This window comes from Podarcis melisellensis (assembly GCF_964234715.1).
Source record: "Podarcis melisellensis genome assembly, chromosome: 13".
Classification (NCBI taxonomy): Eukaryota; Metazoa; Chordata; class Lepidosauria; order Squamata; family Lacertidae; genus Podarcis; species Podarcis melisellensis.
The window spans coordinates 28,252,928-28,757,060 of NC_138545.1; the positions used below are offsets into that span (position 1 = coordinate 28,252,928).

At 46.2% G+C, this 504,133-nt stretch overlaps 8 protein-coding genes and 6 long non-coding RNA genes across 27 annotated transcripts; 8 read left to right on the forward strand and 6 right to left on the reverse strand.

Annotated features, from left to right (window-relative positions):
* Nucleotides 1-1,652: 1,652 nt before the first annotated feature.
* Nucleotides 1,653-47,547, reverse strand: CACNB1 (calcium voltage-gated channel auxiliary subunit beta 1). 7 transcript variants are annotated; one of them, XM_081886266.1, is made up of 14 exons: nucleotides 46,864-47,547; nucleotides 40,717-40,803; nucleotides 26,243-26,362; nucleotides 20,996-21,118; nucleotides 20,582-20,718; nucleotides 19,302-19,378; nucleotides 16,666-16,685; nucleotides 16,093-16,173; nucleotides 15,457-15,515; nucleotides 14,569-14,678; nucleotides 11,379-11,530; nucleotides 9,241-9,336; nucleotides 8,328-8,513; nucleotides 1,653-5,569 (listed from the first exon to the last, which is right to left on the reverse strand). In XM_081886266.1, exons 1-14 carry the CDS (start codon nucleotides 46,948-46,950, stop codon nucleotides 5,051-5,053), a joined length of 1,854 nt encoding a protein of 617 aa, XP_081742392.1. In that variant the 5' UTR covers nucleotides 46,951-47,547; the 3' UTR covers nucleotides 1,653-5,050. The 7 variants fall into 7 exon arrangements, with proteins under 7 accessions (XP_081742392.1, XP_081742389.1, XP_081742388.1 ...); XM_081886263.1 differs by lacking the exon at nucleotides 16,666-16,685 and adding an exon at nucleotides 18,378-18,535 and having other exon boundaries at nucleotides 46,864-47,545; XM_081886262.1 differs by lacking the exon at nucleotides 46,864-47,547 and adding an exon at nucleotides 45,572-46,771.
* A 6,028-nt stretch (nucleotides 47,548-53,575) lies between these two features.
* RPL19 (ribosomal protein L19) lies at nucleotides 53,576-60,662 on the forward strand. The gene is made up of 6 exons (XM_081886551.1): nucleotides 53,576-53,720; nucleotides 55,666-55,772; nucleotides 56,396-56,518; nucleotides 56,711-56,831; nucleotides 57,162-57,272; nucleotides 60,481-60,662. Exons 1-6 carry the CDS (start codon nucleotides 53,716-53,718, stop codon nucleotides 60,602-60,604), a joined length of 591 nt encoding a protein of 196 aa, XP_081742677.1. The 5' UTR covers nucleotides 53,576-53,715; the 3' UTR covers nucleotides 60,605-60,662.
* Nucleotides 60,663-81,066: 20,404 nt separating this feature from the next.
* Nucleotides 81,067-125,000, reverse strand: STAC2 (SH3 and cysteine rich domain 2). Of its 2 annotated transcripts, none has more exons than XM_081886403.1 (11): nucleotides 124,415-125,000; nucleotides 101,879-102,170; nucleotides 99,855-99,952; nucleotides 98,994-99,084; nucleotides 98,164-98,279; nucleotides 97,205-97,277; nucleotides 95,837-95,898; nucleotides 94,778-94,875; nucleotides 93,893-93,944; nucleotides 91,571-91,708; nucleotides 81,067-87,005 (listed from the first exon to the last, which is right to left on the reverse strand). In XM_081886403.1, exons 1-11 carry the CDS (start codon nucleotides 124,508-124,510, stop codon nucleotides 86,901-86,903), a joined length of 1,221 nt encoding a protein of 406 aa, XP_081742529.1. In that variant the 5' UTR covers nucleotides 124,511-125,000; the 3' UTR covers nucleotides 81,067-86,900. The 2 variants fall into 2 exon arrangements, with proteins under 2 accessions (XP_081742529.1, XP_081742528.1); XM_081886402.1 differs by having other exon boundaries at nucleotides 98,994-99,087.
* Nucleotides 125,001-150,010: 25,010 nt separating this feature from the next.
* Nucleotides 150,011-154,885, forward strand: LOC309355621. Its single transcript, XR_014162570.1, has 4 exons — nucleotides 150,011-150,867; nucleotides 151,509-151,679; nucleotides 152,750-153,514; nucleotides 154,824-154,885. It is a non-coding gene; the product is annotated as an uncharacterized lncRNA (long non-coding RNA).
* A 672-nt stretch (nucleotides 154,886-155,557) lies between these two features.
* Nucleotides 155,558-178,607, forward strand: LOC309355454 (transcription factor CP2-like protein 1). The gene is made up of 15 exons (XM_081886339.1): nucleotides 155,558-157,003; nucleotides 159,310-159,464; nucleotides 160,439-160,512; nucleotides 161,001-161,106; nucleotides 163,420-163,526; nucleotides 165,687-165,839; nucleotides 166,758-166,868; nucleotides 168,590-168,687; nucleotides 170,209-170,263; nucleotides 172,682-172,775; nucleotides 173,451-173,541; nucleotides 174,564-174,643; nucleotides 174,904-175,049; nucleotides 175,939-175,990; nucleotides 177,060-178,607. The coding sequence occupies exons 1-15, from the start codon at nucleotides 156,759-156,761 to the stop codon at nucleotides 177,095-177,097; spliced, it is 1,605 nt and encodes a 534-aa protein (XP_081742465.1). The 5' UTR covers nucleotides 155,558-156,758; the 3' UTR covers nucleotides 177,098-178,607.
* Nucleotides 178,608-178,659: 52 nt separating this feature from the next.
* On the forward strand, nucleotides 178,660-184,859 carry LOC309355606. The gene is made up of 2 exons (XR_014162555.1): nucleotides 178,660-183,897; nucleotides 183,933-184,859. It is a non-coding gene; the product is annotated as an uncharacterized lncRNA (long non-coding RNA).
* On the reverse strand, nucleotides 182,254-245,334 carry FBXL20 (F-box and leucine rich repeat protein 20). 3 transcript variants are annotated; one of them, XM_081886379.1, is made up of 15 exons: nucleotides 245,210-245,334; nucleotides 219,202-219,263; nucleotides 208,627-208,681; nucleotides 206,022-206,096; nucleotides 204,398-204,492; nucleotides 198,178-198,246; nucleotides 197,399-197,494; nucleotides 196,400-196,526; nucleotides 194,239-194,313; nucleotides 192,563-192,693; nucleotides 191,565-191,625; nucleotides 190,300-190,344; nucleotides 188,860-188,916; nucleotides 186,867-187,079; nucleotides 182,254-185,916 (listed from the first exon to the last, which is right to left on the reverse strand). In XM_081886379.1, exons 1-15 carry the CDS (start codon nucleotides 245,249-245,251, stop codon nucleotides 185,809-185,811), a joined length of 1,311 nt encoding a protein of 436 aa, XP_081742505.1. In that variant the 5' UTR covers nucleotides 245,252-245,334; the 3' UTR covers nucleotides 182,254-185,808. The 3 variants fall into 3 exon arrangements, with proteins under 3 accessions (XP_081742505.1, XP_081742503.1, XP_081742504.1); XM_081886377.1 differs by lacking the exon at nucleotides 245,210-245,334 and adding an exon at nucleotides 242,073-242,126; XM_081886378.1 differs by lacking the exon at nucleotides 245,210-245,334 and adding an exon at nucleotides 221,103-221,168.
* Nucleotides 213,169-237,387, forward strand: LOC309355618. The gene is made up of 3 exons (XR_014162567.1): nucleotides 213,169-213,708; nucleotides 230,383-230,466; nucleotides 236,276-237,387. It is a non-coding gene; the product is annotated as an uncharacterized lncRNA (long non-coding RNA).
* Nucleotides 245,335-245,822: 488 nt separating the features above from the next.
* Nucleotides 245,823-248,774, forward strand: LOC309355613. Its single transcript, XR_014162562.1, has 2 exons — nucleotides 245,823-246,019; nucleotides 247,132-248,774. It is a non-coding gene; the product is annotated as an uncharacterized lncRNA (long non-coding RNA).
* A 126-nt stretch (nucleotides 248,775-248,900) lies between these two features.
* MED1 (mediator complex subunit 1) lies at nucleotides 248,901-276,948 on the reverse strand. The gene is made up of 17 exons (XM_081886202.1): nucleotides 276,726-276,948; nucleotides 273,866-273,975; nucleotides 273,075-273,153; nucleotides 271,950-272,004; nucleotides 271,063-271,195; nucleotides 270,313-270,341; nucleotides 268,310-268,381; nucleotides 267,409-267,483; nucleotides 265,257-265,330; nucleotides 264,051-264,140; nucleotides 263,013-263,124; nucleotides 261,085-261,209; nucleotides 259,955-260,073; nucleotides 257,855-258,056; nucleotides 257,072-257,167; nucleotides 256,845-256,950; nucleotides 248,901-254,976 (listed from the first exon to the last, which is right to left on the reverse strand). Exons 1-17 carry the CDS (start codon nucleotides 276,751-276,753, stop codon nucleotides 251,703-251,705), a joined length of 4,779 nt encoding a protein of 1,592 aa, XP_081742328.1. The 5' UTR covers nucleotides 276,754-276,948; the 3' UTR covers nucleotides 248,901-251,702.
* Nucleotides 274,992-275,758, reverse strand: LOC309355622. Its single transcript, XR_014162571.1, has 2 exons — nucleotides 275,506-275,758; nucleotides 274,992-275,432 (listed from the first exon to the last, which is right to left on the reverse strand). It is a non-coding gene; the product is annotated as an uncharacterized lncRNA (long non-coding RNA).
* Nucleotides 276,949-277,728: 780 nt separating the features above from the next.
* Nucleotides 277,729-309,507, forward strand: CDK12 (cyclin dependent kinase 12). 3 transcript variants are annotated; one of them, XM_081886208.1, is made up of 14 exons: nucleotides 277,729-279,852; nucleotides 284,727-285,605; nucleotides 289,714-289,890; nucleotides 291,685-291,824; nucleotides 294,008-294,178; nucleotides 294,801-294,990; nucleotides 295,910-295,966; nucleotides 298,245-298,346; nucleotides 299,102-299,179; nucleotides 300,646-300,762; nucleotides 302,136-302,267; nucleotides 303,321-303,535; nucleotides 304,577-305,026; nucleotides 306,657-309,507. In XM_081886208.1, exons 1-14 carry the CDS (start codon nucleotides 278,792-278,794, stop codon nucleotides 307,367-307,369), a joined length of 4,482 nt encoding a protein of 1,493 aa, XP_081742334.1. In that variant the 5' UTR covers nucleotides 277,729-278,791; the 3' UTR covers nucleotides 307,370-309,507. The 3 variants fall into 3 exon arrangements, with proteins under 3 accessions (XP_081742334.1, XP_081742333.1, XP_081742335.1); XM_081886207.1 differs by having other exon boundaries at nucleotides 277,730-279,852; nucleotides 304,574-305,026; XM_081886209.1 differs by having other exon boundaries at nucleotides 277,730-279,852; nucleotides 304,574-305,026; nucleotides 306,681-309,507.
* Nucleotides 309,508-316,382: 6,875 nt separating this feature from the next.
* Nucleotides 316,383-386,872, forward strand: LOC309355608. 2 transcript variants are annotated; one of them, XR_014162557.1, is made up of 4 exons: nucleotides 316,383-317,139; nucleotides 318,155-322,062; nucleotides 340,876-340,943; nucleotides 386,196-386,872. It is a non-coding gene; the product is annotated as an uncharacterized lncRNA (long non-coding RNA). The 2 variants fall into 2 exon arrangements; XR_014162558.1 differs by lacking the exon at nucleotides 386,196-386,872 and having other exon boundaries at nucleotides 340,876-341,145.
* Nucleotides 386,873-408,721: 21,849 nt separating this feature from the next.
* NEUROD2 (neuronal differentiation 2) lies at nucleotides 408,722-414,678 on the reverse strand. Of its 2 annotated transcripts, none has more exons than XM_081886599.1 (2): nucleotides 414,354-414,678; nucleotides 408,722-411,654 (listed from the first exon to the last, which is right to left on the reverse strand). In XM_081886599.1, the coding sequence occupies exon 2, from the start codon at nucleotides 411,647-411,649 to the stop codon at nucleotides 410,576-410,578; it is 1,074 nt and encodes a 357-aa protein (XP_081742725.1). In that variant the 5' UTR covers nucleotides 411,650-411,654; nucleotides 414,354-414,678; the 3' UTR covers nucleotides 408,722-410,575. The 2 variants fall into 2 exon arrangements, with proteins under 2 accessions (XP_081742725.1, XP_081742726.1); XM_081886600.1 differs by lacking the exon at nucleotides 414,354-414,678 and adding an exon at nucleotides 412,370-414,328.
* Between the last annotated feature and the right edge of the window lie 89,455 nt (nucleotides 414,679-504,133).

Genomic DNA, 504,133 nt, shown 5'->3' on the forward strand with positions numbered 1-504,133 from the left:
GTTGGGGTAGCTGAAGGAAAGGAGTAAAATGGGTGGTGGCCAAAGGTTGTGCTCACTGGCCTTACTGGAGCAGGGGCAGGTAACCAGACAGTACAGCTTTGGAGGAAGGAAAGCTGAAGGAGAAATGTGAGGTCACATGTGAGGAAAAACTGAAACACTAGGCCTAGAGGAAACTAGGCTGTGTACTACACACTATGCCTTCAAACCACATTCTTTCCCTCAAAGAATTCTGGGCACTGTAGTTTACCCCTCACTTGGCTACAGCTCCCAGCAACCGTTATCAAACTACAGTGACCAGAATTCTTTGAGGAAAAGAATGTGCTTCAGATGTATATAGCGTGTATACAGACTGAGAGCCTGTACGCCAGAGCTGCTTGGGTGCAGACAAAATGGAGATGCCCTACCTGGATTGAACATGGGACCTTCGACAGGCCAGGCAGATGCCCCACCCCTGAGCTGCAGAGCTTCCCTTCGTCCTCCGCAGACACTCTGCCCTGTGCTTGAGTTTGAAAGGGGTGTTGTGGTGGAAGCATCACAAAGGCAGTGTCTCCACCTGTGAACTATGTACATTCGCTTCCATACCCAAAACAATCCTGTGCGCAGAGTAGGGTTACACCAGAGCTTTCCAAACACATTAGTGTGTCAGCTACAGTGTGTAGATGCGTCACGCCCCTCCTGGGGCTCGAAAGGGTTTAGTTTAACCTCCGGTTTGCTAGTAAAACGGAATTATTGTGCAGCGAAATGATGCATGTCTAAAAAGTGTTTCACCGACATGAAAAATTTGGAACGCTCTGGTGGTGTACACACATATGTAAGTAAAACGTTGCTGTATGGAGTAATCCTGTTTAGGGTTGCAGCCAACAATGACCTCTTTGGGGATATTGTGTTCCATTTTCCCTCCCTTCTTGTCCCCCCTCCACATCAATCTACAGTGGTACCTTGGGTTACATACGTTTCAGGTTACAGACTCTGCTAACCCAGAAATAGTACCTTGGGTTAAGAACTTTGCTTCAGGATGAGAACAGAAATCGTGCTCCAGCAGCATGGCAGCAGCAGGAGGCCCCATTAGCTAAAGTGGTGCTTCAGGTTAAGAACAGTTTCAGGTTAAGAACGGACCTCCAGAACAAATTAAGTACTTAACCCGAGGTACCACTGTACTTTGCACGCCTACTCAGGCATCATTGTGCATTTTGACTCTCTTAGGGTTCTTAGGGTTCTCTGTAAAACATCTCTTTTTTTTTTTACACTTCCACAAGCCTTGCAGTTTTGCTAAGCCTGAATGTGAATGGCATTTCATCTAGATAAGAATCAGAGGCAAGGTCATGTTCACAAGGTCATACATTGCAATAGCACTTGTCATTAAAGGTAGTCTCACATTGCTTTTCTGACAGCCACCCCCTACAACAGCCACCCTTCCGGGGGATTGCTGTGTAGCAGCTTGGATTTCTGGACACATCAGTACCCTTAAAATACTCACGTTGCTGGTTCCACATGTTTACCGGTGTATAGGTTGCTTTTCTGTGTGAGGTATTTTTTTCACACAGGGAAAGGTCTGGATATTTGAAACAACACCCCAGCACTCCCTCCTTTGGGGGCTGTGTTTGTGTGCGTGCATTTTTTTGTTCTTCCACATCTCAATAAAAATGTCAAAGTGCATTTTATAAAATACTTTTATTCCCATGGTAATGGGGCTGGGTCATTGGAGCACTGAAAAATCAATTGTAATAATGGCGAGGCAGAGACATGGCAGAATTTATTCTCTATATCCAATAGCCTTCTCTACCCCCCCCCAACCCCCCAAATTAAACAACAAAACAACCCAAAGTGGAGAATAAATCAGAGGGATGCAAATATAAGCCAGGGGATGGGACTGGTCATGCTTCATTATCTGAAAACTCAGTAGCACATTCTTGAAAATGCCTCCCCACTTTATGCAGTACCTCCAGTTATAAGGGTTTTTGGTGAAGCTATTTACTACAAAGAATTCAAGTTTGGCCAAGGAATCCCTACCCCACGGAACAATGCTAAGAATAAATAATATAAAATAAACTCTCTTAAATTAACTTGTTAAGCAACAAATTCACTTTTCTCATTGTTCAAATCCTCTTTGCTATATTTTTCTTTGCTGGTCTTTTACAACTCTCGCCTAACAAGAAAGGCTGAGTTTCGGGGGGGTGGGGGAGAACGTTGTGTAGAGAGCACTTGACCTTGTGAATTTGTATCTCTTAAAAACAGTAGGGGAGAGAGACAGACATGTGAAATCCACTGTAGAAGCAAACTTGAAGGTGTACCAGGTCCACTTTTTTCCTTTTGTATTTTAAATCCCCTGGTCGTGGCACAAAACGAAACAACCTAAAGCTAAGTTGGACCTAAGGAACTCAGGTGTTCTATTCCTGTCTCCAAGGTCTTTTACACGCAAAGGACTTCCAAGGCTCCCAGGTCAATATTTCAAAAACAAGCAACGCTTTGAACTGCGGCGTTTGATATAAAGGATGTCCATTAAAGTGCGGTGGATGTACAAGGCTCTGGGATAAGGGACAGCAGCTTAAAATATGGGAACAACACCAGCAACCCTAACAGAATATCGCCCCCACCCCCAACAGTAGAACCAACAGTATCTGGCAATGTCTGTGGGAATTACAATTAGATTTTTTGGGGAAGAGGATGGATTCACTGTAGCTGAAAAAGAACAGGAAGATATCAAGTCCACTGTCCTCCTGGCAACAAGGGCAGGCTCCACCCCACGCCAGCAAGGTTTCCAATTTCCAACCTGCATTTCTCATTAGCAATTAGTCTTGTACCTTGCCTTCTTTAATTTTACATCGCTCATATGTTCCTGTCAGGTGCACTTGTAGATTAGGTCATAGGCCACATTAAGGGTCTTTTTCTCTCGCTTAGCTGAATATGCCAAGCTCTCTAGAGCTTTAGCCCAGGTAAGGCCTGAAGGGCTGATCTAAGGCCATGTTTCACATGCTATTTTCTGCCTGACAATCAAGTTTCCAGTTTCTTCACCTCAAATAATTTTACATTCATGCTAAAGTCAGCAGTGCTGTTTTAATGGAGACTGGAGCACCCAGTGTGTCAGCTACAAACCACACAGGGGAAGAAGGGAATGATGGAAACAGAGGATGGGCTTCAGTTGGGTCAGGGAACCTTGTGGGAATTATGCCACGAATAAAACGTACATCGCTAAACAAACAAAAACAAAAAGCACCCCAGTTACCCGAAACCCTATCTTAGCAGCCTCAAAAGAAGGTGGAACATAGTTGTCAGATGTCTGGGAAAAAAGGCAAACTCCAGAAGTGTGTTGCATTCAGATGTCAAGGGCGTCAGTTACATTCTGAGCAAGGGTGAAGGATCAGCCTTCAAAAGTGTGGTCTTTGCACCTAAGGGCAGATTTTGGCACAAGAGCAGAGCCCAAAAGCTGAGTCTGGGTAAGCTGGAACCTACTGGGTACTGCTGACATTTGGAGAAGCAGCCACAGCTATTATTTTCCCTCTGGGGTTTATAGAGGGAGGGACAAAATCTCTAGGCTGAAGGCCACCTACAGCCTCCGCAGATCCACTTGGTCCCGAGCTCCAAAGCAGGCACAGGAGGGGTCAGTGGTGTCAGGTAAAGGACTGCACTTAACGGCTGTGCAGCCCACTCCATCCATCCCACCGTTCATTTCTTTCCAGTGGGAGCCATGTGCTTCAACTGGAGATATACAAGAACCACGCACAGCAGCAATTGCTACTGGCTCCCCTCAACACACACTGGCAAAACTCCCGAGGAGTCTGATTTTGCAAGACAGAGACAGGCTGGTTTCCCCAAGTCTTGATGGAAAGGGAAATTCTAACCCAACGACAACCCTCCGAAAGGATGAGGCAACAGTGGGATGGATTCAGTTTTCTGCTGTGAGAGAAGGCAGCACACCTTCAGCAAATGTAGGCAGGCGGCCATTTTTAGTCAGGAAGGATCACTTCACCTCTCTGGTTTCAGAATGGTGGCAATACCTTTCTACTTTTCACCTGCGAAACACCCCAGGCCAAACTATCACACGTGCTGGAAAGAGGTCTCCAAACTCAGCGTTAAGAGCAAAACCACAGCTGGTTATGAACACAGACAGTCCAGAGCCTTTCTCCCTGCCAAGCGCAGCACACAACAACACACACACATGCACACACCCTGCATGCCCAGGATCTGCCCAGCAGGTAACATACATCCAAGAGGCTCGTGAGCTGAGGCACTGGAGGATGGGTTGGACCGGAGAGCTTAAGGTGGCCGGGGTTGGATTTCTCTTTTGTAGGCACTGGAGAGGATCTGGCAGAGAAGCTGATCCTATGACAGAAAACTAGAAGATGGTTTTTATTCTTCCCCTTGCCTCTCCTCCATCCCACCCACCCGCACCCCAGCGGTTGGGCCAGGAAAGCACCACGAGACAGGCAAAGAAAGAGATCTATGATGGTGTAAACCTATAGAGGGGAGAGGGCCGGATTCTTCATTTGGGAGCAGTTTGGCCTTGCATGGGGCGAGGCACGCAGGATCTCAGGAGGGGCAGCCAGCAAGCACACGGTCAACTGGTCTACCTCAGCTGCCACCCAAGTGTTGGGGTGATTCCAGGCACCAGTGGAGACTGGCCCTCTCCTTCTCCAGGTCCATGAGGGGGCCTCTGAGGAGAGAGGGGAGCTTTCGTTATTTAAGGTATATGTGATTATTTGTGACCTTGAGGGAAAAGGCCAGGCAGTGCTGGCTGGCTGGCTGGCAGGACGAGGGTGGTCCAAGAGGTTGTTGGCACAAATGGCAAGGCAGAGGGGCAGGTGGGGGGTGTCCCCAGAAAAGGGTGGCGAGGAAAGGGAGTTCACGCACAGACCCGGCCAGCGACTGCGCTACTTCTGAGGCGCAAACGCTATATGCCTGCCCACAAACCGCTTGGTGGGTGAAGGACAATCCTCCGGAGAGGCTGGACCTGCCCCCGGGTGCTAGGCAACTGAAGACAGCTCCTGTCCCCAAGGCTCTGTGTTGAAAGAGGCCTCTCCCTCAGTGGATAAAAGCCCTGCCCCTCAGGGCCTTAGCGGATATAGGCATCTCGCGCCCAGTCCTCTACATCGTTGTGGTTGCGGCGCAAGCCCTCCTCCTCCTCGCTTTGGCAATAGCGCTCCCGCCCCTTGCCGTGCCCACGGAGAGACCGGTTGTGGTTTTGCCGGTCGGGCTCCTCGGCCTCCCAGGAGCCCTGGTGCTGGGGGTGGCGGTGCCCCCGGAGGTGGCCCCGCTGCTGCTCTGGCTCCTCGGGTTCCCAGGACCCCTGGAGGCGTCGATGGCCCAGGCAAGGGGCACGACGAGGCTCCGGCTCCTCGTAGGGGTCGGTCTCGATGTCCATGCAGGAATCTGCTGGGTCAGTGTACGCAGAGTCGCGGCTGCCCTGCGTCTCCGAATCAAAGGTGTCCTGGCGGGAAAGGCCCCGGGCGGCAAAGTGGGAAGGAGGTGGCGCGGCGCGGATCTGGCCATGCCCAGCCAGCTGCCCCGCATAGTCGTGCAGGCTGGTGTGCTCTGGGTCGAGCGGCTCCTCCCCATGCACTAAGTAGGGTCCCTGGTGGAAAGAGGCATTCACCACACACCATGCATGAGAAAGGGAGAAAGGAGACAAGAGTTAGTGCGGCTACGACACAGCAGCAGCTGCAGCACCCCAAAACAGGTTAGCACAAGGGGCTCTCAAACTCCGGCCTGGCAAACCTCATGAAATCTAAGGGAAAGTTTCCCCTGCAAAGACAGACGATTTTTCTGGACCTGGGAGTTAAGCAAGTCAAAAACAAGAACAAAAAAGCATGGATTTTAGACCCCCCCCCCTCGCAAATGGGATGGAAAGATCCATTGATTTCAGCTCCTCACTTTCCCCCATCTCAAATTCAGATCTCTACATTTCTACAGCCATTTGAAGGTTGTTGTTTTTTTAAATCCTCATAAAACGTCTCCAACAGGTTGGTGCAAATTTCTCCTAATAAACCTTTTTTTGTACTGAGTTTAGATTAACGGACACATCGTTGTAAGCAATTTCTCCTAACAGAATGCATTTTACTGTGTTATTTTCACTAATATATTGTGCACGTGTCCCCCTAATGCACACATATTTGCAATCTTTGTTCAAGTGCAGGACTGCATTGCCAAATTTCTGCAAGTGTGAATCCTGAAGGCTGGCTGCGTTTCGGTTCTTCAATTGTTTCGGAAAGTGCAAATTTCTTAAGGTTTTGGCTTCAAATGCGAATTGAACTGAATGTCTTCCCCATCCCTACTAGTAGAAGCCAAAAAAACACTTGCAAAAGAGGGAGATGGGGGGGACGGGGAGTTTGGGACAGTTCCAGGCAGAGATCCTCAGAATGGTGATCTGTCACATTTGTCTGAAATTGCTCTTTGGGCATGGCATTCTATGCGTGGTGCAGAGCACAATGTATAGAATAGAGCAGGGATGGGGAGCCTGGGGCTCTCCCTGGCCACTGGCTGTGGTGGCTGGGGCTGATGGGATTTGGAGTCCAACAACATCAGGTTCCCCATCCCTGCAGCAAAATATGGTTTCAAGAGGTGGCAACTTGCATCTCAAGCTACCCCTTCGCCTCCTCCAAGGTTATAGAGAAATTGGGGCTTCCCGTGGTTAACTGCTTTGCACCATGTTAGAGAGAGGCTCATCATCACCCTGTTTGAGAACTCATCAGTTAGTTAAGACATAAGAAGATAGAGAGTTAGCATCACACAGAACACATACAGAACCACCTGTGCTGATCAGCTGGACCACCTGCTGTTATTTATATGTAAAAGCAGCAGCAGCAACAGCAGTCACTTACCATGCCATGTAATAAAACAGCACTGGGAGCCAGATGTGAAGGTGGTAAACCTATTGACAGCTAAACACCTTTGGGGGAATGGTGGTCAATTCTGTTTAACCACTTCAGAGTTTGCCCTTTTTTTAAAAAAAAGGTGACACAACAGAAACAGCATGGGGTTTCCCATCATACACCCAAACATGCATTTGAAGCATGTCCAAATTCACATTTGAACAATGGGCAGGCATCACGCCACCCAAGCAAAAAAGTGGATTCTGCAGTAATAAATCTATTTCTGCTCAATGCAAACTACTTCTTCTTTTTAGCTCACAAGAGAGATGAGTTTGATGGAGCTCTGTTCAGCTTGCTATGCTTGGCAATCGGTCCTTGGCTTGGCCAAGGTTTAGGCAACGATGTGGGGCACTGTCAATGTAAAAAGTCACCCACCTCTGGTGGTGAGATTCTGACAATATGGTTTTTCCTGCCAGTAAATGCTTTGCACTGAGGTCATGGGAATCAAGCAGACAAGGTTATCCTGATGAGGTATAAACCACCAATGCGATCTACTGCAGCCACAACTGCTCCCCCAAGAAACATGACTTCCTGTCACTAGGTGGCAGAAACTCAGAAGACCATGGTTATTGTGAAGGGATCCATAAGGTCATAGACTTGATGCTCCTGCCAGATGTTGCCAATTATCCAAAGTGGGGCCCTGTACAAACCCTGTGACCTTACAGACCCCCTTAGTCCAGTGGGTTCTGGCCACTTGGTGACTGGAAATCACTGCTTGTTAGAAAAGTGAATTGTGAAGCAGTTGCCCAAATTCACCCTGTGTGTTAAGAGAACGGAACAAAGAATGTGTGGCAGATGGGAGTGGGGGGAAGGCACTACCTGCAGGGCCAAAACGGGTCTTTGAGGGCAACTCGGCAGCATAATGGACCTGCCCCTGCTGAAAACCAGGCTCTGCATTCACACAGCACACTGGAAAGCCAACTGACTTCTTTCCCATGAGCAGGTGGAGGAAAATCCTTCCTTTGTGATGCCATTTTAGATCTGGTTCAGAGCAGCCCACAGAACCTGCCCTAAACGACAAACTCACTTTTCCTAGCTGAGACACTTCTCTGATGTCCCCAGGAAGCATTGCTCGAAAGATAAGAGACGGCGGGGTGTAGGGCGGGAGAGATGTGCTGGTGACTCGCCGAGGTCATCCTTTAATCAAAGTCAGATTGCGAGGGAAAGGGGTGTTTGTGTGTGTACTTTAGCAGGACAGCTTCGGAGAAGGGGCAGGGAGGCGAAAGAGAGAGATCGCCTTGACTGAACAGCAGCACTGACAAGTCCTTTGTAGGTAAGGGGAGCCCTCATTAGCAAGGCTTCCCTGTGCTCGTTTCTTCATTTCCGAACAACTATCTCGGGTTTCCCCGAAAGCTACAACTCGTGCTCCTCCACCCGGACAGCTCCGCTCAGCCCCTGGTCCAGGCTGCCCCTCGCTCCCCAGAACCCCAGGTTGCGCTTGAGCGAGGTCAGCACTTGTACCTGAAGGTTGGAGACCGGGGCGGGGCTGGCAGCCAAGGCAGCCGTCGCCATGGTGCGGGTCAGCAGCGGATTGGGCGGGTTGCTGCTGGGAGGGTGCGTGGCCTTCCAATAGGCTTCGAGGTACTCGGACAGGTGTTCACAGGCATCTTCCAACTGGTTCTCATCCAAGATAATGTCAAACATCTCCTGCAGAGACAGAGAGGATGGGAAATGGGAAGGAATTAGCCCTGTGAGCGAGTGTAGAATGCTAGGTGCAGGGGACCAGGAGTGGAGGCATGGGTTGGATAGAGTTGCAATGGTAGTCGCTAGTGGGCTGGCATAATGATTGTGTAGCATCTGCTTAAATCAGGGGTGGGGAACCTGTGGCCCTCCAGATGTTGCTGGACCACAATTTTGGGAAAAGGCCAAGGGTTATTGGTAGAGCACCTGCCTTTCATGCAGAAGACCCCAGGTTCAATTCCCGGCATCTCCAGATAGGACTCCCTGTCTGAAACCCTGGACAGCCACGGCCATCAGTGTAACTGTAGGCAATATGGAGCTAGATCAGGGCAGGCCAACTTTTCATACCAAGTGGGCCGCAAGAGTACTTTCACATGGAACCTGCAGGCTGCACACTCCCTTGTTGTGTGGGAGAGGGGAAAATTTGACACACACACCCCCAGCCCTTGCACTGCCTTCCCAAATTTAGCTGAGAGAGGCACCAGGCCAGAGCCCTCATGCCTTCTCCCCAAAGCTCAGCACCTCCTTTACCCGGCTTTCGGAAGGCAGCGCAAGTGCTTGTATTGGTGTGTGTGTGTGTATCAAATGAGCAGGGGTTTGCACCAGCAGGGGCTTGATGGAAGGTGTAGTCAGGAGGACACCAGGTTGAAACGGGCTGGAAAAGAGCATGAGGGAGATGTAGCACAGGACTCACAGGGGGGCACTGCGCCAATTTGTCCGATGCCACCATCTGCACATTCAGGTGCTTGGCTTGGGATTTGCCTCTCGATTTCACCAGTCTCTGCAGCACCTGTTGGGTAAAGACATTGGGGGAGAGGGAGAGAAGAAATGTTAGGGTGCCCAAGGGGGCCGGGAACAGGACTGGAAAAGAGGAGGCCCTGCCCCAAGGGTGCTCCTGTTCCTAGTCCGCCACATCACTGCAGCTAGCCTAACAAGGACTTAGCCTCAGGAAACATTTTAGGGTGTACAATCCTTACTGGGGAGGAAGCCTTCATGAACACAGTGGGACTTGACACTCACAGGATCAAATCAACCCAAGACGTAGGCAAAACCTTCCCTCCCTCCCACCCCCAAATCCAAATGCATTGCGCCTCAATGTTAGCCAAGTTGCTTGGCACCTGAAACAGAACCACCCCCTCCCCTGGCAGTGCAGTAAAAAACACAACAACGATGAATGACAATTCATTACCGTTTCATGACACTTAGCAGCCTGAGGCAGCTGCCTCACTCTGCCTAATAATCAGGCTGGAAGGAAGGAGTCCAAGGTGGGTAACTCACACAGCCTTAAAAGTTCTATCTCTCATAGCGGCAAAAATAACTTTGAAAATGCAATTGCAAGAACAGGACATACGTAACTAAATGACAGGCAGGAAGGAAGCATACAAATGCTGGCTGTTCTTCAACTCTTATGAAATCTGGATCTTTTGATGGTTGATTTACATATTTTTCCTCATACAGCAATTAACAATTCCAGGATTTTTGAAGAGGGGAAGGGCCACAGCTCAGTGTCTGAGCACACAGTTTGCATGCAAAGGTCCCTGGCATCAGGTAGAAGGGGGACAGGAGCCTGTCTGAAATCCTGGAAAGCTGCTCCCAGTTATTGTGGACAACCCTGAACTAGATTAACCAAAGGGCTGATCACTGGTATAAGGCAGATTCCTGAGAAACCTATGGTGGTCATTTGACACTTGCCAGGTTTTGTAAGAAATAACTTGCAAGTGATGTTCATTACATTACATTAATACATGATCTGGGACGCGGGTGGCGCTGTGGTCTAAACCACTGAGCCTAGGGCTTGCCGATCAGAAGGTTGGCGGTTCGAATCCCTGTGATGGGGTGAGCTCCCGTTTCTCAGTCCCTGCTCCTGCCAACCTAGCAGTTCGAAAGCATGCAGTGCAAGTAGATAAATTGGCACCGCTCCAGCAGAAAGGTAAACGGCATTTCCGTGTGCTGCTCTGGTTCACCAGAAGCGGCTTAGTCATGCTGGCCACATGACACGGAAGCTGTACACCGGCTCCCTTGGCTAGTAAAGCGAGATGAGAGCCGCAACCCCACAGTTGTTTGCGACTGGACCTAATGGTCAGGGGGTCCCTTTACCTAATACTTGATATTCATGTATGTTTGGCACTTGTCTGCCTTTCAGCAGTGGCTGCCTTTTTCTTAAAAAGAAAAAGAGCCCCACCCCACCCCAAAACCCCAGAGTCTGGTATTTTCTACCACACACTCAAATATGCATTTGAAGCACATCTGAAGTGTGGCAGGGAGCCCCTTCCCAAACTATGGATTTTGCACTCATAAATGTATGTCTGCTCAGTGCAAACTCACATTTTTAGCCCACAAGGGAAATGAGCAATGGATCTGTTTACCTTGGCATTCCTGTAGCTACACATACAAGCCTTCGGACAGGGTCAGCCCTACAAGGAGGCAGAGTGAAGCAGCAGCCTCAGGCAGCATTTGCTGAGGAGGGGTGTGTGGCCAGAGCTATGAGTGCCATGTGATCTGCCTTATGCCCCCTACATTATCCTGCTGCCCTCAAGTGTTAAGGAAGTATACTTTTACCAGTATTGGAGTAAGATAAAACTGTCAGTCCAATTGGCTTCTGTGCATGCCTTGGGGGAGGTGCCATCTTGCCCTTCACCTCAGGCAGCAAAACGCCTTAAGCTGGCCCTGCCTTCGGACATGGTACATTCTAATCTGCTGTTCTTACCTTCACTCGTATTGACTTCTGAATTATATCTGACACCAAAACAGTCTAAGATCCTCTGCCAACCTCTTCCCTAATCCCAGCGCCGTTAGTGTGATCGGGAGGAAGAAAAGAGAAAGGCTGCTCACCTTGGGGGAGGATATCTTGATATAGACGATAATTGGCGCTAATGAGGTCTTGGACAGTTGAGCTGGGTGGTTGATGGTGTCTGCATCCAGGGCTACCAGCTGCAGGGTGCGGGCCAGCTCAAAGATGCGCTCGATCTCACTCTGCACTTCAGCTATTGAGGCAGAGGGCAAGCGGCAGGGAAAGGAAGACATGGTCAACATCGCTATGCAAAGAAACTGCAGCACCATTCATGCCTCCCTTTTGCTATTCCAGATCCTGTTTAGCATTAAAGGCTCTACTTCTGCAGCCTGCGCAGATTTCGCCATAATTCATTATTCTCACTTGCAGGTTAAGACCCTACAGGTTGTAGCATGTATGCAAAATGTTGCACTTGTAACAAAAAATATGCAGGTCAACTCTTCTGTCCCCGAGGACAGAAAGCCATTCCTTGGGCTCCTGAATAGTCAACAGTCAGCCCCGTCCACAGATCTGTGTTTGTTTCGTGGCAGTACTATGGCAAAGCAAGGGGAGGTGGTGGTCGCAAGATTTTGGGCATGGTTAAAAGGGAGGCAAATTTCCGGGCCTGGAGAATGCATTCCGTTCCCCTGTGCAAGAGCCAATGAAATGAACAGGAACTGCGAAGCACCCATTCATTTCAAGGGGGATTGCGTAGGAAAACATCCCCATGGGTTGTTCCTTAGTGAAAGTATGTGTGTGTGTGTGTGTTGTGCAGATGCCATTTTGATTTTCTACTTCAGGCATGTGTAAAGTGGCTGGTTGGCACACAAAAATCTCCTTGTTCTGCCCCCTCCCCCCAAAAAAGATTGCCTGCAGGTACTTTGGGTGCTACTTTGGGCTGTCCACTAGCTGCTCTGCATGTGGGACGCTGGATATGGGATTCTTATGGCTGCCCAGGAGCATCTTGTGTTCTTGGGGATATGGCCCTGCAGGTCCCAGCATGAGATCCATTGTGGCGTAGTGGTCAGACTGGAGAGACCCAGATTCAAATCCCTTGGGCCAGTCCCTTTCTCTTTCAGTCTTGCCTACCTCACAGGACAGTTGTGAGGATCAAAAGGGAGAGAACTACGTGACCACCTTGAGGAATAATAAACAATAACTTCCTTTCAATGGACTGTGCTGAGTGCCCCTCGCTTTTTCTTCAGTAAGAAACCATGCAATAAATTGCAAAGTTTAGTTACCTTCACGTTAAAAGTGGGACATGATCCAGTCAAAGCCCAGAATTTTGAATATCTCATGGGTTCCAATGAGCCGATATGTGATTTAGGCTGCCATCCTATACTTGCATACCTGGGAGTAAGTCCCACTGAACTCAATAGGTCTTGCCTTCCAAGTAGAGATGTATAGGACGGCCCTGTAGTTCTCTTCTCGTTAACATCAATGGGCTCTGAGATTGCTTAGCTAAATTTCTTAACTAGGCTGTACAGGAACAAAAAATAGTCCCCTCTCCTTTTTCAGTCCCTGAGCAATTTCCCCCAGCAAGAAACGTTATTTATTTATTTTAATTTCTAATATTCCGATTCACCCTCCCAGCCCCCACTCCCAACAGCAACTCCACATTTTAAGTTCAGGTTAAAAAAATACAGTACTCTGGTAAAGAGTCTAGCAATTGAAAAGATAGTGAGAACGCTAAGACGGTGGTGACTCACCATTTTTTCACTTCCCAAACACAAGGACGAATTTCAAAACGAACAAAAAAAACCTTATCGCTTTTGGGTGAAGCCAAAGCGTAGGTGTGCTTTTGTTCTGTGTTTTTGAAATTCCCCATTCCCCCTCCTCTCCCAGAAGGAAAAGCTGTTTTCGATCTTTTTTCCTATTTCAACATCTTTCCCATTCTGCGGAGGGGGAAGTTAATGCAAGTTAAATTTGCACTGGGGAGGGGGGCAACCGAGAGCTTGCGGGAGCTAAAGGTTACGTACCCAAGACATCTGTATCAGGAGCAGAGAAAGGAAGAGGAGGCACAGACACAGGGAAAAGAAAATTGTGGGAAGCGGGGGAGGAGGGGGGAAAAAAAGAGAAGAGTGAGTTGGATTTGTTGGGGAGCAGTAAAAAAGAAAAAAGAATCCCCAAAGTCTGATGCCATAGCAGGGGGGACTGAAAACAGAGAAGGCGGCTAAGGTATTAATTAAGGATCATCCTGTTCCCCCTCATCCTTGCCCCATGCACGGAGGTAGGTTTAGACAAGATGGCAACATATCCCACGATGAACTCGAACGCGGACAACACGTCTGACACCGGAACCTGGACTTTTGGGAACAGTTTCCACACTATGCATTATGATGCAGGGGTGGGGTGGGGGGAGAGACTCTCACAAGCACACCCAAGTGTGTCCCTCTCCAACTTAGGATACAGATATTTCATGATACGGAAACAGCCCTGGTGCCCAGCTCAACAAGATCGCGGAGGTCTTTCTTCTAATGGGGCAGTTTTGTTGGTCCCACCTGCCCCTGAGATCTGGCTGTCAGGGGCATAGCATGGGTTGCCGGCACCCAGGGTGAGGCAAGTGTTGGGCCGCCCTGGTGGACTGGGAAGCTGCCAGTCCCTTCTCTGGCCACTGTCTAACCAAGGGAGTCTCCAGCAGTGCTTCCCCACCTTCCTCTTCCTTCCTCCTCGGTGGGCGGCTGGCTGGTCTTTACCACTGCTGGCTGGTCTTTACCAAGAGGCAAGTATTTAAGTATGACAGGTGCTCCCTGTGGAACTCCTTGCCAATAGAGGTTTGGCGGGAGCAGTGTCTTCTTAAAACAGTGTTATTCAGGCGGGCTTTTCAAACCTGACGTTCCCTGCCAACCATCTCTTACTGATGTGGTTGATGTGCACAGCGCTGCGTACACCTCCTTGTGGTATTTTATAACACAGCGTGGCTTACAAATACATACATATATAAATAAGTTCATGATCGGGTAAGGGGAGTTCTGCCAGGGACAGGGAGAGAAGGGGCATTGCTGCAAAGCATTATGGGAAACCCAGAGGCATCCAGGAAAAGCTGCTCCTGGCTGATACAGATCAGAGGAAAGGCAGGTTAAGAAAAGCTTTTGAAAACGGGTGCCGTGCAAGGTGTTAGGTGCCATGCAATCACAAAGGCAAAGTCACCCTTTTTGCCTCCCTCTTCCCACGCGGGAGAGGCCTTGGGAGAAAATGTGAAGAGATGGCAAAGAGCCAAGCTTTTCTCCCAAGGTCTCAGCGCAGCCTTACCCAGGCTAGAGCGGGTGCTGGACCGTTCGATGATGGTGTGTTTGCTGGGGTTGTTGAGGACCGAGCGCTTGGCCAAGGAGATATCAGCTGTCACACGTGTGATAGATATTCTGTGAAAGACAGGAGTAGAGGCTCAGGGGGGCAAAGATCATCCCCCGCAGGCATCCCTGATTACCAGGACTGTTTGATCCTTGTCGCTGTGCTACAACACAGGGAGTCCTAACTTCCTACAGTACTAGTGAAAACTTAGTCCTTTTAGTGTCCACTTAACAAACCCCGAAAACCTCAGGTTTTTAAGGGTGCTTCCTCTCTATTCAGCATTTATTCCAATTTGCTTGTGGGTAGGTTAGATGACACTGCATCAAAGCAAGTGTCATCCCACACTGTGCAGTGTGCAGTGCATTCCCCCCTCACTTTCCTTATCACAGCATATCTGATCTTTTGGGAATGTGGGGTTGTGGCACGAGACCTCTCAAACAACTATAATTGCTCAGCCTGAATTTGAGGGTGTGTGACTGAATTCCCCTGAAAATAGCAACAGTCTGGAAGTGCCCTACAACTTCATGAACTAGGAAAACAACTTTTTTGTTTTTATTTTTAAGGCAATTGGATCTAGCTGTGTATTCACAAGAACTGGAGCACCTTAGCAAAAGTTTCTGGTCTTCGTGTCCAGGAAGTAGGGAAGAAGCATTTAGAAACGGACCAATGGTAATGGGGACGGCATAAAACTTATTGTGGGAGGCAGAAAATCTGCCCTCCCTTCCATTTCCTGTGGTCTTCATTCAGGTTCCCCCTATGCTAACTCCAGCGCCAGGATCTTGATACAAGGATCACAGAACAAATGGAAGACATCAGATCCCCACCCGTCCCCAAGGCTTCTGCTCACACCTGCCATCGAATCGGCGTTTCAGGAAATCAAACAAAGCTTTCTGCATCATGTCCGTCACCTGGGAAGGTAAAGGGGGTTGGGATTTGGCAGAAGGACAGAGAAGAGGAGGAGGAGAAGAAAAGTCAGAAAGCGAAAGAGTCACATGCATTAACGTGGGTGGGGAAGAAATCAGGGTGCATCTTGCTTGTGCTAGTTCTTGGTAAAGGCTCATCAAAATGGAGACCCACCCCCAAGCTTCCCTACCTATTTCCACCACTTCAGACTCGTAGGTGCTAAAGTCACAGCTGGATGCCCACCCATCGGCAGAGAGATCCAGAGGATTACTAAGAACAGAGTGAGGAGCCAATCAATGAGAGGGCACTGGTGGCCGAGATAGGAGGGATGACCTGTAGGAGGTAAGCTCAAAGGAACAGAATTGGGAGGAGCCACAGCAACTCAGGACATGTCAGTCCTGTTGCCAGGCAGATATCCTAGACAGGACTTGAATGATGGACAGGGAGATGAGCACACATGCCAATCTATGGCAGCCCTCCGGGCTCCCCTTGCCCAAGTCTCTTGGAAAGCAACATGGCCCCTCAGCCCTACTTTCTATGCATGCCCTAACTCTCTCCCCATGAACTCTCTAAATGCCTCACCTCATACCCTTTCAAGGACGGGCCTACAAGAATGATGGGCCGCATGGAAGGAACCACGTCATACGGTGGCACATGCTCCGCCTGGGAAGAAATGAGAGAGAAGAAGACATTAGACTTGCTCCAGATCCAGGCTACATCAGCGCTGCAGGCACCACTTTTTTTGGAAGCCTAGCAATTTCAGCGATTCTTCTAAAGGGGGGGACAGCACCTTCATGTTGTGGGCATGGGGGAGGAAAGCTGAGTTGTGGGTGGCAGGAAGAAGGGTTGCTGAGGGATCTCAGCCTTCCAGATCCGACACCAACACTAGCCTGGACATTCAAGATGGACCTAACAGAAGAAGACCTTCATGCAGCTGCAACCAAGGTTTGCTTTTGAGCTTACCTTAAAGAAATAGGGGCCTGTATATGGCGGGGGCGGGGGGGGAGCAAATCTCTCACACAGACTTTGGGGTTTCATGGTCAGCTTCCTCACAGTTGCCAACTTCGCTGGGGAAAAGCCTGCTGGGATTAGGCAGGGCCCACAGGGAGCCGCCACCGCTGTCATCTCGTCTGATTATTTCGTAAGCTTACTTACCGATTTCTGCTTCTGCTTGGCTATGTCCAGTGATCGCCATTAATGGGCGGGGTGGGGACACAGGGGAGGGGAAAGGAGAGACAGGCAAGAGAAAACAAACAAGGCATGCGTGTTACTGACAGCTCACTCCAGCGGAAGCACAGGCAAGGCACAAGAGAGAGAGAAAACTAGTGCTGAGAAAAGCAGAAAGGTGGCGGCTTTTCAGAGTTTGGGCAGGGAACAACCTTGCCTTGATTTAGAATTGCGTCCTTTTCCTCCATGCTGTCCTGGCCCACCCTGGTGGACAGACGTGGCTCATGGTGGCATGCCCATGAACCTCTCAAAACCCAAATGACACATTGGCCAGAGCCACCGCGGGCAACATGACTGGCCTGGTGGCTCCTTTTGTCATCGCAGGGAGCTGCCAGGAAGGAGGCACTTTTCAGGGAAGAAGTGTGCTGGAGAGAGGCCCTAGTACTTTTGCAGCCAGCCACTCTACACTCAAAGCTCCCCTCCACCCAGACAAACTTCTTCCCATCCACCTGTATTTCAGATCCTTGCAACTCTGCGGAGGAAAGTTTCAGGCGTAAGGAGGCTGGCAGGGAAAGCACTCCTCTGCTGCAAGCACCCTTGGGCTCCTAGTGTAAAATACAGTTCAGCCCTCTGGGGATTTCCATCTTGAACCCTGGGGTTGCTTAGCAACCAGCCTTCCTCCGGACAACTTCCTCCCACTATTTGATCCGCAAGGAGGAAAAGAAGGGCCTGTGGAGGCAAATGCCATACCAGGATGGAATTTACAGGGCAAGGGTGGGTCACCAGGAGGAATGCCCCTCTTATGTGAAGGCCACTGGAACATCCCATATTCATGCTTTCTTATGGGGCGCTGCAGTCCTACGTCCAAGCAAAGGGAAATGGCTTGACTATTTCACTCACTTAGCTCCCATGCTGGAACGTTCCATTGCTATAATTCCCACAGGTGAGAGGAATGGATTATAGAAGTGGAGCATTCCTAGTATCCACATATGGGAGGGACACATGGAACATGCCACTTGCATGTTTCCCATGGGGGGATTGGGACCTGTGACTTTCAAGGGTTTACACTGGGAAAAAGAAATGGGAGAATCATAGAATTGTAGAGTTGGAAGGTCCAACCCAATGCAATGCAGGAATCCTGCCCACAGTCATTCCTGGATGAAGAGGATTACTAGAGCATTACATTATTATCCTTCCCAGGGGACGGAGGGATCACTGTTCAATTACTAGATTTCTCAGGATGCATAAGGCCAGGGGGAGAGGGGAAAGGAAGCACATTATATTGGACACATCTTCCACCAAAGCCCAAGTGAGGGTATGAGTTGGTTGCCAATGCATCTTTTAACTCATACAAGGATGGAGAATGTGTGATCACTGGAACATACCCTTCTGAAACACGCCTTTGTATGCTCAGGCAGGTGACAAACACAATCGCGTATACACTTTAAAACCGTAGTACATGTTGGTCTTTTCCTCGTAATATGCAGCAAATCGGCTCGGAATGTGCATCCCCCCAGCTTATGCTCTCCGCCAATGGGAGATCAGGACCACAAACCCACTTCCAGAACATGCCACTCCTATCACCCCCATCATTTGCACGAAAGCGCTCGATCTCTGGGCAGAAACAAGCCTACACACACAGGCAGGCATACTTAGGATGGCACAGCAAGCAGGTGTGAGGCAAGAGGGGGCACCATTACCTTCTTAAAGAAGGGGCGGCGCTTGGTGGTGGAGGGGGGCGTGGTGACGCTGCTAACACTAGTCTTGGGGGTTCGTTGGTTCTCCTCGGTGGCCTCCTCCTCCTCCTCTAAGTCAAGGGCGTCTGGGTCATAAGCTAAGTTAGTCATGTCCAAGGTACCTGGGAGGAGGATGGAGGGTGAGGGAGGAAGGAGATAAAAGGTAGGGAAGGAAAGGGGGGGAAAAAACAGGGGAAAAATGCAACAACAACAACAACCAAAGAATGAAAAGCACTAATGGAATAAGACGAGAAAAACAAATGAGGAGGAACAACTAGAAACAAAAGAAATAAACTGATTCGTGTATCCAGAAGAGGAACATAAATAAATAAATGGAATGGAATGGAAAACTCCAAATTTCCATAGTATATGAGCATACGGGGGAGAAGGAGGCAGCAATCAGGCAATGAGAAGCCTGTTAAGACAGAATTTAGGCCTTGTCTGTACACAGATTAAAGTGGTAGAGCCCTGAACTGATGGTGTGGATTGTACCGCTTCAGACTGTAGATGTGGGGATCCTGTGTTTTGTTTTTGAAAATCCTCCCAAGTTAAAAAATATTTCCTTGCAACAGTGGGCGGGGGGGGGGGGAGGAACTAGCACAGCAGGGAGCAGGCTGGACCGGAACCTCCTCTCCCCGCTGCATTAGTTTTTGATCAGCAAGGAGATTTTTTTAAAAAAAAAAGTGGGAGAGGATTTAAAAAGGACATCCACACCTACAGGATGAACTGGAAGAGTCTGACACGACCACCTCTTTCTGTTGCAGGTGCAGGTGAGCAATGCCCTTCAGATGCTTCAAACACTCCTCTTCCCACAGAAAGATGCCAAAGTATCCATATGGGATGGTGGTGGCAGTTATGCCGTTCTCTGTTGGGCGTGAGTAGCCTTACCAGTGGCAGGCGGCGTGGGTCTCCGGGGGCCAGTCACCACATCTCCCAGGCTGGAGGTGGAGTTGTCTCCTGATTTACTGCAAGACAGAAGAGCCATTAGAGTGAGGCAGGGAAACAGGAAGAGGTTTTGGGGTGGGGAAGAGCTGTGGCAAGGGGGAAGAGCCTCTGAGTCCAAGCTCAGCACCTTTTCACTTGCAAAAAAAGTAAACTTCTGTATCCCCGTAAGGCTTCATAGTCCTTGAGTGTACATCCATCACCATGGCATTCTGCCCCGTTAACACAATGGACTTGCACTACAGATCTACGCTCCAGTTTCAGATCAGCTCAACTCTCAAGTGTCCCATCCCTTAGACACTACACAGAATGAATTGGCATTAGCCATGGGGACTACAAGAATGAATTAGGCTTGAACTGGTGTAAATTGCATGGAGGTTAAGGCAGAGTTGGCCTCCCATTTGTCTTCAACGGACAGACAAGGCTAGGGCAAGGATCAGGCATCCACTTAGAGAGACTTCCACATGGATTTCAAGATCCACATTTTGCAGTCAGGGTCAGGGTGTGTTAGACTAGTGGGATGCATGTCCATTTCATTTTAGTTTTACTCTGGAGAGCATGTTTCAGAAAATAGCCACAGGCCTCCGGAGGAAAGATGGTCTGGAATTGGCAGGCATCTATTCACTCCAACACAAAACCTCTTAAGGTCAATGTAGAACAAAACCTCTTAAGGTCAAATTCCTCGGAATTCTTTTGTTTTGATGAAAGCAAGTTGCTAGCTCTCTTGATTGTGGAGGAAGGTTGGCTATGCAAGGACGGTGCCTGGGAGCTGCAGTTTGTTAAGGGTGCTGAGAGTTGTTAGGAGGCCTCCATTTCCTCTCCCAGATCTACAGTTCCCAGAGCTCTCTGAGAAGAGGAACTGATTAATAAATCTGTGCAAACTGTAGCTCTGGAAGTGGAATAAAGGGGCCTTCCAACTTTCAGCACCCTTCACAAACCACGGCTCCCAGAATAATTGGGGGGGGGGGGAAATCCATGACTGTTTAAAGTGGTTTCCCAGTGCTGTAAATGTATGGTGTGAATGTGGCCTAAAGTCCATCCTGGCAGGTATTGCCAAGCATGCCTGGTAGAAGCCAAGGAGCTTTTTAGGAAGAGGGTATTTCAGCCCTGCCACAAGACAGCCTTTCCCTGAAGATGGCAGGGGCTGAATGTGGGACCTTCTATGCAGAGGATTCTGGCTGGCTCAGCAGCCTCCTCCTCCTGCATCCCACTTCATCCCAACCCACCTGGAGCTGAGTCGATGCTGCCTCATCTTTTGCTCCTGTAGCATCCGCATGTTCTCCAGCTTGACGGGGCTGGGGATGAAGCCGACCTCGCAGCCTTCTTTGACCAGGCGTCCGATCCACCAGTCATTGTTGTATTTCTGGAGTGCAGGGGGCAAAACATCCAAAGCGTGAGACACCCGAAGCGGGCATGGAGAGATGAGGCCGTAGCTTGTGGGTGTGCATGTGTGAGTGGGTGGACCGCCAGCTCGCCCCAGCAGATCACCCCTCACTGTCGCTTGCACATTTGGACCCCATGCAGAGAAGGGAGATGCTCACGAGAGCCTCTCACAGCCCCTTTCTTGCCCAGCTGCTGCACAAGTTCAAGAGTAATGGGGTGGGGGACAGGAGACCAGGGTCCTGTGTGACACATTGTACCTCTTTGATATGAAGGAAGTCTTTGGGTTCAAAGGAAATAGACAGGCCTTGGACCGGCACATCGTCATTGGGAGATGGGTTGTAGCCCACGTTCGTTCTCACAGCAAATGCCACTGGTTTGGTCTGCAAAACGAAAATACAGAAGCATTTTAGCAAAGCAGGGGGGAAACCGGTGAATTGTGCCCCATCAAAAGCCCTTTTCCAACAAAGAAAAAGTGACTTGCTTAATTTATTTCCAGGTACAACCCCCCCATGCACTTTTCTGCCTTTTTAACGGATCAGTAAAGGGGAAAACACCCTTCTTTATCTAAGCAAGGGGAGGGAGGCATCAATCAATGTGTTCTTCTTAACCCTTCTGGCTATGAAGAAATGCTTTCAAGTCAATGGGCCAATGCATGCCTATACTGACGCATCTGTACCCAGAAGAGTGACTGAATGAAATCGCCAGAAGTTCGAAACTGGGGCTCCAATGCTCAGAATAGCACCTCGTCCTTCCTGATGGCAAGCAGAAGCACCAGCCATGATTCAAAATAGAAACATATAAAGCTCAGTGGGACAGCTTCTGCTTTGCATTCAGAAGGTCATAGAATCATAGAATTGCCGAGTTGGAAGGGATCCCAAGGGTCATCTAGTCCAACCCCCTGCAATGCAGCCCCAGGTTCAACCCCCAGCATTTCCAAGCAGGCCTGGAGAGTCGCTGCCAGCCTGTGTCAGCATCACAGAGCAAAATGGACCATCGGTCTGACTCAGTATAAGGCAGCTTCCTAGGTTCCTAATGATGCAAAACAAAGAGGAAAAGCCACACCAATGTCCAAGGTAGGCCAGGGGCCTTTTTCCCCCTGGACTTTTATGCTCTGCTTATCTCACTGTCAAGGAGAAGGAGGTGGGAAAGCAAGCAGCCACTCCTGGCATGAATTCCACCCTAAGCAGCAAGGCAGAGTTGCCCCCCCCAACCCCAGGCCCCACAGTTAACCTGAGCCTAGTCAACAGATAGCTATGAGACCTGCTGATGAAGGCAAAGGATGAGACTTGCTGGCTGAAAGCCCAGAGTCAGAGAGCTGGGGATGTTCTGGGTGCCAGCCACTCCCTCCCAGATCATCCTGGCAGCAAGGAGTTTGGACCAGATCCCAGCGGTCAAAACACCTCAGGCATCCTAATTGTGAGGGCTGCTGCGGCAACAGGCTGCGCCAAGAGCCAGTAAAGAAAGGGGGGGAGAGAGAATTGGGAGGCTTAATTAGCTAATTGCATCCGTCAAAGTCCCAGGGCTGCCGTGAAAGCGGGAATTGCTGCTCCAGGGAAAGGAAGGGAAGGATGGCTTGTGTGATTAGGGCAGAAATGGCAGGACCTCCCCACCACCACTTTCCCTGCTGGCCCAGGCAAGTGGGAAATGCTGGAAAGACCAGCTGCGAATCCCCACAAGGTTGAAATACTGCACAGGGGATGGCCCCCTTACACTGGCCACTCACCCACCCCACTTTGGGATTCTGCCTTCCTTCCCTAAAGGTAAAGGACCCCTGACCATTAGGTCCAGTTGTGACCGACTCTGGGGTTTCGGCGCTCATCTCGCTTTACTGGCCGAGGGAGCCGGCGCACAGCTTCCGGGTCATGTGGCCAACATGACTAAGCCGCTTCTGGAGAACCAGAGCAGCGCACGGAAACGCCGTTTACCTTCCCGCCAGAGAGGTACCTGTTTATCTACTTGCACTTTGACGTGCTTTCAAACTGCTAGGTGGGCAGGAGCAGGGACCGAGCAATGGGAGCTAACCCCGTCACGGGGATTCGAACTGCCGACCTTCTGATCGGCAAGTCCTAGGCTCTGTGGATTAACCCACAGCACCACCCGCGTCCTTCCCTATGACACTTTAAATAACCAGATCCCAACAATCCCCCTCCCACAACCAGGGGACAAACCCGAGAGTCTCTGCTCTCATACTCTGTTTGGATTTCAATCGATAAATCCTGGTCCTTTCTTAAAGATGTAGGAACAGCCCAAAATGCCCTATGTGCACTCTGTTTTAACTAGGCAGAGGTCACCAACGTGGCACCTGCAGAGGTATTTGTTGGCATCCAAAGGGCCTCCCTCCTCCCTCCTGAAATGAGGCCTGAAAGAAGCATAGAATAGGCTGCAGTGGATGCTTGGTTTGGGGTATATGTGTTTGTGGGGAGGCACTTATAACAATTCCTTTGATTTGCAAACTCCCTCTTGCTTCCCATTCTTCAATAACCCATCCACATATCTCTCCCAGATCCAAAGATTAAGGCCCCACATCTTGGCTTCCAGTCCGTGTTTTAAGTGAAGACTTGATGGATGAATGGATTTTCTTGAGCTGCCTCTGGGTAATATTCTGCGGTTGTGGCACCTGCTGCAGAAACATTCAACCTTAGGAAGGCAAGCCAGAGCAAGACACCTGTAGGGTACATAACAGAGTGTGCTGAAAGGAGGACTGGGGCCCTGCCAACCCACAGCGGAGCCCCCTGGCTTTTGCGGCATTGCTTCCTGAGGCCAGTTCGCTTCAATCAAGAGCACGACTCAAGCTTCCTCTTCCCTCTTCTGCCTCCTGGAGTGATAAAACGTTACCATGCCCATTAGCCAAATGAATTTGCGGGTGCCTGGCCAGCCTGCGATTTATGGGCATCGATGGGCTTGAGCCAGTTGTGAAGAACATGGTGAGAAAGTAGCTATGTGGCAGTCTGAAAGCCAGAATAGTATGGTGGTTGGAGTTGTAGCCTAGTGCCAAAAACACATGGGTTCAAATCTTCACTCAGCCATGATGTTCAATGGGCCAGTCACCATCTCTTGTTGTCAGGAAAAACAGAGGAAGATACCATTTACAAAGTTAGCCCATTGGTTTCCCAAGTTCAGTATTGCTCACCAGTGATCCTCCAGGTTTCAGGCATAAGTCCTTCTCAGCCCTGCCTGCAGATACCTAGAACTGAATCTAGGAGTTTCTGCATGCCAGCCATAGACCAGATGTCCCTCGGGATCCCTTCCAACTCTATGATTCCCACTTGACCCACTGAGTCACAGCCCTTCCCACATTTAGTGTAGGATAAGAGGGGAAGAACCACAAACACTGCCCTGAGTGCCTTGGAGAGAAGATGGGATATTGAACACAGTAAAACAAAATTTAAAAACAGAAGTCTCCTTGGGACCATCAGAATGCCATTCATCAAAACAAGCTGATGTTTGCCTGGAATGCTCTGTTCTCAGTTGTACCTATGGAAAAAGGTGCCACCCATGTGACACACTGGAGTTTCTGCGGAAACAGAAAGCTGGAATGGGCAAGAGAATGACGAACAAATAAACAGAGGGGGGAAGTAGCAGGTCCCAGCAGAATCCCACGTTGCATGCCTTGCTTGGTCCTGTCACATGCAAGATACACAACAGAGACTGACGTCTCTGATTGCTAGACTAAGCATATTTTAGCCATTTGAATGCTTCATTTGACCAAAGTGATTTTGTGCAACTTAGATTGCCCATTTTAACGCATGCCGGCTATTGTGTCATAATATCAACACGCTCTACTTCATGATCTCCATTACCTGGCATCCATTTTTCACTCCTGGCATTGACCCATCTGCTCTTCTGCACGAGTGGAGAGCGGGACCCAGAGTCTCTCGAAGGAGGGGGCAAGGGGTGCCTTTATGTATAGCTCCCCCCCTTGCTCACATGACCCACTTAAAGAGCACGTGCATAACTTCAAAATCATGTTCAATCCAGTTCTGCTGTTTGGTGTCCAAGTGGCATCCATAACACACGGCTTCATTCGCCAGCTCTGGCTGGTGATCCAGCTGCCACCCGAGAGAGAGAGAGAGATTGCTTCTGGCTGCAGTAATCCATGCTCTAACAGCATCCAAGCTGGACCACTATAATGCACACTGCATGGGCTTGACTATGGAGAGGATTTGGAAATTTTAACTGATAATAGAATAACCAAGGCCATTTACTGAGTCTAGAGCCTATCACACCACTGTGAAAGAGCAGCACTAGCTGCCAGCTTGTTCCTGTGCACCATTCAAATGGATAGTGTGATTTGAAGCTTTTAGAATGAGGTTGGGGAGCCTGTGGCCCAAGGTGGCCCTTGGCCTAATTTCATGCAGGTAGTATGAGCCTAAGGAATAGAAGGAAGGCGGGAGCTGCAGATGATGAGAAGAAAGCTGAAATAGATGCAGCAATGGAAGGATGAAAGAGAAACTTCTGCAAGAATTCATGTAGACCTCTGGAAAAAAGAATTATCTGTCCTTCTCCTTGCAACTTGGTGGGTGGGGGAGGAGGAAGAGGGGGCTGGAAAGGAGAGGCTCTGTCCACTTTAGGTTTTGGCTCTGGCCCTACTCACTGTTGGCTCCAGCTCCTCCCACTGCTGGCATTGCATCCAGAATACAGAATCCGTATCCAGAATCCTTAGCTCAATAATCCCTTTAGCATTTTGATGGAAGCTCTCCTGCAGGGATATTTTGCTGCCAGGGGCTCAGAGGTAGAGGCCTCCCGAGTTCAAAAGCACAGAGGCAGACAGCCAACTAGTCGAAGCAAAATATGGAGCAACTGAAATCAATTTGTAGCCCTGGTTTGTGTGTGCAGGAACACTTAGCCCAAAAGTCAGTTAACTGATCCCACTGAGGCTTCCATAAGCCGGCTGGGCATCGTTGTGGTTAATGTTTCCCTCCCTTAAATTGCAAGGATTGGTAACAGCCAGCTTGTTTAATTAACGTAAAGCAGTGTGGGCAAGAGTCAGCATTACGAAACTAGCCTTAACAAATCGTACACCGGCTGTGACCACCCGTGGAAGGGACATGTCCCTGGAGAACACCGGTAAAGGAGGCCAACTATGCTGTAGGCGTGGCAGGAAGCTACAGGAAGAAACAACCCACAGAAACAAAGCAAAAATTAAAATGAGGGAGGGTGGCAGAGTGGAAGGATGGAAGAAATGAAGTCCACAGAGGCAGCAAGACCACCCACTGCTGAGTCAGGCAGGGTCGCATCCATGGCATTCCCTCCTAGCAGGTCAGGCTGTGATGGGTTGTTTCCTTAGTAGGGACAAAACACACCCCCTACATTCCTCTCTCATGTGCTGGAGGATAGGCCATCAGGATAAGCTGCTCCCCACAGACTCTCACATGGATCTCAATGGGACTCTGCTCTTGAATCAGATCTTGATGCCAGATAGTGTTCCCCAGCAGGCTGCATTACGAAAACCATCTCCCTCACCCTACCCTGCAATTTCTCTAGGATGCTTGAAGTTACTTTACCTTTGCCTTCTCCAGCTGTGCTAGGGCTTGGCGTTCTGCCTCCTTGCGCAGGGCCTCACGATCTTCCTCCAACGACACATCGGAATCAGAGGGCCGACTGGTGTAGGACTCAGCAGAACCCTAAAGGGAGGAGGAGAAAAGAAGGGTGGTGATGGGGTAGGTTAGGCTAGGAGACAGGAAGCTGCCTTTTACCAAATCAAACCATCAGTCCATCTAGTGCAGTCCACTCTGACTGGCAGTGGCTCTCCAGGGTTTCAAAAGCAGGTGTCTGTCCTAGTCCTACCCAAAGATGCTGTGGGTTGAACCTTCTACATGCAAAGCAGATGCTCCGCCGCTGGAAATCAGCAAGGACTCTGCCTCCCGGGTCCTCATGTGACCTTAAGGCAAAGCCTTTGTTAACCAAGCAGGTATAAGCAGATGCTGGCAGCCTGTGCTTCCTCCCCATCTCTTGTCTCACACCTGAGCCAGCAACCTCATCTGCCTGCTGGTTAGGCCTCTGGAAAGCATTCCGCTGCATCCTGGCATTGCATCCTGTCATTCCTGGGCAGCATAAGCAGCCCAGCCAGAGACACCGTTCGTAGGGGAATGAATCCCATCTGCTGCCTTCAAACTAGAGAGTACCTACTGCTGTCGAGCCATAAGGCTGGCGAGGTTGTTTGCCTTTGGAATCTGAGCTTAGTCTACACCCAGAACATTGGACAGCACTCGTGAATTTAGTCATGCTGACTACAGTGTTTCTAACATTCTTCTTCTGCGCTGGACAAAGGGCGCAGGAAGTTGCTGACCAGATGCGACATCAACAAGGGACAGCTAGGGATGAAGTCTACATCCAGATGGAAAACAGAAGGATGGGTACCATCACTAACAACACACAGGGTCTAGCCTTAGGGCAAGTCCTATACACTGATCTCACAGAAAGGCAGCAAATTGTTAGTTACCTAACAATTAACTAATTGCTCGTGGGGTTTTCTTCCTCAGGTGCCAAAATAACTGGCCTTGGGCACAATGAAGCTTGGTTGAAAAGGGGTTGCCAACATTCGTTCCTCTGTTTCAGGCATCACAATAACTTTCTATTCATTTCTTTTAACTTATGGTATAAAACATGGAAAGAGAATACTGGACTGAGTCAGCTCTGCAAGACTAGGAACGATCCAGAGAGATTTCAGTTATGTTTATTTGTATCCGTCACAGAATAAAAATTGAACAGTATGGAAATAACTAACACAGGAGATTTTACCTCGCACCCAAATAGAACTACAACACAGACCAGCTTAAAATGATGGGATTTCCTTGACAGATCACAACAGGACCAGCTGAAGGGGAAAACGGTCCTTCTTTAACAAATATTAAAACAAAATAAATGTATTCGTGCCAATCTGAATAAAATTATGTGAAACCTAAATTAATAAATTAAAGCATAAAAGCACATAGCTGAATAAAAGCAGACTAAGGATAATTCTTGGATGTTCTTAGGCATTTGCCTATTTTATATGGTCTCTTGGCACAGGAGGTTTCTGTCTCATGGAATATATATTTTTCTGTAAGAAGGCAGATTTTTAAATATATTTTAAATAAGCCACACCTTCACCCAAAAATAAATTTGTGGGTGGTATACATGAAAATTTAAAATCTATAAACACAAACTAGAACATAACCAACACCACAATGTAACTGAGTAGTTAATGTTTCTGAGAGTTCAGTGTGTGTGTGGGTGGGTGGGTGTGTGTGGGTGTGTTGGTGAATCTGCCTGATTTAAACCAGTCAGCCAGGCTTCTAATAATGTGGAATGGCAGTACTGTATAGGGAATTGCATAGACTTGAAAGTAGTTTTTAAAAGCAATTTAAATCAAACTTGAACAAAATCACAAAAAGCCACAGGTTGGAGGATGACAAATGGTACCACGTTGCCTAAGAATGTTTTGTGTGTGGGTGGTTGGGTGTATACATACATAAAAGTATTTGATAGGATTCTTGCTTCTCTTTACAGCCTGGTCCTTCACATGCTTACCTAGAGGTTAATCCCACAGGGTTTACTGGGCCTTATTTCCAAGTAAGAGCACACAAAACTTAAACTTTATTAATTAATCAGGTGATTTTCTCGACAGTTACTGAATCCTGGCATACCCTTTCCCAAGTGAGGACACCACACATAGTCCCCTCATATGTAGCTATAACCAAATTTTGGTTGTTTCTTCACAAAGTTATCCTCTGCCTTCTTAACAAACCAATAAAAAAAGGCCTAAACTGAATTGTTGTGGGATTTTTCTGTTCATCTGTGACCTGCCATCGCTCTTGATTATTTTCTTTTGAAAGAGACACTTTCTTCCTGTGAATGGCTCATTAAGGCTCAAAATGAGACGGGCCTTCTTACCCTTTTTCTGAAGAGAGGTAGCTTGACTGGGGTGAGAGTGAGGGGCTGAAATGTCACTGTTAATTAGCAAGCCCCCCATGAGGCTAGGAGAGGGAAAATAGGCTCACTGCAAGGACTAAGCTGGACTCTTAAGGGGGCCAGAACTCCACAGGCAGCTGTCAATCAATGTGGAAGGAAAGGATGGAGGGGGCTCACTTCAACCCCATTCTATGCAGACAACTTCTTGAGAACAAAAGCCAAATCTACTGGCGTCTCTCCAATAGAAGTGGATTGCTTTTTAAAATATGTGTTGAACTCCAGGGGGATACAATCTATTTAATTATCTGCAATTGATCTCCTTCCCTGTACCTCCCTGCTGCGAAAGATGCAAACAGAAAACAGGTCCTCACCAAATGCAGTCACGACAGAATAAGAGGCACAACCCAAATGCACGTCACAGCGCTCCCCCCCCCAAACAGAAAGAAGGTTGTTGAGAAGGTGGAGCAGATTTACAAATAAGGGAAGTCTTTCCATGGCAGTTTCCCAGAATGCAAGTGAGACCAGAGAATGGGCATCACTACAAATTGCAAAGTTGCAAGGAGAGGAATCATAGCAGCCTGCAAAGATGGCACTTGCTAGCAAAGAGCAACAACAGCTTTGGGGAGTGATGGCTAAAGCTCCAAAGAGTACCTCCTAAGCCAAAACCAGCTAGCCGTGGGTTGTCCTGAGCAAAACATAGCTGCAAGCTTCTTACATGAACACACACTCTCTCTGGTCTCCTGAATGCCCACAGCTCAACTTTTTGCCCTCCAATTCCATTCAAAAATTGGGAAGCCCGTGTAGTGGTAGCTTCTCTGAGCTTGACATGTTGAGGTTACTTAAACAGAGAGGGGGGAGTCTGCACACACAGAATGCACAAGATCCCAGATCGCACCTCAAGTGTAGCAACCTCAGCCTGATGTTCACCAACACCTGGAATTAAGGAGGAGGTGGGGTTGCAATAGATTTACCCAAACTCCTTCCCCCTACAATAAAACCCTGAATATTCTTTACATAAATGACAGGGTTTTAGGAATCTACGTAATCTTCTGTAGTGATTGTGCCTAGACAGAAACCTGGAAACATCCCTACTAATGAAACACAGACACACACCACACAAAGATGTGAAGAATGCTGCAAAACTTTTCCTGACAAAACCAATATTTGGGAAAAGATGGACATCCCCACAGTACAAATGAAGAGACCTGCCAGAGTGGCAGTCAAGGACTGCCAATCCCCCCCCCCGCCCCCCATTATACGGTTTTGCTCAGGGCTTCCAATTAATCCCCACAGAAGGAATTTGGGACCAGGATGTCACGTTATCCTCTTTTTAGGATTTATCTAGGGGAGGAGAACGTTCTTTGAAAAGAGAGAAGGGTGGAAAGGAAGAGTTGAGATTCAGAGAGCAAACGGGATTCAGAGTGGAAGGTGCATAAAAGAATGAGAAAACCATGGTGCTAATGAGAGGAGAGGAGACTCTCCCCCGAGATGAGCTAGCAACAGGCAGACATGGATAGTGCGGGGAAGGACCCAAATCAGCCAGGATGCATTACTCACCGCTTCTGAATCATCATCCAGCTCGTACAAGGACATCCTGCCAGGTGGCGGCCCTAATAAGGTGAGGGACACCAGGAGCACCTCCCCAATTGGGCAAAGAGGAGGTCGGAGGATGGGGAAGCTCGACACTTCCAGGAACACAGAGGCTGAAGGTGCCTAAGAGCCAAGGATATCCACCCACCACCACCCTGCCTGCCACACTTTTGGAAAAAGAGAGAGAGAAGAAAGGAAAACCTGGTTGAGAGGCTTGCTGGTTTGGTAGCTTAGCCTCCTGTGCTACAGGCAGGAGATGGAAAGAGCCAAGAGCTGGTGACGTGCCTCTGAGATGCAATTGGCTTACTCATTTATGTGTCATTTATTAGCAAAGCTGGTGTGTGGCCAGGGCTGTGTGTGTGCGCGCGTGTGTGCGTGCATGCCTGGTCTCACTCTTTAAGAACTTAGAAATTTTCAGAGTGGGTCCTGTGGTGGAAATGTTTTAGAGCACATTGGAACTTGGGTTGTTTCAATGAGAAACAGGTCTGTTTACACAAACCATTGTTTCACGTTAATAACTCTAGTCTCTGTCTTGCCAAATTAAAAAGCAGCCTTGCATGCTTGTGGTTTTCTGGATCACAAGCACTGGGTCTTTCTAAAAGAACAAGGTTCTACAGCCATGTACACCCCATACCTTTAAAGCACATCAGAAGCACATTTTCCCTCCAAAGAATTCTAGCTTACCCTTCGGAGTGTTACAATTCCCAGCAAACTTTAACCAACTGCAGTGCCCAGAATTCTTTGAAGGAAAGAATGTTTTTGCTTTGAATGTGTTTTAAAGGTAACAGGGTGTGCACGCAACCTGGATCTCAGACTTTCAAATAAGTAAAAACGTGAAGGTAGAGTTCAAAGAAGCCTGAGACCTCAGGGGACCTAAATGGCACTAAATGACCTCTGGGGACTTAACTGGCCAGGAAGCAAGATGTGTCTGATCTAAATGATCTTCACCCATGTTTGCAAGAGCTGAGCACTCTGCATTCAGATATGACACTGCACTCCAACCAAATTAGTTTGTGAACAGTGTACTGGAGTAAGACTGGTACAAGGATTTCGTGGCCAAATATCAAGGAGTTCTTCCTGTGCAGTCTCACAATCCTAGTTCCCCAAACCGTGTACCAATGCATCTCACTTGCAATCTAATGTCAAAATGGAAAAGTTGCTGTGCTGACCCAGAAGAAAATGCAGTATCTTTATTAGGCCAGTTTGTTTTTTAAAAAGAACACCCTGAACATCTTATATCTATTTCACGCAAGATACTAAACTGGCTTTCAGCTGTCTGTGTCATATGGGCCTGCTGTTAAAACAGGGCAGAACGTGGGGGGGGGGGGGGAGAATACACATTGTCACCAGTGACATTTTGTCTGTTACAAATATACTTAATTGGAAGCAGATTTAAAGCTGCAATCCTATGCCCCCTTCTATGGGCATAGGCCACACCAAACTCAACAAGGCATATTTCTGAGTAGATATGGCTCGCCAGCTGCAGCTTTGTCACGCTGGCCACGTGACCCGGACGTGTCTCCGGACAGCGCTGGCCCCCGGCCTCTTAAGTGAGATGGGCGCACAACCCTAGAGTCGGACACGACTGGCCCGTACATGCAGGGGTACCTTTACCTTTATGTCCAGGATGGTGCCATGAGCCTCACATGCAAAAACTGTCAAAGCGAACATTGACTATTCAGCAGCTCGGCAGAGATGAGGGTGAGTGAGCACTAATATACACAGGGAGGCATTTTATATTAAGTCATACCATGGGCCATTGAGTTCTATATTGTCTTGTAATGAATAGCAGGGGCTCTCCGGGGTTTCAGTCTTTCCCAACCCCACCTGGAAATGCTGGGGATTGAACCTGGGACCCTTTGCTTGCAAAGCATTTGCTCTGCCAATGAGGTCTATGTCCCCCTCTCAGTACAAATTATACATCTTTTCTTCAACACACACCATATTGTGGCACAGCATGCAAGAATTACATCCTGCCTGCCTACACTCACAGCCTTCTCCCCCTCCACTTCACATGCCAATTGAAACTCGTTGATCCTAATTCTACTTGGAATAGAGAAAGGATAAGCCCCTATCACTTAAGCCAGACCCTCCAAGTGTCCCTGTTTTCCAGGGATGTCCCTGATTTAGAGAAGGCGTCCCAGTTTCTGATTTGATCCCTGAATCTCCCGCTTTTCCTTAGGATGTCCCAATTTTCAATGGATAAATGTTGGAGGGTATGGAGTTATCCAACCCCTGAGCCGTCTGAAGGCAATACTGTATAGGGAAGCTTTTTTAAAATGTTTAATATTTTATTATGTTTTTATATATGTTGGAAGCTGCTCAGAGTGTTGGGGCAACCCAATAAGATGTGTGGGGTATAAATAGTAAAATTATCCTTATGGAATGGGATGTCCCTATTTTCATTGGAGAATTGTTGGAAGGTCTGCTTAAGCACCACCACCCCTGCCTCCCCAAGCACCAGACATCCTCTTTAGCAAAAAGAGGTGCATCTAGGTCTGGATAGGCTTTTCTGTGAATTACAAAGAGCTCTGGCTGTGGGTTGCCAGATATACTGGAGTTTGAGCATTGGAGGCAATACGGCCATTTTTACACTCTTCCAGAGCACATGTCAGAATTAATGAACAATGTCCCTCTGTGTGGTCAAAACCACCAGATAATGAACGGATTAGGAAAAGGAACAGTGATAGGTATATCACTGGGAAGGGGAAACAAAGAGTCTATAACATTTTGTTCCAGGGATCAATAAATCCAAAATTGCCACAATTCCCTGTTGCTCTACTCACAGCTGATGACGTTGATTCTTTGTCACCACAACAGATATAATAAAAGTGCATTCAAATAACAGAGCAGATTTCCTCTCCGCCCAGCCCATTTTGCCCTGCTAAACTACACATACAAGAAAGGTGATTTCATACACATCTTCCAGCTCTCAGACAGTACCACTTTCAGGGCTGAAACGTTTCAGGAGAGATCCCAAAGTTCGTAAATCTAAGCAGGGGTTGATAACAGCCTGCCAATCAAATAAGTACAGTTGGAAGAAATATGAACATCAAAAATACATTTGGGACAGACCAGCAGCTAATCCACATCAAAATAAAAAGATCCACTGTACCAAGGGCTTTAATATCCTTGCAGGGGACTGGGGCAGGAGGTGGGTTTCCTGGGCAATGGAGTGGGCAGAAGATGGGCTCACTAGGGAACAGAGTATAGAGAATTGGGGGAGGGTGCAGTGAGTAGGGGAAGAAGTGCCAGATTAACAGGTTTTCTAGCACAGTGGGATGGAAGACCCCATGAGGGTAGCAGCAAGGTCTATTTTGAGCTCAGAGCCCGAAGGCGGGGTGGGGGCCATGCTAATGGCAGAGTGGATGATGGATGGCAAGGCACAGAAAAGGGGTCTCCCTCCCGAGGCCTGTGAGGGGGTGCAAGTGCTCACCAGAACGGGCCTGGGGTCCTTGTCGCCGGGCGTCTCCATGCTGCCTGGGCCTGGTATTATGTGGACAGAGGTGGCTCTGCCTGATGGCTGGGGGCTCGGGTTACAAACATACTGCAACATTTGCAAACTGCTGGGGTATATTTAGCCCAGGGACTGAACATCCCAGCAGTGGGGGTGGGGGCACAAGGCTATGCCAGGAGTCATTCTGGTTGACTCCTGTATTGGAGCCAATTCTCTGGGTTGGCGGGGGGATGTTAGAAAGTCAGAAAGAGCAACACCTTGAGAAGAGCCGGGCATTTTAAGGGGAGCCTCTGCAGTATGGGATATTAGGGGTTAGGATGGAAAAGACGCTATCGTGTAGCTTGTTCTGCTTTGTAAACCCAGCTCTCCCAACAGACCTGACTTGACGGCGGGGAAGAGGGGACCCAACTCATTTTAAAAGTATCAGTTTCAATTTTATCAGGAGGCTCCAGATTCCCCACCACCACCACCTCTGTAGTCAGTAACTCGCTGTGTAGGTGCACATCAAGAGCTTATCTGCTAAGCTCAGGTTCATACGGGGACACTGCTTTCCAAGTAACGCCAAGGATGCTTCAGATTCTGCACAAATCTAATTGTGCAAGTCAATGAAATGCATGCCGATTATTCTTATTTTGAATGAAGCCATTTAGCTTGCATGCTTTCTTCTGAAGTCCGTGTTCGGGAGGAGGGGTACAAAGCGGGTGTGTAACAAATGGTGTGCTTAATAGGCTACTACGTAAATACAAGGCAATTGGTACTTACTGACAAGGGAGTGTGGGTGGGGGTTGTGCAGGACAGAACTTTAGTTCCAGGACTGGCCCAAAGGTTTTTGATGCCCTAGGACAGAGGTTTTCAACCTTTTTGAGTCTCCACGGCTCCCTTGATCAACTACATTCTTTCCGTGGCACCCTTGTGATGCTCAGGAACCCAGCTATGTCACCCCTTGCCTGCTAATTACTGCTAATTATGAGGCTTACATGTTGCAACTAACCATAGTTAAGATTAGCTACACTGAAGTGTTTGGATGTAACACTAAACTGTGGTTAGCCACAAACTGAAGTGAAAGCTCTTGCGTGTTTTCTCTCCTGAGAGAAGAGAACATGGAGCACAGGACGCTCAAGCTTGTTCCCAATGTGGTAAGCCATCGTTTACTGTGATATTTGAATGTAACCAAGGCAGATGTACCTAGAACTTTGGCAATCAGGCAGTTGCCTAGTTTGTCTCCATAGTTGGGCCATTCCTGAGCAGCTCTGTAACACACAGCAAATCTATCTAAATATTATAGCCATAAACATTTCTAACAAATACAGTCTTCATAAACAGTCTGATCTGCTTTACTGGGGGTGGAAAATATCATGTTGATGGAGGATGCAGGTTGTGTATGTAAGGGGTGGGGAGAGGGGTAGCAGAAATCCTATTTATCATGCAAAGCCCAAATGGGGTCCCCATTTGTCAGCCTAACCCCAGCTAGGTTTTTCTTCTTGGATGCAAGTTCTCCTGCCGCTTTTGTGGTACTCTTGATGGTGGCCACTACCTACAGGGTTTCAAGCACACTTCTGCCACCATGAGGGCCAGAAACCTGTTTGAAACCCAAGATAAGTAGGCTTCTAGAATTCCGACAGAAGTTGGATTTTAGAGAATTCTAAAATCAATTTACCGTAGATTTTAGAATTCTGCAGACACAAAAATAAACAGTGCATGTAACTGCTTTTATCTGCCATGAAGAAGCACTTGTTTGTTTCTCCCCAATTCAAGGTCAATTCCTTCTCTGGCAGCCTTAATTTTCCACCTTGATTCAATAACCCTGCTGGGGCTTCACTTGAATACTAAAGAATGAACAAGGCTTTCCTAGCTGCATCTTCTGCATCTCTTTCCCCCCGTCATAAAGATTCTTCCAACATCTAGCATACTTAAAAGCTCCAATTCCTTGCCCTTCCTGGGAAATGGTTGCGTAAGGATTTATTTTATCACTTTCAAATGTACACATAATGCTTGCATTCAGATCTCAGAGCTCAGAGCAGCATACTAGCCTCACCAGAGCCCTCACCGCATGCCAGTGCACCAAGTGGCCTGTAAGTCACCCAAAAGAATACTAAATATAAATATATTAATAAAAAACATTAAAATTAAAAACTAAGTAAGAACATAAGACTGAGAGATAAGACTTGCCCAAAGCCACATTCATGGAGTGGGGTGGGGTTTTAACTTAAGTTTCCTACAGTTGGTAGCACATGAGACTCTTAATCTCAGTGTCCTGGGTTCAAGCCCCAAGCTGGACGAAAGATTCCTGCATTGCAGGGGGTTGGACTAGATGAGCCTCATGGTCCCTTCCAACTCTATGATTCCATGATTCTATGTAAAACCAACAATCCTTAGTGTTAGGTAATCGTATCAACTCTCTTGCTTCAAGATCATAACACTGGCTGTGTACAGACTACAGTGGTACCTCGGGTTACAGACGCTTCATGTTACAGACTCTGCTTACCCAGAAATAGTACCTCAGGTTAAGAACTTTACCTCAGGATGAGAACTGAAATTGCGCGGCGACGGCAGCGGGAGGCCCCATTAGCTAAAGTGGTACCTCAGGTTAAGAACCGTTTCAGGTTAAGAACGGACCTCTGGAATAAATTAAAATCTTAACTAGAGGTACCACTGTATATATTTAGAGCACATTCTTTCCTTGCAAAGAATTATGGACACCATAATTTCCTAAGTGTTCCTGGGAATTGTAACTCTGCGAGGGGTAAACTGCAGTGCCCAGAATTCTTGGCAGGGAAAGGCTTTGTATGTGCACCAGAAGTATTTTATAGTGTGCACACAGCCACTGTTTCTACACCTCATTCTCCTAGCCATCTTTTCCTCAGCCTCAGAGTAACAAGATATCAGGAGAAAAAGGAGAAGAGAGAGCGGGGCAGCCCCTCACCTTCATAATTTGGGATGTGGCTTGTCAATTTGTCTTCTTGGCTATGGGCATCAGAAGTCATACACTGCCCTCTTCTGGGCAAAGGTGTGAAACTCATATCCAGAAGGCAGAAGAGGAAGGGCGTGAGGAGATAACGGACATTTGGAGTGTTGTTATTTTTTGCTGTTGTTTGGAGCCCCGTGTTTTTAATTCCCCTCCCAACCAGCAGGTGCCCCTGCCTTTCCCCTTGTCCCAATTTTCCTCTCAGACGGCGTCCTTACAGAGTCTCAGAAATAAACCTTTAGCTGTGATTTGTTCCTCCTTCCCTCTTCAGACCCTGCAGCAGCATTGAGAACCACAAAAGGGCCTCGACTGTGGATGGAGGGAACGCTCAGCGTGCAAGCGCTTTTAAAAAAGTGCTCTGGTGCTCTGCCGGAGGCCTGCTCAAGGAATCTCCACCATAGCAACGGCCTCCTACGTCATCACTATGGCAACACAAGTTCAGGTCACAGATTCCCCATCCCTCCCTCCTCTCCCAGCAGCTCTCCTTCGATTCCCCGATTCTTTCTATTCACACATTAGAAAATGGGTGCGGGTGAGGGAACCACAGGGCCTAGGACAGAGAAGGATGTGTTATAAAGGGGGCAGACTATCAGTCCACACAAGACACAACTTGGTCATGATGATGCTGAAGCAACAGGGCCTTCATAGATTGTTTTGGGGTTGTTGTTTTTTTTGCTTTTTTAGTCTTTAATTTTTCTATTTAAGCAGAACCTCAGTAATATGCAACAGGCAAATTTAACCATGCATCCATATTATTGTATTAACACTCCAATTTCAACGAATTAATTCTTTTAACTTAGTTTCTAGAGGCACCAGTGAGACTTTGGTTGCAATCAGAACTTCACTTGCCAAGGCCCAATGAATTCAATAGGATTTACTTCTGAGCTGCAGAATGAGCTTTCCTCAGCAACAACCTATTGTGGAAATCTTTTTAAAGAAGATTTCCAGTCCTTGTAACTGTTGTCAAAATATGAAAAGGAAAAAATAAATAAATGGGCAGGGCATGGTGACATCTGCAAAGCCAGAGGGGAGACTCACCAAAACTTGAGCCTGAGTTGTTTCCTGAAACAATAGGAATTAGGTCACATTTGGTGGCCAGGACTAGAGTGATGGAAGTGTTGTTTTCAAGATTTGGAAATGTTTTCTGATGTTAACCTGGCCAAAGACTTTAGGATGTGGGGAGCCCTACGAATGGAATGTAGCTACTGCCCCCACTAGTTCCTGCCCCTGAAGTGCTTCTGTCATCAAACTCTATTCCCTCCCTCCATTCTGCCACTGCTCATCCAAAAAGATGCATTAGAAAACAACAACTTGGGTCTTCAAGGCAGAATAAGTCATGCAATACAAAACATGCAGGTTTGGTTAATTAGAATACTTTAAAAAAAACTTGAATTTGTCAAGAGTTGTACAGAATTTGAAAATTGTGTGACCATGTGATGTTGAGGACAAACAGCTGTAGCCTTGGCTAAAGTTCATAGCTAGTCCTGAAAAGCAAAAGGAGTGTAGCAACTTTAAAATGCAATTGAAGAACTTAAGTATGAACTCATGGGACAACAGCGCACTACAACCCTGGTACAGATAAAGTTACCAGACAGCAACCATAGAAAAGATTGAGACAAAGACTGTTTCTTTCTAGCATAGACAGAGAGCACAGAGTAGTGATTCCACCTGGCAAGGGGATGGAAATGTACATATCTCACCTCAGACGCCTGTTGCCTTTTAAGTAGAATACCATGGATTCTGATCTGATGCAATGTTCCTCCCCATCAGAGGAAACAAGGTTTCTCGCACTTACTTTGTACCCTCTTTCTTACAAATCTACTACACAAGGGCTGAGTTTCTTCCTCACTCAGTTCCAGACACTCAACCAGATGGGGGATTGCTATGGCAACCTCACTGCTTCCCTACGTGAGGGACAAAAAGGTTTCTGTTTGTCCTCAATTTGCAGAGGCAAGAAACTGCAAGAGTGGTCGAAATGAAAACCAACACATTGGGTGGGTTGGAGAGGTGCAGTTCCTGGCACCTTTCACCCAGGTGTCAAATTTGGGGGCCAGGAAGCCAGCTATGAAAACACAGGACATCCAGCAAGTAATAGTTGGAAGGGAACAGAACCTTAGACTCTCGCAGATGGGCTTATACCTTACTAATAATCCCTTTGTGTAATCATAAATTGCAATGAAACAAAACACTGCTTAACAGTGATGAGCTGCAGCGGGGGGGGGGGGAGAATCTCTTTCAGCCTGAGGGCCGCATTACCTTCTGGGGGCCACATGCCAATTGGGGATCCACAGCCAAAGGTGGGCAGAGCAACGGGTGCAAAATTTACCTTTGTACAGCAGGCTGGTTTCTACACACATTCAGACACCTCTCTGTCTCCTCCATCCACCAAAACTGGTGAGGGGTGTGGCCTAGGGAGAGGAGGTGTGGTCCCAAGGGCCAGACAGAGATAGGACCTTTGGGTCTGAGGTTCCCCATCCCTGAGTTAAAGCAACAACAGCCAAGGTGGGAGCTAAGCTGAAGGATGAAAGGAAATGGCCTGTCTTTGATCTCAGACTCCCCTTCTGAAAACTTTCCTATGTGGGGTAAAAAGGCACAAGGAACCATCAGATATCAGTGTCATCCCCTTTGTTAGTTGACTGCAGGGGTAGGCAACCTAAGGCCCAGGGGCCGGATGCGGCCCAATCGCCTTCTCAATCCAGTCCACAGACGGTCCGGGAATCAGCGTGTTTTTACATGAGTAGAATGTGTCCTTTTATTTAAAATGCATCTTTGGGTTATTTGTGGGGCCTAGAAATTCGTTCATTCCCCCCCCCCGCCCCCAAAATATAGTCTGGCCCACCACATGGTCTGAGGGATGGTGGACTGGCCCCTGCTGAAAAAGGTTGCTGACCCCAGGTTTACTGTATAACAGGCACGGACTGATTTCTAGAATCTTAGCCCCTAGTCATTTCTTTCTCATCACCTCTACGCAGACTGCTCTCTTTGCTGCCTTGGCTTTTGTAAGCATTTAGATCCTCCATACGCTGCAGCTGCAGCTTTTTAACAAAGCAGTTTACTCAGAAGTCGGACCCACTGAGTTCAGTGGGAGTTACTCCCGGGTAAGTGGGTGTAGGATTGTAGTCCGCCTGAGTAGCCGAATGCTGCCTTGTTCACAGAGCCCTTGGGGGTGGGGGACCAAGTGGATCTATGGCATCTATGTCAGAGAGCACAGTTTGCATTCTTAGGCATAGTTCTTCCCAGTGCCTTTTTTTCTAGAAAAATAGGTGCCAGTACTCACCATGAAGTTGTTACAATAAGTGCCACACTTTTTAACAACAACAGAAGAGGTGTCAGTACTGCATACACTTGAGTATCCCCTGAAAAATAGCACTGCTTCTTCCTATTTAACTGGTTATTGTACATGGGGAAATAAATGGATTTGCTGCCACCCACAAATGGAAATACATTCCTCATTGCCCAGAGCAAAATATTTTGAGAGGAGGAAGGTGCCCAGAGAGTTCGAGAGAATTCCTAATTCTGCATCAGTGACATTTAAAAGTAAGTGTTCAGAATAAACTTTGTCAAATGATGTAATCTGGCTTTTTAATAATTGCATGAAATCTTGTGCCAATCCACTGGTCGTATTAGCATTTCCTTTGGCAATGGACGAGAAACAGGAAGGCAAGGGAAGCAGGGAGGTGTAGCAAGGGGAAAGAGAGAAAGAGCTTGTGAGCTGTGGAAAGTGACTAAGCATGTGCTTGGGAAGGAATCTCTTCACCCCTGACTCCCATCCCCATAATCCTGAAAGTTCTCTCCAAACTCCCCGTTCAGTTTCTCATCCTTGAGTTACGCCTTTGCAGCAGGTGGGAGAAATAGCAAACGTGCAATGAAAACGCTGCCCACTGGAGGGAGATTCTCAAAGTCAGAGAAATCACAGCGGGGCACATTGAAATTAATGTGTGCTGTTCTTTCAAACGCCATGTACTAATAAGCAGCAAACAGCACGTGAGAGATGTGAATTCCCTCAGTTATAAACTTCACGTTTCGCCCTTGCAGCCCTTCGATTCCCACCCCCTCCCTCTGCTTGAGCTTACCTGCCTGACGAAACTGTTTGAAGTCGTGTCAGATGAGGTGCTGCCGTCGGAGCGTTTGAAGCGATTCTTCCTTTTGCTATATTTCCCCTAGGAGGTTAAAGAGCATGCAAAGATCAGAGAGTGTGCAAAGGTGGTAGGAATAAATACGAGCGCAGACCTAGGTAAGTGTATGCAACTCACTGCTAAACCAAAGCTACGAAACAAAACAAAAAATAAACCTAGTTTTGCATTGTTCTCCTTGGCTTGCTCCCCCAGTACCATATTGTTGGACCCCAACTCCCATTGGCCCCAACTAGCATGGTCAATGAACAGGGATGATGGGTGCTGTAGCACAACAACATCTGGAGGGCCAGAGGTTTACCAGACCTGAGCGAAACAGTATCTTCATCTTCTCAAGGAAGGCAAAAACACTGGACAACAAATAGGTAAAATACATTCAGTACCAGAAGTCTGCTATGTGCTGAAAACAACAGGCACAGCTTCCTGCTTGGAGAGTTTATATCTACGTAAGATGGGCATATAGAGAATAGTGTCTGACGAAGGTAAAGGGAGAGTGGGGGCGGATGGGGTTAGCCAATAAATCCACACATCACAGGACTGACCCAGCATGGACCAAAATGATTTTAAATCATGATGAGCTGTAATTGTTTTGATACTGAAATCAGAATCCTCTCCACCCTCACACAGGGGCAGCTGGTCATCAGCCACAGTAATCAGAGAGGATCTTCTCCAATATGCATAAGGAGGCAATTACATTTACCTGAGTACCAGGCCTTGGCAGTTGTCAAAACAAGACTGAGTAGGGTTTTCAGACTCTGTTCCATTTATGTATATCATTATGTTTTTATTTGCTACTTCTCTCCCACACATACTCATTTTCTCTCATATATCCTTGTGCCTAAACCTAATCAGAGTGTGGGTGCCTGTGAGGAGATGGTAAAAACAGCCCCCCCCCTCTCTCTCTCTCACACACACACACACCACTCAACCCTGCATGGCACGGCCATAAAACCATCTGACACATCCATCTGCTCTTCAGAGTCCTGGATGGTCTTGCCGCCCACCCACAGCATCATAGGCCAGACACCAATTATCAGAGCACAGGGAGATGGTAGTGGAAGGCTATCCAAACACTAATTACCTTGCAAAGCATATTAGCAAGCATAACGGGAAGCCACACCTCACACAAGGCCCTGGATCAAAACAATCAAAAACTGCTGCAAAGCTGCAAAAGGAAAGGAACTCCGCACGCAAGGGTACATGCAAAAGATGACCTTCCTTTTAGTCTGCGGTAACTTAGGAGACGCTGATTCTATACCCGCATTTCACTAACGCAGATTAGAATCGCCACTCCATAACTCCACACAAACGTGCCCAGAGTTATATATGCAACTGATTCATTGCTAAGGAGTAGCTCAGCTGGGATATGTTTTGTGCTCAAACCTGCTAAAGGCACAGAAGAGTTAAAAAGGAATGTCAGAATATTCATATCCACTTAATGGGAGGGGCAACTGAGTACAGCACTGCCAAATTCATGAGCTGTGTATGGGTCACGTCAGACGCAAGGACTCTGCAACTCGGATCCAATGCTAAGGATGCCAGAAGTTGGCCTAAGAATGGCCATGTTGGCTGGGGGTAATGGGAGTTGTAGTCGAAAACATCTGGATGGTACCAGGTTGGTGGAGGCTTTTGAAAGCAATAGATCAGTGCTCTATAGACCAGGCCCTCAGATAGGCAAGGGAGGGCCTGTTGGTGCTGCCCAGTTGGCACTGACCCATAACATTCTTGGTGGCAGCTCCCCATTCGTGGAATGCCCTCTCTGGTGAGGTGCAGCTGCTTAATTTTCAGCAAGAACTCAAAAATATTGATGGCTGAAACATAATGCAGGGACTTTATGGCTTAAAGACACTGCCCCTGGCAACCTTAACATTATTAGCTGGGGGGGGCTATTTTACATGGTTTTAGATGTTTTAAATTGTTTTTTGTTTTGGACCAGGCTTCCTCAACCTCGGTCCTCCAGATGTTTTTGGCCTACAACTCCCATGATCTCTAGCTAGCAGGACCAGTGGTCAGGGATTATGGGAACTGTAGTCTCAAAACATCTGGAGGGCCGAGTTTGCGGAAGCCTGTTTTGGACCATACAAGGATTGTTGTAGTGCTGTGGAACCTGGGGCCCTCCAAGTGTAGTGGCCTCCATCTCCCAACAGCCCCAGTTAGCATGGTCAATGGTTAGGGATGATGGGAGCTCCAGCCAAGGAACACCAGGAGATCACAGCCTTCCCTACTCAGTTGTACGAACTGCCGAGATGATTATGAGACATTCTTGGAGAATTTAGAGAAAGCCCCTGATCAGTTGCAAATGTTGCTATAACATTGCAGGCCGTGTGGGACATTTCCCCCACATATGAGGCCGGAAAGGATGGAGAGAACTAAGCGCAGTTTTCAGTGGGAGAGAGCAGGAAGATAACTTGGGAAGGCCAGCAAAAGAACAGGAGCAGGGCGGTAAGTGTAGGACTCAAAGCAGAAAGAGAGGAGGAATCTCTCTCCTGCATCCTCAGGTGTGTAAGTATCAGGCAGCCTCTTGCCATATTCCCCACAGTCCTGTTTCCTTCCCTGCCCAGTTCATCACCCTCTGCTGGTCACGGCAGCGTTTCCCCCTCACTAGGTTCCTTTTTTGGAGAGGGGGGAAATAAATGTACCGGCTTCATGCTTCCACCTGCTTCTAAGAATCACAGCTCCGCCCCATGCCTTTTTTTTTTTTGCAGAGGGACAGTCCCCAGAAAAATCCAGACCCTTCTCTCTAGGGTGTGTTGAGAGAGGGAGCGTGGGGGGGGGGGCGGGCTAGAATGAACCAGACACTTCCCAAGTATGTCTCAGGGAGAGGGAGAGGGACAGCTGGCAGAGGAGAAGGCAGTTGTTACCAGGCCCCCGCAGACATGGTTCTCGTAGTTCTAAGGCCAGGCAGGGCAAGGCAAGGAGGCAGAGACCGGAGGGCTGGGTATTTTTAGGCCTTTCCTCCCCGCTTGTTCTAATTAAGGCACGTGCGTCATTCATAGCTGCAGAGAGCAGTCGGGATCCACCACCTGGGGGGGTGGGGGTGGGACCACAGAGAGGGACAAAAGGAGGAAAAGGGGTAGATTCACTCATGACATTCCACACACCAAGAGAGTGGGTGGAGCACTACTCTCTGCGAGTTTTAGATGAAATGGGGGAATTGCTGGTGCTGGGAGGCTATATGTTTAAGGTTCAGGTGGTGGGGGTGGTATTGCTGCTGCACTGAGCTAGACCGAACTACTTAAGGACCACATAGTTCACCATCACATCAATAGGAGCAAACATGTACTCTAATGTAGAGGTGGCCAACTTCAGGTGTTGTTTGGAGCACAGCTGCCATCAGCCCCAGCCAACGTGGCCCATGGTCAGGGATGATAGGAGCTGTCGTTCAACAGCATCTAGAGGGCACAATTTTGGCTAAGGTGGCCTTATAGTGGGTTCTGTCACCAGAAGCCTTTGCTTGATACTCCCATCAAAACAGGGCAAAGGTATCGAGCTACTACTCTCTTATCCATCATTCAGCTTGGGGTATATCTCCTCTGAGGTCTTCTTTCAAGCTGGTATTTCTCACACTCCCTTGAAGCACATAAATAGTCATTAGAACCTGGAATCTTTAAAACACCACCACTGGATCCTGCTGTCTTTTTCTGTACTTGGTTGTACCTGTACCTGTTTTATATTTCAACCTCCCTACATGTACCAGTGGCTTACTTGATAGCTATGTTTTGTTCTTTTTCTTTTGCAAGCATACTTAAATAAAATTAGGAAAAATATAAAATGAAAGAATGAGAATCCAAAATTTCCCATTTCTTAGATCTCACAAACAGCACCAGGTAGGTACATTTGCTTAGTACATTCTGCCTCTGAGATCCACTTATTCTGCTATCATCCACCCAACCTGCAAAGAGAGAGGGAGGCTGGACATTTGGCCTCTCATATTATCTAAAACTGACCCGCTGTCCAATCTGAGTTGTTGTCTCCCAGTACCTACATTTGCTCACTAGAGTCAAATACATTAGTACCCCTTCCCTAAAATGAATCAAACAAGGTCTTGGCAACCTCCTTACATGCTCCACCAGAACCACAGGTTCACACTAACCCTTGTCTCCCTGGGCCAATCCTCTACCCCTAGGACAAGAGTGGGGCAGCAGGTAATGGTGGACTTGCTAGGGGAGCACTGCCAGTTTTCAGTGGAACACTTGCAGCAGGAGTGGGGAATCTATGGCCTTTCAGATATTGCTGGGCTGCAACCATCACCCCTGACTACAGACCAGGTTAGCTGGTGCTGATGGAAGTCCAACAACATCTGGTGGGCTACAGGTTCCTTACTGCTTGCTGGGATTCTTGGAGAGAATAATGAACTGAGCAAACCTCAGCCTCAGCCACTGAGGTGCTTCTTATGTGCTTCAGGAAGAGTGCGTACAAAAGATGACAACTATGATGAACAAGAGAAGCAGCGAGACAGCCATCTTGCACTTTGAGATAATGGAACAGGGACGTTTGAGTCAGAGGTTACAATCAACCCAGCAGTGTAAAAACAAGCCCTTATTCTGTGTGAGTTTATGTTGCAAACCCACCTAGGGGGCCATTATAATAAAATACAGTAAATAAACAAGGACACACTACCCAGAGCGCTTAGTGCAGTGTTGCTATGCCTGAACTGTTAAAAAGGGCTGAGTATGCATTTTTGCTATATACATTTGAGCACACAGCAGCAGACGACAGGAATTCTAGATAAAACAGAAATAGCTAGACCATACAAGATTGATGTTGGCTTATCTTCACCCTAGAATTTTCCTACCCCATAGAGAAGACTGATACCACCTCCGCAGTCCCTTCTGAAACTTGTTGATAGATCCACCAGTGTCCTATTGGCTGTAGAAGCTGCTGGAAGATACAGAGGTGGGGGAGAAGCCCTGGGTGGTCTTGTGTGTTTAGTGCCAAGTTTCCTCAAGAGATTGGTATACTCCCAAACCAACCCATGGAGATTCCATGAGCGCCTTCTCCATGTGCTGCTGCGTGTGCCACCCAAATACCTCACACCATTACTCCTCTTTTTCCAGATGAGAGGAATCTGAGTCATGGGAGATGAGGCTGGAAGTCAGTGGCAGAGAGCAGGAACAAGTGGTCTTCATCTCCCAATGTTTTAACCCAACCTTTGCTAAGTTGGTGTTCTTCAGACGTTTTGGACTACATCCAAGTTGTAGTCCAAAACATCTGGAGAGTACCAAGCCGGCGAAGGCTGCTTTAGCCACTAGTCCCTCATCTGAAACAGGAACAGATCTCAAGGGCTATGGTGCTTAACATATCTGGTGCAATCCCTTTCTTCATTTGATGCAGCCCCTTCTAGACCCCGCACAGGCCACAGCCAGAAGGTCCTTTGGTCTGGCTTTCTGCAAAATGTTTGCGTGTTTGGATGGATGGACGTGCATTGGTTTAATCTCATCTGCCTGCATGGAAAGGCACGGCAGGGACAGCATGAAAAGCAATGCATTTTTTCCACCAAGTGGGTGCCCTTGGCGTCTGGGAGCCGATCCCGTAATGGAAGAGGCATGGGAGCGGCTATAACTGATCCCAAGCGGGAGGAGAAGGGCTGTGCAAGGTACATTCCTGGTGTGCCTCTATGTAGCTAGGCAAGCTTCTAAAAAACCATCGCCACCTTCAAATATGCCATTCTCTCCCTCCAACTCCATGACTCACATCTCTCTCCCTTTGGCTCAACGCCCCCCCCCCCCCAGGTGCCTGTGTGTCCAGGATCAAAGTCAGAATCTAGGAAAACATAAAAGCTACCCTCTCCCTGCCTCGACGACGCCATCCCCCTCAATAACACGCGGGGCGGTGGTGCTGAGAAACGGGTGAAAGCCAGGACCGAGGGTGGATCAGCCCATGTCTGGGAAGGATCCCTGGCTGTCGCTTACGATTAAAGGTGTCTCACGTTCTCTATTTGGTCTCCTTCCCTCTCCTCCTCCTTCCGATTTCCTCCCCGCGCAAAGATCTCCACCCGTCCCAAGTTCCCCACGCCCTAACGCCAGGAGTCCTCCGCCCAGAGGGCTGGAAGGAGAAGGCAACGGATCAGGCTGCGCCGCTACTCACCTGGAGGCCCGGGTTGTCCAAGACCTCCATCTGGATGTCTTGGCTGGAGCTGTAAGGTGTGCGTGACATGCCGCCGTCCTGCACCATGGAGATGTCCGTGCGCCCTCGGCTGCGCTCACGCCGGACTCATGGTGGAAGCCGGAGGTGGCTGGGCGCGCCTTTCGCCTGCCAAGAAAGCCAGCCTCTTCCTCCTCCTCCTGCCGCCACCCACCCCCACCCGCTAAGCCCGTAGCCTCGGCATGGCCCCTCCTGGTCCGAGACGCGGCGAGGAGCGAGCAGGCACCCTCCGCCGGCCGCCCTGATGGATGAGCGCAGCGTTCCAATCAGAGGGCATCGCCGACGGACGGCTTCCTGGCAACTGGCGAGGGCTGGCTGGCTGGCTGCTGCCTCCCGCTCCCCCGGGGGAAGAAAGGAGCGGGTGGGTGTGGTCTGAGCCAAAGTGCGGCCGAGCAGATGGCGGGGAGGGAGGGAGAGCGAAGATGGAGACTCGGCTTGGCACTGGCTGCCAGCCAGCCACACCCCCACCCCGCGCACCGAGATCCTATCGAGATCTACCTGCTGCTGTTGCTGCGGCCGCCGCTCCAGACTACCTATGCAGCCTATTCAGCTATTTTCTCTATCTAGTCCTAGCATTCACCCCGCCCCAAAGACACACTCTTCTGTTTAATAGTCAGGGGGTGGATGCACACGACCATTTTTTCCCTCCCAGTTGCCGGATCTAAGAAACACAATATCACAAGCTTTAAATTTTGGAAAGCCAAAAGACATACCCTCCAGTACCAGAGGAGTTTCTTCTTCCTCCCACCCCAGCAGTTGTTCCTCCATCAGTGACCATCACTGTTTCTTCCTTCCACCAGTTCCTTCTTTCTTCTGCCCTTAGGGAACCCCACTTGTCCTCCAGGTGGTGGTCTCTTCCTAGCACTTGTTTCCCATAATCTCAAGTGGTGAATGGGTAAGCTAGGGTCACTCTCTCAATTCAATTATTGGTGGGGGTGGGCAGGAATTGGCAATCTGTCTCCATTCTATGAAATTGGATTATCTTTCTGTGCCATTGCAAGTGAACATTGAGAGCTTGCTGGATCAGGCCAATGGCCCATCTAGTTCAGCATTCTGTTCTAACTGTTCTAACCCAGATGTGCTTAGGAATCACACAAACAGGACCTGAACACAACAGCACTCTCCTTTGCTTGTGATCTCTAGCAAATGGTGTTCAGAGGCATACTGCCTCTGACAGTGGAGGTAGAACATAGCCATCCTAGGCAGTAGTAGCCTTGAGAGCCTTATCCTCAACTTTGTCAACTTCTCTTTTAAAGCCATCCAAACTGGTGGCGATCACTGCCTCCTATAGGGGCAAAAGTCCATACAGTTTAACAATGCACTGTGTGAGAACTTTCTCTTGACTATCTCAAATATTCCAACATTTCAGCATTCTGCAACAGGTGCCTTTAAACATTTGTCAGCTTTGTGTCTGATCTTTTGAACATGCCATTACCAGTGCATAAGTTACACCTCAGGTACTGGACAAAGATTTTTGTAAGCAGATGTTGCAAGACAGCTTGGCTTATTTCTGTGCTAGGAAAACATTGCAAAACCTTAGCTTCTACATATTGGAAGCTTTGCAAAGATGCTGTGCAAGTCTTTAGTTCCAGGACCAGCAGTCAAGCAGGAAGCCTTAGAATTCATTGAGTAGTTTGATTACCTCTTTTTGGCTTTTGAATCCTTGACATGGCCCCTCTTGCTGGCACAGAAAGAGGATGAATTAGTGTTGAACTTCCTCTAATAAATGTTTATCTCCTGGTTTATCTCCTAGTCACTCTCCTGGGAGGTTAGCTCATCCCTATTGAATATAAATGCGTGTGTGCCTGTGTCAGCTCTCACTTTGTAATCATCTGCAGCAGGTTTCTGCAGGAAAGAGATGTGGCCTGTTTTGCTGCAGCTGCCCTCAATGTTTCATGTCTCTAGTTGGTTCCTTCACCAGCAGCCATGCTCTCCCAAGGGACCAAGTAACAAAGAAAGGGTTGCAATGGAAAAACAGGCAGGATAAAAAAAGCAAAAGAAACTGCTGAGGGAGTTTCAGGTTGGAAGACAGGTGTGTGAAGGAAACTGGGGAGTTTGAAAGAGTTGCAGTCTGTAAATACGCTTAACCCACATGGGAAGCATATTCCGGGTTGTGCAAGGACATAGGCTACATACACTGGTACCTCGGGTTACATACGCTTCAGGTTACATACACTTCAGATTCCGCTGACCCAGAAATATTACCTCGGGTTAAGAACTTTGCTTCAGGATGAGAACAGAAATATTACCAGAAATATTACCTCAGGTTAAGAACTTTGCTTCAGGATGAGAACAGAAATTGTGCGGCCCGGCGGCAGCAGGAGGCCTCATTAGCTAAAGTGGTGCTTTAGGTTAAGAACAGTTTCAGGTTAAGAACAGACATCCAGAACAAATTAAGTATTTAACCCGAGGTACCACTGTATGGCTTTTGTAGTAAAAGGTACCACTGTACCTTTTGTAGTAAAAGGTACCACTGTAGTAAAAGGTACCACTGTATGGCTTTTGTAGTAAAATGGCTTTGGTAAAAAAGGTAAGGGGACCCCTGACCATTAGGTCCAGTCGTGACCGACTCTGGGGTTGCGGCGCTCATCTCGCTTTATTGGCCGAGGGAGCCGGCGTACAGCTTCCGGGTCATGTGACTAGCATGACTAAGCCGCTTCTGGCGAACCAGAGCAGTGCATGGAAACACCATTTACCTTCCTGCTGGAGCTGTACCTATTTATCTACTTGTACTTTGATGTGCTTTTGAACTGCTAGGTTGGCAGGAGCAGGGACCGAGCAACAGGAGCTCACCCCGTCGCGGGGATTTGAACCGCCGACCTTCTGATCGGCAAATTTGGTACAGTGTTGCAATTACTGCAAAATGGTACCATGGATTCTTAAGGGAGACAGCAGGATAATCCATCTCAAAACTGACCACTAGTGAGAGTAGAAATGAAAAGGAGGCTTCTGAAGTTTATGAATGTTCTGGCAACAGCTATTTGATTTAAACCAACCCTACCTGATGTTTACTACTTTTAAAACTGACAAGGAAGGACACCAATGCTCAAGAGAACACTCAGGCATCTGATTCTCATCCTGAGGCAGGTCATCTTCCACCAGGCCAAGAGAAAGTCAAAAGGTGCTTCTGGATTATCCCTATTTTCAGGTGGGATTAAATCAGGCTTCCTCAACCTTGGCCCTCCAGATGTTTTTTGCCTACAACTCCCATGATCCCTAGCTAGCAGGACCAGTGGTCATGGATGATGGGAACTGTAGTCCTAAAACAGCTGGAGGGCCGAGGTTGAGGAAGCCTGGATTAAATCACATACCAGGGAATGCAGGTTGTACAGTGAGAAAGCCCTGCACAACAAACCTGTTCTCTACAAAGATCAAATTGTTCGCGATAAGGAACTTGACAGGAAATTGTACTGGAAAGTGTGGGCAATACTTGTGTTGATGCAATATCGAACCTCCCTGAGAACAAATATGAATGCATAGGTAGTCTGGAAGTGTCTGAAGTTTAAGTTTCTGATTCTTCATGCAACATGACAGCGATTACACAACTTTTCCTAAGAACAGCAAGGATCATGGTTGGTCCATCTAATTCAGCATTGTCTGTGGCTCTGAAGGGTTTCAGGCAGGAGCCTGCCTTTCCCATTCCTACCTGGGGTACACCAGAGTCTGAGCCTGAGACCTTTTGCATGCAAAGCAGATGCTGTACCACTGAGCTATGGCCCTTCCCCACATGCTTCATCACACTCTCTTCACTTTAAATTGAACACTGAAAATGTTAGCTTTAAGGATAAAAAGGCACACAGTTCTCCTTTCACAAGGTGGGTGGGAAGAGTCAAACTTGAAGTTGACATAAATTCCCCAGTGAATAATAACAAAATCAGTAGAAAACGACTGTCACATTTAATTTCACTCCACCATTCAATAACACAAATAAACTTCAGTCCAGTTACCAAAGTTCTAGGGTTTATTTTTAACTATCTGAGCTTGCCATAGCCTGGATGCTCAGAATACATAAAATTGTTGAAACACATTACAATAAAAATAAAACTTATTGTCCGTGCACACACTTAACTCGTGGCCAATTGCCTGTTTTATAAACATGCTTCGGCAAGGGCTTTACTAAGCATCAAGGTGAAAGGTGTTTGAAAAATGTATTTCAGCTATTACTTCCGTTATGTTCGAGGTCAGTACAGTGGGCGCTCGGGTTGCGAACGTGATCCATGCAGAAGGCATGTTCGCAACCCACAGTGCTGCGTCTGCGCATGTGTGGGTTGCAATTTGGCGCTTTTGCGCATGCATGAGCACTGAAACCTGGAAGTAACCCGTTCTGGTACTTCTGGGTTCGGCGTGGTGTGCAACCCGAAAACGCGCAACCTGAAGCATCTGTAACCCGAGGTATGACTGTACAGTTAAGGATCACCAGGATAGAGACAAAGGAAATAGGATACAGAACAGGAAGATTTAATGTTCAATTTTAAAAATTTGTAATCAGGTGAAGAGTAGGTATATTAACAACAACAACAACAACAACAATAAAAATAATAACACTATTTTAAACAATCATATGCTATCAATCAGTTTATTTTTCAGTAACACTGGAATTCTAGGCATATCTCCCAGGAAACATTTCAAATGGGGTTACTTCTGAGTAAACATATTTTGGGAAGGGCCATAGTTCAGTGGCAGAGCAACTGCTTTGCATCCCAGGTTCAGTCCCTGGCATCTCCACATAAGGGCTGGAACTGGAATGCCCAAAATCCTGGAAAGCTGCTTCCAGTCAGTGTAGGCGATAATGCGTAAAATGCACCAGTGCTCTGATTCCAGTAGAAGCTGGCTTCCTATGTAGACAGTAACACTACTATTTACATCCAATGGTAATGTATTGGTAAGCCTCTTTCCTTCTTTCTTTAACTATTTATTTCATTTATAGCCTACCCTTTTCTTCCAGGGAGATCAAAGTGGCATACCTGGTTATCCCCCTCCTCTCGCTGAATCCCCACAACCCCCCTTGTGAGGCAGGTGAGGCTGAGAGGCAGTGACTGGCCCAGGGTCATCTAGTGAGCTTCATGGCTGAGTGGGGATTTGAACCCTAGTCTCCCAGGTCTCTGTAATTGGCTTTTTATTGTCCTTGTTGTTTTTATACACCTGCATGGAGTTTAAGATAGCATACATAGTTGTCTACCCCTCCCCACTTTTACCCACACAAGGATGGGCTGGGAGGTAAGGTAGGCTGAGAGTGAGAGTAAGTCATTGACCCCAGGTCACCAGTGAGTTTCAAGGCCAAATGAGCTATTAGGGACTCCCATCAGACCCAGCCACAGCCAGCATAACCTGATGGGAATTAAAGTCAAAATACGTGGTGAAGGCTGCCCTAGTCCTACTCAAGCAGTACATCACTATATATATTTATTCAGCATTCAAATGCCACAATTGGTATTTTAAGATGCCCCATGAAAACAACCAAAATAAAAAGATAAAGCACCGAGTAAGAATTAATTCAGCGCTAGGGAAACCTTACCAGTTGTCAGAAAGGGAAAGGGGAGAGTGTTTCAGAGCACATCTAATATTGCTGTTCTGCTTCAATGGCTTATCACATGCGCCCAAGCCACAACCTTATTTGCTTTCAGCCGCCCTTTCTCCCTGTCAGTCAACGAAAACAACCCCAGTAAACATATCAATGATTTCACCGAATACATCAGAAATTGCAACATGCTACACTCATCGCGCAGGCGCACTCTTTTCAAACAAGTCCGGACATGTTTTGTGCGATCAGAGTCGCAGCGCAATATTTAGCCATAGACTTAGAAATGTAGAGCAGCACACGGGAAATAACTTTCGGGTTTGCGTTGGGCGCCATTTTTTTCGTCTCTCCCGAAAGGGAGGTAAGGGCTGTCTGCAGGGAAACAGGGTTTTCGCGTAGGTGTGATTGGCCAGGCTCCAGCAAAAGGCTGCAGCAATGGACAGGATTTTCTACTTTTCCTAATTCAGGCTTTTAGTGGGTCTGCAGGAGTCACTAGCTGCAAATTAAAGGCTGTTTTGCATAAGTGAGTTTTAGCTGGAAATCTAAATCAGCCCTACCCCACACCAAATAATTTGCACTGTTAATAGGCTACATTGCAAAGCTATCCTAAGCCCCTCTCTGTGCCACAGCAGCCCATCCTGCAAATAGAGAGTAAGTGGACCGTATTGGTACTGTCCTGTTTTAGCATGCGGGTGGGACGCTGTTTTCAAACACACTTAAAATAAAATGTGGATTTCTCCATTTTTTTCATTTATGGGCGGCTCTCAGGCCCAGAGGGAGAAAGACGAAGCCTCTGAAATAATCAAGTTTAATATCTCCAGTATGAAGAGAAAGTCTCCACTAGTTTCTTTTCTGCAAGCACTTCACAGCAAAACTATGGCATAATCTTTCCGGGCATGCGCAAAACGCTCTCTCTTGGCTCAGGCGCAAAACCCTCCCGGAAGCGCCTCCCCACGCGAGCATACGCCTAGACATCCGCGCAGGCGCAGTTGAGCTTTAGGCCATACTACTCTCAGCTCCATGGGGGGGGGAAACAGAATTTGTTGTTCCTGTTGTTTAAACCGCTTACCCCAGCCTCCTTAACTCTCACATTTTCCTCCAGGTTGTCGTTTAACGTGAAGTTTCAATCCTGGTGGGGACCGAAGGCGAGTCGATGAAGGCGGAGTGAAAAGGGAAGAGAGGGCTGAGTGGTACAGCCCACTGACGCGTCGACTAGTAGGCTGGCCAGTGCGCGCTTCCTTCCTCTCTTTCTTTTTAGTGCCGTCGGCGCCGCCGCCATGAGGTGAGGAGCTGCGGAGTAGTAGGCGGCGGGGGGGCCTTCAGTCTCCGTGAGGAGTTGGGGGGGGGGAAAGGTCGAGGCTCGACGAGTGAAGGAAGGGGAGAGAACAAAAGCCAATAGAGAGGGGCTGTTTCGTTGAGGGCGCGCGACACCGTTACGGAGGGACGGTTGGGAGACGCGGCCTAGTAGCGCGTGAAGGGGGAGGCGGCGGCGGCTGGGGGTTCGAAAGGGGAGGAGCCTCCGCGGCCGCCACGAGGGGCCGGAAGAGCCAAATTGGCGAGTTGGGGTCCGAAAACGGAGGGAAGCCATTGAGGATCATAGAATTGTAGAGCTGGAAGGGAGGTCCACCCCCATGGGTCATCTAGTCCAGCCCTTTCTAGTCCAGGGATCGCAACCTTGGCCGATGGCCTCTACACAACTTCCAATTAGAAAGTGAGGAGAGAGGCCGTCACATCGTCCGAGGGAGACCCTTCCCATTGTCGGAACAGCTCCTGCCAGAAAGTCCTTTCTTAATGTTTAGTCGGGAGCATCGCAACAAAAGGAGGGGGGGATATTTATTTGTTGCAATTATATCCCATTTTCTTTCCTTCGAGGAACTCGAATGTGGCGTTCGTGGCTCCCCTCGTTTAATCCCCACAATCAACCTTGTGGGATGGGTTAGACTGGCAGGCAGTCACTGGCTCACAGGGTCACCCAGTCAGCTTCACAACCAAATAGGGAATTTATTTATATGCTTATTAAATCTGCCTCCCTTTATCTGAAGATCTCAGGGCAGTTCACAGCATAAAAATACAAGATAAAAAACACAAAATACATAATAAAAGTGAGCAAAATAAAGAAGCAAACCCATAACACACACCCCCACAAACACATTTAAAATGGCATACACTGTTAATCAGCCAAAAGCCTGGTTGAAAAGGAATGTTTTTCCCTGGCACCCAAAGATGTATAACGAAGAATTGAACCCTGGCTTCCTAAGTCCAAGTCATGCCACTAACCACTTTACCACACTGGCTCTCAATGCTTCTGCTTCGCATGCATTGTTTCCATAAAATTTTCAGCCTTTCTGGAAGATAATCACACCCCCTTGCCCATAGTGCAGATAGTGTTTCATGAGAGGAGAGTGGTCAGTTGAAGGCTGCCCGGTGTGTTCCATGGCTATGCAAGTGTTAGAATATCCAAACCCTAATCTCTCTCTTGCATACACATCTGAATCTCTGACATGACAAATCACCAAAGCAAAAAAAGTTATTACAAATGTTATAAAGGTGTACCAGGGTTTGCAGATGGTTGGTGGCTGTTGCTTTACTATCACAATAACCCACTCATGATTCAAAAATGTCTTAATAAATAATACTATTGGATTTTGATATCCTGTACTGTACTTTTATCAGTACTGTGTTATGTTAATAAAATGTGCACTGGAGTTATAGGAAGGAGTCCTCATGCAGCAAACCTGTTTTTCCTCTCAGAGTAATTGGGCTAAAATCAGATTAAATTCTCTTTGCAGGAATACAAATAAAATGTCAAATAAATCAAAATCTCAAATTTGATCTTCACTGTTTCTAATCATGGCACTGATTAGAGTGGCAGAGGTGGCACACATTGAATGATTGATCTGACTGAAAGGAGGGTAGTTATATACTCATCAGGGTACTGGACTGGACATATAGACTTAACTTGCTGCGCACCCCAGTATTTCCTGTTTTTCCCCCACTTTGTACCACCGATACCAAAATTAGTGGGGTCTTTGTGGGGAGAGCCTAGATTAGGTTCCCAGTGTCTAGGCTCATTGCTCAGAGTCCTGTATAGTTTGCTTATTTTAGTTATGCAGATGAGCAGCTAACTTTTGCTACTTTGGAATAACACTCCCATCTAATATCTCCACAAGTCAGGATAACTTCTTTGCTGTTCTGTGAAATCTCTAACCTTGTATTTTTGTCCTCAGTATGCTAAGGCTTCAGAAGAGGCTGGCCTCCAGCGTCCTGCGCTGTGGCAAGAAGAAAGTCTGGTTGGATCCCAACGAGACCAATGAAATTGCAAATGCCAACTCCCGTAAGTGAACATTTGCCATGTCACAGAATATATGAGTATGTACAGCTTGCTTACACTGTTGGTACTTCTTGTAGCAGATGCTAGTTTTTGCTGATACAGTGAAACCTCGGTTTCCAAATGCCTCCGTTCTCATACGTTTTGGTTCTCAAACTGAAAACCCAGAAGTAAATGCTTCCATTTTTCAACGTTTTTCATAACCTGAATGTGTGGCGCAGCTTCCGCTGAGTGCAAGAAGCTCTTGCAACCAATGGGAAGCTGTGCCTCGGTTTTCAAATATTTCAGAAGCCGAACGGGCTTCTGGAATGGATTTCATTCAAGAACCAAGGTACCACTGTAATCGGTTTTGTTTAAAACCATGGCAAACATCTGTTCATAGTGCAAGCCACTAGCTTAGTAGCACTTTCTTACTCTGTTACATAGACCTTCCTTAGCTTACATGTCTTTAGTAAATTCAACAGATCAGAAAATAGACAGTCTGTGAATCAGGTGGATTTTAACTTGGAAACAGAAATGTAGACATTGGCATAAACATAGTTTTGCTTACCTACGTGAAAATAGATTTGCAGGTTCTCCTTGGTCATATTAGTTATTCTTTCTGATTATTGTTTTCTCTTGTCTTCTAGGTCAACAGATCAGGAAACTGATCAAAGATGGCCTGATAATCCGCAAGCCAGTTACCGTCCACTCACGAGCACGGTGCCGGAAAAACACTTTGGCTCGCCGCAAGGGCAGGCACATGGGCATTGGTAAGAGCTGGTTTCCATCAATTTTGAGAATCTCCAATTTAGAGGCAGTTTAGTTTAGGCAGATCTAATGAAACAAGGCATCAGATATCTTTAATTCTACACTTGGGAGGCTTTTGCAGAAATGCAAACATTTTTGTACTCTTAGCACAGATCACTGAATCATTCTGCCTAACATTTTCCTTTGCTTTCCAGGTAAGAGAAAAGGTACAGCCAATGCACGTATGCCTGAGAAGGTTACTTGGATGAGAAGGATGAGGATTTTGAGACGTCTGCTTCGCAGATACAGGGAATCCAAGAAGATTGATCGCCATATGTAAGTCTGGCAAACAAATACATTTGTCGGTTTTGTCACCTGAAGCATCTCTGGCATTTTCTGCCTGTAATGTGGCCAACTTTTTATATGCGTCTATTCCAGTGGTGAGAGCCAAACCATGCTAGTTTATGGAAGGCTTACTGAATAGTGTGCTAGGTTTCAGAGTTCATTTAAATTGGATTTAAGGATTATGGAGCCCACATACTTGATGACAAGGCAAAGCCACTTACAGTATGTCTAGGGGACGTTGCTTTCTGTTAAGGCGTTAATATTTATTCAGAGCTATGGAGTGCCATACTCAGCCCTTGCTGTTTCTGCCATCTTTTCCAGGTACCACAGCTTGTACTTGAAGGTGAAAGGTAACGTGTTCAAAAACAAGCGGATCCTGATGGAGCACATCCACAAGCTGAAGGCAGACAAGGCTCGCAAGAAGCTTCTGGCGTAAGTGTTTTCTCATTTTGCTACTGGACACTTGCTTCCTTTGAGTAAAGTCATTTCCCTCCTTTGCTCTCCTCCCTGAATAAAGTCCTGTTCTTGGCATAGCAGTACTAAAATTCTTAAGGTAGCAATAAAAAGGTGTTGAGGGCTGAAGAATGAGAGGTATAGCACAAACTCCACAAGTAATCAACTTACAGTGGTGAGTCATCTGAGGTATTAGAGTTTGCTCTCTTTACTCTTCTGTTACTTGCCATGAGGCTTCCCTTGAAGGGGTTCCTTCATCTTGATTGTCTGGCTCCATCACTGAGTTGGGAAGTGATGTTTCATTGTTCCCTCCAAGTTAATTCTATGGGGAAATGTTTGGTTAGTAAACAGGATAAAAATGCTCCAAAAATAAATTTAAACTACCACTAGGTAGCTTGCACTCTATATTAAAAACAATGAAATAGGCAACAATAGTTGTTAGGGAGGGGACAAAAGTTCTCTTCAAATGTTCCAGCTGTCGGACTGCAGACAAATCTGAATTCTGGATTCATATACAGTGGTGCCTCGCAAGACGAAATTAATTCGTTCCGCAAGTCTCTTCGTCTTGCGAGTTTTTCGTCTTGCGATGCACGGTTTTCCATAGGAATGCATTGAAAATCAATTAATGCGTTCCTATGGAAAAAGCCTTCCCCCGACCTCTTCTGGCGGGCGGCATTTTAAAATCGCCCGGGACAGCGGAGGACTTCTCCGCTGTCCGGGGCGATTTAAAAGCCCCTGGGAAGGCAGGCAGGGGGGACAAAGGCTTTCCCGCCCGGCCGCCCGGCATCGGGACGATGCCCCGATGCCGGGCGGCTGGGGGAGGCGTTCCTGCCCCACCGCCCGGCATCGGGACGATGCCCCGAAGCCGGGCGGGGGGGGAGGCTTTCCCGCCCGGCCGCCCGGCTTCGGGACATCGTTCCGATGCCGGGCGGCTGGGGGAGGCTTTCCTGCCCCACCGCCCGGCATCGGGACGATGCCCCGAAGCCGGGCGGGGGGGGAGGCTTTCCCGCCCGGCCGCCCGGCTTCGGGACATCGTTCCGATGCCGGGCGGCTGGGGGAGGCTTTCCTGCCCCACCGCCCGGCATCGGGACGATGCCCCGAAGCCGGGCGGCTGGGGGAGGCGTTCCTGCCCCACCGCCCGGCATCGGGACGATGCCCCGATGCCGGGCGGGGGGGGAGGCTTTCCCGCCCGGCCGCCCGGCTTCGGGACATCGTTCCGATGCCGGGCGGCTGGGGGAGGCGTTCCTGCCCCACCGCCCGGCATCGGGACGATGCCCCGAAGCCGGGCGGGGGGGGAGGCTTTCCCGCCCGGCCGCCCGGCTTCGGGACATCGTTCCGATGCCGGGCGGCTGGGGGAGGCTTTCCTGCCCCACCGCCCGGCATCGGGACGATGCCCCGAAGCCGGGCGGCTGGGGGAGGCGTTCCTGCCCCACCGCCCGGCATCGGGACGATGCCCCGATGCCGGGCGGCTGGGGGAGGCGTTCCTGCCCCACCGCCCGGCATCGGGACGATGCCCCGAAGCCGGGCGGGGGGGGGAGGCTTTCCCGCCCGGCCGCCCGGCTTCGGGACATCGTTCCGATGCCGGGCGGCTGGGGGAGGCGTTCCTGCCCCACCGCCCGGCATCGGGACGATGCCCCGAAGCCGGGCGGGGGGGGGAGAGGCTTTCCCGCCCGGCCGCCCGGCTTCGGGACATCGTTCCGATGCCGGGCGGCTGGGGGAGGCGTTCCTGCCCCACCGCCCGGCATCGGGACGATGCCCCGAAGCCGGGCGGGGGGGGAGGCTTTCCCGCCCGGCCGCCCGGCTTCGGGACATCGTTCCGATGCCGGGCGGCTGGGGGAGGCGTTCCTGCCCCACCGCCCGGCATCGGGACGATGCCCCGAAGCCGGGCGGCTGGGGGAGGCTTTCCTGCCCCACCGCCCGGCATCGGGACGATGCCCCGAAGCCGGGCGGCTGGGGGAGGCGTTCCTGCCCCACCGCCCGGCATCGGGACGATGCCCCGATGCCGGGCGGCTGGGGGAGGCGTTCCTGCCCCACCGCCCGGCATCGGGACGATGCCCCGAAGCCGGGCGGGGGGGGGGAGGCTTTCCCGCCCGGCCGCCCGGCTTCGGGACATCGTTCCGATGCCGGGCGGCTGGGGGAGGCGTTCCTGCCCCACCGCCCGGCATCGGGACGATGCCCCGAAGCCGGGCGGGGGGGGGAGGCTTTCCCGCCTGGCCGCCCGGCTTCGGGACATCGTTCCGATGCCGGGCGGCTGGGGGAGGCGTTCCTGCCCCACCGCCCGGCATCGGGACGATGCCCCGAAGCCGGGCGGGGGGGGGGAGGCTTTCCCGCCCGGCCGCCCGGCTTCGGGACATCGTTCCGATGCCGGGCGGCTGGGGGAGGCTTTCCTGCCCCACCGCCCGGCATCGGGACGATGCCCCGAAGCCGGGCGGCTGGGGGAGGCGTTCCTGCCCCACCGCCCGGCATCGGGATGATGCCCCGAAGCCGGGCGGGGGGGGAGGCTTTCCCGCCCGGCCGCCCGGCTTCGGGACATCGTTCCGATGCCGGGCGGCTGGGGGAGGCGTTCCTGCCCCACCGCCCGGCATCGGGACGATGCCCCGAAGCCGGGCGGCTGGGGGAGGCGTTCCTGCCCCACCGCCCGGCATCGGGATGATGCCCCGAAGCCGGGCGGGGGGGAGGCTTCAAAAGCCGTCCGGGGGCTTTTAAATCGCCCCGGACAGTCCCGGGGCGATTTAAAAGCCCCCGGTTAGGCAGGCAGGGGGGGCAAAAGTCTTTGCACCCCTGCCTGCCTTCAAAAGCCGTCCGGGATAGCGGGAAGCGCTTCCCTGCTATCCCGGACCGCTTTTAAAATGCTGGCGGTGGGGAGCAAAGCCTTTCGCCCCCGCCGGCCTTCCTGGACCTCTTCTGAAGTCCGGAGGGGGGGGAAGGCTTTGCTCCCCACCGCCAGCATTTAAAAAAAGGTCCCCGAGATTTCCCTATGGGCTTTCGTCTTGCGATGCAAGCCCATAGGGAAAATCGTCTAGCGAAGCGTCGCAAAAACCGAAAAACCCTTTCGTCTTGCGGGTTTTTCGTCTTGCGAGGCATTCGTCTAGCGGGGCACCACTGTACATACTCGGTGAATTTGGCGACAGCAATGAAGTGAATCTGTTGTTGCTGTGCTTTTCACGGGCCTTCCTTTGCTTTTCAGTGACCAGGCTGAAGCCCGTAGGTCCAAGACCAAGGAGGCCCGTAAGCGCCGTGAAGAACGCCTGCAAGCCAAGAAGGAAGAGATCATCAAGACCCTGTCCAAGGAGGAAGAAACTAAGAAATAACTTCTGCCTTTCAGTGTACATAGTGCTCAAAGGGTATCTAATAAATCTCTTAACAACACATCTGTGTCTAGTAGCTTTTCCTAGATAAGTGGGAGGATGATCTTAGAATAAATGCCCATGGGGGGGAGGGTAACATGGCAGCTTGGCCTAAATCTTTGTCCACAAAGCTTGTACAATTACTCAAGGTGGGTTGGTTGAAATATTTCTGTAAGTTGGTTTCTAATTTTCTGTTTCATGTTTCCCGAACAAGTGTGCATGCTCATCATTTGCTAACAATTAAACCTTGTTGGCTTCAAACTAGAGGCTTTACTCTAGTGATGCAGCTCGTGTGCCTTATGCGCTACATAATTTATATCTGCTTTAGGGGAGAGTAGTTATAGTTTCAGATGATTTCCTATACACTTGTTGGGACACTAAAGCCCTATGTGGACATTCAACCCAGTTCTGGTCATCTGAGAAGTCATGGCCTTGCTCCCCCACTTCCACCACCCTCCATGAGTTAGGTAAGGTATGTATAGGGAGGCTGCTGTAGGTATGTGAGCTCCCTATATGATTTAGAACCCTGCATGATCAGTGCTCTAAATTGTGTAGGGAACTTGGACATATTGAGCAGGCTCCCTGTTTCATGCCTTACCAGCAACACCTGCAGAGTGCTAGGACTCTGTACCAGTGACGTGACCAGGATGGTGGAGAGAACCAAGCCTGTTCCTGAGTGCTCCACACAGCAAGAATTGAATGCCTGAATAGGGCCTCAAGCAAGCTTACCTGATCTGAAGGTGCAATACTAAAAACTTAAAAGAAAGCAAGGATGGATCTGTATTGGGCATAACAGCCTCTCTTGGGTAGGAAGCCAAAGATTCAGTTTTAAGGATAAACTTGGTACAACATTCAAATATTTAAAAAACTGATATCTGATCTTCCTTTATTTTAAAGAAAATTATTGATCCACACCACATGTGCTTTGTGGTGGTGACGTTACTGTTAGCTGATATAATAGATCACTTCTGCAACATGCAGCATTGATTTTACGTTTCTGGCTGCCTGACTTGCAGAAGCTGACATGGGGATATTTTATAGCCCTGTAGGTACTTACACATTTAGAAATTGCAGGCATTGTATTGAATTGGACCACCAAGGCTCCAATAAAAGGCAGTTTTTACTTTGAACTGATGCTTTCAGCATTTGAGATTCAGAGAAGCTAAAATAATGAAGTATACTAATCCTTTTTCAGCTTTCTACCTTCAGAGAACCCTTTGCTCTCTGGCTTCTCTTTTCAAGGAGCCCCTGCTATGCATACTCCACATATTCTACAATAAATACTCAAGTCTGTGAGATTGTTAGACTTGTTGCCTTATATGAATTAAGTGAAGCTGAATTCAATCCCCTGCAGCTGTATATTGGAGGGAAAGAGCAATAATAGCAGGCAAGCTGTCTTTCATAGGAAAGAGTATGTCATCAGTCTCATTAAGAAATGTCTGCTATGCTGCTCAGATACCCCAGGGTTCACAACAACACTTATAAACTTAACCGAAATGTGTTACAGAGCAACAGACAGGCAAGCTTAGCCCGTGATTCAGGAGGCTACTTGTTTGTTTGTTTGTTTGTTTTTTAAAACAGCTTTCAAATTCAGAAATGTCCAGCTGGTGGACAAAACACTTAAAAAACACCATAAACAATAAAAGCAATAAAAGTGGTAACATGAAACAGCTGCACATTTATGTTTGGAAAGGAAGCTTATTAGTCTTTAAGCTATCATACAGTGTTCTTGAAGCACCATGTGTTTAAGATCTGTTTCTGTTACCGCTTGTTTCAGTGGGAAGAGAAGGGCTTGGGTTTACATTGCAAAATAAGACAACACTAGATTTCAGCTTCTGAAATGGCATTTAAAATGGGAATAAAGCAGTTTGAAATGTACTATCAGTTTCTAAATCCCTGTTCACGTATGAAATGACCCTTAGGCTGAGAGATACTGACTATCCCAACTTTCCTGGCAGTGTTTGTGTGAGGTTAATGTGGGATACCACCCTGATGTCCTTGTAGGAAGGGTAGGATTGAGTTGTGATAATGAATGAAAGATAAATTTATGGAATATATGGTAGTGGCTCAGTCAAGGTATCTTTAGCCAGTTACTGAATGATGTGGCCTGGTGGTCAATGGGAATGCAGCTGCACAGAAGGTGCTGTGTCAGTTTCCGGCAGGGAAAATGGGAAGTGTGAATCTGTTTATTTGGAACTTCTAAAACATCCATTGCACGTCTCTCTCTCCCCGCCCCCCCCACGCATTAACAATTCCGGCACATGTTAACACAAAACAATGACCAGCAGGAATTTCAATAAGCCAAAGAATCCAATTAACTCAACTCAATTAGGTTGTGAATTTTAATTCCCAAGGATGACTTTCAAAATGTACATTGTACAAGTTTCGCTTTAGGCTTGATTCTGACATCGGCAGTTCAACCTTCATAGCCAAGGTTAATTTCACAAGCGTCAAATGTGAAATCAAGTTTTGTTTGGGTCCAGAGGTGTGCCATATTGAAAGGTAGCCCTTTGCCCATCCATTTTGGTTGACATTCAAACTGCTGGCCTTCCTCCCCCTCTGCTGCATGTATTACTTGAGGCAATCTGGGTACCTGTAATAACCAGAAACTAACATGATCCCATCTGCCAAGTGTTGTCTGTTAATTACCTAATTAATCCCAACATAGACTAAGAAGATCAAGACAATTAACCCCTGGCCTGAATGAGGGGGCAAAGGCGTATTCTGCATGACTAATGTGGGGAAGGAGGGCAGGTTTCTTGGCTACTAGGCTAGTCACTCAGAGAAGTGATATCTGTTGCGCACCCTGTATTTCAGAACAAGAAATACTTTGCAAATCAAATGCTTCTCTTTGCAACTGGCCTGTGAGGTAGCAGACCTTCCAAGTGTCCCTGTTTTCATCAGAAGGTATGGAATTATGCAACCCCTGAGCCAAGGAGATAAGTAACTATTCAACCTTTAGAAGACTTTAAAAAATAAGTTGTTTTTTTAATATACACTGGAAGCCTTCCAGAGTGGATGGGGCAGCCCAGTCAGATGGGTGGGGTATAAATAAAAACATGATGGTGGTGATGATGGAAAAGGACATCCCTATTTTCATCGTAGAAATGTTGGAGGGTATGCGGTGGGCCACTATGATTTCCCTCTTTTCTGGGCAAAGAAACAGAAAATTAGAAATGTCAACTTTGCCTGAGCAGCACCTGCTGAACCCACAGTTGTGTGCCAAAGACAAAGGCTTGCTAATGCCAAAGGCAATCAACAACGTAATAGGCCTAACAGCTGAAGCAATGATTACAAAAAAAACTGTTAAAAGGGAATCCTTGTTAAACATCAGTGGATCTCCAGTAAGAGAAATAATAGCTGATGGGTTACCTAGAACAGTTTTCCCTGCCTGTGTATCACAGCCTGCAAGTAGGTCATGGGCTTTATATGTAAGCCCAACATAATTACTGCTTTTTAAGTGACACGATGAATACCTCTTTAACAACTTTTCATTTCGTTGGCATGTTACAATGCTGTGCTGACAGTTCTAACCGAACATCAGAAACTCGAGTCCTACATTTTAACACTTGGGAATTGCTCTCTGGTGGCAGATCCGGTGACAGTTGTTATAATTTCATTTATTTATATCCCTTGGGTGCTGCAAGCGGTGGTTATAAAGTAGGCAAACCCGGCAGCTAAAATGTGTGAAACAGAGAGCAGGCTGCTGAAGAGCTAAGATCCGAAATCCATGTGACGATAAAACTGATGGGTCACAATTCCAGGGGAATTTGGACTTGTGGGTCACCATACCAACAAGATTGGGAAGCGCTGCCCTAAAAAACAGCTTGCCTGAAACTCATTATTGTCTCCTGCGTGTGTGTGTCATGTTCCTGTAGAAGAATGGTGAGGCCAGACAAGAGTTGGTCAGTGTCCTCTGCAAATTGAAGCTTCGCTTGAAGTGACATCATCAACCTGCATATGGGCTATGGACAACAGGTGACAGGCCTCACAAGGCCGAAAGCCCCTTCATACAAATGCATTCCTTGCACAAAGAACACTGGATATCAGGGGAAGCAAAAACTCTTCTCCGTGATGCATAATATTCTACGTGCAGCAGATGTTTTTGCATTTTTGCATTCAGGCTTTGTGAGTTCCCTTCACCTGCAGCTGCAGATCTCAGGCACTGGCTTTCTACTTCAGTGTTGGATATAGGATGCTGGTGGTCTTCAGTCTGTGATCTCACATTCTTAAACTTTCAGGTTTGGAGCATAACTTTTTTTCTTCTTTACCCTTTTGGTCTTGAATCTGGTGGTTTCTTACCCCTGACCGCCCGCCCCCACCCCGGCCAAACCATGCTTTTCAGCATCTGCATAAAACTGCTGTGAGGTCACCTGAGGATTTGGAGCAAGGCATAACCAGAATTCTGATCACACAGAGCCTTCTTGGGGGTGGCACTCATTGATGGAAAGCAGCTCACCTGGCACCTACATAATTAACTTTTTGAGGCCCAAGGTTTTGATTTCTGGGCTTTAAAATGGGTGGAGAACATTCATTTGGGGGTAATCTGTTGGGACCCAGAGCCAAAAGTACATGAGACACCTCCTCTCTCTCTCTCTCTCTCTCTCTCTCTCTCTCTCTCTCTCTCTCTCTGGTTCTCTTCCCCTCCCTTTGCTACCTACATGAAATCAGACCAACGACTGCAAGTTGCCCAGCCCTGTTTAAAAAAAAAAGACCCAAACAAAAACACACACATTGAATTGACTGTATACAGTATTCTCTGATGTTTTCTTTTTTATTGTAGTTTTCCATAATTATTTTTTTTTTAAGCCTGAATGTTAATTGTGAGTTCATTGGGGCTTACTCCCTGGTAAAACTGGGTAGATGATTGCAGCCTTTGCTTTCACCCTTGTCGTTCCCCTTAGGAAGCAGAAGAGGGCAGCAGAAAACCACAATTCTTTTCCTTTCTGGTTAAGGAATTGCTCTTACTTGCAACTAGCGTTAAAAATGTTGCATGCAAGGTTCTGGGTGACACAGAACTCTTCTCTAGGTGCAAGTGCCTATCAATTTCATTTTTTTGAAAAAGAAAAAACTTAAAATTTATTTAGTGCTTTTAAGTATTTGAAACATTTTATGTACATTACCTTTTGAAATCCATAGAACAACCTTGCAGGGCCTGGTACTCTGGATTCTCACTGAGCTTCAGGCCCAAGAGGGGTCTAAGATATCTCCTTGTTGCCAACTTTTTGACTGATACGCCTCCTGGTGCCTCTCCCCTCACGCTAGCCACAACTGATGGTTAGTGAATGTTTAGACAACGGGCTTAATGGTACTGGAGGGTGGGGTTGGGGGCCACCCTTAAGATGGTAATGTGCTTCAAAATGGGGCAAGCCAGCTGCTGGCAGGATGAATCACATGCCCAGAGATGAGGCAATGGGAGCTGGAGCTGAGGGGTGAGCAAGCAGGGGCAGGTGGCTGCACTTTGAATGAATGAATGAATGAATGAATGACAGGGGGAGGAAAACGAAGGTAGAGGGGATGGAAGGGTTATAAAAAGTGGAGCTAGAGAAAGAGATGGGAGGGATGCCAAAGATTTAAGATGGGGGCCAAGAGGGAGAAAGGGAGAGAGACCAAAGAGTAAGGGGCGTGAGACAGAAACTGAGGTGGGGAAGAACATTTGTGTTGTCAACTCATTTGTGTTGACCAGGGCCCAAGACTTCAGCCTTGATGGCACCACCGCCAGTCACTTTCTGACCTCTTCCTTCCTTGTGCTTCCCTTCGCTCTCTGTCGATTAGTGACTCTGCGAGTCCCCTTTTGGGAGTGCATTTCCCAATCTTACAATGCTTCCAAGCCATATCCCAGTCAGGATTTGGAACTCCCACCTCCTTCCCATCCATAGCTATTAGGTCCCAACTAGTCCTCTCTTCTCCCCTCCCCCCCCAACTTCTATTGGCAGGGAAGCCCAGGGACAACTGCTTGAGCGTCAAGCCAAAAACGCCACTGTGACAAAAGATGTTTCCCTAATAAATCACCTGCTCTTTATTATACCTCCGCCAAAGAGTGACAAGGACAGTCTGCACCCTTCCCTGGGAGAGATGGCGGAGCTGGGATGCACCACATGGCTTCCAGTCGCCAGTTCAGGAAAGGGCAGAAATGAGACATTCAGACACAAAGTATGCAACACAAGGTCTGCTCTTCTCTTGAATAAATAAAAGAGATTAAAAAAACTGGCTGGAGCATTTTTTAATGGTCCTTTCGCAGCCTTTCCTCACCTATCTTCCCATACCATTCCACCTCTCCCTCGCCTGTCTCTTTCTCTTCCACCCATCTGCATCTCTGACTAGCTTACCTCTAAATGAGGAACATAGAAATTTCCTCTTAGATCAGGCATAGGCAAACTCGGCCCTCCAGGTGTTTTGGGACTACAACTCCCATCATCCCTAACAGGACCAGTGGTCAGGGATGATGGGGATTGTAGTCTCAAAACATCTGGAGGGCAGAGTTTGCCTGTGCCTGTCTTAGATAGAGTTAAACCAGTAGTCAATCTAGCTCAAATATTGCCTTCTCTGGCTGGCAGAGGTTCAGAGTTTCAGACCAGGGACTCTCTCCCAGCCCAATCTAGAGAATCCAGGGATTGCCCAGGGGGCTTTCTGTATGCAGAGCACAAATATTCTACCACTGAGCTGTGGCTCTTCGTCTTTCTTTCTCTCCCACTTACCTTCCCCTTGACACATGCAATTTTGATGGGGTGAGGATTCTGACTCCTTGTCCATCCCAACTCAATTATTCTATCAGGATGCTGTTGCTTACATTATCAGGGGTAGGTGGGCTGAATGGCCTTTTAGGTCCCTGCAGCCCCTGTGGGTTCTATGATTCATTGAGCAATATGATACTAGACAGATCCATAAAGCTATTGGAGAAATGCATTCTCATTTTTATAAACTCCCCCTCCCCCTTTGTGGCCTTTTTATTTAGCTCTTTGAGGTGCCCTCTACCTCTAAGTCCTGGATCACACACACACACACACACACACACACACACACACACACACACTCTTTTTACAAAAGCATTGAGTCATTCTCTCAATACAGTTCTGTACATCCACTTTTAACTATAAAAAAATCCACTTCTGACTATATATTTCTCCCCGTCCCTTTTGATCTGGCAAGCCCTGAGCCCCAGAAGATTGGCTTTAGGCATTTTGGCACACAGCTCCAGTGGATGTGCTGACGGGCTATTAATAGACAGAAATCGGGCTGACAGCGTCTCAATCCGTGACCTGCCCCCTGGAGTGGGACACACTGCGGCAAAGAGACCTGCAGTTCATCGCAGTGAAGCGTGCAGCTTTTGCTGCTGCTCTGTCCTGTCCTCTCCATGTCGTGTAAGCACCCGAACCTGCCACCCCTTGTTTTCTGCACCACTTTTCATGGGGCTCAGCAAGCTGGAGCACAGACAAAAGATGCTCTTATTCTTGTGATGGACCCCAACCTCCCTCCTTCCAGTGGGAGCTTGCCACTGACACTTTCCCTGCGATTCTCCCCAGCCTTCCTCTCTGAGGCTATAGTTTTCTTGCTAGAGTTTCCCAAGGACGAAGCTGACACTGGCTGACGTTAATCAGAATGGTTTGCATAACAAAAGGCAAGGAGAAGGAAAAAGGAGAAAAGGAAAAAAAACACCCAGCAAAATTGATTTGTTTCAGAGCGCTCATGATTCACTTTCGAGAATGTCTGGCAATAGATATGGGCCCTTTCCCAGGGCATAGGAAAAGGTTACAAAGCCAGGTTGTAGCTTTTAATCCAGGGTTGGTAAGGCTCCAGGCTTGTCTGTTTGGAAACCCAAGATCTACTGACCAGCCTCTGGTGCAAAAGTCAGATAGTTGGAACGCAAGAACCGAGTGCCTCTCTGAGCACATTCTGAACCTGGGAGTTTTCCCTTTTGGTCCCAGAACAGAACAGAACTCACAGTCATTTCACATAAAAGTCTGTTCCTGTTTAGGTGTCTTCATGTGGGTGGCGCTGTGGTCTGAAACCACCAAGCCTGCTGGGCTTGCCAATTGGAAAGTTGGAGGTTGGAATCCCCATGATGGGGTGAGCTCCCGTTGCTCTGTCCCTGCTCCTGCCAATCTAGCAGTTCGAAAGCACACCAGTGCAAGTAGATAAATAGGTATCACTGCAGCGGGAAGGTAAACGGTGTTTCCGTGCGCTCTGGTTTCCGTCACAGTGTTCCGTTGCGCCAGAAGCGGTTTAGTCATGCTGGCCACATGACCCAGAAAGCTGTCTGTGGACAAACTTGGCCTGAAAGCGAGATGAGCACCGCAACCCCATAGTCGCCTTTGACTGAACTTAACCATCCAGGGGTCCTTTACCTTTTACCTTATTCATCTCAGCCACCTAATTTAGGTGGGGATAAAGTAACCTTGTTGTTGCAATCGTTAAACAACCGAGAGTCAGAAACCCTTGTGATCTACTGCGAATCTCCCAGAGATCTACCAGTAAACCTGGATCTAACTTAAGAATGTTAGAAGAGCCTTCTTGACCAGGCCAGTGGCCCATCTACCCCGGAATCCTATTCTCACAGTGGCCAACCAAATGCTCATGGGATGTACACGAGAAGGACCTCAGCACAAGATCACTCTCCCTTCCTGTGGTATCCAGCAACAGTTCTCAGAAGCATACCAAATCCAACTGTGGAGACAGAGCATATCCTCCAACATTTATCCAATGAAAATAGGGACATCCTATTCTATAATAATAATATTTTTTATTTACACCCCATCCATCTCACTGGGTTGCCCCAGCCACTCTGGGCAGCTTCCAACATATATAAAACCATAATAAAACATTCAACGTCCCTTTACAGGGCTGCTTTCAGATCTCTTCTAAAGGTTTTCTCGTTACTTATCTCCTTGGATCAAGTGTCACATAACTCCATTCCCTCCAATATTTCTCTGATGAAAATAGGAACGTCCTAAGCAAAAGCTGAATCAAATCAGAAAGCGGGACGGCTTCTGTAAATCCGGGACCCTCCCTGGAAAATAGGGACATGTGGAGGGTCTGGCATAGCTTCCATTGTGGCTAGTGCTGCTGATATCCTCCATGAATTTGTTGAATCCTCTTTTAAAGCCTCCTAAGCTGGTGGACATGGGGACGCAGGTGGCGCTGTGGGTTAAAGCCTCAGCGTCTAGGACTTGCCGATCGAAAGGTCGGCGGTTCGAATCCCTGCGGCGGGGTGCGCTCCCGCTGCTCGGTCCCAGCACCTGCCAACCTAGCAGTTCGAAAGCACCCCCGGGTGCAAGTAGATAAATAGGGACCGCTTACCAGCGGGAAGGTAAACGGCGTTTCCGTGTGCGGCTCTGGCTCGCCAGAGCAGCGATGTCACGCTGGCCACATGACCCGGAAGTGTCTCCGGACAGCGCTGGCCCCTGGCCTCTTAAGTGAGATGGGCGCACAACCCCAGAGTCTGTCAAGACTGGCCCGTACGGGCAGGGGTACCTTTACCTTTACCTTTAAGCTGGTGGACATTACTGCCTCCTGCAGGAGGGCTGTTCCGTAGTTTATTATCTGTCCCAAACCTTCTGCCTATACCTGTTCTAGTAAGAGTGTGATTCTGTCAGGCTTCATCTGAGCTAGGATTTAGGCTTGTTTGGAATATGCCATACGAGAACCAGTTCTTAAGAGCTGGTGGAATCCTGGGAAACAGCTGCCTGTGTTTACTTCCGAGAGCAAGAAAACTTCCAGCCAGAAACCAGAGGCATTAAAAGAAAAGTGAGTCACAATGTGACAGCCCATCTCCCTAAGGGAATATTCTGAAGGGAATACACCGTGCCAGTGCTCCAATTGTGCACTCTCCGGGAACATCCCTGTCAAGCGATGGCCTGCAAAATGCTGTTATCTGCTGGGCCGGGGTGTGTGGTGAGGGTTTTGAAGAGACACTTGATCATCACTTCCCTCCCTGACCCTGGCTTCCGGTCCTTCCTCTGCTTCTGCTCACACAGGCAGATCACCTCCTCCGCCTTCCTCAATGTGGCAGCCTGGCTGGAAGCTGTTTGGGAAGCTTCCGTTCAAGAGACGCTAACACAAGCTGATGGGAGGGATTCTGCTGACCCTCCAGGCGCTTCCTTCTCCTCCATCTCTGACGCTGTGGCTTGGCATCCCGTATCCTGGTGCGCTCATGGCAAACCGCATACATTTCTGAAGTGAGAAGTACCAGGCCACCCAGCTGCCCAGAGGAAGTCCTGCTCTCTGTCCGTCAGGGATCTCCCGGAACAGCGGGGATGGCCTTGAGTTCCCCCTAAGATTGGCCAGGGGTGTGCGCCAAGTCCTCCTTGGTTGATCTGGCAACAGCAACAACTGCTGCTATAACTGATGAAAGGAAGAGAGGTGCAGTTCTGGGACTTAGCAACTAACACAGTGTCTTGCTGTGTCATGAGAGCTGAGCTTAGCTGTACAGGAAGAAGGCTGAGAACTCCTAAGTGGGGTGAGTGAGAAGAAGGAGGAGGAGGAGGAAGAGAAGAGTTTGGATTTGATATCCTACTTTATCACTACCCGAAGGAGTCTCAAAGCGGCTAACATTCTCCTTTCCCTTCCTCCCCCACAACAAACACTCTGTGAGGTGAGTGGGGCTGAGAGACTTCAGAGAAATGTGACTAGCCCAAGGTCATCCAGCAGCTGCATGTGGAGGAGCGGGGAAGCGAACCCGGTTCACCAGATTACGAGTCTACCGCTCTTAACCACTACACCACACTGGACAGGAGACAGAGCTGAGGTTGATAATGTGGGATGTAACCCACTGAGAGCAGTCAAGTACAAGATTCCTTGTTTTCCCAGAGTGGACATGCAAGGAAATGTTTGGTCCAGGTAGTCAAAACTTCCTGTTCCTCCTGGCCTGGAGCATCCTTCCTTGCATGTGACTAGTGGGTGGGCGTGGCCTCCCCAGACCTGGTAAAAGGGCAAGTCATGCTGCCACTCCCTCTCTCTTTTCCATCTTCCTTTAGTCCTGTGAACTTCCCGGGCTGCTAATTGCAGTCATTACTATAGGTCAACCCACATATGGGGTAAACCTATTTGTATATGCTTGTAACTTTAAGCCCTAAGCCTGCCTTCAGGAATCACGCTGTGCTCTGCCTGATCGTGAGTAAACTTTTTTTATTGCTTATGAATAAGACTGTGGTGTCTTTATTCTTTTAGGAGGGATTCAAGGGGTCTTACCAGGAAAATATTAGAAAACATTTCAGTCTGGACAAACCAAATTGAATTGTGTACAGTGGTACCTCGGGTTAAGTACTTAATTCGTTCCGGAGGTCCATTCTTAACCTGAAACTGTTCTTAACCTGAGGTACCAATGTAGCTAATGGGGCCTCCTGCTGCTGCCGCACCCCCGGAGCAAGATTTCTGTTCTTATCCTGAAGCAAAGTTCTTAATCCGAAGCACTATTTCTGGGTTAGCGGAGTCTGTAACCTGAAGCGTATGTAACCTGAGGTACCACTGTATTGTCTTAAGAAATTTACACGAGTTTGAAACTAATTTTCTCCTGTGTAAAGGGGAATGCACTCTGCTAAGTAAAGGAACTTGCTAGCACAAGTTAGGAAGGATATTAATAAACAATATACCTTCTCCTGCCACACTGAACATTCCCACAGATAAGGCTGCCCTCACCTTATAAAAACACCTCAGAGGCCTGTGTTATTGAATTAATCTCTGTAGACAGCAAGGAAAAGGAACAAAACCGAGTCTTGTGGTGAAGGCCAGCACTTCTGTGAGGTGAGGTGAAGCTATTTGCCTCAGGCGGTGCTCTGAAGCCCTGGCCTACTGGGCAGCGAGTCAGTTTGTCAAGTCTCCAGTCCAGGATCAATCCACATGTCCAAAGTCCAAACTAAAGCACAGTCCCACAGACCCTAGAGCATCCAAACTGTCCATCAACATGGGCAGCTGAGCAGACCCAGCCCCTCAGCTCTGCTTCCCTTTTGCATGCTGATTGCAGCACCTGGGCTTGATGAGGCAGGTGACCCTCACCTGTTCTAAGCCTGCTCCAGCTGAGGAATCACACCCTTCCTCCAGAGCTAGCGAGCCCCAGGTGGCCAGCTAGGGAGCTGGGCTGTGGGCCTTTGTCTGCCTCAGCCTCCTAGAGGGCCACTCTCTGTCAGGAGGGAGACTTCAGGCAGCTCACTTGGCTAACTGCTGAGTGAAACCAGACATGCAGAGAGCTTCTTTTCAGTACTTCTATTAGAATCAAACACGGAGACCATGGAATGTACTCCCTCAAAGCTGAGCTGTTCCTCAGAATGCCTGCTTCTTCGCCCCAGCAGCTAACTTCCTAGCTCTCAGACCCCCTCCTGCTGTCCATGGTGTGGTGGGGGCACAGGTGAGGCTGCTGTGGTGGGGCAGGCGGCAATGTGGATGTACTGGCTGGGTCAGGGAGGGGCACCAAATCTGTGGGTGTTTGGGAGTTAGTAGTTGGAATGTCAATGGAGCATTTTGCCTACAAAAATGCCCCCAGTCACCCCTGCCTGAGGTACCTGGAAGCTTGGCACATTTGTTATGGCATCAGCATTCACAGAATCCTAGAACTGTAGAGTTGGAAGGGATCCCGGGGTCATCTAGTCCAACCCCCTGCAATGCAGGAATCTCAGCTAAAACATCCACAACAGATGGCCATCTTGCCTCTGCAACCTCACTTGCAGGCTGATGCTCACGTTTTTCGTATCCTGGAGCCACGCAGTACACGTGCAGGAGCAAGATTCGCCTGGCCTTGACTGCTTAAACGCAGCAATGAGCAGCAATGAGGAATGTAATGGAATCACTCGAGCACCATCTTCTAAAAGCAAGCCGCTCATGATCTCTGCCCTTGGATACAGCACAACTTGTAGTGTTATGCTAGGAGCGCTGGCGTTCTGCCAGCCGGACACCTTACCTGCCTGAATGAAAGCATCTCATGGTGGTTGGTTTATTTTTTACTAAGAGTATGTTCACATTAGCAGCTTAAAATAAACCAAAGTCACCCTGCTTTCCCACTGAGTTTCAAGCCGTATTTACATGATGTTGCTCACTTCGGAAAGGGAGCAGGGGTGTCTTTACCTGACAAGCGTGGCCTTTTTGGTTCTCCCACCTCTGAAACCTCCTCCCTCCACCCCATCAGACTCCTGTTCATAAAGCTGTCGTTGTGCATGGGCGCAGATCTGTGCATGTCCGACGACCCTCTCAAATGTTTACAACATTCTGAAGTGTGAAGTGCACATGGCGCAAATGTTCTAGTTGGACTGAAGCAGGTTTTGGGGAAAAACCTGCATCAAACAGCAGTATCTGTCAAGAAGTGACAGGATCAATATGGATTTGTGGTTCATTTGTGCGAATGTGGTTTCAAAAACCCAGCGCACTGGATGACGGGTGAACACACCTTAAGACATGTGGGAGCAAGTATTTGTAGCGCTTCCGATCAAATGGAGACGTCAACCGCAAAGCTTTTAGGAAAGCCAAACCATTTATTTTTGTGGCTGGGATGGAGGAAAACCATTACAGTTGAAATTGCTCCTAACTGGTGTAATATACCGTATTTTTTGCTCTATAAGACTCACTTTTTCCCTCCTAAAAAGTAAGGGGAAATGTGTGTCATATGGAGCGAATGCAGGCTGCACATCTATCCCAGAAGCCAGAACAGCAAGAGGGATTGCTGCTTTCACTGCACAGCGATCCCTTTTGCTGTTCTGGCTTCTGAGATTCAAAATATTTTTTTTCTTGTTTTCCTCTTCCCAAAACTAGGTGCGTCTTGTGGTCCGGTGCGTCTTATAGAGCGAAAAATACGGTATCTGATGTTCGGCCTTTCTCACATAGGAAGGAGGAGCAGGAAGATCACACTACTCAAACACAGAATTCTCTACGCAGTAACCCACACAACTGCAATACTAACAGCAAGCTAAGTCTCTGAGTTTGGATCCTTTTGTAATTGAAAAGGGATTCTGCAGTCAGTGGTGTAGCATGGGGGGCACCGGGGTGGTTGCCCCGGGCACAGATTTGTTAGGGCCACACAATTTCAGCACCTGGTGCTGCCTCAATACAGCCTCACCCTTCAGTCTTTGGGTTCCGTTGAAAATAGCTTCTCCATGTTGAACCAGGAAGTGACCTCTCCAGACAACTGAATGACTCTTCTTTTCTTATCTCTATGGCTGCCATCTCCTGAGTGATGCAGATGCCATGAAGCAGTTGGATGTGCATGTGTACATGCCCTTGGTCCTGAACAGGGCAACTGTGCTCCTGAAGGATCAGATGTGCAGCCTGGGAGTCATTTTGGACTCACAGCTGTCCATGGAGATGCAGGTCAATTCTGCGTCCAGGGCAGCTGTCTACCAGCTTCACCTGGCACGCAGGCTGAGACCCTATCTGCCTGCGGACTGTCTCGCCAGAGTGGTGCATGCTCTAGTTATCTCCCGCTTGGACTACTGCAACGCGTTCTACGTGGGGCTACCTTTGAAGGTGACCCGGAAAGCATAACTAATCCAGAATGCGGCAGCTAGACTGGTGACTGGGAGCAGCCACCAAGACCACATAACACTGGTCTTGAAAGACCTATGTTGGCTCCCAGTACATTTCCGAGCACAATTCAAAGTGTTGGTGCTGACCTTTAAAGCCCTAAACAGCCTCAGCCCCGTATACCTGAAGGAATGTCTCCACCCCCATTGTTCTACCCAGACACTGAGGTCCAGGGCCCTCTCCCCTCCTGTGGCTTCCAGCCACTGGTGTTCTGAAGAACGGTCACAGAATTTGGAGTGTTTGTTGGTGGGAGAAGGATCAGAAAATCAGTGAGTAGGGGGAGGAGTGGGGAAACGGAATGGAGCATTGTGAAAGGGGGCATGGCTGGCTGGCACCTTGAACAGCAGCACTCCACTCTGTAACATTTTGTTTCTGCTCGCACCTTATGCTCCAGTCTAATGGGTACAGAGAAGCAACGTGAAACACTTGCCTTAAAAGATAACTGGCAGAGTAGCATTCCAGGAGATGTGTTCAGAATCAAGATAGGTTTTGAGGCGTAAATCTCTGAATGGTCTAGGATCACAGTATCTGAAAACCTGCCTTCTCCTCCATAGAGCTTTTGTTCATTCATAGAGGGCATCATTTGAGCTCTTGCTCAAAGTGCTGCCCTCTTTAGAGGTCAGGTAGGTGGCTGCTAGGCTTAGGGCGGCTTCCTCTGTAATAGTACCCCAATTATGAAACACCCTTCCCAAGATTGCCCCCCTTTCAAGATTGCATAGCGCTCAAGAGCAGCAGAAGCAATCAATTCAGCTCTTTAGTATGTGTGAGGAGTAACTCAAGGTTACCCAGAACAGCTGTAATGGAGCCAGGCTTTCAAAAATTCTTCCCTATCCTGTCTTTGTGTCAGAACCAGCTCTGCCTAGATAGTAAACACAGGCTCAGCAGCCTTGCAGGAGAAAGGGCTGGCCGTGTCTCCAGACAGTGTGTCTTTATAATAAATCATCCATCATTGGTGCTTAGCTGGGAGCGCCCAATGTGGCCAGAGATGAATGAACACCACAACCAGTCACAGCTGGGAGCCTGGCAGGCCTGAGCAGTTAGAGTGATGGAGATCATGGGACCAGAATTGTTGGGTTCAATTCCCAGATCCTGCAAGATGGGGGGCCAAGAAGAAGCCACAAAATCTTTGGGTCCTGCCCATTTGGAGACCTATGCAAGAACATTTTTAGGGGGCAAGTCCAACCTCCCCTCCCCTGCTTAGCCTTGCAGAGCCACTACCCACCCCTGCTTTTCACACAGCCACTGTGGAAGTGTGTGTGTGTGTGTGTGTGTGTGTGTGTGTGTGATGCAGAGAGATCAGGCCCAATGTTGCTGCATGCTAGCTGAGAGGCTGGCTTGAGATCCAGTGGATTCTGGGCTGGCTCTACCCTTGCCACAACCTGTTTTTTGGCTTTCTGCTGGCTCCAACCACCGACCGGCTTGTTCAGCTTAGCCAGGAGACTGAGGCAGAGGGTCATGACCACACACACTCCAACCTCTGCCCTCCCCAGCCTGGCTTAAGGGGTTTGGGGACTGCTTAGTCTGTGATAGCAAGCAGGGCTGGCCAAGGCATTTTGATGCTTGAACAAGGCGGCAACCACACTTCAGATACAGAAACTCTTTGCATTGGTAGTGGTATTTTCATTTTGACCTCATGAGAGCAGCAGGCTAGATTAGGGGATACGGGCAGATTGTCTTCCAACACTTTGCCACCACTTCTGGTCCCCACAAATCTGCCACCTGAGCCAGCCGCCTCACATCAGGGCCAAGAAGACACACACCTATTTTTATTGTATCCGCTGTTTAGTGCAAGTCAGCTAGGATGGGAAACTTGTGTCTCAAACAACAATGACATCAAAAATTGGCTGTGAGCACGTAGGCAGGCACCAATACCCACAATGGAGCTCAAGTTTCCAGACCTCAGGAAGGCTGGGGCAGTACTAATTGAGGCAGGGTATCAACACTCTGTTGTCTTTTTTTGGTTGCCTGCTGAAAACCTTTATTTTTCAACCAGCAGAGGTCTTTCACAGTCTGTTTCTGCACTGGAATTGCATTTAAGATGTTCTGATTGTTTTATCACTTGCCTGTTTGCCACACTGGGAGGAAGGTTGCACATAAATTTAATAAATCACACGCCATGCAAACACATCCCATCAAGCACCATCAGCTAATGTGGATGTGAAACACCGAACTGAAAGCGGTCATGTGTGGATGAACTTGCACAAAAGCCCACACAGCACTGTGCTCTCCCCAGGGGGCGGAATTGACATTCTGGCGTGTAGGACAGCCTTTATATTAGCAAAGCTGGAGATTCCTTCTGGGCGATGAACTGGGTAAAAGAGTCAAGTGAAGCCATTTGCATCATAGTAGTTAGTCCCAGTGACCAGAGGGCATGTAATTCCTTGTAAAATCAGGGGCTCTTGCTCCCTTCAACTCTTCTCAGGACTTGCATGAGGGATCAGCCAAACAAACACAGGCTTATCTCTAGTGTATAAGCAGAGAGTCAGCTGCCTACAAAGTTTTGCAGCCAACATAAATAAACCAAGAAGCAAGGGGTTTGTCGCTGAACCAAACTGGCATTCCTTGTCCATGGTGCTGATTCAAAATAATAATCCTGGGCCAATAATTTCTATGTGCACCTTATAGGGTTGCTAGCCAGCTAGTTTATCCGTAAAACCATTTGCAGTCAGGAAACCAGTTGTGTGTATGAAAAGCCGGTGAACTCCAGGTCGGTGTCACGTTCCACTCATGATGATCCAATATATTCTGCTGAGCTCCACCCCGTGGTCCATCAGGTGCTATCCTGATTGGGCACCTGATCCACTTGACTGCATTTTAGTTCCAGTCCTGGGCTACTACATTCCATCCTTACTCCAATACCCCCACTTGGGAATGACACACAGAGATTGACAAGACTGCATAGGGTAACCATGCGGTAGCAGCGGCAGGACCGGCCCTACCATTAAGTAGAGTGAGGTGGCTGCTTCAGGTGGCAGATGCTGGGATGCAGACAACAGTGGTGAAGCGTTGTAGGACGTGTGTAGCTGTGTGTGTCACACAACCTGCCTTGCATTTCTAAACTGCCCATTTACCTGCACTGAAATAAAAGCCACCTACTCATCCAGTTGGCTTCTGTGAACTGGGGGATGCAACCACCTCCTTTTTGCTTCAGACAGCAAAATGTCCTGGTCTGGTTTTGAGCAGTGGCAACAGTGGGTTGGTTCTATTTTACACTGCAGGTTTAGCCTTTTAATAGAGCTGTGTGCTATTTTTACTATCTGCATTGCAATAAATTTGTTTTTGCATCTTTTTAATCCTACTAGAGATTAATTACTTCTCAACTAGTATCTTTTTATGGTTTTAGCTATACAGTGGAACCTTGGTTTTCGAGTGTCTCAGAAACCAAACATTTCAGTTTTTAAAACTCCAAAAACCTGGAAAAAATTGCTTCTGTTTTCAAATGTGCCTTGGAAGTCAAACAGTTTCCGAGGCGTGTTTCTCAATTTTCTCCACTGAAATTCCCAACCGCCCATCGTGCCTTGGTTGTCGAATGTTTTGCAAGTCGAATGGTCTTCCGGAATGGATTACATTCAACAACCAAGTTTCCACTGTATCTGCATTTTATCCACGTTTGTTTTAAATTTTGTGAGCCTCCCTGAGTCCTGGTACTTGGGAAAACTCTGGGTGATGGTAATAATAATGATGATAGCCTTAAGAACATAAGGAACACAAGCGGCTTACACCGAGTCAGGTCCTTGGGTCCATCTGACTCAATAATGTCTACACTGAGTGGCAGAGTAGCTCAGTTGGTGGAACATGAGACTCTTAACAGGGTTAGGGGTTCAAGTCCCACTTGGGGTAAAAAAATTCCTGCATTGCAGGGGGTTGGACTAGATGACCCTTGTGGTCCCTTCCAATTCTACGATTCTATGATTCCAGAAAGCTGACAGGGTTTCAGGCAGAAATCTCTCCTAGTCCTACCTGGAGATGCTGGGGATTGAACCTGCAGCCTTCTTCCTGCCAAGCAGATGCTCTGCTGATTTGCCATGGCCCCTCTGATGATGCAGTTCCTTTTCTGGATGGAGCCATTAAACCACACTTGTCTCCCACTCCCATCCCCGTTTCTTTACTAAGAAACTGAGGGTTAGAGGAAGCAACACCTCTCTGGAGCTGCTTTGCCATAGCCATCCATCAGCTTTTGCTCACTGGTGCCAAACAAGCCCTTCCAAAATGAAAGGCCTGTCTAGTCTGAAGGGGGACACGGAAGGCATGACAGATCGGCACAGGCTTTTAACCTTTTGGAAAGAGCCTCGCTTCTGCGGCGGGAGGTGCTCTCCGCAAGACAAATCAGTCTCCAAGTGAGACAAGACAAAAGGGCAGCTGGCCTGACACGGTGGCTCGACGGGAATGGCAATAAACACTGAAGGGAACGCAGCCCTCCCTTGTCACAAGCCTCTGTGGCTTGCCGTGGCAGCTGTAAACCAGCGTAGGTTTGGTTCCTCATTTCAAACAGAGGCATGGAAATGCAGGCCCTGTAGTCCTATATGGTGTCTGTGTCCTCTTGGGCAAGTGGACAGGATGAAGAAGGAACCGTTTCCTACGTTATCACCTGCCGCTGCAATGGTACTCCGGGCTCGCTTATTGAGATACAGCTGTGGAGATCGCAAGGTTGCTACTTGAGACGGCCACCTGTGTCAGCACACAGGTGATGCTGTAGTGTGTGCTTTGTGAGGGCAAAGGCGACATACGTGGTTCTCTTCCTCCCCGTTTCATCCTCAGAAGAAGCCTGTGAGGTGGGCTAAGCAGAACCTTGCAAGAACCCTCTGAGAGCTGCTGGCTGGTCAAAGGCCACTTAGGGAGTTTTCACGCTGAGTGGGGATTTGAACCCAAGTCCTAGGCTCACCCTCTAACCATTATACCACACTGCCTCTCTACTGGAATGACACTCTCTTGCTGTTTCTTTGTGAGCCAGAGGCAGTAACTTATTTTACATCAGATATGCCCATTTTTATTCTCTCTTCCTGCCCCAATCCAGGCTTCTCATATGTAGGTTTTGGCAAACAAATGCAAAAGCAGGCAAGCACAATGGGATAGGCTGGTGGCTTTCCTTTGCAACAAGTTCTCCTGACATTGGGAATGCATCAAATCGGCACTGAGGAATCTTTTGTCTGTTAAGGGTCGCAGTCCCTTGAGGGTCCCTCAAAAGGTAGTGGACTCTCCTTCATTGGAGATTTTTAAACAGATGGTCGGCCACCTGTCAGGGATTATTGAACTGGCAATAGGACTGTGGTGGGGGGCACTCTGAGTTCCTGAAGAGACAGTTCTGGAATAGGTGGATCAATGACTTGATTCAATTCATACAAATACAGGAGAGGGAGAGAATGATTTTGATATTGGCAGAAGCTTTCTGCTCTCCTTGCACTCTCTCCAAATTCCAAGCCACCCCTCTGCTGCTAAACACATTTAGTTGTGCAACCAATCCCAACCCAATGTTAACTTATATTTGCCTATTTAACTATTTGTACCCTGCCTAATATTGACTTGAAAATCACCATGGTGGGTTAAGAACAAGATGGATCGCAGCAAGGGCGACCCAAGGAAAAGGCCTGCCTTGGCCTTATTGACTTTAGACTAATTTTAGACTAATTATTGATCCCAGATTAATATGGAAGGAGCAAGGCATCATCACTTGGTTAGTGATAATATTAAGGTGCACAGATCTCCATGCCCAGAAATGCAGAACAGTAAGTGAAGGGTGAAATGATAACTTCAGTCACAAGAGAATGTTTTGCTAGCAGTAGCCCAGGCAAAGGAGCTGACCTCCACAGAGAGACTGAGCTAAGAAATGTTGGGGGCTGCATCAAGCCTATATTTAGCCAACCGAAAGGCAACAGAGCAGACACTCCTTACAGCTGGCGAGAAGAAAAAAAAGAACCCACAAGGTATTTGGTGCATTGTCGTCATGTTTAATCCAGGATTTAGTTCATAGCCAACCAGATTCTTTGGCCATCAAAATTCAGTTCTAGCGCCATGCATTCCTCCACAAATACAAATGTGCCATTTTGCAAACCTACCTTTCTACAGTGCAGCCGGCGAGAATCCGGACGTTATTGCTTAGGTGCATGGAATCCCAGGTAGGGAATCGCGTGTGCTATGGGGACTCTGTACAACAAGGGTATCAAGAAAGTGTGTGTGTGTGTGTGTGTGTGTGTTCATGACCGGCCTCTCAGTCTACACAAGTTGGAGAGATGGTGGCGGGATAAAATGCTTTGATTTAGCATTAGCTTGAAGCCACCGTCCTGTAGCTGCAGCAAACTGGCCACATCCAAGCAGAAAGAGGCATGACAACTTAGGAGCCCCAGCAGTAAGCAGCTACACAAAATTCCTGGCAAAGTAGGCACTTCCCATGATCTCACAAGTTTCCACATCAGTTCATCACATCTATTTATACGTGAGTGAACATGTTTTGTTAAAAGCATCTGGTCATTTGCTTGCCCCATTCTCGCCAGTTTAGGTTGCAACCCCACAATACACACTTTCCTGGGAGTAAGCCCCGTTGAACTAAGCGGGGTTTACATCTGAGTAGAGATGCATAGGACTGCGCTGCAGGTAACGTCAAGCAGAAATCCTTAAAACATTTTTACAAGGAAAAAACCCCAATGCTGTCATTTGCCGACAGTGCAAGAAACAAACACCATGTTCTTCAATACACTTGAGTGTCTTCCATTTGATGCTAAAGACTCTGAATACCCCTTTGGAGAGCTGTACTCAAGTCCACTAGAGTCAGCTTAGCAGCTGATATAAGAGACATTGTAGTGTTGAGGGTGGGGGAGAGAAGGCTGTGTTATTGGAGCCAACGTCCCATTATGTAAGGAAAAGTAAACAGAGATTATTATTATTAAGTCCTATGAAGTTTCTCATCCATGCTTGGTATACTGGGCTGGATCCAAAACAGTTAGTCACACTTTAATTTCATTGGGTTTCAATGAGGCTAAAGTTAGCCTTCATGATTAACTTGTTCCACTGATTTCAACTGGATTAAAGCACAGCTACCCCAGGGCTCGTTCACATTTCCACTTTTCCTGTGCCTAGAAAGCACTGGTCTAAGCCATGGGTGTGATCAAGTAAATAATAATTAAAAAACATGACCAAATGCATCACAGAGAACTTGGTTCTGCCTCCCTTGACATAAAGCCAACTCCCCACCCCCTAAAATAAACCCTGGCTTCACCCTTAGTCCAAGCAGTTTTCCATTTGCCTTGCTGCTTTCCCCAGGAAAACCTACTCTGTACAGATTCAATCCATGGAAAAACTGATTGACATTTGCTCTGATTCAGCAGTAAAGAGCAGTTTTTCCCAGGGGAGAATCAGTAGGACAAGCAGAAGTGTGGAGGTGCCCTTGGTTGGGATCCAAACTCACTGCTCGCAAGGCTGCAGATGTTGGGTATTTCGGGTTTGGCAAGCTGGATGACGACCCCCAACAATCCCACCTGCAAATGATGAATATACCCTCTCAGATGGATTGAATGCACCGTGGAGTATATGCCATGCATCTCAAGAATATGCGTGTCCTCCAAGACCATGGCTGAATGCCCTGGAACCAGCATGTGCTGAATGAGGCCTGAAATATCCCTAAGCCATTAGGAAAGGAAGGAAGCCATTAGGAAACAAGCAGTACTGTGCTGTGGAAAGTTCAGCACAAAGTGAATTTGTATTTGTGTGTGTGTGTGTGTGTGTGTGTGTGTACATGCAAAAAATGACCATAGAGAACAACTCCCCACCTCAAGAAAACCCCTTGCATTTGAAATCACTTTACATTGTTTTTCAAAAAGAATTTGTTTTGGTCTATCACAGCATTCTTCCATTATAGTCTGGAAACTTGGTGGTGGGTTCAGCCTTCTGAAAAAGCAAGAGAAACCTGCTTGATCCGGCTTATGTGAGCTATTCTCTGATTTACATCCTATGCCCTTTTAAAATGTGTTTTTGTGGGGGGGAGCTATTGGGTTGTTTTTATTATGTATTTTGTGGTTTTATATCTTGGTTTTATTCTGTGAACCGCCCTGAGACCCCCCCAGGTATAGGGAAGTATATAAATTATAATAATATTCTCAATACAGTAAGCCCACAATTTACATTCCAAGGATTGCGCCTCAAGTAAAAATTGCATATACTCAAAACACATTAGGTGCAATGGCTGGTGGAATTGCCAAAGATTGCCCACCTGTTATATATATATATATATATGTGTGTGTGTGTATAATGCAAAAAGCTGAATGTACACAAGTTTAAAGTGCGCAAGTTGTGGGCTTACTGTACATTTGTACATTACCGGGGTTGCCATTAATTTGATTTTGAACTGATTTTAAAATGAATTGATTTTAGAATGCTGTGTTACTTTTATTGTTGTTAGCCACTCTGAGCCCAGCTTCATTTGGGGAGGGCGGGATATAATTTTTATTATTTTATTTATTATTATAATGTATCCACAGACCTATCAAAGAAGGTACTTGGAAAATAAGACTGATGCAACACTCCTGTTTCTGTGTTTAAGGGACTACTTCTATAAGTGAGCCAGTACACTGAAAATGTTACACTGGTTGTGGTTTAGTGCCCTGGAATTATCAGTTTAATTCTGCTGTGCTCCTACTGCTCCAGAGCAGATTCCACCAGAATTTGAAAAGGTTCTTACCCCATGTTCTCTTTTTCTAGCCCTGCAAGCAATCACAGCACAATGGTAAAAAAGTATGCGAAATTAGAGGCTTGCTTGTTCAGACATGTTTAAACACTGTTTGATTTCACTAGGCTCCTGGTGATTGAACTGACTTTGCTGAAGGGCGATACTGAAATTATGTCTGTGGACTTTGATCTGTGGCGGCTAATTCACATTTCAAAGGAGGTTTCAGGGTAGTGAGACTGGTTCAGCTGCACTGGGTGCCTTCACCATCAAATGGAGAACGAGAGGCACGCGTGGGAATTTTAGCGTCGCACAGGGCACTGCTAAAATTTGAGAGCCCAATGTCTGCCACTGCACACTTGCAAGCCATCACTTGGTGTTGTAGAAATCCTGCAATGAGCATTGCATGTATGAATCAAAGCCAAAATTGTGGCTTCTTTCCTCAGCAGCTCTTTAAAGAGGATATGGTGCAGAAATTCAAATGCAGGTGGAAAGGTTCTCTGAGCAAACCCACTACCATTAAAAAACAACTTTACATATGCCTGAAAGGAACAGTGGGAAGTCCCATCACACAGAGTACCCTGGCTTCAAACACATGTCTGAAAGTCGTATTGGACTTCTGAAAGGGCAATGTTTTGGTGTATGTAAAGTAAAATGGTAAAGGATCCCTGGACGGTTAAGTCCAGTCAAAGGCAACTATGGGGTGCGGCGCTCATATCGCTTCAGGCCAAGGTGGCCGGCGTTTGTCCAAAGACAGCTTTCTGGGTCATGTGGCCAGCGTGACTAGACAGCTTCTGGCGCAATGGAACACCTTGACAGAAGCCAGAGTGCACGGAAATGCCTTTTATGTTCCTGCTACAGTGGTACCTATTTATCTACTTGCACTGGCATGTTTTCAAACTGCTAGGTTGGCAGGAGCTGGGACAGCGCAGTGGGAGCTTGCCCCACCATGCGGATTTGAACCGCCGACCTTCTGATTGGCAAGACCAAGAAGCTCAGTGGTTTAGACCACAGCGCCACCTGTGTATGTGGCAGGGAATGTATGACAACAGGAGGAAATGATGAACTGTTCCTGCTGGAGGACCACCAAGCTAAAAGCATGCAACAACATAAACAGTGCACCAGCAAAAATACTCCGATCTCTCTCTCTCTCCCTCTATCCTATTGGCCAGTGCCATCCTATTGGCTAGAGTATTGGACCTAAGCATGGAAGCCTCAGGCTCATCTACCACTTTTGCCATGGGTTGCAATGCTGGTTCCTTTTTGGCAAATCAAGGTATGACCATTTCAAAGCATTTTGCATTCTGAAAGTGCTACAGAAATACCGTACTAAGAACGGCATTTGATTACAACCGCAGTTCCTGATTTCCCACTTTGCAGATTGGAATGAGTTTTGAAATGGGGAAGATTGAGGATGCAATAGACCAGGCTAATGGATTAGATCAAACAGAATGAGGAGCGGTGTTTCGGTTTCCTGGAAGCAAAGAAATACCTATTGCTATGCTCCCATCAGGCTCAGACCATTTTAGAAAAGGGAGATGGGAAACTCTCAGCCAGGCCTGATTCATACATGGTGTGGGCCACAGACGAAAGTGCTTCCTTGTGTCCATGTTCTTTGTAAATGCAGTGCCCATCATGCACTTACCATGAGCACTGGCTTATTTGCATGCAGCTACCAGATCAGGGACCCCTGACTTCTATGCCTATTGTGTGCTGAGCGTGAATGGCTCAGTAGCACACAATGCATCTTAACGGGGCAGGGCACATGTGGCATGTTGACACAGGCAAATGTTGTGCCTCCGAAACATGGGGATTTGGCAGACGTGCCCCCTTCTCAACCATTTCATCCAGTGAGGAAAAATACCAGCTGAGTCAAACTGCAGATGCTGGACAATGAGGCTGTACTGATAACTCTCTCCAATGGCTGGGACTGAAGTCATCTTATCTTTCTTTCTTTTGTTGTTCTTTTTTTACATATATATACAAAAGTACATTTACAAAGGACAAATAGCTGGAAGCATGCTGGAAAAGTGAGGGAAGATGGGATGGTCAGGGTCTCTGAACTCCTCACATGAGCAACGCCGCGACATTCTCGGTGTAGGTCAGAAATGCATCCAGCTGAGGAAGTTCCCTGAGAAAATGGTCCACACGGCTGTCAGTCATGCAGTGGGGGTAGGCCACCACATGCTGGGGGGGGGCGCGCAAATGGAGGTCAAGGAATAGCCGGGGAGCCAGGAACAAAGGCAGCACCTCACATCAAGGAACCCACCCACCCACCCACTCCGCATGTAACTTTCGGTTTCCAAGAGCTCACTGTGGCTCAGGCTCTGCAGGGAAGACTTTGAGTACACGACAAACGAGAAGCCGTGTGGAATTGTCCCACCTCTTTTTTCCTTTTCGGCGTGGGGCTGCCCCAATCCTGAGTGACAGCCGCCTCGCAACACACATATACACACACACACATAAATATACAGACAGCCCTGAAGGTTTTAAAACTGATACAGGGACAGACGGACGACAACACACTCAGGCGGCCTCTCCCTGCCCAGAGATGGCCTTTGCACATGCGACACAGAATTATCGGGGAGCATGTCTGAATGAGGGAGTGGTTTGGGCAGCGGGAGGGAGTGGTATGCCAAGATATAAAGAGTCCCCCTTGGGTCAGGCGAGCTGATGTCAATCAGCGTCTGTTGCCGTGGAAGTGTGACCCAGAGGCAAAGTGGGGGAGCGGGGCGGAAAAGGGGCGTGAATTACAGTGGTGGAAATCTCCCTCACACTCAGCACCCATAAGAGCTGCCTGAAAAGACCTTCGGAAGGGGTGGTGGAAAGCAAAAGCAGGCTTGAGCACATGTCCAAGCCCAGCTGGGGGGCAAGCGAGTGATCAAGCGGGTCCTGGCGCTCAAGCCAGTCCCTCCCCCCCAGTCCTCTTCCCCTGTCCAAACCAAAGCCATATCCTCAGTCCATCTAGAAGATTCCATGAAATAGTGATTAGCCAGGTGCTCAGGGTTGGGATGGGCTGGAGAGTAAGGCAGGGCTGCCCCTGCCTTGCTGCTGCTGACATCTCTGTTTTACTCTTCGGCCTTGCTTCACATGCTCATCCGGCCTTCAAATTTCTGTGAGTGCGTCGGCAGGCACCAGGCCTCGCTTTTTGCCACTCGTCACCTTGATGAAACCCTCGTTCTCCTTGGACTTCCCCACACCAACACAGATCTGGAAGGAACAGAAGATGACGGAACGAAACGTGAGCAAACAGGTCAAGATTTTATCATGCAGAATGCAGCCGGAACAACAACAAAGTCAATCCTTCCTTATTTATTAGGTGGCGCAGGAACTGGTGTCCTCAAAATCTCGGGGTTTTTTTTTTTGGGGAGGGGGTTGTATTCTTCTTTAAGAAAGCAAGTTTCTAGTCTCAATGGTTGCAAAGAAAAGCTGGAGGCAAAAGGCTTACAACATACGGAGAGTGTGCATTGCGAATACTCAGCTCCTTGAGTTATGATGGACAAAGTCCCCCTTGATATTCTCATGGAGAAGCTGGTAAAATGTGGCCTGGACAAGGCAACTGTTAGGTGACTGACTAGCCAAACCCAATGAGTGCTAACAAATGGTTCTTCAACATCCTGGGGAAAAGGGGCAAGTAGGGTGCTGCAGGGTAGCTAACGCTGCAGAAGACAGCATCAGGATTCTTGGTGACCTTAACAGATCGGAGAACTGGGCCCAAACTAGCAACATGAATTTCAATAAGGATAAATGTAAGGTTCTACCCTTAGGCAGGAAGAAACAGTTGCGCAAATAGAAGATGGAGCACACATAGTTTTACGTGTGAAAAGGACCTGGGGTCTTAGTAAACCACAAGCTTAACATGAGTCAATAGTGTGATGATGCAGCAGCAAAAGAAAGCTAATGTTATTCTAGGCTTCGACAAAAGCTTAGTGTCCAGATCAAGGGGTGTAATAGTACCACTCTATTCGGCCTTGGTCAGACCACACCTGGAGTACTGTGTCCAGTTTGGGGCACCACAATTTAAGTGGGATACTGACAAGGTGGAGCGTGTGGAGAGGAAGGCAACCAAGATTATCAAGGGTCTGGAAACTAGGCCGTATGAGGAATGGCTGAAGGAGCTGGGTAACAGGAGACTGACAGCCATCTTCAAATATCTCATGGGCTGTCACATGGAAGATGGAGCAAGCTCGTTTTCTTCTGCTCTGGAGACCAGAAGATTTCAACGGATTCAAGTTATTAGAAAGGAGATTCTGACTAAACAACTTTCTGACGATATGATCTGTTCAACGGTGGAACGGAATCCCTCAGGAACTGGTGGACTGTCCTTCCTTGGAGGTTTGTAGGCAGAGGTCAGATGGTCACCTGTTATGGATGCTTTAGTTTAGATTCTTTTAGTTTAGACTGCAGGGGGCTGGACTTGGGGGTCCCTTCCCACTCTATGATTCTGTGGTTCTCTCCCTTACAAATGAAACAAGCCTCCAATTTCATCCCTCTGCACCATAAAAATCCTTGCACAATCCAGCAGCGGTGCAGATAAAAGAATAACAACAAGGACGCAATTTCCCACTTCATTGACTTCATATACGCGTTGAACATGGTGAACTGATTGTATCCTGCCAGCGATTATGCTGAGGCATTTGCTATCCATATATTCCCTTATAGGAATAAATAGAATTGATATTTCTACAGCGGCCCTTTATGACATAGAAGGGGTTCCTCCCACCCCTTTGTCCCCGGTGGTATGACTCGAGAGACCTTGTCGCATCTATTGTGATGACTATGTTCTTGGTTGATCACGTATACAATCCGCACAGGAGTCAACACCGTCAGTGGTTATCACTGTAACATTTGAGTTGAACACTCCTGTGCATTCCAAGTCCCCATCCCTCTTGAACTAACAAGGACCTGCTAATGATCTACTCTAAGCCACTCAATCCGCCTGCTTGATATGCCATCCTGCCGGTCTCAGTGGGCCAAGTGCCAGCAGACAGCATCTTCTGGTGCATCTTAATACACACCTCAGGCAAAGCACAGCAAAGCACGCAAATCTCAGGCGCGGAAGAAGCAGGTGGCTTCACACTCGGAACAAAACGAATTCGACCCAGCAAATTCTGAGGCAAACCATAGGAGGAGGAGATGCAAGGGACTCTCTGGAGCTCCTCGCCTTCTCCTCCAGGGTCTGAACTCTCGTCCTCCTCATTCTTCTTCTTGTTCTTCTTCTTGGGGGTTTAATAGGGAACTCTCCTTCTGACTGGTTGCTTCTAAGGCAGAGGTCAGCAAACTTTTTCAGCAGGGGGCCGGCCCACTGTCCCTCAGACCTTGTGGGGGGCCGGACTATATTGTGGGGGGGGAGGGGAGAAATGAATGAATTCCTATGCCCCACAAATAACCCAGAGATGCATTTTAAATAAAAGGACACATTCTACTCATGTAAAAACACACTGATTCCCAGACCGTCCGCGGGCCGGATTTAGAAGATGAATGCGCTAGATCCGGCCCCCAGCCTTAGTTTGCCTACCCATGTTCTAAGGAGCTGTAGTTGTCGGAGGAGGCAAACTCTTTTCCTGTTGCTGGGCTCTGACTAAGTGCCTCTTATGGCTCACACCCAGAAGAGAGGACTGATAGCCAGGGGGGGAAATGTACATAGGATCCATACTAGACTCCACTTGAGACATCTAGCTCACCTTCAAGTGACAGAAATGTGGCATTTTAGACTGAACTTTCACATTTGCAAAAACATTGAGCTAGTCCTCTAGAAAGTGGAGGGGGGGTTATTGGGCTGTTTTCGTTATGTATTTTGTGTTTTCTATATTGCAATTTTATGTTGTGAACCTCCCTGAGACCTGCGGGTATAGGGCAATATACAAATTTAATAAATAAGAATGATAATACAGTAGTACCTTGGAAGTCAAACGGAATCGATTCCAGAAGCCCGTTCGACTTCCAAGACGTTTGGAAACCAAATCGCAGTTTCTGATTGGCAGCAGGATCTTCCTGCAGCCAATTAGAAACCGCGGAAACCCCGTCGGACATTCAGGTTCCAAAAAAAATGTTCGCAAACCGGAACAATCGCTTCCAGGTTTGCGGTGTTCAGCAGCCAAAACGTCCATGTTCCAGGGCATTCGGGATCCAAGGTAAGACTGTAATTGATGCAGTCTAGAAGAGCGTTAGCTTTTTTTTGCTGCCACATCACACTGTTAACTCAGGTTAAGCTTGTGGTCCACTAAGACCCCTAGATCCTTATCACATATACCTCTAGTAAGCCAGTTGTCCCTCACCTTTCATTTGTGCAGCTGGTTCTTCCTGCTTAAGAACTACCAACCCTCAGAGGTGCTCATGCCCTGTATGCTGGAGGGACTGCTTGGGGGTGTGTCTCCTCCAAGGGCAGGCAATTTGGCAGAGATCCAGCAGCGAGAGAGATTGAGTGCTCCAGACGTACCCGATGGGAGAGAACCGTGACGTTAGTTCACTCCTGGCACACAGACTGGAATCATTACAATCTCTCCTGTTTTAAAATTGATAGTGTTTCATATTGCTTTTGCAATATTTGGTTTCTGCAATGTTAGATGCAACGCGACAAATGACTGAGAAAAGTGACACCATCCTTGCCCTGGAGACTGCAAGTACCATTGCTCAGTTAACCAAAAGGCAACTCACTGTATTTACTCGAGTCTAATGCGCCATCGAATCTAATGCGCACCTCAATTTTCAGAACCTTGAAACCAAAAAGAGTATTTGCTGGCGAATGTAATGTGCCATCGAATCTAATGGGCACCTTAATTATCACAACGTAATTGGCCAAAAAAAGGTGAGGATTAGATTCGAGTAAATACGGTAACATGAGTCAAAGCACACATATCACAATCTTTCTCTACAACCCTCCTCTATAGCCCATCTGATAGCTCAGTCCGGCAGAGCGTGATACTCATATTTTCAGGGTTGTGGGTTTGAGTCCCATGTTTGCAAAGAAAGGAAGGGGCGGGCATAGCTGACCATGTAAACAGGCCAGTTTGGTGATATGAACTAGGCTTTGAGAAAAAAACACATTAGCAGATATGTAGCTAATTATGTATGAGACGCTATGCCTTGGAAAGCCAAAATTCTGCCAGCTTTACATGTGATTTTTTTTTTAAACTGCAAATGGCAGTCACTGGGGAGCCTGATCAAGACTGGAGCTGTGGCATACAGGGAGAGGGGCTTTAACACTTCCTGCCCTGCTGCAGTTCTGACCAATATCACTCCTCTGAAACCGCTCTTTACATTGGCCGCAAAACTCCCAGTGGAGGCAAGTTAATGTCATGGTGCTTAGCATTGCACATAGCTCCAGGTAGAACGCAGGATGCAAACATGTGATCCCTGCAGAGCAGGCTTGTCCAACTTCCAAGAGACTGTGATCTACTCCCACTATAAAAAAAACTGGTGGTGATCTACTGAATTGACCACCTTTTTTTAAGTCAGTCAAAATTGTTGGCTTACAATTTTGGATTGAGCTTTTTTTAGTAAGTCAAAATTGTTGAGCTTTTTGGGTGAGATCAAAGTTGTTTTTTGGGGGGTGGGAGGGGTCCCAAGATCTACCATGATCTACCACAGGCAGCCCACAATCTACCAGTAGATCACGATCTACCTGTTGGCCATCCCTACCCTAGAGTTTTATTCAAAACTACAAGGACTAGAAACTTGCTTTAAAAAAAAACCAAACACGGGATTTTCAGATGTCTATAATGTACAGATACTTTATGGGCAAAGAAGGCCCCATATAGGATGTTTGCTCCTACCTGATTTTCCTTAACGCTGAGCTGCCCCTGTTCCTTACTTCCATAGAAAGTCTTGCAGCATCTCCAGACTGTTTCGCCCGGGCGGACCCGCTGCACAAAATTGGCTGGAAAGAAACCCACGCGGTCACCCATCTTCCCCTACGATACAAAAAAGAAAAAGTGAAATATACGGTACATACCACCCAGCATTGTCTCTAAAAGCCCATTTGGCCTTCGTGGCTAAGAGAGCCTATTTGCAGCTCCAGCTGGTTCACTATTTACAGCTCTTCAGAGAGAGAGAGAGAGAGAGAGAGAGAGAGAGAGAGAGAGAGAGAGAGAGAGAGACAGACACAGAGAGAGAGCGCGCTTGGATCCAAATTCTGGTTGGGCTACTGAAGTGCATTCTACCTGGAGATGCTCTGAAGGACAGTGGGGCTGTTGCAATAGGTGCAGATTGCAGCAACACGGGTCAGACTCATTTTGCCCCACTCCTATGTGATCTGCACAATTCAAAGAGCTTATGCTTACATACAACTCCCTAAATGCATTGAGCCCCAAATATCTGGAGGAGAATCTCCTCCTGTATAGATCTGCTTCGTTGCTGAAATCAGCCAGGGAGGTCCCGTTAGCAGCATTGCTGCTCTCTTGAGCTCCAGAAGGTGGCAGAGCATGAGAGGGCCTTCTCTGTGGTGGCCCCCAGGCTGATGAATTCCCTCCTTTCCAAGGAGCAATATCGCATAGTCACGATACATATTTCAGTTACAGCTGAAGAAGCACCTCTTTGCCCCAGGCCTTCAGCGGGGAATGAAAGAGTAACTTGTCAGTTTAATGCTCCTCTCCTCTTTTAATTGTCATTGTAATGTTCTCATTCAACTCTCATTGCAATGTTGGTTGATTTAGGCAGATTGATAGTGGTGTTCTCAGTAGGGGGGTCCAATTGGGCAAGGCTGTGGGGTCTGCCAGAGTTTCTCAGCAGGTGGGTGGAAATTTGCAAGGTTCAGCAGTGGGTTGGTTTGTTTGTTTGCAATTCTCTGCCCTCTTACTCAATGGACAATTTCTGAGAGGCAGAAAAAGTTAAGTTACATTTCACTATCTTTTTTAAAAATGGTCATTTGTAATAATTGATACTTGGTTAATAAAACCATTTTTAGAAAATTCAAGGGGAGCAGGAAAGAGGCGTAATAGTCTGACCTTCAAGCCATGAAAGGCTCACCTTTTTTTCTGATATGTGTCAGCTGGTTATGGGGTCGAGAGAAATACTACACCATGCATAGGCAAACTCAGCCCTTCAGATGTTTTGGGACTACAATTCCCATCATCCCTGACCACTGGTCCTGTTAGCTAGGGATCATGGGAGTTGTAGTCCCAAAAAACATCTGGTGGGCCGAGTTTGCCTATGCCTGGACTACATGCCCAGAGAGGTTTGCTCTCAATGCTGCAGGAGAACTCTTGCCTTTCCAACCTCAGGTGGCATCAAACAGCAAGAGTAGATGGATAAAATTAGATATTTCCACAGTATCACACTGGGGCTTTCTGAAGAAGCACAGGAAAAGCAGCAGAGTCGGAGTGGACAGGGCAGCAGAGGGCAAGGCTCCATCTTCTGACTTTTTGTGGGCAGCCCGGAGGCTCTGAAAGTGTGAAGAAGGATGCTCATGAAACCTGCCATGTTGCTATAGCAACAGGGACAAGGAACCTGATGTGTGTCTGGCTGCCTCAGAGGCCAAGGCCTTTCCCTGAGGGCCTATAAAGTGCATGTGAGAGAGAGACAAGAAATTGGAGGGAGGGAGGTGTGTTAAGGACACTGTGGGCTTGTGGGTATAGACAGAGGAACCCACAAAAAGCAGAATCTTCAGAGCAAGATGTGCACATTTGCAACTGTGATCAAGGGGGTCCTGAAGGAGAAAAGGGCAGAAGGCATGGTAGCAAAATAGATAAGAATAGGTTTTGGTTTTTTTAAATGGACATAGGAAGCACAGGTTCGAATCTCTGTGCCCTCTTCCCTCTATCTCTCAGGAATGTCCTTTATTTATGGAGAGAATATTTATATCCTGCTTTTTTGTTATTTATTGCAGTCATACCTCTTCCTCCCTCCAAGGAGCTCAAGGCGGCCCACACACTTCTCCCCGTCTCCGTTTTATCCTCCCAGAAACCCCATGAGGTGGGCTAGGCTGAGAGAGAGAGTGAGTGGGCCTCATGGGTGAGTGGCGATTTGAACCCTGGTCTCCCAGGTCGTAGTCCGGGGCCCTAACCACTAAGCCGCACTGGTTCTTCTCCCAAGAGGCCCCAGAGTGGTTTACGCAGTAAAACTGGAGAAAACAACTGGGATGCTTCTGTTCTGCTCACCTTCCACCAGTCCTCATTGGAATCATCCATCAGCATGATTCGATCTCCAGGCCTGAGGAGAGACAGAGAAAGTCACGATTGAGCTCAATGACAGCTTGGGAGTGGCAAGGTGGTGGCAGATGACAGAAGGTCTTCTGCATATCCAAATTAACTTAACTTACTCATTTATCTTCTTTCAATATATACTGTTTTGTAGCTGCAGGTTATTACAATAATCCTGCAAGTGTTTTTATCTGTTTACAATTTGTCTGTAAATATTCAATAAACCATTTCCATTCTTTTATAAACAGTTTGTTTCTTGATTTCTTATTCTTCTGGTAAGTTTCGCCATTTTTGCATTTCCCATATGTTTTTGTATCCAGACCCAGCAAATGGATACAAAATGGCACTTTCAGTCCGCTAGCTACAGAGATCTGCCGATTCCTAGAGGGGCCTGGAACTGGTGTAGCAGGGGAAGTAAACAAAACCAAAACCGCCTCCATCTTCTGCCCTCGCATGTGGATAGGGCTTCAGAGGCATATAGCGCAGGTATGGGGAACCATTGGCCCTCCAGTTGTTGTGGAACTACAACTCCCATCAGTCCCAGCAGGCCTGGCCAATGGCCAGGAGTGATGGGAGTTGTAGTTCACAAACACCTGAGGGCCAAGGGTTCTGCTGCTCCACCTCTCCCTTGATGCCACCCCACCTAGGATTGCTCCATTAATAGTTAATAGACTGGCCAGCACTTATTGTTATTCCCAAATTGTGGGTGTGTCTCCACACATTGTGGGTGTGTTTCCAAAGGCCAGCAAGCAAGTTCCGTTGGCCAAGGGGACCCACGATCCAAATAATCACCATCTCCTGAACCAATGGGCTCTCAAGGTGGGCCAAGGGCACCAGACTTACTTCAGGGGTAAATCGTTGATCTCCTGAGGCAAAAACTTGTAGAGAGCGACATATGAGTACATGGGCGAGACCTCCTTTCGCGAACAGCCTTGAGTTGACTGTAGGAGGAAGAAAGAACATAAAGAAAGGCAGAGCTTAGAAATTTTAGCCCAAGCTTCGGATATATATATATATATATATATATATATATATATATATATATACACACACACACACACACACCGTATTTTTTGCTCTATAAGACTCACTTTTTCCCTCCTAAAAAGTAAGGGGAAATGTGTGTGTGTCTTATGGAGCGAATGCAGGCTGCACATCTATCCCAGAAGCCAGAACAGCAAGAGGGATTGCTGCTTTCACTGCACAGCAATCCCTTTTGCTGTTCTGGCTTCTGAGATTCAAAATATTTTTTTTCTTGTTTTCCTCCTCCCAAAACTAGGTGCGTCTTGTGGTCTGGTGTAGAGCGAAAAATACGGTATACAGGAACTAGGGCTGCCACCTTTTTTTAAAAAACAGTCTTTTTTTGCTCCTGTACCTTTGGAGAGCAGCATGAATTGAAGGTATAATCCTGCTTCTCTCCATGCTCTAAGAGGCAGCACCTGCTCACAAGGTTGTGATTGCTGTGTGCCATTTTAAACAACAGACCCGATTCTGGAGCAAACAGATACATCATTCCTGTCCATTTTTCACTAGAGGCAGGAAAAGAGCACACCCTTAGGTGCCTTGCAAGACAGGTTCTGTTGTGGGTGGGTGCACTTTAGCCTTTTTTAGCATACGCAAAACTGGAAAAGGCTAAAAATACTTTAAAAATAAATAAATAATCAAGACCTTTCCCAGCCAAGGTGAGAGAAGAGCAATACAATATCTGCTGCGGCTTTTCACCTGCCTTGCCAAATGTGCTTTAGCACAATGCGGAGGAAGAAGGATCTCGCTATTTTCCATTTTCAGGGCTGGGTTAGGGTTTGAAAAAGGAATGGCACAGGGTGGGAGGGACATAGCAGGGAAGTGGCAGAATGTAGCAGGAAGGGATATTGACGACATGTGGATGAAGGAAGAATTCACCTGTTGCCCTGGGCTCTTTTCTTCCGGCATAGTGCCCTCACCCTCTGCTGGTGCTGAGAAAACTGAAACAAAACGAGAGGTGGGATATCAGGCTTTGCAAGTTCTCAAGGTGTGTGTGCACTAGTACCAGACGGATTGGCTTTTCTCTATATCACCTGAAGGAGGTGATGCCATGTACAACTCCTCTCTCCCACTTAAGGCTATGCTACAGGCATTGGAGACTACCTAGGATTCGGGGGGGGGCACCAATCCAAAGTGACATTGGTTCCCATCAGAGTGTAAATGCCTAGGCCAGGAGTCAGCAAACTTTTTCAGGAGGGGGCTGGTCCACTGTCCCTTGTGGGGGGCCGGAGTATATATATTTTTTGGGGGGGATGAACAAATTCCTATGCCCCACAAATAACCCAGAGATGCATTTTAAATAAAAGGACACATTCTACTCATGTAAAAACACGCTGATTCCCGGACCATCCGCAGGCTGGATTTAGAAGGCGATTGGGCCAGATCCGGCCCCCGGGCCTTAGTTTGCCTACCCATGGCCTAGACACACATTTAGGACCTGACTTCTGGTTTTCTCTCTCACCACTTTCTTCCTCCCCTGCAGCAGAACAGGGAGCTACTCAGAGAAATCAAGAATTCTAAAATTCCAGATTTGGGCATAGCTATATTTAGGCACCCACAAAGCAAAAGTTAGCATTAGAGCTACGATTCCATACTCTTTTTAACGTGGGCTTTGTTTGGGGTACAAAATGTAATTTATTTATTTTTTTATAGTGGCTTTTAAGCGCATGCATGCAATATTCACAACAGATGACATTGAAGAACAGTCCTAAGCGTCTCCCCACTCCACCTCCCAACTCAATATGGATTGAATTTTCCGTGGAACCAGCACTGACAGGGCATCTTTTTAATGTTTAAAAAAATGACATGAGCACATCATTTGTTTATTTTTTCACATGAGTTAGAAATAATAATAAATTTTATTTATACCCTGCCCTCCCCAGCCAAGACTGGGCACAAGGCAGCTAACACCAGATATAAAACAATTGATTAAGATACAACTTAAAAAACAAGATTAAAATACAACATTAAAATGCAGCCTCATTTCAATAGAAACTCAAATCAAAAACATTTTGGGGATGAAAACGTCAAATCTTCACCAAGGCCAACTATTCAGACTGGTCCAGGAAGACCAGAAACTTTTGGCTTTGCTGCAACCTTTTGCAACTGATGCTTCCCCACATGCATTAAGCTCTACTTCTGGTGCATGCCCACATGCATTAAGCTAAACATCTGGTGAGGGCTAGTGAGATGGGAATTCTTATCTCTATCATTCCCGTTAACCAAAAAAACCGTGGCTCTACTCACCATCATCAGGTTGACTTTCCTCTGTTGTCTTTCCAGCACCTTCTGGGTCCTCCCCCACTTCTTCCTTCTCATTCTAGGAGAGAGATGCACACACGCACAAACACACATGGACATGAGGGAGCAGAACTGAGTAGGAAACAGTTCCTTAACGGTGCAGGACCTATGCCTCTGTGTTCATGTGACTGAGGTGACTTGTCTGGTTTGCCCCGTTTAGAAGCCTTGGCTTGCAAGCTGTGGAAAATGCCCAATACAAAAGCTTTTCGTATTGTGTCTATTAGGCAAGAATGATATTGTTGTTGTTTGTTTAAATAGCACAGCACCTAAAAATTGTGGGCAATTATTAATTAGACTTGTAAAACACAGGTGACTTTTAAGCTGGGCAATCCACTTCTATTCTTTCCTCGAAACCCAAGTGGGGAGCACAGGCCATCCTAAAAGGGTCAGAGCAAAACCATCCCCATTCTGTTGCCATCTTCCATCATAAGAAGAAAGGAGAGTTCGGGGTGGTGTGGGGAGTATAACGCATTTCCCATAAAATTGTATTTAAAAGAATTCTTGGGAGGGGGCTGATATAAATTCAAAATGAATTTTGTTCCATTCCTTGTTCCTCCTCACTCCTGGCCCCGCTAAAACCCAAGTCACAAATCATAAGGAGAACTGGAGTTTTCCCTACAAGTTTGAACATTCTAGATCCTGGCTTGATACAAACAATTGTATGTATTGCTTTCTTGATTTCTTAATGGCTTCCACCTGAAGGGCCAATCAGGGACTGCTAGTTATACCTGTTTTGTGTTAGCTCCTCCTCCACTTTTTGGTGCACCATTTCCTACCCTTCCCTTGCAATCCTTCCCACAACCATGCCCTGAATCTCAGACGTGGGATTCCCACAACCCCTGGAATCTTCACCCGTGACTTCTCCTGTCTACCCAAATGCATCTTTTGCAATGGCATGACCATACCAGGCTCCTGGTGGGGGACTCTGAGGTGCTGCTGAAGCTGGAGCGATTCATGTAGGCCAGTGACGTGCCATAGCGCAGGGTCTCGTAAATGGGGTCCACCTTTCCACTGGGGCCTGCTGGTGAAGGGAAGACCACTTCAGAGCTGGATTCTCAAAGCAGGAGGCAGGGGCAATGGCAGATGCCTCATATCAAGTCAGTCTACCCCACTATTCTGAGTTTATCTGTCTGCTCCCACCCTCTCTTTCACACATCAGAATTTGTAAGCTGCAAAACTGCAGGGTTCAGACCTTTCTATAGACCCACTCTGTCCTGCTCGCCCTAATCTCAAATTCATGGGGAAGAGGTAGTTTCATCTTGTGGGGGTGGGTGGGTAAAGTTCTCTGCATTATATCAACACTGGAAGGCTAGGACTCAACCTTTAAAATAATTTGAGGCTCAGCTAAAGCAGCTTGACCCAATTTTACTTATCTAACAACACAGCGGCTTTGCAGGATTGCTCATGGTCAAGAACATCTCCACCAACCAAGACTTATTAACTCCCCACTTTCAAGTTGCACCCACAAAAGGATAGAGTTGGCTTCCATGAATCCCAAAGTATCCCACTGCCTCTATAAATCGCAACAGCCTGAAAGTCAAACGACTTCCCTTCCCTGTCCCCACCTCCAGAAGCTACCTAATAACAGAAGCATAACTTCTTCCTACTGTTGTGGATCTGGGAAGCCTCAAATCCAAAAGACTGTCTTTCCCCAAAGGCTGAGCTTCTGTCAGTCTTTTGTTTTGTTCTACAAGTCCATTTCCCACCAGCCCTCTGTGGACCAGTCCACTCCTACCTGTAGGGGGAGACTCCTTGGGGGCAGCTGGCGGGGGCTGCGGGTCATGCACCAGCATCGGGGAGCTGAGATTGCGTCGGAAAGAGGTTGCCTGCTGAGGAGCAGAAGTGGGAAGAATGTGAGCGGATTCTGTGAATATACCAGACTGTGGGCACATTCTGCCTTCCATGAGCGGAGGGGGTTAGGCAAGGCAGATAGTGAACTATTTTGCCCTATTGGCTATTAGTAGCCTGCAAACCATGTGACTTTTCCAGCATCCAGCAGCTCAGACAGACAGAGTGCAAGGCTAGATGAAGGGAAGCACAGAACTCTGCACATGAGCTGTCCAAAATGGGGATTTCCTGGTTTCGCACTATCCGCTCCCAGAAGCTGGTCTTTGGAGTCCTCCAGCGGTAGACTACTTGCCCAAGCAGGCTATTCGCTGCTGTGAACTCCTCAGTGCACATGAGAGCTATGAGAAGTTGAGAAATGGGAGCAGGCTCTAAGTTGACAGCAAATCTGCAGTTGCTGTGTGGATAGCTCAGTTGGCAGGAGATGGTGCAGGTTGGATCCCTGTATGGGACAGCTGCATATTCCTGCATTGCAGGGGGTTGTCCTAGGTGATCCTCAAGGCCCCTTCTAACTCTACAATTCTATGATTCAAATGCCAAAGCGATACCAAAGCTTCCTTGCCTTGCCTTCTTTTTGTGGCAGTTGCTAAGCCACACAGTGTGGGGCCTTGTGCCTGGTCTTGGTTGATGGGTTAGGTCACAAAGGGAGTGCAGTGCTTCTTCTCCCTTCAGCGGGGCTGACGAGGCAGCTCAGAAGCTGTGGCTCTCTCTGTCTCTTTCCATTGGGTGCTGACTCGTGCAAGCCACTTACCGTCTTGCCAGGACACTGCTGGTGGGAAACCTCTTCTGAACACCACAAATGAACACTGGCTTTGCATGTCTTGCATCGGAGGCCTTGCTTGGAGTTCCCTGTGAGGCAAAAAAACACAGAGAGATATTTTGGTGTAGGAATGATCGCTGGGCAGCCCGCGGGCAGCCTCAGCTGTCTACACGCGTGACCTTGGGGTGCGGTGCACACTTCCCCCCACAGATAAAGCCACAGCTGTCTGAACATCTTGCCCTCTATCTATCCCTTTGCTCTCTTAGTGGTTTGCCATGCCCTGTCTGTGACCTTTGTCTGCTTTGTCATACATTGTGCAAGGGGAAAATGACGTGGTGGAAACAGGTGCCAAAATAACCTTGTACCACCCCACAATCTCGGGATTAGAAGATGTGTAAAGGTCACAGTCCAAATGTATCTCGTTTTGCATATTGTGCCAATAAAAGGAGCTTCCACAGAGCTAGCTGGCAGCTTGCTTGTGCACAGCTCACCTGCGTTACCAACTCCTGCCTCATGTCCTTCCCTTCATTTTGGGTCCTTATGGAGGGTAAGGGGCTTGGGCTAGATGACCCTCCAGGTCCCTTGTACAATTCTGTGGCTATCAGCGGATATGAGTCCTCATGACTCACAACGGCTATATACTGTACCTTCAGGATCAGAGGCACCATGTCTCTGAATGCCAGTTGCTGGCGGAGAACAGAGGGAGGGGATTTTGCGCTCATGCTCTGCTCATGGGTTTCCCAGCAGCAGCTGGCTGGTCCCTGTGGGATGCTAGACTAGGTGGTCCTTTGGTCTGATCCAATAGGGATCTTCTTACATTCACAAGGTCCTGTAAAAGTGTGTGTGTGTGTGTGTAATATGAACTGGGGAGAGAAAATTTCCACAAGAAAGTAGACAAAGGGAGGAAGGGGCATAGCTCAGTGGTGCAGCACATGTTCTGCATGCAGAAGATCCCAAGTTGAATCCCGGGCAGGCCTGGAAGAAACCCTGGAGAGCTGCTGTCAGCTGTTGCCAAAACATCTGGGCTTAGATGGGCCAATGGTCTGGGGTGGTATAATGCGGCTTCCCAGGATCCCAATTAGCCAGGCGCCGGGCGCATTTTGCGACTGGGAATTGTCAGAATGCGAGCACTTTGAGAAGTCTGGCTGCCATGTATGGCGACTGAGACTCAAGAATAAAACTGCCGCTGCTGGTGCTGAAGGCACAGTTGGAGAAACGCCTTCCCTCATGACTCCAAAGTAGGATCGCTGCTGCACAGCAAAGTGCCGCTTCCCTGGCCGCAGCCCAAGACACCCTTGTAAAAAGGGACTAAATGGCAGCTAGACTTTCTATTTTTGCACCCGTAACCCAGGAGGCGAACAGCTTTTCTATCCTCATTCTAACACTGCCTGATAGAAAGCACCACCTATTGTACAGAGAGATGCAGCTGTTTCCCACACTTCGCTTCCTCCTGCAATAAGATGCTTCGATGTTAACCAGGTCAGTTTCTTTGTGAGAACTGGAGGCGTTTTTGAAATACCTGCTCATTTACAAACAGAGATGTCGAGGAACTGGCAGGAGGCGGCAGGCACCTATATAATATGCAGAAAGCAAACGGCATGGCCGCCACCGAGCCCCTCCTGCCCCAATTCCCCCTCTAGCAGCTTCTCGCCAGCCAGCTGCAGAATCTGGGATGTCTCCTTTGCTGGCTGCATCCCAGCTGCGAAAGCCTCCGCTCACAAACAGATGAGTTACGCTAGCAGCCGGCAGCCATTGAGGCTCATTTGCGCCAGCATCTTCCAGCGTCAAATAACTAATGCTTATTAAGGATGCAAAAGCTAGGGCCGAAAAGGTCATCTCCACATCTAGCCATAATGCAACATTTGAAGACAGCCATGGATGCCAGTGGTAAAGGGCAGAAGAGAAAGATGACAAGAGTCGAGGGTACCTCTGTGTGTGTCTAGACGCACATGTATTAGCCAGAACTGCAAAGCGCGAGTCAGGACCCGAGAGCAAGAGGCCTTCAAAATACGTACCTACGATAAGCTGGTGGCAGATTTCGCAAGGGTTGTGCTTCTTGAAGATGTACTCTTGGAAGGTGTGCGTCTTAATGGGCTTGAGGGGGGCCAGAGCCCTGGGGGTCGCTCTGGGAGAGTGCTCTGCCTCCGTGAGGGCCGGCGGCGGGGACGGAGGCGGCAGGGAATCTGGGGGGCTGAGGAGCACGTCGGAGGGGAGCTTGAACTCGCTGTTGGAGCGCAGGAAGAAGTTCTCGACGCTCTTGCTCCGCAGGATGGTTTTGAGAGAGAGGGAGCGTTTGAAACGCTGCAGCTAAAGGGCAGGTGGGAGAGAGGGTGGGAAAAAGAGGAAAAAATAAGAAAAGCTATGTTTTGTAGGGAGGGGGAGTTTTCACACAAGTAGAAAGTTTGCCAAGCTTTCTCTGGGCCGTTACTGGACCTCCCAAGCCTTGAGAACAAACAACTGTGCTGGGAAACAACTATGAAAAGTGCTCAAAATGCATAATATATTCATTTTAAAAATTGATTTAAAAGCCGTTTCTAACCTGCTTAATACTCAAAAAGCTCTCTAAGCAGTATGTACTAATACAAGACAAAAGCACCATGGAAACAGATACAAACAAAAAAAAAGTATTATAAAAACAAACTTTCAGTAATAACAGGGGGAGTCTCTCATCTTGCACTGGGATGCGGATGGCACTGTGGGTTAAACCACAGAGCCTAGAACTTGCATGAAGTGCAAGTAGATAAATAGGTACCGCTCTGGTGGGAAGGTAAATGGCGTTTCCGTGCGCTGCTCTGGTTCACCAGAAGCGGCTTAGTCATGCTTGCCACATGACCCGAAAGCTGTACGCCGGCTCCCTCGGCCAATAAAGCGAGACGAGCGCCACAACCCCAGAGTCGGCCACGACTGGACCTAATGGTCAGGGGTCCCTTTACCTTTTATCTCATCTTGCAGGTCAGGGAAAGCACATGCGAAAAAGGTGTCTGAAGCCAGCAGATGTATGAGGTTTCATATATGGCAGAGGGAAGGAAATTCAAGTGGGAAGGGGCAAAATAAAAAACAAAAACAACCCAATAGCCCCTCCCCCCATTTAAAAAGGGCATAGGATGTAAATCGGATCAACCAAAAGCCTGGTTAAAAAGGAACGTTTTTGCCTGGTGCTTAAAGGTGTAAAATGAAGGCACCAGGCGAACTTCTCTGGGGAGAGCATTCCACAGACGGGGAGCTACTGCAGAGAAGGCCCTCATGTTGCCCCCCTCCGGACCTCTTGAGCAGGAGGCACATGAAGAAGGGCCTCAGAATATGATCTCAGGGTCCGGGTAGGTTCATATGGAAAGAGGTGGTCCTAGCTCTGTAGTCCTTACAATATGCCTAACAAAAATTACCAGCAAACGCCCATCGTATTTCTCAAAACTGAGGCTCAGAGGCAACTGTTCAGTGCCGCTCGGTGGATTTATAGCTGGGCTGACTGTGGATGCCTTGACTTATATTGTGACAAAGGTGCCAGCTTGAATAAAATGTATGTGAATGAAAATATCAAATGCTGTGGAACAGTGCTCATGTATTATTGTAGTCATTTGATCTTTTCATTCACATACATTTATTCGAAATAAGATGGGTTTATGAAGCAATTCTACATCTTCCCACCACGTTGACAAATAATTCTACGAAACAGTAGTCAATATCTGGAATCACTGTTCAGTGTTGGACATCATATTTGCTGAATACACAAAGCTTCACAGCTTGTCTTTCATCGTACAAAGTCTGGTACCTCGCTTCATTTAAAGATTTTCAGAGACTTTGAGACTAAAGATTTCATTTTGGACTTGTTATGGTTTGAAGGAATTCTATAAAAGATTGTCTATTGCGTATGTACATGGTCATCGTGTTGCCTAGACATTGCTGATGTTCTCTTTGCAACATAGGGGTTTGTTTCATCAATACATGTGGCAGTTTAACCCTGTTCAAACTAGATGAGAACCAGGAGACACGTGTCCTGGATTTACAAAAAATACCCCGTTATGAAGGTCTCCAAATTAGATTGTAGGGAGGAAGGGGCAGGGGGAGTCAAAGGCAAGAAAGGAGGGGGATACTTAACCCTGCAGGCCATCTCTCTCCTAAAAGCCATCCTTCTCCCTACGCCGCTTTTCTTCCTGCAAGGAAGACCACCATGGAAAGGCAAAGGCTGTTAACTTGCTTCAAGAAGGATTTTGTATGCTTTTCCTGCCTGCCTTGGCACGGCAATAATAAAGCAAGGAAGACACAGACAAGAGACAACAATTAAGCACACCCAGGGCAGTTTGTGGGCCTGGAGGAACAGGCCAGCTCATCGCAGCAACAGCCCGTTGCTTATTGCTGTGGGCAGGAGTTCCGACACAGATGCTGCAATGTCTGGGCTCTGGCGCACTCCATGCGCTCTGCTTTTTCTCATCATCTATTCCCAACCAGTAATGGCAGATCAGCCAGCAAGTTGACTCAGCTAAGTCTGTTACATAACAGCTGGCTAATGGCTGTGCTGGAGTCCAGGGCTGGCAAAAAGGTAACAGAGGGTATCTTGGTTATATTGCCACCTCATATTGAGCAAAGGACATGCCCAATCTGGAAGCCCAGCGCTTGTTTTTCAGTGCGTAGGTATTAATAGTGCTGAACCCAGAATCAAAGCTATTAGCTTCAACCCACACTTCCGTGGTTTGGGAAGGGGCCATCGCTCAGGGTAGAGCATCTTGTTTTGCATGCAGGAGGGTTCCAGGTTCACTCCCTGGCGTCTCTAGGAAAGACTGGAGCTGCCGACCAGTGCTGACAACACTGAGGTTGATGTGCTAGTGGTCTGACTCAGTATATTCCTATATACCCGTTTAGCACCATTAAGCAGTTTACAGTCTTCATTGATATTATGTAAGCTGTCCCTCTGTGGCAGGGTCACTACTGTTATGCTCATTTTAAACCATTTATTTTGTCCTTTTATCCAGTGTTTTCATCTTGTGAACCACTCTGAGATCTTTGGTAGAAGGGCAGTATATGAATGTAATAAATAATAATAATAATAATAATAATAATAATAATAATAATAATAATAATAATAATAATTTTACAGACTGGGGAAGGAGCCCAAGATGGAAGAGTGGCTGTGCAAGAAACCCATGGCAGAGGTAGGATTTGAACTCAGACCCAAGTCCAGATTTCTCCCCAGTGATCCATGCAGCTGCTGGTGCTGCTGATTTATTGCCAATCTAATGGCATATGCCTTGCATCTAAAAGGAGGGGAGGAATAAAACAGAGTGGCAATAGTTGTGCCAGGAAGGAAAAGTTAGCTGATTAGCTGCCGACAGCGCAGGAAAAGAAGCATTAAGGAAGGCTGGCAATTAGATGGCAGCTTAGCAGGAGTATTTTTAGGGTTGGGAACCAGCTGAGTGAACAGAGCTGCGAAAGGGAAAGCAAGTTTCGAGAGGGAGGGAGGCTGCCCCAGCTGCAAGGTGCTTCATTACGCCCCAGAAGCCAAGACGCCTGGTGGGGCAGAAGAGGTGGCACTCCCCAGCACCTGCTGCCCTCCTCTGCGGCTCAGGGCCATGCAGAGGTCTGGCAGATGGGAGACAGCTGCACGCAGCCCAGAAAGCGGTTTGCAGCGCAAGGCTGGAGTGCAAAGGCAGGTCGGAATCTCGCAGGGAACTTTGGCTGAATGTTGTTGCCGCTGCTGCTGCTGCTTCCGCCGCCACCACCAGCAGCCAAACTAAACACTTTCCTGCTGTAGGCACAAAACCTAGGGACTTTTGCTCCGTTTTGGAATGGTGGGAAAGGAGTTGCGTCGATGGGGGAGGGAGCAGAATTACCTCCACACTTCATGTTATCCTAAGGGGCCCGAGGGTGAGAAGAAGAAAGGCACCCCCCCAAGCAGGTTTGCCTGCAGCCTTCTGGAATGATGTAGCCCCAGGCAACTGCCTACACTGCTTAATGGGTTAGGCTGGCCCTGGAGACAGACCCAGCATGGGGGGGGGGGGGAGAGAGAGAGCGCAGAGCGCTGCTGCATTTATGTACCAGATAACTGCTTAGCTGCTCCAGGCTCCTTTTCCAGCTTCTGTTCCAGAGGGGGGGGGGGAAATCCATTTGCCACATAAACTGGCCACCATCCAAGCGCACATAACATCTTCTCCAGTTTCACTCCTTTAAAAACAAGAGAAGCCCCCAAAACTGTTTATATAGCAATGGAAATGTGCAAAGCACTTAAAAAATCTGTGTGAGAAGGAACCCTGTGAAAACAGGGTGTCACTATTATCAGGGCTGCGTGTGCGTGCGTTGCACTAGAGAAATATGAAACATTGGCTTGGATTCGGTTACCTGTTCTATATTTGTTTGATTCTTTTAAATGTATCAAATGTATCATGCAGCCACTTCTCTGGCTTTGGAGATTTCAACTGGTATTGCCAAGACACTTCATAGTGCATTTTCACAATCATAAGGGCTATTTAATAATAAGGTTGGATTTTGCACCCGGTACCGAATTCTGCACCTGTTCTGATCTCCCACGGAATTGAAACATACACACGGGATTGATTTTTATTCCTGTTTTATGAATGGGCCGTTGAGGCTGCAAAATCGTTATGGCTTGCCAGTAGCTACATGCTATGGGAGGTCTGAAGAGTCACAGCAAGCCTGCAGGGTCTCTTAACTTCCGATTTTTACCAGAATCCTGCAAAACACATAGACATTCAAACAAGCAGGGCAGGGAGACGGTGCCTTGCTTCAGTATGCAACTGAACGATAACATCACTTATTACAGTCAGGGGCATGATTAACCAAGTGGCAGCTAAACCACAACTGATTATTTGAAACAATCCAAAGCCTTTTGCAGATGTAGGACTTGAACCCAGGAGGGTTTGGCACCTGGCTTGCCTGGAGCACAGCCTATTATGTCATGGCCCATTTCAAGATGCTGCTCTTGAAAAATGGTACCAATGACAGTGCCCTTAAGCATGTGCAGAGTGTAACTTCCAAACCACTGAGTATCAATCCTGAATAACTGCTACAGAATAAATATGGAGACAATAGTGTTGGTGTTGCTGCTGCTGCTGTTTAAGAGAGCCAGAAGCGTTTGAGAAATCACATCCCAGGAAATCGCAGCCCCAAGCCTGAGCCAGCAGCAAAAGCGGGATGGGCGTGCAACAAATCCCTTTCAAACCATATTTGTTTAAAAAACAAAGTTTGATTGGGAAGATCAAGCCCCCAACACAGGTTTAAAGCCTGCATGCAACTCTGGTTCTGGGATGTCTTTGAGAAGGAGGCACTCGGCACCTCCTAAGAGGCACTATTTTTATTGCTGGCTTTCAAAGCAGGCCGTGGGACTGAGCCCTGAAACCCAGTATGCGAAAACAGGAGAGCAATGAAGGTACAGAGAAGCATAAAGCACTGGGGAAGGAGTGGCGGGGGGTCAAGGTGAGAGAGAAGGGGAGAGAGTGCCTGCTCACCATACTGGGGCTGCCTTTCTGCTGCATCAGCAGGGGACCCAGCTGGCTCTGCAGTCTGAGCTTAAAAGCTTTCAGCTCCACTTATGGCTGATGAGCCGGGCCCATTGGAGCGAGAGCGAGAGCGCTAGAGAAAAAGAGACACTGCCACCATGCTCCCAAGCCGGGCACGGCTAATGGAAGCCGCAACACCTCACATGGTCCCAGGGAGCAGCAGCTCCGGCCGGCTGAGCGACAAGGGCGTTTGCAAAAGGCGGCTGGGAGCTGGTTGCTGGGCCTGAAATGCACCTTGGTGCTTGCCCCATGAGCACGTGGGCTGCAAGGAGCCCAGCCTGCCAATGGGCCAGACTCTGAGACATGGCTATTTGTACTTTTTAACCTTCGCCATTTGCCAAGTGCTGTACAGAACAGGAGCATAGCGGGGGTTGCTGGGGCGATGGCTCTGGGTGCATTTTCCTGGGGTGTGTGTGTGTGGGGAGAGACACTGCACATTTGGCTCCTCATGCCGCCTTATGAGCCACGAGCCACTTTGCGAGGCTGGGATGATACATGGGCCATGTCGGCCAGCCAGGCGGGTACCTGACCCTGCTTGACTTAGGTGAGGGGACGGTCCCTCTGGCATCAGCAAGGTCTGGGCTGGCACAGCAGACTCCACCCTCTGCGCCCCACGCCGGGCACCAGCAGATCACGCTACACCACTGGCACAAAGCACAGAGAAATGGAATTGTTCCTTGCTGAAGGACTTACAAATCTATATTAGGCAGAAAAGGAGAAGGTTAAGAGAGAGGACAGGGTTAGTGTCAGGCAACTGGTGGCCCATGGTCTAATTTAAGGTTACCAGACGTCCCCGTTTCCCGGGGACAGTCCCCGGATTTACACATCAGTCCCCAATCAAAATCCATTGAAGCTGAAAAGTGTCCCCAGGATTCATTGGGGGAAAAAATCTGGTAACCTTAGTAATTGCATGTAGCCTTCCAGAAGCTATGGGATCTCTCTTGCTCTCCAGAATTGCTGCAATGTGTGAACTCCACCCACTTTGGTTCTAGCTCCACCCACTTTTGGTGCTGCTCCGCCCATGGGCATAGCCAGGGTTTTTGTTGGGGGGGGCAGAACCTCAGATTGTATGTATTTTCATTGATTGGAGGAGCAGCTGCCCCTCCCTGCCCTACCTTGGCTACGGCCATGGCTCTGCCCACCCTCAGCTGATCTCCCCTAAGGTGTCAGAAGAAAAATCCCCCACTCCCAATGTAGGGAACCTCGGGCCACAGCAAAGATGCAGGCAAGGTGAGCTCTGTCGTCCAAATGTACCTTTAAGAATGCTGCTCCTTTGTGCATGCAATTAACTTATGGAACTCCCTGCTGCAAGAAATATAGGCAGCCAGGTCTATCCATGGCTATTCGCCACAACGGAAAGGGTGGGGGAGGAACAGGACATTCCTGGATGAAATCTGGGAAGGCTTCTATAAATCCACGAATATGTCAGGTCCGTTCTTTGTGGGAAGCCATGTTCATTGAAAGTACTGCGTGGATGTGCGACTACAGGGTGGGGAAAAGCGAAGAGGCTTCAGCATAAAGGACTGGAAACTTGAATAAGCCGTGAAAAGGTTACCTCTTGAATCTCTTTTCAAGGCTGCGCCCTGGAATGCACAGATAGCGATGGAGGGAGAAGCAGCGCCAGGCATGTCCACAGCCTCTCTTTCTCCCCACTGGGAAGACCTACACCACAGATTTAATGCACGTGACTTCCCCCAAAGGACCCTGGGAACTAATCTGAAGGATGCTGGGAAGACTGTGACAGGGAAACTGCAGTTTGCAGAATTCTTTCTCTGTGTGTGGGGTGGGGTGGGGAGTAACGTACTTTAAATGTGCTTTTGGGGTGTGTTTTAAATGTATGTTGCGGATCTGTCCATCTGAAACAGAGTGCCAGCCCCCACACATATAAGACTATAAGGCTAATGTTTCTGGCATCGGTGCCTTTCATTTATAAAACAAAGCACCAGCTGGAGACATGCTCCGACTTTGTGGAAAATCTGTGGAAAAGCTGAAAAGAGGCCCAGCTTCAAAGCCTGGATTCAATCCCATGTGTTCTGTTCCAAAGAAAAGAGCTCTGCAAAGGATACACCGCTCTGCTCCCACTCTTCAGAAACATCACACGCCCTCTCCCCGCGCAGTGAAGGCAGATCAAGGTCGCCTCTGTACAACCCCTTTTTTCCAGCATACATCCCGATTTGCTTGCAGGGAAGTTCTCCGACGTCTGCTCTTTATTGAGCACTCGTTTTGATTCCCACATGCTCCAACCAAGAGGCTATACAATGCATTCAGAAAATGATATTGCCACAAATTTTGTGTGTGTTTCCTCATCACTTTCCTTACTGCACAAGGCCCAACCGTGCAATCTGAATTTGCCAGGATGCAAATTTACATCGCACCTCCAAAAAACGGCAGCATTCTGTGTGATTGTAGAGCTATAGTGACACTCCTTTGCTGTCAAGGACTTGAAAATTTGAGAACTTGCTCTGAGTCAAATGACCTGGGCAGTTCCTTAGGCTTTTAGTTTCAGTTCTTGCAGAGGGTGTTAAGAGGTTTTTCTGAATAAAACTCTTTCTTAAAAACCTATTCCCCATTCTTGGTGCCTGTTATCGGACACAAACATTACAGTCAGGAAGCGGCTGCTAAGTCCATCAGCTGTTTAGACAGCGGGAACTGTAGCCTCTTGGGCAGAAGCAAGGGAAAGGTTCGGCTGTGTACACACCATACATTCCCCACCCCAATAACCCTGGAAACTGTAGTTTGCCTCTCACAGAGCTCCAATTCCCAGAATCCTTGACAAACTACACTTCACGTGATTCTCTGTGGTGTGCTTGCGTACTTTAAAAGCACACAGCCTTGAAGGTTTTCCTCCAGACGTATGGTTGCCAGAGAAAAGCTACAAGTAAGTGAAAAAGCACAAGGTGGAATTTGAGGAATGGAACATGACTGGAAGCCACCATGAGGACTAGAAACTTGTCCCCCCCCCAAAAAAAAGAAAGCACTAGACCCTAGGATCTGGCAGAAGAGACTGCATGCTGCACAGAACTGAAGCCTATATTGGTGGGGAGTAATATGGGCAAACTGGCCTCCCCCACACCATCCCTAGGACTGGCACAAATTTACTTCTGTTGAGGTGGGGGCACTCCTGCCTTTCACCCAGCGCCCATATTATGCATGTCTAAGCTCAGGACAAGAAAACAGCTTCCCTGCTCCTGCTTCAGCTTCCTAAACAGGAGGCGCTGCCATTTCTCCCTTATTCACCCTCTGCAACCATCCTAGGATCCTGCCAAGACACAGCTAAAAAACCTAATATTTCTTGACGTATGGCTCCAGCCCCTACGAGCTATTTTTAACCCAGCTGCTGTGAAAACAGCTTGGCATATAAAAGTCTCATGGGAGATTCAGCTCCCACCCTTTCAAAACATATAAAAAAAGCCTCCTCCCCCATATTTATGAAACCATATACAATGTTTAACTTCCTGCTGTGCTCACCTCCCCACCGTCACCCGGTTATGTCTCCCACACAGAGCTCAAACATAGACTCACATCTTTGGGGATGTTTTCAACTACTCTTCCCCCCCCCTTTCTCCTCTGACATCCACAGTTGCCAAAGCCTGCTGCTTCCCGGTGCCTGCCATTGCCTACCAATGCGCAATGTTCAGGATGCGCAAATAATCACACAGGATTCCATGCCCATTCAGGGTTGATCTTTTCCCAGCTCCTCTGCCAGCCTTCTGCCTCAATGTTCTGCCTCTTTCCCCTGCCAATTCAACAAGGACACGGCTAAAACATTCCCCCCCCCAACCATTTCTTCACACATCTCATCCTTACAGATGGCTTGTTGTCCGCACCGGGGTATCACGTGGAACCAAAGTTGGTCCTGTTTTGATTCATTTAGCATCATCCACTGCCAAGAACTGCAATCTCACACATTTCTCCCTCTGAATTTGAATGTCCCTGATCTGGGGATAATCCGGTAAGTTGTGTGTGTGTGTGCATGCAGGAGGGGGACGACGACAACTCCAAACCGCTGCACACTTTGGGAAGTAGACACTTTGCATCAATATTTTCCCCCCCTCCCCTTATCCTTTGATTTATGCTGGCCATCTTTCAATATCTCAAGGGCTGTTAAATTGAAGATGGAGCAACCTTGCTTTCTCTTGCTCTGGAGGCTAGGACACGATCCAATGGCTTCAAGTTACAAGATTCCAGCTAAATATCAGGAGAACTTTCTGAGTGCATCTTGCCTGAGTGCATCTTGCCTGAGAGTCCCTCCAGTTTCCCCCACTATCTGTATCCTTTCCTAACTGTAGACCCTCTCTAGGCCAAGGACGGAATTCTTCTATCCACTGTATGCAAAACTGTAGCTCCAAACTCAAACTCCTCCCCACTGTCTGAAAAAGCCCTTTGGACAGATGGCAAGACTGAGGTATATGGCTATGCAAAACTCCTAACCTCTGAATTCCCAAACCAGTTCCTCAAAGAAAATATGGCCAAGGGACCCTGGGGAAGAGGAAGACACACCTTACTCACTCGCATCAAACTTTTAAGGACCACCAGGTGGGACCTCACAAATGGTTTGCAGGAAAGCAGCCTCGGTGGACTGCAATTTTTAGCAAAGCGGTGGTGGTGGTAGCCGAACGGTGAGCTCTTTCTGTTCAAAAACTGCCAGCCCCAAACGGCAGGGGCAAAGCGGTGGTGGGTGGGAGGATCTTGAGGAGGAAAACAGCCAACAAAGAGTTTCCTTAGGCACTCTGCTCGAAATTGCTGCCTAGTGAGCTTGCTTTTCATTAAAACAAACCACCACCTAGGGTTTTGTTATGTTTATTTGCATGCAACATCTAATTCGCCCCTGACTTTCCCCACCCTGGGTTCATATTCGGTCCTAATTGCTTTCTCCCTTTTTGTTGTTTGCTTAAGATTGCTGAGAATAGCTTTCCTTTACGAAAATGGCAAGTTTCTCAACCTCATGTTGGGAGGTACATGACTGAAAACATTTTCGGAAGGCGCTGCATAAAGGTTCCAATGTTTTGGGACAGTGGCTATCTATTCTTCCCTCCTGGCTCTCTACCTTGTGTGCCATGCCTGTTACTGACCCATAGCCTCCCCTGCTATCATCTTCTATGGGCCCCCAAACTCCAAACTGCAAGCCTTTCTAGATTACAGTGGTACCTCGGGTTAAGTACTTACCGGTAATTCGTTCCGGGGGTCCGTACTTAACCTGAAACTGTTCTTAACCTGAAGCACCACTTTAGTTAATGGGGCCTCCTGCTGCCGCTGCACCGCCGCAGCCCAATTTCTGTTCTCATCCTGAAGCAAAGTTCTTAACCTGAAGCACTATTTCTGGGTTAGTGGAGTCTGTAACCTGAAGAGTATGTAACCCGAGGTACCACTGTACTGCATTTGCAGCATAACAAGTCCAGCAGGAGAGTGTCCAGGTGTCTCTTCAAGGCACAGCTCTCTCCATGGGTGTGGTGCTGATGCTGGGGAATCTTACTTCCCTCAGAGTCACATTTCAACATATTCCTGCCAGGGAAATGCAGTTATTTCCCGGCAACTATTTTGTCAGATGCAACAATGCACAAACATGGCAGGTGCCTCAATGTGCAGGGCCCCTCTTGCCCAGCCCATTTGGTGAGGCTAAGCCAGGGGTCCGCAAACTTTTTCAGCAGGGGGCCAGTCCACTGTCCCTCAGACCTTGTGGAGGGCCGGACTATATTGGGGGGGGGGGGATGAATGAATTCCTATGCTTCACAAATAACCCAGAGATGCATTTTAAATATAAGGACACAGTCTACTCATGTGAAAACATAAAGCAGGCCCCACAAATAACCCAGAAATGCATTTTAAATAAAAGCACACATTCTACTCATGTAAAAACACGCTGGTTCCCTGACCGTCCACGGGCCAGATTTAGAAGACGATTGGGCCAAAACCGGCCCCCAGGCCTTAGTTTGTCTAAGCTTTTAAAAATTATAATTCCTATACAGTGGTACCTCAGGTTACAGACTCCACTAACCCAGAAATACAGTGGTACCTCGGGTTAAGTACTTAATTCGTTCTGGAGGTCTGTTCTTATCCTGAAACTGTTCTTAACCTGAAGCACCACTTTAGCTAATGGGGTCTCCCGCTGCCGCCATGCTGCCATTGCGCAATTTCTGTTCTCATCCTGAAGCAAAGTTTTTAACCCAGGTACTATTTCTGGGTTAGTGGAGTCTAACCTGAAGCGTATGTAACCTGAGGTACCACTGTAGTACCTCGGGTTAAGAACTTTGCTCCAGGATGAGAACAGAAATCACATGGTGGCGGCGCAGCGGCAGCAGGAGGCCCCATTAGCTAAAGTGGTACCTCAGGTTAAGAACAGTTTCAGGTTAAGAATGGACCTCCACAACAAATTAAGTTCTTAACCCGAGGTACCACTGTAGTTTCTACACCAGAAACCTGCAGCTAACGGGCTCAGCTTTCTAATGGATTCCGTTTGACAACCAACTCACTCTACAAAAGCAAGCTTAGCATCTAAACAAACAATTAAACAAACAACCAATGGAGGGAGCAGGTGCAATTTTGGATGTTCCTATGTTCATGGCACTGGCCAAATGGTTACTGTTTCTCACTTCACGTCCAGATCCTCCCTGTAGCTGCAAATGCCCAGGTTAAATTCCTTCCCATTCTCTTGAAGGGCACTGACTCCTACAAGGAGGAGTCCTTTTGCTTGCAAATGGTAGCAAACAAATTGCATAGAAAGTGGCTACTTTTGCACTGTGCCGGCCACAACAAAAAACGTGGCTGGATTTTGTTGACTCCTAAAGTAATTGACCGTGATCCAGAACCAGCTGGTGATTTCTGATTTCACGTGTCTAAAAGGCCTGCTGTGATCAATTGGGTGGTTCACTTTGCGGAAGAAATTGCTTACAGCTGCTGAGACCAGGACATTACTGTCAGTGTCAGTCCTGGCAGCAACTAGGACTGGGGCTGCTGCTATCTGACGGGTGGCGTTCAACGTCAGTTTGGGGACTGAACCAGGCTTGGTCACCAGGATGGAGGACCCGTATCAAGAGTGGGATGGGGGAAGGTGGCTCCGATTCTGCTTGGCAATCTCATCATGGCTTTTGTTATCACAGACCATGATGTCCTCTTGGACCAGCTTGTAGGATAGGCATTTATTTACATTGGTTCCACTCCTACCTAAAGAGTCATGTCTAGAGAGCAGCATTGAGATACAGTGGTACGTAGGGTTACAGCTGCTTCAGATTACAGACGCTTCATGTTACAGACTCTGCTTACCCAGAAATAGTACCTCAGGTTAAGAACTTTACCTCAGGAAAAAAAGAAAAAGAACTTTACCTCAGGATGAGAACAGAAATCGCGCGGCGGCAGCGGGAGGCCCCATTAGCTAAAGTGGTACCTCAGGCTAAGAACAGTTTCAGGTTAAGAACGGACCTCCAGAACGAATTAAGTTCTTAACCTGAGGTACCACTGTACAGTGGCACCTCCGGTTACGAACACTTCGGGTTACGAACTCTGCTAACCCAGAAATAGCTGCTCCTGGTTGCAAACTTTGCCTCAGGATGCAAATGGAAATCATGCACCAGAGGAGCGCACGCAGCAGGAGACCCCATTAGCGAAAGCGTGCCTCAAGATAAGAACGGTTTCAGCTTAAGAACGGACCTCTGGAACGAATTAAGTTCGTAACCAGAGGTACCACTGTACTGTGTTTCATCCTCATGGTCTTTGTCCTGTGGTGTACCACAAGGTACAGTCTTGTCTTCATTGCTGTTTCAGGCCCCTGACTGCAGTCATTAGGAGTTAGGAGGCAAAGTGGAAGGGATCATTGGTTTGATCTTGTTTTTATTTTTAATCATGGATTTTGCGTTTTTTTAATATTGTGCTTTTATGTTGTAAACCACCCTGAGATCTATGGATGAATGGCAGTATAAACAATTACTTAATTAATTAATTAATTAATTAATTAAATAATAATATCATTTGGCAATCTAGGAGTAGCTGTACTCAACAGGCTCCCCCTCTCTCTAAAATTGCAGGATGACAGTAAAGGATGTAGACCCTGCATGGACAAGTATAATGAAATGTGAAAATCATTTATACAAAATACATTAGGTTAAAAATTGTAATGACAGTCATACCTTCGAAGTCAAACAGAATCCATTCCGGAAGTCCGTTCGACTTCCAAAACCTTCAGAAACCAAAGTGAGGCTTTGGATTACCTGCAGGAAGCTCCTGCAGCCGATCAGAAGCCACATCAGACGTTTGGGTTCCAAAGAAGGTTTGCAAACCAGAACACTCACTTCTGGGTTTGCGGTGTTTGGGAACCAAAACATCTGAGTACCAAGGCATTTGGGTTCCAAGGTTCGACTGTAAATGCATTTTTGTACTATACACTTTTTCTCTTCCACTTTTTTTAAAAAAACAACACATAGCCATATTTTATGTGCTGTATTTAAAATTTTAAAAATAAAAATAAAAAGGATTGCAGTATAGAAGCACAGCTGAATCTGGCCCTGTTCCTAGATGGCCATGGAGCACTTTTCCCCATTTCTGTCTTATATCCAAGTTGCACTGTATTTCTTTTCTTTGAGAACCTGACCCGGTCATTTATATCCTGGCTACCTCCTGGCTAGATTACTGCATTACGTTATTTGCAGGGCTGCCCTTGAAGACAGCATGGAAACTTCCATTGGTTCGATGTGCATCTCCCAGGGTTCTGAACGGAACTAGTCAACCAGATTCAGATCATATGACACTGATCTTATACACCAGCCAGGCTGGCTGCCAGTTTGCTCCCCGATTCAAGGTGCTGGTTTTGACCTTTAAAGCCCTCCAAGCAGGCTTCGAGAAAACCACTGCCAGGGTAATTATGGTGATAGGCCTTCCCTGCTCTGAAAAGACAGGGAGGAAGCTGAGCCAGTAGCTCTGCAAGGGAAGGCATGCTCAGTTCCTCTTATCTGTGCTGAATCGATGGGAGCTAGTGGGAAAAGGGTAAGGGAATAGAAGGTGGAGCTAGATTCTCCTTTTTGGGTCTGAAATGCTCATAGCAACTAAGGAAAGTCAGAGCAGAAAGCGCTCTTTCTAACTGCGAGAGATGAAACACATCAATAAAGCCCAAAGAAATACAAATACGAGGAAAAGGAATAAGCAGAAGCTGGGTGCGCCTCTCCTTTTCTTTGGTGGAAACTGCACTTTCCCCTTGGCCCACCATTTTTAATTTCCAACCACCCTTCCTGTAATGTCCAATGCATGGAAGAAATGCAATGCAATGCTGATGAGGAGGGAGTGAAAGCGGGCACAACCTAGATGAGAAAAGATGGGGCATTCACAGTACCCATGCCTGCCCCACCACCCTCTCTTTGGTGCACTAACCTACTGAGTGATCAGCACACGACCTTCGACCTCTCCAGCATCACTCAGCTGCCCACACCATGGCTGAACAGAGGTGTAAACACAGCTCTCCCAGACTCCACTCCAAGCCAAATGCTCTGTTTATACTTGCTCTTAAAGGTAAAGGGTCCAGTCATGGCTGACTCTGGGGTTTCGGCGCTCATCTCGCTTTATTGGCCGAGGGAGCCGGCGTACAGCTTCCGGGTCATGTGGCCAGCATGACTAAGCCGCTTCTGACGAACCAGAGCAGCGCACAGAAACACTGTTTACCTTCCCGCTGGAGCAGTACCTATTTATCTGCTTGCACTTTGACGTGCTTTCGAACTGCTAGGTTGGCAGGAGCAGGGACCAAGCAACAGGAGCTCACCCCGTCGCGGGGATTCGAACCGCTGACCTTCTGATCAGCAAGTCCTAGGCTCTGCGGTTTAACCCACAGCGCCACCCCTTACACTTGCTCTTAAGGGATCTAAACAACAAGAGCCTTTTTTTTCATTTTCTGTTTCTCCCTACCCCATGTTTTTTGTTAAATTTGCAAACTCACACACACACACACACACACACTAACACGGATCTAAATTTCCCGATGCTGGCTTTAATACTCTTTCAGACCCTGCTATCAGATCTAAAATCAGGGATGGGGAACTTGTAGTCTAACAACATTTGGAGGGCCACAACTTCCATCAGCCTTCAGGACCATCAGTCACATTGGCTAGGGCTGAAGAGAGCTGGAGTCTGGCAACATCTAAAGGTTCTCCATCCTTGGCTTAAATTAAGCCAGTGCTCACTAGAGCTTATCAACAGAATCTGTCTTGAATGCAGAAGGTTTCAAGTGCAACGCTTGGCATCTTCAGGTTGAAGAAAGGAGAGCTAAAAAAACACACCTCAGGGTACCAGATCGACCAATGTGTTCGACTCTGCAAATGGGAGTTTCATATGTTCATGATAGGGGAGAGTACCTCTGAGCATGAACAGAGTTTATATCTGCCGTCACTAAGCAGCCAAACCAGTCTGGGAATTATTCTGGCTGCAAGCTTTCAGAGTCTAGGAAGTGATTCTGCTACAATCCCTAGCTCCAGCACCTCTCCTTTCAGAGAAATTGAAGACCAATTCCTTGTGAAGTTTAAAGCCTTTTATTTATAAATTTACTTCCAACCTTGAAGAGGGACAGGGGAAACACAGAACAGCCGAAACATCTCTCACTGTGACTGTTCTGTTCGATTCTTTGCATTGCTTAAGGGGCTGCGGTGAAGGCCGCAGAAAGATATTCCTTACGCATCGTAAAGATGCCGGACGATCCGTGATATACACATCCTTGATGTAGGTCCCTTTTCTTTCCAAAGACACTTTGACATCAAATCAGATGAAGGAGGAGCAGAAGGGTTTGCTTGTTCCTCTGTCACTTAAAACACACACACACACACACAAAATGCCACACCTTAAAATAAGGCAGCCTAGAAATTGCCTTTAAAAATACAACACAAAACCAACCATGTTTGCTCAAAAACACACTATAAGATCAGGCAAGCCGAGAGCTCCAGAGATGGGACAAGCCAGAGAAATCTCTTCTAGTTCTCCACATGTGCTCAGAAGCTTCGAGGTGGTTAATCGTGGCTTTCTTTCCACTCCCATTTGCCTTCTGGCCCATCATTCCCCCCCCCCTCTTTCCTCTTTTCTCCCTGCCACAGCTCCCTTAGAAGGCACTGCAACCTGAATCCACAGCAGGCTGCCTGCTCAAGGCTGGGCTTGGTGAGCAAAAGGTCTTAAAAAGGAAGAGAAAAAATGATTGAGACAAGGAGGGGACGCTGGAAGGGCATCTGTAGTTTGTTATTGTTCCTGATTATTATTATTAAGCTAGTGCAGCAAGTTGAAGAGGCGCTGGCAAGGCTGCTTTCAAGGATCCCAAATTAACAGGAATAGTCCCATATATAAATATATGTTCCTAGGAAGAGAAGAGACATGGTCCATAAATTTCATCCCTGTTTTGTTTTGCCTTGGGTGGAGACACAGGGAATGCTTCCAGTTTCAGCCCCCTTTCCTTGGCATCTACAGGCAAACTAAGGGCCCGGGGGCCGGATCCAGCCCAAACGCCTTTTAAATCCAGCCCACGGACGGTCCGGGAATCAGCGTGTTTTACATGAGTAGAATGTGTCCTTTTATTTAAAATGCATCTCTGGGTTATTTGTGGGGCATAGGAATTCATTCATTCTGCCCCCCCCCAAAAAATATAGTCCGGCCCCCCACAAGGTCTGAGGGACAGTGGACTGGCCCCCTGTTGAAAAAGTTTGCTGACCCCTGGGCTAGACATTAGATCTCTGAAAGGGAGCAGAGCAGATGCATGTTCAGTATTTACACACACGTGTAAACATACTCACACAGGTGTAAGGAGCCAGCCAGCTGCTTCCATTTCACCTCCCTCCTTTCACTCCCAAGACCAGATAAGAAATCATGGGAGTTGTAGGCCAAAAACATCTGGAGGGCTGAGTTTGAGGAAGTCTGGTCAATAGGGTAATGTTTATGGTCACCTCCTGATCCAGGAGCCAGCACAGAAGAGAGTGTTGTTGTCTACACAGACAGGCAAAGAAGAGCCTTCTGGAATGCACAGTCTTTGATGGGAGGAAGATCTGAGGCAGCGACTGGTCGCGTAAGAACCAGGGTGTCAGAAGTGCACGAGGAGGGTGCCCCCGTCTTCAGGGTGGAGGGTGGGAGCAGCTCTTCCATGAGTTCTGAGTAAAAGAGCTGTGGGAATCCAGATTGAGGGCTCCATACAGGGACCAGAATATGATCAGGCCCACAGTGAGGTGTGGACTGAACCATAGAAACTGAATTGTGAAACCCTCTTGCACAGTCCCCAACTGGCATGTTGTGTTTGTGGACAGGCCTATGCACCGCAAAGGAGCCTGTGCAGAAGACCATCTTGGTGGTACTATACCCTCCCGTCTCCCAAGTTAATTAACAGGGACAGGAAGCGTTATTTGCGTTCTTCCACCACAGGTGCCAAAAAGGTCAGGAGTCAAGCTTGGCCTGAGGAGAGGAGGAGAATTATTCTCTTGCCATCCCCACTGAGCAACTGCAGCATTCCCCCCCCCCAAACCACATGTGGGGCTGGGTGTGGTTGTGCGTGCCTATGTGAATCCACAGAGTGAGGGGAAGGGGTCAAGATTACAAACTGGGACACGTTTTGCCTCAGGCATGAAACAGCCTCCTCAACACACATCTACGGTAATTGAATGATGCACTAGGGCTGAAGTAGAGCTCTGTTCTCTTTTAGACCCCAATACTGGTAAAGAACTCAAGAGGAGCCCTTATGGGTCAGGCCAAAGACCCATCGAATCCAGCACTCTCTTCTCACAGGGGCCAACCAAATGCCCAAGGGAAGACCACAAGCAGGACCTCAGCACGTGAGCAGCCTCCCTGCTTGCAAGACCCAGAAGCTGGTATTTAGAGGTGTGGCAGAAACAATTTGCAGAATCCTATTTCAGGTGCACAGAGCATGGGTTTTTGTTTCCCCTCTGCAACCCTCCAAACATACTTATCACTGCCTTTTAAACTTGAGCATTAAAAAAAGGCTTTAAAAGAAACGTGTGAATTGGCTCCAGGTAAAAGCCTCATGATTCCCCCCCCCCCCCGCAGCCTGTACTTTCTGTCCCTGATTAGTATCAAAACTGTTCTCCATCTCTTTGACTAGGCAGAAAAAGACCTTTGGAAAAGCTCCCGGTGGCACCTGATTGGCCACTTCAGGCTAGCTCACGCCCCCACCAAAGCACGACTCTTCTGCTGCACAACATTTATTTCTACATTCATTGCATTCATTTCCCACCTTTGCTCCACGGAAAAGAGGAGGGCCAGCCAGTCTGACCACACCTAGCCCCCTAAGTTCCCCTGGAGGCACACAGGGCCAGCCCTACTGCTGGGCAGAGTGAGACGGCTGCCTCAGAGGTGCAGATGCTGGAAGCCAGGGAGCAGAAGAGAGGTGCTGGGGGAAAGAGCTACTGTGTGTCTGTGTGTGCTATGGGGCTTGCACACGGTGCCCCCCTAGTGTGGTGAAGGACACCTGTCCTGTCACTATTACCGAGGTAAGATTCCACTGCCTTCTGTACGTGTTGTGTCTCACTTGAACCCAAGTCTCTCTCCCTCCCCATTCTCTGGACGATTTATACAGTCCTTGGACTCAAGTGGTAAAGCTCTCCCTGGACTGTTCCACTGCTGGTTGCCGCTGGATGGGTTGGATCTTTGAGTAGCCCACCACCCAAGACACCCACCCACCCAAATATCTTTGTCCAGAGAAAACCAGCCTGTTGGGGAGAAGGCTAGGACGATCCTTTCTCCTCCATATATATTTTGTGTGTGTGTGTGTTCTGGGAGTCCCCAACACACACACACATACATAGGGGAGCCATCAAAATACACAATACCCCACTTCATCTTCAACCTGGAGTGGTACAGTCCAGAGAACAAGGCTCAGCACTTGGAGGAGGTATAAAGAGATCAAGAGACGGTATGACAGCCAGTGTAGTGTAGTGGTTACAGAGCTAGACTAAGACCTGAGAGGCCACAGTTCGATCCCCACTCAGCCACGGAGACTTTGAACCAGCTGCTCACTCTCTCAGTCTAACCAACCTCCTATGGTTGTTGTGAGGACAAAATGGGAGGGTGGTGGTGGTGGTGAAGTATGCATGCCACCTTTAACTCCTTGGGGGGGGGGGGAGGCAGGATACAAAGGTAAATAAATATTTCCCCACCCCCCACCCCCAAAATGGCCCACCAGTGATCTACCTCGCAGATTCTGCGCATGGAGCAGCAACAGCGAGACAAGATCAAGGTTTACAAATTAATTACAAGTTTAATTAGAAACGATTAATAACAAAGAGGAACAACAGCCACTTGGTACACAGACTTGCGAGCCATCTGGGAGTACCTCACCCACGCAAGGAACCTGCGGAACACTGCGTTTCGACCTCCCCCATCTCCCCCCACACTTAACTTCCGAGAAAGTGAACTGCAGGGCAAAGCAGCACCATGTCCTGTTGTGCTTGCATAAGACAAAATGTGCACACACACACACACACACACACACACACACACACACAGTGCTGGGACTTGTCAGGGGTGGATAAAAAAAAAACCCCTCTGCAGCACCACAGCTTCTCCTCCCTCGATTTCAAATCTACTTGGGATATTAGATGAATTAGCAGCCAGCGTCACAGCACTGACATCAGCAGAGATGCTGTCATCGGAGCAGGCGGGAGATCTAGCCTGTGTATTCACACAACACAGATTTTCCCTCCTCCTCGGCCCATGAAGACGTTAATATCAAATTGGAGCGGGGGTGGAATGCACATGATGAGAGTTAAAATAAGAAGCCTCCCCCCCCAATTTCTTATGCCTTAGCCTAGATTGTGTCATGCAACACATGAGGTTCTGGTCTGCATTTGCAAGTACAGTGGTACCTCGGGCTAAGAACTTAATTTGTTCTGGAGGTCCGTTCTTAACCTGAAACCGTTCTTAACCTGAGCTACCACTTTAGCTAATGGGGCCTCCCGCTGTCCCCACGCAATTTCTGTTCTCATCCTGAGGTAAAGTTCTTAAGCTGAGGTACTATTTCTGGGTTAGCGGAGTCTGTAACCTGAAGTGTCTGTAACCCGAGGTACCACTGTATCCATAAGCGCCTGCCCCTACCATAACCAGCCAAGATCCTGCTGTCTGGGGTGAAATAGGTCACCAGCTAAGAACTCTTGATTCTGTCCCCATTCTGATTCTTAGGGTGCATGTACAGCTTCAGCATTCTCCAGGGGTGTATGGAAGTCCCTAAATCTATGATCAGTAATTGCAAGAATGGAGAAAGCAGCAGAGCTCTGAACATGCACAGAGTGCTTTTTTTGTGTTCAACCACAATGGAGAGGAAGGAGGGAGGTGGGCTCTAGGAAATGAGTGACAAGATGCAGGTGAGCCAGTGCCAGACACTTGCCCTTTCAACGAGTGGCTCAAGTGCCTGTTATCTTTTCAGAGCCAAAGGCTTCCAGCTTTAGAAAAACATAGAAACCACAACACTTTCCGTGGAGGAAAGTCATTATAGGCAACTGAGCCTCCATAAACAGGAGCAGCATTCCTTGGAATTCCAGATACTGGGAGAGACGCACCAAGAGAAGGCCCTTTAGTGCTCTATCCTGGAGCTACTTAGAAGCATCCAGTGGGCTGGATTCTGGACCAGGATCCTGCGCAGAATTCTGGACTAGATGCACTTTGCTCTGGTTCAGCCAGGCAATTAAAATACTGTATATAAATCTACATTTAGCAAAGCAATTCTCCCCCCTTCCTTCTCCACCCCTCCCCTCCAAAATTGGGTCCCAAGACACTCTCCCCCCTCTAGGCTTTCAGCTGCGAAAGAACACAACCATTATAACAGCAAAGCCTGCAATTAAGGCATGTGCTAATAAGTCACACTACTGCAGTGGAACACACACACAGACCCACCAGGCTAAATTGCTGGTTTCCAAATCCCACCCCTCTCCCGCCATCATTAAGATGTTATTATGATTCCCACGCTAGTAACCTTTTGGAACGCGCTCCCCCTCCAATACACACACTGACACACGTGTGTGTGTGTCTGTGTGTGTATGAAACATCCCTCCCTCTCCACCCCCCCTTGAAAACATACAAGCCGAAGTTAGGTATTGGCCAATATCCTAGATTTTCACAGAGGTATAGACAGATATACACTGCATTTTTTTTAAGCCATTTACCTTTTCAATGACTGAGGTCGATGGAGAAGAGCCGGGCATGAAGTCTATTTACAACACTGATTATAGGGGGGGGGGGCGCAGAACCCAGCTAATATGACAGGTTCGGGTTGTATGGCATTTAGAAGTGCCATGTACTGTATCAATAGATAGATATGAAATCGCACGGCTTCCTATCCTGCCGTTTGATCTAGGAATTGATTCGGCATATAAGACACAGACAAGAGGTAACTTAAGATTCCCCCCCCCCCTGAATAGAATCGTTCCTTACTGGGAAGCCAAGAACACACGTATCTACACACACACACACACACACACACACACACACACACACGCCGCTCGACATCCAGAGAGGGAAATCGGTCACAAGACTGGGAGGAATCCGGTGGTTTGACTCCCCACCTCCGGGTCCCCACTGATCCCACAGCACCGTAACCCTACAGTGCGCTATGCAAAGAGCGAGTGCACCGCATAGGAGGAATATGAGAGAGAGATATGTCCACGGGGGGAAACCAATTCAGCCCCACACTGCGGTTGTGGAGCAAACGTAAAGGCGCGCTTTGGCGGGTGAGGAGGGGGCGGCCACGGACTCCTCGTTTACTGCAGGGAAAGGGAGGCACGAGCGGTTATGGGAGATGGAGAGGAGACGCAAAGAGACACACATTCACACGCTCGAGTCTAGGGGAGAAATTGTTTGCAAACCAAAGCGATGGGCAGGTGGGTGGTGTGGAGATGCTCACATCTTCCGAGAGGGAAGAGAGAGAGACACGCACAACACAGCAGACAACACAAAACCAAGCAGCGTCCCCAACCCGCTCGATCCCGGGCGGGAGGCAGCTCTAACCCAGGAGGATCAGGTTTGCGCTTTTTAAAGAGAAGAGCAGAGAAGCGGCAAAAGAGAAAGTCTGCGCCACGGAGGGGAAGCCTTGGGTACCTTCGTCTCGTGGAGGCTGGGAGCGGTGCCCGGAGTCTGCTGCGGATCGCTGTTGTGCTGCTGCGGGTCATTTTCCTTCTCCGTGATCTCGGTCATGGTACAGAGGCGGCTGCTCCGGCCGTTGGGCGACCGGACCTGGGTCCGGAGGAGGAGGAGGAGGAATGGACGAGGAGCAGATGCAACTTCGGGTTGTCCCCTCCTGCTCTCCACGAAGCGACCTTTTTCTTTCCTGTGCCTGGCTGGGAAGTCTTAATTCTTGGTTCTCTGAATTAAATTTTGTTTTTAACCCCGGTTAGAATTATTTGGGGTTCTCTCCACCCACCCCGCTTCCTTGTATAAGGACGAAAGAAAGGACCCAGTTATTAAAGAGGAAAGAAAAGGAAAAAAAACCACCTCCCGCTAAACTCTTCTGAATGGGCAGCGGAGGGTCTGTTTTGCCATTGGAGACCTCCCCTTTTATGCAGATTAAAACAAGCGAATTCGCATCTTCTTCTGCCACCCACCTCCCGGGCTCTGCAACAGAAACTGGGCGAAGGCTACCAAATGCTGGTCTCGCTCCTGCTGCCGCTTCCTCCAAGTTTGATTTCAGGAGCGCCCTGGCTCCTCCCCCTTTCTTGTATTATTGTGATCGCGCAACGCCCGCCCACCCACCCCTCCTTTTTACGAGTGGTTCATTAACCTCGCCTTTTTCTTTTGATATGCTAATACAGCACGTAGGAGGGCGCTTTCCCATTGGCCCCTCCGGCGGGAGGGCAGGCGAGAGAGGCTGGGCGCCTCCACCAATGGGTGGGTCCTCGCTGAAAAGTTACGCGCGTATTTGCGAGAGAAGGGATGAAGCTGCCTTGGGTGTTTGCAGGTCAACACCAATCAGATTTCCTCAATTTCACGCACTATGTTTCAGCGCTGGTGCCTGGAAGCTAAACAAAGGATGGGAGCGCCTTCTTTCTCAGCTGTCCAGACCTGGACTTTGCCAAGTGGAATATCAGAAGAGTCCTGCTGGATCACGCCACGAGTCCAAGTAATCCTATTCCCCTTGGTAGCCAACGGAAGCCTTTGTTTATCTCCAGCATTTGCCTGGTATACTACCTCTTATTGACCTTCCTTTGCTATCATACCTGCTGCACTCTGCTGCCAAAATTATTCACCTCTCCTGCCTCTGACTCTGATGCTTCACCCTTTCACGGGTTTCCTGACCACTCCGAGATCAAGCATGAGCTCCTTGTCCCTCTCTCCAGGGACCTCTCTCAGGTGCATTCTTGTTTGTGACCTAGCTGCCTCCAACTCTCTGTTCGAAGGTCTCTTGCTCCCTCAAAAGGGCTCACCCTCTCTTCCCTAGCTGCCCTGTGCGCTTGGAAGTGCCTTCCAGGAAACTTGCTTGATGCCACCTCTTTTGCTTCCTTCAAATCCCTCAAAAGCCACCTTTCCCAGGAAGCCTTTGGCACAACCTCCCCAATTTCCCTACGCGGGTGGCGCTGTGGGTTAAACCACAGAGCCTAGGACTTGCCGATCAGAAGGTCGGTGGTTCGAATCCCCGTGACTGGGTGAGCTCCCATTGCTTGGTCCCTGCTCCTGCCAACCTAGCAGTTCGAAAGCACGTCAAAGTGCAAGTAGATAGATAGGTACCAGTCTGGCGGGAAGGTAAACGGTTTTTCCGTGTGCTGCTCTGGTTCGCCAGAAGCGGCTTAGTCATGCTGGCCACATGACCCGGAAGCTGTATGCCGGCTCCCTCGGCCAATAAAGCGAGATGAGCGCCGCAACCCCACAGTCGGCCATGACTGGACCTAATGGTCAGGGGTCCCTTTACCTGTACTTACCCCAATTTCCCTGCCATGTGCTGTAACTCAGCCTGCAAGGATACGTTTGGAAGACCTGTGTGTTGAGCATTCATTCCGATTTGTTTGCAGGGAAGCCTAGATGATGTGATCTCAAACAAGTGCCACCTTGCACTTTCCAGTGCATTGCCCAGTTACTCTCCTTTCTGCAAAAGGTCTGATCTTTTGGGAAAGTGGGTTTGTTGCACAAGACCTCCCAGTCAGCTACAACTTCACAACCTGCACATTTCAGGAATACTTTCTATCGATTTCAGAATGCTGCTTTCTCCTTTAGAGTTGACCTAAGCCTAAGCATGTGCAACTAAAACAAATGCACACTGCATCTCTGTTGTCCCCTGCTTCCCTGCTTGTAAGCTCCTTCAGGCAGGGACCTGTCCTCTTGTACTCTACAAAGCACCATTCCCCACCCCCGATGGGTCCATACAAGCAAAGAAAGGTGGAAATGGTCTGCACCCCACTTTTTCCTTTCATAGAGCAATGCCCAAGGCAGCATACAATCAAATGTAGTGAGAAGCACAAGTTACATAGCGCAGGTATTATAATCACTATACCTTTACACACAATCCAGAAAAAAACACATTCTTTCCCTCAAAGAATTCTGGGCCCTGTAGTTTACCCCTCACAGAGTTATAATTCTCAGCAACCATTGAATCACAGCACTGTAGAGTTGGAAGGGACCCCATAGGGTCATCTAGTCCAACCCCCTGCAATGTCGGAATCTCAACTAGATTATTCATGACGGATGGCCACCCAGCCTCTGCTTAAAAACCACCTCTCGTTGGAGTCTGTTCCACTATCAAACAGCTCTTACTGTCAGAAAGTTCTTCCTGATGTTTAGTTGGAATCTCCTTCCTTATAACTTGGTTCACGTCCTTATACCCTTAAAGGACAGTGCCCAGAATTCTTTGAGGGCTGGCGGGATTGTGTTTCATATGTGCTTTAAAGGTATAGTGTGTACATAGCCTAAGACAGCAGCAAATGTCACAGTCTGGAAGATCATATCCAAGAAGAAGCTCCGCTAAAACCATAGGCTCCTTTGATGGTGAGGAAAGACTGTCTGGGAGGAGATCAAGTAGGTATTTAGGGGAAAGGCAGTAGATTATCCATCAATGGCTTCTAGGCAGTCTCCCATCCAGGTCCTGTCCAGGCCGATACCTGCTTAGCTTTAGCAATGCAACAACACACTTCCAGGCCATTCTCTAGGTCCTGTAGCAGACAAATGCAGTACCTGGGAAAGCCAGCAATAGGAAAGTTTCTGGAGCCTACTCCAGAGCAAGGGAAAGGATGCAGAAGAGAGCCCTAAGTCTTTGAGATGCTGCAAGGAGAATAACAGGGATGCTATGACATTGCTTAACCTCTGCCCTTGGGTCTCTCTCTCATTACTGTTGGCTGTGAGGCATGTCCCCCCCCTTCAGCCTCCTCAATGACTAGTGAGAATAAATGCTCCCTTGGGGAAGATGCAGGGATGAAGGTCAGAGAGAGGGGGGGAGTAAGGGGGGGCTGATGCCTGGAATAACATATGTCTGGCAGAATTAATGCACAAGGACGGTGGTAGCTGTATGAGTAAAATGTGGTGGGTAGCACATAAAAAGGTGGGGTGAAGTCATCAGGCAGATGGGATGAACAGCCAAAAGGTTTTCCCCCCTCTTTTTTTAATTGTGGGGGAAGAAAGCCATAAATTATCTTCACTCTGTTGAGGTTTCTTCTTTTTTCTTCTTTTTTAAGGAAGATGAGTGTGTGGGAAGGAAATGAGCTATTGTCTTCACCAGTGTCCTTGCAATGAGCACCACCACCACCACCAAAGCACCCTGAACCCCCCCTCCATTTTTCCCACCCCCACCTAGCACACTCTCTCCTGCTCTCTCTCTCTCCCCTGGGTAAATTGCAGCAGCTGTTCAAAGAGAAAATTATCCCCAGCCCTATCTACAAGGAGAAGAGAAATCCCAAGTGCTGAGATCATTGTTTGCTAAAAGGAGCCAATTTCTTGATCAGATAAGAGGGGGTTGTTTTGAAAAACTAGGATGCGGAAGGGAAGATTAAAAAAACAACAACATGCCAATCTGGAAAAGCGGATCAGAAGAAGGCGGCGATAGCAAAAGCAAAAGAAACCTTTGCTTTTGTCACATCAAGCAACTTGTGGCGTGATGGAAGGCTAGATTTGCTTTCAAGTTGAATTGTTGGGGAGGGGTGCTCAACTTGTTCAATGCCTGTTCACGCACACAATGAAAGGTTCCCCGTTTCTTCGTTCAGAGTGACAAGGTGGGTGTGAGTCACAGACTTAGCCCTTTATACAATGGGTTCTCTAAGGAACCATTAGTTTGCTCTTTGCGGAAGACCTTGTTTGAATGCAAGTACCACCAGAGTTACTTGCAAGAGGGGGGAGGAATGGAACATAGGAACCCTAAGATCACATCACCTGGTAACAAAAGGAAAATATCCAGAGCTGTGTGAAGCAACCAGATTTTGCTGAAATGGGCTGTTTGAATAGACCGCATCTGTAGGCTGTTGTGCATTAATATGGGAATACACTGAGGGCCTTCTGGCGGTTCCCACACTGTGAGAAGTGAAGTTACAGGGAACCAGGCAGAGGGCCTTCTCGGTGGTGGTGCCCTGTTCTGTGGAACACCCTCTCGTCCAATGTCAAGGAGATAAATAATCACAACTTTTAGAAGACATCTTGTCCTGAATCCATAGCCCTACCTGGCAGCAGATCAGTATGTCAAGTCCAATCTGCGGGTCAAGCCACACAAGCAAAATCCAAAGGTCAGGAAACACAGTCCAGGGGCAATCCAGGTAGCCAAGTCTGAAGTCCAGCAGTCAGAATCCAGTCCAAAAGAGATCCAGGAACATCCAAGCTGAGGTCCCTCAACATGCACAGCTGAGCAGACCCAGCCCTTCAGCCCTGCTTGCCTTTTGTACTTTGCATGCTGATTGCAGCACCTGGGCTTGACGAGGCAGGTGACCCTCACCTGTTCTAAGCCTGCTCCAGCTAAGGAATCACACCTCTCCTCCAGAGCTAGCAAGCCCCAGGTAGCCTGCTAGGAAGCTGGGCTGTGGGCCTTTGTCTGCCTCAGCCTTCTAGAGGGCTCCTCGCAGCCCATATTCATGGGGACAGGGCCCCCTCTGGCTCTGGTGATGGGTGTTGCTGTTCTGGTTCCTGTGCATTGACCTCCTTCCCCTTGCCATCCACCGTCACCCTGAGAGTACTTCTTTCCCCCTCCCCTGCATGGCCAGGTGTGTCCCAGTCCCAGCTACACCCCTCGCCGTGATCCTCTTCCTTCTCCCCATTGTCCTGCCAGTTCATGACACATCTGAAGGCAGCCTTGTACAGGAAAGTTTTTCATGTTTATGTTTTTATAACTCTTGGAAGCTGCCCAGACTGGGAAACCCAGTCAGATAAGCAGGGTACTAGTACTAATACGTACAGCCCTATACCTGGGGAGCTCAGGGCGGCTCACAGAATAATAATAAATAAATAATTACTACTACTTGTACAAAGAGGTACCCTCTCTGTATTTGCTCCCTCACATCGCATAGGACCCTTGGGGGCTGGAAGGTACCTGCCAAATGCTGAACTTAGCTTTCGTGGGCCAGGCCCCACTTTTCCAAAGGCATTAAATCCAGGTTTCCTTGAGTCTCCAGCTGGTTGCTGGACTACAACTCCCACCACCCCTAGCTAGCAGGAGCAGTGGTCAGGGACGATAGGAATTGTAGTCCAAAAACAGCTAGAGACCCAAGTTTGGGAAGCCCTGCATGAAGTGGTACTCAGCTGGGTAGGAACAGGTGTCCAGAGCAATACTGGATGTCCAGGTGAGTTGCTGCAAGTGTGGTGCAAACACACAGCAGCCAAGCCAGTCTGGTGTTCCTGCTGGTATGCTTGCACTGTGCCACTTTCCCTGCTACCTCAGTCCTCCTCCTCCCAGTAAGTATTAGAGACTCACCTGCTGGGGAGTTCAGATTGGTGTGTGTCCCCCCCATCTCTTTTGGGGTAGGGGGAGCTACCCATTCAGCACCTATTCTCTTGTGCAGTTGTACTATATTGTTTGGGGCTGAAATGTGTTTTCGAGCTGAAACAAATTTTTTCCTCGGAATGCTGCCTGTTGTTCTCCTTGGGTAATCTGAGATTTACTTGACATTATTTGCTAGATATTTTAGATTGATATTTGATATCACCCATTACCCCACCCCAAATCATGTGCAATATGAGGCCAGGGAATTCTGATCTGCCTTACAGGGCTTTTAAGGATTACTGAGACAATGTATGTAAAGCATCTTACATGTGATAAAAGTGCTTAGTGTTATACGAGGCGCTCTGCTCTTATGAAATGCTCTCCCCAGGGAAGCTTGCCTGACTCTGGCACTAGACAAAAATGTTCTATTTTCCTGGGCACTTGGACAGTATGAATGGCCTGCCTTGAAGGAGCTGTTCATTCTTCTGTGGAGTGGGCTAGATATTCCATGTTTCAGGTGATTTTGGATAAGCAGTTGTATTGTTTTTATGGACATTTCTGTGCAATTTTGAGTTTGCGAATCACTTTGGGACTCATTTCACTTCTGCATAGCTATAAATGAAAGTAATGAGCTGAATGGAGCTATACTTCATTTGATAGTTATCAGCTAATAGAGGGGAAGTGTAGCTAACACAGACCAATGGTCTTGCTTAGTATAAGGAAGTTTCCTCTGTTCCTGTTTAATTCTTCCTCTGCACCAGTGTTTCTCAAACTATCTGATGTGGTGGACTGCCAGTGTCCCGGGGACTGGAACCATATCTGGTCTCTGAATAAGCTCACCCGACCCTGGGCTAAGGAGGGATTGCTACAGATTGATAGCCAGTGGCTTGTGGACCACAGCAGTCCACGGGCCACCACTTTGAGTAGCACTTTTCTATATTATGGGTTCAGAGTGGCTGGCAGCAGTCCCCTCCGCCGTCAAAAGCTCAGTCCCTGGCGTGTCTCTGGAATGCATTAGGTATGCCATGCCAGCAAGTTAATATAAGTATTGCAGTCATTTAAAAGGTCAGTGTTAGAACTCATTTGTCTGTGGAGCGAGATTCCTTTGCATGACCTCGTTTGGATAAATAAATCTATTTTATCACAGTGATAACATAATAGCAGCCTGGAACAAGTACAGGAAGAAGCGGCCCCCTCAATGTCTCCCACTGCAGCTGTGATTAATGATGAGCCTTTTCGGTTTGCATCGTCACCTTGGTCATTGTGAAATCAAGGAAATGCATAGTCTGCGTTGAAAGGTTGATCGTGTTCATCAACAATGTGATATTATCTTATGACCCAATTACTGAACTGTTCCGGCTTGGCAGATTCCTTTTCTATTATTATCTGCAATTACGATCTTTTCTGCCTTCTCAGAAACAGAAATACAATAGATTAAGCTCCACAACACAGTTTGAGAAACTGGTGCACACAGATAATAAAAAAAGAGATACCATCTAAACTGCAGACGATTATAGTTGAAATAGATACACACTGTAACATGACATATATACCTAAAAATGTGGGGGAGATTTATAAAGGAATACCTCAGATGAAGTCAGGATTATTTTCAGACCGATAACTAAACCTTAAAGTTACAACATAGTCACACAGAGCTATTTTAAGTCCCCAAAAGATATCTGAAATTTACAATACCGGAAATGATGATCATGTGCGTTGTTAAACCGCAAAATCTGATTTTTTACAATATAAGCACCATTAATTCAATGTATGAGCTGCTTTCCTACATAAGTCTCAAAGTGGTATTGAACAGCGATAACGAAAGTCTCAAGCTGACTTGTAAAATTAAAAATCCAATACAGAGTACAAAGTTTAAGAATCTATTTTTTATTTTAAAAAAACTCCAACCTTATAAAAGCATAACAAATCCCTGCTTTGCCACACCAACATAAGCTTGGCAACAAAACAAATACCCCCCCAAACAATGTTAAATTCTGGAAAGGCCAGAGATAAGAGAAAAATAAAAAAAAACATTGTCCTTCCTGGCTGTAGACAGTGTGGGTGGGGGTAGTGGAAAGGTCCATTCCCCCCATGGTGATTCTCCATGGAGTGCTGTTGGAGGGGGCATACGGAGAAGGACCTCTTAAGACAACCACCTCTGGGGAAAGGAATTCTGCAAGGCATTGGGGTCCTGAATTAAAGCAGTGGCACCGTATAAGGGTGGGTGGATTATGCTCTTAAGGGTGCTGAGAAACTAACCAACGGCTCATCCACACTTCTGCTTGTGTCGTGCTTGAAAAGCACGATTCACAGCAGTTTTCCCTCTACTGATAGATGGAACAAATGGCAATCCACAGGAAACACCGAATTGCCATTTGCTCCAATTGAGCTCTAGAGAGCGGTTTTCCCCCAATGGAAAGGAACGGGACAAGAGGAAGTGCGGTTAAGCCCAAAAGCCAGTGGAAGTCTTCTAGCCAGTGCTGTCTCAAGGTATTTTGCCACCTGAGGCTGAGCTGCAAATGATTCCCATGCCAGGAAAAACACTTCTCCATGCAGTTATCCATTCCTGCCTTCATCTAACCCAGGAATGGGGACCCTGTGACCCTCCAAATGTTGTTGCAGTCGAATTCTCATCAGCCCCAGCCACCAGTGGGATAATGGGAATCCACACTTGAGATGTGTATTTTAAGGACCCACATTATTTCTGTGACTGTAAGCAGTTTTAAACTTTTTTTTAAAAAAAATATTTTTTAATTGGTCTGGGACCTTAAGGTGAAGTGTAGGTAATTAGCAAAAGAAACAACAGGCGCCTTCAGAATGTGTCCACGTCATGGGTGGGCTGGATGTAGAGGAGCGGTGAAAGGTACCAGCTGGGTGGGAATGCCCAAGGGGAACCCCCAGGGGAATAAGGGAGTGGTGGTGGGACAATGATGTGTGGTCAGAGGGAGAAGACAGAGCAGGCTGGGTGGAGGTGTTGGAAGCTGAAGGGGTAACAGGCTTCAGTGAGCAGGGAGAGGTGGCAGAGAGCAGTCTAGAATCAGAGGCAGAAGCAGAGGTTGGAGAGGGGAAGGGCCAAGAGGCAGAGATGAAGCAAGCTGCTGAAGAAGCCAGGGGGGTCTCCCTCTCCTGCTGCGATCCCCTCCCCACTGGTCTCCCAGGACCAGAAGAAGTATGAAGAGGGTGGAGCAAAGGCAGACGAAGCGAAGAATTATCAGATTGCGAGGGAAGGACTTCCGGGAGGAGGAAGCTTAGGGAGCTGTGGGAAGGCTGGGACCTTCAGTCATTGCAACGGCTTCATTGGGGCAAGACCAGCAGGGAAGAGTTGCTGTGCTGAAGAGGCCTGAGCCAAGTTGTTTCTTTGAATAAAGAATTAACTGCACCGGCGCCTTGTGAGTTATTGTTGACCTGCGCCCGTCTCTTGACCATCAGGGGCAACATGTCATGCGGCTGGGGGATATGCGGCTCGTGGGCCACAGGTTGCCCACCTGTGCTTTAAAAGCGTTGTTTTAAAAATAACCAAGGAATGTATGAGGAATCAGACTATGCAAATGCTGGCTGTTTTTGCTCTGCGGTGCCAGTCAGAAAGACAGTCATTTCCCCCCCAGCTGCCAGAACAAATTAAAATTTGGACATAATGAAATGTGAGAGTGAGTGAGTGTAAAGTGGTGGTGAGGATTCAATTAGGAAGCCGGGAGGCGTTTCTCTGCTGGCTTTGTTCTTCTCCAGGCTGGTCTTCAAAGACCCCTGACCTCTTATTCCGCAGACAAACGCCAGCTGGATTGTGCTTGTTTTGTTGCTAAAGCCCTGCCGTTTCATTTAATATGGATGAGGCTGTCGGCTCTTCTCTGGCTGCGTGCGGCGGCTCAGCTGACAGACAGGCAAGGCTCAGAACAGAAGAAGGATGTGGCGAGATAGAGAGGTAGGGGCTGGCGAGGGGAATGAAGATTGACGGAAAGCAACATGGAAGGGGCACTGAGGGAAAAGATAAATACAGACATCAAGGCAACAGGAGTGGCAACAGAGAGACTGACAGATGAAAGGAGGAGAAAGACAGGTAGACAGTGGGAATGGAAACAAGAGCCCTCCCCACCCCCAAATATTGGGGGATGGAAGGGAAATGCAATGGCCAGCCCTGTGCAGGATTAGACATTTCAGGTTTTTATGTCAGAACTAAGGCCTGGACTGGGTGAAGTAACAGAACAACACAGTACCGCTAAGCATGCGCAGAATGCAATTTCCCTTGCCAATGGGTTGCCAGCTTCTGGGATAAGAATGAAGCTACCAGCTCCAAGCTAAAATGAGCTCACTCTTCATTTATAGAGAGGCAGGGGCATTGTAGGCACAGAACAGGCAGCCACATGGCGTTCAGCTCATTGGTAGTTCTATTGCACAAACCCCGATGCAACGATCCTATTAATCCCAAGGAGGTTTGTGCAGGAGGCCTTCCCCATGGAATTATACACTGTGAGCGCAGTGACACCCCCTCTCCTGTTCTGTTGCCCTTGAAAGCAGCTTTGGCTGCCTCGGTTCAACAGCAACAGCTGCAAGGCACAGCCCTGGTGTGCAAACCATTGCCATGCTAATTAGAGGATTGCGCTGGTGGAAGGTGAAGAAAAAACCTGGACCAAGATGGTGAAGACGCGAAGAGCCAAAAGCTTGCAGCGGAATGGGGTGTAATGTTGGGCGCACAGGCAAAGGCCATGGCCACATTAGTGCATCCAGTGCGCTCCCACTGCTATTTCGTTGTAGGGGTGGCAAAAATCCAAAGGCCATGCATGTTGGGTGAAGACATCCTTTCTTTCTCTCTCTCTCTCTCTCTCTCTCTCTCTCTCTCTCTCTCTCTCTCTCTCTCTCTCTGATGTGAGCAACTCTGTGCAAAACTCAAGTTTTAAATGCAGCAAAGGGGGTGGGAGGAAACGACCTTGCTGCATATTAAGCTGCTCATGTGAACACGACAGCAATCTCACAGAGTCCAAGCACTGATGGGACTCGCTCCCAAGTAACAGTATGCAGGATTGCAGTTTTAAGCTGCCGCAAGACTATACACCTGGCTTCCCCAACCTGGTGCCCTCCAGGTGTTTTTGACTGTAACTCCCATCATCCCTGAAAATGGGCCATGCGGTCTGAGGCTGATGGGCTACCAATACAGCTGGCGGGCACCTGGTTGGGCAAGGCTGCCATGCACACTTGACCTGGGAGCTTAACTTCTGTAAATAAACCTGTACAGTATTTCACTGTTAGGCTTTTAAGCCTGTCCACATACATATCAACAAAAGAAAGCCAGTGTCGTGTAGGGGTTCAAGTGGTTCAGACTTGGACCTGGGAGACCAGGGTTCAAATACCCTACACTCAGTCATGAAGCTCACTGGTTGACCTTGCCCCAGTCCCTGCCTCTCAGCCTAGGCTACCTCACAGGGTTGTTGTGGGGATTAAATGAGGGGGGAGAACCAGGTAGGCCACTTTGAGTACCTTGGAGGAAAAGGGATATGAATGCAATAAATGAATGACTGAGGAGTTAGACTGATATTATATTTGGATGTGTTAATATTTATGAATATTTGCAAATTTAGAAATTACTGTAATTTAAGCAGAAATACACCCTGGTGAGGAAGACTTTGACCAGGCGACCTGCTCAGCCTATTTTTCAGAGGCTACATGTTGATGGGCAACTTCAAGCCCTCGCCCTCCCTCCTTAGGGTTCTTTATCTTTAAAGCGGACCTGGACCGCAACAGACACTTCCTCAAACAGAGGACTGCCCTCAGGCAGACCACCAAATAAAGGACTGTCCCCTGTAAAGCAGGACACATAGTCATGCTAACACTTACTAGGGAGTAAACCCCACTGCCAGCCATGCCATGGAATTAAACAGGAGTCAGTGGACTTATGTAATAGGGACCTGAGCAAGGGCCAAATCCCTCTCCCCATTTCCTCCCCAATAATTCCTTTGGGTACAGTTGCTTTTCATGGATTTTCTCAGTAACTACCTGCATGAGGCTGGCTGATCAAAAGGTCAGCAGTTCGAATCCCCGCGATGGGGTGAGCTCCCGTTGCTCAGTCCCTGCTCCTGCCCACCTAGCAGTTCGAAAGCACGTCAAGTGCAAGTAGATAAATAGGTACCTCTCCAGCGGGAAGGTAAACTGCATTTCTGTGCACTGCTCTGGTTCGCCAGAAGCAGCTTAGTCATGCTGGCCACATGACCCGGAATCTGTCTGCGGACAAATGCCGGCTCCCTCAGCCTATCATGCAAGATGAGCGCGCAACCCCAGAGTCGTCCGCGACAAGCGACTGGACCTAACGGTCAGGGGTACCTTTACCTGCATAAATATAGGTTTATTTTTTAAAAAATTTGCATCCCCTCGGATTGCCATCCTGTATGGGGGAACCGCTCGCACTGCCCTAAATCCAGCACTGCAGGAGTTTTGGGATAGAATCGGAGGGTGGCTGCGACTCCAGATCCCTTCACTGGCGTAGTGGCATCTTCAGCATATATAATGCAGGGCTGGCTGGTGTTTTTTGTTTCCTCTTCCGTTGCAGAAGCAAACGGGAAATAAACTGGGTCACGGAGCTCGAATCTTTTGCTGAGGAAGCATCCCAAACATCACTGCAGAGACCTCGTGGCTCCTCCCCCTCTTCCCAGCCAGGGCAGGTGTGGCCGGGTATAAAAAGCTCCCAGCATCTGCTATATTTAGCTGCTGATTGTCATGCATGGATTTATTGCCTGCCGCCGCTACAAAGCTGCAATGCAGCTAATTCTAGGATGTGAGCGTGGAAGAGCATTTGTGCATCCACGCAGGCCAGGAGGGGTACAGAATAAAAGAAAGCCCACCTGCAGCCACCTGAGCCTCGAGGAGATGAAGAGCTACACATTGATTTAGACTGCAAACAGATACATACCCAGCTCCCCAATCTATAGGATGTTTTCTCTTTGCTAACTCGGCATGCTGTCTTTAGGGCTCTGTATTTTGTGTGGTTGTGGGTTGCCCTGCTTCTCGAAGGTGGCTGCATTTCAGCTGGTGTGGGTGGAGGATCAGGGCTACTTAGAGAGGTGGGGACATCATGACCCGTTAGGGATAAATGATGAAAAACAATTATTCTAAAGTTGAGTTCATCTGGGATTACAAGTGGGGAAAGGACCGTGGCACTCATACCTTGCTTATTAATGGGCTTCCCATAGGCATCTGGTACCAGCACCCCCTCCAACATGTCCAGGCCCCAAACTGGGATGCACGTCTTCCGGACCACACTCCCAGGTGAGTCATGTGATCCGTGTGAGAGCATGTAGCCCCCAAAACATACGTTTTGTGCTCTTGCGGTGCTAGAGAAAACACACATTTTGGGTGCCTATTGAGATCAAGCAAGCCCCTTCACTCTGCTCTTTTGGGCGCCTGTTAAAAACATTCATGTTTAGACCAGCCTACCCAGATGCTTAGAAAGCTGAGGTAATTTTAATCTGTTCTGGTTATTTTAACTTTTTCATGTTTTAAAGAAGGGTTGCAATTTCTTCTTGTTGTCGATTTTACTGTTTTACCTTTTGTAAACCACTTTGAGGGGTTTTTAAATGATCAAGCAGCGTATAAATTTTATGAAATAAACGAGTAACTAGAAGGGCTTTTGGCACATCCAAGTGCTAATGTGGGGCCAATGGCTAGCTCCATGATATCAAGGTATTACAAATATAAAATATATAAAATAACAGGATGTGAGGAAATGTGTATACAGTGCTGCTTGTAGTGGTGTCCACATACTTAATGTTAATGGGCAGCTTCAGACCAAAATGGCCACACTTTCCAGTGCCAACGGAAACAAAACTAAGCCAGTTTTGAGGTACATGCAAACACCTAGTTGGCAGAACGTGGGTCCATTCGTGCAGGATTTGCACGTCACTTGGGCAGGCTTTCAGCTTGCAAATGCTTTCAAGAGGAAGGATCAAAGAAAGCAGGAAGAAGAAGAGAAGTTTGAGCCTTCAGTCATTGTCACTATTGCCACCAGCAGAGGTGCCCAGAGAAGGTGGAAATACCCTGAAACACACTCATCCTGAACTCCGTTCCCTCCGTTAAACGCAGCCTCATTAGTGAAGACACGGGTAGCCCAGCTGGGCCCTGCCATTTCTTATTATCTCCCCGCCTGTGTTTCCGAACCTAAGCGGCAAGGAGTTAATGGTGTGAAGCAGCCCTTTCTGCTTGTCTCTCTTCGCCGATTGGCTTCCGTTCTCTTCCTTGAATCGAGTGGGTGGAGGAGAGACTTGTTCAGGATTTGTTTTTAAATGTCCTTCATGAGGCCTGCCCCCACTTCCCTTACTGTTTCCAGAACTTCTTGATGCTTTAAAGTGCTTTCAATAGGTTTTCGTTTAAATTTTAATTGTGTTGCATTCTTACTTTGTCCATACTGCTCAACAGTCCTGTCTTAAGCGGGGCATCCCGGGATTACAGAAGCCAATCCCAGCTTCCGATTGGATTCCAGAATGTCCCATTTTGTGGTCTGATGATCTGGCACAAGTCAGCGCAAGAGGCAGGAGGGACAGACTGGCTCCTTTTTTGCTCTGGTGTGAAAGCATCTTTCGGTCTTGCACTCGCTATTACATGTGCATGAGGTCCCGGGACCAAAAATGGAGCGCCCTCTTTTTGACCCCCAAGGATGTTGGAGGTTATGAGATCTTTTATTTACTCATTGCACCTTTTCCTCAACTCAAGTGTCAGAACTGCCAGCAGCTTTGAGTTGTGGGTGCTCAGTGGAGATAACAGTCCGGGAATCCAGCCATATATTACAGATCTTTATTGCTTCTCAGCATATTTACAAGCAGTTCAAACAAGCGACCCGATCATCCTGGAAAGTTGTTCCGACTGGCGTCTTTGGGGTGGGGCCAGCATAGCCACCGTCTCAGCCCTACCCCTCTCCTTCCTCTGTGACGAGAGGCACTTGCTCTCGAAAGTGCCTCCTCCCTCTCAAAATCACTCCCCTCTGACCCCCCCTTCGTCCTCCCTTTCCTCTGAGGACGAAAAGCTGCTAATCAAAGGGGATTTCTCCCGATAGCCACCTATGCTTTCCTCCCTCTCGGTCTCCAGTTCCCTGGCATCAAGGGGGCATACGTACCTAGTTGTCCCCCTCCTCATTTAATCCCCACAACAACCCTACGAGGTGGGTTATGCTAGGAGGCAGTTGGCTGGCCTACGTTTACCCAGCGAGCTTCACAGCCTAGTGGGGATTTGAACCCTTGTCTCCCAGATCCTAGCCTGACACTCAAACCACTACACTGTGCTGCTTCTCAGGTTTTTTTTTTCAGGACCCACCTTATTCTTGTGGCTGTGTTTTGTTTTCACTGTTTTAATATTGAATTTTAAATGGTTCTAGCTTGCCCTGGGACTTCCTGGTGAAGGGCAGGGGCAGGTAGTATACTGGACTGAATGAATCAACTAAATAAATAAAATCCAGGCCCATGTTTTGACCTTCTGGCACGGGGGATGGGTAGATAATGTCAAAAGATTTCATAGTTGAAGCAAAAGTTGAACCAAGAACTTTCCCGCCCCCACACTCTCAGACGTGTCTCAGCATTGCACATCTCCCTACCATCCATAATAAGTTATGCTTATGGTGCTTCCATCAAATTTCTAAGACTGTGACATTTTCATTTTTCTCATGCCCTGCTCTGGAAAAAGAAGTCATCTTTGCTGAATTTTCTCCAATTATTTTTCTGGAAGTTGTCATTCCACACACACACACACCCAACACCCCCTCTTAAAAACCCAGGGCGATGCTAAGTCATTGCAGAGGGTGCAAAACGGTAGCCAGGCGGCCAGCAGAGTTGCTGGTGGTGCCATTTGCCACAGCAGCCTTCCCCCCCCAAAAAAAAACACTCTTAAGGGGGAAAAAGAAAGGTGCTGTGTTACTGCTATTGCGAATGGAAAGCCCCACCTCTGAGCAAGTGCTAGAGAATTTTTCTTCACTCTGCAGTAAGTTGGTGAAACACTCCCCTGCCCTCACCCCTATTTCTCAGTCCAGAAGATGGGCAGAGAATTTTGAGAGCAGAGCAAGAGTCAAAGGTGTGACACTCTGGGCACTTCAGCAAAAACTGTCCCACTAGTGGTTACCTTAATTAGTAAGTAATCCTCCCCAAATCCTGTTGTAAAGGTAAAGGGACCCCTGACCATCAGGTCCAGTCGTGACTGACTCTGGGGTTGCGGCGCTCATCTCACTTTATTGGCCAAGGGAGCCGGTGTACAGCTTCCGGGTCATGTGGCCAGCATAACTAAGCCGCTTCTGGCGAACCAGAGCAGTGCACGGAAACGCCATTTACCTTCCCGCCAGGTCAGTACCTATTTATCTACTTGCACTTTGATGTGCTTTCGAACTGCTAGGTTGGCAGGAGAATCCTGGTGTAGTGCTAAGCTAAAGGACCCAATGGGGCTTACATCTGAGAAAACAGGCATAGGATTCCACTGTGGGTTACGAAGTCCCCAGTCCAAATCTGACACTCTATTTATGAACATGGCCAATCAGAGGAAGGCAATATTTGGCCTGCATCCCAAATTTAGAGGCATTCGATAAGTTTTGCAACTTGTTTTGATGCACACAACTGAACAAAAATATGGTACTCTCCCTCAGATTAGAGCTGCCAATTCAGGCAAGCGAGAGATAAAGGTAAAGGTAAAGGTACCCCTGCCCGTACGGGCCAGTCTTGCCAGACTCTGGGGTTGTGCGCCCATCTCACTTAAGAGGCCAGGGGCCAGCGCTGTCCGGAGACACTTCCGGGTCACATGGCCAGCGTGACATCGCTGCTCTGGCGAGCCAGAGCTGCACACGGAAACGCCGTTTACCTTCCCGCTGGTAAGCGGTCCCTATTTATCTTCTTGCACCCGGAGGTGCTTTCGAACTGCTAGGTTGGCAGGCGCTGGGACCGAGCAGCGGGAGCGCACCCCGCCGCAGGGATTCGAACCGCCAACCTTTCGATCAGCAAGTCCTAGGCACTGAGGCTTTAACCCACAGCGCCACCTGTGTCCTGGTAAAAGGCTTTGTTGTTGTTGATAACTGATGGAAATTCTGCCACATTAAAGGGTTAGAAATGTTCATAAATATTAATTAAAAACTATCAGTTCTGGTGGCGTAACTTTAGACTATGATGAACCTGTCCTCTCACATCAGCTGATTATATAAACCGCTCGTTCTTTTTGGGGGGAGGTTCTTTTCGTCTTTTCGTGAGTTGTCGATTTTTAATTATGGCTAGTGGGCTTCAGAAGCTGGATGTGTCTGAGCCTCTCTGGACTTACTAGGCGGCCTTAAGGAAGCAACTAGCCTCAGCCCACCCCAAACCCTGCCATATGGGACATAACAGTACTGGTTTATCTGTGGAAGGATTACAGCACAAGGAACATGTATGAAGCACTTTGAACACTCAGGTCATTAATCACCAACTCGGTGCCCTCCAGATGGTCTGGACTAGATCTCCCTTCAGCTGCAGCCAGTGCACCTGGAGGGCGCCAGATTGGCAAATGCTGCTCCCTATGACATTAAGTATTTTTTGTTGCAGTTGCTTCCTTGTGCTGCAGGGGGTGCTGTGATCCTTTCACGGCCAGACTGAATTAGGACCTGCAGAGTAAAGTAAAGGCCAGATGTTTCTTTCAACAACCCAAGCCCAGGTGGCGAGCCCTCTTTTAACTCCAGGGAGCCTGCAGTGATGAGAGTTAACAAAAGAACAGTGCACAGTTGCCCCCAAACCCCAGCCATGCAGGAATAGGCAAGCAAGCTGTCCCATGTGGGGATCGAACCTGCAACCCTGGTGTTATCAGCATCATACTCTAACCCAGGGGTAGGCAAACTAAGGCCCGGGAGCCGGATCTGGCCCAATTGCCTTCTAAAACCAGCCCACGGATGGTCCGGGAATCAGCGTGTTTTACATGAGTGGAATGTGTCCTTTTATTTAAAATGCATCTCTGGGTTATTTGTGGGGCCTGCCTGGTGTTTTTACATGAGCAGAATGTGTGCTTTTATTTAAAATGCATCTCTGGGATATTTGTGGGGCACAGGAATTCGTTCATCCCCCCCCCAATATAGTGCGGCCCCCCATAAGGACTGAGGGACAGTGGACTGGACCCGTGCTGAAAAAGTTTGCTGACCCCTGCTCTAACCGACTGAGCTATCAAACAGCCATGGCTTCCCCACAACAGAATCCTGGGAGGAGTTGCAGTTTGTTAAAGGAGGGTGAGAGTTGTTAGGAGACCCCTTTTGCCCTCACAGAGCTACAGTTCCCCAAGTTCCCAGGGAAGAGGGACTGACTGTTAAACCACCCTGAGAACTGTAGCTCTGTGAGGGGATTAGGTGTCTCCTCACAACTCTCAGCACCCTTTAACAAACTACAGTTCCCAGGATTCTTTTGGGGAAGCGGGAAGCAGTGTCTATTTAAAGCGGTATGACAGGGCCCCATCTGCAGTAGATATCTAAAATAACTAACTACAGTAGGGCCAGAGGTTCCCCATTTCTCGACCAGACAGCTAGAGAGGCCAGTGGCCTGACTCAAGGTAAGGCTGCGTCTGGTGTCTAATATCCCCACCTTCATCCTCCATAGTCTGCGATGGCTTGGCTTGAGCCAGAGGATGGGACAAGGGCATTTGGGCGGCCATTTGAACTTGAATAATTCTAGGAACAAAGGATGGGTTCCAATAAGCACCAGCGATTTTTGGTGGGGGAGAACCAATAATAGGTGTTCGGCAGCTAATATGGATTAATGAATCCGCAGCAGAAGAAGGATGTGGTGACAAACATTTGCAGCGTTTCTAATCACGGGGAAATTAGAAACACAAATCATGCCGGGGGAAAATGGGACAAGCTGGTCCTGAGTCGGCAAACTTCATTCCCTTTGATTTGAATGGGATTTGTGCATGATAGGATCTCTTGCATTCTTTCCCCCCTTTAAGTAGAGGGGTGTCTTGCTTACTATACGACGCTTTTGTTCAGGGTTAGTAAAGTGTTAACTCTGAAAGGAAAACACATAGAAGGGGAGGATTTTTCTATCTATCTATCTTTAAAATCCTCCTACTTCCCAAACATGCTGGATGGGAGTTGGAAGTTTTACTAGCATTGTGGGTGCAACAGTGTTTACTAGAAACAGGTGGGAAGACTCGGGGCATGTGTATATAGAAAACAGCAGTGGAGAATAATTGCCGCCTATGCTCCCGTGGCCTGTGATAGCTGCCTCACCTTTCTTCTACCTACAGTTGCTGATTATTGGTTCCACACATTCTGATACCAGGAGAGATCCAGGAGGGAGGAGGAGGAGTTTGGGAAATGTCAGGGGAGTGGGTGTGAGAGAGAAAGCCCCAGGGCTGTCCTTGCCCTGACATGCTGCTCAGCCACAACCTGCCAGCAGGCCGTGAAGGAACCTCAAAGACAGCCGTATTGCAGCCTTACATGCAGCAGTGTGCCAAATTGTCCACTGGGGTTGAGCTGAACAACTTGGTGCTTCAGTGTTGGCGACACCGGTCCCCCCCCCCACTTTTTAAAAAAGTGTTAATTCAAAAAGCAGGACCAAATTTCTGGCTTTGCATGAAAAAGTCTTGGTAACTGACCCAGATATCAATAGACTAGCCAGGGCTGTTTGCTATTGACATTGATTTAGCACCCCAGTTGCCATTATTCCAGATGTTCCACGGGAAGCTGCCAAAAAAGGGAGGAAATTTGGGGTGCCTCCAGTCCAAGACTTTTGTTGTTGTTGTTGTTCTTCATTTCAACAGTTGTGCACCACCTTTCAGGGCTAACTCTCAATAATAATAATAATAATAATAATAATAATAATAATAATAATAATAATGAGAAGGGGCAGCTTTTGCAAATGTGCAGAATTCCTTTATTGCACCAGGGTATACAACACCTCTGTGTTTTCAGATTTCTAGACTGGAGGCTTTGATGGCCAAACAAATAAGAGTCTCGGAATTTTAGAGCTCGGTAATTATGCAACTCCCCAGCACCTTAAGATCCCACTTCCAGCCTGGAAGAGTCAGGAACTCTGAATCCTTGGCGTGAACGCAAAATCCAGGACATCTGAAGTTCAGTTTGGGATCACCAGATGCCAGGAGGATAACAAGTGCTAACATGCTTATGTTCCAAGGGATGGAGAGAAAGAGAAAGCCCCGTCACCCATTCAAAATAACATGTGGGAATAAAACATGTATATGGGGCGTGCATGTGTGAACCCCAGGCATATCCAGGAAGCAACCTTTGGCAATGAGTGGGAAGTCTACAGGGGAACTTCTTGATGCTTTCACTTGATGCACTAAATTCTCTCTCTCTCTCTGGTTGGTCAACACGTGGTGTTTCCAGAAAGTGCACTGTGCGCGTCAAATGGGACAGTTTAGAAACAAATGGGAATCTAAGCAAACGACGAGGCCTCGTTTGTTCATTCATTTTCATTAGCACAAATGCATGGGAATTTGAGCTGATGGAAATGAAAAAACAAAAACCCCAGTTCATTTGTTTGTTCATTCACTTTTAGCTGTTTTGCATCGGAGGCATTGTTTTGCACTGATGAACCGGACTAGAACACTATGTGCAGTTCGCAGGAAGGTCACAGGGCGGGAGAGGAAGAGAGAGAGAATAGTGAAAAAGGAGAGGGGAAACCTTTTTTAAATTTTTTTAGAAGAACCTCCACAGGTCACAGAAAGGTTATACAGGGTGTGGGGAAAGACAACTGCGAAGCCGAGGGTTTAGATCAAGGATGGGCAACCTCCAGATGTTGGGGAACCTTCGCCATTAGACAGAAGAAGCAGAGGGCCCTTTTGCTAGGTTGCCAGCCTGGTCCACTTTTGCGCTGGCTTCTGACGCAGGGAAAGCACTCCCTCTCTGGACAGTGCGGAAGCCGCAGCAGCAGGAACAGGGAACTCTGCGTTGCAAACCCAGTTGCCAACCAGTTGTGCGCTGGGGAAGGGACTCCACAGCATGGAAGTACAGTGGGTGTCAGGGCCGGATTTAGGTTTGATGAGGCCCTAAGCTACCGAAGGTAATGAGGCCCTTTATATGTCCAGCTGTCCTTTGTCAACAATAAATTGTCACAGTTTTTTGTGTTGAATATATGTTATATGGTAATTTATGAACCTAATAGGTATATACAGTGGTGCCCCGCAAGACAAATGCCTCGCAAAACGAAAAACGTGCACGACGAAAGGGTTTTTCGGTTTTTGCGTCGCTTCGCAAGACGAATTTCCCTATGGAAATTACATCTGGGTTACAGACGCTTCAGGTTACAGACTCTGCTAACCCAGAAATAGTACCTCAGGTTAAGTACTTTGCTTCAGGATGAGAACAGAAATCGCATGGTGGCGGTGCGCCAGCAGTGGGAGGCCCCATTAGCTAAAGTGGTACCTCAGGTTAAGAACAGTTTCAGGTTAAGAACGGACCTCCAGAATGAATTACCAGTAAGTTCTTAACCCGAGGTACCACTGAATTTTTGGTGGGGTGTGTGTGTGAGAGAGAATGAGGGTGTGACTGTATTGTTTCCACCCTTTTAAGTTTTTGGAGGCCCACCCACTGCTAGAATGTGGCCCTTGGAGAACGCTCCCCAGCTCTGGTTCATATAATGTAGTTCAGACAGCAGCTAGGCTATGTCTGAGTGTCTTTTCTTAAATTGCCTATAAAACGGGGACTCTCTTGTTCTATCCTTCTGAAACACTGCAGACCTAATCCTTTGCAGGGTAGCGTAATGCCCGACAGTTTCATGCCAGTAGGCAAAATAAAGAACACTGAAGGTACAAGCAGGAGATATGCACCTGGGTCTCCCATTAAAAGTAATGTGAAGATTATAGGAAGAGTACTGTTTTTTAAATTGCCTGCGAAACAGGGGGCCCTTTGTTCAGTGTGTCTGAAATCTGGCAGGTCTGATGGCCTGTTTGGGAAAGGAGTGCTAGTAGTATTTAATCCTATTTGGATAGATAACAAGGAATATACAGGCAGCAGATGATTGACTGGTCTCCCATTAAATCAGCGGGGGGAAATAATACAGAAACAATGAAATGTATGGGGGGGGGCTTTAAAAATGAGAAGCAGATAGAAAAAAGTATTTGTTTCTCTTCCTACCCTGTTGGATGGGTGGGGTGTAAGTAATATACTACTACTACTGCTGCTACTACTACTACTACTATTATTATTATTATTATTGCAGTGGCGTAGCGTGGGTTGTCAGCACCTGGGGCAAGGCAAGTAATTTGCGCCCCCTAACCCATGGATTTTAGCAGGGGGCAGAGAGCTGTGAGTGCGAGTGCCCCCCCAGATATTGCGCCCGGTGCGGGTGGCCCCCCTGCACCCCCACGCTACGCCACTGTATTATTGACTCCTACTTACATGTCTGGCATGTTCCTAGAGATGCCTTGTAGTGTTTCTCCCCATCTGGCAGAGCTCTGGAGGAGCTGTCAATGCTGAACAATATTCAACAGGTGCATCCTCCTTGATCTCTGTATCTTAATGCTCGGACAAGCTACACCTGATGAACTTCCACTCGCTATGTTGCAAGTCTCCAGGATATAAGGTGGAACATGTATATGTCTTCCATACCCGTTTCCTCTGCCCACTAAACCCCTCTCCCTATCTGAAAAGGAAGCATTTGCTGTGTACAAGGCTGGCTTCCCCAAAGTATGGAAGCACGCTTAGTGCTCAGCTCTTTGAACCTAAGTGATGGGTTCTGCAAGTTGCACTGAGAAGTCCTCTCTTGTTATACCCCAAAGCATAAGAAATGCCATGCTGGATCAGACCAAAGGCACATCTTGGTCGGCATCCTGTTTTTACTAGGGAAAATCTTGATGCCTGCAGAAGTTCGCTAGTAGGACATGAAGATATGTCCTCAGCGTTTGGTCTTCAGAGACTTGGGCCCCATCTGCCCTATACATTTAAAGCTGTATCATACCACTTTGAGCAGTCACGGCTTCCCCACAACGATGCTGGGAAGTGTCATTGGTTAAGGGTGCTGAGAGTTGCTAAGAGACCCCCTAGGGTCATGACTTGCTCCTCCACAATGAGCCACAAATACTAGCCAACCTTAAGCCATGATTTGTGGTTGGCTTGGCTTTCTAGGGAGTAACGAACAAACCACAGCCCCTGGTTTGGATGCAACAAGAAACCAAGGCTTTGTTTATCCCACTTGTGCAAAGGGAGGAATGAGGCGGGGGAGCAATTGAGCAGTGCGTACCAGCATGTTGCACATTCACAACAGACCAAAATTAGCTGGAAAGGCTGTGTTCTATCATTAGAGTGGTACCTCAGGTTAAGTACTTAATTCGTTCCAGAGGTCCTTACTTAACCTGAAACTATTCTTAACCTGAAGCACCACTTTAGCTAATGGGGCCTCCTCCTGCTGCTGCGCCGCCGGAGCACAATTTCTGTTCTCATCCTGAAGCAAAGTTCTTAACGTGAAGCACTATTTCTGGGTTAGCGGAGTCTGTAACCTGAAGCGTATGTAACCTGAAGCGTATGTAACCTGAGGTACCACTGTATCTGTGAACACCCAAGAAATGTGCATGTGCTCAGAAGGCATTTTCTGTTATTGCGTGTTCCAGGGCTGAGCCCCAGCACTGCCACTTTGCTCTGGGGTCAAACCCCCTCTTGGGTGAAGGCAATACCTGTGCCTCACTCCTGTCCCCGAGCTACAAATGGTGCCCAGGCAGGACCTGGACTTTGGATATGAATTTTCCTCTCTGCTGTTCCTCCTCCTTCTCCAGGCCTTTGATCTCCATGTGTTTTGACATCAAACACGTGCCAGGTTTCTAGGACAGCGTGAGAGCCTCTGGTATGTATACAGTATAAACAAGAGAAATAGGAGTTGGGGGTTGGTGCTGGAGATGGGCGGGGGGAGAGAGAGGCAATCTATGCCATTTGTTTACTGATAAATTTATTGCTTGCTTAGTTGTTTGCAGATAAAACTTCACCAGAGGCAAACGGGAGAGTGCCAGCAACTCCCTGAGGAGGAAGAGTGGGGCGGAGATCAGAAATCTCAGCAAGGGGATGGGATATTCCACTTGGGGAGAATTGACAAGGGCTGCTACACACAATTGCCTCCACACGTTGCGTGAAGGAATGAACCGATGAATGGCGGCTTGCAGGTCCTTGAGGCCTAATCCTGTATGTTGCCGCCACATCCCTGGGATGAATGCCCATGGGAGCCCTCCACACATGCATCTGTGCATGCAGACTCTTGCCAATGAATGTTGAAACAGATGTCTGTCAGGGGAGGGTGGTGTTGGTGTGCGGGGATGGTGGTAAGTGGGGCGACCTCACGTGGCCCCACGGCCTCCTCCATGTATTCATTCAATGTGTGAAGGGGGAACCCACCCTCGGTGACAGAGTTTAATTCCTATGACAGAAAGAGAAATAGGCCCCTTCTACACTGTACATTTAAAGCAGTGTCATGCCAGTCATGGCTTCCCCCAAAGAATCCTGGGAACTGTAGTTTGTTAAGGGTACTGAGAATTGCTAGGAGACCCCTATTCCCCTCACAGAGAAACCGTTCTCAGAGTGCTTTGACTATCAATTCTCCTCCTCGGGGAACTCAGGGAATTTTAGAATATTATTTTAGAATATTATTGTTCTGTTTAAGAAACCATTGATAATTTCCCAAGGAACCCCATTACTTCTCCTTTTAGACCAGAAACTGGACCCTCTAATTGTTCTCAGCCATCCCCTAGCCCTCCTGCCAGATTCCACTTTTGGGTCCGGAGCGCCTGGTCTTCTCTCTCATCCCCTGGCCACACAGCCCTGAAACGCAGGGAATGTACAGTACCTCAGCCTTAGAGTTGCCAACTGACCAGAATAAAACAAAATGGCGGATGCTGTCACATTGCCTGGTTTGAAGTTACGTTCAGCTGCTGCCCTTCACCTCAGGCGGCAAAGTGTCTTGGGCCAGCTCCAGCCGAAGGGCTGCAAGGCTTTTGTCTCTCGGTTTCCAACAAAACCGCTGGGACACCACCTCTTGGCTCTACCATTTGACTTGCTTGGTTTCCCTGCAGGAAGCAACATGCCCCCCCCCCCCAATAATAATAATTCCAGAGTTTAATACTTCAAGTTTCAATGCTTAGGGGTTAAGCAATGCCCCTTTCCGTCAAGGCACATCAGAGGCTGGGCAGCATATACAGATAATGATAATTAATCCAGTTGTATATGCTGAATTCAGGGCCATCTCCATATTTTGTCTTTGCTGAGTCCATCTTTACAGGCTGAAAGCTGACATTTCGACCACACACATCATTAATGCCTGGAACTAGCACTAGGCTGGATGAGGGCCAACAAACTAAGGCTCAACTCAGATAAGATGTAGAGACTGTTGGCTGAGTAGGTTGTCTGTCTTGGGAAGTGATGTTCATTCTGCATTTTCTTAGATTGGGGTAGGGAAGTTACCCTTCAGCTAGTGTTGGTCTCTCAGCTCCCATCATCACTGACCCCGGGCCATGCTGGCTGGTGCTGATGGGAGTTGGTGGGCCATACCTTCCCCCGGCAACAGGAGCAGGGAGACCCAGGTTCAAATCCTGTTTCATCCATGAAGCTTATTGAGTGACACTGGGCCAGTCAGTATCTTTGGGCCTACCTTCGAGGGTTGTTGTGAGGATTAAAGTATGTAGGCTTATCTTGTGCTCCTTGGAGAAAAGTTGGGTATAAATGAAACACATATATACATTATTAAAAATGGATGAACAAATTAATGGAGGGTGATATATCAATGACATCTAGAGCTAAAAATGGAACAAACGAGATGCATTCTACTCAGAGCAGACTCATTGAAATGAATGTACCGAATCATGTCTACTTCAGTGGGTCTACTCTGAGCAGGACTATCATGGAATACCACCCTCTGTGTTTCAGGCAGGATTCGTTTGATGGCCAAATCCTGGGGACAGATGATTTCTGGCATGCTATGATTAGCCAGTGGCATCTGGCTGACCACAGAGATGCAGGGCCAAACCAGATATCTGTCTGAGCCCACGGGAAGCACCCCTTCACCCCTTGTGATCAATTATGTCATCAAGTATCTAGTCCTGGTTGTAGCTATTCACTGCTTCCTGCACCTGAACTATTTGGGGAGACATTTGTCACCTTGAATTAAACCTTGGGCATTCAGACCGTGATTCCTCTGGGCGATTCCTCCAGCCAAGGGTTCTATCCTCTCTTCCTGCCCATTTTCACAACAACCCCCACCCTTTTTAAAAATTGTTTGCTGTAAACCCTGATTTCGTATTCAGAGAACATTCCATATTGTGGATATTTCCTTTCCTCACCCCTCGCTTTGAACTCATTATAGGAGGAAAGTAAGCAACAAGTTACATTATAAGGAAGAGTACAAAGGAGCTATTTCTGAATAATAAAACTGGCGAGGCTTCCAGTTCAGCTCCCAAAACAAACAATCCCAAGTTAGCTCATCTAAACCCCAGAAGGAGCCAGAGATAATGAGGGTCTCAGCTCCAGAAGCAAAGCCTGGAAACTGTATAAAGTAATAATAAAGATGACTGTGCCCTTGAGCTTGCACAGAGTACCCCACGTCACCACTAAATAACCACAGCCAATCCTACAAAGTTAGGGATTAGGCAGGAGCAAGATTTCCAGGTTGGGGGTTGGGGATTTTAAGGAGGTTCAAGCATTAGCAAATCTGTTGTGAAATTAGTCTACATCACCTTGATGCTGGGACTTGCTCATGCTTTTGTTACAAACTTAGTAAGTGAACTTGTGCAAAACTCAGGATGTGGTGGGGTTTTGGGGTGTGTGCAGGGATAAGGAGGACTATTGTGGCAGGAGGAGAGGAATGGATAGAGGTCATTAAGCAACCAAACAGACAAGAAATGAGCACCGGATCTGTTTGCAGATACGTGGTTTCAGGGTGTATGGTTCCACCATAATGAGGCCTAGAAACCTGAACTATTTTTTAAAAAAATCCCCACTGCAAACAGTACCTTCACAGAACAATTATTTTCACATGCACGGCACAGCAGAAGGCAGAATTACCTTTCCTGTTCGTCTGGCAACTGGAGCACAAAAACATTCATTTTGGCCAAATGCAATCATAGGAAAGTTGTAAGCTGCCAAAGCTCTGTATGGCAGCATATATGACTCATGCCCCACCGAGTCTCCTCTCTCCATGGCCTTTGCTGAACCTTCTTAGTCAGAGCGACTGCGTAGGAAGAAGAAGAAGAAGAGCTGTAGAATGGATGCTTAGCATACCGTCAGCATCCCAGAACAAGTAACACTCTGTTTTAAGATGAGTTTCTCTCAAGGTCCCTCATCCCCGGAGCCCAAAGTGACTCTCTTAGATTCAACCAGCTTCTCCAGCTTCTCTGCTTTACTTCTCCTGATTGCAGGGAATCTGTTCCAGAAGAGGATCTTGCCCTGGCACAGGATTCCACCAGGGACCAAGCGTTCCTTACATGCCAGCTGCCAGCTAAGGATCGCTCCACTCCATTGCAATATTCTCTACCAAAGAAAACCTGGAACTGGAATTTACTTCCTTCTGGAATGGGACACAGTGAAATGTAACGGGGAGAGGGGAAAAACTTAAGCAATGTTTGCTCAACTCAAATTTTCTTTCAAAAATGAATTTAGGATTCTCCTAATTAGAATTTTAGTGCTGAGTCACGGTTTAGCTTTCATAGTGGGAGTAGAGAATTATCAACATTCATAACAGACCCTCTGAAGGTCCCTATTTTCCAAGTACAGTCCTGGATTTACAGAAGCCAGAATGTCCTTGAATGTCCCGCTTTTCCTTAGGAAATCAGAGAAATGTTGGAGGGTATGTCATAAGCTGATAGGTAATGTGACTGTCCTCAAATTCATGGACTAATACATTGAATGGTAGTCCAGGTAGGGAGGGGCAGGTGAAATTCAATTTTGTTGGCATTTTAATGAGAAACTACCCTAATCCACACTTCTCAGCCAATATGCAAAACCAAACCATGGCTCCCCTTTAAAGCTCACACTTCTTCTAAGGTTGCAGTGAACTTCCCCAACCCACCAATGTCTACAAAAATGCATTTACAGTTGTACCTTCGATCCCAAATGCCTTGGTACTCGGATGTTTTGGCTCCCGAACACCACAAACCCAGAAGTGAGTGTTCCGGTTTGTGAGCATTCTTTGGAACCCGAACGTCTGATGGGGTTCCATGGCTTCTGAATGGTTGCAGGAGCTTCCTGCAGCCAATCAGAAGCCACGCTTTGGTTCCCAAACGTTTTGGAAGTCAAACATACTTCTGGAACGGATTCTGTTCGACTTCCAAGGTACGGCTGTATTAAGGCAGGGGTGGGGATACCCTGTAGTAGGTGAAAGTGTGCATGCCACAACAAGGTGCCTATCAGGCTAAGTAATACATACAAAATCAATAGGGAAAATTTCTTGCAAAAATGTACTTCAGGCAAAGCTCCATTTTTTAAAAAAGTGTTTATTAGGAGAACTGTGCACTAGCATGCTCATGAATTTTCTGGAGGATTTCCCCTCCCATGCAGATTGCAGACCCTCCTAAGTGTCCCTGTTTTCTAGTGACATCCCTGATTTAGAGAAGCCGTCCCGGTTTCTAATCTGATCCCGGAATGTCCCGCTTTTCCTTAGAACACCCCTATTTTCATTAGAGAAAGGTCAGAGGGTATGGAGTTATCTGACCCCTGAGCCGTCTGAAGGCAATCCTGTATAGGGAAGTATTTTTTTTTAATGTTTACTGTTTTATTCTGCTTTAATATATGTTGGTAGTTGCCCAGAGTGGTTGGGGCAACGCAGTCAGATGTGTGGGGGTATAAATAGTAAAATTATCAGTGTGTGGAGCGGGTTGGGAGGACTGGGCCTCTTATGCTAGCTGACTGACCTCAGGTGTGATGGACGACACTGTCTCATCATGGGGAGAGTTCAACTTCCAGGGTGGTCTGTTTCCACACAAGGGACATGTGTGTGTAGATGAGTGCCCATATTGTCCTTGGCCTCAGGCAGCAAAATATCTTGAGCCAGCCTTGGCTTGATGGGCAACTTCAAGTCTTCTGCTCACCCTTCTTAGCTTCTTTCTTTATACGCCAGACTTGAACCTGGATGGCCCTTCCAATAGAAGATAGTGTTCTACAGAGTGCAACCTGGGCTCTCCAGGGTTTCAGAGCAAAGGCCTTCTGAGAGATGCAGAGGACTGGGCGCATGCCAAGAATGTGCTCTGCCACTGAGCTATGGCATCCCCCGTACCTCCCGCAAACCTGCTGTACGAAGTACAGGTGCAATTTGCCCGTCTCCGGAATTGACACCTGGGCTCTTGAACACGCCGGGCGAGTTCACTTTTATGATGCTGGCAGTGACGCTGCCAAAACAATCACACAATTGGGAATAGTCCGGCAAGAGGTGAGGAGCAGGCAACAATTCCACCCCCCACCCCCCACCGCCCTTTCCCTCTTTTCATTCTGGTAGTGATTGTCTGACTTGGAGGATTTACATAATGACACATTTATAACTCTTCTCCGTAATAATACGGAAATGGTTCCAGCACGGTTGCGCAAGAGCCGAAAGGATTCTTCCTGCCTTACTGCGTCAGACCCCATTTCCCCCACTGACCTCCTACACACTCCAGGCAACTGTGTGTTTGACTATGCAACAGTCATTAATACCAACACTGCCTCCAAAGTTAACCCATTGTGAGGCCAGCTCTCAGGAAGACACACTTTTAGGTGGTGGAACTGGAAGGCTTCTAATTGCCCCAAAGAGAGAGCTATGTGTAGTAAAGTGGATTTAGAAGGGGAAATGGGGAGTCCCCGGTTTGAACCTTATCTCTAATAATAATAATAATAATAATAATAATAATAATAATAATAATAATAAATAATTTATTTATACCCTGCCCATCTGGCTGAGTTTCCCCAGCCACTCTGGGCGGCTCCCAATTGAGTGTTAAAAACAATACAGCATTAAATATTAAAAACTGCCCTAAACGTGTAATATATTGACCAGCTTCAGGTTTGAGGGGAGCCCTAGTGGGTCCCTTCCTCTCTTTCTCGGTCCTAGGAAAAACCTATTTGGGTGGGGTGGCTGTCGTCCTAGACAGGATGTTAGGCGAGGAGCATTGTGGGAAACTGGACCGGCTACCTGGGGCTGCTCAAGAGCACGGGGCCAGAATTTTAAGCATTCCAGGGAGAGGCATCAGCAGTGGGTCTTGCCTGGGCCCTGGCAATGGTCCAAGGATGCCAGGTGACAGCACCAATCCTGTATGGCTGTCACAAATCTGCAAGGAGGCCTTGGGCAAGCCGCCATCTGATCAGCCTCAGACACCCTCTCTGTAAAGTGAGAAGAACAAAGCTGACCTACTTTGTGGGGCTCTTGCACCGCAATGAGGGAGGCGAAGGGCTTTGAACATTTGAAATGAGCTGCGGAAGTCTGATTATGATTCCCAGGACTAGTTCTGTCATTAGGATGGGTGTGCGTGTATAGGGAGGACGTCTGCCAGAGCCTGGTCAGTGAAGGCTGGGCTGGGCTGTCCATTATCAGGACTCCAGGGCAAGTTCTGCCCTTCCCTATAAAGGCATATGGTGCCATGATTGCTAAGCAGTTTGAGGATAAAATAGTCCGTATCTATCTTGACTCCAGATGCTGTTGTTTCTACAGATCAGACCAATGGCTGCAACCAGAGCACCATCTAGTTTTATGTTTATTGCCACAGATTCCCCATCCCTGGATGCTGTGGAAGGCCAGTGGTCTGAGAAGGTGGATGAAGTGCTTGGAGGAGGTGTGGCCAACCACACTTCTGCTTGACCTTTGGCTCACCTTGGCTTTTGTTTTGCCGGGGTCCAAGTAAGTGCCTCACTGTGAAAAGGGCTGGTCCCGATTGCCTTGAAAGACGTGGCTGTGTGAGACCACTCCCTGGGTGGACCTCAGGGATTCTAACAGCTACCAGAGTTTTTAATATATATATATCATCTTCTTGGGCAAGGCAATTGGGTGAGGTGGTTGTCCTTCAACTCCAGGCCTGGTTTTGGCACAGTGCCTTGGTCAGACCTATGGATGGAGGAGTGTAATCCTGCTAACTCTCCTGGCTCTCTCTCTGGTGCTCCCCCCCCCCCCGTGTGTGTGTGTGTGTGTGTGTGTGTGTGTGTGTGTGTAGGTTTCACTGTCATCATAGCCATGGTATCCCTGGGGAGAGAGTCTGCCCTCTTATGGAACTTTCTCCCTAGGGAAGCTCACCAGCTGCCTATGTTAAGCACCAAGGACTTTCCATCACCAAGGAAAGAGACCTCTCACCCCAAAAAGGCTTTTGCCACTGTGCTTTTCCACCTTCCAGTTTTTAATAATAATAATAATAATAATAATTTTGTATCTGCTTTTGGTATTTTCTTTCTACTTTTACATGTATAAACTGTCCTGATAATTGCACATCGGAGGAAGGTATTAAAACAAATCTGATAAATGAATGTCGAAAAAGTGCTGAATTTTGGTTTCCCCCAGTGAAGTGACCAAGGATATAGAAGGAAGTATTGGGGTGCACTTTGGGACACACCACTGAATTGGGTGCTAAATCTGCCCCCTGGTAACACCAGCCATTGTGAACCAGGCTGCAAAGCCCCATTCTGCCTGTTTTCTGTATCTTGGTCACACCAGAGTGTGACAGATTGCTGGATACTCTAGAACTGTGCTTGCTTTTAAGCAAGCCGCATGTAAATTCCCACCTGGGGTTCCCTTTCTAAAAGGGGGGTGTTCTGGAGTCTGAGCCTGCCAGGAAGACACTACAGTTGACCTGAAAGCAGCGAGAGCTGGCTATGATAAATATGCAGTGAAGGTAAAGTGCCCTGCCCATGCCTAGAAGGATTCACCCCTGCTATCACTTAACATAGTCGGAGGAGGGAGGCTCACTCTGCATTCAAAAAGAAAGCAATGCAACATCAATGGAATCCACATTTTATTCAATGTTTTGAGAAGACTGCTGTTTGTGTGTACACAAAGCTCCCCCAGTTATCCTGTGGCAATGGAGACTTTCCCCTTCTGCACTGGGATGGGGGTTCCAGAAAGAGAGACTTTTTCTAACCTGCCCCTCTAACCAACCTATATCTGAGAATACAGAATGCTGGGTTGGAAACCACAGTTTATCCTGTCACACAGTTTGCTCCAGCAGCCAATGGAACATTATTGTTTTATTTTGCAAGTGGTTTAAGCAGAAATTATTTTGCTCTTCCTGACTGCAATTACATTTACAAACATATGCAAGCAATTATTCTTTTATCTCCCTCCCTCCCCTCCCTCCCTCTGAATAATTTCATTTAATAGTAATAGTTCGTTGATTGTTCAAAATGTATAGATAGGGGTCTAAAATTTATCCAGCACTGCCCAATGAATCCTACTTCCAAACAGGCAATTTTACCTAACTTTGGGGTTTATCCACCAGGTTGTTGTTGTTTTTTACCTGCCTGGGCTTTTTCATGCTTCCTTCTCTGTTCTTTTGGACTATACACCCATGTCTCTCTTTAATGAGGTTGTGGGCTACTCTTTAAGTAAAGAAATGTGTCCTGGGTGCTTGGCACCTATCAGTTCCTCTGGTCAACCCAAGGAAAGGAAAAGGCTATAAAATGCTGTTATCCAAGGTATTTAACCCTCAGCCAATTGAATGGCATTTCCTTTTGAACACTCCCACCTGGCCGGCAGGTGCATAAAAAGAAAAGGGATGGTCCCAGTTGCACAACAGCCACAGCCTGCTGCAGAGCTAAGACTTTCTTTTCTTTTTCTCTGGTATTTTCCTAGTCCATCTTTTTTTGGGGATCCGCCAATCATGCTTTTCTGGCACAGCCAACCTGATCATTACTGGCCAAGCCCGGGGGAAGTGTATCCTTGCTCTGGAAGCAACATTATAAGGTGAGAGGCCTTCTTTTTGTCTGTCTTGCCCTGCCCTGTCCTGCCCTGCATTTCCCTTCCCACCCAACGCCATCTGCAGAGGTCGGGGAGGTGGAAAGTTCATGCAGAAGCCTGAAATTTATTCAGGAAGGGATGCGTAGAATTGTGGCAGGAGTTATTGGTGCCGCTTAGAACCATTCAGACAGCCTCACTATAGACCAACAGCTCATCTAGCCCGCTTCCAACAGCAGGTCTTGTGAAATCTCACAAGCCGAGAGGAATCTGCTATTCGGAGGTAGACTGTCTCTGCACAGGGAGGCTCCACTTCAACTATTTCGGCTGATACCCCCTCCACAGACTCACCTCCCACGGATTTGTTTGTGACCTATTTTAAAGCCACCTACACTGGAGGCATTGCTACGTCTTGCAGTAGTTAAGTTTCCTAGACAAATTCCAGGAAATTAAGCTTCACAGCACAGAAGCCAAGATTCATCCATGCGAGGGAGACTTTATAGACTTGTGAATGAACCAATGATTTGGATGGATCTCCCGTTGCTTTCCTTCTTGGGTTCACCTATGTTCGTTGGCTCTTTGGGGGTGCTTTGTATCCCCACCTGCAAGACTGCTCCAGCATGCCTCGCCAGTCTCCTCCCAAACTGCTGTCCAGAGTTTTTCACCTCCTGGTTCTCTCTCCTCTGCCCCTTCTTCCTTACTCTCTCCACTCTGCTGCTCTTGCCCACCTCTGCATCTTTCCTCAGCCTCCTATCTCTGCCTTCTGCCATGCTTGCAACTCTTGTAGGGGGTCTCCTCCTCTACTCTGCCTCCCTCTCCCTAACCAAAAGTTTCCTTTGAACCTGCTCTGAAGCTCACCTTTCCTAACACCTCCTGTGCCACCTGGATCTCTCCTTCATCCAGACTGCAACTCTGCAGAGGTGAATTTATTTTTAAAGTCCACCCCAGAGGCCTCTTCAAGCCCAGAGCGTGACAAGCGAGCCTGTTGAAGTCTAGATTTTGCAGCCGCCCACAAGTTCTGTTAAACGGTTCCATTTAAGAGTCCAAGGCCAGAGAGATGCAAGAGGCAGGCAGGCAGAAAGAAAGACTTCTGTGACGTACGTCAGGTGGGAGGAAGACAGGGACTGACCCCAAGCCACCCAGAGAGCAACCTAGCTAAATGCAGAGGGTATTGTCGAAAGCCTTTTTGCAGACTCATGACATGTGAAAACAGGCTTGCGCATAAAGAGACTCACCCGGCAGTCTGGGGTAAAGAATTGCCCCCAGGAGAGCGGGCAAGGAAGCTTTTGTCAAGCAGAAGAGAGCGGTTTCTTTTCTTTCCCCCTTTCTTCCCCTTCGGAGCTGTTAAATGTGCCACTAACGAGTAACTCGGCTACATTTTGGCAAGCCAGCTAATTATAAATTGGGCAGTCTAGTAACCTTTGCTTGCTTTATTTGTAAGATGGATGTGAATGTTGTCAGCGCAGGACAGAACGTGTGAGAGAGATGCTTTCAGACAAAAGCTGTGTTCTACTTAAGGCACATTGAACATTCAGAAGTGGGACGAGGGAACAACACCCCCCCACCCGATGCCTTATGGCTCATGATACTCCTACATAGAAAGGGCAAGGATGTAGAAATTAGCAGGTAATCTGCACGTAAACAACTAGCCATACTGCACCATCTATGCACAGGGAAGCCACTGTTGGATTCGGCATCCTGACATTTGCACACTGCATGCATGTACGTATGGAGTTTTCAAGTGCGTTTGAATACAGTCATACCTCATGTTACGTTTGCTTCATGTTACGTTCTTTCAGGTTGTGTCCCACAGCGACCCGGAAGTACCAGAAAGGGTTACCTCCGGGTTTCGCCGCTTGCACATGTGCAGAAGCGCTAAATCACGCTTTGCGCATGCGCACAAACACCAAATTGTGCTGCACACCTGTGCAGCTATGGTGCTTCAGATTGCGGGCTTTTCATGTTGCGAACGGGCCTCTGGAACGGATCTCATTCGCAACCAGAGGTACCACTGTATGTATGTTGCATTTATCCCCCCTCCCTCCGTTTTTCTCCAGAAACCACAAGGAGGTACTGTATACATTTAATCCTCACAACAAACCTGTGAAGTAGGTTGGGTTGAGAGGCAGTGGCCGAGTGGGGATTTGAACCCTGGGTCTCCCAGGTCTTAGTCCAACACTCTAACCACTACACCAAACTGGCTCTCTGCCTGCAGGCTACTTCCTTCATATACGTGATGTCTATGCAGGAGTTTCTCCCCTCAGCTGAGTGTAAAATCATCATTTGTAACTGCCCCTCTCCCTTGCTACCTGCAGGGAACCCCTGACTTTGCCATTCCTGAAACAGGAAGAACCAAACAGCATCTCCACGTCGGCCGAACAGCACTGCCCTTCTTTCCAGTATGTTCTGTGTGCTGTTACCTCTCCAGCTGTCAAGCAGCATGAGGAGACCCTTACCTATCTCAACCAAGGTAAGGTTTAGGGCAGGTGTGTGTGTGTGTGTGTGTGTGTGTGTGTGTGTGTGTGTGTACGCTGAGGATGGAGTGAACTTTGCCTAGATGCTGACCCCTAGCGGTGAACATAAGGCATGGACAGATGTGTTGGCTCTTCAATATAAACGCAGTGAATAGGATGGTAAACATCCAAGAAGCTTAAAAACCAACCAACCAACATGTCAGGCTGGCTTTTACAGCTCAGAATGCTGCTAGCAGTTTGCTGAGGTTTCAGAAGGTTTTGTATGGATGCAGACCATGCTGATGGGATTTTACCTCCAGATATTGTTGAACTCCCAACTTCCACCAGCCACAGCCAGCATGGCCAGTGGTGAGGGATGAAGGGAATTGTGGAGGGCGACACAGCAGGGACGGGGGATCCTGCAAATGCTGCTGAACTACAACTCCCATCAGCCCCAGAAAGCATAGCCAGGGATGATGAGAGTTGTAGCTCAGCAACATCCGGAGGACTAAAAGTGCCGCACACGTGAGCAAGAGGCTTCCCATCCATGACCCATGTAAAATTTCTGCTATATCAAAGGTGCTAGACTAGAACTCAAGTGAAATTTCAAAATTTTCAGATTTTGCAATTTGGATTTCAGCGTCAAAGCTTGCTTCGGAATCTGACATTTGACTGATAGGCTTAAAATTGGATGCTTTCGATGGGATGATTTCTGGTTGATTAATTATTCAGGTTAACATAAAATGTATTACATCATATTGCAAGCTGCCCATCAGATACTGTCAAATACTGAAGCTACAAATGTGCACAGGAACCTCTGCTAGCCGAATAGCTCAGTTGGCAGAGCGTGAGACTCATAATCTCAGGATTGTGGGTTCAAGATCCATGTTGGGTTTAGATCATTGGTGAAAATTTGTGCCTGATATTCCAGATTCTTGACCTATTTTTATACATCAGCCTCCCGTTCCTGACATATTCTGCTCTTTTCTAGGGCAATCTTATGAGATCCGGATGCTGTGCAATCCCAAGATGGGAGAGTTTGCAGAGGGGCGCAAGTTACTGAAGGTGAGGAAAGGGAGATTTGACTGGCATTTTAAAAAACCAAAAAAACTGGGATGCTCATTATGCATAATTAGCTTATGAAATTCATTGACACAGTATATGTTGCAAAGTTTTTCTGGGGGAAACAAATAAATGAGTATATAGAAGATAGGTCCAGCTACTAAGTCATAACAGCTAGATGCACAATCTCTTTGTTGAGAGAAAACAAAGGTCCCAGATGTTGGGTGTCAACAGAGCAAGGATATTCCCATCATGCCTTGCTTGTAGATGCTCCCTTCTCATTCCTGTTCCTCTGTTATTCATTTGCTAGCAAAAACATTTGGATTTCTCTTTTCTTAAATCTGAATGTTTTCAACATTCCTAATTGGGAGTGCTTTCAGACCTATGCATTTTAGGAGAAAATGATGCGTAAGTTGTGTTTGATGAATTGCACTTCCCCCGTGGTAGAAGTGGATCCTGGGAAATCTCTGACACCTCCTTCTCCCTGTCAGAGTGTTGTCAGGGTGGTATTCCATGACCGGCGACTACAGTATACTGAACACCAGCAGCTGGAGGGATGGAGGTGGAACAGGCCAGGTGACCGCATCCTGGATATTGGCAAGTAATGATTCATTTTTTTAATTGGGCCCTGGAGACTTTGTGCCCATTTAAATGCTTCTAAACCTTGTTTCTTTTAAACCTTCAACATAACCTTCAGTCTTCTGTAACTGGGAATGCTTGATGATGATTTTAGAGAAGATCAGATTGAGTTTTTTTGTAAGCGAAACCCAGTCAACAGAACAAGGATCCCCCTTAAGAAAAGCTCCAGCTTCAGTAGAAAGTAACAGTAAGTGCTAGGATGCAGTGAACATTTGCCCCACTTCTATGAGCAATTAGAAATTCCAGGGGCACAGGGCTCCCTTGGAAGGAGGTCAGTAGTTCACATTACTTCATTAGGGTGAATTAGGGTTATCAATGGACCTCTAACTGAATGGAAAATTAAACATGTGTAAGGTAATAAAGGAGAGAAACTGGAAACCAGGGGTGTGGGTGGAGAGTCTAGAAGGGAAGAAGAAGTAAGTAATTTGGATGTTAAATTGTTAAATTATTCAAAATTGAAAATAAAATATGAAAAGGGAAGGAGGCTTATTAGAGTTTTGCAATGTTTGCATTTATTTACAAATATAGAATTGTGCATAGGTGGAGGGGTTGCTTGAAGACTCCGAAGTCCACTGCTCCCACATTATAATTTAGTATTATAAAAGTACATTATAATTATAATATAACAACAACAACCCACTCTTTCCCATAAGGTTCCAGTGCGTGTTACAACAATTTTTAAAAGAACATTAGAAGCAGTTAAAGCAACTTAGGATCACAAGATCTAGGGATCAGCAAACATTTTCAGCAGGGGGCCGGTCCACTGTCCCTCAGACCTTGTGGGGGGCCGGACTATATTTTTTTGGGGGGGGGAAGAAAAGAACAAATTCCTATGACCCCACAAATAACCCAGAGATGCACTTTAAATAAAAGGACACATTCTACTCATGTTAAAGCACGCTGATTTCCAGACTGTCCGCGGGCCGGATTTAGAAGGCAATTGGGCTGGATCAGGCCCCTGGGCCTTAGTTTGCCTACCCATGAGGATCACAAGAATAGGGTGCATCCTAAAAATATAACACCTCAAATGTCACAAGGCCAGAGGTGTGTTTTCAGCACTCACCAAAAACTGTGTAGTGAAGGTGCCAGACACACTGCTGTGGGGAGGGAGACCCACAACTTTGGGGCTGCCACAAAGAAAGCCCTCTCCTGGGCCGCCCCACAATCTTCTGTGGCAAAACATCCAAGAGCATCCCCTCTGCCAATCCCAGCACCCAAGAGGGTCTGTAGCGAAAGAGGCGGCCTTTCAGGCATTTGGGGCCCAAGTCATTTAAACGCTAATGTCAGCACCTTGAATAGGTGTCCTAGTGCCTTCATGTCCTTTGCCTGAAGCAGGAAAATGTTTGGGGCCTGCCCTGGAGACTCATCACTGGAATATCTGCTCTATCAAGGTCTTTTGACAAGACTAAGAGGCCGGGCAGGTCTTGCCTCAGGGCAGCCCTCGTTGGCAGTGGCTCTATTCACAGAAATCTGGTGAGAAACCCGCCAGGGAAATCTTTGTCCTTTTCTCATGCATTCTGTTCCTAACCTGGGGCTGGCGGAGATATTTTTATGTCTCCAAATGCCTCGACTCCCACCCTGACATTTCAGGGTTTTCTGGAGCACGCTGTCCTGCTCAGCCACTGCTTCGCCAGCACTGCTTCACGTTTTCGGTCCTCTCCACATTTCTCTGCTTCTGCATTCCACTGTCAGAGACTTCTTCTTTAGGGTGAGGGGGAAATGTATTTATACATACAAGACTATCAGTATTTGTGGCACTTGAAAAGAACATCATAAGGGAAAAGAAAAAGGGATTCTGAGTATGAAATAGTCAATGGGGAAAACAAAAGGGGAAAGGGAGGAGGAGGAAAATGCAGTTATGAGGACTTAAAATTTGGTTACTGTTGGGAATAAGGAGCAAAAGTTTCTTAAGGCAAAGTCTCCATGGGAAACTTGAGCCCAGAAGAGGGATTTGAAGGAGGGCAGTGGAGAGACAGGAGGCGGCAGCCCAATTTCTGCTTCACTAACATATTAGGAGAAGCAAAAGACAGTCTGTCTTGGGAGGTGATGGGAGAGAAGGGAAGGTGTCGTTGCATCCTGCACTGTGGATCCTGCTCTCAGCAAGGGGGCTCAGATGAGAGGATCTCCACGATCCCTTCTATGATTCTATGTGCACTCCCAGGGAGGGAGCTCCATGCATCCCCCTCCCCAAGGTGTACACCCAGTAATTGTTCCGATTGTAAGCTTGCCCTGAAATCCTGACCCCCCTCTTCCTCTGATGGACAACTACAGATATCCCCATGTCCGTCGGAATCCTTGAACCTCATATCCACCCAAACTTGCTCAACACTGTGGAATTCCTGTGGGACCCGACCAAGCGGACCTCTGTCTTTGTCCAGGTAAGCAAGCAAGGTGGGGATACCTGCCGGTAGGACTCCTTGACTCCCACAGTTGCTTTCTCCTCCTTTAGGTCTTTATTCCCTTTCCCCTTAGGCCAGTTTTGCTTCCTCTGTATTTTCCAAGACATACACCATTAGCACTTAATGTAAATACAGTATGTGTAAACAAAACTGTACCCCTTCAGCAATTGAATAACAAGTAGATGTTGTTAGGATAAGAGCAGTCAGTGGATGCGAGCAAACACACGAGTCGCAGTCATAATAGCAGGGGTGGTTTTTGGGTGGCCACAAAGGGCACCGCACTTCAGGGGATGCCGAAACAATTCTGTAGAAAGGAGTGTGATAGGCATGTGTGTGTATGCGCACACTGAAATTTGAGAGCCCAAAGTCCACCTCTGGCAATAGTACTGTAGGAGCTGCAACAAAATGTGCAGTGCCGACACATAGAAGAAGACACCTTTACCCCGGTATGGCTCCCCTTTATCACATACACAGCCCAACAAGAAGACGACATAAATCCACCAACAGCATACAAATCAGTATGGTAACGTGATCCAAAACACCCACTCACACACGAAAACAAAGACACATACACAGCCAACCACAAATGAATAACCACACCCAAGGCCAACTCCAACCTCTCTCACCACCAAAGGAACACAAGCGAACAGCAAAGAACCTGCACAAGCAACGCTGACACCAAACCCTACCAAACCCTACATATTGAAAGTAAAATAGAAACATCACCACCCGACCCCACCCCCACCCATCTTCCTCCGCTCCACCTCTTTCCCGCTTTTCTTCATAATGTCTCAGCAAATGAAACTGATTTGTAAAAATGTTACATGGGGGAAAAATACAAGAGACATTGCACACTTTTGTAAATCAACAAAATCTTTAATTTTAAAAAAAAAAGTTGCAGTGCAGAAGGACCCGGATTCCAGCCACTCGGTTCCATTCCTGCTGCCCAGCAGTTAGTATTCTGTGTTCACTGAGCCTGCTTAGCTTTCATTGGGCTGCTTCATGGAGCTTCCCCCCCCCCCCCGCAATGGATGGCTTTAAAATATCAGATAAATTCATGGAGGATAAGGTTATCAAGGGGTACTAGATCTGATAGAGATGTTCTTCCTCCACTACTGGAGGCAGGAAGAGAGGGCTCTTGTGCTCAGGTTCCGCTTGCAGGCTTCCCCAGGCGTCTGGCTGGCCACTGTGAGAACAGGATGCTGGGCTGTTGTTGTTGTTGTTTAGTCATGTCCGACTCTTCGTGACCCCATGGACCAGAGAATGCCAGGCACTCCTGTCTTCCACTGCCTCCCACAGTTTGGTCAACCTCATGCTGGTAGCTTCGAGAACACTGTCCAACTATCTTGTCCTCTGTCGTCCCCTTCTCCTTGTGCCCTTCATCTTTCCCAGCATCAGGGTCTTTTCCAGGGAGTCTTCTCTTCTCATGAGGTGGCCAAAGTATTGGAGCCTCAGCTTCAGGATCTGTCCTTCCAGTGAGCACTCAGGGCTGATTTCCTTAAGAATGGATCGGGTTGTTCTTCTTGCAGTCCATGGGACTCTCAAGAGTCTCCTCCAGCACCATAATTCAAAAGCATAAACTCTTCGGCGATCAGCCTTCTTTATGGTCCAGCTCTCACTTCCATACATCACTACTGGGAAAACCATAGCTTTAACTATACGGACCTTTGTTGGCTAGATGGGCCAATGATCTTAAAAAGGCCTGCTGCACTTCTGCAAGCCTTAGGGTTCCCCAGACATTCAGATACTTCCCCTTGTGTGTGGCATTGTTTTTGGCCCCATAAACACCGGCACGGGTGCCTGAGCGCTGGAACTAAAAGGGGTGTTTGCTACCACTCTGGCCTTGCGCATGGAATGAGCAAAGTTGTTTTGTACAGACTCTTGACTGTAACAAGGCTCATTTCCACGCAGCTGCCCAAACTGGAAGAGTCCTTGCTCAACAAGCCTGCATGATGGCTCGGTCAGTAGCACACGAGACACTTAATCCCAAGGTGGTGGGTTCAAGCCTCACGTTAGGCAAAAAATAAAATAAAATCCTTCCTTCCAACTCCACAACTCTATGAACACCCCCTGTTCCCAGTTGATGCTGCTTACCCGTCTTCTGACCTTCCTCTTCCCCCACTCTTTTTTGGGTAACAGGTCCACTGCATCAGTACTGAATTCACATTACGCAAGAACGGTGGCGAGAAAGGTGTTCCCTTCCGAATCCAGGTGGACACCTTCCGGTCCAATGAGAAGGAGGAACACGTGGAGCACTTGCACTCGGCCAGCTGCCTCATCAAGGTCTTCAAGGTATTGCTGCCTTGCCCAGCCCTAACACCCCCACCCCCAGAAGCAGGATCCTCCCAACAAAGAAGCCTTCTTATGGAGCTCCTCTTTCAGAAAGCTGAAAGCAGGCGTAACCAAAAGAGTGCCTGCTCTGTGTGACTCGAGCAAATAAGCCAAGTTGCATTATGCTACGTGGGCCCAGTGAATTTGTTGGGAGCACCTAATAAACTAGTGTGCCGTTACTAAAACTAAGGGGTATGAATCTGATTTGGCTTCTGGAAGGGATGCCCTCTAAGAGCAAACCCTATGAACAGCAGGCAAGACCTTGTTAGTAGTGGTGCCCAGCTGGGGGCTGTGACAGGGCCTTTTCAGTGCTGGTGCCCTATCTTCATCATTAACTTTCAAGTTTTTTTTTTAATCCTGTTTACCCAGGAGTTTGGTGGCTAAAGAATTCTATTCCAGGCAACCCTGAGATCATTGGATTGGATTATTGGATTGGTTTTTGGCTGTTTTTATATTTTTGTTTGTTTAAACTGTAACTGATTTTTGATGTTTTAAATGGTCATTGTTTTTGGAATACTTTAATCTGTTTTAGAATGTTTGCTTTGTCTTTGTTTTGAACGGCACCTTTGTCTTCCTGGGCTCCTTCCAAATATAGGCAGCCCCCCCCCCACTGTTTACATGTATTCAATATGTAAACAACTGTGTATAAGCACATCTCACCGAACCCAGAAGTGACCCAGAAAGACATCACTGAAACATTGCTAAAAGGGCGGAACAGGGGCAGGCCAGGGTGTTTGCAGGCTTTTTCAATGGGTTTCAGTTATGTATGAAATCAGAACGTAAATGGGGGGGGGGGCTACCAGTAGCTATATACAGGACCATACTGTAAGTGTACGTGAAAATTTGATTTTATAGATATAGCAAATGTATACTTTTCAGCCCAAAGGAGCAGACCGGAAGCAAAAAACAGACCGGGAAAAGATTGAGAAGCAGTCCCTTCAGGAGCGTGAGAAATACCAGCCCTCGTACGAAAGCACCATGCTGACAGAGGTACGGGTTCCCTTTCTACAGCAGGGACTAAGAATAAAAGAATTGTTGACTTGGAAGTGACCCCAAGGGTCATCTAATTCAGCCTTCTGCAACACAGGAATCTTTTGCCCAACATGGGCAAACCTGCAACCCAGAGATTAAGAGTCTCGTGCTTTGCCAACTGACCTATCCCAGCCTTATAACTTTTTGGCCTTCAGGTAATGTTGGTTGGGCTGGGCGATATCAGCTTTTCAACATGGCAAATATCACCAGCCCAACATGGCGATATACTGTGGTATTGAAAGAACAAGCCGCATTGGCTTCAGCCTCACCCCAGTGCCTAGTGGGCTGGGACAAGGCAGCTTGTTTGTCTGGCTAAGCTGGGGCGTGGCAGAGCCATCCCCGGTGCTCTCCCCATTTGTGCAGAAGCCAGCGCCGGGCTGGGGGGTCCTTTAACTGCTCGGATGGGAGTGGCAACCACACACTCCTCAGCTGAGCAGTTTAAAGATGCAGAGAGAAGAACAAGCTGTATTGCTGCCTCTCTGTTGTATGAGGGCAGAGTGGGATGGCAGTTTCGCTCAGTGAAACCGCCATCGCTCCTGAGTCCCTCTGCTAGCAACACTTGCTGGAGGAAGTCTCTAGCAGAGGAACTCAGGAGCAATGGTGGGTTCACCAGTCCTGGGCGATATATTGATAAATCATCCAGGCCAAATTATTGGACTGCAGTTCGTACCATCCCTGATGAGTGGCCATGATGACTGGGGCTGAAGTCCAATTTGAAGTCCAACAACAGGCTCCCCCCATCCGTAGCTTAAAGCCAGCTTCCCCAACCTGGAGCCTACAAGATGCTTTGAACTACAACTCCCATCAGCCCTAGCCAGCACAACCATTCTGTCGGGGGCTGATGATCCAGGTCCCTTCCCATTCCTAACAGCGCGTTATGTCCTGGTGTTTTTTGTTGTTCTATACTTTTTCTTTATTCAAATCAAAGTTCCACAAACAGCCACATTCTTCTCACACTGCTTTTGCTAGTTATAAAGGTAAAGGGACCACTGACCATTAGGTCCAGTCATGACTGACTCTGGGGTTGCGGCGCTCATCTCGCTTTATTGGCCGAGGGAGCTGGTGTACTGCTTTCAGGTCATGTGGCCAGCATGACTAAGCCGCTTCTGGCAAACCAGAGCAGCGCACGGAAACGCCGTTTACCTTCACGCCGGAGCGGTACCTATTTATCTACTTGCACTTTGACGTGCTTTCGAACTGTTAGATTGGCAGGAGCAGGGACCGAGCAACGGGAGCTCACTCCGTCATGGGTATTCGAACCACCGACCTTCTGATCGGCAAGTCCTAGGCTCAGTGGTATAACCCACAGCGCCACCCACGTCCCTTGCTAGTTATAGGGGCAGATAAAAGAGTTAAGCTGCGCACTAAAGCCTTGTCCACTGGGAATCCTCCTCAGCCCCTCATCCAGCATCTAGGTTTTCAGTAGGCATTGCCCCCATAACTTCAAGCCTACCATCGCATCCGTAAGGACTAGGAACTTGCTTTTTGAACAAAAGCTTTCTGCAACCATGCAGTGCCATGATGCACACAGCCCTTTGAGAGGTGTTCTCTGAAGTAGGAGGGCTGTAGCCCCAAAGCACCAGAGGATGGGCGAGTGTGTCAGATGTTGCAGCATCCAAGGCCTAACATTTCTCTCCTGGTCTTTGTTTCCTCTTACCACCTCTCCCCTCCTTTTCCAGTGTGCCCCATGGCCAGAAGTTGTCGGCAACCTTCACAGTCCTCCAACCACCCCTGGACTTGTCTCTCCCCATTCCTTCAAGCTTCAGACCCCTGAAAGGTAAGCTGGGCAAAGCGAGAGCCTGTGGTAGCATGAGAAAAGAACCTCATCCTTTCGAAGCCCTGGACGACTCCCCCACTGCCCCCCGCATTTGTCCCGACTTGCTTGCACAAAGCTCATGCGGAGGTCAGACTATCTCCTGTCTTTATTGAGCATTCCTTCCAGGGCTGTTAAATGACATTGAGGATTTGTCCCGATTTGTGCCAGCTGTGTTTATACGTCTTCCTGTAAACTGTTCATCTTCCCCACACTGTCCAGGGCATTTTCCTGTCACTTGCCTAATCGTGGCAGGTCTCTCCCCCCCCCCGCCCCCAATTTAGCAGATTTGTTGTGCTAGGGTGACAGAGCACTTCGAACTGCTGTAATCACACAAACCTAAATATCTGGTCTGTGTTTGAATCCCTCCTGCAAAATGCTGACCATCTAGAAGTGGATCCTGGCCATCGAAACTGAATACAGTGGTACCTCAGGTTAATAATAATAATAATAATAATAATAATAATAATAATAATTTATATCCTGCCCTCCCCAGCCAAAGCCGGGCTCAGAGCGGCTAACAACAGTAAAATAAATACAACATTCTAAAATCATTTCATTATAAAATTACTGTAATTCAGATCAGATTAATTGCAACCATTGGGCTAGAGTTCTGTGAGGATTGCCAAAGGAGGGGGTCAGGCTGTGCCCTGGCCAAAGGCCTGGTGGAACAGCTCTGTCTTGCAGGCCCTGCGGAAAGATGTCAAGTCCTGCAGGGCCCTGGTCTCTTGTGACAGAGCGTTCCACCAGATCGGAGCCACAGCCGAAAAAGTCCTGGCTCTGATTGAGGCCAGCCTAACCTCTCTGTGGCCCGGGACCTCCAAGATGTTTTTGTTTGAAGACCGTAAGGTCCTCCGTGGGGACATACCAGGAGAGGCAGTCCCTTAGGTACAAGGGTCCTAGGGCCCGTATAGGGCTTTAAAGGTTAAAACCAGCACCTTAAACCTGATCCTGTACTCCACTGGGAGCCAGTGCAACTGGTATAGTATCGGGTGAATGTGATCTCGCAGCGAAGACCCCGTAAGGAGTCTCACTGCGGCATTCTGCACCTGCTGGAGTTTCTGGGTCAGTCTCAAGGGCAGCCCCACGTAGAGTGAGTTACAATAATCCAATCTAGAGGTGACCGTCGTGTGGAACACAGTGGCTAGGTCAGGGTGAGAGAGGTAAGGAGCCAACTGCTTAGCTTGGCGGAGATGAAAAAATGCCGCCTTTGTTATAGCTGCAATCTGCGCCTCCATGGAGAGGGAGAACTAAATTCGTTCTGGAGGTCGGTTCTTAACCTGAAACTGTTCTTAATCTGAGGTACCACTTTAGCTAATGGGGCCTCCCGCTGCCCCACAATTTCTGTTCTCATCCTGAAGCAAAGTTCTTAACCCGAGGTACTATTTCTGGGTTAGAGGAGTCTGTAACCTGAAGTGTCTGTAAGCTGAAGCGTCTGTAACCCGAGGTACCACTGTAACCCACTTTTGTTCCTCTGTTTGGCAGGATGTGCTCCTCACCTGGCTACACCTTGGATAGCTCATCAGAGAGCACGGCAGAGGTAAGCAGGGGATGGGACACACACCGATAGGCTGGCTTCACCCTCGTAAAAGTTTCCATCTCTTTCAGTTTAAATTTTCTAGGCATTGGTGCAATCTTAAAATTTTTTATATGATACACTGAGAAAGCTGCATCTCAGAAAACTACAGTTAGGTCCATTTTTCCGCAGGTCCCAACTACTTGGGCTCCCCATGAAAACCAGGAGGCGTATTCTAGTAGTTTGCATTTATTTGTTCATTTATTAGGAACATAAGAGCAGCCCTACTGAATCAGGCCAGTGGCCCGTATAGTCCAGCATCCTGTTCTCAGTGTCTATGGGAAACCCACAAGCAGGATTCGAGTGCAAGAGCCCTCTCCCCTCCTGTGGATTCCAGCAACTGGTATTCAGAAGTATTATTGCCTCTAAGCATAGCGGCGGAGTGCAGGGGGCTGGACTAGATGACCCTCGTGGTCCCTCTCAACTCTTAATTCTGTGGCTAGCAGAGATTGATAACCTTATTCACAATGAAGTTGTCCAATCCTCTTTTAAAGATGTCCAAAATGGTGGCCATCACTGCGTGAAGAACTGCTTTCTTTTATTTGACCTGACAGGCTGTATTCCTATGCTTAGCATCAGCAGCAAAAAAGTAGTCTGGGTTGTTTCACACCATGGTTTTCAAGCAATGTTCCACGTAGCTTGGGAAATTAACCAGTTTGTTGAAGAACTGCAAGGTTCCCCCACAAGAACCACCACCAACCGCTGAAATAGGCAGCTGCAGAAGCAGGCTGGGAGTCTGAGAGCTCTAGGTTAAAAGGAACAGGTCTAAGACCCCAAAAACCTCCTCTGGCCTGATAGGAACTGAGGGCAGATCCACACCATTCTTGCAAAGCACCTCCAAGGCACATTTAAAAGCACATGAGTTTTCTGGCAACAGTCCCCAACATCCTTAAACTACAGCCCCCATAATTCTTTGGGGTTTTAAACGTGTGCTAGATGTGTATGGTGTGGGGTGGCTCTCGCAGAACCATCCAGATTGCACCCCCTAGCCATGGACGAATTAGCTCTTTCCCCCTCTCCTCCAACCACCCCCTCCATCCATTCAGGTCAGGGATGTGGGTGGTGCTGTGGTCTAAGCCACAGAGCCTAGGGTTTGCCGATCAGCGGTTTGAGTCCCCGCGACAAGGTGAGCGCCCACTGCTCAGTCCCTGCTCCTGCCAACCTAGCAGTTCGAAAGCACAAAGTGCAAGTAGATAAATGGACGGATTAGCTCTTTCCGCCTCTCCTCCAACCACCCCCTCCACCCATTCAGTTCACCTTCTATTAAAAACCTTTTATGAAGCAATAACAGTATTTTTATTTATGCACATATTTTTTTGCTGATTTTGCACCCCTTGTGGGGGTCCACTTCACCACCCCCTAGATTCGGCCCTGGCTCTGCTGCGAGTGTGCAAAATGCCTGGCAATCCTTGGCTGATGAGTTGATTAAGAAAGGGTTCCCTGAAGGCTCTAGCGCAGGGGTCAGCAACCAGTGGCAAGGGACTATTTGATGGCAAAGAGATCTGAACCTCGCCCCTGCCCATAATCCCAGTAGTTTTGCTAGCTTGTGCCTTCTCTTGCTTTGCTTTCCAAAACATGGTATGAGAGTGACGTCTGGTGGCAGCAGATGGTTTTACTTTTAGCAGCCAGCATCCAAAAAGGGCATATGCATGTGTGTCACTATGCTTAGGAAAGGACACACCACACACAACAGCACCAGATAATTGCCACTGGCTTGTCCAGGTCAACATTTTTGTTGGTCTTGCTCTTCCAAGCAACACCAACGGGAGCTGAGGAGAGAGCCCGAAGGTTGTTGTCGTCCCCTGCACTGAGTTCGAAACATGCCACATGCAGCCCACACCACTTTGTCCAGTTCTCTGAACTGATTGCACACAAAGGCTCTCGGGAACAGATTTGAAGATGTTCTTGTTTCAAATTCCTGCCAATAATTTGTCCCGCAACAGCATAGTGCCATTAACTGCCATTTTTTTATTTCATTTAATATTTTTTTAAATGAAATCCTAAATATTCATGCAAGTCATCCAGACTCTAGGGGATGTTGAAGGATATAAATTAAATAAATAATATGGGTTGTTGGCATTACAGCAACCCCACCTTCTAGGTAAGGCTTCAAGGTTCTTGGGCTCAGTCCTAAAACATTGAAGTGACACTCCGAATCCAATCATAGATGGTTGCCTGGAATGGGTGCATCAGCACTGTTGAATGTTTAGCAGGCTCCTACCAAATCTTTTGGCACCAGCCAGCGAAGTGTGGAAGCCAAGAAACTCCAATTGTTCTTATACTTGGGCATTTATATACTGCCGTTGATGTATCTGATCCCCAGGGCCCTCTGGGTTGTAGCTGATGTTGGTTTCTCCATGTTTCTCCCACTCTTCCTTTCAGGCCCTGAGCCCCAGTGCTTCCATCTTGGAAACCCAACAATGGTTGCACAAAAACAGGTTCCCCAATTACTCCCGGATTTTCGCCAGCTATACAGGTGAGGCTTTTCCTCTTCCAACACATAGCTCATCTCCCCCTTGAAATGTTGATCCCCCCCCCGACAAGTGCCCTTTTCTGGTCTCCCACCAGAACAACCCCCACCCTACAAACGTATTTTTAAGGCATGGAGAAATCTCTCTGTCACACATTTTTAAAGTTCAGAGAGAAAGCCACCGCTATGCACCGCAGAGCAAACTGAGATTTAGATTGCAATCTCCGCAAGGCTGTCTCTCATTATGTGACAATGTAAAGCGCCAGGTACATAGTCACAAATTAATTGGCTGTGCCAGTCCCTGACACCCTGGAAATATTTTAAGAGGTGGAGGAAATTAACTCCAAGGCACATTGTGGAGTGAGCCTTCCTGAAGCTGTGATGGGCTGGACAAAAGCATCAGAATTGACACTGGGCCAACTCTGTCTTGAGCCCCAAAAAGCTCATTTGGTAGAGCATGAGACTCTCAATCTCAGGGTCGCCCACAATGGGCGAAAGATTCCTGAATTTCAAGGGGTTGGACTACATAATCTTTGTGGTCCCTTCCAACTCTATGATTCCAAGTTATTTTGCTCCCAGTGCTGTCCCAGGAAGATGCACCGTGGATTTTACAACTTCAGGGCAAATTCTGAGCAGGGACCATTTTGCCAACAGAGTCCTCTCTTTAACTTCCTCCCGCAGGAGCTGACTTGCTCAGGCTCTCACGCACGGACCTTGTGCAGATCTGTGGAACAGCAGATGGAATCAGACTCTCAAATGCGCTAAAAGCCAGGTATGGAATTATGTTAATTTCCCCCTCAGTTAAAATTGGAGGGAGGGGGCAAGCTAAAGGGAAGAGTAGCTTAGTGTTGATAAAACATACACAAAGGGTCAGGCTGCAATCTTCGACACACTTACTCGGGAGAAAGTCCCATTGAACTCTATCAGGATTATGTCTGCGTTAGTTGGTTAGTTCGTGCTGCTGCTAATGCCAAGGTTGCAAGTTCAATCCCTGCATCAGACAGATGCACTGCAGGGGGGTGGAAAGAACCCTGAGGGACCATCTATGATTCTCGGTCTAGCCAATTATTCAACCCAGCTTCATGTTTGTTGAATCAGAGAAGGCAGCTGTGGCTTCTTCTACCCCACAACCTTCTCTGGCCTGCTGAAGCAAGCAGGACTCAAAGAGCAAGTGGGGAAATGGGAATGGGAGCAAAAGGAGCAGGTGGAAGACACCACAGCTGACTCACCACCTAGCTGCATTTCAAAGGTTAAAGGGAAATCTCTGGGCTGTAATCTGGTAGGCCCTTTTTATCATTAAATTTGCATCTCCAAGGAGCTCCAGGTGATGCATGGGGCACCATCCCATTTGTTAAGGTGCCTCCGGCATCCAAAATTATCTACGGGCCAGGCACCAGCTAGGGAACCCTTAGGGCAAATGTCATCTAAGATGTGACCAGCAGCTGCCATCTAGACCAGTATAGAGGGTGATGTCACTGGGTTACACTAGATGGTGGTCCCAAGGGCAGGATGCTGCTGGTGGCATGGGAACCTGAAGCAGGGCCTTCTCTGTGGTGGTGCCCCACTTGTGGAACACCCCTTAGAGAGGCGTGGGTGGCTACAACACTAATGGGTTTCCCTTACAGGGCAAAGCCCTGGGGATGGTGTTTAGTGCAGTGGGAAAGCTACTCTGCATTAACCCTGTCGGTTGGGTTTGATGGGAGACCTCACTTCTAGAGGGTCATAAATTCTCAATCTTTGCACTACGCCATCCTACTAGGTATTGGTGGGCTACAAAACTTTGCCTCCCCTCAGGTGTGTGCGCCCTCGGCTCATCCTTTACGTGTCCAGGCAGGTGGAAACAAGTGAGAATGTCTCTCCAAATGAAGCGTCTGGTAAGTCAGTGTTACTTTCCCAAGTTTAGAATTAGAGACCTTTATCTGGCTCCATATATTCGCACCTGCCAGTGGGCAGGACAAACCTCTTTGCTTTTAAATGACATTTTAAAACATCCCACAAGGGACTTGCACACCCTCCCTGGCAGCAATACCAATGTTTTGAAGTTTGTGATTGGCCTGAACACTTGTTTTTGGAGGCACAAATTTCAATCCCCTTTGTTTTAAAGTGTGGGGTTTTCATTTTCCTTTGCCCAAAGCCCTGTACCAGGAATTGTATCTGGAAGAGCTGACCGCCAGCGAGCTGACCAATAAACTGGCAGAACTGCTCAGCCTCCCAGCCAACCAGATTCAGCAGGTTTCCAGGCAGGGGCCGACAGGAATTCACATCCTTGTCAACGATCAGGTATGAGCCTTATTTTCAAGCCTAATACCATGGCCTCCTTCGGAAAGGGGCCAGAAGCTGTAGAGCTGCCTTGGCCCAGTGTTTTGCCACAGGAACCCCAAAGTGCATTTCAGAAGCATGAACCAGGGAGCTACAACTAACCATGCAGCAACCTGGAGCATGTTTAGAAATGGAACTTCCCTCCACATGAAACCATTTTACTGTATCCAACACTGTTGCTACAACACAGGAGTGGTTTTTTTGTTTGTTTAAAGAGTGTGCTTCCATAAACATTACTAAAACCCTGTGTAGATCAGTATTATCCCCTTATTAGTTTGCAGGCAGGACAGAGGCTGGTGAGTTGATGATGATATTTCAACCATAGAATGTCTGGTGCAGAAGACCTGAATAAGCCACATTCTTATGATCAACTGGATAACTTAGTTGGTTAGAGCCTGGTGCTGATAATGCCAAGGTTATGGGTTCAATCCCCCGTAAGGGACAGCTGCATATTCCTGTATTTCAAGGGGATAGACTAGATGATCCTCAGGGTCATCTTCAACTCTACAAGTTCGGAAGCAGCGCTAAACTTTACAAGCCCCATCTAAGAACCCTTAAGCATTCAAACTAAACTCTCGAGTCAGATTAAATTTGCATAAATCTATTTTCAAAAACTAACACTGTGCACGTACACTCACATGCACCTGTTATATTCAGAGTGCCACCGGGTCTTACGCTTGCCTGCTATCTCTTTTGACACATCATGGCCATCTGCCACTCAGACGGCCTGAGGTCTCTGGGGTGCTTTTCTTACACAAGCCCAGAATCTCCAAGTTGACTTTAAACCTGCTCCTAGGGGGTCTGGCCAGCTTCTAACCTTGCCTTGTTGTTCTCTCCTGGGTTGCCACAGATGGTCAGAAATCTTCCAGACGAATCATCCTTTGTAGCAGCTGTAACAAAAGGTAGGTGAGCTTCCCTGTAAAAATGAGCAGAATCTTGTGGCACCACCTTACAAGACAAATCATTTGTTGTGAAAACATGGGGGGGGGGCAAACCATGGAGACACAGGAATAAGGAGAAATTGGTGAAAATCTGACACATAAGACAACTGTTCACAAAAGCTTGTGCCACATTAATTTGTTAAGTCTTTAAAGGAAGCTACAAGTCTCTTTAGCATTTTTGTTTTTAGCAGTTTCTCTCCTGCCTTTCTTGCACCATGACGGCAGATTTTCAGTCAGTCTTCCATGCAGGCACTGATCTGAGTCAGACTCTTTTAGTCCAACAAGGGTGCTGTATCACATGCACTCAGTTTGCAAATCATCCTGTCTCTGTGCATAGACAGATGTGTTTTCCAACTAAGGATAATTCTTTCTAAGTGGGTTTTAGTGGACAAATCCTTTTGCCACAATAAATGCTAGTCTCTCAAAGGCTCTTCCCTATTCTTTCGGTGTAGTGGACTAACATGGCTTCCTCACCCTGAAAAATCAAAATGAGGTGTTTTGGAAATGTGGGGGCAGAAGAACCCTAAAGCAAGCAGCCCATTTGAAGGTGGTCCCCTGTAAGCCCAGGGGAAAAATGCCATATATTCAGTTTGGTTTACAATATATGACATTAGTGATTATAGGAACAGGGATCCGAGTTCAAATCATAGTTTGACGGCCTTCTTCAAGCTACTCCTCACCTCAATTTGCCATTCCACATGTTAGAAACTTAAAAGGTGGTGGCAAATAGTTGGTATTAGCTGAATTGCTTGGGCAAGGGCACAGAACACTCCTTTGCTGGATCTTGCACAAGGGCTCACAAAATGCCAGAGTTGGCCCCAAACCACCCACTGTGAAATGATCTCTAACAAGCCCAGTCTAGCCTAGTCAAGAAGTGCAGGTAGCTCCCCTAGAGTGGCAGCTAGAACCCCCAAGCTAATAGTTCTTACCCCCTGGATCCGTATGTATGAAAATATACGAAAGCCACCCATTCACTGGATGAGTAAGAAACACTTGGAAAATGACTAATTTGTGTTGTGTGTCACTACAGCACAGAACACAGAAGGTTATCACTTAGTTCTAAAATAGACCCGGACCTTCTAGAAGATGACACGACGCTGGCCTCCAAGAAGATGAGGAGCAAACGGATGCAGAAGCAAGCATAATAATAATATATATAGAGAGTTACTCAAAACCACAAGTTCACTGTATCTCATTGAACGCAAGATTTTGCAAGGCTGAACTCTTCAAGATCTGGAGCCGAAGGACCAAACTGGCTTTTGTTTGTAGCAACAGAGCTCTGCATCGAAACTGAACACAGAAACAACTTTTCATCTTGCATCTGAAATTTGCAATAAGAGGGTGGGAAGCAAGTTGATGAGCAAGCAGGATGAGCAAACATGCTTTTTCTTGATAAAGGAGGCAGCAGAGATGTCAGTTATACGTGAGAAAGTATTCAAGGAAGATATATTTGTGTATAGGCTGTATAGGATAAAATTAAAAGGGTTTTTTTTAAAATAAAAAAACAAAAAACAAACCTCACAGGCTTTTGCTACAGTATTGAAGTTCCAGCACGGTGTCAGTAAATGGTTAGCAGAACTGTTGCAAAAGACATATGGCTGTTTTTTGGAATATGTTGTCCCGATATAACCATTTTCAGAATGGCTGACCTGCATCTGACATAAGGTCTTGGGAGCAACAGCTTCCTGACAACGCCCACTGCACAGATGGGCACCAGGGATCTAGCTGGGAGTGTAAGAGGTCTCCTAGCTATCTAAATGCTTACACTGCTATCCTTTATGTGGTATAATTAATCAGTTCTCAGGCGCAAGCACATCTTTAATCTTCAAGCAGTATCACAAGGCAGAGATTACCAGTGTAGCTTGCTCAGAACTTCTCAAGCTCCTGCTCACAGCCCAACTTACCACAGGGCACAATCTACTGAACAGTTTGCCCCCTGCAAGCAGAGGCCAATTGTATGTGCGAAGGAGACACCACCACCCCTTCCCCAAAGTGCTTGACAACAGTTTTAGTGTGCATGCATGTTACACTGGTTCACTGAGTTTCTGCTGGGCAGGACAATCTGTAGTTAGAATGTCAAGCTGGAGAGATGTATCATCATCACAACTGGAGAAGATGGGTGGGACAGCTGCACACTTGGCAGAATGAGAATCGGTTAATGGCACATTTCTTAAAACACCAAATGCTTGACCTCCAGTATGTATTCTAACTTTCAGGATATAGCGAGGTCGCTTTAATAGCCAGGCTTGTTTGTCTGGTGCTATCCAATTACAGGAGTCTGGATGTCAATTTCTGTGTGTCAGTTTTATTAAGGAGGAAAGCAAATCAAACACTGAAAGGAGGTGGTTCATAAAAATCTAACGGAAGCTTTAAGCTGCAATTCTACATACAGTACTTACCTGGAAGAAAGCCCCACTGAATTCAATGGGGCTCACTCACAAAGTTGCATAGGATTGTGCCAATGGTTACGAACTCCAATGTTGCACTTGATCTGTAGACCAGAAACACAAACTATTCCAAACCACTAGCATTCAAATGTCTTTTTCCAAGAAAGGTATATGCCTTTATACTGCTTAAAGCATTTGTCATGTATTAGATTTTTTTTTTTTAGATTGCAGTTAATACTATTTGTATTTTGATGTATTTGTCTATGCCTTTTTATATTAAAAAACCACTGTGATTTACTGCCATCTGTTACCAGCTGGGTGTGTTTTTTAATGGTTTTTAATCCTTCCACACTATAGGGGAACAGTAACAGAATTATAAAGTAATCAAGAGTGGCTATTTTTAATGTACTTGTGCAACCACACTTGTGACCTGGAATTTCTCCCCTTCCACATATGGGAAATCTTCTAATAACCTGCCAAGGCATTGCTGAGTGCACAAGCTTGACTAAACTGATTTATAGCCTCAGTTACAAGAACCATTACAATCTCCCAGTCTTGTATTTGAAGTGCGCACTCCAGTTATTTTAAGCACACACCACAACATATAAAGCATGAATGGGACACACATATCATAAGGACACAAACTTGCCAAGGACCTGAGACTGAGAGCAGGTCCCAGGTGAAAATATGCTACGAGCACAATTTGGTGTGAAAGTGCTCCTTGGGATCACTCCACTGTAACCCCTTCGAAAGAAGACTGGGTGAATTCATGAAGGATACAGTTATACATGGCTACTAGCCATGATGACTATGGATGGAGGCACCAATGCTTCTGTTGCTGAAACCTGGGGTGAGGCAGGAGAGAAGAGGGAACTCTTGTTTATGCTTAGGTCGCTTGCAGCTTTCCTCCAGGCATCCGTGGCAACTGGATGCTGGACCAGATGGGCTCATTTTATGTTCTCATAGACACAAGTCTTTTAAACACAGTATTGTGGTTTCCAGTCTTAGTGGGCTTTGAGTGGTGGCATGAGCACATTTGATTATGCAAACCATCTCATATACAGGCAATGACCTAGTTAGGCACGTCCAAAGGACACATGACCGTGCGCACATGCAGGACGCTGAACCCGGAAGTAGCCCAAAAATGTCATAAAGATGTCACAAAAAAGGGTGGAGTGGGCTTGGGGGGGAGGTCTGGAACGCAACCCCCAGTGCAGAAATGAGGATCCCCTGTGCCAACAGCTCTAATCGTATGGTACATGGTGGATGGATACAATCCTTAAACTTAGTATTTCACCTAGAGTACTAGTATTACAGCTCCCATCAAATATATAATAATGGCTTATTCACAAAATGACTCTCAAAAGAAATCTCAAGATTATTATTCTGGGCCTACTTAAAGGTCACAAAAAATTCTGCCGCAGGAACAAAGACAAATCATAGAAACAAAGTTCTCACTGCAGGACCCTTCACAGTCACAATTTGGAAACTTTGTCTTTTCTTTTCGTGGCCATTTTCCCACATTACAAACTTAGCCAAAGTCACAATATTGTAACATGGACAGAAAAAGAAAAGATTGAGCTACATATATATTTATATTTGCTTTACTTTTTGTTAATTGACATTATTATATTCACAATCAAGTGTCCAGGAAAGGTGAAAACACAGTTTACAGGATCATAAAAGTAGTATTTTACAGATATCTCTGTATTATAGTTATGGGGGCTGAATGGCAAGGTTCCAACCTGGGCATCCAATATAATTTTTTATGAAGAAATGGAGGGTCTTGTTAATAAAAACAACCTTTGAAGATATGCTGGCTTTTAAAACTGCTCAACATCACATGGAATATGAGAAGAACTGCACTGCAGCGATCAGGAATTGTGTTTCTTTTAAATTTTTGAGTAAGAAATTAGGAGTCACATGTGAGGGCAATCCTAAAAATAATTTGAAAAGCACAACATTCCTTTAAACACACCAAGAATGATGGGGTTTGTTTAATAAAAAGTGTTCACATTATAGTTACTGTGCCAGAGGTTTCCTGATAGTGGGTGGTACAATCAATTCTACTGCAGGGCTCTCAGTGCGAATGAAATTTAGTATTTAACTATCAAACATCCAGCCTGTGGAATACCAGCAGCATCCTTAATATGTCTAATACAATTATTTCTGAACGCTAATCATCCCAAACGTAACCAAAAGATTAGATCACAAATTAAGGGCTCTTACGATGCTCCTTCTCTCTGAAAACAGAACATTACTGTGAAAGCAACCATGTCATACAATTCCCTCCCCAACACCTGTCGAATCACATAATACCATGGGCCAGCCATGCCTATCATATTCAGATTAAAAGAGGGGAAACAAATACCCGCCTGGAGTTCATAGTAATAGCCACTGTGGGAATGGTTTCAGAATTGTGACCAGTGGCTGGGTTATTGTACCTTGAAATCTAACGAATTCTGTTGATCCAGCGTTCCTCCAAAGCTTGAGGTTCTTCAGAGAACCTGGTTGCAGATGTTAACTTCATTCCCGTTGCCTTCACTCTGGTCTCAAGCTTGTCATAATATGCAACAGGATACAGCAGAAGGCTTACAACAAACGTAGCTTTCATCGTGTACAACTTAATATGGTTCAGGTACAGGAGAAGCCAATGGCAAGGCTGTTAAGTTTTGACATCTGGAGTTTTCATGATTTCCAAAAGGCGAGGAAGGTAAAGAGTAAAAATTAAGAGTGATCGCAATGGCCTTCTGACAACAGCACTCTTCATATACTCGGTAATCAGGGCGAGCTGCTGTAGCTGGGATTTGTGGGAGCACAGAAAATGGCATTTTCCATGTAATTATGGATTTGGCACATCTGGTTAGAACAGACTTTGGCCACAAGGCTATTAAATTCTCGCTGTGTTTCTTCAACACTCAGCCTTCCCATTGATCCTAACAATTTGACTATCAAATGCAGCTCTCTGCCCCTTGTCTTTCCCCACCCCAACTGATCACCAGCAACCAGGCAGTGGAGGACAGACAATTATTTTATCACAAAAATAGAGTCCCTTACAAAATGGGGCATTTTCATGACACAGTGCACTTCCAGAACTCACTGTATGTATCGAACAGTCAGTTAATACACAGGGAGTTAATACACATTACTACTTCCAAAATTATGTATAATAAAAATATGATCTGATTAATCTGTCCCAAAAAGGAGCAGCCAGATGCTCCCACTGAGGCAATGGCCCTTCTATTTATTCCCAACATCTGTTATATTTGCCTCTGAAAAGGCATTCTTGACAATCACAGCTAATTCTTGCATCAAGCCATCCATGCTAACAGATGGGTATGGTTGCTTCTGGGGGGCCTTGGCTCAATAAGAAGTTATTGTGCTTTTTGTACTCGCTGAGCTCAGAAGGCTTGAAAAATTAAATCTGCCATTGTTTACTTGCAGGTTTCGTGCAAGTAAACTGGGTTTTCTGCACATGTCATGGGGAACTGCTTTACATTGTAAGCCTTCAGGGTCAATCTAACAAACAAAGGGAACCCCTTCTGAGCATTTATGCAGCTAATCTGGCATGTGGCTGACACCTCACTGGGTGTACACAATTAAAAATGGGAACCCAGGTCTCTCTCTCATTGCAGCTCTATGGATCAGCATGCACTGCTGGTTGCAGTGAAGGGGAACTAGGCTTTCTTCGAAGGTGGCTATGTTTATTTACCCTTTCCCAAGAGACACAGCTGTCTCAATGCGTAATAAAAGGAAGTACCTAGGACTGAACACCAGAAGACAAGAACACAGGGAGCTCTCATCCTATGCAGAAGCCATTCTTCTAACAAGACAAGCTTAGAAAAATGTGGTTTATTGATGTTATTAATAAATACACTGACAAGGGTGGAGGGGAAGAGAAGGATTCGATTATTGGCTTTAAAAATTCTCAATCAAGTGATATGAATCAAGTTATCTTTCTGTTCTGCCCTTCCCCTGAAAATAACACGGCACCGTCACTTTGGTCTCAACTTCTCTATGTTGGGAAACGAACTGCTGGCAAATTAAGGTCCATTTCACACGTTTAGAGTGGCATGCAGACAGTTGCCCTGGGGTGCTATTCCACCTAGTTGGGGAGGCTGAATGCTTCGATCTGGAGATGGGATTTGGTGAAAACAATCCTGCAACTAGACCTGTCCATATGAATGAAATATTCCCACACACGGACACCCCTCAGTGGTGCGCGACTGTGAGTAAGCGGTTTCCACAACATGACGTGCATGAGATTAAAGGCAGCCCTTAGGGAGAACCACTACTTAACGATCGAACAAATGCAAATACACTGCATGCAATGCTGCAAGCACTGCTGCTCTACAATTCCCATTCGTTTCAAGCAGTTTGCACTGGAATAAAGTTGGATGGACTGCACTCAAGCTTTTACTCCCCTCCTTCCATTCCTAGAGGAAGGTTCTACTTTCAAGAGCTGTGCTGAACACTGACAAGCTGGCAGCACACGCACACGCACAAACACACACTCCTGGCTCGTTCAGGAGGTTCAGTAACATTGCAACAGTGAGTTGTTTCCACAATGTCAGCAATTGCCACAATGATGTTTGGAATTCGAAAGATGGAATTATGCTGCCAAGTTTTACAAACGAGATGCACGGATCATAGATGGGCGGGGAAGACTATCAACCATATTTCTATGCTGGAGTCCATAAAATGTGTGGGGTTTTTTTAAGACACAAAACTCACAAGGATCATCAGTAGATATCTGGGTGGAAGAAAGAAGATCAAAAGTTTTAAAAAAGATTTTGGGGGAAGGAAGGAAGGAAGGAAGGGGAAAATGCATTATTTTAAAAACAGGTTTCGCCTTTTCAGATCTTTGGTCGCAGTCTGAACTGCTGGAAGGCCTTGTGAAAAGCCCCATTGGTAGGTTTGGGAAATATAACACAGGTGTGTTTGAGAAACCAAAGATTGCTGTGTAAATATGTTTCTCTGGGAGTACTGAGAAAACACAAATCCTCTGGAATCAAAAGAAATCGTGATTACTGCTTTGGGAAAATGCAGAGAACATTTCACAGGACAATTTCCATAAAACAGAGCTGTTCTCCAGGCCCTTCCCCAATTATAGCTACAATTGTCTGAGGTCTGTGATCTTGGCGGGACAACAGAAAATTAGTGAATACCTAATCTCTTCATCCAGCACCTAGGATGCTGTCTGGGCCAGACACCTGTCCCATTATATCTCTGAGACCAGCTCATACGATTTGTGCAATTTGTGCTGGGTTCCTGCTTTGAATGGGGACCCTGACACTTAAAAACATTTAGGCCAAGAGTGAAACAGAGCATGCGTTTCCTACAAAGCCTCACAATCTGCCTTAAAAATCCTCATGAGCACTGCTGTTACCGTGGTGGTCTTTTTTTTTTTTTTTAAAAAAAGAAACTATCTTTTACTCTAGACAATCGAGCTTTTGAATCCAACCAAAGTGCAGTGGGAAAGTTGTTTTACAAGCCATGCTTTGGACAGTCAGAAGCCAGCACAGTTGAAAACAAAGCAGCAGATCAGAAGTGGACTGGCAACAGGCTAATTAAAAAAACAAAACAAACCACTCCTTAGCAAATGTGGATGTGCTCACAAGCAGAGCAAAGGATTGTACATCAGCAAGGAAGCCAGATTTCTTGGGACAGAATTCTCATGATGAAGGGTTCCCCTGTGCTTTCTGTACAACAGCCAAATCGGCAGGTGCTATTAAGAAAAACTGTGTTTGGGAACTGTTAAGGCGGGAAGGGCAACTTGTGATGGGAAGGGCAACAGGCGACCAAAATGCTGGAATCATTCAAACTGGAGGAAACTGATCTGGTGCTGTGCCTCTGCCTACAAGACCTTTAAAAACCCACCCAGAAATAAAAATAGCTACCCAACCTGGCCCTGCAAGGCATCAAAAAATGGCTCCGGTGCTTTTGAAGAAACAAAACGTACAGTTATTTAATGCTGAAGTGGAAGAATCTGGCCAACTTCCCTATCAGGGTGGTAACTGATTTGTAGGGGAAGACACACAGGTCTAGCGATGGTGCCAAGAACCCCACATCAAATAAGGACAGATTTTCAGAGGTGGCTCTAATGATACCATTGCATTACTATGGCAAATAAATAGAACAGCACAGCTGTGTGCCATTTCCCATTTGTGCTACACATTGTTCTTCAACGGGGTTACCTTTGAACACACAGGATGCTATGAGCCCCACTTGGACTGTGTTATGGGTTAAAAGAACCTAGAGAAGACTCTCTATAGAAGCAATTTTGCTTTCAGAACTTCATCCCATTTCACAGCTGTGATTTCAAAGCTCGCCCTAGCCTCCTGGTGGTAAAATACACCTTTTAAAAAGGAAAATAGCTTAACATATATTTTATGTTCAGTCATTTCATACAATCTCAGAATGGTTTTCTTAAATAAATAAAACCCCCCCGAAAACCTGGAGATACTGAAGAAGGAAGAGAGAGAGAAAAACAAAACAAAAGAAAATAAATCAGACCTGACGTTACAGATTTCTAGCTTTATCGTCACAACAATCTAGGAAGCCTCTGAGCCAAATGCTATGGAAACATGGAAGAGAAACCGCTGAACCTTCAACATGAGCATGCTCCGTGGATGTGCCGGCACAGAAAACGAGGAAGCACAGAAGCGCAGGAATCAATGTCTCACAATGGCTGCTGTTTCAACATTCCCTAACACAAGGATGATGATTTTTAAAAAGTAAAAAATATAACCATGGGCTTTTAAAGGTTTTACGTTTTTCTCCTCTCTGGACAGTGGTGGTGAAGATTCAACGTCTTATTTTGTTCCCTTCCTTGGTTATCACCGCTGCTTCCACACTTGCATCGAAGGGTTTGTCCAGTTTGCTGTTTCCAATGTCAAAAGAACGACCCTCTCCCCTCCCGCCCCCCCAGCAACAGCAGTTCTTCAGATGTGCGTGATGATCCCCTACCTCCCCACTTTCTCTCCCACCCACCTCCCCATGATTTCTTCTGAGCATGCCCAGTAGGAATGGTTCATAATAATACCAATCCACCTACAAGAGAAAAAAAGGGGGAGAGAGAGAGAGAGAGAGAGAGAAGGAGCCCACTGATCCAGCTCCTAAACTCCAAGGTCCTTCAGTTTGCTGGAAGAAGTAGGTGAGAGTGGGTGTATATACTGCAGTGTGTGTGTTTTTGTGTGTGGCTTATGGGGCAAAATCGGGAAGAAACTTCTGCGACCAGCTCCCCCTGCTTTGCTTTCTTTTCAAAAGGCCCTCGCGAGAGACCACCGGCATCACTTTTGTCGTGTGGAGATACTGGTGTCCACTGTTACTTCTAGAAGGGTAATTTAAATACTCAGTTTTTGTTTTGCACAAGGTAGATTGGCTCCCGCGTCATAGGATGATGCAGCATCTGCAGAAGCGCTGTCTGCTGCCCCCCACAGATGGTGGTGGGGTCACGGGTGCGAAGTAGGCGTGGACTTTAATATTGGGTAAGTGGGTCTGAAAAGACAAACACATATATTTCCCAATTCAGAAAAAAAATCAGAAAGGTGGGGGAGAGCATGGGTTGCACACAGAAGGACGCTGGGCTCATGAGTTGCAAAGCAGATCTCCGTAAGGAACGGGGAGACATTTCAGGGAAGGTGTTGGTTTTCCCCTCATTCTTCCCACCCTTTTCCCCACTCTGTGACTGGCATATCAACATTTGCCAGTTTTCTTCCTAGCCCGCCACTGTTCTGCTGGCCAGTGAAGGGAACCCCTTAATTCTATATAGGCTTCTAACATATTGAAGATTTGTAGGCCTCACTTAGGATCTGCCTCTTCCTATTCCAGTCCAACAAGAGGCTGAGTATATTGTGTGCCCCCACACTACACCAGAAAGAAATATATCATTTCTATGTCCAGGAAAAACCAAATTTCTTAGCTTAAATATTAGGAAAGTCTGAATATATTTGTGGATTTAGGCAAGGAGTTATAAAGGGCCACAGAAGCTGCAACTCTTGACCTGCTCAGTCTGGCCACTGGAAAGAGTGAATACCAAAGTTCTCTCATAATAGTTGAGGGTGCACAGGATCTGAGCAAAGTGACTCGGAAAAGAGGCTAAGTATTGTGAATGAGAGACAGACTCGGCCTTCTCTAAGGTGGGGAATTTCCTGGTTGAAAGTTCCCAGTTGTTAATGGGCCCCTGGGAGAACTCTGCAGATAATTCCCACATTGACACCACAGAGGGCTACGTGTGAAGTTCTTTCTCACTCCCCTCAAAACAAACTTAAGACTTTGATGTACTAGCCAGCATGTCCTTAGTCTTAGCAGGGCGTAGGGAGGTGGTGTGGATTTAACATAAAACCCCACTGGGCTTCCCCAGCATCATCTTCTGAAAGGAGTCAAACGGGCCCAGGAACTAGCAAAGCGTGCACTTGTGCCTACTTAAATAAATGCCTTTTTTTTACCCTGAGTCTCTTGATTCCAGCCCGTGAAATCTGTTGACAGTCGTACAACTCTATCCTCTCCAGGCTGTGGCAGCTCTTGAGGTGCTCCAAGGAGGCGTCTGTAATCAAAGGGCAGTTGTCCAGCTCAATCACCTCCAGGCGGTCGTGGGCGCAGGCACCGTTGCCCAGGTGGCGAATCCCATCGTCAGTGATCAGCTCACAGTGCGATAAACTCTGCCGCCACAAAGGGAACAAAGCGAAAGCAAAGGAGAAAGAAGCAGGCAGCATTTGCAAAGGTGTTATTATGAAGTCACTTCAAGATGGTGGAGCTACCCCAGCCTGGAAGCGCAGAACTTGATATATTCCTAAGTTATCTTCAGCTGAAGAAATTATCCAGCAACATCTGTGACTGTTGGACCACAGTATTCCAAACCTGGGCTTACAGATTTGTTGGATTCATGGATGCTCTCCTCATCAGACGAGCCCCAAACCCCAGTGACCTATGATGTGCCATGCTGCTGGGAAGAGCTTCCCCTTCTCTCTGAATCCCTGCTTCCTCAGCCCTCTCCATTGCCTACTGCAGAGGTGGGGAACTTTCCCCACTCTCTCCTGAGGAACCTTCTGAGGGCCACATGGGAGTGCAGAGCGGGGCCAGAGGCAAAAGTGGGAGGAGCAGTGGATGTAAATGTTACCTTTGTACAGTAGGCTAGTTTCTACACAAACTCACACACTCCTCTTTATCCTCCATCTAGACAAGCAAGAGGCAGTATTATTAGACTTCAGGGACACATTTTTGTCAGGCAAAAACACTTGGAGTGCAAAAGCAACGCCAGTGAGGTGTGTATCCTAGGGAGAGTCCCAAGGGCCAGACAGATACGTCTGGAGGGCCACATTTGGCCCCCAGGCCCAAGGTTCCCCCTCCCTGGCCTACTGATTCTCCAAGTCACTTCAAGCTCACTTGCTTTGTGCTGTGTGTGTATAGTTAGTTCTCTTCTAAACTCCAAGTTATTTGTATTTTAATAACGAAAAGTGTTTAATTAGTGGTCAAGGCACCTCAAATTATGTCACGAAACCTTGCAACAATCCTATTATTATTATCCATCTATATTGCAGAAGCCAAGAGATGGTGGTTTGGCTCAGGGTCACCTAGCAAATCCATAGCTGAGAGAGTGCTTTTTTATTATTATTGATTAACTAAAATTTAATACAGTGTTCACAAGAAAAAGAATAATAAACATAGCATTGAATTCATAGCGTCATTTTACATAATCTTAAAACATTAATGGTCAATGTAGGCTCTCCGCATACATGGTTGCAAAATTAGTGGGGAAAGTTTGCTATTTCCCTTGCATATGAAAAGAAGGGGGGCCGGGTTTCATTAAAGGTGTCTCTCTTTACAACACTTTTCGTGACCCTCTTAAGCCCTGTTAGTCTCTCTGAAATAGCCACATCCCAGATATTGTTCAACCATGTTTCAAGGGGTTAGCTGAGGCAGTATTTGAGATCAAGAAACTTTCTGGCTCATATATCTTAGCTACCATGCTTGACCAGCTCTAAAAGCTGGGCCGTCTTGTTGACAAAGCTGCTGTCCTGTTCACAGATCCATTATGTCAATGACAGACTAGAAGGTAGCACATTCAGGAGTTGCTTCTTAAACAACCCATTGCCTTTTTAATCACACTCACAACTTTGAGCTTTTTTAATGACCCAAAATTCTGCAGTTGAGAGAAAAGCACTAAATTTGAAACTCTGGCTCTACCACATTGTTTTGGGCAAGTCATTCTCAGTTCTTCTTCCTATCCAGATTCGTAAAGCTTAAACAACAGATGACCTATCTCACAGAGCTTTGCATACGAGCACATTATTTAGGGGTTCATGAATTTCAATACCCTGAATTCCACATCTCAGGGGACTACCTCATTTTCTTTTCCGACTTGGCAAATAATTTAGAAATGCAGTTAACAACGTGGTTAAAATCCATGATGGGGGGGGGGGCGGACTCTTGAAGACTCACCAAAACCTGAAGCCGTGGACAATGTATGGAGAGCTGGATTAATGTGCTGTCTGTTATCTGGAAGAGATCAAAAGATACACACGTTTCAGAAGGTATCACCTAGCCTATCTTGTAGTAGTTCTTGGTAGGCCTTCCAGATAAAGGCAAATGGCTGCTGGCAGAGTCAACTGTTTTCAGAAGGCTCCCGGAGTTCTAGAATCCCTAATATAGACATTCCCTCTCTCATCAAGTATATATAGAAGTTCTCAAACTGTGGCCCGCAAGCTCCATTCAGGAGGCCTGCAGAAAAATTATATCTGTGTCTGGCCCTGCACTTCACTGATTTTTTTCCTGATGGAGAGCAAAGCTGTTTTGACCAGGGATGGACTTTCAAATTGGCAAACAAGAACCTGGGGTCCCTGCAGGGCCTCTGATTTTCATGATACTGTGCTGGTTTGCACTGGGATGCTGGTACTGAAGAAAAAAATATATATTTATTTTGCTTCATATTTAATTCAGAAGCACATCTATCACATTAGAAATGAAAGCCTACAGTTATTAAAACATGAGTTGTGCATGTGCTTTGGTTCATAGAACCAAACAAGTTCATTAAGTGATCCGCTGAAACCTTCAGCAATTTTCAAATAGTCTGAGGAAACAGAAGTTTGAGAATTGCTAGGCTGGATGTTATGGGAGCCATATGGCTACTGCCAAAAGCAGCACCTCTGCACTACCTCTTCCTCCCTCCTGTGACGATATGCAGCAAGCGAGGTCATTGCACTCCAGGTCCCCCTCTTCTTGCATGCAACAGGCAATAAAGTAGAGCAGGGAAACTTTGAGTACAATGATGCCCTATGATACTTTAAAAAAATTATTACTGGGCAGCAAGGAGGTGGCGGAGCTAAAGCAGCTGCCACTCATCTTACAGCAATATTTTGTTCCACCAGATTTTATTACAAACTAACGGGCTGTTTTCAACTAAGCAATACTATGAGTAGACCTGTTGAAATTAATGAACCGTAAGTTAGCCTTATAAATTAATTTCAATAGGTCTATTACGAGTGAGATTAGAATTCAATACCACTCTAAGTGGATAGGATTAGCGAGACTATATACTACTATGTCTCAATATTATGGTGACAGGAAGTTCAAGAACATCTTTTCCTTGGGGGGGGGGGGAGATGAGTGACCAAAACCCTCACCAAAGCATTCTTGTGAAAATGCTTCCATGCAGGGATGGATCAACAAACTTCCTTTCTGAGCATTATAGGAAGAGCACAGAAAGAGGAAAAGCACAATTCACAAAACACTTCCTGCTTGTTGGAATGTGGATAAACAATCTCAAGCAAAGGCTTATCTTAACAAATTACGGCATTCTCTGAGTCATGGTCTACGTCCATGACATTCTGCACATGCATGCACCCCCACCCCTAAGAAATGGGATGAAGATACTTCATATACCTGAACACACTCTTCCAGGTCCATTTTTTCAAGCTCATGACAATTCTGGGGAGAATCAAAAACAAAGCAAAACACACACAAAATTAAGCATTCGTTTTTTCAAAAAAGCATGTATTGAATTCTTCCTTCTGAACGCAAGGTAAGACGGCTATAGACTAGTCCCAATTACTTCAATGGGATCACTCCAATGGAAGCTGCTGGAGAAATGAGGCCAACAGGTGTCTTAAAAAGAAACATTCCTTCCACTATCAGAGCCATGATCGCAAGAGGATCCAACTACATTACGGTGCTCTCGTTAGTGTTGGCCACTCTGTAGCAAGTTCTGCTTGGTAGAGAAAGTGCACTGTATTATCTTCCCCTCTCCCTGATTTGGCTCCAAAGCAATCCCAACTCTGTAGTTCAGAACACATTATGCAGCTATGGAAATTATCTGATTTAAATGGCTTATTCTGCTCCCATCAACCAGATTTCTCAACGTAGTTTAACTCCAGACCAATCCCATTTCCACCAATGGGATTACTCTGGGGAGTGTCACAATAATTTCTGCATTTAAGGTCTAGAACGGGGATGGGGATGCTTCAGCCCTACAGATGTTGTTGGACCACAACTCACACCATTCCTGACTGATGGTCTTGCTGGCTGGAGCTGATGCGATTCCCCACCCATAAACTCAATGACGGGAGAGGTAATGGAGATCAGAGGACAAGATGGTTTTGCAAGGGATGGAAGTAGGGAATGGCTGCCATGAGTTGGGACAAGGGCATGGAAGCACAACTCCTTAAACAACAGAAAATACATTGTTGCTTTGTCTTCCATTCAGCCACAGCCAAGCTTTTAAGATGCTATCATATTGCAAAAGTCTAAAGAGGTGCGTGCTTTCAGACATCAGTCCTGCCAGGTTCTGGTGCTTGTTCAACCTCCATTTCCACGGCTGTTCAATCCAGAACTTTGCTTCCATCCTCGCCCTTAGGTTCTCTCAGGGACAAACTGGCTATGGCAGTGGCAGTTACATATTTCTTTTCCCATGCCCATCCCCATTCACTTATAAAGCCTTATATAGGATGCACAGAAAAGGACGCCAAATCAACACATCACCTCCTCTTAGTTCACTGCTCAAACCACTCTTCTCTTTTCCCAGTTTGCTTATGGTACTGAGCCAGGTATGGCATGGGGCATGGGGTGTTTAGCACCTGTCTTCTACAAGGAAGACACCACTCACTGCTTTAAGTCTATGAACAAGCAAACAAAAAGGATCAGATGCTTACCCGAGCCAGCGTGGTAAACCCCACATCAGTGAGCTGAGAACACCGAGCCACTTCCAATATTCTGCACAGAAAATAAAATACAGCAAATTAAGCACTTGTGCTTTTCAGAAATCCATTTTTGAAATCTCACAAACTTGGTGCCTGTGGAGAAGAAACCCCAAGACCACCAGTTTCAAAGTAGTTGAGGACATTTCACTTGATGGGCTCACGCTATATATCAGCAATCCTAACAACACACGTCAAAGGGATAAATACAGCTTAAATCCCCCCAGCTACACATCCCCTCCCCCATTTTTATGATTCTTACACTTCCCATAATCACTCCTGAAGACCTTAAATAGACACTTTTTCCCTGACAAAACTCCTCCAGCTCATCCATATTTACTCCAAACCCTGAACCCATCAAACCCTTGCAATCTCACTTTTTGATGATTAATGTCGCACAACTTTGTGGGAGTTAGATTGCTCGAAGCCCATCCCTATTGTCCTCTTGACCTAGCTCTGGGAAGGGAAGCTAGGATTATTAACAGTATTTTAGGCAACTTACGACCATTAGTCTAATTTCAAAAGCTTTCTGTAAGCAATCAGTTCAGACCTCTGGGAAGAGTGATCTGTCCTTTCCCTGGGAGCCTGCCGGGCAGGGAGGAAGAAAGTGGGGGTTTCCTTCTCTACTTTTTGCTCTGACTCCACACACTATTTCAGCTTGGTCCAGAGTGAGCATGTTGCCCCTGACAATTACCCATGAGAAAAGTTTGCTTGCCCCTGATTTAATAGTGGCAGGTTTCATTCTGGGTAATGACATTTTTCACAACTTTGAACCTATGAGACAGAATTGAATTTCTTTTTCTATGACCCATCCCCTTCCACATAATATGCTAACCCTTTTCTATGAGCTTTTGATTCCCCCCATGTTACTCATTTTTACCCAGCATACATCCCATGTTCACATGCTAACCTTGTATCCCCTCATGCAGCCCTCTAACCCAAAGCCTACTTACCTAAGCCTTGGACAGTTTTGCCCTAAAGCATTCAAGATGGCGTCGGTGATGTTGGAACAGCCAGAGGCGCACAGAGACTGTAACTTGTGGCACCCTCTACATATTGTAATGAGGCCATCGTCTGTTATTTGCTACAGAAGGAGAGAAGGGAATCAAAGTCATTTGTAGTGTGCGGCAAAGTTTTGGTCTGTTTCGCCTGGCGCATGAAACCCACAGGTCAAAGCAAACCATTGTTTAATGTGAATGAGCAGCATGCTGGTGCCCACTGCTCATAAATTCCCACAGCGTGCTGTGGACAAAACAATCTGTATGTTTGTCATGCTGTCTAAACCCAGGCTAAAGGTTGGTTTCCACCAAACAAACCACAAGCAGTCAGTCAAGAACAAATTTTGGTACTACTTATTACTTTGCTGGGTGGAAATCAACCATTAAACAGGGTCCAGAAGACAGGAGAAGCCAGACTCTGGCATGTTTTGTCCACAACGAGGCAGCAAAGGTTGTGGGGGAGGAGCGCAATAGGAACCAGAATGCTGCTCATTCCCATTAAACCACAGTTTGTTTTAAACTTTGGTTTGATATGACATTTGAACTGGGCTCCAGGGTGGGAGAACCCTTCTGAGTCCTAAAATTACATGTTAAGTATTATTTGGTAAACTCATTTTAGCAACTATCACGTGAAAAGGCAGGATGCCAACAGCACACAGGCTATCAAAATCTGTTCCTTTTTTGGGCTCAACATTCCATTTTTGGCACCACCACAAAATGGTACAGGATATTTTCTTGCAGGACAAAAATGTACTTCCTCTTCCAACTTTTTAAAAATACACACACACAAAAAGTTAAATACGGAGACAAGAAAGCATTCCAACCTGACCAAAAGAATCTTTTCCAGCTTGTCCTGCAAACAAAATTTGAAATGCCTCCAGGGCAAGGGTGAACTCGGACCAGATAGATTTGTCACATTAAATGCTAACACTAGGAGAGTTCTTTACTATATCCAGAAAGTATCCATTGAATGGTCTAGGGTGGTGATATGGTTGCCAACTTGAGATTTTAAAAATATCCAGTCAGTGAGTGGTGTTGGCAAGCTCCTAGTGATCTGAGGGTGGAGCCCATTGGATTTTGTAAGGCCAGAGCAGAGTCAACAAGGTGCCCTCAATATGTTATTGGACTGTAACTTCCAGCGTGCTGGTCGAGCATGAGACTCTTAAATGGAAAGAGCTCTCTTCCAATATCCTTTATCCCCCCCACAGGAACTATACAGGGGAATATCACGGTTTTAGGAAGCCTTCAATGGCTTTGGGGCACCATGGAAATTCTAATAACGTCTGTATGCCTAGCATACTAGGGGCATTGAATGTCTTGCTTAACATGTTTGGAAGCAAAGGGTCAAGAATGGCTATAGGCACAGAGATGCAAGCAACTAGAAAACATTTGCCCATCCCCTCAGCTACTGACAATTTTTATAGCCAAATTTTCACACACATTCCCATCCACCACAGTTGGGATTTGCCCCTATGTAATAAGATGAACATCAAGCTACCAGGACTGCAACTACTCCAAGCCAACAGGAAGAGGCATTTCTTGGGGTGTGAGTGTCACTTTGCATAGTTCATGGCCTCTGCATGTTAAGAAAAACAGGAGCAAATTTGGATTTGTGTGAACCAATTACTTACCAAGCAGGTCTGCAAATTCAAAGTCACCAGTTCGGGACAGTGTGCCCCAATGTATTTGAGAGCTTCATCCTCCAGCTAGAACAAAAGTGCAATAGGAGGGAGGGAGGTAAGCAACTTGTTAAATAGTCAGCGTGAAGTCATATTATGGGTTTTCTTTTTCAAGAGTAAAATTACTGAAAATCTGGATTCCCAAAAGTCTGTTTTTATTTTAAAAAGAAAGGGGTAGTTTCTCATTCTCAATGACAGCTAAGAGCCCATATAGGTCTCTGGTGTCTCATGTCACCATGGGACCCACAACATCTAATAGGCTTTCAAAGCTGACTATAAGCAAAAACTCCCAGCATCAAGGCTGCCATGAAAGAGGGAAGAACAAGTGAAATATCATGTTTTCGCAAAGCCTCCCCCTACCCCATTCTATACCCCCATGAGCACTACACCTTTGTGGCATTGTCGCCTGAGAATTTCTTTGGCTGGGTTCTCAAAATACTTGGCTTCATTATGGAGGTGTTTGAAAATCTCATAGTGTAACCACATGGTTCTAGAATCAGAGTTTCTGAATTTTATGGACTTAAGTGCCTTTAATAATAATAAGAATTTTATTATTTAAACCCTGCCCATCTGGCTGACTTTCCCCAGCAACTCTGGGCAGCTTACTGTACATATAAAAACATAGTAAAACGTCAAACATAACTACTTGTTGGTTTCACATAAACATGCTTTGTTTAAAAGAGAAAAAGAGGCTCTTTTGTTAAGGCAAAAAGAAAAAAAGGCAACACCCAAGTTATTTCTGCTACTAAAGATGCCACGGATGTCCTTGAATCACGGAGAACAGATGGCAAAACAACTGATAGCAAGTGCCTTGCTTCCATCAATATTTTTTCCTTAGCACTCCATAAAAAGGGGAAAAGGCTCAAGCTATTTTAAAAAAAAGAAATATGTGTTATAAAATTATGGCTGCGTTTACTAAGCCTCTCCACTAGAACTTCTTTCTTTGACTCATATCGGTGCAACTATAAACTGAACATCCTTTATCCATGTGGATGCAGATACAGATGTGGATGTATATCTCCAGATGTGCCCTGAAGCTCCCGGATGCATATTTGATGCAGATGAACATCCTCAATCAGAGGCCACAAGTTGTGTAACATGTGGTTAGCTGCCCACAACTAAACCTGGATTGGGGGCCTAGAAACATGTCTTATGCTACTCTATTACAATTCCAAGCTGCTCTAAGAGATCCACAAAAATGTTTGCAAAAATCCAGTACAAGGAAAACTGAAGCCATGACTGTGGAAAGTTCCTGTCCTGCAACTGCCTTGTGTCACAGCTATTTTATCATTTTGCCTGGGACTGCTAACAAGGTTGGGTTTTTTCCTTTCCCTGTATGAGGTGCCACAACTAAGTCATGTGGCCCATCTCAAAGAACTGAAATTCTTTGAGATGGGCGAAGCATACAGAGCAATGGCCCTCAACTAGTTGAACCAGGTCCCGCCCAAAGCTGAGATCAGAGGCCATCCTGCCCAGAACAGGATTCAATACACAACCTGATTTCCAATTCAGTTATCCAACTTGCTATGTTTTACTTTTTAAGCAATTTCTAATTTCAAGACAAAACTTGGAGCATATTTGGATAAAGGGTAGGATTGCAGAGTGTGTTTCAGAATTTCAAATACAGTGGACGCGAGAAATGCTCAGCTTTCCAGTACAGATGTCCAGGGTTTTTTTTTTTAAAAAAAGGTTGGCTTGGATGCCTTGGTCCTCTTCTAGTCCAACACCTTTAAAAATGACAAATATCCTAGAAGAGAAGTAACCAAAAGTTCCTATACTTAAAAGCCACATGCTATTGCAAGACAGCCAAGAACTGCACGAAGCACAGTGCTTCTGCTCTACATTTCCTTTGTTCAAAACTAATCTCACAGATTTCCTCCCTTATTCTCTATCCTCAGAGAAACTTGTGTGGTGCAAATTGCAATTATAACTCTTTTGGATAGGGTAAAATAAATAAAGGAATAAATAAAATTTATTCTCTCCTACTGTTCTCCCTCTTGCTTCCAATGTCACAGTGTATGACCCACACTCAACTTGATTCTGCTCCAAGTTAAAACAAATGCACTTTAACTCAAGCCTTCTTGAAGTTGCTGTGTCCTCACTGGAGACATACCTGCGTGCAGCCTTTAAGAAACAGAGCTTTGAGTCCACCACAGCCTCTCACCAAAGCCTGGATGCCATCTTTGGTCACTTGGTCACACCATGATATATTGAGCTGCTCCAGTAGAGGGCATCCCTCGCTTGAGAGGTGAGAAGGGGGCAGAGGGAAAGGCAGACAAAAATGTTAACTCTTAAGGATAAAAAATTCTTGCTTTGGAAACAAGGGAAATTCACCGCCTTGTTTTCCAGTAATAACACACTGAACTCTGCTCTCTGCCGCAGCTTCAAGAATGACCACCAACTGAAAACTATAGCAGGAATTTGGTTAGAGCATGGTGCTGATAATGCCATGGTTGCTGGTTCAATCGCTGTATGGGACAGTTGCATACTTCTCCACTGCAGGGGGCTGGACTAGATGATCCTCGGGGTCCTTTCCAGCTCTACAATTCTATGAATAATAGGTGTGTGTGGCGACAAAAGCCATGTGGCAATAATGCAGGGAGAAAGAGAATGGGCATGTTTGTATACCATGCACAAGGGCTACTGTATCAAAAGGACCTAAACAGGGCAGGGGCTGAGAAGGCACAGACAGCAATGCCACAGGGTGTCTCACATCTGAATCAACAGCAAGGATAGGCCATTCCATTTCTTGGATGTCAGCCTTCTGTGGCTTCCGCACTACTAGCATTGTTGATATCGCCTGGTCCACGACTAATTGGGAAGCTCATTCTTTCCCTCTGATTCTGACCCCATGGGATCAGAAAACAGCCCAAGCTTGTACTGATTGTCATCTTATGCCCAGTCTTCCTGGAGTGCCCCAAGTCAGACTAACCAAGAAAGAACAAGGTGTGCCTCTACCGCACCCGCCCACCCCTGTTCCAATTCTGGTCAGCTGCTATACCACTGACACCGTGAGTAAAATGAATGGTAAAATGAAGCAGGGGTTTCCATCGCAAAGAAATGTGGTATTTTTACATCAGGGTGAATAAGCTTTATAAAGAGCTACACTCACCTCAGTGCTTTGAGGGACAGGTTGGTTATTGAAGTGCAGGAAGCTAGATCAAGATGTCGGAGTTTGGAGCAGAACTTACTAAGGCTAGTACATGTCCTGGAAGAGAATAGGACACACATAGGTTCACTGCTCTGTCATTATTATTTTTTTAAGTAGAAGACGTTTAGTGATCATGTGCCTATATCAGAATGGGTCCCTCATTTTCATTGTAGTTGACTGAAATCTATTTCTTTAAAAGCACACTAAGATTCTCAATATTCTTCTTAATTTGGATTTTTCTTTTTAACTATATCATTGTTAAGAAGAATATTGAGAATCTTAGTGTGCTTTTAAAGAAATAGATCTTTTTAACTATATCATTGTTAAGACTTCACAATGTTCTACAGTTTATATCAAAAATTGAGATATATAAAAATTTGGGTGTAGTAAATGAGAGAAATCAGATGCTCAGCACATCTGGCCCAGCCTAACCATGTGCCCTCCAAGCTTAGCCTCTGATCCTTGCCTGTCTAATATATACATAGGGGACCACTGCAGATTTGGTGAAGGCGATGCAAAGGTAAGGAAGGGCTTGCTGCACCAAGCTTAAGTTGGTGCCGCCCCCTACAGTGGGGACAGGGGTCCCTTGGCAATTAGCCCTTTCTAGCTACCCATTCACAATAAGAATGGATATACTCTGACAGCATTTGAGCAACAAAACATGCAACCAAGAAAATGGGGGATAGTGATTAAAAAGAGCTAAAGAAATACCACGGAGAGCTGAAATAAATGCCACTTACGCATCTGTAATCTTGGTGCAGCCATTCAAGTTCAACACTTCAATATTTCTGCAGTTCTGTGCAAATGTCCTTCATGACAGAAAAAAGTACAGTGCTTTTCAGGCTTTTAATAACATACATTTTAAATCAGTGGCACCTGACATATTTAAAAGGTCTTACAAACCGAGGGGCAATTAAAGCAAATAATGCAGATTTGGGGTTGGTTTGTTTTTTTAAGTGATACATTGAGAAAATTTAGGGACGATACCCAGCTTAAAAAGAAAAGAGAAAACACCATTCACAATCTATTTCATGTGTTGGCTGTGATCAAGATGGTAATGTACATGTGGATCTCCCGCTGCCAACTACAGAAGACAAGGCTGTACATACATACTAGGGTGCTTTCATCAGTGTACACTAGCTGTAGCTTATAGGTGTGCAAGTGCCAGGCAGGTAAGTACATGCATCAGTTCCCCTTGCTGGATCTCCAAACTGCTTTCTAACATTGCCTGGAAAATAGTCCAGCATAAAGAGAAACCCCAGTGCACAGATGTTAAATGTTGGACTGGGACTGGGAGACCAGGGTTCAAATCCCTGTTCAGCTGTGATGCTCATCAGGTGACCATGGGTCAGTCACTATCCAGCCTACCTCACAGGGTTCTTGAGAGAATAAATTAGGGAAAGCCATGAACACTGGCCTGAGCACCTAGGAGGGAGATGAAAACCTAACTGTTAACAACACCTCCTCCTCTCCGAGCTTCAGGAGGAGAGAAAGATTAAGTGTTTTATAGCTGTGCTGCCAACATTCTGCTCTCTTTCCTTGAAGGAGAATCTTTGCTGTCACCATGCAATGTACCAGAAAAAGCACATAGCCCGCATTTCAAGTCACAAAAATACCAGAACGCTATATCCTATTTTAATTCTTCACAGTCTTTATCTCATCATCCTTACAATGATCCTTCCTGTGAAGGCACTTAGGAAGTGAAGGCACTGTGAAGGCACAGATTATGGTAAGCCATAATCAATGGTTTACTGTGAACACAGAGGTGCCTCTTGCTTCATTCTTCCCCTTGTGCAGGGCGGGTGCAACAAACCACAATCCCAGGCTTAGAGCCCTGTCCAAACCAGCCACAATCCTTGGCCAGAGATCATGGGGTTTGTTGCTCGAGCTCACACTAGGTAAGTAGGAGCAATCCCTGCACATTCACAGGCAAACTATTAACTATGCCTCAGTTTACAGACTATGAAATTTAACTTCTAGGTTAGATTCAGACAGCTGCCCAGTTCAGATGTCAGAGTCAAGTCACATTTTGATCATCAGAGATGTGCTGTGGGCTTGAGTAGTCTCTCCAGTTTTCTGATACCATGATACCCTAAGCTGGGGAGAGAAATGAGCAGAGGAGCTGTAGAACGTTCCTGACAGCCAAGCCATGATTAGGCTGTGGTGTCTGAACTACTACACCAGTGTGTATGGGGGATGTATTTGGGTCTCCTGAATCTCACTTTTGATAGGTATAATTCCCTCCAAATCTGTTATGGGAGGACTGGTGGTGCAGGCCTATTCTGAGCAGGTACCAAAGCCATGTCAAGAAACCAAGCATCTGCTGCGCAACCATTAGGCAGATCTTCGCCCTATTGTGGTGTTGCAAGAGAACTTTTCTTCCAAATAATAACCACCATCACCTCAGAAAGAAGGGGAGACACTCTACACATAGCCGAGTGGCTGTGGAAGCACAGTGATCTCAATGGTGAAAACCAGGAAGAGCTCAACACCTTGAGAAACAGACAGACACTCTCTGAGCAAACCGAACTAGCAAGAGCAAACATACACACTCTCATGACTGGCTGGCAGGAAGGGCAAAATGAATAGGCCACTTTACCTAAGTGCCTATACTAGGTTATTAGCAACAGATTATTAGCAATATATAAAAATAATTAGCAGTTCACCTGTCAGGTAAGGGCCCTGAGTGGTCAAGCTGATAAAGCATGCGCTCCTCTTGCCTCTGGTAGCAGAGCTCTGCAAAGCCCTGGGACAAGCTCTAGTCCTGTCCCATGATACTCAGCAAGTCCATGTCTTTCTGGAAGGTTTTGGAAGTGGTCTGGGCAACATGCATCTTGGATTGTTCTATACTACATTTCCATAGGACTTTAGAAACAACGTGATCCGAAAAAGAAATAGAGGAAGTTATAAGGAAACTAAAGGGGGGTGAAGCCCCAGGAGCAAATGGACTGGGAACGGAATATTGTAAAGTATTTAAAAATGTATTGGTTTCTAAATTAAATGTTTTATATAATTCAGTAATAGAGGGTGAGAGGATCCCTCCATCGTGGGAACAATCAATAATTATCTTAATTACAAAACCAGGAAAACATTAGGGACCCAGGATCGTATAAGCTGATTTCCCTAATAAATCATGATGCTAAAATATTGATCACAATAATGGCAAAAAGGATGAATAATGTTATTTATAAATAAATGAATAAATGAATGGATGAATGTGGCTTTGTGGCAGCAAGACAGATGTCTAGTTTAATAGGAAGAGTGTTGAATAAAATAGATATAATAAGAAGAAATAAACTGAAAGCTGGTATAGTAGCATTGGATATTTTAAAGGCTTTTGACTGTGTAGAATGGCTGGCGTTAAAAATGATTATAGAAAGCTTAGGATCTGGAGAATGATTTAAGGAATTAATCCATCAAATATATCTGAGGAACAAGGAATATGTTGTAGTGAACGATAATATAACAGAACAAATAACACTAGCCCAAGGTACAAGGCAAGGATGCCCTCTTTCCTTAATTTTACTTGTATTGGTCATTGAAACTCTGGCCAATGTAACTAGAGAAGACGGAAATACAAAATGAATATGAAATAATGGAAAAGAAAAAAATAAACTTATTTGCAGATGACACCTTGCTAACAATTGAAAATCTGTAGGTAATAGAGGAACGTTTGAGGAAAAAAAGGACAAATAATAGGGTCGCAAATTAATTGGTTCAAATAAGAGATGTTATTTAACTACGATTAAGAGGAAAAATGAAAATTCTTGAAGGAAATAAAATTAGATATAAAATTAAGAAATGTAATAAAGTACTTGAGAATAACAAGAAATTTTTAAAAAAGAACAAGAGAATCTTAACAAATTAAAGAAGGAAATTAAGGGAAAGCTGGAGGAATATAAAAAAAAACTTTCATGATTTGGAAGAATAGTGATAATTAAAATGAAAATTTTGTCTAGAATATTTTTTTTTATTTAGAATGTTACCAATTAAGATATTGGAGACAGAGATAAAGGGTTGGCAAAGTATGATTAATACATTTTGTAATGGGATAAGAAGCCTAGAATTAATAAAAGAAGATGGTACAACCCCCAGAAAACAGGTGGACTGGGCCTCCCCAACATATATAGCAAATCAGTTAAGATATATCATAGATGTGACAAGAGAACAAGGAGAGTTAGAATGGTTAGAGAGCGGTACACATGGAATGAAGGAGAAGTTCGTGAATATATTTTTTAGCTACCCAAATAGGCAAGGGTGGCAGAATATTGAAAATCCCTTCTTAAGAAACATCATTGAGAGATGGGCAAAATATAAAGGAAAATTGATATCAGTAAATTCCCCACTAACTCCGGTGGTGATGACAGAAGACTTCCCAGTAAATTAAAAAAAGGAAATTGAAAAAGAAGCAAAAGAAAAGCAAATACATAAAATAAAGAAATGGGTGGAGAAAATGAGAAGAAAAGAACAAATAAGAGAAGCTCTAACAGGAAGTAAAATAAGTTGGTTTAACTGTATACCACTGGAGCAATGGACAAAGAAGTGGTTATGAGAAAACAAGAACTGCAAAGAACATACAATTTTTAAAAAATGATTATAAAAAGAGGAGATAAAGAAGAAAATATAGTTTTAAAAGGAGAAACCAGTGAAATTTATAAAATTTTAGTAGAAATGGAGGATCAACAAGATCAATTAAAAGAGGTGTGAGAAAAGGAGATAACAGGGCAGATAAATAGTCAAAGCTGGGGGTAAATATGGGAGAAACACAATTTGAAAAGGTTGTCTACAAGGATAAAATAAAATTATTATAAGTTAGTTTGGAGATGGTATTTAACACCAGTCAGATTTAATCAAATAAACAAGAAATATTCAGTGTTATGTTGGAGGGTATGCCAGGAAACCGGGACTTATGTTCACATATGGTGGTGGTGTAAATTTGTACAATTATTTGGGCAAAGGGTGTTTAAGGAGATAATAGATATCACTGGGTCCAGAGGTAGCATGATTATCCATTTGCAATGGAGTGGAAGGTTCACAGGCTATGAAGGACTTGCTCACAAATTTACTGAAAGCAGCACAAGCTATTATAGCTAGGAATTGGAAGAGGCAAGGAGAATATAAAATAGAAGAATGGTTTGAAGAAGTGTGGGATATGACTATTGATGATAAATTAACATGTGCTATTAAGGTAAGATGGGGAATATGCAGCAGAAACGATTTTGAGGTGATATGTAGGGTTTTTGTAGAATTTGTATTGTTAAAACAGAAAGGGGTCAAACTATCACAAGAGGTGCTGAAATTCTGGGAGGGTGGATAGTTACAATGGAAGGGTCTGAGGGCTTGGGTGCACATTTCTATTCTTATTTACTTATTATTACTTTGTCAAAATAAAATAGATAAAAAAGAAGCAAAGTGAGACCAAATTTGCACAGGCACTTAGAACACAGTGACTTGCTAGAGGCCTTTCACCGAGCAGTGACTAGCCTATAGGATAAGTGGCTATTCCTAGCAACTTAGACAAGCTACAGTAAGAGTGAGTGAAGTTCCATTATATTCAAAGGAAAGGTCCCGATTATATGATACCTACAGTTGTGTGGATGCTGGCACCTGGTGGTTCTTTACCATGCCTTCTAAGTCAAGTTGTATGCCTTACAAGGAGTTGTTTGGAAGAAGCTATGGGACAGCAGCAATAGTGCCACTCCAGACAGTGAAGAGGCCACAGACCAAGTTGGCTGTGAGTCCTGGAAGACCTGCTCCCTGCTTTGCAGGCCTTTTCCCACCTGGCCTGGGAGGGCAGGGCCCTGACTGACTCCAGCTACAATAGTTGAAGCTGTGGAACAGAATCTTGTTTAGGTGGGGTTGTTGGGGGATTGTTGTTGTTGTTGATGATGACGTTATTTTTTTGTATCTTTATTTTGGATCTGATGTGGAAATTATTCAATTTGGCTGTGTACTTTTTGATGTTTTGTTTATTGTTCATGGCTACTTTTGTTATGTCTGTAGTTACGTAATCTTTTATATGTTGTAAGCTGCCTTGAGCATGGTTTTAACTTTGGAAAGGCGGCATGCAAATAAAATGTTTGATTGACTGATTGATTGAAGAAGAGCTAAATTAGAATGTGAACACAGGTTTCCTCAATCCGACTCAGGGACTGAGTGTACGCTGCAACATTTCATTGCAGACACCTACTTCTGTTCTGTAATTCTGTTCAATGGACTGTGATCCAGCAACTGCAGAATCTACCAAGGGTGCCAACGTGAAAGTTGGTGGCTCATGAGGATAGGGATTTTCAGGAGAAAATGAAAAAGAAGTGTTTCTTGTCCTTACTCATATATTTTCCCACTGCACTACACAGTGCTAAACAGCTCAGGTTTGGGGTTAGCTGCCAGCCATTAACCTGAATGCTTTATGCCATTTAGCTAAAAGTAGGATAGGACAGAAGGGTGGAAAACAGAAAAGAGGACATGTTTTCTTTTCTCTCTTGAAACTTCTCCATATAAGAGAGGGATTTTCTCTTTTAACCTCATTGCACACATCCTTTCAACTGTAATCCCCAGTTCTAGGACACTATAAATTGTTATGGACTCTAGCAGGCAAATAATATGTTTCCCATAATTTCCTCATTATTTTCTTTCAATTGATGCTCTCAATGCTCTGTAGGACCTGAAAGTCACTCTTAATAGGTTCTTATCAATTCATTTCAATTTTTAAAAATTCTTTTAATTTGCAAATTGTGCAAGTATGCACACCCCCCACTATTTTTGGTAGGCCCATTTTCTAAACCGATAGAAATGGGACCGCCTAAGTGCGATATCAATACAGGAGCCAATTATTTTGGAAATGCTATAACCTCATTTGAAAGTGGCTCACTGCCCCACCCTACATGTTCAGGTTCTCTGCTGGACAGAAAAATAAAATTATTTGTGCTTTTTCAGTGGCAAAGCACTTGACCTCTCTACCTTAATGCGTTGTCTCCCACACCTAGGCATCCACGAAGGCTCAGCTTTCGTAAGAAACCCCCACATCTTTTAGAAATATTCTCCACTACACGCCCCTGTAAAAAGACCAGGAAGAGAATTCGATTGATGTGACCTTCCAGAGTAATTAGCTTTGCTTAACTTTCCATGTGGTAAATAACTTTCTCATTTCTTTAGTAAAAGCATCAACTCCCCCCGCCCTTAACCCACTCCTCCCCGTTTTTTTATCTGCCTTTCAAATCCTCCTTAAACTCGTGCATTTAAATTCTGTACTCCAGAAACCTGCATTCTGTAGAATGTCTAACATTCATATGTACTTGGCCTATAATAAGCTGAATCTAGGGCAAGGTCACACAATCCCTGTGTGCTGCTCAGATTCTTCTTTGCAAGTGGCATATTGGTCATCTGAACCTGTAGGCACAAATCATGATTTGACATGCCATCATTCAACCCACATTCACGGTTGTTTGCTGCAATATACTCTTTTCCCAGTTTGCGCCTGCAAAAGACAGCCCACAGACAACTATTTTACTTAACAAAATATGAGCTGACAGGAGCCATCAGCATGACAGAAAACCATTAGCCAGCCGTGCATAGGGTCCTGTCACCGAGCCACAATAATATTATACTTGGAGAAGTTCAAAGAGCTGGTTTTCTGCACAAAAATCTGACTCGGATTGGCTCCCCATTACACAATTTGAGAACCCCTGGTATGAACAGTATAGCTTTAAAGCCCATGCTAGAAGTTCCTAAGTCAGTCCGGCACGGATCTGACTGCTGCAATGGGAAATTTGACTACATGAGAAAATAGGGAGCTGCCTTATCCCAAATCAGACCATTGGTCCATCTAGGTCAGTACTGTCTACTCTACATGGACTGACTGCGGCTCTCCAGGATTTCAGACAGCCCTACTTGGGGTATTTCCCAGCCCTGCTTTGAGGTGCCGGGGTCTGAACCTGGGTCCTTCTGTATGCAGGGCAGATGTTCCATCACTGAGCTAGGCTTCTTCCACTTGGAAGCCACTAATGTGGATAAGAGCCCCAAGGAACCAGAACAGGTTCTTTCCACGGCAACGGTTATCAAATAAAGAATAGATTTTGTGCAACTAGGAATGGACCAAAATATTTTGGTGCCTGAGGAAGGAAATCCAAATGGCATCCTTACCAAATGGTTGTTTGTTTGTTTTTTTAACCCAAATATTTTACAATCTTCTGCCCTTAGCAGTACTCTAAAAAGCCCACCACCCAAAATACACTCTCTCATCTATCCTAATGGTGCATTATTCTTGCAAGCGGCCAATGAAGTAATTGCCCAGATCTGCTAAATGGGAAGTTACCATGCCTAGATCTTTCCCCAGTAAAAATATTAACAAGTTAGGGATCCATGTCTTTGCACACAAGTGAGAGTTCACACACTCATAAACCTATTGGCATAAAATAAGTTAGTGCGGTTTCAGTATCTGAAACCCTGGAGCTAGAAACTAGAAATTAACAATCCTATCTCTGGGGAAAGATGCAAAAGATTACACAGTTTATTACTGATCTTACACAGTGCTGTAATTACAGTTTAACTAGAGAAATTGTTTCTGCACACCACTTAATTATACCTCTATGTCCCTCTGGAAATCAAACAGGTCAATGCGCTGCCAGTTGCTGCCATCCAGGGCCAGGACATTCCACGCCTGCAGTGAAAAGGGAGAAGACAGTGAAAAGAATGTAAAATGTGGGGAAATATGGCAGAAATATAAAGCAAAGCTTGGGTCTAATTTAAACCGACACCAAAGCCGCTGGCCCTTAATGAGGTGCAGCTTCCAGTGGGATGCTTCTAGCAAACCCATGCGTGAAAGGCCCCAACCATGCACAAATGATTTTCAGTGTAGCAACAGAACTGCTGAGAGAATGCTTAAATCATTGTTTGTTCTGGTTGCCATTTCTTTCTCTTCCACAATTCTGAAACATGCACACCTGGTGATTACACTCAAATGCTCAGGCTACGGTGCCATACTTTGCAGTGAACGACATGATTGTCTGGGTCCACCTTAGTACAGATGCTAGAACCCTCTTAAAAAACACAAATTGTCTAAGTGGTACACAGGCCTAAGGAGGCATGAGTAGTTGCAAAGGAGTAGGTTACTCTCCAATGTCTTAACCCTATTGGTAAAGCAGAGCAGGCACCTGCCCTCCCTTCCCCATCCTTAAAAGAGGTGACTGCATTGGCTGATGGTGCTTTGGAATTTTCTATAGTTTCACACTAAAAAACAAAAAAGCTTTAAAGACACATGTTAATGACTCGCATATAACAAATGGGACTGCTATATTAAAGTAACTATAAACAAAAATAAAGTTCCCTAAAAAAGATCAATAAGAGATGTACTTACATTTTCAAAATTACCTCTTGGCACTCTGCCATGTCATATATATTATTTTGCATTACCCACTGAGGAAGGTTAGAACTGAACAGGCAATGGAAGGGGCCAGGGGAAAAGAAGGGAAGCAAAGAACTACAGAATGTGGGAGTCTTGCTGGATCAGATGGAAGGCCCACCTAATCCACATAGCTGCTATATGGCTATAGCAGCTAATAAGACCCATGAATTAGTTCATTTTATTTTTAAAAAACCCAATGGCAACCATAAGATAAAGATGCATTTTGTTAATTTTGACTGTCCAGACCACTAATTTCATTAGTGTTATGAGAGAGGAAGCAAAACATCTATCTACTCCACATCATACATAATTTAAAAAACTCAATTCGCCTCCCCAGCTGTCTTTTTTTACCCAAATAAAAATATCCCAAGGACGTTAGTTGTTTCTTCGAAAGGAAGATGCTTTGAGTCCCTGAATATTTTGGGTTTTCCTTCTCCAGTGCTACAATATCCCTACAATCAGAATGAAGTATGGAATATTTGTAAATAGTGGCCATTTTATTTTTGGTCCTTTTCTTAAAGATTCCCAGTATTTGCTCACTCCACTGATGTTGCACATTGAGTTAACATTTCCATGGAGCTATCCACCACAACCTGAAGATCTATTTCCTGGATAGTCACAGACAGGTCAGAAGTTGAACCCATCAGGAATTTTTGGCCCAAGGTGTAAGAATGGCCAGTGCTGGAGAAACAATCAACAAATGTGAATTTGCATGATCCACCTTCCTCATCACAGTGATCTCAGTGGCTTAGCTGCAGCTTCGGCACTCCCTCCTTCAGAGTTTGAGCCTGAGCATCAGTTCCAGTCAGGCATTTAGTGACTGGGGCAAACTATGAGTTCATAATGTTATTTTTTAAAAATATTTTAAAAATATATATGCAGGTTGATACTTAATTATTTTGTTTCCATAGTAAGTCACATCTCCACCCAGAATTGTTATGATTAGCAGATGCACACATATCCTACAGGAGAGAAGGGAGCATTAATCCCCACGTGCCCGACATTTTCCACAATCAAGAGACATGCCAGTGTTTGCGTCTGAGAGAGGTAACAGAAAAAATAATTATATTTGACATAGCTTAGGGACCTTCCCTCGTGCTATAGTGATAACCTTTCACCCCATTATTCAGTATAAGGCAGTTGGCAGAAACATATAACACCTCTTTGTGAATCTCTATCCTAGGCTATTTGAAAATCTCAAAATAGTAAAACTCCACCCAGTTAGATTTGGCTGGTCAAAACTAAGACAGACCTCAGCTGGTAGGTAATATTACAAGAAAAGAAAAGTAAAAAAAAAAAAAAAGGTGGGTGGGTGGGGAATACAACCTGTGGGGAGGATGTGCATTCTATGTCTCTGCACTTGTACAATTAAAGGAGTATCATACCACTTTTTACAGTTATGGCTTCTCCCAAAGAACCCTGGGTAGTTTGTAAATGGTGTTGAGAGTTGATAGGATGAAAAACCCCTATTCCCTTCATGGAGCTTCAATTCCCAGAGTTCTTTGGGAAGAGGAATTGAATGTGAAACCACTATGACACCTGTAGCTCTGCGAGGGAAGAATAACAGTTTTCAGCACCCTTGACAAACAAAAGTTGCCAGGAATCTTGGAGGGAAGCAATGATTGTTTAAAGTGGTATGCTTTAAATATAAAGAGCAAATGGGGCTTCTGTTGAAATAACCCTTCAAGCTGACACTTTCTTGGCTCTGGGATATGATGGCAAACTGGAGGTGCCCAAGAAACAAGCAATTAAAACCTTACCAGTACTAGTTTGCAAACATTCTTACCCTGGAGACCTGAGCGCAACGGCATAGCGTGACCACATCCAGGAAGGAGAATATTCTGTTAACAAACACATACATACAAATAACTAAACATTAGAATATGCACATGGAATTCTCCTCACAAATTGTTTAGCAACAATTGGTATATTTGGTCTTGCAGCCTGTTTCCAGTGCCTGGGCTCAGCCCTGAAAAACTGAAAGTGGAATAGGATTTAACATTTGACCAGTCAAAAATTATGTAGCAATTTGACCGGTCAAATACCTAAAGCACTCATCTAATAGAACTGTAACAAAGATTGATTCTTGGAATAACAAACAGAAAATAATCAAATATGTGTTGTTTCTCTATTAGGGTTAATTCCTTATTATATGACAACTGCAATTAAGAGATACACTTACTACAAACAGCAAAATCAGTTTACTGTTTAAAATAATGGCAATGAATTCTATCACACTATTTCACACATTATAAATATCTAACAGCAATATTTATGAGCTCAAGCAATCCTTGTCAATACTGACATGTTTTGTTAAAAATGCAGTTAAATAAAAAAAGCAAAGTAAAACTAATAAAAAAGCTAGTAGCATGAATGCCATATAGCAAGAATAAAACACAGATTTTAAATGTGGTTGGGGATGAAAAGAGAGGCAGACAGAGATATGATGTACTCAGACCCTTGCAGGACTCTTGCCTTTATTACTGAATGGCACTAGGATGCAATTAAAATGTAGGCCGCCTTTGTGGAACACTTGACTGTATTGAGTTTGCAGCAGGTACTGCCCATCCATTTTCAAATGCATCTTCTCTGTTTAAGGGCTAGCCACTCTTAGAATTGAAAGTGGAAAAATCTCAGGAAACTGAACCCATTTTGCACCTTTTCTGTGCTCCTGAAGAGTTATGGCACACAAACGGCCCTTCCTTTAATCTCTTAATACGCTCTGCAGCATTTACGATACAGACCACAACTGCAACACGCTGGTAACACTACTTCCTTTTGAATGCATTCCATTTTTTCTGGGATTTATATCCCTAAATGTACCTGAATACTAGAAATCTATCCTACATCCAATCCCTCAGAAAAGCTTCAACAAGTATGAAAATTGAGAAACAACAAAGATGCTCTAGTCATTAATTTAAATGCATCCGTGTGCTCTCAGGTGGTTTTTGATAAGGTTCATTTGTGTTGTATCTCCAGGGATGGGCAGATCTCTTTGGGTTAGGAAACCTATGCAAACTTTCCAAGGATATTTCAAGGACTAAAAACAGCACTGAAAGCTGCCTGAAAGCTCAGTAGGAATGCTCTTTTAGCCAAGCCGGAGCAGCTTAGAGACTCTGCAGGCATTGTTTAGTTACACACCCCAGAGCTGCAATGAACTGATGATGATGCAGCTTCTTCTTGCCAACAGTGAGGTTGGAATTCCTCAGAGCGTTCCCCAGTCTGGGCTAGAACAGGATCCCACAACTCCATACTCCATGAACCTGGGAAAACCATTGTGCATTTGGATTTGATATCCCGCCTTTCACTCCCCTTCAGGAGTCTCAAAGTGGCTAACATTCTCCTTTCCCTTCCTCCCCAACAACAAACACTCTGTGAGGTGAATGGGGCTGAGAGACTTCAAAGAAGTGTGACTGGCCCAAAGTCACCCAGCAGCTGCATGTGGAGGAGCGGAGACGCGAACCCGGTTCCCCAGATTACAAGACTACCGCTCTTAACCACTACACCACACTGGCTCTCAATTTGCATGATTCTTTTTGTGCTCTCCCTCCAAATTATTCCTGCTCACCCTTTCTGTAAAGCGGAAAACGCTTCACATCACTAGGAAGTTGGTCAAGGGGAGGGGCAGCGATAATCACAAAGATACAAAAAAGAAGATAATCATGTATTTTAGTGGATCACCACCTTGATGTGAAATACGTGCAAGTTTTTGATTTACACAGACTACATTAAGATGAATGAAGCGGTTAAGAAAGGGTGGGAAGCTGTTCTAGATATTGGCTTAACTCTGGGCATGAATATTATCTAGAAGAAATGAAAGATCTTTTTACTGAGGTACAGTCATGTTTGTTTTAAATATTTATACACCAAAGAACTTGGAATCTACACACTGGGGGGGGGGGAATGCGACATATCCACTCCTTTGTCCCATTATCATCATCTAGACTGGGAGTACTCTACTGCATATATAAACTGTATGTTTCCAAACCAGAGCACAATAGGCAAAGAGAAAGTAACTCTCAGGCCCTATCCGACAGCTTTCCCCTTTCCCAGTATGCAGAACCCTCCCCACTGCCATATATAGCAATCTTGGAGGAGGGTTAGACTTGGCAGGATGCGTATCACGAGGTTTTAAAACTCAGCTCTCTATGAACCTTTCTTTACTTCTCACTCTTCAGAAATTTCCTCTCCATGTATTTATATGCAACTAAGCATGCAGGCATTATAACACAACATGGGAAGGTTTTAGGATTGTGAGAAAGAAAGCAAAGAAGATGCATTTTTGTACTGTGGATAAGTCCTCCACTGCAGTTTCTCAAATGTGAAAGTGCTTTACTGGGTGCCCACCAGAGCTCAAGAATGAGTGCCTCTACAAATGTTGCTAGACATTTTAATGTGAGATAAACTGTGGTTGCTAGGGAGCAGATTTTTAACAGGTGGCTAGTCAATTTATTTATATTATTATTATTATTATTATTATTATTATTATTATTATTATTAATACCCCGCCAATCTGGCTGGGTTTCCCCAGCCACTCTGGGCGGCTTCCAACAAAATATTAAAATACAATAGTCCGTCAAACCTTAAAAGCTTCCCTAAACAGGGCTGCATTCAGATGTCTTCTAAAGTCTAGTAGTTGTTTTTCTCTTTGACATCTGGTGGGAGGGCGTTCCACACGGAGGGTGCCACTACCGAGAAGGCCCTCTGCCTGGTTCCCTGTAACTTGACTTCTCGCAGCGAGGGAACCGCTAGAAGGCCCTTGGCACTGGACTTTTAACATATTATTGCAAGCAAATATTGGGCCAGAGCAGGTTGTAAAGCCCCCAAACACAATGGTATATATTGTTTAATAAAACCTTCAGGGAGAAATTTAGTTTAAAAGTCAAATGCTAAGAATGTACCACTACCACCCCAATTACTGCCAAAAAACCCTAGATTCCCATTTGGGTTGTGGCTTCTTCTAAACCATGTTGATCTATAAAAACCACCAATGAGAGCTAATTTTGAAAGGTGCAAGCATTTAATCATACCTACATTTCACTGAGATATACAGTGGTACCTTGGTTTAAGAACAGCTTAGTTTATGAACAACTTGGATTAAGAATGCTGCAAACCGGAAGTAGGTGTTTTGGTTTGGGAACTTTGCCTTGGAAGCAGAACATGTTGAGTGTGTTCCATTTGAAAATTGAGTCCCCAGCTGCTATGGGAAAGCACGCCTTGGTTTAAGAATGCTTTGGTTTAAGAATGGACTTCTGGAATGCATTAAGTTAGTAAATCAAGGTACCACTGTATAGGCAATCTGTTCTAAGAGAAAGTCCACCTCTATATTGGCTTTGTGTGCTTGTGTGATCTCCCATCAGCAACACAAAGGCCACCTTGCCAATAGCCATTTGCTCAGCTCTGCTTTTTAAGAGTAATACGATTTCAGTCCCTTGCATGTTTAATTAACCTCCCGACCTCTGTTGCTTAATGCCTCTACTTAAATAGCTCACTTTAGGGGAGGGTGGAATATACTACAGTAAGTAGGAGAGAGAGAGGGACTGATCAGCTCAGCTCCAAAGTGGCCCCAAGCCACAGTAGCGAGGGAGGAATTTGCTTACTGATTTATAATTTCTTTTTTATACCGCTTAATAAAAATCTCTATGCAGTTTACAAGAAAAACACATTAACACAAAAAATGCAAACATTCTTCTATAAAATTACCCCCAAAACTTGCAAGAAAGCACTAAATGGAAAGTGCCAGCATAACATCATACTAGACATCTGACAGTTTCAAGTGGTTTTTCCATTAGTTTACACTGGGGCTTTTATTGTATTGGGCAATTGTTTTATGATAATTATATAGTATTTAAACTTTTAGCATATTATTTAGCCTTATTCCCTGTGTATGTATTGGAGTTTTATATTGGAGTCTTATTTCTTAAGTTTTCAAGACCAACGATTAGTACAATTGAATTTGTGGTTGTTATTGATTATCTGAGGATAATTTAGTGTTGCATTTCTGGGTTTACATGCTATCCAACAACATGTCCTCACTACAATTACTTCTACAGCTACTATGGGTAACATGTATCATCCACCAGTATCATTAAGGTGAAATTATGTACTAGGCTGATTATGTTTATCCCACGAGGATACATGTCACCAGAGAGGTTTATATAGAAAATTTACATGTAGCATGAGGTACCTGGGTTCAATTGTTAGGATGACACCAGCCATGCTTCTGAAGTAGCTGGGAAGGGAGAAGAGTTCAGGGATTGTTATTTTTTAAATTGTTATAAGTTGTGTGTCTTTGTTTCTCAATTTGATCCTTTGTACGCACTGTGGTATTTTATGCACTGTGAGATGGTTATTTTTATTGATTATACTTTAGTAATTATTCAATGGAATTGCTAAGGGTGAATTTTTGTTTAAATACTATTCGCTGGTATTTTGAGAGTTAATGTTACTGTGTACTATTATATTCTAATGTATTATTGAATATTGCTTTATCTGATATTTTTATTGTAAAGCCAAGTTTTTATCATGATTTTTTTTGTATTGGATCAGATTATTATAAGGTGTGTGATCTTTGCTGTATACTTGGTTGTTGCAAATCCACCTTGTGCATAGTAATATAGAAAGGTGCTCTACAAATTAAAAGTGAAATGGAACAGAATGAAATGAAATGAAGGCAATGTGGAAACCAGGCCTCACTGTTAGCTAAATACTACAGTTAAATGGGGAGGCCTTTTTAAAAAGGCTTCTGAGTCTAATGTTTGGGACACTGTAGCAGTTGTAGGAATTGTTGCTGAGCAACCAGATGTGTCTCAACCTGCTGTGTTCCAGACCACAGCTTCAAGAGACGTATATGAAGGTCAAAGTTGAGGTAAGAGCTCACACTTTCTCTCCAATGGCTCTAGATGTCAGAGTAATCTTTTTGTCCTTACCCACGGGTAGAATCCAAAGGGGGAGAAAAGCAATTGTTGCATCCCCACTATCACTGGCTGATGAAGGGACTTATTTTATTGGACAAGCATTTTCTAGTCCTAATTTTGTATATTTAAAGGATGGGAAAAATAATTTCTGGGACTGCTAGCCAAACCACAAAGAGCTGCAGAAAGATCCCATAAACCCTTGGTGTGTGCAAATACTTGCCCCTTCAAAATGAGCAATTTTACAAGCTGTCGTAACTACAGCAACCCAATAAAGGGAAGCTACAAACCCCTCAAAAATAAAGAACATATTAACTGAAACTAACCATGGAAAAAGCAAAAACACCCTTGCCTGGAATTCAAAGAAATCAAGGGGCTTTCCCAGTTTCCTGTTCTGATTATTACACCTCCTTATATCCTGCATTGGAGACTGAATGCTCTCCAAATTTCCTGTCAGTTTTGAAAACTGCTTCTTGGGCACTGCAGGGAGCCACAATAGGAAAAACAGAGCCCAAGGGACAACTATACAGGCAGAAGCTCTTCATAGAGTGCATTGGATCATACCTTTGAAACCAAGAGCACTGAACTTTCTAGCAATGCAACATAACGTTGTAGATCTTTGTGTGAGAACGGGAATCTTGGCGGGGGGGGGGGGAGGGGAATTTTGAATGCTATTCTTTTGAAACAAACAGTCTTAGTGAGTGAATGGACAGTAAATGAAATTCAGTGTAAACAAGTGTAAAGCGATGCATGTAGGTGCAAAAAAAATAATAACCTTAATTTGACATATACAGTCATGTGGGGGGGTTTAACTGGTGGTGACTGACAAGGAACGAGACCTTGGGGTAGTAGTGGATAGCTCAATGAACATGTTGTCCCACTGTGTAGCACGTCTTAAGTATCTGCCTAGCCTTCCCTTGGACTGACCTGTTTTAATATCACTGCTATATATTCACTTTTGCTCACCACACTCACAAATGGGAATGGCTCCCTCTTCTTTCTCCAATGCAAATATAGCTTCCTAGCCATCTCCAAAAACAATCCCCCAGAGACACAATCAGGTTGAGATTAAACAACAAATACTTAAGAAACAACAGAAAAAACCAGCCTTTAAGGCCAAGGGTAAACAGACGCAAAAATAGAATTTCCCTGAAAACTGGAGCAGTCACTAATCCCTCTTGTCCCATTAACTGGGAACTCCAATTCCTCAGACCATATGCAAAACAGTCAGCCAAACAAACAAACAAACAAACAAACACCCATAATTAAAATCTTCTGAAATGGCCATACACTAAATATGGAGATACTCCTCCATATGAAGAAAAAAATGAATGATTTGCCCAAACAGAGAAACCATTATTTTCCAAGTGTGCAAATTACCAAACCCACCCAAGCTGCCCTGTTACTGATAGGTATGTGAAGGCAGGCAAAAATTAATTGAGGGCTACGTTATTGCAATTTTCCACAAGGCTAGATTAAACAAAAAGCTTTCTCACAATAATAAGAAGTGACAAAAATCATCATTATAGAAAAGTGCTGCACGGCTTGAAGAAGTGCCTAGGGTAAGGGAGCAGGAACCATCGCAACATGATCTCTTATGCAGGGATGGATGCCACTGTTCAGGCCTAAGCTCTGGCCTACATTTAATGGACTGACAACACAGTTGTCCTCTAGTTCTCAGGTGTGCTGGAAAGCAAACAGGTTCCATAACTCATCAAATGTTATGATATTGTGTTTCCTTCTTTACCACTGCATATTTATGTGGCTGCCATCTGTATTGAGTGTGTGTGTGTGCACGCAAAAGAGTTAGAGCGAGAAAAAACAAACAGTGTTGGCATGGTACTCCTGTCCCCTATTTTCCTCCCTTGTGTTGCCAGAGCATGATGAAGTGGCAGCAGAAAGGGCAAACAAACCTCCAGTGTCAGACACAATGTAGGAATCCCAGTGCAAAGTCATCATGATTAGAAGCCAACCTGTTGTCCACACTACTGCAACTCAATGGGAGAAAAATAATGCTTTTCACTCAACACCCCCGTACATGAGACGTCGGGACATTCTTTGGAATGAAGGAATGAGGGAACAAGAACTTACACAGCAGGGCTGTATGAAAACACACCAGCCTTTGTCTGACAGAAACTGATGCCCATTTATAAGCCTGTCCCCTTGATAAGACTCCCTTTCAAAGGCTGCCCTGCCAATGTGCATTAATGAATTTTCGCAGTATGCACAACAGAAAGTTTCCAGTTCTCAAAACTCTTGCTTATGGTTTAACTTTTTATAAACTCAATCCTCCTCGTTTGTTCCCAAGAGCAAAGTTTGGCAGAACCCTGAATGCAGAACTCAGCTTCTCAGGAGGAATTCCAGAAAGACTGCCGTATTAATCTGCTGCTAAATAAATAAATAAATAAATAAGAAGTGGCTTTCAATACCTCCAAAATTAATCATTTTATTGTGGCAAAGCTTTCATAAGCAACAGCTTGCTTCTATACGCATTCCTTAGATGTAAAGAGGTCTCTGGGCTTATCTACATTTTGCCTTTAAGGGAAGCATCATTCCGTGGCAACTCTATGTAATCTCGAGTATGCAGCTTTCCATAGCAACTCTGCCAACTGCATGAAGGATTTATATGAGAGCTAGACTACAGCAGAGTAGTGGACATTGATTTGGGTTCAAGTCTCTGCTCTCAGTGTATGCAGCCTTATAGAGTTGTGAGGCTAAAACAGGATAACTCATGTGCTGATTATTTCTAAGGAGTCAGTTATACCCCTGAATCTCTGATTGTAAAGAAATTCAATGAACATTTTTCAGGAGGATTCTAAAATGCATTAAGTTAACAACTAAAATTTAACCACACAATTGGGCTACGAAGGATACAGTCAGGTTAGTCTCAATTGTCCCTACCTTCCCCAACTGCAAGCAAATGGCTTGCTGGTGTGAAAACTCAGGTAACTGTTGACCCTATGGCCATACCAAAGTGTTTGGTAAAACAGTGCACATCAATAACCTCATAACACAAAGCTGGGCAAGCAATATACAAATACATGAGCAAACGGGGGTGTTTTCATGGGGCCTGCAAGACCGAAACCCCTAAGATCAGTACGCAGATTAACAAACATCCAGCAATGGAAATATATGAAAATGCAGTTTTATTATTTATATCTGAAGAGCTTCAGGCAAGTTACAATACTTAGCAAATCCTCAAAGCAACTATGTGAAGATTCAGCTCAGAGTGTGTGATTTGCTGAAGGCTAGTCTGATATGCTTCACTGCTAAGTTGATCTTCCATATCCAAAATAAACAAACCTTCTATCCCCCTGATCCGCAATGTGGGCTAAAGTTCAAGAAACCAGAGATAACTTTAATCACCTAAAGTTTTTGTACACTGTACTAGCAGAGATGTTGGAAAAATGTTTGAAATTCCCAGAAACCAGCTCCAAAAGTTTGGGAGACAGAATCCAATATTTAAGAACGAAATAATCAGTAAGTAAGCTTTAGGTATTGACTATTCTGCTAGCTGGAGAGAAAGGCCAAGTGATGCTATCTAACAGCCAGTATATGATGTCACAACCTTTAAAACTAGCTGTAACAATGTAAAGCAGCCTATCGCTGATCTACCATGTCTGTTACCTGAGCTAACTGGATTGGCAAGTTTGTTTTACCGGTTCTTTTATCTCATGTTTAACATTAGAGTCCACCACTTTACACTTAAGCAGGTACTTGCTACTGCTCACTGGTATGCACACATACAAGCCACCTTAAAAAAAACTGCTGACATTTAGTCGGCAAAGAGGCAGGTAAAACTGGTACAATCTGCAAGCCCGATGAAAGATTAGACAGGTTGGAGTCACAAAATGGTAGGTTGAACATAGTAAGTATATAGCTGTCCCTTTACTATTTTCACACTTTCATAAGGAATATAGTATCTGTCACTGACTTGATAGAATCAAATTTTAGGCAGTAGAATAGAGCATACAATCCATAAATCAAGATTTGAGAGACTGACTCAACTCCTCCTATCAGTTCACACGTAGTTCATGATTTTTGAAAAGGAGAATGTGTCAGCTTTAATAGCAAATGTTTCCCATCCCTCCTCTATTTGCATTACATTTCCCATCCCTCCTCTATTTGCATTACCAAAAGCTAACAAAATATTATATACCACTAATAAACATTTTTTCTTTGTTTGCTCTTTAGGCTATGTGTATTCTTAATTCCTGAGTTTATTTGTGTGACATCTTCAGGTACCTTGTATGTGCGGCAGAAGAGACACATTTAACAATAGTTCCAACTAGGGATGCTTGAGGAATGCCATATTTATGAATTCTGATATGAACTGACACCTCCCAGACTAATGTGCAGTTCAGAATTTAGTTTCAACAATTTTTACGCTCACTTTCCTAATGTTCCAATGCTGTCCTTAGCTCTAAAAATGTACCAATATTTGTTAGAATGTGCACTGTGCAAGAAAATGCATTTAGATATGAGTGTTTTGAGAGATGCAAATTTTCATGCAGATCTTTTAAAAAAAATGCAAATCAATGTGGAAACTGGAGAGAAGCAACTGACAAGTGAACACATGTGAAGTGTCACAGACTGCAAACAGGTTGACTAGTCCATTTGTAGTTCCAACAGTAAACCAGTGGTCAAGTTCTAGCTTCAACACAAGTTTATTATTAACAACTGTATCTAACTGCTAGCAATCAAATCTAATAAAGCTTCAAAAGATAAAGCCAGGGTGTAAATCTTTAAAATTACACTCACATCAAACTCTCAGTCAACCAGTTATTACTGGCTACAAACCACTAAAGGATAGTCAGGAGCTTAAAAACAACAACACTGTAATATTAACCATCCTGAATGGCTGGAAAATGATCCCCCTTGCATTTGGAAGCCGATGGCAGTGGCATAAAAATCTATAAAGTTAGTTTTAATTTCCTCATTCAAAGATTTGAAAATTTTGAGCTGCGAGTTGGCTCAAACTGAAGCACCTTGACCACAGTTGCTCTCTTTGGGAATCTAAAGCAGATTAGCAGTCATGCTGCCTTTCTTTTTAGGAGTCTACTTGTTTCTAATACACTGTTGTATATTGGTAAATAGATTAATTACAAAGACCCCATAGTCTCCTGTGCTTTTTTCAGCCAAAGAAAACCAAACACATGGTACTGTCCCTGAACTTCTCATTGCTTAAGGAAGAGGTAGTGGCAAGGCACATACCAATATACCTTATTTAGGTTCCTAATGCCTGTTGATTATGCATGGCATAACCACACTCAGTAAAACTAGCCTGACTGACAGATTAAGAGTTTTGGGAGATGTTTGCATAATTCTGCGCCACCTTCAGAATTTGTTGAATTTATGGATTTTGTTGACTTACAGTCAACTATGGTCTCTGCTCACTCAGCTATTACCAAAACTCCTAGCCTTGCACAAGCCAAAAGGCGACTTACCGAAGCAGCAGTTCTTTGGGAAGTTTTTTGTTGATTGCAGCCTCATCACTGTTTGAGAACATCTGCAATAGAGAAAGCAACAACATGCATTTACCGTGTTGTGTGGATCATTATCTCTTACAAACTTGGGGGAGCATGGCAACTTCATAAGGGAAAGCTAATTTTGAGGCAATCTGAAAAGGTAGCATTTGAAGAAGACATAGTGCCTTGCATGTTTATTTTAAAAGGCTGGTATTAAAATATAGTGCAACTCACACTGAACATTTGGGGTTGTGTTGAATTCTAAATGAACTAGCCTGAATAATATGGCTGTTTATTTTGGTTTCTCAGTAACAGGCCATATGCCCCACCCCCCAAACCCTCAAGTGTGTCCCTTTTTCCTGCTGGATTATGTGGATGTGCAACAGCTAGATACAGACTGAAAAGAATGGATCAGAATTCCAAATACAATTTCCCTTTTATTAATTAGGTGAACAGGTTCTAGCCCCCTAAAATAATTTCCTGTTTCAGATTGAACCTTGATCATGGGGCATATTTGCTTTCTCAAAAGTGTACATCTTGGATCACTTGCTTGAGTCGTTTCCTCTGAAAACACCTTGGTGTGCTGCTTGTTTGTTTGCCCCCTATCTATTAATGGAGCACTCTCTTATAACAGAGCTATAACAGACCTTGAGATAGAGAGATGTACTTCTAGATAGTCATTTATCTCCAAGTCACATCACTTGCTCATCTAGTAGGTAAGGGTAACCCTAACACATCAACTGTTTATTGTTATAATTTGTTTAATGTCTGTGTCACCTAACAAGTGTGACTCACAATAAAAGCAAAAACCTACAATGCCACAAATACAATTCGTTGGGGTTTGTTTTTAAAAAAATAAAAAATACACCAACACAATAAAGGAGACATCAACAACAAAGTACCATTTTAAACAGAAAAACAAAATAGACACAGACCCCTCAATCGGCAAATAATAACCCCAATGAACAGTAGTAATCCACCAACATTTGTCAAACTGAGCTCTTCAGGATTTCATATCATAAACCATTTCTCAGAGCATATGGTGTAGTAAATCATGCTGAAGATAAACAGGTCTGGGTTTGGTCAGTGCCTGGATGGAAAAATGTCTGGGAACCCTATGTACACTTCTTTGTATTCCAATATGGAAGAATGGCGATATATAAATAGGAATGCAGGAAATTGTGTAGTCACTATAGTGGAGGGGAGCTGGCTGATGGTAAACTCAGTAGTGTGTGCTATTTCTTTGGCATTTGGACTTTGCACTCCAAAGATGGAAAGTTGGCATAACCGGTGGAAGTTTGCTGGGCATACGTCAGCTAACAGCAATGTGTTTCTCTCAGCATCTGTATCCCCATCAGTACCAAATTCATGTACACTCTTCACTTGGAGAAGCCACAGCAGGCATACAATTCAACAGTTCAGATTTCTACACAAAGAGGAAGGAGTATGCAAACAGGGCCAAGAACTTAAGTAGTGGGCCAGCTCATATGACTTCACCAGTCATAGAAATCAGGATTTTTAAAAATCCATGTGTAGTATGTATTAAGATTTCAGCTGGCATGTAAAAGACACAACCTGGCTTGAGAGAGCAGGGGAACAAGACAAGAATTAATTGCTTCGGGTTTAAAATAGCCCAGCACGCTAAGCATTTTTTATGTGTGAATATGCAGGTAATCTCTGTGCATTGTGGTTATGGCTTTGCAGAAATAGACAAATAGGGACACTGTTTCCATAGAGTTACACTGCAGGTAGGTAGCATTTGTGAAATGCTGGAAAAAAAGTTATCAACATGTAACCACATCAGTTACCTAGAATTTTGATGCCAGTTCCTAAAAATTGCCCCACCAACCCAAGAAAATCCCAGAAAATGGTTTGCTCACCTGACAGAATTGGAGGCCCAGTTCAGAAAGCACATACCATGGGCTCATTCCTGACACACGGTTCCCTCATCCACTTCCTGGTTCTTTTATATTTGCTGTTAATAGCCAAATGAGAAAACTTGGGTTAGCACCTTGCCTCCAAACCGTGATTTGAAACCACACTTTGAAAGGGCTTTGTAAATCATGGTTTGGAGTCAAGACACCAGCCACATTTTGCCAATTCCGACCTCTTGCTATCATCATCCTTGGCCATTGTCCATGTCAGCTGGGGTACATGTGTGCTGGGAGTTCAATAATAGCCAAAGTGTAACAACAGATACCCCACACCCAGTTTACTATGATGTTTGAGTACGTAAAAAGTTAAATGAACAATTTGCTTGTGGTGTAATTAAGGATAGAGTCTTGTCCTTGGGGTGCAAGACTTGGGTTCAAATACCCACCAAATTCACTGGGTGACCTTGGGCCATTCAGTCTTTCTTATAGGAAAACTTCTTAAAAGAGGGGATCAATTGCCAGAAGGAAGGAGTGCATCAGAATTCTCTCTCTTTAAAGTGCTTAAAGATCTTGCACCCACAAACCCTAGCGAATGCATCTGAGGAAAGAATACAGGTGCAATGCAGACTGCACCCCATCCAGTAAAAAAATCAGCACCCAAGTTTTGTTCTGCTCTCTTCCTCATGTTAAGAGCTCTGGTTAGGTCTTGCTGTATCTTATTTTACCCTTCATAAATCTTTGAAGCTGATCTGACTAGGAGCTGTCAGAACTGAACACTGCTTGATGCTGGGTCTGCTACGCTCAAAGACCACTGCTTTATTTATTACCCCATTTATTACCAAGCAGCAGAACAGGTTGCTACTTTCCTCACAGAAGCTGTAATTTTTTAAAAAAATAATCGAGAAGAATCTCTACAAGCAGAAGCCTCACCTCATACTCTGTCTTGATGCACCAGATGTAACACAGCTACATCTACTTCAGTGGCACCCAGGTAAGCAAGTTTGCTTACAGCTAATCAATCATCTTTATAAGGTATGAGCTTCCAACCATTTATTACATGTCACTTCTGCAGAAACCAGGTCATGCAATTTAGTCAAAAGGAATCCTTCTCCCTGGACTTGAGGCCAATTTGTAGGGTAAAACACATGTGCCAAAATTATGAAGAGGAAGACACCATATACAAGTGTTATATGCTAAATGCTGGAAGCTTCTAAGTGAGCGGTTCTCAACCTGAGGGTCCCCAGGTGTTGTTGGACTACAACTCCCATCATCCCTGAGCTCTGGCCTTGGTAGCTAGGGGTGATGAGAGTTGTAGTTCAACAACATCTGGGGTCCCACAGGTTGAGAAAGGCTGTCTAAGTCAAGATGAGAGTGCTTGGTCTTAAGAGAAGAACATAGCTATAGAAGACATAAAGTAAAACTAGTAGAATGGAGAGAACCAGTGGGGCACAGTTATATCTGGATACAAACTACAGCAGGGGTGTGAAACTTTTTTCAGCTCAAGGGTATGTTCCTTTCTGGCAACTTTCTGAGGGCCACATGCCAGAGCTGGCTGGGGCCAGACACACAAAAAAGGCAGAGAAATGAATGTATATGTTACCTTTGTACAGTCAGGTAGTTTCTACACTTAAGCACACACCCATTTCTATGTTTCATCTAGGTAAGAAAGAGGCATTAACAGAGTCCAAGGGCAGACACAAACACTAAAGGGTGTGTGTGTGTGTGCAAGATCTGGGGAAAGTCCCAATGGCCAACTAAAAGGGTTTGGAGGATTGCATTCAACCCTAGGACCTCAGGGAAGGGTGCACTGGAGGTGGTATCAAAGAGAACACAAGAGTTCAACCATCTAGAAGTCCCCCAAAAGGCAAACTCTTCTACAAAGATCACTGATTAATTTAGTTCAGGGGATGTATGATCACCCCCTCCCAACTAAAATGCCCAGGGTGACCTTGAGATGGAGACTGAAATAAAGGGGGCACCTAAAGGAAGAAGTGTCATAATAATAGCCAACCTCCAACTACTCTCACAGATTGGAGCATGCATACACCCAATCATAACCAAGAGGTAAAATTTCCAGATACCCTAAACGACTCTGCCTTAGAACAGTTTGGGTCATGGAACTGACCAGAGAGATGGCAACCCTCAACTCAAGTGGCGCCCAAGACCTTCTGTGAGATGTAAGTGTTGCTGAACCAATTTGAAACAGTGATCACAGTGCCATGTAAGTGGACAATTGCTAAGAAAGTCCAACACGGTCACATTTGACTTCAAAAGTGGAAACTTCCCCCAAAATGAGGGGTTGCTTATAAGACAGTGGAACGGCAAAGTCAAGAGGGTCAAATCTCTCCAGAATGGTTTGGGGCTGTTTAAAACCACAATAACAGATTGGCTAGAATGTACAGTGCAGATCAGTAAAGGTACCACCATGGCAAAGAGGATGGCAGCATAGTTAATGAGCAGAGCCATGGAAGCTATTAGAGGTAAGAGGACTTCCTTCAGGAAATGGAGTCCTGTCCAAATGAGAAGATCAAAAAGGAACATAAACTTTAGCAAAAGAGTTGTGAGCAGACCACAAGGGATTTAAAAAAAAAAGAATTTGATGAATACTTCGTTAAAAACATAAAGAGGCCAACAAGTAAACATTTTTTAAATAAATGGCTGTTGGATAAAAAGTGAGTCAAAGGTGTGCTGAAGGAGGAAATGTAACTGCAGAGAAGCTGGATGGATTCTTTGCATCTGTCTTCACAATGGAAGATGTAGTTCTCCAGAGTTTCAGACAGGAATCTTTCCCAGTCATAACTGGAGATACCAAGGATTAAACATGGGACCTTCTGTCTGCAAACACATGCCCTGCAACCGGCTATGGTCTCTTTCTTCGCTGTGTGAGGTAGAGAAGCATGGAATATTCATTGCCTGGCTCAAGCAAGGTCAGAACAGATATTGATTTGCTGGCAAACTCAGCTGCTTCTCAGCTGAGGCAGAATCAGGACTTTATTTCCTAAAAAAAGAAAAAGAAAAAGAAAAGAAAGCTCACACAAGCCCTTATGATTAAAAGAATCAATGCCAAAATCAGCAACCAGCAGAAACTGCTAGTCTGGAAAGAAGACCTTGACATTGTAAAGGAATTATTCCAAAGGACAAGGTTGCAAAGGAGATCTGGTCTGAGAGCTTTCTATGGGCTGGAGCTGAAAAAAAGCATTGCAGCTTTGTGCTGGCACATACAGATCTGGGGGTATTCTTCTAAGGTTTTTGTTGTTTTTAATGGGGGGCATTGTGGATGAACCGTTACAGCTTATAGCATTCTGGAAGATCTTTAAGAGCCTAGTTAAGTAATAGAAACAGAATTTAAATATAGGGCAGGATCTAGTATATCTAAAACCCTTAAATTTTGTGCAAGTCAGTGTCCAGGGAAGAAAAATGGTGAGAGTGGGCCATGAAATCAGAAGCAAAGAGGCTTCTGAGTTTTCAAAACGCATGTGGGATCATAAGAGAAATTAAAGGCATATTTTAGTACCTGTCCCAATAACCTTTCAAGTAGCCTACTATAGGTACCACAGGCAGGGAGATTTAATAGCACTCTTGGATTCAAGGAAAATATGAGAATCCACAGGCTGGCCTTGACATGGCCTGTACTACTTTTGCTTCTCTCTCATCTCATGATACTGCTTGCTTTTCAGTTCTGTGAACCAGGCGCTGTCACCTTTCCCAAGAAACAGACAGGGTGCAGAAACTTGTATTATAGCTGGGATTACTAATTGTTGGCCCTTCAGATGTTACTAGACTACAACTCTCAACTATTGACCATGCTTGGAGGTGCTGATGGGAGTCAAACAACATTTGAAGGGTCTAAGGTTCCCCATCCTTGCATTATAGCATTAACTAAGGTGGCCCCTACAAGAAGATTAAAGCATAACAAAAATCAGAATTGAATACTTATGTTCTTTACACTCTCTTAAACTAACTTTTATATATTTTGTTGTTTAGTCGTTTAGTCGTGTCTGACTCTTCGTGATCCCATGGACCAGAACTTTTATATATATTTCTAGTCAATTATAAGTAAATAGTTTTCCACTGTAACACTCTCTTGCTGCAAAAGTTTTCCTGAGATGCTGGGTCAAGTGCATTGCAGATGAAGAACAGCTCAAACACTTTTGTGATCCATTTTTTATTCCAGTTCCAGTACTGTATCTGTATCTTTTACTTCAAAGAGAACTTCCAAACACTCCAAAATATTTATAGACTGAAAGGATACAAGTGAAATACAAGGTACTATCCTGGGCATATACAGAAATACATTGAGTTGAAGAGGCCTTTCACCAAGAATGTGCATGGTAGACATCAGACCATAAAATAGCTTGCATATTTTTTGCCAAACTTAAATCCTACCATGGAGTACCAGTTCCAAAAGAGCAACCATGATTATTCTTGCTGCCATAAAGTCAAGCTAATGAACTCTGTCACCTTTGAGTACAAAAAGAGACTGCCTCTTCCACCATGTACAAATGGCAACATCTGAGATCAATGAAGTTATTGCTTGGTTTCCACTACTTGGTTTCCAGAAAATATAAGGGAAATGCACATGGTCTGCAAAAGAAGGGCACAGCCTTGGGGACACATGCTTCCATCTAATCAGGGTTCTCTTGCTAACTAGGGTTTGAAACGAGAGGTTGAAGTAGTTTTGCACATCCTAACTGCATCAGTGAGATATAAGCCACAGCTAAGTCAACAAGGGAAAGGATGGAATATGCACTCCCATGGCTGGTTCCTGATTTACAAATCATGCTTTGCAGTGAACCAGTGTTGTGCCTGCATCAGAACTTAATTTGTATGTGACACTTAAATCACTAACTATAACCCATCCTGAGCCTTAGGAATTGGCTTGGACTAGAAGTCTAAAAAGGAAAAATACATTTTGCCTGCTATTAGCCACCCAACATGCACACAGGGAGAAACAAGATTCCATATTTCTGTTTATGATGCTGAAATAGTTCTTCCACAAATTGTATTTAAAAAAACCACCATTCCTCTGGGAGGAGCTGTATGGAGAATATTGTCCACAGCAATTTATAAATAATACAAACAGTTCAGACTGGGTGAGCTTTCTTTAGAAGCTTCCCTGCTGTCCAGGGACTTCTATTTTCTTTTCTTCACTTTCATTTTTACAGCTCACTTTATAAACTGTGTTCTCTCTGGGAAATGTGTATCTGCAGACTGCCACAGTCACCACACTCATGAATACCATAATTAAAAGTCTGATATCTGCTCCAAGCACAGGCGTTATTAGGCCCGAGGAACAGGAACTGATGGATGGCCAATTACATATACCAAACAGTGCTTGAAACTCCCATTGTTCTGGGCACATTTTGCAATAGAGAATTTCATTAGCATGAGCAGTTTCTGAGCTCTGGACACAGTACTGTGCCTAAGATTTCAGAGTAAAACTGCAGAGTGGAAGGAAAGGAGGACCGTTTTATGCCTCCCCACTTCCAGCTACTCTCTGAAGACTTAATATTCTTAAAAATATTAGAGGGGTGGGCAGGGGAAGGACTAGACCATTTGAAAAATGAACATAATATTTTAGCTGCAGTTCATTGGTTTTCAGCTTTGTATTCTTGTTATAAAAAAAAGCGTACCTAGGCATTCCGTTGTTGCGCCTATAACCTAGGTTTAAGGTGCCATTTAGCTCCTAGCTTTCATATCTCAGTTTCTAACACTGATACCAAACCCCTTCTCTACAACTTCCGTAGGCTTCCTGAAATTATGGTGTGTGTGTTGGGAAGCAACAACAAGAAAGTCAGAAAAAGATGAGGGAAGAATCCATGAAGCACCTTGCCTCACTCCTGAGCCATTGCCCTGCTTGTACCATGTTGTTAATTCTTTGGGAACAATAAGCAATTCAAGCCCAGTGTTGTAGAGCAGATTGAATACTGGCATTTCAATGGGGTCAACATAGGGCAACTACCCGGGAAGGAAAAAGAGGGCAAGCGAGTCAGGCAAAAACTGTGGCATTGATACCCAGGCCTAGACAGCACATAGTTAAATTATGGAACTCACTCCCATAAGAGCAAGTGGTGGCCACCAACTTAAATTGTTTTAAAATAGCTTTTGGCAAATTTATGAAGGAGAGGGTTATTGATGGCTTTTAGCCATGATGGCAATGCTCTGCCTCCACAATTGGAGCAATGCTTCTGAATACCTGTTGCTGGAAACCACAGGAGAAGAGATTGCTATTGTGCTCAAATCCTGCTTGCTGGTTTCCCACAGGCTTTTGTTCAGACATTGTGAGAACAGGATACTGTACTAGATGGGCCATCGGCCTGATCCCTCTTATGCTCTTATGATCCATCAGCCTGCAGTCTATGCCAAAAACTGCCAACACCAGAGGGGACAAAGAAGAGTATGTCTTCTTATGTTAGTTTTGCAAAGTTTAGGCCTGGGCAATATATTGATATATCACCTAGGACCGGTGTGAGGAGCAGGCCGCAATGTCAGGTTCGCTCAGCAGTATATCGCTGGTGAAACTGCCACCGTTCCTCTGCTAGCAGTGTCTGCTGGGGGAAGTCAGGCGCTGCTAGCAGAGGGACTCAGGAGCGGCGGTGGTTCCACCAGTGATATATCACTGAGTGAAACCACCATCCCACACTGCCCTCATACAACAGAGAGGGATAAACAAGCTGTAGCGGCAAGGCACCGATACAGCTTGTTCCTCCCTCTACATTTTTTAACTGCTTCAATGTAGAGCTGCCCTTGCCTCAGTAGAGCAGTTAAAGGAGCCTCCAGGCCAGCGCTGGCTCCCACAAGCTAGAAGTGGGGTGGGGGCTCCATGAAACTGCTCAGCTGAGGGGAATGCGGTGGATGCTCCCCACAGTGAGCAGTTAAAGGAGCCCCAATGCTCTGCTCGCTTGCATGCGAGCAGCAAGAGCGCCTGGGCTGTCTCAGCTGGTGGGGGGAGAACCTTCCCTCTCCCCAGCTGAGAGGCACAAACAAGCTGCATTGTGCCAACCTGTGAGCCTGGGTGAAACCGCCTCAGCTTTTGAGGTGAAAACTCAGGAAGTTTCACCCGGTTTCTCGAAGGCAGAGGTCAATGCACCTAGTTTATTCAACACTGCAGTATACTGTCAAACCTCAGTGTTTGGCTGACGATACACCACAATGTTGAAAAGCTGATATTGTCCAGCCCTAGACCAGTTAGACCAATATTCTGGTATTTTCATTTTGATTGCACATACTCAATTTTTCTCCACCACCCTCCATTGCTGATACGCCTTTTGAATAAACTGCTTAACTGGATTTCTGAGCTGTGCTGGTTTGTTAACACACTGAGAGGATGGTTGTCCCAACCGCTGCTCCACTGCTGGCTGTTAAAATGCCTGGTAAAACATGAGGGAGATAGGATGAAGTTGCCAAGCAAGACACTTGGAATTCAGCTGGCTGTTCACCTGCTCCTGAGTAGACAACCATAAGACAGTGGGAACCCTGCACTTCTTGTCCTAGGTAATATATAACCATGTAGTAACAAGCAGAGAGAGAAAGCTGTTGCAATTTATCTCTTTTTAACCTGGAAGTCCTTGTGAGAAACTAACATCATCATGCAAGATAGATCTCAGGGTCTTATGGGTGGAAATGTAATTCACAAGAATAGCAAAACAAAGGCCAATGGTTTTTGCTCACCCTAACCCCCCCAAAAAAGGCTGACTTAAAGGGTTGTAATCTCCCCTTCTTTGTTTCAAACCCCCCACAAAATTTGCCCAAGAGTTCTCCTTTAACATTCACCCCAGATCATAGTAAAACATTAAGGAAGAATATTTCCACTCCTGTGACAAAAAGAAAATGAGTATAGTTATTGGGGTGGTGAAAAGTATGTATCAAAATTGTGAATCATTCCCGCTTCAAGTACTTTGAGATTATCCTATTTTATCCTCACAGCCGTACTGAGAGTTAGGTCAGGCCAAGTAATAATGGCCTTGTCTAAAGCTGCTCACTAAGCCTCATGACTGCAAAGGGATGTGAACAAAGGCCCCATAGACCAAGCCCAACAGTCTGTCCATTACAGCATACTGCCAATTTTTATAGGAGTAACACTCATGCATTCTCTTCCCTACCCCCATTGCTATTGTGGGACTAGTCATTCTGAATGCAACAACTGTCCACACAAACACTGGCTCCTCTGGGATACCCAGAAGATCTGAAGGAGTGCTATTAACAATTCAGAATACCAGAACACCAGCACAGATATGCAAACTATATTGGTGTCAGAGCATTGCTGCTTCTAGTAGGTGTTCTAACAATGGTGTGAACTCTCCTGCTATTTAAGAACCAAGATGACTAAAAGTATTGTACAAAGCATTAAGCAATCACTGTGTATAAGGAATGCAACCTGTATTTCACAAAGACAGGAATGTTGTCTGACTGAGAGATGGGCACATGGTAGCAATTAGAAAAGGGAGAAGGTTGGGCAACAGGTCTAAGGAGTAATCTTAGTACTTTATTGATCTACTGTATGAGATTAATTAGATTTATGACTGGCTACACACAAAAATAATCTTGAAGCAATTTACAAGGGTAACATACCACATCCAATAGAAATCTATTAAAACAAAATATACTGAAAGTGTTCATCCAAATCACCCACCAGTGGGTTCTGAAACTGTTTTCTCTGCACTTTTTGGTTCCACCATTGGGGGGGGTGTATTCTTTTCTCTACAACTTTACATTACCCCAAAGCCCAGAATAAGAATTTGCTTGGAGACGGAAGACCGACCAAGTCCCTGCAGATAGTATTCCACAAATGCAGAGTTGGGGGCATAGAGAACACCCTCTTTACAACAATTAGAAAGGGATATATCTAATGCTAGTCAAACACAGAGTAGATCCACTGAAAATACTTGGGTCCATTAATTTCATTGGGTATACTCATAATCTAGCTGGATACAAACCAAAGCTCTTTTGCCATTCTCCCTAAATTTGTAAGTGTGAGGAATATAAAAGGACTGAAAGTGCTGATCAGTTGACAAGCATGACCAACCAAGTTGAGGTACACCTATCCTCTTTGAGGGAAAAAAACTCCAGTGCCAAAATGTTGTCAATGTTCAGTTCAGTTCAGTTCAAACAGTCTGATGAAATTTAGGAATTTTTTTGCACTTGGATTCGAGAAACTGTTACCTTTATTAATACCTGAAAATGATTTATAATGAAATAAAGCAACATTAATTCTAACCCATCAAAGATATGTAATGTCACACCACAATTCCCATGATGAACTGATAATGTTTTTTCTATTGTACAGTGATCTGATCCAATGCAGCAGCATGAAAAGGGCACAAAAGGAAAGAGATCTTCACAACTGCCCTCTTCCTGGAGAACTGCCAAAGTAAGAGCTTGAACATCTTCCAGAAGCATTTTAAGACTTTCCTTTTCAGGCTGACTTTTTGCAGCTAAGGTTAAGCCGGCATGGTGAATGAGGATGAACATACTTAAATGGGGTTTTGAAATCCTGGTTCCATTGTGTGTGTGTGTATTTAAAAATGATAAACACACTCCACAGGTTAAAATGTTCCTTTAAAAACATAATTACTAGGGTTGTGTGCATGCCATCATTCAATGTAAGCATGGGTTTGTTAAAAGGATATGTATTCTGCTTTTCAATTAAAAAAGAAGAAGAGTTAACTAATACAGAACAATAAAAACAATACAAAGGATTGACCCTTAAGAGAGTGATACCCAAAGGCAGAAACAACAACCCCCCAATATCACCCAAGACAGGAGAAAAGGTTTAAGGAAAACCACTGCAGTGCAGTGCCCCCACTTCCAACCTCTACGTCCAGTTCAAAGGGATACAATCATCAATGGCAACAGTTCACAAACATGCTCATTGTTCACACTGGCAAATACATCTTCCAGTCAGTATCAGGGTGAGTCCCCATCCTTCTCCAAGCCTAAAGGACAGAACTCTTGCTGATGGCATGCAAAGTTTTGGAGTCCTCTGAGAAGAGCAAGGTGTCTTGCTGCTTTCTGAGCATCTCATGGACTCATTATGTTAGGGGAGGCAGAGGATAGGGTTTCACCAACTGCAGCCAGAGTGCACCTCTAGGTCCGCATGTTGCCAGTTAAGACCCCACCCACCTTAAGTGAAGACAGTTAGTGGTGAACACAAATCTTGGCTGGCTAATGACAAGCAAAATTCATGGACTTCTGATAGATGGTACCAAAATTTGATGAAATTAAGGGAAATCAACTTATCTTTCACCCAGCAAAGATCATCAGCCACGGTAATAAAATTAGTAGGGGTCCCAAACTCCAGCAACAAAACTGACTGAAGAGGGTCATGTTAAGCAAAGTCATCTTGATGAGTCTGGAATTGCTTGGCCAGAGCCTTTTTGATTATTCTTGGTCATAAAAGCAAGCTGAACATTGGCTTCCCCAGGCTCTTTATCACTAGCCATGATGGATAGGGGTCAAATAGGCACGTCAAATGTACTGATCCAAAAGCCCCCTTCACATCCTTGGCTGCCAGCACTTGGAACTCCTCCAGCAAAACCTACCCAGACACCCATGTGGTTGACTCAGAAAAATAGGTGGAATCAATTTAGAATGGATGCAAATGATTTTATCCACAGAACCTGTCATAGAAGGCCATGAGTTAAGCCTTCCAGAGAAGGAGACACAGAATGGTAAAGCCCCAACTGTACAAAACCATGCACTCAGAGGTGGTGAAATCCACATATTTCTACTCCCCTGTCACTGTGAGGAAATATATCTTTCACCGGGCTGTTTGATTGGCATTGCTACAACTTTTCTTTTTTTAATAAATTTTTATTGAGGTTTTCACAGATTTTTCAGATAACAGACAAAACATAAAACATAAAAAAACCATACAACACGTATAGTTTCAAATCTTAATTTCTTATAACTTACTTTCCCGACTTCCTCATGCCTCCCCTTTCTGTATTCTCATGTCTAATTAATTGATCAGCAAATCCTTCGCTTACTTTCAACTTAATTTTGTTAACCCTAATTTTCTTTTATAATAACCATTATCGCTATTTAACCCCTAATTTTCTCATCCAGCATCAATCTAACATTCACTAATTTTTGAGTATTTCTTTAGGTAGTCTTTAAATTTTTTCCAATCCTCTTCCGCCGTTTCTCTTCCCTGGTCTCGGATTCTGCTCGTCATCTCCGCCAAAGCCATGTAGTCCATCACCTTCATTTGCCATTCTTCCACGGTGGGTAGATCTTGTGTCTTCCAGTACTTTGCAATAAGTATTCTTGCTGCTGTTGTAGCATACATAAAAAATGTTCTATCCTTCTTTAACACCAATTGGCTGACTACGCCCAGGAGAAAGGCCTCTGGTTTCTTATGGAAAGTATACTTAAGTACCTTTTTTAGTTCATTATAAATCATTTCCCAAAAAGCCTTAATCCTTGGGCACGTCCACCAAAGATGAAAGAATATTCCTTCAGTTTCTTTGCATTGCTACAACTTTTCATCCAAGTGAGTTCAAGTACATTCCTGCCACCTCATTATTACCAGTTTGGCCTGCTTGCCAGCTATGACCATTCCTGGACATGGACAGCCTGAGCATGGCAGGTCATGCACTGGCAACCTCAAAGATAGATTACTGAAATGCTTCTATATGAGGCTGCCCTTGGACCTGGTTCAGAAGCTCCAGCTGGTACAAAATGTGGTGGCCAGTCAGCTGATGGAGCAAATGACCAACAACATCATTGTTGACCAACAGCATCATTGTTAAAACATCTCCCCTGGCTACCCATCTACTACTGAGCCAGGTTCAAGGTCCTTGTATTAATTTTCAAAGCCCTGAACAACTTAGGTCCAGGTACTTAGGGACTGTCTGAACCCTTAATATCCCAACTCGATTACTAAGATCATCTGCAGGAGTGTCACTGGTCATCCCCTGAGTTGGTGAGGCTCATCTGACAGTGACATGACACTGAGCCTTTAGCATCATCTTCCAAAAAGGGATTCAGCAGGTGCCTTCCACTTTAACCTTTAAGTATCTGCTGAAAACATTTCTATGACACCAAGCTTATAGATACAATTAAGAAAACAGATTCCTGTAATAATTAACTGATTATTTCTGGCAATTTTTATGCGTTTTTGCATATGTGTGTGTGCGCATTATAAACCACTTTAGATTTTTTTTAAAATGAACAGTGGAATACAAGTATTTTTATAAATATATAACCCACCGTTTTCCATTAACCACCACAAGTTCACACTTCTAATGCCACTGAATCTGTTCAGGGATAGCACACAGCAGCTGGTCAAAGGTCAGACTGGCCTTTGTCCTATGATCAGATACTGGACAATACTTTTTAACACAGCTTTTGAATAGCAAATCATTGCTACAATGTGGCACATAGCCAGACACTCATGGGGCTGTAGCCAATTAAACAGATCTGCTAGTGCAAGGATTTCTGATTGTGCAACAGAACCTCCCGCAGGGTGCAGGGAGAGAAAATGGGAAGTTCATTTGTGCAAGGGCAAATCCTTGTGCTGGTGGATTTATTTAGAGTAATACAGCCCAAGATAGAGAGATCTAGGCACCAGGGCCACGGAGACCCTTGAACATAGATATGAAATTATGCACGCCTGTAATTCAAGTACTACTGGGTTTAGAAAAATGTCATAATTTAATCAACTGATGATTTGGGGTACCTTTCTAGTCAAAATAGAGATGCTCAATTAAACACTGCAATGCATGTACACAAGGGTATAATTTCATTTAATCCAATATGATTTCTTGGTATTACTCTTTGTGCTAAACTTTGTACTTATATCACAATGTGGACAGCTGTCATTAAAGGTTGGACCACGCTACACACTAGGGCGGTGGCATCTGGAAATTAACTGGGATCAAAATGTAATATTTTATACAATGCTAGTTTCTAACTAGCTGTGAATGTGTGTAATCTGAAAGGAAGAGGACATATCAGGCAATAAGTCATGTTAAGGAGGACTCACAACATTCACATGTGACTAAAAGCCTAAATGAAAGCTAAATGCTGAAAAGCCTAAATGAAAGCTAAATGCTGAATAGGTATAATTAGAAAAAAGGCCTTAATTTACAAACTAGGGCTTTAAAGAGCCATACATTCATCTCAGAACCAAAACTTAAAGCCTGGGCAATGTTCTTAAACCAAGAATGCTGACTGTGCCACTGCTGCCAGATCACTGCCGCTTCTACTGCTGTCTCCCACTGCTGTGGTGAGGCCTTCCAGCCTGCTACTGATTTTGCTACCACCGCCAGGTCACTGCTTCAATTGCCACTGCTGCTATTGCCACTGATGCAGCAAAGTCTCACAGGCTGCTACTGCTGTTGCCTCCTCCCACCACCACAAAAAGGCCTTGCAGGCCATCAGAACCTCTGCTACCGCTGCCATGAGGCTTCACAAACCACAGCTGCGACTGCTGCCACCAGGTCAAATATTATGAAACAGTTATCACAATGTAAACTTCAAACTGGTTTTAGACAATATATCCCTCTGTCACCCAGTCCTAGTGAGCATCAAAATCACCTGCTAAAACAGTCTTATTTACCGTCATTTTAGCAGGTGACACCATGCAAATTTGCATAGCACCCCCTGTAAATGGATGGAGAACCACTCCCTTTTAGCAGCACTTTGCAAGGTGTTTTTAAGTCCCCTCTTCAGGACTTCAGAGTATCTTGCAAAGGTGGGTGACCCTGCACACCTATCAAATTTGGTCTGCAAAGCTGATCCTGAAAAGGATTTGGCCCATGAAGCCAAGATGTTTCCCCACACCTGTTGTAGAGTCTGTGTACTCCCTGCAGAGAATTACCACCACAGGTTAAAGTGGGAGTTTGCTTAATCCCCAAATATATGCTCCTGTGAGAAAGACAGTGTTTGCAGAAAAGGAGCCTTTACATATGAGTTGTGGCGAATCACTACAAAAAGGGAGTTACTGAAACAGAAGAGGTACGTGATGAGATGGGCTCCATACATACAAAATACCATGCACTTATTCTGATTAAATCGTTTTGAATAACCAGTTTTTCCAAGGAAATGGCAGTGCAGTTTAGAATCCTAGTCTACTCTACCTGTAAGTGTATGCATTACACACTTTCATCACTGCAAGTACATGCAGCCCAAGCACTGAATCATAGTATCGTGTAACAAACTATTTAAAAAAGAATCAGAGATCTAGCATTCTAATTGTCTCTACAATTTGGGCTCTTTAAAGGAGGCATAAATAACTGATTAATAATCATCAATTATTATTACTCACTACCATACAAATACCCTCCAACATTTCCTGGATAAAGTGTTTAAGTTAACAGTCAAAATCTAAATCACTTGCAGTATAGCATCCTTTAGAAATTAACCAGTCTGGATCCTGAAGGGCATTTGTGACTTTTGAGTTATATCAATACAAAACTCACACACAACATTCCCAAGTACTACAGCAATTGTGAGGACATCTATGTTGACCAGAAACAGATTTCACATCTTGGGGGCATATTTGTTACAACAAAGAGTACTCTGTGGTACCTTCATGATTTAACAAATTTATTATAAATTTTGTGGACCGCAGTCCATTCATTTGATGCATGAAGTGTAATTGTGAATTGGTAAGCGCTGGCAAACACATGGCTGAGGGGAGCAAAGTCAAATGGAAATGAAATTCATAACGAACAGTGCCCCAAAGCAAGATAATTACAGTGACCAATTAACAAGGCAGTGTTGATGACAGCACCAACATCCTGGCATTGGTATCCAATTAACATATGTACTGAATTGTAATTCATCTGTTTCATGCTGGATTTAGAGATCTTTGGGTTTTATATTCCTGTGTGATTTACATCTAATGCTACTTCAGCAATGTCAGACCAGCCACAGAGCATTCCTTAAGTGACCAGGGAGAGCTGCCACCCCATTGATTTTAAAGAGTGTTCATACTCCTGTTCCTATCTCACCAATTCCCCTCTCAGTTCTGACAGTATACGAGTTACAGGTGCATATGCTCAACTATATCAACATGGCTTCTTCACTACTAGAGTGGAATAGAAACGATTAAGTATTGGTTTTTCTCTTGCTGTAAACCGAGGCCATTGTCAAAAAATAAGGAGGCAGCCTACTGAGCAGTACTCTATTGTTTGCTTTGCTGCAGAGCTAAGTGATTATTTTCTCCATAGGAGCCACACCTTCAGAACAGACATTCTTAACAAATGTTCTCATTCTGGTACAGAGACCAACTAGCTTTCTTCCACAAAAGAGGGGAGGAAAGGGAGGGTTTCATTATTACTGTAATGACCTGATTGTGACAAGCAGACATGAGGAGTAGGAAAACAATGCTTAATGGACAGCCCATATGGTATCAATTCATGATGTAAAAATAGGTGATTGCCCAACAGGCTTGCAAGCATAACATTATTTTTAAAATGTCTTGAAAACCACATGCAGTTTGAAATATTTCACTTAACCTCTTAAGTGACTGGGAACATAAATTTCAGGAGAGATTTGTGTATATAACACCATAGCTCTCAAAATATATAGACAGCTTCATAAGGAACCAGGTCACAGAAGTTAAGAGTTCAGAGAGTGAGAGTTTAAATGGGTGGTCTATGACTAGACAATACATCCTGCGGATCACCAGCTTGTGGAGAGTGCCTTGCTTTAAGCAGAGGCAGGGCACACATACAATCAAGACAGTCATACCCAGCTTGAGGACTGCTTCTGCAAAGATGGTGTTCTTGGTTTGAGGAAAAACTACTTTTAGGTGAGGCAGGGAAGGAAATGGTTTAAATCTGTATGAAAGCAGGATGTTTGGCTCTGACCATTTTCTACCCCTGCAATTGCATTTCAAATGGGTGGCTTACACAATTACTACTTTCTGGAGGAAGGTTCACACAGCGGTGCAGCTAAGTACTTCTAGATCAGGAGTCAGCAACCTTTTTCAGACGTGGGCCGGTCCACCATCCCTCAGACCATGTGGTGGGCCGGACTGTATTTTGGGGAAAAAATAAAAAATGAACAAATTCCTATGCCCCACAAATAATCCAGAGATGCATTTTAAATAAAAGCACACATTCTACTCATGTAAAAACACCAGGCAGCCCCACAAATAACCCAGAGATGCATTTTAAATAAAAGGACACATTCTACTCATGTAAAAACACGCTGATTCCAGGACCATCTGCGGGCCAGACTGAGAAGGCGATTGGGCCGCATCCGGCCCATGGGCCTTAGGTTGCCTACCTCTGTTCTAGACCTTGTACTAAATGGTCTTACGAGAAGTGGGGACACCTTATATGACCATGAGTGTCATCTCTCCACCTTGCGTCACTTCATTCATTGCAAGTGGTTAAATATTCCAGCATTGTTAGAGCAAAAACACAAACAAAGCAGCTTGACAACCTTGATAAAGTAAGAAAATAGAAAACATGCAGTTGTGATATTTAAACTCGCTTAAATCACTGAACTATCCGACTACAGGAAGAAAATGCAATTTGATTCTGCTGCCTTGATGGGAATGTACAAACTTTGTTCTAGAAAAACAGTATTGTATATTTTAAAGTTGAAAAAAGAATCAAATTAGCATCTGCAATCATGTACTTGTCTGGTCAGCCACCTCTAGCATATAAAAAGCTTAAAATAAGTGGAGGGATGGAAGGATGCTACAAAGATAGTATCAGGCCTGGTGGGCTTTGGCATGCCCATGGCAGCCCAGGTGTTGATACCTGGCTTCTTTGCCACTGGGGGATCAAGGGCTTCTATTCATACAGAAGCCTTTGACCAGTCCAGGAGCAGAGTCACACCATGCATTTAAAGCACATTCCACATCAATTTAAGGCACATGGCTCCCCCCCCCCAATAATCCTGGAAAGTGTAGTTTGTTAAGGTTCTTGGGAATTGTAGCTCTCTGAGGGTGGAACTACAGTTCCCAGGATTCTTTGGGAGAAGTCATGAATATTAAATGTGCACTGAATATGCTTTAAATGTATGGTATGGATGTACCCCAGGTGAACTTTCTTTTAATTCTGAAGATGTTTGACTTGGCTACTGTTTGATATTATTTTATTGTCCAAGCATTAACAGATTTTTATCTGCTCTTCAATTCACAGGTAAGGTGTTATTTGACTAAAGTCAGTCATTGATCTGAGTAGGATTCTGTTGGGTACCACCCATCATTATGTATTTTTAGTGTGCTTTTATTCTGGTTATTAGCTTCCTTGAGTCTGTGGACAGAAATGAAGGATACTGAAAAAGCAAACAATTTCTGTCAGATCATCAAACATACGGAGAGATGTACTACCAGATGGCAGCTTCCCCTGGAGACTCAAAGTCTGACCATCTTTCTGAAGAACTATTTACTCAAGTTATCTTTGGTGGCAACAGGCAAGGGTTCATTTGATTAAAGGGTGGGGCTTAAATGTACATTGTATCTAGTCTGTCTGAGTACCTCTGTGTTTTTGTGTTAAGGGCTGGTACAGTGCAGTGGCGAAATAGCGAACCTCTTAGTTTAGACAACAATGCTCTGTGGCCTCAGGCAAGCCATTTGTCAAAGCACAGTATCTGCAAAAATGGGAATAATACTACAGGCTTGTTGTAAGGATCACCAAGATGTTTGTAAACACTGAAAAGCTCAAATGCACACAAATGTATTGTATATGAGGAGGATACTGTACCCAACTATTGCCTCTCAGAATTATCTATACTGTCATCTTCATGCCAATTGACTTTGGATGCTCAGAGGTGCCACTGGCTTTTTCCACACTTACAGGGTACGCTTCCAAGAATACATAAGTGATCAAATGTCAAATATGAATGCTGCTCTGGGTACTTCAGAACATCTTCCTATCAGCTGGGCAGACACACCCTGCAATTCCCTTGTTATTCAAAAAGTGGAAAGGGGAAATTATACCTGATTAATTTTACTCAGTTTTTCACACTGTTATCTGAAGAAATCATCCCTCCTGCCATGGGACCTACTCAAACACTCCTGAGGCAGAAACTATCTACAGTAAAAAAGAATTTTACAACCACTGTGAAATACTGTGAAAAATAACTTCAGTGTATGTACTGACAGATACTATATATAATCCTTAATGTTCTACTTGAAACCCTTTTTGAAAAGCAGTGGCTCACAACCTCAACTATTCACACCACTACTGTAAAGATAAGCTGCAAAGAACATGTATCAAGCACACAGATTCAGAAATTATATATAATCTCTCCTATCACACTGCTCATTTTGCACCATTCCACCTACAGCCAATTTATAGAAATCATTGTATGTCTCTAGATCTAATATAATGATGACTCATATATAATGGCTAGTCTTTTATGCACTTTTCCCTACTTTCAAGGGTTATGTAGAGACTAAATTGTAAAGCAGATTGCAAATCATCTTTCTTTGAAAGGCTTTAAAGAAGATTCTATGAGAGATACTTTAGAAATTCCCTCCCCTCCCCGACATCAGATGTTTTCTATGAACACAGTATTTTGAAGGAGCCTGTGAAAGTAACCTACTCCCTCCAGTAAGATTAGTTTGTTAGAATTACTGTTTACAAGGTTCTCTGCAATACTACTCAATATACTAGATATGTGACCATATTTTCTGCCACAATTTTCTTCTTTCAACACCTATGCCTGAATATGTCTTGCATAACTCAAAAGCTCAAATCAAAAATCTTGAACATTATCTAGTACTTAATTCTTTTTTCACCACGATACTGTCGTTGATAGCTATTTCAGCTAACTATTGTTTAGCAATAAGGGAGGGACATGATCACAAATCACTCTCCCCCAACACTCCACCCTCAACCATGGCTTGATCAACCATGGCTTGATGTCACATGTGATAATTAAGAACACCCCCTAAACACCAGTTAACCATGGTTATTATTTTGGGAACATTATGCCTGCACCCCTTATGACTCTGATCTGGCAGAGAGACTTAGTACCTGGTCTATTTTTACTGGAATAGAGGTCTTTAGTTATTACAAGTGCGGGCAAAACGTTCCCTAGTTTGAGATGTTTGTACAGATTTGGTGATAAATGTCTTGTGATCAAGTCAGCATCTCTGGGGTTCCCTGCTGCCATAAAACAATGGGAGATCTGATTTAGTGTGTTGGTTTCACTTACATTGAATGAACAAGACTTCTAAAGTATGTCATGCTAATTTTATGTACTAAGTATCTGAATAGTTTCTCCAAAAGTCAGTTAACTTAAATATTTGCCTGGAGAGGAGAATTCAAGCTGCTACATTCAACGTGGTTTAAGTGTTAGATTCAAACAAATTTGAATCTTTATTTGGAAATTATCTTTATTAAACTACTTTTAAATAATTTATTAAAACAACTCAGTAACATATAGTAGACTCTCAGCTTATGTGGGGGTTAAATTCCATGGACAGTAAGGTAAAGGTAAAGGTACCCCTGCCCGTACGGGCCAGTCTTGACAGACTCTGGGGTTGTGCGCCCATCTCACTCAAGAGGCCAGGGGCCAGCGCTGTCCGAAGACACTTCCGGGTCACGTGGCCAGCGTGACATCGCTGCTCTGGCGAGCCAGAGCTGCACACGGAAACGCCGTTTACCTTCCCGCTAGAAAGCGGTCCCTATTTATCTACTTGCACCCGAGGGTGCTTTCGAACTGCTAGGTTAGCAGGCGCTGGGACCGAGCAACGGGAGCGCACCCCGCTGCGGGGATTCGAACCGCCGACCTTTCGATCTGCAAGCCCTAGGCGCTGAGGCTTTTAGCCAAAATCATGTATAGGCAAGACACACTCTCCCTGCACCTCCAAGCACTCTCCCAAGGTGAGTGCAGTGGCAGGTGAGATTGCCAATGTTTTTTTGTTTTAATGGATGCCTGCCCCTATTTATTTATTTATTTGTTTGTTTAAGTTTAAATGCATGTAAGTTGCAAGTCAATTGTATAAAATTATAAAGAAAAAAAATTAAGGCACTGAAAACTATTTTACCATACTAAATTTAGTATCTCTCAAGAGCTGTGCGTAAGCATGTGCTTTCTAGGGCTAGTCACTTCATAAATAGCCAATTACAACCATGATTTTATATTTCATTAGTATTATATTCATTACAGTTGCCAAATTTGCACACTACTCATTTCTAAAAGTGGAACATTTTCCATGGAAAAAATATCACTTGAAAATTTTCCAGAAATGTTTTCACCCCACAGCACTGTAACAATATATTTGGTCTACAAATATTTGCATTAGTAGTCTCTCTCTATATAACAAGCTGGAAATTAGCTATCGTTCCATTGTATCTAATTACATGTTCTACATAACTCAAAGACTAAAATATTCATTTACTAACAGAAATTGGTCCAACAAAACTCTCTCATATTATTTCCGGTTTCCATTTTTAAATATATGATTGTATGCACATTTTCCCAATTGGGTCATGCCTCCTTTCCTCTCCCTCACAAGAATACCATGTAGACATCTATAATTAGAATAAGCAACCATAACACACACATTTGAATGTTAAGGTTCCCAACTGTACATCTCCCTTGGACACCGCTTTTGGAAAAAAAACATTCCCAGTGCTACCCAAAACACTGTTTATCAGTTCCAATGCATACTTTTCACAGGGGAAAGGCCTGGGAATACATTCCCCTTTCTCATATAATTAAACAATTAATCGCAATGGGAAAAAAATTCTAGTGTCAAATCACAAGAACCCCTCCATGTATCTAAACTCTCCCCTCAATTTTCAGATTACAAGATGGTGTAAAAAATAATGAAATTGTTATGTGCAGCTGATTCTTACTTCTGTTCCCTGCAAGTCACAAAACTTCAGTTAGTGACCTTTTTTATTTGGACTCGGTTACCAATCAACATTTTCCTGGGCTATTTAGTCAATGGAAATTAATTCAATGAACATGCACTCTTTTTGTTTAGTTTGCATTCAACTTCCAATAGTACCCATTAAAAGTAAGAGAATGAAACCAAAACATTGCTTTTACCTGTCTCAGTTTCTGGATGAAGACGCCGCTCTTTTTCATTCTGCAGAACTTATCACCTTGTGCCATATGCTGCCTAAGTCATCCAGTCCTTTGACTCAGTTACTTTTATTTTTCCTTTCTGGACCAGAAAGTAAAGAAGTAGCTGTGCCCAAAGCAGAAGTTCCTTCTGAGCTGAGCTAGTCTCCTCCCTGTATTCAAGTTATTCCTTGGTCACACTGTTGAAAGATTACACTTGGGCACTTTATTTTCCTCCCTCATGAAATCCCCACAGAAAGAGACTTGAACCATCTTATTGCTCTTATTTGTGTCAACGATGCTGCCGCCTCCTCCGCACTGTGGCTATCAATTCAGGAAGGGGGGGAGGGACAGCTGTTACAACAAAGAACTGGATGAATCTCTGGCTAGATAGGGTGCTTTTGTGTGATGCCAGATCATGTCAATTATGTGCCATGTTTTCCTGAATAGTTCACTGTTTACCCTTTGCTTGCTCTGTTTGCTCTATTTACAGCATCTTCTTCCTTGAGGATTCTCCTTTTCAATTTCAGAATAGTAAAGCAACAGTAGTCCTGGACTGTACCACATTTATATATTCTGATATTAAACACATGCACCAACCACCAGTCATGTTTCCTTTAAAGCTATTTAGCAATCCGTTTTGCATAATGTCCACAAACACACAGGGTTAGCACCACACATTGCAAACCAGTCACCCATCCTGTCAAAGAGCTACAGGCTCCACAATGCCCTTTAATCACATTCACATTTGTTACTTCAAAATACACCAAGGCATCAAAGCTACAGGATCTTCCTTACTCTAAACCCACTATATTGGCCATATGTCAGAGCACATGTATGTGCTTATGTTCATACCTCCCTGACCACTGGTCAGTGTCTGAAAACAGTTGTGATTAATATACAGCTGTCATTTGCTAAGCTGATGTGACCAATACTCATTTTGTCAGCATACAATTTAATGAACTTTAGCCCCACATGGACAGATATACCTATTTACATATTACTTTAAACCCTCAAATTTTGCTCTTTTACAAACACACAGAAATAGACTATGTATTCCACATCCTGGAACACTATGCTCCTCCTTTCTTGCATGCCCTTCCTTTCCCCCCTAGCTGCCCACCTCCCTTTTCCAGACCAGGAGGATCCCCTTTGTCTATATATTAATTAGGCCCTTAGTAGCCATAAACAAACAGCACAAAACTGGTCATGCCAGCAACATTAAGACTGGTTCCCTGGCCCTACCCTCTCCATTTCATGCTTCTGTCCTTGCATGATTCCCTCCCCGCCCCCCCCACCCAGTGACATGAAGTCCACAAATACTCCAGAGAATCTCCCACTACTCTGAAGTATCACCCTCTTCTAATCCCTATACCTTTCTCCTGTTTTATCTCCCCCACTTAAGTGGGACATAAACTGGGAGATGACTTTTCCCCCTAGCCAGTTTAGCTAGCCTCCTGATGAGACCCTTTCCTGCCACTACCTAGGAACTGCAGCTTTTATTTTCTTTACATATACCAAGTAAAGGTTGTCTAGACAGAACATTAGAGCTTTTGAATTTTCCACTGCTATGCTTCCTGTGGATTGCCTATATCTTCAGCAACAGCAGCCTGTGTATAAGAGTGCACTTAGGATGCACTTGAGGATGAACTGAAAATTAGTTGGAAAAGTAATTGAAAAGTGCCATCCCCTTCTAGCAGTTTCTGAACAAAGCTAGAATCTTAACAGTACCTTCCAACCCTCAAGAACCTTCACAAGAGACTGAGGATATCTGTAATATGCCCTCTTTTAAACAGCCCTGGGAGTCTGTTTACACACACACACACACAACCCTTCCCTTCATTGGTAGGGTATAAATTATGTGGGTAAAGTGTGCCTGCCTTAACACTGTTCAGGAGCCTCCACATGCCTACAACTTGTTTCTCTCCCAATTCTAATCTAGTCCCAGCACACTTCTACAGCAGCTCTGCAACCTCCTCCTATTATCTCTACCACAGCTCCAAACACATACTTTCTCATAACTAAATTTCTTCTGGCTACAACCTGCCAATTCACCCCCATCCCTAAACACCTGAAGAATAACATTTTCAGGTCAGGCCCTGCCCCACCTCACAGTCTGCTCTTCAAGTTCTGGTTAATTTCACCCCCACACCCAAAATAATAATAATGCATTAATGTCCATGTTCCTCCACTGTGCATATAATCAAGGCAGCCCCAATCCTGGGACTTTCACTGCCGCTCCCACAGTGTGCTTAGGCTCCTCCCCTTCCTCTTCAAGCTCATTCTCCACCCATCCTGCCCCACTCCCAGGGGAAGTGGGTGGGATCCCAAACTCTGTTAACGAACCTCCTCGCCCAACTTCCCTACATGTACCGTGGTGCCACTAAACACACACACCAGACTTCCTAACGTAATATTTCCTTTCCCCTCTAGTGCACATCCTTCCCACTAGCGATATCCCACAGAATGGCACGGGCGGGGCGAGGGAAGCCTTCCATCTGCGTAACCTATCACGACTGACTCCACCCCACCCAATATACACAGTGTTTCCCTCTTATTTGCCTCTCTACAGGCTTACCTATTCAAAGTCGACTACATACACCTTTTCCAGTTTTGTTCGAGGGGAAGGATCTCCTCCAGCGGAATGCCCTCGCGTCGAGGGGAGAAGAAACCACCTTACACTTGTACATGTAATCTCCCTCATTGTAATCACGACAGGCAACCCTCCCACCCCCACCCCACTTAGGGGAACTTGTCACCCTCTTCTTCCACGGTCAGTTTTCTTCTCTGGTGTTTGGTAGGCGAGGAAAGGGAATTTCCTTCAGCCTCATCTAGTCGCCTCCCTTCCCCCATTTAAAACCCTCCCAGGGGACACACAAACACCGCCCCATCTCTTCGGCCACCGCTTTATCGCCCCTCCAGATCTGGGATGTCCCCCCCCTTTCTTTTGAGGGGAGGAGGGAGAAACGAGAATAGGGGAAGGGAAATCTCCTTCGGTGAAATCTAACGCCCCCTCCCCACTGCCCCATTCATAACCGAACAAGCCAGCCCTGCACCACCACCTTCCCTCTCCCCACCCCGGGAAACTTTGGGAAGGCCCAGCCGATGCTCCCTCCGCTCACCTCAAACCGGCTCTTGGTGACTCCGTTCATTTCCCTCCTCATGGTGAAGGCCCTGCGGGGGTCGGCTCGGGTGAGAGCAGGCCAGGCCGAGCCGGGCCTGGCCCCCCCGGCTCCTGAACGGCGGCGTCAGCAGAGGCCGCCCGCTCAGCCCCGCGGCCTCCCTTCGCGCTGCGGGGCTGAAGGAGGCGCAGCAGCCGGGGAGCCAGGAGGCGGAAAGCCCGTCGTCGCCCGTCTGCCTCCCTAGACCAGCGGCGAGGGCCCGGGCGGCGTTAAGGCTCCTCAGCGGGTGCGGTTGAGGGAGGGGGGGGGTCGGCCGGCCGGAGCCCCCTCCGCCGACTAGGCCCACTCCAGAAAGGAGGGGGGGAGCAAAGAGAAAGCGAGCGAGCGAGAGAGAGTTCGGCCTTCGTCAACTACAACTACTACTTCTTCTCCTCCTTCTACCCAAAACAAAAACACTCCGCACCTGCCAGCAACAGCGCCGCTCATTGGATGAGGGAGGCGCAGGCCGGGGAGGGGAAAGAGCACGGGCGGCGCGCGCGGGTGGTGGGAGGAGGAGGAGCGTGTGCGCGCGCCCACCCCAGCTCCCGGGGACAAGGCGAAGAAGCCGGGAGGGTCCTGGTCTTCCTTTTCTCCCCGCCCCGCACCCCTCCTCAACTCTGGTCTGGGTAGGTGAAGCGACCGCCTCCCGTCGCCAACACTGAACCTATGCACGTTTCAATGACGGTCGTCGCATCGCCGCGCAGGTTTTCGGTTCCGATCCTACGCACGTGCGCGGCTCACGGGTGAAGCCGTTCGTCCCTACCGAGCTCGGTGAGGCGTGTAGATATATGTTTTCAGCGCGCGCGCACTGGCACATTTCGGTTGCGCTCAGCGGTGGGGACATGCTCCCAAGCAGCTCTAGTGACTGGCATCCTTATTGATCTTAACGTTGTGCTGAATGGATCAACAAAAGGAGCTGCTTCTTCGTTGCCATCAGTTCAAATGCTTCAAACGCAGCTAAACCTTTTTTCTCATTTTAATTTTCTCTACCTTTCCTCTGGGTTGGAATTATTATTCCCTGGGGTGCCCCTTGCAGCAAGCTGTTTAGCTTCAGCATCCCATCAGGTGCCTTCAGATCATTCTCTTGAGCAACAAGATGAAAGCTTCCAGTTAAGAAGATTTGGCTCCTTTATTCTTGGGGGGGGAGGATTAATTCCTGTGGCATGGTGTCTCATCCAGCTATTGTATATATTGAGGGGGGGGGGGACACACGACATTCTCTAACCAGGATAAGTAGCTGCCTCACTCCCTTGAATCCAAATTCTGCCGAGATCTGATGGATTGGTAGATTGAGCGAGTTGTGGACCACCTGCACTCACTAGGTTGGCTTTCAGCAAGCCGATTATCCTATCAGCTTCACATACATTTTGGTAAGGGGGGTGGGGGTGGAAATACATATATAGAGGATGGTTGCCATATACTGGTAGTGATGATACAAGCAGTTTGACAGTGGAACGAACTGTTTTAAAAGGTGATGGATTCTCCTTCACTAGAGGCTTTAAAGCAGAGAATGGAAGACTAGCTACTGGGGTGCAACAGCAGAGGATTTCTGCAAAAGCAAGGGGTTGGACTAAGGTTACCTTTGAGGTCCCTTCCATATATTCTTACTAATTTACTGTACAAGGGCTATTGTAAGGATTACTGAAAGGACTGCACGTGAAACTGCATGTACTGGAAAACCTGAAATTACACTGTATAAATGTCAAGCATTCTTACTACTGTTAATTATTAAACAGAACTATTAAGCTTTTACTCTGATACCATGCATTGAAAACGACCAAAACCAATTAAATGATACTTTTGCCAGTTGTTTACTCAAATGGGAACAAAAGAAGTTGATTTAACATTTAGAAATTTATCTTATTTGTATATGAACAATAAAGCTCTTCTACAAACCTGGAGGAGGAGACTCTTGAGAGTCCCACAGACTGCAAGATCAAACCTATCCATTCTTAAGGAAATCAGCCCTGAGTGCTCATTGGAAGGGCAGATCCTGAAGCTGAGGCTCCAATACTTTGGCCACCTCATGAGAAGAGAAGACTCCCTGGAAAAGACCCTGATGTTGGGAAAGATGGAGGGCACAAGGAGAAGGGAACGACAGATGACGAGATGGTTGGACAGTGTTCTCGAAGCTACCAGCATGAGTTTGACCAAACTGCGGGAGGCAGTGGATGACAGGAGTGCCTGGCGTGCTCTGGTCCATGGGGTCATGAAGAGTCAGACATGACTAAATGACTAAACAACAACAAACCAGCATTTTGTTTCCTCTCTATATTTCCCCCACCTTTGACTAATGGAAACATTTTTGTTAAGTCAAATCGCTGGTCTGCCCTGGGTTCGTTCCTTTTGGAATGTAATGAAATAAAGTTTCCTCTAGGAATAAATTTTGGAAATAGGAGTACCTGAGGCCACAGGTGAAGTCCTCCAAGCACACACAAAACACTACCTTCTCTACTATTACACATTTGACCCCAATCTGTGATTAAGGCAATAGGGCTTCTAAGCCCATTTTAGAAATTAAGTCTGAATATTGCACTGTGTTAACTAGCCCATCTGATTTGGGAGATGAAGAGAAGCAGACACACATAACCTGGATACCTTCCACTGTCAACACTCAGCATTAGTTCCATATATGCCATCTTCCAATTAAGAATCTCTGCAGGCAGTAACATCCTATGACCAACTATTCTCATATTACACATCCACCCCAATATCTATCTACACTGTCCTTCTCAAGGTTCCCCAGAATAGTTATAATAAATCAATAGGCACCTGTACTGTATTTATCTTCATCATATTGTGGCTTATATTCTATCCACGTCAACTAGTAATGTAAATCAAAGCCTTCAGGAACTAATAGGTGACTAGGAATTAAAAGAAAAAAGCACCGAGAACTTGGATCATGTACAAGGGCTAACCAACAAGATGTGGTCCTCATCTGGTCAGCATGAGCAGAAGTCCAAGAGTCTGGGGATGCAGACTATTAGACAACTGAGCTTCTTAGACAAAAATGCAGATGAATGTTCAGCACCTACCAGTTCCTGCTAATATAAAACAGCTATAGTCGTGAAGGAAATGCACTACCAACTTTTATAAGTTTTGAAATAGAAGTTTCAAAAAAGGCTTCCCTCTTTCCAAAAAAGCTCTTACTTGACAATCAGAACTTCATCCAAGTAGAAGCCAACTTTTAAAGTGCAGAAATTGAGTTGAGGCAAACATTTCTATCAAACAAAATTTATTTGCATGTAAAACAAACATGTTATTTGAAGTACATCAAAAAACTAAAAATGGTCTATTCCTTCTCCACCTCCTCAGTCACCAGAAGCAGTATTTACACAATTGTTCACAAGAGTAAAGGACCTACCGTGTACATAAAAATAACCAATCTTAATCTCAGGTGAAGTACCTACACCTGAGATTAATAGCTTTGATTCTTTCCTATTTTCTGTTTTTCTTTACAATACTGAAAGATGTAGGGTAATGTGAACAAATAAATGCACTTTTAGAAGTAAACACGAGAGATTTTTAACACAGAAAAGGATTGTGTGATACTGGTATGTGTACTCCCAATTTTAATTGGTGGAACTATTCTTTGAATGGCTTATCTTTCTTCATTCCCTATGAAAAAAACATCACTGCTGGACAAAAAAGGTATATTGTATTAAAAGTAGAACTTTATTAACATCCTGCTTGCATAAGGTAAAAAAAACAACCACACAATTTTGGAACCTGTTAGCATGGTAGACTTTAGACTTCCATGGAACTAATATGACTTAATCCAGTTTATGCACAGTGGGTTCATAGGCCACAATAAACTTAATCTCTCCCCTCTTTCCCACATACAATTGGGTGTTCAGCACTTGTGGGAAATGGAAGGCTGGTACATCATCCTCATCCCTCATATGTGCCAAGGAAAGAGCCATTATGACTGATAAGGGAATCCATTCATGAGCAAATCCTGCACCTCTCATACACTGGATCAAGGCTCGTTTTCATTCTGAAGAACCTTTTTGTATAACTCAAAAACCTACTACTGGCCAAGGTGGATGTCCACTGAAAAACAGAAAGTCTCAATTGTTTAACTTTGGGACCCAAAGAATTACCCCTCTAAAAGATCTGGTAGAATTCATGGTTCAAGAGCCATTACCTCTTTTAATATTTTAGACACTGTCCATACCTAAGAATTGTATTACATTGCTCCTCACAGCCTTCATCTTCCAAATACTTTCAACAATTCCATTCCAATTACAGAGGATACCAGAACTATACTGTGCGTCCCATCATGAAAACACCACTCAAATGTTGCTGCTGGAATGCAGCAAGATGTCCAAAGCCTTAAACAATAAAGCTTCTCATTTTGAGTTGCACACTGTTTCTCAGAACCCAGCTTCTTCCCTAAATGAAAAGAATACTGTAAAAACCATCATAATAAAGACAACTGCTGTGGCCTGAACATACACAGGATTACATTCTGTGATGTGGCTATCACAAAAAAACCTCTTGATCTATCAGAAACCTTGTACACACCCAAGTCGTCTGCAGTAAAATGAATTGTGTCATTTGCTCTGAATTTATGATTTGCAGTATCTTGGAAACTCAGGAAGCAGGTACACAAGTCAGGAAAACTCTGCAACATATGGTTGTGTGGGGGTACAGCTTCTCCATTAGAAGCTTCAATGCAACTTCTTCATTAGATAATCCTTGGTGGAGCAAACCTATGACATAAAAGCTCCTAAGAGTGCAAGCAGTTTGGGGTGTACAGTTAGCTATCAAAAAGTCCTGCAACCGTTGCAAACCCAGCATGGGTGGTTGTATGCCAGGGATGGGGAAGCTGTGACACTCCAGAAGTTGTTGGATTCTGACTCCTATTAGTCGCAGCCAGCAGGGCCAATGGTCATGCAAATGATGATGGGAGTTATAGGTCTGGCAACATTTGGATGGCCACAGGTTCCCCATTATTGCTGTATACTCTAGTATACCACGTGGAGTTCTGTGTGACCAGGTGCTACCCTATTCTCTTGAGCATCAGGGAATGTTCCATGTGAAGACGATACTGTAGAGAACAAGATATCAAGGTGAGGGTGATATGCATATAGTTCATGGCCTTCAATGGAACACAGCAAGGCAAATTCTAATGGCAAATCTTAATCCACTACAATACCATCTCTATCTGGTACTATGTGGTTATGGAAAAATTCTAGAATGTTTCCCTTGTATCTAGGTGGGAGTTGAAGTGCACATTCACTAAGCATATATTCTGACCACTCACACATTATAGGCTCCTTCTTAATAGATCTGGAACCCTATATTACCTCACTGGCCTGTGAGCTGCTCCAGTATGCTGTTCCAGTAACTGCTGAAGTCATGTGAGAGGAGTCAAAGATGCAGCCACTTCACTCTGCCTAGGATTTGAGACAACTGCGAAGGGAAGTAGCTGCACTGCTGATTCCTCCCATATGACCTCAAGGTTCCTACTTTTCTGGAGTGATATGTAAAGGAGCCATGCTGCAGTGGATCTTATACCAAAGAGGAAACTGATTCCACACTCATGCCAACAAACCACACTCACCAAGGGGGAAAAGTGTCACTCCCACTTATTTTAACAGCATTCTCTCCTAGCTGGGTTTTCAACCTACTTCAAAATTAAAGGGATTGAGAAGTCTAACAATCTACACTCACAGCACCAAACCCTCACTTTCTTCTTCCCCACTCAGTTGCCATCTTATACTACCCAGCGGTAACAAGAGGAGACATGCATGGAAGCCAACAGTTTCCATGGAAGAAATCAATTTTATAATACAAAGATTAAGTGAAATGGCTGTAAAAGATGTAACACATCTATGTCAAATACTTCACCACCTGCATAAGGGCCCAACTGGTGCTATCCACTGAACAGTTCCATTTCAGATTTTATTTTTAATAGGAGATGGCAGTCAGCACCTTGAGAACTAGGGGAGATACCAGGAACTGAACCAATTCCGCTAATTAATTTTTGGTGTAAATATCAGAGTATGAATAACAAAAGCCAAACAAGCTTAAATCCTGAACACTAAAAATACGCTCCAGAATGGAAATGTTCCTAAAAAAGTGAAGTAAAAGAAATGAAATATCTGCCCAAGTTTCAATTCTATCTTGCAAGTCCACAGGCATGTAACTCTGGGACAAGTGACAGAACTACACCGAATAGCGTGGTGCATCGATTCTTTGTGGTAGAGACTCTGATTAGATGGAAGTATGCATGTGTAAGAGTCCATGTAAACTTCCAAGAGTTGAAGAATATTTTTTCTCTATGCTCCATTTGTCAAGAAGTACAGCCAAAGAAAAATGCTTGTTTTTACCTGAACCCACAAGGGTGTTGTTTGCACTCACAACTTTAAAAACATTTTTAAAACAACACTATATGAAACATTTAGCCCCAGCCCACTTCCCACCTGCCAACCTTGGCTAAATATTCTCAATTTCTTATCAGGGCAACATCCATGAGATCCTCATCTTCGTCCCCAATCAAAAAATCAGGGCTAGGCCTGGCTGGTCTTTCTGATGTAAGAATGGCACTGCTTGTCATAGACAAAGACTGTTCTGAAGAGATAGGAGATTTAGACCAGTTCTCTGTCTTAATGCTGTGAGTTTTCTTTTTGTCTCTCTCTTTATCACGATCCCTATCCCTATCCCGGTCTTTATCTTTTACTTTCTTCTTTTCTTTTTTGTGTTTCTTATGCTTTTCCAAGCTGTATTCTGGAAGAGGCCGAATTCCATCATCAGAGCTGGGGCTGTTCTGATAGGATTTCTCTGCTATGGATGATCCTGATTCACTCTCGCTGTCAATGTTTTGCGGGGTATACGCTGGAGACTTACTGTGACTGGGAGAACAGCGCTCATGCTTTGGAGTAGACCCACTTATTAGTGGTGATCCATAGCTTTTGGAAGATGTCATCTGAGGCCTTAAGCCATCCCCACCTCCTTCCCCAGGCTTCTGCAAGGTAACTTTGGCTTTAATGCTAGGAGAGCCACCGTCATGTTTGCTGATGATAATCTTGGCCACTCCAGTGCTTCCAACATTCTTTGAATCAGATGCCTTTTTGGAAGAGTCAGAGGAGCCTCCTGAAACAGAGACTTTGGATTTCTCCTTGTCACTCCTTTCCCGCTTCCCCTGCAATTCACCTCCAGAGAGGTTGTGTTTGGAGGACATGGAGTGACTTGAGGAACTGGAACTCTGGACCATCTGTCCATCCATTGAGTCTTCCCCACCAGGGCCACTGGTGACTACACCATGCTTGAGTTTGTCAATCACAGCTGTCAAAGATGGCTTTTTGTTCCGGCTTGGGGACTTGCCTTTTGAACTCCCGTGCTGATTCTGAGATGAAGACATGGAAGAGCTGCCAGATGAGAAGGAAGATGAAGATCCCGCTGAAGAATTTGAAGAAGGGGGTGGCTTCTGGGACATGGAACTGGAGGATCCCATCCCTGAAGAGGACTTCATGCTTGAACTTGATCCAGTCCCAGACATGTGTGAGCTTCCAGAACCGGAACTAATTGGGGACTTTGCTTTAGACGACGGGGGAGTACCTGGAACGGGTTTCATCGGAGAGGCCAGCTTGTCAGAACCGCCCGAGGGTCTAGAATGAGAAGGAGAAATGTTTGGTTTACTCATGGAAGGGTTCATAAGTGATGAAGGCTTCCCTTGAGGTTTGATCTTGGTACCTCCAGAGCCGCTGCTGAGGCCGTGTTTTGTGATGGGGGAGGACCCGGGCTTTCCCACTGATTGGGTGGAGCTTTTGGACTGACCTGATCCAGAGCCGCCTTGGCCCGAGTAGAGGCTGCTGCTCATCTTGGACCCAGAAGACCCATCCGACTTGCTGCTCTTTATTTTGCCCGAGGTCGATGAGGAAGACGAAGAGGACGAGGATGACGATGAGGAGGAGGAAGAGGAGGAGGAGGAATGACTGTGATGACTTTTGCTGCTCAAAGAGGAGACTGAGCCGCTGCTTGTGTACTGCCCATGGGAAGGTTTGCCAACAGTCACTGTTCCCTTGGGAATCTGGATGGTGATTTTGGGTATGGGAGGAGTGGCTACCCCAGGGGGTGTTTGAGACCTGCCTGAACTTCCAGGAGATTTCGAGCCGCCTGTGCTTGCTGGTGGGGTGAAAGGCCTGGTAGACGAACTATGAGAGGGAGATTTGCCTTCTGGCTCCACCTTCCTCCGCTTCTGGACCTTTTCTTTACTCTTCCCATCGCTGGATGGGGTGCGGCTGCGTTTTCCACCCTTGCCATCTAGCCCAGGGCCCGTTAAAGAACTCCCGGATCCATTACCCTCTTTGACCCGCTTCTGCGACTTTTCCTTCCCCAAATCTCCCGTGCTCAGTAAGGGGCTCTGGCTTCCACTATGATGCTCCATAACATCAGAGACCCCCAGAGCCTTGCTGGCAGCAGTGATAATACTAAAGTCGACTGTGTCCGCTTGGCTGCTTGCCTTGAACTTACTCTCCCCTCCATCTCCCCCCAGCACTTGCACGCCCAGAGTACTTATCGTTTGTGATGCAAAGCCCTTGAAGTCATCAGCGTCTCCACTCTGGCTGCTATCATCAAAGTACTCTTCTCCAAAACCGCTTTGGCTCTGGCTGTTCAGGAGGTCAGGGTTGAAATCAACACCATCAGGGAAAAACTGATTTGAAGAGTCACTGTTTGGGCTCACAGTGGCATCGGCAATCAGGTCAGCTGGATCAGTGTAAGGGTTTTCACTGTTGTTAGACTGAAAGACATCAGGATCAAACAGGGCACTTTGGGAATGCCCTGAACTTGAGGAGTCTCTTACTGGTGTTCCAATAGGAGGGCAATCTTCACTGGTGCTTGGTAGCTTGGATGCTTCCTCTGCTATGTCAGAAAGGATATCTGTCACATCAGCACCAATGCTGTCTGAGCTGGAGAGCCGAACCATCCTCTGAATACTGGGCTGGGTATGAGGTATAGACTGTGGATACGTTGTTGGTGGAGTGCTGCACTGACTGGGAGCTGGAGTAATATGAGGGGTATCTAAAGTGTCAGTGGTCATATTGACATCAAAGATGGGATTCTGGGAGTCAACGTCCATGGAAAACAGCTCTCTCTGGAAGTCATCTTCAGTTTGATGCTTGGGTTTCTCCACCGTGACACGTGATTTTTTCTTCTTTTGCTTGTTGCCCCCTGGACCCATTTCCATCCTTGGGGAGCCAGAAGAGGAATTTTGCCTCTCAAGTGGGCTGTTTCCATACAGCGTTGAGAAATCTTGAGCTGGATTGTCCTTCAACAGGTTCATGAGCATGGGGTGGTTCTTGGTGTTGCTTGCCGGAGATGACACAGGGGGAGGGGTATGGTGTGGAGGCGTGGGACTGGAGCCAATAGTGGAGCCCACATTGCCTGTGATTTGTAGCAAGCTTGTAAGGATAGGGTTCTGGGACACTTTGCTGAAGTCTTCCCCGTGGCCCACTGAATCATGCCGTTCTTTTATACCCATGCTCATCGTGAACAAGGTGGAGATGGGTCCCCCGGGGAAAGTGTTGGTTGGGGTGGTGGTGCCACTCATTGGGTTGTTGCCGGTGGTCATGCCATAACCTGGGCTGCTGGCAGGGGGCAGGTTCTTTTTCACCATGTCTTCAACTGTCTCAGCAATGAGGGACAAAGCTGGTGTGTCTGCTTGGATTGTTTCAGCCTTTCTCCGGATGGCTCTCATGGTCACAGGTATTGACATGCATCTATAAGGCAAGGTGGAGAAAAGCTGGTTTAGTGTCATCCTTGCCAGCAGTAAATTCCCCCATGAAGCTAAAAGCTGTACTCATTATAAACAATTATGAGCAGTGTTAGGTACACCTCTACAGAGTGAGCCTGACTTCTGTACTACTCAGGCACACTATATACAGGAATATAAACTTTTACTCTTTTTTTTAGAGGCGAATTCTCCACCCCAGCAACAAAGTAGCAACTGAGGAGTAAGGAAGCCCTACTCAATTCATTAAAGTTCTCATTAATAAATAGGTGAATGTACTCTTTTTAAAAGAGAGTTCCTACTTTATCTTCTTATTCCATGAACATGACAAAATCAAAGCATGTTAAGGCTTTGCTGAAGTGAAGAGCCTGTTCAAGTAAATATGGCCTAAGTAAATATGCCACATTCTGAAAATGCTAAACTGAAGAACTGGCATCGCTACAGGAGGGATGGGGGACCCGCAGTCCTCCAGATGTTGTCGGATTACAAATCGGCTATGTGGGGTGGGTCTGATAGGAATTGGGAAGTCCAACATCTGGTGGTCTATAGGTTACTCACCCCTGAATTACAAAGTAAAGTACAGGACAGACAGATCTAGGCACTCCTTTCATACATGGCTATGCACATTAATGAAACCCAAATTCTGAACTTCAAATAAATCATTTCTATTCACATCAAGATGAATTTGGTTATTTTATTCATTTTACTCCTTTCTCTAAAGACTATAGAAATGGCTTGAAGGCCCAGAAGAGATAAAAAACACCATTCTTCAGATTCAGTTAACAGAAGACATAAATTCTACATGTATCATTTCAGCATACATGAAAGTGTGCACAACATATAGAGACCATCATGGGTGAAAAACACATGCCTATTTTCTAGGAGGTCACTGGGTAACCACAGCTAAATGCAAGCTGTAAAATATAAAGTGCATGCACTTTTCACAAATTGTGTACATGCTTCATATACTCTTCTTCCTACACAAAGTGTACAAAATTGCCTTATGTCACTGGTGCATGGACAAGCAGCTGTCTCAAACCTCTGCTCCTGGAGGAAAGCTCCTTATCACCAGCAGTAAAAGCAACCCACAGAAGACAGGACTGAGCCTTTTGCTTTTGATAGACAGAAGGGAACCCAAATGCCTTTAATAATTAGAAATCAGCAGCTGACCTTAAATCCAACTCTAAGTTGCAGAGAGCTTTTAATACCAAAGCACACCATCCAAGATGGCATAGTCTGAGTTGATAGGTAAGGTCTGTCAAAGTGTGGGCACGAGAAATTTTGAGAAAACCACAGAAGGATGGACTTGCTGCAGTGCCACAAATCTCCATGAGGATTATTGGACATGAAAGGTAACAGAAGTTCTAGTTACCTCTTTCTACTTTTATTTGCCATCTATTATATTTTGATATAAATATATGTAGATAAATAAATAAAAGAAGGAGAAATGTAGAGATGGAAAGCAGGAGCTCCAAGTTAATTCTGGCTGAAAGGGAAGCTAGTGATTGCAGTGTGATGGAAGGCATGTGTCCCAAACATTTAAAGCAATCCCCCCCCAAAAAAACAGGAAAAATGAAAAGGTTCAGGATGCCATTGCTTTAAGGATTAGCCCAGAAACTTTCCTCCCTTGCGTAGGGTAGGCTCTCATTACTGGGGAAAAAAAACTGCTGTGTATGTAGACCTTTACTGCTGTCACCATTAGAGCAGAATATAAAAAGGATGGTAGGAAAATGTTACTGTAAAATTATTTTTCCCTTGGTAAAACTTTAATGTAAGTGATCTCTGAGTTACCAGGTTTATATTTAACCACTGTCTTCAAAGATCAGTTTTGATTCTGGCTTAAGCAGTATGACATACCTTTGAACAACTTTAGCAATGAAGTCATCTGTGCAGATGAGTGCATCAGAGAGCCCTTTATACAATTTGCAGTTCACATGTGTAGAATCTTGCACATCCATTACCACTGAAAGACACAGAGGCATCACAGGGAGGTCATTAAATCGAAAATGTGTCCATCTTCATTCAATGACTGTTTATACATACATATTTTTTCCCCTCTTAAAACCCTCCATCCAGCAACTTACCACAAACTAGAGAGTCATTTACAGGATGCTGAAAGGACACACTGAAACAGGAATCTGACAGAGGGCAGACTTCAAACTGCAGGATGCCTGGGGAATCTGGAAAGACAAAAGAGCTTGCTAGCAAAGGCCATGAGCTTAAAAAGTCATGTTCACCCTATAGATAAAATAAGGGAAAGAGAGAAAGATGTTCATACCTTTATTTGCAGCTCAACTAAGACAGGGAAAAATAGGTCAGGAAACATCTGATGGTGCATGGGTTGGGTAACAGCTACTCTAAACTTTTCAAAGTTTATGTTTATTATGTTAGCTGCTTCAAGTTTACTCTGGAAGGAAGAGTCTTCTATTAATTTTAATAAAATAAATATTAGTTTGGTGCATTGTGGGCTTTGCCTGCTAACTGCCGTGTGAGCAGTTTGCTTTAGGGCCTGCTTTCTTTTGTTTTTTATACTCTTGCTTAGTTTCCTTACTAACTGAATGGAAATCCTGAACCTGAACTTACTGGCTATCTGGTTCATGCCTCCTTACACTATTCAGAATTTTGATATGGTCAATAAATGCAAGGGTTGAGAAGCAACAACAGTACTAAGAGTACAAGTATTAACATACATAAATGGATAGAAAAACTGATCTTCCTAGGCAAGTGAAATAAATTGGAGGAAAAGCCAAAGGAGTCAGCTGCTGTAGTGATTCAAACATAACAACATCTGGAGAAGACTGATAAGATTATAGAGGCCAATATGTTTTTAAAAATTCTTCAGGCAATGTACCATGGGTAGCACTCACCTTCTTTTAAGACTGTTCGCTTGACACAGCTGCCTATCAGAGTGTTGTAGGCCACCTGATGCCTGATCAAATTGAGGATGAGAGGAACCCGACTAGGATGGTGGAAAGCAATTTTGCTGAGCAGAGTTCCCTGAAGACTTCGTCCATCTGGCAAGGGGGCATCTTTGTTGAGGAAGTAGCAGTGCTGCTGACCTGGCAAAGCCTGTTATGGAGAGGGCACACACAACCTCACATTTACTACTTGGTAAAGTATGGATGGGTGCTACAAAATCACACATAGCCAGGAGATGAAAACCAAACTATTTTTTTGAAGAACAAAACTGCATTATTCATTTATACGTTATTCCACCCTTTTCCAAAAAGTCCTACTAGTGGCAGTGGAAGGTGAGCAATGGCTCTAACAAAAACAAATAGATACAACAAAAGGACTGTGTGTCCACATTAAAAGAGGTAGGAACCAGTGCTATACCTTAGGCCAGGGTTTCCCAAATTTGGGTGTTTGGGGACTACAATTCCCAGCAAGCCTGACCATTGGTCCTGCTAGCTAGGGATGATGGGAGTTGTAGTCCAAAAACAACTAGAGACCCAAGTTTGGGAAATTCCACTAGGTTGTATTTGCTTTGTTTGGGGCTCAATTATATGGCTTGCCTAGTTAATACTTAATCTTCTGGTACTGGGATGAAAATAAGATCTCATTATATACCATCTCATGCTATTTTTTCTAGACATCAGTATAGGTTTAGCAACAGCAGCATAATTACTTTGTCTTTTGAAGAGTCAGTTGAAAGTATTATCAATACATAACGCCAAAAATTCTCTTTTGCAGATCACTAATCATATCATATGAGGTTCTTAGAACAGGAATTGCCTTCATTCCTTTCAGTCCAAGGTTCAGTTTCTCTACTGCAATTCTCTCAATAATATTCTCTCTTAAAAGCAAACTTGAGTAGTGGAACATCTATCAGTTAGGAAGCAAAATGGGGCCATCAAAATGGCTTTATATAGATCTCACAAGTGATCATTGGTCCAGCACACAGAGCAGGGCATACCCTAGATTTAGTCTTTTGCTCCAGGTGGAAAGGGTGCTGGTCTGGAAATAGGAGGGGTAGATTTCCCTCCCATTGTCATGGTCAGACTACTTCCTGTTGAGGTTTGGACTTGCAGTGACAACTCTGCCCTACAAGGGTGGAATGCCATTTAGGATAGCCTATCCTCAGATGCTGATTGAATCCGATTCCTGACTGTTCTGGGTTTTCTCAGTAGATAGGGCAGGAGATCCTGCTGAGGCCCTAGTCTATACAAGCAATTAAGAAAACAACTTTCCATAATGGTTGGTTGATGGTCTTTGATTTTAAAATAAGCGTTTTCATTATACACAGATATGGTTGCAAACAGCTTTGATTTTTTATGAGACAGCAGGATGTAAATATTTTTTGTAAATAAAATAACTGGGAAAATAAAAAGGTGTCCTGGAACCAGAGCCATGGGATTCCCTGTTCCAAGAAAGCTTGAGCCTTTAACAGAAGTGCTCCAGATAAGGGGTGGAAAAACACTGCACTATTTTGTCGCAAATCCCCAGTTATTGTGTACCAGGGGTCAGCAACCTTTTTCAGCCGTGTGGGGGGCCAGATTATTTGGGGGGGGGGTGAATGAATTCCTATGCCCCACAAATAACCCAGAGATGCATTTTAAATAAAAGCACACATTCTACTCATGTAAAAACACACCGATTCCTGAACCGTCCGCGAGCGATTGGGCAGCATCCGGCCCACGGGCTTTAGGTTGCCTACCTCTGCTGTGTACTTTATGACCACTCTTCCCTGAAGCCTCAAGATAAAGAACAATGGTGGAACTTCACCATAATTTATACTGAAGGCAACATCTAAACCTACCACAAATTCTCTAACAATGTAAAGTATTCCAGTGAGAGAACATAGATTTTCTATAGTCAGATCATATAACCTGTCTAATCATGAAAAGCTATATATAGGATCCTGTATTAAAATTACTGATATTTAGCTGAATGTGAACTTAGAATTTACCAACCTTCTCACATTCTGTGGGTGAAGGTAATTTATGAAATCCCCACCTATAACTTACCGCATAAAAGCGCATATTATGATTCAATGGTCCAGGGTCATCTTCCTTGGATAGCTCAAACTGTGTGATAAGCTCATATAAGGGGACATACGTTGGAGGGGTTTCAAACAATGGAATGCCTGAGAAAAGAAAAAAAACTATAACCACCCACCCAGAGATTTGTCCTCTCATAAAATGCAAGCATTAGCTGTTACCCACAACTTGTATTTGTACTAGAGGGGATCTCAATAATTTTCACTACAACTTGACATAAGAGATGCTTGTTGCAGCGTCAAATGTCTATAATCCGTTATCCAGAAACCACTTGTGCTGAATATATTCCAATGTGGATATTGAATGCTAGGAACTGTGAAATTCTTGACATGGAGCTAACATGAAAATCAGTGTGATCTTATGAAGCACTGCACCTGGGAGAGATGGGTTCAAATACCTGAACACTAATAAATTACACTAGTAATCTTGAAGAAGCAGCAGCAGCAGGATCTTAAACAAGTATATTAGTGAGATAGCCCTCCCATGATCTGTGTGAAGATGAATGAGAAAAGTAGTAGCATTAAAGGCAATCTAAAAGGCCTGAGAGTAATCCAACCTCTGTGCCATGGAAGGCCACATACTGGTCCCTCCCCAATTAGGCAAATTACATGTTTTTCTGTATCTGCTTGCTCTGCGCCATTTGTTTGACTGAAAAATTAACGTCTCTAAGGATTTGGCTTGGATTTAAACAAACACAAAAAACTAGTAACAAAAACAGATTGAGAAGATTAGCTTTTAAGTGGTCAGTAGGGATATGGGGAAAAGGATGAAGACATCCATGTGCTCTCATTAATACAAGACTCTGCTTAGCATTACTCTGATTTCTTGCCTTTTCCCAATTGTATCATTTGGGTTAATCAGTTCCATGATTAACATTAGACACTTTGGGTTTTTTTAAAAAAGAGGAAGACAGTCTGAAGCTGCAGGTATATGGATCTAGGCTGCAGAAATGCTGAAGAACAGGGGAGCAAATATTCATATCAACCCTAAATTTAAAATGCTTTGACTGCTGCCCTCTAGGTGTCAGGTTATGGCACCAAATACATCACTGATGCTAGCAAAACTCTATCAACAGCTTATCTGAAGACATGACTGACCTGTGCAGTTCTGAAGTTTCTGAATGAAAGCCCGAGAAACTGGAATAGGCCTTGGGAACTTCAAGAAGAAGCAAGCTGGCAAATCAACACTATTGGCACTGGTGATTGAGGAGAAAGAAGGTGTCCTAAAGAAGAAAAGATTACAATAGTATTACATCTGGGTTCATGCAAATACTTTTTTTTTTAACATTGGGAAGGCTGTAAATACACTTTTATTCCAACAAGCCTTTGTTCTGAATAACTAATTTATGCCATTAGAAAACTAATACAGTGGTGCCCCGCTAGACGAATGCCTCGCAAGACGAAAAACCCGCAAGACGAAAGGGTTTTTCGGTTTTTGCGACGCTTCGCTAGACGATTTTCCCTATGGGCTTGCATCGCAAGACGAAAGCCCATAGGGAAATCTCGGGGACCTTTTTTTAAATGCTGGCGGTGGGGAGCAAAGCCTTCCCCCCCCTCCGGACTTCAGAAGAGGTCCAGGAAGGCCGGCGGGGGCGAAAGGCTTTGCTCCCCACCGCCAGCATTTTAAAAGCGGTCCGGGATAGCAGGGAAGCGCTTCCCGCTATCCCGGACGGCTTTTGAAGGCAGGCAGGGGGGGCAAAGACTTTTGCCCCCCCTGCCTGCCTAACCGGGGGCTTTTAAATCGCCCCGGGACTGTCCGGGGCGATTTAAAAGCCCCCGGACGGCTTTTGAAGCCTCCCCCCCGCCCGGCTTCGGGGCATCATCCCGATGCCGGGCGGTGGGGCAGGAACGCCTCCCCCAGCCGCCCGGCATCGGAACGATGTCCCGAAGCCGGGCGGCCGGGCGGGAAAGCCTCCCCCCCCCGTCCGGCTTCGGGGCATCATCCCGATGCCGGGCGGTGGGGCAGGAACGCCTCCCCCAGCCGCCCGGCTTCGGGGCATCGTCCCGATGCCGGGCGGTGGGGCAGGAAAGCCTCCCCCAGCCGCCCGGCATCGGAACGATGTCCCGAAGCCGGGCGGCCGGGCGGGAAAGCCTCGCCCCCCCGCCCGGCTTCGGGGCATCATCCCGATGCCGGGCGGTGGGGCAGGAACGCCTCCCCCAGCCGCCCGGCTTCGGGGCATCGTCCCGATGCCGGGCGGTGGGGCAGGAAAGCCTCCCCCAGCCGCCCGGCATCGGAACGATGTCCCGAAGCCGGGCGGCCGGGCGGGAAAGCCTCCCCCCCCGCCCGGCTTCGGGGCATCGCCCCGATGCCGGGCGGTGGGGCAGGAAAGCCTCCCCCAGCCGCCCGGCATCGGGGCATCGTCCCGATGCCGGGCGGTGGGGCAGGAAAGCCTCCCCCAGCCGCCCGGCATCGGAACGATGTCCCGAAGCCGGGCGGCCGGGCGGGAAAGCCTCCCCCCCCGTCCGGCTTCGGGGCATCGCCCCGATGCCGGGCGGTGGGGCAGGAAAGCCTCCCCCAGCCGCCCGGCATCGGGGCATCGTCCCGATGCCGGGCGGTGGGGCAGGAACGCCTCCCCCAGCCGCCCGGCATCGGGGCATCGTCCCGATGCCGGGCGGTGGGGCAGGAAAGCCTCCCCCAGCCGCCCGGCATCGGAACGATGTCCCGAAGCCGGGCGGCCGGGCGGGAAAGCCTTTGTCCCCCCTGCCTGCCTTCCCAGGGGCTTTTAAATCGCCCCGGACAGCGGAGAAGTCCTCCGCTGTCCTGGGCGATTTTAAAATGCCGCCCGCCAGAAGAGGTCGGGGGAAGGCTTTTTCCATAGGAACGCATTAATTGATTTTCAATGCATTCCTATGGAAAACCGTGCATCGCAAGACGAAAAACTCGCAAGACGAAGAGACTTGCGGAACGAATTAATTTCGTCTTGCGAGGCACCACTGTATATGCATTGTCCATCTTGGATGACCTTATGGAATCATTCTAATTCATTATGGTAAAATAGCACCAACAAATGGTGCCTGTTTCTTACCCTTTGTTGTCCACTGGATGAGATCCCATAATGAGAGGGGCAATTGGAAGTTTGTTCATTGTCAGTGTTCCCTCAATTGTAACACATATGTTCATACCCAGGTAGCGAGGAACTGAAAGTGGAGGTAAGTGTTAACTTTTCAAACAGCTGTATTAAATAAAAATAAAAATCTACTGCACAGCAACGGGTAATAAACTGGATGTTATGCATTGCTTATCAGCATTATGCACTAAAACCCTGAAAAGAATTGATCTGGAGGGCCATAGGTTTCCTACACCTGCTTTAAGGAGTAAGTACTTTAAAAATTGAGGGAGTGCCTATTGTACTCCACTTCTCTAATTTGAAAGACCATCAGGTGTGGTGCAATCAGAATAAGAGGGAAGAAGAATGGGTGCAGTGGCAGCAAGTTGGGCCAGCCATGGGGAGAAAACACAAATTGGTTCAATTTGTCACTTGGCTGGTTGCTACGGTATCTAGTCTTTTCAACAAGCTGCAAACTTCATGGCTGGGGGTTTAATGTACAAGGTCCACTGCAGGTCCAGTACTGACATTTAGGCTAGATAATTTTCAGGATACTCCATCATGCTCACAATCATTAACCAGAAAACCAGAGAGTACAAGCTTATGTTTCCTACTAATAACCATTGTCTCTTAAAAAAAACAACAACCACAAACCTACTACTACTACAGTAATCTGAACTCATTATTTAACTGCCTCACTGTTAATCAAGACATGCACCTGTCAAGAAACTTGCCTGGAGTCTAGATAAATTAGTAATCCACAAGAATGTTAATAGGACTGCTTCTTGCATCAGACTGTGTTGGAATATAAGAAGGTGTCAATACTCAACTGAGTGTATACTATACTATTTCAATATACAAACATTGGGGGGAATATCTATATTTGGGAAAACACAAAGAAACCTTATACCAAAATAAAAGAAATCTGCTGCTTGGGGTTCAAAGAAAACCATCAATATAATCCAAGGTGTGTTCAGAATGCACATTTGGAAGCAGAAAGCATATCTAGAAACATACCATTGTTCTCATTCAGAATAATAGGCGCTCCAGTACCTTCCTCAATCAAATCATAGGGTGAAACATAATACTTCAGATTCATCAGGTGACCTAAAAGAAGAAACCTTGTTAATGGGAAAGGGAACACAATGGGGTTGGAAAGGTCAGAAGTGATGCCTATATGTTGATCTGGACATAAAAAATTATGTCCACCTAGCATTTTATGTAATTAGGAAGGTCACAGCTCTTAGGACAAAGATCTACAAATTTTAGGGTTTGGGGGTTAATTTTTCGTACTACCCACCACCTTCTATTCTCTTTCGCATGAAGTTCCATGTATTCCCAAATCTCATTCTCTTATCTGTGAAGCAGAATCCCATCACTATGACTTACAGATCTCACCAGCCCTGATCACTGGCAATGATGGTTGGGACTTTTGGGAGTTGTAGACAAAACTCAGGATTGACAAGGCTGCTCTACCACAGAATAAATTCTGTCCAAACAGATGGCTTTTTGCTTCGAATAGTGTCTTGGTGGGACAATTCAAGGTCATCAACTACATTCCTTTTCCTCTCATGGCACTTAAGATGTGGCTCAGTCTTGAGAATATGCCACCTTCATATTATGACCTTCTTACAAGGAATTCAGGGTGGCATATGTAGCATTGTTTTTATTCTTACAACAATCCCATGAGAAAAATGGCCTGCTTAGTATCTACCAAGCAACTTCATAGTAGAGTAGGGATTCCAACACCCGGAATCAACAGAGAAACCACAGTCGTATACTGGCTATGAACAAAAACCCCCCCAACAACCCAGTAATTTATGATGTGACTCATGTATACCTAATTTACCAAACATGTATTCAGAAGCTCTGAAGGTTCTTAGTCCTGCTGATGGCTATATCTGGGGTTGGGAAAGAATTTTCCTTGAAGTCACTTTGGCTGCAGATTCTGAGAATATTTTGCCTTTCCTGTTAAGAGGTGGATCACTTGCATTTATGGAGCTCTTTGCTTTGCTAGCTAGCAGTCTTCCAATATGCATCTTTTCTCTGCTTATGGCAAACTGGATAGGCTGAGCTCCATAAGGGGCTAATATGTGGATAGGTATTTCAACTCTTTAACAAAAAAAATAGCATTGCACCATTTCACAAGTCATCTTTAAAGGGGGGAAAATGGGCAGTATTGTAAAATGGACCCCTCTTCTGTCACAATATACAGTCGCCTACCTCCACTCCTTGGGGTGAGATAGCCAACACTGCCGTGCAGAATCTTGTCCAAAGGGCTTGCATTGGTGGCTTGCCTACAAACAGACAGAATCAGAGACATATGATAAGCTGGTGCAGAATTAAGACCCAAGACTGCCACAGTATAAATCTTTTGGATTGTTATCTTAGACTGAATTTGTAACATGCCCAAACTGAAATTTTAGGTTTGCAACACTAAGATTAAAAAGAGGAACCCATTTTCCCTTCTGACACTATTTTTTCCTTTTTACTACCACAATGACAGGACAGACAGCTGCTCTTGGATATGGGAGCCTGGAAATCCAGTACCACCTCCTCATTGGACTTTAGCAGTCAATCTTTCAACCGCAGTTCCTTAAAGACCAAAGGTAGTTGTTGGGTTTGTTTGTTTATCTTTCAGTTTTAAGACTCTGGATTCCATAATGCTACCGGTGGAAACTTACCGTATTTTTTGCACCATAGGGCGCACCGGACCATAGGGCGCACCCAGTTTTTTGGGGGGGAAATAAAGGGGAAAAAATTATTTCCCCCCCGGGTGCGGGGCTGGGGCGGGGGGAAGCTAGAGCTTCCCCCGACCCCAGCCCTCAAACAGGCAGCTCTCCGCAAGCAGCGGGAGCGCTCCCGCTGCTTGCGGAGAGGTCCGCGAAGCCTGGACGCGCTGAGCTCAGCGCGCCCAGGCTTCGGCATGCAGGCACCTCTCCGCAAGCAGCGGGAACGCTCCCGCTGCTTGCGGAGAGGTCCGCGAAGCCTGGACGCGCTGAGCTCAGCGCGCCCAGGCTTCGGCATGCAGGCACCTCTCCGCAAGCAGCGGGAACGCTCCCGCTGCTTGCGGAGAGGTCCGCGAAGCCTGGACGCGCTGAGCTCAGCGCGCCCAGGCTTCGGCATGCAGGCACCTCTCCGCAAGCAGCGGGAACGCTCCCGCTGCTTGCGGAGAGGTCCGCGAAGCCTGGACGCGCTGAGCTCAGCGCGCCCAGGCTTCGGCATGCAGGCACCTCTCCGCAAGCAGCGGGAACGCTCCCTCTGCTTGCGGAGAGGTCCGCGAAGCCTGGATGCGCTGAGCTCAGCGCGCCCAGGCTTCGGCATGCAGGCACCTCTCCGCAAGCAGCGGGAGCCCAGCGCTGGGCTCCTGCTGCTTGCGGAGAGGTGTGCGAAGCCTGGAGAGCATGAGGGGTTGGTGCGCACCGACCCCTCTCACTCTCCAGGCTTCAGCGAAAGCCTGCATTCGCACCATAGGACGCACACACATTTCCCCTTCATTTTTGGAGGGGAAAAAGTGCGTCCTATGGTGCGAAAAATACGGTAAATAGCAATTCAAATGAAAGAAATGTACCGTATTTTTCGCCCCATAGGACGCACCTTTTCCCCTCCAAAAATGAAGGGGAAATCTGGGTGCGTCCTATGGGGCGAATGCAGGCTTTCGCTGAAGCTTGGAGAGCGAGAGGGGTCAGTGCGCACCGACCCCTCTCGCTCTCCAGGCTTCAGGAAGACACCCGCAGCCTAGGCAGCCCTGCGGGAGTTCCCACAGGGCTGCCTAGGCTGCGGATAGCAACCTGCTTCCCGGAGCGCTGGGCGCGCTGAAAGCAGAGCGCCGGCGCTTCGGGTACATATCTGCAGCATAGGCAGCCCTGCGGATAGCAGCCTGTCGCCGGGGTGCCCTGAAGCAGAGAGCCTCTCGCGCCGGGCAGACATCAGCCAGCCCCACAAGCTCGGGGGACAGCGGGAAGGTGCAGCGCCACTATCCCGCTGTTCCCCGACCTGGTTCTGGGGGAGAAATAAAGGAAAACATTTTTTTCCTTTATTTCCCCCCAAAAAACTAGGTAATACGGTAATATGCAAGCCTCTTTATTAATAAGCATCTATTTCTATAGACTGCTTTAGGGTACAGTGAGTTTGGCTGTGCATTCATCTTCATGTGAGCCCTTTAAACCTGATCATAATCTGCCATATTTACAGAGGATGGAACTGAGCCTAAGATGTTGTGGCTTATCCGGGGAATAGCTAGTGGATCTGTGATTCAAGTAAGATTTGAACTCAGTTCCTTCCAAGTTCAATGTTCTACTTCCTGAACAGTATTGCTGCTTAGGACATCAACAGGTAAATGCTGGGTTCATTCAGTAAGGCAAACGTCTCTTACCAGTACATCCCTGCCATCTTTGAAAGATCAAGCTCCAAGGACTGAAGAGCCAAGTACATTTTCGTTTTCAGTTTGCTAAGGAGAAAAAATAAAATATTATTTTCAAATTGGTACAGAAAAAAAGACAAAAAGATGCTTTGACGTGGCAACCCTATACACATTAACCTGGGAGTAGGTCTCTTTGAACTCACTGGGACTTCCTTCCAGTATACATGTATAGAACTGCACTGTGAGCCATGCAGAATTGCACTGTGAGCCAACCGGAGCACTGTCCAACCAGTAGCAGCCTTCCATGGAAGGTCGCTCAACTGTTATCATACAAGATCACAGACATGCCAAGGACTTAAGCTTCAGACTTGTTATAGCTTATGTAGATATTTCAGCTGAACACCAGAATCTGGAAACGACAGGAAGGGAGACTGCTCTCGCACTCAGGTCCTGCTTGTGGGCTTCCCAAAGGCATCTGGTTGGCCACTGTGAGAACAATATGCTGAACTAGATGGGCCATGATTCTTAGCTTTCCTATTAAAAAATCCCTTTTTGACAAAATGAAGACTATATTCTAAGACTGGCCATACTTCTAAAATTTCCAATGCACACAAAGGATCCAACCTTGGCTGCACAACTCCTCTTTTAAAAAAGATGCAGTTTTAGACCCTTTTGTGTTCTTTCTAGCGTCAGTAATACTGCAGTTCTACCTTAGTTTCCTTTCTTGAAGTTGGGAGAGATAATCAAGAGCGGTAATGCAGGAAAGGGACGGGGGTGGCACATAAAGTAAGGAGAAAAGGAGCAGGTCGACATACAATTGGGCAGGGTTTCAACCACTATATGCAATGCTCTTACAAATATGTAACTGCAGGTGTTGCCACATCACAGAAATTATGACTAGTGGAATGCTTACTTGTCACCAGGCAGTTTATACAGATTGACAAGACCCTTCAGGTGCTTAGAAAATTCTTCAAAATTTCTCTCTCTGGGAAAGAAAAACATATCAATTTTAGAGAATCTGGAAGAATCATACATGCCAGAGATATTTATAGTTAGATTTACCTAAGAGAGTTGGCAAAAGGAGTCAATTTCAATATTTTAGCTCCAAAAGCACATCCTACTACAGCACTCCTCCAGAAAATTCCAATATGCATGATACAATTCATAGGAAAAATAGATAGACCCCCCCATACTGGAGGATTGCAAGTACTGAAGCTTCCCTTTCAGTATCCTTACTTTGAAATGTTATGGCACAAGCTGCTTGCCTATGGTGCTGTGCCCTCTCAAGCTGTATGTAGGCTTCAGTGCTCTTTTGCTGGCTACTTGTCCTCCTGGGCCTTCTCAAAACTCTCTGAGAGGGCATTTTCCCTATGTGACTCTCATAGCCCTGAAACCACTATTCTGAAGGAGAATTTCTAAGAGAGAAATCTTTAGAACAAAACAAATTATTGTAAGGCCTAGGTGGTTGCCACAACAACCCTATTCTCCTGATAGAAAAGAAATATGACAAGTTCACCAGTGCAGTGCCTGATGATGTCAATGCCCCTGCCAGTATCTATGGCGTCTGCCAAAGGTCTCAGAAAATACCCCTTCAAAAAGTCACAATGCATGAGAGACTATTTGCTCTTCCCCCTCTGTTGCTATTTGCACTGGCTTGGCCTCTCCTAGACACACACCCAGCAGCCATTTTGTGCTATACTATGCCCCTTCGGTAGTCATTTTATAACTAACATTCACAGTGCTTTCTTAAAATTCCAAATGTGCTCACTGGCTGAAAAATGTTGGTGAACCCTATGTACAGAGTGACGCCACTCCTAATTTCTTATTAAAGTCTCAACCCTGCCTTCTTACTTAGGAGCAAAGGAGTTGGCCTCTCCTCAGTGTATGAGAACAGTCTTCATATAATTCCAAAGAGGAAGTAAAGACCTTCTGCTGAAATCTATGTTTTTAAAAACCCCAAATATGCAAGTTACAGTGACTTATCCAATGCATTTCAAAGACCTTCATGGATAAATAGAGACCTTTCAAACATGAGCTTGAAGCTGTTTTACAATTCTGTTTGGAGGGCAAGACAATCAACTATTTGACAATTTGGGGGGAACAGCAAACTATGGTTTGTACTAAGGAAGAAGTAACGCAATGAATTGGAGAGCCCACAGGGAAGATGGAGGGCCTTCTCATAAGGCCCATTCATATAACACCAAACCCAACTTGGTGTTGTTTGAACCAGCTCAGTGAATACAGAATATATATTGGGTCTCTGTTGCACCAGTGTCAATCTCTCTCACATGTTGTGAGAGAGATTTGGGTCAGCTTGTACAAGGCTCAAGTCATAGCTAATTAGCCACCAAAGGCAGGAGCAACATACTACATCCTAAGGAAAACTGCATGCTTAAAAGGCTCGTTTTGGCAGGGTGGTGCTTTATAACAGGAAAAAGAGAAAAGAAACCTGATTATGGTGACCCTAAAAATTCCATATTGTCTGGATATTGGACTATTTTTTAAAGCAAGTAAATAAACATTCTGTTTCATGATCTCTGATATGAGCTATTTATGCTGCTTTTCAAAAGAGCCAGAAACTGAAAACTGGATGAATATCCTCAGTTCATATGCACGCACTGTTCGTTGTTAAATCTAAGCAACACTGCTGCCTCACCCAGTTCTTCAATTCTTGTTCATTCTAAAATCTTCACCTCACCCTACACAATTCCTGAAAAGCACTATGGTTGAGAAAATATCTGTACTCTATGTTCTAAAATAGCTAATATGGTGCATGAGTAAGCCACAATAAATCCAGAATGCTGTATATAAATTGTAGAAGAGACATTATAGGAAATGGAGAAATGGTTGTAGCCATACAGCAGAACTGCACAGGGAGAAGGTATGTAGCCAGTAATGAAAGAGATTAGTACTCACCTTAGATGCTGCACCAGCTCTGGGCAACTCTAGAAGGGAAAATAAAAATGTGTGCTACAACTTCATTTGAAACAGTTGCAGTTATTCAGCACAATGGTGCTGGCTTAAATTGTACATGACTATAGGGAATGTCAGCTTCATGCAAGCACAAAACCCTAAAAACTTTCCTAAACAGGATGTTTGGACAATGCAGAAGGCAGGTCAGAGGTATCCAGGATGATTAGAAATGACTGCAGGCATTTTGAAGGATGAGACTATAAAGTTAAAAAATGATATCAAATCTTTACACTGCTCCGACAAAGAAGAATAAAAACTAAGTTTGGGGAGATGGCGAGAATTACAAATGGTGCTAACTTAGTTAGCAAGCTGTTTGTACCACACTAGTAATAGGGCAAAGGGAGCTTTGACTTCTCTCGCTACTACTGAGGGATCCAACATTTTATTAAAGGCTGGGAAATGATAGTCTCGGTTTTGAAAGAGTAGGTAGAATGTGAAAATGTGGCAGCTTGTGACTTTTTTACAAGGCTAACAGAACTTAAAGGGAATTGGGCTGAATAGATCACTTCCCTTCTGGAGAAGTGTAAAACTAAATGCAGGAGTAGAGATATATGGATTTTAGGAAGCTGTTAAGCTCAGGGCTGATACATACTGTAGACTGCCCTGCGCTATCAGAACAGAGTGGGCCGTAAAAACATGTTTCTACAAAAAGTAGAAGGCAGAAGTTTGGTGTGACCTTCATACTCTACGTACCACAGGGTTTTCTCCATGATGGGCCACCTTAACATCGCACAGCTGTCCTGTAGGATCCAAATGGACTTCCACATAGAACATGTCTGAAGTTATGTAACATTCAGTGCCATTTGCACTAAGATGAGATCCAAGACTTACACACAAGGAAAGAAAAGATATTCACACATGAAAAGCTTGATCAAATACCAATCAATAGCACATCAATTAATCTGTTTGGCTGGAGGCATATATGCTGGTCTCCCTTGAAGGCTCAAAATTGATAATAATGGGCTGCATACAGGTTAGTTGCACTGAATTTATGCTGAAGCTGCAATCTTAACCTCACTTTCAGGAATTGACATCAATAGTTCTAAACAGCCATAGATAGGATTGTACTGTAAGTCTTGATTAACTTGTCCCTTTAATTCCTGTGAGAAATAAGTGCAACAACCAATCTTGATTCTAGTCCAATGTGTAGGGTACATACCTCTTACATTTCTCTTTCTACATAACCACCATGTGATTGCTATTTGGCAACATTCCTTTTTTTAAAAAAAGATTATTTCAAAACCAAAAAAATGGCAACATTCCTTTCCACCCATCCAGGGCAGAGATGGAACTAAACTAAAATCTAAGTCTAATTAAATCAAACATTTGATTTGCTGGACCTCACTGTAACAAAAACTTTGGCTTCTACATTCTTAAGCGTGTAGCATAAACAATGAATAAAAATAATACAAAAAATGTGATTGGCTGTAGTCTCAATTAGCTCTTAAACATAAGATACATGAAAAGTATTAATCTTACTCAGTGGTGGGGAACCTATGGCCCTCCAGATATTGCTGGACTAAAATTCCAAACAGTCCCAGCCAGCTGGCCAATCGTCAGGGATAATGGGAGTTACTCACCCATTTTGTCTTGCAATAGACTCTAAGCGATCTGTCATGGCAGGTAGTGATGTCACTAGGAGGAAGATGAGCTTGTTTAAAGCCAAGTACATAAGCAAATTTATTCAAGTCCCAATAGGTGATAGCCAACCAAGCCATACTCAGACCCACTGAAATCAATGGACAGTTGATCTGAACTGAAAGGGGGTGGAAGACATAGAGGTTTATGTTTCCATCTGCTGGGCAGCTGGAGCTTTAACTGCCTGAGAAAGCCAGCTCACCTTCACAGCCCCTTATTAACTATGAGGTAGAGGCAATGGCCAAGGCACTTCTATTTGTCACTAAACATGTGTCACATTCCAAAGATGCAGCCCAAAGACAAGACCCTGCCTCTTGGTCAGCAATCCTACAATTGTAATCACTTACTCCACAACTTGCGGAAATAAGAGTAAAAAATTGATCCTGAACTGCCCTCAGATGTGAACATAAGAGGCAACTTCTGTGTCTGTACTAATTTAATTAGTTACTTGATTAATTATACTTGATATCAGAAAGTGACAGAATTGCCACCTCAAAGCAGTGGCTGTTTTAAAAGGTGGATAACGAGGATACTGAACTATGCAGAGATTCAACACACAGTCATCTGAGTGGGAACTTCGGGCTCACAGGAGCTTTTCGCTTACCCAGTTTTCCCATTGAAAAAAAATGAGAATTACTATGGTACAGGCTGCAAGTTTTGGTAACTGGCTGAAACAGGAACATAAACTATCTTTCTTCTTTAACCAGACACCAAGTGGTTAGCAGTGTGTGATATAGCATGTGACTATACAAACAGTAGTAATTGATTCAATAAGTCTATTGAACATGAGCATTATACATGCCCAGTATGCAGCTTACCCATTACAGCAACACAGAGCCCAAGAATGCAGTTATAAACATACAAGGCCATAAGTTCCACTAAATACAGTAGGACTTCTGAGTAATCATGCAAAGGGCTGTCCAATAACCTTGAGGGTATCATAGTAATTCTTTGCGCCCATCTAGTACAAACCATATAAACACCTTTATTATCCTAACGTCAATCCCTCCTAGTCTTTTTTATTTTAACCACAAACACTTATTTATGTTTCAGAAGCATCTACCAACCTTTTAATGCCTTCTGCAAAGTTTCTAAGCAGCTGACAAGATTCTGGTGACCAACAGAGTTCATTACAACTCGCTTTTCCTATGTTCAAAGGTGATGAAGAGAAAAAATAGAGAAAGTGTTCATGCACATTCAGCAATACTGTGAAAGGAAAGCTATAACTAAAACATTGGAGCTTTCAACCGCATTCCTGAAGGCTTCCACTTTGTTTGTTCTGGAAAATCAGTTCCTATGGGTGCTGTAAATAAAAAAACCCTCCACAGATGCTGGCCTTGTGCATTATAAAGCTAGACCATTGTATGAGTCACACCAACTCAAACCAATGACAGCTCAGAATTGTTCTACTAAATAATAGCAAATAAAAATAATGATTATTCAAAAACTAGATCTTTTAACTAAAACTTTCTGTGTTCTAAGAGTTACTAGGTTTTTGATAAAAGAATCAGCAATGACAGTTTCTTTGCAATTGTGGCCCATCACTGCCAATCTTCCCATATAGTGCATAGTTGCAGAGGAATGCTAGGCACCTTCATCTAGGGAGTATTCACAATTGATATGGAACAGCAGCAAAGACAGTGCTACCAGAATGGAGAGCATGTCATAGAAGTCAACCCAGAATCTTCTGTATCTGCAGGGATTCTGTGAAAGATGCACACATCCTGTGGAAGATCTCCTGGCAATTTACTGTTGACAGTGTCCTCTTTAAGTAGACAATCTTGACAATCACTGTTTTATGAAAATGTGCAAGGAGATTTTATCAAGTACTCCCATCTAAAATAAGCTAAACCCTTACCATAACTTGCCGGACAAGCTTCATGGTTTCTGTCCAGGGTCTACTGTTAGGGTTAAACTTGACATGAAGCCTTTCTAGAAGGGAACTCATCTTATTCAGTTTCTCTGTTTCTATAAGAGAAATTGCAAGTCAGTGAAGCATACTATATATTTGAATTTCAGTCCAGAGCTGCAGGTTCACCTTCAAGTTCCCTGCATAACCCCCAGAGAACATTAACTTGAGCTATGTGACCATGAATAGACTAAAGTACCTTGCAGAATAGGACCATGGTACATGCAATCCAGAATTCTTTACAATACATACCGTCAACATTAGGTAACCAATGGCAGGTACTGATCTATGTTCTCCATATTTCTTACATACAGGTGTAGAAGAGATCAATACTGTCATAAGTAAAATATCAAGCTCAGGAAACAATAAGAGGGCTTAATCCTACAGTGAACACAGCTAAAAGGGGCTTGCTTCATATTGTTTAACCTGAGAACTTTATTTAAAATCCTATGCTAACAATGGAATGGCAAAATCAAATGGAGGAGGAGTTCAATATGTTGTTGTTTTAAAGGCAAATATAGCTCAGTGGGTTTACAAACAGAAACCCTAAAGTTTAATATTTTGTTTCCAGTTAAAGGACCTCAGGTTGATTCTTTTGTATCTACTGGGGTTGATATATTTACTATTAATGCTCTCTGTGAACGTGTGATTCTTAAGTGATGCATCCCTTTCTGAGACATTTATAAGAAGGCAGGTTAAACAGGCATTGTTTTCAGCTATCCTACTGGCAAACTAACAATGCTGTAACATCTAAAATGCACACTACTGCCACTTTTAACATAGGAGGCTTCGCAAGGGAGCAATTACTTCATTATTTTTAAACCTCAGAAAGCAAGTTAGGCAGCATCATACATAACGAGCAAAAGATTTGTAAAGAAAGATGTAGCAAGAATATTTACTTTCCTTTTTTCAATGGAAAGTCAAGTAACCTTTAACACAAAGCCGTAAATAGCAATTCACCTGACTGCCTGTGGTGAAGTAAGAACTACCTCCAGGTAACAAGGCAGGAAAGTTGTAAACCCACAAATGACTAAGAGGTGCATGTTGGCAGGCAGCCTAGAATTTTTTTTAAAAAAATGGTTTCTTTTTGGATGTTGCTATTTTTCTGAAAAGCTTCAGAAATGCAGAAGGCATCAACACCTCTAAAACCATCTCCATTTGATTATGGGTATTATGTATGTAATTTACATTGCTGGAAAAGTTTCAAATTCTTAGGCAGCTGCTGAGTGACAAGTGTAGACAGCATATTTCTAGGTAGTAACACAACTGCAATTTTTTCTTTCCTTGACATTTCTACCAAGATATCATCTATCTCCAATTTAGGATGATCTTATATTGTCATATACTCAGTATATTGGTCCATCTAGGCCACTACTGTCTGCTGATGGGCAGCTAAGCCTCATGTTATTTATTAGTCAGACAAAGGTCTTTCAAAGCACTGCTTATGGTCTTCTAACTGGAAATACTAGAGATCTGAGATCTTATGCACACAAAGCAAGTACAGTACTTTATTACTCTGCTATGGTGCAGCCTGGCGTGCTCTGGTCCATGGGGTCACGAAGAGTCGGACACGACTAAACAACAGCAACATGGTGCATCCTCACCAGAAACCTTAAAAACCTACACTTCACTGTGTTTTGAAAAGCAATAGATCACTCCCTCTAGCATGCCCTCCATACACATCCCTGGGTCTGCTAGCTAGTTACTGCTTGCAGACAAAAGGCCTGAAAGAACCTTTGATTTAACTAAACATGGTGGTTAGCATATGCTAAAGAAACAACATCCAGCTCCTTTCTGAGGTTTAAGTCCATGAAAGCCCCTTTCTCTTTCTACACAGCCCATCTCTTGGCATGATGGAGGCTACATGATGCAAAGGCTACAGTCCTAAACATGTTCTAGCGAGTCAGGCCAACTGAACATAGTGAGGTTTCCTGCTAAGCAAGCACAGTATAGGATTCAGAAGTAAATTCCACACTTGCTTCTAAGTTTTGGGTGTTCCACCAAGCCCCTTTCCACCTGCAGGATGGGGAGTCTGCTGGCTTCCAGATGTCGTTTGATCCCAGCTCTCATCAGCCCTAGCCAGCATAGCCAATGGTCAGTTATGATGGGAGCTGGGGCACAGCACCATCTTGAGGCCCATAGGTTCCTCACACCCGCCTTAAAAGCAAGTGACAGAGAGAGATCGAGCACATTTAAATAAAGAAAAGAAAGCCAAACTCGTTTCCTGCCCCCCACTGAAGAAGCATTCAACTGTTGCATGCTTTGCAGATACTACCGTAGGAGCAGACTCCTAGCCCCCCCCCGCCCCAAGTTCACAGGCACCGCCATTAAAATGGCGTGCATGTGCTGGATCTTATGATTGCGTTTCACCCTCACCCCCATATTATATAATACTAATTTTATTCAAGTCGACACCCCTGGATGCTACATTTAAAAAAGGGGGGCCTTTTAAAAAACTCCAATCTGTACATAACTCCCGGAGAAGAATTCAGAAATGAGGTCCGAGCTCTTTCCTCCCGTCCATGGAAGGGAGGCGACTCATGAACCTGCCCCGTAGCTCTCTTTGAACGAGGAGCTGTGAGGCCCTTCTGACCTCTTCTTTCGATGCATTTCCGCAGCCCAAAAGGATTGGGCGGCGTTGGCGGGCGAGGGGAGGGGGGGCACCTTAATGAAATCTTCAAACCGCCGCTCGGACTCCCGCCCCCCTCTTGGTCGAAGGGGCCTGGTTTTCCTACGAAAGTCGAGCACCCTCACCCACAGCATTTGCTAAAGGAAAGCGAGAGATCTTGACCCTCCCCCGGTCACTCACCCTCGGCGCCCCCTTGGGCCGCCTTCATCCCTCAGGAGCGTGGTGGGGCGGGAGAGGGGCCAGCTGCCCCCCTCCGCTCTCCCTCATGTGGAGGTGGGGGGAGAGGGCCTCTCCCGCTCCGAGGTGGAGGCGGCGAGGCCGGGGCGAGAGCAGCAGTTGGCCTGAGACGCTACCCCGCAGCAACCGCCATCCCGCCGCCAGCCGCGCGAGACCACGTCCCGCTTCTTCTCGCGGGATTCGATAAAAAAGGGGAGGGGAGAAAGTTCACAAGGAAATCCCGCGGTGCGGCCAACCGGCAAAGGCTAGGGGAAGCTCTCGCGAGATTTGGACACATACGCGCTCGGCTTCTTAAAAGGACGCACTTTTTAACTGTTTCTCGCGAACAGCTGGGGTTTGTTGTTGTCGTCGTTTGCTTTAAACATGGAAGACTTTTGTCGAAGGATGAGAAGGACCAAGTTTGTCCGCGTCCTGTGGTGTTTTGTCATGGTTACCAAGCGGCCCAATAAAGTATTCGCTGAAAAAGCTGAAAGTGAGAAGGCGAAGAAACGGCCATTCATAAGTTCGTTTGTTCCTGTTGCTAAGGGGGAGGGGAATCAATAATAAAGTTTTGTTGAAAGATATATGTCCCCAGAACTATAGTGTGAGAAGTTTCAATAAAGTTTGTTGAACGATACAGGAAGAAATGAATGAATGAATGGAAGTTTATGGCCCCTCCTTATAAAAACAACCTTGCATTTTTCCTTAATAAAAGTTTCCTTCCTCAGGAATGCTGTCTTCTGCGGTGACCGTGAAATAAAGTTTTGTTGAAAGACAAAACCACTTCCCGCGAGATTACGAAAATAAAATTTGCTTCATCGGCCTTCAAGTCTCTTCCCCCCCCCCCCCGCTCCCGCTTCCCTATTTGCTTCCAGCGCCCGGCGTCGCGAGACTTCTCTAGTCTCCCCCGGCGTTCCGACCGTGTGCGCCTGCGCGCGAAGGAGGGCGAGCGAGCGCTCACACGCGCGCATGTGCGTGCTCTCGCGATATTTGGAGAAACAGGAGCAGGTAGAGAGGAGTTGGGGGAAGGAACCCCCGAGAGGCTGCAAAGGAAGCCACGGCATCGGCGGCCGGGAGGACGACGACGGCGATTTCTCCCCACGTTCTCGCGAGAGTTGGTGGCTAACCTTCTCCCTTGCTCACTTTTCTACCTTTCCTCTTTCCCCCCCAACCCCTCCCCCCACCCAAACCTGAAAGCGGCTCCGTTTCGCTCTGGGAAGTACTAGGAGGAAGAGGAAGGTGGGGGTCCCGGCTTGGGGGCCTCGCTAGAGACTCAGCCTGAGGGCAGGGGAGCCTCCTCGGTGGGGACGCAGGGGCCCAGGGGTTTCCCCACACAGCCAGGCCTTGGGGCGGGTGGAGGTGTGCCCATCTCCCCGCCCCCGTGCTCTCTTCTCAGGAACTTAGGGGGTGTTTGAGGTAGGAACTAAGTCCGACCCTCATCTTTCTTTCCACGGGGGCCTTGAGTTAGTGAGGAGGGGGTACCCCTGACCAAGAGGAGCACCAAGGGTGGCTTAGAAACGAAGGGGCCTATTGTTTGGGGGGCCGCTGCTTCAGAAAACGGGGTGGGTGGGGTCTTTTTCTGAAGCTCTCTTTTTGTGGGGGGTTGGGCAGCAGGTTGGAGAACTCCCAAACTCATTGCCCATATACAAAGGGACCTAGAGCATCTTAGTTAGTGCTCCTGGTGTGTTTATTTTCTGAAACTGGTGGATAACCGAGGTAGGGTACTTGTTCAGGGTCTTCCATCCTACCTACCTTTGAAGTCTAAGAACAGGGGACATTCTTGCCATTGCTGCTTGTCCCCTGTTGGGGGTAGCCTGTGGGGCGACTTCTCCCGTAAAATACTTTGTCGACCCAGATCCTTGTAAAGAAACCACATTCAGCCCCATGTAGGAGAGAGAAGGGTGGGTTGAATGTAGGAAAAGGTAACGAAAGTGAACACAGCCCTTCTGTTTTGGAAGCGGGTAAGTTGAGGTTTAGGCTTTGGGGGTTTTGGAGGATTCCCCCCTCTTTTCAAGCACAGTGGAGAAGGAATGCCAAACCCAGAGAGACATGGGGGTAAGAAGGATTCAGGAGGAGGGGGGTCCTTGTATCAAGAAGCAGTGTCCAGCAGTGGCAGTTCAAACAGCAAAGAGAGGCACCGACTCTCCAAGCACAAACGACACAAGTCCAGGCATTCCAAAGACTCACCGATGGGGGCCCAAGAAGCTGGAGCAGCGCTCGGCAGCATGATCAAGCCATTGGTGGAGTATGATGATATCAGCTCTGACTCGGACACCTTTTCAGATGAAGCAGTCCTCAAGCTGGAACGCAGGGAGAATGATGAGAGAAAAGGGACATCAGAAAGGAGTGACCGGCTACACAGGCATCGGCATCATCAACACAAGCGAGTCCGTGAGTTGATGAAAAGCAAGCTGGTAGACAAAGAGAAGAGGCTAGACAGGAACCAAGACTCCTCAGGCAAGTTGAGTTCCACTAAAGAAAGGGTGTCGGGGGCCTCTAAAAAGCTACATGAGGAGAACGATGACCATTCATCTAAGTCATTCAAGAGCAGCAGCAAGGAGTCCCGGTCAGCCAAATCGCACAAGGAAAAGTCCAGGAAAGAACGAGAGACTAAGTCCGGTCACAAAGACCGTAGCAAAAGTCACCGCAAAAGGGACGCTCCTAAAAGTTACAAATCGCTGGACAGTCCAAAGCGGAAATCCAGAAGTCCCCATCGCAAGTGGTCAGACAGTCCCAAACAGGATGATAGCCCCTCAGGAGCATCTTACACGCAGGACTATGATCTCAGCCCTCCACGCTCACACACATCCAGTAACTATGATTCCTACAAGAAGAGTCCCGGTGGGTCTTCACGGAGACCATCAGTCAGCCCACCATACAAGGAGCCTGCTGCATACCAATCCAATATGCGCTCTCCCAGCCCTTATGGCAGGCGGCAGCGGTCGGTCAGCCCATACAGCAGGAGGCGTTCATCAAGCTACGAGAGGGGAAGTGGGTCTTACAGTGGAAGGTCGCCTAGCCCATTCAACCGAAGGCGCTCCAGCAGTCCTTTTGTCTCCAAGCGGTCGCTGAGTCGAAGTCCTGTGTCCAGGTGCGTGGCCTTTATCTTTAATCAAAAGTGTTTGACTTCTTTGGTTCGGATGGTGCTAGTGTCCTGAAGTCAGATAAGAAAAGCATTTGCTTCTCCCCTGTAACGTGATTTGTTTAGGGTACAAGGTCTTTGTTGCTTGATTAGATAATTATTATTTTCACTTTATTGCATTGGGGATCTGAGTTTGAAAGGTAACCAAACCCATTCAGCCAATGAGACACTGGTTCAGTTCAGATGTTGTGCTGAATTATTGTTCCCCAGCCTCGTGCCCTGCAGATTTTTTTAGGCTACAACTCCCATCATTCTTGATCTTTGAACATGCTGGCTGGGGCTGATACCTAGAGGGTACTAGTTTGGGGAAGGCTGTGCTAAACCATAGTTTAGCATGACAAGAATGAGTACAGTGAGCGTTGGAATAACATGCTTCCTTTTTCTGCTCCTGCATGGCTTTGAGGAGATGTTTAGAAGTTTTGGTTTAGATTAACTAGTTTGTTGTTTGAAACAAGGTAACTTAAAACCATGTGTTAAGCTGCCTTGTTGAAGCAAATCATAGTTAGCATCAACCACAATTTAGGATTCAGATAACACACTGAACTGTGGTTAATGAAAATCAGAAACAACTCTTTGGAGCTACAGCAGAAGAGAGGATAGGGGAAATGGAAGCTATTGCAGCTCATCCTCATCATACTAAATTAGAGTTTAATGTGACCCCTGAAAGTGAACCATGATTTGGACACAATTTCTGAAGTGGCAAACCATGGTTCCATTTTGTGGCATGTCAGTTGCTAATCTATACAGCTGGTGGGGATTCACAGAATGGGATACTTGATGGATACCTTTTACTAAATCTTGCTTATGTTAACTAAAAAAGCAAGGTTTAGAGTTGCAGAGAACTGTTCGATCTTGATCCTAAGTATATTGAGTAGTAGAAAGTGAGGTACGTTGAAGTCAATAGAACCAAAGTCTCAGATTGCAGTGGTATCCAAGGTACCTATTTCTCACAAGATTTGTGCCTGTTATGTGGTTACCAAGTTCCATTGGTTTCAGTAGAACCTGGTTTCAATTAAATCTGCCTTGGATAGCGGCTTTTGTCAAGGTAGAACAGGTGAATATGAAATCTCCCCATACGTGAGAGTTGTGGTGTATGTAACCCAAAAATCAAGATGTGTGTGGAAATGTTTGCTTGTGATCCATTACCACATTCACGTTAGATGTCAGTACCTCAGAAATCCCTTTTGAATACAGCTAGTGATCACCTTCAAGGGAATTCAGGTATCCTACAATCTGTTTAAATTGACCTTGGGGGCAGTAAAATGTTTTTAACAGTAAAGGGGATCTTGAATCCACTACTAATATCCTTGCTAGTCCTTTGTCAAAGCCAGTCAACACCTTTCACCTGTTCAGTTTACTTAGAATGAGGTTGCATTTTTGTCATTTCTGAAACTTAGTTATTTCATAATCTGGATGTGCAGAATTGCTTTGGTCACAGATCACCACAGATCACCCAACAGCTTGCTCAGTGTTAGAAACTGAGATATGAAAGCTAGGAACTAAATGGCACCTTAAACCTAGGTTATGGGCGCACCAAGGAATGTTTAGGTGCGCTTTTTATAACAAGAATACAAGCTGAAAATGAATGAACTGCGGCTAAAATATTATGTTCATTTTTCACATGGGCTAGTCCTTCTCCTGCCCACCCCACTAATATTCTCCAGTCTTCACAGAGTAGATGGAAGTGGGGAGGAAGAAAAAGGTCCTCCTTTCCTTCTGCTCTGCAGTTTTGATATGAAATCTTAGGCACAGTACTGCGCCCAGAGCTCAGAAACTGCTAACACTTATGAAATTCCCTGTTGTAAAATGCGCCTAGTACAATGGGAGTTTCGAACACTGAGCTTGCTGCTGGTGCTTTGAATGTGCAAAGTTGCCATTAGACTCTAAGCTCCTTGTGCTCTATCTAGTGCCTAGCACCTTGGCAGTGCTAAACAAACATATAGTCACCATCTTGTTGTTTTGGCTATCTAGTCACTAGATTCTAGTGGGGTCGTATCTGCCAAGCCATGAACTCTGTGGATAGCCTTCAGCAAATCCCTGTCTCTCCGCCACCATTCCCCACCTGTACAGTAGTAACATCTCTTGGGTCAGGTAGGTTGATTCCTGGCAGCTACTTCTAAACAGTGTAGAGCAAGTGCAGCTGCCATTTCCTGCTCATTAAGGAGCAAGTGCTACCAGAAAATTCTCTCTGGCATACAGCATCTCTTTTTAATGAAAAAGAACTGGATAATGAGAGCTGATTGCAAGCACTTGGGGTACCTTAAGTACTTTTAGGAAGCTGCTATGAAAAGGAGTGCCCGGTGGAGCCTTTGTTAGGTACTAGGTAGAGTAAGCTTGAACAGAGTAGATGTTTAAATATTTAAATATGTGAACCTATGAGGGGGATCTCATTCCTGTTTGTTTTCATACACCCTTGTTCATCTCTTTGGCTTTGTCTACTCTTGACTTTTTTTTTTCTTTATGTGTATGCTGCGTTATCTCACCAGGTGCTTAAAAAACCCTTAACTTGCTCCAGTTCACCTCCTTTTCCTATTGGGAGCAGAAAGTTAATGTTCCTCGATAGAAAGCATGTTCTCCTGCTTCTGGACTGTTTCATGGGAACAATAGGAAAAGACCCCTCAGGGCTAAATAAATATTTCAAAATTTGAAGAAGCCAAGTATCAAATGAGCTGCCTGCTTTGGACAGGGGTGGGGTCCAGTTTCTAGCCAAATTCTTAAGTGAGCAGAGGCAGGTATGCTGTTTAATGAGAGTGGGGTTGCAGAGCATGGGAAATACCCTACCTGCAGGAACACTTTCCACATTGGCCCATCTACTGTGCAGTTCCTTCACACTTCAAAGGATTCTGGGAAATGTCTTAGCATACATGCTTGGATTTCTGGACTGCAAGAGAGGCCTGCTGTGTGTAGCCATCACCTCACTGAAATTAAAGCCCGAGAATACTGAAGTGCTGTGTGCATTCCAGGGAAATATTGGTTAATGGTGAACAAACGATCTTTTCAGACAACCGTTTCTAGTCATGTTATTGTGGAAGTTCTGTGGAGCACTCTTTTGAAGTCCGCTGTTATAAATAAATTCTTGAAAAGTTTGAAAATGCCAATGATGGAATTTCTCATTGTCACGGTAGGTTTTAGGGAGTCGAGAAAAGATGCTCAGACATTCCACTTGCAGTTCTTTGCATGTGTCCTAGTCAAAACAAAAGAGAGGGATAGAGTTACATGGACATAGAGCTTTCAAACAGCCTGGAAAAAATAAAAGAGCTCTTTTCCAGTGTATCAAAGCTTCCCTGCTTGGTTGCTTGAAAGTGATTCTTATTTGGTGTGGAAAGCCAGGCAAGTGGATGTTTGCATATAAGACTTGGAGGGTCCTTGAAGGAGTGATAAGAAAAAAATCCTGGTGATTGTGTGTGTAGGATAAATGGATGTCCCCAACGGTGATGGTCATCTGCTCTAGGGAAGACAATCTGATTTGTGCCCCAGTCAAGGGAGGCACACCCAGGGAAGAACCTACCCGGCAACTGGCTGTTTTCCCTGATGAAGGCTTTCAGAAGAGCAACTGTGAATAGTGAGCTAGCTATCACCAAGAGCCCAACTGGCATTTCCCATGTCAGAGGCCATTCAGAGAGTTTGAACAGTCTGAAATGGCAGGTATGCCTGTTGTAGTTACTTATTGACAGTCTGATGTGCACACAGAATGAAGTTAGAGTGACTGGCCTGAAGCTGAATACAGTTTGTTTACTAAACTGAATCAATGACACTCCTTTTGGTTGCTCCTAGAGGGGCTGCCTTCTGCTGTGTGTTCCCTCCTCCCCAGTCTCCTGGTCCTTGTACAGCCAAATCTCAGAGCCTAATTTAAATTGTCCCTGCCTGTCATAAGCAGTAGTGCTTTTAGTCCTGTGCATTTAATGAAAAATGCAGCTGGGATTTTTCCAGCACTGCCTGTGAGTATCAAAAGTTATGTTGTCTTTCAGTAGTGGTTGTAAAATATATGCCCAAACTTTTAAATCACCTGTAAGTAATAAGGCAACCAAATAAAACTTCACTATCTTCAGGAACGTTACATTTTGAGCTGCTAAAATGGCTCTTAGCAGCATCTTGTCCTTGCCAGCTAAGACAGAGTACCAGGATTTGATTGAGTTTTCATTTCAAAGGAAATACTTCATCTTCTGAAAACACCTGACTCCAAAAGTTGGTTTAACATTTTTGAACTTGTGAGGTAACTGTTTAGTACATATTCTTTTACTCGAATTTCGCCCCCTATGTTCCTGTGTTCCTGTTTTGGAATGATTTAGATTACGGCGATCAATTGACCTGTCAGGGAATCAGTGTGTTTTTACATGAGTAGAATGTGTGCTTTTATTTAAAATGCATCTCTGGGTTATTTGTGGGGCATAGGAATTTGTTCATCCCCCCCCCCAAAAAAGAAAATATAGTCCAGCCCACCACATGGTCTGAGGGATGGGGGACCGGCCCACAGCTGAAAAAGGTTGTTGACCCCCTGGTGTAGTGTTTCTAGCCCCCAGGCAAGTTGGCTAGGAGCCGAATACACCATGGCCAGAAGTTGTCCACCTCTACTTTGGCAGGTAGTGCAGTGACTGATTGTTTAATGTGTTGTAAAAAAAAAAGTGGCTGAGAACTTCTAATAGAAGCAAATGGGGAAGCCGGTGAGGAGTTAAAATGTTCATTGGAGCCACAGGATCACAGCCATGTCTACACACTTCAAGCAAGCCCCCCCACCCCTTTGAGAGCTAAAGGTTTGCGTTTTTACATAAAACCTGACTGTAGCGTTCTTTGGAGATTCTGATTTTCCTCTTCTTTTTCCACAGGAAGCCAGTGAAGTCTCGAAGTAGAAGTCCTGCTTACTCGAGGCACTCATCTTCGCATAACAAAAAGCAGAGATCTGGGTCCCGCAGTCGCCATTCCAGTATCTCACCTGCCCGGCTACCATTGAACTCCAGCCTGGGAGCTGAACTGAGTAGAAAGAAAAAAGAGAGGGCAGCTGCTGCTGCAGCCGCAGCAAAGGTTGATGGGAAGGAGAGGAAGGACTCTCCTAGCGTTTTATCTAGGAAAGAAAACAGTTTGGCTGAAGTTAAAGAGCCAGCGGTTGAGGCCAAAAAGGCTAAAACGGCTAAAGCTGAGAAGTGCCCTTCTGACATTGAGCCAGCAAATGTCACACAGCACAACACAGAGACAAAAACTACTCCTGAGCCCCTAAAAACAAAGGCAGTAGAGAACCACGAGAAGAAACCTCCTGCTTCAGTTAAAGACTCGAAAGCAATGGGAACAAAAGATATGAAACTTGCAGGCGGAAAGGAGGAAACTGTGACCCCAAAGGAAACAGAGACAGCCAAGCAAGAGGTCCCACCTCTTTTGCCTTCTGTTAAGTCACTACCTCCTCTGCCAACATCGTCGCCCCCTGCTCAGGCTCCTCCTCCGTTACCCCCTTTGCCTCCATCACCAGTTATTCCCCCTCTGCCGCCTGCCCAGTCACCTGCCACTCACACCCCTGCTTTAGTTCCATCGTGTCTGCCATCGTCTACCCACTCCAGGACATCTCTGACTACTCAGGCTAACTCTCAACCCACCATGCAGTCCTCCTTAAAGGCGCATGTATCTGTGACAGCTGCTGTTCCGCATCTGAAAACGTCAACGTTGCCTCCGCTTCCTTTTCCACCTGTCTTGCCTGGGGAAGATGACATGGATAGGTAAGGGGAATAACCAAGCAAACCTCTTCCACAAAGGGTTGGTAATATTATGGACCAGGACTTGTTAGAATTTATGTATCTGCTCATTTTTCATTGCAAATGAAATAATCTGGTGTTTGAAATGTGTTTGAAAATGGCACAGATAGTGAAGAAAAACTCAAGGCCTCAGATGTAGAAAGCAGCTTTGGAATGTATGGAGGGGATACCAGGTATATGGAACGTGTAAAACAGGCTTCTAAATTAGTGGGATGGTTAGGATTGGGGCTCCCTTGCAGGAAATGGAAGATATGGTCCCAAATTAGAGCATGTTGAAAGGATCTTTGCTTGAGTAAAAGAGCTGAAAGAGGCTTTAGCATGAAATTCTGGACAGCTGTTGCCAGTCAGGATAGTACTGGATTTAGCTGACATGAATGATTGGTTGTACACCAGCACTATTCCTTGTATAGCTTATATCAGGGGGCAGCAACCTGTGGCCCACACAGGTTGTTTAACCGGCCCACGAGCCACCCACTCGGCGAGTCCCCCACGCTGCGCTAAAATGGTGCGGCATGGGAACTCGCTTTCGCTGCACCGAAAATCACGTCTGCACATGCGCAGATGCCGGAAATTGCATCTGTGTAGACACAGACGCCGGCAGTGGAAATTGCAGGCAGGCGCGCTTATGCACATGCGCAATCCAGCCCACCGAGGGATCTCTGCTGGAGTGAACCGGCCCAGGCAAGGTAAACCTTGCTGACCCCTGGCATATATAAACCCAAATTTTTGTTTTAGTGTTGGTCCTTTGTTCACAATGCCTCACTTATGTGGCCAGCTCAGAAAAAAATCCCCAGTTAAGTGCGTCAGGTTTATGCTACTGGGCTCATTTTTTTCTCTTTAAAGGTCTTGGCAGTCAGGTTCAGACTATCTTGTCTTGGTTCATTAATCTGAGATATGCATGAGTGTTTAGCCCTTGCACGCCGCCCCTTCACAGTTTGCTGCTTTCCACAATTAAACTAGGAAACTTCTTGTTAACCCTAGTTTCCTATTTTGGATTAACTGGGAAACTATGGTTACCAGCTTTTAAGACAAGCAAGCATATTAGCCTGGATATTGAACAATGTTTAATATCCTAACTTGTTTTGAAGTTTGTAACATAGTTTTCCATTTTGGACAAAATGGGTTCAACAGAGACTTCCTGATTTAATCGTGGCAAAGGAGCTGCCTGTGCACTGAGAGATTATCATCCGAGCAAGGACAGTGTGTGGCATTTGCTTCCCTATCAATGTTTGATTGCTGTATTTGGGGTCAGGGAGAATATTCTCACAATACAGAGCCTGAGTTTTTAGGGAGGTTGGGCTTCTTTTTTAGTGAGTCCTTTGGCTCATTTGCCTTTTCTGGATAGTTTCTCAGCCTGCTTATCAAACCAAGGCTTGTTTTAGTCTAACTCTAGTTTGTTAAAACTACAATCCCCTGAATTTGTAGATAACCACATTCAGATGTAATGCTAAATAATGGACGAAGCTGAGGCTTTTGTTTTCCCCACCCCTTGTTTGGTGTAGTTGTAAGGAAGAGATAAACTTTGTTAAAATATTCCTAAATATTGACGTAACTGTAAGTCTTGAATTAACTATGAACATGGAAGTTGCCCGTCTTTTTGGCTTGTGAGGTGGTTTTCCTTTCTAAGGAGCATGTACTGTGATGTCATACAAACGTACAGGCAGTGTTAGAGACTGAGATACGAAAGTTAGGAGCTAAATGGCACCTTAAACCTGGGTTATGGGCACAAAAACAGAATGTCTAGGTACGCTTTTTCCTAACAACAACAAAGCTGAAAATGAATGAACAGCAGCTAAAATATTATGTTAATTTTTCATATGGTGTAATCCTTCCCTGTAATATTCTTAAGAGGGTCTCTCCTCCAGTCTTCAGAGAGTAGTTGGAAGTGGGGAGGCAGAAAGAGGTCCTCCTTTCCTTCCACTCTGCAGTTTTAATATGAAATCTTAGGCACAGTACTGCGCCCCGAGCTCAGAAACTGCTCGTACTTATGAAATTCCCTTTCGTAAAATGCGCCTAGAACAATGGGAGTTTCGAGCACTGGGGGTGGGATCTGGTTTTGCCTCTTCTCTCCAATTCAGCTAGAGCCCATAGAGGCTTCCAAGAGAGAGATGGGAATGGTGCATTGTGGTCATATTCTACGCTTGTATAATCTAATGTTCTATATGGTGAAAGTTATGTAAACCAGCTTCAAACAATTGAGTGGGGGTTTGCTTCATTTACAATATTGTTGTTTTTAAAAATATTAATGACAGGACTAGGGGAGAGAAGATAGGGAGGATCAAAGGTTAGTAGGGTAGTGATGTGGAGGTCATGGTTTATGCCTGGCAGCTGTGTTGAACCATACAGCCCACATTTAGAATTGTAGTGCTGGAATATGACAAAGAAGCTCGATACTTTAAAAATCTTGCCCACAGGAAAGACCTTCAATCCATCTGATCAGCTGTGTAATTTAGCAAAGATCTAGTGCACCCCTGAAAGAGAGTTTACAGGGCAGTAGATCTAGCTGACTTCGGTCATCAGAAGTCAGAAGTTCTCAGTGTCTCTAGGGAGGGGCTTCATTCCTGACCTCAAACAGGGCAGTTAGTTGGACGCCAGATATGATTTTTTGCTAGGCTTAGCTCGGAATTACTCATTTTCTGTGTGTGCACTTCACACAGGGCTGATTCAAAGTTGCATATATACATTACTTGACAACTGGTTACAGGCGGCAACCATTTCACACTGGGGTTCCATTCGTACCCCTTTTGCATGTCGGTAGAGCACCCTTTCTGCCTTCTTCCGGGTCTAAAAGGATCCACGTGTCAATTGGATGTTCGGAAAATGATCACTGCCAGTATTTCAAGGAGCATTGTGTTTGAAGTGAAATGAAAGTTCTTGTCTGTAGGCCATGGGGGATGAAGGCCACTCGTGGTTGCTAGTCATGATGGCTACATTACCCTCCAGCATTGGAAGCAGTATGTCTCTGAGTGATGGGGATCATGAGCAAAAGAGTGCTTTAGTACTCGTGCCCTGTTTGTGGGCTTTCCAGAGGCATCTGGTTGGCCATTTTGAGAACAGCAGGCTGCTCTAGATGGGTCTTTGGTTTGATCCAGCTGATCTCTTCTTAACTAATTCTACATGGTGCATTTACACATGCACATGACCACTTTAGGCTGTCCCGATGACTCTGCACACGAACCAGCCTGTAGTTCTGATTCAATTTGGTGATGGTGAGGGGTGTCACACCTGTTACACCAGGTAACTGAAGACGGGTGAAGATTTAAATTTTAACTTGCAGAGAAAATTGCTTCATGTAAAAAGCTCATATATGCAGCGGTCAGAAAGTCAGCCCACTCCTTATTTTAATTTTTTTCTAGCAGAAATTAATATTTGCAAGTAGCAGTAGAGGGGTGTTTCTCTTCTCTTTTTCCTATCTACCCCTCCCTCCCTTTCACCAACCATGGCAAAGAGGGCTCCAATTCTTCACATCTGCTGGCGGGGGGGGGGGGCAATGGTCCCAGAAGTGGCAACCATTTCAGCTCCCAGTGCATTGCTGGAGCACGTATAAGTGCTCCCCATTACGTTGTTTTGACTTCTTCTGGGCCCAACAGGACCCCGAATCAGTGATTGTTTGTCAGTTGGATACTCCTAAAATGGTCTCCACCAGAAAAGGGGGTAGATGGCTAGTCAATAAGAGATAACGTACAAGGGAGGAAAGGAGAACTTGTGCTAACCAGCGTTTCTCTGGCTTCACTAGACATTGCCTACTCATTTTGGCCCTGAAACTGCGACCATGAGGGTTAGATGCTTCCTAGTGTGTGTATGTGTTTGTGTATTAAAGTAACTTTGGATACCCAAATCGATGCCAGATACTAGATTTGGTTTTTGTATGGCACATCACTTGGATGAGTTAAATACCAACAAATACTCAGTGTCAATAAAGTTGGAATCCTAGTGACTATCACATTGCTCCAAAAACGAAAGCTTATGTCACCTTTGTGTTAGAGGGTGTTGAGATGTGACAAGTAGTTGCTCTAGATAATTCATAAATGTGCTCTTCTTTTGTTTTGTTTTGTTTTTCCTGGTGCTTTAGCCCAAAGGAGATTGTCCCCTCAAAACCTGTGAAGAAGGAGAAAGACCAGAGACCACGACACTTGCTCACGGACCTCCCACTCCCTCCAGAGCTTCCTGGTGGAGACCCTTCCCCTCCAGAGTCTCCAGAACCAAAGGCAGCCACGCCACCTCAGCAACCATGTAGAAAGAGACCAAAGTAAGTGTGGAGAGGGCATCTGTTTGCATAGCGGCCACTTCAGGGAAACGTCTGGTCATTTTGGTAAGGTTTGGAATTAATGGGAGGAACCATAAGAAACCAGATGAAGATAGACACTTAGCTACTCACCCAAGTTGTGTAAAGCAGTACCTTCCAGGAAAGTAGAGCTTGCCAGATCGTTGGTCAAGCAATCTCATGCCATGTTTTCGTAGTGATAAGAACAGTTAGCATTTATGTCTTGCATTCTCATTCATTCTGAATTACCTTATAGGAGCCCTGTGTGACAGTTGCCAAAGGCTACATACTGTGTTGAAGGCAGAGGCAAGATTTGAACTGGGAACTACTGGTTCCCAGCTAAGTTACCATGCCATGTTAGGTGTCATGCGCAGACTGATAAACCTGTTTTTGAATTGATATACGTGATTCCTCTTTAATGATTAAAAATAGAATAAACTCTGCATAATATGTTGACATTCACGCTTCTAAAATAACAATAGAAACAGCATGGAGAGGCTGAAATCTACTCCTTGGAAGCCTGGCAGAATTAAATGATTTCATGAAGCAGAGTAAAGCTAAGAAGGTGCTAACCTTGTGTGGCTCATAGGGGAGAGTATTCTGCAAGCAAAATGTACTGAAAAATCATTGCTGTTAGAGGATACCAGCCTTGTCTTTAGCAAGGAAGGCATCTGACAAAGGGCTCCACCGGAAGATGTTAAGACACAGGGAAGGTCATTGAGAAAGATGCATTTTCTATATAAATACCTAAAATATAAACTATCATGGCCTAACCAATGTGGAACATTAATATTCAATGTTGACACCTTACAGTTCAGCTCAGAAATAGATTGGTAGCCAGTAAAGATTTATTTAACTCTGGTGTAACTAAGTCTGTCTGACTAGCACCAGTAAACAACACTATGAGTATGTTGCAAATCTATATAAAACTTTTTTAAAGGGAGAGGAAATGGCAGAAGAAAGAGGTTCATAAAAGGAATCCATCTCTTTGCACATAAAGAGTAAGTCTTTAGGAATCTTTTCAGGGGACGAGAGAGGGAAAAGATTCCTATGTAGAAGGTAGCAAACGACAAATCAGAGGGCCACTGATTTTAGGTGTGGTGCAGGAATCAGCTGCTGGTATCCTAACTAAAGGGAAGAAGCAAAATTCCCAGAGCAAATGTATTTTCTTTGTGTTTATTTATTAAATGTAACCTGCTCTATTTTTATAAAATAATGAAAACAATGGACACAAATTTACAGAAGCAAAAAAAAAAAAAAAAAAGCAAGCAACTGACTGAGGATTCACTTTGTAAGAGCACCAATGCAGAAATAGTCCGGCAACATCTGTAGAGCCACAGATTCTCCATCTCTGTGTCAGGATCTGTGGTAGCAAGACTGAGGAAGATCTGTGTCTGAGACTTTGGAAACCCAGTGCCTGTTGGAATACTGCTAAAATCTGTATAAAACAGCTTCAATTATTCTCATATATGTTTAGACACCTAGTCCTGTAATGTCTCAATGGAAAATTGCCCCAAACCCATGTTTGAGTTTCTTCAAACTCCTAAGAGGAAGCTTAAATGTAATAAATAATATATCGAATTAGAAATTTCATTCAGTGTTACAACTTGCATGCATGCATGCATGCTGTAAAGAATCTGTAGGAAGCATGAAGGCAGATAATGGACAGGAAAATCCACCAAAGCTTGTTATTCAGAAACGTTTTGTCGAAGTCGGCATTTGGGATTTTTACGGCTCTTGTGCTTCTCTACGCAACTCCCATCTCTCTCTCTCTCTCAGAATCTGTTGTCCTCGTTACGGTGAGAGGAGGCAGACGGAAAGTGACTGGGGAAAGCGCTGCGTGGACAAATTTGATATCATTGGTATTATCGGCGAGGGGACCTATGGGCAAGTGTACAAAGCCAAGGACAAGGACACAGGTGGGTACCCGGTGCACACTACAGAGGTACTTTGGGTTACATACGCTTCAGGTTACAGACTCCGCTAACCCAGAAATAGTGCTTCAGGTTAAGAACTTTGCTTCAGAATGAGAACAGAAATCGTGCTCCGGCGGCATGGCAGCAGCAGGAGGCCCCATTAACTAAAGTGGTGCTTCAGGTTAAGAACAGTTTCAGGTTAAGTACGGACCTCCGGAACGAATTAAGTACTTAACCCGATGTACCACTATATTTTCTTTTCTTATTTATTTATACATACTTTTCAAATTTATACATTTCACTAATTTTATACATTTAACTAATTTTACAGTCATTTTGACATTTCAAAACTTTACTTCCACCCCCCTCTTTCTGTGGTTCCTTAAATTTGTTTTCAATATCTTCTGCATATCCAAATTATCTTAATTTGCTCATTTATTCGTCTTCTTTGAATATATACTCTTGTAAAACTGCAGGTTATTACAATAAACCTGCCAATGTTTTTATCTGTTTATGATTTATCTGTATACTCCATAAGTTTCCATTCTTCCTTTGCTGGGACTTCTGCTTCTTTCCGTTTTTGGGCAAGTAACATTCTTGCATAAATAAGTTTCTATACATTTTAGGTCATTCTGTCCCTATAATTCCCAAAGGTTATTTTAAACATCCTTTTCATTTTCATAGAAAAGGGCACACTATTTTCAGTCCGTTTTTCTCATAATGAATTCACTTTTAAGTAGCTGTCACAGAGTGTGCCGGTCATCCTCCTTCCTTTGGGGGTTCCCCAGTTGGCTCCTCCCACCATTCCTCTGCATCCAACCGATCCATGGCAGTACCCTGTAAAAAACGCACCATGTTGTCTAACTGCTTTCACATTTGTTGACATCAGCTGTTTTTGTATAGGCAGAGGCAGTGTGCTTACGGATACCAGTTACTAGAAACTGCAGGAGGGGAGAGGACTGTTCTGCTCATGTCCTGCTTGTGCGCTTCCCATAGGCTAATCGTTGACTGGATTCTGGGCTAGATGGGCCGCCGGCCCTGATACAGCTGGGCTCTTCCTACATGGATGAGGCCGGTGGCCGTGTAATTGTCAGGAGTTTAGCCTGCACTCGAGTAGGACCCTGGCAGAGAGACGTGCCCGACTGGCATGTTCTCTCCCTCCTGGTCGATTGTTCGGAAGCTTCATAAGATTTCTTCAGCCCGAACATCACAGCTACCAATGCCAACCGACACCAGCACACTTAGGGATCCTCAGAGTTTGCGCATCATGTTCATGATAGACCTCCGCAACTCAGCATTTTGGCTAATCTACTTTATTTACATATAAACACACACAGAGCACTGCAACATGGCTCGCTCTCTCTAGCATCAGGCAGCAAAGAGAAAAAAGAACAAAGGACAGTAGTCCCATTTCACGGAACACAGTAACACAAACATCCTGTCTCCATCACTTCCCACTCTGTAGAGTCAAAACATACACCGTCATGTGATAGACAAAAATCCCATGACTGCAATCATAGATCAGGAATTCTAGCAGTAATAGGCTGCTGCTTAAGAGGGCTCTTTTAATTCATCATTTCTTCAGAATGTAATGCCAGTATGCTTTCTCATGTTTTCTCAAAAAAAAAACCTGTGCAGTACGCCACGATTGATAGCATAAGAAGAGGCCTAGGGATGTATCCAGGCAGAGAATCTGAATTTCCTACTTTCCTCCCCAACTTTAGCCGTGGCATCACAGTCCAAAGCAATAGTCTTGCAATGATTTGTAAGTACGAAATGGGCAAGATGACTGGCAGTAGACAATAATTGTCTACTTGATGTCAAATTATAAGCGTGCAAATAACACAATGTATCTCTTACCGCTGCTCCTACTACTATTATTAAATTTGTATACTGCCCTTCATCCGTGGATCTCAGGGTGGTTCACAAGATAAAAACACAAAATACATAATAAAAATAAGAACAAAACAAATCAATTAACCATACTCCCCCCCCCAACCCCAAGCAGTGTTGGCCTTATCTACCAAGCAGTGTTGTACTTATCAAAATTCCGGCTGTGCTGACTTAATCTTTTTTCGTGTAACTTGGAAGGGAGGGTTGCGTTTAAGAGGACCAGCATTTTTGCGGATCATTTTTATTGCAAATGGTTGCCTACCTTCTTACTGACTGCCATTTGTGTTTGACAGGCGAGTTGGTGGCTTTGAAGAAAGTGCGGCTGGACAATGAAAAGGAGGGTTTCCCCATCACAGCCATCCGTGAAATCAAAATTCTCCGGCAGTTGATTCACCGCAGTGTTGTCAACATGAAGGAAATCGTCACAGACAAACAAGATGCACTGGATTTCAAGAAGGACAAAGGTATCGAAGGACATTGTTTTGAGAAGTAAGATGTGAGACTGATGCAGGTTGTGGGGGCCCCTTAGTAGCCATGAACATACTTAGCGTATATAAATGCTCCATCCAGGTAATGGATTTTGCATAGCCTTGCTTCAGTTTTCACCAGGAGTGCTAGCATGCCAAAGGCTTGTCTTGTCACAAACATACATGTCTGAAGTTTGCTCTCCCATTTTGAGTCTTTTGTGAGATACTTAGAAGAGTTTCAGGCTTTCGCAGTCCATCCCTTTTACTTGGGTGCCATAACCGTGGTGAGCAGGGAAGGAAATGTTTCTCTCTTTAGAGATCAGTTCAGTGCAGTGACCTATATGATTCCAAGGTGAGTGATGGGCTGGCTCATGCCAATTTTAATCCCCCCCCCCCAAAAAATCATGACAATCTTCATAAATGTTAAGGAAGGCAGAAAAAGGAGGGTTTCAGCTGTAAATACAGAGTCAGAGCAAAAGCTGCTCTTGCCTTTTCCTGCTCACACCATAATCCCATCTTAGAAATTTCACAGACAAGTGCTTGGGCTAAAGCGCCAATTGTGTACTTTGACACCGTGAGTATTAACAGGCGTTTTCTCCTTCTTCTCACCTTCTCCCAGGTGCCTTTTATCTTGTATTTGAATATATGGACCACGACCTCATGGGATTGCTAGAATCTGGACTGGTGCATTTCTCAGAGGACCACATCAAGTCTTTCATGAAGCAGTTGATGGAGGGGCTTGACTACTGTCACAAAAAAAACTTTCTGCATCGAGACATAAAATGCTCCAACATCTTATTAAACAACAGGTAACTGTCAGACCAATTCGACAAAGGAGATGTGGCTCCCAAATCCTGTGCTTTTTAAGGCCAATGTGGAAAGGTTTTTGGAAGCTGCAGCTCGTATAAAACGCAACAGCCATATTGCTTTCTGGAATATACGGGGTGGATGATACTACAGCAGCCCTCCACCTAATGCACTTCCAAAGAACAATTGAACGTGCTAGTTGTTACCTATAAAGTCCTAAACATTTTGCAGACAGGATATCTGAAAGACTCCTCTGATACGAATCTGCTTCAGGGGATTAATCTCTACTTCAAAGATAGGCTTCACTTAAAATAAGCTTTGGAGGCCCTCTTGTATATCCCACCATCAAGTAAAACAGCCTTTTCTGTGGTGGCACCCCAACTTTGAAATGCCCTCCCTGAGGAGGCCTTTAAAACATATTCTAGTTCTATGTAGCATTTTGACTAATTTAAATTTGATTATTTCCACTCTGTTTAATTCCCACCCCCCCAAAAAAATAATTTGTTCTTAAATCTTTTTTTTATTGTGCTGTTTTAAATTGGGCGTTGCATTTGTGGTGCCCCATACATTACTTTATAAAAACGAATAAATAGAATTATAAGTCATTAGGAACTGGGCTTTAGCACATATCTCTTAAGGCTAGAACTATTCCACAGAAAGAAGAAATGGGAATCTACCAGATAGCTCAAATTAGCCGTATTCTTCAGTTCTGCCCTTTAAATTTTAAATATGGGAAGAAGCCATTGTTAAACTTTTTTTTAAAAAGAGCATTGCAGACGTCTCGTAAATATGTGAGCTTTTTAAGTGCAAATGACTGAAGCTTCTGTTAATTTTAGTAATCCCTGTTCATTTACTGTTTCCTATTCATGCTTTTGTATAAGCCGTTGTTAATAAAAGTCTACTTCTGCCTTCTTGTTGCAGTGGGCAGATCAAGCTGGCTGACTTTGGGCTTGCCCGGCTCTACAGTTCAGAAGAAAGGTAAGGTGTCTGCTGAGAAAAGGATAAGTGAGGATTTAGCTAAACCAGGATGGAATCTACACACACATATTAAAAAAAACACTGTGAAAATGCTTTTTAAAAAATAAATAAATTGAAAAATATATTGAATTTGCCATAGCTCACCACTGCCATCTAGTGTCACATTTGTACATTTCACTTTACAACACACTTAAAATGTTTCAGTTTCAGCTGTATAGCTGAGTGCCAGGACGGTCTCCTGCATAAATGTTAATCTTGCCATGTCTCCCACCTGTCTCAGTGAGACTTATTCAAGAGATAGTCCTGCTTGGGTGAACATCTGAGTAATGTCTTGGGTTCAAATCCCACCTCGGTCTTGAACTCATTGGAAGCCCTCAAGCAAATGATTCTGAGCCTTTGGTCAAGTGAAGACTGGTGGTTTTATTTTAAACCAAAGAGGTGGCTCAAACCTATCTTTCTCTGACCTTGGAAGCTCTGCGTTGTGATCAGCTAACCTTTACTCAGAGTAGACCCATTGAAATTGGTGACTGGGAGTAGGTTAAAGGTAAAGGACCCCTGACAGTTAAGTCCAGTCGCAAACGACTCTGGGGTTTGCGGCGCTCATCTCACTTTACTGGCCAAGGGAGACGACGTTTGTCTGCAGACAGTTTTTCTGGGTCATGTGGCCAGCATGACTAAGCTGCTTCTGGCGAGACCAGAGCAGTGCACAGAAACACCATTTACCTTCCCACCGGAGCGGTACCTATTTATCTACTTGCACTGGCATGCTTTTGAACTGCTAGCTTGGCAGGAGCTGGGACAAAGCAATGGGAGCTCACCCCGTCGTGGGGATTCAAACCGCCGACCTTTCGATCGGGAAGCCGAAGAGACTCGGTGGTTTAGACCACAGCGCCACCCGCATCCGATTTCAGTGGGTTCGCTGAGCAAAAGCTAGTTGAACGGAACCCTTTCTTCCCTGATCCCTCAATGTGTGGAGGCTAGTGGTGGTGAAGGAAGAATGTTTCCACAAATGATCAGAGGCACTTGTATTTCTGCTTTAGATGCTCCTGAGCTCATTCTCTGGCAGAGTAAAGATGCCTTTGTGAGCCACACCCTAATTCATTTTGGTTCAAATTCTGTGCTGCCAAATGGCACTTGAGGGCGAATGAAATAAGGATCGCAAGTAGCTTGGCACAATTGAAAGTGCTGTATAAACAGTCAGCAATAGAAACAATAATTTGAATAGTTGATATAGGTCTTACATAAGCTTGACTTTCTGTATATTAAGCTCTTTCCATACACCACAGGTATTCTGGGGATAATTCATCCTACCAATAGCTTGGGGGGGGGGGTAAGTAGTATTTTCCACAGGGTGAAGATCTGTGTTATTTCAAAATAGCTTGAGGCAAACTGTATTTCGTTCTGGATCAGGAGATTGGCGGGGGGGGGGGGAATAATTTGGAAGTGATAACAGATGAAACGAATGTTTCTAATGCTGGTTGCTTTTACAGTATTTTAAAATACTGCCATTCAGTGTCTGAGTAATGTTGTTCCAGCATTGTGCACATTGAAATGCTCCCCTTTTAAAATTGCCACAATCAGACTGTATCTCCTAGAGGAGCTGAGCCTCCAGGCTGCCCTTTTGGGAATAGTCATTACCTGCCACCACCGCAAGGAAGCAAAGCCTGGAGGCTGTCCTACTCTGGGACTAAAAATAGTATTATCCAATAACAGGCACCTTTTTAAAGATTGTGCAAGTCCATTTCCAGTCCAACAAATGGACTAGAATCAAGCAGATGGGCATCTGATTAACCCCTTAGATGGAAGGCCACTGGCCTCCTGTTGCGGCATTCTTTGTGTTGCATATTTCATTGTGTAAACGTCACTCAAGCTTTTATGCATCAGGTTGCATGCCCTATTAACCTATAAAGCATTTTTTTCAAGCAGCATTAGCGATCTGATGACATTTTACAAGCGTGACTTGTAAAAGCACCTGCGACACACATCTGGATGAAACGTTAAAAGCCCCTTTTCCCATTGTCTGGATTGAGAGCAGGTGTGGCTGTGAGAGAAACCTTCCTTGGCCTATATAAAGCCCTTTAAAACACACACACACACACAAAATATGGGTTGTGACTATGGAAAATGATTCCTACACAGTTCATTTTGTTTCAGCCATTTGAATCCAAGCCAGCTGGGATTGAAGCTTCAGCTTTGGTCCCAAACACTTCTGTATGTATGTTCCGATTCCTTACAGAAATCTCTCAACCTGAAACATCTCTTTTTCCCCCTCACTTAGCCGTCCATACACCAATAAAGTCATTACGTTATGGTATCGACCACCTGAGTTGCTGCTAGGCGAGGAACGTTACACTCCGGCCATTGATGTCTGGAGCTGCGGGTAAGTCATCTTTGTAGTATGAGTTTACAGCTCTTGCTGAATGCATCCCTGTGTTGTCCTTTTTCAGTGGCTTGTACGAGTGTGTGTGTGTGTGTGTGTGTGTGTGTGTGTGTGTGAACTAAAAACACTTTCTAAACATTTAGGCATACTGTGAAAACTCTGACAGTGCCTGCACTTGATGTAGTTTAGAAAATCAAGCTATAGGCCAGGTTCTGTCATTTGCATCATAATGGTGCACCATGACAGTGTGTATGAGAGAGAGCCCATGGATTGTTATTTTTATTATGTGATGCATCCCATTGTTTCTTTTTAAAATTTGGTAGCCTGGCCCCTTTATTGCAGTAAGAGTCTGCTCAGTGTTCCATGAGCCTTGGAGCGCTGAGGAATAGAAGATTCTGTGTTCTATGAGTTCCAGCTTCCATCCCAATCCAAAGTAGAAAATTTGGGGCACCTAATTGGCACAGAGGCTATCACAACACTGATCAGGCTTTCTGAATTTGTTTTATAGCAGTCTTTTTGCATGGTAAAGGTGAATGTGTCACACATCTTCCCAATGCAAGTGGAAAATGTTGATCATAGAGGTTAATGGAATTAGACTTTTTTTAACGTTCAAATTTGACTGGGCACCTCCCTCTCTGTTCTGGGTTTCTACCAAACCTAAGCAACCAAGGAGAGTCACCCAACTCCCCATTCAAATGCTTCCTTCAGTTTCTGCTGTTCATTTCAACCTTTCTTTCTTCCTTTTCCCCTCCCAGCTGCATCCTTGGGGAACTATTTACAAAGAAGCCTATTTTTCAAGCCAATCTTGAGTTGTCCCAGCTTGAATTAATCAGGTAAGTCATTCTGTGTGCCATCAACAGGAGCGTGTGCAAAGAGAGCTGTGTGTGCTGTCTTGGCGATGCCAGCAGTCATTTTGTTCCGAAATGCTAGCAGTCACCTTATGTGCAGGTAACGGGGCTCCCCACAGGTAGTTCTTTTGTACAGACTGAAAGCGGTTGTTGGCAGCTAAGTGTCAGATCCATGTAGACACAAACAGAAGCAATCTTTGCAATCAGGATCTAAGTGAGAGAGAGAAATTCTCCCTTGGCTTCATTTGAGTGCCTCACCTAATTGGCACCAGATTAAAGGGAGGCAAGAATACCAGCAGCCTCCATCATAGAAATTTAGGGCAACTCAGAGCATATAATGCCCTTAGCCTAATGTTTCACCTTTTTTAAAAAAAACTCTGGTCTGTACCTAAACTTGCTTTTACCTTCCAAGTCTTAAGATAGAATTATTTCTAAACTCTACTATGAGGGACGCGGGTGGCGCTGTGGTGTAAACCACAGAGCCTAGGACTAGCCGATCGGAAGGTCTGTGGTTTGAATCCCCGCAACAGGGCGAGCTCCCGTTGCTTGGTCCCTGCTCCTGCCAACCTAGCAGTTCAAAAACATGTCAAAGTGCAAGTAGATAAATAAGTACTGCTCTGGCGGGAAGGTAAACGGCATTTCCGTGCACTGCTCTGGTTCGCCAGAAGCGGCTTAGTCATGCTGGCCACATGACCCGGAAGCTGTACACCAGCTCCCGTGGTCAACAAAGCGAGATGAGCGCTGCAACCCCAGAGTCGGTCATGACTGCACCCAATGGTCAGGGGTCCCTTTACCTTTTTCCTATGAGGAAGAGCCTTCCTAAAAGGACAGCAGTAATCATGGGGGTCCTTTAAAAGTTAGGAAAATGGGCACTTCTGTGCAATTAACCTGACCTTGCATGTAAACAAGCCCTGGGAAGCTTTATAGAAATCTGTTTCCTTTGGATCTGCTGTGTGTTGTGTCTGTTTTGTGGCCTATTCTCCTGCAGGGGAAGGGGATCCTCAGATAGGATCCTGTGCTGGCAGGGAATGTCTGTTCAAGGATCCCCTCCATTCCCTGCAGAAAATGGACCTTCACAGGAGGTCCGGTGTCACATTTTTATTCCTGTCCGTCCTTGACGGGAGGCCCTGTCTCATCTTACCTGCAGTGTAGGGTGAGGAGTAGCGAGGGGAGTGGGAGGCTGCATGCAGGCAGGTGCAGAAATAGCTTTGAAGCCATTTGGCTTCACTAGATGAGAGGGAAAATCAGTAGAGGCTTCAGCCATCCACGTCTTCCAGGCTTGAGAACTAAATGGCCTCTGTTTGAGCGGTTTCATTTTGACGGATGTTTCACTTCACATTTTAAGGTCCTTTTAACTTGTGTAAACCACGAAGAAATCCTGGGCAACATGGCAAAATAGAAAGGCAATGCATAGTTGTGTTCACGCTCTTCCTTTTCCAAATCTCCTGCAGCCGCCTTTGTGGGAGCCCCTGTCCGGCTGTCTGGCCAGACGTCATCAAGCTACCTTATTTCAACACCATGAAACCTAAGAAGCAATACCGAAGGCGCCTACGGGAGGAATTTTCCTTGTACGTCCTGGGTAACGGTGTTGTGTGCCTGCGAATCCTTATGTCTGTGATATCTCCAGAAAGCACTGAATTTGTGTATAACTCCCCCCGCCAAGACCCACATCCCAACATTTTGTGTGTGTGTGTTAGCAATAAGGGTGGGGATTGAGAGACATGGAGAGGCACCAGAAAAATGATTTGCTGCTGGAGAACAATCCACGATAGAAATGGAACGAGATGCTTGTTGCAAGAGATCAGCCCAAAATGAGCTGGTGCTGAAATATAGAGTATAGCCAGTGCGGTAGCCCAATGAGAGAGTCTGTTCTGAATGTGAGACATCCATGTTCATATCCTTGCTGAGCCGTGAAACTCGCTGTAGTAACCTTGGCCAAAACTAGAGTTTCTCACCCTAAGCTACATTGCAGGAAGCTGCCAGGCTAGCGCTCCCGTCTAAGCTTTGGGAAGAGTAGGTGAGGTGCAAATATCCTAATCAGTACAGTGGTACCTCGGATTATGAACTTAATTCATTCCAGAGGTCCGTTCTTAACCCGAAACCGTTCTTAACCTGAGGCGCGCTTTCATTAATGGAACCTCCTGCTGCCACTGTGCAGGATTTCCGTTCTCATCCTGGGGCAAAGTTCTCAACCCGAGGTACTACTACCAGGTTAGCGGAGTTTGTAACCCAAAGTGTTTGTAACCTGAAGCATTTGTAACCCAAGGTACCACTGTAGGTTCAAAGTGACTTTCTATCTAGAAACTGTGTGCAGGTCATTGTCTCCCAGCTCAGAATGGATTCATCATCAAATTTCGGTTTAGCTAGAAGAATACAGTGGTACCTCGGTTCTTGAGCTTAAATCTGTTCCGGGAGTCCATTTGACTCCCGAAACTGTTTGAAAACCAAGGTGCGGCTTCCGATTGGCTGCAGAAGCTTCTTGCATTCAAGCAGAAACAGTGTTGGACGTTCGGCTCCCAAAAAAGTTTGCAAACCAGAACACTTATTTCTGGGTTTGTGGCGTTCGGGAGCTGATTTGTTTGGGAGCCAAGCCATTTGAGTACCATGGTACCACTGTAATGCACTTGGGTTGTGTTGCGCAAGCCACTAGCTCAGTCCTAGGAGTAATAATATTGGCCTGCTTTTAAAGGGCAGGGGTATGGATTCTCCTAAGTCCTACTCCGAGAAAACTGGTTGAAATGAATGAACTTAAATTAATCATGTCTCCTAATGTCAGTGGATTTATTCTGAGTAGGACCAGTGATGAATATCACCCAGGGCATTGGGGACAGGGAATTAAGAGATAATATGTGTGCACAAGAGCAGCACTTTTTATTGTCATAATGGGGACCATTTGTGGGCTGTTGTTGTTGTTTTCTTCATTTTCTCTCTCTTCTCCCAGCATCCCTTCTGCTGCTCTTGACCTATTGGACCATATGCTCACGCTGGACCCCAGTAAACGATGCACAGCAGAGCAAGCCTTGCAAAGTGACTTCCTGAAGGATGTTGATGTCAGCAAGATGGACCCTCCAGAGTAAGCACCTCACTGTTCCTTGGGAAAGTGAGCCTGCAGGGTGGAAAGTGAAATATGTCCTAGCCTTTTAAAGGTGCATTGAGAGTGGAGTGCTTGGATTTGTAGCAAGGCGGGGCTAGCTAACCCACAGATCCACACAGAGCGATCTGCACAGTTCAGACCACAGAATGCTACTGGCAGGGAGGGAGCGTTCACCAACAGGTGCCCACTTAACCATCGCAGCAGAAGCTGCATATTGTGGTGACACCTTGCAGTGGAAAGGTAACCTCAGCCCTGTTTGTGAGCCCATTTAACCTCGGGGGAATTAAATGGCTTCTGTTATGGGTTTCAGCCTCAGTGTATGTTCCTTCTATGTGCAATGAGAAAGGATATCACCTGCTTACCTGACACCCCAACCCCACCTTGTAAGGCAAGAGGATCTAGGAAAGGATTTTTGTGCTCCCTTTCTTTGCCTGCCTCATTCATATTCAGAGGCAACAGGAAGACTTCAGCCTCCACACACCCAAGCATATCTGCAGCCCCAAAATTGATTCTGCAGCACAGCTCAATGTACATCTCTAAGTCTTCATGAAAAGGTTATCTGTAAGAGTCCCCTAAATTTGGCCTAGCCTAGCTTACCTGTGTTACTGACCTGACCCAATCCTTTGCGTCCCCTGAGCCCTTTGCCACACACAGAGGACTCCAGGAAGGGTTGTGTCATACTGAGATTTTGGGCAAAAGTTGTGCAAATTTAGCTCCTTTTGTAAGGCCTGTTGGGTAGTAGGAGACTGACCTGCCCTTTCTCTTAATGTCTCCATTCATGCCAAATAACACAGGATGGGCAGGGTTGGTTTAATACCTGAGATAGTAAAAGCACACCCACCCACACCCCGGTTCTCCATAATGTGCTAAAAGCTTGGGAAAGAAGAGGGAATCTTTGTGCTGAGCATTTGGGACCGGTGTGGCATCAGACAGGCAGGGGCAGTCGCCCAGCGTCAGAATTTGTCTTCCAGGCTTCTGCCCCAACTTCATTGCTCCCTTCTCAACAAAGGTCTATTTGCTGTCTTTCTGCAGCCTTCCTCACTGGCAAGACTGCCACGAATTGTGGAGTAAGAAGCGACGGCGGCAACGGCAGAGTGGGATCGTGGTAGAGGAAGCCCCCTCGGCCAAGGTTTCCCGAAAGGAGACAGCCTCCGTAATAAGCACAGACGCTATCAAGAATCACAGCAGTCCAGTACAGCCACAGCCTGCTCCGATCAAAACACAACCTTGCGCTGTAGACTCATTCGGTCAGTGTATAGCCTAGGGTAACAGCTATAGCTTTAGTTAGCTAGACTGGGCTGTCTTCTTACTACCCTTGGTTTCTTTTTGCCATCCAGCTGGCCACTGGTTGGTTTTGCTCCTTTAGACAGAGGCAACTGGGTTGAGCTCTAATGTAAAAGGTGATATTCTGAAGCCAGATCTCCAGCCCCTTCCCCCGCCCCCCAAAAAAGTGACAAGGGGAATACAGCTGTTATGTCTTGCACTTGGGAAAACCATAAGTTTGGTGCAGGGACCCACGTAGCAGGAAGCTGGGGCAGCAAGCAAAGAGGCAGACAGATGCATTAGCAGAAGGACTGTCAACTAATTAATCAGGACTTCCAACTTGGAGAGTGTTTCCAGAAGGCGATCATGGTTGATGATATTGAAGTGTCCCGAGAGGTCCAGGGGAATCAGTAGGATCACTCTCCACGTGTCTCTCTCCTGACTTAAGCCATTCACCAGAGTGACCCTATCAGATTCTCAGACAGAATGAGTCAATTGGTCTGAGAGATCTGAGATGACAAACCCAACAGGTGATAGCTGGAGATAGCATGGACTAGTAGGAAAGTGAAACTGGGGCAACCCAGTCAAGTGGCAGGGTATTATTATTATTATTATTAGCAGCAGCTGGGTTGAATAGAAAAGATTCCAGAGTAGCACTAGGTCTGTGTCTATACAGGAGCAAGACTGAAACCTCCTGTGGCTTCCTGCCCGCACCTGCTATCCCACCCCGCATAGTCAAACCCACCAGCAGGGCACAGAGCACGTCCTGCTCTGTCAAATGAGGGGGTACTCATCCTGAGAATGGCTCCCTACCCTGTCTCCATCCTTGGACTCTCCATGCCCTTAATAGCTCTGATTTTGGTTGTTGTTGTTGTCAGTCTCTTGTAGAAGGCGGAGGGAGACAGGTGTCTGATTGTGCATGTGGATGGGTGGTTGCTTATGGTCTGCCTTCTGCTATTCCATCCCTAACACTCTGTTTCATTTTGTTTTTGTCCTCTGGCGGCTTTCCTTGGCGTCTGCAGCAGGCCTCGGTGACATCACGCAGCAGCTGAATCAGAGCGAGCTGGCTGTCTTGCTGAACTTGTTGCAGAGCCAGACGGACCTTAGCGTCCCGCAGATGGCTCAGCTGCTCAACATCCACTCAAACCCAGAGATGCAGCAACAGCTGGAAGCCCTCAACCAGTCCATCAATGCACTCAATGAAGCCACCACGCAGCCGCAGGACTCTCAGAAAGCGTCCGAAGAGGAAGCAACAGTTGAGGAGCCGCCCCCTCCAGCCCAGCCGTCAGAAGAGCAAGCCACCCCGGAAGTGGCGAACACTCAGGGAGACATGCAGAGCATGCTGGCGGTTTTGCTGAGCCAGCTCATCAAGACCCAGGAGCCGGCAGGAAACGCGGAGGAGAACAATGGGGAGAAGAGCAGTGAGCTGCGGGGGCCGCGGAAGACCCCCACTTTGCCTCAGGAGGAAACTACAGGTAAATAATCGCAGCATCCCCCCCTCTTGCTCCTGGGACATAAGGAGGGAAAGGATGTGGGGGCTTTCCAAGCGGTAAATAAAAAGCACTTTGAATATTCTTTAACCAAGCCTGGTAGTCTTCTCTTGAGTGTGTGTGGAATCTGGCAGCAAAATCCCCGTCGGAAATTCTTGGTCAGGCTGCTCCCTCCTGCGTTAAGGCCAAACGATAATACAATCTACTTTAAGAGTAGGAAGCCATATGCACATCAGAATTGCCACCTGAATTTAAGTAGTGGCAGCCACTGATAACACAGGCCTGGTTCCGACATTCAGACAGACAATCTCATGTGGATTCTACCACATTAGAAATTTGGGGGCTGACTTCGTAAATATTCTCCAGGCCTAAACTTCCATACACGTAAGAAGCTGACATGGCAATGAGAAGGCAGGGCTAGAGCACTTGTTCTGCCTGTGCCGTCTTTCCATGTGTAAAGAAAGCATTTTAAATAAGCAGTTCTCTTCTCCCCCCCCCCCCCCCCGCCCCGCATTCTGAAATGATAGTCATGGGAGGCTTTCTGCCATGTGGGTTTCCCCCCACCCTGAATGTTTTGATCAAGTGTTTCTCATACCTATTTGCTTGCTACACTGCGTGCATGTTTAACGTACCATAACTTTCATTTTTAAATGTTATAATGCACCCTGAGAATAGGATGGAAACTCCTAAAAATTCTTTTTGAGTCTGTGGCTAAGCTAGAAGGAAAACAGGAGCTGAACTTCTTTGTTGGGGAAATGGGTTAAGAGGAAATCTTACCCCACCTGGGTGAAGGCACAAGTTTTCTTCCTTTCGTTTGCTTTTTAAAGGAGCACATTTCTACTCCTTTTGTTTGCAGAGATACTCTCAAAAGCATGTTGGCAATATTTGCTAAATTCTCAGATGCTAAAGGAGGGGCTCAGCTCCATTTCCTGTGAGTGGGACTTTGGGGCTCTGCCCTAGGACTTTGCAACTCCCCATGACTAGCCATAGTAAAATGAACATAGTACAGTGGACGCTCGGGTTGTGAACGTGATCTGTGCGGGATACACATTTGCAACCCGCAGCATTCGCAACCTGCAGTGCCGCGTCTGCACACGCGCAGGTTGCAATTCAGCGCTTCTGCGCATGCGCGATCCCCGAAACCCAGAAGTAACCCGTTCCGGTACTTCCAGATTTCAGCGGGTCCATAACCCAAAATAATGCAACCTGAACCGTTTGTAACCCGAGGTACGACTGTAATATGAAGCAAACAGAATAACCTTTTTTTCGTTTTTCCATTTTCTATTCATGTCACACAATGTGGGTTTCCTTGGTTAATTAAGTTTTGTTTTTGTTTCTGTTCCTTTAAAAACATCATGAGTACACACACCTAGCCCTGCTTAGAATTCTGTACCTCCTACCATTTCCCCGACTTAGTTGCAGCTCTCAAAGATCTCGAGAAGAGGTCTATCAAGCCTTACTATCTCAGAGCCTTCTGGTGGGCGGTCACCTGGGGTCTTTTGTATGCAGAGCATGTGCTGTGGCCCCCTCCCCATGAGTCTGTGTCTGAAATGTTTTGATGTTTGTTCACGTGTGACTTTTAAGATGGTGTTTAAAAGAAGTAACCATTCCACAGCCTGTCCTCACATTCTCCCACCAGAGAAGAGACCCCCGGAGCCTCCAGGACCTCCGCCGCTGCCGCCGCCACCGCCCAACCTGGCCGAGGAGAGCATCTCCAATGCAGCTCAGGACTTTAACCCGGCCGTGACGGCTGCCCTCCTCCACCTTTTATCCCAGCAAGAGGCAGGGCTGCCGAGCCACCCAGAGCACGAACCCCAAGCTGTGAGGCCTTCCTCGGATTATACCCGGTCGCAAAGCTCATCCAGGACTTACAGCACTGACGGGACCGAGGGAAGCAGCTTCGACGTCGACGAGCGGAACTCCAGCCAGACTTTAACAGCAGAGACGTCGCCTCAGACCTTGGGGAAAAGTAGGACATTTCTGGGCTCCGCAAGTCACCTCGGGGAGTCAAGCAGCTACCAGGGCGCAGGATCGGTTCAGTTCCCGGGGGACCAGGATCTCCGTTTCGCCCGGATCCCCTTAGGGATGCATTCTGCCGTTGGCCAGTCCTTCATCAAAGCCACCGAGGGGAGCAACAACACACTGGTGCACCCAGAAGCCAAAATTCACAACTACAGTGAGGTGGGAGTGGCAAACGCTAGTTCTAGTGACACAGGAACAAGTCACACGTGGGGGAACCCGGTCCAATCCGCTGCTTACGGAAAAGCCTTTCACGGGCAGAGTAGATTGCCTCCAAGAGGAGGTCGAGGAAGAGGGTTACCTTACTAAAAATGACTGGAGAGGGGCGAATTGGTACCTTTTTTTTTCAGTGGTGTTTGACCGTCCTTTTCCCCCTTGACCTTTCCAGCAGCCGGTTTGTCAGGGCAAACCATTGCCCACCTCCAGCCCACCACAGAAATGGTTTATTGTTGATACTTTCCCCTCCTGCTCCCTTTCTGCTCACCAGACTGCTGCTGCTGTTCTCTCCCCCACTCCACCGTGGGGCTTTAGAATGAAGACCTTGGCCTTCCCCCCCTCCTTTTTTTTTTTAACATCTTCCCATACCCAAAGACCTACTGATTTGGGTTTCCCCACTCCAAGATGGCAGGAGAAGGAAAGAATCCTTAAAGAAGTCATAATAATAAATTGGAAACATGAACCGAATGTGTTTGCTAGCCTTGAGCCATTTATTTGCGAGAGTGAGCCCCGCTGAGAGTCTGGAAAAACTGAATCGTTTCCTCTGCAGCAGAATGAGGTGGCAGAAAGAGCCGCACTGCTCCAGATTGCAGGCCGGAGAACCTACCTTTTTTGAATCCATGCGCGGGAACACACACTACAACTTGCCTCCCTGCACACAGAAAGCCTAGCACACCTGGGAGTGAGATTGTAGCCCAGTCCCTCTCTCCATTGTGCTAGCCTTGTTGTTTTCCAGGAGGCAGAATGATGGGTTTAATATATATTTATATTAAAAAGGGTGCGGGAGAGGTGCATTCAGAAAAGGACAGTTTTCCGCCCCAGTGGTAAAACTCATTCTGCCGCATCGTTCCGCTGTATGTGTAAGATCCAGCCTCAGTATTGCAAAGGCAATGCGTTGTTTTGTTTTCCTTTGCCTCCTTGAATTTCAAGATTTGTCAGATGGTGCCTACATGCCTTTTATACTGAATTGGGAGGATTCGGTTTATGTTCTGTAAGATCCGGGATATTTCTCTCCCCACCCCCTTCTTAGCCACATCTTCTTCCCATGATGAAAAGACAGGATGCTACCATTCTTCTCCTGGCTAGCTGTCCCTTGTTTTACTGTGAAAGGCCTCATGCTGTCTCATACTCACCTTCCAGACCTTTAGCTGAACTGAATTTCTGTAGTGTCCACGAGTCCGTTGACTTTTGGATGTTTTCTTCTTCCTTTTTTTAAAATTTTCTCTCTTAAGAATGGTGAGTGTCTTTTTGTTGAAGTTCTTAAGGCCAAAGTAAATGGCTGAAAATAAAATAAAAACCAAAAGCTTTGTAATCCTTAAGTTCTTCAGGGTGGAGTGAGCTTAAGATCGAAGCTGAGAGCGGTCGGGGCAGACGGGAGCCGAACAAGCAAGATCGGCGTTTTCAATCTTCCGAGTGGTTAACAAATGTTTACTGTCTCTTGTGCGATTTCGTTGTTGTCAATGTTAAAAAGCCCGCAGCTTTCCTCACTGATACTGCAGTGAGGATCAGTTTATATTTATATACTTTTAACGGCTTTAGCAATTCCACCTGCTCTGGTTAATTTGTTTCCCCCCCCAAATATTTTCTAAGATGTAGATTTTTACTGTGAAGGACAGCAAGCCTGTTTTTGTTTTTTTGCGGGGGTTTTTCTTTCTTCAAAAAAAGTAGAAACTTGGAAGGGTGACTAATTCCGGGGGGGGGGGATCATTCTCCTTTTAAACTTGACAGTGTTCAAAGGGGAGAAGCATGTCAGAAATTGCAGGGGGCAGAGGGAGTTTTAGCTCCAGCTTCTGGTCTTTACAAAAGAAGAACGGAATCTTCTTGCTTTCGTATAATACAAAAGAAAAGCTGCCTCTGTGTAGCACACTGCTGCTGAGGACAGGGAAAAATGCCTTAAAACCCATGGATAGGAGAGCCTGATGAGGTACAAGGGAGTTGAAACGGCCTTTAGAAAGAGTTCGGTGGAGGTTGGGGGGGGGGGTAGGCACTGTTCAGTATAATATGTGCCACCTTGTATTGACAAACATACAAAAAACCCACAGCCTGCTTCTTTCAATTCTGCAAAGTGTAGTACGTTTGCAAAATTCCAAGTGTAAATTTTGTATGTGTGTGTTTTTTTAATTCAGTTATGAGTTCATGCCTAACATGCAAAGAAAAAAGAGAGAGAGAGTACTGTACATGCAGAATATGGTAAATAAAAAGGAGAGACTTCTCCCAGGCATTTATTTAAATATTTCTCTTTTTTTTCTTTTCCCTTCTTCAGTTTCTTGATGTTTTGGGCCTTGGCATTTTTAGGCTGTCATGGAGTTCTCAGACATGTCTCTCCTCTTCTCCGTCCTCTCCACCTCCCTCCCTCTCTCCAGGGGAAAACACAATTGCTGCCATTCAGCCGTGTGGCCATTAATTTAATTTTTTTGCTCTTGTCATAAACCTGCTCACCTGAAGGAATTTGACCACCCCTTTCATGCAGGGTCTTGCAGATTCTGACTTAACACGCTTCCTTTACTGCCTCAGATCCTCCGAGGAAAAACTACTTAGGAAGGTATACTCTGGGATGAAGATTTTCTCCCCCCTCCCTTCTAGTGTGGAGTCTCAGCAGCCATAATGAGTAACGTTTACCCAGTTGAGGAAAGTATGGAGTTTACAGAATCCAATCAGTTTTGAGTATTTAAGTAAGGGACACGGGTGGCGCTGTGGGTTAAACCACAGAGCCTAGGGTTTGCCGATCAGAAGGTCGGCGGTTCGAATCCCCGCGACGGGGTGAGCTCCCGTTGCTCGGTCCCTGCTCCTGCCAACCTAGCAGTCTGAAAGCATGTCAAAGTGCAAGTAGATAAATAGGGACCGCTCTGGCGGGAAGGTAAACGGCATTTCCGTGTGCTGCTCTGGTTCGCCAGAAGCGGCTTAGTCATGCTGGCCACATGACCTGGAAGCTGTCTGCAAACAAACGCCGGCTCCCTTGGCCTATAGAGCGAGATGAGCGCACAACCCCAGAGTCGGTCACGACTGGACCTAATGGTCAGGTGTCCCTTTACCTTAAGGTATCACCTTGAGTTTCAAGGGAATGAAGGGGGTGCAAAGGAGGTAGCTGATAATAAACCTCCCCCTCATTTTGGCCCCAGCAGCTGCATTACCAGTTTTCATACATTATGGGGTTGTTATTATTTTTTTAAAGGCCTATGGTGACATTTCTTGAGTTGCTGCTGCTCAGTTAGAATGTCACATGGAACAACTTTGCACCTGAATTGTTTACCCTTAGGCCACAGCTTATTTTGCATGACATCTGCCCTATGCTGGATGGTGGCGTCCTAGTCTTCATTGCCACGCATCCTCTTTGGGTGTTGTGTGTAAAAGGTACAACTTAAGGAGTCGTCGTGCCCAAGTTTAGCATTTTAGGAGGCAAGAATGGTGGTGGTGAGCATTGAAAGGGGGAGTAAATATGTTCTACACATGAGGATCAGGATCCTAAAAAGTCCTGCTTGGATAAACTTGGGGACCCTCCTTTGGAGAATCTAAAAAAAAATAAATGTGGGGAGACGTCTGATCATCAGATGTGGAAGAGTGTACCTATGCTGTATTTAGCCAATTTTAGTTGCTTAACAAAATGGCAAATACTTTGAGTAGCGCAAATCCTTGCTTCAGAAAATCATGTTTATGCATGCACTATTTCTTACAGTCACATGGAACAACTTCACCCCTAACCTGTTGCCCCAGGTTATGACTTGTGAAAGACCTAACGCATGTAACAAACAGCACAGGTAGAATTTGGTATGGCTTGGACTCGGCAGTTGAAAGCATTCTGTTGACACATGCACAAACAGGAAATAGCTAATATGTGTATGACCTGACAGAGCATGGGCGGACCTTGTCTATCAGCAGGTACAGCCTAATCAAACCTGTTTTTTTCAGCTTCCACTACTGGTTAATTAACACAACAGTTTTACTTGTGAAATGCCAGCAGCTGGGCAGTGGAAACCCTAATGGAACATTACTAGAGCTCGTTTTCAAAAAATTTGCACAAACTGGGGGTGGAGGGAGTGAAGGATGACTCACACAGATCCTAGCTTTCAGGAACCCCCCCTTTTAAAAATACATTTCTAGCCCTTATAGTTGGGGAGATACGTATGAAGTCATGCAGGGTCTGTCGGCAGAAAACTTCAATGTACTGTACAGAGATGGCAGCAGTTTTAAAATGGAATTCCAGCAAATTCCTTTGAAAGCTCATGGGGGTGCCACACTGAGAAGTTCACTGGTGGCAACCAAGCTTCCCTGAAATACAGCTGGCCCTCTGCTTTTTCCTGTGCAACATACAGATTTAGAAGAATATTGGGTTACATTCTCAATTCATGGAAAGCAAGGACAAAACCCAAAAGATTAGCTCAGTGCCTCACATGAACTTGGCCAGGAAGTTGAGAGCTAAATTTGTGGCTCAGCTTGATTGTCCTTTATAGTTAAACAAATCACACTATTACACACACATGCAGGTGTATGAACTAAGTGTGTGCCCTAAAACATAACCCTCATTTCCCTGGAACATGCAGGAGAACATATGTGTAACTGAAAGTAAGTCCCTGAAGACGCAGAGTTTGAAAGCCCTTGTCTTGTATCTACTTCCCCACAATAAGCTGCTGTTTTCTCCTTGAGTTGTACACAGCTGTGACCCATCACATATTCACATCTCTTCTGCATTGCTAGAAATATATTCAGCAGACTACCAAATTCCAGCTAGGAAGCTCAGAGTAGCCTGCAAATTGAAGCAGGGGAGAAGATGCAAGATGCACCAAGTTTCCATTCCAGTAGAAATAATCCAGGTGTAACCAGGAAGTGTCTCGTATCTGCTCTACTAGGAATGTACAAGCCTGCTTTCTTGGATGTCCAAGATCCTTGTGAACCCTTGGCCAAGGTCATGTGTACACAGTGCATTTCTTTTTAAAAAAGTAAATTTATGTGTCGCCCACCAGCAAAACCTGCCTACATTCTAACTTCGGCATAAATTTATTATGCAGTATTTACTAATATATAACTCTGGTTTTGCTAGCTTTGAGGACCGCAAGGAGATCTACAGGGCATTCAGCTCATTGCAGATCTCATTCAGCCACTTCAGTGGGTTCTGAGATTTTTGCCAAGCATTGTGCATGGCATACTTCAAAAACAATAATTCTAAACATTAACAAAAAGATGGCACAGGGGAAAAGTACAGGGAAATAGATTTACAAGTTAGGCTCATGATTAGTACCTAAATTTTATCTCTTATATATATAGAGCTGCTCACCGCCCCCAAATTCCTGTGTTTATTGTTTGCCCTTTCTTAAATGTGTATATGTTAGCCAATGTTGCCAGACTCCAAGCATTAACAGAGCAGTCTTCTGCATGTCTCTGTTCAAAAAAAGGCCTGCTTTTGGAAGTCTGATACACCTGGGAGCGATCAGGAACTCCTGAGTGTATCTGATTGCTGCTGAAAGCAGCCTGTTCGGGTAAGGCACCAAACTCAAACAGTGCCAAATTCAAGTCATGACTGCAAAGGAACATTCCCTTGCAGCCTTGGCTTTATGTGTCCTGTGCCCGATGTCAGATGGGCATGGCTTGGCCCAAATGGCAAAGCAAGCCAAATTAGGAGGGCTGATCTACCACTTAAAATTTAAATGAATTTAATTTTTAAAGGCAAGATATAACAGCATCAGACCAATTGCATATATATGATCTTCCCATATGCATTCACAAGGTCTAGAACCATGCTTCTTTTTCTTAAATGAAAGTCTAGAATCTCAGGAAGCTGAATTCTGTGCCCATGACCATATGTCTTTGGCTGCTCCCATGAAAAGAAAGCCCTGCCCATAGTTTCTCCCAGCTGGGGCTGTTACTCTTGATTTTGCATTATTTCTGTATGCAGAATTAATTTTCCTTGATTTTCATGCAAAAAGCAGTGTGCATATATTCTCGACTGCTGGCCGCTTTTAAGAAACTAAACAACGCTGTAAATGCGTGCAATTGACATAATGTCCTTTGCTCACTGAAATGTTGGTGCGGAATCTGTGCCCTCCTCCTGGAGTTGGGGGTGTTGGAGTAAGGGAGTGTTCATCCTGAATGTATCTTCTTGTTTCTTCCATGGATCTAATCAAATGAGCTTATCTGGGTTGCAAGAGTCTCGCTGTAGTGAGGCTCAACCAGAAATCAGATTTCTCAACAACAAGGACTGTACGCATTCTGAACAAGTCTCTCTGATTATTCATAAAAAAATTTGTATTACATATTGTTTCTTCCACCACTTGGAGCACGTCCCCAGCCCCCCCCTCGAGGAGATCACTATCATGCAATGTTTCTTCTCTGGCCTGTCTCCTGCATGATTTCTTGTGTGTGTAAAACATGTTCATTCTCCTCCCACAGAACCGGAATGATTTGCCCCTCCATAATAGAGATACTGACTGAAGTAAGCAGCTGCTTTGAGGGCCAAATGGACAACTCTCTTGTACTCTGTGCTTGTAGTGACATCTGGTGACATAATTCAAGCCTTGCACATTATTAGAGCACCAACCAATGGCAACAGGGAAATCCACTTGCTTCCATCCAAGTGTATTTAAAAACCCAACTTTCAGATTCAGCTCCAATGCCAAGGTAACTAACCACGTATGGATGAAAAGAATGGGGTTTTTATATACAGTACCAGTTTCCATAATTATGGTGTTTTGAAAATCATAATAATATATGTATACCCTGCCCATCTGGCTGGGCTTCCCCAGCCACTCTGGGCGGCTTCCAACAGAATATTAAAATACAGTAATGCATCAAACATTAAAAGCTTCCCTAAACACTGCTTAGAGCAGGTATGAAGAAATTGAATCTCCAGATGTTGTTGGATTCCAACCTCCCATCAGTCTTGGCCAGGATTGCCAATGGATGATAGGAAGTGGGACTCCAGGAACATCTGGAGGGGAACAGGTTCCCTGTCTCTGGTTGAAAACATCATCTCCCACCCCTCCTAGAATACTGGTTCATCCACTTTTCAGATCCAAAAAGTAAACCACTCCTTCACAATAACTTGTTCCTGGTTTCGTTTAGCTGGATGGTATGCTGAGTTTATAGAAATCCATGGAAAAGATGAAAGATATACCCCCAGCAAGAAGGGAATTCAGTGTTGCAAGCTGTCCTGAAGGCAGAAGCCACATGTGGAAAATGTGGCACAGATCTTAACACCATGACTTTCATTCTAGAGAAATGCAGAGGGGCTGGTTGGTTCATTCTTCTGTACTTCTTAATTCTGCTCTCCAGTGACACATGGTGTGTGTTCTAGTCTTCTGCACTTATTCTCATTTGTTCCCCTTGCCATTGCCATCCTTGCAGTAGTACAACTCATGCAACATGCTGGCGACTAATATACACACAATAATTACCAAAATAATTATACATTCTTTATCAATCTTCTGAGAAAAATACAAAATCTTGTGCAAAGCCACAGAAACTTGCGAACTACCCAGTCTAAGATGAACTTATAATGTATAAAACAAAAAAAATTTCCTTCCAGTAGCACCTTAAAGACCAACTAAGTCAGTTCTTGGTATGAGCTTTCGTGTGCATGTGTATCTGAAGAAGTGTGCATGCACACGAAAGCTCATACCAAGAACTGACTTAGTTGGTCTTTAAGGTGCTACTGGAAGGAATTTTTTTTGTTTTGACTATGGCAGACCAACACGGCTACCTATCTGTAATTATAATGTATAATTTCAACAGATTTTTCAAATGCTTCGCCCTGCCGGTCCAAGTAATCAAGAGGCCTCTGTTCGCCCCTGATGAGGCTCTTTTACTGGGGCTTGCAGGTAGCAAACACCAGGACTTTCATTTTGGAGAAATGCAGAGGGGCTGGTTGGTTCAGTCTTCTGTACTTCTTAATTCTGCTCTCCAGTGACACATGGTGTGTGTTCTAGTCTTTTGCAGTTATCCTCATTTGTTCCCCTTGCCATTGCCATCCTTGCGGCACAATTCAACTTGCGCAGCCCTTTGATAATATTAATAATCAGCCTCTACCATCACCACCAACACACACACAAACAAAATGATTTTGCCTCCACAGTTAACAGTGTATTAAGCGAGTTTGCCCTATCTGTTCTAATCACTGGGCTAGATCACAAATGCATGTGCATTGCTTGATGACTGTGAGAACTGCCTGCATTGGCCAATCGGAAAGTTCCACCTGTGCTGTTTAGACCTCCGACGGCTCTTTTGCATGTGAGAACCATCCAACAATTTTGCAGTCCTCAAGTGATGAGACTGAACCAACCCCTGACATGGGAACCAGTGTGGTGGTGTGTGGTGGACTGAGGAGACTGGTTCAGATCCCTCCACCCTCAGTCATGAAACTCACTCAGTGATCTAGGGCCAGTTCCTGTCATATAGTGTAACCTATTTCACTGTATTGTGAGGATTTAAAATAAAGGGGTTGGGGGGGGCATTTAGGCAACTTTGATCACCCAGGGGAAAAGGCAGGATAGAGATGTAGTAATTTAATAATCCTAAATTTCTCTAGTCACAGACTTTGCAGGCATTTTGTTCATAATTTTTTCAGCCTCTTGACAATATCCTCCAATATACCCGGTTATTTGTGGCCAATGCTTAGCATGACTTGTTGCAAGTTTTGAAAGCTTGCAAATGCTTTAAAGCAGCTACAACTAATGCAATGAAAGTGATGTTAATTTATATTCCTTATTTTATCTTTTGAAAAGATATTTTATCTTTTTGCCCATCATGGCTCCATAAAGCCCATAATATGTATATAGCTATTAAACGCTCAGCAGAAGAAGAAGAAGAAGAAGGGTTTGAATTTGATACCCCACTTTATCACTACCCTAAGGAGTCTCAAAGCGGCTAACATTCTCCTTTCCCTTCCTCCCCCACAACAAACACTCTGTGAGGTGAGTGAGGCTGAGAGACTTCAGAGAAGTGTGACTAGCCCAAGGTCACCCAGCAGCTGCATGTGGAGGAGCGGGGAGGCGAACCCGGTTCCCCAGATTACGAGTCCACCGCTCTTAACCACTACAGCACACTGGCTCTTACTAAGAGCTAGGTGCTCTCAGTAATCCCTCTAATCCCGCTGCAACTAAGGTAAGTCAGAGTTGTTACACCTGTACAGTGGTACCTCGGGTTACATATGCTTCAGGTTACATACGCTTCAGGTTACAGACTCCACTAACCCAGAAATATTACCTCAGGTTAAGAACTTTGCTTCAGGATGAGAACAGAAATCATGCTCCAGCGGTGTGGCGGCAGCAGGAGGCCCCATTAGCTAAAGTGGTGCTTCAGGTTAAGAACAGTTTCAGGTTAAGAACAGACCTCCGGAACGAATTAAGTACTTAAACCGAGGTACCACTGTACAGGGTTACCAGGTGTCTTGATAGATTAGGACATGTAGGCCGATAGCAGAAAATGTCACCTGGTAACTCAGGTGTGGGCCTTGGTGCCCATGGCATCAAACCAGTGTGGTGTAGTGGTTAGAGTATTGAACTAGGAGCATCGGGAGACCAGGATTCAAATCCCCACACAGCCATGAAGCTCCCTGGGTGACCTTGGGCCAGTCGCTACCTCTTGGACTAACTTACCTCACAGGGTTGTTGTGGAGATGCAATGAAGGCAGGGAGAATGAGTTTTTGGTGAAATTTGAGCTGAAAAGTCCCAACTGGGGACTTCTGGTTCATAGCTCATGCTTTTAAGTCCTAAGCTCCTTGGTTACATCTAGCTTATATATAACTACCCTTGCTTTCTCTCACTGCAGATGGCCATGCCCTGGAACAGTGTAGATGACCATGCCCTTGTATGCCTGATCTCAGCTCATTGAGGAGGCTCCTCCCTGATCTTCAGTGAGAAAAGAACCAAACTTTGTAAGTAACGAATGTGACACGCTGCCTTACAGACACTTCAAAAAGGCCTCGTGCTTTGATACAGTGCAGCGGCTCTGGAAAATGGAGTCCCTGCTTTGGTAGGCCTTGCCCACTTTTTTGATTTCTTGCTGCCACTGAAAGGCCATCTGGTCAAGTTGTCATCCAAATAGAGGCTCATCCCTTCCCAGCTCAGCTAACACAGTCCAGATTATGAACTGCTCACCGATCAAATAGTTCGACACCACTCAGGCAAGTGAGCCAAGTCGCAGAATGCAAGTGAAAGAGAGGAGGGGGGTAGAATTTAGTATGAGAGATGTCCATCTTAGGTATTTCAAAGGAGGGGAGGCACCCTTTTTCAATGTTGCAGGACCCACATCCCAGTGGGGGGTGTGACCAGAGGCACAACTGGGTGACGCAATGGAGGTAAATCTGACCTTCGTGCGTAAAAATGTAAGGCGGGCCTGCTGGATCAAGCCCATCTAGTCCAGAATCCTGCTCTCACAGTGGCCAGTCAGATCCTTGTAGGAAGACCACAAGCAGGACCCTGAGCCCAAGAGCCCTCTCTCTTCTCCCCCACTGTGGTTTCCAGCAACTGGTATTCAGAAGCCTTACTGATGTCTAGGCAAAGCTTTAGACATCATGGCAAACAGGCCAGTTTCTTCACAGGCTCCCACACCCCTCTCTAGTCTCCGTCCAGGTAAGCAAAAGCCATGACCAGCATTGTAGGGCTCTGTCATGGACTGGTTGGATGCAGAGGAATGTCACTGGGTGGCACCAGTGGGGGAAACCCCAAGGAAGGAAGGCTCAGAGCCAGGGGATTGGTGGTGGGACAATGATGAATAGTTAGAGGGAGAAAATGGGGGGGGGGGTGGAAGCTGAAGAACTTTACAGGGTTTAGTGAGAAGGGAGAGTCTGTGGCAGACAGAAGACCAGAAGCAGAAGCAGGAGCGGAAGGAAGCCAAGAGGCAGAGTTGACTCAGGCTGGTGAATTTTCAAATGTATCTCCCCCTCCCAGACTTCCAGTCCTAGGAGAGGAGCAGGACATTTCTGCTGAAGCTGAATACATCCATAGCAAGGGGCAGTCCAATGCATTGGACAAGGACCGCCCTAAGAGAGCCAGGAACTGTGTTGTTGGTTTGTGTTGGCTCAACCAAATGGGAATAATTGGCAGGTGCTGGCGGCAGCAGTGGTGGACCTACGTTTCGGGGGCCCTGAAACTGTTGTGGGGGCCACTTTGCAACAGTGTCTCCGTGCCCACTGTTATCTTCTTCAGCGGGGGCTGTTCCGCGACAGATCACCACACCTTTACAACATCCGGGCTACCGACTGTCAAAGTTTTGGAGTTGTTGACATTTAGACAGCAAAGAATTAATCGATTTGACTCGTGACACTCAAATGGGGTCTACTAGGCCCAAAATTTTAAAGCAATGTGGACTGACGTTGCTTCTGGGGCCCCTCTGGAATTAGGGGCCTTGAAACCAAAGCTTCATTAATTTCATAGTGGATGCACCCCTGGGTGGTGGCACAATTCGAGGGGAGCCTGCCAGGCTGCACTCTCTAGTCATCTGAGCTTTTGACATCACCAACTTACTAGGTAGATTGAGAGTGTACCCCAAAAGTGACACTACCATGGGTTACTGCTGTCTGTAAGGGTGCTGCTGAGAGGAGACCCCTATCCCCCTCACAGAGCTACAATTCTCAGAGTGGTTTAACAGTCTATCCCTTGTCACAGGGAACTCTGGGAACTGAAGCTGTGTGAGGGGAATAGGGGTCTCCTAACAACTCGCAGCAGTACCTTTAACAGACAACAGTTCCCAGGATCCTTTGGGGGAACCCATGAGTTAAGCTGCACGATTTAAATGTATGTTGCAGATGGGGCCGTAGTCATTAATGGGTATTATTGAAGGATAGCCAGCCACCAGATGGCACTCTATAACCAAAGTAGAGGAGTGGAAGGTTTAGGTTTTCTACCCCAATTCGCCCGACGGCTGCCTCATCTATAGCAATCCTTTGCGAATGTGTGAGAGCAGAAAGCACACACTGCAGTTTTCAAGTACCTGCAGAAGCAGCCTTGTAATGGAAAGCTATGTCTACACTAAGGATTGAAAGCAGATTAAAACCTGGTTTTAGCCATCATGGGTTCTCTAAGAACTTCTGGGATTTGGAGGGGTGGTGTTAAGTGTTATGTTTATAGAAAAAGAGGTGCCAGAACTCACCATGAACGCCACCCTTGTTCTCTTATAATATCAATGGCCCCCACCTGAGAGGTTCCAGAACTGAGTTCTGGAAAGTTCTTTTAAATTTATTTTTAAAGGACAAGATGACCCTCGTAGTTGCTTTCAACTCTACAACTCTATGATTTTATTCCATCCATATAAAAACAAAAACAACAAAGGTAAAAATATCAGAAATTATTATTGTTATTCTTTATTAAATTTGTATGCCACCCTATCCCCTCAGATCTCAGGAAGGTTCACAACATACAGTATAAAAAACACAAAATACATAATAAAAATAAGAACAGAAACAAACCAATAGTACGCTGTCCCACAACACATTTAAAAAGGCATCTGATGTCACTCAGCCCAAGGCCTTGTTTTCTCCTGGCACCAGAAGGTGTATAAAGAAGGCACCAGGCGAACCTCATGTGCATTTCCTTAATTTGTCAACAAAATTGGAAGGTGTGAGGAGATGCCCATTAGTAGAAACATTAAGAAGTCCCTATTTCCCACACTGATAAGAACCAAAGAGTCTGGAGGTTAGTTGTGTTGGTATATGAATATAATAAAGTCCCACCACACAGTATAAAAATGTTCCGAATCCTCTAAGCCTCTGGAAACTTTCAGCGCCAGATTACATACATGTTTTTGTTTTGGTTTTACCACAAGGATATCTGCAGGCCTGGCTCTGTGTATATGCTAGTTACTGCCAAAGACACGGTGCCAACTCTCTTTAGGTTGCCATTCTTTGAGTATGACCACCCCGTGTATTTAGAAGTGAAAGCTGAAGAGTCATTTGTATGGATGTCTTTAAAAGAGCAAATACTTCCTGCTCATGCGCAACTCCGGAGGGTGGTTGGGGCAGGGCAAGGACCCTCCAAACTAGGAGCTCACCCCCCCTGCACTTGCCTCCCCCCTCCACTTCTAGGCTCCTGCCATCCTAGACCATCGGTCAATGTTGGCTGGGGCTGAATGAGCACTGAAGAAACACAGATTCCTCAACATGTTTTAGATGCTCATTGGTAGGCCTGATCAAGGTGCTGCCACCTTCTGAGGTTAGTGGATGGTTGTAGAAAGAGACTTTTCTATAAAGGAAGCCGAGTCTCTGGATTACCATCTCCAGAGATACCTATTTAATTATTTGATTCTGCTTATTGCTTGCCCTGCCCCCTCCACTAATTTTAATCTTTGTTGTTAAAATTGTTTTGTATGTTTTATTTCGATTTTTTTTCAACAATCTCTTTAAAAATAGCAACAGTTGTTTTCAACATTAGTAATAGAAAAGCGAGCTGCAAATGCTTTAAAATGTTTTTTTTAAAAAAATGTGCTGTCCAGCCTACCTTACAAGGTTGTTTGTAAGAACCATCAAGATATCACGAGGAGCATTACGAGTGCATTAGAGAGAAGTGCCGCATAAATAACTGTTGTGCAGTTAAATACGGGCCTTCAAAGCTGGTCAGATGGCTGGTTTTGCTCTTGATGAAAGCGGCAAGCTTTCTTTAAAAGACGCAAGAGGGCAGCACATGCCAATAAACCTTCCCAGCACTTCATGGGGGGAAACTGCTCTGGCTTCCCTCTTTTGGGTTATCATGGCCTGTTAACCCCATCTGAGCTCTGTTTTGGTTTCATTCCCTTTTATCACTTGCTGAAGGGAGACCTTTGAAGCCACAGAAGTCAGCTATGCTGAGACAGAGGAGTTCTCGGAGTTCGCAGTGCAGCAAAAGGTGCTCATTTCTTGCTGGTGAAGGCATCCTCACAATAAAATCCAAAGCTGGTTCTTGAACTAATTATTGCCACGTAGCAGGGGGCATGAAAAATCTCCTGCCTGTTTCCTGGGTTTTATATTAAGGAAACATAAAGTCAACCATTAAGCAACCTGCATTCCATTCTGAAAAGTATGAAGAGCAATATGTTTCATATGCAGATTAGCTGATTATTTATAGAGCACCATCCATACATGGCATTTTACAGAGTTTCCTATGTACACTGATCCAGGCAAGTCCCTGCCTCCAATGAGCTTACAATGTAATGTAAGCAGTGGGGGAAGACCCTGGGCATAGTCTGAGGCCGTGGTGCAGCTAAGCAGGACTTGCTGTGGTCAGTGTCTGAATAGGTGACCTCCTCAAAACTCCATGTTGAGTGGAAAACTTCATGTTGAGTGGAACTTGTCACCTTGAGTTCCACGATGAAAGAAAGAGAACAGAGATGTACAATATTAAAACAAATAAAGAAGATGGGAGGGGAAGAGATGATAGGTAGCCACGGATGGGTGTGAGGAAATGCAGTTGCACACACTTGAGCATAAAGTTGGGCATAAAGATTAAGAAAAATACTTCACTGAAAAGATGAGGGCTTGAGGAAGTATTATAAGGAAGAGAAAGGCATGGGCCAATACTTATGTGATCAAGGGGACCAGGTATAAGGGGTGGAAAGGAGGCTGGGGAGAGTCAAGTTAGAAAGCAATGAGACTCTCAGGCAACTGAGGGTGAGGCATGCTTGGCATGCTTCTGGGGATTTTTTTAAAAAAATGAAAGTTGTGAGGTCTGTTTTGTTCATTGATTGATTGTCTTGCCTTCAATTTGGATTCCAGCTCAGCGTTGGATTCACAGCGCTGCCTCGGGGGATATTGCTTCCTCTCAGACTATGTTTCCCCAGTCAATAAAATGGGACCTTGAGCGTTCTGGTTCCGAAGATGGCGGTGAAGGTAATAACGAAGGAGAAGGAGGGCAGGGAGCCATTTTGGGTACCAAAAAAGAGCTGCACAAATTGATTGCTGATTACTTTCCATTCATTTTAAGTTCTTTTTTTTTTTAAGTATACTCCACTCCTTGCTGAAGGCTCAAAATGGGCAGGTATCAAATATGAAGAGCATTCTTTTTTTTTTAAAAAAAAAATCTTAACACATTTAATGCTCCACACTAAATAAATATAATTTAACAATATTTTAATAAGTATAAATCTATTGCATGCTCTTTGATGCTTCCTTTGCATCTCATCACTGTGTCTGTTATGCTACACCCCATTAACTGGGTGTACCCAGCAATCCCTTTGCTACATTGACCAAAGTCATGTTAGAACTGCTTGTCTTGCGGCTCAGTACTGAAGTTCTTAGGTAAATAAATTTTGTCTTGGGATTGCCATACCAGTTAGCAGGGAGAGAGCTATGTACGTATGTATGTAAAGCAGATTTGTGCCACTGACAGAAAACCCCTAATCATGTTTTGCTTGATAAACCATTTGCAAAGATGACCTCCTGAGATGCACAAAACTTAATAGCTGACCAGCTTACCTCGGTTCAGCCTCTTGTTATAGAATCGTAGAATTGTAGAGCTGGAAGAGACCCCAAGGGTCATTTAGTCCAACCCCCTGCAAGGCCAGAACAGAGGACTAGACCCCAGAATTTGTTGAACTACAACTCTCATCATCCTTGTCCATTGGCCATGCAAGCTGGGATTGATGGGAGTTTGAGTCTGACCACATTGCAGAGCCACAGGTTCCTCAGTGCCACTGAAATAAGTGATGCGTCTGGGAATGGCATGTACCATAGAGCTATATCTGAACCGCCATAGACCTATACTGCTTTAAAAGCCGTTCACTCTTTTCAGGGATCATTGGGACTTCCGAACGGTGTCTCTGGTGTAACCACATTGTGATTTCCGTATAGATTTGTTCCCTCATATCTGGAAGGAATGTCATAGAGCTGGAAAACATGCTGAGATGGGCCATCAGAATGATTCGAGAGTCGGAAGAACTCTGTGAGAAAAGGCCTTATTGATTAAGAACTCTGTAAATTTATTTATTTGCTTTTTCAAATTAAAGTTTTACAATCACATATACAACATGAAACACAAAAACAAGGTTCCAAAGCATCTCCTGGACTTCCCTCCTCCCCTTTGTGGGTCTTATTTTTAGTCATTTCCTCCTGCATCTTTTATAATAATCCAAATCTTTTACCTCCCCATTGTGTCCAAAACTCACCATTAAACTACAAGTGTTATTCCAATCCTACCTTCGATTTTAGCTGTTTACACAATGGTTTTTAAGATCAATTATAAATTCCCCCCGTTCCCTATTGAAATTTTGGTCTTCCTGATTTCTGATTCTTCCCGTCATTTTTGCCATTTCAGCATAACCCATCAACTTAATCTGCCAAATTGATTAAGAACGTTAAGTATGCAACCCTATTCATGTCTGCTCAGGAGCAAGCCCCAATGATTCCCACCATTCTGCCCCCAAATTAGCATGCATAGGATTGTAGCCCAAAGCAGCAGGATGGGAAAACGTGAAGCACAGCAGCCTTGCATTTAAGCACAAGCATAGATATAGGAGTGGCCAGGTGCAAAAGGACAGTTGTGCAGAAGAGGAAATTTCAGCTGGCATAGCTTGCATGGCAAGAAGACAGGGGCTCCTGAACCTTTAAATTTCAGCAGGTATGGCTTGCCATGCAGGAACTGCCTGCTGAAATTCCTTTGTCTTCACAACCATTAAAGGTGAAGGCACACCATCCTCTTTTTCACCTGGTCCACCTTATAGAGGCAAAGAAGGGATTGCATGCAAGCGAATGAGTCAGCTGCTAAAGGCTCTGCGCCTTGGATTGAACCAAGGAGATAATGAGAGGAGGGGAGCGCCCTGCTCTGTACCATAGCGCAGAAAAGCAGCGCGTTCCTAGAGGAGGCTTGAAGCGAGTAGAAGGCTGCTGGCAGCTTTTCAGGCTAAAAGCTTTTGTGGGCCTACTTACAAGGCAGTGAGAAATGCTTATAACATTGGGAACAGTGAAAGCGAAGGTCCGTCCCTCTCTCTTATAACACCACCACCAGTTGGGGTCACCAACCTTTATCAAACCAAGGAGGCCAAACTAAAGTACTTCTTTATGCAACGCGTGCCTAAACTGATGGACCCTGCCACTGTAAGATGTGGCGGTAAGGTAAAGGTAAAGGGACCCCTGACCATTAGGTCCAGTTGTGACCGACTCTGGGGTTGCGGCACTCATCTTGCTTTATTGGCCAAGGGAGCCAGCGTACAGCTTCTGGGTCATGTGGCCAGCAGGACTAAGCCACTTCTGGAGAACCAAAGCAGCGCACAGAAACACCGTTTACCTTCCCACCAGAGTGGTACCTATTTATCTACTTGCACTTTGAAGTGCTTTTGAACTGCTAGGTTGGCAGGATCAGGGACCAAACAACAGGAGCTCACCCCGTTGCGGGGATTCAAACCACCGACCTTCTGATTGGCAAGTCCTAGGCTCTGTGGTTTAACCCACAGCGCCACCCGCGTCCCAAAATGTGGCAGTAGCAAGTGGCTTTTAAAAAGACTAGGACAAACTCCCTGAGAAATGGTCTCTTGGCAACAATTCTTAGTTACCCAGAGTGGCTGGGGCAACCCAGTCAGATGGGTGGGATATTATTATTATTATTATTATTATTATTATTATTATTAGCCTTGATAGCTGAAAAGGGACCTTCTACCCATATGGCAGAGGCAGAACGATTTTGATTCCTGGAAAAGTGGAGATGAACAGGGGGTGGTCCTCTCCGTCAGGCCCTGCTTGTTGGCAAGCGCATAAGCCATCATGACTGTATTTCACCTCCCAGGGTCAGAGGCAGTGTTCTGTCTATCGGTTGTCGGGAGTTGCAAGTGGCAATTGTGCTCAGGTTTCCTCCCATAGCTAAGTCCTTCTTTTGGGGGGCCTCTCTGTGTGTTTGTGTGTGGACTCCCAAGCCCTCACCCCCTCCTCCCCTTGACTTACCTCCCCTTCCCCTTCCCCAGTTCCACCCCACCTTCCCTGCCAAGATGGCTTGATTAAAAAGCCGGTGCTCCTGGAATAGCTGCACAGCTGGTGATCCTGTCAGCACCTCTGAGCAGAAAGTCGCTGAAGATTAAAATCTCCAATTAGCGGGAACGTGAAGCCGGCAAGAAATGCGGCAGATTCCAAAGCTTGGGAACACCTTGATAGGGCTTCTTCTGCCCAGGATTGAGAATAAGCCCACTTTCCGGCCTAATGGCCGGATTTGGTGTTCCATGTTGGTTTATGCTGCCCACTGTTGGTGTGGATATTTATGCTATTGCTACTCAGTCTTCTCAGACATGGCTTTGTTTTCACTCTGGGAGTCCCTTACCACTTTTAACTCTTGAAATGTGAGATTATTAACGCAAATGTTTGTTTAGAACTTGGGCGTTTCGCGTTTTGCTTTTATGCGAGTTGCATTTCTGGTCCTCGCCAGATTCTCATGCCCCAAAGCCTAGTCAACGGTGCAATCCTGTGCATGTTTGCTCAGAAGTAATTCTCGCTGTATTCGAGTGGGTTTACTCCCCGGAAAGGGGACATAGGATTGCAGCCTAAATTGCTAATCCTTGTGAATGTAAGGAGTCAACATTATATTTAAAAAGGTGTTATCGAACACTTGACCCACCCATTAGCACAGAATTTAAAACCATGGATTCTGCATGATACCTTACAATTAGCTTGGAATATGAGCCCATGAATATCTGGCTCCATCCTGGAGAGCGACTATAGCTGTTGTGGGTCATTGTAGATTATTGTGTGTTGATACAGAAATAAAACGTTGAAATGGAATGTTACGCAGTTTAACGTTTTCCCCCTTTCCTTCAGCATGGTTAAAGGACAAAAGCTGTCTTGGATTTGTGCCATTGACAGTGACACAAATAAAGAATATCAAGAGCTTGCCAGAGCGGTTTGCATTCTGCCATGGAACCTCTGCACAAGAATAAATACCGTATTGTGCCTCTTTCCTTCCTGCTCCCAGGCTTTTAGCAGGTTGAGGGTGATTTAAGCTAGGGAATCAGCATGAGGGAAAGGGCTAAGGCTCCTTTCCTCAGAACCATAGTCCTGATCCAAATCTGTGAGTCTTGACAGCTGCTTTTAACCAAAGGAAAATATGTACTGAGATCAAATCATGGATGTCTTGAATCAGGTTTATTTTGGTCCAGAGAATTTGGACTTCAAGGGATTGGGGTTACGTATCTAGCAGCTATGGAATAGGAAAGCTGTTAAAGATGGATGCTGAGAAATAAGGCTGGGGCTTGGGCAGAGGTGGGGGGAGAAAGCAAAGTTAACATCTTGGTTTGAAATGACTACGCAAATCTTTGCTTGCAGACCCCGTCTCCAGTAACCTTGTTCAAATGGAATCTGTGTTGACTTAGCAACTGTTTCTCTGCTAGAGAATCTGTTTTCTTTTTTCCTCCTCCCCTTCCTGGATTCAGGCTTAGTTACTTGGGAGAAGGAGTGCATAAAAATGGGGCCAGGCCGCAGCTGATGAAATATAATAACGCCAACCACCGGCTATGGAAATCAGTCTGCCACGTCTCTTGTGCATATACACACGCATGCACACACACACACACAGCGCTAGCCGAACAGACTGGCATGGCCTTGTGTTGGCACAGGTTCAGAGAACCCTCCTGTAGCCTCTCTCTCCCTCTCCCTGCGTCTCGTTCAAATCAAAGCGCAGATGAGCCAATCGTAGCGGGATAAGGAGGGAGTTCGTGTGGCACGTCCTCACCTGCCATTTAATTGGATGTATTTTTAATTAATAGCACCTCGGGGACCGACATGAGACGCCGCCGGTCTTTGAATAGGGACTGGGGAGGAATTGGGGAACGTGCAAGGATTGGACCGCAGGGTGCTCTTAGTGGGCAAACACTGCCATCAATCAAGGGCCACTTTGGGCTGTTTGGATGGATCTCAGCACGAAGGGAAATGGATAGTGCGCATGTGTTATGTGCGTGTAGGACAGGCGAGGAATCAAAGGGAATAATTCGTCCTCCTTACTTCTAAGGACAAGCCTTGGCCGACTGGGAGAGGCGCCAGCCTCAAGAGGCTATCTTTACTTTTGCCTCCGAAGAGATGAGACTTTTGTTCATTGGTAGTTAAGCTTTGTTTAAGACTTCAGGGGAAGTGGCATCTTATCATCTAGAAATTTGCATTCCTGAGTGCCAGGTGGGTGGCAGCAAATGCTCAGTATCAGGAGAGAAGCCTCAGAGGTGCCCTGTTTATACCAGGGGTGCCCCTTCTGGAATTCAGGTGGGGTGAAGGCAAGCAAGGCAAGATTTTCATCAAGGCCAATTGGATGTATTCAAGATGAAATTGCAACCAAGCAGTGCACGTTAAGAAGAGTGGGGTATTTTATACACACAACCTATAAGACTGCGAGTGGGCACCATTTTGACATGCACACTTAATACATTTGCCCTTTGGATTGATTGTTACAATTGCCACTCAGGCTGCTTCGAGACGAAATTTCTGTGGAGCACTGATCCTCTTAATTTGCTTGCAAGGAGATCAGACAATGGGTGCTTCTAGGCTGTCACTATATTCAGGCAGGATTTCATAGAATAATAGAATCTGATCACATATTGTCCACGCAGATTGCACAATTGATTGGGAGGCCCTGCTTCCCCTAGATATTGGAATGCTTGAGTTAAGGAAAGTGACAGGGAAGGCATTTGCTTTGATGCAACGTTGTCCATCCTCCCCACAAACAAATCTGGGTCATTGCTCAAGGAACAGGTCGCCTAGAAGCTCCAAATGCTACATTGAGCAAATATTGCCCTACGGTTTCCAGTGCATTTTTCAGTCACGTTCCCTATTACAAGAAGTCCGATTTGAAGTGGGATTGGGTTTGCTGCTGGTGTGTGATTGAATCCCACCCGAAAATAGTGACAGTTTGGCCGTGCCCTCAGAATCCATGGCCTGGGTCAAACTATAGGTCAGGTGTGGGGAACCTTTGGCCCTCCCGATTTTGCTATCATCCTTGGCCATTGGCCATCCTTGCTAGGGCTGATGGGAGTTGTAGTTCATCCTGAAGGGCCAAAGGTTTCTTCCATTCCTGCTATGGGAATAAGGACATGTTGGCTGAAATGGGGAGCAGGAGGCAAAATTCTGCCATCTTCCCTCGAAATGACATTCCTGCTTCGTAAGTTCAATATCTAAATGCTGGCGTTGAAAACGGGTTTGGGGGTGAAGCCATACATTCCAGGGCTTGGCTCTGCCAAGCTTCCCTAGGCCGTGAATCATGACCAAATACGCCTGGAAGTGGAGTGTATTACTTGTGCAGACATACCCTAAAATCTAGCCAACTATTTGCCACAGGCAGACTCAGGGCTCTGTTCCCTCAGGCAAACAGAAAGTATTCAGAATATTGTCTCCAGCTCAGCTCCCTGGCAATTTAAACTTTCGTTAAAAGAAGAATAATGTTTCTAAACCTTATGGCTGCGACCGTGTGCCAGAAAGGTGCCTGAATAAAATATTCAGCTGCCATGGGGACAGAATCAAGTTTTCGTTGGTAAAGAATTTGAATTGCCTGGGTGCAGAATCTTAATTTATTTCCTTTCTTTCTTTTTTTTTAAAAATGACAAGTACTCAGAGTTCTGGGCATACTTGTGGAAAATAAATATACTTGTGTTAGCATAAATGTAGGGTTGCCACTCCCTCACCTCCCAAAAAAACACCCTTTGCTTTAAACAATCGCTGCTGCTTTATAGGAGGAGATTCAACAGTAAATATGTTTCCCATCACTATATCTGTACAGCAGGACAAGATTTGCCTGCTGAATGCATGAAGCATGTAGAAGGCATGGAAGTCCTTCCATGGGTCCGTGCCTGTGCATGAGGAGTGTGCATGTGTGCATACATAAGAGAGAGAATGCTAAACTGTTCCACAGTCCAGCATGAAGATGCAAACCTCCTCCGTCCATCCTATTCTTTCTGCATGCAGTTTTCTCCCTACCTGGATTGCTAAGGATTGAAATAGAAAAATGCTGGTTCCCGGAAAAGTCCCAAGTGGATCTGGTGGGGAATGGACCTAAAGAGTGCCATGCAGAGATTTCTGGCAGGCCTGGGAGAGAGCACAGGGACACCAAAGCCATCTATTCACCTGATTTGACATACGGCTAAAAATAAAAACAGCTTGGGGCGGGTAGAATAACCAGCCTTGTCCCTTGCTTTTCTGGCAGCTGGACTAAAAGCAGAAACTGGAACACTAGAACCTGGTTAGACCACTCTTTTTCTGGTTGGTTGGCAACCCTGTTCCCGCTTGGAGTGGGAAGAAAATCTGAGCACCCCAAAAAAGAAGACCCCACTAGTTTGGCTGCTTCTGATCTTACTCGGTTGGGCAAAGCAATAGTTGGTCTTCCAAGAAGGTCTAATTAACTCACCAACAAACAACGAGCACACGCACACAGCCGTTTTCCCCACCCCTTATTCTGTCTGCTTTTTTTATTGGAAATGCTGTCTTCCGGCCTTGACTGCCACTGCCTCCGCAGAAGGGCGGCAAAGGAAGCCTGGGCTGGAAGAGAAACCTCTGGAAATGAGTGCACAGCTGGTACGGCTTTCCTCCTGCTCAGCTGCACCAGCCCCCCTTTGCCTTCTGGCGAGTCCCCAGTTGGCGGTGGTGGGGGGAAGGGGGTGGCGGGGAGGGGGGAAGGCGGAGGGGAAGGGGAGGGAGGGTTCCTGCTGGTAGAGAAGATGGTCTCTGCGGTGATGCGTGAGGGCAGCTGCCCTGCAGAAGGAATGATGGAGAGGGAGCTGGTTGGGGGGGTGGGGTGGGGAGGGGAGAGTCAGGTGCTTGTGGTTTTCAATGTAGGCCACTCATTAATATTTAGTGTCATTGGAGGACTGTGGGGAAAGTGTGAATGTGCGGCGGGGAGGTTTAGCCTTGCTTGTGTGGCAGCCTCTGCTTGGCCTTCTCTGCATTGGAATTTGCTTTGCCCAGGCAAGGATTGAGGCCTGCGAGGTATTCTTTGGCCCAAAGGCTTTCGGACAGAATGGGGAAAGTTGTCACAGCTATTACTGAACGTTATTTCGCCCTAACCATGGGTGGCTGTGCTCCAAACAACCCCTTTTATCAAGGAGTAATAAACTGCCACCTTGCTCACAGATGACCACACACAAACACACACACACAGTCCAAGCCTGGTCCTGTGCTTTAAAACATCCGCTATACAGTGGTACCTCGGGTTACAGACGCTTCAGGTTACAGACTCCGCTAACCCAGAAATAGTACCTTGGGTTAAGAACTTTGCTTCAGGATGAGAACAGAAATTACGCGGTGGCAGCAGGAGGCCCCATTAGCTAAAGTGGTACCTCAGGTTAAGAACAGTTTCAGGTTAAGAACAGACCTCCAGAATGAATTAACCTGAGGTACCACTGTATCTGCAGGGCTGAGTATGTACAGCTTTTCATAGCACTGAGAGAAACAGTATCTCTTGCTCCATGTCTGCAGAGCAAGCCGCTGCTACAGGCAGAGGAGCAGGGGCTGGTGGGGAAAGTTGGCAACCTGATGTACAGGCGTGTGGGGAGCTGGTTCTCGGTAGCGCCGCTCCATAACTTTGTCATGTGCTGGCTCTTCTGTATGATAACGGGGACATGGTAAAAGTTTTTTTACCGTCTTGGCAAGGGTTACGGACAAGCATTTCTCCAGATACAAGATAAAAAGGTAAAGGACCGTTGGACGGTTAAGTCCAGTCAAAAGCGACTATGGGGTGTGGCGCTCATCTTGCTTTCAGGCCGAGGGAGCTGGCGTTTGCCCACAGGCAGCTTTTCCGGGTCATGTGGCCAGCATGACTAAACTGCTTCTGGCGCATGGAGGACCATGACAGAAACCAGAGCGCACAGCTATTTATCTACTTGCACTTGACGTGTTTTTGAACTGCTAGGTTGGCAGGAGCTGGGACAGAGCAACAGGAGCTCACCTCATTGCAGGGATTTGAACCGCCGACCTTCTGATCGGCAAGCCCAAGAGGCTCAGTGGTTTAGACCACAGCCACAGATAGAAACACTGCGCTAAGTTACTGATAAGTGTAGCATCGTCTGTATTGACCTGGCGCATTAGCAAGGACTTAATAGAACGAGGATGTGCTGTCAAAGCCAATTTTCACTGCCCAGATTCAGCCCTGGAAGATGTGAATTGATAGCACTCGAGAGAAGCGTCAAACATTAGCCCAGTTTATTGTCTTCCTTACTAAAACCGGCTTCACTTATTTCAGAAAATCCAGGGATATGTTATGCAATGCAGGGGGGCAAGGGCAGCATGTAAAATGTAAGGTGTGCATTTGGCCAATCCTCTGAGATAGAAAATCTATGGAGACCGTGGTGCACCCAGTTCACACTTTACAATGTGTGCATAGTATCCCACCATGCATGCAATATTCTGAGCTCCGAGAGGTATGTCAACCAGGTGTAAGTAACCCAAACTATACACAGGTGGGATTAGAAAACAGGGCTTTGAGAAAACGGATTTCCAGTTACTCCAGAGCCTCTCTTTTTAGAAGTTAAGCTCCAGTCTTAAAAGATGCTACACAAACCACAGATTAGTGGGGTTTGAAATCTACTTTAGATGAGTGCGATTGGAGGGCTGAGAGGAAGGGGAGAAAGATGTGTCGGGAAGCAGGAAAAGTGGGAATAAGTGGGGAGGCGCATGGAATGACCACTTCATTTGCGCGAGACATCTTCAGCTACTTGCCAACGTTGCACTTTTCTGCAATGACTTGGTTCCTGATTTGTGGCAAACTGCCCTGGATTGCATGCGCCAGAGGTTCATAGAATCATAGAATTGTAGAGCTGGAAGGTTGCCAAACTTTGGTCTGCAAGCTTCCATTCCATTCCTTGGAAAGGCTGTTGAACAGTAAAGAATATCTGTATTTGACGCTGCACTTAATTCATTTTTTGACAGAGATCAAGGCTGTTTTGACCAGATTAGCAAAAAAAGGCTAACAAGGTTTTGGCAAAGCGACCATGATCTCATGATCTTCATAATATGGCACTGATGCAGTCAAATTTTTCCTTTAAAAAAATTTCCCTTAAAAATTGACCGGCTACGTGTAATTTTGCTGAACCTGACCTGAGAAACTTTACACTGAACTTCACAGAACTTTGCTCCCCCAAATAGGCACATCTATCACATTTTAAAGTATGTGTATGTGCTTTGAGCTGTCATATTCCCCCAAAGGTTTACTAGCTGTTGCACTGAACTCTCCAGCAATTTTCAAGTGGCCATCCTCCCATTAAAAAAAAAAAAGAATTATTAGTGGGGTTGTGGGTCTCCTTTCAGCACAGGGTTGAACTTAAATGATTCTCCTAACTGTGGTCCCATGAATGATTGCAATGACAGGAGATCTGTGGCTCTCAGAACTGTCATGGGAAAAAATAATCTTGCCCCTGAGAGAGAAGTCCTACCATTTATTTGTCCCTTTGTGATCCTATGACTCATATAAAGCCGCAAAGTAAACCAGTCAATCTTGAATGTGTTTTTCAAAACATGATAACTGCTAGAGTTAAACATTCAGACCTTTGTGCAGCTAGATTGGATTAAAAAATGCTTGTGCAGGAAAAAACTTGCAGTGGTTGGCTGGCGTGTTTGGTGTCCGAAAAGTGATCTGTAAGCAGGGCAGTCCACTGCTCAAAATGAGGTCTTGAAGAGGGGTTTGAAGGGAACTGAAGCAGAAACTGACGTCAGGAGCCCTATGTGGGATGTAATCCACTGGGAGCAGTCAAATACAACATTCCTTGTTTTCCTAGAGTGGACATGCAAGGGAATGTTTGGTCCAGCCAGTCGAAACTTCCTGTTCCTCCTGGCCTAGAGCATCCTTCCTTGCATGTGACTATAGGTGGGCGTGACCTTTCCAGACCTGGTAAAAGGCCAAGTCACAAGGCCACCTCCCTCTCTTCGATCTTTTTCGTCTTGCAAACTTCCTGATTCACCTGGACTGTACTGCTGGCTGCCAACCAGCAGCCCCCCAGGTTATCTCCCATATGGGGTAAACCTGTTTGTACATGTTTGTAACTTTAAGCCTGAAGTCTGCCTTCAGGGATCACACTGTGTTATGCCTGATCATGAGTAAAACTACTTTTTGTTGCTTATAAATAAGACTGTTGAGTCTTTATTCTTTTAGGAGGGATCAAAGGGGTCTTACCTGGAATAATAGACCATATCTCAATCTGGGCAAGCCCGATTGTCTTAAGAGGCTCACATGAGTCTGCAACCAGTTTTCTGCTGCTGCGTAAGAAGGGGAATGCACTCTGCTAAGGGAAGAAGCTTGCTAGCACAAGTTAGGAAGGATAATGTTAATCAGTATATCCTCTCCTGCCACCCTCAACATTCCCACAACCATCCCAGGCACAAGGTGGGCAATAAGACAAGAGTGGGAGAAGGGAAGACAAAGAGGGACTGATGGTTTGGGGGCAGAGGAATGTGATATCTAGGTATGGGGAATGGGTAGGTTCTAGGGGAGGAGAGGTAGAGAAATATATATAGCAGAAAACCTGGAATAAACCCAGACTATCTGGGTCAAACAGCGACAGCTGGCGAGGAGGGTGCCACAGGGAAGGACAGCTGCCATCCATCCATGACCTGCACACACACAGAGAGAGGAAGAGAGTGTGTGTGTGTGTGAAGCCTTCTATTTCCAATATGTTGGCAATTCTATGGCGATCACCCTTGGAAACCTATTTGTTCCTCTCATACCCATCTCGTAGAGGCTGGAGCCCGTTTCTCACAAATGTTGTCATTGCCATGTCTTTCCCTGCTGCCTTTTCTCCCTTCTGCGCAGCGTAAAAGAGCATTGCGTATCATTACAAAACAAACCCAGAACGCAGCGATTTTGGCAACACTTTCGTTGAGTGTTGTTATTTGTGACTTTTTACTTTTACCCTTGGTAGTTAATGTTTACTTGAGCCAATGGCATACTTTGTGTCCTGCAGGGTTACACAAGGAAAAAATGCCAGGATGTTCGACTGTGGGCATCTCTCAAGGACCCCCCCCCCCACTATAGTCATAACATTTGAGAGTGGGGAAGACAAAGGAAAGGGAAGAAAATTAAGGTGTGTGTAGAGGGGTGTGTGAATGTGATTGATCCAGTTGTATCTACTTAGGCTGAGATAGGGGTGATGAGGGTTGGGTTTAAGAGGTTGAGCTAGAGAGGCTTTGCTGAGAGGCTAAGGAGGGATCTGAAGAAATCGTTACGTCCTCACAAACATAATTGATGGAGGGCATTCTGGACAGCAAGGGAGACTAAGGCAGAGCAAAGAGAGCATGAGACCATCAAACAATTGAGGGCAGTACAGTTTCAGAATCCAAAACACAGTCCTCAGGCCTGATCTGGCCCTCCTAGCAATTCATGATAGACCCCAAATAATTTGACTGTGGAAACCATGGAGAAACCATGGGCAATGCAGATTTGAGCGCTCAGGAGGGAGTGCTTCAATGTATCGTGGGTTCTGGCAATGACCAAGTACATTGGTACCTTGGTTCCCAAATGGCTTGGCTCCTGAACGTTGCAAACCCCAAAGTAAGTGTACTGGTTTGCAAACGTTTTTCGGAAGCCGAATGTCCGACACAGCTTCCAATTGAGTGCAGGAAGCTCCTGCAGTCAATCGGAAGCCGCGCCTTGGTTTTTGAACCATAGGGAGTTGAACTGACTCTTGGAACGGATTAAGTTCGAGAACCAAGGTACCACTGTACTCAGGAAACACTGGGGCAGATTGGAGTACTTCCTGTTTCCTGGCTGCTGGGACTGAACCTGTGACTTGTCTGTGTGCAAGACAGATGCTCTACCACTGAGCCACAGCCAATATCCAAATATAATGCTGCATGTAAACAAAGGGTAAGAAAGAAATTCCAGTGATTTAGCTGATTAATTGGTAGGATTAATAATTAAAAACAGTTTGATAAAAAGATGTCCCCAATTAATCAGGCAGATTTTGAAATAATTAGCCATTATTTCATTAGTACATAAACGCTGAGTATGTGTCATCTTTGAAAAGCCACCAGTCTCCCTCTCCCAATGCAGGTGGAGATACATCTTCTAAAATAGTGCATTTTAAACACAGAAGCAAATAATACATTTACTTCAGGACTGCTGCTTTTATGTCGATGCAAATTTAATTGATTGATTAATCAATATGCAAAATTGATTGATTGACTACAACTCATATACATAGCTGTATACATGTTGCAAACATGTGATTAGAGTTAATCATGTACTGAGTAATACTATACATGTGTAGTCCAAAGTAAGACATATTGAATTAAATGGAGTTTGCTTCCAGGTACATGGGTCTAGGACTGCACCTTAGATTTATGTAATCTGGGAGGGTGGGAGACTTTAAAAGTGGGGTCAGCCATGTGGCACTCTTCAGATGTTGCAGGACTACAACCTCCATCATCACTGACTATTGGTCATGCTGGCTGTGGTTGCTGGGAGCTGGAGTCCGTCAACATCTGGAGGGCCCCAGGGTGACTGAAAAAGTACAGTGGTACCTTGGGTTAAGAACTTAATTCGTTCTGGAGGTCCATTCTTAACCTGAAACTGTTCTTAACCTGAAGCACCACTTTAGCTAATGGGGCCTCCCGCTGCCGCCGTGCCACGATTTCTGTTCTCATCCTGAATCAAAATTCTTAACCCGAGGTACTATTTCTGGGTTAGCGGAGTCTGTAACCTGAAGCATCTGTAACCCAAGGTACCACTGTACTCCTAAGTAGAAGGGTATGTATTTTATTTAGAACATTTTAACACCCCTTTTTCTCTGAGAAATATAAAATGACTTGTGATAAACAATACACAATAGTGCAAATTAAATGTTTCTACTGTAAATGAACAACATGATTGACTTCTCACAGTATACTTTATGTATTCTCTCTCTCTCTCTCTCTCTCTCTCTCTCTCTCTCTCTCTCTCTCTCTCTCTCTCTCTCTCTCTGGATTTGCAGAGTTCAACATAACCAAACCGAACAAAAGTTGCTGTTCAGAAGAGCAAGGGCAGAAATTCAGAGTTAACGCCATGTTCGGCCTTCACTCTTTCTTTTACCCCCCTTTGGACCCACTCCTTGAAAGATCCCTGCTCCACCCATTTAACAGCCTCGTTTTATTTATTTGTTTGTTAATCAGATTTATACACTGCCCTTCATTGAAATATCTCAGGCCGGTTCCCAAGATCAAAACACAAGGTGCAAAAGTACAGATAAATAGTTAAAACACAAACAGCAGAACAATACCCCGTCCCCCAAACCCATTTAAGAGGCCATAGAACATGAAGCAGCCCAGGGCCTGACTGAAGAGGAACATTTTTGCCTGGTACCATAAAATATATATAATGAACCTGTGATCCCTTGCGGCTCTTGTGGTTTCTCACAACCTCCAGCAACGGGGAACAGGCCTGGCTTCAGGTTTTGGCGCCTCCCTCCACGCCACCCTGTTTGCAGCTATAATAGAATTGCACCGAGCAGCTATCCTTTTAATTGGGTCTAGCCAGCCTTCCAAGGGACGCGGGTGGCGCTGTGGGTAAAACCTCAGTGCCTAGGACTTGCCGATCGCATGGTCAGCAGTTCGAATCCCCACGGCGGGGTGAGCTCCCGTTTTTCGGTCCCAGCTCCTGCCCACCTAGCAGTTCGAAAGCACCCTTAAGTGGAAGTAGATAAATAGGTACCGCTTTCTAGCGGGAAGGTAAACGGCGTTTCCATGTGCTGCGCTGGTGCTGGCTCGCCAGAGCAGCTTCGTCACGCTGGCCACGTGACCCGGAAGTGTCTCCAGACAGCGCTGGTCCCCGGCCTCTTAAGTGAGATGGGGGCACAACCCTAGAGTCGGACACGACTGGCCCGTATGGGCAGGGGTACCTTTACCTTTACTTTAGCCAGCCTTCCAATTTCCCAGGCTGCCTTGGAGCAGGGGCCGGGAACTGTTGGCCCTCTGGATATACCCGGAGCACAAATCCCACTCACCCCACACACCCCCTCAGCATTGGCCAGGCTCACTGGGGCCAGAGTTTCCGGAGGCTCACAGATTTCCCCACCCCTACCTTAGAGGAACGCGAGATCGGGGGAGGCAGGGGGCATTTTGAGAAAGCAAAAGGTGGCTGGATCCAGCCTCTCTTGGTGCTGCTCAGAATGCTGGGACGGCGGGGGGGGGGGGACGAAATCAAGGGAGGACCAAGGCGTGCTTCAGCACGGGGGCCCTGGCAGCTGCCCAAGGATGCCAGGTGCTCGCGGCAACCTTGTATGTGGAAGATCTGCTTCAATAGCTGGATTTGAGATTAGGGCACATAGTTTACAAATTCCTAGTTATGGACTATTTCTCTCTCTCTTCCACCCCCAGTTCTCTCTGTCTTCACCCTAAGGAAAGGTAGGATCTTCCTAGACGTGGGGGTCAGCTCAACCTGCCTTTGTGATCCACGTCTGTGTGCTTGTGTGTGTTTGTGCCTGCCAATTTATTAGCGTTATTCCAACATTGTGATGCAGCAGGAGTAAGGGAAGCAGATGCTCCTTGGTTGTAGTCTTTATTGTTACCTAGAGACAAGCTACTGGCGTTTTCCCAGCCTCTCTCCCCCCCCCCACCCGCCCACCCCGCCGCACACTTCTCTAACTCAGTTCCCTCTGCATTCTGCAAAAAAGAGAGAGGGAGAAATTTATGGTATGCCCACACCATTTGTTTTAACTCCTTCCCGCTCAGATGGCAGAGAGGCAACCAACCAGGGTGTGATTGGTGCCAGGGCTCCCTAACAGGATCTGGGGTTTGTTTTGCTTCCAAGACTCAAGTGGCCATGCAGGCCTGTGCGCCTGCCCCAGAACATGCACAAAGTGCCTTCTCGTCTATCGAAAGAGAACTAGACAAATTCATGGAGAACTGATGGCTCCAGTTGGAGGCAGTGGTATACAGTGGTACCTTGGGTTACATACGCTTCAGGTTACAAACTCCGCTAACCCAGACATATTACCTCAGGTTAAGAACTTTGCTTCAGGATGAGAACAGAAATTGTGCTCCGGCGGCGCTGCGGCAGCGGGAGGCCCCATTAGCTAAAGTGGTACTTCAGGTTAAGAACAGTTTCAGGTTAAGTACGGACCTCCGGAACGAATTAAGTACTTAACCTGAGGTACCACTGTGCTGGAAACCACAGGAGGAGAGAGGGCTCTTGCACTTGAATCCTGCTTGTGGGTTTCCTACAGGCATCTAGTTGGCCGCTGAGAGAACAAGATGCTGGACTAGACAGGCCAGTAGCTTCACCCAGCAGGGCTTTGCTTAGGTTATTATGAACTTGGGCAATTCAGAACTGAGTGTTCAGAATTCCTGTCTCAGCCTTAGACAAACTGCAGTTTCTCAGCCCTGGTTGTTCCATCTGCAATATGGGGATAATTATGTGGAACGGGGTGGGTGGGGTAGAGGCAGGGGCAGAGGAAGGGGGTGTGGGCTGCCCTGGGTGTCACCACTGGGGGCAGTGACAAAATGCCGGGCGGCACTCACTCTCCTGGGAGAGACGTGGTGGTTTGGATGTGTGCAGGCTCTGTGCTGCCCAAACGGTCTGCCCACTGCCTGTCAGGAGCTCATCCTACACTCGAGTAGGACCCTGGCAGAGACACATGCCCAACTGGCATGTTCTCTCCCTCCTGTTCGATCGTTCAGGAGCTTCATATGCTTTCTTCTGCCCAAACATCACAGCGACCGATGCCAACCAACACCGGCACACTTAGGGATCCGCAGAGTCTGCGCAGTTTGCGTGACAGACCTCAGCAACTCAGCATTTTGGCTAATCTACTTTATTTACATATAAACATACATGGAGCCCTGCAACATGGCTCCCTCTCTCTCTAGCATCAGGCAGCAAAGAGAAAAAGAACAAAGGACAATAGTCCCACTTAATGGAACACAGTAACACAAACATCCTGTCTCTGTCAATTCTCACTCTGTAGAGTCAAAATATATACCGTCATGGAATAGACAACAATCTCATGGCTGCACTCATGGAGCAGGAATTCTAAGTTCCAGGTTCATTCTGCAGCATTGTCAGTTAAAGGATCTAGAGAGACAAGAGACCTCTGCCCCAAACCTTGAAGAACCATCGGAAGACCAAGTTAAATAAGAACATTCCCAGCTGGATGAATGGTCTGATTCTGCATAAGGCAGCTTTGCAAGTTCACTATGAATCCATAGCAACCTCTCACAAGCCTGGAACTGGGGGCAGGGGGAGGTTTGGAAGTTTCCATGTAAACTTAAAACCAGCACCTGTTATGTTCAGGAATTATGGTTGTAGTAAGTGGAACGCACTCGCCGTCATTGTTTTGATGTTTCCACGGTACTGAAAGAAGCGCTTTGATCATAGGTTGCCCCTTATCCCCCAGTCCTGATTACAAAATGCCACCTACCTTGAGAGCTTAATTAGAGGAAGGTGTGGTATAAATAGAATGCCATTGTGCTTTGACATTTCAAAGAAGCCGTCATCTAAGGATAGTCCTTAAAGGTGTTTTCTGGATGCAATAGTCTCACCGATGCACCTTGTGGCTGTTCCTTTGGTGCCCCCAGTGCAGACTCCAAAGGACGGTAGCTCTCAGGGGTCCTGGAAGCCCATGCGCAGCTGGACAGGGAGGAGGGAGGAGACAAAGGAGTTTTCCTGGTTTTAGATCCCACACATTCTTCTCCACAGAGAAGAATGGGACCTGGTGGGACCTGGAAGCCAGCAACACTTCAGCGCCTTTTGTTCCACCTTTTCAATGCCTACTAGAAACTTTATTATTATTATTATTATTATTATTATTATTATTATTATTATTATTATTATTATTTCAGGCTTATGTAGACAATTAAGTTTACATCTTTCTATAATAGCAAGCTGCTCTCTGATTTTAAAATTTGTATTTAGTTTTTATCATGTGTGACAGTTGCTCTATAAATTATAGAATTATAAATAATTCTATTTATAAAAAGTAATGGTAAAGAACCTCTGGCCGTTGCCCAGAGATGGAAATAAGATAAAGTTCCTACCAGAGAAGAATGGCAGGTCAAATTGATGGATTATGCCGAAAAATGACCAGAAGAATCAGAAATCAGAAAGACCAAAATTTTAATAAGGAATGGGAAATTTTTATAATTTATCTTAAAAACCATGGTAAACAGTTAAAATCGTTAGTAGGATTGGAAAAATACTTGTAGTTTAATGGTGGTTTTTGGACACAGTGGAGAGGTAAAAGATGTGGATTATTATAAAAGATGCAGGAGGAAATGATTAACAATAGGACCCACAAAGGGGAGGAGCAAGTCCTGGAGATGCTTTGAAATCTTGTTTCTATGTTGTGTGTTGAATATGTGACTGTAAAATTTTAATCTGTCAGGGATTCAAACCGCCGACCTTCTGGTTGGCAAGCCCAAGAGGCTCTGTGGTTTACTTTAGACCACAGCACCACCCGCTGTGGTGCTGTGGTCTAAATTTATAAACTGATATTTATAAATTGATATAGCAAACATGTGGGCGACTATTGGCTCCCCACACATGAAATGGAATGATCCAGAGAGTATTTTGTGATTTCTCTGGGGGACTGATGGTGCGCAAACTCACTTTGCAGAGGAATGCCCCTGTGCTGTATAGCCCACTAAAATCCTTAAACCAACCCGGCGGTTTGCTGTGCTCAAAGCTTATTGGGTTTTGAAGGGTTCAAGCTGATGATGTTGTATGAGAAGTGACACTGCCTTTATGTTTGCCATGGACCCATGTATACCCTTCTACATCTTCCTTTTTAATAGGTTCTTACAAACATGCTAGAAGTCTCCTAGAATCCCTCTTCTTTGAAGACTGCGCCATCCGTAGAAAGGTGAGTACACAGCAGGGCAACAGAATGCAATGGCTGTTCCTTTGTTTCAGCACTTCCTGTCAAACAGAAGGGATGCCCTTTGATATTAGATGCAGCCAAACCACAGGTTTCCTTCTGCCTTATACTTAGGCCTAGTAACCCTTCCATTCACTCCAATTGCACAAATGGCATGCTTGCACAAGCTGTTCCTGCCAGGGAGACCGATGACACCAGTATGACACCAGTATGGCCGGTGCTAAGAGATGATGGGAGCCGGAGTCCAGTAATATATGGAAGGTCTCATGTTTCCTACCCTTGATTTACACAATCCACATAATTATAGCTCAAGCAAACAAGGTGTCTCATCCTGGAAGTTCCCTGTCTGGTCCAAACTCAAATGTGTGTGTGTGTGTTTTGTGCGTGTAAAAAATGGGTTAAAGTATTTGAAATGGCTCAAGCATAGCATGCCACAATCCAGTGTGGGATTTCTCATTGGAAATAGGTGCTGGGACTCAAGCCTAAGACTTTCGCCTAGAGATCATGCACTCTAGTCCTAGTTGTGTTGGGGGCAGACTGAGATCCCTCATGGGGGAATATATGTCCTTTTCCTCCCCCCCCCCTCCTTGGCACACATAAGGAATTTTGGCTGGGTTCAAAATGTGTTTGATGGTGCCTGCAATTGACCATGAAATAACAGCCACCTTCCTCTGACGCCCATCTAGGGTTCACATCGCATCTTAGAATTTGGTTCAATTCCTAGTATGCCATTGGTGCCAATGGTAGGAGTGCGTTGTTTAATAACGCGATGGCCAGTTTCTGTATTCTTTTAGGTCCTGCTCTCCTTTTGATGATGGTTCAGATGTGTAATTTGTTCGTGCTTGCTATGAGTGCTCAATCTCAGAATAGGTATCAGCCTGGGGCATTGTTTGGAAAACTCAAAGAGATATGTAAGCTCTAAAGTGACTCTTAAATAAATATATAGAGAGTGACTCTTAAATAAATATATAGTGTATTGATCCCTGCAGTGAGTCTTGGTTGGGTTTGGTCATTCTGATGGTCCCACCCTGACCCCACTCTTAGCTCTCATCCTGAGACTTCTAGGGCCTTTTGCAGAAATGTGGCCTTTCGCCTCCCCTCTTGCTGACTGCACACGCTTTATGCTACATCGGCTCAGATAGTCTCAAGTACTGTACTTTCTGAGAGCACTGATAGATTTCTCTTGTTTGGGCTGGCTTGTAATGGCTAGACTGAGGCAGGCAGGCAGTGAGTAATTTTATCTCGTTTCTAAATCTGTTCCTGCAAGTTTTCTAATGCAACACATACTGTATCCACAAAGATAGTACAGTGATACCTTGGTTGTTGAACACAATCCGTTCCGGATGTGCGTTCGACTTCCGAAAACGTTCGACAACCAAGGCGCGGCTTCCGATTGGCTGCAGGAGCTTCCTGCACTCAATCGAAAGCTGCGCTGGCTGTTCGGCTTCCAAAAAACGTCCACAAACCGGAACACCTACTTCTGGGTTTGCAGCGCTCGGGAGCCGATTTGTTCAACAATAAGCCATTCGGGAACCAAGGTATCACTGTATCTGTATTCTGCAACAGCAAAGAAGGTGCAATGTGTTGGAAATTTCCATGGCCTTTTGAATCGGAACCAGTCTTTGAAAATCTGGTTATTTTGAAGCGAAGCAATGCGTATGGCCATTATTATTTTTCTTGGCAAGGCCTTGCATGCATGGAACGGGCTGATGCAACAGCTGTAGTAGACTCCACCCTGTGACCTCTCAAGCCAATTGCTCAATCTCTCCCCTCTCCTGCCCCTGAGGCTCTTAGTTCTCTTGCTCCTGTTGGATCTGGACCCTGGCTGCCATAACTCAGGTGTTGCAAGGTGCTGACATGCATCGTTGCTTGAAGTTATTGACGCTGTGGCATTATCAGTTTTTCTTTCCTTTTTCTCCACCCTCCCTTTTTTCCCCTTTCTTCCTCTCTTCTTTCCCCCCACCCCTTTCTTCTTTCTCTCAGCAAGTTTTTATGTGATTACAAGCACTGCATGGTAATTAGTGCTAAACTCATTTGCACAACTACAGTTAATTGGCTACAACAATTAATTAATGTGTTGGAAATTTGGCACCAGAATAAAAAAAAAAGTTTTTTTTTCATCAAACAAAAGACAGAAGTTAAAGAAGAGAGATGGACAGACGGAAAGGCAAATTGAGTGTGCTTGGATGGCCCCCCCCCCAACAAAAAAACAAGCTTCTCACATTGTTGTTTCCAAACTACAGAGTCCTTCAAACTTTTGTTTTGTATCCGTCACCTAAAATGTTTTAGTTGTCTATTTTCTCTTTCATACCTTATCTGTTTCCTTGCTCCTCTTTTTTTTTATTATTCCTTCTTTTATTTTGTATTTCCTGTAAAAAAATATATTTTGGGGTAATTTTTTTTTTTTTTACAACTTAAGCAAACTCATTTCGCTGATAAAATATAGCATGACTAATGACTGGAGCATGTAGAAATCATTGGGAGAATGTCCTTGGAAGACGAATGCATTTTCAGCAGAATAATTAACTTAATTAACAAATTCACATGCATATTCATCAGGCTATTAATGTCTTCTCAGCTCAGCTTGATGAACATTGCGGTAATAACAATCTCATTTGCATACTGCATTCTACTGCTATCCAAAAAAAAAAAAAAAATTAAGCAACATACACAAACACACAGAAAGGAACAGGCTTTCTCCCCTCCACCTTCTCCTCCCACCATCTTTCCCTTTGCAACATACACTGTATGCTTAGAATGAAGTTGGTCAATTTCAGCTTGCTCCCTATGAGGCGGGAGCAAGCATAAGTAGTCAACTGTATCTCATGTATGTGAGGCATGTGTGTGTGTGTGTGTGTGTGCGGGTGTGTGTGCGGGTGAACTTCCCCTATGCCTGTCTCTCTCTATCTTTCCTATCTCTCCCTAGGGAATCCTTGGCACGGGTTCCAACTTTTTCTTCACTCCTTCCCCCTGCTGCCAAGCGGCGTCAACACAAAATTGCCATTTTCCCCAGCTCTCTACGGAGCAATCTTGAAAAGCAGTAAGGTGTGACGCCAAAGGACTGCCAACTCGGCAGCAGTGCCTGCGGAGAAACCGCAGAATGGAGGCAGAGAAATAGGGATGGCTGTTGGTGGGTGCTGGGTTTTTTCCCTCTCTCCTCTATATCCTACACACACACACACACCCATTACTGGCGCGTGGAGCACTTGGGAGGAGGGGTGGCGGTGGGGGGAGTTGAGAGAGAAAGAGTGGGGGGGGGGAAATAGCGTAGCAGCTGTCGGCCTAATTCCACTAACACTCTGCTTGTGGTCATATTAGAAAAACAGATTATACTCCTTTGTGGCACTCATTTATTCCTGACATACGTTAACATTCTATATCTTAATTCTGCCCGCCTTTCCTCCGACCAGTGGACTTTGGGCAGTTGTTGTTTTTTCTCTCTCTCCCTTCCCACCCAGCTGGGTGTGTCAAACAAGCTGGGAAAGCGAAATGGAGCAGAGTATCGCACCGGTTTCCCCCTTTCATCGTATTATGGAGTCGCTCGGTTAAAGTGACCGGCCGTAGGTTCAGGACAGACAAAGGGGAAAGGGCGGTTTCGCATGAAACGGCATTAACCGGTGGAACTCACATCCACAAGAGCTGGTGGAGGAAGGCCCCCAGCTTTGGTGGCTCTTTCAAAGGGCATGGAGGGTAGCTCTGTCAACGGCAATCAGCCACGATAGCTGAGTGGAGCCTCCATCGTTGGAGCGAGTCTACCTCTGTATACCAGCTGCTGAAGGGCAAATCAGTCAGTTGAAATAGCCCAGGCGTAGGAAAACTCGGCCCGCCTGATGTTTTTGGGACTACAACTCCCATGATCCCTAGCTAACAGGACCAGTGGTCAGGGATGATGGGAATTGTAGTCCCAAAAAACATCTGAAGGGCCGAGTTTCCCTATGCCTGAAATAGCCAAAGCAAAATTCAAGTATTCTAAACATGCTCAGCATTATTTAATGCATTGGACAGTGCGTTCCCATGCATGTTTACTCATAAGTAAGTCTCACCAGTCTTCTTTTTCTAGAAAAAGAGGTGTTGAAAATCACCGCCAACACCTCTCCCTCATTCTCTTAGAATGGCAATGGCGGCCACCTGAGAGGTGCCGGAACTGCGATCTGGCTGAAAAAAATCCCCGAGTCTCACCATGTTCATTGGGGCTTATTCCAAAGCATGCATGCATAGGATCGTAGCCTAAGCAACGGGCTCTTCCCAGTGACCTGTTTTATTGAGCATTCATCCTGATGTGCTTCCACAAAGGTCAGAGCGTGTCTGGTCTTTATTCTGTTCCAGTTTGCTTACAAGGTACAGGAGAGGAAAGATGCTGTCTGTATGTCCTGCAATGTGGCCTTCCTAGAACTATCTGTCAGGCCACTGGTGAAAACAGGACGCTAGACTGATCCGTCAGAATGCTTCTTACGTCCTGTGTTCTGGACGGTGCTACCTGTCATTGACCACCCAAAATGTTGGTTTTTGTAACCCTATAAGGATGCAAGTTATTCACTGCACCTCCCTCCCAAGTTAGGGCCCCAAGGTGTGGTTTGAAGCCTCGTGATGCAGCAACCTTAAACCTAAGCAGGTCCAGTTTGGGTCAGTGCTTGCTTGGGAAGACCACCCAGGAATCCTGCATACGCCCCCTTTGCATGCCGTTACAAAAAGAAGGCGTGTACAATGAAGATGTGACTCAGAATGGACCCAGGCCAAAAGCTGAATTAGTGAAGACATCGCTATGCAAAAAAACTCAAAGGGGCTGGCCTGGGGGAGCAGCAAGATAGCCATTTGGGCAAAGGGACAAGGGAAGAACATTTAGCAGCCCTCTTGTTTCCATAGGCCCCAGCCCCATAGTGTTTCCACCTACTGTGTTAAAAAATCCAGCCTCTGAGCATTTGCGCAATGCCTTTAACAGGAGGCAGTGTGTGTTTGTGTGTGTGTGTGTGTGTGTGTGTGTGTGTGTGTGTGTTCCCCCCCTAAGGAAGGAAGCTTCCCTTTTGAGGGCAAGCCCGTTTTCTTAAAAGGATTGCTATAAACACAAAGTGTCTTTGTTTTCTTCAGAGGTTCCCCTTCGAAAGGTAAGGCATTTTGTTTTCAAAGGAGCGTGTACCATGTCGGAGGCATCGCAACGATCGGTCCAAGCACAACGACCTCACCCTCACCCGCGCCTTAATTCCTACTGTTCTGGCAGCTGGCCCAGAGGATGAAATTCTGACCAAGCCAGTAAAACTGGGGCTGCTTGGTCTGACCAAGCCAGTAAAACTGGGGCTGCTTGGCAGACCTGCCGAGTGCATACCCCTACCTAACGCAGATGAACTTTGCCGTTTGCTGTCCTGGGGTAGCCAGCCCTGCCCTTGGCTTCCATCTCTTGCTTCTTCTTCTTTTAATTTTTTTTTTAACATGGCGCATAATTGGAGGCTGAGGCACAGATGCACCATGCCTTGCCCGTTGATGCCCGTTTGGCATCTCCGTCGACGAGTCAGTTCTAAACGGATCGCCTCGGCCTTGATCTCCCGCCCTCCAGGTTCCCCCGCTGCAGTCTCTTCCTGCCTGCTCTATCCATCCCCTGGGGTGCGCCTTCATCTTTCCTCTCCCCCTCGCTTCCTAAAGCATCTGATGATGGTTCCTCTTGGCTCTGAACCAAGAGTCACTCCAAATTGAACCAGATGTTCCCTCAGCCTCCTTTACAGCAACTCCTGCTTCCCCATCAGTGCACACTGCCTCTCTCCTGCCCCCACCTCCACCCCTCCTGCGTTTTCTCATTCTGGTTGCAAAAGAAGGGGGAAGGGAGGAATTCGCAAACACACACAGAGAGAGGAGTCTGAGGGCGCGTTGGAGCTATTTTGCATGGGTTTTGGTTTGAACCGTGCGCATGCAGCGTCTGTGGTAGAAATGTCCAACAAGGTCCCAGGCCGCTGACGCCTCTCTAACATTTCTTTGTGCTTCTCTGGGGCCAAACTGAACACGATGGCTAGAAGACCCGTGTCTGATAATAAGATCACTGTGTCATCATCAGTGCCACTGTTCAGAGCACAAGAGAGAAGTTCCCTGCCCCTAGGAGTGTACAGTCTAAAATCTGGCACAGAGGAAAGGGGGGCATGAGAACTTAAGAAGAACCGGATGGATCAATGGTCCATCTTGTCCAGCATCTTGTTCTTACAGTGCCTGATCAGATGCCGGTGGGAAAACCTGCAAGGAGGCCCTGTGCACAAGAGCCGTCTCCCTTCCTGTGTTTTCCAGCAACTGGCATTCAGACGCATTACTGCTTCTTGTAAAGTGGAAGCATGCCATAGCAATCATGGCTACTAGCTGTCTATTGCCCTCTCCTCTCTGAATTGTCTAAGGCAGCCTTTCTCAACCTTGGGTCTCCAGATGTTTTTGGCCTACAACTCCCATCATCCCTAGCTAGCAAGGCCAGAGTTCAGGGATGATGGGAGTTGTAGTCCAACAACATCTGAGGACCCACAGGTTGAGAAACACCGGTCTACGGGCTCATCCACGCTTTTACTTGACCCAAATTTTGACCGTATTGTTTAGCGATTAATTCCCTCAGAACCAAGAGTTTTCTTGTCATTCCTTGGCTGCGCCTTGCAAAAACCCGGTCTTACCCACTGAATCCGATCCCATCAGACACATAGGAAATCTGTGGAGAGGTTTTCCTTAACTGAGCAGCATTCCCACAGGTAAGATTGGATTTTCGCAAGGCGCAGCCACTTTTCATACAGAAGGTCCCAGGTTCAGGGCAAGGGGAGATCCCCGTCTGAAACCCTGAAGAGACAGCAATGGAAAACTAAGATGGCATTCGTCTAGTTGAGAGATGACCTGAGTTTCTAGGGTCTAAAGCCAGATCTGCCTCAGGACTCTATAATAACATTTTGCAGTTTAAAAAAATGGATCCTGCCTCCCTGGTTGGGGCAGATCCACATTTGCATGCACAGATCTGCAGGCCACCATCACATATCCGTTGACCTTCACTTATCCACTCAAATTGTAAGTAAATAAAATAGATTCTGAGAATCTTAAATGTCATTGTCATGTGCAGATTTTCTGTCCCGAGGTTTCTGTCTTTCGTTGATTTTCACTGTCCTGCCAGTTTTCTAAAAATGCCCAACGTATCTAAATTCTCCTTTCTAAAAAATCAGGTCCCCTAATTTACTCAGCTTTGATGTCTCTCGCTGTCTCTCGAAGATGCCCATATATTTTGTCCCTCTTAAAACGTCTTTTATGCGAGCGTGCCAGCGCTTATCGACTTCTTTCCTATCCTCATTTAGATCATTAGCCCTAAGGGTTTCTTCAGACGCTGTGTTTTTAATGAGTTAACATAAACCATTTTACATGTACACATAAAAACATAACGTGTGGAAGATGCATGTTTTCCAACACATGTATGACACAGCGTATGAAGGGCTGGCCCAAGATCATTATTTTACTGTCTAGGGCAAGACGAGAGAGATAAACGTGCCCCCTTCCAACCCCATTCCCCACATCTATCGTAGCCAAGGCTGGTCAATTTCTTCTGGCACCCAAAGCAGAAAATCCCACAAGCAGCTCCTCTTGGGAGTAAAAATACAACAATAGAACAAAATACCAAAGAAGAAGAAGAAGAGTTTGGATTTGATATCCCGCTTTATCACTACCCTAAGGAGTCTCAAAGCGGCTAACATTCTCCTTTCCCTTCCTCCCCCACAACAAACACTCTGTGAGGTGAGTGGGGCTGAGAGACTTCAGAGAAGTGTGACTAGCCCAAAGTCACCCAGCAGCTGCATGTGGAGGAGCGGGGAAGCGAACCCGGTTCCCCAGATTACGAGTCTATCACTCTTAACCACTACACCACACTGGCTCAAATAATTGCCCTTTCTTGCCCCCCTCCCCAATCAGCTGCCTCAGAGAGCTGCCTCATTCTACCTAATGCAAAGGTGCGGGAGAACATTTTTTCAGCCCAGGTCCCTGTTTCCTTCTGGGCAACTTTCCAAGGGACACTTGCCAGTGGTGGGTGGGGCCAGAGGCAAAAGTGGGCAGGGCAGCAGGTGTGAATTTTACCTTTGTGAAATGGCGCCATCATCATATGTCTTTAGGTGCCAGGCAAAAGCATTTCTTTTTACCCCAGGCTTTTGGCCTTTAAATAATCTAGGACCTGCTAAAGCTTGGAAGGGGGAGATCTTATTTTATTATTATGCTGCTTGTTGTTATGCTTTTTATTATGTTTATTATGTTTTTATTATTGATGCCCCGTAAACTGTGCTCTTAATGTCATACACTGCCCTGGGATAAAGGGTGGCATATTATTATTATTATTATTAATAATAATAATAATAATAATAATAATAATAATAATTCATTATAACCCGCCCATCTGTCTGGGTTTCCCCAGCCACTCTGGGCGGCTTACAACAAAAGATTTAAAATACATTAAAACATCAGTCATTAAAAACTTTACTATACAGGGCTGCCTTCAGATGTCTTTTAAAGGTTGTATACAGTGGTACCTCGGGTTAAGTACTTAATTCATTCCGGAGGTCTGTTCTTAACCTGAAGCACCACTTTAGCTAATGGGGCCTCCTGCTGCTGCCGCGCCGCCATTGCGCAATTTCTGTTCTCATCCTGAAGCAAAGTTCTTAACCCGAGGTACTATTTCTGGGTTAGCGGAGTCTGTAACATGAAGCGTATGTAACTTGAAGCGTATGTAACCTGAGGTACCACTGTAGTTACTTATTTCCTTGACATCTGATGGGAGGGCATTCCATAGGGTGGGCGCCACTACTGAGAAGGCCCTTTCCTGGTTCCCTGTAACCTCACTTCTCACAGTGAGGGAACCACCAGAAGACCTTCGGAGCTGGACCTCCGGGCTGAATGATGGGGGTAGAGACGCTCCTTCAGGTATACTGTAATAATAATTACAACCAACTGGTTTTTGCATGCACACACACCCCTCATTCTTTTCTCATTTCCTCCATTCATTTATTGGGGTTCAAGTACACATCCCAGCCAGGGGAAAAAAACACTTGAAGAGGGTGCGAAGAAGGATTGAGGAGCAGGTGTGGCTCAGGAGTGGGTGTGCCCATGGGTCAGTTTTCTGTGGCCTTTTTTTGAGGCTGCATGGTGCTTAAATCCGCTGTGCCAAAACACAACGCAAAAGCTACACTGTGAGAGAATCTGCCATGGCAAGATTTGCCAGCACCTGTTTAGGTTAGAATTTTGAGGGGGAGTAATTATCTTAGCTATTTTATCCATAAGCCACCTTGAGTCCCTGTCTAGGAAAAAGGTGGGGATATAAAATGCTGACACCTGTCTGTCTTGGGAGACAATGGAGGAGTGAAGTCAAACTGTTGGAGAGTTACAGTGCCTGCTGTGGCTGCAAAGACCGATACCGGGGAGACATGTTTTGACCTCATCAGCCCATTATTATTAATTATTATTATTATTATTATTATTATTATTATTATTATTATTATTATCCCTTTTTGGCTGTTGAGGTCAAAACATGTCTTTCCCCTAGACATTTCCAATAATGATAATACAGTGGTACCTCGGATTACATACGCTTCTGGTTACATACGCTTCAGGCTACAGACTCTGCTAACCCAGAAATAGTGCTTCAGGTTAAGAACTTTGCTTCAGGATGAACTTTGCTTCAGAAATTGTGCTCCGGCGGCGCGGCAGCAGCAGGAGGCCCCATTAGCTAAAGTGGTGCTTCAGGTTAAGAATAGTTTCAGGTTAAGTACGGACCTCCGGAACGAATTAAGTACTTAACCTGAGGTACCACTGTAGTAGTAGTAGTAGTAATAATAATAATAATAATATCTGCAAAGACCAATATGGCAGGGACATGTTTTGACTGTATCAGCTGAAAAGGGATATGAATTGTTGTTGTTGTTACTATTACTATTATTTCTTTAACTGCTTGTTCACAGTCTTTGGCTTTAAACTGATACGGTATAACCTTGCAAATTGTGTTGGGCGGTTTCGTTTCGTTTTTTGAAAGGAAAGGCATTCGATAAATATAGTTGGCAAACGAAATAATTAATAATCTCCTGCCTAAAAACCTTAGGTGGACCTCTCTGCAGCATCTCCTGCTGTCGGCAATTCCCCGGCCTATCACATCCATTGCCCCTACCCATCCCGCACGCTAACAGTGTCGAGCACTGGGTGGTTTGCAGATGCCCCAAACCCATTTGCTAGGCAGGCAAGCTGCCACGCGGCCAACACACCTAGCGCACAGTCGAGCAGGAAGGGCTGTTTCCTCCCAGATTCATTACATGCAGGTGTGATGCCGCTGCTATCTTCCAAATGTGCCTTATGGGCCCGCTGCACTCCGGCAACAGGGAAAAAACGAATTTGGGGCACGCTTTACATAATTACGTGGAAAGGCCCGGAAAGACCTCCTTGCCCAGCTTCGAGGCTGAAACTCGGTTCTGGGCAACTTTTCCAAACGCATTTCCCACCGGGGTCGCCAGCACTCTGCCTCCGCTGATTGTCCTGTGCCGAGACCTGTTGCTTAGCAACAACTGGTACATTCGTCCTTAATAAATTGCTGGCACGGCAATGGCCAAGACTGCAGGGAGGGGGCGAGAGGAGGATTTGATTTGGGTGCCATTTTTTTTTTTAAAAAAACGGAACACCATGTGGTTTGCAAAAAAAAAATGGCAGGGGGGGGAGGTGCAGAGAAAAGAAAGGAAAATGCAATCTGTTGGCACAGACTGGCTAGGCTGAGTCAGCCCACAGACTAGACAAGATCACCTTTCCATCAGCTACTTGAGAGCAACTGGGAACAGGATTTGTGCAGGCTGGTTCCAAATCTCTGCTTGTTTTGTCTTATGTGTGTGTGAAAGAGAGAGAGACAGACGGACAGACGGACCGAGGTGTGATGGGTTTATTCCAGCATTGGGTGGGCAACTGGCAGCTCTCCTGGCATTCTTGGGCTTCAACTCCTATCACACACACACACACACACACACACACACACACACACACACACAAAACCATTGGTCATGCTGGTTGGGGCTGGTGGGGGTTGGGAGTTAAACAACAATGTCCCAAGGGCCACCAGACCTGCCTTGGCTGTACAGGTAAGGGTCTGCAGCCTGCTTCCCCTGTGGGTCAGGCAGGTGGTGGGTCAGAAAAGTGCGGCTTGCCGCGCAATGAGGCCAACTTGTGCAGAAACCAACGCTGGACACGGCAGCCACACCCAGAAGTGGTTTTCATCGGCAAATGCAATTACCACGGCTACAAAAGTTCCATCCAGAGAGCCTGATAGACCTCCTGTGTCAGCAATGGAGAACTGGATGGTCCTTCGGTTGGATTCCAGTTCACCACAGCCAATGGTCAGGGAAGATGAGAATCACAACTCAACTCCAGGAGTGCTGTGGGTTCCTTCGCCATGATGACCATTAAGCCTGATGAATGAGAGTCAAAGTACACCTTATCATCAACCTTATGATCAACTTCTTTCCTCTTGTTTCTTTTGTAAATTTCACCTGGTTGAACTGGGTACCTGAGCAGTGTAAAAGACCGAACAGCAGGCAATGGGATACCATGGCAGCAATGCAAGCTTCTCTCAGGCTCCAGTAGGTTAGAACAGGGTCCAGGTGCCTTATTCTTTCTGCCACTAGCCCACGGGGTTCCACCAAGGTTTGTTAACTAGCAAGACTATCAGGCCAACTTTAGGTCCTGTTTGTTTAAAACTAAATCTGGTTTGTTTCTTAGTTTTTGTGAAAAGTACCTTGAGTACACATACACACTGCTGAACGGTGTTTTTCCCCTAAAGCAGAATGCTTCCGTTCTGTTCCTCCTGAACACACAGGAGCTCAAGGGCTCAATGAAGTTTGTTCCCAGTCACCTAAACCAGGGGTGGAGGTCAATAGGTATTGCACCTTTGACCATCAGCCATGTTGGTTGGGGCTGATGGGCGTACAACATTTGGAAGGCGACAGGTTTCCCACCCTTAGGGGTAGCCGACATGGTGCTCTCCAGATGTTTTGGATTACAACTCTCATCAGCACTAGTCAGCTTGGCCAATGGTCAGGGAAGATGGGATTTGTAGTCCAAAAATCTGGAAGACTTGATGTTTCCTAGTGCTGGCCTAAACCATGTTTTAGGACAGTGTTTCCCAAACTTGGGTCTCCAGCTGTTTTTGGACTACAGCTCCCATCATCCCTAGCTAGCAAGACCTGTGGTCAGGGCTGATGGGAATTGTAGTCCAAAAACAGCTGGAGACCCAAGTTTGGGAAACACTGGTTTAGCTGATGATATGGGACTGATGTGATAGAAGACTTCCCTCATTGCTTTTGGTCCTATTTATTCTGAACAAATATTAGAAAAGAGCTGCTTTATTCTTATCTCAGGCAGAACGTTTCATTCATCAATAGGTTACAAAATGGACTTCTAAAGCATGGAGGTCAGGAAATCTCACTTCAGACTGGGTAGGCCCAAGACATGTTGTTGTTGTTGTTGTTTGTTTGTTATTGAATTTATATACTGCCCTATAACCAAATGTCTCAGGGTGGTTCACAGAATTTGTTGCCTGAGATGAAGGACAAGATGGCACTTGCACACCCACAATGAATAAAGGAGCTCTCTGGATGGGCAACTGAATTTTCCAAATCCTTAAATGCATCTGAAGGCAGCAGATTAGCTGAGTGTGTGCAGGACAGGCTGTGGAGCAGTGCAGCCACAGTTCTGCCCTCCAACACTTGGCCACTGCTTCCTGCCCATCAGTTTCTGCTGCCAGAGGCAACTGCCTCTTTTCTGCCAAATGGTAGGGCCAGCCCTGACTTCTAGATATCACATTGCAACATATTTTGCATGTGTTCTCTTCCGCAGTTCTGTAAAACAGATACAGGGGTCAGAAAGTGATGCTCAGACTCGAGAGTGATGCTTTGAATGTGTAGAGCAACTTTCATTTGGATCTTTGTCTTCAGTGGAGCTGTGGCATTGCAACAACGTATTTTGCATGCCCCTCTTTCAAAGCTGGCATTTAGGAGGTAGGTAAGCTGGTACTTGAAATTGAAACTATGTGCTGTTGGTTGCAGTGGCTCAAGGATAGGTGAGAGGCACTCTGCCCATGTTCAGAAGCTCTCTCTTTGGATCACTGCAGCTGTATAGCATGTGGTGTTTGGCACTGAAAACAAATTTGGCTGTGGAGGCAGGCTAGTTTTGATCAAGCCCTGGAGAATCACCCCCACACCCCTCAACCATCATTTCCTCCAAACATGCCAACTCTGTCTTCACCCCTTTCTCACAGAACAGAGAAGCAGCCACCCTAAGGAGGCCAAAGTGTGGTAAATTCTTGCCACGTTCCTTGCCTGCTGGAGGAAAAAGGAGCTGTCGGATGAGCCGGGGGTTGGGGGGGGGGAGGAAGAGAGAGAGAGAGAACAGGGAAAAAGATGCGATATTATTGTTAGCGTTTGACTGGGTCCCTTCTGCGCCTTGCCGTTCATTTAAAATTCCGATTTAAAAACCAAAAGAGGCTCTTTAAAAATTTCCACATTAGCATGCCGTTTGTATGTTAGGCCAAGATGCTCGGGGATGCTTTTTGGCAGAAGTCGCCCTCTGACAGCTTTTGCCAGCAATAAAACAACACATGAATAAAAGAAAGTCGGGAGCTCTTTTCAACAATTTCTTCCCAATATGCAGTGTGGAAGGCGGCGCAAGGTTTGAAGGGCATCAAGGCCTGGAACTCTGTCCATTGTCTGCGTTTGCAAGGACAGGGGGTTCTCTTGCGCTGCTATGGAATGCATGATTTTTTTTTACAAAAATAAAATATTTTTTTTTGCAAGGGTATCAAAGGCAGAATTCCTCCCTTCTCTCTCTCTCTCTCTCTCCCCTCCCCCATTTCCTCCCTTTCCTCTTTCCCCTTGGGGGAATCTCTTACTTCTTCATAAGGACAGATGTCTCTTTTGATGAGGACACGAGGATTTGGCTGCCTTCCTGGGCCAGCCCAACTTCATTAATGGGCTTTCGTGCAGCTCGGGAACAGGTGGGGTCGGAGAGCGAGCGTTCTCCGAAGGATGTCGCGCCACATAAAATACGACGGTGCTGGCGGGTGGGTGGGAAGAGGCTGGCAGACGGCAGGGCAGAAATGAGAGCTGGCGGGGGCTGTTTCTCGCACACACACCCATACGGCCATTTGCACAACCAGCACACACGGTTACACATCTTGCTTTGCAGCCGAGAGATGGGGGATGCCTGAGCACGCCCAATTCCAGCATATATATATATATATATATATATATATATATATATACACACACACACACACACAGGACTGTATGCATGCCCTGCAAACCCCTCTCCTTTCAAAATTCCACAGCACAAACAGAAACACTGAATTCTGCAACCTGCATAAACTCCAGGCATTTGTGTAACTTTGCATTCTTTTCCTCCTGCTGCTGCTGCCATGGAGGGCAAGGAGCAGGGAAGCAACCCCCTGCCAGTGGTAGCAGCAGCAGGAGACTAAGGAAATAAATATGAATAAAATCATAGAATAGATCATAGACGTTGGAAGGGACCCGAGGGTCATCTAGTCCAACCCCCTGCAATGCAGGAATCTTTTACCCAACATGGGGCTCAAACCCACAACCCTGAGATTAAGAGTCTCCTGCTCTACCGACTGAGCTATCCCAGGACCATCAGAAGTTTAAAAACAGTAGTGCATAATATAATATTTTATTTTATTTTATTTCCCACTCTTCCCCATAAGTTCCTGGGATAGGTTACAACACTTAAAAAAAGAGAAAGCAATTAAAGCAGTTTAAAACAACTAACAACCATAGAAATAATGTGGGTCCTAAAAACACTTACATCTCGGGTATTGCATACCCTTCAACATTTCTCCTATGAAAATAGGGACTTCCCCTTCCATAATGATAATTTCACACATCTTACTGGATTGCCCCAGCCACTCTGGGTGGCTTCCAACATATAAAAAAACCACAATAAAACATTAAACATTAAAAAAACTTCCCTATACAGGATTGCCTTCAGATGGTTTGGGGGTTGGATAACTTCATACCCTCCAACATTTCTTCAATGAAAATAAGAGACATCCTAAGGAAAAGTGGGACATTCCTGGATCAAATCAGAAACTGGGACTGCTTCGCTAAATTAGGGACATCCCTGTAAAATAGGGGCTCTTGAAGGGTCTGGTATTAAAGGCCCAAACAAAGAGGTGTGTATTCAACATTCACCCAGAACTGTATGGTGAAGCTGCCTTTTCTGAGCCCCACTCTGAGCTGCCCCCCACTCTGAGCTTTGGAGGGTGGTGAAACCACCAAGAGGCCCCCCTCCAATTATCTTAGCACCCAAGACGGTCTTTTAGGGAACCACAGAACCATCTAGTCCAAACTCCTGCAATGCAGGAATATGCAATTGTCTCATACGGGGATTTGAACCTGCAACCTTGGCATTATCAGCACTATGCTCTAACCAACTGAGCTATCCAGGTGGTCTTTCAGGCTTGGGGGTGCCTAAGTCATTGAAGGCTTCAAACACTAGCATGAGTACTTTGAAACGGGGCTGGAAACGAACTGATAACCGATGCAGCTGTTTTAAAAGACGGGTTGTGTGAGTACTAAAGAGAACGCCGGCCAATAGTAATCTGGCCACTCCTTTTCAGACCCATTGCAGTTTCTGAGTCGTCTTCATGGCCAGCCCCACTCAAAGCTCATTGCAATAATTCAGTCTGGAAGCCACTAGAGCATAAGGTACGGTGGCCAAATCATCTCGGTCCAAAAGGGGTTGTAGCTGGCGAATGAGCTGGGGCTGGGAAAAGGCACTCCTAGCTGTCTAGGCCACCTGAGCCTCCAGTGAAAAGGCTTGAATCCACAAGCATCTCCCACTCTGCAGACCTGCTCCTTCCGAAGAAGAGCAACCCCCAAAACATGCTGTCTCCCCACCTCCCAGAGTTGAGGACTTGGGACACAAAATACTTTTGTCTGCTCAGGGTTCCACTGCAGTTCATTGGCCCACATCCAGCCTATCACCTCCTCTAAGCACCTCTTTGCATTGCTGTTAAAGAATTTAAAGTGGACTGGTGACGTGTTCTTTCAAAATTGTAGGAAGGGCTTCAGATGCCAGCAACACCGTTTTCTTCATTTGGTGCGGGTATTTTATTTTCAGGATAAACAGGACTCCCATTTTTGCATCTACACACAGACACCACTTTTAATTGTTCTCTGAGACGTGGAGGGGAAGAAAAAGGGAAAACCGGGACATTCTGGGATCAAATCAGAAACTGGAACAGCTTCTGTAATTCTGGGACTGTCCCTGGAAAATAGGGGCACTTGGAGTGTATTTTAGGCCCAAAACACTCCTTCACACTCCCTCCGTTATAGTCGCTTTTAACCGTTTGTCCTTGTTTCTATCTTTTTAAGTGTGTATGATATAATCACTTTTAATTACTAGTTTTTATCCCTTACCTGTTTTAAGTCTTATGTGTTCAGTTTAACCGTATATTTTATCTTATGCTGGTCTGCGGCCGAAATAAAGTTCAATACTGATAGAGAGGGCATGCAACTGCTTCTACTAATTCAGATCGAACAGAGAGAGGGAGATGGCTGGGTGTCATCTGCCTATTGACGACACTTAACTCCCAGTCTCTTGATGACATCTGCCAGCGGCTTCAGATAGATATTAAATAACATGGAGGGCTAGTTGGAACCCGGCAGGGCACCACAGGGCAACTAGTGACTCTCTGCTAGTTTACCTCCTGGTGGGCAGCATTCCTCAATGGTGGTTGCTGCTCCATGGGATCTCGTAGGGTAGAAGGAGAGGAGACCAGCAGTAGGTAGAGATGGAGGCAATGGAAGGCAGCGCCACGCCTGATTGGTTGTAAGACAGGAGGCAGGCAGGTGGTGGCTGGCTGAGGTCGGTGCCCCATTTGCCCCAATGGACCAGCTTTTGCTGCCATTCCTCTCCACTGTGACTGTCAGTCTTGATAACAGCCTTATCAGTGCAACACTCTCTGAGTGGCCCTAACTGGCCCATTCCGCTCCTGGTTTCCAAAGCCGTGTATCGATATCTTTAAAGACTCCCGTGTACAACCGTGCCAGCTGAATTTCAGTGTCGCCAAGGTACAGTTGCCATGGCACAAATAAAGTTATTCATATTCCATCAGCCGCCTCCTTCTCAGGCGTGCTTTGGGCCCAGCATCTCTGAACCGTCTGGAAATGCTGGCACCGGTTCCAGTCCTCGGTGCTCCCACGGTGAGCCGGCACGCATGGCAGGCCGCAGTTTCATTAGGATGATTGATTCCTTCAGTAGCTCACACACAGTGGGGCCTCAGCAGCTACCAATGGGGGGGTAGGGGGTAGGAGGGAAAGCGTGGAACAGCAGCTTCCACAAAATCTTCCTTGGCACCTCTTTGTGGATATGGCTCCCCCGCAAGAGAGGAACATGGTATGGTTTGGTTTGGTTTGGCTAAAGAGGAGGCCAACATGGAAGCTAAAGACTCGTGAGAATGGTCAAGGGCTGGTGCTCATGGTTTGGCCTCTCTCTTGTCTCAGGGTGAGTCTGGGACAAGTCAACTAAGGCCAAGAGGGACATCCCTTCTTGGAAGGACGGAATGGAGCAGGGATGGGGAGGCTGTGAGCTTCCAGATGCTGCTGGCTGCAACTCCCATCATCCCTCACTGTTGGCCATGCCGGCTGAGTCTGAAGACCATCAGCATCAGGAGGTCCACACATTCCCCACTCCTCAAATGGGGCAGCAGATAGGTAGAGCACATCAATGTTTCTCAGTCTTTCCACCTTCTGGGAACACTTTCCACATCACCATGTCTACTGAGGCACACCTGACCACCTGCCACAAAATCCCTGTGAACTGGAGAGATCCTAGGAGGTCCTACTTTGTGTGGCCTGTTAGGCTCACCATTCTCCTACCTTCAATGTGCCATGTGCGTGACCTCAAAATACCCCAAACTCCCCTGAAGGCTGTCTGTGGAGGAGCCAAACTGGCTGCTTTCCCATCATTATTGATACTTTCCTTGAGGGACATCTTGATAAGTGTTTAGGAAACCTCCCAGCATCTTCCAGAGTTTGCAAGCAGTACAGTAAATGAATGCCCCCTAACTTCCTGCTGAAATCCTGTAACTTTTTATACCACAAAAGTTCCAGGCAGTGTGTTGCACTACAGCCTCCAGATAGCAATAATTGCAGGATAAAGCAAAATACAGTGGTACCTTGGTTTACGAACTTAATCCATTCCGGAAGTCCGTTCTTAAACCAAAGCCTTCTTAAACCAAGGCATGCTTTCCCTAGCAGTGCGGGACTCAATTTACAAATGGAACACACTCAACAGGAAGCGGAACATGTTCTGCTTCCAAGGCAAAGTTCACAAACCAAAACACCTACTTCTGGGTTTGCAGCGTTCTTAATCCAAGGTGTTCGTAACTAAGCTGTTCTTAAACCAAGGTACCACTGTAATGTGGGGTTGACGGGCCTTTATAAATCTACCACTAATGCATTCTACTGCATTAATGGCATGCTGCAGAATAAACCATGCAGACAACACCAGAGAGGTCCACACACACCTGCTGAAGATGTTGGATTCCAGGTGTCTGTGATTGGCAGGCTGTGTGATGCCTCTGGATTCACCAGGTGGGCCATATACGAACACTTAAACCACTTCTGTAATATACTAGAATATTTCTGTCATTGCCTGATCAACATAGCTGTACCTTCCCAGATTGTTTCACTAGGGAACAAGATAGGAAATTCCCATCCCAGGTCCAGTTTTTGGGTACTACTGCCTACAGTGTAGCTTTGCCAATTTCATTCTTTAATAATAATAATAATAATAATAATAATAATAATAATAATAATAATAAGTGTGTGCATAGCAACAACATTGATATTTTAAACAAACGAACAAGCACACCTGCAGCTACCAGATTCCCTCCTTTTTTCCCCCTTCTTGACATTTTTTTTTTAAAGGTGCACCAAACCACAGGTCCATTTTCTTTTTCTGACACACATTTGAAAAATCTTCAACATTACGTCAATGACGAAGCATGCAGCTGGGGCTCAAGGCTGTCTGTCTCCCGTCCCCAGCTCAGCTCAGAGAGCCGTAGCTCGCCAGCGCGAAGGTTTCTCGCCCTGCCAAACTAAGTAATTAAAGCCTCTATCACAGTCTATAAAGATGTGCTCTTCTAACGACAAGGAGAAGGGAGAGGCAATGTCGGAGGCAGTTGCAGGCTTCTTGTTTAGGGCTAGAGGACCAAGGATGGGTCAGGAAAGACTCGGCAGGGGTGGTGCATCCCGTTTCACCGCCTGAGGCAAAATGTGAAGGTGCTGTCCCACCCTCATTGAAGCCTCCTTTACCTGGGTTGCACAGTGAGGCCCACAAAGCAGTGATGGCAAGATCTTTTGAGATTTGTGCAAGACCTCATGATATCTCGCTGGAAGCTGCCACCGCCACTTCCATGGTGGCAGCAGGGCTTCTACCATCGGAGGCAGCTACCTCAGCCTGCCTCATGTTTGGGCCCGCCCTGAGCCTCCATTTTGAATATTAAAACAACACATTTCACAAGCATACTCTTACACACCACCTCAGTCTATACATAGTAAGAGACCCTGGGGGTTTCAAGTTTCTTAAGGGTGCTGACTGAGAGTTGTTAGGAGCTCGCTATTTCCCTCAGCAAGGTACAATTCCCCAAGTGGTTGAACAATCAACCCCTCTTTACAGGGAACTCTGGAAATTGTATCTGTGTGGGGTGAACAGGGGCCTCCTCAGAACTCTCAACAGCCTTAACAAACTACAGCTCCCAGATTTATGGAGGCATACAATTTGGACAAAAAAGTTGGTTTCCAGGTGGAAAAATCAAAATTGGAAACAGAATTGTTAGATTCAAAAATTAAGAACTTGTCAAGAATATATAACTTGCTGTTGAAATGGAACACTCAGGACGAAATGGTGAAATCAGCTATGATAAAATGGGCACAAGACGTTGGACATAACATAATGATGGCTGACTGGGAACAGTTATGGACCACAGGTATGAAATTCACGGCATGTAATGCCCTAAGAGAGAATTTAATGAAAATGATTTATAGGTGGTACATGACACCAGTCAAGCTTGCAGAAATTTATAATTTACCTGACCATAAATGTTGGAAATGTAATGAGACTGAAGGTACATTCTTTCACCTTTGGGGGACATGCCCAAGGATTAAGACATTCTGGGAAATGATTTATAATGAAATGAAAAAGGTATTTAAATATACCTTTCTGAAGAAAGCAGAGGCCTTTCTCCTGGGCATGGTCAGCCAATTGGTGCCAAAGAAGGACAGAACTTTTTTTATGTATGCAACAACAGCAGCAAGAATACTTATCACAAAGTATTGGAAGACACAAGATTTACCCACCCAGGAAGAATGGCAGATGAAGTTGATGGACTATATGGAATTGGCGGAAATGACTGGCAGAATCCGAGACCAGGGAGAAGAGTTGGTGGAAGAAGACTGGAAAAAGTTTAAAGACTATTTACAGAAATACTGTAAAATTAATGAATGTTAGAAAAATGTTGGAACGAAGTTATATGGCTTTAGTAGAAATGTTACAAGGAACTAAGTACAAATAGATTATTAGTGTATTAAAGGAAAAAATAAGGTTAGAATATGTTAAGATAATTATAGGACAGAAAACAGAGGAAGATGGAAAGGAATTGCTGAAACAATTAACAGAAGTGGAATACAAAAAGGGAGGTGTGAGGAGGTCGTTGAAACAAGTGAATGAAAGATAAGCTATCGAAATTGTTTGATGTGTCTTAAATTGTTTCTGTTTTGTTTTGTTAGTTTAATGTGTTAGTGTTAGTGTTAGTGTTATGTAGTGTTTTTGTTTTTGTATTGTATTGTATTGTTTAATTTTTTTTGTAGTGTTTAAACTGTTGGAAAAGTAATAAATATTATTTTTATTTTTATTTTTATTTTAAAAAATACAGCTCCCAGAATTCTTTGGGGGATGCCACAACTGTTTAAAGTGGCACTGTAGGGCTTTAAATTCATGGTATGAGTGTGGCCTTTGTTGCTGTTTTCTGCATATCCAGAAGAAAACTTGGTGGGAAGTGCACTTAACCGAGAAAGAGAATCACATAGGAAAGGATTTCAGACCGAACCATTTCAGGTGTGGGTGTTGCGTGTTTGGAAGCTCCCCCCCCCCCCATGGGAAAAGCCTTCCCTTCTGGTTTTCGTTTAGTACGCATATGGATTTATGTGTGCGTGAGCACACAGAGAAATCTTTCAGACATAGGATTCCCCCCTTCTTCAGCTTGTCCTGAGTTCTATACAGGTAAAAAGGTTTATCATCTCTGTGCAGTCTGCAGTCGCTGGATCTTAGTACAATGAGTGATCTGCGAAGCATTAATTCTCTGGGGCTTGAGACATTTGTTACATGGAAGCTGACTTTTTAACACGGTAACTTTTAATTAATTTTGAAATGTGGGTATACCATGTCTCTGTAGATCTGACTTAAGTGAATTTAGAAATGAAACTGCTGCTCTCTCACGATCTCTGTTTCTCTGTAGCGTCCCTCTATGACATAAAATCCTGGTGTTTTTCAGCCATGCTGTGGGGAAGGGTGTTTTCCTTTTTTTGAAATAGCTTCATTGTGAAAGCAGCAGTACAGTGGTACCTCGGGTTACATACGCTTCAGGTTACATACGCTTCAGGTTACAGACTCCGCTAACCCAGAAATAGTGCTTCAGGTTAAGAACTTTGCTTCAGGATGAGAACAGAAATCGTGCTCCGGCTACGCAGCAGTAGCAGAAGGCCCCATTAGCTAAAGTGGTGCTTCAGGTTAAGAACAGTTTCAGGTTAAGTACGGACCTCCGGAACGAATTAAGTACTTAACCCGAGGTACCACTGTATTTTAACAGGATGTTTTCCTTTTAAAAGTAAAAATGCCTTGCAACCATATGCAGTGCTTTTTTTCTGGGGGGACGCAGGGGTACGCTTACCCCTAAACATTTCGTGAATCTAAGTTTGGCCTCATTGAGGAGCAGCATTTCAATATGAGTAGGAAAATGACAGTACCCCTAAACATTTTTTAAAAGAAAAAAAGCACTGATCATATGATATTTGCAATGACCGGCTTAGCAGCTCCCTTCTCTCTTTCCATAAGAATGCTAAATCCCTAGGGTCCCTTTTAAAACATCTTTGAATCCCCCTAGTGGCCAATGGACCCAAGTGCAGGCAAGTGTTTGCCCCACAGAGCCCTCAAGCGAGATTCCAGGTGCCCTCTCTTCCCAGGCAACAGTCACCAACCCTTTTTTTGCAGGCCCTGCTCTGCAGTTCTCAACAGCACCCTGATGTGGTGCAGCAATTTTGCAAATTAAACTTTTCCTTTTCTTATACACGCAGCTAAGCCTGCTTGTTGTGTTGGTGCATATCAGACTGCCATTAAAGATGCAATAGCCAGCCCAGAAAATCCCTTATTCCAGACTAGAGTTGCCAGCTTTTAAACACATCTAATTTTTATTAGATTGCAAGCCTGTGGGCAGGGACGGCCTGATATTTTAATATGTGTACAGCACTTTTTAAAACGTTAGGTGTTTTATTATTGGATGAAGAGGAAGAGGAGGGTGCCTTTAAACGCAGTTTGACCTGCAAATATTAACACAGGTGAGGATATTTTGTCTCCAAATCACAAATAACAACTGCTGGTTACTGTCGCTCCAATTGATGTTGAAAGGAACAGAAGCAGGTCTGTGCATTTCTTTACGGTCAGCTGGCAACCCTGTCCCAGACTGATTTTAATGAAAACTAGTTCTGAGTGTGTGTGTGTGTGTTGAAATTTAAAAATACCTTACTATTTTCTTATGCAAAAGATGGCAATATCTTTATTTGGTAGGGCAGAAGGCAGGGAGGTGAACAGTAGGGGGAGCCAGAGCCAATGACAGGCGGGGCCAACTCATTCGAGTTCTATCTCTATCCTCCTCCTTGCTGAGTTCCACAGGGACTGAGGAGGAGGAAACCCCTGCCCTCGGGGTTGGCTGTGAGTAGAAAGGGAGGCAGGTGGAAGCTGGCTGAAGGCAGACTGAGGTTGATGGGGCAATGCAGCGAATATTGCTAATTGCTCTACGGTTCTGTGAAATCACTGGTTGCCATTCAGATACAAAAGCAAGCAAGGACTCCTTTAAGACTTGTGCAGAAGAGAGAATTTGCAGCAAGTCTTCTGCGACATGCGGCTCTTGCTGAAGCGCCCTCTACTGCACGAGCACTCAAAGTGCAGTAGTCCTGCCCTCTTTTTCACCTGGCTACGCGAAGCCCACCTGTGGGCCAGCGCTCATCCCTATGGGGGTCAGATAGGACCTGAGAGCAGTTGTGAGCTGGGTCAGCCACCTGAACCATGAATTGAGGTAACCCAAACTCTGCTTCGAGAAACGTGGGATTCTGCCACCGTTATAAATTATGCAGCTCAAGCACACATTTTGCCTTGCATTATTCATTCTGCTTCTCCTGGTCTGGAGAACTCGAGAGGCCTGCTGGATCAGACCAAAGGTTCGTCTCGCCCAGCATCCTGCTTTCCACAGTGCCCAAGCAGATGCTTCTGTGAGGCTCATAGGCAGGGCATGAAGACCACACACAATCTGAGCCACAGTGACTGGTATTCAAAAGTAGACTGTCTTAACCTAAACCTGGAAGTGAATAGCTGCCGATTGCCTTACGCTGCATGAATTGGCCTAATCCCCGTGAAAGGAGTGTAAACCACTGGTCCTCATCGCTATTTCTTGTGGTTTTGAGTTCCACAAATGATGCTCGCCTAGTGCTATAATGTGATTTCCTATTGCCAGTCCTCTTCCTCCTCCAGTGCAATAGAATTGGCAAGCTGGAAGAACTTTCCTTGTAAGTACCCAAAAAGATACTCACGGCGCCCACTGGTTTCAATTGCTATGGCTTTGACTGGTTTATTTATTTATTTATTTTTAAAAGCAGGTGTTCCTAAGTCAACCGTTGAGAGTCTGTGACTGGAGCTGTTATTTTTTAAATCCCCGTTGCAAAAGCAAACAGGTGTGCTGAAGGATTGTGTGGGTGAGCCCCCGGCAGATATCTGGCGGAATTCAGTGAACTGCCCTCGGAGCTCACACCTGAGAAATGAATGAATGGTTTCTGAGATCATTCAGAAAATGAGCTGTGACCAGGGAACCACAACCTTCCTAGAGGCTCTTGTGCCTTTGACAGCTGTGTGTTTAGAAGAAATTCAATAGGTGTCATATCCCTCCACCTTAGCAGTCAAAGTTGCACCTGTTGAATATTTTTGTTGTTGTTGTTGTTATCATTTTATTTATACCCCGCCCACCTGACTGGATTGCCCCAGCCACTCGGGGTGGCTTCCTGCATATATGAAAACATAACAAAGCTTTAAATTTCTTTTTTTTAAAAAAAAAAAACACCTTTCTATCTAGGGCTGACTTCAGGTGTCTTCTAAATTTTGTACAGTTACTTATCTCCTTGGCTTGGGAGTCCTTCATACCCTCCAACGTTTCTCTGATGAAAATAGGGGCATCTTAAGTTTGAAAGCAGGGACGCAGGTGGCGCTGTGGGTTAAAGCCTCAGCGCCTAGGACTTGCTGATCGAAAGGTCGGCAGTTCGAATCCCTGCGGCGAGGTGCGCTCCCGCTGCTCGGTCCCAGCGCCTGTCAACCTAGCAGTTCGAAAGCACCTCCGGGTGCAAGTAGATAAATAGGGACCGCTTACCAGCGGGAAGGTAAACGGCGTTTCCGTGTGCAGCTCTGGCTCGCCAGAGCAGTGATGTCACGCTGGCCACGTGACCCGGAAGTGTCTTCGGACAGCGCTGGCCCCTGGCCTCTTGAGTGAGATGGGCGCACAACCCCAGAGTCTGTCAAGACTGGCCCGTACGGGCAGGGGTACCTTTACCTTTACCTTTAAGTTTGAAAGCACAAAGTGCAAGTAGATAAATAGGTACCGCTCCGGCGGGAAGGTAAACGGTGTTTCCGTGCGCTGCTCTGGTTCGCCAGAAGCAGCTTAGTCATGCTGGCCACATGACCCGGAAACTGTCTGCAGACAAACGCTGGCTCCCTCGGCCAATAAAGCAAGATGAGCGCCGCAACCCCAGAGTTGGCCACGACTGGACCTAATGGTCAGGGATCCCTTTACCTTTACCTTTAAGGAATAGTGGCACGTTCCAGGATTGGATCAGAAACGATGACAGCTTCTTTAAATCTGGGACTGTCCCTGGAGAAGAGGGACACCTGGAGAGTCTGGGTGTCATCCCCTGGACTGGATGTTGGGAAGAGGGCAGAGCAGGTGAGGAGGCTGGCCGAGGGCCGACTGAGGTGAGTGAGGCAGTGTGCCCCACTTGCTCAAACGAACCAGCCACCACTGTCGCTGAGCCACGTGTATCTGTTTCTGTCAGAGGCTGGTTCCCGTAGTGCTCTGCCATGGCGACGAAGCCCAGCTTGGTTGGCGGAAGTCAGAGCCCACCCCCCACTCCCCACTCCCCCCAATGCATCCTGAGCCTTCCTGACATATGGCTGTAGCTGCCCCTCTTCACTCATTTAGATTTCTTCTTCTCAGAGTTGCTGTTGCATTAACATTTGCCTTTAGGCACCTCGGAGTTCAGATCGGCGGGCACCATAAGGCCTCCCTTTATTTATTTATTTTACCACCTCAAACCGCCGCCCCCCCCCATTGCACTACATGCACACACTGCAAGAGACATCTTGCAAAGGAAAAAAAAAAGGAGGAGAAGGAGGAGGGGGATGGAGGAGAAGAGAGTAAGACACTTGCGGTGCTCATCCTAAGCATGTCAGGGATGACCCTCGTGGTCCCTCCCAACTCTGCAATTCTGTGGTTCTGTGTCTACTCAGAAGCAAGGCCCACTGAGATCCATGAGACTTGGATACAATGTGCTTGTAGGATCGCAGCCTTGGTGTGAGCATGAAAACGGTGTCCAGAAGCAGCTGAATCTGGGTTTAGATGGGAGGGCTGAAAATGCACCATCATCACCCCTTCCACATTGCGGGAGAGGATTCTCTCACCTGGTTTGCGTGGATGCCAGATGAATGGGTTGCACACAATGGTAATGGCAGCTCTGGTCCCTTTGGATGCTGAGCAGCTGTGCCTTTTAGAAACTATCCTGCTCTACCCACTGGCTGCTACTGCTGCTGCTTTCATCTTGTTTTGCACGCCCTGCTTTTGTCGAGCAATGGGAAGTTTTGGGGTTGAGGGGGAAAGGTGTTTTCTTACATGGTCAGTTACCTTGGGAGAAGAAAATACCAGGGATCAAATGACATTTTCATGCCATCTGTTTATTTACAAATATGCAGGCTGCACATAAGGAAGCAGGGAAGCGTGCAGGCAGACACAGCTAATCTTCAGGTACCATTCGTTTCCCCCTAAAAGCAAACACCATGCCCTCAAAGTAATGGCTCCTTCCTGCCAGCCAGCTGCAGCGTGCATACACACACACACACACACACACACACATACACACAACACACACACACACAAACACACACACACACACAGACAGACAGAGGACTTCTATCTTCTTTGCTGGCTGCATTCCAACTGCCCAGGCTGTTTCTCCTCTCAGCGCCCACCTCACCTGGAGAGATCTGTGCAATAACTAGTAGCCACCAGCCACCAATGCTCATTAGTGAAATGCAAAAACCTTAGAGGAGGGGATATTTTTGCATAGCGAATTTGTTTTGCTTCACCTTTTACAAAGAGATTTCAGAGCAACCATTCCAGGATCAGATTTCTTTGGGAGAGAGAAGACCCAATGATCATTTCTCCACAATCCATTTACTGTGCAAAGCATTGGATTTCTACAGGCCTTCTGACGATGCTCTGCTTCTGTTGCAAACATAGCACATTTCGCACAAACCAAAGTAATTTGTGGCTGGGGGGTCGGGAGGTTATTTACCCACCCCAAGAGACAGGATATTTATTGCTGCTGTGATTGTCATGTGGATTGTGGTTCTGGGTCATGGGCAGCTATTATATATTGTAGTTGTAATTAATTAAATACTTCAATACTCCTGCCTTTCTTCAATACTCCTACCGTTCAAGACAGCACCAGTCCTATCCTTCTGCTTAACTTCAGCAAGGCAGCTGAATCATGTGACTCAGAGGCCACACCCAATAATTTTGTGATGTAACATATGATGATCATAAAGGGAGATGGGAAAGGTTTCTCTATATTCTCTGTACTTTGGAAGTAAATTTCTGAGCTAATTTTACTCCTGCAAAAGAGGCCTCCCGCTTTAGGAATGCAAGATAAGAAATACACAAAGAAGACAGTGAGCCAGAAATAACCAGACCTGTAAAAGAGGCCTCTCGCTTTCTATTTTTAGGAATGCGAGATAGCAAAGGAGACAGGACGCTTAGCTAAAATAGGGGCTGCTTAGAGGGCTAGCAAGCAATAATAGACGTGCCATTCTATATTAAGAAATAAGTTGAAAACTTTCCAGTTGATTGGGGAAGTTTTTCTTCGAGGGCGTTTGAAGAGGAGGGAGGGAGCTTTCTCAAGGTATAAGAATGTGTGCTGCCCGTTTTTCTGGGCAGCCAGTTTTCAGAACTGATTCTGCTGGCTGTCACTGTGCACAGATAATAAACTGCTTTCCTCCAAAGAAAGGATCTTTCCTGGAGCTTTTTTTCGCTCTCTCTCTGGATCTGGGGACGCGGGCCAACGATTCCCTGGCATGGACTAGGCTCAGCCTACATCTTGGTTCCCTGACCGGGAATCTGCCCCACCTCAGAGGACTGGGGAGAGCCAGGCTCGACCTCAGGTGAACAGCTCTGATCGGCGATTGCAGGCTCCATGCGCACCCTGCCAATTTGTGGGGGGAGCCAGCCACACCGCTCCGGAGCAAGGACCCAGGTCGAGGGAGGAAAGAGGACGGCGCCGAGGGGAAGGGAATCCGCAGCGGAAAAGGTAAGCCCAAGGGAAAAGGGCGTGGGCCCAAGGGAAAAAAGGGCGAGGCCTGATCAGCCTCACCTGGTCATGCAGTAGCGTGCAGCCAGGAAGGGAAAAAAGGGAGGCCTGATCAGCCTCACCTGGTCGTGTAGTAGAGTACAGCCAGGAAGGGAAAAGGGTGTGAAGGAGAACTGGGCGTGGCAGGTGTGCCACCAGTAAGGTTTGGTAAAAAGGGGAACAGAGGGGAAAATTATTTTGGTGTGTTTAGTGTGTTACATGTTGAAATTATATTGATGTGTTTTGTATGTTGTAATTTTGGTGTGTTTAGTGTGTTACATGTTGAAATTATATTGATGTGTTTTGTATGTTGCATGTTGCATGTCAGATATTTTTAGTGACTGAATTGTCAAGTGTGGGCCAGGGCTTAGTGTCCCCCTTGGCCGAGCGATTGTAGGGCTGTAGTGTGTGGAGTGTGAAAGAATTTACAACCTGTTAGGAGCAGATTATCTGAAAATGGGGTCTGGGGCAAGCCAATATAGTCCCATGGAATGCTTTTTAAACAACTGGAAAGCAGCCACAAAAAAGAACATCTTGAATGTCCACCCAGATCAGATCCCTTATATTTCTACTTGGAAAACCAATGTAGAGAAGAACCCACCATGGTTGAAAGCCTGCCGAGGCGACGCCCCACAAAGTACAGTTTGTGCAGTTCGACCGACAGGGAAGTCAGAAAAGCCCCCAGTGATATCAGAAAAAGAAGAGGAGGGGGAAGTCATTAAACCACCTCCACCTTATGCTCCACCAACTGCCCCTCCCCTGGACCCAGGTCCCCAGGCCCCGGGAGGAGCCAGCCCCCAGCCTGAACCCCCCAAGGCTGATGAATCAGAAGAGGAAGAGGAGGATGATGAGGAATTTGTAAAGGGATTGGTTGAGTTAAGCAAAGAAGGGGAAAGGGTGGACTCAGTATCAGTCTTTGAGATTGCAACAGTATGTACAACCCTATGCAGAAAAAGTGGATGTTAGCCCCCATGTGTTGGCTGCAGCAGGATGCTCCTCAACACAAGGGAAGAAATGGCAGAGGGAATGGATAGAAGCAGCAACCAGGGCAGCCTTCCATAAGTCCCATGAGGCACAGAAAAAGGGTGGGGCCGGAGTAATGCCCCTCCGAAGGGTTTATGACCCACCAGGACCTCCAGGGGCTAATGGAGCGGCAGCAGAACGGACCTACACGGTCCAGCATATACCCTTTTCAAGTGCAGGTGTCTGTAACTGGAGAAATCAAAACCCATCCTTTGAGGAAAACCCAGCGAAAATCATAAAGCTGTTTGAAGGGATTTTTAAAACTTATAATCCCACCTTTGATGATGTGCAGTATTTGATGGATGCGCTGCTAACCACAGAAGAAACTAGACGAATCCATGCTGAAGCCCGAGCACACCTGAGAGCGCAGGGAGTGCAGGATCCAGCTATGGCAGCAGGATATCCAGAAAACACCCCGAATTGGAATTATCAGACTGTTGATGGCCAGAACACCCTCACTACCTACCGCCAGAATGTGTTAAATGGTATGAGAAGGGCAGCTAGGAAACCCACCAACTTTGTGAAGGTTAGAGAGATAGTGCAGGGGAATGAAGAGGCCCCAGGAGCATATTTAGAACGCCTGAAGGAAGCCTACCGCCAGTATACTCCTGTGGACCCAGATGAGGCTGCCAACGCCCCTATCATAAAAGCTGCCTTTGTGGCCCAAGCGGCGCCCGATGTCCGCCGAAAGATCCAAAAACACGAGGGGTTCATGGGCCACACCCTTGAGTGGATGTTAGAACTGGCTCAAACCACTTATAATCAGAGGGAGGAAGAGGCACAAAAGAAAAAGGAGAAGTACCAAGCAAAGAAGTTGATGGCGATACAGGCTACCGCACCCACCCCTCAGGAAAGAGGAAGTGCCCGGAGAGGAGGGCAAGGCCGTCTGGGGAGGAACCAGTGCGCCATCTGCCGGCAGGAAGGGCACTGGAAAAGAGAATGCCCACAGGCTCACTCAGGTGGAAGAGGACGAGGAGAGCGAATCCCAGGCCCAATCCCCGTGGGACCTGGACAAGAACTGAGACCTTGGACATCGGCAAATACAGGCAGGGGTAGAGGACGTGGACAGGGACCTCCCTGGCACCCTCCAGCCCAAAGACAGCCCGCCGCGATGAGCCTGAGAGAGGAGGAGGAAGAATATTAGGACAGACCGGGCCCAGCTGATTTAGGTTCCCGTGAGCCCATGGTCAAAATACAAACAGGGAACCGAAACCTCTGCATGAGTCAACCAGAGGAACTGAAAAGGACCCCTCTGTGTGGGGAGAAGAGCAACAGCATGCCTTCAAGGATCTGAAAAAGGCATTGCAGCAAGCACCAGCGCTGGGCATCCCAAATCCTGAGAAGCCTTTCTCCCTATTTGTGGATGAAGACCAGGGAACAGCAAAGGGAGTGCTATGCCAAAAATTGGGAAGCTGGCAGCAGCCCGTGGCATACCTATCTGAGCGCCTGACGCCTACAGAACAAGGTTTACCGCCATGCATGAGAGCAATAGTGGCAGTAGCCACCCTACTGAACAAAGCAGACAAATTTACCTTTGGCTAAGACACTGTTTGTGTGACCCCGCATGCAGTCCCAGCCCTGCTTGACATGAAGGGTACCTATTTCCTCTCCCAAGCAAAAATGAGAAAGTGCCAGATGCTATTGTTGCACCCGCGTTTGAAGTTTCAGGTTACCACCGCCCTCAACCCAGCTACCCTGTTGCCGGTAGGAGAAGGTGAGGAGCAGATGCACGATTGCATTGAAGTGATGGATGAAGTATATTCCAGCAGACCTGACCTAAAGGATGAGGCAAACCCCCACTGGCCTTCATGGTTTGTAGATGGAAGCAGCTTTGTTGAGACTGGACAGCGGAAAGCAGGCTATGCAGTAGTAGCCCTGGAAGACCAGGTGATCGAAGCAAAGTCACTCCCACCTGGAACATCGGCCCAGCTGGCAGAGTTAACTGCGCTTACCAGAGCCCTGAGCCTGGCAAAGGGACAGAAGATAAACATTTATACAGATTCTAAGTATGCATTCCTGACTTTACATGCCCATGGAGCCTTATGGAAAGAAAGAGGTTTGCTTACCTCCAGAGGAAACCAGGTGGCCCACCCACAAGCCTTATTGAACCTTCTGGATGCTGTATGGGAGCCCGAGGCAGTGGCAGTTATCCATTGTTATGGACACAAGACTGGACCAGGGGAAGTGGCCAGAGGAAACCGATTGGCAGACAGAGTAGCCAAGAAAGCAGCCCAAGAACTGGCCCCCGCCTCGGTTATTGGAGCACTGGTCCCAGAAGAGATTTTAAGCACTACTGACAAGCCAGCTTATACGAAGCAGGAAAGGGACACTGCGGACGCTCAGGAGTTGACGCTGTCCAAAGAAGGATGGTACCTTACCCCTGATGACAGGATATGGATTCCAGAGTCCCTTTCTCGGCAGGTCACTCAGAGATACCATGATTCAACCCACATAGGACCAGATGCTACAACCAAGCAGCTGGAAAAATGCTTCTATATAGCCCACCTCTACCAACTGGCAGCCCAGGTCTCCAGGAAATGCCTGCTGTGTCAAAAGAATAATCCCAGAGCCGGACCACTGGCTCCCCCAGGGATTCAGCATAGTGGAACTGCACCTATGGAAGATCTTGTCGTGGACTTTACTGAATTACCCCGTTGTGGACTGCACCGCTACCTGCTGGTAGCAGTGTGCACCTACACCGGATGGGTCGAAACATGGCCCACAAAGACTGAAAAGGCATTTGAAGTAACCAGGTGCCTGCTTAGGGAAATCATCCCTCGCTATGGACTGCCAAGGTCCATAGGATCTGACAATGGACCAGCATTTGTTCATGCAGTCCTACAAGGACTGGCAAAAGCGCTCCAGATCAACTGGAAGCTGCATACTGCTTATAGACCCCAGAGTTCTGGAAAAGTAGAGAGAATGAACAGAACTCTAAAGAATCAGCTGTCCAAGCTGGTACAGGAGACCGGGTCTAATTGGGTGACCATGTTGCCCTTGGCGTTACTTAGGGTCCGCAGTCTCCCGTCAAAACGGACCCATTTGTCACCTTTTGAAGTTATGTTTGGGAGACCAGTTCCATATGTTAGAATGTTAACTCCATATGCTAGCCAAGATGTGCAATTGAATAACTATGTACAGTCACTCTCCCAAGTTTTCTCTTATCTCAATAGGTGGACCCAGGCTCGCACCCCATGTGTGTTAACTGAACCGTTCCATCAGTTCGAGCCAGGTGACGAAGTGTGGGTGAAAGACTGGCAGCGAGCCCCCCTACAGCCCTGCTGGAGGGGACCTTACACTGTGCTGCTCTCCACACCTACTGCTGTGAAGGTTGCTGGCATCACCCGTGGGTCCACCATACTCAAGTGAAGAAAGCCATTTCCGACTGGACAGTAACACCAGATCCAGAGAACTCCCTTCGGTTGACCATCTCCAGGCGCCCGGTAGACGACCGCCCTGCTGGTATCACTCCAGAGGCTGATACCTCCACGCACGGCTGAAGAATTGGATGGGAGGGGCGCCCGCGGGCAGCGCTCCCAACGTACCTGCTCTACGAACTCACCCACCTGAGAATATCCTACCACAGTACAGGGACAGAGTGAGACTTACAATAATTTGGACGGCATCTTCCCAGGTGGATGGATGGGGAGGATATTTACTATGGTGATAGGTCCAATAATGCTTCTATTGCTTTTTTTGCTTCTGTATGCCCTGCTTGATGCAATGTATGCAAAATATGATGGAGAAGATGATGTCTCGCATGATGGGACCTCGCGTGATTGCTTTCATGAGGGATTATAGACCCCTACCCCAGAACGAACCTAAGTATTAGGTTGTTCAAAAGAAGAGGAGGGAGTAAAGGGAGATGGGAAAGGTTTCTCTATATTCTCTGTACTTTGGAAGTAAATTTCTGAGCTAATTTTACTCCTGCAAAAGAGGCCTCCCGCTTTAGGAATGCAAGATAAGAAATACACAAAGAAGACAGTGAGCCAGAAATAACCAGACCTGTAAAAGAGGCCTCTCGCTTTCTATTTTTAGGAATGCGAGATAGCAAAGGAGACAGGACGCTTAGCTAAAATAGGGGCTGCTTAGAGGGCTAGCAAGCAATAATAGACGTGCCATTCTATATTAAGAAATAAGTTGAAAACTTTCCAGTTGATTGGGGAAGTTTTTCTTCGAGGGCGTTTGAAGAGGAGGGAGGGAGCTTTCTCAAGGTATAAGAATGTGTGCTGCCCGTTTTTCTGGGCAGCCAGTTTTCAGAACTGATTCTGCTGGCTGTCACTGTGCACAGATAATAAACTGCTTTCCTCCAAAGAAAGGATCTTTCCTGGAGCTTTTTTTCGCTCTCTCTCTGGATCTGGGGACGCGGGCCAACGATTCCCTGGCATGGACTAGGCTCAGCCTACAATCACAGGGCCAATCCTGCCATTGGGTAAAGTGAGACCAACCACCTCAGGTGGCAAATTTGAGGGTAGCAGTAAAGGGCAGAGAGTTGTCCACAATCTGGTTTCTAATTATAATCTTTACTTCACTGGGAGTTGCTATTTGGACACCAAGAAAATATAAAGAAATAAATCTTTAGGGGGGGGGGGTAAACCAAGGCATGTTTGTCTCCCCTACCTCAGTAAAGGGATGCTCTTGCTTCCCAATCCATTGATTGGGTCTTCTTAGTTACTGACCCCTGCGAATTGCCCCAAATCCTATAGTAAATTAGAATACTGAATGACTAGTCCCCAGATGCAATTGGTTCTGCCCTTTCAACGATTATAACGAACTAGCATAGCAAAATATGTCTTTGTTCCCCTTTCTTTCCTTTACTTCTAATAATGTAATATACATATATTTGGGTATGCAAGGGGAAAATTGGATATGTTTCTGTAATCCATCTCTCATATAGACTACAGTTGCCTCTTCAGTGCATCCATTGAAAAGGAGGGCAGAAGACTCTGACTGAGAGGACAAGAGGTTTGTTGAAGTACAACTAAGTTTTTTAAAGCTGTCTTGACTGTGAATGCGGCACACAGTGCAAGATGCTTAAGATAAAATGTACATTATTTAGGCATAGAAGTAGTAGTAATAATAATAATAATAGCAGCTATTTTCTAGATAAAGAGGTGCCAGAACTCCCCAGAACACCCCTTATTCTTTTATAATGGCAACGGTGCTCACCTGAGAGGTGATGGAACTGAGCTCCAGCGAATTCCAGCTGAAAAAAAGCCCTGAAAATAACAACAATTATTTAACAGAGAGAAGAGCAGTGCCTCTTGCTGGTTTGGGGATTTTATGGCCCTGAAATTGAAGAGGTGGGGGAGAAACTAACCTAGCATCCTGTTCAAGGAAGGATGCCAGTCTGTTTTCTCTGTTGTCTCTCCTTGTAGGGAAGAATGGAGGGCACAAGGTCAAGTAAAGGTCAAAGGAGGAGCATTGATGAGGAGGAAGATAGAAGTTCAAATGTGCATCAAAAAGGGGTGGAGGGGGAGAATTGATGATAACGCAACATCACAATCTGTCGGCAAATGAGGAATGAAAATAATGCTGCGGAACGAGCGCGCGCGCACACACACACAGCACAAGGCACATACCAGGTTTTTTTTAATTCAAAAAAACTTTTAAAAAAGAACCTTTGGATGGGTGCAAAACAGCAGCAGTGAAGCAGTTAAACTGAGAGGCTTACACATAGCACACAAAGAGAGACGGAGGGGAGCACACAGCAAGGAGGTGGGGAGGAGGAGGAGGTGGGGTGGGGAGAGAAGAGAGAAAGTTGGTCCCAATCCAAAGAGTTAATGTTGCGCACCATGATCGATTAGATGTCAGATGTGATTTCGAACCAATACAAGATGAATAGCATAATTTTCCTGCGCCCATTTTCCGACGGAATTAAGAATCCATTAGCTAACACAATTTTTTTGGCAACTTTAATAAAAAAGCGCCAATAGACATTTGCGGCAAATGCTCCCTGAGGTACCTTTGAAAGATGTGAATAACCTTTTATTCTCTCTCTCTCTCTCTCTCTCTCTCTCTCTCTCTCTCTCTCTCTCTCTCTCTCTCTCTCTCTCTTCTCCCCCTCCCCCCCCGTCTTTTTCTCTCCTCCCTCCTCTTTCCTAATCTTTTTGTAACTGCTTTCTCTAAGAAATTGCCTGGTAGGGTTCTTCTGCCTTGTCCTCGTCCGCCCCCCCAGCACCTCACCAGTTGTGATTATTTGAATAATTGGGGTGGTGGTGGCAGACAACCTTCCCTCTTGTAACCACCAAGCATTCTTCACTGAACAATACTTCTAAAAATGGGGCAGGGCGGGCAAGAAGCAGTTGGTGATTTTGGGGTGCGTGGAGGGAGGGGAAGGAAGGAGAAGAATCAGCCAAAAGAGATTCTCCAAGGTTGCGTGGAAGATGAAGCTTCCCAAAGAGGAAATCTCCAACCGCAACACAATGATAACAGATTGAGACCTCCCAGGCCTTCTGAAAATTCATACAACCTCCCTGTCTACTCAGCAATTTGCCCTCGAGGAGTCGGCAGTCTGAGTGGAAGGAGGCCAGCTTTGTGAAATTGGATTCGTCAGGATTTTGCTTCATTTTTTTCCTACAGGTTTGATGTCCATTAGAGGGCCCGAATAAGCACTGACGTGATATGCCCATGTCAAGCTTCCTTACATGCCATTGTTTGTGCCACACGAGTGCCAGATTCACAGTTTTGTGGAGCTGAGGACGAGATATTCTCAGTGGATTCTCTCCAAATTCTCTCCTGCTTTTTCTGAACTCCCTGAGCATTCAGAGTGAGAATGAGTTATGGGGTTGGAGAGATGAGCCCTTTGACCCACCTGGCTACACAATGAAGCCAGCCCTGGGTCTGAAAAATGCAATATGAAGTAATCATAAGGAAAAGAGGGTTTCAAAGCATGTGCAGAGTGCATTTCCCACAGGCCAAATTAACCCTCTGTTAGGAAGAAGGACTCCCCTGTCAACGACTTTCAGCTCGGCATAAGCCTCAGCACTGAAAAGCTTCTGGGCTTGAACCTTGGTCGTTTTGGGTTGCATTTGAGGAATGAGAGATTTATGCAGTGGAGGGCCAGAAAATAATCAGGAACTCCTAATCATATCTGGTAGCAGTCAAAGGCCTCTTGTATGGGTGAGTACATTAGCCAGCCTCATTTTCCTGTGTGTGTAGAGAGCCCAGAAATACAAGAAAATGTGGTTTGAAACTAAGGATCATAAAAAGATAGCTTGCTCTCCCCACCCCCCCAATTTGTCATCGGTATTGAATGACTGGCTTTAGGGATAGAACGGAGCTGAATTTTTGCAGACACAAATTTCAAGCGAGTTCTTCCTCCTAGCATTTGCTTGAAAAAACCTGAATGGATATCTTCCTAATTTGGCTTTTTTTTTTTTTTTTTAGGTTTCATTTTGTTTTGTTTCTGCTAAGCTGCCAGTACCACACAACAGAGGCAGCTGTGTGATGGCTAATGGTGTGTGCAGAGAACTCTGCATACATTGTGTTCTGCACACTATCGCCAGCAGGGCTCCTTCCTGGCCTTTTTGGGGGAGGGCAGGTGGGTGTTCAAATTCAATACGCATAAAATTCCAAGGGCACTCTGGTCTGGCACAACGTCACCACTTCAGCTCATAAACAGGGACTTCCGTGTCAGAGCTGGTTGTGGACATGAAGTCTGAAAGATGCCCTGCTCTTGAGGTTGTGTCAGGCGCAAAGAGATGTCAGCTAAGAGTCCTGTCCATTGGGCACCCAGTTCTCTGCTTCCTGTGCAATTGGAGCCACTGACCTAGAAATGCAGGCAGCCAAGTCAAGAGCATTAACACCAAAGTCCACAATCCTCTTGGCCCATGGAACCAGGTGATTTCAGGGAGCCAATCCCACACCACTGCTGACTATAAAGCTATAAGATCTTCTGTGTACTTACAGCCTAGGCCGCCATATTGACTGCCTTAACCCAACGCCAGCTACTTCCCTCTCAATACTTGCCACATGCCTCTCAGCCTAACCTACCTCACAGGGTTGTTGTGGGGATTAAATGGGGGCAGGGAGAACCACGCAGTCCAACTTGAGCTCCTTTGGAGGACAAACAGTGGGGTGCAAATGCAACAGGCAGATAAATAAAATCTCTAGCTGTGGGGCTGGCCTTTGCCGCAATCAGACCGAGGCTCCAGACAATTCATTCAGATGCTCGACAGTTAAGTCAAAAGGTGGTATGGCAGGGCGATTCTGCAAGTCACAAAAGAGTCTAGATTTTGACCTTTTTTAAAAATAAAAATAAAAAGAGTCTTCTAACATTCTAGTTCAAAACATGCACTGTTGGTAGAAAACCAAGCAAGGGCACAGAAATCGTACTGATTGGCAGGAAATTATTTGCAGGACGTATGCGTTTGGGAACAGGGAATGGGTAAGTTGGAACAGGTGTTGTTCTTTGAGGTGCTTCCAGACAGGGAAGGTTTCACATGTGGCTGCCCTCAGCCACCATCAGTGGCCTGGTCTCGGGCACCGCCTATGATTTTTACAATGCAGCCCTAGTTTTGACAACGCTGCTAGCCACATCACCCAAAGCGGAAGAAAGGATGTGCCGAAAGAAAGGCCAAAAGAGGACACGGATTAGCATATGTTTTGCATACACCAGTTTCTATGATAATTACTATTCTAGAAACACATCACGGCTCGCCATCGAGGGGGAGAGTGTCACCAGGTAAACATCCTGTGTGCCTCCTCAGTCTGGCAGCAGGTGCCGCTAACAGGTGAGAGGCAGCTTCCCATTGTCATTGGCCGTGGGCTCCAGTACTGCTGTCCTCCTTGCCTTCTGCGCCACTCGCCCTTCAAATAGAGAACTTTGCTCTGTCGGCCCCTCGGATAGAAAATTGTCCTCTGTCAAGCCGGTCACTGGGTTTAGCTGAAGAAAATAAGTTTACAGTGGTATCTTGGGTTAAGTACTTAATTCGTTCCGGAGGTCCGTACTTAACCTGAAACTATTCTTAACCTGAAGCACCACTTTAGCTAATGGGGCCTCCTGCTGCTGCTGCACCGCCAGAGCACAATTTCTGTTCTCAACCTGAAACAAAATTCTTAACCTGAAGCACTATTTCTGGGTTAGCGGAGTCTGTAACCTGAAGCATATGTAACCCGAGGTACCACTGTAATCAGTGGTGTTCCAAGACCCCTGGTGCTGTTCACGAGGCCTGTAAGAGACTGACTTCAACTAGCTTACATGGCTTTGAACATGGAACATTAAGGAAGGCTATTTTGAAGTTCTTTTTTCTTTATTGGGTGTGAGTCTTTCTTGCAGGAATGGTCTCCTCCTAAAACCCACCGGAGAGAGTCACCTGATTTCTCTCTACCCCGCCCATCCACCAGCCTTTCGTGACATCTGTCTGATGCAGTGGTGTCTCTGGGTGTGTAGCTCCAGATTCCTGCCACCAAAAAGGATCAGAATTAGGATTATTGTCACATCTGTTTGGAGCGGGAAATGTGATTAATTTGGCAGGAGTTCATTTGCTCTTTTTGCAGGGAGGGGGCCAGGATCGTATTGCATCCCCTGGACTAATCTGACCGGCTCTAACTTTAAATAGGCTTAATTGCTGCGGTAATCAAAGGGGAAGCCAGGTTAATGTAATTATTTGAAAGTTGTATATGTTTCTCTTTCTCTCAATTACTTTAGGGTGGGGGCTGGCAGAAAGATTTATAGTCCTGTGGAGTTTAATTAGGAGCAGGCAAAAGGACTGAGTCACCTCTCGCTTTCTTCCTGGGTGAATTCTGCTTTCTAGGGCTTTGGCTTAGTCACTCTGACCCACTTCTCTCTGAGAAGGCACCCCTCCAGAAATTTTCCAGTGGGGGGCAAGACATCCATGATGATTTGTGTTGGCTTGGTTGTGCGTGACCTTGCTTTCAACACTGTTTGAGCCTGCAAAAGTTTCAGGTTGGACTACTACTCCTCTGTTTCCAAGTGGTGCATGCCCAGCCGAAATCCTGCAACTGTTTATATCACAAATGTTGGGTTTGGTTGTTCCTGCTTTTGTTGCACTATATAGCACAAGTGTTTCCCTCCAGGAGGAAATAGTGCAGTCACATGGGGAAAGGATTGCAGAGCAACTAAAGCAGAACAAGGTGTGGACTGTCCAGTATAAATCCAGAACCAATGTACTATTATGAACTGCTCTGAGAGCTTCAGGTATAGGGCGGTATAAAGGTAAAGGGATCCCTGACCATTAGGTCCAGTTGTGGCTGACTTTGGGGTTGCGGCGCGCATCTCGCTTTATTGGCCAAGGGAGCCGGCGTACAGCTTCCAGGTCATGTGGCCAGCATGACTAAGCCGCTTCTGGTGAACCAGAGCAGCGCACGGAAACACCGTTTACCTTCCCGCCGGAGCGGTATCTATTTATCTACTTGCACTTTGACGTGCTTTCAAATTGCTAGGTAGGTAGGAGCAGGGACCGAGCAACAGGAGCTCACCCCATTGCGGGGATTCGAACCGCCGGCCTTCTGATCGGCAAGTCCTAGGCTCTGTGGTTTAACCCACAGCGCCACCCACGTCCCTATAGGGCGGTATAGAAATTAATTAATTAATTAATTAATTATATTGTGACAATGACCTGCAGACCTGCAAGACATATAAGTGTCCATGTGCATGTATATACACACACAATCTGGAGGAGCACCAGGGCTACTTGTGTCCAGGCTGTCAAACTTCAGACTGCAGGGGGATGATGGCATGTGCTGTGATGGCTAGAGTGTTGGAGTAAGACCTAGGAGACCAGGGTCTGAATGCCCACTTGGCCATGACGCTCCCTGGGTGACCTTGGACCAATCACTGCCACTCAGCCTGTGGAGGTTAAATGAGGCGGGGAGAACCAGGGCTTTTTTTTCAGCCGGAACTCGCAGCACCTCTCAGGTGGGCACCGTTGCCATTCAAAGAGAACGAGGGAGGTGTTCGTGGTGAGTTCCAGCACCTCTCTTTCTAGAAAAATAGAACCATGTAGGCCACCCTAAGCTCCTTGGATACAAAGGTGGGATATAAAAGCAGTAAGTAAATGATTATATTAAACAGTGTGGACAGAGAAACATTGGGACTGAGGCAGAGTTCAATTGAAAGTCCAATGTATGGATGAATGCGTACCAAAGGAAACCATGGGGAAACTGGATCTCTGTGACCCACATGCACACGAACACTCTGGTGCATGCACAGATCTTGGCCTTTGGATTGAGGGGGGGGGGGAGAAAAATGGTACACTTGACCGTTCCTTGTCTTCCTCTCATCCCCCAGCTACATCAGATATGTGGACTCTATCCTTCTGCACCACCACCTCCCAAGCTGGAATAATGAATGCTGTTGATATAACAGTTTTAAAATAATTAATTAAAAACCGATTTGAGGTTTAAGCCAATCTTAAGGGATTAGAACAGATGAGACTTTCATGGAGGACCAACATCTGCTGTTGTGCTATGGTGGGCTTGGTGTCCTTCTTTGGACATCTGGCACACAGCTGGCCTCTGCTTTAATGCATGATGGGCGATACTGACTTGAATGGACTTGAATTCAGCTGACCTTTTTTGGTTTGGAAGGAGAAGGTTGAACTGGCTCAGATTGCTGACCATTGCCATTTATGTTCTTCATGTTGAAGCAATTGTCTGAGGCCTTTGCTACAGCCCCGGGGAAATCAAAGGGATGACATTTCCTAGCGAAAGGGCAATGGGTGTATTTTGTGCATGCTCAGAGGGCGGGTTGGCAGGTGCCCGTCCTGTCAGTTTGCATTTCTTAGTGCAGAAAGTATTGATCTGATGTGTGGAGATCTTTCCTGTTCTGATTAATACAAGAGGATTCTAGAAGCTACTACAAGCTTCTCTGAGAAGCAGGCAGAAGGGTCATGATTGTTTGGGTTATATCTTCTGGGAAGCTGATTTGAACTAGTTCTCTTATCTGTTCAATTAAGGTCATGCCGACTATAAATATAGGCCAGAAGGAGCTTGGGTTTTACTTTCTCTTTCTCTCTCTCTTCCTTCTTGTGTGGTGTTCTGTACATAGTATGCTAGTGTTAAGGTTTAGTCTTGTTATAAGTTTATTAGTTTTTGTAAGTGCTGCAACTGGATTTCTTATGGACTGTGCCAATCCTGACTGTATTTGGATTTGTGACCATTACGCTCATTCAGCACAAGTAAAACTCTGCTGGATAATAATAATAATAATAATAATAATAATAATAATAATAATAATAAAATTTATTTATACCCCGCCCATCTGGCTGGGCTTCCTCAGCCACTCTGGGTGGCTTCCAACCAAATGGGTAAAGTACTATTACCTCTGGTCTGTTTTTGGAAACTCTGTTACATGTTTAAGGTTTTCCTCCACACGTTGACATATCCACCATTTGATTTCTTGCCACTCAATGCAACTGCTGTTGATAACTGGCAACTGACTGTGTACCTGACTTTATTAGAGAGTATAGCATTTCAGCTACCATTGAGCTTGGAGATTTAGTTTTAAACATATATTAGTTTTTATTTTAACTAAAGAGAATTAACTCCTCCAGCCTGAACAATAACCCCCACTGTCTTTCAAAAAACAAACTCGAGGCAGCTTGCAATAATAAAAACTTTCCTCTATGGTACTACATCTGTGATGTCTCATTTACAAATGCATTTCCTACCTTGGTCTTACATACATCTGCTGAGGAAAGTATATACTGTACATACTTGAACCAGCCCAGAGGAGAATCCCTGTCATTATGTTCCAGAGTGAGTAAGGGATCCTCTCCACTATACTGACTGGTGGCCATTTCTAAATAAGTTTTGATTTGTCTATTCTAGCAGTATACAGCTTGACTCACTTACAGAAGCTGTCTATTTTGCTTTGTGGCAATGAAGCCTCTGGTGCCATTTGGCTGAGCTGTGTTCTAAAATGAAAGCAGAAGGTTTTGTTTCCCTCTTCTCAGGTGTAAAGGGGGAGACGTGGGGAAGAGAATGTGTAAGTTGAAGACTCTCTATTATTCATTCTCTGTCACCTAATCCATGGTGAGATGGTTGTCTGATCCATGCCAAATTCAGTTTCATATCTGAGTGAAAACTGGGTCTCTCCAGTACAAATCAGGCACTCTTGCTGTCAAATATCAAATAAGAAACCTTTATCAGAATCACACACTGCCAGTGTATGTCAGTTATTCAAGCATTTGTTCAAGTATCAGCTTCGACAGATATCTGAATATCATGGGAATATCTGTGGTATATTCTGAAGAGAAATTTTGAGCAGAGGTTTTTTTGGGGGGGGAGTGTGTTCTAGTGTGTTTCATCCATCCCTTCCTAGCTGCAGTAGAAAGCGAAACTGATCGTGTAATTTCAAATTCCTCCCACTTCATTCATCCCATGAGATCTAGAAACTTCAAATGAAAGTAGAAAGAGCCTGATTTATGGGATGGCCTCTGCAGTTTGTTGGCACAGCTCATGCAGATCTGTAGATCTCCCGGAATACATTCAGAAGATTATGTGCAAAATCAATCCAGTGAGGAAGTTGAAGTAAGCGTAAGATGGGGAGGGGATTGGGATCTTGTAAAACTGGTTCCGTCTGCCCGTATGTGAGGGCGAATATAGTGTGCACCCAACACACACACACACACGTCTTATTTTTCTGTGCTCTCTCAGTGCTTGACGAGATTGTTGCCATATTAATGGGATTACAGCTGAAATAACAGATGTTAACTTTGCAATGGAAGCTCCAGAGATATTCAGGGAGCTTAGAACAGGAAACGGGTTTAGTCACCTCCTGGGTTTCAAGTTACACACAAACACACACACAAGCAAGAAATAAGCTACCGATGGCAGTCTGTGCCCTTTTGTCAACAAGGAACAGAGGGGAAGGATAGGGCAGGGACAAAGCTTGCGAGGAGCCAAGAAAAGACGAAAGGATTAAGGGGGTCCAGCTCTCCAAAGAACGAAATCTGTGAATATCACATATTTGGGTGAAAATATTCACCATTCAAAACTGGCAAGTGTTGCTTGTCTCTGCGCACATTTATGTAACCAACAGCTGAATTGTTGAGATGACCCTGAATATCCACAAACATTCAAATTGCATGGGGAGAGGGCAAGTTTCAGTGATGGGGTGCTGCTCAGCACTGCAAGCTCTGTAAGCAACTTGAACATTTGGTCGTTTATTGCAGGCAAACTCGCACAGGACTGAGGGACCAGAGGGGCTGTGTGCTATCTCACCGAGAAGGAGAGAAGGATAAAGGCCGGGGCATGCAGTAGTCAGGGTGTTTGAGCCGAGCAGTTGGGTTGGAAGGGAGGTAGGAAGAATAGTGAGCAGAGAGTTCAGGAGACTGGTTGAGTAAGAGCAGAGTTGGAAGTGGAAAGGAGGCAGGGGGTGCAGGAAAGTGCAGTTGAGGTTGCGGAATGAAGTTTGGAGAACCAATGGCCCGTGTGGGAGGTCATCACTCAGTGGTAGAACTGAGTTCTGCAGGAAGAAGGTTCCATGCCCATCTCCAGTTTAAAAGATCAGGTAGCACATGATGTGGAATTTCCCTGCACAAGACCCCAGGCTGAGCCACTGCTAGAGTAGAAAATACTGAACTAGATGGACAAAGTCTGACATAGTAGAAATTGATATGGTTGCATGCGTCCCAGTCTCAAGGTGGTGAGAGACTCCAGGGGTTCCAATGCTTACCCATGATTTAATTTCCTTGGAATAAAGGTCACTAGAGAGGAGACTGTGGTATTTTTAGGATAAATGACTTTATTTACGTATATATACAACCTGACCCTAGAATGGAAGGTCTCGCAGCATTCGCACTCCAACAGATCTTGCTTCCTCTGTTAGGTTTCTAGAGGGACCCTCAAAGCCATAGTGTTGTGTTCAACACACAATGCAAGTCAGGCTTTTTGTGTTTCTCTTCAGCTTCTAGTTCAGCCCAGACTAAAAAAAACAAGGCTACGGGCTCATCCGCGCTTCTGCTTGTCCCATACCTGAAAAGCATGGGCCTGAGCGGTTTTCAGCTTCTCCCATTCTTTCCCTGGGGAAAATCCGCTCTTTAGTGCTGAATCGGAGCAAACATCAATTCGCAGAAAACCCAGCTGAACTTTGCTCCAGTTCAGCGACAAAGAATAGCTTTTTCTGGGAGAAAGTGGCAGGACCAGTGGAAGTCTCTCATGCAATACTATGTTCTGATGCATTCCACACACACACACCAAACCGTCTTCAATCCAAATTAAGAAAAAGAGCAACCTAGCTGTGTCTTGTGAACCACCCTAGGATCTTTGAATGAAGGGTGGTATAAAATTTATTATTATTATTATTATTAGGCCCATAATGTGTGCACAGCCTTAGCATCAAGGGGAAAGAGTGGGACCTGTGTCCTGCCCCTGGCGACCCCAGCACTGAGAATGCACTCATCCCTATTTGCATTTCTCCATCTGGGGTTCCAGTCCTTGGACAAAGAGTGTCATGGAATTCTGGGAACTGGCTTTTGTTATTTGCATGTAGGTATGTGGATACCTGTGTGTGTAACTGAGGGCTTCACAATATGAGACCTACAACAGACCAGACCCTATCAGGAACGTCACAAAGAACCAGAGCCACCAGTTTACTTCAGGAAGCCATGCCAGGGTTTCTCATCTGTGTGTATACTGGATAGGTGGGCCGAGGAGCAGGAAGCACAGATGAGTCAAACCCCACTTGATCTTTCATGACTGAGACCTTTAGCGTTCTTCTTGCTACTCCCACCTTTCCGTGGTGCTCTTCCAAATGTAATTGGCGCCCATTGGGCTTAGAAGCAGCCAAATCCCCTTCCCACTCTGAGCTCAAGAGTGTTGGCATAGGACCCCATGGATTTTGCTCATCGGATGAACTACTGAGTGTGGAAGGGAAGAGAGGGAGAGGGCGATGGGAGGCTGACGGAGATGCATCCAACTCATTTCAAAGTGATCTCTTTTTTTGCCTCTCATTCTTCTACAGTGGTACCTCTAGTTACGAACTTAATTCGTTCCGGAGGCCCGTTCTTAACCTGAAACTGTTCTTAACTAGAGGCGTGCTTTTGCTAATGGGGCCTCTTGCTGCCGCTGCGCCACCGGCACACAATTTCCATTCTCATCCTGGGGCAAAGTTCTCAACTCAAGGTAACTCTTCCAGGTTAGCGGAGTTTGTAACCTGAAGCGTTTGTAACCTGAGGCGTTTGTAACTCAAGGTACCACTGTATTGGCCACTGTCTATTTACAGACCTGCTCTTTCATATACAACCAGAGCTATTCCATTTATGTATTTATTTTCTATTGCAGTCTGTAGCTTGGAAAATTGGAAGGCAGCTAGCAGAAGAGGCACCATATGCTGGAGAAGCCTCCTTCTTGAGCAAAGGAAAGAAAAAAACACCATCGAGCAAATGGAAGCAAAGAAGTGTGTAAAGGTAGAAAGCCCAGTTGGCTGAATGGATGATACCATGTGATTCCTGTTTTGAAACTGATGGAGCCTATTGAGAACAAGAAGATTCCCATCCCTAGGCAGAGGAGTTCAGTTGTTTCTGGTAAATAGCAAATAATTCAGGAGCAAACTGCTATTTCCAATTAATTATTTTTATACATTTATAATCCAACCTTTCTCCCATCGCAGAATCCAAGGTGATTCACAAGCACCCATCCAGACATTGACCAGTCCTAGATCTGCAAGGTGACCTCCTCAGCTGTCTTCAGACCATACCTTGGGACCATGCCCATCATTCTGATGGTTGGGAAACGTGTGTGAGAGGAGGGTTCTTACATCATGTGGGTGTACACAGAGACATGTTGCCTGCTACCAAATCCCTGTGAGTGAGGACCAGGCTACCACTGCCAGAGGGTGGATGCCAACCCCGACACTGACCATGGATGGAACCTGCTGGCATGTATGGGGTAAAGGGTGCTTTGAGAAGGGCATTTATTGCAGGATCAGTGCTGCTCATGCATGCAATGGTTTTGTGTGTATATGTGTGTGTGACATCCATTATAATGTCAGTGGTATTAACATGGTGGCCTGTATCCACCTGTCAAGGACTGGACTGGGAGGAGGAATGGTGGAGATCACACACACCCTTCTCCTGACACTCCCAGAGAAGAGGAAGGGAGTATTGAATTACAGCAGTGGTTTGAGGAAGGTCACAGCGCAGAGACAGATGAACAGAAAAGTTGGGGGGTGTTGGAAGAAGAGAAGGGGGAGACAGAGAGACAGCAGCCAGCTGACCCGTTATCACTGGAGAGCATTTCTGACCCCCCTTCTCCAAGAACATGGCAAGCATTGAAAGTGGAAGAGCAAAGGACTCGGAGACAATTAGCCCCTGGCTGCCACCGTAAGGGGAAGTGCTGCTGCTAGGAAGGGAGGGGGGAGGAGCTCAGTTGGAGCAACGCCATTATGGGAGACAGACTGGATTCCTTTGCCTCTCAATGTGATGTTTGAATAAACTCATTACTAAGGACTCTCTTTGTTCTTTCCTGCTTTGAGCTGCCACCGGGGGAGGGATAGAATTCTCCGAGCCTGACACCACACCTCACCATTTAATTCAGGTGGACACGGATCATGGGGCCAGTGTTCCTCGTGTATGCAGGTTTTCTCCATGTCCACCTGATGTCGTTGGTACTGAAACACCAGCCTGTATTTCCTCCCTGCTTAATCTGGATTTACCATTTCCAGGAAAAATCCAATAAATTGGGGGGGGGGAGAGAGAGAGAGGAAGAAAGAAGAAGAAGCTTGCTGTTGAGCCATTTGTGATATCTGAATGTCCTGTTTGCATATTAAACTCTCATCTGGAAGCACCTCTCTTCTCTCCCCCCCCCTCTTTTTTGTGCATAGTCCCACCTTGCAATGTGCTTCTGGGGTTACTTCCCTAATAGGTGGAATGACCACTCTCAGTTCACTCTGGCTGTGCACACGTGACCGCCTTAAAATGCAGCTAGGTTGTTCTTTTCCTCAATTCGTATTGAAATACATTGGGGTGGGGGATGCATCAAAACACAGTGCTGCGTAAGAAGCCACGGGATAGATGTGGATTGTTGCTTAACGTAGTGTATGCACTACCCAAACCAGGAGGGCTCTGGATGGAAAGTAAGTGGGTGTACACAACCGCTTTCTTTCTTTTAATGGAACATCAACTTCACATCATCAGATCGTTCCCCTGTGGCTCCCCTGCAGTGTTTCTGCCTCTTTTGAGACCTCTGAAAATCCGACCCTTTTGGAAAGTACAGAAAAGTAGCACAAATGCCATAGGTGTGAGTCACCTTAGCACAGCTCTTCTGCCTTTTTGAAGAGCCCTGGTTTCGGAGTGTAAACCTAGCCCTACACCTCTAACCTTTGACAGGGAGTGCCATTTCGGTTCTTACATTTTTAGTTGATCTTCATTCATTCTAAAGTAATTTTTTGCCTAGTTTTTTTTTCTTTTCTTCCAAAATAGGTCTTTTAATATTCATGCAATAGTGGTTAGATGGGAGGGGGGGATGTTTCAGCACATATCTTTAAAGTGGGTTAAAAAAAAATGAACTGCTTTGGTGTACTGCCAATCATTCACCCACATGGCTATGTCACACCCATGTGAAAAAGAACATAGTGGGGTGTTGATTAGACTGGCCACCACTTTGTATCCTAGAAGATCCTCAGGGTATTATGTTTTTCTTCTCCTCACTGGTACAAAGAAGATCATTACAGAAACTGTACCTAAATTTCTGTTGAGCACAATGAAGATACAAGTAAAACCCTTACCCAAATAAACGTGACCGTGTTTTCCTCTCTGCCAGAGATATTCCATAAACTTGTGTCTTGTTTTATATGATCATGGATGTCAACATTTTATTGTGAGGTTTATTGACCGGCTGCTTCTTCATAGGTGGGCTGGGTCTGCTAGAAAGGCCTAGAGGGCTGTATTTGCCTTCCTGCCGGGCCTGCGGTTCCAATCCCTGAACTAGCACACATTTGCTCTCTCTGTTGAAACCACTGCAAAAGTGCCTTGCATTTCTGAGCAATAAGCCCCCAGAGCAGGCATAGACAAACTCAGCCCTCCAGATGTTTTGGGACTACAACTCCCATCATCCCTGACCACTGGTCCTGTTAGCCAGGGATGATGGGAGTTGTAGTCCCAAAACATCTGGAGGGCCGAGTTTGCCTATGCCTGCCCCAGAGCTCCTGCTGATCTTGGTGTTTTGCTGCTGGTGCCTTATTCCTGGCTGCCATACTGCATCTGTTATTCTGTCTGTCCAGTGGGCCAGGTGTGTTTCAAGGGACCTTTTCATGTTTAGAATGATCCCAGGTGTCAGGGGTGGGCCATGTTCAGCCTGCAGCTGGGGCCAGGGTGCCAGGTGTCCCAGCAAAGCAGCACAGGCATGGAACAGGTGACACCCCAACCCAATGCAGTGATCTTGGCCAACAGATAAGAATTGGCGTGACCCTACCTAGCATCATTGGGCATCCATGCTTTCATGCTATTGTTCTTCCCTGTGGACTGGGGAGTGGATTGCACAAGCCTGTGTCAATGATTTGAGGAAATACTATCCCAGTAAGACCGGAAGTGCAATTCTGCTTCTTTTGCAAACCTACTCTTCCCCTCCCCACACACCTTTCGCCCTCTGCACCTCAAAGTTCCAGCCGCTTCCATTAATAGTGAGAGCCCACCCCCACCCCTCATCTTGCCGCAGCCAGTGCAAGCAAAAGGAGGATGCTTCAAACAGCGAACCTGTCTCATCAATGTCAGCATTCAATCAAAGCAGATGGGTTGCAGCTGTGAGTACCAGCATGACGACCAGCCTGCTTATAGTCACTTGGGAGGAAGAGAGAGAGAGAGAGAGAGAGAGAGAGAGAGAGAGAGAGAGAGAGAGAGAGAGAGAGAGAGAAGATGAGTGAGGGGCTGGATGAGGAAGGCTGCAGGAATGCAATGCTAGAGAAAGGGAGAGAGAGAGAGAGAAATACAATCAGCAACCCCAGGCCTGGACCAAACCAGGGCAAAGGATGTCAGCATCATGGGAGAAAGTGAAGGTCAAAAGCAGGCCAGTGGCACAGGGTGGCAAATCAGTTTTTAAAATAAAATAAAGGGGGCAATGTGTGATGGCCTGGGAACCTGATTCAGAGGCTGAACCGGAGGAATCCCAGCCTGCACAGGAGTCCCCGCCTCCAGGGCCGGCTGAACTGGGGCAGGGCCTTGGATCTGAAGCGCCTGCACCTGTGCCGGATCCTCAGGAGCAGGCATCAGGTGATTCCACTCTAGCTCCAGAGGTGATTAAGGACACAGTGCCTACAGGTGCGCCTCTCCCGGCCCTGCCAGAGGAAGGAGAGTCTCCCCCCCCGGGTCCAGTAACTCCCCAGCCTCTCCTGAACTGCAGAGGCTTAGGGCAGAGAGGCGGAGGGAACTGGTTTCTCCCAGGAGGAGTGCTCGCCTTAAGGCCAAGAGAGGCGGGTCTCCTGGGGGCTGGGACCACCCCTGGCCTCAGAGAAGATAAAGGCCAGTCAGCCCGGTCCCAGGTTGTGGGAGCAACGTCGTTGAGTACCTGCTCCTGCCCGGACCCAGACCTGACCCTCCAGTGTTCCTGTCCCCGCCCGGCTTCCTGCTTCGGACCTCGCCCCGCTCCTTGTGAACTGTTTCCAGGCTAGTGACCCAGGACCGGACTTTGACTATGCCAACGGTAACCTTCCCCCCGGGACCAGCACACAATGGTTTACATTACCCCTATGGAACTGCACTTTATTGAAAACATTTCTATACTGCCTGCCATCCTGTTTGGATATCAGGGCAGCCTATAGCCAATTTGTAGCACAATTCAATTAATAATTTCAAAAATAGTCTGGGCTTCTAAAGCAGAGCAAATCTGGGCCCTGACATACTCAAACGCTTCCCTTCTCTGTTTTCGTGCTGCTGTAGGGCTGGAAACATCTTCCCTAGCACTGAGGGAACAGCAGCTAAGGCCTGCGGAGGGAACTTTCCCCATCATTAGTCACCACTGCCTTTTAAAATAGAATCTCATATTGGATGTGCATGAAGTTTCACTTATTGTCAGTCGCCTTCTTGGAGACCTCTTGTCAGAAAGAAGAGCATGATATGCACCTACTGGATCAAGCCAATGGCCCATCTAGCCCTGTACCTGTTCTCACAGTGGCCTGCAGGAAATCTGCAAGCTGGACACGAGTGCAGAAAAACTCTGCCAGAAAGTGTGTGCTGGTCCCGTGGGGGGGGGGGGTTTACCGTGCGGCGTGGTCTAAGTCCAGTCCTAGGTCGAGGGTAAGGAGGCTGTCCATCAGGGGCGAAGCGAGGTCCAAAGCAAGGAGTCGGGCGTGGTCAGGAACTCAGGAGAGCAGGTCAGGGTGCCGGCAGGAACAGGTAACCAACGCTCCCACAACCTGGGAGTGGGAGGGCTGGCCTTTATCTCCTCTGAGGCATTGGGCGGTCCCGGCCCACAGGTGACTTGCCTCTCCTGGCCTTAAGGCGAGCACTCCTCCTGCGAGAACTTAGTTCCCTCCGCCTCTCTGCCCTGAGCCTCTGCAGCTCTGGAGAGGCTGGAGGGTTACTGGACCCAGAGGCAACCTCACCTTCCCCTGACAGGGCTGAGAGAGGCTCACCTGCAAGCAGTGGGTCCTCGATCAGCTGGTGTCTGCTCCTGAGGATCCGGCACAGGTGAGAGCCCTTCAGGTTCAAGCCCCAGCCACATATCTATTTAAGAGGAGTTAAAAATCATCATCCATGCGCGGCTTACCTCTAGAAGCTATTAGGGCAGGCATGGTCAAACTTGGCCCTCCAGCTGTTTTGGGACTACAATTCCCATCATCCCTGACCACTGGTCCTGTTAGCTAGGGATGATGGGGGTTGTAGTCCCAAAACAGCTGGAGGGCCAAGTTTGGCCATGCCTGTATTAGGACAAAGGTTGCATAACCTTCTAGAACAATGACAATATCGAAGGATGCTGTAGGCAGACTTGGATTATCTTCTCCCTTTTTAATGTTTCCCTCTTAACAAAGAAATCACTCTCAGACCATTAAGTAAACATTTAAAATACAGTGTTTACTTACATGAAAAGTCTTGCCAGGTTTCAACAGTGACAGTGATTAAAACCAGGCAGGCAATAATCCTTAAATGTTACAAATATCCATGGTCTAGCTCAAAACTGAGATTGCTAGGTACATCTTCCCCTCCTGCAGGTAATTGGGGGGAAATGAGTAGCAGGAGGAAGGAAGGGATTAACCCATTGTTTGGGGGTATGACATCATAGAGTCCCCTCTATACAGGTTCTGAAACTCCATGGTGCCATTGTCCCTGCTTGTGACTGTCTAGCAATCATGCATTTGTGACTTTGGCTGCACATCCTCCCACAGAAGCAGAGCAGAGCCCTCATGGCTAGTAGCCACCAAAGGCACCAGCTTTTCAAGTTGTTTGGCAGGGCCCGATGCAATGTCCTGACGTGCTGGTGTCACATGCACGATGTTGTGCAACATCATGAGGAGCCGGGGTAGAGCTAAACGCCCTCTGAACATTGAGGGGGCCCAGCCTCCTAAAAAATACCGGTAGCTGGAAGACAGCAATGTATGGGAAATCCAGATGTATGACAACCTACGTCAAAACTGATTTTTATTTTTGTCATTTTGCATTTTGGGTCTGGATTTTCACTTTTTGAAATATGGCAACCCTAGTTGCAATTCTGAGCAACCCTTAACAAACTACAGTGCCCAAAATTCTTTGAGGGAAAGAATGTGCTTCAAAGGTATATAGCGTCTAACACAGACTTACTCAGGGATGCAGAAACTGAATGGGCCAGATGTGACACTGATGGTCTTCTAATGCAGGGGTCTTGTTCGATGGCCTCTCTAGACCATTTTCATTGAGCCCCAGATTTTATTTTCTCTTTTTTAAAACAACAACAACAACAACCAATAACAACTTTGCTTATAGGGCAGCAGGATGGGTTGCAAATCACTGTGCTGGTGAGAGTCAACTACACAGGGGGGAGAAATTCCTGCTTTGGATCTTGAGCTATCAGTCTCAGGTTTTGAGATTCCAAAACCTCCACTCCCTTCTCAGTATTGGAAAGCTCTGCTGTGCTTGACAACCACTGAATTATTGGGATTCCCACCCCCTAAGCAAGGGATGGGGAACTCACAGATTATTTCATAGACCTTATTTGTGGTTTGTGGTTTGACTTGCCTTGCCCTCCCACCTCCCCCCAAAAATTCAGAATGGATCCTTCCTGGGTATAGAAGATCCCTCATGGGACCAGTGGCGTAGCGTGGGGGGTGCAGGGGGGGCCGGCCGCACCGGGCGCAACATCTGGGGTTTAGGGGCGCAAATCCACGGGTTAGGGGGTGCAAATTACTTGCCTTGCCCCGGGTGCTGACAACCCACGCTACGCCACTGCATGGGACACCTTGGAAAGGTGTAGCTACAGTATGTGCTTTAAGAAGGCCCTTTGGTGCATCTCACCTACCACCTCCTTCCATCTTAATGGACCTGTTTAATCTACATCCTGAAGTCTATGGAAGGCATCTGAAGATGCTCAAGTAAGGACCACCAGTCTGCCCCTACAGGTAGAGCCGGCCCAAGACATTTTGGCACCTGAGGCAAACCACAACATGGCATCCCCCACTCCCTATCAGAGAACAAGGGGTAAGTGAAGATCTACATCAGGAACAAGGGAGGAATGAAGACCTCCATCTGCTGCCCCTTTGGATCTTGCCACCTGAGGCGGTCACCTCACCTTGCCTCATGGGTGGGCAGGTCCTGCCTACAAGATATCTGTGGGAATGTTGAGGGTGACAGGAGAGGATATATTGTTTATTAATACCCTTCCTAACTTGCGCTAGCAAGTTCCTTATGTAGCAGAGTTGTGTTCCCCTTGTCACACACAGCAGAAAGCTGGTTGCAGGCTCGTTAGAACCTCTTACTATTATGCAATTCAATCTGCTTCGGACTGAATTGTACATTCCTGGTAAGTTCCCTTGAATCCCTCTTAAAAGAATGAAGGCACCGCAATCCTATTCATAGTCAACAAAAAGTACTTTTTCTCACGTCCAGTACACAGTATCATTCCTGAAGGCAGGCTTAAAGAATTAAAGTTACAAATAGCAACATGTGGATTTACCTCATATGGGGCACAATCCCTGTGCTGCTGTTGGCTGCAAGCCAACAGAGCAGTCCTAGTTGGAAGAAGACGAAAGGAGAAAGAGAAAAAAGGGAGGGAATGATGCGTGACTCATCCTTTTGTTACCTGGACAGGTAAGGTCACGCCCACCACTGGTCACATGCAAGAGGAAGGATGCTCCAGGCCAGGAGGAACAAGAAGTTTCCACTGGCTGGACCAAACATTCCCTTGCATGTCCACTCTAGCAAAACAAGGAATGTTGTACTTGACTGCTTCCGGTGGGTCACATCCCACAATATCCCCAAATATGCCCCGCTTCTTTGAAAGACACCAGCTTGTTCTTCCTAGCCTGGCATGTTTAGGAGTCAAGCTGTCAGAGGTCTTAATAACGTCCGTGACGAAACGAACCAGAGTGAACAGAAGGACCCGACTTTCCCCCTCCGCGCTTCTCCCGACCCCCACCTCCATCTAGCAGGGACTTCCAAACGCAGCTTCGCGAGCGAGAGGCGGTCAGGTGGAAGCCACCTGGCTCCCCGGACCCGCTCTAAGCGCGTCTGGTGCGAGAACGCGGGCAGGCCGCAGCTTGGGAATCTCACGCACTTCTCAAGGGGCTAGATCTCTGTGTGCACGCGTGTATGCTCAGGGGGAGGGTCGGGAAGTGAAATGCAGGACCCCATTTGTTCCTGTATACGGAGATTCCTTATTATCCCGAGAAAATAAGATGAATGCTCGAGTTTTTCGGAAGGAAGGAAGGGAAGGAGAACAGCGAAGAGGAAAGAATCAGATCCACCAATTTCTGTATTTAAATTATTGGAGTGGAGGAAGAAAGGGGCGGCTAATATGCCATTATTTAGCAAGTTGGTATTAGCTTTAGGATTCTTCCCTCCCTCCCAGTCAAAGCGTTACCAGCGTTGGCGTGTGGTGGTGGTGTGTTTTAAAGCCTCGGCGCTTTTTGATTTAGCCTGTGCGTCTGCTTCGCTCTAGCCGAGAGAGTTCAGGCACTAAAGAAACGAGGGGACGCAGATTTGTGTCCTCGAATCAGCGCCCCCCCCCCACTGGCCTTCGCGCTACGGAGGAGCCCAAGAGCCCCCCGAATCCCGCCGGCGGCGAAGCGGCGCGCAAAGCGCCTCCCGGGCTCAAGCCAGCAGCGCCTTGGTCCTGCCCACATGCAAAGCTCCGTGCCCGAAACGCCGGCTGCTGCTTTCTTCTGTCCCAGGAACCTCGCCCTCCAAGGGACAGGCGCTTGTCTTTGCTTTGGGGAGAGAAGGGGCGGCACAGGGACAACTGCTTTCTCCCCACCGCCTCTCTCCCGCGTGCGCAAATCGCCAGGGCAAATCCTTGAATCTTGCTAATGATAAAAGTAACTTTTCCCTATTGTTGGGTTTTTTTTCCTGTGGTGACCAAGAGAAGACTGGGGTTAAAGGGGGAGGTAGGGAGGGAAGGAAGGAAGGAAGGAAGGAAGGAAGGAAGGAAGGAAGGAAGGAAGGAAGGAAGGAAGGAAGGAAGGAAGGAAATGACAAGGGAGGGAGGAAATAAAAAGAAGGAGAAATGGAAAAGCGAGGGAGGAGAAAATAAAAGGAAAGGGAGGGAGCAGGGAGGACTGGAAAAGGGAAATAAAAAAATTAAGGAAGTGAAAGGGAAAAGCAGGAGAAGGAAAGAGGGATGAAAATAGTGGGGAGGGAAGGAAGTAGCGGGAGGTTAAATAAGGAACAAGATGGAAAGACGGGGAAAGAGAAAAGGGAGGACAGTGGGAAAGGCAAGCGAGAGGGAGACCGAAGGGCCTTCTTGGTTTTTGTTCCTGCCTGCCTGCGTGGCGCCAGGCGGATTCTTCCCGTCTAACTCCGGCAGCTCCGGCTGCGGGTCCAAAGTGGCCGCCAGGAACTTTGGCGAGGCGCCTCGTGGGCTTCCGCTCTTCATCTCCCCACCCGCTCCAGGCTCCTGGGCGCCTCCATCCCCAGCTTGGGCTGCTTCCTCCCTGCGCACCCCCCCCCCCAAATCCCAGCGCTGCGAAGCAACAGTCCGCCGGTCCGCGCGTTTCAGCCCTTCTCCAAATTAAGCGGGTAATAACAGGGGCGCGGAGTAATTGATTCTGGCTGCGGCGGACAGGCTTGTCCTCTCACCTTTGCCGGGGAGAGCTTGCCAGAATCGTGGCTTTGCCAGGGAAGAGGCGGGCCGGCAGCCTCAACTCCATCACCTCTGCAAGGGCGCGCGCGGGGGGCGGGGTGCGGCTGCGCCCGAGTGTCTGTCTGTCTGTGGCGTTTTGTTGTTTTTTTAAAACCCACAAAAAGGCCAGGGAGCCCTATGGGAACGGCTGAATTTCGAGATCCATCAATGCAAATAAAGGCAGGCTGGGATGTGTCCACGTGCATGGCGAGATATCCACCCCCCAAAATCCGACACCCCCCCCAAAAAAACCCCATCCCCTTCATCCTCTCTAGGGATATTGACAAGGGAAGGTTGCTGGCTTGAACAGGTTCCAGGGCCTTTTTTAACAAGAGCACTATCTTATATAGCGAACAGATGTCCTGGAATTTCAGATGTGCTCCCCTCCCCCTCCGTACCCTTCCCCTCCCTCCCTGATTTCCCCCTCCTCCCCCCCCCAGCTGGCACCGGGCACCGAATGGCACCAAGATCCCCCTGGAGCGAAGCTTCATATTTTTGGCTGCGGGTGGGGGAGAGGAAAGCAACGCAGCCTGCGGTTTTGGCTAGCAAAAAAAACAAAAACATAAAAAGGCTAGCGTGGCCAGTGGCAGATCCTGGGCTCAGTCTCTCCACCCAAAAACACACTCCTCTTCATTTTTAAATAGATAGATAGATAGATAGATAGGGAGAGCTTTTTGGGGCGCGTGCGAGATGATTAAATGGAGGGGGAGAGAGAGATGGGCTGGCTAGTGGGGAGGCAGAACTTGGCAGGAACGCAGGAGAGAAACGTCTCTGGGCGCATAAGAAGGGCAGGCGGGTTGTACTGCAGGGCAAACTTACACGGCAGAGGAAACCCTTGTTTCGCGGATAAAGGCGCGCCCTGTTCGCTGTCCGTTTTCTCAAGCGCGGGTTGTAGGTGGCTGAATAATAAAAAGAGGCGAGGACGCGGACGCGCGCTGTCTCTTTCCCAAAATAAGACGCGCAGGGGCACCCCTCCCCCGCCCCGAAGCCTCCTCTTCTCTGACCTAAAAAACTATCCCCATAGACTCCCCAAAGACTGGACGGAGAGGGTTACTTAATTCCCGCGGGTGAGGGAAGGCGCTCTGCACATGCCTGGAGGTAATGTCTCTGGATGTAGCTTGATACTAGAGACCACCTTCCTCCGGGGCCTCTGCCATGGGCCTAGCCAGGAAGCGAGGCTTTATACCGGGAGGGGGCAGAACCGAGATATCTGAGATGCAGTTGGTCAGTTAGTTAAGTCTATTTATTTACTTACTCCGCCGCCCCCGCCCATGGCCTCTGCCCTGGTTACTCCCGACCCGAATGGAGATCTCGCCCGGCAAGCACAATTTCCTGGCGGATTCCACCTCCGCCCCCCGAATCCACATCTCTGGATTCTTCTTGGTTCTGTTGTCGATTCTATAAATTTACTAAGAGCCTTGGATGCTTTCAGGAAGTTCCTTCAGCATTTCACTGTAGGTTTTCATTAATGCGTTCACTAACGTGCGTGTGGACAGACAGATATATAGGTCTTGACCCATTCTAAGAACACGTCCTGCTTCTTATCTTGACCATAGTTTCCCTGGTTCTCATAGCCTGCGATGTGCCGTTTGGTGGTAAGTTGGTCGGCCAGGCTGAGGCCAAGCGCAGCCCCCACTGCCCCCCCCCCCAATAGAAGCCAGATAGGTAGTGAAGGAACTGTGGGGGTGAGGGGAGCATCTCTTTGCAAATAGGTCCCTTGGGCGTGTGTGTGTGAACACAAAACCTGCCAAGCGACTCGGCATTCCAAAGTATCAAGCATTTGTTACACGGTTGATGCCAGCCCTCATTGGCAGGTTCGGATATTCCCCACAATTCGCAGGCACAGATGTCCCTACTTTAACTCTTTCGAGGAGGGTGCTGTCAGATTGGAAAGGTGCGTGAAACAGAGAAAGGGTATAAAAAAAAGAGGAGAAGACAGCCCACGTTTAATCCTGTTTTAGGACTTGGGGGAATTACCTCCATCGCCTTCCTCTAACCAGGTGAAATTTGCATTTCTCTCTGCCTTCAACGTGTCTCTCTTAAATGTCAATCAAGGGATACGGGCCCATCTCCCCTTGTTGCTTTCCACAGTCTCTCTCTCTCTCTCTCTCTCTCTCTCTCTCTCTCTCTCTCTCTCTCTCTCTCTCTGTGTGTGTGTGTGTGTGTGTGTAGGCTTTCGCTCCCCCCACCCCATTCCCCATTTTGGGATGTGTGTGTGTGTGAAGATTTTTCAGCGTAAGGAACTTATAGGTTAATTCTTCAGGCAGGTCAACTGCGTTTCTTTATTTCCCTATCTGTAACACCCAGCAGCTGTTTGCTTGCACAGGATCGGCTATGATTACTGGCAGTATATTTTGGGGTACAATGAAAGGACAGGAAACGATCGATTTATTCAGTCTATTATCCTGTTTTGGCCAGGAGCGTGTGTGTGTGTGTGTGTGTGTGTATGTGTGTGTCCATTTTTATTTTCTGCCTCCGGCACTCAAAGCTCCTGGGCTTCTCTACGTGTGTAAAAAGAAGCAATGCAACTCATTTGAGCTACATCGCAGTCCTAACTAGTCATGTTATTAAAAAGTAAGTCCTATAGAATTCAATGCGACTTACTCCCAGGCGAGTGGGGTTAGACTGGCAGCACGTGTCTATCTGTCTTCCTCACAACGACCCTCTCAGGTAGGCTCAGGTGAGAGATGATGACTGGCTCAAGGTCAGCCAATGAGCTTCGCAGGGAGAGGGTTCATCTGGAACCCAGATCACCTCCTTTCCTAACTCGCTGTGCGCTGCTCCCGCGCACTGACTTGGGGGAATGTTGATTTCAGGCCCGTCTCGTAGATTTCCAAGCGCCTTTGGAGTTGACCTTTTGTCAGTCGCGAGAGAGGTGGGTGCAAATGGGTGGATGGGGGAAGAGGAAAAAAAATTAAAGGATGCACCCACATAAAACTGCGTAACAGATGAGTGAAGAGAATGAAATCTACACGAGATCCGTCAGAATACAGGGTGAAATCACAGACGAATGAAATCACAGAATAAAGTAGTCCAGCGACTTAGGAAACTGCTATGGAATCGGTGGGCAGACAGTGGAATTGATAAATCAATCTGATAGACAGACCATCTAAAAGTCACAAAAAAAATAAATAAGATAGCATATTTTTAAAAAGAAAATGAATAGGCAAACAGATCAGATCGGTAGAATTATTTTGCCCATTGTGGATGAATGGATGGATGGATCGATTTCTCCTCCGCTGTAATATATGAGTGTGTGAGAATGCAGACCCACACGGACCCACACCCTGATCTGAACTGTGTTAACAAGGTGTTAATACAGACATATCTCCCGCACAAGAGTGAGCGCGCACGCACCTTAGTCAACCTCTAAAAATGGTCAGGGAAAATGCAATGCGATTATTTTTATCCTGCGTGCTTTATGCCTCAAACCACCCACCTCTGAAATAAATCAGACTAAGCGGTTCTGAATCCTCATTTATTTTTCTTTTACTTTCCCTCTCCCCCCCCCCCAATTCCGTCTCTCCCTCTCTCTTTTAAACGATATCTGCAATTCTGGCAGAAATCTGTCTTTAATTTAGCTGTCCATATAAAAATCTACACTGTATAATAATGAACAGATGCCACGAAATTTAAACTGAAGCAAGGTCTCCTCCTACCCTCCCCAGCCTCCCTCTCCCCCCCCCCCCACCCTTCTGCTTAGCCTGGCATCCGCCTGGCCACTGGGCAAAGAGGGAGGCATGGGGCCGCTTGGCAGGAATGGCTGATGTCGTTGGAGTCTCTCTCGCTCCCCTCCGTCCCTGCTCCCCCCCCCTCCCCGGTTCTGGAAAGGAAACAATAATAAACGCAATGAGTGCAGGAGAGAAATTGGGAAAGGTCCCTCAGTTTGGGAGAGGGGGGGCGGATTTGCAGTTGAGCCTCTCGCCTCCCAATAAACTTCTCCACGCAAATTCTTTTCAGGCGCGGATTTTATTTCCATTGCAAATAAAAAATGGAAGGGGGAAAAAAAGCAGAAATACAGTACATAGGTTTCAGCAAGTCTAGGGAGAACCAGTCGTTCGCTTGGCACATTGACCGGCTTTATTTTTTAAAAATACAAAAAGGAAATTAGATTTCCCTGTTCGTAATTTGGCCTTTTCCCCCAAGACAGGGGCAATGGGAAGATGGTGTGAGGCTGCGTATACGATTAAGGCACATCTAAAGCACCGCGCGTTTCCCCTAAACAATTCTGGGAACTGTAGTTTCTTTGGGGGGGTGCTGGGAATCGTAGCCCCGTGAGGGCTGAACTACAGTTCCCAGGACTCTTTGGGGAAGCGGGAGGCTGAAAATGAGCTTTGAATATATGGTGTTGTCCACTGCCTGATATATACAGTTTTCCACTTTCCCAGCTCGCCACCGCAGACGGAGGAGAGCGCCTGTAGCGCCAGGCTCGGAGACGGGGGACTTTGTCCCTGTAGTCTTTTTGGCTTGCATCTGTTAAGAAATCTGGGCTTATCTGTTATATGTCGTCTAATCGATAAGGCACTCTTTCCGTCTAACTGGATTTCTCTCCCTCTCTCTCTAATATGCCCATGCACTCATTCCAAACCTCTACTCCAGAAATACACCAGCATTTTCTCTATCACCTCCATTAGAGAGCATTGACCCAGCTATAATTTTTTCTGCTCCTTCCTATCCAACCCTTCACTTCCTCCCTCTTCCTCTTTTCTTCTCCTTTTCCCTTCCTTTTGCTCCCCTGACTCTTTGTGGCAAATTTACTCTTCTGTCAGAAGTCTGCCTCCTGGGCCCCTTTGGCAGCGCGTGCTAGATGCCAGCGGAGTTGGGGGGCAACGGGACCAGAGTGCCAGAAATCCAACGCGGGTAGCAAGAGCTGTTGTAGGATTGGAATTGAGTACATGACTGGGATCATCTTTGGACAAGTCTTCTTCTCTGTTTCCCCTTTGCCTCGTTTAGCTTAAAACGTCCTCGTCCTGGGGCGGCTCCTTCCTTTTGAAAACCTGGATGTGGGCAGTGAAAAAGAGTTTTTCGGGATTCTTCTTCTTCAAGAAAGCTCAGTGAATGAATCATATAACCCCCTTAAGCAGAGTCACGCTTCTCTCTCACACGCACACCCTTCTTTCCCTCGATTACAGTATATACCTCCAGATTGAGTTTGTAGCGTCTCTGAACCTTGTATCTGCCCAGTATATTTATTCCTTGCTAGCCAGGGGATGCTGTGCCTGCCTGTGCCCGTGTGTTTTCCTGCTCTTCAGCAAGCCTCTCTCTCTCTCTCTCTCTCTCTCTCTCTCTCTCTCTCTCTCTCTCTGTGTGTGTGTGTGTGTGTGTGTGTGTGTGTGTGTGTACATTTGCCTTCCTTTAATACTGGGGGCCTTCCCCTTTAAAACTGCTCTGGAGTGAACAGATGTCCGACACTCAGTTGTAGCAAGCTAACCACTTCCCTTCAGTGGCCCTTGGCTGGCAGTTGGCACAGACAACAGCCTGGCATCTAACTCCCCATAGAGAGCCTCTCTTTTACTACTGCGGAAATCAGGAAGCTGGCACTGCCAGCCAGAAGCATGCCAGCTAAGCTAGCTTCAGCTATCGATAGAGCACGCACACACACACATACACACAGCCTCTTTCTCAAAAATCTGTGTGTTCCTGCAAACGCTCTTAAGGAAACCCGGATATCTATGGTTTATCCTCATTTGGAGGGGCTGAAAATGTGACTAAAGGGGGGGCACCCAATGTTTGGTAATTGACTAAGCCTCAAAACGGACTTTAAAAAATAAGGTTAGAAGATATGATCCATCTCTCCGTTTCTCTCATCCTCCAGGAAAAAAAAACAAAACCAAGAAACTTTCTCAGCTGAGCTGTCGCGGATTCATCTCTCCAATCTGGAAAATGCTGCGCCTCTCTGTAAAAGACGAAAAGTCTGCCGGACTGCACTGCGACTCATATTTATTTCCAGGATATAGACAGACACAGATAGATAGATAGATAGATACGCGCACACATATCAATGCCTACTAGCCAAAGTCCTCTGTCTAGCCCGCATTTCCGGACAGCCTGCGCGCAAATTCTTGCAAATAGTGCAAGGTGCGATTCTGGCCTTGTTTCAGGGGCACCGAAGTGGCTGGCTCTCTGGAGAGGCAGGATCGTGAAGGGATGAGGAAGGGATGGCGTGGCAAGGAGTATTTATTTCCCTAGACGTGGGGCCAGGTGGCCGTGGACCTACTTTTGGGAAAGAGAAGTGATGCGAGATCGATATTCTGAGAAGTTGACAATAAGCGTAAAGAACCAACCCGAAAACTCTTCAGGGCCGAGAAGGGCGCGTGGCTGACCCACCCACCTTCCCCACCTGGAGAAGACAGGTGATGGGGTCCTCCAGGCGCTTGGAACAGACCCGGAGGGTGAGCTTCTGGTAGCTGAGCTGGCAAAAGAAAGAGGCGACCTTTCAACCACAGCGGCGCACGCGAAACAGATACGCGCCCGCCGAACTCAAAAGTATTCCGAGGCAGTCGCGCTACTTTAATTGGTTAAACTAAAAGGGGGGGGGGGAGTTTACAGCGTGTGGTGCTAAGAGTATCTTGCCTCCCCCCCCCCTCGTGTGCAACAAGCTTCAGCCAACAACTTCCGTGTGTTGTTTACCCTTTCCGTCTTTTTCTTTCCTTCCTAGAAGACGCACAGATATATCTCATCTCTTTGTGGGACTGTCGAGAGAAGTAACTAGTCGCTTTGAATCTCTTAATCCAATGCAGCAATTATAAATGGTGTCCTTTCCTCTCTCCGTCTTTCCACACCTTCGTGGAGATAAAACTATAAGGTGTGCACTGATTGTTGCCGTGAAATCGCATTTACGCTCCAGATTTCTTCTCTCAGAGCTGCGCGCATCCGGTTCCCGTCCAGGCTTCAGTTCCCCTATAAAAGCACATTAACCTGGACTTCTCAGTTGCCCTTCCCTGATCTTTTCCCGCCTGGTCTAATCATGTACAGATCTGACAGCAGGAGAAGCCACGTGGTTGGATATTCCATACAGTGCCGGGCACAGAAGTTGATGCTACCTAAGCGTTTAGCTCAGGGACCCTCCTCCTACCCTTAATGGTTGCGAATGTAATTTACACCATGTGTAAATTTACACCATGTGTAAATTACTGGTGGTGCGGAATCTGTGGCACGAAAGCCAACTCCTAGGGGCTGAAGCCCCCATAAAATATTTGAGGGGGCCGCGCCCCCAAAGCGGATAGGCATTCCCATTCAAATTGTGTGTGTGCAAATCGTGTGGTGTTATTGATTATGCTTACCTGCCCCCCTCCAATATTTTATTCAAGTTGGCACCCCTGTGCGGTGGCATGAAATAGTAGCCGGGGTCTGGTGCTCAGGGTCTGCTGACGAGCACCTGTCAATCCCCGGTTGCTCCAGCACCAAGGAATGACACATTCCTCTGAAGAAGCCATCGCAGAGTCATACCTGGACAGAGAATGTCCAGATCGGCAGTGTCTACCCCAGATCCCACGCTTTTCCTTTGAAACATTCAGCGAAGAGTTCTAAGGGCCCGAATCATTAGCGTGCACCTGTGTGTCAGCATCAAAAAGGGAAACTTGCTTGTGTGTCTATTATGGACCATCACAACTCGCTAACACCAACACCGAGAGTTCTAACAGAACTCCCGAAGCAATGGCTGTCGATTGAGGCGGCTCACACTTTCATGCCGAGGAACCAAGTGTCGTGGAAGCACGTGTGAATTGGCCAAGAGCGGTGAGAGATGAGGCGGCCCACACACGTGTGCGCTACTCTTCACACATCCTTCGGACAATGTAACGGACATAAGGCGTCTGTGTCTGAGGTGTACATTCAGTGCCGGGGAGGACTTTCCCATATATAAATACACGGCTTTTCCCATATATACACGGCTACCTATCTGTAACTTTCCCATATATGTTCATGTTCGCATAATGAACAATATTGTAGGTATACTGTAGATACAAATCAGATCGGGAGAGGGTGAATCTCGATTTACTAGGTGATTTGCAATAGATCGGCAAGGATCTCCCAATTCTTTTGCAACACCAGCAAGAAAATGACTCCAGCTAAATTATGTCTCTGAAATGATGGAAGCTTGGGGTAACCAGAGAGTGGATCATTATTTGGATAGAAGGTGAGCTCCCTTCAGGTCGGTTTCTCTGAACAAATTCCTGGCCTCAGAATGCTTTGATTCCAAGGCTAAGCGAATGTCTTTTGCACCAGGCTCCGGTTGGTGGATCTGGGTTTTTTGGGGTTCCATTTTTTATTATTCTTTATAGTCATAACAGAACAGATCCCGGAAGCCTTTAGTCTGCCCATGCACACGCGCACACATACACAAGCTAGGCTGTTACCTAGGAGAAGCTCACACCATGGAGGGGAAGACCTCTATATTTGGTACCTGTGACCATATTGCCTCCGTGGCTTCAGCATTTCAAAGTCCAGGTGGAATTTACTGCCCAGTAAACATAGCTAGGGACCTACTCTTCCTATACCTACCGGCAGAGGAGAAAGTGCAGGCACGCACTCATACCGGTATGGCCTTCAGATGTGAAGATCAGACACGCGTCTCTTTGGGCTTGTGGGGAATGGGTGCGTGCCAACTAGGGACAACCAACCTCCGCTTCCCAGGAAAGGTTTCCCACGGGAATGTGAACACGTGTCTGATTACATATGATGGCTCATATATCCACATACCCGTGTATAGCTGTGTACTCCAAATGGGGAACCCTAACTTTTGGAAATGTTGAAGTCAGTCTCTGCTTTTGATGGGCTTTTTCTTCCGCTTGGTCTCTGGACATTCCGATACAGTATTTCCCATGCAGGTGAGAGCAGATAGCAGATGAGTCCGTGGGGCCTTTTTACAGTGATCATTTTGAAAACAGCACGTGCGTGTGTTGGGTTGCTCCCTTCCCCTTCTTCGTGAGCAAAGAATGTAGGGATGTGGAGATTTTTTTTGGGGGGGGGTCTGTCCCTTGCTCCCCGGCAAGGCAGAAAGTGGATGAAACCAAACAAAACCCAGGAAGTCAAGTGCTGGAGATCTCTTAGCTGAGCAGTACAGAAACCCGGACATCGGGTATTTCCTCGCCTGCAGAAAAGTCTTGGGAACAATAAACAATAATTGCACGTGTGACTGTGCGAGTGTTATCCGCAAATGTGTCGGTTTAAGGAGAACGTGGGGGGGGGGGAGAGAGAGAGAGAGACCCACTGTTCCGAATTCAGGATGAGCAGGGTTGCAGCAGGAACATCATTCCTTTGCATCGTTTGAAGCGGTTCACCGAGCAGCTCAAAACCCGGATGCGGCTGTTCACAAAGGCTACCGAAATGGCAGAAATGCTGGCGCGCGTGTTGCCGTAAAGTATTGGTTCTGTGGTCCCTTTGAACAAATGCGTAAGCCTCTAGAAAACCACAGGATGGTGGGGAAGCACAAACAATTCTATATGCTGCTTGTACCAGAGGTGGTACACTCATAGATATGATTTGCAGCTTCAAGTGTAAGGACTCCCGCGTGCTGAAGCCGGGTGGAAACCGGTTAACTGTTGCAGCCATTATATTCCCAATGGAAGCTGCAGCCCGGTGTGCCTTGCCCAGGGAGAAAATACAAATCCACACCTTAGCTAAGCAGAAGTGGGATTTCAGGCCGATTTGCAATCGGCTAAAGAGAAGAACGCCGATTTGAATCCGATTCAATCTCCAGAGCGGTGGCTTCAAGGAAAACTGAGTTGTGGATTGGGTTGGCGCGGAGGGCACAGTCTGCTTCAGCCCAGCCCCGAATATCCGCTGGAGCTACAGTAAAACGCTGACCTTGTGGGACAAGAGGCTTGGATCGCTTGCCTGACGGACGCCCACCTGTGAGTCGAAACCTACAGGCGTTTGGAGAGAGCAGCGCAGAGACTCGCCTCCCTCTTCGGGGTTGCTAGGGAGAATGGCAGCTGAGGCTTAGAGAAGCGGTACCTGGTGAGTTCAGGTGCGGAAAGAGCAAGGATCAGGCGAGTGTCTGCACGCTGTCAAACTGGAATGGGAGGATGGTTCAGGGGGGTCGGTACGTATCTAGGTGTGCCGGGGTGGGGAGGTTGGAGGGACCCCACCCAGGCGAAGTTACACCTGTTTGTTAAGGAAAAGAAGGAAGCGGGGCTGACGGAGGAAGAGAGACAGGAGGGGAAATGGGTAGGATGAAAGGAATGAGAATTGTGGGGGAAAGGAAGGAAGGAAAGAAGGGTAACGCAACTTCCTGGAAAAAAGCTACAGCTCACTGACTTCCGGCTCATGCTAAAGTACTTAAGTGTATAAATAAGTGTATGTGTGAAAGAAGCACAAACAAACCGCCTTAGTGTAATCCTTCAAAAAGTTACGATCTTTGACTTTTTCAGATGGTGCGGTTCTGCCAAGGCCATCAGAGAGAAACGTCTTCCGTGGATGCCAAGGAGCTCCTACTTCTGCGTGCTCGGCTTTGGCCCGGGGTGTCAAGGGACATCCACAACTAAGCTCCCATCATAAGCCATCTTCGGGTCCCCTGGGGGGGGGCAGCTTTGCTGAAGGCAGCAGATGGAGAAAACCCCGAACTTCTTGGATATCAAGGCGCGGGAAGGAAGCGCACAGGGCCTACTATATAATGGGGGGATCAGCTTAGAGCTCCGGACTCCAGAGTAAGTACTTTGCTGGGCAAGTACAGAGAGATGATGGCGATAAAGAAGAGGATGATGAGAGCCAAAATTCCCGTCCACGTCTCGTTGTGATGTTCCTTGTATAGCTTTGGGCCAACGTTCATTGGACTCAATGGAAGGACGAAAGTTTGTGCGAGTGTTTATGAATCTAAGGGGGCACCAGAATCCCAAATACCCCCCCCCCCCGATTTATTCTACTCTCGAAATCGACCAAATCTACACTGATATAGACCGGGTCCCATTCACATCCACCAAAAGCCACCACGAAGTTCTTAGATATATCCCTGCTGGTTATCCAGGTTAGAATCTCCACTCTGGCCCCGCCTGTCCTAACTTTTGCCTCCTGCTTGCAGGACAATAGGCACGCTTCCCTTTCCTGTATTTTGTAGCCCACCTCGCAGGACCCATAAACGGATGCTCACCCTCTCCGAGAATCCTCGACAGGGGAAAAGGAGATCAGGGGCACTGGTGGTTGTTGCTTCCCCGCGGAGCTTCCGGTTCAGCACCACGCGTCTTTGGGACAGTTCCCTAAAGCTCCGGTTTTCTTATCTTGTAAATAAGCTCCCCTTTAAGCAATTAAAAGAACCGAAGAGCTATCCATCGATTGTTAAAGTCCTAAATAATAGTAGATTCACCAGGCAAGACCGTTCACCCCAGTAAATAGTTTTGAGAGACTTTGGTTTGAATTTACTCTTGCTTATGAGATCAGAAGGGAAGTGTGTGTGAGAGAGAGTGGAAGAGGGAGGGAGGGAATGTTCCAGGGGAAATGCCATCTGTCCAAGACAAGAAAACCACATTAGTCTTTATAAAATGAGAAGTAGATCTCCGCCCACCTTCCAAGTTAAAAAAAAAGAACCAACAGCGTGTGTGAGGGGAAAGAAGAATTCTTATATATATTTAAGTAGATCTTCCAAAGACATACTGTCAAGCTAAGGATGCTTTGAAGCCATCTTAATCAGTTCAGGGTTTACACCCACCCGCCTCTTCTTTGAGAAACGTGTCTGGCTACAATGAAAGAATGGGGTCTCGCATATATATATGTTTGAAGTAAACTAGCAAACCTGAGGGAGTAAACATCTAATATTTATTAATTGTCGTCTTAGGACGCTCCTTCATTACACGTTTGAATAAGATCATAGCTGACTCGCAGCTCTCAGCCTGTCAAAAAGTGTTCGGATGCATTTCACGAAAGATCTGCAAATTAATGCTTAAAACATACCATTGAAGACCAGGGCTTGACACACACACCCTCCCCTTTCTGGTTTTTTTTTTTTTTTTTAATTTATCCCTTCTTCTTCTTCCCCTAAACAATGCATGCATTAAAAAAAAACCCGAACAAACAAAACTCAAACCCCACAACTACACAGAATGTTTGCAAGGGAACCTTTCCCTAGTGTTCCTGATTTTTCAAAGATGCTCGTGATAGGGGCGCGGTGTGGGGTGAGGAGGGGTTATATATCTTCCATTCATAGAGGGTTTCACCTTTTGATGAGTATTATTGGGGGGGGGGAGAAAGAGAGATTTTAGAAGGCCAGACAGACGCGGAAAAGGCAGCCCGTCTTTCAAAAGTGTCCTCTCCAAAATGTGTGAACCGAACAAGACAGAGTTTGCCGCAAACAAACAAACAAACAAGAAAATAACTCTCCTTTGTTAAAACAAGACTTGGTAAAATCTCTCCCCCTCCCCTTTCCCCCTTGGACTTTAGGATATCATTTTGACATAAATATTTATTCATCTTAAGGAAACCAAACACACGTACACACGCACACACACAAAGCACTTCTGGTGTCCAATAGACATTTCAATCTGAACTACAACTTTTCTGGTCTTGTTTGTTTTTTAGTAAAACGTTGTTGAGTTTTGTTTTTAAAAATATCAATCAGAAATGTGTGCCTTTTGCTTTTGAATATTTATTTTTTTAAAAAAATGCTGGTATGTTTAAAGGTGATGCAGGGCCATATTAAAATAAGGGGCTGGGGGTTGGGAATCTGACACAATATTTTGACATATCCCCCTGGCTGTAAAGCAAGTCATCAAAGGAACGAGAAATGAATCATTACTCTGTTGGGGGAAAAAATATACCAGTTTGAGTCTTTCAAAGATGTTGGTTTTTATATAGAGATTTATATACTGGTGTATTGTTACATAAACGTATTTCTCCCCCCAAAAAACGCATTACAGAAAGAAAGAAATTAAGAGTTACTATTAATTGGGAAGGGAAAAAACTAGCCAACGTAAGAATTAAGCATAATAATCAGTGTTATTTTTCACATCACCTTTAAATTTTGCATATTTGCGTTTCCCCCTCCTATCCATGCATAACAAAACATTTTTGTCATTTCATAAAAATCTTTTTTTCCACTTTTTTTTCATTAACGTTTTTAAAACAGGTAAAAAACAGCATGACACACGAATTTTGGAAAATAAGTTACTTGGGGTTACAAGGGTGGTTTCAAAAAGTCAGTGATTGTTAAATACCAGGGAAACATACCACAGTCCGTTTCCCCCAAATCAAAAAAGTGCTCGATTTTAAACCTCAGCGAGTTTGTTGGTCCATATTTCTAATATCTCATATGGATTCTTGGTTGTTGTTGTTTTTCATTTATCCTTTTTGTTTTCCTTTTCCTTCATTTTAAAAACTTTTTCCCTAGTTTCAGTACCTACTTGCATAGATAAAGATAGAATATATTTATCATCTGTTTGCCCCTTTATTGCTTTTTTAAAGTTCTCACTGCATTGAAAGTCTGACTTAAAGTTTGCAAACGTCTTCTTTTAAAACAAACAAACAAACAAACAAACACGTCCTTAAATAGATTAAACTTTCGGGGAATTCTTGAATCAATTGCTGGAATGATGGAAAGCACCCCCCCCCACCTCCTGCCCTGTACTGAATTATTTCGCTCTACAGCCATTCTGGTCTCTAGATTAAATGCTTATATTAAGCATTGCTCAATATAGGCAATCGCTTAAGGTGGGGCGAACCTTTGACTCCCCCTCTCACACACTCCCCATAAATTTGATGTTTTCCCCTTTCCTTAATAGCACTTCCGATTTGGATCTAAAACCCTCCTTTCTAGATAGTCAAGACCTCAGCTAAACAGTCCACGAAGCTATATAGTTTGCTTTCTCATATATATAAAATTGCATTAGAGCATATATTGCACCAGATTTCTTTTATTAGTAATTGGGGCAGAGGAGGAGACCAGGTCTCAGATCCGGTTTACACCCCAACTCCCAGTCAAGTAAGGAGTCCCATAGGAAACAGGGCGCTTCATCAGCTCCGTCGACTCCTCATTTAAGCCGAAGACCATTGACTTCAAACAGAATCGACTCCGTCGAATCCCAGCGGATTCGAAGTGAGTCAAGTCCGTGGCTTCGGCCTAAGTGTCTTGTAGATCGGGCTGAACTCGCCTTCCACACGCTGCTTTGAAACAAGTACGCCCGGCTCAATAGGTTTAGGGATGGGAATGGGTGTTATTGTTGTTGTTGTTGTTAATATTATTATTATTAAGATCACTTCTCTCTAACTGATTGGGAAAGTGGCTCACAGTTGAATGAAAAGTTGCAGCTCTCGGGAAGAGGCGAGCAGGGGCTTCGAGAAGGCCAAGGACCATTGCCCCCCACCCCAAATAAAAATCGCCCACACGCGCGCACAGAACCACACACACGCCTATCCCTTTCGCGAACGCAACCCACTGGGGATCTACAGGTGGCCCTGGTTAGGCGTGGGACCAGAAGGGGAGCCCAAAGGCGGGAGGAGTCGTTAATTATGGAAAAAAGCATTGAGCTCCTCGTACATGGGACCTCTGTCGTGGTGGAGGTGCATCTCATAAGGCAAAACGTTCTCCGAGTGGACGCCGCTGCGCATCCCAGAAGACCCGAACACCAAATTGTGGCCGGACGGGCGAGAACTCGGGAGGGCGGAGTAGTGCATAGAATAGTGGTAGTTTTTCTCGTGGTCTGGGGAAGAGTCTTGCTTGAGGGAGAAATTCCCGTTCACGCACAAAGGAGGGCTCAGGGGCCCATCGTATTCCGAGCTATTGTAGTCTGGCGACGCGTTCCCATAGAGCGACTCGTAGGTGGCGCAGTAGGCGTGCGTCCGCAGGGCGTGGGAGCTAGCCATGGTGCTGGAAGCGCACTGCGCGCCGGAGAGCCGCGAGCACTGGTAGGTGTAAGGGTGCATGGCAAAGGTGGAGTTGGGCCCGTGGTACCTGCCGGCCTCCTGGCCTTGCTCGGTCAGGAAATTCCTCGAGTTGAGCTGCAGGCAGCCCGCCACCAAGTTGGTGGTGGGCTGAGACAAGCCTTTGCACAAAGTCTGCACGTAGGACACCAAGTCCGGCCTCTTGCCCGAGCGCAAGATCTCCGACAGGGCCCAGATGTAGTTCTTGGCCAGCCTCAGCGTCTCGATCTTAGACAGCTTCTGAGTCTTGGAGTAGCAAGGCACCACCTTGCGGAGGTTGTCCAAGGCGGCGTTCAGGTCGTGCATGCGGTTCCTCTCGCGGGCGTTGGCCTTTTGGCGCCTCAACTTGGAGCGCTCCAGCCGGGCCTTGGTCATCTTCCTCTTTTTGGGGCCCCGTTTCTTGGGGCGATCCCCTTCCGCCTCCTCGACCCCTTCTTCTTCCTCTTCCTCCTCCTCCTCCTCGCCCCCTAAGTCGTGGTCGTCTTTGGCCTCCCCGTCGGTCTGCTCGTCCTGGAGAGGGCAGCTCTTGCCCTTCCGCTCATCTTTATCGCTGGCCTCGTCGTCGTCGTCCTCGTCGTCGTCGCAGTCGTCTGCCCAGCTGGAGAATTTCTGAACTTCTGGGATCAGGCTGGGCTCGCTGAAGAGTCGCGTCAACATGATGGCTGCAGAGGTGACATGGGGGCGGGGAGGGGGAGGACGGAGGGAGGGAGGGGGAGGGAAGGGACGGAGGAATGGAAACGAGAAATAAGAGCACAAGTTTCTTTCAGAGCCTCAGCAGCCCTAACTCTAAGCACGCGCGTCATCCAAACTATGCCCGACTGTTGGAACTTCATCCTAAAGCCGGAGCAACCTTGACTGGTCCAGGGTTTCAAGCACATTTAGGACTACCAAGGCATGAGTCGATTTCCCATCCCATCCAAGGCTGAACGGGCCTTCCCTCCCCAAGCAAAATAATCTAACTTTTGCCTACGATCTGCAAGGATGTGCAGAGCGTCGCGTCCCAAAATATATGCCTTTGCGCTGTCATTGGAACATGCCAGGTGGATCTTCCGGGATGGCTGGGTGGAATCCGTTCTTTGGACGTGCTTAAGAGCCAGCCAGCCAGCCACCCCTTTCACGGTTCTGCATTTGTTCTCGAACCCCATAATTTGTTCTTTGAAGTTCTGTTTTTCTTTTTTAAAAAATGGATCAAATCGATTAACCGTGATCCCCATCCGGATCCGACGCGCTGACAATTCTCTAAACATCCCAGAGCGTGTTTTAGAGAAGGAAGTCGTGGGGTTCTGGCCTTTAGCCCCCCCTTAAGTCCTGCATTTTCACTCCTCTGCACCCCCCAGATCATAATAAGATAGGGCGCTTCTTAAAGCCTGACTCAACCTTTTTATTGCACTCTTCTCCCAAACGTTCTGCCTCGAAGTACGTGCAGCGGCTCTCGTCAAAATAATCCTGGTTACCTTCCGCTCGATCAGAGACAAAATCTCCCGCTCCCTCCCCACTCCCACCCATACTTTTAACGGGAGTCTAATTTAAGCAGAGCTTTTGTAGGAGGAGGAGGGGCTGGGAGAGCGGCTTAGAACTGGCCTGAAACCGCGCTCCCCCCTCCCCTCCATAAAAGCAATTGACTCGTTTTAAAGTGTGATTAAAATTAATTGGTGTCTCCATTGCTTTGCTGCGGAATTGGTGCAATATTTCTGATAGATCCGGTTCATTACAGACAGTCTCTGTCTCTCTCTCCCTCCCTCCCTCCTTCTCTCTCTCTCATACACACCCTTTCGTTTTGTTGTTGTTGAAATGTAGTGGATATTTTCTCCGATTTCTTTAAGGGGCTGTTTATTTCTTTTTCCTTTTTTTAAATTTATGGTTCATGTTTATGCGATCAGCTTCAAGGGAATTTAAAATCGCTACGCCCCATCTCCTCTCTGCCTCCCCGGCTTGTATATATACGTCGATCTCTTCCAGCCAGGCTGCCTCTGTTTATATCTCTGGAGAGCTTTGAGGCGCAGATCTAGAGAATGCCAAGCGAAATCTCTAACTTTTCTCTCGGGTTTCTCCGTCCCATCCCACCAGAAGCTTGATAACCCAATGGTCCAGCGCAATTTCTGGGTGGTTTTCTTTTTTTCTTTTTCATATCAATGTTAATATTATATTAGAACGAAATGTTAGAATTTGGAACTTTGCATCCCGCTGCCCCCAGCCACCCCCACCCTCGCGTTCCTCCATCACATCCCAACCCTCATAACTTCTCGTTCCTGTCAATTTTCCCCATTCCTGTTTTTGTTTAAACTGTTTGAGTCCTGCCAACACTCTTTCTTTTTCAGGGAATGGTTTCGTACCTAAACCCCTAAAAGAACATTCTGGGTATATAACACGTTGATCGATCGTTCAATCAATTAATTTGATTTATTATTATTATTATTATTATTATTATTATTATTATTATTATTATTATTATTATTTAAAAAACTCCCTGAGCTACTCGATGCTCTTGCAGAATCGCTAGATCCCACCCGGTTCCAGTCGCTTCTGCTTTCCGCTTGTCTCCCTCCCTACACTGGCTCCATTAGCCCACATGCAGACCCCGCTGAAGACCATTTTCCTAGGGAGCCTTTTGCTCCAAAACTACGAGGAACCGAGGGATCGCTTGGCAGTTCGTCTGCGAGCATTTGCACTCGCTGTGTTTTGCTTAGGGAGGTGTGGGAGCCAGTTTTCACAAAAAAGAGGAGGAAGAAGAATGGGGAAAGATCACCCAACACACGCACCCACTCCTAAAAAAACCCCTCAAGCTAAAAACCAACAGCTCCGTAGATGAGCTGAAGAGAGTGCCTTTCACTCAGATAAGTGCTACAGCTTCGATTCAATGATAAGGCTGTTCGGGTTTTCTTTTAATTATTATTCTTATTCTTAAATACAATTGGAAAATTGTATTTCACCGGATCGTCTGCTCAGATCTCTGCTTTATTGTTAAGATTATGATTATTATTTAAATGGTATCTTTGAACGCGCCACAAAGGCTGCTGAGATCTATTTAAAAAAAACACACACACATACATCTCATGCAAAACCGGTCTTTGCTACATAAGCGATTTTGGATCTATAAAAAAATCTTGCCTAGAGATAGCTTATTCCACCCACCCGCCGCGCGCATCCCCCTCTCTAGCCATTCTTCCCCTAAAGATACAAATAAATTGTGTGTGCGCAGAAGGGGGGGGGGGCGTCTATAGAAAGAGAGATAAGATCTGTAGTGAGGGAGAGGGGAGAGATCCAAGGAGGTGGCCGGGGGTGGGGTGGGGTGGGGGAGGCAAGTTGCGTGACCCCATCCTTTCAAGTTTCTGCCCCGCTCTCTCTTCCTTACATAACTTACCTCCAAAGCTGAGCGGAGGAATCTTCAAGTCCTCGGACCCCGCATCTTTTGGGAGTAAAGGGGGGGGGGAGAAAATTAGAGGGGAGGAAGAAGAGGAAGAGAGAGAGAGAGAGAGGAAAAAAAGAGAGGCACAGGCTCCTTGAGGTCCACCCCGTCTCCTTCAGTGTCTTATCCAAAAGGAGGAGGGAAGTGGCACGCTTCGCGCAGGCAGAGGGGGTACCAACTCTGATGCCAGACCATATGGCTGGCACGTCATCCGCTCGAGTTATCGCACGAGCTGCGGTGATTGACATGCGCTCGCATGTAGGGAGATCTCGCTCTCGGGGGAAAGCGGGCCCGCCATCTGTCACTCCCTACTCTTAAGAAAGAAAGAAAGAAAGAAAGAGGGAGAAGGAAGGAAGGAAAGAAAGAACGAACGAACGGGAGAAAGAAAAGACCCAGCCCCAGATAGATCACATCTACGCAGCCCTGACAAGATGAAGCGAGATAGATGAGGTGGGGGGGCAGCTAAGGGGTTGGAAACAATAGAAGGGGGGGAATAGGGAAGGAAGGAGGATATTTGGAGTGTACCTTTATGTGGCTGGTTGTAAAATCACCCAGGAGGAAGGGATGTTAGAGACCTTATGTCAAAAGAATCTCCCCATCCCTCTTCCCTCCCCCATTCTCTCTCTCTCTCTCTCTCTCTCTCTCTCTCTCTCACACACACACACACACACACACACACCCCTCTCTAGCAGCAGCAGCAGCGGAGGGCCTGTCCTCTGGCCCACCTAGCAAATCGATCTTTTGCAAGGGACACTTCTCAACCTCTTCCAGTTATTATGGTTATTTTTCAGTGGGGGCAATCAAGTAGTGTCCTTTTGTTTTTGTTTACCAAAGGGAGTCAGGGGTTTTGGGGTTGCTTCTGAGGCATGGGCTCCCTCTTTTGCTTCATCTGGGTGGGCAAAGGTGAGCCATCCCAAGGGACGTCCCTCCATTATTCCATGGAACAAGCATGTAATCCACTAGGGAATTCTCTGGCACAGGCCAGACTGAGAAGAGCCAGCCGGGATATGTCACAGTCCCCACCCACCCAACTCTTCATTTCATTGGGTCTCATGCAAGAGAATGTCTCTGGAGTGAATCCCACGCCTCCCCCCTCCAAGCCCAGATCTAGCAGTCTCTGACTCTGCTGCCCTTTAAGGGGACACCAGATTGGCCGCCTCTGGCAGCTGCTTCTCCTTGCTGAATGGCAGGGTAAGTTCCATGCCTGTGTGCAGCTCCAAGTGGTGCCATGAGGGCAGAGGTCCAGGGGCCCTCTCAGTAGAGGGAATGAGTGGTGTGGATGGAAAATCAGGCCTAAAAAAAGAAAGAAAGTTGGGAAGGGGCGACAGTTCAGTGACAGAGCATCTTCTGTGCATACAGAAGGTCTCAGGTTCCATTCACGGCATTTCCAGATGGGTCTGGGATACCTACCAGCAGTCAGTGTTTGACAACAGTGAGCTAGAAGGACCCAACTCAGTACAAGTGGTACCTCGGGTTACAGACGCTTCAGGTTGCAGACTCTGCTAACGCAGAAATAGTACCTCGGGTTAAGAACTTCAATTCAGGATGGGAACAGAAATCGCATGGCGGCAGCAGGAGGCCCCATTAGCTAAAGTGGTGCTTCAGGTTAAGAACAGTTTCAGGTTAAGAACGGACCTCTGGAACGAATTAAGTACTTAATCCGAGGTACCACTGTATAAGGTGGTTTCCTATGTTCCTTTGGTGATGCTCTATTGCCCTAAGGCCCACACGAACCTGGAACCAGCGTTGAAAAGTTACCGTCCAAAGGGAGGGGGCAGGGCTATTAAGAACTATTAAGTTTGGATATTAAGATATTTACAATGCAGTCAAACCGACAATGCATGTTTGCTAGACAGGCACATGACAGGAACTGAAGCCCTCAGAGTTTCTTTCTGTAAGTTTCCTAGAGAGAACTCTGAGAGACACGCCCACTGTGCCCTGCCAGGGTGAGTGCATAGGCACTTCCTCTTTGCTCTCTCACCATCATTCCAGCCATGTAAGAACATCTGCTAAGTCTGTGCCACAGCTCAGATTTCATTTTAAACTAGACTAAAGTATGTCCTTGTAAGTAGATGACCATTTTAAGCCTGCCCGAAGAAAGCTGCTGTACCTGTTACTCTTCAACAAGTATTCTGAGTGAGTAAATGTTATTTTTTTACCTTTTACTAGACTGTCTGCATGGTTATTGTTTTAATGGGGAGAAAAGGGGGAAATACCAGGAGAATCCAGTCTGCCTTAAAGCATCCTGGATTACTTAAACTAAAAAGCTAAAACTAGCCTATCTAAGCTTCCCTTTTAAACTGCAAAGGGATGCACTCTGCTGAACTCACAAACACGAGGAAGCAAGAATAATATCACATATATATTGCTCTGGGAAAATTAAGAAGGTTGGATGGCAGGGGCTTTATCAGCAATGCACCTGTAAGGAAAGTAAAACAAAACAAAACAGCTTTAAAAAAAGTTATTTTAAAGGGGGGAAGAAGGAAAGGCCAGAGACCTGAGACCCACAGATACTGGGGCCTTGTACCACTTCTCCCCTTACAACCCTCATTTCAGTCCCCAGATCTGTCCTCCACCTTCAAGGCTCCGCCACTCAGCATTATTCCATCCCCATCATGTTGCAGCTATTGGTGGTGCTGGAAACAGATGGAGGAGTAACAACAATGTGTCTCTGATTCCATGTAAAAGGAGACCTAGAGAGGTAGCCAAGGAAGTCTATCCCAGCTCTCAGCTGTTCAAGAGTTTGGAAGGAATCTGGCCTTCACTGGTGCAGCAGCACGTGAGACTGCAGTGTCTGGGCTCCTTTACTAAGGGATGAGTCCCTGCACTCACCCTGCCCTGATGGGCAGCCCTGCTGAGCGGCTTCCAGGTCAGCTGCATCTGATGACTCAACAGCCTGCTGAATGCCACTGAGCTCCATGCCTCTTTAGCCCCTCATTTGATCAGGCAAAGACTGGAATTTATATTTAACGGTTTTTTCTGATAAATCAAACAGATGCATTTTTAAGGTACAAATGGCAGGTTACGATAGACTGATAGAGCAATCAATCAACAAATCAACAGGTAGGTAAATAGATAGAATCTATCTATCCAACCTAATAGCAACCTTGATTTTCTGAGTGTTGTTGCTCTTGTTGGCATTGCCCACTCAGAAGGAGGGAGCTATACAACAAGCTCAAGGGAACCTCAAAGTTTACAGAAGTAACAAAAACCCCAAAGGAGAGGAAAACCCAAAATAGCCCAATGAGGACTGACTATGTTGCAGACTGAGCATATCTGGCTACTGTCAGAGAAAAAACCCCAGAAATGGGTGGTGGGTGGGGAACAGAATGGAGTTACAGTGGTACCTCGGGTTACATACGCTTCAGGTTACATACACTTCAGGTTACAGACTCCGCTAACCCAGAAATAGTGCTTCAGGTTAAGAACTTTGCTACAGGATGAGAACAGAAATTGTGCTCCGGTGGCGCGGCAGCAGCAGGAGGCCCCATTAGCTCAGGTGGTACCTCAGGTTAAGAACAGTTTCAGGTTAAGTACAGACCTCCAGAACGAATTAAGTACTTAACCCAAGGTACCACTGTACTGAAATCCTGAACAAGGAGTGCTCTGTGCTGTCCAAATGGCAACTTTTTGTTCTAGGTCCTGTCTACCCACAAAAAACCCCAAATTCCTCACATTCTGTCACACTCTAGCATCACCCAGAAAGAGATCCCAGGGTGGTGCTATGAAGGGTCACGTTTGCTTAGATAGAAGCAGGTTTGATTCTCTAGCCACTGAGTTTCCCAGGGACCATAGGTCAGCCTCAGCCTCACACATGCCCCTGGATATATATACCCCTCTACTTAGTAGTGGCCAGTCCCCTTTGGGGCTGGTAGGGCGGAATGCTGGGAGGCCAACAGCAGGTGGCACCAGAGTTAATTACAGGAAGTCAAATCTAGTCCTGCCCCCTTTCTCCTCTTTGCTAAGTTCTACTGGAGCAAAACTGAGCCTAAGGAGGAGCAATCTGGCAGCCAGAGCCGCCCCCCCCCCCCGGACTAATTGTATGTAAGAAGGCAAGTCAGTGGGGGCTAGCTGAGGGCAGATGGAGACTGGTAAGGCAGAGGCCCTTTTGTCCGTATGGACCAGCCTCCAATGCCTTCACTTTCTCCCATGCAAGTGAATGGATGCCATTCACAGACACATTATGACAGGTGTTTTCTTATTGCATACATAGAAGTCTGTTCCCAACACTCTGCCACACTCCTGTGTGCCTAAGGAAGAGAATGTAGGGAGGGAGCAATGCAGAAAACCTGGAGTCAACTAGAGGCGAGGGGCAGATTGGATTGTACCCTTTTATTCCCCCCATATAAATTACGACAATTCCGTCTATGGGGAGAAATAAAGCACAACACTTGGGGCCACTGTTAACAATGAGGGGAGGGGCGAGGGTCTTTGATGCATACAAGACTCCCCCTTGTCATCCCAATGGGTGTTTCGCTGGGTTACATCTCAGCATGAAAATCGATTTCGGCTAAAGAGGCAGCCAGTGCATTGTCCTGAGATCCTTGGATAAAAATATCATATAGTTCATGCATGCCTATAAAGACTTTGCTTGCAAATGCATCAGGCTGTGTGCACAACGCACCTTCAAAGCACATTGGAAGCACATTCCCCCCCCCCCCAAAAAAGAATTATGGTCACTGCAGTTTATTGCTGGGAATCGTAACTCTGGGAGGGGGGTATACTTTTTTTGAGGGTGGAAATGTGATTCAAATGTGCTTTAAAGGTATTGGAAAGGTACACAGCCCCAAAGTTTTGATGTGGTGGGTGGGTGACCTTGGTGTATTCTACCTCCCCCCCCAAAAGCACACAATATTTACTGAAACCATCACTCCAGCATCTCCTGATCCCTGGCTTTTTCTTTTCTTTTCTTTTTTTAGAAGCTAGAAAACCACCAACTGACCCTCATTCGGTTCCTGGTTTGCTTTGCCAGCGAGAGGAAGGCGGGGGGGGGGGGAGAACCCTGCAGGGATCAATTTCAGCTGTGTTTGGAAACTCGCGATGGATAATAGCAGGGCGAGTAAATGCCGGGGAGCGTGCAACATAATAGGGTGTCATTAGCACACGTCTCAATACATCTTTATTTCTTTTCATCTGAAAAGGTCCCATTAATCAAAGATTCCATGGGCAGCCTTGTTTTCCCCTTGCACTCTCCGAACAAAAGTGACCCATTAATAAGTGGCGGCTGTGGATCCTCAGCGCTTGCCCCCCTTGATCCTCAATGGCTTTCAGCCAGCTAAAACTGCACCAACCCAACAAGGCCAGTGGGTTTGGTGCCTTCGATCGGAATGCGTTTTTAGGCCCACTTTTGGCAATGGGCGAGGGCCAATAGGCATGCCGATCAGCCAATGTTAAGCACTTTACGGCCTCATCGGTTTTGAGTGGAGACATTTCAGGAGGGGTTTAACTCTCCTGCTGAAATGAATGGGCCTATAAAATGCCTAACTTTGGCTGTATCGTGCCCAAAATGTACAAACAAAGAGAGGAATTCCAGTGGAATATCGCTGTTCTGCTGGCTATGCCCAATCTGCCATGATTTTGACAAATCTGCGACATATTCAGCCTGGCCTGAGAAGCTTTTGTCGTTGTCACGCTCACTATAGCTATATGCATTATGTAGTCTTGCAGCTAAATCTGCCACAAATGCTTTAACTCTTATGCTTCCATTTCCTGTGTTCCCAAAATACCTCGGTGTCACCTTTGACAGGGAGGCCCACTTACATCTTTTCCTTTTTACACACCTGCAGGTCTTCTTGTGACCTACAAAGAGCAGGTGGTCTCCAAGGGGATGTGAGGCCTGCAACCCACCCGAGTGGCAGATTCCAACCCATCCACCTTTGGGTCTAGCCTGCAAGCACTACAAAGCCCATGAGGCAGTGCCATGCAATAAACACGTACGCTCATGAGGATGTGCCAAATTACACTTGCAAATCTGAAACGTTTTGAGTCATCTGTTTCTGGGTTCATTTCTGAGGGGCTTGTGGGTACCAGTTGTGAGGTGGTGAGTAGATGGCCTTTCAGTCTATTGCAACCATATTGTTCTATCTCAGAACACTTTTAAAATCTCATTATATGGGTGGGTGGGGGGCTGGCAGCATGTTTCATCCACCCACTGCACTCAGCACGTAAACCAAGAGGGTTGCCAGAGGAGGAACAGAATTCTCCATCCCTCCTCTAACAGCCCTCAGTAGGCTGTTTTATTTCATTTTATTGCAGGAGAACAACTTTTGTGAGTTTAGTTGCAAGGCTACTTTGCTGTTAGCAACATCGTGTTCCTTTCCATAGGCCAGTGGATGGATTGCTTTTCTGCACTGTCGAGAGGTGCTCAGTTCTCCGACTGGTGGTTTTGGCGGGGCAAGATATGTATTTTGCCTTGCAAATGGACCCCACCTTAGCTGGTCAGGTTCAATAATGCAACCGGTGGCATCTAGCAATAAAGGTTTTGAGGTTGTGGGGCATGCTCCAATAGAGGCATTGCATACAAAATCCCCAGGTGTTTAAACTTTGGGCTATTCATTTCCAATATTTTTGACCCTGCTTTTCTGTATAGAAAATCATCATGTGACAAGGAGCAAAGTTCAGCATAGGTTTTGCCCCAATGTGCATTTTTTATTAGGTGCAAGAAAGGGGTTTTTTTGTGTATGGAGAGGGTCAGCGTTAAAAGGCAGCCACCCACATGCAGTCCAAAATGCCATAGTTCTATTTTACTTTCTCCTCCTCCTCCTCCTCCTCCTCCTTCTGTGATCACTCGTAGCTGAGTAAGATTGCCTTCCATGAACACGGTTTTAACAGTGAGTCCGTGAGTGACTGTGGAGGCCAATTCTGGATCCACATGTCCTTCCACAGTGGGGACATAGGTTTCCGGGTGGGAGTTGATCACGGTGAGGGTTTGCCAAGAGTGCCTTCCTCTTAGCGTGTTTTTCCCTTGCGTCCTGAGTTTGAGCATCTTAAAAGCCCATGACACCTTTGGCAAAGGCTGTTCTCCAATTGGAGCGCACACAGGGCAGTATTGCCCAGTTATCTGTGTTCATACTACGTTTCTAAGGATTTGCCTTGAGAGCATCTTTAAACCTCTTTTGTTGACCACCAGCATTATGCTTTCCATTTTTATGTTCGGAATAGAGTAGTTGCTTTGGAAGACGATAATCAGGCACCCACACAACATGACCAGTCCAACGAACCTAATGTTGAAGAATCATTGCTTTGACACTCGTGATCTTTGCTTCTCCCAGTACACTAGCATTAGTTCGCCTGTCTTCCTAAGCAATATATGTATAAATCGGTCAGAGGTAATGAAATGTAAAATGAATCGAGTACTTTGGAAAAGGACTTTGGAGACATTAGGAACATAAAATGCTGACTTACGTTGAGTTAAGCCACTGGTCCATCTGGTTCAATACTGTCTACTCTGACTGGTAGTGGCTCCCCAGGGCTCCAGGCAGGGAGGTTTCTACAACAACAACAACAACAACAACAACAACAACAACAATAATATCTTTAAGTGACAACTTCCAGCCTGGAGAGTTGGGAGGAGAAGGTGCCTGCACACCTTTGAAGACAATGGCAATTCAAGTTAATGGACTGTGCCGAAATGGCAAAATTAACGGAGAAGCTCAGGAACCAAGAGGACAAGAAATTCAAAAAAGAAGGGGAAATGTTTATAATGTACAGTCATACCTCGGGATAAATATGCTTCACGATAAGTATTTTCGGGTTGCGCTCCATGGCGACCCAGAAGTAACGGAGCGCGTTACTTCCGGGTTTCGCCACTCAAGCATGCATAGACGGTCAAAATGACGTCACGCGCATGCGCAGAAGCGGCGAAATGCGACCCGCACATGCGCAGACGCACAGTCGCGTCTTATGTTCTATTCAGGATGAGAATGGGGCTCCGGAATAGATCTCGTTCGCATCCCGAGGTACCATTGTATATACAAAATCATTGTAAACGGGTTAAAACATTAGCAGGATTTTAAAGACACTTATAATTTAAGAGAACATATGAACAACTTAGGAAGATGAAAAAAATGGAGAAGTATTGATATGCAGTTGAAAATAGAATTCAAAGAACCCATGGACTGGATGGGGGGGAGTCAGGCAATTCGGAGTAATCTCAATATTTGGATTTTGTACTTTTTTAAAAAAAGTATGTATATCTATCTTTTTTCTTCTTGTTGTTTTACTCTTTTTCTTTTTACTTTCTTTTTCCTGTTATTCTTTTTGAAAATCAAATAAAAATATTTCAAAAAATAAATAAACGAAGGCACACCGACATCGTGGACATGTTCTAGAAATTCTAGAAGATTTTAACACCGTTGTCAGTGGATTCAATGGGTTACAAGAAAGAAGATTCCAGCTAAACATTAGGAAAACCTTTCTGATGGTAAGAGCTGTTCAACAATGGAATGGGCTACTGGATATCTCTCAGGAATTCTGTAGATGTGATCCCTGCTTTGCAGTAGTTCAGACTAGATGACTCTGTGGGATGTGATACACAGATAGTAGTCAAATACAACATTCCTAGAGGGGACATGAAAGGAGATGTTTGCTCCAGCCAGTAGGAACTTCCTGTTTCCTCCTGAGCTGGGACAAACTTCCTCTGCATGTGACTAGAGGTGGGTGTGACCTTACCTGCCTAGGTAATCAAAACCCCAAGGCACACAGCCCTCCCTCTCTTTTTGACTCTATTTGTCGCAGAAGCAACAGTTTTTAGCTAGAGATGCTCTGTTGGGTATCTTTCAGCCAACAGAGGACAAAGGGACAATCTCTATATGGGATAGATGCCACATGCATATGCTTTGTAACCTAAGTTTGCCTTCAGGGATCCATCTGTGAACTGAATGTGTGAGTAAACTTTTTTATACTTTTTACACAAGATTGTGTCGTGTCTATTCTTTTTAAGGGGGAGAAAAGGGGATTACCAGGAATCATATATTGAGAAGCTTAAACAAGCTTGCGACAAGCTAACCGCTGTGTGTTTAAAAGAGGAATGCGCTCTGCTAAGTAAAGGAACTTGGTAGCGCAAGTTAGGAAGGATATTATTAAACAATATATCCTCTCCTGCCTCTCTGAACATTCCCACAGACCCTTCCAAATCTGCAATTCTGTGACTCTATCTATGCAAGCAGAGCTTTCTTTGTCCATACTGAGGACCCTCTGGTGGCAGAGGTGCCATCTGGCCTACTGACTTCCTCTCTCCACTAGCAGAGCAGCAGTTACGCCACATTCCTAAGGCTCATCAGTTGGCCTCGCAAGCAGATACACAGAATTAGAAGCCCAATGCTTACAGCTGGCATAGGTTTACTTGGAAGGAAATTTCAGAGACATCAAAGGGGTTTTGATGCAGGATAACTGTGCCTAGGATTGGAGCCATATCAAGGACTCTATTGATTTCAAATATTTTGATTTGACTAACAAGGTGCGCCCAGTTAATCAGGCAGCATATATTTAAATTGGTAAAGTTATTTTTTAGTGAAATAACTTTACCAATTTACCTTATAAAAGGGGTGCCTCTTTCAAGATGATGTCTTATGAGAGAAATGTTTGGCATCATCTGAATCAGGAATGGGGAACACATGTGGCTGTTCAGGCAGTGTTGGACTACAACTCCCATCATGCCGTAGCACTGGGGAATGTTGGCTGGAGCTGATGAGAGTCCACCAACAACCAACACCAAGAAGGACATCATCGGTTCCCCATCACAGAATTAAAATGTGTGCTTCCACCATTTTAGGACTATTTCTTCACATGCAAATTCATGGCAATTCAGCCATTCAGCCGATCTGCTAAAACTCACAGAATAAGATTTCTTTGACTGAATGACAGCCCTAAAAATAAGTGATCCGTGTGACAAAATTAGGAAAAAGCATATCTGCCTATGTGAATTCTCACAGGGGATTTTTGTTTCGTTTTTTTGTTTTAAAGTATTTCTGTACAGTTTCCTGTGCTGCTCTTCATTGACAAATGATCCCATGGTGAGTTACATAGGAGAAGGAAATACATAAAATGTTACTGAATGAAATTAAGCACCCTTAAAGCAGCATAGAGCAACATAAAATATTTCCGTAAACTCACTTAATAACCAGCTCCTTCTCAATATACCACAACTGGCGAGAAAATGTGCGCATAATCCAGCCTGTCCCAACCTCATGCAGTGCAGATGTTTCGGAGTCCAGCTCTCATCTGCTCCAGCCATATCAATGAGGCACCTGGAAGTCGTCCTCTAAGACATCTGAAGAGTACCAGCTTTGGCAAGTCTGCTGCGGTCTCATAAGTGAAACAGCTCAAAGCAGCTCAATTAAAGCAGAAAGTGATGGTTTTATCATGCTTTTTGAGATCATGTAATTGCTACATGATCAAGGGTCTGGAAATCAAGCCTTATGAGGCACGGTCGAAGGAGCTGGGTATGTTTCGCTTGGAAAGGAGGAGACTGAGAGGAGCTATGAGAGCTACCTTCAAATATCTCAAGGGCTGTTGCATGGAAAAAGAACAAGCTTGCTTTCTCCTGCTCTGGAGGGTAGGACTCAAACCAATGGGAAAAACTTTCTGACAGTATGAGCTGTTCAACAGCGGAATGGTCTCCCACTTACATATTGTTATGCTGAAGTGTAAATCAAGGGTAGCCAATGGGGTCCCTTCTAGCTGTTGTTGTACTACAGCTCCCATTGGCCATGCTGGATAGGGCTGATGGGAGTTGGAGTCCCACAACATTTGGAGGACACCTGTTGACTACCCCTGCTGAAAAAGAATGGCTATCCAATTTTAGGAACGAAATCCAAAATCCATTTTGGGGCATGAAGCCTAACTGGAAAATGAGGGGCAATACGAAGTAGGTAGGGGAGAATGCCCTTCTCCAGATTTGACATTCTTTTTTTCCTTTTTTAAAAGTGATTTTTATTAGTAGTTTTACATATAATCAGAATATGTAATATTGTATCCTAAACCGAGCCTAAACGACTTCCCTCCCTCCTGCCTAATGGTATTCAAAATTAAATTTTACCTTTTTTTGCATTTCACTTCCTTTCCTATTCTTGTTATATCATTACTTAAGATATTAAATTACTCAACCTGAATAGGTAACTAGTTCATCTTACAAATCTTCAGATAACCCTGCTAATGATGTTAATTGCTGACAGCTGTCTTTCAAATATAATATAAATTCTTTCCAGTCTTTTTGGAATACTTGATCTCACTGGTTCTGGATTCTTCCCACCAGTTTCGCCAGTTCTGCAAAGTCCATCATTTTCATCTGCCACTCTTCTTTTGTTGGTACTTCATGCTGTTTCCATTTCTGGGCTAATAAAATTATTGTTGCAGTTGTTGCATATAGGAACATTTTTTTAAATCTTGTCTTGGTATCTCTTTACCCCACTATACCCAGTACAAAAGCTTCTGGTTCAGATTTGACATTCTTAGGCAATGGATTCTTAGGCACCTTATAGAAAGAGCCTGAGCATTTTAGATCCTTGAGTAAATGCCAGAACACCCATGGAAAATAATAACAATGATGGTAATGATATCGTTAGTAATGATTATCCTATGAGACATAGTGGTGCCGGGGGGAGGGGCTTCTCTGTGGTGGCTCCCCCAGGCATCAGGATGCATCTGGCACCATCCCTACATGCTTTTAGATGGCTGGTCAAGATGCACCTCTTCAAACAGACCTTGGTTACCTCCTACACTGATGCTATTTTATAGAATCATGCTGTTGTTTAGTCGTTTAGTCATGTCCGATTCCCCTTCATGGATCACTGCCTTGCCGTGGCGAAGGGGCTTGAAGAACTCAGAGAAGCTATGAACTATGCCGAGCAGGGCACCCAAGATGAACAGGTCATAGTGGAGAGTTTTGACCAAACGTGATCCACCTGGAGGAGGAACCGGCAAGCCACTCCAGTATCCCTGCCAAGAAAACTCCATGGACAAAGACAACAGGCATATAAAAGATATGACGCTGGAAGATGAGCCCCTCAGGTCGGAAGGCGTCCAACATGCTACTGGGGAAGAGCGGAGGGCAAGTACAAGTAGATCCAGAGCTGATGAAGCGGCTGGGCCAAAGCCGAAAGGACGCTCAGTTGCGGATATGCCTGGAAGCGAAAGGAAAGTCCAATGCTGTAAAGAAAAATATTGCATAGGAACCTGGAATGTAAGAACCATGAACCTGGGTAAGTTGGAGGTGGTCAAAAATGAGATGGCAAGAATAAATATTGACATCCTGGGCATCAGTGAACTAAAATGGACGGGAATGGGTGAATTCAGTTCGGATGACCATCATATCTACTACTGTGGGCAAGAAACCCGTAAAAGAAATGGAGTGGCCCTCATAGTCAACAAAAGAGTGGCGAAAGCTATACTGGGATGCAATCTCAAAAATGATAGAATGATCTCGATACGAATCCAAGGCAGACCTTTTAACATCACAGTAATCCAAGTTTATGCACCAACTACTTGTGCTGAAGAAACTGAAATTGACCAATTCTATGCAGACTTACAAGACCTTATAGAAGTGACACCAAAGAAGGATGTTCTTCTCATTATAGGGGATTGGAATGCTAAAGTAGGGAGTCAAGAGATAAAAGGAACAACTGGCAAGTTTGGCCTTGGAGATCAAAACGAAGCAGGGCAAAGGCTAATAGAGTTCTGCCAAGAGAACAAGTTGGTCATCACAAACACGCTTTTCCAACAACACAAGAGACGACTCTACACATGGACATCACCAGATGGGCAGCATCGAAATCAGATTGATTATATTCTCTGCAGCCAAAGATGGAGAAGCTCTATACAGTCAGCAAAAACAAGACCTGGAGCTGACTGTGGCTCAGATCATCAGCTTCTTATAGCAAAATTCAAGCTTAAACTGAAGAAAGTAGGAAAAACCACTGGGCCGGTAAGATACAATCTAAGTCAAATCCCTTATGAATACACAGTGGAAGTGAAGAACAGGTTTAAGGATTTAGATTTGGTGGACAGAATGCCTGAAGAACTATGGATGGAGGCTCGTAACACTATACAGGAGGCAGCAACGAAAACCATCCCAATGAAAAGGAAATGCAAGAAAGCCAAGTGGCTGTCCAATGAGGCCTTACAAATAGCGGGGGAGAGAAGGCAAGCAAAATGCGAGGGAGATGGTGAAAGATACAGGAAATTGAATGCAGATTTCCAAAGAATAGCAAGGAGAGACAAGAAGACCTTCTTAAACGAGCAATGCAAAGAAATAGAGGAAAGCAATAGAATGGGAAGAACCAGAGATCTGTTCAAGAAAATTGGAGATATGAAAGGAACATTTCGTACAAAGATTTCCATAATAAAGGACAAAAGTGGAAAGGACCTAACAGAAGCAGAAGACATCAAGAAGAGGTGGCAAGAATACACAGAGGAATTATACCAGAAAGAAATGGATGTCTCGTATACCCCAGGTAGTGTGGTTGCTGACCTTGAGCCAGACATCCTGGAAAGTGAAGTCAAATGGGCCTTAGAAAGCACTGCAAATAACAAGGCCAGTGGAAGTGATGGTATTCCAGCTGAACTATTTAAAATTTTAAAAGATGATGCTGTTAAGGTGCTACACTCAATATGCCAGCAAGTTTGGAAAACTCAGCAGTGGCCAGAAGATTGGAGAAGATCAGTCTACATCCCAATCCCAAAGAAGGGCAGTGCCAAAGAATGCTCCAACTACCGCACAATTGCACTCATTTCACACGCGAGCAAGGTTATGCTTAAAATTCTACAAGGAAGGCTCAAGCAGTATGTGGACCGAGAACTCCCAGAAGTGCAAGCTGGATTTAGAAGAGGCAGAGGAACCAGAGACCAAATTGCAAACATGCGCTGGATTATGGAGAAAGCTAGAGAGTTCCAGAAAGACATCTACTTCTGCTTCATTGACTATGCAAAAGCCTTTGACTGTGTCGACCACGGCAAACTATGGCAAGTTCTTAAAGAAATGGGAGTGCCAGATCACCTCATCTGTCTCCTGAGAAATCTCTATGTGGGACAAGAAGCTACAGTTAGAACTGGATATGGAACAACTGATTGGTTCAAAATTGGGAAAGGAGTACGACAAGGCTGTATTTTGTCTCCCTGCTTATTTAACTTATATGCAGAATTCATCATGCGAAAGGCTGGGCTAGATGAATCCCTAGCCGGAATTAAGATTGCCGGAAGAAATATCAACAACCTCAGATATGCAGATGACACAACCTTGATGGCAGAAAGTGAGGAGGAATTAAAGAACCTTTTAATGAGGGTGAAAGAGGAGAGCGCAAAATATGGTCTGAAGCTCAACATCAAAAAAACGAAGATCATGGCCACTGGTCCCATCACCTCCTGGCAAATAGAAGGGGAAGAAATGGAGGTAGTGAGAGATTTTACTTTCTTGGGCTCCATGATTACTGCAGATGGTGACAGCAGCCACGAAATTAAAAGACGCCTGCTTCTTGGGAGAAGGGCAATGACAGGCCTAGACAGCATCTTGAGAAGTAGAGACATCACCTTGCCAACAAAGGTTCGTATAGTTAAAGCTATGGTTTTACCAGTAGTGATGTATGGAAGTGAGAGCTGGACCATAAAGAAGGCTGATCGCCGAAGAATTGATGCTTTTGAATTATGGTGCTGGAGGAGACTCTTGAGAGTCCCATGGACTGCAAGAAGATCAAACCTCTCCATACTGAAGGAAATCAACCCTGAGTGCTCACTGGAAGGACAGATTGTGAAGCTGAGGCGCCAGTACTTTGGCCACCTCATGAGAAGAGAAGACTCCCTGGAGAAGACCCTGATGTTGGGAAAGATGGAGGGCACAAGGAGAAGGGGACGGCAGAGGACGAGATGGTTGGATAGTGTTTTCGAGGTTACCAGCATGAGTTTGACCAAACTGCGGGAGGCAGTGGAGGACAGAGGTGCCTGGCGTTCTCTGGTCCATGGGGTCACGAAGAGTCGGACACGACTAAACGACTAAACAACAACAACAACATGTCCGATTCTTCGTGACCCCATGGACTAGAGCACGCCAGGCACTCCTGTCTTCCACTGCCTCCCGCAGTTTGGTCAGACTCATGTTCGTAGCTTCGAGAACACTGTCCAACCATCTCGTCCTCCATTGTCCCCTTCTCCTTGTGCCCTCCATCTTTCCCAACATCAGGGTCTTTTCCAGGGAGTCTTCTCTTCTCATGAGGTGGCCAAAGTATTGGAGCCTCAGATTCACGATCTGTCCTTCCAGTGAGCACTCAGGGCTGATTTCCTTCAGAATGAAGAGGTTTGATCTTCTTGCAGTCCATGGGACTCTCAAGAGTCTCCTCCAGCACCATAATTCAAAAGCATCAATTCTTCGGCGATCGACCTTCTATAGAACTATGGATTTGGAAGGGACCACGCAGGGTCCAGCCCCCTGCAATGCAGGAATTTTTTGCCCAGTGTGGAGCTCAGACCCACAACCCTGAGATTAAGAAGTCTCATGCTCTACCCACTGAGCTATCCCAGCTCGTTAAGTTTGTTATAGGTTCCCTTTGTGATTCTCTCATTTTAATATAACGGATTTGTTTTCTCCCGTGTTTTCATTGTCATATTTTTATAATCCCTCCCCCAGGACCATTCGGTGAAGGGGGGGGGCGTGGAACTGTACGTACAAACAAATAAATAAATAAATAGAAAACGCTACCAATAACTATGATGATCGTGATACTACTACTAAAAATAATAAATGGGGCCCAGGGGAAGGTAAATAGAAGGGCACAGAGGCAGGCATTTATGATTGTACCCAATGGAAAAGACCCTTTAAAGAAATGGGGATTAAATTAAATCCATTCAATTCAATGGAACTAGCACAGGACACAATCCTTGGTCTTGCCTGTCAGCCAGTCTGGGCCTACTGTCTGAAGTGGTTCTTTAGCTCCTTCTCCCTTCCAAGAAGCACATTCTGAGCCCAAATCCCCAAGCGTTTTCTGAAAATCCTCCACCTTCCCTTTCCCTCGAAACACATCACACATGCGGCCCTGATGGAGCACACCACTGTTGTCCATGTGGCCGCTTGCCTCGTCCTCTTTTTTTGCCGCCGGGGCCTGAGGGCTGCTTGAGTGTGCTTGCAGGCACCCTTCTGCTCTAGTGCCTTCACGTTGAGGAGATTGACGGTGATTTTCCTTGTCTTAGCACATTAGGAGCCACAGCTCACCTCCCAAGCTATCTCCAGAGAGCAGGAGCTGGCATAAGATGGCATGAAGGAAGGAAGGAAGGAAGGAAGGAAGGAAGGAAGGAAGGAAGGAAGGAAGGAAGGAGAGGTTTAGCGGAGCCCTCTCTTAAGGAAGCAAAGGACTGTTAAGCAGGAGGGAAGCAAAACAGGTTGAGAAAAGTTTCCACGCATTTTTTCCCAGTCCAAATTGTTATGTATGCATTCAGCATTCCCAGTTATGGATGCTCTTTGACTGGAAAATAAAATAAAGGGCACAATTCAGCAACAGGAAGTTTTCCGGCCCAAGACCCCACTGAAATGAATGGGAGGAGTGCTTGAAGGCAGCTCCCATTCACTTCAATGTGGGGTGTTTCGCAGAGGAGATTCCTCCCACTAGATTGTGACTTGGGTGCATGGGTTCAATTTCAAGTACTTGGCAGACTTTGGGATTTCAAATTTCAATGGCGCCCTGTGTGAGGTCAGAATTCAGTGCCTGCCCACCTCTCACCTTCCATTCTAAGTCACTGTTGTGGTACCTCCTGTGGCACACTCTCGGCTCAGTGCCCAGTGTAGGCAAACCGGTTGCGCTACCCTAAATCCACCTCTGAGGCTCACTGTCATCTAACGTCCCCGCAGACAAATCAGAAAAGGTAAGGTAAAGGTAAAGGACTCCTAGATGGTTAAGTCCAGTCAAAGGTGACTATGGGGTGTGGTGCTCATCTCACTTTTCAGGCCAAGAGAGCTGGTGTTTGTTCACAGACAGCTTTCCAGGTCGTGTGGCCAGCATGACTAAACCACTACAGGCGCACGGAGGACTGTGATGAGTGTCAAAGCGCACAGAAACCTTCCCGTCGCAACGGTACCTATTTATCTACTTGCACTGGTAGACTTTTGAATTGCTAGGTTGGCAGAAGCTGGGACAGAGGAGTGGGAGCTCACCCCATCACATGGTTTTGAACTGCTGACCTTACGATCAGCAAGCCCAAGAGGCCCAATAAAGACCAGACATAGCCAAACCTCTACAGAAGCTTTGTGCAAGCAAATTGGGACGACTGCAGAAGGAACAAGTCGTCTGCAGGACGCTCTGTCCCCAGGTGTCTTCTGCATAGCATTGCTTGAGTTCTGGGGGAATTTGATTGGCACCACTTTGATATTCTGCAATGCGAATGGCCTAGTCTGAGATCAGGCCTTTAGCGCAATCCTTTCTCCCCCCACTTCGCCCCATCAAAGAGTGTGTTGTGCACACTTGCATGCGTGAGCAAACAGGAAGGTGGTGCCCATTAGAGGAAGTCCACAGCGCAATTAGGAAACAGTTGGGTATTCATCTCCAGTTTCCTCCTTTCATCTGCCAGATCTTTTTTATGTCTTCACTTTCTTCTCTCCTCCAGCGGCTGTGCTGACTGATGAGAGGAGTGGGGGGCTGGAGAGAGAAACCCATGCTAACAAACCTCAGATACTCATCTTTAGGTAATTAGTCTTTGGAAGGCTCCCTTCTCTTCCCTCCCTTCTTTGGTCACATGGGCTTGAGGAGAGATCCAATCTTGGCTCTAAGGCAGGGGTGAGAAACCTCAGGCCCAGGGAGCCCATCAGCAGTCCTCCAGCCCTATATGGCCCTTGAGACTCCCCTCTCCCCAGGCCACACCCCTTACCAGCCTTGGTAGGCATCCTCCACAAGTGTTTCCCAGCCTGGCTGGAATGTGTCCTCTTCCTGCTTGCCTGGATAGAGAGCGCGTGAGTGTATGTAAAAACTAGCCTACTATAGGAAGGTAAAACTGCATTTGTTGCTCTGCCCCATTTTTCCATTGGCCCTGCCCACCATTTGGCCCCTGGAAGGTTACTCAGGAGGGAATTTTGGCCCTTGCACTGAAAAGTGTTCCGCACCCCTGCACTAAGATTTGGGGATGGGGGTACCCGGGCATGGCATTCTCAGTGTGTCCTTTTAACTATGAGGAAGCTGCTCTCTCATGCTGCTTTCAGCTCCATCCAAAGGAAGAATGGTGTTGCTGTTGAGGAAATTCACCCTTTAATAGGAGCAAGCCAGCAGTAAATCACACTGAGCAAGTTGGAGTTAACTCTTTATTAGCAAAGCAGGATCTGCCAAGGAGTGTCAGGTCTAATGAGAACAGCAACTCATCTCTGTCAGGTTTTGCCCAATTAAGCAGTTGCTGAGACTAAAGGTTCTCTGGCTCCCCACAGCCAGCTATGTCTCCTCTTTTCCAGGGATTTCCCCCAAGCAATTAGAAACTGTGCCTGTGCCTGTCTTTGCTCCTCCCACTTCCTGCTTCTCCTGGTTCTAGAAGGCCAATGGAGAGGGGAGCTTGTTGGAGCAGGAATTGGAGACAACCACACCTCTTCACAAGCCTGACCCACCCCTGCTTCTTGGCCTCCCTCCTCTCTTGCTTCAGCTTCTGCCTCTGATCCTGGACTGCTCTCCGCCACCAACTCTCCCAGCTCACTAAGACCTGTTACCTCTTCAGCTTCCGGCAATTCCTCTCCCCGTCTTCTCCCTCTGATCACTCATCATTGTCCCACCACCAACCCCCAGGCTCTGAGTCTTCTTCCCTTGGTGGTTCCCTACCTGGTTTCTTCCACCACTCCTTTGCAGCCAACCAGTCCATAATGCCCTTTGACAAGGTCCTGGCAAATGACTTTGCCACCTTCTGTAGCCATCATCCTTAACTTTTGTTCCACTGAGGACCAGATCCCATTTTGGTTTCCTGGTACTATGCAGGTAGCCACTCTTTACAAGTGATAGCCATCATGCCACAGGATGATCGAAAGACTGTTAAAACTCACCTGCTGAGAAGGCCACTGTGTACTCCCTAATTCTTATCACAGTCCCTGTAAAAAAAAGATAGATGTATATTTTGCATGCCAGGCCTCCACTCTGGGAGATGCGAAGTACCGGTAGTCATGAAAAGATTCAGTCTCTGGGCATGTGCAGAAGAACCAGAACCAGTTTGGTCAAATCTGGGTGATTATGCCACAGTCCAGGAGTCTTGATTTTCTGGCACACAGAAGACCAAGCTCCATAGATATATGTCTTTTGTTTGGTTGTGGCTGTGTTACAAATAGAGCCATAGCTAACCTCACTTCCTCTGTGATGTTCCTCCATTCTTGCTGTGTGGCAGAGCAGCTGTGGGGTGGGGGAGAGTCTTGGGCGGTGGGGGGTGAAGGGGGTGAAGTGAAGAGAGAGGAGGAGGGAGATGTTTGGTAGTAGCGCCAGATGGAACAGCCTCAATGCTGCCGTATTTCTGGGAGGTGAAGGTAAGAGACAGATCACAGTGACAAAGTGTGTAATGGACTCATTGCACAGAAGGGGGGGAAAGCAAAAAGTCAGTAGAGATGTGGGGTGCAGGATGGGGAGCCTCGCCCCTCAATTTTCCACACCACCCATAACCAACATGCGCGTGCACACACACACACACATGCACACAGATGCTCAGATTCCTCCAGTGAATAAAAGAGCTTCCTATTTAGGCATCCCTGCGGGGGTGCAATTCATTAATACCCCTCCCTTCCCCCCACCTGCCCCCCCACATTCCCCCATCGATGCAGATGTTTCTAATGGGGCACCGGCGTATTAATAAGCCACCGTTCCCACTCCATCACCCCAGAGCATCTTAACGATAGACAGCCGGGGCTGCGCAAAGGGGATCTGGCTACCAGCCAAACTGGCGAGCTGCTGGGGGAGGGAGGGATTTATGGTGGTGTCAAAGCACGGTTGGTCTGTTGATGGTAGAGGGTGGGTGGGGGGATATGACTGGGAATCACAGCAGCTGGGTTCCATTCCCATCTGTATATTTCGATATCTGATAAGCCATTCCTTGCCTCCGTGAGCTTAGTGAGACAGTAGCTCAAGTTTCCTTTCTCTTCCGTCCAGGGCACCCCCTAGCCTAGCTCTGCTACTGACTTCCGTTAACACCTTGCTCACATCACTTCCCTCCCCTCATCTTCCCCATCCTCCCTTCTTTCTGTCTCTATTGCACTTTGGGATCACCGTTGGAGGCAAATACCGATGACCATTCACTGGGCAATTCAATGGACTCCCCATGAGCTTGGAACCGCCAGTTGTAAGCTGTGTACCATCTTGTCAAGTGATAAAGAACGGTAGCCCAACCTAGATGGGAGAGCCAGTGTGGTGTAGTGGTTAAGAGCGGTAGTCTCGTAATCTGGGGAACCGGGTTCACGTCTCTGCTCCTCCACATGCAGCTGCTGGGTGACCTTGGGCCAGTCACACTTCTCTGAAGTCTCTCAGCCCCACTCACCTCACAGAGTGTTTGTTGAGGGGGAGGAAGGGAAAGGAGAATGTTAGCCGCTTTGAGACTCCTTAAAGGGAGTGAAAGGCGGGATATCAAATCCAAACTCTTCTTCTTCTCTTCTTCTAGATTTCTGACCAGGTTATACAATAAAGAATTCTTCTCTCATCAGGTCTGGCTCCAGAGTTTCATGGATTTTTCTTTCTGTGGCATGAAGGGAGAGGGCACTGCACAGAAAAGCTTCCAAGTCTGTTGTCTCCTGCTTGGGCTGTCTTGACAGCACCCAGGATCTATGGCCTGATGGTAGGAAAAAGCCCTGACTTCCATCAGTATCTCACTTCTGCTGAGTTTTTCAACCATGTGCAAATGTGGTGGCGTTCGTCCAATTAGCTTGTTGCCGAAAAAGCAAGATGGTGTCCTTTGGTCGATAGGTAGCCCTAATTGTAAGGGACGCGGGTGGCACTGTGGGTTAAACCACAGAGCCTAGGACTTGCTGATCAGAAGGTCGGCGGTTCGAATCCCCGCGATGGGGTGAGCTCCCATTGCACGGTCCCTGCTCCTGCCAACCTAGCAGTTCAAAAGCACGTCAAAGTACAAGTAGATAAATAGGTACCACTCTGGTGGGAAGGTAAACGGTGTTTCCATGCGCTGCTCTGGCTCACCAGAAGCAGCTTAGTCATGCTGGCCACATGACCCAGAAGCTGTATGCCAGCTCCCTCAGCCAATAAAGCGAGATGAGCGCCGCAACCCCAGAGTCGGTCACGACTGGACCTAATGGTCAGGGTTACCTTTAAACCCGCCACTGGCATGCCACCCCCAGGAAACTGCCAGGGTGAGAATACACCTGGCTCACTATTGCCTACTCTGATTGGCAGCGACTCCCTAGGATTTCAGACGGGGGGGGGGGGACTCTCCCTGCCCTACCAAGGGCTGCTGTGGATTGAACCTGGGGCTTTTTCTCCATGCAGAAAGTTGGGCGCTGTGCCACTGAGCTACAGTACTTCCAGCAAAGGGCATTTGCACAGCATCACGGTGAAGAATCCTGCCCCGGTGTCATCGCTAGAGCCCAGATTGTATGTCTCTTTCTCTTTCCCCCCTCCCTGACGAAGGCAATGTTGGTGGCTGCTACGATGCATCTTCCTCCCCCTTGTTTTCTCCTCGCTAATTTTGTTTGTCTGTCTCAATTTCGCTGCTGTCGCTCTCTGGCTTGATCTCTATTTCCCCGGCACTCTCTATAGCCAGAGCCATTCAGATGTTTTTGTCCCTGCTTCCCAGCTGTGCCAGGCCAATACAGCTGCTGGTCTCCTTGTCCATCTCCCGACACCCCCTTCCCCTTCTGTGCCTCCCCCTGGCTTTCACCCTTTGCCTCTTTGCAAGAGATGTTTCCTGATTTTTCCTGTGTTTTTAATACGTAAATACCCGTTTTTCCTTATACAAGCCCAGAGTATTAGATCTCAAATAACAGGCCATGCTGGACAGCAGCCTGGGAAGGACACAGGAGGCACCAAAGAGCCAAGTTTTCCGTCCAATGGCATTTCTGCAATCAAGTGTCCTTTCAGTCTCTCAGCCAATCAAGTGGTTCCCTGGGGACAGTGGGGAAGAAAATATTTCTGCTTCTTTTTGGCTAAGCAACTCTACCAGGGAAGTTAGAATTCAGCATTTTTGCTATTATTTTTAAGTCTCAATTTCTGCAACCACAAAATTCTAATTCAGCAATTAAGATATATTGCACACAATGGGCATATTTGCAAAGAGAGAGAGGGAGGGAGTGAGAGAAACAGGATATATTTGACGAAGACCTTATCTTTCCATCCACACTAAAGGCTGGAAGCTCAGGGAAACGCTCACATTCAAAAAGACCATGTTCTCAGCCCCCACTTGACTGGTGGGATCTCTGGGAAAAGCCTATTCCCTAGATCTTAACAGATGATGGCAGAGGTCAGGTGGAAAGAGGAGTTCCCTAGGCAAGGTTTCCCCAAACTTGGGTCTCCAGCTGTTTTGGGACTATAACTCCCATCATCCCTAGCTAGAAGGACCAATGGTCAGGGATGATGGGAACTGTAGTCTAAAAACAGCTGGAGACCCAAGTTTGGGAAACCTTGAACTAGATGATGTAGACCCTTGGCCATGCTGGCTGGGCTGATAGGAATTGTAGTCCAACAGAATTTGGAGGGCACCATGATGTCTACCCCTCCCAAAGGCTTAGCTGGATTGTGCACTAAGAAAACTTCTGCTCCTGTGGAAACTCTCTCTTCCAAGTTGACAATTATACATGTCAGGCTCTTCCCGCCACTGCTTTTTCCAGGGGGTGGCAAGGTGGGGCTCTGGTGAGCTGGGGCCCAAAGGCCAACGAGGATCCCACTGAGAAAGCTGGAAGGCGTCTGGTAAAACCTTCAAGCAAAGGCACAGCCTCCTCTTGGATTTTCCTTTATTCCTCCTTAGGCTTCCCCTTAATTGTCTTGCTATTCTAACCATGTTGGTGATATCTTATGCCACACATTTGGTGCATACTTCATTTGGTAAATTGAGGCGAGGGGATCTCTCTAAACTTAGGATTTTTAGTATGGATGCGGATATTATTCTAGATGAATGGTGCAATATAAAGGAGTGGCCTCATGCAGATGTTCTAAGTGATTTGAGAAAAATCTATGCCCTGGCAGATAGTTGGAACGTGCCTTTTATTTAAAGGGGGAATGGCAGAATTTGGCACATCAATAGGCTTGTTTGCATAAGTGATCTGGGCTAAAGATTGAGGTGTGATCACCATTGTGATCATTCGGGGCTCCCAAAGCTTTGGATTCAAACCTGGCTCCTTCAAGGGACTATCTAGTGTCAGACCATAGCTATCAACGTTTTCCCTTTTTTAAGGGAAATTCCCTTATTCCAAATAGGATTCCTCACAAGAAAAGGGAAAAGTTGACAGCTATGTGTCAGACTGGTTCTTCTGTTGTGGCCAGGCTCTGAGCCAACAAGACACTAGATTTCCAACAGGTAGCAGGCTCTGGAGTGATGTCATCTGTTGGAGTTCCAGAGTGATTTATGAACCCTCCTTGCCCTGGGAAGTGAATGAGGTGACAGCGAGGCTTTCAAGTTACGTTTGTGGCAGATAAGACACAGAGAAAGCCATTGAGTGAGGAAAGTAATCAAGCAGAGGTTGAAGACACCTCTCTTACTCTTTAACGGAGTCCTTCCTTCACATTAATTGTTCAAAATGGTCATACTTTTTTGCAAGACGGTTCACGTTTCTAATTAAAAAGCTTAAGGCTGCATTTCAGCTGGCTGAAGATCCTTTGTCAAAGCTCAGTATGTGGACATAATGCACCAAAGAGCCAATGCAGTCAGAAGAAAGGGCCACTGACTTCTATGGGCCTTGCTGCCCAGGAAATTATGCTGCAGCTATGCTCACACAAACAAATAGGGTATTATTCTATGAAGTGCTGCTCATTGAGGCACATCTATATCTATCTATCTATCTATCTATCTATCTATCTATCTATCTATCTATCATCTATCTATCTATCATCTATCTAATTATTTTTGATTTTCCTTGTGGCATGGCTATGGCAGTGCCGGATTTACGTATAAGCTAAACAAGCTATAGCTTAGGGCCCCGCTTTCTTGTGGTCCCCCCAAAAAATTAAAGGAAAAAAACCTGGATGTACATTTCCAAAATATAAGATAAAAAACAAATAAAATAAAACCTACATACAGCAACAGTGTTTTGTGTTGTGTAGGCTCCTATGATGTAAGTCATGGGCCCCGCCTGCTAGCCTGCTCCCTAAAATATCACTGGTTTGCTCATTTCTATATATAGGGTGCCTGCATGGACTGGTTGCATGGCAACATGTGCAAATGGCTTTAGATACCTACTAAGTCCATAAATTACCATATAGCATATATTCAACACAAAAAACAGCGACAATTTGTTGTTGACAAAGGACAGCTGGACATATAAAACGCCCATTACCTTCAGTAGCTTAGGGCCTCATCAGACATATATCCGGCCCCTGGGCTATGGGGAGTGTCATGTTAAACTCTACAGAGTACTACGAAATGTCTGGGGCAGGAGGGGCTTCTGCCTCAGGTAGCAAAGAGTCCTAGGCTGATCCTGGGATACCACTCCAATTCACTGAGCACTCCTTCATATTTGCTTACACACAGCTTGCATGTATTGCATCCAGTATTTATTGAGGATTCACTCTGATTTGTTTGCGGAGAGGTTATACGACAATGAGCATTTATCCTACAATGCCTGTCACTCTCCTAACTGCAAAAAGTCAATTCCTTTCTTCTTTTTTGCTCTTGTTTTTGAGCTATTTGTCATGCTAGGACAATAGAGCACTTCAAGCCACTTTAATGGCACAAATCTAAATGTCCCGGTATGCGTACAATACCGACAGTTTGGAGGTGCTTCCTTTTTGCTACATCATCCCTAGCTAGAAGGACCAATGGTCAGGGATGATGGGAACTGTAGTCTAAAAACAGCTGGAGACCCAAGTTTGGGAAACCTTGAACTAGATGATGTAGAATCACAAGTTCCACCACTCTGACCCTTGGCCATGCTGGCTGGGCTGATAGGAATTGTAGTCCAACAGAATTTGGAGGGCACCATGATGTCTACCACTCCCAAAGCCTTAGCTGGATTGTGCACTAAGAAAACTTTTTGCTACAAGTTCTGATTTACGGCCTTGGCCTGGAGTGAAGCTGGACACTTCTGCCCTCTTAAGAAGCAGAGGATCCTGCTGAGGGTGTCTCCTCAGGGCAGGGATTTTGGGTAGGAGCAGCCCATTGGAACTGGTAGAGAAAGAAGGCAGGTTGCAGCTGGCTGAGGGAAGACTGAAGCAGGTGGGGGCAGTGAACCAGCTTCCACTGGGTAAGAGAAAGGAGGTGTCTTGCTCCACCTTTTGGAACTTCTTTCAAGTTCAAAAGCCCAACGTCTCAAAGAACCTGGGAAAGACTTCTGCCTGAAAACCCGGTGAACCCTTTTTTGGAGCGATGAACTAATGTTCTGATTTGGTACAAGGCAGCTTGCTACGTTCCTGAGTAAAGAACTTGTGTGGATCCTGAACCTTATGCTGTGCCGAGCCTTTCATGAAGCCAATGCGTGGCCTGAACTCCAAACCCCCTGCGGCAGAAGCTCCAATAACAATCTCGAACCAGAATCTCGGCTTAGCAGGTCTCGTGGCTCCAGGATCCTCTGGATCTGCAACCTGTGTGTGGATTGCTTGGGGGATCTGTCTGAGACGGAGGATGACCATGACTCCAAACCTAGGATGGGCGTCTCAGACCTGACAGCTGAAGACCCTGATCTCCTCCCCTCCACACTCACACTGTACGAGGTAGTTCTCTCTCCTAGAGGCTCACACTGGAAAAGGCAGAGGACAAGACACAAAGTCATTGAATGGCGCCACAATGCATGGCTTTACATTTTTAATCCCTTGCAACCTTCTTGCTTGTGAGGTCTCTGAGCAGTCATCATGCCTTATATTGGGGTTCCAAGGGCTCGGCCTGTTGGATCAACTTAGGGCTTTCCCAGGAGCTCTCCAAGGTCCTGCAAAGCTTTTTCTGGAGACTGCTCCTGCTATCTGGAACTGTTTAAGCAAAAGCAGTGGTATACTGGTAAAAGCTGTGTGTGTGTGTGTGTGTGTGTGTGTGTGTGTGTGTGTGTAATTATAATGAATCCTCCTGCCCCACTCACTGTAAAAATACTAGTCTACTTTGCAGGACTGGTGTAAAAATGATAAAGACTGTCAGGCCTAACGAGCTCATTAGCTCTTCCCCTGTAGGACTTACCGCATCAATCTGTCCTCTCCAGGGCTTTCCCCAAGCAATTGGAAACTGTGCCTGTGTGTAGTTTGCCGCTGCTCCACCCGTTTCAGCCCTCTTCTGGTTCTGGGAGACAGGGGGGCAGAGGGAAGCTTGTCGCAGCAGGAGGGGGAGACACCTGTGACTCTTCACCAGCCTGGCTCATCTCTGCCTCTTGGCCTTCCTCCTCCCACTAGCCTGCTTCCTGCCCCCAACTTCTCTCTGATGCAGACTCTCTGTTACCTCTTCAGCTTCTGACACTTCCTCTTCCTAGTCCTCTCCCTCTGCCCACTCATTTTTGTCCCACCACCTCTCCCTGGGCTCTGACTCTTCTTCCCTTGGGTGTTCCCCAGCTGGTTCCTCCCACCATTCCTCTGTGTCCGACCAGTCCATGACAGGCTGGGATCTAAGATGGGCCTGAGCCCCTCTTGGAGCACAGAAGCACCATAACATCAGAAGAGCCCTGCTGGACCAGCCAACGGCCCATCTAGTCCAATACCCTGTTCTCATTGTAGCCAACCAGATGCCTAAGGGAAGCCCCTTAGCAGGACCTGAATGTAACAGCCCTCTCTCTACCTGTGAGTCCCAGAATCTGCCATTCAGGGTCATGGTGCCTCTGACAGAGAAGGTAGAAGATCACCCCAAGTGCCACACAGTACGACAACGTTGGGGGAATCTGTGGCCCTCCAGATGTTGTTGGACTTCAGCTCCCATCAACCCCTTGCAGCATGGCCAACTATCAGGGATGATGGGAGTAGCAGTCCAGCTGTATCTGGAAAGCCACTGGCTTCCTGGCCCTGCAGTACAAAGCCTCTTTATTGGCCAGGCTTGAAGTGTGGAGAAGCTTGCTGGCCTCCTGCTCTTGCCAAGTCCAACACAGCAGGGCCTCCTGTCTGCTGTACTCCAGGCCTCAGCTCTCAGCTTCATCATCTGACACCAGCCCCCTGCCCCCCAAGTCTAGAAAACTCCAGCCCCAGGCCTGGATTCATGACCCCAGCCTGGCCCAGAAATCTCATTTCTCCCTTTCCCCCATTTTCAGTCCATCTCAAGAGCAGCCTAATTCTTGCAATGACGACAACCAAAGGGTGGGGTGTAGGAGGGAGCAGCAGAACCTCATACATTTGCAACCCGGAATGGAAGCGACATCTTTTAAACATGTTATGCAAATCTCCCTGTTTTACATAATTAATTCTGATTGCAAAAATAAAAAAAGGGGAGATGCTGCTGCTGGGGTGGGTCTGGGGGGTATGAGTGGGAGATCGGTGGTGGTGGTGAGGGCACGGTTGTTGTTGTTTTTTGCCTTGCCCTCCCACAACACGAGGGGTGAGAGCGATAGGAGAGCGCGAGATGATATCCTCCAGCACAGCAGCCGAACTGGGGAAAAGGGTAGGTTTTTGCAGCCCAAATGCATGCTTGGCACCCACACCACCACAGTATGTCATGGATTAACAAGAGCTCTTTTGGCACTCGCCAGAGCCAGTCTGCAGGGAGAGAGAACAAGTGCTAAAAAAACCCACCTACCCCCCCTCCCATTGCCCAGATGGTGTCGGCTTAGTCCCATTTCGAAGGACGTTGTGCAATTGAGCTGGCACTGCCAGTTTCAGAAAATGCTGGAGCTGGGGAGGGCTGGTGTGTGTGTGTGTGTGTGTGTGTGTGTGATGACCCCATTTTCCATGGCAGCACTGCCAGATCGTGGCTGGTCCCTTTTCCCTCAGCTGCCCCCATGGGATGGGCAATAACCCCTCTCTTCTTTGTGCCTTTTGCTCCAGGCCCTCGCAATCCACACCTCCCCTTTCTTTCTCTTTTGCTAAACCCAGGCAGCAGCGCCGTATGGAATATTACAGAGCTGGCTGCCTGCCACAACATTTGGCACAGAGAGGAAATGGTGCCATCTATCTATCTATCTATCTATCTATCTATCTATCTATCTATCTGATCCCTTTTACTCCTTATTAATTTGCACTTTCCACTTTACCTCTCTTATCTCCCTGGCAGTCTTCTGCGTGAAGGGTTATTGTTATTTCTTCTCTTTTATTGTTTCCCCTGCCCATCTTTCTAGGCAAGGCTGGAAACCCATGGTGGAATACAGCTTTGTGGACTGGAGACAGAGCCAGCATAAGGTACTGGTTAAAAGCACACACTATGAGCCAGGAATCTCTAGTTTAAAACAAGCTATCTTACTAAAGGGCATCCACATATTGTTTTGAAATGTCTGGGACATCAGATGATGGAAGAAAGATCTTCAGAAGATCTGGAGGAGCCACCAAGAGTGCTTTTATGTCTGCAAATGCCCTAATTCATACTGCACTGACTAGTTATGTGGCATGATCCAATGAGCAAGGAGTTGGATCTGTGTCCTGATCTATGCAAGGATTTCTTCTGCTAATTCAGCATGTTGCGCAAGAAGAACTCTGCTAGATCACACCAAAGGCTCTGCTGGATCAGGCTGAGTCCTACACCCTCAGCATCACCGTATGCAACCTCTAGTTCTCAATGAGTTGATAGACCTGTGCTTGGACCATACCATTTCAGCCTTCAGGTTGAGGGTTCGCACAACTGAATGTTCTTCCCTCCAAATATTTCCACATTCATAGTAATCTGGCATGCCAAGGAAGAGGCTAGGCAATAATCATTCTCCTGGACACCTAGCTTTCACTGTGCAGAGATGCTTTATTTACATCTGATATTGAGAAGCATTCAGTTATGTGAAACCCCACCCGCTGTATGAAGTGGCACAGCCCAGTTGCAATGGGTGCACAGTCTGGTGATGGGTATTCCAGATACCACTGTTGTTCAACTCCACCACCGAAAGTAAGATACAGTTCTCCTGGGTGCAATATTTGGATGCAGCTTTTCTTGAAGGCCCAAGTTCAGGGACAGAGGAAGAAGAAGAAGAGGAGGAGAGGAAGACGAGGCTCCATTGCAGAAGAATAAAATGGTGGGTGCAGTCTTGCTTGGCGTCACCCAAAATAGGTGCTCTGTGGGTCACAGAGTGTATGGGACCATTTCACACTTTATGTTGCCATGTTTCAGGGACTGGGCAGAGGAGGAATGGTGGAGACCACCCTCCCCAGCCTGACCCTTCCAGAGAAGGAGGAGACAGAACAGAATTACAACAGAAGTTTGAGGGAGATCAAAGCTCAGAGGCAGATGAAGGGAAAAGCTGGGAAATGATGGGTGATGAGAAAGAAGCACCACTAGAGGGGTAACAGCTGATGGACACAGGGTCTTTAGAAAGCATTCCAGAACCCTCCTCTCTCAGAACCTGGCAAGCCTTAAAAGTAAGAAAGCAAAGAGCTCAGAGGTAGAGGGCACCCGTCGTGATGACGCATGAAGGGAGAGAGGGAGGAGGTGGAGACTCACTTGGCAAAGCCATTATTCCAAGAGGCTGAATTTCCAAGCCTCTCTCTTTTAATATTGAATAAAAAGCAGTTGGTAAGAAATTTTCATTGTCTTATCTGTTCCTGGCAACCTGCCGTGGGAGTTGGATTCTCTGCCGCCTGACACCATGAAACCTGAATTTACCACCCAATGTAAACGTTCCAAATCAAGCTCTTGAACAAATGAAGGATGCCTGTATGCTGACCTGCACATCACTACATGTCATTAAATAATGGTGCACAGGGAGATTGAAGCATGCACTAGAATTTATCAGCAGGTGTGATTCTATTCTCAGTCAGGAATAGTGATGGGCAAACTCCCCTCCACTTGATTTAGAATCAGGTCAGCAATTAAGTTTACTATCAGAAAATTGATGAGGAAAGTGCCCCCCCACACTATTATTATAATTTTTTACTGAGTTCACTAACTAGCCTGCAATACTTTGCACACAAGTGTTCTCACAATGCTGCTCGGGAACTTTAGTGCAGGGCCAGGGGAACTGTAGCTTCTAGCACAGCCATGATGGAGACCCACTTGTAAATTCAACTGCCTTCCTCCCAAAGCCAAAATAACCTGGGAAGAAGAGAACGTTTTAGATCTTGTTGTGGGATACCAGCCACATTCATCATTTGCCAGAAGAAGAACTGACTCGGATAGAGAAGTTGCCCAGGAAGTGAAAGAGAGCTGGTGTGTAGTGACTAGAGTATCTGACTAGGACCTGAGAGATCAGCACTCAAATTCCCACTCAGCCAGCGTGGTGTAGTGGGTTAAGGGCGGTGGACTCGTAATTTGGTGAACCGGGTTCGCTTCCCCGCTCCTCCACATGCAGCTGCTGGGTGACCTTGGGCTAGTCACACTTCTCTGAAGTCTCTCAGCCTCACTCACCTCACAGAGTGTTTGTTGTGGGGGAGGAAGGGAAAGGATATTGTTAGCCGCTTTGAGACTCCTTCAAGTACTGATAAAGTGGGATATCAAATCCAAACTCTTCTTCTTCTTCTCAGCCATGTAGCTCGTTGGGCTTCCAATAACTTTTGCACATGGTCCTATAAAGTAGCCAGCTTTGAGTGTGACTGGCTCTCTGATGGCACATGAGCAAAATCTCATTTTTCTTTCCAAGCCGGAGAAGAACTTTTTAATGGGTGGGGAACTGGCACTGAATTCAGAATGCAGCCTGCTGTTACAAATTGGAAAAATGCGTTCAAATGGTTATAAGAACGTAGCCCTGCTTTTTTCTCCCCCGGAAAGAACGTGTATTCCTACCAGAGTTGTACCCATGTACTGGAATCCGGCTTAATGCTGGGTATGCAGGCCATCCACGCAACTGTACTCGCATAGAATGAATGTGCATACAGTTTGTGAAACTATATACTTTGTGAAACAATGAAAACACTGTTATACTTTAGGTAACCCTGCAGCACCCTGGAAAATGACTGGAGTGCAACACTTTTTTGTCCCCGAGGAGCTGCCCTAGGAGACACTGAGGAGGAATTTTGGTGAGGTAATTCTGAAGGCGAGGGAGTTTTGAGAGAGGGAAAAGACGGCGAAATCATAGGGAGAGTGAGTAAAAAAAGCACCATCTAGAGAAGACAGTGGAGAAAAGAAGCTTTTTTTCCACACACACACTCAAGAAATAAAAAATTATCCAGCAGAAGTGAAGGAATAACAAAGGCTGATGCCTACAGTTGCATTCTAAACTAGGCCTGTATATCAGCAGATAAATGATTTATTGGACTTCCAGTGCTCCCCCCCTTACTTTTGTTTGTTGATTTGTTTACAGATTTACCTTAAATGGAATATTTATCTGAATTTCCCTCTAATACTTCCTCCCCACTCCCTTCCCCCACTTTGTAAAATAAATCCTTTCCGGAGGGGTATTTATTTATTTACTACATTAAATTCTGCCCTTCCTCCCAAAGGAAGCCAGGGCAGCAAACACTAAAAGCAGCAATACAACACAATTTAAAATAAAATAAAAACATACTAAAGACATCTGAAAATAATTCAAATAATGTGTGACATTTTAATGTATTTTTATTCTTTGTTGGAAGCCGCCCAGAGTGGCTGGGGAAACCCAGCCAGATGGGCGGGGTACTACTACTACTACTACTACTACTACTACTAATAATAATAATAATAATAAACATACTAAAGACATCTGAAAATAATTCAAACCTTTAAGAAAAACTAAAATCATTTCAAAACATCTGCATACACTCACATCTGATAATTTCCAGGTTGTTGGGAACAGTACTTTTCAGCCATCAAACACCGGGGTGGACAGGAGGAAGGTTTTTCTATTCTTCCTGAATGTTAGTGATAGGGGAGGCAGACACTCGATTCAGCAGGAAGGGTATTCCACAAGCAAGGAATCACCACCAAGAAGGCCCTGTCATGCGTTAGGACAGCACCCAGAGGTGGCTGCACCATCAGGGTCCAAGATAGCTTACATTGTGGGAGGAAATTTGAGTTGCACACCACTTTGGTCTCTCAAGCTGTTACTCATGCCTTGAAGTGGGTAGCCATGAACCATGTTAAATAGGTTGTGGGAAAGAAAGGAGTGAGTAAAGAGTAGCAAATGTATTATGGCATAAAACTGGGTCTCGCTACCTCGTTCCTTAGGACACCATGGTGTCCTCAGGCACTCATTCCTCTTTGCATCTGTCAAGGCCAACTGCCCCTCTAAATATTTATAAAAATTGATTTTTAGTTGCTTTTTAAAATAAGTTCTTTGTTCTGAGAGTGGGTTGTCATCTGCTTTTTTTTTGTCTGTTTTTGGGTGGCATCTGAACATCACCAGTTTTCTTTTGTAAAATGGGTATTTTGTGGTGCCCACAGAGGTTCCTTCAATTTACAGATGCGCCTCTCTGGCCCCAAAACATTAAGGACCAACTGGACTACATCGAGAGTCAGTGTGGTGTAGTGGTTAAGAGCGGTGGACTCGTAATCTGGTGAACCGGGTTCGCTTCCTCACTCCTCCACATAAAGCTGCTAGGTGACCTTGGGCCAGTCACACTTCTCTGAAGTCTCTCAGCCTCACTCACCTCACAGAGTCTTTGTTGTGGGGGAGGAAGAGAAAGGAGATTGTTAGCCACTTTGAGACTCCTTAGGGTAGTGAAAGGCGGGATATCAAGTCCAAACCCCTCTTCCTCTTCTTCTTCTTCTTCTTCTTCTTCTTCTTCTTCTTCTTCTTCTTCTTCTTCTTCATACACCTAAAAGAATGTAATGTGTGACAAGGCCCCATCATGGTAATAAAGGTTGGAGACGTGGGGCAAGCCCACCCCCAGAACCGGCCTTTCTGTCAGATAGATGTTGCAGTTGACCCACGTTGGCCTAGAAAGGGCATCAGGGTGGGGCTGAACCCTGTTTCCTGGAGGTTCTCCTTCAAGGCTACTGGCTGAGCTTTGGCCAAGAGGTGGAGCCTTCCACAGAGAAGAACACTGTGGATATATAGCCTGAGAAGAAGTCACCATGGAGATGGGCCTTGGTGGAGACAGGCAATGTGGAGATGATGGCACACAACAGCCATTGCCATGGCAACAGTACATAATGATGGCAGTTGCCACAGAGACAGTACATGGCAAAAATGGGGGTAGGGGGAAGAGTGATGGGTTGTGGCCTGGGCATCACTGAAGATGAGTTGTCTTTGCAGAATTTAAGCCGAAATTGAGTTTTAATGAGGAGCTCACTCCAATTATAGTGGGAATTGGGACTTCTGGAGTTGGGGCAGGAGGTGAATGGAGATAAAGGTGAGGGAAAGTGACCCAATGTTTCAAGGTGTCTCCACTGGCAATAGCAGGACTACAGGGACACATCTCCCCATAAGCTGCTTCTGCTTTGAGGGAACGACATTTTATCAGTCCTGAAAACCGTCCTGAAAACCAAATTCCAAATTGCCCCAGTATCCAAGATATTGCTCCTTATAAGGAGGCATGGAGACAACAGTACCAAGGGCGATAGTTGCGGGACTGCCTATCGTTTGATGTAAAATGCCACAAATCCACACCATTTTGAAAAATTCACTTTTTAATTAAATAAAAAATAAAAATTCCGCCCCCCCTGCTTTGCCTTTCTGAAGCCTGTGAGCTCACCCTCTGTAGCATAACCTCCTACATGTGAATGATCATATCACGAATCATTCCCCACCTTGGCAAGGCTATCTCTAGCTGCTAGGTGTCAGGATCAGGCCCGGGCTGTAGTGGATATCTCCAAATCCAACCTAGAGCGTGTGTTCCCACCCCCCACCTCCGATCCAGAGTTCTCAAGGTCAGTTGCAAGCACTAGACATTGCACCAGACAGAAGGTATTGCTTTATTGACCAGCTAAGGGCTGGAATCCAGCCTCCTAATATTTCTATTAGTCCCACCTGGCTAACCTGGAGGCATATTGCCTAATCGACTCCAGTCCTGATGCTGTACTCTCCTGTCTCCATTCTGTGCTCAAAGAGGCATCTGAGAAGCTTCTGGGAGAGGAGCTGGAGAGCTCACCATCTTGGCTTCCGGCAATCCCAGCCATGGGGTTCCTGCAAAAGAGCCTTGTAACTCCAGGCATGGAGACAGGTCTTGCTGCCTTCCGGAAAATGGGGCGAATAATAAAATTTGGGGGTCTGCATGCTCCAAGAGTGGTTTACTAGGAAGAGCAAACATCTGTAGGCAAGCCCAGGGTGGAAAACTGCCCCAAGATACAACCTTGCGCACATGGCCATCAGAGGGGAATGGCCAGCTTCTGTAATTCAGAGATGTCCTGGTCAAATTGGGATGGTTGAAAGGTATGTGTTGGGCACTCCTGGGCCACAGACACAATCTCTCTCTCTACTCGACACCATTTGCTGTCTGCAGGAAGAAGATCTGGACAGACACTCTTGTCATTTTTTAAAAAATAGGTCCAGTCCAGAGCCTGTGTTTTTGTGATTGAATTATTATTGTTGTTATTACTACTACTACTGAGTTGTTTCCAAGCCTTATACTCCCATGTGTTACATTCAGATGATTAGCAAGAAGACGTCCACCTCGTGATTTTCAATTTTGACTTCAAAAATCTCTGCAGCTGGCACTGACAGCTGCTGGGGGGGGGAGGGAAAGTGTCCCAGTGGCCAGGCAACAAGCTTTGGATACTTCTGACTCAAGTCTTCCAAGGAATGCCTGGATGCCAGCTATCTGGATAAGGGCTGGCCCTACCATTGGGCGTTCTGCAGCCGCAGCAGATTGCAGCCAGCCAGCACTTTTGCTGTAGCAGCAGAGAGCATGTTTTCACACCTCACGTTCCTACTGCACTGTTATGCTCCCCGCTTCTTTCCAAAAGGAGGGAGGGAGGAAAGGATACAACAGGGAACGTCTAAGCTACCTTCCCACACCAAAAGCAGAAGCAGAAGAAGTGTACCTCTGAATACAAGGTGCAAACTGTAGTGGGCAGCCATCCCCATCATGTCCTGCTCGTGAGCTCCTCCAAGGTATCTGGTTGGGCTCCTGTGGGAAATAGGATGTTGGTCCAGATCAGGGATGGAGAAACATGTTGCTCTCCAGCTGCAGATCCCATCATCCCTAACCACTGGCCAGGGCCAACCCACCCATGAGGGAAGCTGGGGAAGTTGCTTTAGGTGGCAGATCAGGGACTGAGGAGCACACTGCTTGCCACTTCTGCCTTGTGCTTCACTCCTGCCACTGCGCCCTCCCTGGTGGAATGGGTGAGGGTGCAGAGGTGGCATATGGGCAAAGGTGTGGACCCAAATCTGCCAGGGGTGGCAGTGGCAGGGGGTGGAAGTGGGGCATTTTGCAAAATGCCCTGGGGTGCCTTTGCCACTGGTCATCCTGGCTGGCGTGGATGGGAGTCCAGCAATAGCTGGAAGGGGCAGGTTCTCAGGTTATTAGGAGCCTCCCAACATAAGGAAAGTCAGGAGAGCAGTGGTGTAGCATAGGGGGAGCACAGGGGCAGTTGTCCCAGCACAAAATTGTTAGTGCAAAATCTTGACACCCAGTGCTGCCTCAATACAGCTGCATGCTTCCGTATGGGCTCTGTTGAAAACGGCTTCTCCATGCAAACCAGGAAGTGACCTCTCCAGACAACAGAACAACTCTTCTTTTATTATTTCTGAGGCTGCAATCACCGGGGTGCTGCGGACGCCATTAGGTAATTGAATGTGCATGCGTACTTTGTCCGATTCTCTCCATCTCACCTGCCCCTCCACGTGGCCCTGGGTTCTGGCAATCCACGCTACACCACTGCAGGAGGGTGCTAAAGGTTAACCTTGGCTGCCTGTTCCCCAGTTCAGATCTGGAACAGAGTCCCCTGAGCAAACCTTTGGTGCTGGATATTGAAGTGCAGCAGACAGAAGATGCTGGTTTTCCAGTTTGGGTGTCTATAGACAGGTTCCTCCTGGTACTTGGGCTTGGCCAATCCAGAGGCTTCATACTGCTAGCCAATAGCCAGGGCTATTCCTTTCCTTTCCCATTTCCTTCTATGCCAGTTGGGAACTCTGAATACAGAAAAACTGTGGAATTAGGAGGTGCTGCATATGCTTTTGCAACAAATAAATAAATATTTAAAAACTGGATTTTGTAATTATGTAAAGCAGGCACTATGTTGTACTAGGGTCAGACCACACCTGGAATACTGTGTCCATTTCTGGGTTCCACAGTTATGAAGCTTATCAACAAGCTGGAACAAGTGTAGAGGAGAGCAACCAAGAAGATTAAGGGTCTGGAAACGAAGCCTTATGAGGAACAGTTGGGAGAATTGGATATGTTTAGCCTGGGAAAAAGGACACTGAGAGGAGACATGATAGCCATCTTCAAATATCTCATGGAAGAGGGAACAAGCTTGTATTTTCCTGCTCTGGGCTGTAGGACCTGATCCAATGGCATCAAGTTATGAGATTCTGACTAAACATCAGGAAGAACTTTCTGACACTAATTGCTGTTTGACAATAGAACGGTCTCCCTTGGGAGGTTGTGGCCTCTCCTTCCTTGGAGGTTTTTAAGCAGAGGTTGGATGGTCATCTGTCATGGATGCTTTAGTTGAGATTCCTCAGGGTCCCTCCCAACTCGGTGATTCTATGCTTAATTTCTTCTCTTGCTGCTTGCCATTGAAGGGAGCACATCGCCAAGCAGGCTGCTGAGGCCCACCACTGGCTTGGCAGATGTTCTTCATGCCTTTTGGAGCCTATCTTATCAACCTTGAAGGCTAGGAGACAGTGGTGGAGCAAGCCGATCGGGTGCCTGGGGTGGCACGCGTGCCTTGCGCTCAGGCGTGGGGCCAGCTGCCTGTGGGGCAGGGCCAGCTGGGGCAGGACACTCTGCGGGGCCTCCAAGAAGTCTGCTTGCCTTCTCCCACTTAGTCACCCTACAGCTGAGGGGGAAGGGGTGGGCGGACCGTTTGGGGTAGTATGGAGCCTGCACACGCCCAAGCCACTGCGTCACTGCCAGGAGAGATGCGTGGCTCGGGCGCGCTGCAGGTCCCGCGGTGAGTGCTGCCTGGCATTTTGTCTGTAGCCATCCGGCATTTTGTCACCCCCTCTCAGTGGTGACACCCGGGGTGAACCGCCCCCACCGTACACCCTTCCTCCGCTCCTGCTAGGAGCTGAGGCTTTTTCAATAAAAACGGAAAGCTGCATTCTGTGTTCGCTTCCAACTCTCCATTTCAGAGCAGTGTGGCTGCAGACAGAGAACCTTGGGAAATAATAAGGGGAGCAGGCAAGGCTGTGTGGGTGAGAGAAGGAAGTCTTCCTGCAATTACCATTGGTGGTACACATACCACAGTCACTGGGGCACCCTTCACAAACACTCACCATTATGGGAATTAATGCCTAGGGTGGGATATAGTGCTTGCCTATCTGGGACTGTATCTTTACCATCAGTATCAGAACTGTTAGCTTAACATACAAAGCACTCTGGCGTTCTTGCTCATCTGTTTATGCGGTTTATTTTTAATTTTTAAAAGCAACCCACCAAACCATCCAAAGTTAATTCTTCAGGTTGGCAGCGATCGCCAGCTTGCCAGCATGGGAGTAAACGTGAAACACCCACAAAAGAAGATGTATACAGAAGAGGGGGGAAACAGAAATAGGGTCCGGCACCTTTAAGGTGTCACTGCTATGATACCAGGCCCGGGTTGGGAAACAGCTTGCGTTATCCCATTACACATAGCTTAGCTACGAAAGGGAAGCGTAATGCATGACAATAAGGTTGGATCTCAGCAAAGTTGGAGCCGTGCCATCGGAAGAAATACATGAATAAAAGGGAGCTTTTCTCCCCACCCCTTTCCACTGGAAAGGGCTTGGTGGAGTGGGGCGGGCGGTGTGGGGGGAGAGGAGAGATTTTTGCAGCATAGACAGCTTTGATCTAGCACATGTACAAGTTTGCGGGGAGGAGAGGGTGGTGCAAATCATGTGTTCTTACAAAGTGCAAATCCGCCTCGCCTTTTCCCCCTACCGCACACCTAACCCCTTTCCTTTCCTCCCCCCCCCCCATCAAGGCCTTCTGTCTGTCTGTCTCTGAGTCTCCCTCTCCCCTGCCTGCCGTGCGAGAGGCTGTTTAAAGTTCATTTGCACACCCCTTTCCAGTCCAGTTCACACCAACATCTGACAAGCCCAAGTTTCTCATTTTCAGAGTAATCACTCCACTGCGCTAATTGCACATGCAAATATGCAAATTCGTATTAATTAATTACTATACTAATTAGTTCTGTGGTATTTGCGAGTAATAAATCATTCGATGGGAGCGAGGAAGCTGGAGACTTGCCCCATTTACACTTCGCATAAAATTTTAATAGGCGCTTGGGCTGATCCAGGACAACGGCGGCATCTTAAAGGGACAGAGGCCTTCTTCAGGGGTGGGCACTACAGATATAGATTAGATATAGATCTATCGGTAGATTTGCTCTTTGTCTAAAAGGCTAAATGCAAAACCAGCCAGCAAAGGATTTCCATTGAAAGGTTTGCAGATGACAGATGGACGGTGAGACAAACCGTAGGGCTGTAACTATCGGTAAGGAAGAAGGAGCTGGGAAAGATTTTAAACCCAAAGAAAAGAAATGCAGTCTCTCTACCACTCCTAGATCACATGAAAAGTCCACCTTCCATCTTTGAATGAGACTGAAGTTCTACTCAGCTATGGCAGCTACTAGCCATACAGAGACCAGTTCTCTGGGAAGAGTTCTTCATTTTTAAAGCCCCCCAAGTTAGAAGTGACTCCTGCCCCCGATTCCACCCCAAGGGATGCTCTTGGCATTACGATGGGCCACTGCACCTCCCGTTGCAGAAACCATCTGAGACCAGGGATAGCCAATTACATAGCTCCCTCCAAGTGCTGTTGGACTTGAAGCCCCATCAGCCTCACAGCCGATACAACTAATGCTCAGGTATGATGGGAGTCAGGAGCCCCAACAATATTTGGACAGCAGCACGTTCTCTACCTGCTCTTTAAGCCGCAAGACCTGGTCCCTGTTCTCTGTCTGTCCCGTCTCCACCTGGCCTGGGACGGAAGGATCCTGAGCAGCTGCTTCTGGAGGTGCCTAATGACCATCTAGCTGGCTGTACGTTCTGTACGATCTAGAATCACAGAATAGAATCATAGAATTGTAGACTTGGAAGGGACCCTGCAATGCAGGATTTATTTATTTTTTGCCCAACATGGGGCTCGAACCCACGACGCTGAGATTAAGAGTTCCATGCTATACCAACAACTGAGGACCTGGTCCTGGTTCCTCTGCCTGGCTCAGCTCCATCGGGCCAAGTGAGTGACTTCAGCTACAAAGGCTGCAGCTGCCAAAGGTGCCCAGAATGTTCAGGGGACTCTTTGATGTGAATGTTTTTCTCTAGCTTGCCAGTGCGTATTTATAGTAGTATTGCCATTGTTTCTTAAATGGTGGGGTTAGGGCCACGGCTGGGCCTCCATTCCCTATTCAGCTGGGCCTCAGGGCCCCATCCAGCCCATGGCCTCCTCACTTGCTTGCCCTGTCCTCTGGCTGTGCTGATGTCAACCCCAGCAACTCCCCATACTGAGCCCAAGAGGTTTTTCGTTTGCCCCACTTTCCCCCAGAAAATCTGATGTTTACCACTGAATAGTAACAAGCATCAATCAGGTTTTCTGCAGATTGATGTTTGTTCCAATTCAGCTGCAAGCCGTTGGTTTTCCCAGGGAAAGCAGCCGGGCAAATGAAAAACTTCTCCGACCAATGCCTAGACAAGAGGCAATGTGGATGAGGCCTAAAGGAGGCCAGGAGACAGATGGATTTTGGGGAGGAGAAGTGAGGAAAGAGATGTCTCCATGGGGAAAAGAACTAGAGGAGGTGCCGAAGGAAATTTTGTAAAGATAGAGTTTATATTTTTAAAATAGTAATAAAGTGGGAATAGAAAAGGAAGGGATAAGAGAAGGAAGGAGGAAAAAGTTAATGTGAAAGGTGCAGGGAGCATGGTTGAAAGGAACTGGCAGTTGGGGAAGGAAAAATGAGGTACAAGATAAATGTGGAAGAAGAAAGGAAGAAGAAATTATAGGAGATGAGAAAAAATACTTTCAGAGGCTTGTTGGGGGCGAAGGGAAAATATAAAATAAGAAGCCTTCTCTTCTCAAAGCCTCTGGATCAGCTGCTTCTGCCTAAAATGGAGTGTTGATTCACAATACCTCAAGAGCCAACGTTTGGCCTTAGCACAAGGAAAGCTGAATGATGGAACTCCTTGTCACAAGAAAATTGCTGTAGTAAAGAACTTAGCCCTTCCCAAAGATAGAGTAGCTATCAGTAGAAAGCGATGTCAGTAGCTGCTAGCTGGTTATGTGAAACTGCAACTCCATCTGCCACCATTTTGTGGCTTGTGCGTCTCAACAATTTTCAGCTCTCCCAAGTGGGCCCTGGGGGTAGAAAGTCCGAGAACCCCTGTACTATTTGAAATGCATCAATATATTTTTGGCTGTGTGTGTGTGTGTGTGTGCGCGCGCACGTGTGTGTATCTATATACTGATGATTTGTTAGTGTTATTGTGAGGTGATCTGAGTAACATTTGGAAAAGCAACATAAATAAACATTACACACACAAACACGCACATCTTGCTTCAGTTCACAGAGATGCAGGAGTGGAACAACCCCCCTATAATTCCATAAAGAATCACAGCTAGTGGTGACTTGATTTAGGGACAGACGTACTGACTGTATGTCACTCTTAACTCCTTGACAGGCCATCACAACTGTGGCAACCAGTTCTGGAAGATGGAACATTACAGACATGTATTTTATGAAGCGCTATCTTTTCTTTGTCCTGAAACTACTGGCAATCAGCTTCACTGGACATCATATTCTAACCTCCCTGTCATCTTAGGATAAAACTTGATGATAAGCTAAGTACAGTATAGTTCTTAGAGCATACTAGCAGCCTCATACATTATAGTTCATCGTATTCTTTTCAGCGCCTGCTGAAGACATTCTTATTTAGACAAGGCTTCCCAGATGTTTAGAAAGTATGCCTGAGTTTTAGTTTTGGTCTCTTCTATTTAGGGTTTAACTTTCTATATGTTTTTAAATTACAGTTGTAAATCTTTTAGTGATAATTTTCCTGATTTATCTTTTTTTTAGTTTTTTCCCTACAATCAAGCTGCCTAAATTTTAAGAAATAAAAGAAATAAAATACCTGGTGCTACTGAGGAACTAGTTTTGGCATTAGTGGTTAAATCAGTGCAGTTTGAAAGGTGCGGTCTGCCATCTTGATTCAAAATGGCGTCCAATTGTATCCAAACACAGACGGAAACCTGCTCCTTGACCTCAGGAACCATCCCGCAAAATTTGGTAAGAATAAGTGCAGTGTTGGAAGGTTCATGCCATCATCTGGATTCAAAATGGCATCCAATGGAACCCAACAATTGTATAATAGCCAACACAGTCTAACCTCCCCATAAACTTTGATCTGCAAACAATTCAAAATGAATTTTCAATAAAGAAGTTGTCCGGAAGTTATAGTGGGATTCTGTGTATGTTTAGATGGCTGACAATGCCCCTGCTGGGTTGGTTTGCCTTCTTTCGGGACCCATCTGCCCCCCATCTCTCTCTCTCTCTCTCTCTCTCTCTCACACACACACACACACACACACTCCAGCCCTGGAGCCCAGCTGCTCCATTCCTGCTCATGCTACAATGGCACAACATATAGAGATTTAATTGGGTGAACCAAGGTCTCAACAGGGACTATGGATTTCTTTCTCATTATAAAAGCCTGATGGAAGGAATTAAGGCATGCATTCACTTTAGGATGAGGATTCCACAGAGGTGCTTTCTTTCAAAATCCAAACAACTGACCCTTATATACTTCTTGCTGTTGTGTACTTATTATATATTTCAGCACCTGATGGTGGTGGACTGTAGCAGATAGAAGCTCATGCAAAGGTTAAGTCTTCTCTTTCTTTTTCTAATGAACAGCCTCAGACTAACATAGCTTTGAAGAGCACAAGATGCAGAGGAAGGCTGCTAGGAGATGATGTGTGCTTGTCCGCTAAGCGGAAGCTTCCTGAACAGGCTGTGCCGGAACATTCCGTAAGTGTCAGCAGAATCAGCACCCTAGCCTATCCTCGGCAAAGAGACTCGCGGACTTCACACCAGCCGGTTGGATGGCTATGGTTTGCAGCGATGGGGAACCTGTGGTCTTCCAGACATTGCTGGAGATCAGCTCCAGCCAATGGTTTATAAAATGCTGACTGCAAAACTAAGAGATCAAAATGATGAACTGTTTATGGAAAATTGGATACCTTTTTTGGGGAGGATTTTCTGTCGAAATATTTTAGTGATATGAAATCGTGTGCAGGATTTGAGATATGAGAGGCGGGGGAAACGATGATAAGATGGAGTTAGAGGGTTTAACAACAATGCAGCAGTTAAGGATAAGAATAAAAAACATGAGTGTTGGAGGGGTGGTAAGTCAAAAATAAAAATGGAGGTGAATGATATATTGTATGTGAAGTAAATTTGTTGATTGGTTGTTGCTGTTTTTTTGAAAAACCTAATAAAAATCAATATATTAAAAAATAAATTTATAAAACCCTTCACAGCAAATGTTTCTGAAGAGGACTGCTATAAAGGTACCGGAAGACAGAATGTATAATATCAGATTACACAAATCCAGTATACACAATAAAATGGCTGCCTCACACTCTCCTTTAAAAGTTAAGTTTTCAGTAGTCACCCAGGTGCTTCTATAATTTTAGAAGGTACTGATTCTAGTCAGAGTCCAACAATATCAGGAGGGTCACAGGTCCTTCGTCCCTGCTACAAAACCTCACTAGCAGCTCACAAAAACAGCAGCCTCCTTTGCTGATTGTTATCACTGTTTGGAACTCAAGTCTGCATCCAAATCAGGTTCTGTGTCCCTGTTACAGCTAAGAAGCCATTGATAAGATCTCTTCCCTTCAAATATACCAGATACAAATGTCCTTGGGGTTGCTGGACTCTGAAGTCAGTCAGCAGGGGACAAAGTTTCATATCAGTCCTTCTTCAGTCCTTCATGGATTTGGTGCTCAGGTGCAGTGCTCCTGTAAAACTGGACACCTTGACTGGAGACTTTCCAGATGTTCAGATCTCTGCCATTCCTGAGACACTGTGGCATCAGCACTTCAGGTTCCATGGGCTCTCCTGAACTGCTTCCGTCATCTTCCGTCATTCCGTCATCTTGGTTAGCCCTCAGTTTTCTTCGTGCTACCTGAGTCACTGAGGCCATTTTGCACATTCCTGGCAATGTGTGTGTGCTCTGAGAAGGTCAGGTGTGAGAAGGGTTTGTACAAATGGACTATCTGTGGCTACTGGCCACAATGGAATACCTCCCCCTCAACCACCCTGATTTTCTTGGGACGTCCCGGAATTACAGAAGCAACCCCGGCTTCTGATTGGATCCCAGAATGTCCTGTTCCGGTACTGCACTCTCACGTTGAGTTGGCCCGACTCCCACAAGAGCATTGCGCTGAAAGACGCATGGGAGATCACGGCACCAAAAATACACCCCTCCTGAGTTTAGCCAACAGTCTCGACTTGTGTTTTAGGGCAGATCTACCCCACACATTTAAAAGCACACTCAACGTGCATTTAAAATGCATGACTTCCCTCAAAAAATCCTGGCAACTGTAGTTTCACCCCCACAAAGCTACAGTTCCCGGAGCCATGTGCTTTAAATGTGCATCAATTGCTTGGTGTGTGCATCTTGTACTGATCCTGCTCTGGTTTTGCATTTATTTCTACAACCGATTTTTAGCCCTGGCTGCCGTGAAGCTTGTGTCAGTCCATCCCCTCCACAAGAGGAGTCAGGTGTCTCAGGGCTGGGTATCTACAAGTAAGATAGACTTTTCAGCTCTCCCTGGCCTGAAGTGGTGGCGGCCGTGGCATATATCTCCCCTTGTTTCCATCCCACTTTGGGGAATTCTGCAGCTTTTCATTGTCCTAAGTGTGGATTAATTAAGTAGCAATAAACACAAAGCTGTGCATTATTGATGGAGGGGAGGGGGAGGAGGGACGCACAAGAGAGGCCAGGTTAACGCAAACGTTGTAGCTGGAGGCAAACCTCCAGGTGGCGATTGTTAATTTCCAAATTTGAGTTTTTACCCTGATACATATAGTCAGAGCATCAAGGTGTCCCCTAGGACAGGGACAACCAACCTGGCAACCTTCAGAGGGGGTCTCCAACTTCCATCAGCCCCAGCCAGCATGGCTGATGGTCAGGAAGGTATAGTCCACATTGTCTACTCCTTCTCTAGGATACTGGTCCTTGACTTGGGCTGACACCACATCATACCTCTCAACTGTCCTGATTTGAGTGGGATATGCAGGAATTATGGGACGTGGCTGGCGCTGTGGGTTAAACCACAGAGCCTAGGGCTTGCTGATCAGAAGGTCAGTGGTTCAAATCCCCACGACAGGGTGAGCTCCCGCTGCTCGGTCCCAGCTCCTGCCAACCTAGCAGTTTGAAAGCACGTCAAAGTGCAAGTAGATAAATAGGTACTGCTCCAGTGGGAAGGTAAACGGCGTTTCCGTGCGCTGCTCTGGTTCGCCAGAAGCGGCTTAGTCACGCTGGCCACATGACCCGGAAGCTGTACACCGGCTCCCTCAGCCAATAAAGCGAGATGAGTGCTGCAACCCCATAGTCGTCCATGACTGGACCTAATGGTCAGGGGTCCTTTTTGTTAGAGGACATTCGGCACAGAAACATGTGTGTATACCTTTAAGAAGTTTCTGGGATTAATTGGCTGCAGGTGACCGTTGCTATAAAGGAAAAAAGCTGAGTTTTGTTGCTTGCCTGCAGGAATAACATCCACCAGAGCTTGTGTTTATTTGTTTAGTAATAAAGTCTTCGTTTTTCCGTTTGGTGTTTTTACACCTATGTCTCCTGGAGTCACTCTGTCCTCTGCCACCGGCTGGCATCCCGCTCCAATAGGTTATGGGCCCAGTCCCCAGTCTTGAGTGGGCAGAGACAGAGCGTGAAAAGAACCCAGAGACTGGAAGCAACTCAGCGTTTCTCAAGCAGCTGGCTGTGTGAAGGCATCAGCAGGGAGTGTCTGTTTGGGACCAGGAGCCGAACGTTTCTTCAAGCCACGTGTGAGTAAGAACTGAGTGGAAAGCTGAAGGCTGGGTGGTGCCATGGCTGGACTTGGAGCTGGAGCTCAAGGGGGAGCTTCCTATTTTCCAGTAGAGAAACTGGGAGAGTCCAATTATATGTCATGGAGTTTACAGATGCAGGCGTTTTTAAAGAAAGAACAATGTTGGACTGCAATTGTTAACCCTCCTGTAAAAGAGGAGGGTGAAGAAGTAGATGAAGCAGACCAAAGGCTGGAGGACAAAGCCTATGCCAATTTAATTCTGAGTTTAGAGAAGTCTCAGTTATCTCATGTGCGAGACCTTGAAACAGCAAGTGAGATTTGGCAAGCACTCAGAGCAATACATATTAGAGACACTGCTGGCAGCAAAATTACTCTAATGAGAGCTCTGTACCGAGCCAGACTAAGTGAGGGTGAATGTGTTTCAACACATCTTCAAAGAATGCGTGATTTATTTTCACAGTTAAATGAACTTGGGGAACATTTTTCTGAACAGAGAAAAGTTTATATTGTGCTGTCTTCACTTCCTGAGTCATGGGACAATTTAGTGATGACTCTGGAAGCAATCCCAGAAAGCCAATTAACAATGCATTTCTTAACTGGCCGTTTGCTTGATGAGGAGGAAAGACGCCATGAGAGGAAGGCCACAACCCCTCACCGTAACTCCAGAAATGGGAGGCAGTCCAGTAAAAGATATGCAACTGATGAGGAGCGGCATCCTAAAGAGGTTGTAGACCACAGAGAGGAAGCAGCGTTCACAGTTAGAAGATGCTATCGTTGTGGGTCAACCAAGCATTTAGTACGACAGTGCACTGTGTCTGTGGGAGAAAATACAAGACAAGGGCGGCCTGCGTTTGCTGGGAAGCGAGGAAACAGGAAGAATCGAATCCAGTATGTTTCTGCAGCAGTTCGAGGCACCAGTCACGACGTTGGACAAGACTGGATTTTAGACTCAGCAGCAACAAACATTTTTGTCAAGTCTGCACAAACCCTTGTAGAAAAGCAGCCTTGTAAATCTGTAAATGTAGTACTAGCTGATGGAACAGCGCATGAGTCAGCTGGAAAGGGTAGTGTGAATATCAACTGTTTAAGTACCAAGTTTACCAATGTTTTATGTGTACCAAGCTTAGAAAATAATTTGCTTTCAGTTACAAGTCTTGTTAAGCAGGGATTTAAAGTAACCTTTTCTGGTTCAGGCTGTAGAATAGAGAAAGCTGGAAAAGTGGTTACAGCGTCGCTACAAAATGGTTTGTTTGTTTTGAAAGACCAGCTAGTAAGTGAGTCTGGGGCATGTGTTAAAGCCTGTAATAGAGCCTTGCATGATGAGTGCCAGCATCTGTGGCATCGTCGTTTGGGGCATGCCAATTTCCGCAGTATTGCAAAAATGCCAGAATTAAGCAAGGGAATTAAAATGAAAAAATGTTCAGTTTTTCTAGACTGCAATACCTGCAAGGAGTCTAAAAGTAAGCGAGGGTCTTACCCTGAAAGTACTAGAATTAGCAAGAGGCCATTTGCTTTAGTACATTCAGACCTTTGTGGGCCATTTGCAGAGTCTGAAGGAGGAGCAAAGTTTTTTTTGGTTCTTGTGGATGATTATAGCCGGTATACTTGGGTATATTTGTTAAAACACAAAAGTGAAACTGGTCAACTGATTAAGAATTGGATCAACTATATAGAAAGGTAGTTTCCTTACAAAGTTACCCAGTTACAAAGTGACCGTGGAGGCGAGTTCATGTCTGAAGCCCTCCAAGTTTGGTTGAAAAAGCGTGGTATTTGTCACCGTAAATCGTGTCCTTTTTCACCTGAAGAAAATTCAGTTGCAGAACGCAAGATAAGATCTTTACAAACAATGTTAGATTCAATGCTATGTGATTCTGGCCTATCCAGGAAGTACTGGGGAGAAGGAATTCTGTGTGCTAACTACATACAGAACAGATTGTTTCATTCTACCATAAACAACACCCCTCATTTTTTGCTTTATGGAAAAAAACCCTTTTTGGACCATGTTAAAACTTTTGGTTGCTGGGCTTGGGTTCACATCCCAAAAGGACAGAGAAGGAAAGGTGAGCCCAAGGCAAAGAAACTTAGGTTTGTTGGCTATCAAACTTGGTCAAAGGGGTATCGTTTTGCACTAGGGCGTGGCAGAGTTGTAATATCAAGACATGCAGAGTTTTGTGAGCAAGATGGTTGGGTTCGTTTACATGGAAATTCAGAAGTTATGTTATCTTCTGATACTACAGATAAATTTGTGAAATCTGAGGAAGATAAGCCACAAATTAAAGAAAGTTCTGAAAGTGACAGTGATGAGGATTCAGGGGATGAGGATCCCAGTACACAATCTCCTAAAGCTGAACCAATTTCTCCTGAGCAGGATGAATCAGAAGGGGAAGATAGTTCAGAGGGGGAGAGTGTTCAAGTTAGAAGGTCACAAAGAAGCAATAAGGGGGTACCTCCAGAAAGGTTTACTATACAAGAAGCTAAAACTGTTGATGTGAAAAAGGAACCTCGTGATTATGAGGAAGTTTTAAAGTTACCACACCAGGAAATAGTAAGGTGGAAAAATGCAATGAAAGCAGAAATGAAATCTTTAGCAGAACACGATGTCTTTACCATTGAGCCATTGCCAGAAGGAAAAAAGGCAGTGGGCTGTAGATGGGTGTATAAAATAAAACACTTGGCAGGTGGTGATGTTAAGTACAAAGCCCGACTGGTAGCACAAGGCTTTACTCAAAGAAAAGGTGAAAGCTTTGATGAAACCTTTTCTCCTACTGCAAGGAGTGAAAGTGTACGCTTATTGTTAGCTCTTGCAGCACAACGTGGGTTTAAGGTAAACCATTTTGATATTGAAACAGCTTATCTTAACGCAAATCTGCAAGAAGAAATTTTTATGAATCAAGCGCCAGGTTTTGAGGCAGGAGAACAGAATTCTGTATATAGGCTGAACAAAGCAATTTATGGGCTCAAACAGTCAGCTAGAAATTGGAACGAATGTCTTGATAATGCTTTAAAAAATCTTGGTTTTAAAAGAAGCTTAGCTGATAACTGCTTATACACTAAAGGAAAGGGTGATAAACAAGAATTGTGTTTGTGTTATGTTGATGATTTGCTTTACTCTACAAAAGGTGACAAGCAAGTGAAAAAATTTGCAGAACAACTAAGAAAGGAATTTAAAGTAAGAGATTTGGGGCCAGTAAAAAATTATCTCGGTTTAGAAATTCAAAGAACTAACGATGGAAGTTTTTGTTGAGCCAAAAAGACAAAATAGTGGAGTTACTTGAAAGAAACAATATGCAAAACTGCAAGGGAATAAAAACCCCAATGGAAATAGGTTTTTTCAAAAATGAAGAAAAATGCACAGAACCTGTAAATCCTGAAATGTACCATTCAATAATTGGAAGTTTATTATACATTTCATTGTGGAGCAGACCAGATTTGAGTTATGCAATTGGAATACTAAGCAGACTAGTAAGCTGTCCTACAGAAAATGCCTGGAAAGGTTTAAAACGTATTTTCCGGTATCTAAAGCAAACACTTGATTATTGTTTAAAATTACCATCTTCAGGGTCCACAAAATTGCAGTGTTACGTGGACAGCGATTGGGCCAACCTGCCTGATAAAAAATCAATTTCTGGAATGGTATTTCAATTTGGAGATTCTTTAGTAGGATGGAAATCCAAAAAACAAACTATAGTGGCCACATCATCAACTGAAGCCGAATACTGTGCATTGTCGGAATTATGTAATGAAGTAAAATTTTATGTTCAGATCCTCAAGGATATAGACGTAGAGTGTAATTATCCTATTCAAGTTATGGAAGATAATCAAGCCGTAATAACCTTGTCTGGATCTGACCTGTTTAGAAACAAATCAAAGCATTTAGAAATTAAATACCAAAATGTAGCTGAAAATGTAAAACAGAACCAGATAATGCTGAAGTATTGTGAAAGTACACAAAATGTGGCGGATGTATTTACAAAAGCGTTAACCCTTGAAAAACATACACGACTGGTAACAAAGTTGGGAGTTGCAGTGTGTGATATGTAAATATGTTCTATTCTGCTTAAAATATTATTGTTTCTGTTTGAACGAGAGGGGGTGTTAGAGGACATTCGGCACAGAAACATGTGTGTATACCTTTAAGAAGTTTCTGGGATTAATTGGCTGCAGGTGACCGTTGCTATAAAGGAAAAAAGCTGAGTTTTGTTGCTTGCCTGCAGGAATAACATCCACCAGAGCTTGTGTTTATTTGTTTAGTAATAAAGTCTTCGTTTTTCCGTTTGGTGTTTTTACACCTATGTCTCCTGGAGTCACTCTGTCCTCTGCCACCGGCTGGCATCCCCCTCCAATACTTTTACCTTTACCTTTATGCAGGAATTAGAAGAAGCCACCCTGGTTTCTGATTGGATCCTAGAATGTCCCAGCGCTCTGTCGTGAGTCAGCTGGCACAAGCCAGAGCGCTGAACCAAAAGGCGTTCTTACCTACAATGGGGGTGGGGGAGGGGAGTTGTCTGTGAATTCTCCTCAAGGAAGCACACATCATTTTGAGCTGGACAATGGACTTTTGTAACTTTTAAGGATCATTGCCTGCCTGCTTTTCATCACTGTATCTGTCTGAAGCCTGGGAAGTCCTTCACTGTGAATAAACCTGGTATTTTCTTCTTAAGCAGTCTGAGAATTATTTCTTTGATGAGAGGGAAACATAGGAGAAAAGTGATCCAAGTCTGCCTAAGCATCCTTGGATATCATAATTGTTCTAGGTTATACAATTGTTCTAGGTTTGCCTCTAAAAACTTCTAGAAATAAGCTTCACACGGATGGTGCTTTTAAAAAACTCTACTGAAATAGGTACAGTCGTACCTTCGTTTTCAAACAGCTTAGTTATCGCACATTTTGGCTCCTGAACGCTGCAAACTAGGAAGTGACTGTTCTGGTTTGTGAACTATTTTCTGAAGCCAAACTTCCAACGAGGACCTTCCTGCAGCCAATCAAAAGCTGCGCTTTAGTTTCCGAACATTTTGGAAGTCAAATGGACTTCCAGAACGGATTCCGTTCGACTTCCAAGGTACGATTGTACTTGCATTCTTACACAAGTAAGAAGAGGAAGGATAACAAGTAAATAAAATATCCTCTCCTACTCATCTAAAACCATCCAACAATAAGAACTTTGGATCTAAGAAGCCGCGTGCCTTTGTTCCTCCTGCCTTCCAATATATTTGCCTTCATTGTCATGCGTTTTAGACTGTAAACCTGGAGGGAAGGACCATGTTACAATTGGGTGGAATCTACACACATATTAAAAAACGTTCTGAGAATGCTTTTTAGAAAGTGTTTTTTAAAAAATACATTGAATTTTCCATAAGGCTCACCATCACCACCTAGTGTCAAATTGTTTATTGCACTTAAAACACACTTAAAACATTTTATTTGCACCTGTATAGCTGAGTCCTAAATCTTCAAACTTTTGGAAACTTGAAAAGTGAGGTAAACAACAACAACAACAACAAATTAAATAAATAAATATAGTGGCATGTGTCAGGTCACAGCTTGCCATTGTGCCCACCAGCACACCCTATGATGCTCACAAATGTCTCAGTAAATATCCCCTCAAAAATCCACACTGCACTGAGATGGTTTAGTCTTCCTGCTCAGTTCCTGTTTGCACTGGCTTGGTCTCTCTTACATTGAACATGCTCCCTTAAACATGCCCATATTTCGAAGGATGCCAGAATCGGACACCCACCCCGCTGCTCTACACAGTAGAAAAAGCTTTTCTCTGTGAGTGAGCATGGCAGTGGCTGATATACATGCCTTCCCCCCCTTTTGGTGGGACGTAGGAAGCATGCCCTGGCCATTTCATGGTCCTCTTTTTCGGATCTTTTAGATGTGGCAGCCATTTTGTTATGCCATGGTAGCCATTTTGTGACTGGTGCCCTCAGCACTTTCTCAAAATCACAAATGTGCCCACTGGCCTGAAAGGTTGGCCGGCTCCCCAAATTAATTTAATGGATCTGATTCTTTTTTTTTTAACAGAGTAATGACATTTTTATGAAGTAGGCTGTCTCTTTGGAGAGTCTATTTGTGGGAGTAGGAACCTGGTAATGGTGAAGCACACCTGAGCATGTGCAGAGTGTCTTTCCCCCTTTTAAAGAGAAAAGGCACACTGAACATGATCAGGGATGTACCCCTAATTGCCAGTCTTCTCTCCTAGCGACTCTCATACTGAGAATTCAGGCACTTTCTGTTATCAGCACTGGGTACTTGTACCCCAGGACTTATTCTGAGAGCTGATTCGCCTGCATTATGTGCACCAGTCTTGGACTTGTTTATCTACCCCATTACAATGAGGTGATCAGAAACACCCACTTCCACTTCAAGTTAACCTCAGTTTGTTATTGCATCCTAACTGGGAACTGCAGTCAGTGCCAGCTACGGTTTATCCAAACCAGCTGGAATTAAACCATAGTTAAAACAAACCACAAACCAACGTCGGTTGAAAATGGCAGCAAACATTTCCAGTCCCTTCCATCTTGGAGCAAAAGAGTGAGGAGGTGCTTGCAGAAGCCTGAGATATCACATTACATGTGAACCAGCTCATTGGCAGTTCTCCTCAAATATGATTTCATTACCACCTCTCAGTCCTAGTGTGGTATCTGACAAAATAATAAAAAGAGTGCATCTGAGCATGTGAGGTGTGTCTTTCCTTTACTAATAAGGAACAGCAGCCAACCGCTTGTTCAAATGGAGCTGGATGGGGAGAAGGGGCCCGGAGCAGAGAGGGCATCTCTCTGGGACAGTTTAGAGTCCTGTTCCTTCTGAATCTCTTCTTCTTTCAGAAATCAAGCAGCACGTCTGTGGCATTTGTGGACAGCCAATATAAACCAATTTTTTAAAAGCAAGAGGTGCCAGCCACTGTCTGCTGCTTGCATCCCAGCCCACCTGTCCAACAGACCCTCGATTTTTTCAGAAAGAAGGTGATTCGATTCTGGGGCAGAGGAAGTTCCGCAACCATGGCTAGAGACGGGGGAAGCAGGGAGTGAGCAAAATGCCACATGTGTGCCCAAGAAAGGAGCCGAGTTTTTAAAAAGGCAGCTCAATTAATCTGTTCCCATCCTGGCTCCCAGAGTGCCCTTCTTCTGAGCTAAGGGGTAGTGGAATTGGCAGCTGTTCGCTATTTATTAACCAGTCATGGTTAAATTGGTTTATAAATTAACAGATGTTTTAACTTTAGTCTTTCTTCGGGGACTGGAGGCTGCAAACTGGTTGGTGATTGTAAGTCAAGCATCAGGTTGGGACTATGGGAGGAGAAGGATACAGGGGAGGCGGTGGAGGGGGCCTGCCCTGGCTTCTTTCCGCAAGCCCCAGCCCACCGGGAGAGCGGACCACAGACAGCAGGTCTGTACTGTGGTGACTCTGCTCTGTCTAGGCAATCTGGGCATGAATCATCATTAACTTCCACCTTGCTTCTCACATCTTTATTAGCTGGCATGGGGGGGGGGCAGGAGAGTCCTTGGTTCGGTAGGTGGGAAACCCATGTCCCACCTTCCGCAGAACCAGGAAAGCTCCACTGCTGGCCTTGCAAGCTTTCATTGAATCGCCGATTGCTGAATCATCGAGTTGTAGAGTTGGAAGGCACCCTGAGGATCATGCAGTCCAACCCCCGGCAATGCCGGAGTCTGCAGCTATCCCATACGGAGATCGCACTTGCAACCTTGGCATTATTCAGCGCGCTTCCAGACTGTCACTATATGCCCACTTTGATCTGCGGAACTGGCACATTTTCAGGTGCCCACATAATACTCATTCTGCACTTGTAAGAAACTGAATGTTCAGTGTGGCAGCGCCTACACTTCGGAACTCCCTGCTTATTGACCCCAAGCGACTATTTTCGCTGTACTTTCTGTGGCCTCGACTAAAAACATTTTCATTTAGGCAAAACTATGTTTTAATCTGTTTTTGCTTGCTGTTGATTTTAATTAACTTTTGGATGTTTTTTTTAAAGACCTGGTTTTAACTGTCTCTTATTGATGATTTTAATGTTTGGTTGTTTTTGTGTACCGCTTCAATGTTTTATTGCAATCAAGGGGTATATATACCTTTTGCTAGATTAAATAAATTGTAATTCAGCAACATCTAGAGAGCATCGAGTTTGCTGCCCTGAGCAGTGCTTTTTTTCTAGAGGTACTCCAGGGTACGCACCTATTTTTCCTCAAAGGTTTAAAGTGTGGCACTTACTGGAACAACATCATGGCGAGTACCAGCACCTCCCCCCTTAAAAAAACACAACACTGTACAGGAGCAACAAAGAATGGCTTAATGTGTTATATGTAGGGTTGCCTCTGACGATGGTTCGGAAGCTTCAGCTGGTGCAGAATTCGGTGGCCAGGTTTCTCACCAGGACAAGACGGTTTGCGCATATTGCACCAATCCTGGCCTGACTGCACTGGCTGCCAGTTAATTTCCGGGCCCAATTCAAAGTGCTGGTTTTGACCAATAAAGCCTTAAACAGCTCTGGACTGCAATACCCAGGGGTCAGCAAACTTTTTCAGCAGGGGGCTGGTCCACTGTCCCTTAGACCCAGACTCTATTTTGAAGAAAAAAAATGAACGAATTCCTATGCCCCACAAATAACCCAGAGATGCATTTGAAATAAAAGCACACATTCAACTCACGTAAAAACACCAGGCAAGCCCCACAATTAACCAAGGGATGAATTTTAAATAAAAGGACACATTCTACTCATGTAAAAACACGCTGATTCCCGGACCGTCTGCAGGCTGGATTTAGAAGGCGATTGGGCCGGATACGGCCCCGGGCCTTAGTTTGCCTACCCATGCCTTAAGGCATTACCTTAAGGATCATCCTCTGAGGCCCTTCTTTGTGTGCCTCTTCCACAAGAGATCCTGAGGGGGGCAACATGAGAATGGGGACTTTTCTGCAGTGGCTCTCCACTTGTGGAATGCTCTCCCCTGGGAAGTTCACCTGACCTTAGACACCAGGTGAGGACATTCCTCTTCAACCAGGCCTTTGGATAATGGACATCTGATGTCCTTTTAGACGTGTTGTGGGATTATTGGTTCATTTTTGTCCTTATCTTTATTATGTAATTTCGTGTTTTTTAATATTGTAATTTTATGCTGTGTACCTTGCTGAGAACGACAGATGAAGGGTGGTGTAAAAATTTAATAAATAAGTAAATAAATAAGGCATGTTATAATGTGGGTTGGGCCTAATCGACATGGCATAGCCGCTCATGTGATACTGTAGGAGCAACTGCTTAACTCCGAGCAACTTTCACTGAATATAATCTATATTTTAAAACACCGGCTGTTGAGTTATTTTTATTTCACTGGTGGTGGCAATGTATTTTTCTATAATTGACTGGACTGTCCTCATATCCCAGAAGAACAGGGTTGCTGGCACCGTTAAAACATAGTGCTTGGTTATACTTCTCATCCCAAGCAGGAGGCATCAGAGCCTGGACTTAGAGCTTGCCTGAGAAGACACTCAACACTCTTCTGCAGCCGCATATTGCAAGAGAAGATCAGCCCCTCTCCTTTTCTCCCAGTTTGCCTACATAGGAAGCTTCTGCCAACCTAGCAGTTCGAAAGCACACCAGTGCAAGTAGATAAATAGGTACCGCTGCAGTGGGAAGGTAATCAGCATTTCTGTGTGCTCTGGTTTCCGTCATGGTGTCCCGTTGCACCAGAAGAGTTTTAGTCATGCTAGCCATATGACCCGGAAAGCTTCCTGTGGACAAACACCGATTCTCTCAGTGCTTTTTTTTCTGGGGGGAACGCAGGGGTACGCATACCCCTAAACATTTTGTGAATCTAAGTTTGGCCTCATTTAGGGGCAGTATTTCAATATGAGCAGGAAAATGAGAGTACCCTTAAACATTTTTAAAGAAAAAAAACACTGTTTATACCCCACATATCTTACTGGGTTGCCCCAGCCACTCTGGGCGGCTTCCGACATATATAAAAACATAATAAAACATTAAACATTTAAAAACTTCCCTATACCTTCAGGTATCTTCTAAAGGTTGTATAGTTACTTAACTCCTTGGCTTGGGGGTTGCATAACTCCATACCCTCCAACATTTCTCCAATGGAAATAGGGACATCCCAAGGAAAAGCGAGGCATTCAGGGATCAAATCAGAAACCGGGGTGGCTTCTGTAAATCCGGGACTGTCCCTGGAAATTAGGGACACTTGGAGGGTCTGGGTAGCCTACAGCACAATCCTAGCCACTTCTACTTGGAATTCAAAGGGGCTTACTGCCAGGTGTGGAGTTAGGAATGTCGTGTCATCTCCCTCCTGGACACTTGACTTCAGCATTTCCTTATAGGGAACCTCTATATCTAAGCTCCTGGTCAGGGGCAGCCAGCATGGCACCCTTGAGATGTGCGGACTCCAAGTCCCATTAGTCCCTTCAGGTCTGATCAAAAGTCATGATCTTGTTGTAGTCCAGTGACATACAGAGGGCAGCACATTGGCTTCTTCAGCTCTTGACCACTGTGATTGTTCCTTGAGGGACACAGTCCCTTGTGTCTCTTTTCCACTGGCCCTTGTGTCTCTTTTCCACTGAAGGGGGTTTCCCCAGGTGCTTTGCTTTGAATTAATAAATCTTTTAAAGAGGCAAGCTCACCTTAACTGGCATTAACCTTGTTTAGGCAACTTAAGGGTGCTTTTGTGGTACCCTGGTGGAGACTGACCAGATACACATACAATCCCTCACAAATCTGGAACTTCTCAGACAGATTCCAGAGCGGTAGGGAGGTAAGTCAGCCTTTAAAATGAGGTGGTCGTCAAACTCTCAAGCTGGTAGAGTTGGCAGCGATAGAGAGAGATTTTTCTGTCTGCTTTTGGAGCCTTTTTTAAAAAGTGATTTCTCTCCCTCCCACCACACACACACACACACGTATTCGCTTTACATGCAATGCTGTTGAGGGATTTGTGAAATCGGCAGATGGGGTAAAAGCCCACTGGGGTGCCATTTAATCCATCCCCCTTGGCAAAGGCAGAAGCTTTTCCTTCCCGTGTCCCCAATTCCCACATTTAGATGCATCGGAACTGAAGCCAGAAGAGACCCTCTGGGACCAGTCAACCCAAACGTTGAGTTACAGTGCAGAGAAAGCAAAGAGGAAACTGATTTGTTTGGGTTTTTTATGTTGGTTAAAAAAAAGAAAGGAAAAAAAAAACCTCCATTCCTGTGCCAGGTCTGTTCCTCTTCTGTAATTCCATGAGTGCAGGATCCCATGTGGAATTTGATGTCCGATATAGAGCTGGATTCCTGAAAAAAAACCTCAGTTTTCCTTTTTTAAAAGAAAACAAGTCTCTAGTCCTTATGTCTACGGTATTTATTTAGTTTGTGTTGTTGTTAATACGGGTCTGAGGGTATTAGCAACAGAGCCAAAGGGAAGTGGCCAGAAAAATAACTGCATGCCATTTTGTTACGCCAACAACACACACACCTTCTATTCAACTGCCTACCTTGTTTTCTCCAACTGAATTGCACGATGCAGACAGTGATTTGATGGTGTAGGTTGGTCATCGTGACTGGGAGCTATTCCATTGCTCATCCTCCCTTAGGAAGGTTTATATATTTGTGGAGTTAAAATGCACATTGACCCCTAAGGGAACAATGTAGACAACTAGTTTGCAGCATGCACAGAGCCATTTTTCTTGGACTGCGAAGGAACTATGGGCTGGACATTTGAATAACCCTGCCCTGCTGTGTGCCAACTTGGGCCCTGCCACCAAAAGCCAAATCGAATAGCTTCCAAGGGCTGTTTGAGCTCAGATTTTGGTGAGCCTCCAAGGGTCACAGAACAGGCAAACAATTGGAAAGACATAGTTAGCATCTGTGGATGTTTCCAGCATTCAAATGGGGTGTGTGTGATCTGTTTTTACATAGTAAATGCTTGGTGCCCTCATCTCTTCCTTACACACACACACACTTTTCACTGCAATCAGCCTCACACCTCCATCAGTTTTAGGCCTAAATGGTAGAACTGTAGAGTCGGAAGGGACCCTGAGGGTCATCTAGTCCAACCCCCTGCAATGCAGCAAATCAGGTGCTCCACAACCCTCTACGTTTGATCCCACCATATCTTCCAGCAAGCAGGAATCCTGGCTTACAGCATCTCTTCCCCTGAACCAACCAGACCCAGGACTGTCTTTCTTTCCTATCTGAGGAGTAATATCCGGGCATCCAGCCTTGGATAGAATTTAGAGGAATTTCCCCTCGCCCCACCCATCCGCCTGTCGGTTTTGGTTGCCTCCTTTCACGGTCAAGCTACCCCAAGTGATCTGGATCTGTGTGGTGGGAGGGGGGAAAGCCAATTAATTGGAGAGGGTGACATGGAAACCATCCACCCCACCCCCAAGAATTCGGGGAACTGCAGTTTGCTACGGTTGCTGGGAGCTGTCGCCCTGTGGAGGGTAAACATCAGTTCCCAGGACTCTTTTCCTTTTTTTGGTGTGGTGGTGGTGGGGAAGCCATGTGCTTTAAATGTCCGGTGCGTACACAGCCAGAAAGAGCAGGTGAGGAAAGGGTTAAGCCCACCCCCCCTTGCCACTTCTGTTGCTATGCTGTCCCCTCTCTATAAGCAGCTTTTCCTGCCCCCCCCCTTTAAAGTGAGCACCTTCCATTGGCATTTAAGGTCTAGTTTGCCCACCCCTAAAAAACGAGCTGGTGTATCTCGGCATTATTGTCGCACTGTAACTCTACGTCAGGCTTTGTTTGTGGGCTGCAGGCCTCCCTCTTGCATCTCTCTCTCTCTCTCTGTCTGCCGTGGGTCCCTTTCTTTGAGCTGTGCTGAAAAGAGAGAGAGAGAGAAAGAGAGAGCGCTGATTGTGCAGGGTGAAGGGAAGAGGTCAAAGCCGCAGCTGACTCCATCTTGGGTTCTTGGCCGCCGTTCAAACTTGTCTGGCAGTGGCACAGGGGACTTGGCATATGGGGTGGCAAAGCAGGTCGCTCCTGCAAGGAGGCGGCAGGCCTGGCGCCGTTGCCCCGTGCCCACGACACGTGCCAGGTCTTTCCCTTGGCTCACGTCCCAGGTCCTGTCTGCCACTGATGGGCCCAGGATCGGCTGCGAGCAACCAGGGGCGAAATTGGGAAGGTGGTGGGGGTGGCGGAGGGAGCTGCAAAACACACAAGTCAGCCATGCCAGACAGTTTCAGCGCTGCGGCGTTTCATCTGAGGCAGTCCTTCAAGACCCGCTTTTTTAAGGTTCCAAAATGTTTACGAGAACACTCAGAAAAAGCAGGCGGTCCTGACATCATTTTTTTTAAAACAAGCTTTCTTATTTTTATTTTTTTAAAAAACCTCCCCTTTTTTGCACATATTGACAGCGAGGGCCCATTAAATAATGACATACACTTTCTCTCTCTCTCTCTGTTTTGAAATTGGCTGGACATTTCCAAAGACCAATTGCGCTGCAACGAGGCTTTAAGATGAGAGAAAGAGGAAGAGATCAGCTTCGAAAATTGCTGTTTGTCTTTCCAGTGTAGCTTTTAGGTGGAAAAAAAATGCCAGTTAGCTCTGCCATTTCCAAAGAGAAATGATATTTTATTTACCTTTTTATACGCCGCCTTTTAGCTCTTAAGATAGAATCTCAAAGAGACTTTAATAAGAGAGAGAGAGAGAGAGAGAGAGAGAGAGAGAGAGAGAGAGAGAGAGAGAGAGAGAGAGAGAGAGAGAGATATCATTTAAAATCACAGTTAAGCCTGCCCAGTAAAGGAAAACTATAAACCAAAAGCCTGTAGAAATAATTTTCTAAATTTAACAGTAAACTTGCATGAAGAGGTTCCCTTGGCAGAGAGTTCCAGAGGGTAAGATGTTGGAAAAGACATACTCTCTTGTGGGCAGCTGACTCATTTCCAACAGTGGAGGTAGGCAGAGGAAAATGCTGGCAGAATTTCAGTGACTCCAAAAATATTTTTTTAACAAAACCTTTCTTTTTGGAAGGTTTGAAGCAACACAAATATTTCAATCAAAAGGCAGTATTTTTGATGTCCTCCCAAAAAATTTTTTTTGAAGTAGTTAATGGTATCAATGAAGCCCGCCCATCTTTATAATTAAAAAAAGGGGTTTTTTAAGAAATTATGCATCAGAGGTCAGATGGTGCCATTTATACATCTGCTTCAAAAAGATGCATTGACAATATTTTGGTATATTTCACATTCTCCAGAACGGGGCTCCTTTGAAGACAAAAGGAAAGGGGAAATATGTTATTTTGGAAATAAATAGGGATTCCACATTTTCAGTGAGATTTTTTTGTGGGGAGGGGTGATTTTGGTATATTTATAAAGTGATGGCTCTAATCCAGAGATTTCCTGGTGATAAATACTGTGTGTTACACATGAGGTTATATATGCAGATGAATAAAGCAATCCATTGGTTTAGGTGGCTGCTAATCCGTTACTAAAGATGATATTTCCCCCTCACATACTTACCATACTTTTTGCTCTATAAGACTCACTTTTTCCCTCCTAAAAAGTAAGGGGAAATGTGTGTGCGTCTTATGGGGTGAATGCAGGCTGCGCAGCTATCCCAGAAGCCAGAACAGCAAGAGGGATTGCTGCTTTCACTGCGCACCGATTCCTCTTGCTGTTCTGGCTTCTGAAATTCAGAATATTTTTTTTCTTGTTTTCCTCCTCCAAAAACTAGGTGCGTCTTGTGGTCTGGTGCGTCTTATAGAGCGAAAAATACGGTAGTCCTGTAACACCAATTCTGTGTGTGGGAAACCTGGGGTCGGGGATAACATCCACAGAGATCACTGAATCGGGGTTTCTTCTGATGCCTTTACATTTCTGGTATAAAATATTTTTAAACCAGGAGACAACATTGTCAAAAGAAAGAGGCCACCTTCCATATCTCTGGCCAGCAACTAGATCTCTCAAGAGGACCAGTTTAAGGAGTGGTGGGCCCAGGAATAGCCCACTGTCAATGTTGGCTGTGGCCGAATTTCAGGAGCTCCAGGGCTAAATGAGGGAAACTCTCTTTGTCTCTTCAACCCCATATCCTCGGGGCGAACAAAGGTCTCTGACTGATGCAATTGCTTGACTGCAGTCCTTGTCATCCCAGGTAAGGTAATGGGTCGTTAATGTCTGTTCACTAAAAAGAGCCTGCAGATTGGAAGGTGAGGCGGGAACAACCTTAGGCAGAGAGAACACAATTATTCCATTGTCCTCTTTTGGGGGCATATTTTTACCCAAGATTTCCCCCAAAATGCTCAACAACTTTGGCACTGTGTTCTGCAACTATGACGTAGCAAAATGAGCATAACAGAAGGAGACAGGAGAGGGGGCAAATTCTGGGCTCACACAAGGCCCAGCTGAAATTCAAAAGACCCAAGTATGCCCCTGCTGTTATGTTGTTGGGGACAATTGTCTGTGAGGAGACGTGTGTGTTTGTATGTGTGTGCACATGCACGAAGTAAATTTTCGGCCGTATCTTGCGGTGGGGCAGCGCTTCAGCCTCTGTATTCTGAAGTTTGACGCTGTCACATTCTGTCGCCCCCAGATATCATCGCCTTCATGCATCTTCCTCCTTTCAGTTGCTGACTGGGAATCAAGGGAAACAGCTCCCCTTGTGAGGCTGGATTTGGCCCAGAGCCTTCCAGTTGCAGATGGCAAACATTAAAAGAAAAACCCCACCACTTGGCAGTGGCTCCCTTTGCATTCAGTGGAATGTGCCATGAAGTGACTAGGATGAGTTTTAAATAGTTCAATAATAGTATTTATATAATATTTTTTTCAGTTCTCAGAGTGCTTTATATACATTATTTCTATAATTTTTACACCAGTCCATCAAAGTAGACCAGTAGACCAGGAATAAAAGAAGAAGAAGAAGAAGAAGAAGAAGAAGAAGAAGAAGAAGAAGAAGAAGAAGAAGTAGTAGTTTCAGTGGTATTTCATACCACTACTGAACATATTACATAGCGTTGGTGCAGTTTAGTAGTTAACAGTGAAATCCTATACATATTTACTCAGAAGGAAGTCCCACTGAGTGCAATTGGACTTACTCCCAGGCAGCTGTGGATAGGATTGTACCTTAAAAGCCACAAACAAAGGAGTTGGAAGTCTCTGGTTCTGAATAATCTCAGGCTACCCATGAACCAGGTATCTAGGTTGTCATTTATCTTCTTCCTAACCATTAATCCCATTCCAGTTTTGTGTAAGTTCCATTTTTTTTTGTGCATCTCAAGGACGAGCCTCCTTTCAATTGTGCCCAGTGTGACTTGAAAGCTTGCCTATTTTTATAGCTGTCACTATAAAAAGGAAAAAGAGATTCTTCGTGATTCGCAACCACCATTGTGGCGGGGAGCCAAATCTGCGGCAGAGGGTGTACAACAGCTCGTGGCGATGGGATGTATAAAAAGCATCCATAAAAGCAAAGGAACTCAATGTAATGCAAGCAGATATTGTGCAATCAGAGTTGAAGCCCCAGATTCGGAAAGAGGTTCCGAGGCTAGACCCTGGCTCCAAGGAAACCCCAACTATACCTTGGTCAAATCTCCGCCATCCTGGAGAAACACTATCCTCGCCCCGGTTGCTCATAAGGAGGCAAAAGAAGAGTAGGGGAAAATGGCATTTATAAAATGAGAACTATATAGGCCTGGACAAAAGTCTAGAGCAGGGGTCAGCAAACTTTTTCAGCAGGGGGCTGGTCCACTGTCCCTCAGACCTTTTGGGGTGCTGATTCCTGGACCATCCATGGGTGGGATTTAGAAGGTGATTGGGCTGGATCTGAGCCCTGGGCCTTAGTTTGCCTACCTATGGTCTAGAGCAGTGGTTCTCAACTTGTGGGTCCCCAGATGTTGTTGGACTACAACTCCCATCATCCCTGAGCTCCGGCCTTGCTAGCTAGGGGTGACAGGAGTTGTAGTTCAACAACATCTGGGGACCCACAGGTTGAGAAAGGCTGGTCAAGAGTCAAGGTGCCAACAGTGGCAGCCTAGCAACAAATTGAGAAAGTAGATACCCCCATCCTTGTTTCTGTTGCAGGGGAGAACGGCGAGTGTCTTGACTTCCAGCCGCTGCCCCGTCCCCCAGATCTCACTCTTGGCTGGAAACTGCTTGAACTAGTCTTCGTTTGCAAGTAGCAAGTCAGTGGGTGGTGGTCCATGTGGGCGAACAGGGCACGGCCCCACCAGCCTCGGTCTGCCCCCAGCCAGTTCCCATTTGCCTGCACCTTCATACTTACACACAGACCAGGGAGCAGCAAGGGCAGCAGGCCAGTGGCGTAGCGTGGGGGATGCAGGGGGGGCTGGCCGCACCGGGCGCAACATCTGGGGGTTAGGGGGCGCAAATCCACGGGTTGGGGGGTGCAAATCCACGGGTTAGGGGGCGCAAATTACTTGCCTTGCCCCGGGTGCTGACAACCCACGCTACGCCACTGCAGCAGGCCTCTTCTATATCTCAGCGTGGCTCCTGCAGAACTTGGCAGGGAGGAGGGTGGCTGGTGGGGAACTAGAATGGGTTAGTTCCTCCTGCCATTGGCTCTGGCTCTGCCTCCTCTTCGGCTCCCTGCCTTCCACCCTACCAGCCTCAGTGGGCCCCAGCCACCCCTGTGGGAAGTTCCAGCAAGGGCTGCCTCTAATCCGAATACGAAAGGACAAACAGGAGCTTGCAAGTCTGCCTAGAAGGATATTCTGCACTATTCCGAAAGGCTGGTAGAGGGCATCCCTCGCCCTGCTAACTCGCTTGCCAACCCCATATCCGTCGCAAACATTGTTATTCCCCACACTGCCACCCTTATGACATCCTTCGCGGGGAATGATTTAGGCTGCAGGCATCATAACCCCAGTTACCTGCGAAGGGAGCCCCACTGAACTGAGTAGGATTTACTTCTAAGATGACCTGGTTGGGAGTGAGCTGTAATTCCCTTTCAAAAGGGAGAATTGTGTGATAGTTGTTCTGGATTCACTTAGCGGGGAGTACAAGGGGAATGGCCGTTTGCATGGGATTTCGGATCAACATTTGATTTCGTTTTGTATAGGATTCTACTGTGTGCTCCAGCCCAGAACTTCTTCCAGTGCCCTTTGGAAACTGAGAATTTAATCTCAGATCTAAGCAAAGGAATGGAGCCGGGGTGTCCTTAGCATCAAAAACAGACAAAAAGAGCATTCACATAGCCTTGTTATTTCGTGATACACAGAGGGAGGAAAGGTTGTTGGCAGGGAACAAAGAGGAAGCAGATTAAAGGTCTCCCTAGCCAGTGCTGAAGCTAGGACTGGACCTCAAAAACCCAGTGGCCACCCATAGATTGGCAGATAGTGGCAGCAGAGCAGGGGCAGCGTTAGGACCCACCGAGGCTGATGGTCATTGCTGCATCCTCCTCCTGCCTTTCTCCTCACTTCCAAAAACATGCTCTAGTCAGGTGGCGGCTTGCGAGGCATGTTGCACACTCAGTTACAGATGCTCGTTTTGTTATTTTCACTTTAAGAAAATATATTATCCTTTCCTGCAACAAAATGGTTCTTATTCCCAAGCCAATGTGCTTAGCATCAGGGCAGCAGAAGCAGACACCACTTTATTTCCGTAGACTAAAGGCTTAGCTACCCACACTTTCTCCTGTCCCATTGCTTTCCCCCAGGGAAAACCGCTCTTTAGTGCTCAATCGGAGCAAACGGCAAGTCAGGTTTTCCCTTGGAAAAGGAGTGGGTCTAGGGAAAAACCGCTCAGAGCTGTGCTTTCTAGGCATGGCATGAGCCCTAGATGATGCTTATGATCAAAGTGGATTTAAAATGACAAACAGCTCATGTGCAGAGTATTTCCCCTCCCCCTTTGTTTAAATCAGGGTGGTTGTGATTGCTCTAACACAGGGATGGAGAAACCTCTGGCCAATCCATATGTTGTTGGATTTCGACTCTAAAAATACCTTGTTCTCTTAGCTGCACTGTTGCTCCTGGGACCCAGCTATACAGCTGCAAATAAAACGTTTTAAGTGTGTTGTAAAGTGCATTATACAAATTTGACACTAGATGGTGATGGTGAGCTATGGCATAGTCAATATATTTTTTCAAAATGTTTTTTTTTATAAATAAAGGCATTTATATATGTGTGTAGAATCAACCCGAGTCTAGGCATGACTTGTGGCCCTCTAGATGTTGTTGGACTACAGTTCCCATCATCCCTCACCACTGGCCGTGTTGACTACAACTGGTGGGAGTTGGAGTCCATCCATATCTCAGTCTAGGCCAAGATCCTGTTTACAACAGCAGCCAGCCGGTTTTCCTGTGGAAAGCCCACATGCAGGGTATGAAACCAACAGTCCTCTCCCACTGTTTGTCCCCTACTGACTGGTATTCAAAGGGTGGTGTGGTGGCAGAGGTGGTGGTGGGGAAAACCCATGGTTTTTTGCTGCCTGAGGCAAAGGGCAGGATGTTATAAACACATGCATGTATAGAAGGCTGCTGCAACATGGCAGTCTTCACGCCCAGCTCTGCCTTTCGGCACTTCATTGCCACTCCCTGCCCTCCAGGATCTACTGCCTGAAGCAGCTGCCACACTATGCCTAATGGCAGGGCTGGCCCTGTAAACCCTCACAGCTCATAACCATGGGCGGACCTGCCCTTTGTGAATTCTCATGGCAGTGACTTCTACAAGGCAACTGAATTATTTTCTTTCTAGGAATCTGGTGGCCAAAGCCATTACTTTATAGCAAGGGTGGCCCTGCAGGAGGCACAGGTTAGGCTTCCATTAGCCAGTTAGCCATATACAAGATGGCAACCTGGTCTTCCACAGCTTTTAATGCAGATATGGTGGCCAAGTCAGCACCCAGAGAACTTGGGAATTTCCAAGTACCCAGAGATCTTTAGATGCTTCAAGGCACTGAATGAGGCCACAGTCACTGAGCTTCTTGACCCCACGTATCTATCACTCACCCATCCTATCATGGGGCATATCTATCATGGGGCATAATGAAAGTATTGTGCCTTACAGGGACGATGGTGGGAGACACTTGTGGGAAGGCATGGGAATGCGAAGTGCTTGCAACCTTCTTTGGTCCCTTGTGAAGCACCTGAAGATGTCGACAGACATCTACAGGTGAAGATCTGTCCCTCGGGAATCCAAAATTACTTCCGCCTCTATTGTTGGGTACCCCCCCCCTCCTCCAAATCCTGCCCCGCAGACACAATTATTGCATCGTTCTCTTCTGGGTTAACTGGCACGGAGTGGCTGAAGAACATTCATCCACATGAAGAGATCATACATAAATGTGCTAGGAGAAGAAATATTGTGGCACAAATTCAGGCAAAATTTTGCTGCCTATTCTGAAGCCATTTTGAGATGCACTTGATCCCTGACCCAAAAGGTGCAGGGGCTGAAAGTTGGCTTGGAAGGCCATGTGTGTATGTGTGTGTGTGTGTGTGTGAGAGAGAGAGAGAGAGAGAGAGAGAGAGAGGAAGGAAGGAAGGAAGGAAGGAAGGAAGGAAGGAAGGAAGGAAGGAAGGAAGGAAGGAAGGAAGGCAAGCTATAGATATTCTTCTGCAAAATAAATGTTAAGTGAGAGACCACCCTCCTAATCCCTTGTATACCCAGTAGGTCATTGCCTTCTGCAGAAGAGTTTCTCCTTGAAGTCCCTAAAATACCAGCAGCCCACTCCACAATAACTCTGAGCAGGGCTTTGAGTGTGACGGCACCTGTTCTGTGCATCCCCATTGAGATACAACAGGTGTTCACTACTTGCCCTTCCTGGAAACAGTGGAAGACACTTTTGCTCCAATAAGCTTCCCTAGATGGGTGACAAGGACTCTGAGCCTCTTGTTTTTAAACTTACCTTTAGCTGAGTGTCGTTGTTTTGGTACAGCTTTAAAAACAGTTTTTAGTTATTTTTATGGTATGCTTGTAAATCGCTGTCAGACTCATGTGGAAATGGACGCAGAATTATTATTATTATTTTTAAATCCTTGTGCCCAAAAGCATCATGATGAATTTATTGATTTGACCATGAAAGCAATTTATGGGCCTCCTATTTTGAGCAGGAGAGTGGAAAGGGGTCTCTGTTCTGTTCTGCTTTGTATTGTCGGTGTGAAAAACTCGCCTGTCTTACAGGAGAATCCGAAGACGGACTTTGATTGCCCAGCAAGGCTTGGCAGAGCCCAGCAGGCTGCAATTTGCCAAATTCTGTCTAATCCAACCCCATCTCCCATCCGCATCTCTCCCTGCCAAGGTCATTGATCTAATGCCCAGCTCTTAACTTGTGACACCGGGACTCTGCCAAGAGCCAGACACTGGCACAGGTCTTGCCAACAACTCTGGCCAAGGAGTGACACCTGCTGGCAGTCTGTGGCATTGCAAGCTCCAGGAAAACAAGGAAAACAACTGACTCTGAACCACGGGCAGGCAAACTAAGGCCCGGGGGCCGGATTGGCCCAATCGCCTTCTAAATCCGGCCCGCGGATGGTCTGGGAATCAGTGTGTTTTTACATGAGTAGAATGTGTGCTTTTATTTAAAATGCATCTATTTGTGAGGCACAGGAATTTGTTTTTCTTTATTCAAAATATAGTCCGGCCTCTTACAAGGTCTGAGGGACAGTGGACCGGCCCCCTGCTGAAAAAGTTTGCTCTAAACACCAGTTGTGACAAATTCCTGGTGGAGGAGCCTAGTGATGGCTACTAGCTGTTTAGGGACGCTGGAGGCATGGACCATGGAGGCAATGCTCTGCATTCACAGTCAGAGGCAGTAAGGCTCCCGAATGCCAGTTGCTGTAAACAGCAGAAAGGAAGAGGGGGAATCTGCTTAATAATCATGATAACAACAACAACAATTGTGTTATTTATATCTTCTTCTTTGGTGATCACTTGTAGCCAAGTAGAATTGTCTTCAATGAACTTGGTGTGTCCGTAAGAGACTATGGAGGCCACGTTTGGATCCACATGCCCTTCAACAGTGGGGACATATGTTCCCAGGGGGGAGTGGATTTGCCAAATGTGCCTTCCTCTTAGCTCGTTTCTCCCTTTCATCCTGAACTCATGCTTTTTCAAAGTCCATGACGCCTTTGGTAGAGGCTGTTCTCCCACTGGAGCGTTCGTCCATCGGACCAGGTTGCCCCAGCCGCTCTGGGCAGCTCCAAACAAAATATGAAAACGTGAACCATTAAAAACTTCCCTGAAGATGGCTGCTTGTGGGTTTCCCACAGGTATCTGGTTGGCCAGAGCAGGATGCTCTAATAGATGGGCTACCGGCCTGATCCAGAAGACTAGTCTTATGTTCTTGTGCTTCAGTTCTGACTCCCTCTTTGGCTTCTCCTTGCTTCTTGGCTCTGTCTCCTGATTTGTCCTGTGGGTTTCACTTAGCCAGCAGTCAGGAGGGCCGAGGGGGTGGCTCCATTGCTCCTCGTTCACAGCTCCTGGCCCACTTCCGACTGTTTCCCAGGAAACTGCCTGGCCGCTGAGAAGATGGAAGGACTCCGGGAGCACCATTCTGCTAACCCAGCTGCAGTGGCGTGGCGTGGGTTGTCAGCACCCGGGGCAAGGCAAGTAATTTGCACCCCCTAACCCATGGATTTGAGCCCCCTAACCCGTGGATTTGCGCCCCCAACCCTAACCCCCAGATGTTGCGCCCGGTGCGGCCGCCCCCCCCTGCACCCCCCATGCTACACCACTGCCCAGCTGCCAAAACTACCAAATCATAGCAGGACAGGAGACTGTGGAGCGGGTCTACCATAAACCTCTCAGGACATTCCTCAGCCCATGCCTATGCACACTCTCCCCAAGCCACAGTCATTGCTGGTGATGCACTTCACCCTCCTTGAATATTTTCAGCTGGCTGAAATGTGTCCTTGAATTCTGATCATTCCTCTTGTTTGCTTGGATGAAGGATAGGGTGGTGGGGTGTGTGTGTGTGTGTGTGTGTGTGTGTGTCCCAAACTACCCTGCTGTACAAAGGAACAATTACACCCATTGTTCTTCCCACTTTTGCCTTTGTTCCCACTTGCCCCGGGCACATGGCCCTCAGAAAGTGGTCCAGGAGGGATAGTGGCCCTCGGGCTGCAAAGGTTTCCCCACCGCTGATATCAATGAAGCCTGCCATCCTACACTCACTTACCTGGGAGCAAGCCCTACACCTTGGGACTTGATCCTGAGCGGAAGCACCTGCTAATTGCCTGACTGTCCGTTAGGAAACTTCGCTGAACATGAAATTCATCAAACCAAGTGAAAGCCGAGACCTCACCCTCCAAAACGGGAGCAAGCATTTTGACGTTTAGAAACAGGTGACAACATAGGGGATTTTTTTGCAGGTCTGGGACGGTTATGTCAGGGGTTTGCCAAGCTGCTATGCTTCCAGCAACGTATAGCTGAAATACTTTGATCCATGTCAGAAAGGATGGAGCCAGCAGGGGGCAATAGCGGCCCAAATATTTTTTTTTTCATTTCTTCCACTCTCACGACCCCAAATCTCTGCCTGCCCTACGGAAGGCGTTCTTCAAAAAACACAGGGAGTTCGTCATCCCTGAATCAAGAGCAGGCCTTGGGCCGCCTAGCATGCCAGTTCTCTTTTAATCTCCTTTCTCCTCCCTCCCCCTTCTACCTCCTCCCCATCTGAAAGGCAGGTGATAGGAAGCTGTGTTAATCTTGTTGGAAGAAAGCGAGGCACGTTGATGGGCAACAAACACACTGTAGAAAAGTTGACCTTGTTGTGGTCTGGAGCTGTAGTAATCATAGAATCCCTTCAATAGCTTCAAGCCAGGATCACTTGTGAGAGAAGCAACTGGGAAAATGTGCTGGAAAGTGTGGGTTACTGGTGATAGTCTCCTGTAACCTCTGGGCAAACAAATCAGAAAGGATACTTACTAAACAGGTCATTTAGAAAAGCCCTTAAGGTAAAAGGTAAAGGACCCCTGGATGGTTAAGTCCAGTTGAAACAGACTATAGGGTCGCAGAGCTCATCTCCACTTTCAGGCTGAGGGAGCCAGCATTTGTCCACAGACAGCTTTCTGGGTCATGTGGCCAGCAGGACTAAACTGCTTCTGGCGCGATGCAACACCATGACAAAAGCCAGAGTGCACAGAAACACTGTTTACCTTCCCGCCACAGCAGTACCTATTTATCTACTCGCGCTGGTATGCTTTTGAACTGCTAGGTTGGCAGGAGCTGGGACAGAAAAGCCCTTAGCATTATAGCATTAGCACAGTATGGTGTTGTAGTGCTATACCTTTTTAAAAAAGGTTCAATATTGTTATAAATATTTCTTATTAAATTAATTAATTTATATTAATAATAATTGAAAGATTGATTTTAAAATTTAAAAATGAGTTATAAAATGGCACCCGGAAAATGGCCCAAATGCCCCCAGTCCCAGCAGCACAGGTGTGAATGGGACCCAGCGAGAGGTTTGCATGGAAAAAGCACCAGACTCTCAATAGTGTAGGAAATCGGAGCCCCTCCAGTCTTATTGCAGGTGAATTCTGTAACATGCTCTTGACACAATCATAGCACATTAGTGGGGGATTCATTCTGCTTTATTAGTTGCCCTGCGGCGCTGCCACAATACCGTTGTCTGGGCGCAGGGGCAGGTACAACAAAAGCAGCTCAGAAACTAAACGGAGCATTTTTGTGGTCTAAAAGGTTTGCAGGCACAAGCGGTATGGAAAGCGGGATTGTGTGTGGCTGCCCCGATAGCAACCGTCCTGAACGTGCAATTAAAAGGATGTCCGCAAGGGCCCTGGATGGCCTTTCTGCTTGCAGCTGACAACAGATGAGCCATAACTCTTCTGGAAGGAGCTTTGCATTTCCCTCGAGTATTAAATGCTCCAGCATCTAACTTCAGAGGCTGCTGCAGCACTCGGGTACAAATTGCGTCACACGTCCCAGGAATGGGCTCCAGCTTAAATTAAGCCCTCAGGGGGTGGGGGAGAGAGAAAAGAAATGGTTATAAATGTGGAAGTTGCGAAACGGGTCAGACCTTCCACTTCAGAAGCAAAGCCAGCATACCCCTGGGGTTAGGAGGGCAACTCCTTCTCAGTTGTTTGCCCTGAACAGCTGTTGCTTGCTTAGCCCAAGTGATACGGCCACAAAGACCGAATCCCATACGAGGGTAAACAACATGTCAGCTAGTAATTAATGTCCCAAATGTCCTGGCATTACTTCGTCCTGCGTCAGCACTTGCCACAGATTAAAGTTTCCTTTTGTAATGGGATAAAATTAATTTTTAATAAAACGCCCGGCATATGTGTACAGCACAGTATGCGAGCTCATTTTAATTCAGGGCGAGCTTAAGGTCTGTCAGCTTTGGTGGAGGGTGGAGAGGCGAGGAGTTCATCTAAGACAGGGGAGAAACAGGGGAGAGGCAGCAGGAAGTCAGAAACATCAGAGGGGGCGGGTGGATGAACCTGTTTCCTGCCTCTGTTTGGTGGCCCTAACATCTGGGACAAGAAGCAGAAGGCCATTCTCCTGCCCTCACTTTCACCTCCAAATTGTGAATCACTTTGCGACCTGTCTACTTTGATTAATTTGAAGGGAACTGCTAAGAACTCTGAGCTCCTTGGAGGAATGTTGGCATCTAACTACATGAGTTAAGCCCTCAGCAGAGTTATGTTGGCTATACTATAGGAGAGGCACATCCAACAGGCAGATTGTGATCCACCGGTAGATCATTGGACGACGTCCATGGTAGATAGAAGCTCAACAACTTTGGCTCCCCTAAAAAAGCTATTTTTTGCCCTGCACTCCCCCAAAAAAGCTCAAAACAACTTTGACCTGAAAAGGGGGTAGATCACTGCCAGTTTTTAACTCTAGTTACAGATAGGTAGCCGTGTTGGTCTGCCATAGTCAAAACAAAAAAAAATTCCTTCCAGTAGCACCTTAAAGACCAACTAAGTTAGTTCTTGGTATGAGCTTTCGTGTGCATGCACACTTCTTCAGATACGAATATGAAGAAGGTATCTGAAGAAGTGTGCATGCACACGAAAGCTCATACCAAGAACTAACTTAGTTGGTCTTTAAGGTGCTACTGGAAGGAATTTTTTTTAGTTTTTAACTCTGTAAGAAGTAGATCGCAGTCTTGGGAGTTGGCCACCCCTGCTATAGGAGGTACAGTGGTACCTCTGGTTACGTACTTAATTCGTTCCGGAGGTCCATTCTTAACCTGAAACTGTTCTTCACCTGAAGCACTACTTTAGCTAATGGGGCCTCCCGCTGCCGCCGTGAGATTTCTCATCCTGAGGTAAAGTTCTTAACCCGAGGTAATATTTATGGGCTAGCGGAGTCTGTAACCTGAAGCATATGTAACCTGAAGCGTATGTAACCTGAGGTACCACTGTATGGGGAACCTTTACTGAACAGCAACTCCCACCAGCCCCAGCAAGCACAGCCATTGGCCAGGGATGGTGGGGGTCGAAGTTCAGCAACATCTGGAGGGCCAAAGGTTCCCTGCACTTGTACTTGAGTGTGACTGAATGCTGGGAAAGTCGGACAGAATTTATATAGTTGTGTATATGCAGATATGGCTGTACATATACAGTGGTGCCTCTGTTTAGAAACTTAATTCATTCTGGAAGTCTGTTCTTAATCCGAAACGATTCTTAAACCAAGGTACGCTTTTCCTAATGAGGCCTCCCGCTGCCGGTGCCCTTCCACCATTCTGCTTCCATTCTTAGACTGAGGTAAAGTTCGCAAACCGGGACACCACTTCCGGTTTTGCAGAGATCATAAACCGAATAGTTCGTAAACAGGGCTGTACCTGTACTGAGGTACCACTGTACTATATATACCAAGAGAAGTGGGTGGCGCTGTGGTCTAAACCACTAAGCCACTTGGGCTTGCCGATCGGAAGGTCAATGGTTCAAATCTCTGTGACGGGGTGAGCTCCCGTTGCTCTGTTTCAGCTTCTGCCAGCCTAGCAGTTTGAAAGCATGCCAGTGCAAGTAGATAAGTAGGTACCACTGTGGCGGGAAAGTAAATGGTGTTTCCTTGCACTCTGGTTTCTGTCACGGTGTTCCATTGCACCAGAAGTGATGCTGGCCACATGACCCGGAAATAACTGTTCAGGGGTCCTTTACCTTTTACATATACTATTAGCAGAGCCAGTGTAGAGGTTAGGGGACAAGACCACCCCCTGCCGATGAGTGGCTTGCCTAGGTGTTTGCCCATGTTGGGAGGACCTTGTGGTAATTTGACAGAAAAGCTCTTCAAGCATACAAATCAATACTGATTTGTTAGCACCTGGAAGACACAACCTTTAAAACCAGTAGGACTTACCGAAGGGAGAGCTTGTTTGGAGTCAGAGCATTAATGTGACTGATGCCATTCTCATTAACATAGAGGTTTTCAATCCCAGTCACTTAGTCAGATAGGGTTCTAGCCCAAGCTGGGGGGTTCCAGACAATCCTTCGGATTCTTGTCAAAGTTCATTTTTTGCAGAAGGCAAGGCAAGGCAAGGCAAAGTTAATGTTCTAGGTAGCACCCTGGACAGCTCTGTGTGGTGCTAAGGCTGGAGATTCCTAAGTACAGGCTCAGATGTTGCTTCAGCAACAGACCATCCCAGACCTGGACCTTCAGAGACCTTCAGCCCCATCTGGGTGGCTAGTTCTGCCTTCATTGGAAGAAGCTTCTTCCAATTAATAGCAGCCACTGGTCCCAATCACAGAATTGTAGAGTTGGAAGAGACCACAAGGGTCATCTAGTCTACCATGACTGACCACCTCATCGAGGAGCCCCTAATAAGTTCCCGGGGGACACCATGAGTGGGTTCCTGAGATATCACTTCAGTCTCCTTGTGCCTTTCAGGCTTTTATGCAACCCTAAAGCTGCTTTGCATGCAGGAACTTTTCCTGCATGCAAATTGCATTTGCTGGGTTGGGGTGCTCAGTTCTCTCTGCTCCCCCCTCATCATCTCCCCTCCCCTACCAACAAAGTTGATGACTATTCTGTAACAAAAAGAGACACATTATGTTCCATCAAAACAACCCAAAGTCATAAAATATAATTTAATTCCTCGAGGAGGGTGAAGCTGTAAGTGGTAATTATCACAAATGTTCTTCTATTTTTATGCTAACACTCTCTCTTCTCTCTTTCTCTCTCCCCGTAACTAAAATTGCCGCTGCGGCAAAATGCAGCTTTTACCACCAGCTACAAAACCAGCATGGGGGCGGAGGGGGAGGCGTTCCAGTGTCCCTGGATCCATGAGATGAGGGTCAACAGGAACCAAAACGAGATGAATGTCGCTCACATGTGAGAAAGTGATGATGTGGGGAATGGGTCCACATGGAAGGGTCCCCTTTCCTTATGTCAACAGGATGCCCTCCAGGTGTCATCGGACTCCAACTCCCATTAGCCAGAGCCAATGTGTCCAGTGATCAGAGATGATGGGACTTGTAGTCCAGTAAGAAATGGAGGACGCCACATTGGCTACCCTTGGTGTCTTTGACCCGCCATTCCTGCCAAATTTGCAACTTCAGCCTCTAATTAGTTCTAAGCAATGTGGTGATTGCTTCACTTAAATGATAATTGGGGGAGGAAGGAGAACACCCCTGGATGCTTATCCTGAGTTCCCTGGATGTTCCCCCAGAGTCCTTCTGGCCATTCCCATCCTCTTGAGCTGACACTCCTTGCTTGTTGCTGGCCTGGGCTAGCTAAATGACCAACTGGAGTTGAGTGATCTGCAGAAGCCGGTGCAAGATGTTGATCATTTTTTACTTCCCACAATGCCCTGCTGTAGCATCACTCTGGGGCAATGTGCAACATTTTTAACGGTGGGCCGGTCACATGCCCTGTGAAAACCAAGCCAAGGGCAATGGGTGGCTGGTCAGCCCAACTGCGTAGTAGCTATGGAACCTTGGCACCTGCAAAGACTCAAAAGTCGAGCGCAGTCTTCCGCAACCTGGTTGCCCTCTGGAAGTTGCTGAACCACAACTCCCATCAGGCCCAGCCAACATGGCCAATGGTCAGGGATGATGGGAATTGTAGTCCAACAACATCTGAAGGACACCAGGCTAAGAAAGGCGACGTGGAGGCTTGTGTTCACATTAGCATTTAAAAAACAACAACACGAGGACAATGTATCTCTAAAATTCCCTTAAGGCAAAACAGGGATGTTGTTGTTTAGTTGTCTTAGTCGTGTTCGACTCTCCGTGACCCCATGAACCAGAGCATGCCTTGGAAACTCTCGCTTTATTCTCAAAGCTTCTTCTTTTTTTAATGTCCATGGAGTTTTCTTGGCAAAATACTGGAGTGGATTGCCAGTTCCTTCTCCAGGTGGATCAAACTCTCGGCTATGACCTGTCCTTCTTGGGACACGGCATAGCTCATAGCTTCTTGCAGTTATTCAAGCCCCTTCGCCACGACAAAGCAGTGATCCATGAAGGGGAAAACAGGGCTAGCCTCTGGTAATTTGAGAACAACAACTGGAGTGTATTATTGCAGAAAGATGCTTACTTTGTGCATGGCCAAGAGTGCAGACAAAAGAACTGATGGGAAGGAAGTCAAACGACCATGTGGCTGGTATGGTTTGAGAGTAGTAGAGGGAGGCCAATGAACCCTAAAAGCAGTTTTTGGCATCTTCCTAAGCAGATCGCGTCGTGCTCTTCTGCACTCACAGGCCCCATTTGGGGCGTGGGGGACAAGTGGTAGGAGATCGTGCCGCATACTTGTCAGGCAGCAAATCCTGTCAAAGCAAAGGTGGGGGAGTAATCTCCGCGGATAAGTTTTTCTGCAGTTTCAAAAATCAAGGAAATATTATCTAATAGTACTTAAAACACACACGTGAACGCACATGCAGCACTTGTTGCTATAACAACCGTGCGGCCTTCTCTGTCTCCACTGTGCAAGCTGCATCTCATGTCACAGCTTCAGTCAAAGTAAAGAGAAAGTTTTCTTTCGCCTCCTATCTTCAAATGTAAGCAGTCTCTCTTCACAGGCAGCCCTTTTTCAGGCAGCCTCGGCCCAGTATACCTGAAGGAGCATCTCCACCCCCATTGTTCTGCCTGGACACTGAGGTCCAGTGCCAAGGGCCTTCTGGCGGTTCCCTCATTGCGAGAAGCAAAGCTACAGGGAACCAGGCAGAGGGCCTTCTTGGTAATGGAACACCCTCCCATCAGATGTCAAAGAGATAAACAACTAACTGACATTTAGAAGACATCTGAAGGCTGCCCTGTTCAGGCAAGTTTTTAATGTGTGACATTTTAATGTATTTTTAATCTTTGTTGGAAGCTGCCCAGAGTGGCTGGGGAAACCCAGCCAGATGGGCAGGGTACAAATAATAAATTATTGTTATTATTATTATTTCTCAGAGGTTTTAGCTTCCTGCTCCTTCTAAATGTCCATATCCACGATTCCCAAATCTATTTCCCCTCCACTTCTGACATTTAGTCTTCCGTCCAGTCTTGTATCTCTCGCTGCCTCACTGACATTTCCCTCCAAATGACTCACTGGTGTCTCAGACTGAAAATGGCAGCACCTCAGAAACTCCACCAACCAGGAAGGCGGCTGAGGGCTGGGCCTAGCAAGCGCCATGTGACTCAGCTTAGGCCTCAGAGTCCCTGTCCATCCTTGAGCTTACCCAGGCTATCTGCTTTATGGTGTGGATGTGGCCAGCTTTTGGTTGGTGCCATGGTAAAGGTAAAAAAGGTAAAGGACCCCTGACAGTTAAGGCCAGTCGCAAATGACTCTGGGGTTGCGGCGCTCATCTCACTTTACTGGCTGAGGGAGCCAGCGTACATCTTCCGGGTCACGTGGCCAGCAGGACTAAGCCACTTCTGGTGAACCAGAGCAGTGCACGGAATCACCGTTTACCATCCTGCCAGAGCGGTACCTATTTATCTACTTGCACTTTGACGTGCTTTCGAACTGCTAGGTTGTCAGGAGCAGGGACCGAGCAACGGGAGCTCACCCTGTTGTCACAGGGATTCGAACCACCAAGCTTCTGATCGGCAAGCTGCTGCTCCCAAGCTCTTGCATGGAGCTAGCCGATGTCCTGAAGACCTTGCTTGCCGCTGCCTGTGGGACATACTTACTAGAACCAATCCAGCAGTGATGGGAACCATCATGTTCATGTGTTCCACGCTTGCCCCATTCACATAGAGTTATGGTCTAATTGGCTTTCGTCAACCTTGCACCCCTGAGATGTTTGGGGTTGATGGACGTTATAGTCCAAAACATCTCAAGGATACCTAGTTAGCCAAAGCTGGCCTAATTTTTTTAACAACAGGTGAGCTGATCTCTCCCTCCTCACTTTCTAGCACTTTAGTCAGAAGTGAGCCATTGGCTGCAGAGGAAAACGTCTGAAGTCAACCAGTTCACGGTGATATGGTGTGAGAGATGGGCAGAGTGCAGCTACACATACATCTTGTTTGGGCAACTTTTTGTAAAAAAGGGGGGGAGATACTGGACACAACTCGGTGTGCCTGCTCAGGGTCCACTGCAGTCCAAAAGAGCTGGGAAGGGAACAAAAGGAGCCGTGTTAGTCTTGTTGCAGCGGAAACATCAAAGCATCACTTTAAAGACTAACACATTCATTAAGGCATAATCTATCCTGGACTAAGTTCACACTTCATCAGATAAAGTGGACTCTAGCCTATGTGGCTCTTTCTAGGCAGTGAGATGGGCAAAAGGGCAAAAGTCCCACTGCTTAATTGGCAAAGTACATGTTTTCTTTTCAGATGCTTCCAGATTCAGCTCCCAGTACCTCCGTTTCCAAAAAGGAGTGGTCAAGGAGCACATTCCCTCAAGGGTGATCTGACAGAGTCCGAATATCAGGAGCAGGTAGAGTCAGTGCCGGATTAAACCCTGTGGAGGCTCCTAGGCAGTCAAAACCTCTCCTGCCCCTCGCAAATTATCTTCTAATACTTGATTGTCATATTTTTTGATATCAAATCAATATTATCTTGATCCGTTGTTGTGGTGCCCCTAAAAGGTGTGGGGCCCATAGGCCTACTCTGCCTATTTTGTAATCCAGCACTGGGTAGAGGCAGAGATAAATGTGGCTTTAGTCACATCCCCTCTCATATCTTAAAGCCCATTCTCTCTATTTTCTATCACTCCCTCTTATTTCTGCCACCTCCTCCCTCCCCCCTCCATGCCCCATTTCAGCCACAGACCCCTCTCTTTCTTATTTCTGCCACCCACTTCTCTAACCCACCATTCCTCCCCACTCAGCAGACTACCAGGGGAAGAGATGATCATTTTTGCCAGATATCTGAACTGATCACTTGGCAGAAGGCTTCGGATATTAAGCCAGAGCCTGATGAAGATGTAAGTCCGCAGGCTGTCCGTCCCTGGTTTCAAAGGAGAAGGCAGAGAACAAGGCTAGGAAAGAACTCTTCTTGAGACACTGAGCTACCCATCACAATAGGCAGCAGTAGGCCAGATGGACCAATGGCCAGCGGCGTAGCGTGGGTAGTCAGCACCCGGGGCAAGGCAAGTAATTTGCGCCCCCTAACCTGGGGCAAGGCAAGTAATTTGCGCCCCCTAACCCCTAACCATGGTCATTAATACTGACGGCTCTACTCTGGGGCAAACTTCGTGGTGACTACTGCCCTCCGTGGTGTTGTTTTTGCAATTAAAGGACCCCTGCCTCAAATAAAGCATCTTGGGGATTGGGGACTGGGATTTGCCAAGGGAGCTGGGAATTGCAGTTCAGTGGCGGGTCAGGGGGAGAGGGTCCCTTCCGTGTCTTGGTGCCGCGGGTCCCTTTGCGCCAAGACGCGCGTCTTTGGGCGTCACGGCGCAGCCTTCTCGGTCTCCCTCCCCGGCCCGGCTAGCCCCGACGCGGCTTCTTTCTGGCGTGGGGAGGGGGCGCCTCTGGGGCCAGTGCATCAGCCGGCCTCCAGCGCGGGTGGGCGGGCCCCGTCGGGGCGGGTGGGCGGCGTGGCGCTTGGTGCCGGAGCCTCCGCCCGCAGCGCCCCATCGGGAGACCCGGCCGGAAGGAGCCTCGAGCGGGTTGTCGGACGCGGCTGAAGCAGCCAGGGCGGCATGGCAGGCGGCGGCGGCTCCCCGGCGACTCCATGCGGCCAGCCCTGCGCGCTGGCCGAGCCCCGCAGGCGAACGCTGCCCGTCGGTGAGGAGGGGCTGCCTGGCGCGCCCTCCGCGGCGAGCGCTGAGAGCCGCTGCCATGGGGCTCTGGGCGACTCCGGAGGCAGCGAGCGCGCCCCCCCAGAAGTTGCGCCCGGTGCGGCAGGCCCCCCTTGCACCCCCCACGCTACGCCACTGCCAATGGCCTCATAAGGTGGCTTCCTGTTTTCAAGTCACCACCACTCACCCTTTTGGGGAAGGCAGCTGGAGGATGTGCTGGGGCTGAGCTCAGCTGCCTGGCTCCTTAATGCACATGGGTGGCACTGTTGTCTAAACCACTGAGCCTCTTTGGCTTGCTGATCAGAAGGTCAGCAGTTTGAATCCGTGCAACAGGGTGAGCTCCCGTTGCTCTGTCCTAGCTCCTGCCAACCTAGCAGTTCGAAAGCACACCAGTGCAAGTAGATAAATAGGTACCACTGTGACGGGAAGGTAAACTGTGTTTCCATGTGCTCTGGTTTCCATCATGGTGTCCCGTTGCACCAGAAGCGGTTTAGTCATGCTGGCCACATGACCTGGAAAGCTGTCTGTGGACAAACGCCAGCTTCCTTGGCCTGAAAGTGAGATGTGCACCGCAATCCCATAGTCACCTTTGACTGGACTTAACCGTTCAGGGGTCTTTTACCTTTTAATGCACATGCATGACCTACTCAGTTCAGATATGCACACTAAGTGGAAATGCTACTACTTACCGCCCCAACGCTGCCGCCCAAACACAAACACACGCACACCAGAATTCCTGGTTTATTAAAAAAATGTACAAGTAACTCGTCCAAAGCTCAAACTTTTAAACTGAAAACAAAATACTGTCAGCTGACCCAGAGGTCGAAAAGCTGTCTAGGCTAGGTTCCCCTCGCCCTCCATCAGCTGTAACCCCAATCTTAGTTCAAAGTTCTGTTCCCCAGGATTACCTGGAGGGCTGATCATGTGTAGGGGATACTCGCCGTGTAAGAGCCAGCCCTATAAGAACAGGCAGGGAGCCTCATAGGGCTTCAAAACAGCACTCCTTGTTCTGCAAAGAGCCTGGCATTTATATATAAAGATGCTGCCTTCACGCTTTCAAGCTTCTCTCCAAAGCTGTGAGGATTGTATAACCAGGCAGGTATAATTGGCAGGCTTTCTCTCTCCCGCCTCCAGCTTTTGTACAACGTGCGGGCAGAGTCTGCCTCTCCAGAGGGCCCTGGGTGACTCACGGCTCTGCTGTGCCCACCTGCAATGGGCTTTCTGGACCGCCACTGATGGGAAGCTCTTTTGCTCACTATCCTGGGGAAAGGGGAAATCCTCAAAGAGCCAAAGGAAAAAGAGGCAAAACACAGAAGCATGTGAAAGGATGTTTACTAGTGTGAGTCAACACTGGGCATTTTAAAACCATAAGATTGTGATGATCTCTGGAACACCTCTAGTGGCCTTTCAGATGTTGATGGGCCGTCTCCAGGGCCAGATTTAGATAGAGAGGCCCTAGGCTACTCCACTTTTGAGGCCCCTCCCCACCCCACCCCCCACCCTGACAACTAGAAGAAAATGGAAGAGTGTTATAAACAAAATTGAGTGAAGCCAAGAATGATGACGGGTATTTAAAATTCTGCAATTCACAATTTCTCCTCTAAAGGACATAAGATATTATTGTTAAATACCATGGTGATTTTTAAAAATGCATAAAATTAACACTGAAAAACTTCTGCAATAACTGAACTTTGTGAACCTTTTGTGGCCTGGGCAGGCCGTGTTGTCCTCTTGTATACCTGCTGGGATTGACAAGGCATCAGACCTTAATCTCATAGCTCTCTTGTAACTGCCTCTGATTAGTTCATTTAACTCTTGGGGAAAATAATTAGCATCACATGTCATGTGCATGGAAGTTCCCGAACCAATTAACCAACTAGAAGAATTACCCTTAATGGCATCAGTTTTCCTATACCTTGATATTGCTGGATAGTTTTGATGAATTGCAAAAGCATTTTTAGTTTGCTTTCTGTTGCCACCCTGGAACTTTTCTTTATTAGTGCCACTTTGTTTTGTACGATTCCTTGCAAATGAAGGAAAACAACTTTTCTGCTTATATATGTTGATAATATAATTGTGGTTACTGAGGACAAAGAAGATTCTACAACAGCAAGATCGGGTGCAGTCCTGGCCAGGACATAGGCGTCCTGACTGTGACAAACGTGACCTGTGTGATTGCTTGCTTGCTTGCTTGCTTGATTAACAGCTGTTGGGAACTTTAAGGTCCCTGCTCTTCCTTCTTTGTAGTGGACCTGGAGACTCCAACAGAGAGCATTCCATGTCAAGAAGGAGGGCAAGTGGGCACCCTATCAAATGACAGGGCAGGAGCTACACTTAGCAGGGCCTCTTCACTGGTGCCTCGCTCTTCCCAGACCTGCTCTCTTTTGGCCTGTATTTTGGAGCTTTATAATTTAGGAAGACTTTGGAAGAACTGGTTGATAAGTCTTATCAGTTGCTGACGTATGAGCGGATTTTATTTGCTGCTGTTCTTTGTTTCTGGTGCACCAGGGTTTACACCAGCGTAATAGAGTTGGCCAGGATGCCAGAAGGGATACAATTTACGAGCTTTCTTCATTATCTGCACAGCAGGGGGTGTTCAGTCAACAGTGCAAAGGCTGAGCTGAAGCATTCCCTGCTGGTTACCTGCTTTCAGCAATAGGGGTCACTGTTTGGTAGTACCCAAATGGTTAGCTGTCAGACTCTAGAGCTCCCTATTGGTGGCTCTTAGATAATTCACAAAATACATAAATACACAAGTTACACAAATTTCATAAAGCAGTAACATAAATCTCCATTGCTACATATTGGGTGTATATTTCAGCGGACTTCTTAGAGCTCGTCTGCACTTTCATTTGTTCCACAATTTCAAGGCACGGGTCAGAGAGGTTTTTTCTTTTGCCCGCCACTTTCCTCAAGGAAAAACCCCCACTGTTAACTGCTGAAACAGAACAAAAGTCAATCCTCAGAAAACCTGATTCTCTTTTGTTCCAGCTCTGCAGTAAAGAACAGGTTCTTGTTTTGTTTTTCTGAGGAAAGTGGCAGGATAAAAGAAAAACCTATCAGACCCTCAACTAGAAATCACAGGACAAACAGAAGAAAACGTGGGACAAACAGAGGTGAGAATGAATCTTGAAAGCAGGGTGGTCCAACTTTTTATACCAAGTGGACTGCAAAAGTACTGTGACATGGAACTGCCTGGTCATGTGGGGAGGGAGCGAGCCCAAAATTTGACACCCCCCTAGCCCTCATGCTGCCTTCCCAAAGCCAGATAATGGAGGCGCTGGGCTTTGGGAAGATGGCACGAAGCTCTGGCAGGGTCCACCTCCTTCCCTAAGCTGGAAAAGTACTAACTAAATTTTGGGAAGGAGGAAGTAGGACTCTAGGACCCTGTGAGACCCCTTATACCTCTTTCCCAAAGCCCAGAGCTTTGCTTACTTGGCTTTGGGAAGGCTGCAGGGTGAGGTGTCCAATGTTGCTGAGGTTCACCAAAAAGGCCTCGAGGGCCGCATGCAGAAGCAACAAATGGGACTCCCCCTTCTCAAGTCAAGTTGCATCATACCCAAGATGAGGCAAATTTTATTTCGGCAAGCTGAGGCAGAAAATCCCTCTCACTCTCACAGTAAAAACACAGCAACTATAAATTAGTTAGCCATTTGATGCCCTTTCATGACACCCAGAATTAGCTGCCTGAGGCGGCCGCCTCATTCTGTCAAATGGTAGGGATGGCCCAGCAAAAACAAACAAACAAACAAACAAACAGAGAAGCAACTCCAGAGATGGAGTTTTCTGAGATTGTTCAAGCCTTGCATTGGCCAGGAAATGGTGTACCTGAGTGGGAATCCATGAAAGACTGCTCTTTGAGGGCTGGTGCAAAGGAAGGCGCTGCCTGCAGGCAAACAGACAAAGGAGAACAGCCCAAACATAGGCTGTTGAAAGGACAAACATTATGAGACTGTATCTCAGGGGTAGAGAAAGCTCTATAATCCAGAGGAACAATAGCATTATTAAATTCCACTTAAGATATAATAACATTTGTTTTAAAAAATGGAAAGTTACTCTTAGTTTATCAAGCGCCTTATTAATCATTATATACAACCATGCAGGTAAGAAAAGCCCAACAGTTTTTCTCCCCTACAGAAATGCAGCCTGGGGAGGGGGGATTTCAAAAGGTAGGCTAGAGGTTGTTTAACCCTTTCCCCACCCACTGCTTTTCCGTGCCAAGTCCCATCATGGCCCAGCTGCATATTTACTCACAAGTAAGCCCCAATCTACCCTGTGGGGCTTTCTCCCAGAGAAGCCCGCATAGCATTGCAGCCTTTGTGACACAAATTGGGGTGGGTTGGAGAGACTTGTGCTGCCACAAGCCCAATGTTGTCAGGGTACAACTTCCATTTTTAATAAAATATAATTTTCTATTAGGTTTTTTTAACATATCATTTTCAACAGTAATTAAACATACTTTTACATCTTATTCAAATTTTTGACTTCCATCAATCCTGTCTGAAAATTTTCCAGTCTAATCTCTCAGTATGCATTTCTTATCTTCCCTATTACATTTCAAACTCATAACCAATATCTCTATCTTCCATTACCCCTGACCATTGGGCATGCTGGTTGGGACTGATATGTGTTACGAGTCCAGCAACATCTGAACAGCTAAGGTTCCCCATTTGCAACTTAAACGTTCTTCATTAAAGTGAAAGAATACAGATTTTCTGGATGCAGTTTTTTAAAATATAAAATATATTCAATTATATATAGGCCTGAGTCTATACATAGCTCTGATAATAAGGAATGCATGAACTGTTCAATGTCTCTCACATCTCTCATACTCTCCAGGGGGTCCTGGCAAATCATTGCCTTTCAGGGAAATCTTAGGAGTTGTGTCATTTTCCTCGCGTGCAGTCGCACGTGGTGGAACAACAGCGGGGAGCTAGGACATGTTGTCTGACTACCATTCCCATCCTCTTCACTACAGAGTTCTGCAAGGGCAACACAGAGACGAAGGAGAGGGAGAGGGCTGCCAGGCAGTGACATCCTCCAGACTGCTTGTAAATAGGGAGGCTGGCTGAGAGCAGACTGGGTTTGGTGGGTCACTGCCCCTTTTCCCCCAATGGACGCTCCTCCTTTGGCTAGCTGCCACTGGCTGCTTGCTCCTTTTTTGCCTGGCAAAAGCAAGCAGACAAGGCAGAGGAGCAGGAGCAGTTGGCGACACTGACAGCATACCCTCCCACATTTCCCCAATGAAAATAGGGACATCCTATTCCATGATGATGATGATGATAATTTTATTATTTATACCCCACCCGCCCATCTGGGTGGCTTCCAAAATATATGAAAACGTAATGAAACATTACACATTAAAAGACTCCCCTATACAGGGCTGCCTTCAGGTGTCTTCTAAAGGCTATAGAGTTACTTATCTCTTAGGTTTGGGGGTTGCATAACCCGCTACCGTCCAATGAAAATAGGGACGTCCTAAGGAAAAGCAGAACATTCTGGGATCAAATCTGCAACCGGGATGGCATCTGCAAATCCTGGTCTGTCCCTGGACAGTAGGGACACTTGGAGGGTTTGTGACTGTGAGCGGGAAGACTCTCAGAGATAAAGGGGGTGTCTTGTGGGTGTCTTGCCACCCCTCGCAAAACCTGGAGCCAGCACTTTCATGAAATGAGTTGCAGCAATATTTTCCCCATTTTGTCCAGCAGAGCAAGAGGGCAGCTTAATTATAACACGGAGAAGGCCACAGCCTGGAATCCTCTCTCATTTGCCCACATCCCTCTAAAAATATATAAAGAGAACAGACAGATTTGCTCCCACACACAAAACAACTTCTTTTTTTTTGACAACAATCCAGGTATGTAGAAAACAGAGCGGAGCTTCTGGCTGGACGTTTCTGTCAGGGTAAATATTTTTCTTCTTGCTAGAACGGTTGGAAGCCAGCCATGGAGGCAGTTGAGTTGCCTTGAAAATCCCAGAGTTTCAGCTGCTGAGGACTTTCGCCCCTGCTTTCTGAGCCAGGCTAAACGTTCTGTAATGAATCATGCCCGCCAAATTGTGGGATTTTGCTGCCTCTGGGAGATCCCTTGGAAACGGACAGAGATCTCGGAACCCAGCAGAACCTAGCAGAGTTCTTCTTTTTATATATATATATATATATATATATATATATATATATATATATATATATATATATATGCAGGTTTTGGTGTCCTCGGGTGTCTTCCCGTGTAAAAGTTGGGGTGTCTAGGCGACGTTTCGACGAGGTCTCACTCGTCATCTTCAGGCTGGTGCTTTCGGCTTCTTGTTACTGGTCGCCTAGAAACGTCGCCTAGACACCCCAACTTTTACACGGGAAGACACCCGAGGACACCAAAACCTGCATTCCTGTACCCGTGAAAATCTACGAAAGCATATATATATATGGTTTTGGTGTCCTCGGGTGTCTTCCCGTGTAAAAGTTGGGGTGTCTAGGCGACGTTTCGACGAGGTCTCACTCGTCATCTTCAGGCTGGTGCTTTCGGCTCCTTGTTACTGGAACAGAGCAGGATCTCAGTGTTTTAGTTCCTATAAATACTGTTGAGGGGGTGTGGTGTATAGCCTCCAATGTTCTGGGCAGAGAGGAAGTTCCCAGGCTAGTGTGCCTTTTCTTCTTTTGTTCCTTAATTACTGCACCCCCCTGCAATCCCTACACAGATCTGGCTGACACAAGCCACAAAACCACAGCTCGCCCCTATACACGAAGCCAAGCCAGAGCACAACTAAGTGCAGTACAGCCATCTTCTCAGAAAAACTCTTCACAAAGTTCAAGAGGTCAAGACACAAAGACTTTAGCAACTAATCCACACCTAATGACCCACCTAAGTGGTACTCAGGATATCACTCAAGAAATCACTCAAGATATCCCTCAAGTAATTAAGGAACAAAAGAAGAAAAGGCACACTAGCCTGGGAACTTCCTCTCTGCCCAGAACATTGGAGGCTATACACCACACCCCCTCAACAGTATTTATAGGAACTAAAACACTGAGATCCTGCTCTGTTCCAGTAACAAGGAGCCGAAAGCACCAGCCTGAAGATGACGAGTGAGACCTCGTCGAAACGTCGCCTAGACACCCCAACTTTTACACGGGAAGACACCCGAGGACACCAAAACCTGCATTCCTGTACCCGTGAAAATCTACGAAAGCATATATATATATATATATATATCTCACCACAAAACATTTATGAATGGGGGCACTGGGGTGGTAAACTGTTTTACCAGAATTCTGACGGGGACTGCCATAAGTTAGAATATTGGTTGCCAGGATAAGCTTGGGCCCCTGTGAAATTTCTAATAAGAAGATTCAGTTGGGTTTTGCTCATGCACAGATCCTGACTGCCATACCTAGAAGTGGGAAATGATATTCCCCCAGGTCATTAGATTGGCTTATGATGAGACTGTCTTCTCTGTAATAGTAGGGATAATAACACATTCTCTAAGTGTTGGTAGGTCCACAGAATCATTTTCTCCTCCTCCTGAAAGCTGACTTCTTCAGAAAGCCTGTCCTGTTCCAACCAGCTTTGTCAGGGACGGCCCATCCTGTTTTGCCACCTGAGGCAAAATGAGAAGGTGCCGCCCTGAGAGCACATGCAACACGAAGTGCAGCCCACCCCCAAAGAAGCTTTGCTTACCTGGGTCACACAAGATCGCACTGGGAGCCACCATAGCTGTTTCTCCTCACTCCTCTGGTGGCAGAGGAAGGGGGCATGGCAATGGAGACGCCCCTTGGATTCTGCGGCCTGAGGCAGCTGCCTCAGTCTGCCCCATGGACAGGTCGGCCCTGAGCTTTGTGTTAACCCAGGGATGAGGAACCTGTGGCTGGTCGACTACAGTTCCCATCTTCCATTGCTGTTGGCCATGCTAGCTGAGGCTGATGGGAGACTGAGTCCAGCAACCTCTGGAGTTTCAAAGGCTTCCCTTCTTGGAAGGGTCAACAGCACCCAAATCCCACCCTCTTGAACCTTGCAGAAAGTGACCAATAATCTTGTCGACACAGATATTGATTATGGGGGACATCCGGTTTCCTATTCTGTCCCAAGGAGAATTCAAAACAGCCTATACCAAAGTAAGGACATTCATGACTTAAGAGTGCCCTTTCTGGAGCAGAGGCTAGCATTCATTTTAAATAGAGCCCTAACTATTTGAAACCGAGGGCATGTTGTGTTTGAAAACCATCCATTTATAATCCTTTTGCTTCCTACTGCAATCACTGGGACTTAAAAGTACTAAACATTGGCTGCATTGTGCCCCTGTCCCTGGTAAGCTCTGTGGGGCAGGGTCTCACCTTGGTTGCTTTGCGCAAAATAAATGCTAAATAGTAGTAGGCAATGGGATGTTAAAACGACTTCTCCAAGCATCAATAACATCCACAAAGGGAAAGGTTCTTATACCTCCGTCGCCTTGGGCAATGCTGTTGCCCTGACTTCTCAGCTCCCTTCTGCCAGCACCAAGTGTTTTCCCCCTCTCCTGTTGGGTCACAACCAATTCCTGGGGCTTATTTTATTCTGTCAGACGCCTCCAGAATAAATACCCAAGCCAAACAAGGAACGATGTGGCTGTTGGGTTAGAAGGGGCCACCCGGATTAAACTGGAGCCTGCAAGCTCACTAAGCTTGTTTGTGGAGGTGGCTTCTGAAGCCAAGGTTTTCCAGTTTGCTCTGCACATCTTGCTTGCTGTAAGTCAATGCCACAATGTCCAGAGCGGCTTGCCCCCTGGGCAAGCTCTTTTAGGGGGGCACCACCGTTTAATGGTGCTAGAATTATGGTGCTGGAGGAGACTCTTGAGAGTTCCATGGACTGCAAGAAGATCAAACCTCTCCATTCTGAAGGAAAGCAGCCCTGAGTGCTCACTGGAAGGACAGATCCTGAAGCTGAGGCTCCAATACTTTGGCCACCTCATGAGAAGAGAAGGCTCCTTGGAAAAGACCCTGATGTTGGGAAAGATGGACGGCACAAGGAGAAGGGAACTACAGAGGACGAGAGGACAGTGTTCTCGAAGCTACCAGCATGAGTTTGACCAAACTGAGGGGGGCAGTGGATGACAGAAGTGCCTGGCGTGCTCTGGTCCATGGGGTCACAAAGAGTCGGACACAACTAAACAACTAAACAACAACAACACCGTTTAATGGAGTTACTTGGCACCAGTAGAGGGCAAGGTGTTGTATCAAAGAATCATAGCATTGGAAGGGACCCTGAGGATCATCTAGTCCAGAGCTTTACAAACTTTCCATGTTGGTGACACACTGTTTAGACATGCATCATTTCGCAACACAGTAATTCAGTTTTACTAGCAAACCAGAGGTTAGTTTAACCTCTGGTTTGCTAGTAAAACTGAACTACTTTCCAGCCCCGGGCGAAGCATGGGGAACATTCGTGTGACACACCTGCACACTGCAGCCGACACACTAACGTGTCACAACACAAGGTTTGGAAAGCTCTGATTTAAACCAACCCCCTGCAATGCAGGAGTATGCAGGTGCTCTTTACAGGAATTGAACCTGCAACCTTGGTGTTATCAGCACCACACTCTAACCTACTGAACTATCCTTTGTCACATGCTGCAGTGCTGTGCATGTTTGCTTTAACTTAACGGGTCTCACTTGTGAGTAAACATGTATAGGATTGTGCTGACAGCCTGTTTCCCGAGGAATGTAGAAATGAAAAACACTGGAGAAAAAGGTGGTGACAGAAGATTTTAAAAGGCAGAGCATGATAGAAAAAGTTGAGCCATGGGTGAGTGCTTTGATTGCAGGCAGGGCTATACCTATTGATTCTGCACTTTCATCACACAGATCTGATGTCGAACACAGAATTCAGTACCCTAACAATCTTAGTGGTTCACTTTTAGGTGTGTTTATTCTTGCCTTCTGATATAAACTTAGTGACGCAAGTAAGGCCCCTCCAGACTCATGTTTTATTATGGGTGTATTCTGCAACATGGGTGTATTCCGCAACAGTGAATTGGTGGTGGATTTGTTCTGTTTTATTGTTGTTCTGAGATGCTTCCTCAATGTTACCATGCTACTGCTGTCTGGAGGGGCTACAGTGGGACCGAAAACCCCCAACCAAGAACATTTGTGACATGGAAAGTTATCAGATTTCAGCAGGATGTTACAGGATATGCACTGGTTGGAAATGAAGCAGTATAAGCACCTGAAAACATTTGCAGGTGCAAATAGTATTGAAAGCAGGATGCTTATGACCTCCCCAATGGCATAATGAACATGTGGAAGGGCCCTCGGTCTGCTTTTAAGGTTTCGTCTGCTGTTTTAGGTATGCTGAAAGTAGCCTGAAATCTGGTGTGCTGAAGGACAGTAGAAAAAAATGATTTAAATCATCAAACAAAACAAAAAAGGTTATTGCGGGACATCCCAGAACCCAGAGAAGAATGTGAGCAGGTTTTCTGGTCAGCATTCCATACAGACTATACCTTTAAAGCACATTCAAAGTGCATTCTTTCCCTCAAAGAATTCTGGGCCCTGTATTTTGCCCCTCACAGAGTTCCAGTTCCCGGCAACTGTAACAAACTACAGTGCCCAGAATTCTGTGAGGGATAGAATGTGCTGCAGATGTGCCTTTACGGTACAACATGCACCCAGCCACTAGTGATAAAGCAGAATAAATGAGTAAACAACAGAAGCAGAATAAATGAGTAAATCTCAGTAGCTGGGAGCCTTCATTCCAGGTTTCACATTGCAATTTGTTTTGCATTTATCCTCCCCCACGTGAAAATAGGCAAAGGGGTCGAGCGGATGTTTGAACTGTGGACAGAGACTGTACAAATGTCCAAGTTTTGTTATGAGATTAGGATAAGGCTGTGCTCTGGGGAGATATCATATCACGGTGTTTTTTAAACCTTTTTCCTGGACTCTTTGAAAATGGGGCTCTCTCCGGGGGAAGTGTGTCTCCAGTTGGTTTGTCTTGAGGGCAAATAAGGGGTAATTGCTTCTCCCCGACTAGGATATCCCTTCAGATATTGCAGGACTCCACTCCCATCAACCCAGCCTGCAAGGGATAATGGGAATTGTAGTTCAACGAAATTTGGAGGGCCACAGGCTAAGCATCCCAGCTCTGCATACCCTCCAACATTTCTCTGGTGAAAACAGCAATGTCCTATTCGATGAGAATAATAATAATACACTTACCCATCTGACTGGGTTGCCCCAGCTACTCTGGGTGGCTTCCAACATACATAAAAGCATAATAAAACACTAAACATTTAAAAACTTCCCTATACAGGGCTGCTTTGAGATGGCTCAGGAGTTGGGTAACTCCATATCCTCCAACATTTCTCTGATGAAAATAGGAGCATCCTAAGGAAAAGTGGGACATTCCAGGATCAAATCAGAAACTGGGATGGCTTCTGTAAAGGGTCTGTCTCTGGTGTTTTAACCCATTTACATGAAACCTGTTGAATTCTGCATCTCTCAGAATTAAGGGCACTATTTTCTCAGCCTTACCTACCCCGCCAGGTTGTTGTAAGAATA

What these genes read in the sequence shown, in the direction of transcription:
- CACNB1 (XM_081886261.1), bottom strand. Translation starts at nt 45,853, where the DNA reads ATGACTCAGATTCCTCTCATCTGGAAAAAGAGGAGTAATGGTGTGAGG. An exon ending in CAGCACCCGCTCTAGCCTGG is followed by an intron (nt 11,531 to 14,568) that starts GTAAGGCTGCGC and finishes CTGCCTCAATAG; the next exon opens with CTGAAGTGCAGAGTGAGATC. An exon ending in AATTGGCGCAGTGCCCCCCT is followed by an intron (nt 8,514 to 9,240) that starts GTGAGTCCTGTG and finishes CTGTCTCTGCAG; the next exon opens with GAGATGTTTGACATTATCTT.
- RPL19 (XM_081886551.1), top strand. An exon ending in AATTGCAAATGCCAACTCCC is followed by an intron (nt 55,773 to 56,395) that starts GTAAGTGAACAT and finishes CTTGTCTTCTAG; the next exon opens with GTCAACAGATCAGGAAACTG. An exon ending in GGGCAGGCACATGGGCATTG is followed by an intron (nt 56,519 to 56,710) that starts GTAAGAGCTGGT and finishes TTTGCTTTCCAG; the next exon opens with GTAAGAGAAAAGGTACAGCC.
- STAC2 (XM_081886402.1), bottom strand. Translation starts at nt 124,510, where the DNA reads ATGACCGAGATCACGGAGAAGGAAAATGACCCGCAGCAGCACAACAGC. An exon ending in GGAAAGTCAACCTGATGATG is followed by an intron (nt 95,899 to 97,204) that starts GTGAGTAGAGCC and finishes GTTTTGTTTCAG; the next exon opens with TTTTCTCAGCACCAGCAGAG. An exon ending in TCAGCGTTAAGGAAAATCAG is followed by an intron (nt 87,006 to 91,570) that starts GTAGGAGCAAAC and finishes TGTTCCTTCCAG; the next exon opens with ATCTGTGTTGGTGTGGGGAA.
- LOC309355454 (XM_081886339.1), top strand. Translation starts at nt 156,759, where the DNA reads ATGGCATTTCCTTTTGAACACTCCCACCTGGCCGGCAGGTGCATAAAA. An exon ending in CCTTACCTATCTCAACCAAG is followed by an intron (nt 159,465 to 160,438) that starts GTAAGGTTTAGG and finishes GCTCTTTTCTAG; the next exon opens with GGCAATCTTATGAGATCCGG. An exon ending in CTCTCCAAATGAAGCGTCTG is followed by an intron (nt 174,644 to 174,903) that starts GTAAGTCAGTGT and finishes CTTTGCCCAAAG; the next exon opens with CCCTGTACCAGGAATTGTAT.
- FBXL20 (XM_081886378.1), bottom strand. Translation starts at nt 221,150, where the DNA reads ATGAGCCCATGGTATGTGCTTTCTGAACTGGGCCTCCAATTCTGTCAG. An exon ending in CAAAACTGTCCAAGGCTTAG is followed by an intron (nt 191,626 to 192,562) that starts GTAAGTAGGCTT and finishes TTTTCTGTGCAG; the next exon opens with AATATTGGAAGTGGCTCGGT. An exon ending in GGTTTACCACGCTGGCTCGG is followed by an intron (nt 190,345 to 191,564) that starts GTAAGCATCTGA and finishes GATTCTCCCCAG; the next exon opens with AATTGTCATGAGCTTGAAAA.
- MED1 (XM_081886202.1), bottom strand. Translation starts at nt 276,753, where the DNA reads ATGAAGGCGGCCCAAGGGGGCGCCGAGG. An exon ending in TTTGCAGAAGGCATTAAAAG is followed by an intron (nt 272,005 to 273,074) that starts GTTGGTAGATGC and finishes TCTTCCTCCTAG; the next exon opens with TGACATCACTACCTGCCATG. An exon ending in GAGCTGGTGCAGCATCTAAG is followed by an intron (nt 268,382 to 270,312) that starts GTGAGTACTAAT and finishes TTTCTTTCCCAG; the next exon opens with AGAGAGAAATTTTGAAGAAT.
- CDK12 (XM_081886207.1), top strand. Translation starts at nt 278,792, where the DNA reads ATGCCAAACCCAGAGAGACATGGGGGTAAGAAGGATTCAGGAGGAGGG. An exon ending in AGTCGAAGTCCTGTGTCCAG is followed by an intron (nt 279,853 to 284,726) that starts GTGCGTGGCCTT and finishes CTTTTTCCACAG; the next exon opens with GAAGCCAGTGAAGTCTCGAA. An exon ending in AGCCAAGGACAAGGACACAG is followed by an intron (nt 291,825 to 294,007) that starts GTGGGTACCCGG and finishes TGTGTTTGACAG; the next exon opens with GCGAGTTGGTGGCTTTGAAG.
- NEUROD2 (XM_081886599.1), bottom strand. Translation starts at nt 411,649, where the DNA reads ATGTTGACGCGACTCTTCAGCGAGCCCAGCCTGATCCCAGAAGTTCAG.